This window comes from Cervus elaphus, chromosome 8 (genome assembly GCF_910594005.1).
Source record: "Cervus elaphus chromosome 8, mCerEla1.1, whole genome shotgun sequence".
Taxonomy (NCBI): Eukaryota; Metazoa; Chordata; class Mammalia; order Artiodactyla; family Cervidae; genus Cervus; species Cervus elaphus.
The window spans coordinates 21,973,476-22,474,409 of NC_057822.1; the positions used below are offsets into that span (position 1 = coordinate 21,973,476).

A 500,934-nucleotide genomic window follows, 5' to 3' on the forward strand; every position below is an offset into this window, starting at 1 on the left:
AAGGAGGGGACAAAGCTCTCTCCTTATAAACCCCTCATTGTACCAGAGCAGAACATCTTTAAAAGAAGAATCCAAGCAAAGGTCCCCTTATATCTCCTTGATAATAATTGGATCATACATCTCCAACAATCCCAATAACCCATAAAGTATGATGAGAATACTCCAGTTATTTTAGGCCAATCATGACTCATCTCTTCTGCCTGTAAACATATGTCCATAAATACTAGTACAAAATCGAAGCTTTAGCATCAAAGAAGGGTGGAGTTTGCTAAACAGCTTTCAATGTGGGCAGTGAAGTGTGTCTCCTACAGTAGAAAGCAAGTTTTCAAATATTTTGTTTTTCTCTTTCTGTTTAGTCATTCAGTCATGTCCAACTCTTTACAACCCCATGAACTGCACCCACCAGGCTCCTCTGTGCATGAGATTTCCCAGACAAGAATACTGGAGTGGGTTGCCATTTCCTTCTCCAAAATATTTCATAGATGCCCCAGACATAAAACTGCAATCAAGTATGCAGAAAAAAAAGCAGAATAACTTCAGTTGGAAAGAGTGTGGGCAGAGATTTTCCACACACTTCTTTCCCCTTAGTCACTCCAAAGATACCTCTGCCCAACTCTTAAGCACAGCTTGAAGAACACTGTCCTAGGAATTGAATGACTTCATAGAGAATTAAATGGAAACTACACCATAACTAAATGGGACTCATCCCCAAAATACAAAGGTGGTTAACTCAGTAAATTGGTGGTGGTGGTGGTGGTTTAGTTACTAAGTCGTGTCCGACTCTTGCGACCCCATAGACTGCAGCCCACCAGGCTCCTCTGTCCATGGGATTCTCCAGGCAAGAACACTGGAGTAGATTGCCATCTCCTTCTCCAAGGGATCTTCCTGACCTAGGAATTGAACCTGGGTCTCCTGCATTGCAGGCAGATTCTTTACCAACTGAGCTATGAGGGAAGCTTAGTATAAATAATAAAAAGATAAAACAAATTCCTTAGTAGCATTTCTTAGTAGGTTATAAAGAGCTGGATTCATCTTTGAGATGGTCTTTATCTCTTTCCATAAGGCATAACTTGTTTTATTGTTTTTGCTTTATTATGCTTCTCAGATTTCCCCTTTTTCACAAATTGAAGATATGCGCCAACCCTTTGTGGAGCAAGTCTGTCAAAGTCATTTGCTCACTTTGTGTCTCTGTGTTACATTTTGGCAAGTTTCACAATATCCCAACTTTTTCATTATTATTATATTTATTATGATCTGTGATCAGTGATCTTTGATGTTACTCTTATGACTTGAGGAAGGCTCAGATGATGTTTAGCATTTTTAGCAATAAAACATTTTTTTAACAAATATAAAAAGTAAGTTTGTTCATATACTAGCAACATATAGTTGCTAGTATTTTAACTAAAAATATATTTTTTAGTTTGCTTATATAATGAAGTTTTTTATCCATGAATGTAAAATTTTCATTTTCATTCTGGTCAACACTTTTTTTTTAACATATGTAATCAGTTTCAGAGATCTGGTCCTTAGCATGATTTTTACGATACAGAGAAACCCAACGCCCTACTCATAGTCCCTGTAATTCAGAAGCCTCCCCTCCCTTCCTCCCTTCCTTTCTTCCTTTTATTTCTCTCTCTCCTCTCTCCTTTCTAATGAAGTATTTTTTAATTTAAGTATTTACATTGTTTTTTCAACATAATGCTACTGCACATTCATGTGACTTGCTTTATTGCGATATTCAGACCACTTTATTGCAGTGGTCTGGAACCAAACCTGCAATATCTCCAAGATATGACTGTATTTTCTACAAAACAAGTGGGAAAAAAAGTAGTTTCAGACTTCGTTGTCAAAAGAATATAAGCATTACTGTTTAATTCAAGAATAAGAGAAGAATATTTGTCTGGAAGACTGGTCTGTGCAATTAAAAACCAGTATGAGTCTAGACATATTTGGAGGGGGGGCAAATTTTATTATCTGGAGGTGACATCACAGGCTAGAATATTCAGATTCACACTCTAAGAACAAATTTGACCTTAATCATGAATAACTCAGTATGGATGGTTCCTCTTCCTAATTCTTTGAGCTCTTCTCTTTTTATTACCTTGTTAGACATGCATAGACAAGCAGTTTTTTAAAAATTACAAACTAATTAAATGAGTGGGTATTTTCACAGTAAGACCTACTCAATCAGCTGTGACAACAATGACTTGCAGATGAGCATTGACATTTGAGTCGATATTATTTTGGAGATTCTTTCTACTGTCAGGACAGTGACTTGAGTGTTAGCAAAAATGATGGAGGGAGATAATGAATCAAGTATCAGTCTTATATGTGGGGTTTTCATCATTTTTCCCAGAAGTATACTCTAAGACAAAGATTCAAGTGTATATAGTTAATTTTGCAGTTCTAGGGCACACAAGTGAGTTTGGGGAAGTCAAACAAAGAAAGGCAGGCAGTCAGGAATGGGCTATTACTAAGCCACAATGTACAAGAGCTTCTCTCCTGGTGGCTAAGACAGTAGAGAATCTGCCTGCATTGCAGGAGACCCCAGTTTGACTCCTTGGTTGGGAAGATCCCCTGGAGAAGGGAATGGCTACCCACTCTGGTATTCTTGCCAGAGAATTCTATGGACAGAGGAGCCTGGTAGGCTACACTCCATGGGGTCACAAAGAGTCAGACATGACTGATGTAACTTAGCATGCATGGACACATCCAATAGGCCACCAGAGCTTACAGGGAAATCTGAGGAAACAGATGTTTCAGAATTACTCTGCTGGAGTAGCCAGAGGTGTCGAGTTTTTATACATCATTTCCTGGAAGTCATTGGTTGAGAACTGATGGGTGGGGAATAAGAGTGGGTGGTATTAATGCCCCCGAATTTCCAACTATTCCAAGTGTGGGCTAGTAGCCTTCTATGGTTTGGGGGAAAGCCCTCACACTTAGAGAAGCAGATTTTAGCTACTGGGATTTGGTTCAAGGATGCTGAAATGCTGTGAGATCTGAGTCAATGGGGATCTGAGTTAAAGATCTGAGTCACTTTGTCCAATAGATTGGACAAATTCAAGGGCTACTCCTTTGCAGGACCACTGGTTTATTATGCTAAGATAGGAAGGACGTGGTGGATGATCCGCAACATGACAAGGAAATCTGATCAAGGGACAGTCATGTGGGGCTAAACACACATGACCCATCTCCCAGGAAACTCGTAGAAATCCTAATGGCATTCCTTGCGAGGAGGAATAGGATTTATAGAGGTCATGTGCAGCCCCCTAGTACCATGATCTGAATATACCAGAAATATGACCTTATTTATAGCCATGGAAGAAGGATACCTAGAAATATGATTTACATAATAACAAGATGGCTTGGAGTTATAATCTTCAGAATCTGTAAACTGTGGAGAGAAAGGAATGAAGAAGCTAGATACGAACATCTGTAAAAGCTACAACAACATTAGATTTATTGGCTAACCGAAAATCAAACTATATGACAGTGGCCCTAGGATTTACTTGGCTTTTCAGCAAATATTAAATTTGGCTTACCTAATGGGCATGACATAAAATTAAATTAAGTCATTAAATTTAACAATTTCAATTGACATTCTGTTAGGTTCACCCATGTGAAAAGAGGTTGTTTTGAGGAATATAAGAATGGTATTTTATGACTTTTTCAAATGAGGCAATAAAGCCCATGGGTTTAACCACATCTGACACATAAACCACTCATAGGCAGGAAAAATAAAAACAAAGGTTCTTCACTTGGATGAAAAGAAAAAGGCTTCTTAATCACAGAACAATCCAATTTAAATGGAAAAATAAATTTAAAAAGAAAACAGAACAGAATTTTCTAGCAATATCTTCAACATAACCTTGAAACACTGCCTCCTGTTATTCTTTTTTCCTTTCCTCTGCTTCAATAGATCAGCTGACAGCTAAAATTGGCCTATAAACCCCCCCTGGTTTGACTCCTCTCTGACCCAGTTCAGGCTCCCGAGAGGGGGATGGACAGAAGCAAAGCCAGCCCTCGGCATTTGTTTACATCTTTGTGTCTCAGCACAAATGATGAGAGCACTAGAAAGAGTCCGGGGAATAATGTTTCTTTGTTTTGATGTAGCTTGCACACCTGCGGGGTCAGTGCAGGCATTGTTTTGTGGTTTTCTCATATGCCAGACCAGATGAGAAAGCAATTCTTGTTATTGCTTTGTGATTCAATCTACCAAGCTATTCTTATTCTCACAAAATGTGGGTAGAAATGAGTATGCAACTAAGTGCATACTTCAGAACTCTAGGCAGTTATCAATTTTTTTTTCTCTTTTACATTTTCTAGCAGATGTTGATTAGGAAAATTCTGGACTGAAATGTTAATCCAGTTGCTATGAGATCCTATCAGTAAGTGCTGGTTTCACCATTATGCTCTGAAAAATTGCTTCTCTGAAAAAATTCTTCAGAGAATTTTAATGTATTTTCCACGATTCTACAGGATGGTTTTTTCCCTAACTTCTCTCTTTGTGGTTGACCAAATAGAAGATTTTTTAGGCTGTAACAAATCGATCTGGAGAAATGCTATTAAAACATTAATTGAAAAAAATTTTTAATGTATTCATTTAATGACGCATTGCATATTTTGGACAGTTCACTGGTATATATAAGTACAAAATTTACTACCCCAAATTATTGCAATTTATATTGCAGCTCACTGGACATAAACCAATTATAGTTAACATGCTGAAGGCATTCGTGGTAAACAAGGGGCCAGCATTATGTATTTCTGTAAATGATGACCTAGAGTTGCTCGAGGCCATTGTGATTGTAACCTAGAGTGGAATGTAGGAAATACACAAGCAGAACGCTCCCAGTCTTATCAGCAGTCGAAAATTGAATTTGGCCTACCTACTAGACTTGACAGTGGATAAGGAATCCTCCTGCAATGCAGGAGACCCCAGAGACTGAGTCATTCCCTGGGTCAGAAAGATTCCCTGGAGAAGGAAAAGGCAACCCACTCCAGTATTCTTGCCTGGGAAATCTCATGGACAGAGGAGCCTGGAGGGCTACAGTCCATGGGGTCAAAAAGAGTCCGACATGATTGATGCAACTGAGCCCAAGTGCAAACACACACCAGACTTGAGATACAGTCTTACCCACTCCTAAATTCTGAACATTTCCACTGTGGGTTCAATCTCCCTGCTGTAAATTGCTTGTCTCTTGGGGGCCACTGAGAATTAACAGTTGTCACATTTTGGGGCAGTTTGGGAAAAACACCAGGAATAACAGTCTCCCATAATCTAGCGCCGACTGCTAACATTCATCCTAAGCATTTCTCAAACAATGAAACATCTGTTCCACTTGTACCACTGTTGGTAATCTCGGGCCTCAGGGATTTCTGGATCTCACAGATGTGACAGAAATCAGATATCAACAGCTTTAGAAATCAAAATGTTCCTTTATATGGGTACAATTTCCTATTGCGTATATCTGTACTTTGTACAGACTTTTTAAAAGAGAAGTAGCAACTATTTGAAAGCAATTTTTTTATTTTGTTAAGGATAGTTAATACCTATGACGCTCTGCTTTGTTGGGAATTACTCAGTCTTTAAGCATTTAAGAACAAATCTGGGCTCCTGTAGTGACTCGCCAGTAAAAAAATCCACCTGCAGTGTGGAAGACTTGGGTTCAATCCCTGGGTTGGGAAGATCCCCTGGAGAAAGAAATGGCAACCTACTCCAGTATTCTTCCCTGGAAGATTCCATGGACAAAGGAGCCTGTCAGTCTACAGTCCATGGGGTCACAAAGAGTCACACACAACTTAGCAACTAAACAAGAACAATAAGGACAAATCCATGAAATGCAGTTTAGAATAGCAGGAGGTTTGGAATCAGCCAGAACAAAGTTTAAATCTAGGCTCTCCCATTTGAGTTTTCTACCCTTAGACAAGATATTTAAATTTACCTTTCGGTTTTTTTAATCTATTTTTAACACTTAATAGGTCTAGGCTTGTTGCGCTTGTGCTCACTCGATTATGTTCGACTCTTTGTGACCCTGTGAACTATGTTCTGCCAAGCTCCTCTGTCCGTGGGATTTCCCAGGCAAGAATACTGGAGTGGGTTGCCATTTCCTTCTCCAGGGGATCTTCCCGACCCAGGGATCGAACCCAAGTCTTCTGCATTGGAAGGTGGATTCTTTAACACTGAGCCATCATGGAAGCCCATACTAGATCTAAGAGAATGTTTAAATAACACATGAAAGCATGTAGTGTGCTGAAAGCATAAAGTCCACACAGCGTAAACAGTGATGCGAATCGAAATGGGGAATGTGCCTACCGACAGCTACCATTTCTGCCTTTGGAGGAGAGGATGGCCACAGGGCAGGTGTCCCAGCTAGGAAAGGCAGGACCTGCGGCATCATCCACACTGCAGAATGAGAAGAGAGGGAGGTAAGCTGCTCTGCAGAATTGAGCCTAGAAAGAAAGGGGGAAGGGTGTCCTTTTTGAGCTTGAGATGTTAATTTCATATCAAAATGATTTGGGGGTAAAGCTGGAGAGGAGTCAGTGGATGCCGAAGGTGGGGAACCAACAAGATAAAAAAAAAAAAAAGAGGGTCTCTGGATGAATAAAGGTCACAGAACCAGCAATAGGCTATGACCTAACAGGTGGAGCAACTGAGATTAATGATCTTCCTATGCCGAAGTTCAGCTTCTAGACTCTAGAAATGATGATGTCTGATACCCAGTTTCAATGGTTGTTGCCCTGTGTAATGGTATGCTCTACCTCTTACCATCCTCTGGTATTCAGTAAAGTCTTATCAACCACTAACTTCATGTTGGTCTTTCAGGTAGCTTTCAGGATTAAAGAGAGGAGGTTATGATGATGTTGGAACAGGGAGAGGGGTCAGGAGAAAACTGGATCACGAGGAAAATTCAGCCTTGAGCTGGCCAGCTGCTGCCAAGGAACCCAAGAGCAGCTAGGACCAAAAGCTCAGCATGACAGGCCACAAACACGATATAAAAGCAACCTCTGAAAATTTATCAACAATAGTGACAAGGATACTGAATTTCTTACAGTTTCATCAGGGTGAGACTCATCATGTTGTAAACTGAAAAAATAAATAAATAAATAAACCCTAATTTCAGGAGAACTTGAGGACCTTTCTGTTACATAAAGTTTCAGTAAATTAAAAAAAAAAACAGCTTAAGTAAGAAATCTTTTTCAAAATCTGCAATCAAGTTGATTTAATAGGCCTCATTTGGTGTTATTCAATGCTTTTGAAGGGTCAGTAATCCACCTACAAGGCAATTACATCAAAAGAGAGAGAAGAATGAAAATAAATGATACTGAGCCCTTTCTCTGTGCCAGTCACCTCCGGTTATCTCTTTTTGCTCTTAAATCATTCCTACCAAGGGAATCTTATTTCTGTTTTAGAAATGAGACCACTGATGCTGTGAGAGGCTAAACAACATGCCTTGGTGAGTCATTAGTGATGGCAGAGCGGGGATGGAAGTTGAGGCCCTTTGACCTTCACCTCCCTGTGTATTTCAGGTCTCCCCAGTGAACAAGCAGCATCCCACGTCCGGAAAGCAAGGCTGGTGTCTCATCATCACGAGGGCACACAGATTCTTTTAATCTATTCTAATTGCTCCCAGAGATGACTGAGTCTAACTTCATTCTCTACTAATACACAGCTATATGAAACATATGATAATACATTTTCCAGTTTAAAAGCAGTGCTTCATCATCACCAAATGCATTAGAAAACATTTATTAACATCTGAATTGCACATAATAATGATACTATTCATAGAATACTTACGAAATGCCAGACACGGTATTCAGCGCTTCACATTGATTATATCCTCTGAAGCTTACAAAACCCATAAGGTTGATATTACTCATTTCCCTGTTTTATGTTTGAAGACATTGAGACTCAGAGGGGTTAAGCAATTTGCTGAGGGTCACGCAGCTAATAAGAGTCACAATTAAAGTCTGAGTGCAGAGCTCACACTTTTAACCAACATGCTAGAAATCCTCATATAAAACTTTACCAGGTATTGGGCACAAAGTCTAAACTCACTGGTTCTCCTGTGGAGCAAAACTGACACAAAATACAGGGAAAATGTTACTTTTATAGATATTCACAAAAATGGACTAGAAGAAAGGGAGAGAATATGAAGGGCCTGTGTTATTACTGGGTTCTCCCCGCTCTCCTCCATGCCCCTAGCTCCTCAGTCACCCTGTTTCTGCAGATGAAAGCAAGGGAGGTTGGAGATTAAACAACTTGCCCAAGATCATCGACTCAAAGCCAAGTCTCTTGACCTGCAGGTCAAAGGAACTTTCACAATATACCTCAAGCCCTGATAGAAGTTAGACTATATCCCAGCAAAAATCCAAACAGTGGATTATGTTTTCAGAACTGTCTTTTGAAGATAACTTTGTTTTAGAAAACTCTCCAGCAATCTTCTCTTTATTTAGAAAGGTATGTCAATGAAATCGTTGATTGATGACGGTTGTATTTTCGTGCTTACTTTAATATGACAACAATTTTAATTCCAGGTCTTGACATGCTCAGGAAGAATAGAATGGCTCTTTTTTTTTTCCTCCAGCAGAGGTGTGATTTTATGATTCCAAACTCTATTATCAACTCAATCCAGGTTGTAAATGGTAGTATTGTGTCAAGAAAGAGGAAATTTCCTACAGGGTTTCATATTTTCCCCTATAAGTTTGGGTTAGAAATTTTCTTCCCATGATATTGAACAAGTTGGCACTGAATATCTGCTGCACCTTCAAAACTTGAGTCCTGAGGCATCTTTGGTCTTTGGGTCCAGATTCTGACTGACTTCATTACGGATTCATCAGGGAGTTGTTTTTCAAGTTGGTCCCATTTACAGAGCTTTTGTACCTGAAATATACCTTCATCAGTAGAATGACTATGGATCTTGATGATAATTTCTGGATATGATGATAACTAGCCTTCCAAACTTAACAACCCTCCAGTTATATTTCTTTACATCTCCTGCATTTCCTAGCATGTTACAATAAAATCCTCACAATAGATTGGAACAGGATGAGAGAAAAGGTAGACCAATACTCTGTTATAGAAGTATAGTAGAGACTACTAATTACTCCTTAAAACTCATTCCTTCATTCGTAGTAATAACATTTAGGGTCACACTTGGCTGCCAACTTACAGACAACATTTCTCAACTACCTAAAGCTAGATGTGGTTAGATGATTAAGTTAAAGCCAATGGGATTGAATGTGGATGATGTTTGCAATTTGTGGATCTTCAAATTAAAACACAAACCATTTGCCTTGGAGTTCCTCTCTTTCTCTATTGTTCTGTAAAATAGACCCAAGTGTGATCCAGCCCTCACTATGTAGGTGAAAAGAATGCCTTAGGAGATAGCAAAGCACCAAGTTGAAAGAAACTGTTCATATAAGTAGTGCACGCTAAGTCACTTCAGTTGTGTTTGACTCTTTGAGACCCTATGGACTATAGCCCACCAGGCTCCTCTGTCCATGGGATTCTCCAGGCAGGAATACTGGAGTGGGCAATTATTCTCCAGGCAAGAATACATGCCCTCCTCCAAGGGATCTTCCTGATTCCTCAGAGATTGAACTCACATCTCTTGTCTCCTGCATTGACAAGCAGGTTCTTTACCACTAACGCCACCTTGGAAGACCTCGTGTAAAGCAGAGACACCTCCTAATGTGAACTACTCACTTCAAAACCCTTAAATGAAGAAGAGATACTTACTCGGTGTTTGAGGTCCATTGTTATGTAAACTTAGATTTTACCTTCACTCTAGGACTGCACCTAAATAAAGGGTTAACTCCTGAATTCCTATACCCGATGATGCATGAGCATGATTCACTGTTTTTATTAATATTAGTAAAAAAGTAATTATAATCATTTTACGTAAAGTTTTATTTTCTTTGGCATTGTTAAATAAATACCTTCTCTACCAAATGTGAGGAATTAAAATGCTAGCCAAATGACCTATTCAAAGTTATACTGTCATAAATTTATTTTTTTTCAAACTACGCTAGCACTTGCTTTTATGGCCAACTGATTTCTTTACTCCACCTTATTAATAGTATAACAGAGAATTTTTAAAGAAGAAAACATAGCACACAATAAATTAACCCAATATTTCATATTGAAGTCAAATCATTATTATGACCGAAAGATGTTAATGGAGATAACCTGTGATATTACTCCTATTAATGTTTGTCTTTAAAAGATAAATAACAGATCTCATTAAAGTAAAATCATTTGAAAATCAACAGATTGAATCATGTGAAGATCTGAAAACTATATAATAAATACAACTACTGGGAAACTGGAGCAGGACAAAGAAATTGGTGCAATATCTACAGTGCTGGTTTTATTAATGGCAAAAGTTACTACTTTTCTACCTATTAGCCTCAGGTATTACTTTTATAATTTTATACATTTAAAGAAATCAGATGCTGTTATAAAAGTAAGTCTAAACCATCCCAATATTGACATCATTCAAGGGTAAACACATGTCCAAGAAATAATTCTAAACTTTGTGTGGAAGCTCAGAAGAAAACAATCTTGGGAAAGAAGACCAGAGTAAGAAGAACCACATTGCATGATTTCAAACTATACTATGCAGCTACAATAATCAAATAAAGATTTCCACAAGATCAGACACATAGATCAATGAAACAGAATAGAGTCTAGAAATCAATCCACGTATATGGTCAATTAATCTATGGCAAAGGCGGCAAGAATATAAAATGGAGAAAAGACAGACTCTTCAATAAATGGTGTTGGAAAAACTGGACAGCTACATACAAAGAAATCAAATTGGGCTACTTTCTTACATCACATACAAAAATAAATTCAAAATGAGTTGAAGACTTAAATGTAGGACCTGAAACCACTAAACTTGTGGAAGAAACATAGCAGTGCTCTCTGACGTTGGCCATAGAAATATTTTTTCAGATATGTCTCCTTGGACAAAGGGAAAAAAATCAAAAGTAAACAAATGGAATGACATCAAACTAAAAAGCTTTTACATAGTGAAGGAAACTATCAACAAAATGAAAAGATCACACACAGAATGGGAGAAGATACTTGTAAATGATATATCTGATAAAAGACTAATATCCAAAATATACAAAGAACTCATGCAACTCAATTTTTTAAACAAAAACTGATTAACAATGAGTAAAGTACCTGAATAGATATTTCTCAAAGAAAGATGTACAGATGTTCAATAGACACATGAAAAGATGCTCATCACCACTAACCATCAGGGCAATTCAAACTAAATTCAATAAAATAGGTAAAATAGTAGAACTAACCTCTTAGAGATTATGTTAGAGAGAGAATTCAGTGTATTTCATAGAGTTTAAGAGAATGTTTATCCTCTGTAATTTTTCAATGAATAGTCCTCATTTTACTATCACTCACCATGTTTATGCATACCCTGTTCCTCATGTACATTTTGTCACCAAAACTTATAAAGAAAACAAGAAAATACATCCTCCCTCCCCACCTTCAGAAAACACTTACCTCACAATGAAAGCTTAATGAATAGACATAATAATTTGAACATCTAGTTATCTGTAGTCTTTGAAAAACAAGTAAAGCTGCATTCATGAAACGCTCCAGCTCTCTGAGAAACAGGGATAGTTTGAGAAAATAAGGTAACACATGCAGCTTTGCATATCTTTCATTCTCTCTCCACTGCTCAGGAGCTTATGAATCAAAGAGCAAAAGCTAGGAGAAGAAGACGATGATGTAGAAGAAGAAGGAGAAGAAAAGTTTTCTAGACTAAACAGACAGCTGCAGCCATTCCCTAGGGCTGTGCTATGCTTTTGCACAAATTGAAGGGCTCCACTGGGGTCCATCACACTGCAGTCCAAGTGAGCGGGATGCAGCAAGTGTTCTGCGGAGCTGCGCACTCCAGGGTTCCATTATTCCCTGGAGTGGGGCCAAATAGTGGCCTGGGCTGACCTTTGACCCCTTAGGAATTGTTGTTAGTTACAGGGCATTTTCCTTACTCCGTCTCAGTCCTCCTTGACTCTTCCCATATTTTCTCTAAGTCCAGTATTAGAAATATCGAAGGACAGCTGGGCAGGAAGCAGAGGAAAAATAGGTGTCACTCCGCACTCTAGAGGTGGTCACTTTGGGAGGAGAAATGCTCAGAAGAGGCTGGGGGTCGGGCTGGCATGCAACACTTGGCATGTTCCAGAGTGTGCTGTTCCACACCTGCCAAGAGTTCCAAAGGGCCACACTGTGGATGCTCAGGACAGAAGTAAATGCCATTCTGGTTCCTTTTAGAAGCAAAGGTAAGTGCACCAGCCTGCCCCCATCCCTGCTATAAATTAAAAGTAGGTAAATACACACTAACAACAGACAGAGAGTCAATCTACTTCATCTTTTTACTCATATGCTCAGTCGGGACAGATTATGCCTCTTAAAAGACGAATAAGAAGGAGAGAAGTGGGTAGGGGTCAGGAAAATGGAGATCTACGAAGAGTGAAGTAACATGGCACTGAAGGATCCAGAAGAAGGTGGCTTCCTCCATAAAATACAATAAGAAAATAGCAAGGTAGCATGGCAGGGAAGATGGATGAGATAAAAAAGGATTTCAGGAACACTAAAGACACAATATAGGAATGATAAATTAAGCTGAAGCAGAATGGATGCTGTTTTAAATTAAATAAATATAGTGGAGAACAAACATGAGGCATTCTCCCAGAATAAAAATGACAAGGACCAGGGGAAGACAATGGTCTGAAAATAAGAGAAGAGAAAAATCTAGAAAAGGACTGAGAAGCAATCCAAAACAATAGGCAGTAAGTAAAAATAAAATACTGAAGTGGTTTGCCATTCCCTTCTCCAGTTTTTCCTTTCCCAAATAGGAAAAGGAGTACTTCAAGGCTGTATATTGTCACCCTTCTTATTTAACTTACATGCAGAGTACATCATGAGAAACGCTGGGCTGGAGGAAGCACAAGCTGGAATCAAGATTGCCGGGAGAAATATCAATAACCTTAGATATGCAGATGACATGACTCTTATGGCAGAAAGTGAAGAAGAACTAAAAAGCCCCTTGATGAAAGTGAAAGAGAAGAGTGAAAATGTTGGCTTAAAGCTCAACATTCAGAAAACTAAGATCATGGCATCTGGTCCCAACACTTCATGGGAAATAGATGGGGAAACAGTGGAAACAGTGTCAGACTATTTTTTTGGGCTCCAAAATCACTGCAGATGATGATTGCAGCCATGAAATTAAAAGATGCTTACTCCTTGGAAGGAAAGTTATGACCAACCTAGATAGCATATTAAAAAACAGATATTACTTTGCCAACAAAGGTCTGTCTAGTCAAGGCTATGGTTTTCCCAGTGGTCATGTATGGATGTGAGAGTTGGACTGTGAAGAAAGCTGAGCGCTGAAGAATTGATGCTTTTGAACTGTGGTGTTGGAGAAGACTCTTGAGAGTCCCTTGGACTGCAAGGAGATCCAACCAGTCCATCCTGAAGGAGATCAGTCCTGGGTGTTTATTGGAAGGACTGATGCTGAAGCTGAAACTCCAATACTTTGGCCACCTCATGCGAAGAGTTGACTCATTGGAAAAGACCCTGATGCTGGCAGGGATTGGGAGCAGGAGAAGAAGGGGACGACAGAGGATGAAATGGCTGGATGGCATCTCCAACTCGATGGACATGGGTTTGAGTAAACTCCGGGAGTTGGTGATGGACAGGGAGGCCTGGCATGCTGCGATTCATGAGGTCACAAAGAGTCGGACATGACTGAGTGAGTGAACTGAACTGAAAAATAAAATAGAAGAAAAGATAAAATATGTGAACACATAGAAAGTGATCTCTGTACTCCAGGCAAAATTTATGGAAAAAAAGAAAAAGAATATAAAGAGGAGATAAATGTTTAATCATTTACATTCTAAGAGTATTTCTGAACTACTGGCCTTTCATTTAAGGATGGAATTTTTCATTTGAGCAAAAACACCACCACTACCACCACCACTTCCTTCAGAAAGAATAACAGTAATAACAATAAGTAAACCTTATTCACAGCCAGAAGACAGGAAAGGGACACTGGCTTAGGCCAGCGGTTCTCGAAATTTTCATTTCAAGATCCCTTACACTCTTAAAAATTATTGAGAAGCCTACGGAGCTTTTGTTCTGTGGACTTAACCTATCAATATCTACTATGCCAGAAGTAAATGTGAGAAATTTCAGGATATGTATTCATTCATTCACTTTAAAATAAGCCCACCACATATAGTCTATGGGGAGAAAAAGTCCAAAACCAAAAAAAATTTAATGAGAAATGTGGCATCATGTTACATTTTTACAAATCTCTCTGTGTCTGACTTAACAGAAAACAGCTGGATTCTCTTTATCTGTGTCTATGTTTAAGTTATTGCCATATTACTTGTCATATTAACCTCTGGAAAACTCCATGTACACTCTGAAAGAATTAGAGTAAAAAGGGCAAATAAAAATCTCATATTGTTATGAAAATAGTTTTGGATAAATGAATCCTCTGAAAGGGTCTCAGGGACCCCTCAAGTTCTCACACTTTGAGGACCACCACCTTAGGCTAGAGGATATTTATTAAATAAATAACAAAACTATGGAGGGAAAGTGAGCCCAGGGTTGCTTATTTTCCTGGCTCATTGACATAGTCAAGAACTCAGGTTCTTTCCATCTTGACCTCTGTGCCATTCCACTGTGTGCCTCTCCTTATCTGTCTTCCTTGTCCCCCTAAAGCTGCCAGAGTTCCAAGCATTAACCCTCAAGACCAGAAACAAAAGAAAAGTTCTATTTTATGAACACATTTCACAGTGAAGAAATAATTTTAAGATGCCTAAAGCAGACTTCCTTTATGCTTATAGACCAAAAATGAATAATGCATCATTTTTTGATCGATTAGTTGGATGAAATCACCACAGTTGAGCTTTGTACACACACACACACACACACACACACACACACACACACATACATACACACACAGACATACATACATATTTTGAGATATACATATTCCCTTTGAATTTACAATTTTATTTCTAGGTATTTATCCTAACGCAATCATCAAATATGTGAAAAGAAGAATGCACGTTGATGTTTCACATGACACTTCAATATTAGTGTATAACTTTTAAACTCAGTGATCCAATCATAAAAAATCAGTTGAAGAAGTAAATTTTTTGTGCTTCCATCAGTGAAATGCTCCCAAATCACTGGAAAAAACAATGAAGAATTACACTTATTAGCATGGAAGTCTGAGCACAGCATATTGTTAAATAAAAAATAAAATTTACAAAATACTGAACATGGTTTGAGCCCACTTTTATAAAATATGTTCACCAGTGTGTGTAGAAATACATCATAAAGACTATATATAAAAACAGTAATAGTAGTCAATCAATCTGGTCATAACGAAGATCATTGGTTTCTCATACTTTCTGAATTATCTGATTTAATGATGAATAATATTTTTATGAATATGAATATTTTTATAATAATTTAGCAGAGCTATATTCACTTTAAAAAGTGAAGTAATGCAGAAATATTTCTAGTTCACTAACACCATGTAAATAAATTTCATCTAAAGAAAGAGCTATTATCCCTAACTCCCCTTCCTTCTCAACATAGGAAAAATGTTACAGTTTTTTAAAAATTATTGTGCTCATGTTTTTAACTGATTTAATGTGACCAATTTATATCCTGTGTGATTTTATAGCAATAGCAACGTGAATCGTAATCATCAATCACATTTGAAAATAATGTGTCTCTAACTCTCATTTCCTTAACTCATAATTAGGGTTAATCTTAGGCTGTAAAAAACAAAACAATGCCTTCAATCTCTCTATAATTGGTTTGAAAGAACAGGAATCACACCTTTACTTGAGGTCAGGATGTGTTTGTAGAATTATGACCTCAATATCAAATATAATCCACTCACTGGATTTAAGCACCTGCAACACTTCATTCAAGAAATGCTTCTTTAATTTACCTGCTTAGCAGTCAAAATAATTTCTAACTTCAATTCACTATTGATTTTTTTTCAAGTCCAGTACTCTCTACCTCTGCCTAGCATTATTCACTCATTCAGTCCCTGAAATTACTAACAACCTAACATGTTCTGGGTACAATAATGGGCCCCAAGGGTACAAAAGTAAATGAGAAAAGTCCTGCTCAGACAGATGTGAGAGATGGGGCTGGCGAAGTGGTGCTTTTATCGTTGCTGTTTTGCTTTTTTTTTTTTTTAATCTGAAATGAGAAGGAAGCAATGGTGCAAATATGAGTCAGTTTGTGGAGAGAAAGGCTGAGGTTAAAGAGAATATAAGCCTGAAAAGTATCTATCTGCTCTGTAAACTGGGAAGAGGTATCCTTGGCTAAGACTCAGTAAAGATGTGCCTGTCCACTTGAGTAGAAAGTTGAGACCATGGGGTTTTCTCCTGGGATAAAGAAAAGGATGTGAACCAGAAACAAGAAAATAGGTAAGTGAACTTGAATTCTCCATAACTGTCAGGGGGCGTGGGAGGGGCTTTCTTTGCGGCTCAGCTGGTAAAGAATCCCCCTGCAATGCGGGAGACCTGGATTCAATGCCTAGGTTGGGAAGATCCCCTGGAGAAGGGAAAGACTACCCACTCCAGCATTCTGGCCTGGAGAAGTCCATAGACTTTATGGTCCATGGGGTCGCAAAGCATCGGACACGACTGAGCAACTTTCACTTCACTTCACTCAGAACAACTGTGGGGATAGTGTGATTATGACAGAGCAAGAAGCATGAGGAGATTCCTTTGTCCGTGTGATTTTCCAGGCAAGAATACTGGAGTGGGTTGCCATTTCCTTCTCCAGGGGATCTTCCTGACCCAGGGATTGAACCCGCATCTCCTGAGTCTCCTGTATTGCAGGTGGATTCTGTACTGCTGAGCCATCAGCGAAGCTTCTTTTGTATAAAGTAATGGTTGCCCATAACGGAATTAGAGAAATTTGTTTCTCGTAGAGAAAGACTAAGGAACTTTTCTATGGTAAAAGAGAGAACAGCCCACATTGTATAACAGGGGTTCACCAACAAGTAAATACTTAATAAGTATTTCCTGAATGGAAGGAAAGAAAGAAAAAAGGCAGAATGGATAAATGTACATGCATGGCTGAGTTGCTTTGCTGTACTCTGAAATTATCACAGCATTGTTAATCAGCCATACTCCAATATAAAATGAAAAGTTAAAAAAAAAGAATAAAAGGAGGGAGGGAAGGGGAAAGAAGAAGGGAGGGAGGATTTTTATGCATAGAGGTAATGTGCTGTTTACCAACAGCCCTGTACTAAGCCACTCTGCTAAGATTTAAGTCTTTTTCCTATACATCAAGAAGGAAAGGGATGTGCATTTTAATAGGGATTTGGGGAAGCCCTTGAGATTCATACTCCCTATTAAATAAAAATAGAAAGGAAAATAAAAAGGAAAAGAACAGACAAGGAAGCACGGAGTTTTCAGGGAGCTGCAGTGTCGCTTCGGAGAGCTCAGTACAAATAACAACAGTCATTACTGTGTCATTGTAAAACTTTCTATCTCTTTTCTTCTTGTCCTGAGGTCTTTATAAATGCATTAATAATTTATGCTAGCATTTAAAAGGAAAGTTTAATTTAAGAACAAACTACGACTAGGTGATGTATCATTAATTAGAAAGTGGTGATTAAATTAAAATAAGCAGTGAAAACAGTAGAAAAAAACACCTGTGACATTAATCATAAAACAGGATGATATTTTGCCAAGAAAATACATTTTATCTTAATGTACTTTGGTAATTATGAGTAAGGATTAAAAATAGCACTATACTTCTATAGAAAAAAGCTGGATGTTAATATTAAAGCTTTAGAAAGTCATTAAAAATGAGGCGTTTGTATCAAAATGTAAAATTTTAGTGTTCTAAAGCAGTTGCTTGCCTGAATGCAACAATTTATAAAATGGAAATGGAGATAGTTTTATTTTGATGCTGCATTTTTAAGGGTCCTGTATTTGCTACCATTTATCCTTAAGGAAACCTGAACTTCATTCATCCCAGTGAATAAATGGCAGATGAACAGGCTAAAGTAAAATGTTTACACATCAACAGGGAATAAACCATTTGTAATAAAGTAAGAAATCATAACCTTTGGCCAAGAGAGGAAAGGTGATGAATTGAAGAAAGATCCATTCATTTACAAAGTAGCTGATTATGTTAGTAAAGTGAGTCTTCAGTAAGTACAACCTTAAAAAATTCTGTTCTAATTTTGCTATTTGCTAGATATTCCATATAAAAATGAGCCCATGCCACCTCAAACTAGGGTGACCAAACATTTTCCAGAGACTGAGTAGGGCCTTATGATGCCGGACTTTTATTTTTAAAATCAAGACAATCTTGGGCAAAACAGAACCCATTGGTCACCCTACTAGAGATTGGCCAAAATGTGTAATAAAAATACCAGAGAATTTCTTTCTCAAAATCCGCTTCTTTCCTCAATTCATTAATGAATGATAGCAAGCAGAGTGCTTTGACATAATAATGAACAATAAATTTGTAATCTGCACTTTCATTCATAATGTCACCATGAGCATCAACTTCTAATATAGAAACAGTCTTTCAAATTGAAGATGAAATGGAAGTTTTATTATTGATGGTAAATATATTATGATAAAAAGCTTAAAAATAAGACAAATTTAAAAGAAAGCGATTTTAAATTCTATTTTTTTTTTTGGAAATACACACGAACTTCTATTAACTGTGATTTAGATGATTAGAATATTTCAGTTAGAATGATTAAATAGGTCCATTAACAGATTTTTAAATAATATTTTAAAGTTAATGTGTCTTTAAAACCTGTTTCTCCCAGCAGATAGTCACTAATTGGAAGAAGTCGGTAGACATGCTCATTTGTCAAAGTCAGTGTTTAAAAAAAAAATTAATAAATATTAATCTGAATCTACTTTGTCTGTGATCATTTTTAGATCAATTACTTTAAAAATTTAGTTATTCACAGATTTTAGACTCACAGTGGTCTAACCTTTAAAGACTCACAGATCTTGATCCATGTCTGCAATAACAACATCTTTCTTTTACTTGAAATTTTCAAATATTATTTAAAAATTAATTCGGTGACAAAGCCACAGATAGTTCAAGAAAATCTGTCTGGCAACACTAGAGTGAAAATCCATTATGATAGCTTGCAAGAAGCCAACAATATGTAAAATTCAGACAATAAACAACTTAGTAAGTTGGAAAGAACCCAAGACTGACAGAAAATCTGAGTCCTAGTCCTGACTCTGATATAAATTAACTGTGTCCTTTTAGGAAAAGCTCTTGGCCCCTCTTGGCTGCATTTTATTTCTATATAGTAATGAAGTAAACTATAGGATATTTAAGTAAATTAATATATTCACTATTTTTCAAATGTATTTTATAACACCCATAAATTTTAAGAAAAGCCATGTACAATATTGTTTTAAAGAAAGGGATGACTTTGCAATGTATACAAATATCCATAATTTTTCAATCTATTTATTTTTCTAATTTTAATTATGTAGATGGATTACTAGAAGGATTATTACTGAATGCTGACTATACCTATTTCTGAGTAATGGATATTTTTATTTATTTCCCTCATTTTTAGTTTTTATATTCTTTTTTCTATTGCTGTAAGTTTCTGTATCTATTTGAATGTTTTACACTGACCATGTGTTGTTTTTTCCCCACTAAAGTAACAAAATTCCTTCTTATTTAAAAAAATAAGTTCACCAGCTATTAAAAATACTATTTAAAAAACTATTCTGATAAAAACAAACCTTCAAAGATTTTAAAATCCAAATAACTACAAGTCTTATAATCAAAAAGAGAAGCTTATTGCTTCTTCTCCTTATTAGTGCCGCCTCTCAATAGCTCATGAAGATCTCCTCCTTACTTCCCAGAGGCAAACACTTCCAAGTCTTTTAAAACTTGTTGAGTTTTTACCCCCCTTTCTAGATTGAACTGGGTCTCCGGCATTGCAGGGAGATGCTTTATCGTCTGAGCCAATGGGGAAGTTCTGTGTGTATGTCAATCCCAATTTTCCAATTTATCCCTCCCCAAGTTTATCCCCTGGTGATCATGAGTTTGCTTCCTACATTCATGATTCTACTTCTGCTTTGTAAATAAATTCATTTGTGCCCTTTTTGTAGATTCCACATATAAGTAATATCTTATGATATTTCAAACTACCGCACAATTGCACTTATCTCACACGCTACTAAAGTAATGCTCAAAATTCTCCAAGCCAGGCTTCAGCAATACATGAACTGAGAACTTCCAGATGTTCAAGCTGGGTTTAGAAAAGGCAAAGGAACTAGAGAGCAAATAGCCAACATCCAAAAGATCATCAAAAAAGCAAGAGAGTTCCAGAAAAAACATCTATTTCTGCTTTATTGACTATGCCAAAGCCTTTGACTGTGTGGGTCACAATAAATTGTGGAAAATTCTGAAAGAGATGGGAATACCAGACCACCAGACCTGCCTCTTGAGAAACCTGTATGCAGGTCAGGAAGCAACAGTTAGAACTGGACATGGAACAACAGACTGGTTCCAAATAGGAAAAGGAGTACGTCAAGGCTGTATATTGTCACCCTGCTTATTTAACTTAAATGCAGAGTACCTCATGAGAAATGCTGGGCTGGAAGAAGCACAAGCTGGAATCAAGATTGCCAGGAGAAATATCAATAACCTCAGATATGCAGATGACACCACCCTTATGGCAGAAAGTGAAAAATTAAAGAGCCTCTTGATGAAAGTGAAAGAGGAGAGTGAAAAAGTTGGCTTAAAGCTCAACATTCAGAAAACTAAGATCATGGCATCTGGTCCCATCACTTCATGGCAAATAGTTGGGGAAACAGTGGCTGACTTAATTTTTTTGAGCTCCAAAATCACTGCAGATGATGATTGCAGCTATGAAATTAAAAGATGCTTACTCCTTGGGAGGAAAGTTATGACCAACCTAGACAGCATATTAAAAAGCAGAGACATTACTTTGCCAACAAAAGTCCATCTGTTCAAGGCTATGGTTTTTCCAGTGGTCATGTATGGATGTGAGAGTTGGACTATGAAGAAAGCTGCACACTGAAAAATTGATGCTTTTGAACTGTGGTGTTGGAGAAGACTCTTGAGAGTCCCTTGGACTGCAAGGAGATCCAACCAGTCCATCCTAAAGGACATCAGCCCTGGGTGTTCATTAGAAGGACTGATGCTGAAGCTGAAACTTTGGCCACCTGATGCGAAGAGCTGACTCATTGGAAAAGACTCTGATGCTGGGAAAGATTTACGGCAGGAGGAGAAGGGGACGACAAAGGATAAGATGGTTGGGTGGCATCACTGACACAATGGACATGAGTTTGGGTGGACTCTGGGGAATTGGTGATGGACAGGGAGGTCTGGTGTGTTGCAGCCCATAGGGTCACAAAGAGTCAGACACGACTGAGCAACTGAACTGAACTGAACTGACTGATGATATCTGTCTTTCTGTGTCTGACTTACTTCACTTGGTATGACAGTCTTTAGGTCCATCCGTGTTGCTGCAAATGGCGTTATTTTGTTCTTTTCATGATTGAGTAATATTCCATTCTATTGTGTATATGTACTACACTGTCAATGGGAATGTAATTGGTATATCCACTGTGAAGAATAGTACTGAGGCTCCTTGAAAAACTAAAAACAGAACTACCATATGACCCAACAAATTCACTCTTTGGTATTTATCTGACAGAAAATGAAAATACTAATTAAAAAAGACACCTGTGACCCAGTGTTCATAGAAATAATTATCTACAAAAAAAAAAGAAATCATTATCTACAATTGTCAAGATATGGAAACAACCTAATAGTCTATCAATAGATGAATGGATAAAGAAGTTGTTTTATATACATATATACATATTATCTAGGCTTCCCTGGTGTCTCAGATGGTAAAAATCTGCCTGTAATGCAGGAGACCCAGGTTCTATGCTGGGTCAGGAAGATCCTTTGGAGAAGGAATGTCTACCCAATCCAGTATATATATATATATAAAATACAATATAATATAATATATATTATGCAATATAATAGATATACACAATGGAATACTACTCATCTGTTAAAAAAAAATGAAACTTGCACCAACATTGTTGAACCTGGAGGCATTATGTTAAATCAGAGAGAGAATGACAAATACAGGATGTTATCACTATAATAATCCAATGAACATAACGAAAAATATACAGATTTGGACAGATATGGAGGACAAACTAGTGGTTACCAGTGGGGAGTGGCAGTGATCAATAGAAAGGAAGTTCCCACCTCATGAAGCTTATAATGAAGTGAATTATCCAAAGACATACAGCAAATAATTATACCAATACAAACCATAACCACCCATCCCAACTATCCAGATCAGAGCTTCTTCCACTGTATGATGCTGGTCTTTTTCTCAGTGTGAGAGTGATGGTCATGATCACAGTATTTAAGTAGGAAACCCTCCTTCCTTCCAAATGTCCCTCCCACTCCCCACAGTGTCTCTTGAGTATCACAGCCCCCTAGTTATATCATCTGTACAGCCCATATTTATATGAATATGTGCTTATATAAATAATTGTGTATTTATTTAATACCATCTCCTCCAAAAATACAAACTCCGACAGAAATGTATCTTGCTTCTTTCACTGTCATACATGTAGCTTCCAATGCAGTGTTTCGTGCAAGGTCAATACTCAAAAATAGCAGTTGTCTAACTGAATGGCTATAAGCAAATCTCTTTCTAAACACTATTACTATTGTTTTTTGCAGATTATATATATATACATGGAGTGGGTGTGCATGCTTAATTATAAGCATGTGCCTGATTAATATATATAGCGCACATGCGTGCTTGCCAAGTCATTTCAGTCATGCCTGACTCTGCAATCCTATGGACTGTGGCCCGCCATGCTCCTTGGTCCTTGGGGTTTTCCAGGCAAGAATACTAGAATGGGTTACCGTGCCCTCCTCCAGGGGATCTTCCCAACTCTGGGATCAAACTCTTAACGTCTCTTATGTCTCTTACATTGGCAGCAGGTTCTCTACCACTAGCACCACCTGGGAAGCCCACATAGTGCATATTAGCTACATCTAAAATGATTAAACAGCATTTTCTTGTTAATACAATAATGGAGAATCAAAACTCTCCAGGAGCTATGTGGCATATTTTCTGCCCAATGACTAATACTATTTATAAACCAAATACAGAAAAGTTTGAAGATTATAATAAAAAGTGAAGCAACAAAGATCCCAAATAATATGGATTCAAATCCTGGCTGTGGTACTGGCTGTGTGATTATAGAATATGACCTATTTAACCTCACTGAGGGCAGTTCCATCTACAATGACACTAGAAACATCCTTAACTTCAAACCAGAATGTAAACTCAGTAGAGGAAAAACTAGGATGTAGTGTTAGGAACAACCCTTGAATGGAAATTACCATAAATTGGCTCATTTAGCAACCATGCCAACCACTTTGTCATAGGCTAACACAGAGGACAGAAAGAAAAGTACTCGGCCCCTCACCTCTCAGAATAAATATAAAATAATAAAAGGAGACAGTATCAATTGACAAGAGTCTTCAGTAAAGTTCAGAAGTATGAAAGTACATTGAAGTGGTTGCCTTAGAGTGTGTGGCTGCTCTGTGGACAAGGACACGCTGAAGAAGAGAGAAGAAGGTGAAAATGAGCCTAAATACCTAGCTGGCTACTCACTGAAGTTTGCCTGTGACCAGTTTAGCCTAGGGTACCATCCCACACGCAGAAAACCACAGTAGGCCCCAGGATAAAGCCCTCAACTTAACACCAAGCTCCTCTCCTGCCCACACAGAGCAAATTATGGTTGTCAAGCAGCCCCACGAATATTTACAGAGTTTGAAATCAGCCTACAGAACACAACTCTAGGTCTACTAAAGCAAGGTGGCCCAGACTGCTTACTTAAACACTCGACCAGGCCGTCCTTCTTCAATCAGTTCAGTTCAGTTCAGTCGCTCAGTCGTGTCCGACTCTTTGTGACCCCATGAATCGCAGCACGCCAGGCCTCCCTGTCCATCACCAACTCCCAGAGTTTACTCAAACTCATGTCTGTCTAGTCGGTGATGCCATCCAACCATCTCATCCTTTGTTGTCCCCTTCTCCTCCTGCCCCCAATCCCTCCCAGCATCAGGGTCTTTTCCAATGAGTCAACTCTTCGCATGAGGTGGCCAAAGGATTGGAGTTTCAGCTTCAGCATCAGTCCTTCCAATGAACACCCAGGACTGATCTCCTTTAAGATGGACTGGTTGGATCTCCTTGCAGTCCAAGGGACTCTCAAGAGTCTTCTCCTACACCACAGTTCAAAAGCATCAATTCTTCGGTGCTCAGCTTTCTTCACAGTCCAGCTCTCACATCCATACATGACCACTGGAAAAACCATAGCCTTGACCAGACGGACCTTTGTTGGCAAAGTAATATGTCTGCTTTTTAATATGCTATCTAGGTTGGCCATAACTTTCCTTCCAAGGAGTAAGCGTCTTTTAATTTCATGGCTGCAATCATCATCTGCAGTGATTTTGGAGCCCAAAAAATAAAGTCTGACACTGCGTCCACTGTTTCCCCACCTATTTCCCATGAAGTGATGGGACCAGATGCCATGATCTTAGTTTTCTGAATGTTGAGCTTTAAGCCAACTTTTTCACTCTCCTCTTTCACTTTCATCGAGAGGCTTTTCATTTCCTCTTCACTTTCTGCCATAAGAGTGGTGTCATCTGCATATCTGAGGTTATTGATATTTCTCCCGGCAATCTTGATTCCAGCTTGTGCTTCCTCCAGCCCAGCGTTTCTCATGATGTACTCTGCATGTAAGTTAAATTAGCAGGGTAACAATATACAGCCTTGATGTACTCCTTTTCCTTTTTGGAACCAGTCTGTTGTTCCATGTCCAGTTCTAACTGTTGCTTCTTGACCTACATGTAGGTTTCTCAAGAGGCAGGTCAGGTGGTTTGGTATTCCCATCTCTTTCAGAATTTTCCAGTTTATTGTGACCCACACAGTCAAAGGCTTTGGCATAGTCAATAAAGCAGAAATAGATGTTTTTCTGGAACTCTCTTGCTTTTTTGATGATCCAGCAGATGTTGGCAGTTTGATTTCTGGTTCCTCTGTCTTTTCTAAAACCAGCTTGAACATCTGGAAGTTCACGGTTCATGTATTGCTGAAGCCTGGCTTGGAGAATTTTGAGCATTACTTTACCAGTGTGTGAGATGAGTGCAATTGTGCGGTAGTTTGAGCATTCTTTGGGATTGGAATGAAAACGGACCTTTTCCAGTCCTGTGGCCACTGCTGAGTTTTCCAAATTTGCTGGAATATTGAGTGCAGCACTTTCACAGCATCATCTTTCAGGATTTGAAATAGCTCAACTGGAATTCCATCACCTCTACTAGCTTTGTTCGTAGTGATGCTTTCTAAGGCCCATCTGACTTCACATTCCAGGATGTCTGGCTCTAGGTGAGTGATCACACCATCGTGATTATCTGGGTCATGAAGATCTTTTTTGTACAGTCCTTCTATATATTCTTGCCACCTCTTCTTAATATCTTCTGCTTCTGTTAGGTCCATACCATTTCTGTCCTTTATCAAACCCATCTTTGCATGAAATGTTCCCTTGGTATCTCTAATTTTCTTGAAGAGATCTCTAGTCTTTGCCATTCCATTGTTTTCCTCTATTTCTTTGCAGTGATCGCTGAGGAAGGCTTTCTTATCTCTCCTTGCTATTCTTTGGAACTCTGCATTCAAATGGGAATATCTTTCCTTTTCTCCTTTGCTTTTCACTTCTCTTTTTCTCACAGCTATTTGTAAGGCCTCCTCAGACAGCCATTTTGCCTTTTTGCATTTGTTTTCCATGGGGATGGTCTTGATCCCTGTCTCCTGTACAATGTCATGAACCTCCGTCCATAGTTCATCAGGCACTCTGTCTGTCAGATCTAGTCCCTTAAATCTATTTCTCACTTCCACTGTATAGTCATAAGGGATTTTCTTCAATACAGGACAAATAATGATCAAGGATAAGCATATGAAGAAAACTAGAAACATGAACGCAAAAGCCCAAGATAAATAAATCTCCGAGCTGAGAGAAATAAATGAATTAAGGAATAAAATAAATTACTTAGAAAATTATAAAAGCAAACTCTAGCTATTGAAATGTGAAACTAAACACATGTACATACATATTTTACCATATTTAATTTAAATATTTGATACACTTCAATATATTTAATAGTAAATATATAAATAGTTTAAGCACTCGACTCTGTAGCCAGATTACCTGGGTTTTGAATTTTAGCTCCATTACTTACCAGATATATTTAAAACCATACAGTGATTTAAAATCCTAATCTCATACAAGTTCCTTAGCGAGTTCCTTCATGCAGCACTATGCAATCATCCTTTATGCAGTCCATCTATGCAGAGCCATCTTAAGCTCTACATGAGTCTGGCCTATTATTGTAATATTTATGGCATTTTTCAGGAAAGAAACCAAATGGCAAAGGACACGGCGGGAGGGGGTGGAATGAGAGAAACAGGCAAACAATATAAAGGATTGTAACTGAAAGGTCCAGCCTTCAACTAGTAAGATGAGCCTGCTAGTTGTGAAATACTTTTGGTATGACCCCCTCTCCCAAGTATTATCAACTGAATTTAGGAGATAAAAGTGGAAGCAAAGTTGAAAGGAGGGTCAGGAGTGTTGATATGTTCAGCTTCTTTGATGAGGTGTCAAACATCAGTAGAGCAAGATAAGTAGATTAAATGTTTTATTTTAAAATTAACAGGTAACCAAGAGAAAGTCCACAAGTAACAGAATTATTAGAAATTAGTTTCTAAACTTCAGCACTCTCTGGAAAATGAGCATAATAATATTAACTCAGTGATTATTGCTATTTGGAAAAAAATTCAAGAAACATTGCTTAACATCTAGCCCAGTCTGTGGCACATTTCATTATTCAATAAATATTCAACAAATAAGGAGCTAAAAAAAATTCTACGTGAGATTACAAAAGTTAGTTGTTATCCTGAGTAAGGACCTGGAATTAATATAATCTCATAAAATTGTACAGCAATAAAAAAAAAAAAAATCCGAACCTATTTCTGCCCAGAGTTGTGAGAACAAATTGAAAACTAAAGTTTTCTTTGGAAGAGAAAAATGAGAAGAGGGGAAAGTAGAGTAATGAGTGATGGCCTCATCTTTCACTTGCAGGAGCTGAAAAACCAAGACGTTACAGTGTAATCATATTAGTGTGAAGTAGTGATACCTAGGCTCCCAAAAGAACTAAAATAGGAATGCTGAAAGGAGCTACATCTGGTTAAAGCGGTGAGGTGAGGCAAGGTGGGTACGAACCAGCTTTTTGTCATTAGCTCCTCTATATTCTTTGGCTCTTTTTCTTTGTGTCTATTATTTGATATCAAGTGTTATAAAAGAGAAATGGACTATTCACTGTAAACTTTTGAGGGCAGAATGTGGGTCTTGGTTGTTTTTTTTTTCCTGCAAAATTATTTTCTTTTTAATCTGAGAACATATCTTTAAATGGAGGTTTTCCAATTTCTCTTCCAATGTTATCATTAAAATAATGAGCAATTCTGTGAGTAAAGAATAAATCATTCAGGGGTTGAGACACTGGAATGAAACAATCAAATTACCAGGGGAAAAGTGAGGTTCTCATTTAGCTACCATATATGCAAAAATATCCGAACTTTAAAACCACATGAATAGTTTCAAATTAAGAATCGATTCTGCTGAATTAATTGCAAAGTATTGCTCTTGATCAGAGAAGTGATTCTGTGCTATTTTTATCTTGTTTTTCTTTTAAGTTTTTCATCCTCATCTTATTATAAATGGGCAAATTAATATTTGAGCAGATACAAATAAGAACATTCATAATCTGCAAAATAATATTTATCTCTAAAAGACACTTAGATGCCACTTCTACTTATCAGTCAATCTCCTAAAAACTCTAATCTCTCTACCCAGCCTTCATTTCTTTTCCAGATAACTGCCCCCGACCAACTTTATTGCCTTTTAATCCTCAAGGTTTCCAGTGAGCTATTCTTTGTTTGGTTGCTGGTATTCATGTATCTCTTAGCCACCATGAGACACAGTTGGCCATCCTCCACTTCTCCATCCTTCCCTTCTTATGGTATCCAACTTGATCCACGTTTTTGGGACAACACAACCCACAGGGCGCATCCACAGTGACTTATCCCTTTCCCCAACTTCCAGATCACTGCTGGATCACACCACAACCATTCCAGATCTTTCCAGACTTAAAGTTTCTCAAAGTAACAGATCAAATATACAACCTTGCTTCTTTCTCACATGGTGACCAGTACAATACTGGGTAGGTAATAGGTCCATAAGATAGCGAAAGTGAAAGTGATAGTCGCTCAGTCGTATCCTACTCTTTGTGACCCTATGAACTGTAGCCCACCAGGCTCCTCTGTACCTGGAGTTCTCAAGGCAAGAATACTGGAGTGCATTGCCATTCCCTTCTCCAGGGGAACTTCTTGGCTCTCCAGATTCCAAACATCTGTATTCTAGCTCAGTATCACAGTCCTGGTCAATCCATCAAGCAAATGCAATAGTCTCTATTTTTGTGTAATTGTTTTCTTCTCCTTCAATTTATTTTATTTAACTTTACTTGGTGTGACTTTTCTCAGTAACCTGAATATTTTCAGAAAATTGATACCTTCATGGGATGTATAATGCATACTAGCTTTCTTTTTCAAAGCATCATATAAAATAGCATGCAAATGCAAATCCAAAATACCAAATATAAATCATTTTATAGTATTCCAAACTTTTTAAAAGGTATAATATATATCCTCATCAGATTTTCAACAGTATCTGACTTGACTTGCTACAAAAAAAAAAAAAAAAAAAAAAAAACTTGTATCTAATAAGCTTATTTAAAATGAAATAGATTTTGGAAAACATTTTAGATGCTTTCCAAAATCATGAAAGAAGAAAAAATTTTCATGAAGATGAAAAATTTCAGAACAAATATCTAATTTGTATTTTTTTGGCAAAGTAAGTTTTGGCTTCTTCTTTTTTTTTTTTTAGCTTGGAAATAATATGATTTAATGATCATTTTAGAAAAAGTAGTCTTCTGATGTTAAAATATCTGCCCATGGATCTCTAACTAGTATATGGAGCAGTTTCAACCTGGAGTCTAAGCATGAAAAGATTTCATTTTGTTCCAATAACTGTTCTCTAATTGTACTGTATTCATCCTACCTTTTCCACTGTGTACTTGAATGACACTTTGGCAAGATTCAGTAATTTTCCACTCAATTTCACTCCTTTGAAAGGTCTTATTTTCATCAATAAATAGTCAAGACTCTAGCCACTTGTGAGTAGGACTGGTTGGGGAACTGCTTGGAGAAGGGGGCTGCAAGTCAGAGGAGGGGGCTGATTTCAAACCCCCTCTCACTCTGCCCTCTTCTAGGGTGAGCTGGTCCATTATGTTGGGATGAGGAGGAAAAGGAGGTGATGACAAGACCAGCCTCTCTCTCCTGGCTGAGCAGGGGTAGCTTCTCCTCAGTCAAGTGACCTCTATTCCATCAAGGTCCTTCATGTAGCTATTAAATAGTTCCCAAATGTTGCCACTCTTATGTGGATGGACCTCTTTAAGGGTCTCTACCCTAAAAGAGGCAGTTGATAGTCCTCTTTCATCAACACCTCAGTGCCTCTGGATGGTGGACTTTCCTTACCCAGGGAGTGATCTCTTGCACAAAGTACCTGAGAAAGGCTTTAGCTCAGTTGTCTGTGTGGTGTCCACTTGATTTGCTGTGAATTTATGTATTCCTGGCATGCCTCACCCAAGTTTCTACCTTGTAATCTTACTAGTTCTTCTCTGCTCTGAAAACAGAGAAAAATCAGGTCCCCTTGCTAAGCAACCAGAAACACTCCCTAGACTCAAGAAAAAGGAAGATTTTTAGTGCACTGTGAAGAAGAGAACAGATTATTGAACCTTATTTAATGTATGTTTTCAAAGTTTTACTTTAGCTACAGTATAGAGAAGAATTCATAGAAGGGGATAGACAAGAGGGCAAGTGAGAGCTGAGGTCCAGGCAGCTTGATCTCAAGAGATGAGGCTTTACAGAAAGAGTTCAAGGTACCAAGAAGTAGCCATCCTGGAGGAATATGATGAAAATAGTCATCTTCAGGGGATATGATGAGCAAATAATTAAGTGGGTAAGAGAATACAATCATTGTGATGAGCATCAAGCCTATGACAGAACAAGAAAGAACAGACTGAAAATTTGAACTAAGTCAGAGAGGTGAGTAATGTCAAGAACAGGACATTAAGGATTTCACCAGAAACAGAACTGAGTGATGCATCTGAGTTGGTGGAAAATCCAAAGTATGAGATCAACAGAAGGAATGCCTTTAGGAAATCAGAACCTGTCTGTAATATGAATGAATGCCATAATGCTGGGCAAGAAAGTCTACCTCGGATAGGAGTTTCTTACATGATTCTTTGGAGAAAGGAACCACAATTAAGGCAAGAAGCACAGAGTGACACCTTGCCACACCCAAGAGGTACTTCAAACATGTACCACATCATCAAAGTTTCCGGGGTCATTCACAGAAATATGGTGAAAATAAGACTCTGCTGAGGGTCCACTGTTGACACTCACAATAATACTTTTTGGATGCTTCAAACCATCAGTGCCTTGTAGGAAGGCAATTAGGAAGCTGAATTAAGGATTTCTCCTGAGGAGAACACAGATAATGAAGTTACGGTGAATATACACCAAAATCAATTAGTTCTCCAGCACTGTTGCACAGTTTGTAAATTCCACTGATGCAGTTTGAACCAGCAAAATGAAAAACACTATAAACTTATTTATGAACACTAAAACAAGTGAGTCGTAGGACAAACAAGCTATCTTAACATTAATGGCATGTCAAATAATAAATCTTTTATTTACATCCATGCTATCTTGTTGTGAGAAACAAACCACTAATAATCAGATCTCCAGTGCCCACTCCAAAGCTTCACAATGATCCCCTTGCCCCCAGTATAAGCCCATCACAAAACAGAAGTAGGAGTCTCTAAAATTGTATGAGTGATAATTGCTGCTTCACTGCCAAACTTAAGATATGCCTCCTGCTTTGATGGAACTACCTCCTCCAACTCTTAGTTTGCGAGGTTTGTGTGAGGCCTCAGTATGGGATGCAAGGGCAAAGCATGTGACCTTAGGTTAGAGCAGTCTGTATTTTTCTTCCCAGTGGTTGGCTCAGAGATGGGAACATAACCCAGGATACCCAGAGAAGGAGTGTACTTGGACTTCCATTGGAAACTATCCTGAAAGACTGTTCAGCTGGACTTCTAATTAAAGGAGTGAGGTTAAGAAGGCTGTAGTCTCCTTGTACCCCCAAGTTCAGAACCCTATTGCTGATGGAGCCAATTTGGAAAAGTAGAGTTGAGAAATGGAGAGAAACATGCTGAAGCCAAAAAGCATGCTCCTTGACTTTTCATTACATGAGATAATGCATTTTCCTTTTTGCTTGATTCAGTTTGGTTTGGTTTTTCTACCACTATATGAGAAAATACCTTGATTCAGTATTCAATCCCTGGTGGTTCAGATGGTAAAGAATCTGCTTGTAATTCGGGAGACCTGGGTTCGATCCCTGGGTCAAGAAGATGCCCTTGAGAAAGGAATAGAAACCCACTCCAGTATTCTTGCCTGAAGAATTCCATGGACAGAGGAGCCTGTTTCACTTTCACTTTTCAATACAATTGAAGACATCCCGCAGACATTACTCCCACTCATCACATTTCCATGGTATCTATTAGACGTTGACACAGTTCATGATCATGGGGTCTCACAGCACACTTGAGGAAAGGGTATTTGTAATATGTAATGAACAAGAAAACAAGCCAAGAGTGGTTAAATACCAGATGCAACATGTCAGCAGTGTGGTGAGCACCAAAGTTTCAAGAAGATACAAGATGGTGCATAGGATTCACCAAACCCTTCCACCATGAGAGTTGTTAAGGTTAGCAAACTTGACTATAACGTTTACAATCCGTGGGATTTTGAGTTTGTTCAATTTGGGGTATAAATAGATTAAGTAACTCCCTCACTGTACATACATAAACATCCAATAACATCACAAGTTATAATGTATATCTTCTCAACCCATCTAAAACTCTCAAAAATAACCTACAGCAAAAAGAGAACAAAAGAAAAGTAACATACAGTAAGGACTTGAGTTTCACTTCCTTAAATTCCACTGAAATTTTAGCAACCGCAGCTGGGAAAATGATTTCTTATAAGTTTTTGTTCTGAAATAATCACAGATTCAGAGGAAGTTGCAAAAGAAAAATGTACAGAGAGATCCCACATACTCCAGCCTCCCACAATGACAGTATCCTGCACAACAAGGGAACAATATCCAAACCAGGAAACTGACACCAGAATGATCTGCGGAGCTCATTCGGATTTCATCAGCATTGCATTAAGCACTCACTCGCATGTGCATTGCAGTGGGGGAAGGACATCCTATGCAATGTCATCACTGGTGAAGATACAAGAGCCATTCCCTCACCATGAGTATTCCTCCCACTGCTCCTCTCTAGCTACATCTGCTTCCATCTTCCATCTCTGGCAACGGCCAATCTGTGCTCAATCTCTACAATGTTGTCATCTCAAGAATTCCATACAAATAGGTAAAGAATCCATCTGCCAATGCAGGAGACACAGGTTTGATCCCTGATCTGGGAAGACCCCCATAGCTATTGAGCCTGTGCTCTAGAGCCCTGGAACTTCAACTACTGAGCCCACGCACCATAACTACTGAAGCCGGCATGCCCTAGAATCCATGCTCTGCAACAAGAGAAGCCACCACAATGAGAAGCCTGAGCACTGCAACTAGAGAGTAGCCCCTGCTTGCTGCAACTAATGAAAACCTGTGCAGCAGCGAAGATCCAGCACAACCAAAAATAAATAAATAAAAATTCTTCAAAAAAAGAATTACAAATGACATCAGGTAGCATGTAACTGTCTGTGACCAACTTTGTTCTTTCAGCATAACTCCCAAAGATCCACCCAAGATGCCATAGGCATCTTGACTTCAAACCCGTGTACTGAGCAGTATGCACAGTACGGATGCACCTAGTCAGTTCAGTCACACACCCATTAAAAGGACACTTGGGTTACTTTCAGTTTGAGTCCATTATGAACAAAACTGATATAAACTTCCATGCATATTTTATACATATTATTGTGAGAAGTCAACTCTTCATTTCTCTGAGATAAATGTCCAAAAAGTGCAAATAAAGAATGACTTTTTAAAAGACTGTCTTCAATCACCTTGCATCCGTCCAAAACTTCACTGTTTTGACATTATTGGACTTAAAGGGCAATACCATAGCTGGTCTCTTTAAGTTCTACCAGATACAACATCTAAAACTTGGCTGAGGTGAGCAGGGTAGCCTGATTTTCTGATTCTGTATTTAGTATGGGGAACATTTTCTGACTCTGCTGCATGGAAACAACAGCTGGAAGTGGAATGATCAGATCTCTTTGTTCCAGCCAGGCCCACTTCATTGGCTGGAAACAGCCACCAAACTGTGGCTCATGCCTCACAAGCTGGTAGTTTATAACTCTGCAGTAAAGTCGGGCTTCCCAGATGGTCAGTGGTAAAGAATCTGCCTACCAAGGCAGGAGACACGGATTCGGTCCCTGCATGGGGAAGACCCCCTGGAGGAGGAAATAGCAACCCACTCCAGTATTCTTGCCTGGGAAATCCCATGGACAGAGGAGCCTGGCAGGCTACAGTCCGTGGGGTCTCAAAGAGTCAGACATGACTCAGCAGGCACACAAGGTATTTTTGAGGTCTCTTATCGCTACCACCTTCTAATATTTGAATTCCCAACATGATATACAACAGGTACCTAGTAACCTCAGTTCCTTCTTTGTCTTCTGTTACATCTCCCCAAAATTCTATTTATGAGCAGAGGGGCAAGTCACTGAGATGTGATTCAGTTGTTGAGCCGGCAATGAATTTCCTTTCTACATTGGATTATCCCTGTTCACTGCTCCTCTGAGACACGAAACATTTCACTTGCATCCCAGGGGAAACACATTCAAAAGGCCAGAGGAGGAGGAAGAATGCATTTCTTCAAGTGCACAAGGTTTCCACTGACTTTATTAACAAAGCAAAGATTGTCTGTCTTACTCCTTGTTTTTTATGCTTGTGTCTGAACAAAGACACATACACAGCTGGGTTCTGGGTGTGGGCTGATGGAGTGAACCTTGCATATTCAGATACATCCACCCAGGTCCTGATCATACAATGTGCCAGACGGAAAGGAGAAAACACAGATGCAGTCATTTCCTCCACAAGCAATGACTGAGGGCTGAGATGCTCAGGCCCTGTGATAAACGTGGGTGATTCACAGTGGTGAGGAGAACAGATCGCCTGCCCTCCTGCGGATCAGGTAGAGGTCAGCTATCTGGGGACAGAGGTACAGAGCGCTGGGAGTGTAGAGAAGAGACGTGAACTTGAGTCGGTCAGTTGAAATCCTCCTGGAGGCAGTGAAAGGTAAGCTGGCCTCTGGGGGCTGAGTGGGAAATAGCCAGGTGAGGGGGATGGGAGATGGGAGGGCCGAAGGCACATTTTGCAGGGAGGGTGGAAAAGGCACAGAGTCTCACGGAAGTTTTTTCAGCAACTGTAAGTGGTCTAGGCGGGGCGGGAGAGGACTGAGATGTAGGTGGACAGGAAGCAGGAAGCAGAATGTGAACAGCCTGTGAGGTTGGTGAAAAGAAACTGCATCTATTATCTGAGCTCAACTCTTACCCAAGGAAGGGAATTTGTAGGGTTTTTGTTTTTTTTTAACCATTTCCTAAATATATCATTACTGGTAAAAGAAACACATTGACTGAAAAAATCCAACCAAGATAAAGCAGTGTTAGATTGTCCTTTTAGATTAAAAACCAAAGACTTAAAGGATGGGCAAAAAATCCACTGAATCAAATTCTTTTAAGCCAAAGTCTTCTACGTGGAACTCTACTAGTCCTGAACTCTGCTGCGCTCCACAGCCCCGTGTACACACCCAATCTCTGCCTCTACACCAACCCCACCCACCTCCACGGTACCAGGCCCTCCACTCCTCAGAATCAGTAGCTCCCTTCTATGCCTTCCCAAAACATTCTACACATTGTTATGAATTAATGTAAAATAATAATAACCAGAGTAATAACTATTATGATGATGCTAATAATCATTAATATTTTTAATGAACACTGATGATTATGATAATATAATAATTAAATATTTGATTAATAAATTAACATTAATTAACACATGTTAATTAACACATAATCAGAAAGTACTCTAATGATTTTATCTTGGTGTGTCTGCCTTCACTGGTAGGCTGAGCTCCTTAAAGAAAGATCACATATGTATCAGTTCTGGATGTTCATTCAATCATTCATTAATTTAATAAATACTTATTGAGAGCCTGCTATGAGCCCAGCATAGTCTCAATTCAGGAGACACATCAGTGACCATGTGGTCAACGTTTCTGGTCCTCTTGGAGTCAAATTATAAGAAGCACTTGGCCGGGAGTTGGAAGTCTCAGAAGGCATCTTGACTACAAGGAAGAGCATCAAGAAGGACTTCTAGTTGTCCACCCCTGCTGGCAGGGGCTTCTTGAGGAAAGTGTGGTTTACATATCGGTATTCTGTTCAGTCCAGATAAAGGCATTTTAAAAGCTGATGGGTTTTCCCACTGAAAACCTTCTCCTCCCCTTCTGCTTTTCCCTTGTGAGAAGTGAGACTCATGATCTCAAGGCACTATGGGCCACAGGAGGGTCTGGGGCCCACATGGGCCACTGGAGACAATACACCTATCTCTCCTGGGCTGTAAGCTGCCCCCTCAGCCAGGGAGCAATGAGCCTACATAGGTCTTGAAAACTACATGCCAAATTGATCAAAGTTCTTTGGATCAAAGTTCTTAGGAGCCCCTGGTGGCTCAGACGGTAAAGAGTCTGCCTGCAGTGTGGGAGACCCGGGTTTGATCTCTGTGTTGGGAAGATCCCCTGGAGAAGGAAATGGCTACCCACTCCAGTAACCTTGCCTGGAGAATCCCATGGACAGAGGAGCCTGGAAGGCTACAGTCCATGGGTTCGCAAAGAGTTGGACACAACTGAGCGACTTCACTTTCTTTGGATCCTATTGAGAAGTTATTTCACTAGCGAGAAGGTCTTCTCCCTGGGAGGCCTAGAACAAGTCGAGTTTCAGCGCCTGTGAATTCAGGGATTTGCCATTCTTTCCCAGTTCTGTGCATGGGCCAGTCCATGGCTCTGTTTACCCATGTGATAATCTGACTGTAAAGACCTCATTACCTCTCTCTGCCTATTCAGTCTTGTGAAGGAAGGGTCTACAGATTCATCTCATTAAGTCTATCTAACTTTCATAGTCTCCTGTTTGAGAGTTCAGGAGTCCATCCCTTCACTTTAGGCTCTTGATCCTTCTGCAGTTTCATCTGATCCCTCCCTGGAGCTCCATATTAGGAGGGGCAGTCTTTGCTTGTCCCTAAAGGAATGGATGACAGTTTCCCTTATCCCCCCATAACAAGAGATGCCACCCAGAAGATTTTTATTCCAAATAAATCTTCTCCAAGTTGAATTGCCTTCTGAAATCTCCAAACATGGAAACGGATACAAGCTGTTTTCTCTTCAAAACCCACCTCACCATATATACCCTAATATCATTCCCAAGTTGCCTTAACATTCGTAAACATGTTTAATGATAGCAACCACCTGCACCACTTTAAAACAGATTCCCATTCTCTTCGCCATTCAGAATATGGTTTACTAAGTTTGCATGAGACCAAAGAATCCACACTTCTTAACAGGACCCCAAGTCATTATTATCACCATGTGAGACTAAGAAACCCTGCCTTCAGCAGTCATATGCTGGGTATTGATTTAAAGTCCCTCATGAGGATGGAAATAGAGAATGATTATGTGGAGTGCATATGAGCTTAAAACATTTAAGAGTTCAGATATTGCTCCAAATTACTGATTTCATTTCTTTTGGATATATATCCAGACGTGGCACTGCTGGGTCTTATGTAGTTCTATTAGCAGTTTTTTGAGGAATTTCCATACTGTTATCTCTTATGAAATGAAGTGAAATTCACTCAGTCATGTCCAGCTCTTTGTGATCTCATAGTCTATACAGTCTATGGAATTCTCCAGGCCAGAATACTGGAGTGGGTAGTCTTTCCTTCTCCAGGGGATCTTCCCAACCCAGGGAATCAAACCCAGGTCTCACATTGCAGGCAGATTCTTTATCAGTTGAGCCACAAGGGAAGTCCAAGAATACTGGAGTGGGTAGCCTATCCATTCTCCAGCGGATCTTCCTGACCCAGGGATCAAACCAGGCTCTCCTGTGTCACAGGTGGATTCTTTACCGCCTGAGCCATGAGGGAAGCTTGTTTTCCCTTAGAGCTATACCAATGTATACTCTCACCAACAAGTGTACAAAGGTTCCTTTTTTCCACATCCTCACCAACCTTTAACCCTTGCTTTTTTTATGATAGCCATTCTTATAGGTGTGAGGTGTATCTCATTGTGATTTTGCTTTGCATTTCCCTGATGATTAGTGAGGTTGAGTATTTTTTTTCACATGTCTGTTGGCTGTTTGCATATCTTCTTTTAAGAAATGTCTATTCAGGTCTCCAGCACATTTTAAAATCAGATTATTTGTTTTCTTCCTATTCATTTGTTTGAGTTCCTTATGCATTTTGGATATTAACTCCTTATCAGATATTATGGTCTGCAAAGATTTTTCTGACTCCATCTCTTCACACTGCTGATTGTTTGCTTTACTGTCCAGAAGCTTTTTAGTTTGATGTAATCCCATTTGTCTACTAAAGGAAAATTTTATAAAAGATCTCCCAATTCTTAAATTTTTAAAATGTCAGTGTAGTAGAAAGTACATGGGATTCATATTTAGGAAAACCTTGATTCTAAGCTCTGGTTTCTTCCACTTACAGATTATATAACCTTGACCAAACACAAACTTCCACACGCATTTACTGAATAACATTCTTTGCCAAATGCTAGGCTCCAAGAGTTCATGGTCCAATAGGAGAGACAGAAAGTAAGCAACTACCACAGCGAAGTGTTATATTTGCCAGAATGAAGCTTTCAATGGGTTTAAGGTACTTACAAGGCAACTAATTCAGACTATGGAGCTCAAGGAAGTCTCCTGTGAAGAAGGGATGTCTCAACAGATTTACTGCAGCAGCCCCCAAACCTTATGGCACCAGGGGCAGATTTTGTGGGCTTCCCTGGTATCTCAGCTGATAAAGAACCCGCCTGCCAACACAGGAGATGCAAGAGACTCGGGTTCAATCCCTGGATCAGGGAGATCCCCTGGAGAAGGAAATGGCAATTTGCTCCAATAGTCTGGCTTGGAGAATCCCATGGACAGAAGAGTCTGGTGGGCTACAGTCCATGGGGTAGCAAAGAGTAGGACATGACTGAGTGTGCACTCACACACACACACACACACACACACACACACACACACACACACACACAGAGTTCACCCAGTAATGGAAGCAATGGGGAATGGCTGAAATACAGGTGAAATACATCAAATACTGGCCTGCCACTCACCTTCTGCTGGGTGGCCCGGTTCCTAACAGGCCACGGACCAGGAACAGTCCATGGACCAGGACTTGGGGACCCCCGATTTCATGGATCACCAGAGCCTCATTTTCCTCCTTCTGTAAAATGGGAATAAAAGCTTTACTGCACAGAGTGGTTGTACAGCTTAAATAAATTAATCTAGCACATTATTGGCACTGAACAAGTATTAAATAATCTCTCCCTGCCCTTTTAGGTTAAGGAATTCTAAAAGCCATCAATGAAAAGGAATACTGAGAACATATCAGAGAGAGAAGCTTCTCCAAGTATAATGAGGTATAAAGCAATAATAACAAATGGACCTAAGCCTCTCATTCTAAATATAAAGTGAAGTCTCCCCAGGTGCTGCCTTCTCTGCTTGGTCTTCATTTAATTGTACATTATTTCAGAGCAAGAATTGCTTCCTCTATACTCTGTGCCGGGCTGTGCCCCGCATCCAATATGCTGTTGGATGGGACTAAGTAAATTTTATTTAAATTAAACTGACATACACACTCATCGTCCATATTTTTCAAGTCATGTCTAATCATTAATCCAATCAAGAACCCTATAAGGAGGTTATAGTCTTTCCATTTAATTATTCCTGGTTTATAATCCACGGTTGAGGAAATCCGGTGACTGAAGCCCTCTTCTTGGCTTAATCAGTAGCTAATGAAGATTTAAATGAAGGCTTCCTGGTTTCTTTTCCTTTAACGGAGATGCCAGTCCATTTTTTCACTTGATGGCTAGTTTATTAAGAAAAGTCATTAAAAGGAATTAACAATTCTATTCTCCTCTGATAGACCCACATTTTCATTTCAGAAGTCGACCTCAGCTTGCTTCATGTAATAACAATAGATCATCTTTAAAATTTGCATACTGAAAAACAAGAATAGATTTTAAAGCTGCAAAAAATTCCTTTAGTAAAATAAATAAAAGTCAGTTTCTATGTAATACTAAGTGGTTGGTTTTGTTATTTTAAGGCTTTTGAAGTAGCTGAAGATTTTAGATAGTTGGAGATTTTTGGTTTTGTCTGGTTTATCATTTGTTGATTTTAGCTTTTATGCTGTGACCATATTTATAAGACATTGTTGGGGACAAAAGAAGCATGTTTCAGAATTTTTCAATCAAAACTTTGCTGAATTCATTATAAAACAAATATACCTAGAATAAGCTGGTGCACAAGCTTAAATTTTGGAGATTCCACCTAAAACAGTCTAAATTTCTAGCTTCTCTTGAAAAATAGTATATGTAGCAACACAGGGTTCACATTCCTGCATGAATACTTTTTGCTGGAGCTGAGTGGCAGCTACCTCTGTAGACGGGGTAAGTAATGTGGCATCAAACAACTTCCTTCTTCCCTCATCTACTGGTCCTTCCTGCCTGAAGGTAGTCTGAGTTTGGATCACCAGCCCTATCCTGACACCCTCATGTTGCCAAGAAGGAAATCTATCCAGAGGAAATAGAATAAATGACTTCTAGGGCTTGGATACTATTACATAATAAAGAACCTCCAAAGCTGAGCAACAAAAAAACAATAAGCATTTGTTTTGCTCATGTGTCTCAGGGTCAGCCAGGCTGAACTAATCTAGACTGGGTTGGTCTGGGGTGGTTTGGCTTTTCTCCACTTGTCACTCATTCTCCTCCTGGCAACAGCACACCAGTGAGGCAACTTCTACTCAAGACAATGACAGAAATGGAAAAGGTCAAGGGAAACACAGGCTTCTCAGTTGGCTAAGTGGTAAAGAATCTGCCTGCCAATGCAGGAGACATGGGTTCGATCCCTGGGTGGGGAAGATCCCCTGGAAAAGGAAATAGCAACCCACTCCAGTATTCTTGTCTGGGAAATCCCATGGACAGAGGAGCCTACAGCCCATGAGGTCGCAAAAAGCTGGACATGACTGAGTGACCGAGCACACACAAAGCGGAACACATGAGCTCTCATACCATCTAGGTTCATAACTAGTAGCCTTTGACATCTGTCTCTTTCAAGTGAGTGAAGCAAGTCAGGTGGCTGATCGCATGTCAAAGGAATTGGGAAATGTGCACTGCCCCTTTAACAGTGGAATTTCCAAAGCACATCATGGATGGAGCAAGGGTAAGGTTAAATAAATAGAGCCAGTAACCCATCTACCACTGAAGGGGTACTCAATCATCCCTTGCACAGTCTCCGTCAAGCCTACCTTCACTCATTCATCTTTCATTTCCTCCCCGAGCCATCTGATTTGGAGACAGCTGGTCCTATCTCATGATATAGACAAGGAAAAGAGACAAACAGAATCAGAGCCCTGAGAAGAACCTACCTCTTAACCTAGTGTTCACTTCTCAATTTGATGACAGAGCACTATTATTTAACCTGTGTAAAGTAAAACAATCGCTTATAGATTTTGCCAATAGAATTTCATATCTGGAAAGAACTACATTAAAGCTTGAAAGGCATTATAAAGCTGGGCTACAAATCACTCATTAGAATGAGTTCTAAGTACTCAAAGCAATCTTTTCTTTAATAATTCTCAGAGTCTGATTGCCCCTTATATGGAAATGTGGCACTAGAGACCTCCATTTGGGGAAAAAGAAACTCCTACAAATTGCACGGCATCATTTACTTTACGCTGAAAAATCTCAGCAGGCTTCCCTTTACTTTCAAAATTGTAGTTTTTCTTGTTCTCTGCTTCTAACACTTGATACTTTTTAAAAAGCACTGTACTTAAAAAGCCAATAAAGCATTGAATCAGTAATGAATGAAGAAAGGAGAAACAAAGCTTAGTAAATGAATTTTAACATGCCAGTCTACTTCTGGTTCAGTTGCTCAGTCGTGTCTGACTCTTTGTAGCCCCATGGACTGCAGCACGCCAGGCCTCCCTGTCTATCACCAACTCCTGGAGTTTACCCAAACTCATGTCCATTGAGTCAGTGATGCCATCCAACCATCTCAACCTCTGTCCTCCCCTTCTCCTCCCGCCTTTGATCTTTCCCAGCATCAGGGTCTTTTCCAGTGAATCAGTTCTTCACGTCAGGTGGCCAAAGTATTGGAATTTCAGCTTCAGCATCAGACCTTTCAATGAATATTCAGGACTGATTTCCTTGCAGTCCAAGGGACTCTCAAGAGTCTTCTCCAACACCACAGTTCAAAATCATCAGTTGTACAGAACTTTTGCTATCTTTATAGTTCAACTCTCATATCCATACATGACTACTGGAAAAACCATAGCTTTGACTAGACAAATCTTTGTCGGCAAAGTAATGTCTCTGCTTTTTAATATGCTGACTAGGTTGGTCATAGCTTTTCTTCCAAGGAGTAAGCGTCTTTTAATTTCATGATTGCAGTCACCATCTGCAGTGATTTTGCAGCCCAAAAAAATAGTCACTGTTTCCACTGTTTCCCCATCTATTTGCCATGAAGTGATGGGGCCAGATGCCATGATCTTAGTTTTCTGAATGTTGAGTTTTAAGCCAGCTTTTTCACTCTCCTCTTTCATTTTCATCAAGAGGCTCTTTAGTTCCTCATCACTTTCTGCCATAAGGATGGTGTCATCTGCATATCTGAGGTTATTGATTTTTCTCCCAGAAATCTTGATTTCAGCCTGTGCTTCATCCAGCCTGGCATTTCACATGATGTACTCTGCATATAAGTTAAATTTAAATAAGCAGGGTGACAATATACAGCCTTGACACACTCCTTCCCCAATTTGGAACCAGTCTGTTGTTCTCTGTCCAGTTCTAACTGTTGCTTCTTGACCTGCATACAGATTTCTCAGAAGGCAGGCAAGGCGGTCTGGTATTCCCATCTCTTGAAGAATTTTCCACAGTTTAACATGCTAATTTGGACAATAACCCATAAATGGCCATAGGGATCCCTTAATTCCTTACAAGAGAAGTTCCATTCAAACAAACAGAAGCTCCTTTTCTCTGGAGTCTGAGTGTCCACACAGCCCCGCCTCCTCTCTTAGCATAGGGATGAGCAGTCCAGGAAAGGTCCCTGAGTTCTGTATGCTGACCTTAGGTGCTGGGTACTTTAGTCTCTAAGTCATGTCCGACTCTTTGGGACCCCATGGATTGTAACTCGCCAGGCTCCTCTGTCCGTAGGGTTTCCCAGGCGAGAATACTGGAGTGGGTTGCCATTTCCTTCTCCAGGGGATCTTCCCGACCCAGGGATTGAAGCTCGGTCTCTTGCATTGGCAGCTGGGTTCTTTACCACCAAGTCACCTGGGAAGCCCATTAGAAGCAACCCCCAAATACCCAGCTTCCACTGTTCTTCTAGGACCCAACCATTGTAGCTTTAGCTTTCTAGAGGCACCCTTGTCATGCAGGCAAAATTGACCTCCCACCCCACAAAACGAAGAGGCACAAATATAGTAAATGAGAAACCTGGAAGGTGCCAGCAGTTCACAAGCTCTCAAGCTTCCAAAAACATCCCCAGTCCAAAAGTTCATATGCGGACCACCCTCACCACCTTCACACACCTCACAGGGATCAAATCCTTTCAACGCCAAGACCTATGATCCCCCTCCAGACTTATTTTGTTTTGTTGGCGGGAGGTAGACTGCTGAGGAAGCAGAAAAGACAAATGGCAGTTTCTGTATCTCTCCTCCCTGCTTCCAAGTCTAGAGTAAACTATTTTTCTTTCCCTAAAACCTTTCCTACCTGTGATATAAATATTGGGTTGACAGCTTTGCTGGTTTGAGGCTTTACACATTAGCCAACCAGCTGGGTCAGGCCATGGTGCCTCCTCGTGGGCTTGGCTCACACCTCCGTCTCCTGTGAGTACATCACGATAACACCACCCTCCCCCAGGCATCGTGAAGTGCACGGAGGTATGAAGCTCACCTAACACCTGCACACTGAAGAATTCCCCAAGGAGTGTGTCCCCCCATGAATTTCAATATATCCAGCAGGAATGAGAAAGAGAATTTAGAGATACAGCACTTTATTATCTGCTTTCAAGGATTTGAAATCACTTAAACTACACAACCAGGGACCTTCCTGGTGGCTCAGATGGTAAAGAATCTGCCTGCAATGCAGGAGACCCTGGTTCAATCCCTGGGTCAGGCAGATCCCCTGGAGAAGGGAATGACAACCCACTCCAGTATTCTTGCCTGGAGACTTCCAAGGACAGAGGAGCTTGGTGGGCCCCAGGCCATGGCATCACAAAGAGTCAGACACAGCTGAGCAGCTAACACTTGCAAACCACACAACCAGGGAGAAAATTAGCATTTTCCTTTTGCAAACCAGGTGGGGAGGGGGCTTGAAGTTGTGAGACATGAAGACACTTTTTCAAAGTCACAAACATAGTTGGGAGCAGAGCTTTCACCACAGGGTGGAGATGGGTAGGTGGAGGAAAATCCTGGACCCTGCCAGTCCCCTTTGTCCTTGATTAAATTCTACAATCATAACTTCTGTTAAACTCGCCTTTCAGTGTCTGTAAATATAAGTAAAGAGCAAAATCAAAGCTCTCTTTCTTACAAAACATTTGATTTTGCCATTATAAGCTTGTACTTTTGCTGGTTTGTTTCTCTGAGATGGCTTCTGTACATATTTTAAAGATATTTGGAAAAGCATTACTGCTGCTTGACTATATTTTTCTACAAGAATTCTTTAGGGCAAATTGGTTGGTGCCAAGAAGTCTAGAATCTAGGAGCAGAGTTTTCCCGTGTCTTGGTTTTGGATGATTTCAGAAATTGTGTCAATGGGTATAAAACCTGCCTTCCTCATCTAACAGTGAGAGAGACAGACAGAGGAAGAGACTGAGGGTGTGAGTGTGTGATGAGCAAGGTTGAGAAAGGCTTGTCATACAGCTCACAGTCCTGTGGTTTAGATTTCCTTCTGTTCTTCAGCAGCCAGGGTGACGCAGGAAACCAATGACCAAGCTGTCCTGGGCATGGTTGCAATAAGACCTTCACCACTTGACCACTGCCTTTTCCTACTTTTTCCTACCATTAAAGATATACTTTTGTAAGAAAGGAGTAATAACATAAAATTTTGTGACTATGAGAGTCTTAGTCCTAGTTTTGGCGCTAATGGGAAACCTCCTCTAAAATCTAACCACAGTCTCTAGATCCCTTTTAGCTATTTGGCCTGCTTTGTAAACTTCTTTGTACTATGTGAAAGCAATAAACATGCTGATTAATAAGACTTAATAAGAAAGAGGCAATCATAGCAATGCCTTTGTGGGCTGAGTGTGGGTTGGTCTGCTGACTTGGTCTAACCCAAAAGAATATGGCAAAGAAGATGGCCTGTCTCTTCCATGATTATACAACATAACATAGTGACTTCCATCTTGCTTGCTGACTCTCTCGCTTTGGGGCTTTGATGAAGCAAGTTGAATTACTGGGAAGGTCCATGTAGCATGAAACTGATAACAATCAAGGAACACTGTCCAATATCCTGAAAGATATGGAATTCCACCAATAACCATGTGAGTCTGGAAGTAAATCCTTTCCACCATAACAGTGAGACTCCAGTCACTATATTTTGATAGTAGCAGCATAGGAGATTCTGACTCTGAGACACCCAGAGTTAAGTCTAGATCCTCGACTCATAGAAATAGTGAGATAATAAATGTGTGCTTTTTTAATCCAGTAAATTTGGGGAAAATTTTTACACAGCAATAAATAATGAACACACTTAGCCTTAAGCACAAAACATATATCAACTACCTCTTGAACGACAAGTACTTTATCTTTTTCTCATACTCTCGAAAGGACAAACAAAATTACTGGAATTGAGTAATGGATAGGAAAGTGGCGATACCCAGAGAAGGCAGGAATGTTTTAAAAGGCCTAAAATGTATACAGATAGCAACAATGAATTGCTGCAAAAGTTTGATGTAAACTCACTAATTGAACATCAAGATGAATCTGGGCAATGCAATGCGAATTTTAGGCCCAACTACCTAGTCGCTGAAAGTGATATCAGTGGCTCTCTTTCTATCAATATTGTAGCTAAAAAAAATTAACCTAATCCTGAAACGCCTTGAGAAAAAAAAATTTCCCTTAATTACATTCTTATCAGAGCCCAGAATTGCTATTGCTTCTTAAAGTAAAAATAAAGGCATACATCAAAACCACTTAAGGTTAATGACCTACATACATCAGGATGAAGAACCCTGAAGATGCTTGAATTCTTGCCTATGGATTCAGCAGATGGTATACCAGATCTGGCTTTGTACCAGCTCATAAGCAACAACTGTATATACATACACTATGTTGTGTTTTGTATCGTCTTGGTAGCTTGAATTTGGTTATAAGAGGAAAATAATATATGGCAGGCAAAGCAGAGAAGCAGACAGAAACTGGATCCCAGAAATAATTCTGAGCCAGTAAGTTAATCAGGCCTGGAAAGCTGCTCTACATCTGGACATTCATCTAGTTACTAAAACAAACAAAATATCCTCTTCATTATTTTTGCATATTTGAATTGCATTTTCTGTATCTTAGTATCTTAAACTGAATACACCTCAACAGACATACATGGAGGAGAGGATAAAAATTAAACATGTACTCTTTTTCTTTTTTTTTTAAGTTCCAAACCACTGTCTGCTCTGTGCAACTTGCCTTGTTAATTGCCTGTTGCAAGGTGAAAATTTGATTCTAGGTCACAGTTTTAATGGGAAACACCAAGGATAATTCTAAGATGAGAGAATCAAAGTTGCTTCTAAAATGATAGTCATAATGTTTCAGTATTGGAAAGTAAGTATAACATTAGTTTGGTGTGGATATTTTAACAATTTTTTTTTATTCTTGATATGGCTTTTCCAATACCCTCAAGCAAGCGTGTAAGCAAGATTCACTAATTGACAAAAGAATCAAATATTCCCCAGTGAGAAGAGAAAATATAGAACTTGGTCTTGACATAGCTCTATGGTAGGAGCTTATGAAAACCACAGCTATCAATTCCATTTTATAAATGACAACATGATTCTTGACTATCACTGTTTTTCAACTGGAAAAAGATTAAACATACATGTTAATCCTCCTCCAAGTGGAGATAAGAGGAAACTTATTAGTGAGGTCAATAAAACAAAAGGCTATTTTGAAAAAATAATTTAAAATATATTATCAAATGAAAAAGTAAAACCTAAGCATTTAGGTTGCTCACAAAGTTATAAACATAATATATGGGAGTAAAGAGATACATTGCAGGAGGCTGAAAAATGCCCCACCCCTCTCCTTCCCCCTCTCCCATAGATATCCACATTCTAAACCCTGGGACCTGTGGATGTTACCTTATGTGGCTAAAAAACAAAAATGTCTTTACAGATGTGATTAAGAATCTCCAAGATGAAGACCTTAGGTTGTCTGGACGGGACCCAAATGCCATCACAGGTATTCTTTTGAGAGGCAGAAGGAGCTCTCAGACAGGGAAGAGGAGAAAGTGGTGTGAATGGAGAAGAGAGAGTCTTAATGATGCTGTTGCTGGCCTTGAAGATGGAAGACGAGGACGTGAACAAAGGAAAGCAAGAAATGCAGCCCTAGAAATGGACAAGGCAAGTGAAACTAACTCTGGACGTCTGACCTTCAAAACTGAAAGAAGATAGAAGATGCCTTTAGCTAGAACTAGAAACTACATCAAGTCTGTGGTACAACAGCAACAGGAAGCTAATAGACATTTTTTTTAAGTTTACAAATAAGTTTTTCTGCAGGCATACTTTTACTACACCCAGAGACTTACAGCATGTGACTCTTTAGGATCCCATCAACTTATGGGGTATCCTAGCAAGTTCAGTTCAGTTCAGTTCAGTCACTCAGTTGTGTTCAACTCTTTGTGACCTCATGGAGTGCAGCACGCCAGGCCTCCCTGCCATCACCAACTCCCGGAGTTTACTCAAACAAAATAATTTCTCCCAAACCATCTTTGCATATATTCATCCTCGAATTTTGGTACTTAAAGAGATACTGTCTATACTGATGAACTATCAAGTTTAGACTGTTGTTAATTTTTACTTCTAAAGTCTAAATATCTAAATCACGCCATAAACTGTTCATTTCATTTTCAAAGATTCTGATAGAGCTATCATTCTTAAATGACAGAATTGTGAAAGTTAAGAATATGTTCTTCCATATCTCTATTTTTGTGGCTGAATGGCAGCTTTATTTATTTATTCCAAAGGTGATACCAAACTCTGACTTCTGACTCTCAAGGAAAAGAATATAGGATGCAGGCTGCTTCGAACTCCACAGGAGGCCAATGCAGTTCCCACCATGACACAGTCTCCTAACAATAATTCTTGACAACACCTGCCACAGTTATTACTAATAATCAACTGTGCAGTTACTTATATGTTTTTCTTTATCAGCATGGTGCCCAGGAGAGGAGGATGCATTCATATCTCATTTACTTTTTATCTTCAACGCCTAACATTGCTGACCCAGGGATCGAACCTGGGTTCTCCTGCACTGTAGGCAGATTTTTTACCATCTGAGCCACCAGGGAAGCTTCTAACATTGCCTGGCACCTAATATATATCTGTTGAATGAATGGATACAATAAATATATGATATTGTTGTTGCTTATTGAGTTCCCTAAGTTATACATTATTTCTGATATTAATAATTGAATCAATGGGTGAGAAAGTTGTGTCATATGGCATTTCCCCCACTTGAGAATATATCAATTTTAATGATACATTTAAAAAAAACTTTATATTATTTGGATATTACAAGGAGGATAAAGTCAGGAACATTGGGAACAGGTATTAAACACATCATGAACAAAACATAACATGACATAGAGAATACAGTATCAGTGTCTAGCACTGTGAATTTTAAATTAACAATGTAAATGCAAGATAGGGATTTTAATCTCAAATAATTTACAACCTCATAATAAATGAGCATTACATGGCTTTTTATTCACATATATAGTAAGAAAATGTTATTTTATCTGCTTTTAAGATAGTTAAAGTAAGCTCCCAAAGTAAAATATTTATAAATCACTGTAGTCAAATTTTGATCATGACAATATATATTAATAACTACTCAATAAATTTACATTGGATGAAAATGATACATAAAGATTCTGTAGAAGATACCAAGAAAGATGACATCATTTTTGCCACAAAGAGATGAAAATTACTCACTAGTCTATGCCATTCCCCCTTTCCTTCAAGCAAATGTTCATCTATTCAAACTCCTACTCAGACTTCAAGATGTGCCTTAAGAGGGACCTTTCCAAACTGGTTTCCTGACTGCCTAGCAGGACTACTGACTTCCTCCATGTCATCGTTCTCTTGTTCAGTTCAGTTCAGTTCAGCCGCTCAGTCGTGTCTGACTCTTTGTGACCCCGTGAACTGCAGCACACCAGGCCTCCCTGTCCATCACCAACTCCCAGAGTTTACCCAAACTCATGTCCATCGAGTGATACCATCTAACCATCTCATCCTCTGTCATTATTTCCTCAAAGGCAGAACTTTTCTATACCAACACCTAAAATGGTTACTTCAAATACTGTCTACTAAATAAATGAATGTTTGCAGCATCAATGGATGATAAAATTCATTTAGCAGAATTATAATGGGGAAAGTGAGAGATTTGGTCAAATTCCCTCCAGCCTCAATCTTTTCTCCTATTCATGCTGGCTTATAGTTTTCTGTGGTTTCTGACACTGTGTTTCTCCTGCTCAGATTCAGAAATTATATTATTATATATTAAGTTATATTATGTTATTTCTAACTTGGCTTAGCGTTCCCTGTTCCTTCTTCCTGCTCAGATTAGTGACAAAAGGCCACATGGAAAGAGGAGCCGTAAGGAATAGTCCGAAGGCAGCTCAGCAGCAGACATGTGAGTCTGTCTCAGACGTTCCAGCCTCAACAAGGCTGCTGGCTGAATGCAGCCACAAGTGATCCCAGTCAACCAGATGAGGCAGAAGAACTGATTCCAACCAACCCCAGAATCATAAATAATAAATCACTGCTGTTTCAGTCCACAGGGTTTTGGAGTAGTTTGTTATATAATAATAGATATGGGAAATACCACTTTATCACTCTGGGTGTTTCAGGGGAAAAAAAGAAATGTAATAGGGAACCTAGTTTTACACAATCATTGGAAGGGCAAAATGAGCCCCTCCTGGACTACGGAGTCTGAGGTTATAGAAAGCTCCTAACTGTCCAGATATCAGGACGATTCCATCACTGCTACTGCAGTTGTGGACACAACTGCCTCTCAAACCTCAAAGCTGGTGACTGAAAACTGGGCTCTTGAGTTGCCTCTACATACTCACGTCCCCCCAGCTTTCAGCTCAGCCACCACAGTGGCTGGAAGATGGCTCACGTCATTGCTGCCTTCGGGATCTCTCACAATGGCATCTAACCAGCACACCTCCCATCAGACTCAGAATGCTAGATTCAAGAGATTTGGAAAAATGTGGATTTCAGCTTTCCAACCTCAGAGGCTGGAAGGAGCATGGAATGATGAGAGAAGTCTAGTATCCGTGACCACAGCCCTCTGATTCTGAATTTAGTCAGAATGACACACAGAAATGACGTAGGAAGGGGACTGTGACACATCTGATTTCCCATCCTGGTTCTGATGCTAATTAACTGTTTAAACTTTGGTTGGTCAGGGAACCCTCATATCTGACTTGAAGGGTTTTTCAAGAACTCAACACAGTTTTCATAAAGTTCCTGGCACATAGTAGGTACTCAGTGATTGATAATGGTTATTTTTAAAAGAGGAGAGGACAAGTAAACAAAAAACTACAATTTACAGAAAGTATTGTTTGATAGTATAAAAAAAGATATCTAACAGATTGGGAGAAAGGAGAGAAGACGTCTTAAAGAAGGTGATGTTGAAATTTGAGATCAGTCAGTTCAGTCGCTCAGTCATGTCCGACTCTTTGCGACCCCATGGACTGCAGCACACCAGGCCTCCCTGTCCATCACCAACTCCCGGAGTTTGCCCAAACTCACGTCCGTTGAGTCGGTGATGCCATCCAATCATCTCATCCTCTGTTGTCCTCTTCTCCTCCTGTCCTCAATCTTTCCCAGCATCAGGGTCTTTTCCAATGAGTCAGCTCTTCACATCAGGTGGCCAAAGTATTGGAGTTTCAGCTTTAACATCAATCCTTCAGTGAACACCCAGGACTAATCTCCTTTAGAATGGACTGGTTGGATCTCCCTGCAGTCCAAGGGACTCTCAAGAGTCTTCTCCAACACCACAGTTCAAAAGCATCAATTCTTCAGCACTCAGCTTTCTTTATGGTCCAACTCTTACATCCATACATGACTACTGGAAAAACCATAGCCTTGACTAGATGGACCTTTGCTGACAAAGTAATGTCTCTGCTTTTTAATATGCTATCTAGGTTGGTCATAACTTTCTTTCCAAGGAGTAAGCGTCTTTTAATTTCATGGCTGCAATCACCATCTGCAGTGATTTTGGAGCCCAGAAAAATAAAGTCAGCCACTATTTCCACTGTTTCCCCATGTATTTGCCATGAAGTAACAGGAACTGATGCCATGATCTCAGTTTTCTGAATGTTGAGCTTTAGGCCAACTTTTTCACTCTCCTCTTTCACTTTCATTAAGAGGCTCTTTAGTTCATTTTCTGCCATAAGGGTGGTGTCATCTGCATATCTGAGGTTATTGACATTTCTCCCGGCAATCTTGATCCAAGCTTGTGCTTCTTTCAGACCAGGGTTTCTCATGATGTACTCTGCATATAAGTTAAATAAGCAGGGTGACAATATACAGCCCAGTATATTGTTGTTCCATGTTCCATGTCCAGTTCTAACTGTTGCTTCCTGATTTGCCAAGAAAAAATGGCAGAAAAGAGAGTTCTGTATGCTGAGGTCTCTCTCTGGCCCCATCCATAATTCTATAGGTAGGGCCATGACTCCAGTGGTTCTATGCTTATTTCTATAACACTTCATAAGAATGACAATTAATTTAATGTCAATAACCTCTGATTTTCTCCCTTTCATGTTTCCAGCTACATGGTCTAGCATTGGAACAAACATTGGACTAAAAACATATCTGGGTATCAATCCTACCTTTGCCACCAAGTAATTCTGTCAGCAGCTTATTGGAGATACAGCACTTAGCTTCTGAGTTTTCACTTCCCCTTCTGTAAACAAAATCAACAGTTAAAAAAGCAAAAACAAACAAATAAGCATGACTTAGATAATTTCTGTGACCACTTCCAACTTTGATAGCCTCAGAAATACCTTGATCCATTTATCCCCAAGCACAGTGTGGTAGTTTTTATCAGCTGACTCACCATCCATCCATCAGGCACTCTGCCCCCACTGAAAACAGGACTCCAATGAGAGAACATGTATCCAGCAATGAGATGAAAGCCTATTTAGTGGATTTCCATATTAACGACTAGATTTGGCCTTCACAGGTATACTTCATCAAACTGATCAATGTTGGTTGGATAAATGCTGGAGCCAATGAAAGAGAAAAAAAAGGTAGTAAAAATCTTCATGACATGCGTTATTGATCCTCAAGAATCATACTTAGATGCTTTCAAGTAGATTCCATCCAAGCATCTTTTTAACAGAAAATAGGGTATTTGGCAGGTGTTAGGAAGCCTCCTGTTAATGTGAGCTCGGAGCTTTGTACCCATGGTGATGCTAATAGTACCCTTTTAAAATATACAAAAAGTACTTTGACTTTATTAGGGTTTTTTAGACTAGTTGCATAATAATTCTCCTATTGCTTTGAAAACATCTATAAAAATAGCTATTTTCTTCTTTTTTGCCCCTCTAGCAAAGAAACAAGCAAGCAGAAAGGGGAGAAGACTCAGGATTAGCTCAGAACAGAAATATGTTTTCAAGTCTACACATGAGAAAATGCTAGAAGGTAAAGCTAGAAAAATCTTAATCTAGTCATATTAATAAATTCAAATGATCATGTGGGGAAGAAAAGAAGCCCACTGGCTTCCGTTTGAATAGATGTCCTCAAGACTAGCCAATCTACCATTTTTGTTTCAGTGTTTGGAATTGTAGGCACAGCGTGCATTGTTTTTCTCCCTCCGCTTTCTCCCTTTTCAAGAACTGAGCTCTAGGCAATGCTGTTATGTTTCTATCTCACTTCTTTTTAATGCATGGAGGGCAGAGGCAAAACAGAGCATGTGCACAGGAAATGGGTTAGTGTGAATGCAAGTACACACCAAAACCACATGCCTGAGAAAAGACAGTGACAATGTCAGATACATTTAAAAAAAGGAAAAGAAAATTTTCCTGAACATAAAATAGCTTCTTTACATCAACTACATCCACCAAAAACATTTTTCTCCAACTATCTTCCACCCACCTAATCGTGGTACGGAAGTAATGCTTTGAAAAACTTAAATGAGCATAGACTAAATATCAGTACGTTTCCTTTTGGGGCTACCTCTTAGGGAAAAAAACCCCACATCCTTTATCTCCTTTAAATAGTTACTTCGTATTTGTTAAGTATATATTTGGTGTAACATTCTTCTAACTCAAGGAAAAAAAATAGCAAATGGTGCCATGATTTCTGATTAGTGTTATCAACTGCTGCTGCTGCTGCTAAGTCGCTTCAGTCGTGTCCGATTCTGTGCGACCCCATAGACGGCAGCCCACCAGGCTCCTCTGTCCCTGGGATTCTCCAGGCAAGAATCCTGGAGTGGGTTGCCATTTCCTTCTCCAAGTGTTATCAACATGCAATAATAAAAACAACAAATCATATATACATACATATTTGACTCATATCCAGAATATATACATTAAACTTTAAAATAAATAAGAGAGATGGACAACCAAATTTAAAATGAGCAAAAACTGAAACAGATTTTCTTTTCTAATTCAGAATTTTTCTCTTAAGAATTTGACTATTTGAGATATTTTCCTTGTCAATTGAGATATTTACATATCAGAGATATTCACTTTTCTTATTTTTTATTATATTTACCCAATTCTATTATTTGCCCATTGGCTTTTATTATTTCTTCTGCCAAAGTAAAAATTTAAGTTTTTATGTATTTAAATACTACATTTTCTTCCTTCTATAATATCTGGGATTCCTGTCTTCATTCAGAGAATATCTTAATTAAACTATCTAATAATGAAACAAATAAACAGTAAAATACAGTTCAACTAATAAAATCCAAAACCAGTTCTTTGAAGAGACAAATATAATAGATAATCCCCCTGAAGAATTCAATTAAAGAAAAAAAAGAAAGTTAGAAATTCAAGATTCAGAATGGGAAAAGCCTTTGGAGATAAAGAAACAAATTAAATGTCAATGAAAAGAAACAAGGGGCTTCCTTCCTTCCTTCCCACCAGGAAGCCATGACCTTCCTGGTAGCTCAGTGGTAAAGAATCTGCTTGCAATACAGGAGACACAGGAGACGTGGGTTTGATCCCTGGGTCAGGAAGATCCCCTGGAAGAGGGCATAGCAACCCACTCCAGTATTCTTGCCCGGGGAAATTCCACGGACAGAGGAGCATGAGAGCTATGGTCCATGGGGTCACCAAGAGTCGGACACAGCACAGCACAAAACGAAATAAAACACGCAGGACAATGAAGTTAATCTCTTCAATAAGTTCATTCATGTTATTAATATTATCAAAAAGGAGGCAGAGAATGGCTTTAAATGAAAGACTGGAGACATGACAACCAAATCAATGTATCTTCTATGATTAAATTCTGGGTTGAACAAAGTAGCTATAAAGAAGCAGCGTTTGGGGAACAATTGGAGAAATTTGAATATGAACTGGGTGGCAAAAGTTATTAAGAGACGGATTTCAGTGTGTTAAATGATATTGCAGTTATGTGGAAGAACATTTTTACTCTCCGGAGATAAATGCTGAATTATTTAGAAATGTAAGATCATGATTTCTCTAATTGAAAATGGCTAACTAGAGCTGGGAGTTATATGGATGTTCATTGGACTCTTGAAATTTTTTTGTGCTGTGCTTACTCACTTCAGTCATGTCCAACTCTTTGTGACCCCATGGACTGTAACCCACCAGGCTCCTCTGTCCATGGGGATTCTCCAGGCAAGAATACCAGAGTGGGTTGCCAGGCCCTCCTCCAGTGAGATTTTTTAGGTTTGTTTAAAATCTTCATAATAAAATTTTTTTTAAAAGTCAGTAAGGAGAAATAAATATATGTTAATGCTATAAAGGTCCGTATAGTCAAGGCTATGGTTTTTCCAGTGCTCATGTATGGATGTGAGAGTTGGACTGTGAAGAAAGCTGAGCGCCAAAGAATTGATGCTTTTGAACTGTGGTGTTGGAGAAGACTCTTGAGAGTCCCTTGGACTGCAAGGAGATCCAACCAGTCCATCCTGAAGGAGATCAGTCCTGGGTGTTTATTGGAAGGACTGATGCTGAAGCTGAAACTCCAGTACTCTGGCCACCTCATGCAAAGAGTTGACTCATTGGAAAAGACCCTGATGCTGGGAGGGATTGGGGACAGGAGGAGAAGGGGATGACAGAGGATGAGATGGTTGGATGGCATCACCGACTCGATGGACATGAGTTTGGGTAAACTCCAGGAGTTGGTGATGGACAGGGAGGCGTGGCGTGCTGCGATTCATGGGGTCGCAAAGAGTCGGACATGACTGAGCGACTGAACTGAACTAATGCTATGTGCAATTCTAAAGCAAATGTTTTTAAAACCTGGAAAAATGGATGATAGTCTTAGAAAAGTACAAATTCTTAATAATTAAAAGAAGATGTATAAATCTTGCCTAAACACATTGCTACAGAAAAGATTTGAAAGTGATTATAGATCGCCTACTTAAAAAAATGTACCAGGACCAGATGGCTCCACAGCTGGATTCTATTCAATCTTTGGAGACCAAATGATCCCAGTGTTTTTTAAATTATCATCAGCCATGGAAAGGGACAGAAGTTGCTCCAATCCACTCTAGGAAGCTAAAGTCTTCCTGGCAAAATGTAATGAAGTCACTTCCAGAAAGGAAAAGGTGACCCATCTCAATCATGCAGATAGCTGCATAATTCTCAAAGACATAATAGAAAACAGACTCATTTTTCTGTTGCTCTCTTAAAAAAAAGAAGTATTTACGTTATAATTTGGTAAGTGTGCATGCTCAATCTCTTCAGTCGTGACTGACTCTTTGTGACCCCATGGACTGTAGCCCCCCAGGCTCCTCTGTCCTTGGGATTCTCCAGGTGTTTGCCTTACCCTCCTCCAGGGGATCTTCCGGAACCAGGGATCAAACTCAAGTCTCCTGCACTGCAGGCAGATTCTTTATCCACTGAGACACCTAAGAAGCCCATAATTTGTTATATAAGGTGTATTTCTGTGAGAATAGTGAGTAACCAACATATTGGAGAAGTGAAGGAGGACCCTGAAATGCCTAGAAGAATAAAACAATACAAGGGTTTAATTATGCATGGAAGCAATTGAAAAGTTCCCATTCTATATTTACTAACCATTTCCTTCTTCCTCATATCAAGGCAAAATCTGCCTCTGAGTAATTTTTACAGATGGAGAAATAAAGGTCCTGGGACATTAATTCCCTAAGGCCAGACTACAAATTAAATCCAAAGCAGGATAGAAAACCCAGTGACTGGTTTCTGTCCAAACTGTTCTTTTCTTTCAAGCATGTGCCTCTCTTTGAGATATGCCCCCAAGGATTCTGGTGGACTTATCATGCTCTGCATGTGGCATGTGGGCAGAATATACAGCCTGGCAGAGAGTTTCACATTCAAATCATATTAGGGTAAGTGCGATTTTCTTCCAAGGAGTGATCTGTCTTCTAAACACCATAACAAATCCATATCAAATTTAATTCCTTTGCCCATAAACAACACAGAGGCACTCTGCTTTGTCAAATGGCTCTGGCAAGGACTAATAGATGCCCATAAATATCACACCTCTCAAACCATATTTTCCCTGTTGCTTTTTAATACTCCCTTGGCAAAGTGAAGAAAAATGTACCTTATGAAATAGGATTCAGCCAAAAAGCCACTGGATAGAAATCCAACTGTTTACTTTTTCTCTTTATATTAGAGAACAAAGAAATGTTTATGGCAAAGTCTTTTTCTTATATTCTTGTTTGCAATTCTGATATACCCACTCCAGGATTCTTGCCTGGAGAACTCCATGGACAGGGAAGGCTGGCAGGCTACAGTCCATGGGGTTGCAAAGAGTCGGACACAACTGAGTGACTAATACACACACACACACACACACACACATATACACACCCCAATTATAGTCACTACAGTGTCAGGGTAAGTCACCTACTTCTGTGAAACTCTTTTCCTATGATTAAAAATAGGATAAATGTACTTTTCCCTTAATAGGGAAACAGGAAGGAAGACTTGATAATATCCCAGAATCATTTTAACTTAGATATTTGTATATGCCTTCTCTATTAATTAACAAAATGTTCCTCTTTCTAATTTCAATGTTATTAAATTATCTCTCAATTTTATCTTATGGATGATGGGGACAATAATGTACGCTTCATCTGACTTTTAGAATGAATGACTTTTAGCATGGCTAAACTTCACCTAGTTTAGGATAAATCATTTTAAAAACAAACAAAATAGTGATTATATTTTGTAAATTGTGTAATACTAGGCAAACAAATAGTTAAGCCTTGAGACAGGCTGATGGTCAGGATGACACCTAGGATGCAATGGGCTTGGTATCACTTAGGAAAGGTGCCTTAACCTCATAGAAATTAGTACAAGGGGTATTCATCCTAGCTTCTACAGTCTCTTAGTATCAAAACCTGGACTCACACCCAGGTCTTCAGACACCTGGACCAAGACTGATGAAATTTTCACACTATTATATCTCTAGATATAGTAAAGATGGTACCATTTTCTCATTTATATTTATTACTGATAAAGTGTCTAAAAGCTTTCCTTACTCATAAGACTAGTGTAATCAGCCCTGGACAAAGTCAAGGAGAAGGATGGTAGGAGGGGACTACTGACAATTTCATTTTCCTAGTTGTAAAGAGCTTCAAAGTGTATGAGGTCAGGTAATCAGTGCTTTTGTGTGTGTGTGTGTGTGTGTGTGTGTGTGTGTGTGTGTGTGTGTGTGTGTGTGTGTGTGTGTGTGTGTGTGTGTGTGTGTGTGTGTGTGTGTGTGTGTGTGTGCGCGCGCGCGCTCAGTCGTGTCTGCCTCTTTGCAACCCCATGGACTGTAGCCTGCCAGGCTCCTCTGTCCATGGAATTCTCCAGGCAAGAATACCAGAACGGGTTTCCATTTTCCAATCCAGCAGATGTTCCTGACCCAGAGATTGAACCCACATCTTTGTCTCCTGCATTCGTGGGTGGATTCATTTACCACTGTGCCACCTAGGAAGCCAATCAGTGGTTACTGCACCTGAAAAAAAACCATTGATGCTTTTGAATAAGAAGGGAGAGTATCTGAGCTTTAAAGAAGGAAAGCAGGGAGGGAGGGAGAGGAGGAAGGAAGGAAAAAGCACCAGAAACTCCCATGAGACATTTTTTTTTTCAATCTTAGAGCCATAAGAAAATAAAAGATGTTAATATGGGTCCTATTGGATAGACACCATTTCCAGAATATTACCATGCACACGCCTAACTAGTGTTTTATAAATCAGTTTCTCTATTTGAAATTAAGTTGTTTGAATGTAAAGACCATTTACTTTGCTCTCTGCCCCATGGCTTAGATTGAGATCCTGTCCAGAGTGGATAATTCATAAATGGCTATCAAAATCTTTCTGATTAAATGGCTTGGTCCAAGCCAACTCAAATAAAAAAGGAGAGTTAGAACTTGATAAAATTTGATTGCAGACTATGTGTTCTACATACTAGAAAATACAGAACAGTAAAAGCTTGAATTTAAGGTAATTGAACAAAATTGCCACTTCATGACATTTTTTAACTTTTAAAAATTTTATTGAATCTGTAGTTAATACCCTTTTGTCATTTCAATATTATTTTGTAAAATATTATTTTATTTACTTGTTTGTGAATAGCTTATTATATATGTGATACAAAATCCAACAAACACATAGAGCGTATGGTAATACATATCAATGTGTATATTAATAATATATATCGGCACGCCTGTCCTCCAGCTGTCAAGTTCCCCTTCCCAGAAACAATAACTGTAATCTGTTTCTTGTGCAACCACCAACACGATGAATTTTAGAACATTTTCATCATCCCCCAAAGAAACTGTGTACCCATTAGCTGTCACTCCCCATTTTCTCCCAACTCCTCCAGTCCTAGGCAGCCACTAATCTACTTTCTGTATCTAGATTTGCTAATCCTGGGCATTTCGTTTAAAAAAGGTATCATAATTGTGTGATCTTTAGTGACTACCTTATTTCATTTAGCATAGTGTTTTCAAGGTTCATCCACGTTGTAGCATATACTAACATTTCATTTTTTTATTGCCAAGGAATATTCCATTGTATGAATATACCACATTTTATCCATTCAGTTGGAGGATATTTACATTTTTTTCACTTCTTAGCTATTATGAATAAGACTGCTGTGAACATTCTTGTAAAACTTTTTATCTAAATGTACGTCTTCATCTCTCTAGGAGCAGAATTGCTGGGTCCTGTGATAACTCTATGTATACCATTTTGGTGAACTGTCAAATTGTTCCAAAGCAGCTGTGCCATTTTATATCTCAACCACCAAAGCACAAGTGTTCCAATTTCCCCACATCTCCCCAACACTTACTATTTTCCATTTTTTCATTATGGTCCTCCTAGAGGGGGTGGCATCTCATTAGGTATCTCGTTGTAACTTTGATTTGCATTTCTCTGATGACTAATGACATTGAGCACTGGCTATTTACATATCCTCATTGGAGAAATGTATGATCAAATCCTTTGTGGATTCTTCCACTAGGCTATTTTTATTTGCACATGTAAAACCTCCTCCATTATCAACATCCCCTACCAAGGGAGTACATTTGTTACAATTGATGAACCTACATCAACACAGCATAATCATCCCAAGCCCACATTTACATATATTAGGATCTTCATGGCACCTTCATAGATTTGCCTTTACGAAGCATCTTAGCCATGTCTCTCCAGGGAGTTGGGAGATGAGTGACAAGCAGAGTGTCAGAGAATCCCAAAGTAGCAAATCTGAAATTATGGTTCTGCAGCAAAGAATGTCTGTGTCTATGCAGACACTCAGCTCTCTGTCCTTGACATCCAGAAGACGGTCTCGCTAAAACGTACATGACTGTCAAGGACCAAGGAGAGTCCCAATATGTATCATTACTGAAACGCCCTGATGATAAAAGTCACTTACATTTACCCTCCTTTTTGGTGTGACCCATGGAATAAACATCATACAGGGTATGGGTAGGACAAATTGGCATTTGTTCATCAAATCCTCTCACACCAGTGCTCTGGGTAACTATTACTATTCGTAGTAATCAGAGAAGGGTGAGTGACTTTCTGTTACTTGATACAGTTGAAGAATGCATTGTATGGGTTATTCAGGGTTTTAGAGAAGGTCAGTACCTCACCTGCCATACTGAGGACACATCGTGAGGAATTCTCATTTACATCAGCCTTCCCTTCCCATACACCTTTCTGTCTGTCTCTGCTTTAGGCAGGCTGAGCTCTCTGAGAGTGCCAGCCCGTCTAAGCCCCTGGGAAAGTCATCCACAAACCAATATTAGTATGCAACTCCGGTGTGCCATGCAGTGTTCTGAAACCAGGGACAAAGACGAGATGCTTTCTCTTGGGAAACTCAAGTTCATTCCAAAGTGCTCAATGAATTATCTCTCTGAAGAAAATATGCATTTGAAAGTATCATCACAGGGCACACCTGTTAGTGGAGGGTGTGGTTGGAGGGAGTTATTTCCACAGAGATCTTCATATGTCACCACAAGGCAACCACCTACTTTGCTTACACTTAGAGGTAACATATTGGTCCCATATTGGCTACCCATGTGAAAGCATATAACGCCAGACACAGTAGTTTATTACACAGGGTATCGGAGAGTCAACTGATGCTTCATATGGCACTTCTCAAGTCTTCCAGAGTCTCTGCCTATCATGATTTCTAGAATGTACCAAAACAATGCCCCATCAGTATCTCTGGCTAATCGAATCCCAGATTTCAGAGAGCTCACCCACCTCCATTTATCAGCCACTTAAGAATTCTTTACACCCAAATGCAACCTTGTGTTAAACCATGTATTGGCGTGGGGAAAACCTCAGGGTCACAGATTTATAAAAAACTGTTGAGGAAACCTAGAATATTTGGAGTGTCGGTACTTCAGCAGTTGTCCGATTCTTTTGCAACCCCAAGGACGGTAGCCTGCCATGTTCCTCTGTCCATGGGATTTTTCAGGCAAGAATACTGGAGTGAGCTGTCATGCCCTTCTCCAGGGTAGGGCACTGCAGGCATATTTTTAACCGCTGAGCCACCGGGGAAGCCCAGAATACTTGGAGCGGCTGTCCCCAATCTCTTCAGACTGGTATCCTAGGGGCTGCGGGGCTCGTCTCCATCCCAGCCCCACATATAGTTGGAGAACCACTCAGGATAAGAATTCTTGGAAGACTTTAATCAGATAGCTGGGAACAACGTGCAGGCCAGATGAATGTGGGGCAAGAGTGGGAGCAGAGAAACAACACAGATAAGTTCCACCCCATACCTGACCCACACTACCTGGTAAAACCACAGTCCGTTCTAGACAACTCACCCCATGTGATTCCAACCCCCTTCCCAGCCTCTTACATCACATTACTCCGACTTACTGGTTTCTAGCTTGTATCATCCGAAACTCCCTTGTTCACAGATTCGTATTCTTTATTGATTTGGTTATTTGCTGCCTCCCACCCCCAACTCAAAAGCCTTATCACCCCCACCGCCTTAAGATGGGGCTTGTAAGCTCCTCTCTTGGTCCCGTTTCCAGAACAAGGTGAACCGGCACATAGTAGGTGGTTCCTGAATATTGGCTGAGGCATGAATGAACTGGGGCGCTTATTCCAGGGTCCTGAGTGAGGCGTTTTAGGCAAAGGAGACTTGGAAAGCCTGACGGGGGAGATGCTGCGGAAATCCCAGCCATCAGACCCTTTTTAAGCCTCTGACCTGTCTCCACGGCTGGAAGGGCGAACGGGCTTGGCCCGCGCCCCCTCGCTAGCCCGGGGAAAGTCGGCCAAACCGGCGAACGCGGCCAGAGCGCCAGCCCTGCCAGGAGCCTCCACATGGGGACGAGGGCGGCGGGCAGGCCCCGCCCGGAGCCCCGGGGCGGCGGGCACAGCCCCGGGTGGCCAGCCGAGCCCTGGGGCGGCGCGGGCAGGAGCCGCCCCACGCGCGTCCCGCGGCCCCCGCTCCAGAGGCGCCGCCGCCGGGCCGGGGCCGCTCGCCGAGTTGGCCGCGCGCGCCCGGAGGAGCGCAGAGTTTGGAAAGTCGTCGCGAAGCATCGGCGGAGAGCAGGGGGTGGGGGAGTGGGGGTGCTAGAGAGAAAAACCCGCCTCTTGCGAGTAGAGCGAGGAAGAGGGGGGGAAAGGCGCCGAGTTCCGCTTCCTGAACGGCGGTGGGTAGAGGAGGTCGGCGCGGGCCAGGCCGGCGGGACGCACACTCCGGGCCCGCGACGGGCGATGGCCGGCGAGCGGACCCGCAGGTTCACCCGGAGCCTTCTGCGACCCGGGCAGGCGGCCGAGCTCCGGCACAGCGCCGCGTCCGCCGCCGCCGTGGCCGTCAGCAGCCGGCAGCAGCAGCGGGTGAGTGCCGCGCGCCCCCCGCGCCTCCCCCGCGCGCCCCGGGCGGCCGGGGACCTCGCTCCGGCAGCCGGGTCTCCGCGAGCCCCTGGGCGCCCCAGCCCCGGCCGCCCCCCGCTTCCCCTCCCCCGCAAGCCCTCCCCCAGCCTCCTCGCCCTGCGCCCCGCCGCACCACCTCCGCTAGGCAGCGATGCCGACGCCTGGGGATCGAGGGGGCGCGTTTGGGGACCGGGGACATTCCCAGGAGAGACCGCGCGGACCGCAGAAGCGCAGCGTGGGAGAGGATGTGCCTGGGTTGGAGGCGTGGGGGCGGTGAGAAGGTGACGGGAACGCATCGCGAGTCACACCGGTGCTAGGTTGTGGGGTCCCAGAAGCTCGAGCGGTGGGCGAGTCTACGGAGTGGAACCCCTCGGTCCACAGGTCTGCGCGCCCCCTTCACCCCTGGCGACTGGTGCGTCGGAGGGGAGGAGGCGTTCCGAGGTCCTCGCCCGGGCTAAAACCTGGGAGTCTCACCTGAACGCTATCGCAGAAACAAATGCACTTCTCACCCACCTCCCTCCACGGGGCAAAACCCCACAAACCGCTTGATGGGACTTCAGAAAGGGCTGAGGGAACCAGACTGGAGGAGACGTGGGTCATTAAGTATCCAGTGGTTTCTGGTATTTTTCTAAGATGTTCGTGGGGTTCTCCCGCCAAGATCGCTTTACTGGTTACTTCCTTATTGAAACGCCTTCTAAGAGAGCGGGGTGATTGCCGCGGGAAATCCCTGGGGCAGCCTCCAGCCGTGCTCATCTGATTCCCAAATCACATCCATAGCTTCCCAGAGGCTCAGAAGTTCCAGTAGGTGACACCCTCCAGGGTGGAAGTCTCAGGAGGAGAAAAAAAAAAAAAATCTACTCTGGTGGGAAAGGGAGACGAGTGGCAACAGCCTTAAAGCAAGACTTGGGTTCAGCAGCCACACTCTTGGCCTCCCTCTCTGGACCGGAATCCCACTTTGTGGCTTCCATTTTCCTTTTTGCCAGGAAATATCATTAGGAATTAAACGGCTTCTTTTAAGACTGTCAAAGAAAGTGTTACTCTTGCCAGTCACCCATGAGGAGGGAGCCAAGGGCTACCCAGAGCCAGTTCCCACAGCCAGGACTTTTCTTTAGAGCCATAGGTCTGGAAGTTAAACAGAACGGAAGCTAATTGCCTGGCAGAGGACTAGGCATCGGATGCCCAAGAGGGTGGCGGTGATTGGAGTGTGAAATGAGTAGGTGGCCATACCTTCTCTCTCTCTCTCCCTTACCACTCACTGGCTGCAGTCTGCAGTTACCCAGAGGGAATTCAAGGCTTAGCAGAAAAAGCGGCTGCCCTGATTTTGATATCAACATGGACATTTTCAAGGCAGGAAGGATAAACCATCAAAAAGAACATTTTTTTTTCCTGAAAAGAAGTTTCAATTGGAGTAAAAATAGAGATAGTAATATCTTCCAGCATGCCTAGAGAATAATTTTTACTTTGAAATGGTTATTCAGAGTGGTGGCTTTGTCATTCTCTGCCATGTGCCTTAAGATAACTTTATTTTGCTATTAATTCATTTTTACCAAATCTCAGTAGTGATCTGGTAGAGAAATGCAGCAAACTAAGTAGCATTCAATTGGAATAAACAGCCTAAATGCCGTTTTTGATTTGGATTTTGTTTTCAACTGGGTTCTCCTGGAGTTTTTGTAGCACTTGACTTTCTCTAAAGAATATGTATCCTAGATACTTTTGTATGCAGACGCACACATTATTTTCTCCAAATTTATGTCAGATTTGAAATCCTAGGGAGTCTTGTCAAAATGAATAAGCTCAATGTCTTAAAAAGAGTTGGGGCAAGGGGTGATTCGCTGGCAGAGGCCTCCCTGCCTCCCTCAGCTCACTTCAGCACCGTGGCCAACACTCCTGAACAAGCTTTTGCCAAGACATTTCAAGGGATCTTACGCATCTAGTCAGGCAGCTTGGGCAGCGATTTTGGCAGCAGGAAGCCATGTGCTTGGCATCCATCCTATCAGTTCACTCTTTTTTTTTCTTTTTTCAAGTGTCACGTTAATTTTTTCATCACTATACTTTAAATCTCCATTGTACAAAGTGACCAGGAAGTGTGCCCCCGTAATCGACCCACCTCTGAGGCTGTACCTTTCATACCAGTGTCTTCTTGGGCTCTTTTGATACTAAACACGTTTCTCATTCCAGTGAATTGAGATGGGTTGGTTTTCAGGAACTTCGTAAAAATAAAACAAGGATATTGTACCATCTTTATTTAGTAATTTAATATTTGTTTCTTTCCCAGCAAATAACTACCTCAATGAAGTTAAAAGTTCCAAACATAACTTATTAATAGTCTTCAAATTTGGCTCAGATTGCCCAAGATGAAAATACTCTGCTAAATATAGATACCTTACAACAGCTTTAACAGTTAATTGTCTATAACACACACCAAGGTTTTTCCTAGACTAATTTTAAGGTGATCCATTAGTATTCCTTATACAGGTGAAAAAATGATCTTCAGTTTTCTTGTTTTTTTATTTTTAATATTAATGTTGGAAGGGACATTCAATTTGCAAGTCACCACCATCAACTTAAAAAAAAATATAGTCTAGTCATCATCAGCAGGTGGAGGTAAACAAGCTGAATTGCGTAACTCCAGGAGGTAGGGTCTTCAGTTTATATTCATATATATATATGCATGGGACTTCCCTCGTGGCTTCCACAGTAAAGAAACCTCCTGCAATGCGGGAGACCTAGGTTCAATCCCTGGGTTGGGAAGATCCCCTGGAGGAGGGTTTGGCAACTCACTCCAGTATTCTTGCCTGGAGAATCCCCATGGACAGAAGAGTGTGGCAGGCTCCAGTCCATGGGGTTGCAGAGTCGGACACAAGTAAACTGAGCACACATACGTATGCATAGAAGAGTTCAGTGTTCCAACAGAAAAAAGAATTTGTCAAAAATAATTAACTCTTAAAAGGAGACAGGAAGATGATGCATTCTCTGAGTTGGCACCCAAACTCGATGGGATTCTGTGAGGCAGAACATCCCTTTTGAACCTAAGACCTTGTAACTGGACAATCCAGTGAAGATGAAGGCTAGCTTACATTGATCCACTTCCTTAAGACTCTTTGTGTTCCTTCAAGTCCTCAAATCCTAGTTGTCAGGGGAGAAAATGAATAGACTCGGGGAGGAAGATTACGGGCAGCCCACTCCAATACCACAAGTAGAATTGTGTGTATTGGAGCAAGCTGTCATCTATTGAAAAAATATTTGAGAGACACTAGAAGGTCTTGCTGAAAAAAACCTGTCTCACTGCTAGATTCATAGAGTACCCTTTATGAAATCACTCTTTTGGGGGCCAGAATCATCCAGAGTGTTATGGAGAGATTGCTGTAGACTTTGATAAGGATAATAAGAGGTTATTATAAGAAGAGATGAGGTTGTCGGACAAGGTTTTGGACTCTGTGTCCTATAAGCATAATAGAACAGGAAATCTTCAAACTGTGTTTGAATTATGGAAGGATGCTGAATGAGGGCACTTACTAAGGGGCCTGCTTTTAGGCCAGTTGCTGAGGGAAATAGAGGTGGGTTCCAAGGCAAGCTTGATTTCAGTTTTAACCCAAGACACTGCAGAAGCTCATGTGCAAGCGGACTCCTGGTGAGGACCCACCTTATTCTTCGTTCCTCTTCAAACAATAATGCAATTATCTGCACTCTCAAGTTCATTGCAGCATTTTTCACAACAGCCAGGATATTCCATTGCAATGGATTTGTAATATTCCATTGTGTATGTGGATACCCACAAACACACACACATTATTTAACCTTGTAAAAGAGAGAAATAGGAGGAAGTCCTGCCATTCGTGTGATTATATTAAGTGGAATAAGTCAGACACAGACAAATACTGTATGAACTCATTTCTGTGTGGAATCTAAAATGGTAAAACTCACAGATGCAGAGAGAGTAGAATGGTGATTGCTGGAGTGGGGAGAGGAGTGGATGAAGAAATGAGAAGCTGGTCATCCAAGGGTACGGACTGGTCAGTTCTGCATGATAAATGAGTTCTGGAGCTCCAGTGTACAACATGGTGATAGTAGTTGAAAATACTGTTTTGTACACTTGTCATGTACTCAGAGAGATCTTACCTCTTCCCAGCGCACACACACGTACAAGATGGTGACTGTGTAGAGGTGATGGATAAGTCATTTCATTTCATTGTGGTGATCATTTCACAATCTGTACATACATCACACTGTCAAATTGTGCTCCTTAAGTATATACAGTTTTTATTTGTCAAAGACATCTCAGTGACGTTGTCTGAAAGAAAAAAGGAGTAAGAACAATGAAGAACAGTTAGGAACGAAATATACATTTTGAAAAAGTATATATTTCCTCCTTAGTTATCCTGAGATTATTTTTCATAGAAAACAAGTGAATCACAACTCATGCAGAAGCCAGTCTCAGGATCAAGTGAAGCTGAAGTATTTTCCTGAACCCCCCATTTATGGTAGTCCAACAAAGCAAGCTTCTCTAGTGCGGAATCTCAGTTCAAAAATGATTAGGAATATTTCTCCCACGTCAGGACTAGAATCTCTTATTGTTTTGGTTGAATATACCTACTATGTTGGCCTCAAAGTTGTAATGCCATTAATTAGAGATTCTTTTTTGATAAGAAGTTCTTCCTTTAAAATGTATAAGGGGATTTGTACTTTCACATGAATTAGTTCATTTAGATAGCTTTCTACTGTTCATTAAGGGCTTCCCTGGTAGCTCAGATGGTAAAGAATCAGTCTGCAATGCAGGAGACCAAGGTTCGATCCCTGGGTCGGGAAGATCCGCTGGAGAAGGTAATGGCAACCCACTCTAGTATTCTTGTCTGGAGAATTCCACAGACAGAAGAGCCTGGCTGGCTACAGTGCAAACTGTCGGACACAACTGAGTGACTAACACACACTATTCATTAATTATAAATAAGATTGGTGCTCTTTTATCCATATATGTTCTATTTGATAGCAATTCAAAAGAAAAAAATTAATTTCTGTTAACATCGCATCAAATCTGTCACTTTGAGAGATAGGTACTCTAATGTGTGGAACGTGATTGGTCAGAGTAATGGAAGGTTGAGTAACAGAGAGGGTAAGGACTGGCTAGGTAAGAGCCTGGCTAGGGTCAGATGGTGGGAAGGAAGTACAGAGGCTGGTGGAGGTTTCTGCGTGACTGCGTGTTAAGTCACTTGAATCATGTCCAACTCTTTGTGACCCATGGACTGTAGCCCGCCAGGCTCCTCTGTCTATGGGATTCTCCAGGCAAGAATACTGGAGTGGGTTGCCGTGCCCTCCTCCAGGGATCTTCCCGACCAAGGGATCGAACTCAAGTCTCTTATGTCTCCTGCTTTGACAGGCGGGTTCTTTACCACTAGCGGCACCCGGGAAGTCCTGGTGGAGGTTTATCGAAACCAAATAATCATTTGGTCAGTTCTTGCTTAAAGCCTTTTATGTGGTTCCTCGATGGGAACATATCAGTTTGTTTACATGTATTCTTTAGGACCTTTATTCTGTCATTACATAGAAATTTCTTTGCACCTCATGCTTGAACTGTATCCAAATTTATTAACTTCTTTTTTTTAAAGAGGAAACATCCTGCCAGAAGAGATTGTACTTAATCAGTATGTTTTGTCCCTCCCCATCCAGCCAGAAAGGCCAAGTGGTAAAGAATGGACAACATTAATTCAGTAATCTCCCAGATTCCATATCCAAACTTTGGTTTTGATGCTTCCTAACTTCCTCTGTTCCCCAGTGATACTCCTTTTGATATTTTAGAGAGCTTTGAATAAGAAGCAGAACCTTTGACCTACTGAAGATCTCTGATTGAGAAGCAGTGAATATGTAACTGTGTTTACAGGGGCAGGAGGAATTCTTAGAAGGAAGAAACTCCCCTCTAAACTTGGTGATATTTAGGTAGTTGAGAGTAGGAAGGGTTTTAAGAAACTGAGTGGGAGATACTAGAGTTTCTGAAAAATCCCATGCTGGGAGTGAGAGTCAGTGAAAAGATGCAGGAAATGATAGTGAAGGAAAATGAAGCATTTGTTTTACTGTCAGTGTCTAGAATGAAAGCAATATGCAAAGCACAAGCCTGTTTGTTTGGCATTCCCTGCATCCTTGCTTTGTTTTCGTTTTTCTCCACGGGATTCTTCACAACAAGGGTGTTTACATTTTAGCAGAAATCACAGGCTTTAGCAGAAATTCCAGTCCCACGTTTATAGTCTCAAATGAGGAAAGTCCCTTGCCTGGTGAAGACGTCAACCCGAACTTAGCTGACAAGATCAAGGTTGAATGTTTTTGACTTCTCAAGGGCATTGCACAAGGAGCAACAGTGGGATCTAGCAAACTTCTACATGGGTCAAAAACTGAAAGAATGAATAAACATGCTCACCTGTCTTTTTCTTTACAACCTTCTTCTCTAAGACCTAACATAAAAAAAGAGCAGTCATAAACGTTACATAATAAACCATTTGTTGAGAACCTCCAAAATGCCTGACACAGCATTACGTGTTTTATTTAATTCTCAGAGCAATCCTATGAGGAAGTCATTATAGTTACAGATTACACAGGAGGCCATTGAGACACTTAGGGTTAATAGATTGCTCTGAGTTAAGTAAGTGACATGGAGCCTCTTTTGCATCCTGGATAACAACCAGTTTTGTAGCTGCTTCCAGTAGCATCTCTAAGTTGGAAGACACAGGACGCTGACTTCGCCTTCTGATGGGCAGCGCAACCTAAAGAAGAACTCTGTCCTTCCCTCTGGCACTGCGGAGCACCCACGAGTGTTCCCTTGCGTTTTCCTCTGAGGTTAAAAGCCACAGCAAAGGCTGTTCCAGTTACCTGTATTAATAATAGACCCTCCCAAGGCAACCAGAGCTCAGTTATTAAATCCTTAAAATATGAACTCAGTCATCTCCATGCCATCTATCTGGCAAAGCCATAAACAAATTGTGAAAGAGGGTGGGGTTACTTGTTCTCACGTCCTCTTCTCTCCCAGGACGGGCTGCTTCTCCATTTTCGGTCATTTCACACACTCCTGCAAGTGCCTGAAATTTTCCAGTGTATCGTGTGTCCTTGATGATGCATATTTCCATTTGACTAGGTTGGGCTGAGAGTCTTTTTTCACATGCTGTCTTGTTTGAAGGAGTGATTCTAAGTGTCTTACAAAGATTGATGTAAGACCGCAACAACCCAAACTATAGTAAAGGGGAAAAAAATCAATATTAGCAACAACAACAAAAAGCCAGGTTAGGAAAGGTGCGTGTAGTCAGGAGTAGGTTAGTGAAGTAGGATCAGTATATGAAACGTATAACCATAGTCTTGCTAAAGGCGCATCCTGGCGACCAAGTCAAAGAGGAAAACATGATGATTCGACATGAGATTAAGAGAGCGTTGAGATAAAAGAAAATAATTCTCTCTAGACATGGTCAAGTTTTTTTTCTTTTAGTCTTCAAATAAGCACTTTATTATCAAATAGTTCAACATCAGAACAATATTTCTAATTCCAAAAGAAGTTTCTTCACGTAGTATCATATTGTGAAATACTTTAGGGGTCTGACACTAAAGCCTACATCCCGTTCCAGTTTCTCATATGTAGTTGGGTAACTTGATCTATAAAGTATAAATTCATCTCATTCTTAGTAGCACTTAGACATGGTCAGCTTTAACTGGACTGAGATTCTGAAAATTTCTGTAATTGTTCACAAAGGACATCATGATGCTGTGATGGATCGTCATTCCTTAGAATGTGGTCCAGGGCCAACAGCATTGGCATTGCCTGGATGTTAGAAATGCAGAATCCCTAGCCCCATACTTGACCTATTGGATCAGAATATGAATTTTAACAAGATCCTCTGGTGATTTGTAAGTACAATGAAGTTTGAGAAATGCACACACACACAGCTACATGTTTAGACTATTTTTGCAGTGTATTATCAGGTAAAGGCAATTGTCTGAGGGTCTAGTATAGTGCAGACCTATTATAACTCTTTGAAAGAGTCTCTCGAGGCAAAGGTAAAGATCAGACCACCTAGGGATGAAAATGAGATTGATTCATTGCTAAGTGACTCTAGAGAAGTCCCTTGCTCATTTGCATTCTGTTTGCTTCTCTAGCTAACAGTGTAATTGTAGAGTGAGATTGAGGAAAACTCTCTACAACATACATGTCAGAGTTGTGATTGGAGTCTATGAAAGTTCTCACCTTGATTAGAACACCAAAGATGGGTCCCAGGGTGAGGCCAGGGTCACCCCACTCACCAGAGAATTTGAAAGCAAAATCACTCCAACTCAGGGAGGACATGCAATGGTGATTCCTTATTGGTTTTTTTTGTTTGTTTGTTTTGTTTTTTATGGTGCCATCATACTGAAACTTTTAGTTATTTGAAAATAAATGGTTATATCAGAAAATCTGACTGCTGGAATCAGAAAAGGATGAACCTTTTCTTCTTTCAGTCATTGATTCTCACAAAAAAAAGACTTTTCTTGTTCACAGTTGAATGTCCTAAGGATGGGATTCCATGGAGTTAAAGCCCTTGATATCTCCACAGGTTGCAACAAATGTGCTCCAGGAGCCCTGTGATTGCTGTCCTTCACCACCGTCTTGAGAGACCCTTTCCTCCTCACGACTGTCCAAGTTGAATTTCCTTCATGCACTTTGAACAACTTGGCCAATTTGGGATTTGGTATAGGAAATATCAGATCCTATTGAGACTGGAGACCAGAATTCCAGCCCTGTCTCTGGGACTCTTTGCAGAGTCACTTCCATTTTTGGAGTCTCAGTTTCCCCATCTGTGAAATTAGGGGACTAGAGAGAGTCCTTACATTTGCCGTGTCTCTGCCCTGGAGTTCTCACGGCTTCTTTTCATCTCTTGAGTTCTTGGCTGTCACCCACTCAGGAAATTCATCCTGAATTCCCAAATGCAAGCATCTTCTCCAGCCTCCTTCTACTGGAGACGTCTCTGACCCATTGCTGTGCTTCACTTTCCTCATTCTTGTTTCTCTTCTCCAACCTTTCTGCCTTCATATAAGCGCCATTGAGAGACACTTGTCTGTTTCACTACTTTTAGACTATATTTATTATATGAAAATGGCTTCCCTGGTGGCTCAGTTGGTAAAGAGTCTGTCTGCAATGCGGTAGACCCTGGTTTGATCCCTGAGTGGGGAAGATCCCCTGGAGAAGGAAATGGCAACCCCTCCACTATTCTTGCCTGGAGAATTCCAGAGAGAGAGGAGCCTGGTGGACCACAGTTCATAGGGTCACAAAGAGTCAGACACGACTGAGTGACTAACACTTTCACTTTATTATATGAAAATAAGGAGGGGGAAGTCTCCCTTCCCACTGCAAATGAGCATTTAAGGAAAGTCAGGAGAGTGGGCTGGGTATATACCAGTGAGGGATCACAGTGGAATTATGACTTCAAAACCAGGTTGTCAGTATCTGCTAAGGATGTTCCTTGAGTCATCTTCTTCACAGTCTACTTGGCAAGTGATGAAAATGCAATTATATAGAAATATAGTGACCACATCGTAAATGGTAGGTACTTGACTTGTATAGTCTCTTTCAATCCTCATGACAACCGTGTGGGGAAGAATTGGTGTTCTTATTGTATAGATGAGGAAAGAGATGCCTGGAGATCAGAAACTTGCCCCAGATCTGGTAAATGACTGGTAAGTGATGAATCCAGGAGTCACATGCAGGCAGCCTGACTCTGGGTCTGCATTCACCACGATAACTCCGTTCTGCAGATCGGCAGGCAGGCAAGCAGATCTCATTAAACATGCCGTTAGCATCCATGCGAGAGAGGAAAGAGAGAAAGGAAGCCTCAGAGTACCAGCCATAGGAAGAGGTTTTGAAAAAGAGTTTCTGAACGAGAGAAGGGCTGAGGTTACTTTTGCTCTGATGAACAATTTTTCATTTATGACCTCTCAGCAGAGTCGGATACTAAGAATGACACCACCTCTGACATTGTCAGTGCCGTCCTTTCCCAAGAACAGGACTGGCACGGAGTATGTTAAACTTTGCAAACAGTGGTCCCTTCATCTCTTCAAAGGGGCATCATTTGATTCTTCCTCCTCTGTGGAAATACATTTCTGGCAAGATAAGCATAGAGTAGTTGGATTGCAGCATGACATCTGTTACTTTGTCTTTTGTGGTCTTGATTTTAATGTTCATGTTTACAAAGGAGAGGGTTTTTTTTTTTTTTTCTCCCCACTGAAATGAGATTTGTTCGCCTCTTGTCATTCGCAGCAGCGTCAGTGGGCTGGAAAGAAAAGAAATGCTTGTGTTTGCTGGACTCGACATGCTGACCTACATTAAATGATGTAGAAATAATAAAATTTAATGAATGTGACCAAGTTAGTGGCAATAGAGCAAAACACTTGTCTTTGAAAACATTAATATTTTGCAATTGGATTTTGGTGGGAATGTCTGCCTCTGAGAATAGCAGAATTAATGGACCCAGATCATCAAAGGTTCCTTTAATTGTGCTGCTAAGTGTGAGAATAGTCACTTTTCCTAATTCAATTTCAGCATAACTCCCTCTCCTGACATATAAAAGTGGGGAAGCGAGTCAGTTCTTTATGTTAAACACCCAAATGGCAGAGTTTAATAACAGGAGATGGAGGAGAGTCTATTGAAAAAGGTGAAACCATTTATGATGACCACAGTGAGCTTTTCTTCATGTAATTATTTGAGTAGTCACCAATCTAAATGACTCATGAAGGCTGTCAAAATGACCAGTGCTGTTTGGGCTTTCAGATCACACATTCTGTAAACAGAACACAGGCCTGAACATCTGACTTGGCAAACAAGCAGACAAAAAACTTGACAAAATGTACTATTCAATGAAATATGATAATTAAGTTATTTTTGAACACTCGTTGTTTATTTGATTAGCTCTTAAAAGTCCCTTTGTCGTACTCTTCAGAAGGAGAAAATGGGAATTAACTATAGCTGAGTAAGCTTCACAAAAATGAAAGTGCTGTCCAAGCTCAGTAGCTTTTTTGAAGAAGAAAATTCAAATCTGGAGAACTAATATTTAAAATCATTTACGTTCATGTTTTTTACCTTATTTTAAAATCAGACATTTATTCAAAAGAGGATTTTATTTTCCAATGTAAAGTGTTCCATTTTGATTTAAAGTATGTCTACCTACATAGCTATAAAACTTCCCTGTGAAACTGCCAGTAATAAAATTTATTGGCATACCCGTATGCACAGATAAGACTCTTCTAGGACCTTTCTGAGTGCTAACAGGGAAGGTTCATTTATTAACTTCCATTTTTTGAAGTCAAAAGCCATTATGTGGTTACTAGTCAATCAATTTGAAAAATGTATCTTTTTATCATTAGGAAGCAGCGGTTTCCAGGCTGTGTAACCTTGGCTGTGTCTTTAAGCTTCTTTGGGTTTCAGTTTCCTTGTCTTTAAAATTAGAATGTTGGACAGTAGGAGCTTTAAAGATGCCTTAGTTCTACAGATATAGGGGATTATTCTTCTTCTTAAGATGATGAATAGAGGATTCATTGTTTTCATTTTAACAACAGTATTATTGATTAAAATAGCTGATTTTAGCAACTGAAGAAATGACTCCAAATGACCTACAACCAAAGTTGTATTTCAGAGATGAAAATGGTAACATAAAGTGGTTATTTGAGGATGTGATGAAGGGAAGAGCTGTTTATACACAGAGGACGGGGCTAGTAGCATCTGAATTGGCAGACGGACAGGCAGCAGTGACTGAGGCAGGCAAGACACACTCCTCTGACCCGGTAAAGGCTCAGAAGCTAGCCTGTCAACTCATTTTCCGTTTTCTGTTCCTGCAGAGAACAAAGATAGGCTCCATCTGCTTTAGGATCATTTCTCTGATTCCCATGTCCAGTCTTGGTAGCAGCTTTCTGGCTTCATGTCTATCCCAGGCTCCTTTTAGCACCCACGTGACTACCATATAGACCAGGGTGGGGGGAGTTTGAGCCATCCCTCCACACTCCACGCCTTCTCCTTGCCATCAAAAAGCAGCCAGAACCTCTCTTTTTCCAGTTTCATCCCTATCACCTCTTTCTCCCACCTAAGAAAGGTAATATGGGCTGTCCCTGTCCTGGTGTGATTGCCGAAGTATTGAAAAGACAGCAAAGTTTGTCCTTCCCAGATCACTCTCTTAACAACCTAAACCCTAACGAGGTCCAGCCTATTTCACTCAGCAGTTAGAAGTCAACCTTAAAGACACAAGATGGTCATTGACTTAAATTCATGCCAAAGTGTAAATCCATTTCCCAGCAGGTATAGCTCAGACAGTAAAGAATCTGCCTGCAATGCGGTAAACCTGGGTTCAATCCCTGAGTCAGGAAGATCCCCTAGAGAAGGGAATGGCTACCCACTCCAGTATTCTTGCCTGGAGAATTTCATGGACAGAGGAGCCTGGCCGTCTAGAGTCCATGGGGTCGCTAAGAGTTAGACACGACTAAGCGACTAACATTTCACTTTTTTTTTTCATACCTTGGAAAGAGGCTTTAGGGGAAAAGGGCATAAGAATGTGAGGCTTGTACCAGAAATAATGGCCCTTCCTTTATTGGTAACTGGTAGTCTAATCTCTGGCATGTAAGTACATGACAAATGTCCAGTTGCCTTCCCTGAACCAGGAGGATGAGTTTCCAAAGCCCTGAGATACTTTCCAGGATAAGCTCCGTGGTTATTGTTTCTATATTCCCCGGATAGCGAGATGTCTGGCATACATACAGTAGGTGTTTACTAAATGTTTGTTAAATGTAAGAGAGAATGTCCCCCTTGGAGATGGCAGAAGTACAGGTTAGGTTTGTGAAAGGGAACCTAAGTGCCTGGTTTGCAGAGAAGAAATTCTCAGGTGTGTTTAAGAAGAAATACTTTGGCAATAAAATACGGGCATGTGCTATCTGCTGATAGTCACAAATTGAATTGACGTAAGCTGAACAGATTTGAGGGGCTTCCCAGGGGATCTAGTGGTAAAGAGCCTGCCTGCCAATGCTGGAGAGATAAGAGACAGGGTTTGATCCCTGGGTTCGATCCCTGGGTCAGGGAGATCCCCTGGAGGAGGACATGGCAACCCACTCCAGTATTCTTGCCTGGAGAATCCCATGAACAGAGGAGCCTGGTGAGCTACAGTCCATAGGGTCGCAAAGAGTGGGTCAAAACTGAAGTGATTTAGCATGCACGGACTAATGGAATTGAATTCAAGATTCTCACCAAAGGCTATTTGAAGATTTTTTTAAAAAATTAGAATGTCAGTTGGTGTGAGTAGATGCTCTTGGATAGGAAAGGCTCAGCCCAGCAGTTGTGCAGGCTCTTTCGATACCAGCTCCTCCCCCGAGGGCACCCTGGTGACACAAACAGAGCTCACTCTTTGGCCAGGGGTGGTGTTGTCATTCCTTCAGATGCTGTTAGCTGTCACGAGACTGGGACAGAATAAAACTCTGGGCGGGTTGCAGAAAATGATTGATTAAAATGCAGGAAGTGTGGGCGATGAGTTTTGACAGCAGTCCGATCCCAGTCCCGTGATGGAGTGTGGTTTGTTTTCAAGAAAACTCATCGTAAATCAGCAGAGCTATATGATTTTATCAGCGAATGTGAGTGCTATTTTAGTTCTTTAGAGCTCCGCTTCTTCTCTTTAGGTCAAGGAACATTCCTGACGCTGTTTCTGAGGGTTGTAATAACTGTGCTCTGTATTTTCTTTTTAATTCCAATTTACATTGAGTAGTATCTTTTTACAGCTCTGCTTTGAAAACTTTTATTAAGTTAATAACTCAAAATATAAAAAATAATGGGGGAAAAAAACAATTTCTTTTTTTTGTTTTGCGCCACCCACTGGTAATGGGTTTCAGTGTGTTTATTTGAAACATTTGTCTCCTCACAAAAATATTCTTTGACACACATTTAAGTTGGTGTTGACTATTTAAATGTTTAATGTGTGATTCAAGCTAAATTTTGTCCTGAGAATCCTTTCTTCTGGGTGTGTATGTATAGCAACTCCACATGAAATGTATGTTGGGAATAAAAAAAGAGAAATTGTGCTACATTTCTTGGTGTCCTACCATCACAGTTAGACCTAGAGGAACACTTAGTCTAAAATAGATCAGGAAGTTGAGTCACAGAAAGGTTTAAGTGGACATGGTCAGGGTGACAGAGCATGGTTGATGGTCTCAAACCCACTGCTTTTTCTCCCTCAGCCCAAGGCACCATCAGCAGGCAGAAGTATAATTTAATGTCATAAAATGAAAGTCTAGAATTTTACTCATATTTTCGTGGGACTTTCCTGTAAAAGTGAAAAAGCCTTAAACCCAACAGAACACTGCTTTCAAAGGAGTTTAAACAGTGAACATGCACTTAACCTGAGTGTGCACACGTGGCTTACTTCCTGACCATGTGACATGGGTGTTCCCTGTTGCTGCTGAGACTCTGTGACCTGTGTTTGGCAGCAGGTTGAAGTTGTGTGCCTCTGATTTGTGAGTGCAGGGAAGGGTGTGGTTGTGTCTTTGGGCTTGTGTCACTCCTGGAAGCTGACATGATGCGTTTTGTCACCACGTGGAGTGATCTGAATGGTGACTTGTGACAGTCCGGGCATCTGTGGCTTTATGGAGACACCAACCCTATCGCTAGATTTCTAAAGCTGCCATGACAAAATTGTTACAGACTTGTGCTTAAAGAACACAGATGTATTATCTCCCTGCAGTGTGGGTAGGAGGACTTCCCTGGTGGCTCAGATGATTCAGAAACTGCCTGTCATGCAGGAGACGCAGGTTCAATCCCTAGTTTGGGAAGATCTCCTGGAGAAGGGCATGGCAACCCACTCCAGTATTCTTGCCTAGAGAATCCCATGAACAGAAGAGCCTGAAGGCTACAGTGCATGGGGTTGCAAAGAGTCGGACACGAGTGAGCAACTAACACACACACACAGACATACACACAACAGCGTGGGTAGGATGACCACAGAGGTCTCGCCAGGCTAAAAGCAAGGTGTCCAAAGGGCCGCATCTTTTTCCACAGACTGGAGGGCAAAAGTGTTTCCTGCTCATTCAGGAGGTTGGCAGCATTTCTTGTGACTGTAGGGTCAAGGTGCCTGTTTTCTTGCTGGCTGTAAACCGAGGGCCATTTCCAGCTCCTAGAGGCCAACACATTCCTTGACCATGGCCCCTTCTTCCAGCTTCAAGTCCAGCAATGGTGGATTAAGTCCCGCACATACCACATCTCTCTGACTCATTCTTCTGTTTTCTCTCTTGCTGTGAAGGACTCATGCGATTACTTTGAGCCCCCTGGATAATGTAGGATCACCTTGATCACATTTGCAAAGTCCCCTTTTCTAGGAAAATTGGCATATTCCTGGGTTCTGGGGTTGTTGTTCAGTAGCTCAGTTTTGTCCAAGCCTTTGCGACTGCATGAATTGCAGCACGCCAGGCTTCCCTGTCCTTCACCATCTCTGGGAGCTTGCTCAGACTCATATCCTGTGAGGAAGTGATGCCATCCAACCATCTCATCTTCTGTTGTCCCCTTCTCCTCCTGCCTTCAATCTTTCCCAGCATCAAGGTCTTAGGAGGTAGACATCTTTGGGAAGCCTATCACAAATGCGTTTAGAAGAATCATTAAAAGGACACATTTCTCCCCAAGTACTGTTTTCTGATCCTAACACAAAGAGGATGAAACAGTGTTTTGTAAAAGACTTCACTTCCAGACGTGGACCTGTTCTATTTGAATGGTATTGGTTAGATAATACACCATAGCTTTTCTCCTTGTAAAATAAGGAGATGCAGAATTCTCACGAGGGTCAAATGATACCATGCCTTAAAAGGTTTTAAAGCTACCTTCATGTGCATCGCCGTAATCGTCATCCATCTAAGGAAACATTGCTCATTTGTCTTTGTGCTCATCTGCATAGGAACAGGCATCTTGGAATGAGGATCTCTGTGACTCAGTCGATGACAGACAATCCCCAAATGTGTCTGTAGGGGGCCTCCTCTGGGCATTCAAAGGACTCTGAACCCTGTTGGAGTTCAATTTAGGACCTAGTCTCTGACCAGGCCTCATGATTTTATGTGAAAGTCACTTTGATCCATGATAGATCTCACACCTACCAGACCTTGAACTTCCTTCTCCATGTTTTTTTTAGTATCATGTATTGAGGAGCTTGGTGGACAGGAGCAGACACTGTGCATCAGTTCCTAGCAAGCTGTCTATAGTTTTGTGTATAGGACTCAATAACCATCAGTCAGAAAGACAGGCTGAAACTACCTTTTAACATTTTACCAAATGGCTAAAAACCATTTAACACAGGCAGTTTTATTCAAAATGATACCTTTGATTCATTAATAAGCAGAGCCTCAGTATGGTTTTGGTCATGGAAGAGTGGATCAGGAATTCCTCAGTATGTGTTCAGTCCACAGACTACCTCGAGGGGAAATGGACCACTTCATGTTGAGGTTCACCAGGGGTCTAGCCTTACTCCTTCTTCTCTCGGCCTCTCCCCCAAAACCTCCATCTGTGGTTCATCTTGCCCCACAGATTCAACAGCTCACCCAGGCACTGATGTTTCCATCTCTGCCTCCACTTCATACTCTGTATCTGATCCGTACCCATTGATGCTTCTATTCTGGGGTCCCCCGAGTTACTTCAAACTGGACAGGATCCATATCTAATTCATTTATCCTCGGCTCATAAATCTGTTCTTTTTTCCCCGAGTTTCACATCCCAGTTGATCCTTTAATCTCAAACTGAAACCATGCTGAATTCTTTCCATTCTCTGCCACGCCGTGGGGAATTATGGTCCATTGCGGACAGCTCTGCCTCCTAAATATTTCAAGCTTCTCCCTGACCTTACTAATCCAGGTAAGTCACTCATGATTTCTTGCCCAGATTGTCTTTTTCAGTGTTCTTGAAGGGTTTTTTTTTCCCCCAACATTCTCACTACTTCCCTTCTCTGGTCTCCCCACCCAGTCAGCCACCTTCCACACTTTGTCTCCCTTATCTGTTGAGCACCGAATTCTGATCATGATGCATTTCTTCCTGAGTGTCCTCATGCTCTTGATGACTGCCTCAAGGGATTAAATCCCACTTGGTTCCAATCTGTCTTTCCAGCCTCATTTTCTAGAAGGTTCTTTCTTCTTTGCACACTACAGGCACTTAAGGTTCTGGGCATTTCCCATAGATGCCATGCATTTTTATGCCACCAGCTGCTCTTCTTTCTCTTCTTGTTCAGCCTCCACTTGCCTTTCATGACTCAATTCATGCTTTTCTTCACCTGTTACCCTCCCCTGAGTCCATAGACAGTCAGTCCCTTCCTCTTCTCTGTTTCCATAGCACTTCTTGAATATGTGACTTCGTTTTCATTGTAATGGTTTAATTATTGTCTCATCAGTTATAATTTTATTATAATGTAATAAATGATTCTTTGTTAGATGGATAAAGAGATGTCTGTGCATATTGACAGCTCTTTTAAATGTTCTAACCAGTCCATGTCCTTTAAAAGGAAAATGCACTGCAAATATTGTCTTGCAAGAGAAGCAGTAAGGCATTATCTTCCTCTTCCTTACTTAGATGCTTAAATATTACCTAGCTTTGGAAATAATAGCCCAGCATTCAGTCCAGTACTTCTGAAAAAATGAAACAGGTTCAGAGATCTTTTTTTAAAGGACTCATTTTAATTATTGCCTTTCAGTGAATGGCTGTGACTGTGAGGAAAAACTGCATTTTATGTCTGCTATTTCTTTATTTTTCAAAGTGCACACCCTATCATTTCTCATTGGAATTTTTAGCTCCTCGCACATTTCTAACATTCTAAATATTTTTTCTCATTGCAATGAGTTAAAATAAATTGTACATTAAATTTTTTTTATGAATTATCCAGTTTCCTGCAGGAAATAATGGAGACTTTAAATTGCTCCAGTGCTAACATTGAAAATCTTCAGTGTGACAGTTCCTGACTCCAGCCTAAACTTGCCGCCTGGGTCAAAGGTCCAGGGTGCCTGGTGTGCAAAACATATCTGGCCAAGCATGACCTTTCATTGGTCATTCCCAGCCCAGAATGCTCTTTTCTCCTCATCCGTCATTTCCTCCAGCAATCCTTCCCTTATCTCTAGCCAAACCCTCGTAAGCTTGAATTGTACTGGGTACCCACCTCCTGTGGCACATACTGGTTTCCTGGTTATAAACTGTGAAATGCTTCATACATAAAAAGAATATCTACAACATACATTTACTCCTGGAAGACTACAATTAAAGTATTGATTGTGAAATGCTACAAGCAGCACCTTCGAAGGCCTCTACCTGCCTCTGCTCACCCTAAGCTCCTCCTCCCTGAGAAGCAGTCACTAAACAAAAAGTGCTCGTTATTCATTCTCCTGCTTCATTTTTTTTTTTTACTTTTTTAAAATTTTGAACAGTGCTTAGATTTATTAAAAAGTGTATAAAAATAGTGGAAAGAATCTCATATACACTTCTCACCTAGATTCCCCAAATGTTTACATCTTCCACACTTAAAACTATTGTTTCTCTCTACCCCCCCAAACTCTTTTTGTCTCTCTCTGTCTCTTTAACACATACACACATAAATACACAATGTTTTTGTCTTTCTCTGTCCCTTTAACACAATGTTGTTTGAGAATAAACTGCATACATAATGCCCTTTTATCTCAAAATACTACTTCAGGTGTATTTCTTAAGGCAGTTCTCTTTGGTACCTAGACTATAATGATAAAAATCGAGAAATTAACAGTGGTATAAATATAGTATCTAATTCCATCCCTGGATCTTTCTACTCCCTGGAGTAGGAAATGGCATCCCACTCCAGTATTCTTGCCTAGAGAATTCCGTGAACAGAGGAGCCTGGAGGCCTACAGTCCATGGGGTTGCAAAGAGTTGGACATGACTGGGTGACATACACACATAGACTTTATTAGGATTTTGCCAATTGACTCACCATTTCTTTTTCTGGCCCAGGATCCAAGGATGGCATTACATTCTGTCACGTCTCTTTAGTCTTCTTCCATCTGGAACACTTTCAGTTTCTCAGTCTTTCTGTCTTTCTTGACCTTGACGCTTTGAAAAGCACAGTTCCATTGCTCTGTAGAATGGCTGTCAGTCTGGTTTTAGACAGATGCATTCTCGTGATTAGAGTCAAGCTCTGTCGGGCAGCTATGTAGCAGAAACCATGGGGCATCTTCAGTGCAAGCCTGGGTGGGTGGCAAGGGGTAGGGGGTGGACAGGGTGTCAGTTATCCCATTGCTGGTCAGTTAGCTATGATGGTATCTGCCAGGTTTGTCCTCTAAAGTTACTAGGTCCCTGCCTTATTCAGCTTGGACTGCTATAACAAAATACCATAGAGCAGGGGACTTAAGCAACAAATGTTTATTTCTTACAGTTCTGGAGGTTGGGAAGCCAAAGATCAAGGCACAGGCAGATCTAGTATCTTATGAAGCTTCTCTTTCCCCTCTAGGACCTAAATTTCTCCCAGAGGCCCCATCTACAAATACTAGCATGTTGGAAGGCTAGGGTTTCAACATAAAGGATTGGAGGCAGGGGACACAAGCATTCAGCCCGTAGCAGTTGCCTCTGTAATTAACCAGTCACTTATGGGGAGACCTCTGAGACTCCCCTGATTCTCCTTATACATTAACCATTGTCATAGCATTTGCAGTTGATATTTTCCTAAAGCAGTTACTGCTGTGAATGGACATTTCTAATTTTCCTTCTGTTGTTTGCTATTTTAAGTCTCCTGATGCACAAATGCGGGAACTTCTCCAGGGCACATCTTCTTCAACTTTAGCAATGCTGCCGCATTGTCTCCAAAAAGACCCTATCACTTTCTACTCTCACGCATACTTCCTAAACTTACTGTCAAAACTTTCTGATTTTTGTTGGTTTTCTGCGTGTCGTATGACATCTGACCTTGCTAATTTCATTTGCATTTCTCTGTTCGCAAAGTAGAACATCTTTTTATCTATTTACTGACTATACTTGTTTCCTTTACGTGCTGACAATTTAGCATGTATTTGTAAGACTTGCATTTAATATCAGCGAGTGTTCCAGACATTAATGATTGGATGATTATTTGAAATTATTTTGTAGAGGGAATTTTTTGAATTTAAGTTGCATTTTGAAGTTTTCAAAGCTGTTCTCAAAACTATGCTGGTAATTAGGATCAGTCCCCTTCCATCATCAAGTTCATGGACTTCATTATTCGGCACATAAGTGTCCTGTATACAATTCTCATAATGAAATTCACAACAGTAAATGCAAGCAGGTGTCTCCATTTAAGAAAATTCCATGTATTTGCACTTTTGCCCAAATCTAGGGATAGAAAGGCTTTTTGGGCCACAGAGTTTCCTGGCCTCAAGCATCTCTTGTGCAAATGTTTTGTTTTAATCAAACAGAATTCCTCAGTATAAAAATGTCTTACTCATTCCCTTTGACTTGTATTCAGTCATAGTAAATGCCCAGCCTGAAGTCTCAAATTTTTCCAGGCACAAATTCTAATAGTAATATATAGTTTCTATGTTAGAATGTTCCTTTTGACTCTCAGTTTAGGTTAAATTCTACACTTGTATGACAGTGTGTGTAGGAATGACAGAGGATGAGATGGTTGGATGGCATCACAGACTCAGTGGACATGAGTTTGAGTAAACTCACGAGTTGGTGAAGGACAGGGAGGTCTGGCATGCTGCAGTCCATGGGTCGCAAAGAGTCGGACACGACTGAGTGACTGAACTGACTGATGACAATGTGTGGTTGTGCAAGTGAGTTTGATATAAAAGAAGAGTTCTTTTTACTGCCACAAGGCTGCTATCAATCAGGACTATGATGTGGAACTGGGTGAGGGAACCCAATGGTATAGCTTCTTGCTGGCAAAATTAAACCTTTGAGAATAAGCGAAGGGAGGGCAGAAGTGGAGCTGGCAGTTCACTCTGACCAGCCAGAGAAATGGGCTGAATGGTTAAGTAACTTACTAAAGATTACACAATTTTAAATGGTAAAAGAGAGTTCATAATCTTAGCCACTGTGTTGTAAATACTATTCGTGTAGGTATGGATATTACAACATTATACATTTTAGAGCATAATGGTAAAAGTGTAAAATCAGGAAAATACCATTTTGAATGTTATTTGAGTAGAGACTCCAACCTGATTTTTGTCCTTTTGTCACTTACTAAATGGAAAAGCAATTTCTGCAAAAGTTCCTTAAAATAACTTATTGAAATTAAAATATGTATAACTTTGTAGAGCATCCTAAATTATTTCATGTCTGGGTCCCATCTTCATGTTATGCAGTGAAATTCCAGCTGACTTGAGTTTCCAAAGTGAACCCTCCCAGTGTTGTTCTGCTGACATGACAGTTTATATCTAGGAGTGGCCTTGAGATTCCTGAAGACACTCAAATTCATATGTCTTGGGGAAGAGCTGGGAGAGAAATAAAACAAGCAAACAAAACTAACAAGAAACCCTTCTGACTGTTTCTTCTACCATCTATCCCAACTGAATTAGGAAATCAAACTTCAAATTCAGAAAAGCTGCAATCTGCCAATATATATCATCATGTATAGGAAGTAGCAACCTGCTACAAATATTTGATGTGCAAACCTCACCATAGAATAGAATGAAGCTCCACCCTGTGGGGTGCAAAAGCTTCAGGGATAAATCCTTGCCTGAATTTCTTTTTCCTATGTTTCTCCCAGCTCCATAACATGTTTTAAACAAGTACACTTCATGTAAATAAATAGAGTAGTTTGGAATGAGGAAATAGTCATAAACGGGCGTCCTGAGTGAATAGGTCAGGCTATAGATTGAGATGAGGAGGCATTTGTATTTGCATAGCTTTAGCAGAAATGAAAGATTGATGGACTGATGATTTATCCACTGTTTAACCAACTGCCTAATACTCTTGTCAAGTTCTCTGATGGACCTGGCATATACTGCTGAATACAACATTTAGGATCCCTGCCATTTATGGTTCTTGTCACTTCAGTTGTTCAGCACAAGACAAAGTTCTTCAACTCCCCTCATATATAGCAAACTTCCTTGATTTTCGCTCAGCTCTCCCCTAGAGTGCAGTTCCTGAAACAAATTGCTGATTGTTTCATCTTTGTGAGATGTGTTTAAAGCCAGTGGGTATAAACAATATATATCTGTGTCACATATGCATTCCATCACATTTATGGAGTCGTCTTCATACAATTGCATGAAGGGTGTGTATGTGTCTGAAACACAAGATCCTTGGGAATGTAAACGAATTTAATGTTCTTTAATAGGAGGAAATGCTCTAATGTGTCTTAGAAATTAGATTGCTGAAGATGGAGATTGTCCTAAGTGATAGCAAATGTTTCATTCATCTCATGTTGAAGTGCTTGCAAGACGTTTTTAGAAAATGACATCATTTTATGATTGCCATCAGCTTAATTGTCCTTTGGAATCTTAAGATAGCTACCTCTACTCAGAGGAGAGAAAACCTGCAAAACCCATCGTAGACATCAATGTCACTTCTGTTCATCCAAATAATGTAATAAAATAAGATTTTTGGAGAACAGTTATAATAAAGCAAAGTATAGGGGAAAGTTGCTTCTAAAATATTATGCTGCTGAGTTAAGTTGTTTGGCAGGGAAAAAATCCTTTGTGATTAGCTCATGATTTCTCCACTGCTTTGCCAATATGTTCACCATCTTGCTGCAACTCATCTGTGCTGCTCTATAGAATACATTGACCACAGAGGAACATAAATGTATGTCCTATTCTCAATAAAATGTTAAGGATGTATAGTTAGAATTGTATGGCTCCCCTTTTAAAAATTTGGCATACTTTAATATTGATATCAAGACTATCCATTTATGAATCCTTACCAACAGGAGGGTGGTAAAACAGGGGAGCAAAATAGTGTTGGATTATTGACAGTCTGAAATTATGAAAAGACATAGAGGTAAGTGGTCTGCCTACATAGACAAATAGTTATGTTTATGTTGAGTCCTTATCTCTGACTGAGCTAGATTCACAAGGAATTAGGCACTAGTACAACATATGGATGGCAGATACGCTTGTAATTGACACCTGTGTCTTCTTCAGGGCTTCAGCTTGTTGGTTTAAATTTGTCAATTGGTCACATCGCTTGACTGAAAGCATGGGCACTTACCTAAATTATACTCATATTTTGGCTGCCGATCCTCATCGTAATGATCGTGAAATCAGTAGACCATGCTTTGCAGAATGAGAGCTGAACATTAAACACTTTCAATCTTTTTTCCACTCTCACATTCCACCCTGATACCCAAGCCAGAGCTCATGGTTATGTTCGCTGAGGCACTCCCAGAGATGAGAGGATGAAACCGTCCACTTCAGAATGGAAGATCTGGCAGCAGAAAAATGTGGATCAAGCCTCTATGTTTGACAGAAAATAGTAGGCATTGAACAGCTGGGGCCAAATGGAAGCCAGGAGGGAGTAGACGCCAGGAGTAGCAAAAAATGGGTTTAAAGAAGAAAACCAGGCAGGAGCATGGGGCACTGAATTGGGGTTGGCTTGAGGATTTGTATCTCAGCCAGAAAAAAAAAAATTAAACCACACTCTCTTGAGCTTTGAAGTTGCCAACCCCCAAATTCACAGTTGTCTTCTTTTTTGTTAACCATGAGACTCTGCTTCAGATCTTGGAAACCCAGAACGTGTATTAGTTGGGGAGTGTGGTATTTCTCCACATCCATTCAGGAAGCTATCACATCGTGTGGTCACAGTGACAGCCTTTGCTCATTCAAAATCCCACACACCATAAGAGGGGTCCTGAGGATGTGGAGGGCTGCACAGGCAGAAAACCTGATCAGCAACATGTCAGATGATTGGTCTCCACTGTGGCCCAACCCGTAGGGCTGTTTCCTGTCTTAGATTACTACCTAAATGCTCTTAACAGTTCAAAAGGGAAGGTTTAGAAAATGGCAGCCACTCAAAATTAGATTGTTGCTAATGGGTAACAGAGCTTTACATACATTTACATGAGAGCTTGGAAAGACCTAGAATTCCCCCAATTTTGGCTGCAACTCGGTGCTCTCCCATGAAACCAGCTGAATGCCCTGACCTAGGGAGAGAATGATGGTTAAGATGAAACATGCATTGCTCACTGCACAGGCCCCTGATTCAGTCCTGCAAGGAACAGCAGCTTACTCCACAGCAGTCTCCGGCTCTGTGCTTCTCCCCTCCAGCTGCTCAGACCCAGAGATAAACAATTTAGTCCCCGTGATTGCTATGACACAGAGAAGAGAATAGAGGAGAATGAGTATTCTGTTAAAAATCATGGTTATCAAAAAGTCTTCCTCATGCACTGTGTTTTTCTTGGAAAATGTCTGAATTCAGCACTTGGAAAGCAAGTTGTCACCTCGGTAAAATATTCCTCAAAACTTATGTTCTATAGAAAATTCAGTCAAACATGAGATGTGGCATCGCTCTAACCTAGAGGCCACCCCACCATGACCGTGAGTGCATTATTCCAACAGAGTAGCTAAGGAGGAGGGGCCGGCCGTGGGGCCTGGCGACCAGACAGTGGCCTCTGTTCTCTGCTGGCAGGGGTAAGGAAGAACAGATGCAATTATAAATAGAATTAGAGCCCAAACCAGGATTCCTTGGAAAACTCAGTCAACACAAGGTTTCGTTTGATTCAATTTTCTAGATGATTTCATCAATGATTAGCCTAACTTTGTTAGTGGACATCTAACAGGAGAGCCAGCTTAAACATATTCAGCAAGGCCAGCATTTCCTTTCTGCTTTTCTTTGAGTGGGAAGTGTATCTCCAGTTTGGCTTCTTTGGCTAGGCAGTGCTATCCACATCTTTTTTTTTTTTTTTTTTGACAAAAAATGTCACTTAGAAACTCTGGAAATCTGAAAGAAAATGGACAAGCTGGAGAAGTATGCTGAATAATTACTTTAGATGTTTTACCCAAATGGTATACCAGGCCAGACTGCTGAATCAACCTGTCTCTGTTGCCGTTTCTCTCACTACATGCCAAGTCACTTCAGTTGTGTCCGACTCAGTACGATCCCATGATTGTAGCCCACCAGGCTCCTCTGTGGGATTCTTCAGGCAAGAATACTGAAGTGGGTTTCCATGCCTTCCTCCAGGGGATCTTCCCCACCCAGAAATTGAACCTATGTCTCTTAGGTCTTCTGCATTGGCAGGCAGGTTCTTTAACACTTGCATCACCATTTTATTTCTACTTCTTTCCATGTAACTTATAGCTCTTTGCATGAACAGTGAGACTTGTTTCTGTGGCCAGACTGTCTTCAAGCATAAAAGTTGGGTGGTTAATTCCATCCTACACTGATCTTTTTGACTGACTCATAATGAACAACCTTTGCAGATACATTTCATAACCAAAAGTTGGACTGAATCATTCAGCCACTCTTCCCATTTCCTAAAAGTGAAATTATTGGATAACAGTTTCGGTTAAGAAATCCTTTCAAAAATTTTTCTGGGTTTAATTTTAGTCTTCTTTGGACTGTAACTTAGAAAGTTAAAAATATAAGTAAGAGGATTTGCTATCTGGGGAAAGAATGTACATTTAAATAATAGCGTCACTTAGTTTTTAATAATGTATTTACCTTCTTGTTCATATCAATCAACATTAAACTGTCTCTTTTAGTCAAAAGTTTCTATACAAATACAAATTATGATATGTTATTTAAAATGACCCGTGATTTGAGTATTAAATCTGAGAAGCTGTCAATGTAGTGTGTCGTTATTGTTCAGTTGATAAGTTGTGTCGACTCTGCAACCCCATGGGCTGAAGTAGACCGGGCTTCCCTGTCCTTCACTATCTCCCGGGGTTTGCTCAAACTCATGTCCATTGAATTGGTGATGCCATCCAACCATCTCATCCTCTGTCATCACCTTCTCCTCCTGCCCTCAATCTTTCCCAGCATCAGTATCTTTTCCAATGAGTTATCTCTTCACATCAGATGGCCAAAATATTGGAGCTTCAGCATCAGTCCTGCCAATGAATATTCAGAGTTGATTTCCTTTAGGATCAACTGGCTTGATCTTGCTGTGGACTCTCAAGAGTCTTCCCCAGCACCATAGTTTAAAAGCATCAATTCTTCAGCTCTCAGCCTTCTTTATGGTCCAACTCTCACATCCAGACATGACTACTGGAAAAACCATAACTTTGACTATATAGACTTTTGTTGGCCAAGTGATGTCTCTGCTTTTTAATATGCTGTCTAGGTTTGTCATAGCTTTTCTTCCAAGAAGCAAGTGTCTTTTAATTTCATGGCTGCAGTCACCATCCACAGTGATTTTGGAGGCCAAGAAAATAAAATCTGTTACTGTTTCCACTTTTTCTGCATTTATTTGCTATGAAGTGATGGGACCAGAAGCCATGATCTTAGTTTTTTTGAATGTTGAGTTTTAAGCCAGCTTTTTCACTCTCCTCTTTGACCCTCATCAAGAGACTCTTTAGTTCCTCTTCACTTTCTGCTATTAGAGTGGTATCATCTGCATGTTTGAGGTTGTTGATATATCTATCTAAGTTGTCTATATATTATAAGTGCAAACAAAAACAGAAAATTTTTTAACATGTAAACCAACTATTTTATTTTTTCTTGTGTATTTTATATAATAAAGGCCATAAGAAGACATTTAAAAAGAAAATTATATGCTAGTGCCAAACCTGCTAACTAGACCTATTAAAGCTACCTGACTCTAATGAAGCAGCCATGATAGACTCGATTACAAACAGAAATAACGCATAATGTTTTGTGGGTTTTTGTTTGTTTGTTTTATTCTGGCTGTGTTGGGTCCTCATTGCGGCACACGGGTTGTCTCTAGTTATGGTACTCAGGCTGTAGTGGTCCAGTGGCATGTGGGATCTTAGTGCCTGACCGGGGATGGAGACCACATCCCATGCATTGGAAAGTGGGTTCTTAACCACTCAGCCCCCAAGGAAATCCTGTTTTATGGCTTTATAGTTTGCAAATAATTTTGACGCCATTATCTTAAAATATTCCCATCTCATTTAAGCCTCAGCAAATACTCTGTGATGGGGAAACTGAAGCCTAAGGAGTCCAAGTGAAACTTCTTGCCCAAATATTCTTATTTTAGCTCATCAGTTTTCTTTTTCATCAATGACATTTTATTTTAGTTGACATTTCAAGGTCCCTCCTCCACCTTTTCAACTGCTATCAATGTAAAGATTTTTAAAAGTCTTTCAAATAAAAATAGAAAAGAAACACAAAACAGTAAGGGGGGCTGAAAACAAGGGATGAACTGAGGGAGTAGCGTTGAAACATACACATTCCCATATGTAAAATTAGATAGTCAGTGAAATTTACTGTGTCACACAGGGAGCTCAAATTCAGCGCTCTGTGATAACCTAGAGGGGTGGGATGGGGTGGGAGGTGGGAGGCAGGTTCAAGAGGGAGATGATATATGTATGCTCATGACTGATTCATGTTGATATATGGCGGAAGCTAACACAATATTGTGGGCTTCCCTGGTGCCTCTAGTGCTATAGAACCCACCTGCCAATGCAGAAAACATGAGATGTGGGTTTGATCCATGAGTCAGGAAGATCCCCTGGAGGAGGGCATGGCAACCCGCTCCAGTATTCTTGCCAGAAGAATCCCTATGGACAGAGGAGCCTGGTGGGTTACAGTCCATAAGGTTGCAAAGAGTCAGACATGACTGAAACAACTTAGCATGCACACAGTATTATAAATCAGTCATCCTCCAATTAAAAAAAAATACAAGAAACAGTTAAGTGACAGAACTGGAAATAGAACAGAGATATTGGCTCTGAATAATGGATGCTCATGCAAGGTGGACATCTGGAACCAGGCTCAAAACTGGGAACCAGGAATTGAAATGGAACTCCACTGCCCTGAAAAAGCCTGGAAAAAACTGCCACCCCTGTCCCAGTCCTAAGAGTCTAAAACACAGCTTCTCAGCCTTGGCCAGTCTACCAGCTGGCCTCGATCTTGGGTCTTTCCAGTAACTGTGTGATGGAGCCACCTAGCCCCAGGTGGAAGGTGAGATGGCCTCCTACTCTGACTTAAGTCTGCAGACTGAACTTGCAGAATGTATGAGGACAATGAAAGCTAACAAAATCAACAATCAAAAGTTGAATTTGGTCCTGATTATATGGAAATAATGCTGTAATCTGGAAAATACTTCCTTAAAGTTATAGTGAAACTCTGCCTAAGGGTGATCTAATAATGGTTCAGTCACATGAAGTGCAAAGTTGCATTACTGTAAAAATAATGAAATATATTTTGGCTGTCTTTGGGCTTTTGTAGGAAAAGTAAAAGGAAACTATTTTATATTTATAATATTTAGTTATTGAGTATATTAGTAAGTTTTAAAAAATGGTTCACTATTACAGATTTTGTATCACACACTAAATTAAGAAAATCCTGAATAATCATTAAGTGGTCACTTCCAAACTACACCCTCCTCCCAACTCAGATTCTCTTTCCAAGAGTTAATAAGAATTTTCTTCACCCTTCAGATGAGAACAAGCAGATGATAGAAATCAGTCACCAATTACATTCAGTTCAGTTCAGTCATTCAGTCGTGTCTGACTCTTTGTGACCCCATGGACTGCAGCATTCCAGGCTTCCCTGTTCATCACCAACTCCTGGAGTTTGCTCAAACTCATGTCCATTGAGTCGGTGATGCCATCCAACCATCTCATCCTCCGTCGCCCCCTTCTCCTCCTGCCCTCAGTCTTTCCCAGCATCAGGGTCTTTTCCAATGAGTCAGTTCTTTGCATCAGGTGGCCAAAATATTGGAGCTTCAGCTTCAGCATCAGTCCTTCCAATGAATATTCAGGACTGATTTCCTTTAGGATTGACTGGTTTGATCTTGTTGCAGTCCAAGAGACTCTTCAAGAGTCTTTTCCAACACCACAGTTCAAAAGCGTCAATTCTTCGGCACCAATTACATTATAATCATATTAAAATATTTTGTGTCCCCTTTCAATGGAGTTTACTTTAGAATATTCAGGGGGTAAATATAGTGGCTATATGAAGAATAATAAAACAAGTACATACAGATTTTTTAAATCATGGCGATGAAAGCCCCTGAAATAAAGGAATAAACTTCAGATTAGACCCAGTTCAAGAGACAACTCATGTATTCAAAGATAGTATTGAATTCATACAAAAGAAAACTCAAAGAAATTAAGGATATGAAAGAGAGAATTGATAAATTCAGTGATATTAAAATTCAGAAGAGAAATAAAATGTTGAGCTTCTCAACCAGCAGAGGAAAAAAAGAATTCAAAGCATATCATTCCTACCTAATACCAGAACTCCGCTAGGGGATCAGATGGTAAATAATCTGCTTGCAATACAGGAGACCAGATTTTGATCTCTGAGTCATGAAGATCCCTTGGAGAAGGGAATGGTAACCTACTCCAGTGTTCTTACCTGGAGAATTCCATGGACAGAGGAGCCTGGTGGGCTACAGTCCATGGGGCCACAAAGAGTCAGACACAACTGAGTGACTAACACACACACATACACACCAGCCTAACACATAATAAGAAGAAAAATATACAAACAAAGGTCATGATTAGTAGACATCTCATAATAAAATTTTAGACATTAATATAAATATATCAGTAACCAATCACAATAAATATAAGCTGCATTCATTACAAAACAGAATACACTCAGTATTTGTACTAAAACTATGATATACTATAATATTCTACAGTAATAGCATAGCATCTTTTGTGTTTTAAAATCTTTTCTATTTTTTGTAAGTAAATTACCTCACTCTTAATTGGAATTTTTCAATAACTGAGCTTTTTATCAACACAAAAGTGCCCAAAATATCATTTTAAAATTATTCATTGTCTCCACAAGATATATGAGAAAATTATTTTGGCCACCATTTTATTAGTTACCCTAGGAAGTAGGTGATATGATTTTAAAATTACCAGAGGCAAAATGTGGACATAATATCCATATTTTGATTTCAGAGGGGTTTTTTTTTAATGTTTTAAGTGTCTGTTTCCAATGAATTTTCAAGTTATATTTCTTTTTTTAAAATAACCTTTATATTCTTACTTCTGGGAATTTTTTTTAATGATATCACCTACTTCTTACAGTTATATCACCATAGTATTTTATGTGATCATAATAGGAGCCAAAATATCATCATAGTAGCCAAAAACGCTTTTCTCATGTATCTTTTGGAGACATTGAGAAATTTCTGAAATGACATTTTGGATGTTCCTGTGTTGAGATGAGCTTAGTGGCTAAAAAATTCTAATTGAGTGAAAAAAAATTTTGTATTTTATCTAAAAATGCTCTAATATTAATATGTTAAGATGAGGAGCTAATGCTAATAAATAGTTTTATTCTACAATTTGATACAACATAAATTATATTGAAGGAGAAAGGAATTCTAAGTATTATACATCTAAAATTCTGAAACGATTTCTTGGTGGCAGATGTCTTTAATATTTCATCATTATTACAACCAAATATCGTCACTAAAAGAACTTCTTATCCTGGGAACTGTGAAGCCCTAGAAGAAAAAGAGGACATTCATTTCCATGGAGAAATCAAGCTATTGTTTAATTTCTGGGCACTGTGATGAAACTCTGTCAGGGTGCCCTGTCATGCCTAGGGGCTCCCTTCCCTGGCTAAGCTCAGTGAAACTCTCCTGAAGGGGTCAATATGGTTCTCTTATGGGGCGTCCGCCCATCCAAAGCACAGTGTCTTCATAAGAGGAACTAAACAGGGATATTTCCTAAAGATTTTTTAAATCATGGCTGTTGTGTAAAGGGCAGTTTGCTAATATACACAGAAAGGGGAAGGAAGAAAAATATGTAAGGTTCTTAAATGCTTGGAAAGCTCAGTATTTCTGGAGCTACTGAACTACTTTTCCTCTGCTATCCCTGCCACCTCCTCCCTCTCTCCCTCTCTCTGTCTCTCTCACACACTCTCTCTCTCTCTTTCTCTCTCTCTCTCTCTCTCTCTCTCTCACACACACACACACACACACACAGCCCTACAGCCTGTGCTAAATTTTCCATCTCAATTTTATGATGTCCGTGTTTCTGGAGATTCAGTGTCTGAAGTGAAGAGAACCAGAGGAAACTGTAGATGATTCCTGTTTCAAAAATTGGCATTAAACACATCCAGGATGCCATCACGGATGCCTGTGATAAAGTAATATCGGGGCAGATAGATTAGGTTGCCCCAAACCAAGCAGAGTGAAGCATTGACGTACTTATTTTCTAGATCAGGGATCCCCAACCCTCAGACCATGGACCAGTACCAGTCTGTGACCTGTTCGGAACAGCAGGAGGTTAGCAGCAGACAAGCAAGCAAAGCGTTATCTGTATTTACAGCTGCTCCCCATCACTTGCATTTCCTCCTAAACTCTGCCTCCTCTCAGATCAGTGGCGGCATAATAAATGTAATGCACTTGAATCATCCTGAAGCCATCCCCTCCCTTCCACCTGTGGAAAAATTGTCTTCCATGAGACTGATCTGTGGTGCCTAAAAGGTTGGGGACCACTGATCTAGATGATTTGAGAATCTAGCTTGATTGACACACACATTCTAACTCTCCACTTCACTTTGGCCACAGCAATCTGACCTGTATTATTTCATTCATATCAGAATCATGATTTTACCAGTCAAGGGAAACACAGATTAATGAATGAGATTTATTATATTTCTCTTGGAACCCTTTCTGAGAGATATTACTTTAAAATACTCTAAGCCTCACCATACATTTTATAGAAGCACTTTTAAATCTTCAAGCACAATCTGTGTGCTTTTGAGGGATCAAGGAACTTTGTATTTGGGAGGTTTTGATGATGCTTGTTATCTAATATGTAAATGATTGTTTCCTTGTTTTCCTTTAGGGGTACTAAAAACTCTGTATATTTGCATTTAAAGGTAATATCATTTGATTTTAACAAGCAAATTATCTATGTACTTTCCTTGATATTAATTAACTTGAAGAGTATTAATTGAGACTGAATTATTATTTAACTCTGTTGTAGCTAGTCAGAAAAATAAATTTCTAAATGTTTTTATTTGCAAAGAAGGCTTATGAATATTAGAGTCTATGTGACTTGAGGCAACTAACAGAACCTTTATGAACTTCAGTTTTCTTTTCTGTGAAAATGGGGTGGTAATTACACCTACCATAGAGAGTTTTTGTGAAGACTGAATTTTTAGAAAAGCAAATAATTTTTTTAAATTTTCTAACTTTTTAGATTGAAGTATAGTTAATTGCAGCATCACATTTGTTTCAGGTGAATAACAGAGAAACTTAGCATTTTTATAGATTATATATCATTCAAAATCATCACAAAATAAGGGCTGTATTTTTCTGTGTCATACAATATGCTCCTGTAGCCTATCCATTTTATATGTAGTGGTTTGTACCTCTCAGCCCCCTTCTGTCCTGTTTCCTCCTCATCCCCACTGTTAACCACTAGTCTGTTCTTTATATCTGTAAGTTCCTTTCTGTTTCATTATTCGTTCATTTTTTAAATTTTTTAGTTTCTACATACAAGTGATAACCTAGAGTTTTTCTTTCACTAAGCATAAAACCCTCTAGGTCCATCCCTGTTATTGCAAATGGCAGAATCCCATTCTTTTCATGGCTGAGTAATATTCCATTGTGATACCTATACCACTTCTTCTTAAGCTAGCCTTCTGTTGATGGGCACCTGGGTTGCATTTATATCTTGACTGTTGTAAATAGTCCTGTTCTGGACATTAGGGTATGCATATATTTTCAAATGAGTGTTTTTGGTGTTTGTCAACTATATACCCAGGAATGGAATTGCTGGGTCATATGGTAGTTCTATTTTTCGTGTTTTGAGAAACCCTCCATGCTGTTTTCCACAATGACTGGCTGCACTCATGTACATTCCCACCAACATTGTACTGGGGTCCTTATCTCCACATCCTTGCCAGCATCTATTATTTGTTGGTTTTTGTGGTGGCCATTCTGACAGGTGTGAGGTGATAACTCATTGTGGTTTTGATTTGCATTTCTCTGATGATTAATGATGCCTGACATCTTTCATGTGCCTGTTAGCCATCTGTGTGTCTTCTTTGGAAACATGTCTATTCAGGTCTCCTGCCACTTTTTAAATAGGGTTGTTTGGGGGTTTTAAATATTAAGTTGTAAGAACCATTTATATATTGTAATTATTAACCCCTTATCAATCATATCATTTGCAAGTGTTTTTCCCACTAAGTAGATTGTCTTTTCATTTTGTCAGTGATTTCCTTCGCTGTGCAAAAGTTTTAAAGTTTGATTATTTCCCATTTGCTTGTTTTTTATTTTGTTTCTTTTGATTTAGGACCAGGTCCAAAAAATATTGCTATGATTTATGTCAAGGAGTGTTATACCTATGTTTTCTTCTAGGAGTTTTGGTTTCCAGTCTTACACTAAGTCTTTAATCCATGTTGAGTTTGTGTCTGAATACGGGGTGAAAAAAATGTTTAATTTCATTATTTTGCACATAGCTCTACAGTTTTCTCATCCCCATTTGTCTTTTCTCCATTGTATGTTCTTGCTTATGTTATGGGTTAATTGATTATAAGTGCATGAGCTCATTTCTGGGCTCTCTATTCTGTTCCATTGATTTATGTGTCATTTTTGTGCCAGGACCATGGTGTTTTGTTTACAAAGCAGTATTATATTGCTTTGTAGTAAGTCTGAAGTCAAGAGTGTGAAACCTTCAGCTTTGTTCTTTTTTTTCAAGATTGCTTTGGCTATTCAGAGTTTTTGTGTTTCAGTATAAATTCTAGGATTATTTGTTCTAGGTCTGTGAAAAAAAATGTCATGGGTTTTGATAGAGATCGCATTTATTCTGTAGATTGCTTTGGGTAGTATGGACATTTTAACAGTATTAATTCTTCCAATCCATAAGCATGAGATATCTTTCTATTTACTCGTATCTTTAATTACCTTCATCAGTATCTCAAAATTTTCTGGAGGATTGTCACCTCCTTGGTTAAATTTATTCCTAAGTATTTTATTCTTTTGACTTCAATTATAAGTTATAAATGGGTTGTTTTCTTTAATTCTCTTTCTGACAGTTCATTATCAGTGTATGGCAAGGCAACAGATTTCTGTATATCAGTCTTGTATCCTGCAAATTTACTGAACTTGTTTATTAGTTCTAATAGTTTTTTTGTTGGAGACTTTAGGATTTTCTTTGTACAGTATAATGTCATCTGCAAATAGTGACAGTTTTACTTTTTTCCCTTCCAGTTTGGATGCCTTTTATTTCTTTTTCTTGTCTGATTACTGTGGCTAAGACTTTTAATACTGTGTTAAATGGAAGTGGCAAGAATGGGCACTTTTGTCTTATTCCTGATTGTAGAGGAAAAGAAAAAGCAAATTGTTTTTAACATTGTATATTTTAAACAAAGTTCATAATTATTTACCATTATTATTGTTGTTGTTATTTATGAGCATCAAATGAGAAATGTGGTTTGTAAGTTGTAAGTGCCTTATCAATTGTCAATATCTCTTTTTGATTATATGATGGAAAAGCTAGTTTCTATGGGCACTGTAATTTTTTGAAAGCTGACTATAAAGCTTAGAAAACAGATGTTGCTACACAAGTAGATTAAAGGATTTGGGAAATGTCTTCCTCTTTCTTACTTTGAAAATAAAGTGAAAGCAGATGGAATTGAGTATAAACTTATTACTGCAATAAAATGAACTTAGAAGTATATTTTGGATGATTTATATAGTTTCCCTAATTGTCATGCAAGCCTCCAAATACTTTCCAAAGTTCTTTATTTAACAGAGAAGTGATTCGGGATACTTCCAGCCTTTGTGTGAAAGGATCCTTTGACCATCATGGTCTAGTCCAGAGCAGAGTCAAGTAACCTGGACAGAGAGCATTCAGCCCTAAGTGTAACCTATGGCCAGTCAAGTCAGTGTCTGGATCTCAAGCTCCCCTTCAGGTAGTCAGATGGGAACTTTTTTTTCCCCTCTGACTGTTGTGGATTTCAAATTCTGAATGAATGGGACCTCATTTTGAGAAATCTGGAGACATGGCAATATTTATAATTTATAATATTGAATTGTTACTGATAGTAATAACACCATGTAAAGCCATTTTCAAGTTCTGTCTCTTTAATGAATTTGGGTGGCAGTTTTTTGTTTTTTTTTTCCCTCTCAGGGAGTACTTATGAGCTAGTTTCCATTCACATCATACCTGCATCAAGCTTGCTCCTCCACTGGGCTATTCTCAGTGGGGCTCATCTCAAAGAGCAGCTCAGGGCCCATTGATTCTGCGTAGCTCTGCTCACGCTGTAGCTGAGAGCAGTTAGACCGTTCTTTCAGAGCCTAACACTTTGGGTGCCTGTTTAAAATACCAGTGACATTTGCATACTGATGTGGCCTCCCTGCCGGAAGCCAGATGTCCCTCTAAGGTTCAGAGTCTTCGTTTCACTCAACTCCACCCAGATCTGGACTTGACTAGATTTCTTTCCTAAAACACAGAGACTCTTCTGTTTTGTTTACTCTTTAAAGATCAGGGTTGAATAAATGTGTTTCATTTTTTAAATATATCATAAAAATTTCATTAGGAAAGCCATCGATATACCAAAATCATAACTGCAGACCTCTGTTTGCCTTCCCATTGGTTGGTGACACTGATACCAATATTTCTATAAGAGCTGATTGTTTTTCACTTGTTTTTTTAAGCTAACTTGATTATCCAACCTCTTTCCTCTCTGATTAATGAAAGGGAATCCCTTTATGAATCTAGAACTTCTGGTGTGAATACCTCTAGCAGGTTTGTTTGTGTGGCAGATAGAATGCTTTTGTTTAACTTTCTTCCCAGAAGCAAAGAAACAAAATGTTTCCTGTAACTTCTCCACTTTCTTTATGAAGCCATAAGTTCTTTCTGGCAGCTACTGTGACATTGCTTTTACTGGTTTTGTCATAATCTTCATTGGCATGAAATCTTTGAACCTGATCATTCGGCAAGACTTGCTTACTGTGAAAAGAACCTGGGCTATCCACATATGCTATTATAGATATCATATCAATATTTTCCATCACTATTTAACATTATCGGAAAAGACATGCCCTGCTGTCAGGCAGAGTGTCACAGGCAGGCTCACTTCTGAGACTTAAAACATTTCCCTGTATTTTCCTTCAAAATATCTGACTTGTCAGCTGAGTGGATACCAGGGGTTTATTCACAACGGGTTTAATTTAGACCAGTGTGGATGATGGTGGATGATGGCCCATATGCTCTGGCTGTGCTGTGTCACTTAGCTGATCTGCTTCATAAAGCTAAACACTTCTTCAGAAAAAAATTTTTTCACGGTTTAGTTCTGTTTCTAATCCTGGATTAGTTGATGTCTCTCCTATAGAACAACTTCTATTTTCTTTGCTATATTCTTTTTTCAAGGTTGAATCAAAGTTCTCTTTATTGACACCATTTTATATTTCATCCTTAAACCATGTTGACCCCCAAATTGTATGAACTGTCTGGCTTGAACCAAGGAGTGCCTGATGTGCCTGAACTGATCTTGGAACGAATAAGAATCTAAAGCTCCTTCCTCATCCCACCTACGCTTCCTACAATGGTAGTTCTCAATGTGTTCCCTTCATCCCTTTTTTCCCAGTAACATCAGTATCACTTGGGAACTTGCTGGAAATGCAGGTTAGCCGTCCCAATCCGTCACCTCCTAATTCAGAAAGTCTGCGGTAAGGTCCGGCTGTGTGTTTTGCAGCTTGTGAGCAATACAGTTGAAAGTAGTAAAGTTGGTTATCCCCTTCCTTCCTTCTCTGGTTCTTTCTTTTGCTTTTCTGGTCCTTCCTCCATTTCTCAAATTCTACCCTTCAAAGGAAGCTGCTATCAAATGTGTACCAACCAGTGACTGGGATGTTTGTTTGCCCTGTGTGCCTTCTTTCTTATTGGACCCTGGAAGACTGTCCTCTTTCCTGGGAAATGGGGTGCATTAAGCTCCACAGTTCTTCACACATTCTGTATGCAGGTCCTTGGGGGTACATTTGCCCATTGACTCTGGGCTTGGAATCATGATTCACTTTGGCCAGTGAGACAGTAACTAACAATACACATATGGAAGCCTAACAAGCTCCTGAATGCCTCTGCTTCCTCTTTTATTCCTTTGCCTTCATGATGAGAAAATGCCTGGGCTGGCTTCTGGAGGGTGATGCCTAATGGGGAACAGCGGAATCTGCCAAGACCCTAGAGATTTGGAGAGCTACCTGGCTGACCTGTGGCTGACAGTAGGTCAGTAGGTGCCTCCTCAGTCAATACCAAAAAGAGTCCAATACCAAAAGAAGCCCAGCCAACCCATTGGCTCCTTAGCAATAAATAATGGTTGCTTTTTTTCCTAAGCCACTGAGTTTAGGGGTAGTTTGTTACTCAGCAATAGCTAACTACTACACTGTTAAAGAAATTTAATGCCTCATCTAAGGGGAAGAAGGCAACACAAAGACCCTTCTCTGTCTCTCAGAAGTAATGTGCATAGCAGCTTGCGAGAATCAACCACATCATTAAGTATGGGCAAAACCCTAGCAAACTCTTGAGTCAAAATGAAAATTCATAGCAGGTCTTTTTTAAGTCACTAGTTTGAATCTGTTGTTGTTGAAGAGGTTTCCTTCTTAAGCAAATTCTGAATATAGTTTTTCAGCCTTTTTTTAAACCTTAGGACCTGCTTTTGTCCTTTTCCCCTTTACATCCTTCCATCTATATATCTTCCTTGCAGACATTCTGCTAACCTTGCCAAAGGCCACCCAGGTGAAATGAGATTTACAGAGATACATCTTTCACAGGAAGAATGATTGCAAAAGTCATCTTTCTTTTGGTTGAAGCAAATACTTGCATTCTGTGGATATTTTACACTCTTGTTTTTGAAATCTCAACGAGGGAAATCCCGTAAGCATTTTGACTAACTCAGAAATCCAGCTGAGAGAGTTTTATTGTTCCGACAGCCTCCCTGCCTGGGTTCACGCCTATAGAACTTAATATCATCTGTTTTCAATATTTTGAGTCAATTATTGGTGTTTTATTTTGGTAGCTAGAATATTACATATTAGCTAAAAATCTAATACTTAGTTTATGGAGACTTCTTATGGGGACATGAAATTTTAACTAGACTCTATTTAAAGTCAGTCACCCATGACCCCTTACTTAGGAGTCAGCCTGGTTTTTCAAGTAGTTCTCCCTAGAGGGCGCCATTTGCTCACTTCACAACTTGGTCTGGAAAGGTTGGCTGCTGGCCATGTCATGTGAAGTTGAAGACGTTTAGGTTCAAACACTGGAATCTTTTAATAAATCTATCAGAAGTGGAGCCTTGATGTTAGCATAATGAATGCATAATTTACTGATGCATTTGGTTTGAGTGTTATAGCAAATGAGACACAGCTATGGAAGGAGGCAACAGTGTTTACTTGGCATGGTTGTTGTCGGTCAATTCTAGTTCATGTCTGTGTTGGTACACAGGGGCCTGTGGAATATTATGGATGGCTGGATAGAATACTAAGAATTCATTCAGTGGACCTGAGCTCTTATTCTCTGTGTCGCTTGTAGAAGGTACTTACCATATTTGTACTTCAGATTCTGTGGAAAGCTGATCTTGTTTTTCTTCACAATCCCACCAGCTTTATGATATGATCTTTGGTCCATAACAATAGTTCTGTACAGTTTGGTAGAGGAAGTGATACGATAACTGCTAATTCTAAGGAAATTTAGGTAGTTACCCAATGAGTTACCCACTGAAATTTTGGTTAGCCTGCAGGAAATATCTAAAATTTTGGGGGAAAAAAATACAGCTTAATTATTAAAAGCCGTAAATGCCAATGAATATGTTTTTATTTCTCTTCTTAAAACATGAATCGTTTCATAAAATCAACATAAGTTATTGGTATAATAGCTAGTTCAGAAGAACAAGTGTCAACTAGCCAAAACCTATCACTAGGCATAAGAACCAATCGGGTCTTCGCTCCAGAAATAGTTGTTGAATGAATGGCAAAGTGGCTAATTTCATTCTTGGTACAGCTTTTATTTTCTAGAATATTCTTTATTATCTTGAGCCAGAATTAATCTCTGTGAATTTCCAGCTGTGGCTTTAAATTTACTCCTTTGGATTGTACTGTATTTGCTATACCTAGAAAGTTACTTTTATTTTTTCCCACCCCACTACTAAAATAGTTGGATGGTAATAATCTCTGAAAGCATGTCCCTGGCCATACCTATAATTAGGCATAATTCTTTTTTATGACTATTTTTAAGTTTTATTAATAGATAGCAATCCTCTTATCTGATAGAGTTATTGAGTTGGCCACAAAGTTTATTCAGATATTTCCATAAGAATGAACAAACAAACTTTGTATACATCTTTTCAAAGCTAACCATCATTCTTCAGAGCTTCGCTACCCATGTTTTTTTTCATTGTCCTCATTACTGTCTTCTAATGAGCCCTGGTTTGTCTATATCCTTCCTACACTGTCACTAAGAACTGAAGAGTTGTCAGTGTTTCATAAATGCCAAGAAAACCAGGATTACCTTCGTCTGTGCTCTAAATACTATTTTTTTTGCTGATACAACTTTATGTTACATTCTTCACCAAAGGTTAGTTTATACTAATACCCAAGTCTTTTTCATGAATGCATTGTTAAATCATGTTTCTATATTATTGTGATTTTTAAAAAAATTATATTAGGATCTTTTCATCTTCTTTGAAGTTTATCTTCTTCAAATTTGTCTGCATGTGGGGACATTTTGGATTCTGGTTATATCCATCTGCTAATTACGTCTTTTGACTTCATGTCATCTGTAGCAGAACTGCTCCTGTGACCTCATCCCATGTTCCATATGTGTATGTGTGTAATTTAACAGAGCTAAGAGAGCAGTGAGATTAATGCTGGAAACCATGCTCCAGGTTGTCAATAGAAACACTTTGAAGGTCTTTTCAGATAGCTTTATAAAATTCATCCCATCATTCTATCTCAGGCCTGGGTGGTAAAAGGAAACAAAATTATTGTGACCTGATTTGATATAAGTGGTCTATCTATATTGACTCTTCATGACCACCTTTTCCTTTCCTAAGAGCTGATAAACCATTGTGTTAATAGCCACTCTAGAAATTTGCTGGAAATAAACATAAAACAAGATGCTGGAAAGCAGAATGTACCTCATATTCCTTTTATGAATTTTACGATGCATTTGTGCATCTCAAATCTTCTGGCCTGTCCATACATCTGCAGAGCCCCTAATGGCAGCTGAGTGAGTTCTCTCAATACAATACAAAGTAGTTTCATGGGCTTAAAGTTCAAGTCCTCAAAGCTATTGTTGAGGGCTTCATTTTCTCCTTTTCGAGGGTCATTTACCTTTTTTAGGCAAAGATCACTGATGCTGAGAAGACAGGGGCAGTATGAAAGATGAATTTTGATATCCATCCATACTTCTCTTCAGTTTTAAGCAGCAGGCCTATCCCTTCCTTGTTGCTTTTCTTTCCAAATGTAAATTAAAACTATCAATAGTTTGGAAATATACTCAAATCACTTATGTTGGATGGTGTGTGCTGGGCATAAGAGGAGAATAGAGGGGCATTCAGGAGAGAGAAATACCTTTGGTCATAGGACCTCAGCAAATCTACTTTTTGGTTTAATTGTAGGATAATTACTTTACAATATTGTGTTGGCCTCTGCCATACATCAACATGAGTCAGCCATAGGTATACATGGAAAAATATGTGAGATTTTGACTGGAAGCATTCAGATGAACTCTAAGTGGGGAAGGTGGTGGGAGCAAAATCATAAACAGGAAAGTGCTTACATATTTAGGAAACAGCTAGGACACAATTAATTTACCTAGTAGGTAAGATAATAAGGGCCTTGCAGACTGCTTCTCATTTGAATAACTTGATGGACTTTGATTTTAAAGGTTTTCAACTAGAGCTATGATGTAAGTGACTTCATAAACTTAACCTGAAAGATAGAAAGATAGCAGTTAGAATTCAATAGTAGCACATGCCACTTCAGCTAAGAATGCAACAAATGGAAAGGAGAGAAACAGTCCATAATGTAGAGGCAGGTAGAAATGTGGACGTGAATTTCCTAAGTGGTAAAGAATCCACCTGTCAGTGCCAGAGATGAAAGAGACACAGGTTCGATCCCTGGGTCAGGAAGATCCCCTAGGGCAGGAAATGGTAACCCACTCCAGTATTCTTGCCTGGGAAATTCCATAGACAGAGGAGCCTGGTGGGCTACAGTCCATGGGGTCGAAAAGAATCAGACATGACTGAGTGACTCAGCATACATACTTGAACAGGTATTTACTGTATATACATACATGTTATATTTGTTCTGGAAAACTATTATTTGTTTTGGGAAATTTCTTTACCTGTCCCCACTTAGTGCTCTTTCCAAGGTGTGAAAAGCAGACCAATGATCATTCTCAAGATTATTTTTGGTCGTTTCCCACACAGCTTTAAATAACATTGAATCACACTATGGAAAGTTATTTTCTTTTTAGTTCTTTTTCAATACTTCTGGTTACATTGAGGATAAACATCTCAGTTTAGTGTTGGTTTCCTTACCACCTGCCTAACATTTGCTACTCTGTCACTTTTTACAGAGAGAGAGTGGGTTTGGACTTAAACTTTGGGAGGCAGTGGTATTGAACTAGAACTGAACGGTAACATTTCTTTAATTTTGCCCTCGTAGTTTAAAATTACCTTATTCTGTTTCTGGCAGCTGATACTATTCTGTTGATGGTCAATTTAAAGTAAATTTATGAAAAGAAATTAAATCATTGATTCAAATGATTGTGTTGGGTATATAGCAGGTAATTCAATGATTTGGTAAAAATAAAAATGACAGTACATGTGTGACTAATAGTCAATCAGCCATGCTCTAGTATAGTACAGATGTGAGAGTTGGACCGTAAAGAAGACTGAGTGCTAAAGAATTGATGCTTTCGAACTGTGGTGCTGGAGAAGACTCTTGAGAGTCCCTTGGACTGCAAGGAGATCAAACCAGTCAATTCTGAAGGAAATAAAACCTGACTATTTATTGGAAGGACTGATGCTGGAGCTGAAGCTTCAGTATTTTGCCCACCAGAGGAGAAGAGCTGACTCATGGGAAAAAACCTTGATGCTGGGAAAGATTGAGGGTAAGAGGAGAAGGGGGCGACAGAGGATGAGATGGTTGGATGGCATCACCGACTCAATGGACATGGGCTTGAGCAAACTCAGGGAGATAATGAAGGACAGGGACGCCTGGCGTGCTGCAGTCCATGAGGTGGCAAAGAGTTGGACATGACTTAGCGACTAAACAGCAGCAATGCTCTAGTAAATGTCCAGTTGGAATTGCCAGAACTTTACATTTTTTAAAGATTTTTTTCTCTCTACTGAATTCACCAATTATTGAAATCATGTTCTTGTGTCCCTGTCAGCTGGCCTTGTGGCCTTTGGAGAATGGATTGGAGTTAGATGTCCTCCTTGTGGGGGGACAGCAGTGGCATCCTGTTCTCCTTGAATCATAAAATCACTGTTTTGATTCCCAGAGATGCATCATAATTTTGTGGTGCTGGACTCCTTGCAGTTCATTTCAGTTACTCAGTCATGTCCAACTCTTTGCAACTCCATGGACTGCAGGATGCCAGGATTCCCTGCCCATCACCAGGGAAAGGACTCCTTTGGTGTAAGGTAATAAAAACGCTATCTCATGGCAAAAAGGTTTTATCCTAAAGAGAACATGAAATCCCTGTTTCTCAATTCACTTCCAAATTGATTCTAATATGTCTAATGACCTCTTTTCCAAAATTAGTTTCATGAAGGGCTTGATTGATTTCAGGCTCTTTATAGATTTAATTTAATGTTCATCCTCCATTGTATTATGGCCCAGCATGAGTAAAGATGGTGCATATGGTTAGAGAAACAAAGCAAGGCCAAGACTGCTCCTTTGGGGGTCAAGTGTAGAACAGCTTTTATCCCTGACTCTGAAGCAGGGCCACACGTGGACTGAATGGCTGATAGACAGACCCTAATGGCTCTTTTAATGCAAACAATTGATTCTGGAGGCAGGAAGCTTCTGGAAGGGCTACTCTGAAACTCTGCATCAGCACACTCTTGGCATTCTTGGTTTTTTCTTGGGAAAATAAATGCTCTCTAGACTGTTAAACCAGGCCTGTGGCTTTATGCTTAAAGCCTAGATTTTTGAGTTGGAAAGATGAGTTCAAATATGGCTTTGATTTTTGTGAGTTTGCAAGTGCTCAGTCGTGTCCAACTCTTTGCAACCCCATGGACGGTAGCCCACTAGGCTCCTCTGTCCATAGAATTTTCTAGGCAAGAATACTGGAGTGGATTGCCATATCCTACTCCGGGGGATATTCCCAACCCAGGAATCGAACCTGAGTCTCTTGTGTCTCTTGCATTAGCAGGTGGATTGTTTACTACTGCACCAAGCCTGCTGTAACCAATAACCACAGATGGGCAACTTTACATTTACAACAGGAATTTTTTACAGACCAGAAGTGGTCAGCGAATCTACTAGTCAGCAACTCTGCACTCTTCCTGAGGTTCCCGGGGCAAATTGTTCTTGTGTCTTCCAGTTTTTGGTGACTCCAGGCATTCCTTGGCTTGTGACTGCAAACTCCAATTCCTGATCCTTCTTCACATTGCTGTCTCTTCTTTTCTGTGTCTTCCCCTCTTCTGTCTTTTATAAGGACACTTCTCAGTGGGTTTTTAATGTGCTGTGTAGGTTTATCATAACTTTCCTTCCAAGGGGCAAGCATCTTTTAATTTCATGGCTGCAGTAATTTTGGAGTCCAAGAACATAAAACCTGCTCCTTGCTTCTTGAAAGGAAAGCTATGATAAACCTAGACAGCATATTAAAAACCAAATATATCACTTTGCCAATAAAGGTCTGTATAGTCAAAGCTTTGGTTTTTCCAGTAGTCATGTATGAATGTGAGAGTTGGATCATAAAGAAGGCTCAGCACTGAAGAATGGATGTTTTTTAATTGTGGTGCTAGAAAAGACTCTTGAGAGTCTCTTGGACTGCAAGGAGATCAAACCAGTGAATCCTAAAGGAAACCAACCCTGAATATTCATTGGAAGGACTGATGCTAAAGATGAAGCTCTGATACTTTGGCCACCTGATGAGAAGAGCTAACTCACTGGAAGACCCTGATGTTGGGAAAGATTGAAGGCAAAAGGAGAAGGAGATGGCAGAGGATGAGATTGTTAGATAGCATCACTGACTCAGTGGAGATGAACTTGAGCAAACTCCAGGAGCTAGTGAAAGACAGGGAAGCCTGGCGTGCTGCAGTGCAGGGGATTGCAAAGAGTTGGACACGACTCAGCAACTGAACAACAACAGTCAGTGGGTTTAGGGCCCATTCAGATAATCCAAGCTTATCTCATCTTAAACCTTAATTTAATTACATCTGCAAAGAACCTTTTCCCAGAAGAAGGTTGTATCTGACAGTTTCAGGGATTAGGATGTAGACATATCTTTTTGAGAGCCACATTCAACCCACTATAAGAGATAATCATATGTGTACATCACAGATTAAATAAGAAAATGCTGAGCAAATAGGACATGTTCAAGAAATGTTAGTCATCATCAGTTTTAGGATTATCAAATAGCTTCTTGGATTTGTCATTATAATATTTACTTTTGGTAAGCTAGCTGAACTCAGGGGCTTACCTGGTAGCTTAGATGGTAATGAATTTGCCTGCAATGCAGAAGATCTGTGTTTGATCCCTGGGTAGGGAAGATCCCCTGGAGAAGGGAATGGCAACCCACTCCAGTATTCTTGCCTGGAGAATTCTATAAACAGAGGAGCCTGGCAAGCTACAGTCCATGGGATTGCAAAGTCAGTCGAGAACAAAGACTAACACACACACAAGTAACTGAACTTAATGATGGGCTTGGTAATGATTAAACCTGAGGGACAGGTATAAGAGTCTAGTTGTCTTTGAACATTTCATGGGAGAAAACATGGCTTCTGTCCCCAAACTGGTTTGGAAGTCATTAACCTTATATTATCAGGTTAAATACACATCATGGAACTTTAAAGAGACACTATTTCTTATAGTTTTAGCAGACAAGGAAGCTCATTAGGGATTAGGGATACAAATGAAATACCAACTCCATAAAATCTGGAACAAGAGCTGCTTTTAGATAAAGCCTTTTATTTGAAACTAAAATAAGTAGAGAGTATCTCTGTGCTTTGAATATATACTTTTTTGAACTAAAGTTTCATTTGATTAAATGTGAAGTCAATGAAATCAATAAAGCATGACTTCAGGATTGTGTGTCTTTACTCTGATTCTGATTGAGAGCGTTGTACTGCTAGAGATAATTCTGCTGCTAAGATCCATCTTCTGGTGGGATGGTGGAACAAAGATCCACCTTGCACCCTCAGGGAGCTCAAAACCTCCTTGAGGGTATAACCCCAAACTCCAACTCTAAACTATAATTGTAACCTCCTGAAATTCTTTTCCATTATTAATTAGAAATGGCATTTGTCATGTTACAAATTTTTTCCCTGGTCATTCATCGGTTCTTACCTGTCCATCCCACCCCAGCGGCATTGATAATGGTTTATACTGATTCTTCAGTGTGTTCTGGGCATCTCACAACACTCTAGACCCCTCCTGGGAGCTGTGAGTAATGAGATGCTCTCCACTGGTTCCTTTCCTTTACCCCAGATTCCTGGGGTATCTGTCTGTCCGCCTGAGTCCACGACCAGCTCCTTGAGGCATGGTCCAGCTGTTGTCACACTGTGATAAGTAGTCACAAAAACACTTTCTGTATTTTAGTCGACTCGCCAGTTAAAAGAGAGCTGAAGAGTTGACCAAAAGTCAGCCACTAAAACCAAAGAAATAAATGGAAGTAGTTCTTTTTCACGCCTGTCAATAAAGGGCCCTAAGCAGAAGCAGATTTATTTCTGAGTAAAGTCATTGAGAAAGCTTTGTGTGTGGTTCTTGTCCCTGTTGTTATTGCATTTCCTGGCTGATGCTTGCTTTTATTCATCATGCCACTTAGGGATGAGACCTGAGAGATGATACGATGATGAAATGATACTGAGGATGACAGTAGGTTACAGACCAGTAACAGCAGAGGATGTTTGCACTTGAAGCCTCTTCTCATGATGGACACCAGGGGGCAGTGCTCGTATTAAGAGATTTCTGCCTCAGGCAGGAAGTGAATCCATCTGCGTAAGTGCCATGACTCCAGGAGAGGTAGAGCCCTTCTTGTTTGAAACCCTTTTCCTCACTTTACTTTCCAAACATCATTTATTCATTCACCCTTAATGAGGCTCAAATCTCTTAGTCTCTAAGAAACCACATCTAAACTCTCCTGGCCCAATTAACTGCCCCCTCTCATCTTCCAGGCTTCTCTGGTGGTTCAGTTGGTAAAGAATCTGCCTGCAATGCGGGAGACCTGGGTTTGATTCCTGGGTTGGGAAGATCCTCTGGAGAAAGGAATGGCTACCCACTCTAGGATTCTGGCCTGGAGAATTCCATGGACAGAGGAGCCTGGCAGGCTACAGTCCATGAGGTCACCAAGGGTTGGACACGACTGAGCGATTTTCGCTTCACTTCACTTCACTCTCATCTTTCATAGTACTTTGAATGAAACTTGACTTTAGGCTCTCTATTGTATACAGTTGTGTACCTCTGGTAAGCCCCACCCCCGGATACCAACATCCCCAGCACCTGCTTTTGCCTCCTGTATACCTGTTGCCAAATGCACATACCTTGAAAGATTGGCAAAACTACTATTACTTGTACTGTTATCAGCTAACTTGCAACTTTAAAGCTAGTCATTTAAAAATGCTGATAAGACACCATTGCCCATAATAATCTTTGGCTTCCCACTGTTAATAGAAAGCAACACTAAACCAGGTCAGCAGGTTAATTCCTTTAGTGCCAAATTAACTCCCCACTTTCGAGTAATTGCTTTTCTTTTGAGGAATAGCTAGAACACTGTTCTGAAGCCCCTCTCCCCAAAGAGAAGACAGAGAGGCGGTGATGGGTACATGGACTCACCATTCCAGTCCCTACATCCTGCCCCACTCTTGGCAAAAAATACCCTCCAGATGTTGTAAATATGTTGAAATTCTGTTGGCCTCCTAGCCGGATTGGTGTTATTACTCTCTGTGAGCTGTGGACAGGAAGTGCTCAAAACAAAACTGTTTAAATGTGGAATAGGCTGCTCCAAGATATGCTTATTTCTTTTTTAAGTGGAGAAGGGGAAAGAAGGATTGCTAGGCAATGGGGATGAAGTTCAGTTCTATCAGATTTGCTGTACTGCATTGTGTCCATAAGTGACAATCCTATACTACTGTACACTTAAGTGTCCATTAGAAGGGTAGATCTCATGTTGGATGTTCTTATCAGAAAAAGGAAAGAGAAAAGAGAAGAGTAATTAAGTGGGTTGTTTCTTTCCCTGTTAAAGCATTTACCTTTTGGTCTTCCATACATGGAAAGCACAATTCCATTAATGACTGTAATAAACAGAATGTATGTTTTCAAACTGAGTTAGAAAAGCTAAGAGTTGCCCAGAGATCATGATTCTTTCCTTGTGTTTTTAGAAACCAGATACACAAACCATTAGGAACTGCAGCAATGAGACTGAAGCATGGCCTGTAAAGCTAGTTACTGTGTGTGAGTGTGTGTGTGTGTATCTGTGTAACAGTTTCTTGGGGCCAGCTGTATTTTTGCATAGAAGGTGTGTGATGTGAAAAGCCATATGCACTTACCCTTTGATAGTCTGTAGTTTTCAAATTTAAGATCACTTGTCAGTTTAACAATGATTGGATCAGTGCCTTGTAACACCAGGCAGGATGTGTTCTGAAGAACCATCAGAGGGAACCTGTTACATCACACATAATAAAGCTTTCAGTCTACTGCTGAGCTTTCCCAAGCACTTGGCATTAAATAGAATAAGTTCTAATATTTACTGCTATGTATTGTCAGGTTGTAATTATCAGGTTGGAGACCTAGGAGAAGTTGCTTCTTTGGACTTAATTTTTCTCCTCTGAAATTTTGGACAGTGCACCAGATGGCGCTCATTTTAGGATAAAGAACCCATCCATTCTCTACATCTGCATCTCCTTTCTTACCCTGCAAATAGGTTCATCAATATCATTTTACTAGATTCCATATATATGCATTAATCTCTTTGTGACTTCCTTCGCTATGTATAACAGGCTCTTGATTCATCCTCCTCACTAGAACTGACTTGAATTCATCCTTTTTATGGCTGAGTAATATTCCATCGTATATATGTACCACATCTTCTTTATCCATTTATCAGTTGATGAGAGAGTGGGATGAATGGAGGAAGTAGCATCAACATACATACCCAGTCACCTGTAAGATGGATAGCTGGTGAGAAGTTTCTGTGTAACATAGGGAGCCCAGTCTGGTGCTCTATGATGACCTGGAGGGATAAGATGGGGGAGGGGAGGGAGGCCAGCGAGAGAAGGGAAGTATGTATAATTATGGCTTATTTGCATTGTTGTATGGCAGAAACCAACACAGCAGTGTAAAAATATGTGTTAAATTAAAAAATTACAAATGATCCATTCAAAAACACCATTGTGGTATTTATGGGTAAACTTTTACTAATAGGATATTGTATTTCATTTGAGATTGACACCAGAATGTAATCCCCGAGGGGCAAGAGCTCTCATCTCCATCTTCACTGCCCTAGCCTGAGACAGTGCCTGGCATAGACTGACCTTCAGTAAATATTCATTAAACGGAGAAGATTTCTTCTTTTCCGTTCCTCCCCTCTCCCTTCCTTCCTTTCCTCTTTCCATGATTATTAAGAAGGAAAGGACGGAAGGAAGGTTGACAGATTAACACCTCATTAAACTGAACCTGCTCGCTGGGGTAACATGCAGAAGCAGCCTTGAAAGTTTGCACATGAAATTTCATGCTATGGGTGATATTTCAAGAGCAACACTTTTGTAAGAGAAAAAAGTACATTGCAGGATGTCAACCATCTTTTTTACATCTAGAAATCACTGGCAGAGGTTATTGATGACCCTTTGGTGAAGAGAAAGAAGTCAGTGAAGTGAGTGTCAGAGTGTTAAGAGTGGATGGGAGAAGAGGAAGGACAAAAATAGGGCCTTTAGATGATGCTTTCCAGTTGTTTGCCTGGAAGGGAAGGTGAAAGAGTTCAGGAGCCATAGAAATTTCAGGGTTGAAGAGATGTTATTTTTGTTTGTATGATGTGTGGAAGAAGCTTTTATGCGGCTGAAGGGAAGGAGCCGGTGGAAGGGAGAGGAGTGATGGATGGAGCAAGATGCTGGAATTGGTGAGTGCACAGAGATGGGTCATTGCTTCTGACACTGAGGACGATGTAAGGAGGATGTGAGTAAATATTTACAAAGAACAACAATAATACAAAAAAAAAAAAAAAACCACCAAGGTGCTGAGCCAAGTAAAACCAGATGCTTCCAAGTGATTTTAGTAAGTTCATTTGCCACTTATTCATTCATATTCATTCATCTGCTCGTGGTGACTCACAGACAAGCAGCAAGAGAAGCAATATTTTAAGAAAATAGATGGAAAACGTATAACTCATGTAACACTTACTGGGAATTGGAAATAGATTGCCGGGTTTTGTTTGTTTGTTTGTTTGTTTGTTTTAGATGGCCATTTTTAAACCACCTATGTCTGACTCTGAGCTTCCCTGGTGGTTCAGTGGTAAAACTCTGCCTGCAATGCAGGAGATGTGGGTTCATTCCCTGGGTCGGGAAGATCCATGGAGAAGGGAATGGCAACCCACTCTAGTATTCTTGCCTGGGAAATCCCATGGACAGAGGAGTCTGGCGGGCTACAGTACACAGGGTCCACAGAGTCAGACCTGATTGAGTGACTAAACAGGCCCACACAATGACTGGCTCTTGGAATACCACGAGACAGCAAGTGATAAGAATTAGACCTGGGGGGTGGCACAAGGTATTGAAACAAGGAATCTCACAAGTCTGTGGGAGATCTAAGGGCATACACCTTCACAGATTTTGGAACCTACACTGGAGAAAACACAGACAGGAGATAGCCAGAAAGACATGTATTCGATCCATGGAATGCTGTCTGTATCCCCAGCCCCACACACCCCCATCGCCCTCCTCTTCTGGAGCCCCCTGGGTTCTCCACTCTCATTCTGGACACCAGTCTCCCTCTGGGAATCTGTCTGCAGATCTAAAATCCTCTCCGTTGCTTTGGACTGCATTGCATGTCTGGTAATGACTCTCTTTCCAGACTCTACTCTGGTCCTCCTTGGCTTGCTGGGAGCTCTGGACTTCCGTTCTTGTGCTTTACCATTCCTGAGATGAGCCCCCTGTGTCATCAAGCCTGGGTTTCACATATATTCCCCGCATGAGCTGTTCTCTGACCCTTGTCCTCCATCAGCCGTGCTTACGAGCTGGGCTTATTGCCTATTGCACGTGCATGGCCATGAAGAAGGAGGCAGCAAAGATTACCCTAAAGTCTGAGGAACAGTGGCGCACATATTAAAACCAACAGGCAACTACTGTATATAAAAGAGATAATCAACAAGGACCTACTGTATAGCACAGGGAACTCTACTCAACAGTCTGTAATAACCTGTATGAAAAAGAATGGATCCATGTATATGCATCACTGAATCACCTTACTATACACCTGAAACCAACACAACTTTGTAAATCACTTATACCCCAATATAAAATAAAAATAAAAACACGCAGAACAGGACAGTGGCAAGGCAGAGGCTGACTCAGAAACAAGGCACAAAGGCAATATTGAACTTGGCAGGGAGCAGAATATCTAAGTGGAAATGTGGAAATAGACCTTCACGGGGGTGGAGGTCTGATTTCTGCTGAAATCAGAAGTGAGGATTTAGGGATCCCAGGTTAGAGGAATCCAAGCTCTCAGAGGCCACATGGACACTGAGCTGGGACACTTTCCTTTCCTTCCTCTGCCCCAACCTCAGTCACCATGATTAGTGAAGCTTCAGATCTTGCTTTTATCCTTCCTCCATCTAATGTCCGGGGCTCCCATCCCCTCCCAGCCTGGAATTTAACCTCCTTCCTAGCCAACCACCTCCATGAAGAACCAAGTTCCAAAGCTGCTCAGCACTTCTTATCATCATGTTCAAATTAGATCCCTTGACCCTTAAGTCCTGCTCATGTTGGTAACATTTATTGACACCGTTATACCAAATACCTACCTAAATGATTTCACGTGGATTACCTATTTTGATTTTTTTAACCTTCTTTGATTTTCATAGCAACCATGTGCTGTGCTATGCTGTGCTGTGCATAGTCGCTCAGTCATGTCCAATTCTTTGTGACCCGCATGAACTATAGCCCGCCAGGCTCCTCTGTCCATGGGGATTCTCCAGGCAAGAATACTGGAGTGGGTTGCCATGCCCTCCTCCAAGGGAAACTGCCCAACCCAGGAATCGAACCAGGGTCTCCTGCATTGCAGGCAGATTGTTTACCAGCTGAACTACCAGAGAAGCCCCTAGCAACCATACATGGTAGAAATTATGACTAAGGTGACCAAGCATCCAGTTTTGTCTCTGCATAGTCCATATTTATGCCTAATATTCTGGTGTCATTATTAATAGCACCCTCTACAAGGGTCCTGGTTTGGACCAGCAATTATATGGTCATTGTAACTGTTACCGTGCTTCCTTTCCTCAGTTTACAGATGACACCTAGAGACGTGAAGTCTCTTATCCATCATCATATCTCATCGCATCGCTGATCCATGGCTGAGCCGGGACTTGGACTCTGGCATCAGACCCCACAGAGACAGCCTGGAAACCACTGTGTTCTTATCCATGTTTGTGTGTGCATGTGCGCTAAGTAGCTTCAGTCATATCCAGCTCTTTGCATCCTCATAGACTGTAGCCCCTCCCAGGCAAGAATACTGTAATGGGTTGCCATACCCTCTCCTCCAGGGGATCCTCCCAAATCAGAGATCGAACCCTCGCCTCCTGCGGCTCCTGCTCTGCAAGTGAAATTTTTCCTACTGAGCCACCAGCAAAGCCCCTGATTCATTTTTACTGGTCCCTTAAGTTTTGATGGATGACTGGACTTTAGGATTTATTTTGCTGCTGATTAATTCTGATATTCTATGTCATACCAAGCAGCTTAGCCTTTCACCCCCTCTCCCCACGACTGGTGACCACCACGTCCCACTGCATCTCAGATATAGGGTGAGCTTTTCCCACTTGGGGCTCGAACGGAGAGGAGCAAGATGGGGTGCTTACTGGAAGCTGTAGGAGACTTAAGAGAAATTTATTTTTAGGGATGTAAGATGTGAGCAATTTGGCTCAAAAGACCTGAGCAAGAATTTTATTGAAAGAGAAACGGTTAAGCCAAGTAATGTCCCAGGTTTTTATTTTGGACAGCTTGCCCATTGACTCAAATTATCCCACAATCAATGCCAATGAAGCAAATAGTATCAGTTACAATACTGTCTAAAAGGCCTGAGAACAGCTATGCTGCATACAAGTGCACATCATCTAAACAGACTTGGGTTTTGTCAAAATTGAATTTTGAAAGTCAACAGTGGTCTTTTCATGCAAAAGCAAGTTGATGGCCATGGGTGTGAACAATGCATACTTAAAATCCTTCCATTGCATACACCTTTTTCTTCCAAAAAAAATCCCAAAAAGTAAAAAATGCAACCATGGTCACTTTCCACATCCTGGAAACAGTGGACTTACTAAGATTCACACAGTTAACCAGGTTTTCATCACCAGTGTGCCAACATCCACTTCCTGTCATAACTGAAAGTAGCTTGCCAAGGGCCCTTTTGATCACACACCATCTCATCCAGACTTTGTCACAGGTGTGTGGCTCTGCCTTTTTGTGGAAATAGGTAGAAATCTGAAACCATAGCTTAATATCAATAGCAGGTGGTGTGATCTTGTGGCACTGTTCAGAACACTTGTTGACATTTCACATATGTGCTTTTACACAGAGTAGCTCACTTAATTTCACAACAGTCCTCTGAGGTGAGTCTGAAAGCAAAGAAGAGTTATGTGACTTGCTGAAGAGGACCAAGCTAGTAAGACCCAGACCTGACTTCCCAAACCATTGCCAAAGGTTGGCAGAGTCCTCCGTGTGTGTGTGTGCATGTGCTCAGTCCTGACTCTTTGTGACCCTAGGGACTGTAGCCTGCCAGGCTCCTCTGTCCATGGAGTTCTCCAGGCAAGAATACTGGAGTGGTTTGCCATTTCCTCCTCCAGGGGATCTTCCCAGTCCCATCCCAGACAGGGATTGAATCCATGTCTCTTGCATCTCCTGCATTGGCAGAAGAATTCTTTACCTCTGCATTACCTGGGAAGCCCAAGTCCTCCTCACCCAGTGCATACTCTACACAGTGCAGCCTCTGATGACAATAAGGTTAAACTTGTTTCTCAAGCTTATATCCCCTTAGCTCCTTCAGAGGTGGTCATAATATAAATCTATAGGCTATTCCTTTCCAAATGAATTTGATATATTAAGTGAATTACAAAGTGATCTGAAATGCTGTGTCCTTGTTCATAGATGTGTAATGATTGTTTTTGTTTTTCAGTTGCTTAAGTCATGTCCAACTCTTTGCAACCCCATGGACTACAGCATGCCAGGCTTTCCTGTCCTTCCCTATCTCCCAAGGTTTGCTCAAGTTCATGTCCATTGAATCAGTGATGCCATCCAACCATCTCATCCTATGTCTTCCCCTTCTCCTCTTGTCCTCAATCTTTCCCAGCATCAGGGTCTTTTCCAGTGAGTCAGCTCTTCATATCAGGTGACCAAAGTATTGGAGCTTCAGCTTCAGCATCAGTCCTTCCAATGAATATTCAGGGTTGATTTCTTTTAGGATTGACTGGCTTGCTCTCCTTGCAGTAGAGGGGACCCTCAAGAGTCTTCTCCAACATCACAGTTGGAAAGCATCAATTCTTTGGTGCTCTGCCTTCTTTGTGGTCCAGCTCTCACATCTGTACATGACTACTGGAAAAACCATAATTTTGACTAAAGGGACCTTTGTTGACAAAGTGATGTCTTTGCTTTTTAATAATATTCTGTCTAGGTTTGTCATAGCTTTTCTTTCAAGGAGCAAGCATCCTTTAATTTCATGGCATGCAGCCATGACTGCCTGGCTACAGTCACTATCTGCAGTGATCTTGAAGTAAAATCTGTCACTGCCTCTACCTCCTCCCCATCTATATGCCATGAAGTGATGGGATCAGATGCCATGATCTTACTTTTTTGAATGTTGAGTTTTAAGCCAGCCTTTTCACTCTCCTCTTTGTGTAGTGATAGACTGCTTTAAAAGGCAAAATATGTTCATAGGAAATTCCTTCTATTATCCCCCCACGTTGGGTGCAGATTAGATCTTTATTAAGATTTGTGCTGAAATATTTGGCATTGCTTTTGAGGAATGGATAGCATCATATCCTGATCACACTTAGATTTCTAAAGACCTAGGGGCACTTGCAGTTGAAGTTTGGGAAATTTCATCCTGTGCGGCCAGACTTACAGATTTTCAGAAGTAGAAGCTCATCAGTGTGGAGGTTGGGATCTCAGCCCCAAGTTATCCAGCCACCCTGAGAAAAATCATTGGCAGTGCAGCTTCGTCCTCTGGCAGCCGGACCACGTGCTGGCCTGCTTCCAGGTCCAAGAAGGCAGGTATAGTCTAGGCTGATGGGAAACGTGCCACAAGTTGGTCGGGGCTTCTGTAGCCCCTCCCTCAGTGCAGAGCAGGGCTCCTGTGTCCTCCTTGGCTAGGGGTCAGAGTAGGCGAAGAGAAGAGAATTCAGTTCCCTGAAATTTGAGTCTTCCTTCTGTTCCTTTCTGCTAAATAGAAAACAGGATGACAATACTTTGCCTAAAGGGTAAACATGAACATCCTGTGTCCTGCCTTGCAGTCTTCTCTTCTAAAATACTGAGAGCCCAGAGATTTCTTCTACTAGAGAAGGTTTTCTGCTTCTCCATGACTGCTACCATCACCCAGCGGGGAGAGGCACGACTGCCTCACTGGGTGTGTAGCTGTCAACTCTGAGAGTCCCTGGACAGAGCTTCTCTATTTATTGGGTCCTTACTCCGTCCTGGGGCTTCCCTGATGGCTCAGAGGGTAAAGTGTCTGCCTGCAATGCAGGAAACTCAGGTTCAGTTCCTGGGTTGGGAAGATCCCCTGAAGAAGGAAATAGCAACCCACTCCAGTACCCTTGCTGGGAAAATCCCATAGACGAAGAAGCCTGGTAGGCTACAGTCCATGGGGTCACAAAGAGTCGGACACGACTGAGCGACTTCACCTTCACTTTACTCCGTCCCAGGAACAGTGTTAAGTGTGTTAAGTGCTTCATTTGGATTATCTCATTTACTCCTTCTCATCCTTTCAGGTGGGTTTCCCAGATGGCACTAGTGGTAAAGAACCTGCCTTGCCAAGGTAGGAGACATAACAAACACAGGTTCAATCCCTGGGTCCAGCTGATTCCCTGGAGGAGGGCGTGGCAATCGACTCCAGTGTTCCTGCTTGGAGAATTCCATGGACAGAGGAGCCTCTTGGTGGTCTACAGTCCTTAGGGTCGCAAAAAGTCAGACTAAAGTGACTTTGCATGCACACACACATCTTATGGGGTAGGGATAAAAAACTATCATCAGTCCCATTTCGCTGAAATGGAAGCGAAGTTCAAAAGGTTGTTTGCTTGGGGTCAGTAATCCAGGTAGTGACAAACTCAGGTGTATGGTGCACCAAAATGATCATATCATACCTCTGAAGAAAAACCAGCCAAGTCTTATTGTTACCATCCCATCAATCTGCTCCTGTTCCATAAGACATTGCTGTGTACACATTAGACCACATTGGAGTGATTATTCTGGCTACTGGGCTGGATCAGGATGGGGAGCAAGGAGATCCTACTGGCTTCTGACTTGAGAAATGACTTGATCACCAAGAAAAAGGAAATGGGTTCAGTTGAACCTCCATCTGCTCCCTCAATCCCAATATTTTTCTCTTCATGCTCACTAGTTAGAGTGCTTCTACCTGTTTTTCCACATTGCTTGTGATTCACTGTCGCCTTTTTAAAAATATTGGTGGGGGAATGAGAGAGATACCAACAACATCTCTTTCTATCTCTTCTCCACTCCAAAGCCCGGACATCCCTTATTGAACTTTGTGAATCTATAGATAAAGCTTTTAGATTCTAGACCTAGAAGGAACCTGAGGCCATCTCTTCTTACTCTCTAACTTTGTTGTTACTGTTGTTCAGTTGTTAACTTGTGTCCAACTCTTCCGAGACCCCATGGACTGCAGCACACCAGGCTTCCCTGTCCCTCACCATCCCCCAGTGAGTTTGCCCAAGTTTATGTCTATTGAATCGGTGATACCTTCCAACCATCTCATCCTCTATTGCCCCCTTCTCCTTCTACCTTCAATCTTTCCCGGCATCAGGGTCTTTTCCAATGAGTCAGGTGGCTAAAGTTTTGGAGTTTCAACTTCAGCATCAGTCCTTCCAAAGAGTATTCAGGGTTGATTTCCTTTAAGATTGACTGATTTGATCTCCTTGCTTTCCAAGGGACTCTCAAGAGTCTTCTCCAGCACTGCAGTTCGAAAGCATCAATTCTTAAGCGTTCTGCCTTCTTAATTGTCCAGCTCTCACATCCATACTCGTGACTACTGGAAAGACCTCTAACTTTATGGGCAAGCAAAGTTAGATCCAGAGAGACAGAAGTAACAAGACCTGTCTGAAGTCTTTTTTTTTTTTTTTGTTAATCATATCTGCAGTCAGTTGACTTTATTTTTTTTTTTTTAAATTTTTTATTAGTTGGAGGCTAATTCCTTCACAACATTTCAGTGGGTGTCTGAAGTCTTAATTAGCGTCAGAGCCCAAGCTCCATTCACTGCTGTTCCCGTCACATCCCCCTGGGATGCGGGGTACCCAAGTCCTCCTGCAGAACTGCAGTAGCTTCATTTGTCTGTAGCAGAAACTGAAGATAATAGGAACACAAACTTGAGAATCCACAGCCTGCAGTTTAGGGTTTAAAGAGAAGCTGAACATTATCTTATCAAGTTAATCTTTTGAATATAGCCCTGCCCCTCCTACTCCTGCTGGGTTTAAACCTTGCTTTGTCCTCATTTCCTTTCAACAGCCGGAGCTGGGAGCTTTGCACCAACCCTAAAATGATAATGTTGGGCTGCTCCCCTAAGTCCTGGCAAAGAATATGGAGTTGAGATTAGCTCAGGTTGACACCATCCTTTTCAGCTCTCAAATTGGTTTGGAAAGCACATTTGAAAATTACTTAAAAGACTGCCGTTTTCATGTTTGGAAAGCAGTTCATGATTATTGTAAACGAGATTTAACTTGGAATGTTTAGGATGTGGGTGGCTAATTCCTGCCACAATTCAAAGGGGAAAGAAATGAACACAGAAAATAAAATAGAACAAGTACTGAAGGTACAGTTAATAGCTCATTGATCCAGCCACAGCTGAGAACATTTTTCTCATAGCTAACTTTTGAAGATCACATAATTGACCCCATTTAGTTATAAACTTTTAAGAATTAAAAGCAATCGCTGCTAGAAGTTGATCTCGAATGTTTCACAGGTTTCTCTTCCTTCTGGAGCTGTCACCGATGGACATAATTTGACTTTTCTTGTTGTAGAGCATGGGCCCTAGGCACATGGACTTTAATAGTTACAACACTCAGGCACAATAGTTGTGGCTCGCAGACCCTAGATCACACAGGCTTCAGTAGTTGTGGCGCATGGGCTAAGTTGCCCCATGGTATATGGAATCCTCCCAGACTGTGAATGTCTTCTGCATTGGTAGGCAGATTCTTATCCACTGTACCACCAGGGAAGCCCTAGCTCTTTCTTTTGTCAGGGCTTGTACTTTTAAGTTAGTCAGACTCAAGCATATACCCTGGGCTCAATGACTGGTGAAGAGGAGCCAAGGACACTTCCTACTGCATCTCACTCTTGACCTTGACAGTTCACTCTAGTGCCAAGGCTCTCTTGCTGGTGTATTTATATGTGACTGTATTAGCATTGAACCTTGACTTACAGGTCTGTTACCTACCTTTTTTGGCTCTTTCTTGGAATAATGATAATAAATGTAATAGTTTTATTCAAAATACAGCTAAAAGAGTGATAAAATCTACCATTTATGCCAGTGTTTTATTCATAGCATGTCTTTTGTTATAATAACTCTGCAAAAGAGGGCATCTTGGTTCTGTTGTACCAGTTAAATAAATAAGGTTCAGAGGATTCGAACTCAGAATCACTTCCCAGGTACCAAGCTAGAATCATGCACCCTCATCCTTGCCCCAGGAACACAGTCCGCAGTCCCATTTGATGGTGTGGGTCTTAGTTGGCTAGTTTAATTGCTGGGACCCTTGAAATCCTTTGAAGAAGTTAGAAGCTGTCCGCACCCCATCAGTTGCTTGAATCATGCACCCTCATCCTTGCCCCAGGAACACAGTCCACATCCCATTTGGTGGTGTGGGTCTTGGTTGGCTGGATTAATTGCTGGGACCCTTGAAACCCTTTGAAGAAGTTAGAAGCTGTCAGCAATCCATCCATCACAAGGGACATCCTTCCAGTTCTAAGTGGCTGTGCCCTATTCCCACTAGCCCAGGGCAAGTCACAGTTACATTGTGTCTGGTCAGAGGCTTTTGCCAGCTTCACTCAGCAAGGTCTTTGGAATCCTGTGTATGGCGGCTGTAAGTGGTACAGGTATGAAAACCCCTTCTCTAACCCACTCCTATAAACGTCCCAGATTAATGAATTGGGTACTGTCTCTTTCTGGCCCTGCAGAAGTTGTTTCTGTTGCTTCCCAGGACTTGGCTGTGATCAGAATAGTTGAGGTTGCAAAATAAGTGCCCTCTGGGTAAGTGAGGTATTATTATATTATTTTAAATGTGTTTACTCATGGAAAAGGACTGGGAAGGGGTTATGGAACTTGTCTCATGTTACCATGGGACCCAACTTCAAAGCTCAGAGGAGGCATGCCCATTCCTCCATCACCCAGGGAATCGTGTGTCCCTCAGCAAGGAAGAGTCAGAGATTTTTTTTTTTTTAACCACTAGTAAAGGGGACAGGGAAAAAGTAAACAATGTCTGAAATCCTTAGATCTTTTTTCTCTTCCAGTAATAACTAACCCATGTGTATTGAATCCTTACTTACCATATGTCTGGCACTGTGCCAAGGACTGACAGAACAGTTGGATCCTCATGAGTATCCATTCATTTAACAGAGGAGGAAACTGAGGCTTAAAACTTTTGCTTTATGCCACAAAGGTAGCAAGTATCTCAACTGGGGATTTAAATTCCCTGTCCACTTCCCAGGCTTTTGCCTAGCTGCTACACTGTACTGCCTTCTACCAAGAATAAGAAAGATTGACTCTGACCAGAGAAGAATGCAGTCAAATGCAGAAGCCTAAGAAATGTAAGGTGTGATATTGATGAAACATTGACATTATCCACGTACTCTGCAAGAAGCTGCTGAGGAAGCCACTTGAGAGAGCAATGAAGGAAAATTTTCTGAAGCACTTAAACATACCAAAGAGAAATCTTTTAGCTGCACTGGTGCCCAAAGGGAGGGAAATGAAGAAAAGACGCGCTTGGCAACAGCACCTGGATTTTTTAAATGAAAGAACAGTGTGCCTGTTTCCAAAGTGATTAATTGTACAACTCAATAAATGTCAGCAAGTGGAAAAGATGCCTGTAAAGGAGAGGCACTATAATTAAGTGCAAATGAAGAGATAGGAGCTGAAAGAAGAGAACTCTACAAGTCACAAATGGGGGAAAAGGGGTCATGGTTGTTATCAAAATTTACCTAAGTCCCAAGCTCTTGAGTTGAAGTAGCACCAAGAGAGGCAACGATGCAAGTTGATAAGGAATAACTGGGCCTCAGGGAGAATCACTTTGCTGGGTTGTGTTTTCCACCTTTTTTTTAGCTAAGAAAGCACTGATCGACTCCCTCCTATCCGTTTAATTGAATTTATATACCTGAGGGGACTTACCCATCTGGAAATAGACAAGTTAAAAGATTCTTGCTAATCCCTGCCCTGGAAAATGGCCAAGTCCTTGAACTGGTTTTACTCAGCTTGGGGTTAAATCCTCAGTTGCCTTTAGTCTATGAGAGTTTTCCTCCTTTAGGGTCACTTTCACTTGGTCACAATTGCTGAGCCAGAGAAGGCCAACAAGATTCAGACCTTGATGATGATAATAATGAGGAAGAGGAGTTTATTTTTACTCCACATGGATTGACTGATTCACTCCACAAAGCACCGAATTCCCGTGGAAAGGCTGTGCTCCAACTTAAAGAAGTGACTGCAAGTTTCAACCCGTGCCCTTCGTCTCCAGTTTTCTGACCTCGTACAACTCTGTGTGGAATAGCGCTGGTGGTGAAGGAGAGGCAGCAAAGCCTGGAAGACAGTTCCACTCCACCAGCTCCAGAGTCCTCACCAAATTCTCACGCTGGCCCAGAAAAGCGAATGGCTCGTTCCCTGTGAACAGCGGTGTGTTCAGACTGACAACTTCGCATGGATTCGAGGGCAAGTGGTAGCAGGTTTTCTCCTGGAGCCAAACAGTGTCCTAGGGTGATGGCTTCATTCCTGTTGGACAAAAGCAGCCTCTTTCCTGGGGATATTTCAGTGTCAGCCAGCATCTTACATACATCTTTGTATGTAAGGACAGATTACTGCATCAAGGAGTAACAAAGGAGTCGATCACGATTTCATATTCCCACTATATGCTTTCAGAGCCAGCTTGAATAGGTGAGTGGTTTCTGCCAACGAATGCTTCACACAGTAAATACATCTTTTTAAGAATTCTCTTATCAAATTCATTACATTTTTAAATGTTGTAAGTTCCCATCAAAATGTAACTTAAATGGTCACCCAAAACATTCTGCTAACACTACTAGCTGCCTTCTGAAACTGTGATCCAAGGAAACATTACAGACTTTCCTATGAAGGACAAACCAGCTCTCAAAGGGGGTGTTCCAAGGTTGCCTCCATATACCTTGCCATGTGCCAAATAATATTTTTCTGGTATAAATCCACCTTTGGAAGATACAAGGTTTACTTGGCACATATTTGGCTTTCAGAACTGGGTTTAAAAAGCTCATACCCTGTAACCAGATCTAGCTTTCCCAGTTACTCGGTATGATTCTAGCAACAAGTCACTTAACCTCTCTGTGCCTCGGTTTCCTCAGCTGTAAAATGGGGATAATCAGATCATGACCTCATAATAGAGCTGTAAATGGATCGATATGTGTAAATATTAAATAGAACTGTGCTTGGCACGTTGTAAGTGCTATGGGATGGCTTACTTTATTGTAAATATTACTGTTATTATTATTGTTCACTGAGCATCTACTTCATGGTTACATGACCAGCTCTTACAGAAAGGGGATGACAGCGCTTAGAAATGAAATCCATCAGAACGTATTTTCAGCTTGTTTGTGAGGAAGGAAACCCACAGGGTGCAGTAATAAGGACTGAGGTTCTGAACTGTGAGGTGTGGTCTGTCGGAGATGCTTCTCTGGGAGAGGAGACCTATCTTCCACTCTCCCCATCAGCAGAGGTAGCCTCACATTTGTTCAGTGATTGATGAGGTAGCTTCATGGTAAAAAACCCTCCTGACAACACAGAAGAGGCAGGAGACGGGTTCAGTCCCTGGGTCAGGAAGATCCCCTGGAATAGGAGATAGCAACCCACTCCAGTATTCTTGCCTGGAAAATCCCTTGGACGGAGGAGCCTGGTCCATGCGGTCCGTACTGTCCATGCGATCGCAAAGAGTAGGAGACAATGCCACACACATATACATATTGATTTTTTCAGGTACTTCCTCCCACCAACATCCTAATAGATGTTAAAGAGTTATTTCCGTGTTACAGTGGATATTCTCAAGGCTCAGAGAGGTCAAGCAACTTGCTTGAGACGACACAGTGTATGGTTGGCAGAGCCTCGACTGAGCAGGAATCTGTCTGACTCTGCAGCTCATGGGAGCCTCTCTGCTGCCTTCTGCTGCTGTCTCTCCCACCAGGCTGCTGCCTGGACTAGACTTGAACGGTGTTGCCCAGTCCGTACATTGCCAGTCCCTCTATGAATGAAAAGAAAAGTGAAAGTGAAGTCTCTCTGTCGTGTCCAGCTCTTTGCGACCCCATGGACTGTAGCCTTCCAGGCTTCTCCATCCATGGGATTTTCCAGGCAAGAGTCCTGGAGTGGGTTGCCATTGCCTTCTCTGGGGGATCTTCCCAATCCAGGGATCGAACCCAGGTCTCCCGCATTGCAGGCAGATGCGTTACCCTCTGAGACATCAGGGAAGGCTTTCCCTCTGTGAATAAGTCCACATATAAGGAGGGACCCGCTTAGTTTGGGTACCTGAGTACTCTGCCCTCTGGGTCCAGGAACAGGAAGCAGAGCCCTGGAGGCCCACCTCTTCATGTGGTCAGCCCCATTCCTGCTCACAGGTTGACATGTGTGCCAGTTGCCACCTTTCTTCGTTGTGAGTGTGAGCCAGGTGGGCCGGCGGCAGACACGCCTGCCTCCACTGGCCAAGGGGTGCTGACCCCTGTGCTACTTGTTCTGGAAGCGTCTGCCGTTCTGCTGTTGTCACATGCTCTGAAGTTCTGTCTCCTGGGTTTGGTGGCAGGGTGGGTGTCAGTTAGCTACTTTCTCACACCGAGCACCTACCTCCCTGGAACTCCGACCCCCTCCAGGGCTCTATTGAGCCCTGTAGCTCTTTCCACCACGTCCTCCTGCCCCCGAAGTTCTTGCTCATCCTTCATTTTTAGTTATCGCTCAGTGTGATCAGGTTCACTTTTCAACTTTCAGAGAAACTTTCTGAAAACTCTCATCTGTTCAAAGATCCATCCCTCCAACCCTACTTTCTCACTGTAATGAATATATTCCCCTTTTACACTGCTTTGTTGAATTTTCACTTGGACTTTGGGAAGGAGGAAAGGAAACACATCTATTCATTTCTTAATTACAATATTTGCATCTGAGCTCATGTTGGTTTTCTAAGATAACCTCTTGTTATCAGCAACAGCATTCCATGCACATTTAATGTTTGAAGGCCAAATTAGTGATTCATTTTATTAATACTTCAAAGAAACTAGCAGATCCCTTCAGGGAATTGATTCTTCCTTTTAAAATATTTCCTGTGTATCAACATCTATGCCAAACATGAGGGGAAAAAGGGACCTTATCTCTGTGGGTTGATCTATCTCCTCCCCCACTTTGCCACATCCCTAGCTTAATTTCCTCTTTCAAACATCTCAGAACCCAATCCTTTTCCTGCACTTTTGAATTTGCGTGTTTGAAATGTTTCATAAGAAAACATTGGGCCATGTGTCCAGCTGTCATTCTCTGGTTTTCATCCTTCCAGCCTCTTTTCCATTGGATAACTGTGGTTGTGTATTGAATTCCCAAGAAACTAATTCTTGGAGGTTCCCTTTCCTTGGTGATGGAAATTAGAAGACAGAGAGAGAATTTTGAGACTCCCATCAGTAATAGCAGTCCATCAATAATAGGGCTGAATTCCTCAGAGGCAGTTCAGGGATCGATGAACACAGGACTCTAATAGCCAGAAAGCACATGATTTATCTCCCCAAAGACTTTGGCATCTGCCAGATCGTCTGACTCCAGAAGCCACCCCAGAGGTTAGCCAGCCTTAGGGAGAGAATGGCTAGAAAGGACTTTGGGATGCAAACTGCCTCTTCCCTGCCAAGCCTGTGGTGTGCAACTTAGGGATCCACCTTCCCTTATTAGCAGCCCACAGGAGCTGCCGGAATGTTTAAGCGCCTCCGGTCAGTGCCTTGCTGTATTCAAGCTCTCCGGCCCCGAGCAGATGACCAGAACCCGAGGGAATGACTGGAGGGTGATAGGTCATGGGGTATGGGAGTGGGTGGGCGAGGGTGGGCACTGACATCCAGGGAGCGCCGAGGAGCAATCAGATCTGAAAAGGCACATTCATAATCATGGAAGCCTATTCCATATTTTGTCTTTGGTGGGACACCATTTATATATATATATTCAATATGCAAGCCAGGCGGGCTAAATTGTAGCCTTTCTTCAGTAAATGCCCTAGTTGTTTAGAGTTTAAAAAAAAAAATGGTTTAGATTAGCACCCGGGCACTCTGACAAAGGTCCAGAGGGACTCAAGGGACTTGCCAGCATCATTAGCATTTTTTTCTTCTTTTTCCAGCCGCGCTAAAATATGTTTGCTCAAAACAGAGAGAGATGAAAAACTACTTGCAGCCAGTACCTCTTAAAAGAAAAAAAATATTTTACTCCTCTGGCAAACATACCAATTATAACGAAGCTGTGTTGTGACAGATTACTGAGCAATTAATGCCTAATTGAGCCTTCTGCTAGATGCTTCTGTGAAAGCCACTTTACTGAGGCCCGAAGTGGCCACACCTTAGAGGAAAAGAAACCTCCAAACTTCCTGTAACACCCTCTGTGCTGAGGGGCCCAGAAACCAAAGAAAACATTTTTACTCTGAATCTCCGAAGAGTTACACTGACAGGATTAACTTGACAGAAAGATCTCGACATTGTAAATCCTGCTGGGGATTTCATAGTTTCCTCATTTGTAAGCAAGATCTATTTTCCATGAGATATTTTTAGTGCAAGCATCCCTGTTGTCTTATTTTCTTGCAGTATACCATTAGATCTTGAGGCCAGTCCAAGCCAGTCACGTGACTCCTAAGCATCTCGCGGTTCCCCTTAAGTGACTAGTCTCTCAGGAGTCAGGGAATACTAGACTCTTAACTGCCAGAGACCTTAAAGTCCTTCCTGAAGCCTTGAATTCTTATTGATAGGATGTGCAAATTCTTTACAGCTGCTCTTTTTTTTTTTTTTTTTTCTGAGAGGTCAGCTCAGCAAAGCTTGCTGCCTGACCTCAGTAAACAGAGATATTTTCAGCCATGCGAGCCGCCTATGTAAATATAAAAATGTATCAAGCTGCAGAACTGCATGTGTGGGAACAGAACAACCGAGCTATTGAAAGAAAATCACAGGGGGAACACTAGTGTCACTCACATGGCTTTGGTTAACGCGTGCATACTTCGGATAAATCATTTTGATTCAGCGGACTCCCCATTTTAGATGAGTCCATTTCATTTCTGGAACTTACGAGCTACGATAAGTAGAACCCCAATCACTTAGTGAGGTGTCTAGTAAAATTTCCTTCTGGAAGTTTTTATATTAAAAAGACAACAATCACTTTCACTCTTTATATGACACTCCTCTGCCTTGGAAAAAACATGTGAGTGTGAAGTCAGTTTTTCAGTTGTTTAATGTGAAAAAGAGTGATTTGTTTGAGTGTCTGAGAGGGAAAGATATCTTTATTCAGACCTCCAAAACGGGAATTGGAGAGAATCACTGTAATGAACAGGAAACATGCTCTTGAGATGAATTGAGAAATGCTCTCTGGGCAAAATGCTCTAATATTCTTGAGTGTGTTCAGTTTCAGTGGATCAAATCTTTCCCATCTCTGCATCCAAGCTATTTGGCGGTGATCAGATGATCAGAGCTCAAGGAAGTGATTGGAGAGTGAGCTGGCTGCAGCTGCGATGTAGGCTGTTTTCAGGGACAAGGAGCCACTGTTTTTCAAACATAGCATCCACATAGAAGTTATTTTCTGGGCTCCAGGATGCAGCGATGGGCTGCACTGCCAGCATTGTTCTGCTTCAGGCTTTTCGTTCTGTGGTCCAGAGGAGCTGTCCACACATTTGTAGACGACGCCAAGAGGAACCGTCCCACGAAATTTTGCCTCTGGAAATTGACGATGAAATGAGTAGACCCAGAACCCTCATCATAATGGTATGGTATCTGTGGCAAAACAGCCTCAGTTGATGAAGCTGTGATTATAGAAATGAGGCTGTCATTTGGGATTTGGGTTTTCAGCTTTAGATAAAGAAATGTGTGACCAAGAGTTTACTACTGTGCTGTACTGTTGGGGGAAAATCTTTTCAGAATGATTTCATATATTATTCACAAAACTGATTTTCTTTCTCTTATATCTGTCTTGAAAATGTGCAGTTTGGAGGTCTGTTAGAAACTCTCTTCTGCCTAATGTTTTGTGTTGTTGTTATTAACTTTTGTGCAGAAATTTTTGAAGCCTGGTTCAATTAAGTGGATTTTATGTTGTGACTCTAATTTGAAAGTAGAGCCCCAAATAGGTATTTTTATATCACATGTGACTCATCCAGTTGTGTTGGCAGTTAGATCTCTAACTTCAAAGCGTTTGAGGCTTTCATTTCTGGCGCTGCAAGGGAAATGCCTTTCCAAAATGCTTAACTTAGGCATAAAATCAGAATGAAGTTTTTGAGAATTTTGTGGAATGCATGGCGTTTTCATTAGAAAGCTGTTTCTTGCCACTTGACAAATGACATTTTTGTCTGTGCTTTAATGATTATAGTGTTAACTCCTTCACGTGTATCTGGTTGATCAGCTAGAAAAAAGTGGAGGGTAGACTCTTTCCTTACCTTCGGTTCAGGGAGAGATCTGCTTAGTCACTGAAATCCTGTCTTAGGATGGAAGTGGTGTGCTTAAGTTTCCAAAATTGAGGAGGCATTGAAGTCTGCGTGGTTTCAGCACAATCGACTTTTTTCTCTTAGATTTCAATGTTCGGATATCAAGGATGCAGTAAATAATGAATGATAAATACCTGTTACACCAAAAGTTTTTAAAGGAAAGTCATTTGGCTTGAGCTGTGCGTCACTTGAGTGACAGAATACTAAGCTGTAACATTCTAGGCCAATCTCTCCAACAAATCAATATTTGATTTTCAAAAGGCAATACTGTCCTTCAGCTATGGGGCTATGATTATCTCTTGGAGGGAATACTTAGTGGGAATATTTTCATTTTCTCATTATTCCCATGCTGTGTTGTGCTAAGTTGTTTCAGTTGTGTCCGACCCCATAGGCTGTAGCCGCCAGGCTCCTCTGTCCATGGGATTCTCCAGGCAAGAATACTGGAGTGTGTTGCCATTACCTTCTCCAGGGATCTTCTCAACCCAGGGATCAAATCCGTGTCTCTTACGCTTCTGCATTGGCAGGCGGGTTCTTTACCAACCACTCTTGCCACCACACATTCTATAGCTGTGTATTACTCAAGCCATCTAAGTCTTGAAAACATTTTTTCCTAATTTTACTAAATTTTTACAACTAGAAATTTGCCCCCAAAATCATATTTCAAAGTAATTGAGAAATAAAAAGTAATAATTCACCTAATAACAGTGCCCTGTTTTTTCAAAGATCCATTTATTCATATGATACTTTTATGGACATTAAATGAGGTGATGATGATGTACTGATGAGGAAAACAAAGTTTAGAAAGATGGAATACCTTGGTTATATCACACGGCTGCCAAATGCCAGAGCCTCAAGTCACACTTAGATCAATAATTCCAAAAGCCAATATATTTTTTCACTCTGTTCATATTTTCTAAGGAAATAATGATAAAGCTGATAGAAGTGAATTTTTATGAGAAGTCTGATGGAAATGTTGGACCACTCAGAGTAAAATATGCTCATACAAAGTTATTTTGCATCTTGAATGTTTCCAAGGGGCCACTTAAAAGTTCACACACTATCCAATTGAGCCAACCACTGTTCTCGGTACTTGGAATCCATCAATGAACAAACCCATCAGAGATCCCTGCCCTAAGTTGCAGTGTTTTACAGTGATAGCATATTTTGCAGATCTCTTTATGGAATTACTATATTAGGGTTGTGATGCTTAGTGTTCTAATTTAAGTCAATGAAACTATTCCCTATCTTCCAAGATGGTGGTTTGAAAACTTTAATGCATTTCACAATCACCTAGGAGTTCTTGTATATACAAATCCTTGTGTTCCTGGTCCCAGTGACTCTACATAAGAAGATCTAGAGTGGAATCAAGGATTCTTTGCTGTTAGCGAACTTCCCCAACCCAACTCCGGTTATTCTCAGGTTCTGATGGAGGAACAGGGTGGCTGACACACGGAGACACATCACTCTGGAAACTGATCCTCTAAACCCTCCACCTGGCGCCCCCTTTAACCTGATATGCTAATTGTCTTCTAACTCGCTACAACCTTCTGAAAGTGGTGAAGTGTTAGTCACTCAGTCGTGTCTGACTCTTTGCGATCCCATGGACTATAGACCTCCAGGCTCCTCTCTTCATGAAATTCTCCACGCAAGAATACTGGAGTGGGTTGCCATTACCTTCTCCAGGGATCTTCTCAACCCAGGGACTGAGCCCAAGTCTCCTGCGTTGCAGGCAGATTCTCTGCCATCTGAGTCACCAAGGAAGCTCCACAAACTGAGTTTTTAAATTCTCTTACTTTCCCATCAACCATTAGTCACCAAATTTTGTATATTAATTTTGTGTGTATCTGTGTGTGTGTAAGATCACAGACGCTAGAGCCAGAGATTCTCGGTTGGAATCCTAACTTCATCCCTTTTTGACTGTGTGACCTTCTGCACACTTTTTAGCAACACTGGGTCTCTTTTCCTCATCTGTAAGTCGGAGGTAATAGTTCCCTCAACCCAGAGCTGTTGTGAGGGTTTAATGAAGTAAAGGGTGTGTTAAGTGCTTAGAATTATATCTAGATATGTTAGTAAGATTATTAATAAGTAGGATCTAGGACTCCCTAACTGAAAAAGTGACATTTGCAGAAAAGACCTGAAGGAGGTGACAAGTGAGTCAGGCCACCCTCAGGGGAAATGGCTCAGGCGGAAGGACCAGCCAGGGTGAAAGTCCCTGATATGGGAAGAAGCTTGGGGTGTTTGAGGACCAGTGAGGAAGTCACTGTGACTGAGTAAGCCAAGGAGAAGGTAGTAGAAGAATGTTGTGGAGGTAATGGGGGACAGATCACGTGACGCTTAGCAGGCCAGGATGAAGACTTGGGCATTTTCCAAAAGTGAGAAGGGAAACCCCTGGAGGGAGCAGGCACAGAAGTTAAGAGCATGCACTGGGCAGCCAGAATGTCAGGGTTGGAGTCCTGTCTCTGCTGTTCATTGGCTGTGTGATCTTAACTTGTCCTTCTAGTGCCTCATTGCCTCACTGATGAAACTCAGAGAGTCACGGTACCTACCCTGTAAGGTTATTGTGAGAATTCAGTTCCATACTTACAAAGAGCTTGTGCGTGGTGGGTAGTAAGTGCTATATTAACTATAAGCTTGTTAATTTGGATGGCCTTGGGCAGGGCAGTGATAGGAACTGTGGTTGCCAAGGGTCCAGGGTAGAAGCAGAAAAAGAAAAAGTCACTCAGTCATGTCCAACTCTTTGCAACCCAATGGACTGTACAGTCCATGGAATTCTCTAGGCCAGAATATTGAAGTGGGCAGCCTGTTCCTTCTCCAGTGGATCTTCCTGACCCAGGAATCAAACCGGGGTCTCCTGCATTGCAGGTAGATTCTTTACCAGCTGAGCCACAAGGGAAGCCCAAGAGTATGGGAGTGGGTAGCCTATCCCTTCTCCAGTGGATCTTCCCGACCCAGGAATCAAACCAGGGTCTCCTGCATTGCAGGCAGATTCTGTACCAACTGAGCTATCGGGGTAGAAGCAGGGAGACCATTAATCAAGAAGCTATTGTAATGATCCCCACAACAGACCTGAATAGTACTTGTTGAGATTGTGACAAGTGGCTGGATTTGGATATATTTTGATAATAGGACCAGTAGGATTTGCTTACAAATCGAACACAAGTGAGGGAAAGAGAGGAATGAGGGATGAACATATGGTATTTTAGGGTTCTTTGTTGTTGTTTTGTTTTTTGGCCTGAATAGCCAGAAGACTGAGTTGCCATTCAAAAGGGGAAGCCTGCAGGAGAAGATTTGGCAAGTGAATCTAAGTTCACTGTAAGACATGTCAGGTTTGAAATACCTGTGAGGTCTATGCATGGAGATTTCAAATAGAAGATTGGATATATAAGTCAGAGTCCCAAGGAAGAGTCTACAAAGAAGATATAATGCCTGGCACAGTGTAAATAGCAACTAATGATTGATGAATGAATAAAGGATCTCTCTACTAATTTTCTATACTTATAGTGTGTCAATCCATTTGTAGCTAATTGTATCTTTACCTACCTTCATTGAACTTTTAATTGCTTACTTACTTTTCTATTCATATTTTTATCTCACTGGTAGATGGAAAACCCCATGTAGGCAGGAAATAAGTTGACTTTATGCGCTAGTGGTACCCAGTACAATTGTTTTTATAAACTAAAACTTGGTATCATTGATGACTTGAAATTTATAAACAATTGACCCCCATATGAAAAGCTCAGTTGATAAAAGCTGCCTTCTTAACTCTTCATGTAGTGTCCAGGAATAAGTTAAGAATGAAGACAGCTACTACAATAAATGCAAGGGTCTGAATGTTCTTCAAAACACAAGTCATCTGGCACACAAGTCATCATTATATCGAAGAATCTCATTGCTGAGTCCAAGTCCTGAGTCTTCATGGAGAGATCAGCTTTGGGCTGGCACTGATTATGGTTTGGCTGCAGAGTCCAAAATGAGAAGCCTGGTAGACATCAAAATAAATCATTGTAGGCCCTCGGCCTTTGCAAGGGACACATGAGTCCGAACAGCTGAGACTATTCCAATGGCCTGTTAAAATGCATTCAAGTTTAACTGGGTAAAAATGAGGAAATTCCTTCAAAACTCTACCTCTTCAAAAATTTTTGCTCTGATGGGAGAATGAACAGCAACCCTTTCATGAATTATTTTTTCTTACATCCTTTATAGCATATTTTGTTGAAGGCCGCAGACAGTAATTTAATTTATGGAGATCTGCTATTTTCTGGGGAATGTCTATAATTTCTGATGTAATTCACTAATCACCAGCCCTGGAAGTTAACTTCCCTTTTAAGACCTATTTCCTCTCCTTCCCAACCCCCAAAGAATATTTATCTCTTTATATGGTGCAGGATAGGGATAAAATAGAAAGAGAGCAAGAAGCAAGTACTAGCCAGGCTCCTGGTCTCTCACTATATGACCAGCTCCTGTGCACAATTCTAGGGTCTAAACTCGAAAGTGAAACATTTTTTAAAATCCATGAACATTTTGGGGTGTCTCTGACATAGTAGAAACCATAAAATTTAAATTTGTGAATGCCAAGGATCTAGTGTATGTAACATGTCAAACATGGCTTTGACTTTAATTTTGATTGAAGACAGGAAAATATAGTCTAAGGTGGCGAGTTGGGAAGGTGAACCCTCTTCTGTGAGTCACGGACCAGCACTTACAGGATTTGCATTTCAGGCCTGGGAATTCCAGGTGCTATCCAGACCTGCATTACAAGTCACCCTTTTGTGGCTACCAGGTCCAGGGCTCTGATGAACTATAGGTTATAGGTCAAATCCTGTCCACAGTCTTTTTTTGTATATCCTGTTAACTAAGAGTGGTTTCCACAACTCAAATTTTATGAAACAAAAAAGGAAGAAAAAGAAGAAGACTATGTAACAGAGACCATATATGGCCCACAAAGCTTTAAGTATTTACAGTTTGGCCTTTTATAGGAAAAGTTTGCTGACCTTACTCTGGTGAATGATGTGGGCTCAACCAAAATGGCAACTTCTTCTTTTTTTCTTTTTTTTCTAAACCTATTTGATTTCTACAATGTACTTTCTCTCTGCTTGTGTGTGTGTATGTTAGTCGCTCAGTCATGTCCAACTCTTTGTGATCCCATGGACTTGTAGCCCACCAGGCTCCTCTGTCCATGGAATTCTCCAGGCAAGAATGCTGGAGTGAGTATCCCTCCTCTGGGGGATCTTCCCAACCCAGGGATTAAACCCACATCTCCCACATTGGCAGGTGTATTCTTTCCCCTCTAAGCCACTAGGGAAGCCCTGGTCTTGGCCTACCTTGATGCAAAGGAACTTAGGTTTTTCCTGGGCACCTTTTGTTCACCCAAGGGTCTGAGAACTGTTTTAATTCAATGATGAAGCTTTAGATTTGGAGTCAGAAGCCCTGTGTCTGAGTCTCAAGCCTGTCACTTAAAAGCCCATGTGATCCAGACATAATGATTTATTTGTCTGGGTTTCTGAAATGGTGACTACTATCTATTCTGTCCATTGGAAGCACCGGAGTGTTTATTTTTATGGATTCACTTTGTAAATTAGTGGGCATTATACTAGAACAACGGAGAAGGTAATGGCACCCCACTCCAGTACTCTTGCCTGGAAAATCCCATGGACAGAAGAGCCTGGTAGGCTGCAGTCCATGGGGTCGCGAAGAGTCAGACATGACTGAGCGACTTCACTTTCACTTTACACTTTTATGCATTGGAGAAAGAAATGGCAACCCACTCCAGTGTTCTTGCCTGGAGAATCCCAGGGATGGGGTCGCACAGAGTCAGACATGACTGAAGTGACTTAGCAGTAGCATACTAGAACAAAGTCTTGCAGGTAGGGGGCTAACTTAACAGTATCAGAGATCCATTGTAGGTCACTCTCTCAGTGAGAGTTCATTATCCACTGAGTGACTCATCTGTGATACAAGGACACAGCTTACATTAGGGTTTTACTGTATTTGCTCCATCTCTACCCCAAAAGGCTGGAACAGTGAGTGTGGCCAAAAGAGAGGGAATTGTCAAGCTTCTACTTGATTAGCTTTGATTAGCTTGATCTTCAACAAATCTCCACATTTGTGTCCCCTCATGTAGAACAGGAGTAATAGTCCTTCCTTCCTGCTCAAGTTCTTTGAGAACCTGGGATAAGGAAGGATGTTAAATGAAGGAAATGAATTATTTGTGAAACTAATGATGCCTTATCTTTGGAACTCACATTTGTTTACATTTATGTCATGAATAAAATCAGGACCAGAGAGAAATATACACTGGGAGCTACTTCAAAGAAAATAAAATAATTCCTATTCTTATTCTTATTCTACAATAAATATTCTAATTTAATAAAACTTGTAACCAAAGGGATTTTGCCCAGTTTCAGCTTTATGCATTCAGAGGAAATGACTTCCAAACATTCTCAATCCTGAGTAAATGTTCTTATTTCATTTTAGAGAGGTTGAATTTTGAATATACTAATATAAGATTCCCCTGGGAAAGGAAGTTTGTGTAATGGAGTGTGAATTGAAATGGTTTGCCATAGATAGATGGGTGTAATGTGGAGCTTAAAAGCACAGGGAATCTTTGGCAGCTATTTTTCCTTGTGAACTGAATTTGAGCTGAATCTCAAAGCCACAGAAAATGGACAAATGAATTGAATGGCTTCTCTATGGATATAAGAATTAATTGAATATAATTGAGGCTTAGTAATTAGCAACACAAATCTTTGAAGCCAAGGCTTACTAGACTCAAATTATATCTGGTCTCATCTTGTCCAAATAATCTTACATCTGTCTAGTTCTCCAAATAAGATATATTTAGAAATGATAAGAAACAAAGACAAAATATTCCAAATCTAAAATGTAAAATTTAAAACCACCACACTGGTAAAGAAAATCAGAAAATCAGGTATATGGGGCAATGCAGAGACTTTCACCAAAAACAATTATCAAACTCAACTATATGGAGATATAGATATATATTTATATTATAAAAAATATATATTAAAACATATAGAAAATTATGCCCTTAGTAGGTATAACTGAGGACAGACTGTATGAAGAGTCAAACAATTTTGTTGCAAGTAGAAATATGTAGTTATATGGCTAGAAAAAGTAAAGACTCAAGAAATAGTGGTAGCGAAAAGTTCTTTAACTTTTTAAGATACTCAAATATTAAGAAAGTCTGATTATGTTTCTTTTTGTTTTTATTTCTTTCTTTGCTTTCTAGAAGAGTAGATTTAAGGCTTATCTCCAAGTCCCAGGTTTCAATACAATGAAATCTTGTGCCAACTGAGTAATATACTTGAGGATAAAAATGCATATTTTGGCAAGCCAAATGCAAATAGAGTATTTTTGTCATGCTTCAGCAAATTTCTTCTAGATAGTTGTTTTATTCTCTCATATTTTCTTTTCATTGAGCTGATTTACTTAAGGACTAAAGTCTAGGGGTTTTGAAATTCACTTCCCATAATCTATTCTGGAATGCATTTTATTCTCTTAAGACCTTGTCCAACAAATTCAACATGTTGCCAAACGAATTTGGATTGTTAATTATCTAAATATCAGAATTAAATAGACAGCAGAGAAACAACTGCACCTTGCCTTTGACAAGCACAGATAGCAAGGGCTAACTACTGCTCTTTTCTCATGGAGCTTAGAGTTTGGCGGCAGAGGCAGAGAAGACACCAACAAATGTAAAATTGTAATCATGCTAAATGCTTCAAATGAAAGTTACATTCTACCTTAAGATTGTCTCCTTTGAGAATCCATCCTCAACCAGGCCACCAAGGAAGGCTTCCTCTAAGGAAGTAATAATGATGGAGCAGAGATCTGGAGAGTAGTAGAAGAACCCTTGGTTCATTGCCCCTATTCCACCTTCAAATTCAGCAGCACTATCGTCAAACAACTCTGACTCTGACCCCTGACTCTCCTACCTCCCTCTTTCACTTACAAAGGAGCCTTGCGGATTACATTGGCCCCACTGACAATCCAGGACCATGTCAAGGTCAGCTGATTAGCAACTTTAATTCCATCTGCAGTCTTACTTTCCCCCTTGCCATATAAATAACATATTCACAAATTCTGGAGCTTAGGATATGGACATCTCTGGGGGACTGTTATCTGTCTACTAAAATATTTCATGGAGTTACTTTCAGAGTTCAATGAGTGAATACAAGTAAAGAATCTATAATGTACCCAGAACTTAGAAAGACCTAAGTTTTAGCTATTATGATTGCTTCCATTGTCTGGTTGATACTAAGAGAGGCTCACAAATTTAATATACTTTAAAGAGTTATTTTAGGAAAAAGAATTGAACTGCTAAAAGGAAACTTAATTTGTGCTTCATAGAATGTGGAGAAATGGAAATTCAAAGTTAGCTTATTTACAGGAGCACTGTAATACTTACTGAATAGATTATTCAAAGAACACCTACGCTTATTAGAGATTCTCTTCTGTGTTATCCATCAGTTGCCACTTTTCTGAAATTTAACTTTTAATTTCTTTTTGTTTTCACTTTATTATTTATGAAGGAATACTGCATGTTTCGAGTTCTCCAAATTATACCAAAGTTAGAAATGATAAGGAACAAAGAAAAAACATACAAAAATTTTTTTAAAAAGACTACAATTTAAAACCACCACAATAATAATTTTTAAAAAAGTAGAAAATCATGTGAGAAAGAGAAAAAGATAATACTTTTAGGTTCAATAATGACAATTGAAGTTATTAGCTTACAGATAAAGAATAGATTGTATCTTGTCATTTTAAACCTATTTCAGTGTTTTTTGATGTGAGCAGATTTTATAATTATTGAAGATCTATAACATTAAGAAACTTAAGGGTCCTGGCAGTCCAGTGGTTAGGACTCTGTGCTTTTACTGCCCACTGCCAAGAACTCGGGTTCAGTCCCCGGTAGAGGAGCTAAGATCCTGCAATCCACAAGGCCAAAAAGAAGAAAAGAAATTTAAGAATTTGAAACTATAGAATCTAGATTCTTCTACAAATTGATACTCAGTTAAAGGTTTGATGAGTGAATGTACGCTATCTCTGACAGGTCAGAAAATTCATAAAAGGAATCTGTGAGGGGGAAAAGAAGATATGAGTTCATTTGGTAAATTACCAGCATCCTTGCCGTTTATTGGTCCTATATGTTATCAAAGGTCTTCTTGGCTTTCCTGCACTTTAGGAGAACAGACTGAATGAATATCCCACAAAATAACTTCAGATTGTGTTTTATGAGTCAGAGAAAGTGAAGATGGAAATTGTGCCCACAAAATAATAGCTCTCTAGTGAGTTCTTCCAGCGATTTGTCAAGCACTTTGCTAACAACTTTGCAGTTATCGTTTCTTGTTGCCACAACAACCCACTGGAGGATATTATTTTTATTCCCATATCATTGAGGAAAAAACTGAAGCATACAGAGTAGCTCTGCCCAATTGAAATACAATGTGAACCACATAATTTTAAGTTTTCTAGGAGCCATATCTTAAAAAGAAAAATAGATGAAATTAATAATACATTTTATTGAACCCAGTATGTCCAAACTCTGGTTATTCTGGCATATAATCAGTATTCAACTATTAATGAGATATTTTACATTCTTGTTTTTTCTTAAGTTTTCAAAATCTGGCATGTATTTATACACATCACACATTTCAATTGGGATGCTAAATATTTATCACAAGTACTTGCACAATATTCTGATTACATAAAATTTACAGTTGAAAGAGTAAATGCACATAGCTAAGTTGTTTCAAAATCAAAGTTTTCCAGTAACTGGATAGAGTACAGTTTGTAAAGTGAAGCCAAAATTAATGAAGATGAAGTAAAACCAAAAATTCAGTCACACTAACCACATCTCAATACCCACATATAACTAGAGGCTGCTGCAGTGAACTCTGCAAGTATAGTGGTTACTGAACTCACCCTCGATCACCCTCTGGTAGGAACTGAACTGAGATTTGAACCTGGGGCTATTGCTTGTAGCGATACTGCCACATTGCCTCTGCCTTGAAAGGCCAGGGAGTGGTGAGCAGCACCAGCTTCTGCCCACCTTTACCAGCGCATTCTCTATTGCCTTGCCATGGACCTTTGTTTCTCTGATTTAAATAAAACTAAACAACAAAAAATAATTCATTTACTTTCTTTAAAGCATGTAGGGAGTGGGCAGGGGAGGTGTATCTATTAATATGAAGATTTGGGGTGAATTAAAAATTTGTCTTTTCTCACTTGTCCCTAGTAAATTTTTCTAAGGTATGTAAATATCCTTATCAAGTTGGGAAATGAGTCAAATATATATTTTTAAATTGATTAATTAGTTAATTAATTAAAAATGGACAAGCTACCCAGGCTAGAGATGGAGTCAGGGACAACCCCAGTGTGGCTCTTATTGAACATGCAGACTACCACTTTCCCTGCAACCTAGAGCCACCACCTCCCCACCCCCCCAACCCCCCAACCCCACTTTCCATATCACCAACCTTCCTACCATCTCTGGCTCTCAAGCAGCCACGCCCACCCCACCAACTCCACCCACTTTTTCTTCACTCCTGCAGCCTGGTCACGCTCACTTTCCCCACCGCACCCTCCTGCCTTCTGTATCTATTGATTCAGGTATCTGCCATGGCATTCCTTTGCTGTGTCCAGTGTGGCAAGCTGCTTGGCAATTTTCTTAAAAATTCAGAGTTTTCCAGGTAGATTATACAGAATAATAACATGGTATGTTTGGGGGATGATAGAATCCAGTTGCCTCATTTGTAGGGTAAAAACCAAAGCCAAAAAGGTAAATGCATGTATCTGTGACTTTCATAAGGGTTGGTGACAGAACAAGGACCTTTGCCCGGATCTCAAAATGATGAACCTTCACTCTTTTAAATTCCACACTCTTCCTTTCTTAATCCAAAGATAATGGGCCAGAGCATGGGCACAGTTTTAGGTAAAACCACATAATTCCTAACTGCAGAATAGTTATGACATCAGTAGCCTAGCAAATTGTATCCAGTCTCTGATTATTTTAGAAGAATAAATTTATATGGATTTGAAAATTAATTTTGTCATTTAGTAAATAAGGACTCTCACTCCAGACTATTCTCTTGAATTTCAGTTCAGTTCAGTCGCTCAGTCCTGTCCAACCCTTTGCAACTCCATGGACTGCAACACTCCAGGCATTCCTGTCCATCACCAGATCCTGGAGCTTGCTCAAACTCATGTCCATTGAGTCAGTGATGCCATCCAACCAATCTCATCCTCTGTTGTCCCCTGCTTTTCTTGCCTTCAATCTTTCCCAACATCAGGGTCTTTTCCAGTGAGTCAGTTCTTCACATCAGGTGGCCAAAGTATTGGAGTTTCAGCTTCAACATCAGTCCTTCCAATGAATATTCAGGGTTGATTTCCTTTAGGTTTGACTGGTTTGATTTCCTTGTAGCCCAAGAGACTCTGAAGAGTCTTCTCCAACACAACAGTCAAAAGCATAAATTCTTTGGTGCTCAGCTTTCTTTATAGTCCAACCCTCACATCCATACATGACTACTGGAAAAACCATAGCTTTGACTAGATGGACCTTTGTCCGCAAAGTAATGTCTCTGCTTTTTAATATGCTGTCTAGGTTGCTCATAGATTTCTTCCAAGGAGCAAGTGTCTTTTAATTTCATGGCTGCAGTCACCGTCAACAGTGATTTTGGAGCCCAAAAATAAAGTCTCTCACTGTTTCCATTGTTATCCCATCTATTTGCCATGAGGTGATGAGATTGGATGTCATGATCTTAATTTTTTGAATGTTGAGTTTTAAGCCAACTTTTTCACTCTTCTCTTTCTCTTTTCATCATGGGGCTCTTTAGTTCTTTGCTTTCTGCCATAAGGGTGGTGTCATCAGCATATCTAAGGTTATTGATATTTCTCCTGGCAATCTTGATTTCAGCTTGTGCTTCATCCAGCCTAGCATTTCACATGATGTACTCTGCATATAAGTTAAATAAGCAGGGTGACAGTACACAGCCTTGATGTACTCCTTTCCCAATTTGAACCAGTTCGTTGTCTCATGTCCAGTAATAACTGTTGCTTCTTGACCTGCATACCGATTTCTCAGGAGGCAGGTAAGATGGTCTGGTATTCCCATCTCTTGAAGAATTTTGCACAGTTTGTTGTGATCCACACAGTCAAAGGCTTTGGTGTCGTCAGTAAAGCAGAAGTACATGTTTTTCTGGAACTCTCTTGCTTTTTCTGTGATCCAACAGATCTTGGCAATTTGGCCTCTTGAATTTCCCTGAAGGACTAAATACTCAGAAAATGAGTTCTGGTTAATCTGCATAATAAACCTATATCCTGGGTGTCTTGGTAGTCCCAGAGCAAGAAGAGCAAAGGAAAAAAAGAAAAGATAAATCACTTTCTCGTAGTCTCTTCAGATTGAAGAGTTTACGGAGTTGTACTTTGAGAACAAAGTGTATCTGTTACCTTCCAGATCTCTGAACCACAAAATACTGTGCTGTGCCAAAAAGACAAGTATGTAATGACAAAACACGGGATTTGATGTCATACCTGTGCCATTCAAAAAATGCGGGACTCTGGGAGAATTCCTGGCATTCTTTGAATCTCAGTGTCCCAGTTTGCAGCATGGCAGTGAGTCTTCACGATGCTGCTGACCATCTAAATGGAAATTGAGGAAAATCACTTAGCACGGTGCTTCCATTCCCAAGGGGAACGTACCTCTTTTTCATCAGTGAAGTGAGGAAAATATCCAGTGTGCACCTGCATCATAATCAAAGTAATAACTTCTGTAAGGGAAGTGTAATAACTTCTGTAAGTGAAAATTAACACTATTTGGTGTTAATTCCAAAGGAGACATTTGGGTATGTTTGGCTGCTCCTCACTTTTCCAGATAAGGAAACTGAAACGCTAGAAGAGACAGCGAGTAAGCAGGGGGACTCAGTGAAAAAGCCAGTGAACCAAATGACATGCCCCCAGCAAAAGCCTTTGGGAGAAATAAGTGGACCAAAATCTAGAGATCAAGATTAAGGGCAAAGAGATGTAGGCAGGGAAGAGGCTCACTGAACAGGGAGAGAAATGAAGTGTAAAATGCCTTTTCCTCTCTCAAATCCAAGTTGCATGAGGTTGTTAAAGGGTTCTTTTGTAAGGCTTGCTTAAAACCAGTCTGCTTTTGTACCACTGTCAAACTATGGAACATTTCAATCGGTGTCATTCTTCTACTCTGTTTTTTTTGTTTTTTTTTTTTTTCTTTTTTTCCCTTGAAGATATTTGTTCTTTCATAATGGCTACCATACTTTGTCCCATTTTTACCCATGCTGTTGAAAAAGCATGCTGGTGGGTTTTCGGTTAAAGATTGTATTAGTATATCCCTCTTATTTCTTTAGTTATGAAAGTTGAGTAGAGCATGGCAGATCTGTAACTGATGAAATTGGGGTGGAATCACATCTTCAGGGTTTGATTAGAGGATTTTGTTTTGATTGACAGTCAAGTGAACCAATGACCACTTTTAGAAATGTCATCTTAATGAATATCCCTGTCATGCAAGGGAGGGTGCTAAGTCACTTCAGTCCTGTCTGACTCTTTGCAGCCCTATGGACTATAGCCTGCCCGCCCCCTCTGTCTGTGGGATTCTTCAGGCAAGAATATTGGAGTGGGTTGCCATGCCCTCGTCCAAGGGATCTTCCCAATCCAGGGATCGAACCAGTGTCTCTTACGTCTCCTGCATTGGCAAGTGGCTTCTTTATCACTAGTGCCACCTGGAAAGCCCAGCCCTGTAGTAGTCATTTGCAAAAATGTGAGGAATAAAGAGACAATAAAGAGACGCTCTTCTTTAAATACATCCTTTTTTTGTCACAGCTAAAATGAAATTATGAACTGTAGCTAAGTTCATCACAAAGCAGTAAGCACCATTGGAATCACTTAAGTTCTCCTTCAGATTCTTTTTAGATCTGCCATAGAGACAGTGTATTTCACTACAGATGTGTTAAGGTCGTTGAGGATCATCAATACTGTAGATTACTTCTTTAAAGATCGAGATTGAAAAGAGAAACAGGATTGTGAAGTTATAGTGTTCCTAAGTAGGGCTTCTGTGGTGGCTCAGCGGTAAAGAATTCATTTGCCAGCGCAGGAGATGTGGATTTGATCCCTGGGTCAAGAAGATTCCCTGGAGAAATGGCAGCCCACTCCAATATTCTTTCCTGAGAAATCCCATGGACAGAGGAGCCTGGCCGGGCTACAGTCCATGGAGTTGCAAAGAGTCGAACTCGACTTAGTTACTAAACAACAACAACAATACTACTAAGTCAATTCTAGAGCATTATAGAAGCCTCAGTTAGGGAGGACAGCTACTTCTTCAAACAGCTGCACATTGTTAAAACTCCCTTGGCAAAAGCAGAGAGCCCAGGCTCAAGCTGAGACCACAGAGAAGTAAACGGATTGTGGCCGAACAGCTTCGCCCTGGTGTTCTGCAGAAGCCACTGTGCTTCTCTGAAGCTTTGCTGCCTGGACTTGGCAAACCCTGCTTTCATTTTACCGCTGCAACTTTCTGCCTCTTTTTAATTGTAGTTTGTACCAGTAGATCTGTGTGCTTGTGTGTGTCTATGGCTCTGTTTTGCAGTCAAAGAAACTTCCCAACACTGTGTTGTCTTTAAACATTCAGCGTCATTATACCGATATACACACAGTTAATTTACATGTCTGAATCCATGGAGCTGTATAAGCCAGATATGGATAGTATGTCAGTTAGCTAGTAGCCAGAGTTTTAAATGGAGCCTGGTGTGTCTGGAAAATGAAATCTACTTCCTTATTTAGCCATTTAAGACTGGATCTGTTATTTTAGAACCTTGTGATGATAAAGTCAATGTCAATAAAATTTTTGAGATAGAAATCTTAGCCGATATTCTCATCACCGACTCAATGGACATGAGTGTGAGCAAACTCCAGGGGATGGTGAAGGACAGGGAAGCCTGGTAAGCTACAGTCCATGGGGTCACAAAAAATTGGACATGACTGAGCGACTGAACAACAACAAAATTCTCATTTCGTCTCTTACATTATAGCAATAAATGTCACTTTATCACTATCTTACGAAGACCAAAAATGCAATAGCAAATGGATGTGTCAGTCCCAAACAGATTAAAAGAAGTAACGTGCTGAAGACCTCATAAGGAAGTGGAAAATGGAGACTAGGGGCTGATCAGCTGTAGGAGAATATAGTGTAGACCCGGACCTCATACCTTCCGAAGCACAGCCGTTTCTGGCAGAGAGGGGCTTACTGAGCCCCAGTACTTGCCCTGACTTGGATTATTTTGTGCTTAGACTTTGTGCTTATGCTTTGTGGTTTAACGAATCCAGAGTTTAAACTATTCTTAGTTCCTGGAGGTTATTTTCTGATGCTCTTCTTTAAATACCACATGGGAATTATTTTAGTCAGTGAAACTAGACACACTATTTTCTGTTAGCTTTGTCCTTGCCATTTTTGTTTCTCATGTGCTCGATTTCCCAGCCAATGCTCCCTTTTATGTGCCTGATCATGGCCGTAATTTAACATTGTTTTACTTTCCTGGTGGTTATCTGTCTCCACATTGAAAGGTGCAGACTTACATGAACCCACTGAAATTCAGTTAGTGATTTCTATGTAGGTGTTTCCTCAAAATAATGACTAGAAAGCTCCAGTCGCAGAAGGGCAAAAGTCAAGGCAGAATAAAGTCTTATCAGTTTTTTCTCTTTTATATTTTTTTATTTCCTATAAATAAATATATACCATGTGAGCAAGGTAAATCATGTATATCTGTATAAAATGAAACAGTGAAAATACTTGAGGTATCTTACTCAAACCTCTTGCTCACATTTCTGCATTTCTCTCATGCCCCTACAGATAATCATCATTGTTAATAACATCTACATATGTGTAGTTTTCCTTGTTTTGCAAAATTAATAAGACTTTTAGTATGCGGTTCACCAAGAGATCTTTTCAGTCACAAAGGTAAGCATGATTATGACCCAGAACACGAGGGCACAGAGTCAGTTTTTGGTCTAATTTCTCATTGCAGTTTGGCCAGGGGGCCTGTGATAGTCACTGATGTAACTTACTTTCTGTCATTTACCAGCAGTAAGTATGCGTATGTGCTCAGACGTGTCCAACTTGTTGTGACCCCATGGACTAGCCTGCCAACTTCCTCAGTCCATGGGATTTTTTTCAGGCAAGAATACTGGAATGGGTTGCCATGTCCTGCTCCAGGGGATCTTCCCGACCCAGGGCTCAAGCCCATGTCTGCTGCATCTCCTGCATTGGCAGGTGGACTCGTTACCATTGAGCCACCCCGGAAGCCTCACTTTCATAGTCACCTAATTAAATGGCAATTTTGGATACTTGATTATAAAATAACACTTCAGATATATCTACCCATTGCCAAACCACTGGGAAAACCCTGAAATTTTCACTTATTATGTAGTTCTTCATATTAGATAAAGACTAACAGATAAATGGAACTTTATCTGTTTATCCTGTCATATGCTGTGCCCAATGAGTGGGGTCATTTCATGAGCTTTTACTATTTTTACCATCTACAGTATTTTGGACCTAAGTGATTTGTGTATAATTCCTGTGTCTTTCATTTTAAATGTGGTTAAATGTGAGCCTCTATGTTTTTACCTGAGTATCTGCTTAGGGTAAAATATTTAACTAGTTGGCATTGACGAGTTCAATCTATGTTGTTCATAGCCTCAATACAATATAGTTGGCCATAAACCTGACAAAATAGTAAGGTCCATTTCCAAAGAAACTTGCTACATAGGCCATTATAATCTTTGTGACACTTAGCATTTTTCTGCAACTTTAGAATGAAAGTCATTCTGCTTTGTCTCAGGAGCGCTGTGTGATACCTACATATGATCAGTTTCACAATTCACCTATAAGAGGCAGTAGTCTTATTGACTTCCAAAAGGAGGAAAAAAACACTTAAGACTTTTAGAAATTAGATGCACACATTTCCTTTTTGTTGCCCTGGGAATTACCTTCAGGAACTTACAGGTGCAGAAAAGTAGAAGCTCAGAAAGTCAGTCTTATGTAAATCTTAATAGAATTTGTGATAATTTTATTATTCAAAATAGCCCCTGGATGGACCTAGAGGTTATCATACTGAGTGAAGTCAGACAGAGAAAGACAAATATCATGTGGTATTTCTTATATGTTGAATCAGGCTTCCCTGGTGGCTCAGATGGTAAACATGTGTAACATCATTTTACTGCAAGGAGGCCATGATTTTTAGAGTGGTTTATGTTATATCCTAAAGGAGATCAGTCCTGGGTGTTCATTGGAAGGACTGATGTTGAAGCTGAAACTCCAATACTTTGGCCACCTGATTCGAAGAGCTGACTCATTGGAAAAGATCCTGATGCTGGGAAAGATTGAGGGCAGGAGGAGAAGGGGACGACAAAGGATGAGATGGTTGGATGGCATCACCGACTCAATGGACATGGGTTTGGGTGGACTCCGGGAGTTGGTGATGGACAGGGAGGCCTAGCGTGCTGCGGTTCATGGGGTCACAAAGAGTTGGACACGACTGAGCGACTGAACTGAACTGAACTGAACTGATGTTATATCCTAATGCAAAGAAGCCTTGCTTCTTATCAAACAGAGTTCTCTCTCTTTCTCTCTCTCTCTTTATTTTATTTTTTTTTGCCACAGAGTTTGTCGGGTTTAGTTTCCCAACCAGAGATTGAACCTGGACCCTTGATAGTGAAAGCAGAGAGTTCTAACCACTGGACCACCAAGGATGTCCCCAGGGTTCTCTTTCTAAAATTAGCATGAGGTACAGAGATAGGGCCATGACTGGGGCAACATCTGTATATATTCTCCTAACAGCCCACCTAATTTTTTGGTATTAAGAATAGGCAGCCCCTTCAGAAATGTCTTTTGAAAGAATTTGGAGGGAAAGAGAGGGCTGTGAGTGGATGGTTTATAAGCTGAGCACTTTGTTTGCCAAATATCTGAAGGCGTCAGTGAGTCTGTTGTGCCCACTTGCATTTTTTCAGGATAATGTTAATCAATTAGCTCAATTCTGCTATAGATAGTAAGTAATTACATTCCCTGGAAACCACAGTGGCATGATTAATAATACATTCTAATTTCCAAAAGTAGCATTTCACTCAGCATTTAAATGTGGCTCTTTGAAAAGTAAGCTTTTTTGTATATAAGAAATATGGGTAGAGTGAAATTTACTTTTTTGAAAATATTATAAAGTTTTCCATGAGGACTTCAGGCCCCTCCTGTGTAAATGAGTACAATTTAAGATGCTTCTTTAAACATTTTCAAATAAATTCTTAAGAAATAATGCTGTAGGCTTCAGAGTTAAGTATACTACATGGGAGTTTTAGGGAAGCCATGTAAATTCTTAAGAATTATGGAGCACCTGCTAACTTACAGTTCTGAGACTAAGATCTCTCAAGGGTAAAAAGGTAATTAAGCCACTGGCTCTGTATCTGAGAAGATACCACAGCAAGAGGGCATTTGCCCTGTGCTAAATGAGTGAATACAATCTAAAGAGAAATAAGATAATTACTACGAGAGAAACACAAAGAAACTGCCATAAGGTTTCAACAGAGGGATAAAGAAGGCAGGAATCCATCCTAGAAGAGCTAGATTGTGAACTATGTAAACCAGAGGTCCCCAACCTTTTTGGCACCAGAGACCAGTTCCGTAGAAGACAGTTGTTCCACCGACTAGGGAGATACAAACGATAGGGTGCGGCTGTAAATACAGATGAAGCTTTGCTCACTCACCCACTGTTCACCTCCTGCTGTGCAGCCTGGTTCCTAACAGGCCCTGGACTGGTACTGGTCCATGACCTGGGGAGTGAGAACCCCTGGTATATGGCATCGTATTGGTATTGGGAGATGAGGACAGATAAGCAAACTGCTGACCAGTCGTGTCCGAACATTGACCTTGCCATCGAAGGTGCTTAACAGTGGCTGTTGTGGGACATGCAACCAGTAAACATTTACTTAATATTTTCTACATGCCAAGCTCTGCCCCTGCCCCTACACAACATGAAATTTGGTCACTTTGGGCATTCTGACCAGATCTCCTTAAACTTCACGCACACTGTGAAGTTAAAACCCTTGGCATTGAATAGGTCTGTTCTTCTATGCACGTAAAAGGTTGAATGATTATGTTTTGGGGAAAATGTACATTACCAGATCCTCAATATAATTGTGTCTTAAAGTCAACCTAATAATTATTAATATTTTTCAAGCAATTAAAAAGCTAATTAATAAGAGTTGTCTTCTACAAAATGAGTATCTCTTATCTGACATAGTGATGTTGACATAACCCACCAAAGAGAAGCATTTTTGCTGTGGTCATCTACAGTAAAAGTAACTTGGCAGTATAAGTGGGCAGGACAGTCCCATCTCTGCCTATAACCATTCTACATTCTTCCTTCTTCTCATCTTGTGTTCATGAAATGTGAGTTCTTCAAACATTGCTCATCCCTTCTAAGGGAGAAGAAAAGAAGAAAAATTAATGAAGAGAAGAGAGTTCTGCTTTTTTGGAGTGCATGTTGCTGAAAGGAAAATGTAAAGTTGAATTTGTTGATGATATTCAAGACCAGTAGTCATATTTTCCTAGAAATATTTGAAGGCTGAAATTTAAACCTATGAAATAATAAAACCAGGTTTTATTCCCAGTCCCTTGTTTCCTATGCTTCTTTAAGTCCTGAAGAAGGAATGAGTGGTGAATTGGGTGGTGTCTATTTCAAAGAGTTTTGTTGAAAAATTAAGCTATGTTGAAGAATCATTTGTATTTAGAAAATTAAATGTTGACTGCTTATCAAACTTTTTGTTTTATAGCAATTTATCATTTAGAGTTTTTCTAATTCACCTTAAATTCTATGGCATATTTTTTTATTTCATCCGTCTAAACACAGAGAGTCTTCTAAATTTCACCAAGGAAAATTCCCACAAGAGGCTTATTAACATGCTCTAGCCCACTGCATCCTGCATTGTCATCCTCCTCCCAAATATAACATTTTAAATAGGTATTTTGAAAATATAAGATGTAGAAAATGGCTCTTTCACTTTTAGATCAAATGGTAAAAGCATGATGATTTCAGACCAAATCATCTTTATGTCTCTGAGTTCATACAGTTGTATCTCCCACTAACCACACACACATCCCAAGTGCCTCCTTGCCTCCTTGAACTTTTCTGTTCTACTTTGCTCTGTTCTGCAATGGATGTGAATATTATATTATCCCTCTGCAGTTATATGCATATGAAACCTTGCTTCCCAGGCATTAAGAAACAAACAGGTTTTATAATAACGAGCTCCAGATATCTTTAGAGTGAAATAGTCCTTCCCTGAATCAACCCACATAGGAGTAACTGTACTCCTTACACGAAGGCCAACCTTATTAAATTTTATAGTAGGCAGATTAAATTCAAGCTGAGAAGTTGCTAATTGTCCATTGTTGATAATATATCAAAATGGTTTGGGGAAAATGGGCTTGAACCTGTACTGGAGAAATTCATTATAACTTTGGTTTTCTCCCTTTTCAGTCTTTCATACCATCATTGCTGTTGTTATTAAAATAAAAATTTCCCATTCTATATTATACTAACTCCAAATTTTCAATTACTTGTCATTCATGGTTTAAGAAAAGCTGGGAGCAATGCCAGAATCCTATTAACATTCTTCCTCTTTATCATGGTTCTCTACATTTTTCTTTTTCTTGAAGAGGGCAGAATTTGATTGACAGTCCAACTAACTACTGAAACAGTGAGGCTAAGCTAGAAGCATTTGTCATTTAATACAAAAGATGTCAGCAAAAAAAACTTTCCGCATCATATTGGATTAGACCCCTAGGACATTTTAAAGTTGTATTGTTTAGTATTGAGAACAGAGAGGCCAGAAAGGTACTCCACTGGGAGACTGGATAGGGCAGTGAGGGGTGATTCATTGTCTGATCTAAGCCATCGCAGTAGGGAAGCCATGACCCTGGAAATGGTGGAATGCATGAGAAAATGGCATTGGTGCTTTGGAGGGAGGATTTCTGGGATAAATCCATTACTAAATAATCTCAGGCAGGAGCAATAGCAGTACAACTGTCTGAGTGAGCGAGTGCCTAGTCACTCAGTCGTGTCTGACTCTGTGACCCCATGGACTGTAGCTCTCCAGGCTCCTCTGTCCATGGAATTTCCCCGGCAAGAATACTGGAGTGGGTAGCCCTTCCCTTCTCCAAGGGATCTTCCTGACCCAGGGGTCAAACCTGGGTCTCCTGCATTGCAGGGGAATTCTTTACAGTCTGAGCCATCAGGGAAGTCAATACAACTGCATGCTGCTGCTGCTAAGTCACTTCAGTCGTGTCCAACTCTGTGCGACGCCATAGACAGCAGCCCACCAGGCTCCCCTGTCCCTGGGATTCTCCAGGCAAGAACAGTGCAGTGGGTTGCCATTTCCTTCTCCAATGCATGAAAGAGAAAAGTGAAAGTGAAGTCACTCAGTCGTGTCAGACTCTTAGCGACCCCATAGACTGCAGCCCACCAGGCTCCTCCGTCCATGGGATTTTACAGGCAAGAGTACTGGAGTGGGTCACCATTGCCTTCTCTGATACAACTGCATAGTTGCTAGGAAATGTGAGGTATGGCAGAATCAGCTCTTGGCCATCTTTCAAGGTGCAGGAAAAATACAACCATAACCTATCTGTAAAGAGTACCATGAAACCATCAAATTATTCAAGACTCTTATGGTCTTTCATCATGACTTACATGATTATCCACATGAGGACCCTATATAAAGAAGGGAGAATTCTCTTATTTTTCCAAGGATAAATGTAGAGAATAAATAAAAATATTTGTTAAGCTTCCGTAGCTATGCTCTCATAATAAGGTTTTGAAGCTATCAAGTGTTTTCAAGATTATTTACAACGTCTTGTCTTTATTTCATTGAATGAGGAAAATGATCAACTCACTTGCTGAGTTCCTTATCCAGATATATGATATATTCCTTAAAATGTAGGGTGGAAATAATTTTAAGTTGATAAGTAAATAACTTAGTATCATGATAACCATTAAGTCTTTGATCGCTCCCTCATTATTAATATTGCAGAAGAAATTGGCTACCCACTCCAGTATTCTTGCCTGGAGAATTCATGGACAGAAGAACCTGGTGGACTATACACCCCATGAGGCCTCAAAGAGCTGGACACAGCTGAGCAGACACACACACACACACACGCATTGTTAATATAAAATTACTGCTTGAAAAATGTTTGCTTCTTCTCTAAAACAAATATTTCATCACTTCTTAGCATTAGGTTCACATCATTTACATGAAGAGGTGATGAACCTTGCCACACCAATTTCTCCCATGAGCTGATTCGGCCACAAAATGGCTTTTATCTGGAAAAATTACAAAAGACATTAGTGCACTATAATGCTTTCTATGGCTTAATCAGTGTCAGAAATATTCTCTTGTCCCATACACTCAAGGAGGGGGTATTCTGACAGAAATTTTAGAACCAAAACATTAATCTCATTAATTCATTCAAGATATTTGGAATTCTCAGGAGTAAATTAGGGATCTGAGATAGACCTGGGTTAACTACAAATCCACTGGCAGTAGAAATCTTGACGTTTGTCGTTTAACATGCAGGGGTCAAGTAAGGCTCCAGAGATTATAGTTACATTAGTCTCACAAAAGTCATGATCTTTTTTCTAAATTTATTTTTTATTAAATTATAGTTGAATTACAATGTTGTGCTATTTACTGCTGTCCAGAAAAGCTACTCAGTTATTTATATATATATATATATATATATATATATATATATGTATGTGTGTGTGTGTGTATTCTTTTTCATATTCATTTCCATTATGGTTTATCACAGGATATTGAATATAGTTCCCCATGCTATACAGTCAAACCTTGTAGTTTACCCATTCTGTATATAATAGCTTGCATCTGCTAATCCCAAACTCCCAATCCAACCCCCTCCTACCTTCCTCCCCCTTTTCTCTATTTCTCTATTTCTCTATTCTCAACCATCTGTTTCTCTATGCCCCTGATTCTATTTCTGTTTCATGGATAGGTTCACTGGTGCCATGTTTTAGATTCCACAGGTAAGTGATATCATATAGTATTTTTCTTCCTCTTTCTGACGTCTTTCACTTAGTATGACCATCTGTAGTTACATCCGTGTTGCTGCAAATGGCATTGTTTCATTTTAAACAGTATGACCTTAGATGTGACTTTAAGTCAAATGTTCCAAACTCAGATGCCTACAGGCCTTGCAGAGAAAGTGAATCAGGTTAGACAAGGAGACAAACAAGAGTGGTGGGGAGCAGAGCGAACTGAAGAAACCATGGCTCATCTCCAGACTATGGCCATTGCTTCACTCGGGCAATTTTTTTCAGTGTCCAAAAGGAGGATTAGTTACAGCACTGGGAAATCTACTCAGTATTCTGTGATAGAAAAGAATCTGTAAAAGAATGAATATTATGTCTATGTATAACTGAATCAATTTGCTGTACCCCTGAAACTAACACTAGCTTCCCTGATAGGTCAGTTGGTAAAGAATCCCCCTGCAATGCAGGAGACCCCAGTTTGATTCCTGGGCCGGGACGATTTGCTGGAGAAGGGATAGGCTACCCATGCCAGCATTCTTGGGCTTCCCTTGTTGCTCAGCTGATAAAGAATCCGTCTGCAATGCGGGAGTCCTGAGTTTGATCCCTGGGTTGGGAAGATCCCCTGGAGAAGGGAAAGGCTACCCACTCCAATATTCTGGCCTGGAGAATTCTATGGACTGTATAGTCCATGGGGTCACAAAAAGTCGGACACGACTGAGCCACTTGCACTTTCCCTTTCACTTTGAAACTAATGCAACATTCAGTTCAGTTCAGTCACTCAGTTGTGTCCGACTCTTTGCAACCCCATGGACTGCAGCATGCCAGGCCTCCCTGTCCATCACCAATACAACATTATAAATCAACTATACTCCAATAAATTGTTTTTTAAAAAGCACACACGTACACACACAAAAGAAGGGAGGATTAGCATGACTAGATTTTAATTTTCCAAGAGAAGCAAATAACCAAAGCTTTTTATATACAATCTTCCCATTTTTAAATGCTGGCAACTAACTAAAATATTTTAAAACACTATTGGCAGGAAAACACAATGGTGGGATGGAGTTGAATCATAGGCTGCCTGATTGTCATTCTGTTACACATTTTTATTAGTTTCCCTTCAATTCAAGGTTCCAGCTTCAAGGAGCCAGTGAGAACGACACTGCCTGTAATATGTTGCAGTATATTTGACTCATAGGAATGGAAAATGATTTTGATGTTAATGTCTATATAGGGCTAGAGATTATATTCTGACTTCAAGAAATTGTGCAGTCCAACTCCTAATTCAGAAGGATTTCCACAGATATAATTGAATAATAACAGGTCATACTATCCTTTCTTGACTGTAAAACAGTGAGAGGGGAATGTGGTAATAAATATCAGACACTTAATGTAATTTTCAGCAACATAATGCAAGTAGAAGATGTGGCGACTAGTGCCACATCAAATGCAACAAATCCTTTAAAAACCTGTTTACAAGCCAGACTAGAGATGTCACCCTTTACAGAAGGGAAGGGAGGAGGGCAGGATGGAGAGAGGATTCAGATGCCCCATATTTTCACCTTAACTGGGTCATGAATTACTTTCCATGCTGACTACCGGGCTTATTCAGTGCTTACTACACAACCATGAAAATCTGTGCTTGCCTTATCCTGTTAGGCTGAGATTTCACAGAGGCCCAATAAACTCAAAGCCACATACCTAAATAGATGTTACTTTTGGTCCAGTTTGCGGGGGTGGGGCTTCCCTAGCGGCCCAGATGGTAAAGAATCTGCCTGCAATGCATGAAACCCAGGTTTGATTCCTGGATCCAGAAGATCCCCTGGAGAAGGGAATAGCAGCCCACTCCAGTATTCTTGCCTGGAGAGTTCCATGGACAGAGGAGCCTGACGGGTTATAGTCCAGAGGGTCACAAAGAGTCGGATACAACTGAGCAACTAAACAACAATAACCCAGCATCTCCCCTCGTTCAGACTTTCCTCCTTCCTCACGTAAACCCCTGCAATTCCCCTCCACTCTGGAAAAGAAGCTGCTGTCACCTTTCTTTCTCAAATATATTAAATTATTTCTTACCAGATGGCTTACTACAAATGCTGGTTGCAGAGACCATTCCCTGGGCTATGTGACACAGAATAATAAGCGTAATAAGTGCACTGTAAGAAAATGCTTCTGTGCAAAAATCAGTGTGGGAAATATTGTTGAGTACCCACTCCTTGAGAGACTCACCTTGCACTTTGGAAATGTAAAGCTCTGAGACTTTTTCAGTGAGTAGTCTAGTTTAGCTTTGTTCCACCCATTGTTTCTCAAGTTTATTTGACATTGAATATCTTTTACTTGGAACGCTGGCCCACACATCTTGAATTTCTAGAGTGCACTTTGGGAAACAGGAATTTGGACAAGGGGGATGCCATCTAAGCCTTCTGAGCTGGGGAATAACATGGTCAAACTTGGCTTTAGACAGGAAAATGGCAGCAATGACAGAGATGATTAAGGGAACACATATAATCATTAGATTTAGTGATAGGCTGGCTATGCAGAAATCAATGGGAAAAGAATCTGAAAAATAATGGATACATGTATTGATATTAATATATGTGTAATGGTAATTGCAGCCATGAAATTAAAAGATGCTTATTCCTTGGAAGGAAAATTATGACCAACCTAGACAGCATGTTAAAAAGCAGAGACATCACTTTGTCAACAAAGGTCCGTCTAGTCAAGGCTATGGTTTTTCCAGTAGTCATGTATGGATGTGAGAGTTGGACTATAAAGAAAGCTGAGTGACAAAGAATTGATGCTTTTGAACTGTAGTGTTGGAGAAGACTCTTGAGAGTCCCTTGGACTGCAAGGAGATCTAACCAGTCCATCCTAAAGGAAATCAGTCCTGGGTGTTCATTAAAAGGACTGATGTTGAAGCTGAAACGCCAATATTTTGGCCACCTGATGCAAAGAGCTGACTCATTTGAAAAGACCATGATGTTGGGAAAGATTGAGGGCAGGAGGAGAAGGGGACGACAGAGGATGAGATGGTTAGATGGCATCACCGACTCAATGGACATGGGTTTGGGTAAACTCCCGGAGTTGGTGATGGACAGGGAGGCCTGGTGTGCTGCGGTTGATGGGGTGGCAAAGACTCAGACACGACTGAGCGACTGAACTGAACTGAATCAGTTAGCAGCACACCTGAAACTAACACAACATTGTAAATCCGCTACATTCCAATAGAAAATAATTCAATTAAAAGAGGAGAATCAGATACTCAACCTTATCACCTACATGGATGATGATGTTACTAGCGTGATGACAGTCACGTGAAAGTCAGCCCTGAATATTCATTGGAAGGAGTGATGCTGAAGCTGAAGCTCCAATACTTTGGCCACCTGATTGAAGAGCCGAGTCATTGAAAAAGACTCTGATGCTGGGAAAGATTGAGGGCAAGAGGAGAAGGGGGTGACAGAGAATGAGATGGTCAGATGGCATCACTGACTCAATGGACATGGGTTTGAGCAAAGTCAGGGAGATAGTGAAGGACAGGGAAGCCTGGCTTGCTGTAGTTCGTGAAGTCACATAGAGTCGGACACAACTGAGTGACTGAGCAACAACAAAGTCACATGAAATAGTATTTGGACGGAAAGGTAATAAGCTTTCGGTCGGCTTTAGCATTTAAAAGAATACTTAGGGTAAAAAGATTTTTCTTTGTTTGATTTTTAGTGTTTCTAATACAAATCTCCTTTTATAGCACATGCCAGATCATCTCCTCTAAGCTCTATGAAGGCAAAAAAGTTATTTTATTTTTCTGATTTCCCTAAATACTGAGCACAATATTGGTACCTATTTACAAAGAAAGTTAACAAATGGTGGCAAAAATTACACAATCACAAACAGAAAACAGCTTTAGCTGAATCAAAGGAGTAAAGAGTGAAGGTAGGATGAGCCCTGACCCATCAGACTGAGGCAGAACTCACTGAAGGCCTTGTAAATGCAGGAAGGAGGAGGGCCCACCCCATCAGAGCTGGAACGTGCAGGATTCAGGGAGCCTTTGGTATAAGTCACAGCTTGGTGTCATTCTTCTCAAGGCTCAGGTTTAGAGAGAAGAATTTTCCTTTAATCCAGGTGTGGTCGGTCACTTGTTGGACATCTCTGGCAGATGAGGGGGGAGAGGAGATGCCCCCACAAGAAAATGAAAAAGTATCAATAAAATGAGTAGGTGCAAAACCAGCACCAACATTGTTTTCGATGCTCTGTTTACGAACTGTGTCAAGGACAAGGTCACCCAGTACGAAGGCACAGCTATTGACTTTTGAAGTGAAATCTAGCTGGAACCAGAGAGTGAGGCCCAGGCAGCATTTGGGGGTCACCATCTGGACTCGGCATGCAGAAAGAGGCGCTCTGACTGCACATTGCTTTCTTTTCCAGTTGGTCATTGAGGTTAAAATAAAACAGACATAAAGCTGACTTTCTCAGCCTGGTCATCAGACTATCTGAAAAGGGATAATATGAATTTTATTTTAGAACATAAAGATTTCAGAGATGAAAAGGGCTGTAGGTCAAAGAGGCCCAGAGAGGTTACTGCTTTGTCCTAGGTTGCTTAGACCAACTGTGAATGGTCTGGTTCTTCTTTTTTTTCCATTCTATTTTTTTAAATTGGAGGATAATTGCTTTATGATGTTGTGTTAGTTTTTCTGCTGTACAGAAGTGCAAATCAGTTATGAGTGTATATATCCCCTCTTGAGTCTCCTTCCTACTCCCACCCCCATGCCACCCCTCTAGGTCATCACAGAGCCCTGAGCTCACTGATTTCTTGAATACAAGCCTCCCGACTGCCATAGGATACTCTTCTCAGCATGAACACAGATGCATTCTGCCTAGAAGAACAAAAGAAATGGCTTCTCGGTGGCACTCACTCAGTAGTTATGGGCACAGAGAGATAAGACATGAACACAAATTCAAAACTATTTTCTGAACCAAAACCCTGAATGCCAACCAAAGCAAGAGGGAGGCCAGTTTTAAATGCTGCCAAAGAGCTTTTGATAGTCTTGGTAACAGATCTTCCCCATCTGTGACATCCTTGCAAACAGGAGCAAAGTCGGAATAAATGTGTCCATGTCAGTGTACTTTGATACCTTGCTGTGGCCTTGGAAAGTTGTGGAAAAGAAGAGAGAGGAAAGGAAAGCGTGATGCCATTTTCTCGGTTCACAACGTCAAATGGGTAATTACACTGTTGGTATTTGCCGCATGTCTGCAAGAGACTCAGCACAGTTCAGACATAAAGACGACACTGTTCATTGCTCTGGGAACTTACCGTCTTGCTTAGGCAGAAAAGCAACCATGAAAAGATGAGAAAAGCATATGATACTGGTTAAATCTTGGCTTTCTTTAACTTCCTTGGCATTTGGGTCTTTTGTGCAGGATGGAGGGAGATGACAGAAATAGGATTATTGGAAGCTTTTGTAGTTGTGCACAGTGGGGATTTAAAAATGAAATCACCAGTACTGCAAGACACAGCACAAAGAGGTCAGTTGTGGAAGGATGGTGTGCGCATGGAGTGAGGGGATGTTTAGCCTACTTATATATATCTGAGCCGAGGGGGGTCTCCTAGCCACTCCCTCCATTTCTGGAAGATCCTTTCCCTTTCACTGCCATGTTCAAAGCATCTAGTGCCTTCTGGTGCCCCCACCCCACCTCTCCAAGCTCAGTGCATGAACAACTGGGACAGCTGTGCCCCCTCAATACACACAGCCCAGCTTATGACCACTCCTCAACACAACCAAACTTAGAGCTAACATCTATTGAGCATTTTCTTGTATTCCAAACATTGAGCTAAACACTCTGCAAATATTCTCTTTTTAGGCCTTCCAGGTGGCACTAGTGGTAAAGAATCTGTCTGCCAATGCAGGATCCATAAGAGACGTGAGTTCCATCCCTGGGTCGGGAAGATTCCCTGGAGCAGGGCATGGCAGTCCGCTCCAGGATTCTTGCCTGGAGTATCCCATGAACAGAGGAGCCTGGTGGGCTACAGTCCATGTGGTCATAAAGAGTCAAACACGACTGAAATGACTTAGCCCACACTCATGCAGTCAATGAGGCAGATACTATAATTATTGCCACTTTACAGATGAACAATTCATGTTCAGAGAGGTTGAGTAACTTGCCTGGAGACCTCCAGCAACTAAGTGGGGAAGGCAGGAATCAAACACATGCTCACTGACTCCAGCACAGTGGCCTTACACACAGTGGCAAACACCACACTCCCAGCTTTATCCTTCACACTCTTAAAATGTGTAGCTTCATCTCCAGTTGCTTGGGGCTTGGCCTAGGTGACCAGCTTGCCACTTTTGATGTGTCATGATAAATTACTGAAGATTATAATGGCTTCAGATCTTTTCCATAAAAGTGATAGCTGCACTTTATTAGGGACACCTCAGAACAGAAACAGAAACCAGATTCAGAGACTAATTCTGATAGTGGGGTTTTGAAGCATGTAGAGAATAAGAGAGGGGATTGACTTGAAGGTCAGCAGGCCCAAGGTTCTTCCAAGCAAGTGATTCTCAACTTGACTTTCAATTGGAGCTCTCCATGATCTAAAGAGAAACCTACATCATCTGTCAGGAGGTCTCTGGACCTGAAGTTAGTCGCTCATTTGTGTCTGACTCTTTGCGACTCCGTGGACTGTAGCCTGCCAGGCTCCTCTGTCCATGGAATTCTCCAGGCAGGAATACTGGGGTGGGTTGCCATCTCCTTCTCCAGGGGATCTTCCCAACCCAGGGATCGAACCTGGGTCTTCTGCATTGCAGGTGGTTTCTTTACTGTCTGAGCCACCAGGTTCTTCTGAAAGCCATCATCAAAGCAATACTGAGGCAGAATAATGTGCATGAGAATTTGAACGAGAGCATTTCAACCAGGAGTTATTTTCCCCTCCTCCCCCACTCTGAAGAGGACACATGAGGATGTCTGTAGACATTGTTGGCTGACACAGCAGGGGAATGGGGGAGTTCCTGGCATCTAGTAGGTGGAGGCCAGCCAGGGATGTTATGAAACAAACTGCAATGCACAGGACAACTCCCTACAGAAAGGATGGTCTGGCCCAGATCGTCACTAATGCCAAGTTGAAGAAAACTTGTTTAGACATAACAGAGAGGCCAGTATGAGCTGGGTTGCAAAAGTCCAAGCAGAGAAATGGCTGATCTAGTAAAATTGAAGGATGAATGGGGCATGTCTAAGGCCCAGTTTTTGACAACTGGTTACACTCCAGTGTTCTCTCCTCAGCCCCACAAATGTTTACAGTGACAGAGCTGGTTAGTTGTGCCTCCTTGAATACACCTAAGAGAAAGGGAAGATTTGATCTTATAAGTAAGACCTCAGTCCAGTGAAAAAACAATTGGCACTGGGAGTGATGTCCCTTCGGATACTAGTATATGATTTTTCTGGCTAAGAAAACAATTAGGTGAACCAGCTTCTGAGTCTTCATTTCTCCAAGTGTGGTCTGTGTAGCATCTTCAAATGAATCATGTGGTGTTTGTTAACAAAGTCAGACTCCTGAACCTCCTATCAGACCTACTGAGATCCTGGGTAAGTCTAGGAATCCACAATTTTAACAACCTTCATTGGTAATTCTTGGGCTTCCCTGGTGGCTCAGCTAGTAAAGAATCTGCCTGCCATGAAGGAGACCCCAGTTCAATTCCTGGGTTTGGAAGATCCCCTGGAGAAGGGATAGGCTGCCCACTCCAGTATTCTTGGGCTTCCCTGGTGGCTCAGATGGTAAAGAATCCACCTGCAATGTGGGGGACCTGGGTTTGACCCCTGGGTTGGGAAGATCCCCTGGAGGAAGGCATGGCAACCCACTCCAGCATTCTTGCCTGGAGAATCTCCATGGTCAAAGGAGCCTGATAGGCTACAATCCATGGAGTCGCAAAGAGTCCGACATGACTAAACAACTAAGCACATCACAGCATAGGTGATTCTTGTAGACACTGGAAAACACGTGCTCTGGCGGTTCTTATAAAGGTGGCTTTCAAAGGCCTACCATTTTTCAGGCCTGGACTCAGGTCTCTGTGCCTGTATAAAGTCCCCTCATGTGCTTTACTCATAGTCTTCCCTTGACTGCCTTTTTATATTTCTGTAGTTGTTTTGTGTGTACCTCGGTTCTCCAACCTGGACTATAGGTGGGTGCTCTGACTTAATCCCTTCTATCACAGATACCCGGCACAAAACCAGGGGCAAATGATTGGCATATGATCAGAGCCTCTCCAGATTTGTACCTTTTCTCATCAACCGGATTCAACACACACGAGTGCCCTGTTCAAGCCATACAATCTTCATTTTCCTGTTCTCCTCTTTTGTCCACCTAGAGAGGTACAGAACAGAGAGTGAAGAGTCAATTTGTCCTCTAGTTGATGAGCGATTGTATGTCCAAAGGTCAACAATTCAGTCTAGTGTGCACAGCTAAATAAAATCCAACAGTTAATTCTCTGCAAAACACAAAGACGCTGGCTTAGTGGTAGAGTCGCCCTGCCAGGACAGGAGACATAGGTTCAATCCCGGACCTGGGAAGATCCCACGTGCCCTGGAGCAACCAATCCCTTACACCCCAACTACTGAGCCTGTGCTTTAGAGCCCCGGAACTGCAACCCCTGAGCTCATGTGCCACAACTACTGAAGCCCGTGTGCCCAAGAGCCTGTGCTCCCCAACAGGAGACCACCATGAGAAGCGCCCACACTGCAACTAGAGAAAAGCCCGAGCAGCAACAAAGACCCACTACAGCCAAAAATAAATCATAAAAAATAAAATTAAATTTAAAACACTTTAAAAAAAAACCACAAAAAACACAAAGAAACTCTTGATTGGAAAGCCAAGAACCTTCCATTAGTCTCCAATGTCTACAATACAAGGCATTAAATGAGGGCTTCCCAGGTGGCCCAGTGGTCAAGAATCCTCCTGCCAATGCAGGAGATTCGGGGTTTGATCCCCGAGTCGGGCAGATCCCCAGGAGGGGGAAATGGCAACCCACTCCAGTATTCTTGCCTGGAGAATTCCATGGACCAGAGGATCCTGACGGGCTACATACAGTTCATGGGGTCACAAAGAGTCAGACACGACTGAGTGACTGAGTACACACACAAGGCATTAAACACTTGAAGTATCACATTGGCTTCATCTCTCCTCCCGATAGAGGCCTTAAAAAGACACGAAAGCTTTACGACACCATTAAAGAAATAGTTTGTGGGGCAGGGAGATTGCAGAAATTGCAGCCCGACTGTCAACTCCACTAGCACGCACTCCTTGGTCTGAATGTTTGGCCACTTGGATGCTCAGGGTGTGGCATGTACATGGCAATTAGTTTCTTTTTCAGAATTGCTTAGGTGAGAGTACTTCATTGCTCTCCCTTTGTAAATACACATCCATTTGCAGTTTTAAAAAAAAGAGACTATCACAACACTGAAACATTTGTAAAACGGATGCTGTGTGGGCTTCCCTGGTAGCTCAGACAGTAAAGAATCTGCCTGCAACTCCGGAGACCTGAGTTCAGTCTCTGGGTCAGGAGGATCCCCTGGAGTAGAAAAATTAACCAGCTTTTGCATGGGAGCTTTGAAGAGTTGAAAGACCTAGGCTCTTTCATAAAACACATGATTTCTGAGGTAATTATTAAACATTGAGTGACATTCTTATTGAAAGCAAGGTAATTAGCAATTGGAAAGACCGCAGGAGGGCAATTTGGGTGCTTGTTTTATTTTAAAAGAAACAACTCAGGTCTCTAGTTGACTTTGCCAGCAGTGGGAGGCTGGGGTGGGATCCAGCCAGCCAGCAGAGAGATGCATGTGTCTTCAGGGGAAAATTACTGTCAGGCAGTAGTCCCTAGCAGATCAATGATAATGGCATTGATTCGGACCCTAGACTCCATTTGTGTGCCTTCATCTGATCACTTATGAGAGAAATTGTCTGCCTGGACCCAGAATGCCTTTCAGTCTCCTTTAAAAGACAGAGGAAGAAGAGTCCAGGGAAACTAAGCTGCTTGGGAACTGATGATGTTTTTAATGGGAAAAAAATGCTATATTCTAGGTGAAGAATCAGCTGCATGACTTTTAAAATAACTTACTAGAGAGCGTTAACAAACCAGGTTGGTTTATTCACAGGAAATATAAGCTTAGAAAATCATATAGCAGCTTTGGTGTGTTTGTTGTTGTTACTGTCATGTTGTTGGGCTCTGGCTCTGAGTTTGGTGGTGTGGGGGTGTGAGTTCAAATGTAGTCTCTATAGGTAATCTCCCTGATGGATCAGCTGGTAAAGAATCCACCTGCAATGCTGGAGACACAGGTTCGATCCCTGGGTTGGGAAGGAGGAATAAGTTTCCTCCCTGTAGGAGGAAATGGCAGCCCACTCCAATATTTTTACCTGGAGAGTCCCATGGACAGAGGAGCCTGGCAGATTACAGTCCATGGGGTCGCAGAGTCACGCAAAGAGACACGACTGAAGTGACTTGCAGCAGCAGCTAGCTTACACATTGCACTCCATAAGCGGGCATTCTTGCTTCTTAGGGATTTCCCATTCTGCCTCAGACCAAACTAAAACTGACTTCTGAAGAGTGGCTGGATGCCTTTAGCAGAAGCAGAAAAAACATCAACATGGGTGATGAGTATCTATATGTGCTTGCATACTAAGTCACTTCAGTTGTATCAGACTTTTTGTGACCCCATGGACTGTAGCTCTCCAGGCTCCTCTGTCTGTGGGATTCTCCAGGCAAGAATACTGGAGTGGGTTGCCATGTCCTCCTCCAGGGGATCTTCCTGACCCAGGGACAGAGCCCATGTCTCATGACTCCTGCACTGGGACGTGGGGTTTTTTTTACCACTAGTACAACCTGGGAAGCCCCAAGTACCTATATACCCATCAGGAAATTGAGAAAGAGGGTAAAATTAAAATCAATGTTCCTCATTTCCTAAGCATGTCATTAAGATGCTTACTGGCAAGATATGTGAATATCTACAGGCCATAATATTTTTCCTGGTGGAAGGCTGTGAACAATGATAAAGTCCACAATGGAAAAGAAAAAACTAAAACCCCTTCTCTAGTTGCTATTAGATTCTAAGAAATGGGCTCACCAAACTGTATGAAATGAGTTTCTTACCTACCTTGTCACCATCAAATCCTAATTAAGTGAAAATTCTTAACTCCTGAGGCCTACTTAAGTTCAGTAATATAAACAAATATTATTACAACTTAATAAGTGTTAGAAGGGCCGTGAATAACTTATTTTAATACAACAAAGAACATTTATGCTTTGCACACAGACACACAATAAACACACACACACGTCACATACTCAGCTTACACCACCATACACACCCACACACAAAACTGCAATCTGTTTTTGCATTCTCCCTTGGTGCAGTTCATCTTGCAAGGGCTCTATTTTCTGTGAAGCTTCTAAATATTTCATGTTATTAATAAAACTAATGCCATTTGGATTAGAGGGTATTATTGTTGTTTAGTTTCTCAGTCGTGTCCAACTGTTTGCCACCCCATGGACTGCAGCATACCAGGCTTCCCTGTCCTTCACCATCTCCCAGAGTTTGCTCACACTCATGTCCATGGAGTCAGTGATGCCATCTAACCATCTCATCCTCTGTCATCCCCTTCTCCTCCTGCCTTCTGTCTTTCCCAGCATCAGGGTCTTTTCCAATGAGTTGGCTCTTACTCTGCAGACATTGCCTACTGAAAGCTCTACAGTTAGAAATAAGAGGTTTTACTGCGTCCATGGAAACTCCTTCAAGATATCTAAGCCTCTCTCATCGCTAACTCTGAGCCATTCAGTCTTGACTTTTATAGTGGGAAGTAGTGAGCCTCAGTGCTAAAAGCTTAAAAAGCACTTCTGCCTGGGGCCAGGCTCTGGAGAGACCATAGAGAGGGAGGAAGTAGCTACTTGTGCTTTATTTCCTTTAAATAAAGTAGACAGTAGTGAGCAGAACCTAGAGAGGCACTGTGGACCAGCCTTGTTGTGTCTTATGAGAGAAAGGCTGAAAAGCACCCAAACTCTCAGGCAAAGGGAAAGTCTATTGGAAATGGAAGAGGAAAATGAAATAAAATGAGTCATCTAAACATTCTCTAACAAGGAAGTAGTAATGACAGTAAATGCTGAAAAGCTCTACAGGTAAAATAAATTGGAATAAACCTAAAGATGCTTGCTAGTAAAGAAAGCAAGTGGGAATGAACAGGAAGTACTTTACCAGCTGCTCAAATTAAGCTCTGTGGATTCAAGTATGATGTAGTGTGTGGTTGTCTAAGTCTTAACCACCAAGGTTTCAGTTACTCTGCGTGCCTAACGGAACTTTCTGAGTAATTTTTATTGAGTAGATTCAGATGCGTTGTCAAAGAAACAGAAATCTCTTGTCTTCTGATTTCTTCGATTCGGTGAACATGTCATTTGCTATTTGTACAGCCTGTTCAAATGTACTAAAAACATAAGCATTTTAGAGGTGACCTCAGAGCTTGTTGCTTTAGTTTATTGCCTTTGTTTTCTGTGTTTATCACTTTGATTACTCTCCACCAATGTTCATTTTCCAAATTTGTCTCTTTGGTTCTGCCCTCCCTCCCCACAGCCACCATTCTCTCTCTCACCTTTATTTCATTGCCAACTTTTCCAGAATGTGACCTATAAGTCAAAAATGTCTATTTCCTCTCATTCATTTCTTGGCTCCACTGCAACCTGCATCCCACCTCACTGTTCAGCAGAAACGGAACTCAAAGGTCGAGTATTGTCCTCACCTACAACTTCTTCTCAGTGCATTCTTGATGTTAACCTTGTCTTCAAAAGATAGGTGCAAAATCAAATTGTGATCCAGAATAAGACCTTGTAAGAGACAGTTTCCTAAAGATACCTCTCCCCACTCCCTACAAGACTCTCTGGTGGTTCAGTGAAACACTCATCTTAGTACTGGTGTGAAGGAACTTTGTGTCACTTATCAGCTGACCTTGAAAGAGAGAAATTATTCTGAGTTGTCTGAGTCCAACTGCTTTAATCATATGGGGCCTTAAAGAGCTAAGGCCAACTAGAGTAGAAAGATGCCGAGGAGAGATATTTAGGAGAGAAAAGAAAACGTCAGATTGAGAGTATGAGAAGGATTCAACTCATTATTGCTGGCTTAGCAAGGGATAGTGAGCCAGAACTGTGGAAGTGAGCAGTGAGCCAGCTGCTGGAAGCTGTTAATTACTCCTGGCTGACAGACAGCAGGAAACTAAGACCTCAGTCCTATACCTGCAAGGAATTGAATTCTGCCAACAAACTGAATGAGCCTAGAACCAGGTTTTCCTCTGGAGCCTCCAGAAAGCGACATCACCCTGCTGACACTTGGATTTCAGCCTTGTGGGGCTCTATGTGGAGAATCAGCTGAGCTGTATTATACCCAGATATCTGTCATACCCACAAAAACTATGAGGTCGTAAGTGAGTGTTGACTTAAGTCAATAAATGTGTGGTGATCTGTTACAGCAGCAATGGAAAACTAATATAGACTACTAGAACTTTTTCTCAAATTTTTGATATCTTAGTATTCAAATTTCCATTTCTTCCAAAACGTGGTTTATATTTACCATCTTAATTATATTCCAAATATATTATCTATTGAAATTGCAAACTTGGTTTCTCTATCTGGACACCATGGGGCCAGACTTTGAATACACATATAAGAATTTATGCATCTGTGTATTTTGTTCTATGCATGCATGTGCATATATAGGGGTATCTATACATAAATACATACCTAGGTTGTTGTTCAGTCACTAAGTCATGTCTGACTCTGTGACCCCATGGACTGCAGCACGCCAGGCTTCCCCGTCTTTCACCATCTCCCTGAGTTTGCTCCAACTCATGTCCATTGAGTCGGTGATGCCATCCAACCACCTCATCCTCCTTCTCCTGCCTTCAGTCTTTCCTAGCATCAGGGTCTTTTCCAAAACCTAGGTAGACCTGGTAAATATCAATCACAGTCAATAAATAATAGTTTACATATACACATATATAGGGATCTTAGCAATTATATATACACATATGTGTATTTTTCCACGATGTTAAGTAAATAATATTAATTTGTGACAATCTTGTAAGCTGTATATTAATTGCTTCGTTATATATGTTAGAAATAGGAAGACAGAGGTCATGTAGCTAGATAGAGTTCATCTAGTAAGTGGCGGAAGAGAATTCAAATATAGATCAGTCTGGATCTAAGACTGCAAGGTCCTTAGCTTCCATCTTGCTTATCTCTCATGCTGGATCAGGTCCTACACCCATCTCTGCCCAGATGCCTTGTGTCAACCTCTTTCAGCTTCCTCCTACAGGACGTCTGGATGCCACACGACACTGCTAGTTTTCCCTCTGTAGCTCTATGCCTTCTCAGTTTCCTAAGTTGCCTTCTATTTATCATATATAAAAGAATCTCGATTGTGTTCTCAATTTTATGCTACTCTCTTCTCCAAAAATTCAGTTTACTTTTAAACTCTCAATTGTAAGTCTTTCAGTGACTTTCAGCTTAATATCTCCAGTCCTGACTCTTCCCTGAGTTCCAGGCATGTGTATTAATATAACCATGGTGCTGAAAATGCCTGTTTTTCGAGCTTCTTGACATTTCTAAATCAGTATTTGTAGGAAAAGAAGTCTTCTCTTCTTGCCAGCCTTCGTCCCTCAGTCATATTATCCATCATTTTGGTGGCCAAGCTCAGAAGCCCATTAGCCCCTTTGGACCTCTCTTCTGGCTAAGAGCATGAGTTCTGGACTGGACTAACTAGGTTTAAATCTCATCTGTGTTACTTGCTTGGAACCTTGGACCAATTGCTAAACTTCTCAGGACCCAAGTATCTTCCTCTGTAAAACCGGGTGGTGATAAAAGTCATAGTAATATCTCACAAGGTTGTTGCATGGTTTAAATAAGACACTATATTTAGACCAGCACCCAGCACCCAGTCCTTGCTTGATAAATTTCAGCTCTCATTCATTTTCCATTTAACTGAGTCGGACACAACTGAGTGACTTTCACTTTCACTTTTTCGTCTGTGAAGTCTACGGTTAAGTTTCTAATGCCAACTTTTCTGCCCACCAGCACTCCATGTTAATATCTGAATCAATGCAGACTACCTCTGAATCATATTCCCCAAAATCTAGCCTACGTGTAATTATAAAATGAATCTTCCAAAGGCACTATTTTAATTATCATTCAAAAATCTTTCAGTGGTTTTCTGTAACTTTCATGATACAATGGAAACTTTCATTATCTTGGCTTTCAAAGCCTTCCCTGAATTGGCCCGACTTCTTTTTTTTCTCTTTTTCCGACTTCTGTTTTAAATTGTTTCTACGTTTCCTCTCCCACTCAACCTTTGACTGTAGACAGGCTGGACCTCCTCTTTATTCTTAAATATTAGTTATTGTCCTGCCTTTTAGCTTTTGTTTTTTTTTTGTTTTTTTTTTTAGCGTTTGTGATAACTAATAATTATGGTAAATATGTGCCAGGTAATGTGTTGAAACTTTCAAGGGTGTCATCTCATTTGTCCTCACAAAAACACTATGGGTTATCTACTGTACTATTCCTATTTTACAGATGAGAAGACTGAGGCCCAGAGAGGATGATATCGGCTGAAGGATATACAGTTAGGAGGTGGTGGTGGACTCAGGATTTGAATCTAAGCTGATTCCAGATTCCTGGTTTTAACCACTGTATCTTATGACTTCTCTATGCTTCATTCCCCTTTCCTAGAGTGTTCTTTACTCTTTCCCTATCTATTTGACTCCCACATATTCAAAGTCTCCCTTATGTTCTGTCCTTACTATAAAACTTTCCCAGTCTCCTTTAAAAACTCTAGTGAACTCCTCTATCTACAAGCTTCTTGAGGCTAAGAAGGATGTTACATATTTCTCATGAAGCCCAGCAATACCTTGAGCATAGTAATTAATTAATTCTGATCATTAATTGGTACCAAATTTCTTTCCTAGTGAAACTTGACAGTGATTCCTTGTGGTGGAGCCAGCTGATTGATTTCTCTTTATTACCCATTTTTTCCCAGTGACCGAGTTAGGTTCTTTGATTGCCAACACATGTCTGAACTTAAGCAGAATAGGAAATTTTTTGAATGGTATCATGGAATGCTGAAACAGCAGACTTGGTCTGAAATCAAGGATAGCGCAGCCCAGCAGAGGTCCCCGACAGGGCCAGCGCGTGGAACACTGAACTCCATGCTGTTGGATTTCCCCTCCTTCGCAGTCACCGCAGGTTGTGTCTGTCTGGCCTCCCCGCCATGATGCCCAGCTATGCCTTTTTTTTTCTGCCTGTGTTCAAGGGAGCTGCAATCAACAGCTTAGCAAGGAGAGAAATGAGTCATTCTCATATTGCAGAAGTTGGGGAGTGGGAGGGACTCCAGGATAAAGAACTGTGGCGCCTAAAGAGGAATAGAGGAGAGACGAGATGCAACTACTAGAAAGAGAGGAAGTCACTTATGAGTTGCTCAAGATTACCAAATGCTTTGTTATAAGACAATATTCCCATCTTCTAAAATTATAAGTTGGGGATTTAGGGTAACATGAAGAAATAAGAGGGTCCCCCAGATGGGCTTCAGAGATTTGTGACCCCTGGCCACGCACACACAGTTCCTGAGTCCTTACATTTCCTCAGTGAGTGAGTCCAGTTCCTATTAGATTCTCAAATAGGTTCATGATCCAAAAGGGTTGTGAAATACTACTTGCAGCTATTGAAATAGAAACATAATCTTACCTCAGGACATCAGGTGACTCAAAGGCAGAGTCTCATAATATCATGTAAGGAAAAAGTTAAATTTGAAAATTCTGAATATGCTATAATGTACCTGCTCATCTAACAGATGCCAGAGTTACTCAGAAGGTCAACTCTCTTTAGAATGAAAGACCTACAGTGGAATTTCTACCTATCCCATGAACATGCATCAAAAGGGCTTCTGCTCTGTAGAATCCTTGGATGCCTTCTTAACCAATTGCAGAATAACTATACAGCTTACCTCCTCAGTTGTTATTTTTATAGCATCTTGCCATTTTTCTCAGAGTTTTTGAAAGATCCTTCCCCAGTCTCCATACTTTGGCAGGGAATGAGCAGTATCTCTTTATACCTATCTCTCCAAATCTCTGCATGACAGGGTAGATAAGGGTAATGAGTAGCTAGAGTCTGTAAGAAGAAGAAGGCTCCTTGCAGATTAAATAATAATTAATAATGAAAGTGTTAGTTGCTCAGTTGTATCCAACTCTTTGCAACCCCATGGCCTATAGCCCACCCAGATCCTCTGTCCATGGAATTCTGCAGGCAAGAACACTGGAGTGGGTTGCCATTCCATTCTCCAGGGGATCTTCCCAACCCAGGGACTGAACCTGGGTCTCCTGCATTGCAGGCAGATTGTTTACCATCTGAGCCACCAGGGAAGTCCTATGAGGTTTATCAAACAAGCAAGTGGCATCTATTTAGTGCCGTGTCTTTTTGTTGTTTGTTTGTCTGCTTGTTTTTAGGTTTTTTTTCTTTCCCAATTGTATATGTATTTTAAAATATTTGTTTATTTTTGGCTGTGTCCGGTGTTAGTTGCAGCATGCTGGCTCAGTAGTTGTGGTGTGCGGACTTAGTTGTGCCAAGGCATGTGGGATCTTAGTTCCCCGACCAGGGATGGAACCCATGCCTCTTGCATTGGAAGGAGGATTCTTAACCCCTGGAGCACCAGGAATGTCTTGTCTTTGGAACGAGCTGGTTAAGTGGGAGCTACCTTGAGGGTCACCACCTTCATTACAGAATCAGAACTGTGTTTGCAGAAGTGGCTTCTCAGGGCGAGATGAGTGTCTTATCCATCATCTTAATGACCTGACTTTCCCCACCACCACCACCCCCACCACCAAAATATGGCAAGGGAGGAGCATCCAGTGTTTAGAGGGGAAAGCCGTGGTTTTAGAAGAATGGCAGAGAAGGCTTTCTGAGGAAGCGACATTTGAGTAAAGACCTGAAGGAAGTTGAGGAAAAGCCACATGGATACGTGGGACCACTGACTTCTGGGTGGCAAGTTGGTGTCACCATGGCAGCCAGCCTGGGCCTGCGCCATTAAGTGTGTCGAGCTCTAGAAAGAGAAGAGAAGGCTCTGGAGCAAAAGCTCCCACAAAACCCACAACTCATTGTGCTAACTCATTGGTCCTCTCCTCTTGTCATTGTCCCATTTCCACCTGTATCCTCGGTTCTGCTCCAGCTAAGACGTGAGCACCAATAGCAGCCTTGTTATTTTTCTTCCCTACAGTTCAAAACTCACAGAACATTGAGAGCATTTTGCACAGAAATTGCCCTTCTGGTTGGACTTCTTATGTGTGTCTGCAGTGCTCACCACACTGCTTTCTGTGCAAAGATGCCCCCAACAAGTGTCTGTGAAACTGACTCCCTCACCTAAGAGTGGGCAGTTACTCCATAATGCCGCCTGCTCAGAATTTGTCTCCTGGGAGAGTTGGTTCAAACTTGTGTCTCAGTGGTCATGAAGATCAGTCCTCAATGGAAATATTCCTTCAACCATCTTTTAAACCCCAGATTGCTTCCTAGACAAGCAATGGTTCCTTTAGCACCTACCAAACTGATGAACACCCCCATTAAGGAGGTCTGTCCTGTAGATGAAGAAACAAACTATTTAAGAATTTGAATGACTGTCTCACACAACATTTATTTTTTGAACTCACCTTTCTAATGTTTAATCTAATCAATTATTCACTAGTCCCATGGCCTCCAACTACTTATCTCACACACTTCATCACAAGTTCTCTCACTCTCAATAAAGTTACCTTTTTAAAAAAAAAAAAAAAGTTGAATGCATTCCCATATTCTATGTTTATTTATAAACTATACAGTCCTTGCCAATAGCTAACATTTCAAAACACAGTATACATAGGGGACAAGTTCATTGTTAAGCATAAGGTATGCAAGTCCCTCAGTTCTTTTATTAAACAGTTATATACCGAGGATCTTCTGGAAGCAGACACAGTTCTGATCACTACACAGTGAACAAAGCAAACAAAATTCCCACACTCCTGTGGCACAGAATCTAGTGGAGGATGAAAGGTCATAAGTAAAATAAATAAGTAAACTGTACAGCAGTGTCACATGACAGTAAATGCCATGGAGAAAAATAAAATAGGAAGGAGCACTAGAGTGGGTTTTAGGGGGGAAGTGCAATTTTAAATTGCGTCAGAGAAAGGGAGTAAAGATCTAAAGATTAGGGAATTAACTGGTTGACTGTTTGTAACCATATGACATAGAGAATGAAGGTGTCCATGTCAATGCATTATATAAATATTAGTAAAGCATAGTTCCTTTTTTTTTTCATTTATTTTTATTAGTTGGAGGCTAATTACTTTACAATATTGTAGTGGTTTTTGTCATACATTGACATGAATCAGCCATGGATTTACATGTATTCCCCATCCCGATCCCCCTTCCCACCTCCCTCTCCACCCGATCCCTCTGGGTCTTCCCAGCGCACCAGGCCCGAGCACTTGTCTCATGCATCCAGCCTGGGCTGGTGACCTGTTTCACCCTAGATAATATACATGTTTCGATGCTGTTCTCTTGAAACATCCCACCATCGCCTTCTCCCACAGAGTCCAAAATTCTGTTCTGTACATCTGTGTCTCTTTTTCTGTTTTGCATATAGGGTTATCATTACCATCTTTCTAAATTCCATATATATTCTTTATTTAGATGACCAATATAAATGGAATTCTAATATTTTCCCTTGTGGAAAGACCACTGATGTAATGAGCAACTGACTTAAACAGGTATATTATTGCAGTTCACTTTTGAGATCTAGCAGGTTGCTGTTTCCTTCTCCAAGGGATCTTCCCCACCCAGGGATTAAACCTGGGTCTCTTGCATTGCAGGCAGATTCTTCACCATCTGAGCCACCAGAGAAACCCCAAAAAAGATTATTGCAGTTCACCTTTGGAATCTAGCCACAATGATGAAGTTTGGATGGCTGTAGCACTAACAGATGTAGCAGTGTAGAGTAAACTAGCTCTTTGATTCAGGCTCAACTTGGTTCCGAGGGCGAGTTTAAGATCCTATGGTTTATTTATCTGTGAGCAATTCTCTTAAACATCGAGAGTCATTTTGTGCTTTTTTGTCTTGCTTTAAAGCAGGTGATTAGGGAGAACACATGCACAAAAGTGCATCTGAACAGCTGGTGGTTACTCACTCACAGGAAGCGGTAACTTGGTTTTCTTTTCCTTTCTGTTGAGTTATGTTAACGTAGAATGAGCATTTCCCTTTTTACCAGAGAAGAAAAATTTGTTCGGCCTAGTGAAGCTTCAGGAGGGAGAGACTTAAGGGAACTGATATTTTTAAATATCTTGCTACTCAAATAACAGCAATACAATGAGCTTCCGAGGAAAGGTTTTTAAACGGGATCCCAGTGAATTTTGGAAGAAGAGACGAACAATGAGGAGAAAAAATCAAGAAGAAATCCACAGATTTACCTCTGTAGGTATCTGAATGTTGATGTTTGCTTTTCATCTTCTCTTCAATACTTTAAAAAGAAAAAAAATAGTTCTGGCATACTAATCTAACCTAGGGTGATGGGCAAAGTCTTAGATGGAACAGAATATTCAGCCCAGCTCATAAATATCCTTTTTTACTTACATCATTATTTTTTAATTGCTTCCATCATTATTTTAAAACATAATGGAAGAGGTTTGAAGTACTTAAAATACTACTAACTTATTTAGAATATTGGAACTGCTACCATCATTATTTTAAAACATGTTGATAGAGGATTTAGAGAGTTAATATTGCTAGAATATTCTCCTTTTTTAAAGAAACGTCTATAATTGCCTCAATTTAGAACCCAATTGATGGTGTGCTACAGTGGTGTTTTTAAAAAAGTATTACTGCTCTATTTTTATCGTATACCACTCATGATTTGTTTTAAAGTTCTTAGAAAGAGCAACCCAAAATAGGAAAGGAAATGTAAATAACTATTTAATTAAGTGAGCTGAGGGAGAGAGTAAAAATCGGTAAGTTCTAAAGGTTAAAAAGATTTGGTTTTGTCTACTGTTAAAAATGTTTCTGCCCTAGGGTTGGTAAACAAAATGAGAGCTCTGAAAATGTGTCCTTATTACAGAATTCTAGATTTCTATCTGTCAGTATCAGGGCAGATGGTTAGAGCTTCAGTGATTCATATGTAATGTGGAAGACCCACTTTATATGATGAATGATTGGCTACTCTTTTTATAGGAATGTTTATTTTACCAGGTAGTTTTTTTTTTTTTTGCTTGTTTTTCTTCAAGGCAAGGGTTCTTGAGCTCAGCACTACTATCATTTTGGGTTGGAGATTTCTTAGTTGTTTGGAGCTGTCCTATGCGTTGTGACCACGTCTAGTGACAGCCTGGGCCTTTACCCAGTAGATGCTGGTGGCAAACTCTCCCCTGTTATGACAAGCAAAAATGTCTCCTTACGTTGCCAAATGTCCTCTCGAGCAGGGAGAGTGATGTCCAGGTTGAGAACCACTGCTCTAGAGATAAATAATGTTTTTGTTCATATAAACATTTTTTATCTAGAAACAGAGCAACTTAAAAAACTGTATATATTTGATCATATAATGGTTGTTTATGAATAGCCATTGAAAGAATATGAAAAATCAAATTAATGAATAGTCACTCAGGCTTTGATAGACCAAAATCAAGTACGGAATACTCCATCTCACGTAGCAGTGGTTCTCTTTATACTTACAATCTGTCTGGTGATAATTTAATGGGAGTAGAGTTTACTTGGAGGTTTGGCTCAGAGCGTTGATGCCTTGCTGATTCTATCTCAGGATCTTAGTAGTACAGGTCTCCCATTGGCAAACGTGGGCAAATGACCCCTTTGACCTGTTCCCATGGGATGTGCCCAGGTCTTTCCACTCAGTGTTTCCTAAGGAGACTATGCTGAGTTCAGACTCTAACCTCTTGGTCCCCACTGACCCCAAAGGATGCTCAGTTGTGACGTCTCCACTGGCCCCATGAAAGCCTCATCGGTTGTTTACCATTAGCCTGTTAAAGAGGATAAGTGTTTGGAAACTTGTTTGCCTTGAGATTATGTTAACCTTCAGACCAATCCAAAAAATGTGGTTTCCTAGCTGCCTATCTCTCAGTGAAATTTAAAAGTCCTAAGGTTATGTCACCACAAGACTTACTTCTTCTTGTGTCCACTGGAAGAGATAACACACAGGAGAAGAATGTGTCTATCTTACAGAGACCACAAGAGAACAGGATTTGACATTAGGACAGTCCCAGATGTCTCCCATATAATGAAACTAATCACTCCATGAGTTATCTTAATTGAATTGGAAGGTATTGCTACTGAAAAGTATGGGGAAAGCAGCCAGTAAGGATGGTGTGTTTTCCCACAGCATTCAGTAGCTGTGCATTCACATTTAATTAAGATCATTCATATAGTGATTAGCTTTCTTCTGTGGAAGGCGCTGGGGACTCCCTCATGCTGTTGCCTGCTTTTGGTCCTCCTAAGATAGGCATATCTTCTTTCACAGCTTGTCTCTTCTATTGAGTAGGGGATTGTAGTATTATCCTGGGACTTGGCTTTCATTTTGGAAAAAAAAAAGAGAGAGAGACTCCAAGAAAGTGAAGCATGTAATTAGAGGGCTAGGGGGTCATTCTGACTGTCACCCACCATTCAGGTGACCCTGGGCAGTTTACTTAAATCATTCTGAGCCCTAGTCGCCCCTTTCATAAAATGTTCCTAATGATACCTGCCCTGTCTTAAGATTTTTTATTGGAATTCATTTGGATCTTATGTATTCTGAACATGGTTTGAACACTGTGAAAAATTATGAGCTGCAAGTGTTGTGGGTTACTAATAAAACCAAGTAAAATATCAAGGGCTAGGGAATGGGGGGATATAATTGCAGAGTGAGACTGTTTTTTTCAGAAATTGAAACATTGAAGCCACTGGGCTGTTGGTGACTCCTTCCTTCCAGGACCCTTTTTCAGTGACAGAGTCACTCAGTAGACAAAATTCTGAATTGCTGGTGTTGAGGGGGGCTCTGACATCATTCTATGTGTCAATGGGGGTTTCCTTTGAAATACCATTTCCCACCCCACCCTCACCATAGCCCAGCTTAGCTGAAACCCACCCAAAACCAGATTGGACTTTCCACAGCACACTCATCTGAGCTTTTTAAAAGTTAAACCAACATTTCTAGACCAGCTTCTGAGATGACTTGATAGGTGGTAAGGAAGAAGCAATTCAAACGTCAGAGTGCCCAACAAATGAACATAAGGCTTACAGTTAGGTCAGAGAATAAAATGATTTCTTTTGAATTTTTAGATATACTCATATATTGTTATGAAAGGAGAAATAATGATCACTGGAAATAATTATCATAGATTGCAGTTTTATAATGATCATTTGTATTTTGAATTCCACAAATCCTTTGGTTTCTTTTTTTGAAAGTCGCTCAGTTGTGTCCTACTCTTTGTGATCCCATGGACTAAGTCCATGGAATTCTCTAGGCCAGAATATCTCCAGCGGATCTGTCCAGGCCAGAAATCACAGTAGTCTAGAATACTTAACTGGAAGTCTATGACTTCCTCAATGGTATACAACTCAAACTTTATATTCTCATGATCTAGGCTAACAGTTTTGTTTGTTTCTTTTTCCTCAAATGCTGTTTAAAGCTGTTTATTTAACTCTGTTGAAATTTTTAATTGTTTTGGAAGCTTCCCTTATCAATCCAGTTTTCAAGTATCTTGTCTAAGAAATCGCTTTCCATGTTTAAACCACTTATCACAGACAATATACAATATGAGACAGTGCAATAGCATTATAAGAGAAGTTTGAGGACAATGAAACTTACTTGTTAGATCATCAAGTAGAACTACTTCCCTTAATTTTTGAAGTCTGTTTGGTGTTCTGTAGTTGAAGTTTTTCTCCTTAACTGCCTTTCTATTTTTATTTTTCTTTTTTTATCCAATCACTCAGTATGATCTCTGGTGCATAGAATGAAAGTTAATAAAAAGGTAACTTCCTAAGTTTCATGTCCTAATTTGGATTAAGTGTACTATTAAGTTGAGTTATGATATCAGTCATCTGTACTACCAGAAAAACGTGAAATTCATTTAAGTAAATGTGAGTTATTATTTTTACTTTGTTACTGGCTTGTGGTTAATTAATCTGCAGGATTTCCAAGTGTTTGGAAAATTTGGGCTACAAATGACAATTTCTCCTCCTCTTTAGTCACTTAGCAGTCATGTAGCCTGTTAGCACTTTAATAGAAAATTGAAAATTGTAGAAAGCTACAAAGGATGTAATCTGAATGACTTTAATGTATCTCCCACATATGTCATGTTACTGCATTTTGTCCTATTGTCTTTCAAGTCTGCTTTTTATCTTTACTCTTCCACGTTAATGTGGACAGCTTCTCCCTGATCATCTGTGTTGCCTTATTTACTGATACTTTTTTATACAAACATTCACTGTTACCTCTTGGGCCTATTTTATAATGAACCAGTTAGCTGAAAGGAAGCATGGGATGGAGACCCAGAAACCAAGAGGATGGTTCCAGGAAATGATGAAATGAGACTGAATCAGGGTTGAAATACAGCATAAAGCAGGGATGAATGCTGTAAATGGACAAGGCAGAAGGTAGCCATGAAACAGGACTAAACGGGGAATCTGAATTCAACCCAGACCATGGAAATGGAGAAGTGTAAGTTGAAACTGGATCTGAGGACTCTGCCTGTGGCGGCAGCGATGGGGAACAGCTAGCTCAGGTGCCGCAGAGATGCAGAGAGGATGCTTTTAAGATGGACTTAGGATTAGTACCTGCAACTGAACCAAAAATGCCCTTACTTTCCTCAAGGCTGAGTGCCGGGAGAGGGAGATGAGTGAAATCCAGAGAGAGACCAAGTAGAGAACTGCCAAACAGGGCAAAGCTTGACTTCATAACGATGCTCTTTACAACTAGCTGATCAGGAAGTGGACCGTTTGTTGGGGCGGGGGGCAGGAGGGGAGGGTACAGTGGACAGGAAGTAATACCATGATCCCCCAAAACTCTTTAATTTCCCTAATGACAGCAGTACAAAACTTTCTTAAAACAGAGGTTCCCTCAGTTGGTGGCAGTTTCTGCTGTGATTTCTGACACAAATGTTACCTAGCATTCTCAGTGGAAAAAACTCAGTTTACCGCCTTTCTTTCTCTTCTGTGTCTCTTTTACTGATCACACAGAACACTGCATTTCTGATGCTTCTAGTCACCGAATGTGTTGCGGTTTTCCCCCACACCAAGAAATTTTCTGCAACACTGATCTCGAGTGGCCTTGACCTTCTGTGGCTTGAAGCAGGATTTCAGTTCCCAACCAGAGACTGAAGTCAGCCTGAGGCAGTGTGAGCTCGCAATCCTAGCCACTAAACTGCGAGGACAGACAGACAATGGCTAGGCCCTGGCCCTGGATTTCCACATAGAGACAGAAAGTAGTGAAATAAGTAAAGTGTTTATTAAGAGAAGAAAAGAGTACATTACTTGTGGAGACCATACAAGTAGGGTCAGAGGGAGAATCATGCCCTCATGGTAGTTTAGTCACTTCTATGGGGCATTTCTTCCTGGTTTTCTCTGGCCATCATCTCGCTTTGCTTGGTCCTGAGTCTGTGTTTGATGTATCTCTGGGTTCTCCGAGATTTGCACGCATATCTCTTAGCCAAGATAAATTCCAGCAAAGAGGCCTATGGGAAGGTTGACATCACCTACTATGGGGTGACAGCCCCTCCTTTTGATGTCCGAGGAGACTTTCTGTGCGTGTGTGGTTGGGAAGATCTCCTTGACTTCAAGAATGAGGAATGTGTGGTCTTTGATCTCTTATCTGGGAGGACTCAGCTTCTCTTCCCTCCTATTTTGGAGTCTGTGTCCACAGGGGAGGAACTCCAGCTGCTCAGCCTGGGACTCATCTATCTCCTTGCCTCATCACCAGCTGGGTGTCCTAAATTTAACCCAGCTCTAACACTATCTACCTAGAGATTGCATCAGATCTCACATGTTAAGAGCTCAGACCTCCAAGGCAGCCCCCACATCCCACATCAGATGCCAGCCGTAAGTCTAGATTAATTGCCTGTGCTTCTGACCAACCCACTTTACTTTGGAGGTTCCAACCACCCACTCCTTGAACTTCAGACACCAGTTGTGAATCCAGGTTGTTACCTGTCCTTGTGATCCACTGGCTGTAAATCACAGGTTCCCATGATCCCTTCTTGGAATTGACTAATTTGCTAACGCAGGTCACAGAACTCAGAGAATCTGAGTTCTCTAGATTCTGGGTTTAGTATAAAAGGATATAACTCAGGAACAGCCAGATGGAAGAGATACTTAGAGCAGAGTATAGGAAAAGAGGACCAATCTCCCCCAGATCTCCATGTGCTCACCAACCCAGAAGTTCTCCAAACCCCGTCCTTTGGGGTTTTCATAAAAGCTTCATGACATAGACATGATTGATTAAGTCATTGACTATTAGATATTGATTCAACCTCAAATCCTTCTTGATCTCCCAGTGGTCAAGGAAGTGAAACTGAAAGGTCCAGCTCTCTTATCAGCTGGTTAGTTTTCCTGAAAATCACCCCCTCCCCACCATCTCTTCTAGGCTTGATAGGAATATTGAATGAGAGAAAGTGTTAAATACTTATGATAGGCCTTTCGTCTTGATCATGACAATAATAGTAGGAAAAATAAAAGCCATCATGAGCATGTGTGCTGTGCTTCATCACGTCCAACTCTGTGACCACATGGACTGTAGCCAGCCAGGCTCCTCTGTCCATGGGGATTCTCTAGGCAAAAATACTGGAGTGGGTTGCCATGCCCTCCTCCAGGGGATCTTCCCAACCCAGGGATCGAACCCAGGTCTCTTGCATTCTAGGAAGATTCTTCTGAGCCACCAGGGAAGCCCAAGAATAGGAGTGGGAAGCCTATTCCTTCTCCAGGGGAACTCCCAACCCAGAAATCGAACCAGTGTTTCCTGCATTCCAGGCAGATTCTTTACCAGCTGAGCTACCCATTAGCGTACATGGGGTAAATGATTTTTAAATGGTAGTGTTTAAAGTTACTACTAGTATTAAATTGTTCAGTGTGCAGATGTTATTTCTACAAGTAAAAATATATGAATTGGTTTTAATACAGCAAATGTTTTAAGATGAAAATGGCAGAAAGAAGGAAGGTGATACGAGGCCAGCAATAGCTCAAAGGCACCTAGTCGGTTATCTGTAACACAACTTCCAGTGCAATCTGGCACCTCCTATAGAGAAAAAATTATAGTTTGTGACAGTGTCAGCACTGAAAGAAAATGTGAATATAAACATTTTTTGGTCCCGGTTGCTCTGGTGATTAGGAGAGGGATGATTAAAATGGATTATGCTTAGTAGAAAATTAGAGATGAAAATTTTACTGAATTTATCACCTTGGAAAGCCAAGAAGGTATTTGTCGCTCATTCTCAGCATGTGTGATGTCTGATGTATTTTTTATAGAGTAAGATGACATGAGACTTCTTTAATAATACATGAGTTTATTAAACCTACATTCTGTACTTCAAGAAGTCATTGACTATAGGAGAGGTCCTCCTTTAAGATGATTCAATTCCAAACAAAGGTAAGTTGAGGAAATAGTAGTCCCCTACTGTAGGTGCTACTTCTTTTTAGGTTTCTTTAATTGCAAGTAGGAGAAATCTTCCCTGGTAAACAAATATATCCAGAGAAGGGAACAGAAGGAAGAATGAAGGGACAGGCTGGCCAAGAACAGGAATGGACTTAGCAGCTCAGGGCAGTGGGAAACAGGAACGGTCTTGGTGTTTGGGACTAATGGACTGCCATGTGAGATTTTGGCATCTCTCCTTCACAATTCAGAGTTCTGGAGGGAAGATTTTAATGGGCTGGGGTCACATGTCCTTGACCACAGAAAAGCAGGACCCTTTTAATTATCACACCCACCAATGCTGCTCTTTACACAGAAGGAGAAAGAAGTAAGTCCTCGGAAGGAAATTTACATGCTGATACTAAAAGAAAGCAGGATGGATATGTGTGTGTGTGTTAGTCGTTTAGTCCTGTCTGACTCTTTCCTCCCGTATGAACTATAGCCCACCAGGCTCCTCTGTCCTTGGAATTCTCCAGGCAAGAATATTGGAGTGGGTTGCCATTTCCTTCTCCAGGGGATCTTCTCAACCCAGGGTTTCCCGTCTGGCAGGCAGATTGTTTACCTTCTGACTTAGGTCAAAAAAACAGCAAATGTTCTCTCTGCATGTTCAGTTTCAAGTAGCCAAAGGTTAAGAAAGGAAATAAAAGAATGAGCTGACTATCATTATGGGGAAAATGTATTAAAAGTATATAATTCGTGTTATAAGTATTTGCATTCATGTATATGTGTTTATGTACACACACACATACCCACATACCTCTCACAGTTGATCTGTTAGTTTATTTGTGTGACTGTTACAGTACTAAAATAGTGTCAGAGTTTCAGCTGATGGCAGCTTTCATCACTGACTTCATGTAAATTAATCTAAAAATCCGGGCAGTTAGCTCAAAGACATTAATTTCCCTGGTGTCAGGAATACTTGTAATTGGGCTATGATGTATTTTTAATGATATTTATTATCTTTCAAGTGTTTCTAGAAAACTAAGTGAGACGTGTAATTTAATTTGATTTAGATCTTCTTGAATATTTTCTACTTCTTTGCAAGTACCAGTGTTAGGTGAAGATGCAGCCACTTTTCTTTTTTTCATTTGCTAAACAAAAATGAATGAATTTTGACATGCTAAGAGGTATATGTGGTCAAATTACCTTAAAAAAATAAGACTGAGAAGATTTAAATTCAATTTGAAAGTATACCTTCCATCATAGATCCTATAAATCTCTTCAGTTCCTTGATTTTCCTAATGAATTTATGAGTTAATAAAATAGAACATGCTGATTTTCTAACTGTAGGGCTTCCTGGTGGCTCAGACAATAAAGAATCCACCTGAAATGCAGGAGACCTGGATTCAGCCCCTCGGTTAGGAAAATCCCCTGGAGGAGGGCATGGCAACCCACTCCAGTATTCTTGCCTGGAGAATCCCCATGGGCAGAGGAGCCTGGCAGGCTGCAGTCCACGGGGTCACAAAGAGTCAGACATAACTGAGCGACTAAGCACGGAATAGAATATCCTGATTTTTCTAACTATAAAAAACTGACAGGAAAAATTTTTCTAACACAGAAAATTGTGTTGAATAATACGATTATAATCATCCTATTTGCCAACAACAAGTTTAACCTGATTTATTTCACTGAAGTGGACCAGGACATTTAAAGAGTTGCTACTGGCTGATTTCTTCCGAGGTCTCTGTCCATTTTTGTTACCAAGGGAACCGTTTCCAAATTCAGCTTAATCTGAGTTTGCCCAGCTGTACAGTTCTTAACTTTGAGTTAGCGGGTGTTTTTCCATTCTCACGAAACTGTGTGCTTGAAGACAGAGAAAAGGTTAAAGGGTCAGCATAAGATGGCTTATTCCTTACTTAATCATTTCCTGTTCCATAAGAAGAGCTAGTCTTGCTTTCTGAAACTCAGACATTTGAGAGGTTGTCTGGTGGAACTCCCTTTGATGAAAGGCTGAATTAAATCTGTCACACGACCACAGGCTGACAGATGTGGCCATGGATCCAGCTGTACACGCTCTCTGCAATTTTCTTGTTTGTTTTAAACACAAATAGTGTGGAAGTTGGTTCCATTCCAGTTACACAAAGGCCAAAGGGTCCTGATGAACTTAAGATCTAACGAATCCATGTGTCATTTATATCTTTTATTTCCTTTAAGAAATGTAATCCGAAAAAAAAAAAAAAAAGAAATGTAATCCGTTATCTTGATAACACTGAAATTAATTAACAGCTGTGTTGTTTCTAGTTTGTTTTGGCGACATGGAGATTGGTTAGTTTTTTTTGTTTTTTTATTTTTTCGAGGTCTGTCTATAAAGACCCTGTGGATCCTCACCCTTAGCTATTTGTCTATGTGTCAGAATGTGAAGACAATGTTCATTTGCATCTCATGCCCTATAATAGGCTTCTGTATTGGTCCTGAAGTAAATCCTGTTTTTATTTGTTTTTCTGGGTCACTAGCCAGGATGAATAGTTTTGTCAGCTGACGAAGACATTCAGATATAGAATTAATTCTGTTATAAATACTCAAATTAGAATAAAGATCCGGATATCTGAAAGTAACAGGGGTGATCAAGGAAAATAGAGGAAGTCTAGACTAACATCACAAGAGGTACTGCATGTCACAGAAAATATATGAAGTATCTCAAAGGTAGGGGGAAAATCTCTTTGCATAATAATGTTTCTTGAAAAGATAAGATTTTTTTGAAAAGCAAAACCAAGCAACTAGTTTAGATCAACAAACTAGAGTAACCCTAATGGTGAGTAACCAAGGTTTGGCTCCCTAATTACACTAAACAGCACAAATATGTGGCCCCAAACTCAAGGTATTTGCTATGGAGACTGTTCTCCATTTCTCATCCCATCAGACCCATTTCAAACCCTTAGCCATCCTGTTAATTCTCTGTTGCTAGCAAACTTGACTTGCATGTATGTAGGTTAGAACTCCAGAAAGAAATTCTAACTTTGATTGTTGTCTAGATATTTATCTTGGCAAAGCTAATGAGTTTAATGCTAAACTAATCTTAAATTTAATCTTTTCCTTTTGATCTGAAAATATAAATACAAGAAAATTTTTTCTAGGCTGATTTCTCAAGGAAAATAAAAGGCAGAATTTCAAAGTCACTTTCATTTGCTGATATACATAATTAGGTAGATTGCCTTTCTTCTTACTGAGCATAGGGCAGCCTGACTTGATTCAGAAGATACTATACACAGAGGAGACACAGCCCTATTTTTAATTTCAATGCTTTCCCTTATGTTATTACTTCTTTTACTTCCAATAGAGTCACTAAATATCAAGGATTGTTTGTTTCTAAAGGAAATTTAGATAATAAACATTAAAAGCATGTAGGACAGTTTCTAGCACATGAAAAATTTAGTATCGTTGGTTTGGTTGGTTTGACTTGATGTTAGGATATATTTTGGGGTAAACGTGTGTGGTTATTTTCAATCGTTTTTTAGTAAAGAGAAATCTGTATTTGCCTGGCATTGGTGGTTCCCTTAACACCCTCACATATTTCGTCTCTTTGATCTTTTTAACAACACTGCCAAAAGCAGGAAGTTGCTCTTTGATTTGAGTCAGTCTCACTAAGTCTCAATTTAAATGACTGTCCAAGTTACTTAGCTGGGAGGTAAAAGACCCTGGGCTTCCAACTAGAGATTCTGACTTCTGATCCTTTACAAGGGGGTCCAATGCACAGAACTGTTTAAGAAACTTACCAGGTGTTTACGGTTCCCTACAGAGCTCAAAATACTTTCAATAATAAATTGCTAATTGTTTTTCCCTTTCTTGCTGACATTAGCTTCTAGAAGCACATACATAATCTGTAATTATTTTCCCTGGTCTCCTATCAGCAGTGTTTTATTTCTCTTTTTTTAATTACTTGAAGTTGTTAGTGGTTCAACTTCATCCACTTTTCTAGTTTCCCTCTTTGGTGGATTTTCAAAGGATAAACACTTTTAAAACCAAGCAACTCCCCAGTGTTTTCACAGAAGCATGAGAGTGTTGAAAGACCAAGTTCATTTTCACCACGATGAAACAAATGGTCATTAAAGAAAATTTGGAAAATGCAAAAACTCAAAATAGCAAAATCCTAAATCCCATCTAAATAGAATTGATAACATATGGAGATATATTTCTAGTTTTTTTTCCTCTAAGTTTTTAAAATCTTGTGCAGTTATTCAGTGTGCAGTATTTAATCCCACTTTTACTTAGAAACAATGCATGAGAAATTTTGCTTGTTTTAACGAGCATACATATTTTTTCTTAGAATGGATGTGCTGTAATTTTCTAGTCATTCCTTACCTTTAATAATTTATTGTTTCACATTTTTAGCTGTCCTTGTCCTTCAGATTTTATCACCTGTCAAAGATCTAGGTGTTCTGAACCCAAATTCTAATGTCACGGTATGTGAGAATCTAGAACCATTGTCAGGATAAATGTGACCTCTTTTCACTGCCTCTCCTTTTGCAGCAATGCCATATTGAATGTGGACTCCAGCCTCCTCACATTCTCCCACGAAAGCCAATCACGTGCAAAATGTTGTGACTTAACTACCTTTACTGAATATTTGAAAAGTTACAAGGGGGAATCATGGCTCATGGCATGTACCACACAGTTACTCATTGATTTTTTTTTTCCAACTCCTATCCTATTTTCAATGTCTTTTTAGATACAGCCTCCACCAGCCTGCCTGCCTTTCTTAGCCCTCTTTGATTAAGGCAAATGTATTTTCTCTGTCTTGTTACAAAGGGGATATTGCAAAGATAGTCTTGTTTCATCTTAGATTATATGTGTGACTATTTCTTTAAAATTAATGTCCTAGGTGAAATCATAAAAACTTATTTATTCAACATATATTTATTGAATACCTACTATTTGCTCTCTGTATCCATTAAATTTACAAAAGTGCTTTAAATCTATGACTAGTGAAAATTTAAAACTCATGGCCTTTATCTACTCAACACTTATGTAATAAGTACTATGGGTATAGTGTTATTCTAAGAGCATAGCAAATATTACCTCATTTAATCTTACGATGCAGCTCCTACTAAAATGTCCGTTTTACAGGTTGGGAAACTAGAGGTACAGTCTGATGATGTTGTTCAATCACTCAGTCGTGTCTAACTCTTTGGGACCCCACGGACTGCACACCAGTCTTCTCTGTCCTTCACTGTCTCCCAGAGTTTGCTCAAACTTATGTCCATTGAGTCAGTGATGCCATCCAACCATCTCATCCTTTGCCACCCCCTTTTTCTCCTGCCTTCCATCTTTCCAGCATCAGGGTCTTTTCTAATGAGTTGGCTCTTCACATCAGGTGGCCAAAGTATTGGAGCTTCAGCTTCAGCATCAGTCCTTCTGATGAGTATTCAGGGTTGACTTCCTTCAGGACTGACAGTTAATCTAACTAAAAAAACGTGTCCCAAATTCCATAGCCAGTAAGTTTCAATGCCAGGACTAGGAGCACTGGAATTCTGGTTCTGGAATGCATGTTACACTCTCTGTTGCATCTCAGCATGGAAAACATATATTCATATCTCCCTAAAACAAAGCTGGGTGGCCTAGGTTCTTTCTTAGATTCTGGAGAAAGGTCTAGGTCGAACATTAAGTTACTGGATTTTTTATGCATTACATACTTCAAATGCTTAGATCCTCAGTGTCTAAGTACTTCTATACTCATTTGATTTTGAATTATAATTATGAAAATAATTCAGATCTTTGTGATGGAACACTGTGTTCCTGAAATTAGAATTTTTAGCTAAAGCATGGACAGTGCTTACTTGGACCAGTAAACAGCTCCTGGCAGCCTTGGTTGTTACCAAGATGGCAGGTTTACCAACTGCAAGGCTTTAACTTGGGCTGTTGTTCCATGAGAAGTTGTGGAATAAGGAGCAGGGAAGAAAGCATTTGTTTTCATGACAGGAGCCCATTCTTCTGCTGTGAAGGCGAATTGGAAGAGAGCTGTGGGTTTGGGGGGGGGGGGGGTAGATCAAACAAATGTCTTCATACCATATCAGGAGAATAGCCCTATTCCCACGGCGGTACAGCACCAGCTCTGCCACATAATAATGGGCACTGGTGGGTGCCTTTTCCCATGCCTCGAGTGATTTTTAGAACAGCTAATGAAATTCATTACTCATCTGAGAGGAAAAGAGTAAGAGTAAAAAGTGCTATAAAAATCCAATCCAATTCAGAGTAATCTTGGCACATACCTTCTCCCAGTTGGTGCATTTCCAAAAGCAAGAAGCACATTAAATTCAGGAGGGACAACCCAACCGTTGTAAAGCTGTAAATCTATGCTGCTCAGTTCCCAGTTTCACTCAACATCTCTGTAAGGAGCAGTAGTGAGAAATTAACTGATCCCACCATCCTTGTATACATCTGTCTCTTTGACCAAAACACAGAACCAACAGCTCTCTTGCTCCAGAGAGAACTACTGGTTGCGTAACCTGGATTCTCACCATCACAGATGCAGAAAGCATCCTTGGCAAACATCACCAAATCCCAGGCTCTAGGTACAATGGAAGGTATCAGGGTTATTTTTATGTGTAAACCTCATATATTCCAAATAATGGAACATTGAACATCTTGAATATTACACACCATTTAACACATTCACTGGAAAGATAGGATTTTACTTATCCCGCAGAGTCCAAAACTTGATAAATTATATGAAGCCGAGCTGCTAGGCTTTGCAGCCCCAAGTCAGGACAACCTCAGTGCAGTGTTTTAAACAGGAAAGGTTTAATAATGTCATTCATTAATTGTCTGGCATGTCAGAGCCTGAAATGAATAAGTAAAAATATATCTTCCAACAGATGCTTACAGGCAATTCCATTTATTGTGTATATTAAGAAGAGTTTAGGATTTAGTTTTCCTATGGTCTTATTAATAACCCATGATTTTGAATTTTGGTTTTCCTATAGTACTAATTTAGGTGGGATTAATTTTGAATAGAGTTTGGACCCTAGTATAATAGATAAAAAGATCATCTTCTTTGAAAGGTATCTTTAACATGGGGTTGTTTATTAATGCTCGAGTTTTTGACTAATGGGAGATAAAATTAAAAGGAATGAGAACAAGACTGTAGAAGACCTTCTAGAACATCCTTATGTCATTTGCCTTAACCAATAAATTGCCATGTGCACCAAACCATACTTGCACACCCCTATTCATGCTGGTGTGAAAAAGGGAGAGAAAAGAGAAAGTGTTAGTAGTCACATCTTGAGCTGTTGGTAGAAGGACATGAGACACTTGATCTGAAGAAAGTGAGGAAACAGGGTGTAACCGACCGAGTTGATGGCAGAGATAAAACACACTAACTCTTCTATAATGCATTTTGTTTTACTTGCTACATTTCCTACACATTATTGGGGGAAAGGAGAAGAAGTTCCAGAATAAGCCAGGTGTTTCAAACTTGAAGGCTTATTGGGGCAGCTGACAATATAAATGTGACATTATGATACAAATGAACTTATTTACAAAACAGATATAGACTGAAAGTCTTAGAGTACTTATGATTACTAGGGGGAAGGGGCAGGGGAGTAAGGATAGTTAGGGAGTTTGCGATTGACATATACACATTGCTATGTTTAAAACAGATAACCATTGAGGTTATAATTTATAGCACAGGGCGCTCTGCTCAATGTTATGTAACAACCTAACTGAATCACTTTGCTGAACACCTGAAACCAACATGACATTGTTAATCAAATATACTCCAATATAAAATAAAAAGTTTAAAAAAAATAAAGTTAAATTAAAAGTTAGAAAAAGATAAATGTGATATTGTAGGGTAAGAGGCAATAGGCTATTGAGGACTACTCAATACCACTACTCAGACACTCAAAGTGAACTAAAAATATAATAAGTGAGCCAAAAGCCACATCTGGAGCCTACATTTGCCTCTTGAGCTATCAATCTCTGCTCCTTGGAATTAATTTTTGCCTGGGAAAATAAGCAATTGTAACTTAAAATAAGTCTATAATAGAATACTCATATCAAAAGGCAGGGAAAAGATACTAGAAGGACTTTAAAAAAAAAAAAATTACCCCTCATGCCATAGTGTCTCTGTGTCTTCTACTTGAAAATATCTTTCACTAAATAGATTATGTTGGGCAAGTAAATTTCTTTTCTCCCAACTCCACATGGAGTTCTGTATTTTCATTTGCTAAATCAGCAATCTTAATTGAAGGGCCCTTCCAGAGAGAGTATTCACTTTTCATAGTCCTCAGTTTACTTAAGCGTTTGTAGAATGGGTTTGGTTTGATTTTAATGCAGAAAGCACATAGAAATTCTTGTTGTTGGTCCACTGTGTTACATTTTGTTTTGTTTGTATTTGGAGAAAACATTGACCGCTACTTTGAGGAGCTCATTAGCAGTTATTAAAATATCGGTAACAGTTTCTGGAGCTTTACCAGCACAGATCTTCCAAAGAAGGCTTTAGAAATTGAAGCTAAATCTGCAGCTTTGCAGAGTGGGGAGGCATGGGGTGATGGGAAATGGTCTGTTGATGTCACTGACATGGCCAGTGAAACAAATTTTTTTTTCTCATTTATGAGGAAAAGGGGGCAACAGAGGATGAGATGCTTGGATGGCATCACCAACTCGATGGACCTGAGTTTGAGTAGGCCCCAGGAGTTGGTGATGGACAAGGAGGCCTTGCATGCTGTAGTCCATGGGGTCACAAAGAGTCAGACATGACTGAGTGACTTAACTGAACTGATGAGATCACTTTAGCATGGGTATTTCATGGCAACCACTCTAGCTTCCAGGAGCCCCCAAATAATCCAATCATCTCTTTTTATTTAGTTTGCATGAATGCTTCATCCAAGGGCTAAGGAAACTCAGACTGTGTCCTTGGTCTTCTGTAATATTTTATTCTTTATTTTGGACTCCAAGTTTCTCACTTTGTGAGTTCTGTTTGGGATAAACACATCAACCGCAGAATGAAACAACCACCTTCCTCCCACTGGCATTTATCTCTTGGGTAGCTTCTCTGAGGGAAGTGCTTTCCCCTTGGCTTCGGGACTATAATGTGATGAGATTATCTGGCTATTTTTTCAGACTCTTCTCCATTTTCACCACATTGCATCCATAATAATTGTGTTGTTCTATTTTACTAGAGAATTACCCAACTTCTGTCTATATCAGCAAAGAGGCTTAGAGCCAAGCAATTAATCCTGACATAGGATCCATGTTTCAGTGACAACTAAGATAGTCTGTAATACTTTGATTGCTAGCAAGGAGACAGTGTTTTGAAATAGACCCAAGTAGACCTCTCAAGGAAGTAACTAATTCACCAAAAATGATGATGATTATCGTAATACTAGAGCAAGTAAGCAGAAGGCCTTTCTTCATATTGACAAAGATCAAGTTTGCACAACTGTCTACTCCAGGGATGTGACAGGGCTGAAAACCATGTGCATGAGGGGCTTGGTGCCAACAGCTTAAGTTACTGAGTGAGATGTCAGGTATGTCAAGATCTCATATTATTTCAGATCTGGAAATAATACTTTAATGGCTTCGCTCCAGATGTCTGGAGTCTGCATGACTCCCCTGGAAGGACTGCACTGTGTCAAAGCTTTGGTGGTTCTAAGAAATGACCTCCAACCAGATGTTGAGAAGAAGCAAGATTTTACCTGTCACTGGTTAATGTGATGTTTTCCTTGTCTACAGCAAGAAAAGCCTCGGCTTCTCGAGCCTTTGGATTATGAAACTGTCATTGAAGAACTTGAAAAGACCTATCAGAATGATCCCCTTCGAGATCTCCTGTTCTTCCCCAGTGACGACTTTTCAGTAAGTGTTATCTTTTCAAGCCGTCCGAGTACAGAAGGGCCCCACAGGGTGATGTAAGATCCTCCCATATTGGGTCACTGTCTTTCCTTATAGACTTGGGGAGCTCAGCCTTCTTCCTGTGGTCATCCTGTATCACCATCATCACAGAGGGAACTATCGCTATCATCATAGTGATGTCACTATCATCATATCTGATGATAGAAAGTGCCCAAGGGCCTTCTAATGTTGGCAGATTGGAGGCTCAGTGATACAGTGGCCACTTGGGATGGGAGGGGCATGGGGTGCTGCCTGGCTCCAGGGGTACTTGTGTCCTTGTCAATGTCTGGGTTTCTCACCACTTACCTGGCCTCACAGAGCACTCTGTCCCTTAAGCCATTTGTAACTGAAAGCTTCTAAGCAACTGAAACCAGCCAATAGAAGAGGTGGGAATCTCCTGGCCATAAAGATATAATTCTTTAAAAAATTCACCCTTAATCTTGGTTGTCCTTTGTTGAGCGTTGTGGACAAGGAAAGGTGAGCAAAGTGTATCTTCATGGAAAGGTTTGTGATCTGAGACATGTCTCCTTTAGGACAATGCTCACAGGCACACAGAGGGTAGTGGAGTGAATGAGTAAAAAGGAAATTCATTTTGGAGACACGCACAGTAAAATTATGGATGATGAGCACCCAGGTGTCCCAAACATTCCATCTCTGGTCATCTAAAACGTGTTTAAATTCTTAGTGAATATCTGTATAACAGAGATCTCAATGGGCAGATAGCAAGGTTTCCTTTTTTTTTTTTTCCTAAGAGAAAAGTAGTCTTAAGCATTACAAACCTGATCATCTTAAAGTAGATGAAAAGGCAACTTCAAGGTAACCTTGAGAAACAGCCATTGTCCCTGGAAGCCTCTGACAAGTTGCTGGGGCCCCAGGTCTGACACTTCCTCATGCAACCTCAAACCCCCATTCTTTCTCGTGTCTTTGGGACAGGCCTGGCTTCTGGCTTCTAAAGGTTTGTTTTTTTTTTCACATTTATCCATGGATTAAGTAGAAGTCAACAATTTTCTGTTCCAAGTACCAAGAGTAATGGGAGAAAGGAGACAGATTTGTAGGCAATAAAAAAAACTCTTCCAATCTGTTTTTTGGACTTTTAAATGTTTCTCACTTGAGCATTTGACACATTTAAGAGAGACTTATCTTGGGCAGAAATCTCATTTCCGTGGTCAGATCAGGCCACAGGGCCTGCTAGCACAAAGTTGAACCAAGTTTCATTTTTTAATTCCACATCCTCCTTTTCTTTCAAACCAAGGGTAAACTTTGATGAACAGTCTCTTTTTGTCAAGCAGCATACACAAAAAAATGACACAAAAAAGGGAGCCCCTTTTCTCCTAGCTTTGTTATTGAGAAATATGTCAAAAGCTACTCCAAGTTCCCCCAACTCAAGAAGAGAGTTGAGGGACTTCCATCGCGGTCCTGTGGTTAAAACTTTTTGTGCTTTCACTGAAGGTGGCGTGGGTTTAATCCCTAGTCTGGGAACTAAGATCCCACATGCCATACTGCAAGGCCAAAATAAATTATATAAAATATATATTTTAAAAAAGAGAGTAGAGGCATGTGGGTTTCCCTGGTAATTCAGCTGGAAAAGAATCTGCCTGCAATGCAAGAGACCCCAGTTCGATTCCTGGGTCGGGAAGATCCCCTGGCGAAGGGATAGACCACACACTCCAGTATTCTTGGAATTCCCTGGTGGTTAAGATGGTAAAGAATCTGCCTGCAATGCGGGAGACCTGGATTTGATCCCTGAGTTGGGAAGATCTCCTGGAGGACATGGCAACCTACTCCAGTATCTTGCCTGGAGAATCCCCATGGACAGAGGTGCCTGGCAGGTTACAGTCCATGGAGTCACAAAGAGTTAAACACAACAAAATGAATAAGCACAGAGGCATATAGATGCAATGTAACATTTCATTAATTTGAATCCATTTTTTTGGCATCTTTCCACATTCATTTAAATAAAGGCTGGTCTGATTACATCATTCCTTATCCTTAATGCTATAAACAAAAGATATCATAACATACTTTATTTTCCTGAGATAAACATTTCAATAAATACACTGAGTTCTTCCATCTTGTACGTGCTAAAGACCCTTCTATGACCACCCCCTTTGCCTTCCAAATGAAGTGCTTTGCAAGGGATTTTCCAAAATCTGGTACTCACCCATTTCTCAAAGCCATGGTCTTCCTCCCCCACCGAACCCCCCCCTACCCTGTCATACACAGTCTTACTCAGTCCCAACTGGGGTAAAATACTAGCACAGTTCTGAATGGAACACTCTATCACTCTCACAAAATGTCCTTCCTTTATTCATTCAACAAATTAGAAACTGTAATACCGAATGCTAGATATTAATCTCAGAATGGGAAAATAGCAGTGATTAGGCAGAAATTACCTTGTTTTAATGAAGCTTGCCTTCTGGTAGAAGGAATCAGGCAAAAAAAAAAAAAAGGACAGTAAATAAATTAATTAGCAAGATAATTTGGGTAAAGACCAGAGTTCTGTGAAGAATGAACAGGGCCAAGTAATAGAAATAATGAGGGGAAGAGCTAAGCTGGACTGGATGCTCAAGGGCACCTCTGACAAGCTGACATTTGAGCTGAGGTCTGAATTCCCAAGGAGGACCAGCCCTGCTAAAAGCGGAGAAAGGAAGGAGGGTTTCAGGCTGCAGGAAGTTGCTGCAAAGGCCCTGGAGAGATCTGAGATTGAAGAGCGGTATGGGTGGACCAAGAGAGTGACCAGAGTTGAGGTCAGGCAAGGACAAGGTAAGACATTTGCATTTTATCTGAAAGGCAAGTGGCAGGTCACTGGAGTGTTTCAAGAACAGCAACACATGACCTGGTGTATGTCACTAAAAGCTCATCTGGTCTGTGTAGGGAACACACATAGAAGGGTGCCGATGAAGCTGGGAGTGCAAACGGGAGCATAGCTTGCAACTAGCAGGTGCTCAAAAGACTGGACGCCACGCTCTTATCAGAAAATATCATATTAGACAAACAGCTGAATTTTCATTTGCATGAAGCAGTGTTTTGACAAACAAAAGGATAGCGTTGAATATTATTACATCAAGTTGCCGGCTTTTGAACAATATTCAGATGAATTGTTTTCCCGCTTTCCTACTCTACAAAGTAAAGGTTGACAAACTATGGTTTATGGGTGACCTATCACTGAAATTGGCATGTCTCATAACTAAAAATGGTTTTTATGTTTTTTGAAAACAGCACCCTATTTTATTTTCTTCAAAGAATTTTGTTAAATAGTTGAAGGGGAGAAAAAGAATATTTTATCATCCATGAAAATTATATGAAATTTGTATTTGGGTATCCATAAAGTTTTATTTGCACCCAGCAACCCCCCTTTCATTCAGCTGTTGTCAGTGGCTGCTTTCATGAAACTGCTGCAGAGTTACCACAGAGGTGCAGCCCAGGGGGGCTCAGTGGTAAAGAATCCACCTGCCAATGCAGGAGACGCAGATTTGATCCCTGGGTCTGGGGGATTCCCCAGAGGAGGAACTGGCAACCCACTCCTGTATTCTTGCCTGTAAAATCCCATGGACAGAGGAACCTGGTGGGCTACAGTCCATGGGGTTGCAAGAGTCGGACAGGACTTGACCACAAGTACGAGCAGTAATTGCAACAGAAAGAGAGGGCCCTAAGGGGTTTACTATCGGACCCTTTACAGAAGAAGTTTGGGAATCCCCACTATACATCACCACCTCATTTGTTTTGGGGGTTTTCTCCTCTCCTTCTGTGTAAAGTGAAAAGTGAAAGTCACTTAGTCGTGTCCGACTCTTTGAGACTCCATGGACTGTCCATGGAATTCCCCAGGCCAGAATACTGGAGTGGGTAGCCTTTCCCTTCTCCAGGGGATCTTCCCAACCCAGGGATCGGACCCAGGTGTCCCGCATTGCAGGCGGATTTTTTTACCAGCTGAGCCACAGGGGAAGCTCAAGAACACTGAAGTGGGTAGCCTATCCCTTCTCCAAGGGATCTTGCTGACCCAGGAATTGAACCAGGGTCTCCCGCATCGCAAAGTGTAAAACCCTTCCTTAAATGCCCTCTGCCACTGTGTGCTCCATCCACAGCCTGCATCACATTCAGAGGTGTAGCTCAGCAACAGCAAGGCTTCCGTTTACCTGGTTAGGGTATCATTTCCCAGGCCCATTCTTGAGTAATGGGTAAGGAATCTCTGGGCTTCCCAGGTGGCAGCTCAGAATGAAAGGAAGGGAAGCCTTGCTGACCCAGGAATTGAACCAGGGTCTCCCGCATCGCAAAGTGTAAAACCCTTCCTTAAATGCCCTCTGCCACTGTGTGCTCCATCCACAGCCTGCATCACATTCAGAGGTGTAGCTCAGCAACAGCAAGGCTTCCATTTACCTGGTTAGGGTATCATTTCCCAGGCCCATTCTTGAGTAATGGGTAAGGAATCTCTGGGCTTCCCAGGTGGCAGCTCAGAATGAAAGGAAGGGAAGCAGTCCCAAGCTCCCCACTCTCCTTCCAAATGTCCTTTCCGGTTGTGCCTTATGGCTGGAAGAATCCAGCTCACTTCTGTGTTTCCACGTTACCAAGCACCCACACTGCAGCAGACATGATTCATCACTTGGTTTGTTTAATCAATATTTATTCAGCACCCACGAGGCGCTGAATATAGAATAGCACTTCCTAGGCAAGAGAGACTGACAAGAAAAGCCGAAGCCCTGTGTTTAAGGAGTGCGTGCCCTAATATGGATGAAAACTAAAGTCGATTAAGAAGGCTCGTGGTGAAGAAATAGCAAGAGACAAGGGCTTGATCTCGTCCTCGACACCCCTTAAAGCAGATAATTTTTTACCAAGGCACTAGTTCATGTACACTGCTGGCCCAAGCCATTATCATCCTTTTTCACCTGTATCCCCAGAAATAGCCTTAGACTGGTCTTCCTGTGTCCTTCTTTGCCTTGCTTTGATATATTCAAAGGAAGCTTTTGGAAATACAATCAGATAATGCCATGGACCTGGAACAACAGACTGGTTCAAAATTGAAAAAGGAGGACATCAAGGCTGTATATTGTCACCTTGTTTATTTAACTTATATGCAGAGAACATCATGTGAAATGCTGGGCTGAATGACTGACAAGCTGGAATCAATATTGCCGGTGAATGACCAACAACCTTAAATATACAAATGATGTCACTCTAATGGCAGAAAGTGAAGAGGAGCTAAAAAGCCTCTTGATGAAGGAGGAAAGCAAAAAAGTTGGCTTAAAACTCAACTTTCAGAAAACGAAGATCATGGCATCGTTGCCATCACTTAATGGCAAATAGGTGGGGAAAAAGTGGAAACAGTGACAGTGACAGATTTTATTTTCTTGGGCATCAGAATCGCTGTGGATGGTGACTGCAGCCTTGAAATTAAAAGACACTTCCTCTTCCCTAGTGGCTCAGGTGGTAAAGAATCTACGCAATGCAGAAGACCCAGGTTCGATCCCTGGATCGGGAAGATCCCCTGGAGAAGGAAATGACAACCCACTCCAATATTCTTGCCTGGATAATTACATGAACAGAGAAGCCTGGAGGGCTATAGTCCATGGGATCACAAAGAGTCAGACACAACTGAGTGACAAATACTTTCACTTTCCTCTTTGGAAAAAAAGCTATGACAAACCAGGACAGGATATTAAAAAGCAAAGACATCACTTTGCTGACAAAAGTCTGTAGTCAAAACTATGGTTTTTCCAGTAGTCATGTATGCATCTGAGAATTAGACCATGAAGAACACTGAGTGCTGAAGAATTGATGCTTTGGAATTGTGCTGCTGGGGACGACTCATGAAAGTCCCTTGAACAGCAAGAAGATCAAACCAGTCAGCCCTAAAGGAAATCAACCCTGAATATTCATTGGAAGGATTGGTGCTGAAGCTGAAGTTCCAATACTTTGGCCACCTGATGTGAAGACCTGAGTCATTGGAAAAGACCCTGATGCTGGGAAAGAATAAAAGCAAAAGGAGAAGGTGGGGACAGAGGGTGAAATGATTAGATGGCACCACCAACTCAATGGACATGAGTTGAGCAAAGTCTGGGAGATAAGGAAGGACAGGGAAACCTGGTGTGTTGCAGTCCACGGGGTCACAAAGAGTCAGACACAACTTAGTCACTGAATAGCAACAACAGCTATGCTACACTTCTATTTAAAACTTTCCAGTGGTTTCCCATTGCCTTTAGAGTCAAATCCAACTTCTCATCTGACTCCTGATGATCACTGAGCACTTATCTTCCAGTCCTGTCTCCCTCGGTCACTAGCTAGTCACCTAGCATTCTTTGCGCTCACTGAACTTACCAAGCCCACCTGCTCTGTGGGGCTTTTATGCACTCTGCACAGAGTTCCTATCTTTCATTCCTGATTCAGTTCAAATGCTACCTCTTCAAAGAACCATCCTTGACTTCCAACCCACCTTACCCCAGCCCCACCCTGGGTCACTCACATCCCCCATTTGCTTCTCTTTATAACACTTACCAGTGCCTAGAAATATCTCAATTTGCTTTTTCACTCCTGTCACGTGTTTCTCACCATCAAAGAGTAGCCTCAAGCAGGAATGTCCCTGTCTTGAACATGGCAAGGCCCCCCGCAACTGGAATGGCACTTGGCACCAAGCAAGTTGAAAACGAATATTTATTTTATGAATTATCTTTCAGACACATGTAGATTTTTTATTTTTTATTTATTTATTTCTGGCTGTACTGTGTGGCGTATGGGAGCTTAATTCCCTGACCAGGAAGTGAACTCGTGTCCCCTGCATTGGAAGCAAAGAGTTAACCACCAGATTGCCAGGGAAATCCCTTAGGTTTTTGTTTTAGAATATAATTTTGAGTACTTTTAGGAACCAAAAAGGCCAGTCTGAAATGAAATTTGAGAATAAAGAGAATGAAGTCATTGACTTTGTTGAGATCACGGATATGCTACTTTTGGCTTTGACACATCTTAACGTATCACCTTAAAAAAACAGCACTAAAATCATAATCCTCTTCCCCAGAGGCTCATTCCGTGCAGTACACTGACTGGCACTTAGCCGCCATCAACAAAGGCTGATTTCCTCTCTGTAACAGCATGTACTTATTCACTTGCTTTCTGTTTGTTACTAGGCAAGGGAGAAATCAATTCATATCTGTATTTTAAGTACCCAACACAACACCTGGCTCATGGGCCTTCAATAAAGATTGTTGGACTTTGAATTAGTGTCGTCTTCTTCTAGGTTAAGGAACCGAAGTAGAAGTATTTTCCTCTTTTTGGCCCACGAGGTAGAAACGCTTCCTCTGGTGTGTGGGTTCTGGAAGCAGGCAGTGTGATCTTCTGTAGTGCTCGCATCATAATGGTTTCTTAGAATAAGCAGTCTAGATGTGTTTCTTAACTCATTCATTTCAAAAACATGTATTGCTTCAATAAATGTGTTTGCTACTCTGTTTTTCTCATCTTTCTTTTTGAAACTAGTAGTAATAGAAACTGAAGACCAAAAAATAAAGAACTTAGTCACCAAATTGTGGCTTCACAAATAGGCAAGGAGAGTAGGGAAAAAAAACAGTTTCAAGGATACACTGAATCATATCGTAGAGTGATTCAGTTGAAGGAGAGGCTGATACAAAACAGCAGAACAAAAAAGTGAGAAAGCCAGAAATGAGTTTCTTTCTGAGCGAAAGATACAAAAAGCCTGAAGTGGCATCATTTCTGGGAGATGTAAAAACCTTATAGAAGAAAGTGCAGGGGTTCGAAAGCAATACTGATGCTGTGGAAAGGCCACCCTATCACCTGTATTTCCATCCTGCCCACCCCAGCCACACTGCTGGTTCCACTCAGTTTCCTGGCCCACCTTCTGTGAGCTATGTTGTAGACAGCAAGGATACCGGCATGACCAAGAAGCCGGTTTGAAAGGTTAGACTTTCAGCACTGGTCAGTGGCATTGTCAAAGTCATAGGTTTACATTACACTTCCAAAATAGCCTGTCAAGAAAGCTGACATGATCTTCTCAAATCCTTTCTTCATATCAATAGTTCAGAATTAGAGTCTCAGGGCTGACAAATACATCCGGCATTTTTCATGACTTATTAGCAGAACTTAGTGAGTTGTGATTTAACATTTGTTCTTTCATAGAATGTTTTTAGCTATAAAAAGCAACCTGGTATGTGGGGACTTCCATGCTCAACCACATGGGTCATTTTGTCAGAGGAAGCAGAAATACAGACCTTAATATGTCTTAAATGGAAAAGCAGAAAAGCCGTGAGTGTTTATTTTCTTCTTCTTTCGTCTCTTACTGAGACACAGCCTAACATTTTATAGGAATGTCAACCTCTTTTTAATCCTTGGCTTCTTAGCCTGAAATCAGACTTTAAATGCCTCTTGGTGTTCATGCAAGAACACTGATTGAAATTTAAAAGCTAAGTAAGATTCTTTGTCAAACTAGATTATTCTAAGTTAGAATATTCCTCTCATTTACAAGCTAATGAAGCTGAGATTTGGAAAGGCTCTTGTTCAAGGATATAGCGTAACTATGACGACAGAAATCAAGCATAAGCACCTTGATTTTTGCTGCTAGAGTTTCTGTCTAAACAGCATGCTCTGAGCCAACTGCTTCTTATAAAAATAAGGTGCATGACTTGGGAGAAATATTAACCCCCTGAATCCCACAGTGAGTGATACCATTGTAGTATTTCAGAGAAGGGGTTCTAGAGGGCTTATTTCAATTCAGTAAGGATTTGTGAAGATGAGACTGCTCTGGACTTGATTGTGCTAGGAATATATGTCCATATAAAGACTTTTGTAGGAATATTCATAGCAGTATTATTCATAATCCAAAGTGGAAACAACCCAAATGTTCATCAACTGAAGAGTGGATAAACAAAGTGTAGTATGTGTATACAATAGAATGTCATTCAGCCATAAGAAGGAATAGAGTACTGATACATGTTATAACATGAGTGAACCTTGAAAACAACCCAAACGTCCATCAAATGAAGTGGATAAACAAAGCGTGGTATATCCATACAATGGACTATTATTCAGCCATAAAAAGAAATGAAGTACTGATACATGTTACAACATGGGTGAACCTTGAAAATATGCTAAGCAAAAGAGACCAGTCTCAAAAGAGTACCCGTGATATGATTTCATTCACATGAAATGTCCACAGTAGGAAAATCCTTAGAGACAGAAAGCTGGTTACAGTTGCCTAGAGCTGGGGAGAAGGGAGAAGGGGAGTGACTTCTAGTAGATATGGAGTTTCTTTTGGGGGTGATGAAAATGTTCTAAAATTAAATAGTGATGATGATTGCATAATCCAGGCATAGACTTAAAACCACTGAGTTCATTTTGAAAGGGTGAATTTTATGGCAAATCAGTTATATTTCAATAACACTGCTATTTTAAAGATAAGGATGTTTTGAGGTGTTAAGATAGGTGTGATGTGTAGGTGGTCAGAGACAGGATACCAAAAAATCATAAAACCACATGTCTGCATTCAGGTACATCATTCTTTAAAAAGAATAAAAAAATATACCAGAGCCACAATGAAGAGCATGGCAGTACATTTCATTTGTAGTAACATTTTATTGCCAAAGGGGATTTAATATGGCTTGCTTACAAACAAACAAAACCACACATGTGAAATGACTGGCTGAGTTAATCACTAGCAAAGCTTGAGTCTAAAATATTCTTTAGTTTAGCTGCAGACTTCATGGGTGATACAGACAGTAAATGATATAGTTCAAAGAAGAGAAGATGCATGATGGATGAATTAGAATTTTCAAAAGAATTGATATCTATATTAAGCCTGAGATTAGAAAAGAACAAGGTAAAAGGAAGATTTACGAGAGGAGAAGGAAAATGGGCAAGTCATGTGTAGACATGAGCCCAGCCTGAAGAAGTGTGAGCAGCCTTCAGAAACAGTGCCATGGCAAATTGGCTGCGGTGGATTGGCTTGTGTCTTGCATCTGTTTGCTCCCCCACGAAGCCTTGTCTACAGGCCTCATAGGGATCAGGCTGTTCCCCTATGCTTCCTGGAGAGTGAGCTCAGACCACAACCTCTGAGTCTTTGCCAAGCGCAGACCCCGATGCAATATTATCTTTCTATTGTTGGAACACTGTGATCTATTAATACTGGGAGTTTTCCATACATAAAATGTTTTGTCCTTACTTCCTTGGAGGAGGTGAGACACATTTTGGAGCCTAGAAAATGAAGCACAGAAAAAGGAAGTGACTTGCTCAGTGGTTTGCTTGTCCAAGAGTAAAACGGTTTTGAAACAGATTTCCAAAGTTCCCTAATTATATACTTAAATACTATGGTGGATGAGTCATCAGGCTTGACTTGCCTGGATGATGACGAGGGTCCAGTTATGGGCAACTGCTCACCATTCATGCATTTCCCATACAATTTAACTTTAGCAAAGCAAGAAGGACCTTTCCCTGAAAGCACATTGAAAGTATTAATGGGAAATGCTCACCTATTAAAAAAAAGTTAAAATCACAATACTCTTCTGAATGGGGTAAAAATATATTTCAAGCAACAGATGTCATATAAGTGTCTGCTCTCTTAGGATAAAAAGCAGTATCAGTGTTTTAATCTGAGACACTTATGTGAAGACTACTTTAAAGCACATGCTTAGGTTGGAACTGACGTGAAGTGTTAGTTAAGAGTCCTTATTGAGGGGATTGTTGACTTCTCAAGCTCCACTGATGGGTTACTCTAAACACCATCATTTTTGTCCACTGTTTTGAGCAGCTGGGATCAACGATGCTGTCAGAGGGATCTTTGCTCAACTCCAAGATAGGAAAAGCAACTTCTCTTTTAGACTCTTGACAGTGGCCTTTGGCTGATGAAGAAATGGCCACTATGTGCTTGGAATGAAGTCTTCTGCAGTCCCCAGCAGAATAGTGGCTGTGACAAAGCCACAAAGACGACCCACTACAGAGTAGAAGGAAGCGGAGAGGGTCAGGGCCGCAGTGGAGGACGTCTGAATGTCACGGACCTGAAACTACACACACAGGCCTGCATGCCTTGTTTCATAAATAAAAGGACAGTTTTTATTTCCAAATGCCTAATCTCTGGACAATAGGCTCCTTATAAGATTCTACCACCAGAAGAGGAGCTTGGCTGAGCGCCAGTGGAGTCTCAGCTCCGTCTCATGCTGTTGAGCTCTGCTAATTGTCGACCAGAGGGTTTATAAAAGAGAACAGGAAGTCTGTTGTGGCCAAGGCAATTTGTAGTGGTCTGAAAGCATCTAATTCTCAGAAAAGAAATTCTTTGTAGCCATGTTAATACCCTTAACAAATATGACTCTGTATACTTTTCTTATTTGACCAATTTATTTTTGCTTCAACAGAGAGACATGAAAGAAATTAAAAATGAGCAAGTTGGGGATAAGGGGTGAAGAGGTACAGACTGTTATGTATAAAATAAGCTACAAGGATATATAATACAATACAGGGAATAGAGCCAGTATTGTGTAGTAACTATTAATGGAATATAACCTTTAAAAATTGTGAATCACTATGTCATCCACCTGTAATTTATATAATATTGTACATCAACTGCACTTCAACTAAAAGTGAAAAAAGGAATAAAAAATGAGTAGAAACTCTCCAATTCTTTTTTTTTTTAATTTTACTTTACAGCATTGTATTTGTTTTGCCATACATTGACTTGAATCCGCCATGGTTTAGTTCTTTTTTGTTTGTTTGTTTGTTTTTGTTTTTTGTTTTTTGTGTGTTTTTTTGTTTTGTTTTGTTTTTTCATTTATTTTTATTAGTCAGAGGCTAATTACTTTCCAATATTGTAGTGGTTTTTGCCATACATTGACATGAATCAGCCATGGATTTACCCCCTCCAATTCTTAAAGTTGAAATTTCATGGGGGCCTTCTGCTTTTTCAAGTAAAGTCTTCAATATTATGACAAACTATAACTGAGGTCAATAGTGTCTTATTATACATTCCTTTTCTTGTATCTGTGTACTCTGTGCAAGGTATTAGATTTGCATGTTGTAAAACATTGTTTTATATTTATCATGTGGTTACATGAGAGTGGCTCAGCCCTAGCTGCCTTAGTTAGTAAAGAACTAGCATCATCTCATATCTAGAGGTCATCAGGAATCACACGTAACCATTATACATATGATTAATTTTTATTACCCCAAATTCAATGAACTTCCAATCTCATACATCAAGTATGAGCATTAGCCTATATATTTGGGGCCCTAATCTTTACTCTGGTGACATCACAAATCAAATAATCGTGTGATTATCATTACCGGAAACCCAAGCCCACCTTCCAGAAACCTGCCATTAAGGAAAAAAAAACTTCTTAAACCAGCTCACTATTCACTCTATTGAACTATACCACAGACTACTGATCTTAGTGGGACAACAGGCTTATGGTATAACTAAACAGGAAACTAAACTGCGGGCCTCTTCACTGTCCATCAGATTTAGAGTATTTTAGAGCAGCTATTATTTTTTTAAAGGCAAGAAATCAATAAGAAACTGTTGTGGATAATGAAAAAGAGGAGTCTTGCTTTAATATAAAAGTTTTATTATAAAATAATGATTGAAATATAGAAAAATTTTTGAATTAGAGAAAAATATCCTTAATCTTGCCAGTAGACCACAGTATGTAATGTTCCCTGGAAACCAATCAAGTTACATTGTGTATCTACAAATTATCTGTCCAAACAGGAAATAAGTTATCCCCAGATAATTGAAATCCAGCAATAATCCCCAAAGCTCACTTTAGGCACGGATTCTGATCTTCTACTCTAGCCTTTCAATATAGTTTGTTTACTGTTTATATTCTACCAGAGTAAATAACATAAAAGAAACAATTTGAAAGAAGCAATTCAAAAGGAATAAAAATGTAAAATCTAAATAATGGTAAGTCCTACATTGACTCCCGAAATGTAGGACTTACTATGAAAACGCAAATTTGTGAAGTGCTCCATACTCTGGGGGCTTCCCAGGTGCCTCTGTGTGTCTATGTTAGTTGGTCAGTCGTGTCCAACTCTTTGTGACCCCATGGATTGTAGCCCACCAAGCCCCTCTGTCCGTGGATTTCTCAGGCAAGAATACTGGAGTGGGTTGCCATTCCTTCTCCAGAGGATCTTCCTGACCCAGAGATCAAACCCACATCTCCTGCATTGCAAGCAGATTCTTTACTGTCTGAGCCAGATGGCGCTAGTGCTAAAGAACCCTCCTGCCAATATAGAAGATACAAGAGACCTGGGTTCAGTCCCTGGGTTGGGAAGATACCCTGGTGTAGGAAATGGCAGCCCACTCCAGTATTCTTACCTGGAGGATCCCCTGGACAGAGGAGCCTGGTGGACCACACTCCATGGGGTCACAAAGAGCTGGGCACGACTGAATCAACTTGGCACACACGCATTGGCCCCAGCGTGCTTCACGTGGGAAGTAATTGTTCCCTGTATGTGTATCTACACTCGGCTTGAATCAATAGCCGTGGCCTCTGAGCACTTCCAAACTTCCTTCACACACTGCAGTCAAATCCTGGGGCAAACACCCTGACAGAGAGGCTCTTTATCTGTTTCAAGATGAGCTTTTATCTTTGCCATATGATGTATCTTGAATATAATCTTCTCATTATTTTGTGTCCCCTGATCATGTTATATTCACATGACATTCTTCTCAGGGTCCAAACCGCATCTTCCCAATACGCACATATGTGCATGCACACCCACACACTCACTCACTCATAGATACACTCACACACCACACTCACTCACATGTGACACACACTCACCATGCACATACACACACACCATCAAATACAGCCTACTTCCATGCATAGTCACACAGACACTACACACACATACACACACATCAGGCACACATCACACACACATGCATTCACACAGACATACACAACTGGCAACCACAGACACATACCACATACACTCAACAAGTAAGTATCTGAGCACCCAGCCAGGCACTGAGGTTATAACAGTGAACAAAAGACCAGATTTCTTTCCCACCAAGAGCTTATATCAAGAGTAAAGAAAACATTGAAGAAAATATGAGCCCAGAATTAGAAGATAAGGAATGATTCTGCCCCTGGGGGCAGAGCTGCAGTTGCCATTGTGAACTCAAAAGACTAAATTCCCTGGACCCCTCTCCTTCCCATCTTCTGTGAAAGTAAGGACAGATTTTGAGACTCTCATCTACTTAAATAATATAGTCTAGAAAAAATGCCCTTCATCTGTTGTTGTTGTTGTTGTTTAGTTGCTAAGTCATGTCTGACTCTTTTGCAATCCCATTGACTGTGTAGCCTGTCAGGCTCCTCTGTCCATGGAATTCTCCAGGCAAGAATACTGGAGTGGGTTGCCATTTCCTTCTCCAGGAGATCTTCCCAACCCAGAGACTGAACCCTTGTCTCCTGCATCGGCAGGCAGATTATTTACTGCTGAGCCACCAGGGAAGTCTGCACTTCATCTAGAACGGCTCAAATGAATCCTGAAAGTGAAAATGTCAGTGGCTCAGTCGTGTTTTACTCTTTGCAACCCCATGGACTGTAGCTGGCCAGACTCCTCTGTCTATGAGATTCGCCAGGCAAGAATACTGGAATGGGTTGTCAGTCCCTTCTACAGGGGATCTTCCTGACCCAGGGCTTGAACCTTATATTTTAAATCATATATGATTTGTAGATTTGACAGTGTACAAAATGAAAGATCCCAAATGTTGGTACCATGTATGCTAACAGACTCATCATCCCAGCGTCCCTGTAATCACCAATGAGAAAAGACTAAAGGGAGCTGGTGGGTGGGGTTGCTAGGTTACATGGCATCCCATAAGATAAATACAGAAGAAACAATCTCTGCATTACATTTTAAATGTTTTAAGAGATACTTTACCCTTTTAGTTAATGTATATTCATTTAATAAAAATTGGTTTGTTTAGCTTAAAGTTGAAGATGTTTTATTTCTATGAAAATAAAGACACCAAAAACATGACTTATTTTCTTCAAGGTCTAGATTTACTGAATACCCTTTCTTCTCTCCCACCCTATCTGTGGCTATACACACATGGCTTCTCAAAGGGGCCAGATTTACCTTGTGGATATTCAGGAGATTATTCACAGTAGGACTGACATTATGCTAATTTTGTAGGTTTTCTTATTCATTTCAAATGTATTTTATCATTAACAGCAGCAAAAGTACCAGTATAAATAGTCAAAATATACAGATGCCCAAATTTTGTTTTCTCCAGGGAAGGAAACAGCTTAAAATTGTGAGCTCCACAGAGAAAACAGTAATCTGTAATATCATAATCTTCCATTGTACATTGAGAATACATCCCAAGATGCCTAATGGATGACTGAAACTGTAGATAGTACTCTATACATACTATTTTTTCCTATACATGCATACCTATGATGATGTTTAACTTATAAATTAGGCACAGTAGAAGATTAACAACAGTAATAGTAAAATAGAAAAATTATACTATAATAAAAATATGTGAATGTGGTCTCTCTCTCACAATATCTTCTTATACTGTACTCACCCTTCTTCCAGTGATGATATGAGATGATAAAATGCCTAGGTGATGAGATGAAGTGAGGTGAATGATGTAGTGACATAGCATTAGGCTACTATTTATTGACCTTCTGACAATAAATCAGAAGGAGGGTCATCTGCTTTAGGTGATCCTGGATCATGGAACCCTGAGGAGGTCAATGAGATAAGATAGTGGGGGCAAGCGGAGTGGAGTGGCTTGAGATACCATCATACATCTCAGAACAGAACACTAGAAGTTTCCATTTAATGTTTTTGGACCCTGGTTACCCACAGGTAACTGAAACCACAAATAAGGAGAGACTAACTATAATGCTTCCTGGTGGCTCAGACAGTAAGGAATCCACCTGCAGTGCAGGAGACCCAGGTTCTATTCCTGGGTCGGGAAGATACCCTGGAGAAGGGCATGGCAACGCACTCCAGCGTTCTTGCCTGGAGAATTCCATGGACAGAAGAGACTGGTGGGCTCCAGTCTATGGGGTCACAGAGTCTGACACAACTGAGTGACTAATGCTTTCATACGTGAAACTGTAATTCGAGTAGTGGTGATCAAAAGAGGTATGAATCTTCCCTCATAGAGAGTAAATTGCTAAGAACTATGGACGTCTCTGTCTTCTCATATCCTCAAATACTGAGATCTAATACACTTTCTTATTGTGTCTTGGGTATAGTGGCTGCACAATGCTTTCAAGTTGGAAGATTTAATTCCCTTTCCTTGTTCTTCTCAGACCACCACAGTATCTTGGGACATCCGAACCTTGTATTCAACAGTACCTGAAGATGCAGAGCACAAAGCAGAAAATTTACTGGTGAAAGAGGTAAATGCAATGCTTCCAATCCATTATTTTAAAAAGTTTTGTTTTCCCCGACGTAGTTCTTAATGCAACTTACTATTTTTGCTGTCCCCCTCGCTTTTTCAATAGAGAATTCCAAATGCAGTTGTTAGTTAATAATGTCTTTCAGCCTTTATTACTTATTTCCTGTGATTCATTTTTCATTGTCTGGTGACCATTTGAGTTCTGGAATTTTAAAATTTTGTTTTTACTTAATTTAAAATCCCCACATTGAAAAATAATTGAGTATTCCTAACAAAAAGATTTAATTTTATTTTACTTATTTGGATTGACTTGTAGGAAATGCCATATTACGTGAGAATTTTGGATGGCAAAGTTTTTAAGAGAGATACTTCTTTCAAGTATTAACTATGGAAATAGTTAATGACTTCACTGGTAGCTTAGTGGTAAAGAATCCGCCTGCCAATGTAAGAGACGGAAGAGACACAGTTTCTATCCCTGGGCTGGGGAATCCTCTGGAGAAGGAAATGGCAGACCACTCCAGTATTCTTGCCTGAAGAATTCCATGGACAGAGGAGCCTGGTGGCCTCTAGTCCACAGGGTTGCAAAGAGGCTGACATGACTGAGCACGCACACACACACACAGAACTGTTTGGACAGCTTAAAAGGACTGATAAATTCTGTTGGTGTAGCATCTATTTGCATTTAGTTGGTATATGTGTTAATCACTCAGTTGTGTTCAACTCTGCAACCCCATAGGCTGTAGCCAGTCTCCTCTGTCCATAGATCTCCAGGCAAGAATAGTGGAGTGGGTTGCCATTTCCTTCTCCAAGTTGGTATAAAACTGCTTCTTCTAGCCAGACTACAGACAGCTTTGGGGCAGGGATTGAACCCACACTTAACAGCTATTTCTCATTTGTTTGAAAGTGAAAATGAAAGTGTTAGTAGCTCAGTTCAGTTCCATCCGTGAGTCATATCTGACTTTTTGCAACCCCTTGGACTGCAGCATGCCAGGCTTCCCTGTCTATCACCAACCCCCAGAGCTTACATAAATTCATGTCCATCAAGTCAGTGATGCCATTCAAAAATCTCATCCTGTGTCATCCTCTTTTCCTCTGGCCTTCAGTCTTTCCCAGAATCAGAGTCGTTTCAAATGAGCCAGTTCTTCACATCAGGTGGCCAAAGTATTGGAGTTTCAGCTTCAGCATCAGTCCTTCCAGTGAATTTCAGAACTGATTTCCTTTAGGATGGACTGGTTGGATCTCCTTGCAGTCCAAGGGACTCTCAAGAGTCGTCTCCAGCATCACAGTTCAAAACCATCTATTCTTCGGCACTCAGCTTTCTTTATAGTCCAACTCTCACATCCATACATGACTACTGGAAAAACCATAGCTTTGACAAGATGGACCTTTGTTGGCAACGTAATGTCTCTGCTTTTTAATATGCTGTCTAGGTTGGTCATAGATTTCTTCCAAGGAGCAAGTGTCTTTTAATTTCATGGCTGCAGTCACCATCTGCAATGATTTTGGAGCCCAAAAAAATAGTCTGTCACTGTTTTCCATTGTTTCTCCATCTATTTGCCATGAAGTGATGGGACCGGATGCCATGATCTTAGTTTTTTGAATGTTGAGTTTTAAACCAACTTTTTCACTCTCCTCTTTCACTTTCATCAAGAGGCTCTTTAGTTCTTCTTCACTTTCTGCCATAAGGGTGGTGTCATCTGCTTATCTGAGGTTATTGATATTTCTCCTGGAAATCTTGATTCCAGCTTGTGCTTCTTCCAGCCCAGCATTTCTCATGATGTGCTCTGCATAGAAGTTAAATAAGCAGGGTGATAATATGCAGTCTTGACATACTCCTTTCCCCATTTGGAACCAGTCTGTTGTTCCATGTCCAGTTCTAACTGTTGCTTCTTGACCTGCATACAGATTTCTCAGGAGACAGGTCACGTAGTCTGGTATTTCCATCTCTTTAAGAAGTTTCCATAGTTTTTTGTGATCCACACAGTCAAAGGCTTTGGCATAGTCAATAAAGCAGAAATAGATGTTTTTCTGGAACTGTCTTGCTTTTTTGATGATCCAACTGATGTTGGCAATTTGATCTTTGATTCCTCTGCCTTTTCTAAATCCAGCTTGAACATCTGGAAGCAGCTTGAACAGCTTGAACACCTGTACCTCACGGTTCAGGTACTGTTGAAGCCTGGTTTGGAGAATTTGGGGCATTACTTTACTAGCGTGTAAGATGAGTGCAATTGTGTGGTAGTTCGAACATTCTTTGACATTGCCTTTCTTTGGGATTGGAATGAAAACTGACCTTTTCCAGTCCTGTGGCCACTGCTGAGTTTTCCAAATTGTCTGGCATATTGAGTGCAGCACTTTCACAGCATCATCTTTCAGGATTTGAAATAGCTCAACTGGAATTCCATCACCTCCACTAGCTTTGTTCATAGAGATGCGTCCTAAGGCCCACTTGACTTCACGTTCCAGGATGTCTGGCTCTGGGTGAGTGATCACATCATTGTGGCTATCTGGGTCATGAAGATCTTTTTTTGTATAGTTCTTCTGTGTATTCTTGCCACCTCTTCTTAATATTTTCTGCTTCTGTTAGGTCCGTGCCATTTCTGTCCTTTATTGTGCCCATCTTTGCAAGAAATGTTCCCTTGGTATCTCTTATTTTCCTGAAAAAAAATCTCTAATCTTTCCCATTCTATTGTTTTCCTCTATTTCTTTGCATTGATCACTGAGGAAGGCTTTCTTATCTCTCCTTGCTATTCTTTGGAACTCTGCATTCAAATGGGAATATCTTTCCTTTTCTCCATTGCCTTTCAGTCCTATCTGACTCTTTGCAACCTCATGGACTGTAGCCTACGAGGCTCCTCTTTCATGGGATTCTCCAGGCAAGAATACTGGAGTGGACTGCCATTCCCTTCTCCAGGGGATCTTCCCAACCCAGGGATCAAACCCAGGTCTCCAGCACTGTAGCCAGATTCTTTACTATATGCGCCACCAGGGATTGAATGAATAAATGTAGCCAGTCCTTCCTTTACAGAAAATGCAATGATAACGTTTAGCCCAGCACAGATCACACTGAAAGTAGTGGAATCTAAATGCAATCTTTAATCCTAAGCAAATAGTATATCCCAGTTAGGATTTAATTAAAGGCACATAAAGTAGCAAAACCCTTTCTCAACTTTTAAACATATTTGTATGAGTAGAAGCTTATTAATCAGATTATTCCTAATCTGATTAATCATACATATTTTATGTTGGACCATTCAGTCTGCACCATCTTTGCCATAGAGTTGTCTTTTTCTCCCCAATTCTGTCATTTCCTTCGTATCTTCTCAAAGTTCACATTAAATTACAACATCTTCTAAGAAGGTGATGAGAAAAAATGAGTAAAATGTCATTCAGAAAACATCAGGATATCTGATTATACTCTTCTCACATTTACTGATAAAAGTATGACATCAGTTCCATGGTATTTTGTTTACAGTTACCTTAGAGGAAGTTTCTGTATCTCTTAGCCTGTCATTGTTTTTTTTCTTTTTTTTTTTTTTTTTAAACTGGTAAATCACTTTCTGCACAAGCAAATCAGAATCATTGAGACCAGGTCTACAAAAGTCCTACAAGTAAACCTGTGTTAACTTAGGTAGGACTTGAAATATTTATGATGTTGAAATTCCTAACAGGGAATATTTAACTAGGTCTTTTTATGTTTTCTTTACCAAACTATCATACTTTTTGTTGTTGTTGTGACTCAGTAGCTCAGTCGTGTCTGACTCTTTGTGACCTCATGGACTGCAACATGCCAGGCTTCCCTGTCCTTCACTATCTCCTGGAGTTTGTTCAAACTCATATTCATTGAGTCAGTGATACCATCCAACTATCTTATCCTCTGTCACCCCCCTTTTCCTCTTGCTCTCAATATTTCCCAGAATCAGGGTCTTTTCCAGCGAGTTGACTCTTCACATCAGTTGGCCAATGTATTGGAACTTCAACTGCAGCACCAGTCCTTCCAATGAATATTCAGGGTTGATTTCCTTCGGGATTGACTGGTTTGATCTCCTTGCTGTCCAAGGGGCTCTCAAAAGTCTTCTCCAACACCACGGTTAGAAAGTATCAGTTCTTTGGCACTCAGCCTTCTTTATAGTCCAACTCTCACATCTGTACATGACTACTGGAAAAAGCATAGCTTTGACTATATGGACCTTTGTCAGCAAAGTGATGTCTCTGCCTTTTAATACCCTATCTAGTGTATTAAATACACTTTCTTCTTAAAAATCTTTAACTTTGTTGTTCAGTTTATTTCCACATATTTTATAGTATTATTGCAAGATTTTGAGTAGGCTTCTTTTCTTACTATTTATTGCTGATATTTTTTCAAAAGCTACTAATTTTCAAATTTAAAATTTCTTTTTTCTAATAAGTATATTTCCTTAATTTTTGCCTTATTATCTAATATCTCTAAAACAATATTGAATAATAATTCTAATCAGGCATCCTGTCTTATTCATGATTTGGTGTTTTATGATAGTTTCAGAGACAAAAGAAATGTCTAAAGAAGGTCTTTCTGGTCTTTATCATGTTTAAGAAGGACCTTTTTTGGGCTCCACATTGTTTATCAAGACTGGCTACCCTGTGTTATGAAATTCATATCCAGCCTATTGATATAATAGCTTTTTTGCTTGAATTTAGTGCTGTAATAAAATTAATAGGTTACTGTCCTATGAATACATACTTGTGTTTCTGGCTTAAACTTTCTTGTTCAAGTTGTATTTCTACATTAATTCTTTGCTACATTAGAATTGCTAGTTTTTTTTAATTTTTGCATTTATATTCATGAGTGAAATCTGGCTCTAGTTTTCTTTTACTTCTTTGGTATTAGAGAAATGTTAACTCTTAAAAATAGACATTATCTTTCTCTGCCTTCTGAAATTTAAAAAAATAATAATAATAAGCCAGTGAAAGAAACCAGGTATTTGAAACAGACCCAAGTGCATATGGTTTCTTGATAAATGGTAAATGTGGCACTTCAAATTTCTGGTGAAGGGTGGACTGTTCTACAAATACCACTTGGCTATCCATTTTGGACAAAAGTAGTTAGAGCTGTATCTCACAGTACATGTAGAAATTAATTCCAGATGAATTTTTAATATCTTAATTTCAAAAACAGAAGCTATAAAAACATAGGAAGACATTTTAAAATGAAAAGTTATGAAAAATGCATGCATTTAACAAAGTCTTGAATTTTATGATGAGTGGTGCCATCAGTAAAGCCAAAAAAAATGGTTAGTGAATTTATTCACAACTCATGATATCTTTTGCCACACTCCCCCACACACATTCCTAATACACAAAATTCTATCAATTAATAAGAAAAAGGTAAATAACCCAAGAAAATAGGAGCACAAAGAAAGGAGCAGGAAGTTCAAAAAGTGCAGGAGTTTTAAGTTGGCCCAGAGGAACATAAAATTGCCAAGCTACACTTGTAGTCATAGAAATAAAAATTAAAACAAAAATGATATATAATATCTGAATGAAGAAATGAGAGTGGGCATATAAGGAGACAAACACTATCACATAGTGCTTCTAATTCTCACATGTCTGTGGCATTTAGAGATACTCAAATGCATATATATATACAATATACATATTAGAAAAACAAACACTAGAACATAAAAGTATAACTATAAGCTTGAGTACAGTGTGCATGCATGCATGCTCAGTTGCTAAGTCATGTCCGACTCTTTGCAACCCCATGGACTGTAACCGAAAGGTTCCTCTGTCCATTGGATTTCCCAGGCAAGAATACTGGAGTGGATTGCCATTTCCTTCTCCAGAGGATCTTAACCCAGGGACTGAGCCTGAGTCTCCTACACTGGCAGGAGGGTTCTTTACCAATGAGCCACTGGGGAAGCCCATGAGTACCAGACCAGTTTGTGATATCAGCCGATATAAGTGGGGTTGAATATGTTTTGGCACATCTACATTTTATAATAATAAGTAGCCAATAAAAATTATATACATTTAAGTGCATTAACTGGAATGCCCAATGTATATATTGTGTATTGTTGTGGTTACAAACAAATTTTGGTAATAAAAAATATTTTGAAAAAGTTAGAGTATATCTAAAAATACTGCCAAAATTGGAAACAACTTGAGTCTATTTCCTAAAATTGACTCCAAAAGTTAAAATCCAAGTATGCTTCCAGTCATTATTAGGTAGTCACTTGAGAGACTTCATCACCCTCAACTTCTCTATTGTGAATCTCAGGACAGAGCATCTGTCTTGATAGTGTGAATGAATCTTCTTACCATGTTTTTCCCACTCTTGTGGATCTAAGGTAGAAGAAAGTGGATGAAGCCTGGGAAGAAACTCTTTTATTCCCTGCTAATTTTTCCGGATCACTAACAGTGAAAACCCTGTGAAGATCCCCAGAGTTGTACTTGTTTTTAAGGATGTAGATAAAGAGAAAACTTATGCCTTGGGATAGAAGACAAACATCACATGATGATAAAGGAATATGAATAGTCGAGTCTGGAGACAGTAGATAAAAAGAAAGGGGTCCCCAGAGAGCTGGGTTAAGACTGAGAAATAACCCCAGAGAAATAGGCTGCCAAGAAGTCTTGACCTCAGTAGCTAATAGCTGCTGATGGTTATTGACTAGTTACTTTGGGCCAGATACGCTTCTCAGGCCTTTCCTTGCAATAATTACAAACATACGTTTCATCATCATCATCACCTTCTAATGATGAGGAAACTTTCATAGAAAAACTAAGGAACGTGTCCAGAATTATACAGCTGGGAACAGACGGGTCCAGCATCGCAACCCATGCTGTCCGGCCCCTGGCCTCTTAACCACGATGCCGACTGCCACATGTGCTTTGCTATAGCTGCCCTCTGGAAAGAACGCTTGCCTCAGTCTTCGCCCTGACAACCCCCTGTAGCTTTGTTACCCTGATACCTGTAGTTATTGGACCATACTTTGCAAAACATTGACTGAATTTTTCCAACCAGAGTAAGCCAGCCCTGAAGTGAATTCACATTGCCGTTTTTGTAGGATTTTGTAGAAACACGTGTCCCCTTACAGTGGATGCTGTATTTTACTAAGCAACCTTTGGGATCCACCCTGTGCTCAGCTGCCCTGCTGCTCCCCACTAGGTGGCAACAATAAGTGCCCTGATTGCTAAGCAACAAACTGGCATGAATCTCATTTAAACACCCCAAGTTCAACACTCATGTTGCCTTCTGCCTCTCTACACTCTACTTTGACAACTCTGAGCCTCTTAGGAAAGGCAGTGGACCTTCTTTCCTTTCTCAAATCTTGAATGACTTTGTGCTTTTAATGGGAGTTTAAATACAATGGACGATCTCTTCCTTTACTGTTTTATCTGTTATTAATTCTCTTTTGTGTCCATGAAATGTAAGGTTAAGTATTCCCCCAGACAAGAGTATAGGTGTACTTCACATCCACTAAAACACTTCACAGTTACGTGAAACTAACACAAGTCAGAGTTCAGCAACATTCTATATATAGGTTAGATATGTAGGTATATATATGTATATATACATATATATATATGTAGAGAGAGAGCATTTTATGTTACAGAACTGCTACCTCATTTTAAAGCATACAAAGCAGGTTCTGAATGATCAATAACTTGCCCACATTCACACAGAGTGGGAATTAACACCATGCTCTTACCCACTTTTACCTCTCACCCTTTGAAAAATACCTTTAATTCATGCTCTTAATATCCTGATTTAATGGGACTATTTTCACTGTGCACAAGGGAATATATCCTTCATTTAGACAAAGATTTCATCTTTCTGCCTCAGTTTCTCCATCTTTAAATGAGGATATTAATAATCCCAATGCCATGTTTCTAGAAATAAATATAGCAATAGTATGAAAACACTTGGAAAATAACTGGGAAGCAATGTCTTTATCTGATCCTCATAAATAGCCTAAAATCAACATCTATAACCATAAAAATTATAAAAGACTTCCATGATAAAACAAGCACCATTTCCTTCCACTGGAAGGTCAGGGGAGCAATTAAAGGGATCTATAAATAGGAGGCAGACTTCTCAAGCAAAACATTTACAGCAAAGTTTTCATTTTAATGTACACAAAACATTAGTTAACGCTAAACTCTTGGTTTGGTCTCTCTTAACAAAGAAGATGAACAAGTAGAGAATTGAGAATAATATAGTGACTCAACAGGAAGCAAGGGTCCAGGGACCACTTCATCTGAATAGCTAGGAAATATAGTAATTACTAAGGTAGCAAGTTACTCTGCCAGCAAAGCCTTCTGTGATTTCTAGAAACCAACCTGCATCAGGAGTAGACTAACAATGAAGTGAGGCATAAGTCATGAATTCAAGAATCCAAGTCTCACTTTGGTCAAGACATAAAACACTCATAGATTCAGGAGTCGTGGAAGCATTAAAAGAATAGAAGCAAAATATCTATATCTACATCTGTATCTGAATATGTATACACACACATACACAATAATTATGTACTGTCCTCATCCAGAAAGTACTAAGTTACTGAGGCAAGGAAAAGTTCAGATTTTTAAACAGAGTTTCTAGACCAGAAATAATTGAATTTTCCAGGGGAAAAAAAAATGATAAAAGAACCCAAGATTGAATAGGGAAAACAAACTAGATTCAGAGAAGACAGAATAAATGTCATTGAAATTGCTAAGCTTCCATAGAAAATGCACAATAAAAACCAGGAAAAAGTTGATTAAGATCAGAGCAGACACTAATTTCACATAAGCATGGAGTGTTCTGCAGAAAGCTGGAACTGCAAGATGTTCATGGTCACAAACACCCACAAAGTTCTTTAACTAGCTAACATCCACAGAGTCTGCCTTCGAAGAGAATAATGGCATGAAATAATCCCCAAGATTTTTTTGACCATGGAGAAATTCTGCTTCCCCCCTGGGTATCTTGAGAAATGTCTCTCAGAAATGCCGATGTAAATCTGATGGAAGAAAATCAACAGGAATTGGGGGCATGGTACAGCTTGCGCCAGAGAGACTATTTTAATAGCCTAGCTGGGTTAAAGATCTGTACTAACATGTGGCAGATAATGGTGGTAACAGTAAAGACCTGTTAAGGAGATAGAATTCACAGGAGTTGGTGATGGAAAAGAGAGACTTGTGTTGGCGATGACGCCCACATTTCTGGCTTGGGCTATTAGCTTGATAGTTGTGTCAGTCATTTAAATAAGGTACCCAGAAGAAAGTACAGATTGCTCAAGCAGAGATGGATGAAGAAAATAAGATGACATCTCTGGGTGATGTGCAGTGCAAGAGATTCAACAAGATACATGCATAGGTCTCAATATAGTAGGAAGGGTTGGGCTCTGGCTCTGGCTATAACAATGGAAACTTTGAATCTGGAAGACCTTGCCCAGGAATGCCATGAAGCAGGTCCCTGAGTGACATTCCCACGTAAGAGGCTGGGAAAGAGAGCCCAGCACAAGAAGTGGACCAGTGGACCAGGAAGTAGGAAGAAAACGAGGAGAAATGATTTCTCAGAATCAAAGAACTGTCAGGAGCGAGAGTGAGGCAATGATATAAAACACCAATGACGTGTCAAGATTGGGTAATTCACTGGATTTGGTAATTGAGAGTCACCAGTTGTTCTTTAACAGAGCAGTTTCATAAACTTTGATCACAACCTCATTGCCGCTGGGTACACTCTGAAGAGAAGCAAAGTGTGTTATCTTATCAAAGAAGGTACATATTTGTCCCTTTACCTAGGAGGTGCCTTGAGACTAAACCCAGTAAAAGTACTGGAACTCTTCAGGTACAACACTGAATTCTGAAGTTAAAAATAGCTCAGTAGACTGTTAAATTATGTACCAAAATATTGAAAATGAAATTTCTTTCTCTTCTTCTTCCTCTTCCACCATCTGGACTCAGATAAGTGGTGTTCAATTAATTCACAAGAAAATTACAAATAGTCAGGATAAAAGCTGCATCATGTTGAGAGAAGATTTTAAGCAACATGGGTCCTAGCATTTCAAGAAAATTATGGGGAGAGGGAGATTAGCCTTGATTTTAAATGTATTTCATGCAGTGTCATTTTGTTAACTGAAAGAAATATATCTAAACAAAATGAAATGCATCTTGTCAGGCAATTTCATTTCTTTTATGGTTAAAATAATTTTATATATTTTATCTTTAATTTTGAACTGCATATTGTGTACTTTTGATAAAGAAACCATTCTTTTGACCAAAATGCCTTTGTATTTTATACAAATAGTTTGAATCTCATATGTAGAATAATGTGCAATTAAACTTACCCAGAAATAAGAATAAGTCTTTCAATAAATAATTCCAGGGTTTCTTTGCATGTATAAATAAATTAAGTAAAAATATGAAAGCTGTTTTCTGAATCTGAAACATTGGGCAGGAAATGAGTGGTTCTAATGCATTCATTAACCTTGGACCAGAGCATAGAAGCATGGTTTTCTTCAGTCTAGAACCAGCTCCTCTGCTGTGACATCAGGGGTATATGCACAGTTTGTACCAAGGGGCTCGCAGGAGTCCATTGGACAGCAAGATCAAACCAGTCAGCCCCTTTGCAGTCAGATGCTTTAACCTCTGAGCCACCAGGGAAGCCCCAATCCTAAAGAAAATCGACCCTGAATATTCACTAGAAGGACTGATGCTGAAGCTGAAGCTCCAGTACTTTGGCCACCTGATGCCGAGAGCCGACTCATTGGAAAAGACCCTGATGCTGGGAAAGATTGAGAACAGGAGGAGAACGGGGTGACAGAAGAGACGATTCAATAGTATCCCCTCCTCAATGGACATGAATTTGAGCAAACTCTGGGACAGGAAAGCTTAGCATGCTGCAATTCATGGAGTCGCAAAGAGTAAGACACGGCTTAGCAACTGAACACATTGGGGGAAACACAACTACAAAAATAACCTCTCCAAATTGCAAATAATTCACAATATTTTCTTAATAAAAGTAGTGCAAATAAAAAGATTTTTGTTTCTGTTTTGAAGAGGCTCTTAATTCATTAGTGAAGGTCTTGCTGGAGGTTAAGGGAATTTTATATTGTATGTACTTTTATAAGTATTTTTATAAGTACAGCCATATTTATTTTGCAACTTTAAGAATTTAATGGAAAATGATATCAAAATTTGTTAACCTGTATATAGACCTAGTTTATATAATGATTTTTTTCTGTCATGGTCAGGATTAAATGGATCATCCAATTTTTTCTTTTTTATTTTACACTAAATGCATGATAGTAAAGCTCAGTGATAAAGAATCTGCCTGCCAATGAAGGAGATGAGGGTTCAATCCCTGGGTCAGGAAGATCCCCTGGAGAAGGAAATGGCAACCCTCTCCAGTATTCTTGCCTGGAAAATCCCATGGACAGAGGAGCCTGGCAGGCTATAATCCATGGTGTTGCAAAGAGTCAGACTGAATGTACACACATACACACACACACAGAGATAAACATACAAATGTTGATTAGGGTAAATTCAAATTAATCTACTCTTTAGTGGCATTAGTATAGAATGTATATGGAAAATGCTATTTGAAAACAATGACATCAAAACTTTTTGTGTTTTACATTTACCACCCTGAAGAAACGTTATTTCCTATTTGTTCAATTCCCTAAAATAGTAGTCTTTTTTCCAAATATGCAAGTGTTAGTCATTAGTCATGTCCGACTCTTTGTGACCCCATGGACTGTAGCCCACCAGGCTCTTCCATGGAATTCTCCAGGCAAGAAAACTGGAGTGGGTTGCCATTTTCTTCTCCACCAAGTATGCAAAATGGTTCCAATTCTAAATTGACTTCCTCTTCTTCACAGTAAGAGTCATCCTATGTTTGGTGGTAAGTGAATAAAGACAGAAATATAAGTCAGAGACCCTGGAATATAAAAAAAAAAAAAAAGATTGCTCATAAGTTTGAACCTAAAATTTCAATTGCATTGAATTACAATATAAGTTTTGAATTACATGAAAAGGATGATTAAATCATAATTTTATCAAAGGTTTCTCTTGTTTGTTTGTTGTTGTTGTTGTTTTTAGTACCATCCATTTGTTATGTCCTGACAAAATACTTGGGATCGCTAGTTAGAAAATTAAAGTGTATTCCCCCAGATTAGGCACAAGTATGACTTATGAAAGTCTAATTTTAAAGTATGTTCAGTTGCCTTAATGTAGCACATTTTGAAAAGACAAGCCAGTACCTTGATTCACTTTCAGTTTAGAATCAACCAAGATAGCAATTTAGGCTACTCTATAATTCAAACAAAACAGTTCAAAAATTATTTTCACTTATGGTTGGCCTTTGCTATGACATTCTGTTTCACACTCTATAGGCATATTTATATACATAGCAACATTATCTAATATCAAATAATATTTTTAAAAAACCAGACTCAAAAACCTGTTAAATAAGATTCCATCATGACTTCTGAAACTGAGTCAGAGCTATAGTCACATTTATTTTCTCCATACTCATTTCCATTTCTCTCTCTAGAGTGTAGTATAAGTTTTAAAAGATCATTAGCAGTTCACCTTATTTTTATAGTGCAGAAATTAATGATTTAATTTTAAAGGAATATGTAATGTGATTCAGTTAAATTTTAAAAGAATGCCTTTTCCTTTTTTCTAAAATACTGATGTATTTATTGGGTGACCAATATCCTGATTTGCAAGAAGTTTCATGTTCTATCTGTTGGCCTGGCCAATAGCATTTCTTTTCATTTTGAAGTGCCTCAATGTGGACAATAAATTATCCAGCCACTCTTTCAATATAAAATTCACCTGAATTCACTTAACTTCATGATGCTGCATTTTTTAACATTTACAAAATCATCATAATTATGATCAACATAATTCTAAATGTTGTAAAGAATGGCATTAATATGAAAATTACCACCATCATTTTACACATACAGATTCATCCCAGTGATAAGTAAGGGCCAAAGAGAACACCTTTTGTGGTCTCATAAACCATCCTGGCAAGGCAGTAGTCATGTAATTAAGTAAGCCTCTCTAGCCAGGAAGAAAAATAATTTTGAATCTAAAAAGCCATCTATTGCCTGCTTATTACTCTGTAGTCAGAATCTAATAATCAGCCTTTTTAAGAGCTGGACAGATTACATTGCCAAACTCAAATTGCTGTTTGAGGTAGGTAACATGATTTGAATTGATTCTGATGATTTTCTAAGTTCAGTTCAGTTCAGTCGCTCAGTCATGTCTGACTCTTTGCGACCCCATGGACTGCAGCATGGCAGGCTTCCCTGTCCATCACCAATTCCCAGAGCTTACTCAAACTCATGTCCACTGAATCGGTGATGCCATCCAGCCATCTCATCCTCTGTCATCCCCTTCTCCTCCAGCCTTCAATCATTCCCAGCATAAGGGTCTTTTCCAATGAGTCAGTTCATTGCATCAGGTGGCAAAGTATCAGAGTTTCAGCTTCAGCATCAGTCCTTCCAATGAATATTCAGGACTGATTTCCTTTAGGATTGACTGTTTGGATCTCCTTGCAGTCCAAGGGACTCTCAAGAGTGTTCTCCAACACCACAGTTCTTTGGCAATCAGCTTTCTTTATAGTCCAACTCTCACATCCATACGTGACTACTGGAAAAACCATAGCTTTGACTAGACAGACCTTTGTTGGCAAAGTAATGTCTCTGCTTTTTAATATGCTGTCTAGGTTGGTCATACATTTTCTTCCAAGGAGTAAGCATCTTTTAATTTCATAGCCACGAAGTGATGGGACTGAATGCCATGGTCTTAGTCTTCTGAATGTTGAGTTTTAAGCCAACTTTTTCACTCTCCTCTTTCACTTTCATCAAGAGGCTCTTTAGTTCTTCATTTTCTGCCATAAGGGTGGTATCATCTGCATATCTGAGGTTATTGAAATTTCTCCCAGCAATCTTGTTTCCAGCTTGTGCTTCATCTAACCTGGCATTTAGCATGATGAACTCTGCATATAAGTTAAATAGGCAGGGTGACAATATTCAGCCTTGACGTACTCCTTTCCCGATTTGGAACCAGTCTGTTGTTCCATGTCCAGTTCTAACTGTTGCTTCTTGACCTGCATACAGTTTTCTCAGGAGGCTGGTCAGTTAGTCTGATATTCCCATCTCTTTAAGAAGTTTCCATAGTTTGTTGTGATCCACACAGTCAAAGGTTTTGGCGTAGTCAATAAAGCAGAAGTAGATGTTTTTCTGGAACTCCCATGCTTTTGAACTGTGGTGTTGGAGAAGACTCTTGAGAGTCCCTTGGACTGCAAGGAGATCCAACCAGTCCATCCTGAAGGAGATAAGTCCTGGGTGTTCATTGGAAGGACTGATGCTGAAGCTGAAAATCCAATACTTTGGCCACCTCATGTGAAGAGTTGACTCGTTGGAAAAGACCTTGATGCTGGGAATGATTGAAGGCTGGAGGAGAAGGGGATGACAGAGGATGAGATGGCTGGATGGCATCACCGACTCATTGGACATGAGTTTGAGTAGACTCCGGGAGTTGGTGATGGACAGGGAGGCCTGGCGTGCTGCGATTCATGGGGTCGCAAAGAGTCAGACACGACTGAGCAACTGAACTGAACTGAACTGATGCTTTTTCAATGATCCAACAGATGATGGCAACGGATAATTTTCTAAAAAGGGAAAGAAAAGGGAGAAAAATGAAATGTTTTGTTTATAGTGCTTTAGGATACCCTTTATAGTTGTCCAATCTTTTCTAAAGTATTTAGATAGTCAGAACTTTTAAGGTGTCCTATTTAGTTGTTTCTAAAGGAAAAAAGAACATGGAAGATTCATTCATTAAAAATATGTATTGAATGTCTCCTATCAGTAAAGGCACCATGCTGGAGCTGGTATGCTCCCTGCTCTTATAAAAGGCCATGCCTACTTGAATAACCCTGGAGCATCATCTCAGTTACTAGAATTCCCTGCATGAAGCTGTGACCCTAATGCTTTCAGTTCCTAGGCAGACAACATGTTAAGGACATAGTCATATTGTCACTCCAGTGGACTGATGGATTTCAAGGCCCCCTCTAGGGGGGCCCTATAGGGCCCAGGAACCTGCATTTTAATTAGTAACCCCCCCATGGACACAACACAGTTTAGGAAATACTATCCTAATGGTTTAAGAGCCTTTGACCAAGTTGACCCTACTCAAATTTTTGTGTGTCTAAAAAAATAATAGGCAGAGATGGCAAGATAAAGGCTAAACAAGCAAATGTAATAAATGAATAAAATGTGAACCAGGGCATTGGTCTTTGGAACAATTAACCAGCTCAACAAACTTTTGTTGGACATCCAGCCTTCATCTTTGAAGCTGACTGTGGCAGCCCCCTCATTTTCAAGGGGAAAAGAAGTGGGTATTTTGAAACCAGTATTGTGGGCTAGGTGTTAATAATTTTTAAGGAGAAAATAGGACCATTGCCTCATTGTAACAAGCAGAGATATAGTCTGTGGCTTTGAATTTCAACAGGTCATTTCAGTTTCATTTTTGGACAAAGAGGAGTTGTTGTCATAATTATAATAGTTCTTAATGATCTTCTTAGAGTGAGTATGTGGGCTGGAACAAAGAATAGAGAATAATTTTCTATGTGTAACATTTCTAAAATGCCTAACTATGTAGGAGAAACATTTATATGTTTGTAAAATCCACTGGCTTCCTCAGACTCAGAGAAATCACTGATTTTGAAAGATTCCTGAGGGTCATCTAATTGAACCTAATTCAACCTAAATCTTTATCTACCCACTACCGGATATAAGAAACCTAACAAATAAATTCAGGAGTTTGATAAAAACGGAACACTGTGATTATCAGAGCTTAGATAGCTCTCTAAAACTATACTTGAATAAATCAAGAAAAACAAGTCATTATTCTCCACTACTGTGAAAGTGATTTATAGATTGAGTCAAACTCGCTGACAAAACTGATTTTTTAATCAAGTATTTATTGATTATTTACCCTCAGTTGGGTATTTTAAAGTAACTGAACCTAAAGAAGGTGGTATTATTTAGACAGATTAAAAAATTAGAGAAACTAAATCACTTAATTGAGTGGGAGGGGGGATCGGGATGGGGAATACATGTAAATCCATGGCTGATTCATGTCAATGTATGACAAAAACCACTACAATATTGTAAAGTAATTAGCCTCCAACTAATACAAATGAAAAAAAAAGATAATTCACCATCTTGGATTAAAAATTTCAAAAAAAAAAAAAGAGAGAGAGATCTCCCAATTAATACCAAAATTCAAAACCAGGTCTGTCTGACTTCAAGACAGAGACAGAAACACCATAGGAAACATTTGGCTTGATCTCCCAGATGTGATTTAAAAATAAAAAAAATGCAGTTATCAAACAATTCATAAATGACTTAAATAGACTTCTTAAGTCAGACAAATCCACTTTGAAATCCTATTTCTGTCATGTGTGGAATCTTGGGCAGAAGCCTGAGCCTCTCCTTGCCTCTGTGGTCTGTAAGATGGGACTGACAAAATCTCATGTAGTGCTTCTTAAGATTGTATGTAAAGCACTTAGTGGTACAGTATCTGACACGCTTTCCACTGTAAAACAAAAGAAGAGGTTTTTACCAGGCTATGCCTATGTAAGAAAGTCAATCAGCTAGTCAGTTCAGTCGCTCAGTCGTGTCCGACTTTGCAACTCCATGGACTTGCAGCACGCCAGCCCTCCCTGTCCATCACCACCTCCCGGAGTTGACCTCCCGGTATCACCACCTCCCAGACATGAGCTGAAACTCATGTCCGTTGAGTTGGTGATGCCATCCAACCATCTCATCCTCTGTCATCCCGTTCTCCCGCCTTCAACCTTTCCCAGCATCAGGGTCTTTCTTAATGAATCGACTCTTCATATCAGATGGTCAAAGTATTGGAGCTGCAGCTTCAGCATCAGTCCTTCCAATGAATATTCAGGACTGATTTCCTTTAGGATGAACTGGTTTGATTTCCTTGAAGTCCAAGGGACTCTCAAGAGTCTTCTCCAACACCATGGTTCAAAAGCATCAATTCTTCAGTGCTCAGCCTTCTTTATGGTCCAACTGTCACATCCATACATGACTACTGGAAAAACCATAGCTTTTTAGTCAGAACTTGTCAGCAAAGTAATTAATGTCTCTGCTTTTTAACATACTGTCTAGGTTAGTCATAGCTTTTCTTCCAAGGATCAAGCATCTTTTAATTTAATGACTGCAGTCACCATCTGCAGTGATTTTGGAGCCCAAAAAAAATCATCTGTCACTGTTTCCATTGTTTCCCATCAATTTGCCATGAAGTGACGGGACTGTATGCCATGATCTTAGTTTTTTGAATGTTGAGTTTGAAGCCAGCTTTTTCACTCTCCTCTTTCACTTTCATCAAGAGGCTCTTTAGTTCTTTGCTTTCTGCCATAAGGGTGGTGTCATCTGCATATCTGAGGCTATCGATATTTCTCCTGGCAGTCTTAATTCCAGCTTGTGCTTCATCCAGCCAGGCATTTCACATGATGTATTCTGCATATAAGTTAAATAATCATTGTGACAATATACAGCCTTGACATCCTCCTTTCCCAGTTTGGAACCAGTCTGTTATTCCATGACTGGTTCTGTTACTTCTTGACCTGCGTACAGATTTCTCAGGAGGCAGGTAAAGTGGTCTGGTATTCCCATCTCTTGAAGAATTTTCCAGTTTGTTGTGATCCACACAGTCAAAGGCTGTACTGTAGTCAATGAAGCAGAAGATACATATTATGAGACAGAAATTTCTAATCCAGTCTAATGTCCTGAATGTTCAGTTGCTAGGTCAGAGATCATAATAAATAAAATGAGTTACGAAAATCTTGTTGGAAGTCAATACTAGTTCCAACACAAGAATGAAGCCCTGTAGTTCTTGGTTCAGTTCTATATCCTCTTTTATATTCTTATAAAGAGTATATATTAGTTTGGCAGGTTTTTTAATCAAGGATCTAACACTCTATCTTAAGAAAATAATCCAAAATGGATCAGACTTGGGGAAAATGAGAGGAATAAATGTGTGAAGAAATACTCTGAAACATTTTTTTCTGCAATGGCACAAAATTTGAAATAGACTTAAGAATGACTCACTCATTCCCATTTATAGTGTTTGAGTTAGTTGCTTAGTCCTGTCTGACTCTTTGTGACCCCATGAACTATAACCCGCCAGCCTCCTCTATCCATGGAATTCTCCAAGCAAGAATACTGGAGTGAGTAGCCATTCCTTTTTCCAGGGGATCTTCCTGACCCAGGGATCAAATCCAGGTCTCCTACATTGCAGCTGATTCTTTATCATCTGAGCCACCAGGGAAGCCCTTCTATAAGCCTTGCTCAAATGTCACCTTCTTTGTAAGACTCACCCTAGTGATTCTATTTAAATTGTCCTCCTTCTCCCAGCTCTACCATCCTCCTTCATCTGCTTTCTTTTTCACACTACACTTACCATTCCTGGTGTGTTAATACAATTTACTTATTTTTGTGTCTATTGACCAGCTTTTCACAAGGGCTTATGTTTTAAGAGATCATGAATTTTTGTCCTTTTCACTGATATATTTGCATTACCAAAGAAAATTCCTAGGTACAGAGTATTGTTTCAAAAACATTTATTAACCATATTAATGAACTAAGAGACCAGGTTGATAAATTAGGGTATGAGACTTTATTCTACTTATTTAAAGTGTCATAAAATTTGAAAAGCAAAAGTAGAAAATCTTTAGAATATACCATTAAGGGAAGGATTGAAGGCAGGAGGAGAAGGAGATGACAGAGGATGAGATGGTTGGATGTCATCAGGGACTCAATGGACATGAGTTTGAGCAAGCTCTGGGAGTTGGTGATGGACAGGGAAGCCTGTCACGCTGCAGTCCATGGGATCACAGAGTCGGACACGACTGAGTGACTGAACTGAACTGATACCATTCAGTACCATACCATACTATTCAAATAAAAATAGTATTTCAATTCAAATATTCAAGGACAATTAGGTAAAACTATGCACCAGGAAAAAAAAAAAAAAAAAAACACCATTGAAAGGAACTGCCAAAAAGGGATGAGTTTTACCTTTTTGTTTTCCATTTTGTACCATTTGAGAACCACAGCAAAGTGTTGAGAAAGGGAAGAAAGAAAATGAGAGAGGATGGGAAAGAATGATGAATTGGGATGCTGTGGGTCTTTTGCTCCTTGCCTGAATTCCTGGCATTTTTATCCAGAATGAAGATGGAACTTTCTAGCCAAAGAACATATCAGGGCTCAGATTTCCTCTTATTTCCAGAAACATGTGGTTTGCACAATTGGCTCGGAAATTAGCAAGTTAAAAAAATTGCATATTAGCTACATATTCAGTTTTATTCACATTCCTCTTCTCCATCCAGAGTCAGCACACATCCGCTGGATTCCCTGTGGCTGTTATCCACGTCCATCTGTCTCATGGCGCTTGTGTTTTTATCTCTTCTTTTCTCCTGTCCTGCTGCCGCCACTCTCCGCCTCCTATCTTTGTCCTAGCCTCATGCATTGTTTGCCCTCAGCCCCCATTTGTGTGTGGCATTTCCTTGAACAAATAAAGCTATGGTATGAGAAAGTTCGGGGCCAGAGAAATCCAGAGCAGCTGAGGACTCCTAGCCCTTCTGCCTGCCTTCCCTGTTCATCTTGAACCAGGTGCCCACAGCCGGAGCTCTGCACCTACCCTTCTGTACCCATCTCTGGGCCATTCCCTCCCACCGTCTGTTCCTGCTGAGACAGGGCCAGTGCTCTCTTTGCTGTATGATTCTCACAAGAGATCTCCTTGCCTGTCCCTTCTCGGTTACAAAGACAATCAGAGGTCTTATCTCTCATATTGCAATAAGTTTATGACTCCTCATAGTTTCCCACTAATGCTAGAGGACAGGTGTCCTTATGAGTGTGCTGTTGCTGTTTAATTCCCAGATTCATGTAATTTTAGAATCGAAAGGAATCTTAAAAACCAGCTAGTGGAATCCCCATTACCAGTCCACGGTCAGTACTGTGCCAAGTGCATAGATGGTGTTTGGGGAATATTTGCCATCAGTGAAAACCATAAATTCAGCCATTATGAACCACTGTAAGATGCTTCTTTTTGCACTATTAACTCGGTGTTTTAAAAGGTTTTTGGTCATCTTTTATTCACATATATTTATTTAAAAGTCAATGAATGATCAGGGAGAAGGCTGGGCTCAGAAGACAATGAGGTAAAACTGAAAAACTAAAATTGGCAACAGGGTTGTTATAAAGAGGAAAAGGATAGGTTTGCTGATGTAAGAACAAGAGGAAATTGGCTAAAATTATGATGAAAGGATGACATATAGCTAATAACATCTTTCACTACGAAGAACTGTTAAATAAAGAAAGGATTGCCAAGAAAAACTGAAAAAAATGACAGTACTTGAGGTTAGTGACATATCCGGTTATGATTCAGCAAATGATTAAATTAGGCTTTCCTTGATGGAGAAAAATAGAGTAAATATGTTAACTGGTTCCTCCTGTAAGAGTCTGGGAAGGGTTAGATTTCCCTTCCACTGAAAAATGAAATGATCCTAATGAGCATGTTCTTACCTACCTTAAAATCACTCACATAGCTACCTTAACATTAACCCGGAGATTATGAACACTGAATTCACCTTGCTTCTTGACAGGACTGCTGATATTTGAATGATAAATTTTAACTGTCATTTTTTTCCTTTCAGGCTTGTAAATTTTATAGTTCCCAGTGGTATGTGGTAAACTACAAATATGAACAGTATTCTGGAGACATTCGACAGTTACCTCGGTAAGAACCTTTTATGAGTAATCCTTGGATTTTTCCATATATAAACTATGTTCTCTAAGTTCTGTCACTGTTTATGAATATGTGTACATTCGTCTAATACCAAGGTATATTTAAAAAATTTAAAAATAAGAGTCACAAGAGAACATTTTGTTGAACAAAGTATTATTTATATCTTCACAGAATTGGGTGACAGATAAATATACTCATTTAGGTATAGCCTAGGGCTTCCCAAGTGGCTCAGTGGTAAAGAATCCGCCTGCCAAGCAGGAGATCCAGGTTCAATCCCTAGGTTGTGAAGATCCCCTAGAGAAGGAAATGGCAACCCACTCCAATATTCTTGCCTGGGAAATACCATGGACAGAGGAACCTAGCAGGCTATAGTTGTGTTCGATTCTTGTAACCCCACAGACTATAGTCCATGGAATTCTCCAGGCTAGAGTACTGGGGTGGGTAGCTATTCCCTTCTGCAGGGGAATTTCCTGACCCAGGAATCAAACTAGGGTCTCCTGCATTGCAGATGCATTCTTTACCAGCTGAGCTGCCAGGGAAGCCCTGGCAAGTAGTAAGTATGCAATAATTATTTATTGGATAAGTAAACTGAGTGGATCAAAAGTTTTTAAATCTAATAATCCTGGATGGGCTTGAAGTTGCTTAAATTCAAAGAACTGTGATGAACTGGAATCTCCCAACACACTGGTTAATCAAACTAAAATGATGCATATTATCCAGAAAATAAAACTTTAGGCAGAAATAAGTTAATTTTTTACTAACCCTTTCCTCAAGTGAGACTTTGAGGTCATACACATTGCACATAACTTTTTAATGGGCGCATGGTTTAGATTTGGGCACCACTTTCTAAGATCTCCCGTGCACGCAGAAACATCTTTTCCAGCCTGGAATACTTGGAAGTACTGCATTCAACTCCAAATGCAAAATTTGAAGAAGGTGGAGTTATGGAGTAGCACTGGGAAAGTGACATTTAAGCTCAGATCTGAAGGAACAGTAGCTACCAGCACTGTGATCTCCAGAAAAGGGTCCCCAGAGGAAATAACAGGGACAAAAGCTGTGAGCTGGGAATCAGAGTGACAATCAGAGAATCTGGACCTAAGGGTTGATTAAAACCCTGGAACCAGGCAAGGGACCTTGTGGGCCCTGGAAATGAGCTTGGGTTTTATTCTCCTGTCAACAGAATTCTATAGAAATTGTAACCTAGAGTGTGACATAATCTAGTTTACCTCTTTAAGAGATTACCTGCTCTACTGTATGGAAAATGGGATTGTAGCAGTAAGAATTTAAAAAAAAAAAAAAGAGGGAAGGAGACCATTTCTTTGGAGTTGAGTTCCTGGGAAGAGCAAAGCAATGTTCCTCTAAAACGGCAAGTCTTTATTCAAAACAGTGAATGTTTGGTTTTTACCAAATCTCTGAACATTCCTTTAGATTCAGATCACTCCTAATAGATAACCTCCTGTAATTTCATGTTGAGATGGTCTTATCACACCCTAAACTTTCATGAGTAATTATTACATTCAGAATGTCTGGACATTAGTCACGCACGTAGCTGCCATTGAGAAGCAAAGCATTTTTTTTACCATCAAGTCTTCCTCTTTCTGAAAATAGCTCTGAGAAGTGGTTGCAACTTGGAAGCCATGTCCAAGCACTTAGAAGACAGTTTATAAAGGGAGAGAGTGTAGACAGAGGTGTTTAGCTTTCATTTGGCATAAATGCCTTCCTACTGTCCTTAGGTCTACTGAACACTTTAGTGTCTTTATCTCCAAACACTTCATCTTTTCTTATATCCCTGATGCCATAAAAATATATGTTAATTTAAAAATTCACATGTACTATATTCTTCCTCCATTAAAAAATAGAGAAAGCACCTCCAGTCAGAACAGGGTCCAGATGTCATTGCTGACTTGGAATTCTTGTAGAGCACAAGAAGAAATCCCATGAGAAGAAATGCAAAAGTCACTTAAATATTGCTGAGAATTTCTCTCACTTTAACGAAAGGATGTGAAAGTTGATACCAAGAAGGGAAAGAAGATTGCCACTAAGTAAGAAACTGTAATGAACTATGTATGTATATTCAAAATGAAAATCAGAAGTTCTAGAATAATCCTCACATATCCCTTAAACAAATGAAGATTGCAATATTGAATAGCAAAAGTATTTTTTTAATGATTTTTACAAGGCTAGGCACTCCCCACTAGACTACAGATATTTAGGTCAGTAGTGGAAACATAATTTACTTGGGCCCTCTGAGGCTATTAGAAGTAAATCAGTTTCATACCTCCTGGATTAGAATTCTCCTATGTCTGCTACCAATTTAAACTGATCATTTCTTTTTATGGATTGCTGAGGCCATAAAATAAAAACTTACAATTATGGAGAAGTGAAAAAAGATGTCAGATTATCTCCCTTTTAGTCCTTGAATTTAAAATTGTGTTATTATTAACTCTTAAGAACCTCACTTTATTTGGTGTCTGTTCATAGGAAGATATTGGAGACAGACTCTATTTAAGGATAGAATACAAAAAGTAAAGCCTTCACAAATTAGAAATAAAAATCAGTACCGAAATTGGTGTTCCTGAGGAGACAAGAATGTCATTAACAAATACATATGATGTCAAAGGAGCCAAGAATATAAATGGGGGAAGGATATAAACATTGGGAACAGTGACAGCCACAAGTGAAAGAATGAAAAGAGGCTACTATCTTATACCATAGGTGAAATTAACTCAAAATGGATTTACTACTTGAGTATAAGACCAGAGACCATAAAACTCCTGGGGTGGCGGGGGGGTGGGGTGGGGGGTAAAAAGAAAAGACATAGGTGATAAACTGCTTGACCTTGGTTTTGGCTTTTTTTTTTTATATATGACTGGAAAAGCAAAGGCAACAAAAGGACAAATAAACAAGTGAGATTCCATCAAACTGAAAGCTTTTGCACAGCAAAGGAAATCATCAAAATAATGAGAAAGCAACCTACTGAATGGGAGAAAATATTTGCAAATCATATATCTGATAAGAGGTTAATGTCCAAAATGTACAAATAATTCATACAACTCAATGGCAAAAAAAAGAAAGAAACACAATAATCTGATTTTTAAAATGAGCAGAGGATCTGACTAGACATTTTCCCAAAGAAGACACACAAATGGCCCACCAGTATATGACAAGATGGTCGGTATCACTAATCAGCAGGGAAATGCAAATCAAACCACAATGAATTGTCACCTCACGCTTGAGAGAATGGCTATAGTCAAACCACCCAGAGATAGCAAGTGCTGCTAAGGATGTGGAGAAAAGGGAACCGTTGTGCACTCTTGGTGGGTACGTAAACTGGTACAGCCACCATGAAAACTCGTATGGCGAGTCCTCAAAAAATTAAAATTAAAACTACCATATGATTCAGCAGTTCCACTTCTGGGTATTTATTGGAAAAAAACAAAAACACAAATTCAAAAAGAAGCATGCACCGCCCCCCACCTCAAGGTCATTACAGCATTGTTTACACTAGCCAAGACACAGAAACAGCTTAAGTGTCCACTGATGGATGATTGGAGAAAGAAAATGTGTCATATACACATAATGGAATACTATTAAGCCATAAAAAGAATGCAATTTATCAGTTTTGACAACATGTGTAGACCTTAAGGGCGCTATGCTGAGTGAAATAAGTCAGAGAAAGACAATGCCACTGGATCTCACTTATGTGGAATTTTAAAACAAAATAAAAAGAAGACAAGCTCACAGATACAAAGAACAGATTGATAGTTGCCAGAGGTGGGGTGAAGAAAATCAGTTGGTGCAAACTTCCAGTTATAAAATAAATGAGTCCTGGAAATGGAATGTACAGTTTGGTGTCTAGAGTTAACTATACCATATGAAATATTCTAAAGTCACCAAGAGAGTAGATCTTAAAAGTTCTCATCACAAGAAAAAAAAATTTTTAATAGCTAAGTATGATGAAACTCCAACACTTTGGCCACCTCATGCGAAGAGTTGACTCATTGGGAAAGACCCTGATGCTGGGAGGGATTGGGGGCAGGAGGAGAAGGGGACGACAGAGGATGAGATGGCTGGATGGCATCACCAACTCGATGGGCATGAGTTTCAGTAAACTCCGGGAGTTGGTGATGGACAGGGAGGCCTGGCGTGCTGTGATTCATGGGGTCGCAGAGTCGGACACGACTGAGCAACTGAACTGAACTGATGATGACGATGTTAACTAGACTTACTGTGGTCATCATTTCACAATATATACAAATATAGAATCATTTCTTTGTACACCCAAAACTAGTATAACATCATCTATCAATTATATCTCAATTTAAAAACTATGAAACACACAAAAAATATGATGCCACAGATTTTGTTAATCCATGGGGTAAAATACAGGGATAACACCACATATTTAGAAGTTTTACCACAGATGGGTAGATATAAGGAAGAAAAATTCGTAAAGTATATTTCTTGACAGAAGAGCAAATAAGAGCCGGTTTAACTGGACTGATTTGGAACAAAAAAAAATTTTTTTAATAAAAGAATACTTCTTGTCGTACATTGACAAAACCCACTGCAATGTTGTGAAGTAATTAGCCTCCAACTAATAAAAATAAATGAAAAAAATAAAAAATGAAAAAAATTTTAAAAATAAATAAAAGAATACTTCTTGAGTGTCAACTGTGAGCTGGAATGTTCTGGGTGCCGTTTTTACGTTATCTCATTTAATTTGCATGATCCCACGGAGTAGGAACTGTCTTCCTTGTTGTATAAAGGAAACCAGAACACTAAGAGAGTTAGTAACTTGCCCCCAACCTCACTCCACTCAAGTATCCCCACACTCCTTGTTTGGGGCATAGGACATAATTTGGGTGTAAAAATGAGAGAGAAGACTGACCAAAATGGCAGCTACTGTGGGTCCAGACACCAGAGGGTCTGCTGAGCTCTCTAAACCTGGAGCCCAAAGGCCCACAGTGCCATTGGGAGAAGAATTCTACTTTCAGCCAGCAGAGGGGCTTATCTTTGAATGATCTCCAGAAGAGAGACCAATCATTGGTTAATGGCCCTGCAGATGTGAGACTGAGCAGCGATAATGGTTGCTTAAAAACAGGCATGCTGTGCCCTGTGGGTCAGTGGGAAGGGGAATGGGAAAGAAGAGTTCTCAGTAGCCCACGTGCCTCAGCAATGGTCTAAAGGCTCTGCCAGCGCACTCCAGGGCATTTTCTTACAAGGCTGACCTCACCTCCTCTCTCCCTCCCTCCAACCCCACCAGCAGGGCACTCCTGGATGCTGCAAGCCTAACCTTCCTCAAGATCTTTGCTCACCATTCACTGTGCCAGAATGATCTTCCCCCAGATCATCCCAGGCACGGCTTCTTCTCCTTCTCAACAGAAACGGCCATCTGTGACCACCCTTTCTAAACCTGGCTTCTACCACCTCTACCTTGATCATCCTTTTCTCTTTGTTGATGTTCTTTAGTTGCTAAGTGGTGTCTGACTCTTGAGACCCCATAGACTGTAGCCCCCCAGGCTCCTCTGTCCATGGGGATTCTCCAGGAAAGAGTACTGGAGTCGGTTGCCATTTCCTCCTCCAGGGAGTCTTCCCAGCCCAGGGATCAAACCCACATCTCTTGCATCTCCTGGTTTACAAGCAGATTCTTTACAGCTGAGCCACCTGGGAAAGCCCTTCTTCTCTTTAATTTTCTTCAAAACCATTTCCATCCAGGGAAATTATCATGTTAATTTGTGCTTTATTATCTACTCTCTCCTTCCTTAGAGGGAGAGCCTTCTCAATTGGGGATTTAATTTCTAATACCTGGTTGGCATTATCGCAGGTCTTCTATGTGACAAGTGCTGTCTGGTAACTGGATCATTTAGTGACAAGGAAGAACGCCTCCAAAAATTAAGACCACTCTCAACTCATAGTGAATTTGATCAAGCAAACTTAGATTTAAGAAAAGCTGACAGTGAAAGAGCATGCCCATTGACCTATCCCCCACCCGGGATATGACCTAAATTCACATTCACTGATCTGCACGTATTTTTTAATGAACAATACGGTCTGCATGCATATCACTAAGGATTAGTGCAGTGGCTGAGTTTTGCTAGAGACCTCGTTTGTCTCTAGCAAAGAGACTTCATCTTATCTGTCTATCATATAATTTTTTGTATCATAATACTTAAGTGAACTAAAAAGGAAAGCTAAAAGAAAATTTGGTTTTTATGAAAGTTTTGAGACTTCACACGTTGTAGTATTGTAACATTACAACTTGTGAAACTTTACAAATTTAAAACATACCTGTTTTCAATGTTTGTAGGAAGCCCCTTTCTCTCTTTTCAAAATCATCTGTCCTTGAAATACCAGGGGAAAATACTTGAGAAATTCATCCTCAGCATTTCTTTGAGAATAGTTGCATGTATTTTTGTATAATTTTTAATTAGTTATTATTGGAGTATATTTGCTTTACAGTGTTGTATTAGTGTCTACTCTATAGCAAAGTGAATGACTCATACATATGCGTAGGTTCCCTTCCCTTCTTGGGCTTCCTTCCCATTCAGATGACCACAGTGGATTAAGTAGAATTTCCTGTACTGTATGATATGTCCTCATGAGTTATCTGTTTCACACAGAGTATCAATAGTGTACAATTTTTTAAAATTTTCCTTGGTATTAAAAAAATTCAAGAAAAAAAAATTTAAGAGATGTCATGTCCATCACTCTTGAGATAATTTCTTCAACAGTTTTTAAAAAAATCCCCCCTATATTTTATTATGCAAATTTTCAAACATACAAAAAGTGTTGGAAAACTTATACAATGAACACCCATATTCCCACCATCTGGAATGTATCTTTTACATTTTGCTATCTCTGCTATATATGTATTTTATGACATTATCTGTTCATCCCCATCCATCTGGCCATCTATCAGTCCATCTTATATTTTGACCATTTCAAAGTGAGTTTAAAATATCAACATAGTGTATGTTGCCTTTCTAAACACTTTAGAATGCATACCATTAGCTAGAGATATGTATGTTTATAGTTTACTTTTTTTTCTTTTGAGGGAAGCTTTAGGAGAAAAGACACGAGTTGTAAGTGAACCATTGGATGGCTTTGATTCTGTACATACCTGTGCATCTGAAAACACTACTAAGATAAGGGATATAATCATCACATGCAAAGAGCTCATTGCTACCGCTTCCTGATCAGTCCTCACCCCTACTTTCCTCTCTCCCCAGAGACAACCATTGTTCTAATTTTCTTCACTACAGATTAGTATTACTAGTTCTAAAATTTCATCACATTGGAAGCATGCTGTATGTATTTCTGTGTTTCCAACTTCTTTGACTCAGCATGATGTTTTTAAGTGTTACCCACATTGTTACATGTATTGGTAACTCCTTTCTCCTGAGCAACATTCCTTTGTGTGGATCTACTACAGTTTATTTTTGGGCTTCCCAGGTAGCACAGTGGTAAGGAACCTGCCTACTATTGCAAGAGATGCAAGAAACTCCAGTTCAATCCCTGTGGAACTGTGGATACAGCATTTTGAGCTAAACTGTGCATAAGTCACTTTAAGGTCATGCGCTTTTGTGAAACTTTGTCTGTCCTTTTAAGGCTATCTCAATTACCAGTTCTCTGCTGAGAGATTTGTGGGAAAACCCTCACAAGCATTTAGCCTTATACATTTGAGATTCATGAAAGCTCGACTTTGTTTCCTTAATTCTTTGTTATTTCATTACTAATTTGAAAGGTTGTTCCTTCTCTCCTTTCTTTACACTTTTATAAGTATCTTTGCAGAAATGATAGTTGGACTGTAGAACATGGCCACTGTTGCAAGCCACAATTATCAATATCTATAAAATTATTCTTTTATGAGAAAGAGAAGAAAGGCAAAGTCACATGACAAAAGAGGACAGAATAAAGAATTCAGAAATGACTACTGTCCAGGTCAAAGGGAGACTGACAGAGAAGGACTAGCATATAGTTTAGGGCTGCCGTGGAGCCAAATATTGACCTTTCGCGTTCAAAATTGTCTTTGTTGCCATATCCTCAGTTTTCCCTACTCAACCCTTTATCTTTCATTTGGGATTTTTCCTTAATAGTGCCTTTACTGCCCTGCCATCATTTTAAGAATCCTGGAACACTCATGTCTCCTCCTCTACAGACAAAATACTTCAAGTAATTGCTCTGAAATCAGCCCTTTGAAAACTTGCCTTTGAATCTCAGGCAACCTGTCACCTGTCATGGGAGCAGAATTTGAGGAAAGGGTCATGTTTCACGGTTTTCTTTCGCCAATCAAATGAAAAGGCGAAAGGGACTGATTCTGGTTCAAGGAGTGTCAGGATGTTGTTAAGGAGAGGAGGAGAATTTTGGGTGTGATAGAAAGAACTCAGGAGTCCCAAAGTAACAGTGTGGTCTGCTACATCAGTGTTCTTTCTGCCTTCTGACTTGCATGCATGCATGCTAAGTCACTTCAGTCGTGTTCAACTCTTTGCAACCCTATGGACCTTAGCCCGCCAGGGTCCTTTGTCCATGGGATTGACTAGGCAAGAAAACTGGAATGGGTTGCCCTGCCCTCCTCCAGGGAGTCTTCCCAGTCCGAGGATAGAGCCTGTGTCTCTTACATCTCCTGCATTGGTAGGTGGGTTCTTTACCACCAGCATCACCTGACCCTAACAAAAGAGGCAGAACAAGTTAACATCAGTGGCAGCTGGGCACAGAGAGACTTGAGTATCTCTAAGGTTTTGCAAGAAGCAGAAAAGAACTAGATACATCAGAAATCCTTTGGAAGAGAAAAATGGCTGCCATCATACTTAACATGCTTATTAAAGATGATTTGGACTAACCTATCCTTAATTAAGAAGTAACATTTCAGAGATAAGGTGTCTGACCTCATCTCTTTCACTAAGTGTTTCTGTGAGTAACTGTTATGAACCTCATCTTCTTCGCAGCAAAATAGCAAGATTAGATGAGACATGGATTCCCAGTATTTGTTTACAAAAGTCTGATTATATATGTATACAATTTAATAAAAAGCAATGTGCTACTTCGGCTTCTCATGTGGCTCAATGGTAAAGAATCCGACTGCCAATGCAGGAAACGTGGGTTCGATACCTGGTTGGGAAGATCCCCTAGAGCAGGAAATGGCAACTCACTCCATTATTCTTGCCTGGGAAATCCTATGGACAGAGAAGCCTGGCGGGCTACAGTCCATCGGGTTGCAAAATAGTCAGACATGACTTAGCAACCAAACAATAACAAATGTGCTACTTAGTACATATTAAGACTTTAGTACAAAATTTCTGCACTCTTGGTGTATATTTTTGAGCTTTCTAATAAATCATGGATGAAGAAGGTTGTATTATGTATTAATATGTTTTTGAAATTTGAACTAACACATACCCAAGCAAGTAAATTCATACACATTAATTAACAAATATTTATTGATCACTTACCATGTGTCAGAACCTGTGGGGATAATAATTTTGAAATACACATTTCCTACTACTCTTCTTTTAAACCTCCGGCTTTTAAATTAGACTGTTACTATTTACAGCTATTTATCTATGGGTGCTGGGATGTCCTAACAGGACTGTGCAACCAAAACAAAGTAGAGAAATAAATTGGGATTAGGGCTGAACTGAGACTCCAGATGTCATTTATAATAATCAAGAACTGTGTGCACCAGGACAGCTTTATATTTATTAGTTATGAATTTTGGTAGCAAGCAACTTTCATTAATTTGAATTTATAAAATAAATTAATTTGAATTTATAAAATAAATTCAGTATTTATTTCTAAAATAAATAATAAGATACTTTTAAAAAACCTATTGACAGCCATAGAGAACAAAGATATGGACACCAAGTGGGAAAAGTTGAGGTGGGATGAATTGGGAGATTAGGATTGATTTATATATATATATACACATTATTGATACTGTGTATAAAATAGATGACTAATGAATACCTACTGTATAGCACAAGGAACTCTGCTCAGTGCTCTGTGGTGACCTAAATGGGAAGGAAATCCCAAAAAGAGGGTATAGATGTACACAGAGAGCTGATCCACTTCACCGTACAGTAGACACTAACGCCACATTGTAAAGCAACTATACTCCAATAAAAATTAATTAAAAATAAATAAACAAAAGCCTATTTAACATGTTGTCTCAGGATTTTGATCACTCAGAATGTGTCCACTGCTAAAAAAGAATATCACCACGATCCCTTACAAAAACAAAGTTTTAAAGTATGCCTTTTCATACTATCCCTATTCACCTTGCTTATCAATAATTAAATCAGCAATGAATCTTGAGCACGTCTACAACAGGAAAGAAAAAAACTGAGATGTTGATGGGACTTCATTAGAGTCTCTGGCTTTAAGAAATGTCTAATCAGATGGAGGGCTAAGACAAGTGTCCAGATAGCAGAACCAGGCAAACATTGTAAGAGACGTATACTCAGAATCTACAGGGAGAGGGTTCTAATTCTGTAGATCCAGGATACCTTCATGGAAACTACTTTGGGGGCACAAACTCTTATCAGGTTACGATGGAATATTACTCAGCCTTAAAAAGGAGTGAACTCTTGATACACTACAGTATGAAGGAAGCTTGAAGACATTATTCTAATAAAGTAAGCCAGACACAAAAAGATAAATGTTGCATTATTCCACTCATAAGATGTACTTAGAATAGTCAAAAACCTAGAGACAGCAAGTAGAACAATGATAACCCAGGGCTGAGGAAAGGGGAAAATGGAAAGTTACTGTCTAATGGATACAGAGTCAGTTTGAGAATTAAAATGGTCTGGAGATGGTCAGTGACGATGGGCGTCTGGTATGAATCTACTTAATGCTACTGAACCGTGCACGTGAAAATAGTTAAAATAGAAATTCTTCTGTTACGTATATTTTACCACAATAGGGAAGAAACAAAACAAAATGTTTATCAGGTGTGGAGACCATGGTTCTGATTTCAGGCTTTTCACAATTTAATAGTGAGGTCAGTGTTCTTTTTGTGCTCTGACTTCCTCTACTGTGAACTGGGAGTGGGCATTTCTAGGTCTTTCAGAAGAAGGGTAAAGGATATTTTGAATTCATTTGAATCCACTGAATTTCTGTGTGAATGAACAGTTTGGTGATTTTATGAATACCTGTGTAATTGTGCTTCCCTGATAGCTCAGTTAGTAAAGAATCCACCTGCAATGCAGGAGACCCAGTTCAATTCCTGGGTCAGGAAGATCTGCTGGAGAAGGAATAGGTTACCCACTCCAGTATTCTTGGGCTTCCCTTGAGGCTCAGCTGGTAAAGAATCTGCCTGCAGTGTGGGAGACCTGGGTTTGATCCCTGGGTCAGGAAGATCCCTTGGAGAAGGAAGTGGCTACCCACTCCAGTATTCTGGCCTGGAGAATTCCATGGACAGAGGCCACAGTCCATGGGGTCGCAAAGAGTCAGACACAACTGAGCAGCTAATACTTTAACTTTCATGTATGTATATACATATAAAGAGTCCTTGATTATTCACCTTACTGTGTGAAATACCATCAAGATAGGAAACCATTTGCAATGGAATTACTGAATGTGCTCGTGACCTTTTTTCTCAGTAGTCAGATTCTGAGGTTGCTTCTACATAATATAAATCATTTCAAAGAAAAAAACTCTACCTTGCAAATCCTCCATGTAGGATTTTCTGGCTTGGTATAAAGGAATGCCTAAAGTTTGAATGATTCTATCTGGTTTCCATTCAACCATATGTTATGAGATGAATTAAGTCAAGGAAGGTTTATTTCTGTCTTATTTTACCATTTATAGAGCCAAGTGAACACTCTTGCTCCTTTGGACTGGTTAGCAATGCTCTGACTGAGAGGTGTTTCTGTGCTACCGTGGAAATGCCTAAAGTGAGCATAAATGCCACTAAGTCACGTTGATGCAGACTTTTGGGAGACGCCAGGGCTGGGGAGCAGCACAGCCTAGTGGCCAGAGTAGTGGTTGGTTTTCAAATGACCATCCTATAGCCTTGGGCCTGTCACATAAAAGCAAAGGGGGAAAAAAATGAAAATATTGCTATGTTATATTCCACTTCTAAATGTGGAAGAAGAAAAATATAAATCACCAAGCCCTTAAAAACTGTCCCATTTGCCTTCATCTAATTAAAAAAGACATGTGTAAATCTGTGCAAATAGTAACTCTATGGTTTAAAATGGAGATTTATTTACTGGAGATAAGATATAATGGTGTAGGGGGCGAGTTAGTACTTCCAAAGAAAATGGCCCCACATGAAATTACATTATTTTATAAAAGTCTATAAGAAAGCCACCACAGTAGCTGTTACTCAGCTGAAAGCAATGTCTCAAATGACAAATCAGAATCTTTTTTCTTCTTTTTTTTAATATCAGAGCAGAATACAAACCAGAGAAACTTCCTTCACATTCCTTTGAGGTTGACCATGAAGATGCTGATAAGGATGAAGTAAGTAAATGGTTGAAAGTGAAATGTTTAAAACATGAGGATAATTAGTTCCCATCTAACATGTTTGAAATTCAGACTAGTTTCTCCTAAAGCTGCAGTAACCGTTGGTGTGAGGGTTTTTAGACAAAACGAATCACGTTTGTTTTGAAATTGAACATGATTATTTAAGATGAGTCAGAGAAAAAGGGAGTCTCATTTTTAAGTGCAGTGTCTAAGATCTGGGATTCACAAAAGATTGCTGTGATGCTAATGATGCCTTTTACAGGATACCACTTCCCACTCATCTTCCAAGGGCGGAGGGGGAACGGGAGGGACCGGAGTTTTCAAGTCTGGTTGGCTCTACAAGGGGAATTTTAACAGCACCGTGAATAACACCGTTACTGTTCGGGTAAGGAGACATAGAGACTCATTTTTGTTTCTGCCACCTTTCTTGACACCCACCCCCTCTTTAGTCACAAAACTGAGGTGAGCTATTTGCATTGAGTTTGTGTTTCATGTCATATTTTATTTATGAGAAAGGAAGATGCTCTTCTCAGAACAGTGCTCCAGAAATGTAGCACTCTTGAAGGGGTTAGAAAATTCTAATTTCCATGAATTTGAATTACCTCCTCATATTTTTTTCCTTTATTTAGTCATTCAAAAAGCGCTTCTTCCAGCTGACTCAGTTGCCAGATAATTCCTACATCATGAACTTCTATAAAGATGAAAAAATATCCAAAGAACCCAAAGGCTGTATCTTTTTGGATTCCTGTACAGGTGTAGTACAGGTGAGTAGAAATCTCTTTTTCCCTGAGGGTTTTTTTAATTGAAAAATGCATTCATCCAATCATCATTCATTCATTCTAAAAATATTTATGGAGTACCTGATATGAGCCAAAAACTATTTCAGACTCTTAAGGAAGTTCAGTAGAGAGGGAACGCATCCTAGAGGCTTGCTTTCACAAAACTTACTTCAATAAAGTAAGGAAAACAGAAAATAGGCAGGAAAAAAAAAAAAGAAATGAACAGAATGGAATAGTTGGTAAAATCTGGAATAAAGAAAATAAACAAGGCTACAGAAAGGGGAGAGACAGATGGTGAGGTTGGAAAGGAATCTTTATGCTGCAGAAGTGATAGAAACATTTATGAAGAGAAAATATTTGATCTAGAGCTTAAAGCATGAGCAGGGGCAGCAAGTACAAAGGTCCTGAGGCCACAGAGCAAGTCTGACATATGCAAGGACAAGAGGGAAATGACCACCTGTGTAGCTACAGTGTAGAGATCCACTGAGCTAAAGAATGCAGTATGGTTATATGTAAATCGCATAGTTCAAAGAAAGCGCTTCATGAATGCTACCTTTATTATTAGGTAATATTGCAATTGTAAATTTACAGCGTATATACACTTCATCCTCCTTCTAAGAGCAGGTTTCTTCAAGGACAAGGATTGATTGCATTGATTCTCAAGAGTTGAATCACAGAAACTGAATCTCAGGCATGGCACTTTTAACCAACAATGCTCTTCTGCAGTAATTTGTCCTCAAATTATTGTCCTTAGTATTAAATTCGACATGGACCATTTTGGCAAGAAGAAGCAGAAAAATTCCATATGCCTCATTTGGACATCTTATTCTTTCTACTCTGATCATCGAACATTTTTATTCTTTCTCACTTAAAAATTGAAGCAATCAAGTGTTTTAGTAGTCTTCCCTCCAATTTAACATTAAATGCTGGCTCATTGAGATTGAGGACTCTGTTTGTGATCACAAGCCACTAGGAACAATTCTTTGTGTTTCCACCAAACCATGGGCATTCATATAGCTTGCTACATGGTTTAGATTACCTCTTGGATTCATACCAAGGGCACTCAGACATAGGGATGCAAAATAGAATTCTCTTCAGCCACTTAAGCCTCATCTATTTCTGGATGGTTTAGCTGTTAAAATCTGGAATTTCTCCAGAAAGTAATAATACTGAACTTTAAAGGGAAAGAATTAATTAACTGTTGCTGAGCTCTCCACTAGAACTGAAAGATAATTGCTTTTTAACACAATTGCCAACTTTCCATATGGAAAGGGCAGTAAGGATCTTAATGGAAGATGGAGATAGTTTTCTATTGTTGGTCACAAAGGAGACTGTTTGGCTTTAGAAATATGAAGTAGGACTTTAACAATAGGGTTAAAGATCAATAGCTACATTTTATAGACATTGAGCTGAAAAACTGAATAGTTTCTTTTCCCTTTGTACCTCCAAACTTGCTGTAACCAATGAGTCATCATCTTTTAAGAAGTATCATTGTATCCCTTGCTAGGTGTTAAGTTTGCAGAGACATAAATTCGTGTGTGATTTTTTCTTCCAAGAGTGGTATAACTCTGTTGAACACAGAGTCAGTTAGTGCTCTAGTCGGACCTTTCACCTCTTCTCCATCACCTTTTAGACCATGTTTCAGTCTCTGATTAAGCAGTGCCTTGGAAAGAGAATGTCTCCCAAGGAAAAACATAAGAGCGGGGTGTATACAAGTCAATGTTTGAATTCTAATTTCACCCTTTACTATCTAAGAGCCTTGAATAAGTTACTCAAGCTGTTTGATTTCCAGTGTTTCATCTGTAAAACTAAAGTAAAAAGGGATCTGGGAGACAGTGTGTCTTCAGCCATCCTTTCCCAGTCTTTCCATTAATTACAAAAGTCACAACTTTATGAGAGATAAATGTCCCATCTTGGGAAAGCCCTTCTAGAAAATACTGATTGACCTGGTAAAGAATCTGCTTGCAATGCAGGAGACCCGGGTTTGATCCCTGGGTTGGGAAGATCCCCTGGAGAAGGGAATGGCAACCCACTCCAGTATTCTTGCCTGGAGAATTCCATGGACAGAGGAGCCTGGCAGGCTTCAGTCCGTGGTATTGCAAAGAGTTGGACACAACTGATTGACTAACACTTAAAGCTGGCTAATTTATCCACTTCTTTCTTCATTCATTTATTCACTCATCCAACAAGCTTACTTAGTACTTATGACATGCTAGAAATGTGTTTAAGCATTAGGAATTCCTTGCCAAAATCATAACCAGAGGAGGACATAGGCTCATAACTATTACACAATTTCTCAAGAGCTATAATGGTGGTATAAATGTACTTTCTATGGAATGTTCTAGGAGCACAGAACAGTGATAAACTCTTCTGGGTTGGCTAGAAGAATGCCTGGGGGGGGGGGGGGGGGGGGAGAAACAGGCACATAGGTAGGAATTCCCAAGGTAGATTCTGCACGTTAAAGCAGAGTTGAATAATCCTACTTTATTTTCCAATAAATAGTCATTCACATATCTGGGATCATGCACTCTATCTTTTAAAGAGTTCAGCCCTATATCCCTGTCTTTATATTCTTCTTTATCATAAGCTTGTTATCCTTTATAGAAGGAGGGACCTTTAGTTTCTTGAGATCCCTTTGGGAAGATAGACATCTAGGTCCTTGTCACCTTGTACCTGGATCCCAGTTCTTACATATTTGCTTACAGCTCTTTCTGACAGATTCTGAATGATACAGTGCACTTTTAGTCATTGTTCTAGCAAGCTTTCAGGTACAAAATGTGCCTGAAGATGAAACATGTACACACAGAAGCACAAAGCAAATGAATAATAGGATGAGTCAGACCTATTTTGTTAAGAATCACTGTCAGTTTCACTTGAATAAAACAGAGAAGAAAAACAAAGAGTTTGCCTCAGAAAGTGCTACCTACCACCCAGCATTCTCAGTGTGTTCCAGCTCATAACACTCTTTTGTGAATAAGCCGTTATAGTTGCTTCATTCAAACCCATCCTATAGCACCATGCTTTCTTAGGAGTATACCTTGGAATTCTCAGAAATATTTTCAAGGGTTACTTCAAGTAGAAAGAGACTCCTACCCAAAATTCTCAGAGACTGCGAGCATTAGTCACTCAGTCCTGTCTGACTCTTTGCTGTCTCACAGACTGTAGCCCACCAGGCTCCTCAGTCCATGGCATTTTTCAAGCAAGAATACTAGAGTGGGTTGCCGTTTTCCCCCTCCAGGGGATCTTCCCAATCCAGGGATTGAAACCGAGTCTCTTTTGTCACCTGCATTTTAGACAGATTGTTTACCTGTTGAGCCATCAGGGAAGCCCCTCAGAGACTTTAGGTGATGTTTATGGTTAGGAATTTCCTGATCTTGGTAAAATAGAGACCTAATAGTAGTTTTCCACTTTTTTGTAATGTCATGAAACGGTACTAGATCTGTTTTATACCCCTCATTTCCAGTCTGAAGCAGAACTTCCAACTTTTGCTATTTCAGTTTTGATCTGAGACTAAGGGCTATTTAAACCTAATGTATCCTGTCTTGTTCCTTCAGAGTCTTCTCATTTATTCATTCATTCATTTATCCATCCATCCATCCCAGATCCTGCCACTGTGAATAGAGTAAATAGCCCAGGAATCCCATGTACCTAGTGCCCCAATATTAACAGTGACAATGACTGATGTCACTTTATACATAAAGGCTTAAAGCTGAACGGGCTTCCCAGGTGATGCAGTGGTAAAGACTCTGCCTGCCAATACAGGAGACCCAGGTTTGATCCTGGGTTGGAAAGATCCCTTGGAGAAGGGCATGGCAACCTGCTTCAGTATTCTTGCCTGGAAAATCCCATGGACAGAGGAGCCTGGTAGGCCGCAGTCCATGGGGTAGCAAAGAGCCGGACACGACTGAGCACGCACGCACGCATGTGGAACTGAACACTGTTAATTTCCTCCTAGGTGCTGGATCTGCCACCTTGTGGATATAGGTCCCAAAATAATGGCCTTTGAGGCTTAACCAAAGTCTAAAAATTCAGATGGTTTCTGCAGCACAGGCCACTATAGGAAGGAAGCAGAGTCACTTCCTTCTCCTGTTTGAGATAACACAGAACATCTTAGACTGTGTGTGCCCACATAGAGACAGTCATACTGGGAAGGGAAAAAAAAATGTGTACCTGAAAACAAATTTAGAAGTCACCTATAACCTATAAACCCCCCAGCAAACCTTGGTGGTTAAGAATCTCACTTCCCGTGATAAAAATAAAAACCAGAATGACACTTGTAATCTTCTTCATCTAATATATTATTTGACAACAGTTCGTGGAAAATGCATTATTATTGTCTCAATTTATTAAAATAAAGCTCAGAGAGATAAAGTGACTTGCCCAAGCAACAGAGCTAATAAGTGGAAAAATTAGATTTGAGGCTGAGGAAACTCCAGATTTACAGAAAGATGCCCAGGGAAATACTTTGGTGATCATATATCTAGTGGGTATGCTTGCATAGATACATATTAATACATTTATCCTACATAAGCCAACAGGCAGAAGAAACACTCTGAAGATAGATGTGTGTCATTTTAAGCCATGAAATTTAAATGTAGGATTTATTTCAGCAAATATTTATGGAAAATTTTGCTACATGCGAAGCTTTGTGAAAAAGCAAAACATAAATTAGATGTGGTTCCTGTCTTCAAAGAGCTTCTCGCCTCTGGGAAGATGCACCAAAAAAACACAGAATAAATATAACATGTGCATGAGTAATTAAACATGTGACACATCTCAAAAATTAGGTTCTGATATCATATGCAAGAATTATATTACCGCATGATACCACACTATATTATACAAATGTGTGTATGTGTACTCAGCCATGTCCAACTCTTTGCAACCCCATGGACTGTAACCTGCCAGGCACCTCTGTCCACAGGATTTTCCAGGCAAGAATACTAGATTGCCATTTCCTACTCCAATGTAATACATATATTACATATATGTATTTCACATTATATTGCTTGTTTCCTGACATTACATTGCACTAGGATGTAAGTTCCATGGGGACAAGCACATCACTAGAACATTTTTTAATGCTCTCTACCTAGCACATAGAAGATAGCCAATACATTTTTGTATGTATTGAACGAGTATGTATTTGAATGAAAGAACATACAGAAAATGGAAAGGATTGCATGGGTGGTAGCCAGCAATACCAGTAACCTGAATTTGATATTGTGTGGCTCTTCTCCTATTTCTGCAAAATTCTATAAAAGATGCTAGCGACAGGTACAATGGCATATTTTGCTTGGATAACTCCCTTCAATATTCCATCCTCCATTGGCTTTAGTGGTTTCATTGGAGTATCTATTTCAAAGCTTTTCTAGGTGAGCAGTGTGAAAAGCAATCCATTTGCCACAACTCATTAAGCACATCGTATGGCATTAGGACATATTTCCAGTTTGCTTTTATTTATGAAGTCATGTAGATAGACTGTGGTGAGCTTGAATGAACAAAGATGTTGCATCAGTCACCAGGGATACTGATTTCAGGAAAATAAAGGAAAATTTGAGGAGTGAGAAGAAGAATATGATTACTTCTTGATTATCATTTTAATGACTTAACATTGCATTTCACGGTTATTAAAGTGTCCCATTGGTTTTCTACTTCTGGCCCTTTCTTTTTTGCTGTTTTATATGCCATTATCTTGAAGATTACAGAGGATGAGATAGAAAACCACTTAAGGCATCTTAATCTTCCCCAGCATAAGCTTCTCTGCACTGAAAGTAGTTCTCTTTCACTCGAAGGAGAAAAAGATAATTTGGCTTTTGAAAGAAGTTGTGAATAGAATGTTTATTTCATTTATAAATACCTCTTTTTGAGAAACAAGGGCTTGTTATATTTTGCTCAAATTTTAAAAAGTTTTTAATATTGTTGAAGTTGTCAGCCATATTTAATTCACTTAAAGTACAGAAGGCAATTTAGAAAATCAATTTTTGTAATTTTTTATTAGCTCCTTGACATCTCCATTTGAAAGTATGTTGCAGCTCAATCCACTTTTAATTTGGACCTAATACAAGCATTTTATACAGCTTTGCATCTACCGTTCCCCATTATTTACAGCATCAGATTAGTCAAGCAGATTCTTTCATTTGTTTGTTTTCAAGAAAACACTGAGATTTGTTTGCATTCTGCTGCACTCAGCTACTTTAGATCTGCTCTGAGCACTTCTATTTCTTTCCTGAGTGTCTATTCTGTTCCCGTGGTGTTTTGAAGGTATAATACTGTCGTGGGAAGCATGTCTGTCTTTTATTCCTGCTCTCAGCCATCTCTCTTTGCCCTTAGACCCTCTCTGTCAGTTCAGGTCAGAGGCAGGTTTATGGACCTCCTTCTTCAGCACCCAGGGAAGTATGTGGGAGGGTGTGTGAAGGAGTCTGGCCCTCCCTCATGAGGAGAGCATAGCTTCTAAGAATTTGCATTCTTAAAGAAACTACCCAGATGTTTGCTTTGCATAAGAAATGTTGGGGTCACTGCCTTTCCAGCCACCGCCCCCCCACCCCCGTTCTGTTAACACTGAAGCCAAGATGATCTCAAAAAGCTGGGTGTGGATTACATAAGTTTATGCATTTGTCAAAAGCTTGATTTGTGTATTTCACTCTATATAAATTTAACTTTAGTAAGGGAATTTATACAAATATATGTATATATATAAAACTGTGGCATTTTACTAGTCAAAGGTATCCTTTCTGTATTCTCACAGAACACAGAGGGTTCTGTAAGAATAGTAGTATTTTCATGTTGCAATTCTGATGCTGCAGTAAACAATCCTGTTCTCAAAAAAGAATGTTTATACCTTGATTTTTATTCCTCTACTTCAGTACATTCATACAGAAGTTAAGCACATTTCTCTTCCAATTTCACATTTGGGTGATGAATTGGTTAACACCTGTCTCCTTTGTCTGGGCAGAGACCTTGTCTGTTTTCGCCCAGCACAAAATACAAACCCAACAGAACCTCTTTAAGAATGAACACTATCACTGCACTGAGGATAACTAGTCACCTTCTGCCCTGTTCTCATGGGCTATTGAAAATGCCAGTCTGCAAGGGAATCCTTACAGGGCAAAGAAATAATAATAATTAACAATAATGGGAAAGTATGAATATGAGCAAAGCACTTGTCCTTGGCAGAGTCTAGAAAGTGCCACTTGAGCTGTGAAACCCCACAGTGAGGATCACAGTTAGTTTTTTAGCTAATTCTTTTTCCTCCTTCAACCCCCAAATTTTTCTTTTTCCTGAGGCTTGTATGTTGCCCCAATGTCTACTTTCAGAAACCAGCACCCCCAGGCATGGCTGCCCCTTTAGAGTGTGATAATGCCCAGCAGGTGGCAAAGAAGAACGGCAGCCAATGAACATCTTCCTTGTGCTGGGTTGTCTCAGTTCAGTTCAGTTCAGTCACTCAGTCGTGTCCGACTCTCTGCGACCCCATGAATCGCAGCACGCCAGGCCTCCCTGTCCATCACCAACTCCCAGAGTCTACTCAAACTCATGCCCATCGAGTCGGTGATGCCATCCAGCCATCTCATCCTCTGTCATCCCCTTCTCCTCCTGCCCCCAATCCCTCCCAGCATCAGGGTCTTTTCCAATAAGTCAACTCTTCGCATGAGATGGCCAAAGTACTGGAGTTTCAGCTTCAGCATCAGTCCTTCCAGTAGGGCTGATCTCCTTTAGGATGGACTGGTTGGATCTCCTTGCAGTCCAAGGGACTCTCAAGAGTCTTCTCCAATACCACAGTTCAAAAGCATCAATTTTTCGGCGCTCAGCTTTCTTTATAGTCCAACCCTCACATCCATACATGACCACTGGAAAAACCATAGCCTTGACCAGACGGACCTTTGTTGGCAAAGTAATGTCTCTGCTTTTTAATATGCTGTCTAGGTTGGTCATAACTTTCCTTCCAAGGAGGAAGCACCTTTTAATTTCATGGGTTGTCTCAGGGGGTGTTAAAATATAAAGGGATTACTTCCTGTCTCCACCACTTGCTGTCCATGTATTCCAAGCAGGTTTTCATTTGTCTCCTCAAGCCTCAGTGTTTTCATATGCTAAATGGAATGATAACAGTGTCTCTCATAGAGTTGTTATGAGATTTAAATAAAAATGATGACTGTAAAATCCTCAGCACAGTGCCAGATATATAACTGGCAAATGTTTAGTGTCATGTTTGTAGTAGTAATCGTGCTATCGTGGAAGTTGAAAGGAGAAAGCTATTTTGGGAAGTGTCTCAGAGCATCCCAAAGGAAGAGAAGATTACCTGAAGTATATTAAAGATTATTCTCTTTTGCCTCCAAGAAACAGCAATCTTGTTCTCAGAAAGAGTTTATATCTTGACATTTAAGTTGTACCCCCACACTATAGTGACACTGTCATCTTAGACTTCTACTCTTATTTGCATTTTACTTACTTTAATTGTATAGAGTCTTGCTTTACTACAGCTGTGAGTGCTCTTAGGCTTTAGAACAGTGTAGGTGAGAATTGAATACTTGTATCAGAGTTACCTGGGAGTGATTTGAAGATGGAATATCTTCAGGAATTCTTTCAACCACCCCAGGTTGCATAACTCTAGTTATCATTGGGGGAAGTTTCTACTTTGCCTTTATATTTCTAATCTCATGGCAGAAATGTATATAAACTGCTATAATAGTCTGCTTTTATATTACCACTACTTTAATTGTGCTTCTTTGATCTTTAAACAGCTCACTTCTTTTTATAGATTTCACCTTCTGTAAAAGTCTAACCTAAGGTAGTTACTCATCGAATCAGACCACTTCAATTCTCTGCACAACAGAGAATCTCTGTTTTCATTTGTTAGTTTATTTCTTCAGTTGTTCATTCATTCCCAAGGATTGGAACCTCTTCTGTCGCATTCATAAGAAATAATTGTTTTGAATGCACTGTTGTTGAATCCTTCTGTGTGATGTCGCTGTGATAGCATGTAGTGATGCTCCAGCTCTCATGAAGGCAGTTATAAGGGAGGAATATGCTGTGCAAACAAACAAATGAAAGTGAATAAGCATGTAATCCCAAATTTTTGTGAGTACCCTGGAGGACAAGAATCCTGTCCCCAGCTAGGGGAATTGGGAAAGTTTCATTGAGCAAGGACAACTTTAGTTCAGATCTGAAGAGTGAATACAAGTCACCTAAGTACATGAAGGGCAAACATGGTGTTATGTGTATAAATACGTACCTGGTGACTGGGATGGAACGGTTGTTTCAGGCCTTTGTGGCAGCAACAAAGTCTATGATGGGAGCACATCCAACAAACTAGAACAAAACCTCATGGGTTGGTCACAAAATGCAAGTAGAGATATCAAGTAGGACGAAAGTCTGGAGGTTGATGAAGAAGCCAGAGGCAGAGAAAGGAATTGTGAGCCCCTGGCATGCGGGGCTCATTTAAAGTCATTGCACCTGATAAGGAAGAAAAGAGTCTAAGGCGGAGCTAAGGTTAGCATGACAAGTCACAAGGTAAGCAAGAGCCAGTAGAGGTGACTGAAAAGTGGTGGCCATTCAGGAGGAAAGAACACTGGAATAGAGTGTAGTCATGGAAACCAGAGAGAGATGGGTTTCATGAAGGAGGAAGTAGCCACTGTGTCAATTCTGCTGAAAGGTCAGCAAAGATTGTATAGCTCCTCGGGTAGTACAGCAATGTAGAGTTTGTTGGTGACCTTGGCAAGTGCAGCCTCTGGGATATGATGGGGTCAAAAGCGCAACTGGAGTGAGCTGTGGACAGAACACACGGTGAGAAAGTGAAGGTAGCAACTCAAAGCAAGTGTTTAAAGAAGCTTAGAATATACTTCCCCCATGCCTGAAGATGAAATGTTTGAGCCCACATGCTCACCCAGTCAACAAAAACCTTCAAATATCTCTTTGTACAAAAATCCTTGAAAGAAACCAAATAAAATAATTCTTGTAGATGTAGATGTGGTGTACTCAGTCATGTCCGACTCTTTGTGATCCTGTGGATTATAGCCCTCCAGGCCTGTCCCCACCCAGGGAGCGAATCTATTCTCTTATGTCTACTTCATTGGCAGGCAGATTCTTTACCACTAGCACCACCTGGGAAGCCCCAAATAATTCTTACCCATCTAAACTTTTGTCTGTTTTGGAAAATCTAACTTGATGTCACCTCTTTGTGTGGAAAACCCCATAAAAAAGTATCTCTCACTCTCTAAGACTTAGTTGGTGTTTTTTTTCTTTTTATGCTGCAGAATAACAGACTAAGAAAATATGCCTTTGAATTGAAAATGAATGACCTGACCTATTTCGTGTTGGCGGCTGAAACGGAGTCAGATATGGATGAATGGATCCACACCCTCAACCGAATCCTGCAGATCAGTCCTGAGGGGCCCCCTCAGGGCAGAAGGAGCGCAGAGCTCACGGATCTGGGGCTGGGTGAGCACACCACCCCCCTCCCTTGCCAACTGTGACCTGTGCATTTGGTTCATTTTAGCTGCTAGTAACCCTGGGAGCTGTCAGGTCTAGCTCGTCCAACCCTGAGCTATCTGCTCCAGGAAATCACCACCAAACCTTTACTTTTACTGAATAGTGAAGGTCACCTCACAGAGGTATGATTTTTTAGTTGACCGGCAATGATTTGAGGCCGACATCCAGCAAATGATATTGGGAATCATTGATCAGCAATACTAAAAAAAATGACCATGTCTAATGGGATGTTAGAGGGGAGATTCTGTGCTTTATAGATCCCATTAAATTTAATTAATGAACATTACTGTGTAATGACAAATATGCATCCTTTCCTTATAGTTGAAAAGCATCTTTCATGTGTGCTTTTGACCCCATGGAGATAAGGCAAGTTGTGAAAGTTCCATAAATTTTGCATGAGATCAGAGATTTTTATAAGATAAAAAATTTTTCTTCTGCCCATCCCAGTTCTTTCATCAGACTCTAATCCATTCTAGGCAAAGGGAAGAGAGCAAGAGAAAGGGGAAAAAATGGTGAAAAGAAGAGGAGGAAAACAGGTTTATATTAATAGTCATGTGGAAGACAAGTTTATTCTCAGACTCAGTCACTCCTCCCAAAGGAAAACTTCTAAGACATTTTGCACAATACCATGGTACATTAAAACCAGAGAGTCTTTATTTTTTTAGTTAACTTATTTATTTGACTGCACTGGGTATTAGTTATGACACTCAGACTTAGTTGCCCCAGGGCATGTGGGATCTTAGTTCCCCTACAAGGTATTGAACCCACATCCTCTGCATTGGAAGGAAGATTTTTAACCCCTGAACCACCAGGGAGGTCCCCCAAAGAGTCTTTAAGTTCTGGTAGCCTATCATGTAAGAGAGTCATGGATAATGAAGAAGAGAATTAGTGTTGATTTTAACACCTGCTATATACCGTAGTAGGTGTTTTACACTCATGATTTACTTAATAATCATCAACTATAATATTAATGTTTACAGAGTCCTAGAGAGTTTAACTAACTGAAGCTAGAATGTAGGTTTTATGTTGATGGCCTGAGAGTCAGAATTATCAAAAATATTTTCATATTTAAGAAAGCTTTAGTATACATTGATGAAGTGAGACAAGACAACCCCAAGTATAAATGTAGTATTGTAAGGGTCCAGAGTTCTTATGGGCACAGAATGGTGTCATGAAGAGTGTCCCCAAATGATCACCAGGACATCCGCTTTCCAGGCCCAGTTTTTCCAACTATATGGAGGACTAGAGCCAGGGCACAGTGAAGACATCTGCTCACCAGTGTCCCTCCCTCATTGCTCTCGAGTCTAACCCAGGTTCGACATGTCACAGGCTTGAAAAATGAGTGATTCATGAGGCTTATTTAATGACCTGGTCTTGATGTATCTTTTCAAGATTCCTTGGATAATGCTATAACTTGTGAAAGCACACCGGAGGAAGCTGATTCTTCAGACAACAGCCTGCACCCAGACTTCACGAAAGTAATAAAGCTGACATTTTTCTGTGCAAATAAACTCGAATTACTTATTATTTATCGCTTTCATGGAAAAGATGTAAATGCTTTCTTTAAGATTTAGACTAAGAAACACAACAGTCAGAAAACAAAAAGCATGTTTCTGTAAGATTGCAGAGTGTTGATGGATGATATTAAAATAGTGTTAATACTAAGGGACTGTTTCTTAGCCATGTGTATGGGGCTGGGCTGCAGGTTTCTGGCCAAGTAGAAACTAAGAACTAACACTGTTTTCTCTGTAGTACCTCACAGAAACTGAAGAGACTGTCAAAGCAACTCGAAACATGGAGAGGCTAAATCTGTTCTCGCTGGATCCAGATATAGATGTAAGTCGGAATTCTCTTTAAGCAGATGTGAACTTGACTTGTACAGTTGCAGTTTATGATTTAGAAGCTCTTTTCTTATGATGGGTATCTGTTGAGTAAAACTTTTCAAACTTTTTTAGAGCTTGAAACTTCAGAAAAAGGACCTTTTAGAACCTGAGTTTGTGATCAAACCATTTGAAGAGAAAGCCGCCAAGAGAATCATGATCATTTGTAAAGCTCTCAACTTAAATCTTCAGGGATGTGTGACAGAGAATGAAAATGATCCGATAACGAATGTAAGTTTCTCTTCTGATACATCCTGTACCCATCAGCCAACATCACACCACCCTCGTTAAAATCTTTTCTATTCCTGATGATTCCAGGCACTGAGTTCACACCTTCTATTGTACCAAGGAATATGATTGACAGCATTTTTCCACTTGACTAAAGTGCACAAGTTCTGAAGTGGAATTGTCAATTACACTGCCACAAAATTTCCCTTTTAACATAGAGAAGAAGTAAGAAAGGGACTCTGCTTTATGGTTCTTTCCTTTAAATCAGCCCAATAGTTCAGAGTTTCCAGATACACTGTATCTTCCTGGTGGAACTTGAGATGGCTTTTAAATCCACATTTTTATTTTAATGTTCATATGTTAATTTTAATGTATATTAGAGAATATTTATAATCAACAAATTAACCCTGTGATTTCACAGCTACTATTGCTTACAACAAGGCTAAATAGTGAGTCAAGTAGAATAATATATAAATATTAAATAAATAATACATATAAATGGTAGGGGGAAAAGGTGCTTCACTGATACTTGGGAAACATCACTGTACTCATTAAATCAATACAAGATTCCTCTTCTTACTAAATGGGCTCTCTTGAGAGTTCATTTTTAGTATTCTAGTATTCATTTTAGTATTCTAGTATTCATTTTAGTATTCATTTAGTATTCACAATTCTATACTAATTGTGAATGTGTGGGTGGGACGGGCACATTTTGTTAGCATAAATATTATCAAAGGTTTAACTATAAAGAAAGAAATAAAAAGTACTCAATCTTAACATCAAAAATCATTGTTACTATATTGGTGTGTTCCTTTTCATTCTTTTTTAATGCATTCTGTTCTTATTTCTAATAAATCATCCCTCAATTGTCATCTTTCACCTTAAAGAACTTATTTCCAAATCCATGATACAAGCCACATCTGCTTTTAGAAGGTAGAAACAGTATGACATTTTTCTGCAAATTGTACACACAATCCGTACACCTCTCTATTTATGATATCGGAAAATGAGCCTTGTTAGTTTGACGGTGAGTAGTGGGCAAATGGATGAACCCTTTCAGAAAGACTGTAATCTGCTTCCCTTGGGTCTTCAGGTACCTTAATGCTTCTCTGAGCCTCATTCTTCCTATTCTAGTAGCAGGGTAATGGTGTGTGCTGTGGACCTCAGGTTTAATGAGGAGAATTTGTAAATATGATGCATGCAAAATATTGATGTTTTCACTGTTACCTATGAGATTCTTGTTGACAAATGAGCTAAAACAGAAATGTATTTCTGGTAAGAATCTTCTCCCCAAATGAAGCTTCTTCATATTTTATAACCTGTAACTTGCCCTAGGTATGTGACAGAGTGAAAGTAGTTAAAGTTGAATTTATTCATTCTCCAGCAAATACTTTATTCAGTGCACCTAATGGAGCCAGACTTGTTCTGGTTCATTTCAGTTCAGTCGCTCAGTCATGTCCAACTCTCTGTGACCCCAAGGACTGCTGCACGCCAGGCCTCCCTGCCATCACCAACTCCCGGAGTTTACTCAAACTCATGTCCATTGAGTTGGTGATGCCATCCAACCATCTCATCCTCTGTCAGCCCCTTCTCCTCCCACCTTCAGTCATTTCAAGCATCAGGGTCTTTTGCATTGAGTCAGTTCTTCACATCAGATAACCTAAGTATTGGAGTTTCAGCTTCAGCATCAGTCCTTCCAATGAACACTCAGGGCTGATCTCCTTTAGGATGGACTGGTTGGATCTCCTTGCAGTCCAAGGGACTCTCAAGAGTCTTCTCCAACACCACAGTTCAAAAGCATGAATTCTTCAGTGCTCAGCTTTCTTTATAGTCCAACTCTAACATCCATACATGACTACTGGAAAAACCATAGCTTTGACTAGACAGACCTTTGTCAGCAAAGTAATGTCTCTGCTTTTCAATATGCTGTCTAGGTTGGCCATAGCTTTTCTTCCAAGGACTCTTTGTGACCCCATAGACTATACAGTCCATGGAGTTCTCCAGGCCAGAATACTGGAGTGGGTCACTTTTTTCCCTCTCCCGCAGATCTTCCAAACCCTGGAATCGAACCGGGGTCTCCTGCATTGCAGGCAGATTCTTTACCATTTGAGCTATCAGGGAAGCCCCAGACTTGTTCTAAGTACTGGAGAAACAGCAGGGAATGAGATGAACAAGATCCCTGGCCTCTTGGAGATTAGAATCTTTGGAAAAGACCGAAGTAAATAAGGAAATAAATGAATTAACAAGAAACTTGCAGACTGTGCAGAGTTCTTTAAAGTAAATCAATATAGAGAGATATGATACAGAGGAACTGAGAGGAGGGCTACTGAGGATAAGATGACCACAGGAGACCTCTCTGAGAGGGTGACATTTGAACAGAGACCAAGGTTGAGAAAGGGAAAACATCAGGTCAGGGCAAAAGGTTCCAGGCAGAAGAAAGAACAAGTGTGAAGTTCCCTGAGACCGGTAAACATTAGCAGATTCTAGAAACTGAAAGGAGATAGTGAAGGGAAGGGCAGACCAAGAGGGGATGGGAGAAACAGCACAGAGTAAGAGTAGAGAGCATCTTCTACACTGTAGTGAAGTTTGGATTTATCCTTAGTGTAATTGGAGGCTATCCTAGGGTTTGAAGCACTTTAAAATGGTTTGATCTAATTCTAATTCTTAATTCTAATTTAAGAATTTGTGTTCTTAAAATATCCCATCAGAGGAATGGACTGAAAGAAACAGGTGATGAAGGAAAACAGAAGTTTATTTCTGTTCACTGTGAACTGTTCAGTTCACAGTGTGGCTTGCTCTAGGACTGGCAAAGAGGAAGGAAAGGAATGGATGGATTTGACTGATGTTTTGTAAATTGAATTGACAGATTTTTTGGATATATGGGATATACAGGATAAGGAGAAGAGAAATCTCAAGGATGAGTCTCTAGTTTTTGCTTTAGACGCTTATAGGCATAAGGGTGCCATTACTAGGAGGACAAGACTAGAGGAAGAGCAGATTTGGGGGATACAGGCCAAAAAGTACATTATGGACATGTGAAGCTTAATTGGCCTATTCAATATCCAAATCGAGATGTCCATTAGGCAGATTCAAATACATGTTTGGAACTCAAGGGAATGGCATGAACAGAGATATAAATCTGAAAGGCTAGTCCAGGCGGTAACACACAGGGAATCATGTAGAAATTTATATGTATGTAGGAAATATTAAATGGATGAATACTGAAGTGACCAAAGAAAACTCAGAAGGAATGGTCGTTGATGTAGGGATAAACCAGGAAAGACTGACTCATGATGCCAAGAAAGAGTCAGCTGTGTGGAATGGTGCTAAGAAGCTGAGTAACATGAAGCGAGAGAAGAGCATGGTAGATGTGGCCACATGGAGGATGATTATAGCAGGAAAAATGTTCCTTTATGTGAAAGTGTTAGGAGGAGTATTCAGAACATATTTTCACTTGGGATTTAAAAAAAAAAAAAACCTAGAAACTTAGTCTTGAAACTATTTAGAAATATCAGAAAAATTTAACCTAAATCATAGTATCACTTAGTCAGTTTATTAAATAAAAATGAATTCTCTTTTGACCAAATACATCCTTGTGGTTGTTGTTTAGTTGCTAAGTCATGTCTGACTCTTCTGCAATCCCATGGACTGTAGCCCACCGGGCTCCTCTGTCCGTGGGATTTCCCAAACAATAATGCTGGAGGGGGATGCCATTTCCTTCTCCACGAGATCTTCCCAACTCAGGGATCAAACCCAGGTCTCTTGCATTGGCAGGCAGGTTCTTTACTGCCAAGCCACCAGGGGAGCCAAAGTACATCCTTAAGTGTGATTCAAAACTCAAATTTAGAAACAAACATCAAAGAGAATGGGCTTTCTTTCCAGTGCCAGGGGCATGTGACTCCCTCCACGTGGATTCCTGTGTGTGCGTGTGAAGTCATATCGGTCGTGTCCGATTCTTTGTGACCCTATGGACTGTAGCTCTCAAAGTTCCTCTGTCCATGGAATTCTCCAGGCAAGAATACTGGAGTGGGTTGCCATTTCCTTCTCCAGGGGATCTTCCCAACCCAAGGATCGAACCCGCATCTCTTAAGTCTTGTGCATTAGAGGGCAGGTTCTTTACCACTAGCACCACCTGGGGAGCCCGTTGGAGTCCTATCTTTATATTAAAGCCCATATTCAGAAGCTAAATGTTTGTATCTGGCGCAGTCTCGGGCAAGAGAATATGTCCAATTCAAAGAGCAGCTTTTGGGAGTGCTTTCATATCTCTCAGACCAAAGGGATAAGTTGTTTTCAAGTGCTCTGTATGTCTGTATTATTTTTAATTAATTTTGTAATTGATACAAATGCTAAAACAAAAACTAAGACAATATCTTTAAGAATAATTTCATAGTGCTTATAAAAAATGTAAAAAACTGGTAAAACAGCCTCATCTGGACTCAACTTCAATTTTATATGTAATGACATTGTTTTAAAAAATCTTTTTGTGATTATTCAGTGACACTCATTTATTCATGTCGCTATTTTTAAACTCATTGTTTTTAACTCAGCGAACATGCTTTTAAACTAATTGAAATGTTTCTCCAAGTTGCTGAAGAGCCAACAACAATGCAGTTGCATTTAATGAATGAGCTTTTAAAAAGACTCCCCAAAAGAACTTTTTCATGATGAGGAAACAATACTTGACAGCATATAATTTTTCAGTCAGTCAATTGAAAACCAACTTCAAGTTGATGGCTTTAGAGTATAAAATATTTCTTTGAAAATAGAAATTGATCCAAAAATCTGAACTAATGAAGCTGCTTTACAGCAGAAGTACATTTAGAATTTCATGTTCTTAAATTTTTTAAAGAGTACAGAGTTTAAAGAGTACAGAATTTTAAGCAAGAAACCTCTGATGATTCCTTGGGCTTTGTAGGTGCTTTGCTAAACAAATATTTATTGAAAAACCAGTGATTCAAAATGTAAGATGTGACATTTAAGTTGAAAAGGTGGATTGGAAGAAATAAGTGAATCACCATATGAGCTTTATTTTTGATTGATTATCAAAGCAGGTAATTTATTTGAATTAACAAAGCAGAAGTGAAAATCAAAAGGCAGCAATCTGCGAAATAATAATAATAAGGATTTTTTCCTTTGACCTTCAATGTGTTTTGGGTTCCTACCTGAATTATTTCATTTAATTTTGTATTTTTCAACTCTTGGCAGACTACCAGTACCACAATCCAAGAGTTTTTCTAAATTAAATTGGTAAAATATGAAACTTTTACATTTTGTCTTATTTTTTTTTGATTTGTTGAATTTTATTTTATATGTATAATTCTAACAGTAAGGGATCTGCCAAATATTGCTAATATTAAGGAATTAAACTAATACCCTTATTATAAGCTAGCATATTCTTGAATTTCAAAGAACACAAGATACTTATTAAACATTCAGCAAAATCTATGGCATGAGTGAGTCTGTACAGTGATAAACTTGCTCACAATGTATTTTTTGTATCTAACCTACCTATCCACAGAATAGGTGGATGAGAGACATCAGTTCAAGATTAAGTAGCATAAAAAAAAACTTTAAAAACTTTTTATAAGTATATATATTTTAGAAGTCTATAATTAATCACATATGTATGTATTTACATATGTATATATATAATTAGTCACGTGTATATATGTACATATATCTGTGAATATAATTACATATCTATATTTCTGTCCTATTTAAATTCTGTTGCATTTGACATTTTTCTAGTTGAAAATTATTTCTTTATTAAATCTTTCTTCTTCAGTGTCTGCGATACTCTGGCAGCATTAAACTTGTCAACTTTATCAACTTGTTTTAAAAAATCCCTCTCCACTCCCCAGTCTTCTTTGTAAACTGGTTTTCCTACTCCCATCTTTATCCCATGCATGTTCATATTTCCTAGGATGCCATTCTGCCATTTCCTAGGATTTTCTCTTTTTTTCTTTTCATGCTTGAACAGGAACCCACATACCCAAATCTTTCGTTTTCAGCTCTCCAGCCCAATTTCCTTGACTGAGCTCAACACCCATATACCCCACTGCTCCTGGAATGTCCTACAAATGACTTTCTGTACTGAAGAATTCATCTTTGTATCTTCATCCTATACATTAGTGAATGGCATTGTCATTCACTTGATCTCTATAGTCCCAAACCTGAGAATTTTCTTTAATTCATGCCCCTGTGAACCGTCTCTCCAACCAACCAACACACACACATGCAGTGAGTTTCCAAGGCTTCTAGTACCTAATGTACTTCCCTAGTGTTTCTCAAGTGTATTTTCTACAAACACATCCTCATGTTGTGTTTCCACTCTGATCTCACTCTAAACCTGTGTTTGTTCATGTCTTTGTGACTTTGCCTATGTCACTCCACCTACTAGAAGCCCTTATAAACTCCTCTTTACCAAACTTCTACTTTTTCACTCAAACAAGAAACTCTTCCTTCCATCTTCCTTTACGTTCTCATTTTCCCTTTATTCACATCTTCCTCTTCCTTCCTAGCATGGTAGCAAGAGGTCGAGGGGGCAGTCACACTGAGGCTTGGAGCTGAGTGAGCCCAAGAACCCCAGATGTTTCGGGGGAGAAAGCCACATGGAGACTCAGAGGTGCCTTGCCCTTGGACTTGTCAGGAAGTGGGGCACTGTACAAGGCAGTACAGAGGAGGCAGCTAGAGAAGATGCTGCTATGATTGGGAGATTGGTTACTTTGAAACCAAAGGTAAACTGATTGAAGAAATAAGTAATTAATGATGAGTCAGGTTTTTCACAACCGGAAGAAATATTTACAAATATGAAAAAGGGAAAACTTAAAAAAAAAAAAAAGAAAGAAAAAGGGAAAACTTAGCAAGAACCTTTGAGGATCTCGATTGGAAATGGAGCTACAGCATGAACCCATGAGTTTTTCGCAAATATTCACATACAGATAGTGATAAAGAAATCATTGTTAACACAAGTTCATGTGCCTGAAGTACAATGAGGTTGAACAAACTGAAACAGGAGTTTGGAGCAGAGAAAGGTTATTTCAAGGCCATGCAAGGAGACTGGTTGGCTCATGCCCTAAAAAACCTCTAGCTCTCCAAAAGGTTTCAGCAAAACGTTTTTAAAGGGAAGATGACAGGGGCATCTCAGGGTATGTGATCAGCTTGTGAACAGTTCTCTGATTGGCTGATTGTGAGGTAGCAGGGTCCTGTCACAGGGGTTAACATTATTCATCCTTAGGCTCCAGGAGGCCTGGGGTTATGTGCTCAGGGTCATGAAGTAGTTCTTCCTTTTTTTGGTGGTCACGGGGGGGTTCACATCTGCAGAACAACTCAGGAAATCTGCATGAAATACTATTACCTAGGGCTTCCCAGGTGGCTCAGTGATAAAAGAATCTGCCTGTCATTGCAGGAGATATGGGTTTGATTTCTGGGTCAGGAAGATCCCTGGAGAAAGAAAGAAAGTGAAGTCGCTCAGTCGTGTCTGATTCTTTGCGACCCCATGGACTGTGGCCTACCAGGCTCCTCTATCCATGGGATTTTCCAGGCAAGAGTACTGGAGTGGGTTGCCATTTCCTTCTCCAGGGGAATCTTCCCGACCTAGGGATCGAACCCGGGTCTCCTGCATTGTAGGCACAGGCTTTGCCATCTGAGCCACCAGAGAAGGCTGTGGAGAAGGAAATGGCAACTTACTCCAGTGTTCCTCCTAGGAAATCCCATGGACAGAGAAACCTGGCGGGCTACAGCCCACGGGGTCACAAAGAGTTGGACACGACTGAGTGACTAAACAAGTATTAATATTATCTAGGTACTTCAGAGAGGGGCTAAAGCCAAGGATACGGGGGAAGGCCTTTCCTGGGAAGGCCCCATGGGGTCCTGCTCAGTCACATTTGTAAATGTGAATATTGTGTGTATGTGTGTGTTTGTGTGTGTGTATGTGTGTGTATGTGTGTGTGTATGTGTGGGTGTGTGTGGGTGTGTGTCCCAGAAACAATGAGCCTAACAAGCACCCAGATCTTGATTTCAAAGTGTCACCCTCACTCACAGGAACCAGGGGTCTTTGAAGGAATGTCTGGGGCATGAAGAGTAAAGATGAATCTGAAAAACCTTCTTGGGTACAGAAAGAGGTACTCCAGAAACGATGAAGACCTGCCATAGAGACACAGGCGCTACACTGAAGGGTGTACCTCTAGCCAAATCTAGGACAACTTGAGTATCACTCTAAATAATGATAGTAAGAGATGGAAATTTATTGAATAAAATCCGTGAGTCTATATACATATCTAAATATATATGTGTGTTATATTATTTTATACAAATATTATATTTTGCATATTATATATAAAATATGTAATAAAATGCCAGTGCAGAGGGTGCAAGTTTGATCCCTGGTCAGGAAACTAACATCCCATATGATGCATGGCTCAACCAAAATAAAGAAAGAAGGAAGGGAAAATATATTTAATGACTATATAACATATGTAATATATAGTATTATAATATGTATTGCATATAACATAAAAGGAAATATTTTATTATATAAATAGTAATGATAGCTTACAGTGAATAGTGTCAAATTTGTGATCTCCAAAGATTTAATTTCAGGAACAGGGACCAGGCTTGATCACTCAAGAGCTTCTGTGTTTTTAAAGTATGGAAAAGGGACAGAGAAAGCTCCTGACACAGACATCAGAAGGTGGACAGAGAGTGTCCCCCTCGCTAGTCTAAGCGAGGGAATTATAACTTTTTAACTTAGTTACTACAATAAATCAAAAGAATATCTCAAGGTTGTAAAGATCTTACTCGACCCACTTCCATAATTTACATTTTAAGATTACAGGATTAGAGCTAGCAATAGAAAGATTTTACCAGACCCACTCCCATAATGTATACATTCTAAGATATCAGGAGTAGTCAGAAGGTTTTCAGAAAGAATGCTCAAACTACCACACAGTTGCACTCATCTCACATGCTAGTAAAGTAATGCTCAAAATTCTCCAAGCCAGGCTTCAACAGTACGTGAATCGTGAACTTCCAGATGTTCGAGCTGGATTTAGAAAAGGCAGAGGAACCAGAAATCAAATTGCCTACATCCGTTGGATCATCAAAAAGGCAAGAGAGTTCCAGAAAAACATCTGCTTTATTGACTGTGCCAAAGCCTTTGACTGTGTGGATCACAATAAACTGTGGAAAATTCTTCAAGAGAGGGGAATACCAGACCACTTTACCTGCCTCTTGAAAAAATCTGTATGCAGGTCAGGAAGCAACAGTTAGAACTGGACATGGAACAGACTGGTTCCAAATAGGAAAAGGAGTACGTCAAGGCTGTATATTGTCACCCTGCTTATTTAACTTATATGCAGAGTACATCATGAGAAATACTGAGCTGGATGAAGCACAAGATAGAATCAAGATTGCCGGGAGAAATATCAATAACCTCAGATATGCAGATGACACCACCCTTATGCAGAAAGTGAAGAAGAACCTCTTGATGAAAAGTGAAAGAGGAGAGTGAAAAAGTTGGCTTAAAGCTCAGCATTCAGAAAACTAAGATCATGGCATCTAGTCCCATCACTTCATGGCAAATAGATGGGGAAACAGTGACAAACTGTATTTTCTTGGGCTCCAAAATCACTGCTGATGGTGACTGCAGTCATGAAATTAAAAGACACTTATTCCTTGGAAGAGAAGCTATGACCAACCTAGACAGCATATTAAAAAGCAGAGACATTACTTTGCCAACAAAGGTCCATCTGGTCAAAGCTATTGTTTTTCCAGTAGTCATGTATGAATGTGAGAGTTGGACTATAAAGAAAGCTGAGTGCCAAAGAATTGATGCTTTTGAACTGCGGTGTTGGAGAAGACTCTTGAGAGTCCCTTGGACTGCGAGGAGATCCAACCAGTCCATCCTAAAGGAAATCAGTCCTGAATATTCATTGGAAGGACTGATGCTGAAGCACTTTGGCCACCTGATGGCAAGAACTGATTTATTTGTAAAGACCCTGATGCTGGGAAAGGTTGAAGGCAGGAGGAGAAGGGGGGACAGAGGATGAGATGGTTGGATGGCATCACCGACTCCATGGACTTGAGTTTGAGTAAACTCTGGGAGTTGGTGATGGACAGAGAAGCCTGGCATGCTATACTCCATGGGGTCACAAAGAGTTGTACACTGCTGAGTGACTGAACTAAACTGAACTTTCAGAAGGAGAAACTGTTCTCAAGCAGAATACACTGTTGTTATATAATCCTTAGCACAGAGTTTAAACTGAGCTGTTGGTTGTGTAATTATCAGTTCTTGGTTTAAAGGAAAAAAAAAACATTTTACGTGACTAAGACTAAGGAATGTAGAGGGGAAAAAAAAGACATTTGTCCTTTCCTTCTCCTTGAGAATTTCCAGACCCCTATCTCCTCCTTGAGAGCCCCAGGCCCCTCTCTCCTCCTCGGGGACCCCAGACTTCTTATCAACCTGCCTAGGAATTGACTCTCTCAGTAGTATTTTATCTATAGTGTTATTAAATACTGTACTAAGGAGGCTATTGTCTGTGTAATGGTTTTATGTCAAAACCACCAATTCTTTCTTCTTCCCGCAGATTGAGCCTTTTTTTGTGAGTGTGGCACTTTATGACCTCAGAGACAGCAGAAAGATTTCTGCTGATTTCCACGTGGATCTGAACCACACTGCTGTCAGGCAGATGCTCTTAGGGGCGTCCGTGGCTGTGGAAAATGGAAACATAGACACTGTCACTCCCAGACAATCAGGAGAACCTCACATCAAGGGATTTCCAGAAGAATGGCTAAAATTTCCAAAGCAGGTTGCACTTCTGTTTATCTCTCATAGGAGGGAAGATGTTTGTTCCATTGTTCTTACCAATAGATTACATACGATGAGCAGTTTTCTAAATAAAAATTCCCCTTAAAGTTGTACTGTAAAAAGTAGAATTTTGTCTATGTCTTCATTGTGGTTTCCTAGATGCTTATTATTTGTTTTCTTTGTATACAGGCTATATTTTCTGTAAGCAATCCACACTCTGAAATTGTTTTAGTGGCCAAAATTGAAAAAGTACTGATGGGAAACATTGCAAGTGGTGCTGAACCTTATATTAAAAATCCAGACTCCAACAAGGTAATGCATGATCTTTTTATAAATGATTTCAGTTACTTTCCAGAAATAAAAATCATACTGCTGATAGGTTATGGTGAACAATGTCAGATTCCTGATCTCCAAAGAAGACTTAGCTTTGGGATCAGTGACCAGGCTTGATCACTCAAGAGCTTTTGTGTAGCAGAGTTTTATTAAAGTATTAAAAGAGACAGAGAAAGCCTTTGACATAGGCATCAGAAGGGGGACAGAGAGTGCCCCCCTCGCTAGTCTTAGCAAAGGAATTATATACGTTTTCAATTGGTTATTACAATAAATCAAAAGAATGTCTCAAGGTTGTAAAAATTTACCAGACCCACTCCCACAATTTACATTTTAAGATGACAGGATTAGAATTTAACAATAGAAAGATCTTACCAGACCCACTCCCATAATATCCATTATATATCCATATAATCCATACCAGGATTAGTCAGAAGGTTTACAGGAAGGAAAAACTGTCCTCAAGCAGGATACATTGTTGTTATATAATCCTTAGTACAGAGTTTACACTGAATTGTTTGTTGTGTAATCATCTTAAAGAAAAAAAAAAAGTTTTCTGTGACTAAGACTAAGGAATGTAGAGGGAAAAAAGACATCTGTCCTTTTCTCCTCTTGAGGATTCCAGACCCCTGTCTCTTCCTCGAGAGCCTCAGACCCCTTTCTCCTCCTCGGGGACACCGGACTTATCACCCTGCCTAGGAATTGACTCTCTCATTGCCTTGATGAATTACCAAGTTTGATAAATATGAGTCTTGAAATAGTCCCTTGTTAGTGAAACAAGTATCCAGTTGGAAATTTTTAAAGTGTATAGTCTCAGCTTATGCTTTTTGATACAGTAATTGCAACTGAGAATCTATTGGTGAAAATAAATTTATGAGGATAAAATTTTAACCCCCAAGGACTGAAGTGTTAACAATAATGAAAAGTTAGGATTAATCTGACTGGAAACAAGGAAATACAGTTTACTAAGACATCAGCAATGCTTATGCAGAACTAAGTGAAAAAGTAAAATAGTTGTTTACCAAGTTATAATAATACCTAAATGAAGAAAGAAAGAGGAAAGAAAATGCCATAAGTTCCTTAAATGGTGGGACTGCAGGACATTGTTTCTGCTTTCTTTTTTCAATTACTGCATTTTTAAAATAATTGAATATTATTATTTTAATAGAAAATAAATACAAAAAGTTTTTATTATCCACTTAAAGATGTATATTGGAAAATAATGTGTAATAATTGAATTTGAGGTTGTGTGACAGTTTAGGACCGTGTCTAACATATTTATGAGAGAGTGCTTTAAAACCCATCCTGCCACCTATTTTTGTAAATAAAGTTTTATTGAAACACAGCTATACTGATTCATTTAAGATTATCTATGGCTGCTTTCCTGCTGTGGTGTCAGAGCTAAGAAGCTGAGACAGAGAGTACATGGCCCGCAGATCCCTACAGAACAAATTTGCTGACTGCTGTCATAACAAATAAAAATAAATATAGGACAAACTATGAATGTAAATTTGATAACTCTTTCCATTCAATATTTTAAGGTCTCTTAAGTCAGGAAAAAACAGGAAGGGTGAAGTTGGTATTCCAAGATAAGAGTGTTTTCTGTGTTTAAAATTTCTAAACTAAGAAGAAAGAGAGACTTCCCTGTTGATCCACTGGTTAATACTCTACGCTTCCAAAGCAGGGGGCACTAGTTTGATCCCTGATCAGGGAACTAAGATCCCACATGCCACGTGGGATGGCCGAGAAGTAAAAAAGGAAAAAAGAAAAAAGAGAGGATGTTTAAAAAATAATTAAAGAAAGAAAAACCTTATGCAATAATTTGAACACAGAAAACATCATTTCGCTCTTTATAGGATAGAATCTCTGGGCCAATAAAGCAGGATGTCACTGATTTTCAATATGAGATAACACAGAAAAGTATTTATTCACATTTTACATGGACTATTTCTATAGTGATGTTCTAAACAATGTCTCTATTTATTTTTTTTCATTAGTATGCACAAAAGATACTAAAATCCAACAGGCAGTTCTGCAGCAAGTTGGGGAAATACCGCATGCCGTTCGCTTGGGCAGTGAGGTAGGTTGACAATTGCAACCAACAGAAAGAAATGCATTTATAATCTACATTGAAAGCTTCCGTTTTGAACATGTCTGTGTTACCTGTTATTTTTAACATGCCAACACCTAGAAGAATGCCAATATGTTCATCTTCATAAATAAATATCTGGAGTTCCCTAGAAACATGTGTTTTACAATTTAGCAAGTCAGCTCATAATAGACTGGGCCCATGACACGGGTGCATGGTATGCATGACCAGGTATCCAATGGTCATAACTTCCATATTATATAATATTCAGATGGAAGCACCACAATTTCTTATGCAGCTACGTGTTTTCATCTGTGCAGAAAACACAGGTCTATATATGGATGGTCAAATGAAACCATCAGATTGATCCCTGAAACTCTCTGATTTTGGTACTTATTAGTGTAGCCACGTTTATCAGTACCAGTTGACTCTCTGAGCGAAATGCCGAGCTATGTGGACACTAATTGTGGAGTCACCCACCTGGATATATAACCTCTGCATAAAGAACAAAAATTGCCTTTCAGATCTATTTAAACATCAATTACTCTTGTCTCTCTCGGTCTTCTTGTGTCTTTATCAGTACTTAATTTCTTAAAGGAAGAAGAGCCTGGCATAGACATGGCAAAAGGTCAACTGTACAAACTGAATGAACTAATAAGGATTAATTAGTGCTACCAAAAAAGAGCACCTATTAGGTATCCATTTGAATATTGATTACACCCTAATGCAAAGAACTTTAAAATACAGGAGGAAGGGGGAACTGGTTAGTTATGCCATTTCAGGTCTTACCATATCCAGTGAGGTGAAGAACCAGGGTACACTCACCAATATTTTTCATAACTTTGATACTGGTATTGAAAGTTGGAGATAGTCCTTAGGTGCAGGGAGGAGAAGTGTGGAAATCTGGGGCAGCAGTAATCAAGGTAAACTCATGTAGTCTGTAGGAATCAGTTTGCCCTAAGGCAACCCTCTAAGGAGACAGAGACAAATGTGGTCCAGATTAGGAGCCATTTATAGACTGTAACTTTGAGTAAGTTTCCTTTCTGAGTCTCAGAGTCTCCATCTACAGAATGAAGCTGACAACACCTGCCTTGCGAACGGTAATGCAATCATAAGCACAAAGGCATCTGTCATAAAGTGCATCATAAATATCATTTTATCTCCTTTAATATCTCACCCCATTCTGTATGAAAACAGATGCTGTTTAGGAACTATGAACCCTTTATAATGAACTTAATTCTTTTTATTCCTCATAAGCTTCAAGATAAAGGATAACTAAGATGCAGAGAACAAAAGTATAGACACCAAGAGGGGAAAGGGAGGTCGGGATGAATTGGGAGATTGGGATTGACATATATACATTATTGATACTATGTATAAAGTAGATAACTAATGCGAACCTACTGTATAGTACAGGAAACTGTACTCAGTGCTCTGAGGTGAACTAAATGGGCAGGAAATCCAAAAAAAGGGGATATATGTGTACATATAGCTGATTCACTTTGCTATACAGTAGAAACTAACATAAGATTGTAAAACAACTATAATCCAATAAAAGTTAATTTTAAAAACAGGAAAAAAAAAAGAAAAAGGATGACTAGTTATAATTTGGAAGCCAAACTTTTTCATGTTAATAAGTATCGTCATTTCCCACAGGAAACTCAGTTTGGGCAAGTGGAAGGAAGGGCAAAGGCAGGATGTCCTTTTGCAAGGTGAAATATTCCAATGTAGCAAAATTATAATAGTGAACACATGTTCTTTTTAAGTATTGAGAATTATCCTGAGCATTGTTATAAATAGATACTTTAGAGCTAGAGCTGGATTCTAAGTCTCAACTCTATTTACCGGTCAAGTGAATTTAGACAAGAACTTATAGTCTCTGTTTACCTAGGTTTTTTTGAATATACAAAAGAGATGTGTCAATACCTAATTTACTATTTCAGGGATCAGCAAGTACAACTATGTAACCAATAAAAGATAGCCATTATTAGAAGTCATTAATCTGATTATTGAAGTCCTCAGACTTCCCTGGCAGTAGACTTAGGACTCTGCATTTCCACTGCAGGGGGCCCAGGTTCAATTCCTGGTTAGGGAGCTAAAACCCCACATGCTGCTCGGCATGGCCAAAAAGAAGTAAAACAAAACAGGCAAAATCCACAAACAGATAGTTCCAGAAAAAGAGCTGCAAAAGGACCCTGAACATGTGAGATGTCCATTCGTAATTATAGTAAGAGACAAGAAAATTCTAAAAATAAAAAATTTTAAAAATAAAAGTCTCTATAAAGATCATATCCACCCCCCAGCTAGTCTTTTCAGGTCAATTTGGGACAATGAATAATAATGTGGGAGAAAGAAGTGAAAGAATTGCCCATTATTGAAAGAAACTGAGCAGTTAGGAAAAGCAGCAAGATTTCTACTTTGAAGTTGTCTGGTCAGATGTGCTGGAGGAAAGATAGATGAAATTTCTAGGGAGGTTGGTGATATTACCAACTACTGAAGTACTTTTATCTAGGACAGGAAAGCCAACAGAACCACAAGTTCATGCCACATGAGTGCCTGATCAGTGGTTTGGTCGTAGGTTAGGAAATACCACCAAGTACACCAGCAATGTGTGTATATAAATATAGATTTACATTTACAGAAATCTCTCTAGCAACTGAAAAAAATGGTTAGCAGGGTAGTTCTCAAGATTTCCTGTTAGACCACTTGGGAAAGTGTTATTTAGGGGCTTCCCTGGTGGCTCAGATGGTAAAGAATCTGCCTGCCAATGCAGGAGACCCAGGTTCAATCCCTGGGTTAGGAAGATCCCCTGGAGAAGGAAATGGCAACCCACCCCACTATTCTTGCCTGGAGAATTCCATAGACAGAGGAACCTGGCAGGCTACAGAACAGTTGAGAAAATCTAACCACAATAACAAGTACAACATACAAACAAAGAAGATTTTAACTTTCCCTTCACAGTGTAGAAACTGCTTCAAATAAATTGTTGATCAAGTCAGGGGAGGGCTCCTTGCTACTCATGTCATTTTGACATGAGCCGGCCTGCTGTCTTATTTGAATACCCTATTGATACTGCTGGTTCTCTGACTCCTTTTTCTTTCCATTAGATTTTCTTGATTGCAGCTCTGAGTGTACTCTAAAATCCTTTGGCCCTTAAAATCAACTGCCACTAAAAAGCCTAAAGTTGACAATAAGCTTACAAAGTCATAATATTTCTGCCCCGATGCAATCATCCCACCAGCTGCAAGGCACACATATTCATCACTGTGAACATTTTATCTAGGGCTAATTTGGTGCATGATCTTATTTTCGGCACCAGCTGCAGTGTCATTTTATAGTAAAAAAGATTATATTGAGAGTAGGTAAAGAGAACACATTCAGATGGCTACATATGGTGTTGTACACTCATTGATTCAGGAGAAAGTCGACCTTTACAAATGTACCATGCTGTTAAATAAAGCTCTCTCCACCAATGTAAGGCTCAGAATTATGTGGGCCTAAATCCAGGACAAGAATCTTTTTTTTCTTCCCAAACTTTAAATTTTCGATTTTGTATTGGGCTATAGCTGATTGACAATATTATCTTAGTCTCAGGTGAATGGTGAAGGGCCTCAACCATATATATACATGTATCCATTCTCCCTCAAACCCCCTTCCTATCCAGGCTGGCACATAACATTGAGCAGAGTTCCCTGTGCTATACAATAGATCCTTGTTGGTTATTCATGTTAAATACAGCAGTGTATACATGACCTTCCCAAAGTCCCTAACTTGCCCTTACCTCCAGCAACGGTAAGTTTGTTTTCTAAATCTGTGAGTCTTCCTGTTTTGTAAGTTCATTTGTATCATTTCTCCTTAGATTCCACATGTAAGGGATGTCATACCATATTTCTCTTCCTCTGCAGGACAGGACCGTTTTTTATTTCTTTTCTCTGTCCTATGCAACATTCCAGATGGACCAGAGTAAAATGCTGGATTTTCTTTAGAATTAAACAAGACTAAAACAAAAATTTCATTATCTACACATTTATAAAAGACAGTGAAACAACACCCCCAACAAGTGGTTGTCCAACCTCTGTTCAGATCCTTCCAGTGTCAAAAACTCAAGTATGTCCCAGAGTGGTTCTGTCTTTTTATAGCTCTAATGATTAGACAGTTCTTCAGAGATATATATGTATATATACATATGTATACACAGGGCTTCCCAGGTGGCACTAGTGGTAAAGAACCTGCCTGCCAATGCAGGAGACATAAGAGACTCGGGTTTGATTCCTAAATTTGAAAGATACCCTGGAGAAGGGAATGGCAACCCACTCCAGTATTCTTGCCTGGAAAACTCCATGGACAAGGGAGCCTGGCAAGCTGTAGTCCATATGGTCACAAAGAGTTGGATACAGCTGAAGCTACTTAGCATGCATGCATGCACATATGTATACATACACATTTTTAAACTGCTTGATAGTCACTTGTATGTTTTGTCTTCCAAAGCCACAAAAATGTGCTTCAGTTCTTTCTGTGTTGTTCAGTCGCTAATCCCATGAACTGCAGCATGCCAGGCTTCCCTGTCCTTCACTCCCTGCTGGAGTTTGCTCAAACCCATGTCCATTGAGTCAGTATGCCATCCAACCATCTCATCTTCGGTCGCCCCCTTCTCCTCCTGCCCTCAACCTTTCCCAGCATCAGGGTTTTTTCCAGTGAATCAACTTTTCGCATCAGGGCCAAAGTATTGAAGCTTCAGCTTCAGCATCAGTCCTTCCAATGAATATTCAGGATTGATTTCCTTCAGGATTGACTGGTTTGATCTCCCTGCTATACAAGAAACTCTCAAGAGTCTTCTCCAGCACCACTGTTCAAAAACATCAGTTCTTCATTCTTTCTATATATCACAGCTATTCATGCTTATGAATGAAGCTCTCATATACCTAAGCTTCTTTTCCTTTAGGCTAAACACAGCATTTTTTTTTTTTTCAATCACACCCAACACGTCAAGGCTTTGAGATCATTGCACACCAATCTTTGCTCCACTCTGGCAGTTGGAACGGGACATGTCTCAGCAACCCTGAAACCATCTGTGTAAATGAATGAGTTCTCCGCTCTCCTGCCAGTTAGCGTATTTATCAAGCAGGGACAGAGTGTGTGGTGCTGTGATCAGTGCTCCTCTGTGCTCTTCACAATGTTTCCAATGTAACTGAGCTAGTTCCACAACAGAGCTATAGATAAGAGCAAAAGTCAGTGATACAGCTCAAGTCTACCAATAGATTTCAGGTGACTGGTTAACCCTTAAAAAAAATACTCAATTTAACTTCCTCCTATGTTGGAAAAAATGACACATATTCAGACAAAAGTCCTGGATAATATATAAACGAAAATAATCTTTGAGTTAAATATTTTCATTTTGTCTCCCACAGTGTTATTTAAGAGAGGACCTTTTTTTTCTCTCAGTTACTACTTCACAAAAAAACAACAGGAGAAACGTTGAAGGATCCTAAAAATATCATTCTGAGAAATCCCTGGCCCAGCCCTTGTAGTGAAGAATCCACCTGCTATTGTAGAAGATGCAAGAGACAAGGGTTCAGTCCATGGGCCAGGAAGATCCTCTGGAGAAGGAAATAGCAACCCACTCCAGTATTCTTGCCTGGAGAATTCCATGGGCAGAGGAGCCTGGTGGGCTACAGTCCATGGGGCCGCAAAGAGTCAGACACGGCTAAACACGGCACATAGCTGATTCATATTCATAGCTCCTGCAGTGTTATTTCACAGAGGACTTTTCTTTTTTTCTCTCTCAGTTGCTACTTCACACACACACAATAGAAAAACTAAGGAGAAAGGCTGAAGTATTGTAAAAATATCATTCTGATCCTTTCTTTGCCCATTTTCTAAATTACCTGACACTGAACTCAATCTCTATGATCAGATAGCCATTTAAATGACCTTCTCAGCCTATGTTTTGAAATCTTTAGCTCATTTAAAGAGTAGTAATAGTCTTGTTAAGGTTCTTAAGTTAGAAGAAATAAAAATTCAGCATTTCTCTAACTCTAAAGAAAAATCAATTCCACATAGGTTTAATTTTCTTCAATGGGCACAGAGTATGATAAATTATAGGAAAGAAAAATGGCACTAAACATGCTATGTAAATTTGCTTTTCAAGAAATGTTGCCTCGCATTACTATATTATTTGGATGAAAAAATTTTAGGCATTTTAACTAAATCTATATAATCCCATTGAAATAGATCAAGGAAGGAAATAAATTGTCCAGGTTCATGATATTCTCTTTGTTTAATACAAAATGCGGGATCGGGATGGGGAATACATGTAACTCCATGGCTGATTCATGTCGATGTATGACAAAACCCACTACAATATTGTAAAGTAATTAGCCTCCAACTAATAAAAATAAATGAAAAAAAAAATACAAAATGCTTACTCAGGTGTTTTCGATTTTATCTTTGCTTCTGTCCTAAACTTTAGGACATGGGCACCTTTATCTCCATGAAAGTGTTAAAGAGTCCACCTCTCTACACCACCTTATCCCATTTCCTTTAGTCGTAAATTCTAATGGCACCACCCAACCCAACATGACCCTATCTTGACCAGGAAATAATGAAAAAGCAATAACCTGTGTCCCTATTCCTCTCCACACTCCTAATACTCTATGGCTTTGATACATTACTAAATCATAAATAAATGTAATTAATATGGGCTGCTGTCACTTTAGATACTAGGTTGAAAATAAGAAATTAAAGATAACAAATACAGTATATAAATGAAATTTTTGTCAAAGAAGTTTTCTTGTCTCTTTACTAGATAAGTTCCCTGGAGTTTCTTCCATTTTAAGTGGGAAGTTGAATCACTTTAGTCAACTTAAAAATACAGCTTGGTAAATGATACCCTGTAAATACCAAGAGGGGAGCATTGTGGTTCAGTAGTAGAATTCTTACCTCCCTCCCACGCCAAATATCAAACTGAATAAATATTGTTTTCTTTCAGATCAGTATTTAAGGACAACCAAGGGAATGTGGACAGAGACTCAAGATTTTCACCACTGTATAGACAAGAAAGTAACAAGATTTCAACTGAGGACCTCCTGAAACTAGTATCAGATTATAGAAGGTAGGACTTGGGGGATACTCTTGAAATCAACATGAATCAGTTACATTGCTACTGTTGATTTATTATTTCTGAAAAAACAACAATTAATTACCAGATTCTTCAAATACCAAGCTCCTTCAGAAAACAGATGCTTTGCAGATGACTTCACTTATGCCCAACTGACACCCTAAGAGTAAATTTGCCAGAATAATATAGAAGGAGAGTGAAACATTAAATTGTATCAGTTATTGATAGCTATGTAACAAATAACCCCCAAATTTAGTGACTTAAAATAACATCACTTTTATTCTTGAGTCCATAGTTTGAGCATGGCTAGGTGAGACTTTGTCTCTTCTATTTATGGCATCAACTGGAAGAGGGAAAATGAGCTAAAGGACCCATTGTTCAGATATTGCATTTGATGACTGGCAAGTTGGTGCTGGCTGTTGGCTGGGAGCTTGGCTGGAACTGTGGGGTGGAGAGCTTGGTTCTTTAACACGGGAGCCTCTCCATCAGATGCTGTGGCTTCCTTGTGGCACGGTGGCTGGGTTCTAAGAGGAAGCATACCAAGAGACAGACAGAAATGTGATGATGTGATGATGTTAAGCTCTTTCATGATACATAACTTATCTAAAACTATTAGTACTCTGACACACTCAGGATGCTTGTACCCTCTGCCTCTTAACCAAATATTAGCTGTCTGCCTCTCCCATCTCAGAATCAACAATTTCTTATCAATTAATTTGTCTATCCAGAACTAAAATAATATACTACTATGAAACATGATTAATATTTTCTGTATCTTCAATAAATTATGTATTTCTGTTTAACTAGAATAGAAGTTTGCCCAATGTCCTTTTTTGTTCTGGAAAAAATATAAACCTTTGAAAGCAAAATAAAAGTAGAACTGAGCCAATATTACTTTTTTGTGATTCTACAGGACCACTCTTTACATGGGGAGACCCTCCCCTTTTCAAACTTCTTGATCAAAACTCCTATAGTCACTAAGTAGAAAATAAGTATACGTTTCCTCTTTACTTTTTTCCAAATGTATTAAAACATGAAAAGTTGTAACACAGCCAAAAGGAATGGGCAAAACGGAAGACCATATTGTCATGAAACCCATGTTATTGGTGTTTAGCAAAGAAAGTAATCATTATGACATTTAGAGGGCATCTAGAATACCCAGTGCCATACTGTGAGATTAAATTATTTCATAGATACCTCACACCTTACGACATGTATTCTTAGTAGTGTGCTGGTAAATGTCTACCCCTGACCCTCTGGCAGGGAAAAGCTGATTTGTACTGATAGCAAAATTCTATGGTGTAAATTCTTCTACCATTGCTGATTTCAAGCTACCAGTGGGGCTTCAGCAAACATGGAGTTGGGAAGAAATGTGCACACCATTATATGACATTTCCACCACACAGTTAGATGTAAATAACCTCAAGATCATGGATCATCTCACCATGTAGTAAAACAGTTACTAAGTGATTAAAGTTTACTTATTACCTTGGTGTTTAATGTAATGTGTTTAATGGTAAGTTTATATAATTTTATTTTTAATAATGGCTGTGTTCTATAGTTAGCAGGCAAAATAACTGAAAATTTAACCATCAACTCTCACAAGCTGGAAAGAGCTGACTTGACCCACCGCTATAATTATTCTGCCTCTCAAAGTAGATTTCCTGAGAGCGGTAACATTTGAAACTGTGATCAACAACTTCTACCTTACTATAAAGGAAAATAGGGGAGAAGGTTTTAGGAAAGAGGAAGGGAAAGAAATTCAAGGACTCATAAATTAGAATGAGTGTGGGAACAGGGTTAGGTGATGAAGAAGAGTCTACATACACTTTCAAGGGTGAAAGAAGAAGAACCAGGGTCAAGGAAAGGTCCCTTTTCCTCCTGGATTGTTGGTGAAGAGGGAAAAAGCAGTTGTAGCAAAAACCAGCCTTGCTCTAAAAAATTCTCAAAAAATTCCCCATGAAAGTGAATCATTTAAACCAATTCAAATACTAGTACCTTTTGTTAACAAAAGCTATCTACCATTTACCAAAACTAAGAATTTATATTATACTTATTTGGCTATATAAGTGGTTATCTGAAGTGGTGCAAACCAGTTTAAAATATCCTTCAGAATATCTATAACTTGACCCCTCCCTGATTTTTAATTTTTATTTGCAAAATCACATACATTTTAGTTTTCAACTAGCTAAATGAAATTATTCACAGGTTATTTAGGGTTCCACTGTTTATTCTTATCAAAGCGCAGAATTACAGTTGACTGGTTTTTGTTTTCCTTGGCAACTAGAATTAACTTATTGTGTGTTTGTATGTACGTGTGTGTGTGTCTATGCTGGCATACTTTCACAGAGCTGACAGAATAAGCAAAACACAGACCATTCCTGGAAGCCTGGATATTGCTGTCGACAACATTCCTTTGGAGCATCCAAGTATGATGATGATGTCATGGTTTCTTTGTACAGTTTGAGTATTCAGTGACTTTTTGACTGGTTGATTGGTTGGTTGGTTGGTTGGTTGGTTGGTTGGATAGATGGTTTGTTACAAAGATTTGTTTGGGATTTTCTTTCTTAAGGTTTGGAATAACTAATTCATTATCGTGTAAAAATTTGGGATTTCTTTCTCCATTAGGACAGTCTTATAAGTATTATAAGATAGGAACTATATTCAGGGTAACCTAGTATTCATCTGGTATACACCATACACCTAGCAGGATATTACACTATATCACTTAATACTCAAACACTGAAGGGTTGCAAAGGAAAAAAATCAGTTTCAGATGTATTGATAAACCTAATCCACATTGGGCAATGCCACATTTTGCTGCCAAAGGGCTACTTCAAACGCCGTGTGTAGCCGCCCAGGTGGCCATGCCGTAGTTATAGCTGGAATGTTTCTAGACTCTCATTACACAGAGATCACGTATCTTTCTCAGAATATGATCCATTTATGTTAGTGAAAATTTAAATTTCAGAAGCAATTTCATTAATTTATCAGTAAGATCTTCAGAATTTATTTATAAGTGGTGAGATTTTTTTTTTCCTTCTTATTACGCTTTTTAGTGACTTTCTCGGTGGTGCAGATAATGAGTAAAGGCATTCTAAAAAGAGCTACAAACAGGGAAAGGATCATTATCACAGGATATTTGAATTACCATGAGCACTATTAAGTTTTTCATTCTTATGATTTTTCCACAAGTCACTGTAATATGAAGAGGAAAAAAAAAAAGCATTCTCACTTAACCCATGGCTCCAAATCACTTTTATATTGATTGGGGTGAAAAACCAGAAGATAAATTAAGCCATTTCCTCTACCTGATGTGTGGGACGTAGATGTTATTACCTAGGGAAAAGAAAAATAGCGAAAGAAAGCTAAAATATTCTCTCTGAACGAGCCAGAGAACATCAGAGAAATCTAAACATACAATAAAAAAATTACAAATGATTTTTTTGGGGAAAAAAAAAATCTTGTAATCTGATTCCCAAGCATATTTAGCTAACCATTTTGCTTGTTTGGACACAGAAAGATTCCAGATGGAGTAGAGGAAGGTATAAGGCCTTGCTCTCTTTCAGTACTGCAGGCTGAAGCCTCCAAACTACATAGTGACCAGTTTTGATTTATATATTCCTCATGGTCTTTTCCCCCTTTTAGGCTGTTTTTACAAGGTTAGAGTTTAAAAGATGGTAAAAACTGAAGAAAAAATTGTAACTAATAATGCAGGGGGTGATTACAACCAATGTTGCCAAGTCATTCCATAGGGAAAATTACTATTAAGCCCATTGGTACTATCAATAATAAATCCATTGGACAGAGTTCTGTTCCATCACAGATCAATTTTTGTAGTGTTATGGTAAAGGTCAGTGGACTACTCTTTATCTTATATATGTTATTCACTGAGTCATGTCTGACTCTTTGTGACCCCATGGACTGTAGCCCACCAGGCTCCTCTGTCTATGGGATTTTCCAGGCAAAAATACTGGAGTGGGTTGCCATTCCCTTCTCCAGGGGATCTTCCCAACCCAGGGGTCGAACCCAGCCTGGTTAGTATGCTCAGAGGATCTCTAGCTAAAATTTACTTTTTATATGAAACTTACTACAAAAAGAAAATAGTTATAAATCCGAAAGATTTGCCAGTTTTTTGAGACATTAGTTTTGACGTTAAATATATCACTAATTATCTGTCATGCTTGCCTCCTACAAATTTTTCATGCCAACATAACTTAACGTAAATTGGTATACAAGTATGGAATTTCTGTTTTGAATAGATTCACTTTTAAATAGATTAAGTCTTGTTCACTTATGATCATATTCAATGACAAACTTTTATTTCTGATTTTTAAAGACTGTGTAACATCGTCCTTTATTCCTGTCAAGCCTTTCAATGTGACGGCAAAACCAGAACCCACAGTGGAAGTGGAAGAATTTATTTATGACTCAACAAAGTGTTGCCGTCCTTATAGAGTATACAAAAATCAGATTTACATTTACCCCAAGCACCTCAAGTATGATAGCCAGAAATGTTTCAACAAGGTATGATATGTTTCTGAAATATCATCCTCTCTCACTACCCTATTTAGACCATATTAAGATGGCTTCTTGAAAGTCCAAATACAAATTACTATGGGCCAACACTATGGGATAGAAAACCATTTGAAGAAAATGTTTAATGAGAGGCAGAGATGAGTTTTGCCTTAAAAGTGTTTAAGGATGCACATTTTGTAGTATATGAATAATCCTTTCTGAAATCAGCCCTAAATAATTTTGTTCTAGACTCTATTTTTAGTTTATTAAGAAAGACTCTGAAAATAGCATACCTGCACTTTCAATTATGAGTCTTTTATTCCCTTTTAAATAATTTCTCCAAATCCTTCTGCTATTTCTAAGCACAATGAATAATATCACAAGAAAATGTTGGCTAGTCTACATTTTTCAGATTTAATTAGAAGCTACTTATTTTAGGCACTTGGATTGTTTTGTGATGTTATCTAACAGGAAATTACGATGTCCATTTCCTCCGCTGTAATTTCAGGCACGAAATATAACCGTGTGCGTTGAATTCAAAAATTCTGATGAGGAAGATGCCAGGCCCTTAAAGGTGAGCCAAGCCCCTGAGGGAGCACAGTATAAAGAGGGAGGCAGGTGCCCCGGTTCTCTCCACCACCGAGAGCCTTTTATTTTAGTGTGCTTGAAAGAGGAGCACTTGGTACATTTAAGTTTCCTAACATGTGCCTGATTGAATAGCCACCATTAACTAGATCTATTAGAAATGCCAGTCTCATGGCTCCGCTTAGCTTTTCATGATTTGGAAAAAAGGAAGGCATTCTAGTGTGAAATCAATGCAAAGATTCCCCGCTGGAAGTCTTTGCCCTTTTCAGAGATTAGCCTGCGTCTCATGAATTCTCCGTACTTGATTTCAAATGCCACATCCCAGCTGGCCTTCCTGTGGCCTGTGCAGAAGGGCTGCTCCTACTGGCCTGATGGCTAATGCAGGTGCCCCGTGGGATGCTCACTTTTATGGAAGGTGCATGTGGCCATCTGCCTGAGGACTTGGGAAATGGCCCTGGGAAGCTGTTCTCTGCTGTTGATCACATGATTTAATAAGATCAATAAAACTATGAGGTTTGTATGAACTGGGCTGTTTGAACCTATAAAACTGCAACTAGATGGCTTTTTTCAGAGTTCATATTTGATGTGTGCTGTTTTTATTTTAGGCACTTCAAACAACATAAAGTAACCTATAAAAATAGAGTGAAAAATTCTTTTTAGTGGGCCTGCAGCCAGATCTTCCCAGTTTCAATGAGTCAGAGGAAAGAGATAGTAGAGGACAAAACTAATTTCTAGCTAACCTCCACAATTATCTGAGATCATCTCTTAAAGGACTCTGTCAGGGACCAGATGTATTCTCCAAACTAAAAAGGGTGGTAGCATTTTTCAGAAGAACAGTAATCAATTTGAGTGATTGAATGAAGCATGCAGAGTAGAGAGAAAGAGTTCTTTTAAATTGTCCTAAGGTACTCTCAGCCTCCTCAGGTTCCAAGTTCCACAATAGCATTAGCAGCAGGAGATAAAAACTAAAATGAAATGAAATTGTCAGGCGAACAATGGCAGTGAGCAGATGGCAAACACACCAGGCCTGTTAGAGCGTTGCTTATGGGGAAAATTCTTAAAAATGAAAAGTACTTGCAGGTATGTGTGACCTGTTTCACTGCATTCTAGAGCATTACTCAGAGATACAGCTAACTTCAGTAGAGGGACTCTGAACCTTGGGCTTAAAGGGACTTTTATAACAAGGAAGTACCATATCCCCATCCACTGGCCTGATTAGGACCTGGGATAGAAGAAAAATACAATATGGTAGAGCCTGGAACCAGCCCTAGGATTCCGGCATTCTTGGTTGGGGGCTGGCATGTCAAGTACTGGGGTCAAACCAAGCCTTGTGGTCACCCAGGACAGATGACCTTAAACTCTAGATCAGAGTTGGATACCACGGGCTGCAGGAATCAGAAGTGAACAGTCTCTTATCTCCAGTAATCAAAAGTTAGGTAGTGAACTGACATAGGTATTCAGTTTTGATGTATTATCTACAGAGTGAATTAAAGCCTTCATATTTTCTTCAACAGTGCCTCATTGTAGAATAAATACAGGACAGCAGATCAAAGAAGTTCAAGGTTAATTAGATGTCAGCTAAGCCTGGAAAGTTATCACAAAATTTATCTTTGTTCCAGAATGGGGAACTGAAAAAAGTTGTGGCCTTTCTGTGCTCAGGGTTAATTTCAGACCCTCATAATTATTCAACTCATGATTTTTTTAAACAGTGTATTTATGGAAAACCCGGAGGGCCCCTCTTCACCTCGGCTGCCTACACTGCAGTTCTGCACCATTCCCAGAATCCAGATTTCTCGGATGAGGTAAGGGTCAAGACTTCCCTGCCCTCAGCAGCTCCTTAAAAGATGTGTGAGTGGGTGAGATAATACATGATGATAAACGCTCTCTCTTGACTACACCTCCGACTCAGGACATTCCTTAGCAGATGTTTACATAACCAAGCTTCCAAAGCTACATTCATTGACAGTTGCCCCAGGACTATGTTGAAAATTCATTTATTTCAGCATATGATTGTCTTTTTAAAATGTGGAATTTTTATTATATCATTCCTTTCAAATTAGATGAATTTTTTTCTTTTAGTTCATTGTCTACTGTAACAAAGATCATGTTAGATAGTTCTTACCAATCAGTAGCAGCATTTCATGTATTAAGGAACAAAACAAAAAAGGCTAGAATATGAGCCAGCATTGTTGCTTATAATCTTTATAGTAATCGAAGGAGCTTGGACCCCCACCACTCAGGACCTGCTCTGCCGCTTCTTAAGACTCTTTTATTATGTGCCAGACACCATACTGTCCTCCAAGTACGCACCATCTCCTTTCACCCACTCAGCTTTCTCCAGAGAACCAGAGCCAATAGGAAGATAGATAGATAGATATAATTTAGTACAAGGAGGCTTAAAAGTCCCACAATCTATCAGCTCCAGCTGGAAACCCAAGAAAGCCATTGGTGTAGTTCAAAAGCCTGAGAACTAGAGTGCATATTGTGGATTTCAGGCCAGGTTTGAAGGCCTGAGAACCAGCAGCACCAAGGGCAGGAGAAGATCAGTGTTCCAGGTCAAGCAGTCAGGCAGGGAGGGAATTCCACCTTCCCCAGCCTTCTTGTTCTATTCTGTACCTCAATAGGATGATGGTCACCCATGTAGGGAGGGCCATCTACTTGGCTCAATTCAAATTCAAATGCTGGTCTCTTCCAGAAACAGCCTTACAGACACGCCCAGAAATCATATTTAACTGGCTATCTGGGCATCCCATGGACCAGTCAAGTTGACACATAAAATGAACCTTCACGCCTTCCTACTTTACAGATAAGGAAACTGGGGGTCAGGGAAGCAACTCTGCCAAGGGCGTGTAACTATGAAGTGACAGTCAAAATATAGGCCAGGCCATGTGACTGCAGAGCCTGAAGCTTCGCCACTCTGCTATAACACATGCAGAAAACTCACTGGGAGACTTCCCTGGTGGTCCAGTGGTTAGGACTCTGCGCTTCCACTGCCAGGAACCTGGGTTCAATCCTTCATTGGGGAACTAAGATCCCATAAGCAGTGCAGCGTGGCAAAAAGCAACAACAATAACAACAACAACAAAAAAACTTCATTGGGTTAATGGTAAATTACTAAACATATGTCAGCTGGTAGTATAAATAGCTTCAGAAAAACAAGTTCCAATAATTAAATAATTTCTAACCATTAAACTAAGGTCTGAACTCATGAAACCTGTCAGTATGATGTCTGGGATTAAAAATATCACATCTTTTGTATTAATTTCCTGTTGCTGCTCTAAGAAATTATCTCAGTTTAGTGACTTAAATAACACACATTGATGATCTTGTAGTTCGTTGTGCAGGTCAGAACTCTGAAATGGGTCCCCAGGGCTGAAATCAGGTGTCAGCAGGGCTCCGTTTCTCCTGGAGGCTCTGGAGAGAATCCTTACCTTGGCTTTCCAGTTTCTGGAAATGCCCACATTCCTTGACATTTGACCCTTTCCAGCAGTGTCATCACTCTGACCTCTGTTTCTCTCCTCACATTTCTTATGACCCTGACTCTTCTGCCTTCTGTGATAAGGACTTTTGTGATTACATTGGCTCTCCTGGGCTAATCTGGTTTAATCTCCCCATCTCAAGCCCCTTAACTTGGTTGTACCTGCAAAGTCCCTTTTACCATGTAAGGAAACATATTCATATCTTCCGGGGATTAGGATATGGGGGACATCTTTCCATGCTAAGTTGCTCAGTGGTGCCCAACTCTTTGCAACCCTATGGGCCATAGCCCACCAGGCTTCTCTGTCCTTAGGATTCTCCAAACAAGAATACTGGAGTGAGTGGGTTGCTATGACCTCCTCCAAGGGATCTTCCCGACCCAGGGATTGAACCTGCATCTCTTATGTCTCGTGCATTGGCAGACAAGTTCTTTACCACTAGCACCACCTGGGAAGCCCCGGGGGACATTGTGGTGGTGAGAGGGTGGATTATTATTCTGCCTATCACTCTTGGTTACACTCAGACCATTTTTAAACTTATTGAAAGAACACTGATGAAACCACAGACCTAAGGAACCTTTTCTCCTTCCTCCACATCCGTTTAATACTCTTAATTTTTTCCCTATAAATTTAGGACAGAGGTGAAAAAAAAATTAAGAGAAAAGTCTATTAGCATATTACTGAATATTTACTACAGTATTGACCCCTTGACAAAGCCCATCTGAAAGGTGCATTCTGTGTCGACGTATAAGATTAAAAGGAAAAAAATAATGTTCTTAGAGTTAAGTATGGCTTTTAATCTCTCTCCCTCTCATGTACTTCCTGGGATCCTTGTAAAAGCCGTGAGCTTCTCCACAGGAGAATGTATATCTAATGAAGAGCCTAGTGAACTATGCCATGCAGATTCAAAACCATTTTCTTCTTTGTATTGCAAAAAAAAAAAAAAAAAGATTGCATTAATTATAAGCATGGCTATCAATTCTTCTAAGACACTGTTAAAAATATAATGTGAATATTTGCAGTACTTACTTCTGAGGAGTATTTGCCTTAATATCTAGTTTAAATGGAATTCTTAAGCACCTGTTTCATTCCTATGTGCTCTGGCTAAAAAAAGAAAATTTCATTCAACTGCATTGTTAGTTATTGCATGCTTTGAACTATATATTGGCTTTTGTTACCAGGTTAGCATGCTGGCATGTAACAAATATATGTAAGCTGCAAACCATTCTAATTCAGAAGTTCTCAAACTTTACCAGGTGTAGAATCACCCAAAAGGCTCGTTAAAACACAGATTACTGAAACCTCAACCCCCCGCCCCCCCAATATTTGGATCCTGTATATGTCTGGGATGGGGCCTGAGAATTTACATTTTTAGACAAGTTTCTAAGTGATGCTGATACTACTGCCCCAGGGATGACACTGAAAATTTATTAATAAATTCTCTCCTGAACAGTGTAAAAATAAATTAACTAGCTCTATAGATGCACAGAGTCTAATAAATAAATTGGTAGATAATTTGCTTGGGTCTCTGGGCTTCCCTGGCGGCTTAGCTGGTAAAGAATTCGTTTGCAATGCAGGAGACCTGGGTTCAATCCCTGGGTTGGGAATATCCCCTGGAGAAGGGAAAGGCTACCCACTCCAGTATTCTGGCCTAGAGAATTCCATGGACTGTACAGTCCATGGGGTCACAAAGAGTTGGACACAACTGAGCAGCTTTCACTTCACTTTCACTATCACCTTATTGCTTGATTTTATGTTCTAGAAACTACCTAGTTGCTAATATTGAGCTGAATGTAGGTTACCTGCCTGGGATCCTGGGATTCCAGTGTGACAGATGTTCTTGTCCTGGAAGGTCCTAGTAATTACTGACGAGTCTGTCCTCCTAAATGACTCAAAGCCCCCTAACGTCTCTTGCCTTGGTTGCTTCCTCTGTACCATCCTACTTCACAAGACTGTTGAGGGAATTAAATGACAGAGGCTTAAAACCTGACAAGTATGACATGTAGAGGATTTCAAAAGCTTTCTTTCCAGGGACAAGGAGGATGCTCCTCATTACGTATTATGTTGTATGTATATTGTTTAGTCACTCAGTCATGTCCAACTCTTCTGTGACCCCAGTGCCAGGCTCCTCTGTCCATGGGATTTCCCAGGCAAGAAAGCTGGAGTGGGTGGCCGTTTCCTTCTCGAGGGGGTCTTCCCGACCCAGGGATCAAACCTGCATCTCCTACATTGGCAGGTGGAGTCTTTACCACTGAGTCACCTGGGAAGCCCTTATTATATATATTCTTCACCTATATCAATTTTATGCTTGTTTATTTAGAAGCACCACCTATAGAACTGGAGCATGACCTCTGCACAAAATGACTCACTACTTAGTTACCACAGTGTATTTTTTATGCAGTATACACCACATGTATTTTTGTGTTATTTTAAAAAAGGGGTACAGTCCATCATGTCCAACTACCATGTTTCTCAACAAGAGGCCTATGAGTCGCCTGGGGATCTTGTTAAAATGAAGATTCAGATTCCGTGTGTCTGGAGTAGTGTCTGAGTTTCTGCATATCTAACCAGCTCCCGAGTGATGCTTGTGCAACTGGTCCATGCACACCCTTTGGGAGGCAAGGACAACTTAATTCATGTCCTTGATGATAAGTCCTTAATCTGTGCCTTATTTACATTGTGCAGTTATGTCTCCTTGTGTGTTTTTCATACGTGTGTGTCTGTGTCTGTGTGTGTGTGTGTTTAATTCACAGCGGAATCTGTTGTTCAGTCACTCAGTCGTGTCCGACTCTTTGCGACCCATGGACTGCAGCATGCCAGGCCTCCCTGTCCTTCAATATGTCCTGGAGTTTGCTCAAAACTATGTCCCAGAGCTTGCCCATGATGACATAAATTACCTAAGGAGAAAAACTGGGTAGTCTAAATTACCATCATCCACCACAATAAAGAAGTAAAAATATAATCTTGATGCATTAGTGGTAGCAGGATGGATAGTACTAAGAATTAAATCAGTACTTCTAGTGCTGACTATTAAACGTGGACCTAGATTTCGGTTAAAGACTTTTTAAAAGGTTAAAGTGCCTATGCTTTGTCTTGCCCTGACCCGAGGAAAATGATTTGAGTCTCAGCCCAGTTACGGTCTCTTTCATTGCAGGTGAAAATTGAGCTCCCGACACAACTTCATGAGAAACACCATATTCTGTTCTCTTTTTATCATGTCACTTGTGACATCAATGCAAAAGCTAACGCCAAAAAGAAGGAGGCACTGGAAACACCAGGTACTGACCAGAAGCAATCCGACATAGCCATACATGTCATCTCTGGGACTTGAATTGGAAAGTACTTGAAAAGCTCTGATTTATTTAGCATTTTTTAACTAAGTTTTGTATTCATAAATGGTAAATCGCTTTGTTTTTACTCCTCACCATGAAGGTTTGTACTGAAAAGTTTTCTCTCTGTTTTTCTTTTGTACAGTTGGATATGCTTGGCTTCCTTTGATGAAAGATGATCAGATAGCTTCTCAAGAGTATAATATCCCAGTAGCAACAAGCCTGCCTCCAAATTATTTAAGCTTTCAAGATTCTGCAAATGGGAAGGTACTGGGTAGCATTTAACTTAAGAGAAAAGATACATGGGCAAAATGGCATGAGGTTATCTTCCTTTGGCTATTTAAATTAACCCCACCTTTATGTATTCATCCATTGTAATTAGGAATCAACTGTACCTGTAATATTTCAATACCTTGTTTCATTTGTGGCCAGTAGAAATGATCTATTCAAAATGATCCCCTGATATCATATTGGTATCATTTACTAATACTGCCAAATGTATTTGCATCTCTCATTTTCCATCTCTATAGTAATGTGAACCTAATGGATCAAGGTGGCAAATTAACATAAACTAAATAACCTGTTTATTGATATTTCCTTTCTCTCCAATTGCCGCAATGACAGTAACAAACTCTTTTTTGCAGCACGCTGGGAGTGATGTTAAATGGGTCGATGGTGGTAAACCACTTTTCAAACTATCGACATTTGTTGTATCAACAGTGAACACTCAGGTGAGCATGTTGTCCTGATACTATCCAACTGCAGACCAAAATTCCAGAAGTGTATTTATCAAGATGACATTTCCCTTGGAAGATGGTTTGCTTCCCATGACAACACCCAAGTGTTAAAAATGTGAAACATTTAAAATAAAAATTGTGGACCTTTCCCTTAAAACTCAGTCTAATTTCCAATGCCTACCCAAGCCTCCTCTCATGGAGCAAAGGCCATGAAGTGGGCAAAACTGTATCTGAGAGTCACTTTGGTCAACTGCTGACCCAGTGACTTTGGACAAGTCACTTCACCCCTGCAATCCCATGTCCTCATCAGGAAAATGATAACAATAAAGGAAAATCTCCACCTAAGATTGTAGTGAGGTTCAAAATGAGAAAGTACATGTGAAAATGTCTCATGAACTACAAAATGCTATACACAGGGAACGAGTACCACTGTCATATTGCCATAAAATTCACCCCTTCCCTTGCAAGGCAGCTTATTTTAGCACAGTGGGAGAACTTTTATGATACTGATTATACACTACAAAGCAAACTGTTACCTGTACATAGAATATATATTACTCCTCTTTTAAATTCAATGTACATTTGGTTGTTGTAGTTGTGTATGTATGTTTTGTTTTGTTTTTTGTTGTTGTTGTTTTTTATTTTGTTTTTTGGTGTGTTTTTTGGGTTTTGTTTTTTTTTTTTTTTTTTTTTTTTTGGTTCAAGGGGCTTTAGCACATACTTGGTTGCTAAGAAAAGTGAAATAATCCAGGTACCACCATATATTGGATCAAAATGTCTTTCCATAACCACTGGTGCCTCAAGCCAAATTGAGTCCTCTTTCCCAGTCCTCTGTCCATAACTCCTTAAATCCTTCTTTTCTCTGATGCCGTCAGCCCCAGTCAAGTCCCACAAGATGATCGTTCTCCACCAAATCCTGCGTTTATGTATCTCAGAATCCCGAGTTTCTCTTTGTCTTGCTTCCAGCTACTTTCCTCCAAACAGCTCAGGTCTCTCTGTGACTCACCGTTACTTACCTTTCTCTACATCAGCTTCCACTGCCCACACACTCATCACCCTGGGAGACACCGTCTTCCTTCCTCCATAGCGGTAGTTACATCAGTTTTCGAAGACCAAAGGCCCTCTCATGCACTCTGCCCTCTGTCTGCTTCATTCCTCCAGGACACAGGGATTTTGTGACTCTCTGCCTTTCCTCAGCCAGGAAAGCTATCTCTCTCTCTGCCTCCCGTCCCCTCATCAGTCTTTCAGCTCCTGTCCATCCTTCAAGTCTTGGTTCAAATATCATCTCCTCAAAGAAGTCTTCTCTGTCTGCTGACCCCTTAGATATGCTGTATCATCTTATCACACACCCTCTGACACCCTGTTTTCCTTTGAAGCACTTGTCTAATTGTGAGAAAATAGGTATGTGTGGAAACTATGGTGCAGTATCCATCTCAGGGGCATTATGGAAGGACCAGAGGAAGGGTGTGGGTTTTCCTTGCCCAGAGCTCTGTCCTCCGTGCCTGCTGAGGATCTGACAAATAACGTGAAACTGAAAATATTACTTACACACAAACCACAGATGCCCCTCTAGAGCTGACAAATGCCAGAGAAACACCCAGAAGAGTGTGAAAAGTCAAAGAGCTAGTTGCTCAGTCATGTCTGACTCTCTGCGACCCCACAGACTGTAGCCCGCCAGGCTCCTCCATCCATGGGATTCTCCAGGCAAGAATACTGGAGTGGGTTGCCATTCCCTTCTCCAGGGGATCTTCCTGAGCCAGGAATTGAACCTGGGTCTCCGGCATTGCAGGCAGATTCTTTACCACCTGAGCCACCACGGAGTCTGTATCCCGCTTCCTGAATATGTAACTTTGACCCCCAGCATTTCCAATGTGACATTTGCTTCAGGAAACAACATTAAAGGACAGATTGGTTTGCTCCAGCTGCCATTAGAAAATACCACAGACCGGGTTGCTTAAGCAACTGAAGTATATTTTCTCACAATTGTAGAGGCTGGTCGTCTGAGATCAAGGTGTCAGCAGTGTTGTCTTCTTCCAAAGCCTCCCTCCTTGGCTTTCTTCTGTGTGTGAATATCCAAGTTTGCTCTTCTGTAAAGACATCAGTCATATTCGGGATTAGGACCACACTAACTACCATAGTCCCGTGGACGGAGGAGTGTGGTGGGCTACAGTCCATGGGGTCGCAAAGAGTCGGACACGACTGAGCGACTTCACTTTCACTTTTCACTTAACTACCATAATTACCTCTTTAGAGGCCTTATTTTCAAATTTGGTTACAATCTGAGGTGCTGGGAGTTGGAACTTCAACACATGGATTTTGGAGGAGACACAATTCTGCCCATAACAAAAGACAGGAGTCAACTTTTATTTCACGATGGCAGGTGGACTTCCTAATTTTTTTTATTAAAGCTGACATTTTAAATCTGAAAATATCCCTGTGCATATTAAACTATACCCATTCTCATGTGTATTAAAGAATACGTAAGAATAAATGATAGAAGTCTGTGGAAGAAGCAGGAACAGGAAGATGATAGAAGGCAATTTAAGAAAGAAAGAAAAAAGGGAGGAAAGGAGGAGGAACAGAGCCAAGAGAAGGAGTTCTCTAGCCATTGTCACGTGGGCCCAGAAGGAAACAAATCTCTGAGAATGAAATAGAAAGGAGAGCAGACTTTGTGGTTCAGGTCAAGCCCTCAGTGTGCCAGAACATCCATGAAAATGAGAGGTCTGTCTCTCTGCCTTCTTGGTAAAGCACCTCACATCAAGTCATCTGTCCTGCAGAAGGACTGACCTCCCATCACCATGATTATTACACAGCTTATGTGTAAAAAAAAATCAATACTTTTTTTGCTGTTTCAGGATCCACATGTGAACGCATTTTTCCAACAGTGCCAAAAAAGAGAGAAAGATATGTCTCAGTCACCTACCTCGAATTTCGTCCGCTCTTGTAAGGTAACATGACGTGCAAATAGTTGCAGTGGTCTCCAGGATGGAAATGGGCAAAACAGACCTTTACATTTTGCATTGAGTAGCAAGCTTCAGGGTAATCATTCTTGAAGATTTTTAAACACCTTATCAATTCCAAGAAGAAATTATTTTATTTCACAGTTCCTAAAAGGTGTCTGTCTGTATAATGGAACAATAAGCAAAGATCAGTTTCTCCAAAATAAAAATGATTGAAAATCAGAGTCAATTGACTCTAAATTAGTTAATTAGAAGTAGAGTCTTTGCAACATTTACCCTCATGCCTGTATGTCATGAGAAATGCCATGAAAAATAAAGCCAAACAAAGGTGAACTACTGTATTCATATTCAAATCCAGATGAACATCAGTCGAATGTGCTTTAAATTTAATCAATGACTTTTTTTTTGTCCTGCCAATTTAACAGAACTTACTGAATGTGGAAAAGATTCATGCAATCATGAGTTTTCTGCCTATAATCTTGAATCAGCTCTTCAAGGTTCTGGTACAGAATGAAGAAGATGAAATAAGCACCACTGTGACCAGGTATTCATAGCAAAGCCTTGGGAGAAGAGATTTTATAAGCTGTGATGACAGGCAACTTTAATTATAACTGAGTATAATTACATATAACTGTGTAACCCCCCAGGCTTACATTTTGTGTATGCTTACATTTTGTTTGAACACATATGTCAAAGTTAAGTATGTCTCACTCTTGAGTTCTTACCTTCTAATCATCTATTATTATCATCCAAGTGGAGTTTTAGACCTCTTTTTTTAACTTTTCCTTTGTGCTTTTTTTAATTATACTTTTTATTTTGAGATAGTTATAGAGGCACATGCAGTTGTAAGAAATAATACAGAAGAGAGCCCATGTTCTCTTTAGATGTTCCCAGTGGTGACATCTAGCAAAACTATAGGACAGCATCAATCCCAGAATACTGACATTGAAAGAGTCAGGAGACAGAACATCCCCCTTCCCAGAAGGATCCCTCATGTTGCCCTTTTATTGACACACCTACTTCTTTCTCATCTCAGTCCCCGCCCCTTATTCCTGGCAACTGCTAATCTGTTCTCCATCTCTAAAATTTCATTACTTTAAGAATTTTATATATACTATATTGAAATTTTATATGTAATATGAGTACATATATTTTTATATATAACGTTATGTATTACATGTATTTATATAAGTTGATAAATTTATTATATATGCTATTTTAAATTTATATGCATTATATATTTTATATATATGAATATGGATTTATGAGGGCTTCCCAGGTGGCGCAGTGGTAAAGAATCCCCCTGCCAGTGCAGGAGACACAAGAGACACAGGTTCAATCCCTGGATAGGGAAGATCCCCTGGAGGAGGAAATGGCAACCCACTCCAGTATTCTTGCCTGGAGAATCCCATGGGCAGAGGAGCCTGGGGGGTTACAGCCCTTGGGGTTGCAAAGAGTTGGACATGACTGAGCATGCACACACATACAGATACGGAATTATATGGCAGTGTGTAACCTTTGGGAATTGGCTTTTTTCACTCAGCATAACTCTCTGGAGATTCATCCAGATTGTTACATCAATCAATAGTTCTTTCCTTTTTTTGTGAGTAGTATTCCATATCATAATATGTTTAAAACTCACCTGTTGAAGGATAGCTGGATTGTTTCCAGTTTTTGGTAGATTTGGGGTGAACATAAGTTTCCATTTCTCTGAAATGAACAGTTGCTAGGTCACATGGTAGTTATATGCATTGGGGTTTTTTTTTTCATATTTATTTATTTATTGAGTCTTAGCTGTGACACACAGGATCTTTAGTCTTTGTTGCAGCATGCAGGATGTTTAGTTGTGGCATGCATACTCTTAGTTGCAGCATGTAGGGTCTAGTTCCCTGCCCAGGGATTGAACTCAGGCCGTCTGCATTTGGAGCTCAGAGCCCTAGCCACTGAGCCACCGGGGAAGTCCCAGATGTGCTGGTTTTAAGAACATACCGAATTATTTTCCAGAGTAGCTGTACCATTTTTTTCCCACTAGATCTTCTTTTTCTTTTTATGTTCAATTTTTCTTTCACTGTTCTCACTTTAAATTGCCTTCACTATGTTCTTTCAACATTACTAATCTGTCTGGTGACTTTAGCAAATTACAATCTTCTCTTTCTAGAGATAGGGTTTTCAATTAATTATTGAATCATATATTCCTAAAGTTCATTTTTTTAAAAAATATTAGTCACAGCATTCTGGAAAAAAATTACTCTTGACATTGAAATGTCTCTAGTACCTTCATAACTCCCATGCATATTATTAGCCTCTTTCAGAAAGACAGTCATAGCTCAGCTGGTTGAGAATCCACCTGCAATGCAGGAGACCCTGGTTCAATTCCTGGGTTGGGAAGATACCCTGGAGAAGGGATAGGCTACCCACTCCAGTATTCTTGGGCTTCCCTGATGGCTCAGATGGTAAAGAATCAGCCTGCAATGTGGGAGACCCGGATTTGATCACTGGATTGGGAAGATCTCCTGGAGAAGGAAATGGCAACCCACTCCAGTATTCTTGCCTGGAGAATCCCCAATGGACAGAGGAGCCTGGCGGGCTAGTGTCAATGGGGTCGCAAAGAGGAGGACGCTACTGAGTGACTAAGCATAGCATCATTTTTAAAGTAAAGCTCTGAAGCTAGAAAAGTAAAACATCTCTAACATTTCTACAACCAGCCAGTTCTGGAGCCAGATTAGAAGTCCCCAACTGTGCCTTCAGGTTGTGCTCTTTTCAGCATGAGTATATGCATCTGTTGGCAAAACTCCTAAATATTGCAGCAGATAGACCTGTTAAAATTCTGAGATATTCCTAAGCACTACAGCCATGGAGTAACTTCAAGTATTAATGTGAAGAAATCAACCTGTGCCACCATTGCTACTGGACTCTAACCCAGCTAAGGAGTAAAAGCCAAAAACTTACATCTTAAACTAAATACTTTTTCCAAAAGCACGTATATAACACCTCTAAGTTGGAAGACAAGCTCTTTAAAAACAGAATGTGATATTTAGGGGTTAAAGATCTTAGTTTTAATAAGGTACCGAAAACAATTCCTTTTCCAAAAAGACAGGGTCAGCAGACACAAACTGTAATAGCATACACAACTTGGGCAAAAATGTCTCCACTGTAATATTTCAGCCATAAGACATTACTTTTATCTTAGTGTTTAGAGATTTCAAGGTTGGAAATGGCTAATAGAGGTTATAGATACTGAACACCCAGTACTGAGTTTGAAGTTGGTTCATTCATTCATTCAGTAATGACTAAGTGCCTAGCTTACCAAGCACTTCAGTGACAAACCAAGTGGTATTTTGCTGCCTTCTCCAGAAAGACCACTCAACAGCTTTGCTTTTCCAGGGTTCTGACTGACATCGTGGCCAAGTGCCATGAGGAGCAACTAGACCATTCTGTCCACTCCTACATTAAGGTACGAAATTGCCACTTGGGCATTGATCGTATCCCCTTGTGCTGTGTGGCTTGTCTCATTTCCTGTCTGCAATAAGTGGAAAGTTCCCCTCTTTAGCCGAATGGTGCCCACCCCAGTCATATTTAACTTTCCCTTTAGTGACTTAGAACTCCTTCTTTTTGCCTTGATGGGCTTACTGTATTGTTTCAATGTATAAATAATGCATACATGTGCAAATGAATATTTATATGGGGAGAAGAAGCAAAGAAAGAGGAGGAGGAGAAAACGAACGTACGGTCTTTTGAAATCAGCGTTAGAAATAAATGAAATTCCTCTGTAAGTTTAAGGAAGACGTCTCCTGTTGGTTTGTTGAATGCGCTGTGTTTCTTCTGTAATGTTTTCTTAGCTCTTTTTATTGTCTTCTCAGGCATTATTTCATTTTCCCAGTTACTGTCTATTTGTACCTGCTTCTGGTATGTTAAGTCCTTTTTCCTCCGGCATGAACCACCAGCCCATCCCATCAGTGTTCACTGCTTCCTCCAGTGGCCCTCGTCAGATGTTCACTTGGACGTGTTTATATTCCATTTTCAGTTGGCCTGTGAATTTATGCCAGTGAACTTGTGATGATGTTTGCACATTATAGTTCCAGCCTAAAGGTCATCTTCTTGAAGGAAAAGAAAAAACCCATCCAGAGATAAATAAAAGTATCTTATATTCCTTTATATATAAAGGACCTAAATTTCAACTTTTATGCATAGATTATCTCTTTTAGAGACATAGAACTTTTTAATTAAAAGAACCTATTCCATGAATATATATAGGTAGACATACACCCATGTAGTTTAGATATCTGAAAAGGCAACCAGAGAAGAATTTGGGGTCTTTTCTGCTAAAATTTTGTGACAGCAAGAAATAACAAGAAATTTTATTCTGGAGTGAACCCCTCTGGGATATTACCAGTGAGGAATTACTCCCATTATAGTTTTATATTAACATGTTTTCTATCTGTCAGAAAAATTAAATGTCTTCCCAAATATCTAAGTATGAGTGTGTGCCCTTAAAATAGCCCATATACAAAAAATAGTAATTTCACAATAATTTCCCTGTGGTATGATTTTACCCAATAAGATCTACAACTCAATTGCCAAAGGCCAGTTCCACCTACAAATGCCTTTTTAGTTGGCTCTCTAAGAGGCATAGCTTCTTTTTATAGGGTATTGATGAATTTACTATTCAACAGAATCATCTATAGAATTTTCATTCTCTCAACCCTTATCCCAATTTTCCATTTCAAGCTCCAGAGGGCATGAAAGGAAAAGAATACCCCAATCTCTATCATACAAAGTCATCTCCTTTTCAACACACGTATTATTTACCTTGTTCCAGTAGAATTACCAAAAATTGTGTTTAGAACCCACTGATGTGACTATTTTCGTGACAGCCAAGGTTAGTTCCTGATGAGAGCCTTATATCAGCTCGTAGAAGCGATCTGTAATGCTCTTGGAGCAGTGTCCTGGCAGTGCTTCCTGGAGCAGTCTTTATTTTTAACCAGGATATTTAAAAAATCCTGACGAGACCATTTGATTTTGTGATGTAGGAAGATACTTATTGAGTTTGCTTTGTTTTCTCCAGTGGACCACGTTTTGTCAGTGTTTTAAATCTAGAAATACACCTACCTGGATTTTCAAGCGGATGACAATTCCTAAAGATGTTTCGTAACATAATTTCATATGTCTAAAACAGAGACAGACAAATACATATAACCAACTAAAATTTATTCTGGAAAAAGCACTAAAGTAGAAAATGGAAAACTAGATTCTAGTTAGGGTTAGATAGTTAACTCGGAGTGATCAGCCTGTCTGAACCTCACATTTCCTCTCTGTGAAGTGAGATGGGTGGACGAGATAAACATCCTACTATCTGACTCTGTGATTTGACTCCTGCTATAGTACATGGCTGACAGTCTGACCGTGACCAAGGAGTCTGATTTTTTTTTCACCCTTAGTGGAAAAAAATTATTTTCTAACATATACAATAACATTAAGCTCCACACCTAAGAGTTTAATGAAAACTGAGGTCAATACCTGCTTTGATGTCCTTGCAAGTGTGATAGTTGATTTGGTTCATACTTATTCAGAAATATACTAAACACCATTTCAAGTTCAGTGGTGCTAAATGCTGCTAACTCACTCCATCTACGATATCCAAAATGCACACATACACCCACCATGTCTTTTTCAAAGATGTATGTCTAAAGTCGATCTAATTAGATACCATCGTTTATAGCTATTCATGGGATTGACATGGTTTAGCCAAAATTTTAAAAAATTTCAGAGCTAGTCAAAATGCCCTTGGAGCTAAGTTACTGTGCATGGGATTAGATAGTTGATTACATTACCCTCGTAGGAGTCATAATCCATGAGGGGGAAAATTGTACTACTCTTGATTTTAGTTAGTTTCATGCGTCTCTTAGCCTTATTTTTCTCCTTTGGGATGAGCTTGGAGAAGTCAGACGCCTCAGGAGATTTAGGCATCAATGTGCTATGAAGTCAAAGACATAACTATAGACCCAAATGCAAAGTGCCTCTCCTTTGCTTCTTGTCTGTCTTCACCCTTGACTATAGTGAAGTCCAAACTGTGAATATTATAAAGAAATGATCTTCCTTGAGGCAAACCCAACCCATAAGTAAAACATTATAAGCATTTTGTATTTTAAATACATGTGCATGAATTGATACTTAAAATATATGAAGAAATATGAAAAACTAAACTATGACATGCACTCACTGTGCCAACAACCAGTCTTTTAAGGAAAAAGCCAGCAGCATTTGTTATCTTACTGACGGCCAATGTTTATGAACCTCTTGGTTGCTGTGTCTCAGCACGAGATGGTAGTGGATCCTGGGCTTGTGGGCAATTCTCCTACTGGCCTCTGGAAGGCACCAGTTTCCCCACTTGGCTATTTGAGTGGGTGCTCTACCCTTTCAGGATGAAGAAATGCTACCATGCCACCCACCTGTTGCCAGTGGAAGGAAGGAGAAGGGGAAATGTGCCCTAAGTAGGTGGGTCAAAGCCCTCCGTGTTTCCTCGAACCCGCTAAATTGCTCTCTGATCTTCTTTTTGATTTCTACTAAGAGTGTTTCAAGGAGAGCTTAGGTGAGCAAGGCTCTACCTGTACAAAGCCCTCAGTAGGAGCAGGTGTGTATTACACGTACCATTGGGCCTTCATTTATTTCATGAAAAAATCTGGCATGAGCAGATAATTTTGAGACATGAGTTATTCATGGAACATAATTTTTGACCCTTTGTGTTTAAGTATTTAACTTTTTTTCGCTGTTTGGATTTTCTTCAGTTTGTGTTCAAGACTACAGCATACAAGGAGAGAACTATACATGAAGAACTGGTTAAAAATATGACTGGTCTTTTGCAATCAAATGACTCCACAACAGTCAAGCATGTCCTGAAGGTAAAGAATTTAAAGATGGGCTTTCATTGGGATTGCTTACACTCAACTCTGAAGATGATAGGATTCATTGATTTTTATAGACCATTTCTCTTATGGTTCCTAGTATAAGCTTCGTGTTGGAACAGTAGCATGTGACCCCATGGACTGTAGCCCACCAGGCTCCTTTGTCTATGGGATTCCCCCGGCAAGAATACTGGAGTGGGTTGCCATGCTCCTCCAATGTTAAGAGAATAGATCATCTTTAAAAGTAGAATGAACTCAGGTCCTTTGGCCTAAAGGCAAAACGAATGACTCTTAAGAATGATCTAAAACATTCAAAAGTACTAAGTGTACCTAAAATTAAGTTTATGTGGTTTTTAGGCACAGTAAGAGGAAAAATACCAACAAAAGGGTTAATGGTGTATTAATGAATAGACTGACAGCAGAGAGGAGGCAGAGAAACAGCTACTCTTTGACCCCCAAAAGTTGCAACACATGCATTTGTAGTAACATAAAAGATGGTGAGAAGCTTATAAAGATATAACTCTCAGTTATTATAGACTTGTGAATGTAATCCCCTGCTAAATTAATTATCTATCATGACTTGACAGATAGATGATTGATGAGTAAGTAGCTAGGGAGGGCTGAGGCTGGATCAATAAGCATCAGCATTTCACTAAAATCAAATTTGTCTAGGTCAAGTGGTTTGTTTAAGTTTAAATTAGCTGCATGAGTATATTCATTCAATTTATCCAGCAAATATGTTCCAAGTGCCTTCCATTGCAACAAACACCATCCTCACCATCCTTGGCACTTGGTATACATTTAGAGAATAGAATAAAGATCTCTGCCTTTGGGAAGCTTACACAGTACTGCAAGATGAAAAACAATAAACGACCCACATAATAGCAAAGTTAATTAAATTGCATGTTCAGGGGCTTCCCTGGCTGTCCAGTGGTTAAGACTCCACGTTGCCAATGCAGGGGGCTCAGGTTCAATCCCTGATCGGGAAATTAAGATCCCACGTGTGGGAAGGAGAGGTTGAGATGAACTGCAGGAGTCACGTTGATATATATACACTACCGTGTGTGAAACAGGTAGCTAGTGGGAAGCTGCTCTGTGACACAGGAAGCTCAGCCTGATGCTCTGTGATGACCTAGAGAGGAGGGGTGGGGTGGGGGGGTTGGGGAGAAAGGGAGGCTCAAGAGGGAGGCAGTGTATGTATACAAACAGCTGATTCATGTTGTACAGCAGAAATTAACACAACATTGTAAAGCGATTCTAATTTTTTTGTTTTAAAATAAAAAATAAATTTAAGAGTTAAAATTTTAAAATCAATTAAAAAAAAATCCCACATGCCAGGCAGTGTGGCCTAAAGATAAAAATAAAAAATAAAAATAAAGTCTTGTGAGGTTTTTAAAAATGTTGGGAAAAAATTGCATGTTCAGCAGTGAGAAGTAGCATGGGAAAAGAAAATATCAGGCAGGTAAGGGGATGGGGAGCCCTGAAGGCAGAGTGAGGTTTACAGTTTTAAATAGAATGGTCAGGATAGAGCTTGTGGAGAAGGAAAAACCTCAGCAAAACATGTGAAGGAGGTGAGGGAGCTGGAGATGTTTAGGGTAGAACATTAAAGGGAGAGGGGAACACATATAGTACTTGTCATTCTTTGACTTATTTCACTAAGCATGTAATGCCCTCCAGGTCCGTCCATGATGTCACAAATAGCAAAATTTATTTCACTTATTTTTGGAATCTAAAATATAAAGCAAACAAGTGAGTACAACAAAACAGAAACAGACTTGGTGATACAGAGAACGAACTAGTGGTTATCTGAGGGGAGAGGTGTGAGGGGAGGGGCAAAATAAGTGAAGGGGATTAAGAGGTACAAACTGCTAGGTATAAAATAAACTACAGCAATGTAATGAACAGCACAGAGTATTGCCAGTGTTTTATAATAACCTTATGAGGAGTGCAATCCATAAAAATATTGAATCATTATTTTGTACACCTGAAGCTTACATAATATTGTTAAGTCAACTGTATTTCAATTAAAGAAAATAAAGATTGAGGGGAAGAGCTGTGTAATGTCGTAAGGCAGCAGCACCCCTGGTGGACATGGCTAAAGGATGGCAGGAAGGCCAGTGTGGCTAGAGCCACGTAAGCAAAGAGAGGAGGCAAGATGAAGTCAGAGAGGCACCAGGAAATTAGGCGGGTAGCGTAAGGCCTGTGGGCCATTGCAAGGGCTTTGGCTTCTGCTGGGAGAGAAACTGGGAGCCATGAGAGACCTTTGAAGGGAGAAGTGACTTGAGCTGACCTTGGTTCAAAAGGATCTCTCTGATGACTGCATAGAGAATAGACTGTAGCGGGGTGAGGGTGGAGACAGGGTCACTGGAGAAGGCTGCCTACCTAGCATCCTTGGGTATTCTTTGCTGCTGTTTGTGCTCAATTCTGTCTGACCCTCTGTGACCCCATGGACTGTAGCCCACCAGGGTCATCTGCCCATGGAGTTTTCTGGGCAAGAATACTGGAGTGGGGTACCATTTCCTACTGCAGAGGATCTTCCCAACCCAGGGATCAAACCCACATCTCTTGTGTCTCCTGAATTGGCGGGCAAGTTCTTTACCACTAGCACCACCTGGGAAGCCCTGGGTATTCTTTGGCCTTCTCCAAGTGCACCCCTTCTCATGAGACAAAGTGTGAGGGTAGTCAAAAGGAATGCCGCCTGGAGCTATAAGGATTCCTAAGAGCCCCCACCTTTAGAGCTTGTAGGTTTATTCCTGGGCTTGTAGGTTTATTCCTGGGCCAGCTTACACCTCTTTGTAAGTCTGTACTAAAGAGGAAAACTCTTGTTGCCTGAGGGTGGCCCCAGAACCAAGGCAGGAGCAGCGTTTGATGGGAGAGAGGGACTGGTTTGTGGGCCGCACTTGAGCTTGCAGGCTGGACAATCACACCAGGTCCCTCAGGGCAGGACAGAGCCGCAGATGAGAGGAAGGGGTGGGCCAGGGTCGTGCTCTTCCTGTGCTCCCACATTCAGGTACAGTATTCCAAACTGTCTTGAAGTTGTATTTGTCAAGGTAGGAAGATCCAACATACTTTATTTAACACTCTGTTAGCTTTTAAATACTTACACACATACAAATGCAGCTTCCATTTTTACTCTTGCCTCTACCCATGGTAATGTTAAGGGTGGGCCTGCTACAACATTTAGTTTTGTTTAAGGAAAACACGTAGAACACCCCATGAATAAGTATTTCCTAAGATGACTGTCTAACCAGCCATGTCAAGTAAGCCAGTGTCTTGTTTTATACAGTCTTTGAGATGACTGGAAACAGAAATATCTGGCATTTACATTTTCCTTTAGAACTATGTTAAGGATGATCCTAACATAATGGAGACTGTATTATTGCTCTGATGCATTTAATTGCAAAGAATACATTCTAAGATAAAGATTTTGTAATACCACATGTTGTAAAGAACAGAATTGTCATTACTTTGCCATAAGATAATAAATTTCTGGTTGTCTTTTCTTTTCCTAACAGCATTCCTGGTTCTTCTTTGCAATTATTCTAAAATCCATGGCACAGCACTTGATTGACACAAATAAAATTCAGGTAAGATCACATGTAATGAAATAGCATCCAACAATTATGCTCATGAATATTCTCTTAATAATGAATATTCTCTTATTAGTTCCATTTTTATTTGTTTTATAAACCTTACTGATGTATGCTCACTGCTTTAAGAATTTTTTTATCTGGACCACTTTTAAAGTCTTTATGGAATTTGTTACAGTATTACTTCCGTTTTATGTTTTGGTTTTTTGATCGCAAGGCATGTGGAATGTTAGCCTCCCCCAGAGAGAGAGAGTGTTAGTCACTCAGTCATGTCCAACTCTTTGTGACCCCATGGAGTGTAGCCTGCCAGACTCCTGTGTCCATGGAATTCTCCAGGCAAGAACACTGGAGTGGGTAGCCATTCCCTTCTCCAGGGGATCTTCTCAACCCAGGGATTAAGCCTGGATCTCCTGCATTGCAGGCAGACTCTTTTTTTTTTTTTTTTTCCAATTATTTTTATCAGGTGGAGGCTACTTACTTTACAATATTGTAGTGGTTTTTGCCATACATTGACATGAATCAGCCATGGAGTTACATGTGTTCCCCATCCTGAACCCACCTCCCACTTCCCTCCCCATCCCATCCCTCTGGGTCATCCCAGTGCACCAGCCCCGAGCACTTGTCTCATGCATCTAATCTGGACTGGCAATCTGTTTCACACTTGATGATATACGTATTTCAATGCTGTTCTCTCAGATCATCCCACCCTCACCTTCTCTCATAGACCCCAAAAGTCTGTTCTATACATCTGTGTCTCTTTTTCTGTCTTGCATATAGGGTTATCATTACCATCTTTCTAAATTCCATATATATGCATTAGTATACTGTATTGGTGTTTATCTTTCTGGCTTACTTCACTCTGTATAATGGGCTCCAGTTTTATCCATCTCATTAGAACTGATTCAGATGTATTCTTTTTAATGGCTGAGTAATATTCCATTGTGTATATGTACCACAGCTTCCTTATCCATTTGTCTGCTGATGGGCATCTAAGTTGCTTCCATGTCCTGACTATTATAAACAGTGCTGCGATGAACACTGGGGTACACATTTCTCTTTCAGATTTGGTTTCTTTGGTGTGTATGCCCAGGAGTGGGATTGCTGGGTCATATGGCCCAGCAATGTCCAGTTCTATGTCCAGTTTTTTAAGGAATCTCCACACTGTTCTCCATAGCGGCTGTTAGTACATGTTAGTGCATTCCCACCAACAGTGTAAGAGGGTTCCCTTTTCTCCACACCCTCTCCAGCATTTATTGCTTGTAGACTTTTGGATAGCAGCCATTCTGACTGGCGTGTAATGGTACCTCATTGAGGTTTTGATTTACATTTCTCTGATAATGAGTGATGTTGAGCATCTTTTCATGTGTATGTTAGCATCTGTATGTCTTCTTTGGAGAAATGTCTGTTTAGATCTTTGCCCCATTTTTTGATTGGGTCATTTATTTTTCTGGAATTGAGCTTCAGGAGTTGCTTATATATTTTTGAGATTAACCCTTTGTCTGTTGCTTCATTTGCTATTATTTTCTCCCAATCTGAGGGCTGTCTTTTCACCTTGCTTATAGTTTCCTTTGTTGTGCAAAAGCTTTTAAGTTTCATTAGGTCCCATTTGTTTATTTTTGCTTTTATTTCCAGTATTCTGGGAGGTGGGTCATAGAGGATCTTGCTGTGATTTATGTCGGAGAGTGTTTTGCCTATGTTCTCTTCTAGGAGTTTTATAGTTTCTGGTCTTACGTTTAGATCTTTAATCCATTTTGAGTTTATTTTTGTGTATGGTGTTAGAAAGTGTTCTGGTTTCATTCTTTTACAAGTGGTTGACCAGTTTTCCCAGCACCACTTGTTAAAGAGGTTGTCTTTTTTCCATTGTATATCCTTGCCTCCTTTGTCAAAGATAAGGTGTCCATAGGTACGTGGATTTATCTCTGGGCTTTCTATTCTGTTCCATTGATCTATATTTCTGTCTTTGTGCCAGTACCATACTGTCTTGATGACTGTGGCTTTGTAGTAGAGCCTGAAGTCAGGCAGGTTGATTCTTCCAGTTCCATTCTTCTTTCTCAAGATTGCTTTGGCTTTTTGAGGTTTTTTGCATTTCCATACAACTTGTGAAATTATTTGTTCTAGTTCTGTGAAGAATACCGTTGGTAGCTTGATAGGGATTGCATTGAATCTATAGATTGCTTTGGGTAGTATACTCATTTTCACAATATTGATTCTTCCAATCCATGAACACGGTATATTTCTTCATCTGTTTGTGTCCTCTTTGATTTCTTTCATCAGTGTTTTATAGTTTTCTATATATAGGTCTTTTGTTTCTTTAGGTGGATATACTCTTAAGTATTTTATTCTTTTTGTTGCAATGGTGAATGGTATTGTTTCCTTAATTTCTCTTTCTGTTTTCTCATTGTTAGTGTATAGGAATGCAAGGGATTTCTGTTTGTTAATTTTATATCTGCAGGCAGATTCTTTACTGTTTGAGCCATCAGGGAAACCCCTTAGTCCCCCAGTCAGGGATTGAACCCACACACCTTGCCTTAGAAGGCAAAGTCTTAGCCACTGGACCACCAGGAAAGTCCCTGCTCATTGCTTTCTATGTGGGAGACATGATTGTTGTGTCAGTACATGTCCTTCAGAGGCAGATGGCAGGACAAAGTTAGAAAAGCAAAATGACTGTAAAGGATAAGAGGACAGGCCAAAGGACTAGAGAAGTCTGATGCCTGTGAAAGAAGATGGCAAAGGAAGGAGAATTGGCTGGAAACAGCCTCACAGTGAGAAAGTTTTAGCTGGACCAATGGGCTGTCTGAGAGCAAAGAATGTTCATGAGAAAAGTCCTGCATTGGGCAGATGATCTGACTCTGGTACCTTTGCAAACTTGGAGCAGCCAGGGAGAATGTGACCTTGGTGACCTGGGCATGGCCTCTTGAGTACATCCCCAAAACTCCGAAGCTGTTTCATTCATCACAGCAGATTTTGTATCAAAGGAATATCTGAGCTGTGCATATCCTTGGCTGCTGCCTGTGGTCCATGGTCCACAGATTACACTATATTTTGCAAATGTCTCTGATTCTGCCCCTCCATAGCTTCCCTGGGCCTCTCTTCCCAAAAAATGAAGGCTAGTGGGATTTGATTAACTGTAACCTGTTACTATGGAGAAGGAAATGGCAACCCACTCCAGTACTCTTGCCTGGAAAATCCCATGGACAGAGGGGCCTGGTGGGCTACAGTCCATGGGGTCGCGAAGAGTCTGACATGACTGAGCGACTTCACTTTCACTTTTCACTTTCATGCATTGGAGAAGGAAATGGCAACCCACTCCAGTATTCTTGCCTGGAGAATCCCAGGGATGGAGGGGCCTGGTGGGCTGCTGTCTATGGGGTCGCACAGAGTCGGACATGATTGAAGCAACTTAGCAGCAGCAGCAGCAGCAGCCTGTTACTATGGCTGGCCTCAGGACCATATGTGGTTCTCATCACCCCCCTCCTCTGCCATTCATTCTAAAGTCCCCTCACCCTCAGCCAGCAGCTCTGAAGGTCTCTGTCACTTACCTGTGTTGTGGCCCAAACACTCATTCCAAAGAGGTCCAGAGTGGTCTCAGCCTTTAGAAAACAAACTCTACTCTACTCAGACCATTTGTAGTTACAATTGGGTAAGGAGGATCAAGAAGCTCCCAAGTGGATTCCCTGAGTTCCACACGTATTTCTCTCTGTTCTCTTTGTGGGTAAGACCAAGCAGAAACTGCAGACACTATACCTCCTTCACTGGGAGACTAAATCAGAACAGTATTGCATGGGGTGGGGATGGTAGTGAATAGCGATATTTATCCTCATTTATATGAGTATATTTATACTTCATTTATACTCTTGGTGGGGGAGGGGCAGTGTCCGAGGCCAAAACCTATAGAGCCCTTTGGAGAAGGACTTTAGAATCATTACATTATACAGTTACTCAAGCTGCAGGACACTTTCTTTAGGGACCCTGTCTCCTCTTCAGTCAGTGTGTACCAGATTTGAGAACTGACTCAGGTCCGCGAAGACAGAGGCCAAGTTATCCTTGGCCTCTCCACCACGATAGCCCCACAGGTCAAGCATCTAGTGTGTGTTTACTCCAAATGCCAATTGTGTCAATACAAATTATACTTTTAGACCAGGTAAATGGCTGGTGGTCGGATCTTTGAACCCAGTGGACCTGCTGCTAATAAAACTTAGGACTACTTTATTAATCCTGTGAGTTTCTACTCTAAGTGGGTAGACATGATGGTATTTTGGTCTCCAGATATCAACATCAATTCAGATCCTGTGTCCACTAGAGCTTCAAATGTTTGAGTATTCCCCCTAGTGTAATCACCTAAGAAAAGCCCACAGAGTCCTTTGGAGAAGGACTTTAGAATCATTACATTCGACACTTACTCAAGCTGCAGGACATTTTCTTTAGGGACCCTGCCTCCTCTTCAGCCAGCGTGTACCATATTTAAGAACTGACTCAGGTTCAGGAAGATGGAAGAGTCACGGTTATTTGTTGGAACAGAGATCCTTGTCTTCTGATGGTCCATTCTTGTCTTATTGGTGGATATGAAGCAATGCCATTGTTGCCTGCTGCCTGTCTTGTCCCTAGGGATTCCATACATCATTAACCAGCCCTAAAGCTTCCTGAGAGTCAAGCCCCCTTGGCTGCGCTCCAGACTTGCCATTTGTCTTGATCATCACAGCCCTGGAGATTAGGTGCAATCACGTGACCTCTGTATATAGGTGACCATCATCCTCATGGCTGTTAGTGAGCCAACACTGTATTTGTCTCTCCCACCTGCAGAGGGGAGATCCCACTGAATGTCTTAGGGATGTCAGTCCCCAATACCTTCTGGATGGCTTTGGTGCATAGTGGGTCTTCTGGGCTCATATTTCCATTCCTATATGTCCACCTCCCTCTGCCTTTTTATTCCTTCCTCTATCATCTGCCAGAGCAACCCAGGTATTTTTCATCCTGCTTAAAATGAGCCATCTCCAGGACTCTTAAGAGCCACCTAACAGTGAGTGCTCCATCCCCTGAATTCTTGTTTAAGCCCATGTCCTGACAAAGTGCCCTTAAGTCTATGAATTTGAACTTGTCCACTCTTTCATTTTGGCCATATTGATCAAACACCCTCAACATTGTCTCAGTGGTACTCCCACATGACCCTTGCTAGTACATGCTGTGCTGTTTTGAGTTGCTCAGTTGTGTCCAACTCTTTGCGGCCCCATGAACTGTAGCCCACGAGTCTCCTCTGCCCGTGGAAGAACCCTCTGAGAGGCAGACAGCACATCCCTGGTGCCTCTGCTTTCTTATCCTCATCGATTCCTATTCACTAGGAAGTGCCAAATGCCTTCTCAACACTGAGCTCTAGAAGCGAAAGGTTCCTTGTATTGGCTGCATGTTTTGTTTTCCATCAGCCCCTTCTTCCTAATGCAACTCCCAAATGCCTAAAACTCAGCCCCTGCATTCTGCACCGGGTCCTTGGGACCTCTGCCCTATCATCGCCCAGGTTTTCCAGCAGGTTCCAGCTTGCAGCTGGGGATCCGACCTTCCGGTCACCTCACTGCCTTCCTCGCCTTCCTGAGACAGAAAGCCCACCATCCCCAGCTCAATAGCTCTCCCCTCTCAAGCCCTAGGGATAGACTTCTGGAGAAGAATTTAAAATATTACTCATTGGGAATTCCCTGGTGGTCTAGTGGTTAAGACTCGGCACTTTTCACTGCTGGGGACAGGGTTCTGTCCCTAGTCAGGGAACTAAGATCCTACAAGCCGTGTGGCACAACCAAAAAAAATTAAATTGAAAAATAAAAATGTTACCTGTGTATACTAATCAGCCTGTCTTGGGGTTAAGAGTGGGAGTAGGCTTCAAGGGGAATTTGAAAGGAAGGCAAAAGAAGGTGGGGGGTAGGAACAGAGGAATTATCAAGGTCCAAGATGTTAATTCATGTCCCTGTGAAGAAAATGTTGGCACTGATGTGTTTAATGTCTCTTAGAGGACTAACACAGTGAAAAGAGGATAAAGACAATTGTGCTTTGATTATCTAAAACCTGATTGTTGCTTTCACAGGTGAATCATTTACCCTTATTTCTCAAGGTATATGGAGCAGAATGAAAAATGATATATGCAGTTAAATCCATTAGGTTTATTTGTTGTCAATTTAATTTTATTTCAGTAGTAAACTTTGAATATATACAGAGAGTAACCATGAGATTCTCAAAGTGACAGTCATTTCCTGGTAAAAATGGCTTAAAAAAGCCAGCCGAAGTCAACTGCAACATTCTGTAGTTAATCAGTGTTTGTGCTATGCAGTTTCTGTAATTTTAGCCTCCATGGTTTTTATTCTTGCATCATGGAAGGTTGAATGCTTAGAACTGAAGAAAATAAAGGTTAATCAGACTCTCAATTGTCTGTTTCTGTCTATAGTGAAATTACAAGTCTAATTTTAAAGCCATCTTGTAATGGTGAATGAATCTTACCTATCTTGTGCAAAGAAATTCTATAAATTCATGAAGCAGTGACAGAAATGGGAAAACTCAGCTGCCTGAAATTTTCTGAGTTAAAATAGGAGGGGTGGGTTTCTGGACCTGAGGGCACTCTTTAGGGGCCTATGGAGTTTTTCTCTGTATGTTGTATAATCTCACAGCCAAACCATTTTTTATCTTATGGCAAAAGCGTTTTGACAGTGAAGTCTCGCTGACACATGCTATGGGCATTTGCTAAGACCATTGAGTTAAGACCAGCCGGTATAGACTTCCATCTATAAGATGAATAGCGTTTGAGCATCTAATGGAAAACATGGTGACTATAGTTGATAGCACTGTATTGTATACGTGAAATTTGCTAGGAGAGTAGAACTTAAATGTTCTCTTGCCAAAAATATGTATGTGAGCTGATGAATGGCTTAATTAACTAGACGAGGGGTGGGGATTCTTTCACAAATTATTATGTGCATGAAAACACCAGAGTGTATGGTTTAAATATGTTATAATTTTGTATGTCAGTTATGTCTCTTATAAAACTGAAATAACTTTTTTTTCCCCTTTATTTATTTATTTATTTTTTCAGTGGGTTTTGTCATACATTGATATGAATCAGCCATAGAGTTACACGTATTCCCCATCCCGATCCCCCCTCCCACCTCCCTCTCCACCCGATTCCTCTGGGTCTTCCCAGTGCACCAGACCCGAGCACTTGTCTCATGCATCCCACCTGGGCTGGTGATCTGTTTCACCATAGATAATATACATGCTGTTCTTTTGAAACATCCCACCCTCACCTTCTCCCACAGAGTTCAAAAGTCTGTTCTGTACTTCTGTGTCTCTTTTTCTGTTTTGCATATGGGGTTGTCGTTACCATCTTTCTAAATTCCATATATATGTGTTAGTATGCTGTAATGTTCTTTATCTTTCTGGAAATAACTTTTATAAAAAAGCTAGCTAGTACTCACAACTTAGAAAACATTTCAAACTAATATCTGTACTCATTCAGTTATTTATTCATTGATTTCTTATAGTTGTTTATTGGAGGACCCTTATTAATGGTTTTAAAAATCAAAATAATTGATTTTTAAATTAGAAAACTGTGAATCAAAGAAAATCTAGAATAATAGTCATTGAACCATTCATAGTAGTTATTTCCTGAGAAGGCAAGAAGGGGTATTAAGAGGTTATAAAAAATGTTACATTTCTATGTTGTCTGAATAGTTTGAAATTCACATATAATTTATAATGAAAAAGTGAAAGTTTTATTGGCCAAAATAGAAGAAAAATTCACTGACAAGTGGAAATGGTGACCTTGAAATTGAAATGGCTTCTAATTTCACTATTGCTTTCAAGTTTCCAAAAAGACTTTTTGTTTGATAATAAATAGAATGAAGTCTTACAGGTTATGCTTTCCAGGCTTAGTATTTCACAGATCTCATTGTAAAGAAATGATCCATTCTTTCCTTAGCTTTCTCGGCCTCAAAGATTTCCCGAATCTTTTCAAAATGAATTGGACAATCTTGTCATGAGCCTTGCTGACCACATGATTTGGAAAAACAAAGACGCACTTGAAGAAACAAGAAGGGCAAACCACAGCGTTGCCAGATTTCTTAAGGTACCTTATACAAAGTCATGATTCTCTTCAAGCCTGTGTGGTAGTGGCTATGAGATACTCTACGTGTTAATTAAGTTACTGGTTCATTTATGATGAAAAGTCAAAAGACTACCATGATTAGATGAATGCTTTCATCTATATGTCTTTCTTGCTTGGAATACTTTCTGATTTTTTTTTTCCAATTTGGAGTCCTATGGAACAAAAATCAAGGTTAGAGAAAAATATTTGCTTGAATATTGCCAAATGTAGGACTTCTAAATATTTTTAAAGAGACAAATGAGATTTTTAAAGGAGAACTTGTCCTGAGGCAATATTTTTGTCTCAGACTTTTCTATCCTTGATGTGATATTTTGGCATGGCTACAGCTCCCACAATGATGCCAAATAGCCACTTTGGAAAAACTTGGGGGAATTGAGCATTTTTGTTGTTTTACTTCCAGGCTCTTTTTTACATGATGAAAATATTATAAATTAGCTACATAAGAGGAAAATGATCAGTTAAAGTATTGAGCAACATAAAGTGAAATATATATATATGTATACATATATATATTTAGCAATATTTCTTTATATTAAATTAGGAAGAAAAATGAGCTTAGTCCAAAAATAGCTAATGTAGAATGACGGTGTATCACTCAGCAGATAATACATCCAATCAGAAAGATAATGTTTTTCTTCTGTTCCTTCTTTTGCCCAACTATTGACTATTGGTGACCTTGATGAAGGCACTTTTCTTGATTTTTTGTAGTAGACACCAAGACATACTGGATAATGGTGGGAACTTATCAATAAATACTAGTAACAAAGAGACTATGGAGATAGATGGAAAATTAGCTGAAGTTGTCATTAGTGAATTTTAATTCAGTCTAATTTCTTTTTTGATGTATTAAATGCTATTTCAAATTATGTACTATGCATGTTTACCTCTTGAATTTTCTTTAGTGTTTTACATCTTATTGTTGCTTATTTCTTGCTTCAAGAAAGAGAAAGAGGTGGTCAGGATTAAGGAAGAAGAGAATAAAATAGAAAAAAAATTTACTCTAATTTTCTACCACATTTTAAGACCTATGAGAATAAAGTTTGTTACTATGCTAGTAGTTTATTTGAAATGCTTGATGAAAAAGAAAATTTGGAGAAATGACATGTCCAATTTGTAAGCACACTGCATTTAAGAAACATCTGCAGATCATTCTTCCCTAAATTGCAAAAAAAAAAAAAAATGTTGCATAAGCAAGTCTCTTAAAAAGAGAAAAGACCCCTTATCTACCCTCTTTGGCTTAAATGTTGTGTACTTATTAGAAAAAAATATGCTTTCCTTGGACCTCATTTATGCAAAAGTATCTTCTGGTGGTACATAAAGTAATGTCTAACCTGAATGTCCAAGGTGAAAAGAGACACAAAGTATACAGCTAATGGTGAAACCAGTGGTTTGTGAAAGCTGTGGGTAAAAAGCGTGGATTGACAATAGATGAACAAATATAGTCTGTAAGATATATGGATCCATGAACTGCAAACTGAAAGCAGTACTTTTGTGAAGTTCATAAATGGAAACACTAACTTCGTATATTGTACATTATGAAAATCCATTGTACAAGCATTGTTTTCAGATTATTGTTTTGATGGAATTTGACACAGAAAGCTTTTTTAAAAATGTTTGTGAAGTTTATTATATGAATCATTTGAATGTGGACAGGAAAAGAGAAAAGAAGATGACATAATTTTTTGATGTAAAATTGAATGTAGTCATTTGGCATAATGCACGTGAATTGATGAACTTTGAGTGTTCAGCTGCTCAACACTGCCCCACTGTTGGCGTTATAAAACTTTTGTATTCCCAGAAAATAGTTATTCACTTAACTTAGGTTTCAAATGGCTTTTATCTCTTTTGGTTGTTGAATTCTACATTAGTAATACTGGAAATTAGTTGTCATCAGAATTTAACAATTGAAGTATCATAACACCTTGGTTGTACCAAGATTGTTTTCCAAAAATGGAGAATGTGGTACCTCCAGGGTGACCACATGAAAGTGTCCTAGGTGAGAAAGTGTCCTACTTTATCTTACATCATGGGAAAATAATGTTTTTGTAGCACTTAGGCCAGAAACCTTGTCCATTTCTCTGACTCTTCTCTCCTAGAGATAAATAGGATGCAAATGCATCCATGGCTACATATGTAGCTTCTGTAATTTTTCTTTGCACTGACAATCTGGGTCACAACTCTAATTTATCTTAGAGTACCTGTCTAGATACTCATCTCTTGCAAATATAATACCAAGGAGGTAGCAAAGGAAAGTTCATTCTGATTTTAATTGTCCTTCTTAGACAGCCGTGTCTTTTTACCCACTCTTCTGACTATTCTCTACTTTATTTCAGTTTGCTTTTGGAAACCATTTGGCAATCATCTAATACAAAAGACAGATTTTGGTAGCAAAATATTTTAAAGAAACATCTGTGATATTTCTCTCTAAATATCAAAAAAAAAAAAAAGATGGATAAGCAAGTCTATGAAAGGGAAAGTCTTCATATTTACTCTGTTTCACTTAAATGTTCTGTGTTTGTGAAATAAATAAATGTTTTCTATAAACTCCATCTATGCAAAAGTTGCTGTAGCGGTACATAAGTTAATACCTAGTTAATGCAAAGTTAATACCTAGTAAAGTGCTGCATAAATTAATCCAGACGAAAAAGAAAAAGATGGACCAAGTGGTTTTTAAAATAAAAAAGGAAAAGGGTATCAGATTGCATGTTTTGTAATTTGAGTTCATAACTGATCGCTAAACAAACTATAGAATAAAATTCTCATTGGTTCTCACAGTTTGTGAAACAAAAGAAATAATTTTTTATTACAATATATCTTTGCATGTTTAATTTAGAATATTTTCCTTTATTAAGCCAAACTGAGAAAAAGTCTGATAGGATATGTTATTCTTTATATCAACAGTCTGCAAATTTTTTTCTGTAAAGGGTCAAATGTTAAATATTTTTAGTTTTGCAGACCATACAGTCTCTGTGACAAGTACCCAACTCAGCTAGAAACAATCATAGACCATTCTCTGTTAGTCACTCAGTCGTGTCCAACTCTTTGCAACTCCATGGAGTGTAGCCTGCCAGGCTCCTCCATCTTTTGGGATTTTCCAGGCAAGAATACTGCAGTGGGTTGCCATTTCCTTCTCCAGGATATCTTCCTGACCCAGGGATTGAACCCCGGTCTTCTGCATTGCTGGCAGACTCTTTACCATCTGAGCCACCAGGGAAACCCATAGAATGTTCACCATGACAATATATAAACAAATGGGTGCAGCTGTGTCCCAATAAAACATTATTTACAAAAACAAACAGTGGGCCAGTATTGGCTCATGGAACATAGTTTGCCAAAGCCTGCTATAACTCATTTTCTGCTAATATGGAAGGTTAATATAAATTATTTTAAAACAAAAGCAGAGAAGCCCCTCCATGCCTTAACAATGAGTGAAAAATCCTCTGCTTTTGGGGTTAAGAAGATGCTGAAATGGGCCAGAAACAGGGTTCTGATGACAGGAGAGACACATTTGATGAAGCTTGACCTGCAGGAGGGCTCTCTATAGGAAAAAGGCTGATTGTACTGACTTTGTATCTTAGGAACAACCTGCCCTCTTATCACTCACTGTCCCTTGAAAAGAGGGTGACAAATTCACCACATAGAAGGTCATATCTCAAGAAACTCTGAGTTTTCCTACACCCCAGGGTAGGCACCCTCCTCCTCATTTTCCCCATTCATGGGTGGTGGAGTTTGGTCTCCTTTGAAAGCCACCAGATTAGCTACAGTAGCCTCTGGAAGGTGGCAACTGCAACCTTTCAATGACAGGACTCACAGATTCCTCCTCCGTCTAATCAAGGTGCCCTGTGACTTGACCAAAGTGCTTCTGCTCTTGCACTCTTTCTTGAGAAGGTTCTAGAACCCACAGTTATACTAGATGGTCTTCCTCTCTGCAAAGTGAGACCCAAGCTGCTTCCCAGCAGGAAGGAGACAGCAATAGCAGAGGTCTCCAGGGAGAGAGCTCCACATTGGGAATATTCCAAGGGTCACCAGTTGGGACTTCATTCTACAGATGGAGAACCTTAGAGAACGTGACCCACTTGCTGAAAGCCTGCATAGTGCAGAGGACGTCAAAGCCCTCTCCCTCCCCTCCTCCCAAGATAAGTTCTCTACATCTTCTGCACCTGTGATTATGCTCTGGTGTTACCTTTCCTCACTGTTCTATTGGGAGATAGGAGGATCAGGGAGCCATTGACTTTTTTTACTAAAGGGAGATGATTGAAAGAACTTAAATTCATACTGAAAATGAGAATATAAATGAAGTAGTATGTAATGAATAGGTACATGAAAAAAAACTCAGAATAAAACATAGAAAAATGGAAAGGGAAACAAAACATATGATTGACCAATCAACTGGAAACATGTTATTAGAGAAAATAACTCATGTTTATACATGGGCATATTTCAGTGGGAAACCTTCCACTTGGTATACTACCTATAGGGCTTTCCAGGTGGCACTAGTGGCAAAGAATTCGCCTGCCAATTCAGGAGACATAAGAGACACGGGTTCCATCCCTGGGTCAGGAAGATCCCCTGGAGGAGGTGGAGGAGGGCATGGGAACCCACTCTGGTCCTGGCAGGCTACAGTCCATAGAGTTGCAAAGAGTTGGACATGACTGAAATAACTGGGCATGCACACACGCATACTCCCTATAACAAGATTTTATGTCCAGTCCTTTCTGAGAAAAGAGATTTGTTTGTAAAACTGAGGAGAAACTAAGAAATACAAAACCATTACGATGGACCCTACTGGACTCTGGATGAGAAAGAAGCCTTCTATACTGAGTGATACAGCAGCTGAGAAATTTTCCCACATGGTACACATGCTTGCACACTTGTGGATGGGTAGAATGAAACACACATGCAGTGATGACCTCCATAAGCTAATCTACTATAGTGCCCAAGATGCTGCATAGGAAACATGGTCCATGCCCACTTCACACTTTTCCAGTGCAGGAACTGGCCCCTGTAGCTTGGTTACTGGTTACATGACCATTAGTCTTTGGGATAGAGAGCAGATGCTGAGCTGATTTGCAATGCTTGCCTGACTCCTCTAAACCTACCTACTGCTTGAGACTCTCCTTATTATAGTTACGAGAGTGTGAAGACAGAGTAAGACAGACAGTGAACAGCTCACTGAGAAATCTCAGGCTCTCTTACCTTCACTCTTCAAATTCAAGCTGCCTTGGCTGAAAAGAAAAGCTATTGAAAGAGGCCAGTGAGACTGCAAAAGGTTTCCCTGACGTGTCTCTGCTGCCCCTGTTCCTATCTGATGTTGTACAGTTAATGATCTTCACCTAAGGAACTGTGGAAAAAAAAATATTAAAAAACAATAATAAAATGTAGCAAAGTGGTTAAAAAATAGACAAGTAAAAGCTAAAAATTTCACAAAAAAAAAGAAAGCTAAAAATTTCTATATTAAATGGAAAGGGCTTTGCAATATCTCATTGCAAAGCTCCAAGAGATGTTTTATGAAAAATGATAAATATGGGTTTGTCACTTTCTGGTGTGTGTCCTATATCTGGTATTTTAATTAGCTGCCATATGTGGATGAATGCTTAAGCGTATTGTAGATATTGTTCAAACATTTATTGTATAACACATTTAGTGAAATGTTATTTTGCTTCAATATTTCTAATCATCTTTTCTAACATCTTTAATGATCCTTAAAAACATCTGAATTTAGAATTTTATTTTTTTTTTAGCGCTGCTTTACATTTATGGACCGGGGTTTTGTGTTTAAGATGGTTAACAATTACATCAGCATGTTCTCCTCTGGCGATCCCAAGGTAAGAACCACGTTCAGGGGTGATGGCTTTCTAAACTGTTGCATTACAAATAAATACACTGGTCTCTGTGTATAATCTGTCTAAAATAATAACCTATCCATTATTTGTATCAAAAAATAATTTCTATACAATGAAAGGCAGGCTTTTAAAATGGCTCATCAGCTCAGCAAGTCTTCCAAGTCCTCCCTTCATGGGGGACAAATGGGCATGGAGTTGAAAGTGTTTACATCTCATTTCTGTTTCTTGTGGGCTGTGAGAGGAGTGATTCTGGTTGCAATTCTTCTTCTTCAGGTTTTCCCAGGACTGTCTTGGTTTTAGCAAGTTCCACTTCTCTGGAAATTTTCAGTCTTGGGAAAAATGGAACAGTTGATCACCTTACATAAATATTGATTCTGTGCCGGGAGACAGGAGACAGTACTAATATCTAGGGAGCAGTGGTTCCCAAAGTGTGGTTCCTAGACCAGTGATCTCAGAGCTGAGCTACTGCAGGTGGGGCCCAGAAATCTGGAATGCAGCAAGGTTCCTATCACCTTCAGGTGATTTCTGTGTTCTTTCAAGTTTGAGAACCACTGAGCTGTATAATATGGCATATGCCAGAGGGACATAAGACTGGAAATGGGCCAGACTCTGAAACTTGTATCATTAAGCATTTAGGCTCTTTGTGTTGCAACCGACAGAAACTTACTCCAATTTGAGCAAAAGGGACTTTATTGGAAGGATATTGGGAGAACTAGGCTTAGAAAAAAACAGAGACCAAGGCACTTCCAGGGCAAAAGAGTAATCACAAAGGATGAACCTGGGGCCAAGGTCTGCTGCTCCTTAAATAATGAAATGGGACCATTTTCTCCCTCTTAACACTCTGCTTACATGTATATAGTGGAATATTACTTGGCTGTAAAAAATGAAATAAGGACATTTGCAGCAATGTGGATGGACTTCGAGATTATCTAAGTGAAGTAACTCAGAGAAAGACAAATACCATATGATACAACTTATATGTGGAATCCAATTTTTTTAAGATACAAATAAATTTATTTACAAAACAGAAATGGACTCACTCAAATTTATGGTTGCCAAAGAGGAAGCATGGGGGGATGTGGTAAATAGGAGATTGGGATAAACATATACAGATGGTAATATATAAAATAAATATCTAATAAGGACCTACTGTATAGTGCAGGGAACTCTAGTTAATATTCTATAATAACCTACTTGGGAAAAGAATCTAAAAAAGAATGGATATATATATATTATAACTGATCCACTTTGCTGTACATCTGAAACTAACACAACATTATAAATCAACTGTACTACAATAAAAAATTTTTTTAAAAGATTTACACTCCAGAGAGGAAGCACGTAACCGGTCTGCTTTGGGTCATGTGGAAGAGAGGGCACCTGAATTAATAACTCCCCATTAACCTTTCCCCATCGGGAGGAAAATAAGTCCCCAAGAGAAGTCATCTACATTTTGGGAAAGAATATAGAAATACATTTACAAATATATAAATAGAATGTATTTACACTTATAGAAATAAACAAATGTAGAAATTCCAAAAGTAAATAATGATCTTCTTGGAGCATTTCATGTTAGGCTTAGGAGCCTGAAGGTTAATTTTTAGCTGTGGAGATTTAGCAAGGAGAACTGCATGATTATATGTCATTCAGTTTTGAAAATCCAGTTCTTTCTGTAAATATTTTTTGAAAAAATGTCCTTCATTAGTGCTCCAATTATGCATGAAATTTGCAGAATATCCTTTTAGGTATGATTCCAGTGACCCTAAATTATATATCTTATCAAAGACCAAATGGAACATACACAATGAAGAGTGATTACCATGTAATTTAATTATGTTCCTTTTCACTTTGATGTACAAAGGATTAAGTCAAATACTACCCTTGTTTGAGATGTCAGTATTCTAAATTACTGACTAAAGTTGTCACAAATTATGATTCTAAAATATCTGAGCAAATGAAATATATTTTATTTTGTTAGATGTTTTTAGGGAATAAAATGAACACAAGCTAACTGAGTCTTAAAAATTGATTACTTAGTTTGCATGACAATGAAAATAGAATGGTTATGGACTTGCTAATTGTTCCTATTTATGCAGTTGTATTAAGCTGTTTTGGATCATGTTTGCACTTCATTTATCACTGTCCTACTCAAAACATTGAGATGACAGACCTGTTTGCCAGAGCAAGAAAGGGGTGGAATGAGATAATGTACTCTCAGAATAAATGGAAGATGGAGAGAGATTTACTCTTAAGTTTAGATTATCTGCACCATTGTCTTCCTCAGCGCTGGATCTTAGAAGTTGATTGGAGTGATCTGTTCTTCAAGCTGAATGTAGTTGTACACCTTAGTACATGTGATGAGGCACTGTTTTTCTCAGAATAAATATATTTTGCTATATGCTAAAAGAAGTGAAAAAATAGAACTCAGTAAGATTGTATCACATAGAAGCTCAAGGTAGGTTGCAAATGAAATCACTTCCTGAACAGGCCTTGACCAATCTCCAAAAATAGGGAGCCTGACTACATTTACCACTTTAGAGGGGACAAAATCCTTTAAACTTAACAATGATCCAGTGGTCACACAAAAGTAACTCCACTTCCTTTTTAGAGATAAGATTCAAGTGCAGATTTTCTATTGACTTTCTTAGTGTGTGAATAATAGTCATTCTTTTGCCTCTTTTTCAGACCTTATGCCAGTATAAATTTGATTTTCTCCAAGAAGTATGTCAGCATGAACACTTTATTCCATTGTGTCTCCCCATAAGATCAGCAAACATTCCAGGTAATAAGTCCCAGATTTTTATCAGTTCCTACAAAGGGAACACATCTATTTGTTTGTCTTACCTTTTCTGTTTGTATTCCTGTTTCCTCAGTTTTGGTTTTGTCTGAAATTGTCACAGGGGCATTAGACCCAGGTAATCAGGTTTAAATGTAGAAAATGATAGCATGTGGTAAACAGTACAACACTGTATTTCTCAATTTTTGTTTATGTTTTCTTTTTCATCAAAGAGAAGCCCAACACAGCCATACAATTGGTGCTTGTAAATCAAAGAATATTAACTTCGTAACTAGTGCCAAATTATCACTGCATTAGGCAGGCTGGTTAAGACAGTCAAGGGGATCAAAGTCTGTTTCAGTCATTTGGATTCTGTTTACTATTTACTTCCCAGTAACTCAGCTAGTAAAGAATCCACCTGCAATGCAGGAGACCCCGGTTCAATTCCTGAGTCGGGAATTTACCTTGGAGAAGGGATAATTTACTATTTATCAATAAGTAAAAGGGATTGTTTACTATTTATCAGTAGCTCAGAGACCTGGTAGTCTCTTTGTAGATCTGATATTTCAATAGTAAACATAAAAACATGTTTCATAGCAAGCAGATTTCTGATAGAAGGAAAAAACAGTGCCCAAGAAGAAGGCTAAGAATTAAAATAATTCTCTTCATGACAGTCTTTCTTAAGAAAAGAAGTAAACAACCAAAGGTACTTGTCTTGAAAAGCAAAGCTTTATTGAAGGGATTCACTTGTATTTTAGGACAACATATTTTAATTTTTCAGTATAAATTACACATAGTTAATGAATATGGTGTTTATCTGAATATGTATGTATCTGAACTTTTTATTTATTTATATTAAATTCAGATCCTTTGACACCTTCAGAATCAATACAAGAATTACATGCATCAGGTAAATGATTTTTATTTTCTATTACACTATCTCAGCATCAATAACCACTTTGTATTTCAATAATATTGATGAGTATAAACACTTCATATTTCCAGTTTCTAGATGTTAATAGTCATATCATCTAATCAAATATATAATCAAATATATAAAAATATCAAATATCATCTAATCAAAATAGTCAAAATTTGAGTGAGCTTTTCTTTTATCACAAATAATTAAATGCTTCCTTAGTTTGAATTCTTTCATACTTTATTCTCCAGAGTTTGAACGTTTTTTAATTTCCCAAAGCATCAGGAATTTCCTTAGTGTAACCATACATGAAATTCCCAGTCATATGTAATAACATGCTTATTCAATGAAACTATCTTTATATAATATTTCTATCAATAAGTCACAGCCTGGTTCTAACTCTTCTCTCAAAATTGAGATCATTAGAATCATATCAGTTTATTTTTAGCCCAGCCAAGTTCATAACTTGAAATAGTCTGGGCAAATTTTTTTCTAGGTATAAATGGGCAATTTGCAAGTTTTGTTTTATTTCTGGCTCCTCACTGTTACTCAGTATTTCATGGAAAAATGTATTTAACCTAAGCCCTTTGATGTTAGTTTCCTGAACTTCCACATTCCCTGAACTTCTGCCTTCAACACTATTTTCACAGACTGAAAAAAATAGATGTGTTTACTTTACTTCTGGTCAGATATGTTGTGGAGTGTTCTAATAGTTCCTTATTCCTAACACGTAGTCCTGAGTCAGAAAGATCCCCAGAGCAGGAAACAGCAACCTACTCCAGTATTCTTGCTGGGAAAGTCCCATAGACAGAGGAGCCTGGCAGACTTTGGTCCATGGGATTACAAAAGATTTGGACATGACTGAAATGACTCAGCATGCACACATGCACTATTTTGCATAAGAATACACAGTATTTACTGAATACCCCTCTTCACATTTTTCATACAAGACTGTATTGCTGAATCCCTGCTAATAGCGAAAGGGGTTTATAGTTGCTTGTTCCACCTCTCTTGATTGTAAAGTGATCATTTAACTTTCAGTAACATGATCTTTTTACCTTCCTCACAAAGATATGCCTGAATATTCAGTCACGAATGAATTTTGCCGCAAACACTTCTTAATCGGAATTCTGCTCCGAGAAGTTGGCTTTGCTCTGCAAGAAGATCAAGATATCAGGCACTTGGCTTTAGCTGTCCTAAAAAATCTAATGGCTAAGCATTCATTTGATGATCGATACAGAGAACCAGTAAGTGATCTTTCTTTCTCCCTTCTCTAAACACCATTTAATGGTTCACTGCATTAAGTGCCTATCAGACCTACAAGTCTATTGATTTTTTTTTTTTTCTTCGAGTCTATTGATTTTTATATGAATCATTTCTTTTGACTCCTTTTCTACCTAGGAAAAGCAGGCCCAGATAGCCAGTTTATACATGCCCCTCTATGGCATGCTTCTGGACAATATGCCAAGGATTTACCTGAAGGACCTGTATCCTTTTACCGTCAATACATCGAATCAGGTAAGTTTGCGTACTATTCCAAGTGTCTGTTTTAATAAAGAGCTTGCCTTTTTTTTATATGTATATTTTTGGCCTGGATAACCATTTTCCCCTAAATGTGAGCAAACTAAGGATTAAACAGAACAGTGCTTCTTGCTCGGTGGTTTTTTTTGGGGGGGAGGGGGGCGGTGTTTGCTTTTGGTTTTTTATTTATCTGTTTTTTTATTGCAGTATAACTGCTTTACACTGTTGTGTTCCTTTCTGCTGTACAATGAAGTATGTCAGCCATATGCATACATATATTCCCTCCCTGTTAGACCTCCCTCCCACCCAAGCCCTTCATTTCGCCCGCCCCGGGTCGTCACAGAGCACCAAGCTCCGCTGCCTGTGTGACGCATGCAGCAGCTGTCTAGCTGTCTGTGTTGCACGTGGGAGTGGACATATGGGGCTTCCCTGCTTGCTTGGATGGCCCTTTCTCAATTCTTTCCACCCTCTCCATCCCCATCCCTCCTGTGTCCACACATCCATTCTCTACATCTGCACCTCTGTTCCTACCCTGCAAATAGGTTCATCTGTACCATTTTTCTAGATTCCATATATAAGCATTGATATAGGTGTTTTGAGGTGTTGATACAGTGTCTAGAAGTTAGGAACTATGTCTGAAATTTTTTTTGACCTTGGACCAGTATCAGTTACTATCTATGTAACCTTCAATAAGCTATTCAGCTTTTTGCTCATTTATAAAATGGAATAGAATACCTCTATCACAGGATTCTTAGGAGGATTAAATGTGTAATGGAAAACATGCATCATAGAGACTGGTACATTATGAGTACCTAACATCTAGTTTTTAATAATAATAATATACATTTAAAAATCCATGATAATAATGATAATCTAAATGTAATCAATGAATTTATGATACCACTCATAGGTGGAATCCAAAACATATAACCAATAGTGAATATGACAGAAAAAATAAGCAGACTCACAGATATAGACAACAAGCTAGTGATGACCAGTAGGGAAAGGGAGGAGCCATAGAAACAGGGGTTAAGAGGTACAAAGTGTTATATATAAAATTATTATAATTTTATAAGCTATAAGGATATATTGTACAACATGGGGAATGTAGCCAGTATTTTATAATAACTGTAAATGGAGTGTAACCTTTAAAACTGTGAATCCCTATGTTCTATACTTATATAATATTGTGCATCAATTATAGTTCAATTAAAATTTTTTTAAATCAGTAAATTTATCAATAACCATTGTAGTCATTTAGTCCAGGAGTCCCCAACTTCTGGGATCTAATGCCTGATGATCTGAAGTGGAGCTGATGTCATAATAATAGAAATAAAATGCACAATAAATGTAACATGTTTGAATCATCCCCAAACCATCCTTCTGCCTAGGGTCTGTGGAAAACCTTTCTTCCACAAAACCAAAAGGTGCCAAAAAGGTTGGGGACCACTGATTTAATCTATATCTGAAAGACTTTCCACTACATTGTTTAAAAATTTAAAAATCACATAAGAAATCAAATTGTGACTAAGATTATGGTTTGACAGTATTCACTTTCTTTGCCTACTTTGGCAGAAGATTTTGCAAAAATATAAAAAATCACATCTCATATCATCTAATTGAAAATGTAATGTAGAAAACATTTGTAGGTTTATGATGTTGAAATATGTTAATTCCCACTCATCTCTTCTGTGCTTTGAATACAGGGGTCTAGAGATGACCTCAGTACCAACGGAGGATTCCACACCCAGTCAGCTATGAAACATGCCAACTCTGCAGACACATCATTTTCTAAAGATGTTTTAAATTCTATAGCAGGTACTTCAGACCTTCCAGATGATCGTGTTTAACACTCATCTGTGTTTACATTGTATATCACTGTGCTTTTTACCCACTCATTCAATGTACATAATGTATGAGGCAAAGTATTCTGCATTTATATAGCTAAAGAGTCTTGTTACATGTTTCTCTGAATGTCATCCAACAACTTCCTCTTCTACTTAGTGTTCATTTCTACTTGGATTAAGAAGCAGTCTTCTCCGATGTCATCAAATTGTTTCATTCTGGAAACAATCATGATGTTTTCATTGCATACAGCCTTTTAAAATATAATAGCCCTTCCACTTCAAAGATTATTTTTAAGAACTATTTTGGAAATGTCATCTTAATTTCTTACAAACTGTCAAAAATTGAAAGCTGCTTCCTCTAAAGCATCCTTAAGAACTTTTATTAAGCATTTCAAAACAGAAACGTTCTTTAAAAAGCTTTGTAAGAGATCAAAGGAGCATACTTTATTTCCAGTTATAATGGTCTAAATGTTCTTAAATCCTTCATACTGGCATGGCTGTTAAAATAATATTTTAAAAGTTGCATATCTTTCATGCCAATCCCAGACTCTATTGTGTCAGCCTTTCACAATACCTGAATGATCAGCATCTTTTTGGTTCATTTTAGCTTTGTGTGTGTGTGTGTGTGTGCCCATGCATCTCATTACCGTCTGTGTGCTGTGGCTTGTGTTTACAGCATTTTCATCAATAGCTATTTCTACAGTAACCCATGCTGATTCCAGAGCTTCATTAGCAAGTCTTGACTCCAATCCAAGTACCACTGAGAAGAGCAGTGAGAAGACCGACAACTGTGAAAAGGTATGACTTCCCTCCCGAACTTGCCAAGCGCGTTTCAAGTCAGCTGCCTCCTCCTCCTCAATCCTTGTTGTTTCTTTCACCCCTAGATCCCAAGACCCTTGTCTTTGATAGGCTCAACTCTCCGATTTGACAAGTTAGATCAAGCAGAAACCAGGAGTCTTCTCATGTGCTTTCTACACATTATGAAAACAATTTCGGAGGGTAACGAGAGCTCTTTAAAATTAAATTTTAAGAAAAAAGGAAAAAACTTTGAACTTCCAAGAGTCTCATGCTACTTGGTGTTTCCTTTCAGAGACTCTGATTGCCTACTGGCAAAGAGCCCCCAGTCCAGAGGTGTCTGACTTCTTCAGCATCTTGGAGTAAGTTTTAGAGTTGATTACTTAAGACTTTTTTTCTAGAACCTTCAAATGATTTTAGTATACCATTTTTCATTCTAGTATCATATGGTGAATAATCTATCAATAATAATGTATAAAGTATCTAAAGAAAACTGTATTTTTCTTTTAATGTACTTGGATGAACACTTTGTATAGATAAAAAGGTATGAATAATTAGAATGTGACTTCTTTTTTTCCTTTCTAGTGTCTGTCTTCAAAATTTCAGATATTTAGGGAAACGGAACATAATAAGGTAATCATTTTAAACTCCAAAAGATTAGTCTGATCTTTTGAAAAGAATCATAGTCCGATCTTTTGAAAAGAATCAGTCTGATCTTTTGAAAGAAATCATATATATATATATGTTAGAAATCTTAAAATGCAAATAGGATTTTAAGGTTGACCTCACATTAAGCAAAGCATGTTTGATGATTACACTATACCCATAGTAGATCCAAGAATAGTTAACATTGTCCGAAGGAAAAGCACAAAACACACATTTCTGAAAAGAAACCACATTTCATGTAGCTTTTCAACCAATTTGTCTCCATATGAATGTAACTTAGAAGATGCATATTTAAGAAAATACTTCCAATATACTTAAAAAAACAGCTAATCCGGAATAACTGTGTGCTCATCCTTTCCCATAAGAGACAGCAGTGCCCCACCACCCCAGCACATTCCCTAAAGCCTCAATTTCCCATTCCCAGAAAAAAATGTAGTTTTTTCATAACATATGAAAGATTTCATTGTCCAGTAATCTCCTTGTCAGTTGCCATTTTTTGTTTATATATCAGTTGCAAACACTGAGCTAAGATTAAAACTTCAGTTTTCCTTGCAGAAAAATTGCTGCTGCATTTAAATTCGTGCAGTCCACCCAGAACAATGGAACTCTCAAAGGATCGAATCCATCCTGCCAGACTTCTGGCCTTTTGTCACAATGGTACTGTCACATTTGCTTGATATTTAAAATTATATTGTGAGTGTACGTGGATGTGGATGTGTATGTGTGTGTATATGTATTGGGTTCTCCCGTGGCTCAGTGGTAAAGAATCCGCCTGCAATGCAGGAGCCAAAGGAGACGCGGGTTCAAACCCTGAGAAGATTGCCTGGAGGAGGACGTGGCCTTCCACTCCAGTATATTCCTGCCTGGAGAATCCGTGGACAGGGGAGCCTGGTGGGCCACAGTCCATAGGGTCACAGAGTGGGGCATGACTGGAGCAATTTAGCACACACACACATATATATATAGGGTGTGGATACCCACACTGTGTACACACACATGCATATGCATGTATATGTATATGTATATTTCATACATATGAAATATCCCTTCGTGGCTAAGACGGGGAAGTGTCTGCCTGCAATGCCAGAGACCTGAGTTTGATCCCTGGGTCAGGAAGATCCCCTGGAGAAGGAAATGGCAACCCACTCCAGTACTCTTGCCTGGAAAATTCCATAGACAGAGGAGCCTGGTAGGCTACTGTCCACGGGGTCGCAAAGAGTCGGACACGACTGAGCGACTTTACTTACTTACTTATATGTATATTTCAAACCAGACACAGATTTCAAATAACTCTGTACGTTTCTAAGAAGAAACTTTGCAAGTATTTCCCCATCTGCCCCACTAACTTGTAAAGACCTAAGAAGCAAGAATTACGCCTTATTTCTGTGACCTTGTACAATGCCTTGTGTGGTTGTTGTGTGTACTGTCATGTCCGACTCTGTGACCCCGTGGACTGTAGCCTGCCAGGCTCCTCTGTCCATGGGATTTCCCAGGCAAGAATACTGGAATAGGTTGCCATTTCCTTTTCCAGGGGATCTTCCCACTCCACAGATTGAACGTGGTCTCTGGTGTCTCCTGCATTGGCCGGTGGATTCTTGCATAGGGTCAAAGAGTATCTTAATTTTATTAAGCCTGGAAAGATATAATTCCAATCAATGACTATCTTCATGTTTGCTAATCTCTTGGTGACAAAGTAAACTATGAGGTCGTATCTGCCCTTTCCTTTCAGTAACAGTAATAATTTAACCATATTCTTAGAGTTTAATGTAATTTTTTTAAGGGTCAAAGGCAATAAGGAAGCATATCTGGCCCTATAAGCTCATGTTAGTTTTTTTAGTCATCAGACTGATTTGACTAGCATAAAAAACCTAGGATCACCCCTCATAAACTACCCTACAGAAAACATTAGGCTGAAATGCTGCCTTAAATCTCCTCTGGGTCTAGTCAATCCAAATCTTTGCTAAAGTTTTCTCCAGCTTGATTTATTCTTCCCAGGGGTATCATAATAATATACAATACGAAAATGGCTGTATTTTAGAAAGAACTTTAGAAAGTAATATGGAAGTAGTAAATGGCTAATAAATCATAGAATAAATTTTGCCTCTTTATCCACGGGGACCACTTGAGTGGCCCCCTTATGAGAAAGCAAATAAAAAATGTAATGGGCATGTTTTGACAATTGGTAGTAGGAGAGAGGACCATAAACAATGATTTTAATGACGATCGTAACCCAGCTGATGTCACTGCTGTTTAGAGGATGTCTGGTAAGTTAGATTTCAGGGTCCCCCCTGAACACCTGATTTTTTTCCCCAAATCCCTTCCCCAAAACCATGGCTTTTCCTCCAGGAGTTACAGACAGAAGGACACTGGAAGTAATTCAGTCCCAAAGTTTAAGCCATACAGCCCCAAACCCATTATTCCCTGTAGCTGCAGAAATGATCCAGACTCTCTTGGCTATTGAAAACCAAAGTCAGATTTCTTGGGCCCCAATCCACTCAGAGCACTTGATTTAGCCAGAACCAAATAAACCTTGAGAAGTAAGACAAAGAGAAAACCATTGCTTCTTTTTGAGGCTTGACTCTTCAGTATCTCTTCCTCTAAATACTAAGAAGAGACAAAGAGTTGTTTCAGACCAGATTTTGCTTTTTCATATTTTACCCCCTAAAAATAACTGATACCAGTTGAGTTATGTAGTATTGTACTTATAAATGTTTATCAATATGCCTTTCTGAGCATCCAATAGCCAACATAATATCTATGGAATCCCATGACTTCATTAAATAATAATGAATATGACTGTGCAGAATTTAATTCTGTATCTATTATTTTGGCAAATGAATTCTTTACCACTAACGCCACCTGGGAAACCCATTATCCTTTAGTATCTATTATCATTCTGAACACTGTTTTGGCTTAAATAAAATTTCTCCAAAAGTACTTTTAAAGTTTCTGTCATCGTGTCACCCCATAATTAATGGTTTTTCGTAAAAAGTCTCTATTCAAAATGTTAATATGACACAATCAAGAGAATTTGAACAAACATTTGGCTTTCATATCCCTACGACTTTAACCATTTTTCTCATTTCATTTCCAGGATGCACACCACTTCCAGTCATGAAGGACAGAAGCAGCACAGGTCACAAACTTTACCAATAATTCGAGGCAAAAATGCACTTTCTAACCCCAAACTCCTCCAGATGTTAGACAATACCATGACCAGTAAGTAAACCGGAAACAATACCAGCAAGATGGTTATCATTTTTCTCTAGACATGTGCAGGAAATAAATTCACTGTGTTTCAGAATGTAGGGAGTGTTGCTGTGCTCCTCAGACCACTGGTTTTCAGGCTTGCCGTAGCCCTGGGAATGTTCCTGAGAGGAGAGAATCAGCAGGGAGTAGCTTAAAAACATAGTGTCCTGGGACTCCCTATTGGTCCAGTGGTAAAGACTCTGTGCTCCCACTGCACGGGGCATGGGTTTGATCCCTCACTTGGGAACCAAGTGACTCTGGGTCAACCTGATTATTATCCACTCTTTGGGAAGAGGAAAAAGTTGCCTGTGTCCCAGAAGCAGCAGGCGCACCATCTTGAATCCAGTGTTGCACACATTCTAGGTGTGAATGAGGTAAAAAATGAGATCCAATGTTTTCATATCATGTAAGTGTTCTTGATTATGGACACATGACCAAAGTTAGCTATTTGACAGTATTTGCCTTAACCTATAAATACATTTAGTACCTCTCTGAAGAGGTCATTTGTGCAGATCATCCACTCAGACTCTACATTTGATCTATTAACCTGGAGCATAAAACTTGACCCAGACTGATTATGGAGGAAATATGACTATACTGACAGCTGAACCAATGGAAAAGAAGTGGGAAATAAAGAACAGACTACTCTGATTCTTTAGAAACTCCATACCTGACCAATGAAAAGGGCACACACACTGTCTTCATTGGTTCAAGCTACTAAAACAAGATTCATCAGACTGTGTAGCTTAAACAAAAAATATTTACTTCTCCTAGTTCTAGAGAGAGGGTAGGAGATCCAAGGTCAATGTGCCAGCAGGTTTGATGTCTGGTAGAAACCTGCTTTGCAAATGGCTACCTTATAGCTGTGTCCTCACATGGTGGAGATAGAGATGATCCCTCTGGTGTCTCTTTTTAAAAGGGCACTAATCCCAATCATGAGGGCTCCATCCTTATAACCTAATTACTTCTCAAAGACCCCCCCCCCTCCAAATACCATCATATTGTGGACTAGGGCTTTGACCTATGAATTTGCTTTTTCATCCTGTGCTGACTCAAGGGACATGAGTTTGAGCACACTCCGGGAGATAGTGAAGGGTAGGGAAGCCTGGTATGCCATAGTCCATGGGGTTGCCAAGAGTCAGACATGACTTAGTGGCTGAACAGGAACAACAATGTGAATTTTGGGGGGAACACACATATTCAGTCTACAGCATCCACTGAAAACTCTGTCTAGTATTTTTGCTTTAGCCGATAAAGAAATTGTATAAATGAAAGCATTTTGATTTACTAAATTACTCATCAAAACACCAGTAAAGATTGTATGTCTATACATAGGATGTATATTGTATCTACATTGTACATATTGTATATATGTTGTATATGACTATGTTGTAATTGAAGAAAGTTTTTAATAGGGTACAAAGACTTGTCTCAGACCTTTATGCATTTTCTACTTTGGACTTTGTAGGCAACTCTAATGAAATAGACATTGTGCACCACGTGGACACAGAGGCCAACATCGCGACAGAGGTTTGCCTGACTATTCTAGACCTGCTGGCCCTCTTCACTCAGGTCCACCAGGTGAGTGTGACCACAGCATCTTCTGCAACACGATAAAACTAAAGATGGAAAAGTCATGTGAAGTCAAGAACATGTTTTTAAGACATTTAATGAAACCCATTAACCTTCCATAAATCAACCTGTGAGTGGAAAGCATGTTAAAGATGAGATTCAGAATTCATCAGAAGTTGGCAAATGCACAGCTGATATACACACAGACATTTCATTATTTTCCAATAATAGACACTCTTTCGTCCTTGTTTCTCCTGTTTTATGTCAGGCAAGCTGGGCTGAGTGAGAATGTGATCCTACTTTTTCAGTATCAGAGGGAGAGACAAATGATTCAACTAGATACAACAGATAAACAGACTCAACCGCTAGAGAAAACCGAGTGATAATGTTGAGCATCTCTTTGAATGCTTACTTACCATCTATAGATCTTTGGTGAAATGATACCACTACCAGCTCTTAGAATGGCTACAGTTAAAAAGTTTTGGCAAGGATATGGAGAAACTGAAAGTCTCATTCATTGGTGGAGGAAATGCAAAATGGTACAAACACCTTGAAAAATAATATGCTGAAATAAAAAATTAAACAGAATCTATCATGTGACCAGCCATTTCAATACTAAGGATTTACCCAGGAAAAATAAGTGTTTCCTCACACAAAGCTTTATACATGAATATTCATAGAAGCTTTGTTTTTAATAAAACTGAAAACAACCCAAATGCACATCAGCAGGTGAATGGATTTTCTAAAACAGTGATATAGCCACACAGGAGGATACTGCTCGGTAATGCTCGGTAAAAGAAGCCAAACAGAGCATATTCTATATGATTTCTTTTAAATAAAATTTTATAAAATATAAACTATTGAATTAGTATGTCAGTTACACCTCAATGAAATTACTTAAAACTTTAGCTCAACCTAATGAGCTTTTGAATGTTAAGGGTTTAATTAGGAAAAGTAGAATTGGTAGAATAAAGACTACACCAAACAGAATGATTGTACCAAGAAAGTCCTGCTTTCAAGTAAAAAGTCAGCATGATGGTAGAAAAATCAAAATCCATGTTTTAATTCTTTATTGCTTAATGGAAATATCAGTCAAATCCCATACATCTTATAGACTCTTTTATCAGTGCCTTCGAGGACCTGCCTGTCTATGACCTCTTCGTCTTCTACCTCTCTCCTGACTCCACTCCCACCCACCATGCTTAGGCTACACAACAATTTTTTTCTCCACCTTGAACTCACAAACTCCTTTTCAACTCAAGTCCCTGGTACCAACTCTTCTTTTTTAACTCTGACAGTCCTCCCAGATCTGGCCAGGGCTGACTTTTTCAGCTCGCATGTCAATTCATCCATTAGAGGAGTCTTAACCATTCTACATAAAGTAATCCTACCCACCCAAAAGCATTTACTTTCCTTCATATTATCCTTCTACTCTATTTTTTTATTTGGTAACTTTTCAGTCACTACTGTATATACGTTTCATTGGGAACAAGAATAAGACCTTATTTTGCAGTTCATTTCCAGCCTCCAAAATTGTGCCTATCACATAGCAGATTGTTGTTGTTGAGTTGCTAAGTTAGGTCCAACTCTTTGCGACCCCATGGACTACAGCACACCAAGCCTCCCTGTACCTCACTATCTCCTGAAGTTTGCCCAAGTTCATGTCCACTGAGTTGGTGATTCTATCTAACCATCTCATAGTCCAGAGAAAATATTTTTTGAAAGAACACAGGTGTCCTTTCACTCATCCTAAATAAGTGCTGTGTTGAATTTCCAGAGACAACTCCAACAATCTGAATGTCAGAATTCAATGATGAAAAGGGTCTTTGACACCTACATGCTCTTTTTCCAAGTCAACCAATCAGCCACCGCACTGAAGCACGTGTTTGCCTCCTTGAGGCTGTTTGTTTGCAAGGTAAGAATCCAGGTTCCATGGAGAGCTCAGTGACGTGTTTATTACTGATACTGACAGTGGAAGTATTAGTCACTGGGTGTGTCCGACTCTTTGTGACTCCATGGACTATAGCTGGCCAGGCTCCTCTGTCCATGAAATTCTTCAGGCAAGAATACGGTAGTGGGTTGCCTTGCCCTTCTCTGAGGGGTTCTCCCGACCCAGGGATTGAACCCAGGTCTTCTGCATTGCATGCAGATTCTTTCCCGTCTGAGCCACCAGGAGGCCCATTACTGACAATAAACAAGCATTAATCCTTACGTCTCTCAGTAGGGTGGGAAGAAGGTTTGTTTGGTTCTATGTTGATTTATTTGGTTTTATTAGACTGTTTGATTCATGGTCTCAGAATAAGTTCACAGCCTTGATGGCCTATCTGCTGGATATCAAAAGGGGATAAAATTGGCATTTGGCTACCAATTCTTTGGGTTCTCAGTGTTTGTGGCAGAGAGTTGAGTAAAATGTACACCATCAACTGTGATGTTAAATTGTTCCACTTCAGAAGAGTGCCCTTTGAGGACTTGTGATTTTACAATGTTGAATGAATAGAAACTATCTCAAAGCTCTCATTCTGTTGCTTTGAGTAATCATCCATTATTGATGCAAAGGATACTTACAACATGTTATTTAGTCAGTCATGTCTGATTCTTTTGTGACCCCATGGACTGTACCCTGCCAGGCTCCTTGGCCATGGAATTTCCCAGGCAAGAATTCCCAGGAAGTGGGTTGCCATTTACTCCTCCAGGGGATCTTCCTGACCCAGAGATAGAACCTGCATCTTCTGCGTTGGCAGGTGGATTCTTTACCACTGAGCTACCATGAAAGCCCCAATACTAGCATAGACTTGGTAAATAAAATTATATCCTCTTCCACCTACAAATGATAGAAAAAGTCTAGGTTTAAAAAAAAAGGATTTTGTTCTAAGAAATTATCAAATATGAGAATGAACAGAGCGAAATGAAGGAATTTGCTCATTTCACCAGCACTTCTGTCTCCATAGTTTCCTTCAGCGTTTTTCCAAGGGCCTGCTGACCTGTGCGGATCATTCTGCTATGAAGTCCTAAAATGCTGTAACCACAGGTCACGGTCAACTCAGATGGAAGCATCAGCACTTCTATACTTCTTTATGAGGAAGAATTTTGAATTTAACAAACAGAAGTCAATTGTACGGTCGCACTTACAAGTAAGTGCTGCCAGTTTTCATTAATGTTGTTGTTACAACCACTCATCTGTTTCAGCATTGATACAAGCTTCCTGTTTCCAGGGCAACCAGATCCCCATTCCTTCATCAGATTCCTCTTTAAGGATGCTCATCACACTCAGTTCTGATTCACAGAAAGAGGGCAGCTGGACAGAAATTAGCAAAGTCCATAATTCCACTTATACTTTTCCTTTTTTCTGCCAGGGAATAAATAGAATCATGTGGAACAGAGGTCCCCAACCCCAGTTTGGTCGATGGCCTGTTAGGAACTGGGCCACAAAACAGGAATTGAGGGGAAAGCAAGCAAGTAAAGCTACATCTGTATTTACAGTCACTCCCCATCGCTCCCCTTACTACCTGAGCTCAGGAAAACAAGTTCAGGGCTCTCACTGATTGTTCACTATGGTGAGCTATATAGTTACTTCATTATGTATCACAATGTAATAATAATAGAAATAAAGTGCACAGTAGATGTAGTGTGCTTGAATCATCCCAAAACCGTCCCCCCTGCCCTTGTCTTCCACAAAACTGGTCCATGAGGCCGAAAAGGTTATGGACCACTAATAATAGAATACACAACTTGAGAAACCATGACTATTTCTAGGATGCCAAATTCCACCAGATCCTGAGCACATTCGTTGGGCCTACAGGGATAAATTCATGATATATCCACCCAACTCAGTGGTTTTATTTACACCTACTATTTTAGAGTTACATACTCTTGAGGTTCCAATTTTCTTTTCTCTTTCAGCTCATCAAGGCCGTAAGCCAGTTAATAGCTGATGCTGGGATTGGAGGCTCTCGTTTTCAGCATTCCCTTGCTATTACCAATAATTTTGCTAATGGAGACAAGCAAATGAAAGTAAGAAATGCATTGTGGACTTTTTTTTAAGGAATTGGGAGTAAACTAAGCTGTTGGATTCTTTTTATGAGATGTCAAAATCACAAAAAAACACAAATTCTGCATTTTGTTTATTGACACTTTGAGTCCTGACATTGAGTTTGCTTCCACTTTGAGCATGTAATCTGTTAAGTGATATTACCAAGGTATGGGGCTGAATGCTATAGAACAATAAAACTAACCACATATATCAAATATATATATATATATATGCATATATATTTGTGTATATATATATATATATATATATATATATAAAGCACAGTGATTCTCTCATAATCCTGTTCTTGATCAAATTCATTTTACCTTTCTTTTAGAATTTTGTGGGGACATCTCCTTCAATCATTATCCTGAAAAGTTCTGGGGTAGAGCCTGGTGACAGGCTTGAGTGAACCCAGGGATTAATATAATGTTTTCAGATCTCTTTCCCCTACCGCCTCTATTTTTTTGCCTCTCTGTCTCTCAGTTCAATTTTCTTCTTCGTTTACTTCATTTACAGGTAGGCTGTCCCCATGAGCTTACTCTCTCAGAAATTCTGAGGACACTGGTAGTAATCTGTGAGTGGCAAATTAAAGTCCCTAGACCGAGTCTCTTTGATCCAACCTTGTATCATATGCCCAATCCCTAAACCAATCACTGTGACCTGGGGTATCAAAGATATGATTGATTGGCCAGGCCAGTATCATGTCCAGCCCTGGTGCCTGGGAAGGAAGTGGTATTATTGTTCAGTCACTAAATTGTGTCTGACCCTTTGCAACCCCGTGGACTGCAGCACACCTCTGTCCTTCACTATCTCCCAGAGTTTGCTCAAATTCATGTCCATTGAGTCAGTGATGCTATCTAATCATCTTATCCTCTGCTATCCTCTTCTGCTTTAGCCTTCAATCTTTCCCAGCATCAGGGTCTTTTCCAGTGAGTCAGCACTTCTCATCAGGTGGCCAAAGTATTGGAGCTTTAGCTTCAGCATCAGTCCTTCCAATGAATATTCAGGGTTGATTTCCTTTAGGATTGATTGGTTTGATCTCCTTACAGTCCAAGGGAAGGAAGCAGACACATGCAAATCACCTGAACCAGAGCCAGAGAGGATGCTAGCCGATGTCAAAGGACAGCTAGGATGCTATCACTAGAAGATAGGCTAGAAGACAAAGTGGACTCTACTATGACTCATCTTCAAATGTGCACCACCACAATCACAATATATGGAATGTATCCACAGAGAATGTACATATTTGTGAACAGTATATAGAATGCACCAGACCATAATGCCAGGCTATAGCTAAAAGCATAACTTGAAGTGAGTTAACTTATAAAATCTAAACAGATAATGACCCAGGCTCTTTGTTTTCCAAAGAACAGCAATTTCCCAGCAGAGGTGAAAGACCTGACTAAACGAATAAGGACTGTTTTGATGGCCACAGCTCAGATGAAGGAGCATGAGAAGGATCCAGAGATGCTGGTGGATCTCCAGTACAGCCTGGCGAACTCCTATGCCAGCACCCCTGAGCTGCGGAGGACCTGGCTAGAAAGCATGGCCAAAATTCATGCAAGAAACGGAGATTTATCTGAGGTGATCAGCGAAGACTCAGTCCTTCTTTGTCAGCATAGTCCTCTTAATCAGGACCATTGGATTGTCATTTACATCAGGAATATAAAAAGTTACCATATTCCCCCACTAATGTCAATATTATCTGATTTTATTGGGTCGACCAAAATATTCATTCGGGTTTCTCTCTAAGAGTAGATGGAAGACCCCAAATGAACTTTTTGGCCAACCCAATATGTTCTGTGCAATACATTTACATGTAAGATTCAAGGATACCTGACTCCACGCAAATGATATCAAATAAAAGCCAGAGTCCAGGGGGACCAGCTGCAGTTGTAGGATGTGCAGTGGAGACCAATGCTAAAGCCTGAGGCTAGGGAGGATGATTGTAAGGGTATCTGGAAATTAAAAGTTATATAAGTTACTGTTGTGTGTGTTAAAACTTCTTCCCTGGAATTAGAGTGAAATGGGGAAACTTACCATCATGGTGAGTAAAGGCAGTTTCGAGTAATCTGTCCTCATGTGCATCTCATCGAACTAGCCATGGAAAGGTTCACAGTTCTAAGGGCCACGCTGATGAGAGCCCAGTGTGTGACAGTTATAAATCAATAGCTAGCTTTTCTATGTCTGTTTAAACCCTGGTGGATTTATGGGCAACAACTCATAGCACCCACGTGGGGCAGTTCCAGACACTCAGTGGGGAAATTCGACTTTGTTCCCAGAATTTCCCTGCTTTGAGAAGAGATGAGTTTGTCCAGGAAACCTGTAATTCTTCTAAATGCAGGTGAAGGGCTCTGGGATGGATGTAGATCTGAGCAGAAGCCTCACTGGATAGCAGTTTGGTGAGCACAAAAATGAGTGACTCCAATTCCCTTGGACCATGTGGAGAAGTTCTCCACAAAACTTCAAAAGGAAATGCTGAAGTCATTTGGGTTCTTCAGCCGGTCAGCATCTAGTGTGTGTTCAGCAATGTTCTAGGGCTTTGCAAGAGATTTTTAAAGAGCAATAAAATGTCACTCAAATAATCTGTTTGAAGAAAACATACACAATACATTAGGTCACACTATTTTATCAATTGCCTCCTCTTGAGGCTACCATTTTAAAGATGACAGAAATTCTAAGCGGGGCCATGGCTGGAGGTTAAAAAAAAAAGTTAGAAGACAGCTTATTTTCACTTCCAATTTATATCCAGATGCTATTTAGAGAAAGAGGAGAAGCATAGATATTAATGCAGGAAGATAATTCTGTAGAAAAATTCTTCAAGTCAGCTCATCCACCCACCTGGAAACTAAATCAAGAAAAGCAAACCAAAAAAAAAAAAAATTCCCAAATATGCTTTTTATTCTTGAGGGTGTACTTTTTGGAAATCTAATTGATTCTTATTTTCGGTTCTACCATGAAAAGGATTTCTCTGCATATTCTGATTTGGAATACTGACCCACCTTGGAGGATTGATCTGAATTAGACTGATGGTAAAATCTTTAGTATGAGATAGATGGTAAAATCTTCCTCTCACACTATTTGCTTTTCTCTTACAGGCGGCCATGTGTTACATCCATATAGCTGCCCTCATCGCAGAATACCTGAAAAGAAGGGGTAAGACGACCATGTGTGGGGAGAAATCAACATGTCAAAACCTGATAAATAAGCTAATAAATACTTTGTATTTATTAGTTTTAAATTTGATTAATCTCAGTGTTTTAGCAGTGTTTATTTTCACAGATATTTCTAATGACGCTGTACTTTTAAGTTTTACCTTTCTCTTCATGCCATCATCATGTTAATTTTACGCACAACCAGGCTAACTGGTCCACTTCTTAGTTTCAAATGAGAAGGCTTCACTGGTTAACGATTCATAGTTTCATAAGCTTAATTAACATAAACTTGTAACAATGTCCTAACTTCGTCTTGCACTGCCATAGGTTACTGGAAAATGGAAAAGATTTGCGTACCATCCCTGCTCCCGGAGGATGTCCACCCCTGTGATAGCAACCCATTACTAACAACTCCCAGTGGAGGAAGTGAGTGACTTAACTGGGCTCCTTTACCCCCAGGGCACGGTGTGGAGGAAACCAAGTCCTGATTCAGTTTCACTCCAATGGAACTTTTAAATGTATTCCCAAAAGCAAAAACTGTCTCGGACCTACATAACTTACTCTGTCAAAACCCAAAGTTCTTACCACTCAGAAATTCCATCATCAAACTTTATGAAGTTTAGAGACCTCAAGAGTTCTCAGCAAACAGGAGTGCATCTTATATAATATGATGACCATGTTTTGTTACCAGTCTGCATGCTAGACTATCTTTGGGATTTTATTCTGAAATGGATGAATTGTTTAAAGTTGCAAGAGAAATCCATTTTACTGTTGAAATGTCATATAACTGTTTATTCAAAATAAGGAGTGCAGAAAAGTGACAAATAAATATAGTATATATACAGGACCATGGGCTTCCCGGGTGACTCTGTGGTAAAGAATCCACCTGCCAATGCAGGAGACGCAGGTTTGAATCTTGAGTTGGAAAGATCCCCTGAAGTAGGAAGTGGCAACCCGCTCCAGTATTCTTGCCTGGCAAATTCAATGGACAGAGGAACCTAGCAGGCTACAGTCGCATGGGGCCACAAAGAGTCGGATGAGCAAATGAGCGTGTCCACACACATATCAGGACTATATCTATAATCTACATGTTTCAGTTTCTTTAAGTATACATTGATTCTGACAATTTATAACATATAGTAATTTACAGTATAATCTTCCTTTAATTAAAAATATTTCCATCTTTAACAGCTGATAAACATTTTGTAATAGTAACCAAAGACTTATTCTTTGTAAAAAAAAAAAGTATCCTTGTAAAATTTTGTTCAAACTCAGTTTATGTACTTCAATCTATTTCATAATACTATCAACTTTCAAAATGAAATGGAAAACTCAGTGTATGAACAAGAGAAACAAATATTTAAATGTTTAGATTAAAATATCTAAACAAAAGAGAAATGGACTTTGGTTATAATATTTTGGAAACATAATTGGTCCCTTATTCTTTTAAATATGTATATATCTCCCAAAGAGTTTCAGTGGATTTTGCAAATAAGATATTTGAAACAAATGACCAAAGTGAATTCTGAGACAGTAAGCTCATTTGTTTGAGGGCCTTGAAGAAGACACCAGACTTGGCCTCATGACTCATGTCCACGATAAAATTCAAGGGTCTCCTTGCTCAGTTTCGTGCTTCCTATTTATACAGACAAGTCATCAAAACCATCCTCGTTTTATTTAACATGCCCTTCCTCCTCATCTGTTTTTTTCATAATCAGATACCATACAGTTCCATAAAAACTATTTTGAGAAACCTGATAAAACTAAGTGTCAGTTTGAGAAGTTGTGGGAACTTGTAGCCCAAAATGTCGTCTAAATCTTGAATATTCAAAAAAATATCTAAATACGTTTAGACCAATGGTGATATTGGAATAATATACCCATTGAGAAAAATATACACATACTGACATTTGGACAATGAGAAGGCTGGGACACCCAACCCCCGGGGATAACTTTACAGTTGGCTCTGCATATCCACATCCTTTGATTTGACCAACCACAAGCAGTGCAGCGCTACAGTATGTACTTACTGAAAGGCATCTGCACTTAAGTGGACCCATATAGTTCAAATCTGTGTTGTTTAAGGGTCAACTGTATGTGTTTTATAAACTTTAAATATTGAAGGTGATTATTTGTGATGCATTAGCATATATTTGTATTCACTGCCATATATCTCAGCTGATTGGCGTATATTTGAAGTCCTCAATGTGTTTCTATGTTGTGATGTTCTAAGTCAGAGAAGTAAACTGTCCCTTCACTACAGTGCATACATGATAAGAAGACAGTTGGCCCTCTGTACGCAAGAATTCCAGGTCTGCAGATTGAACCAACCACTCCATCAGTGAGAATCCACAGATACAGAGGGCTCATCATACTATGTCCTTTAAAATAAAGGTCTTGAGCATTTGTGAAAAGGAAGTGTTAGTCCCTCAGTCGTGTCCCAATCTTTACTAGGCTCCTCTGTCCATGGAATTCACCAGGCAAGAATACTGGAGTGGGTAAGCCATTCCCTTCTCCAGGGGATCTTCCCGACCTAGGGATCAAACCCAGGTCTCCTACATTGCAGGCAGATTCTTTACCATTTGAGCCATCTGGGAAGCCCAACATTTATTTGGTGGTATTGGGTCTTAGTTGTGATATGTGCGATCTTTAGTTGCGGCATGCAAACTTTTAGTTGTGGCATGTGGGATCTAGTTCCCTGACCAAGGATCAAACCAGGGCCCCTTGCATTGGGAGTGCAGAGTCTTAACCACTGGACCACCAGCATTTGTAGAGTTTAATATCTGCTGGGGGTCCTGGAATTGATTCTCTGTGGATACTGAGGAACAACTGTAGAGGTGAATTTAGGTGACTCCAGAAAATACAGCTTCTTCAGTTGTACTAACAACCATCATCATCCAGGAAGTAGTATGTCATGACTTTTCCTGCTCTATTCAATCCTCATATATTTTAATACATTTAATTACCAAAGAAAAATGCTAATAAAAAATTAGAAAGTAGAATTTTTAATACAAAGATTCAATTGCAATAATTATTATCATTTCTAGCATGTTTTGGGGTGATAATTTAGTCACATAGCCAATGATCTGATTATTAAAAATGGAAATATCCACAAAAGTATTAATTATAATTTAAAATGCACTTGCTCCAAGGTAGGCAACTGCACTAAGTTCTGTGCTGTGGCAGTATGTCAATTAGTTGCTAACAAGGAGTCTATGAGTTAGATGCTATTATCCCCACCTGTTTACAGGTGATAGGACCTAAAGAAATTAGGCAATCTGCCCCAGATCCCCCTGGTTAGCTTGTGATGGGGCCACGTTCAAGGGCTGGTCTGTCACTCCAGACTGTGCTCTTAGCCTCTCATATTCCTTTAATGTTCTAATCTGACCCCTGTCTGGGCACATTACTCATTATCAACTATTTTCATATGCATCTGCAAAGTTCCATCTTTCTTAGTCTTGGTACCCATGAAGCTAAGAAATCTTGAAAAGTTTTCTAAATAATGCAAAAGAATGAAAGTTAGTGAGTACTGTGTATTGTCTTTAGAAGGCAGTGATGATAACCTGGTGTTTTCTCAAATACTAATGCTTTGAATCCTTTCAGCATCCTTGAGATTAGATATTAATGTCTCTGATTTAACAAACAAGGGATACAGACTCCAAAAAATTAATTAAACCAGAACATTGAAGTACATCAATCCACAAGCCTGTGTTCTGTCCATAATCCCATAATAGCTCCTTAGAGAAAGCAGGTCAGCTGAGAACAATACAAAAATTATAAAAAAGGGAAAACTGGTTGCCTGGCAGAGTATTTATCAACAGTCATAATCTAACCATCTCATTGATTATGTGAGTGTTATAACCAACACATGTAACATCATGAACAAAGTCACTATCTAATCCAAGCAGGATTTGGCTCAAATAATAATGTTGCATTTTCCTTTGTCCTCTTAAGGCATGTTCTCTATGGGCTGGCCAGCTTTTCTGAGCATTACACCAAATATTAAAGAAGAAGGGGCAATGAAAGAAGATTCCGGCATGCAAGACACACCATACAATGAGGTTAGATGAAAATTATCGAATATATTGTAATTGAGTAAGAAGATACATTGAATTGTAACATTAAACTTAAGTATGGAGGAGAAGATTTCATTCTGAAATCAAAGTTACCTTATAAAATGACTTAGGCAAAATAAAATGCAGGCTAAAATTAAGCTAGATTAATAGATGTCAGATTCCACTGATAAAGTACAATGGTCAATGAAAATTTAAAGTAACTTTTAATTCTCTAAGATGGACCCAAATATATACAATCAGCTATTCTACAAAATATAAAAGCTCTGGTCTTTTGGTAAATATGGTAAGGGATGCTGAAAATTTTTTGAGCTGGTCACATTTTTTAGTGCATTGGAAAATTTATTAACAAATAGACTTGAACAGAAAGTCTCACTAGTTTCTGCAGAAAACCTCCTGGTATGCAGACTACAGTTATTTTTCAAAAGAAGCTTTCCACCAGGAGTTACTTAGCAACAATTCAAGTGAAGAAAATAGACCTCCCCTCCTCAAGTAAATAAAATATTTCAAAAGCTAATTTTTATTCATAATATTACATAGGTTTAAAAAAGGATTCAGAAAACAAATCTTGAGGGAGATATTAAAGAAATCTTACATAAGGCTGTACAATAATTTAATGTATGTTGCAAATAGTAAATGTAACTACACATTTACATTAACTATTTCAAACCATTTAAAATCTTTTCTGAAAAGACACTGAAAACATTCCAACAGTATTATCCACTTGCTTTAGAAAGTATATAATTTGGTTCAGTTGAACATTTATTAAGCTCTCAGTATATGTGAGACATTGAGACAAAGATAAGTAAGGCAAATTTATTTGGGGAGACAAAGATAATAAGGCATAATCCCAGTTCTCAAAGAGTTTAGAATCTTGTGAAAGATAAACATCCTTCAGGGTTGGGGTAACCAGTCTAAGACCCAGTAACTAAATCTAGGCATCATCTACAGCTGCAGTTAAAAAGGGAGTAATTTTTTGCATGACAATAATTAGAATACAGATGATGGAACATAAATAAAAGCTCTGCAGACTTTTGCACTGGGTCTTGACATTTGCTAGGACTTAAAAAGTGTCAAATGAGAAACTAAGGTTCTCAAAGGAGCAGCAGCAACATCACAGGCAAAAGTGTGGAAATTACAAAGCATCCTAAGAATGGTGTGGTACCATCTGGTACAGCCAAAGTGCCAAGTCCATGCCAAGGTGCTGAAGGAGAGGGCCACTGAAAGGGAGGTTGGTACCTGATTCTGGACCTCCTTCAATGTCATGCTAGAGAGTTTAGGCAGCAGTTTGTAGGCACTGGAAAGGTTTGGGACAGTGGCAAGCTCATGATCAGGTTGATGTCTTTGGAAGAAAGATTACTAGAGAGCTACACACAGGACCAGTAGGACCAAACTGGAGAGGGGAAACAGGTTAGCTGCAAACTATTCCATAGTGTCTGGGAGTGAAGAAACAGGAGTTTGATCTAAGCCTGCGACTGTGGGAATGGAAAAAAAAAAAAAAACACTGACAGATCTGAATACTTTTCATAGATTTAAATTAGCAAGTTTGAGAGACTAATAAGGTTATGGAAAGAGGAGAATCCTAGAAGACACCACTGTACCTCCTGGGATGGATGTAACTGCCAGTTGCAAAGATGAGGAATGCAGAAATCCCACTATGAAAAAGATTGACAGTGCAATAGTTTTGAAAGCAAGTTTCAGGGGTGAGACACAGTCTTCATCGTGTAAAATCTCATTTTCATTTGGGGAATTGCAGAATATCCTGGTGGAGCAGCTGTATATGTGTGTGGAGTTTCTTTGGAAGTCTGAGAGATATGAGCTCATCGCTGATGTCAACAAACCCATCATTGCAGTCTTTGAGAAGCAGAGAGACTTCAAAGTAGGTGTTCTAAACCCAGGAGTTAGTTCAGATATCCTTCATTACACTGGAGAATTACTTAGGATTTTCTATTTTTTATGTTGGCATCATCTTCATGAAACTCTTTGTTTCTGTGTTCAGAAATTATCCGATCTTTACTACGATATTCATCGGTCATATCTGAAAGTTGCAGAGGTGGTGAATTCAGAGAAGCGACTCTTCGGTCGCTACTATCGTGTGGCATTTTATGGGCAGGTAAGTTTGCTACTAGTATGAGCTTTAATGTTGAGTAGTTGATTGCTGTCTTTCATTCTTAACAAGACATCTAACTATATGTGCCAAAGGACTCAGGGGGTGGGGTGAGGGTAGGAATATGTTTGGGTATATTTGAGTGCTTCTGTAGGTGTGAGGGTCTATATGTTTGGCCAGAGAAATGTACTAAATTGAAAAATAAATGAGCAGAGCCCTGCTTGTGTCCTAATACAGATCGTTAAAACAGTAGTTTTGAACTTCTTGGAGAAAGAGATCACTTCTTCTTCAGCACCCTCCTCCAGTTCTCCCCAAAACATCTAAATATAGGTTTGCATCATATTTGAAAGTGAAATTTAATTGATAAGCAATGCAACCCATAGCATTCCAGTAAATAAAAAGTTCCTAGGGGCTCTACCATATTAAAGCCATGAACCTTTGACTTATTTTCTTTTCTCCTACTTTCAAACCATCACTGCTTCTCAGCAGAAAGTGATCTGCTTGTTTTGTTTCTTATACTGCAGGTCAGTATCATTTCAAAGTGATTTTTCTCAGCTTACTGCATAAATAATGAACAAGATAGAAAATATTAGCTAGCCATAGCATTGGCCTAAAAGTAAAATGAACTTATGTTATATATTAATTATGAATGTCTCTGAGCAGTGCTTTAAGTGGGCGCCATCCTGTTTCTTTCCTGGAGGGCTTATAACCCCAAAGTATTTCAGCAGCCATATTTCAGACTATTACTTTCATGGAGAATCATTCCATCCCTTTGTTTTCAGTTGGAATGACTCCCAGCCCTCTGCCTTCCATTTTTTCCTCCCCTCATGTAAGGCACAGTTTCACATGGCTTCTTGTCCTCCTCAGTATCTTTTAAGGCTGCAGACAAAGGCATCAAATTCAGCATGGTCATTCTAGATCATTTACCACTGAAGTCTTTTGGAAGATATACATTATCCTGTAGTCACCAAAGGCAGCTTAAAAACTAAAATTTGAATTAATCAAGATAGCTGCTCTCTCCCTGGAAAGAAAAGTGTAGCCACTTACCATGAACAAATTAATCCAACATAGATTTCCCCCACTGCACAGGAGCATCATGACTGTGGATACAGTCTACAGAAAGAAGCTAAGTTTGCACATTTCGGAATTCCCTGGAAAAGAATCTGGACTATCTGAAGTGAGAGTGTGTATTGGGAGAGAAAAAGGTGGGAATCTGCAGGAGAGGAAGAGAGAGAAAAGGACATGATCTTTCAAATCAGCAGTAAACAAAGAACAAATAACTCTTGACTTTAGTGAAACCTTCGCAAGAAAAATGGCAGAAAACCCCATTAGGAAGGGAATGTGGGAGCTAAGAGATTGTAGGAGACAGACAAGGGTTTTCCAGGAATGGCCACAAACTAACTAAGCAGTACAGAAGTGACAAACAAGATGTGAGTTCTCAAATCTAGCAAACCTAGATTTGAGTCAACAACTGTTCAGGCGATCTTTCCAGTGAAAAAGTAATGAACTGCCATTAGTATTCTCTGGTCACAGAGACCAGAATGCCTACCTGATGATTTCTCCAACTGGCGTCTAAGATGCTGGTTACTAGACAGGTGGAAACGAAACAATTATGCTCCTTTCCAATGAGATTTTAATGCAGATGTTTACTTCTTTCTTCCTTTGGTCTTGAATGTTCCAGGCTGTGGTAAGTTCTCTCTTCTCTCCATTTGCATGCCCTAATAAGCCTCACACTTCCCTCCGTATGGTTTTACTGAACCTTAACTTTTTTGTGCCAAATGAACGTTCAGTACCAAGGTAAGATAATCCCACTTCCATTCATTTTGGAGTCATCCTGCATTTCTGGAACTAAATTGTGTTTATTCCAGTTATCTGAATTACAAAAATGTATACTTTGCTTTTCATATCTAATATCTTTCAGCACAGAGGTCAGTGTAGTGAAAAGCTATATACACACACATACGCACACAGCGAAACATGGGCACCACATGCTTGAAATATATGGATAGCAGACCTAACTGTTGGAACTTGCCTGCTCAGTTCAGGCCACCAGAGTTGCAGCTGGTTAAGAAGAGGGCAGTGGGCAGAATTTCAAAAGCTGTAGTGATGGCCATTGGTGGGTATCTTCTGGGGTCCTGAAAGGACTATGCCTTTTCCAAATAAAATGAGTATTGTGGAGAAATAGGACTCTCTTTAGTAGTGAGCTCTGAGCATTCTTAAAAGTGGTGGTATTAATTCCCAGTACAAATAATAAACAGTAAACTCAGTAAATCAGGTTAAGTCTCCTGAGATGCGAAAAAAATCTATGTAAAAAAATTGGAGGACAAGCCAAAGGCAGTAACATGACAATACCTAGAGATTTGTGACACAGGATTTTCCCTGTTGTTTTGAACTGTATGAACTTTCCCATATTCAACCATTTTTTACTTACAAAGATGGCAATTTCATGTGGCTCAAATAATTATTTTTGAAAAGAACTGGAAGTGAAAGTGTTCATAGCTCAGTTGTGTCTGACTCTTGGTGACCCCATGGACTGTAGCCCACCAGGCTCCACTGTCCATGAAATTCTCCAGCCTAGAATACTAGAGTGGGTAGCCACTCCCTTTTCCAGGGGATCTTCCCCACCCAGGGATCGAACCCAAGTCTCTTGCATTGCAGACAGATTCTTTACTGTCTGAGCCACCAGCGAAACCCAGCTGGCAAGGCAAATTCTTTCAATATTCACACATTGTCCACAGCTCTGCTTCTCTGACTAGTACATACTTTTTTGTAATTCTTTAAATCCCTTTGCCCATCCATACCATATCAGTATTTTCTACCTTCATTTGTAAATTTGGGGTCATGGGTCCTTAACTCACCTACTAAAAGAATACTTGAAAACCCCTCTAACTAAATAGACTGGGGGGGGGGGGGAAGGATGGGAGAGAGCTACTTTCAAATGTCCTAACCTTGTTCTTTTTGCAGATTTCTCAGTAAAGTGTGCTGACCGTCTACCTGACTATTTTGTGCGCTGCTAGTATTCTCAGTTGTCTTTGATTTGAAAGTCAAAGTGAGCTTAAAAAGCAAAGTGTCGTGTTAAATCTGCAGACCCAAGTACATGCCTGAACATGGTACTCTGTAAACTCACAGCCCAGCTGCCTTTGAACAAAGGAGAACTAATGGAGGTCATTGTGATAAACAGCCATTCTGATGACTCCTCAGTCACCGTTGTTCAAATGATACTCAGACACCCATCCCCAGACACCAAACGGAGAACATGGACTAGTGTGTTCAATGGCAGCAGACAGCGCACGTCACTTCATATTTGATGATAAAGAAATAACCGAATAGATTGGCACATACCTCGAACGTGTGCAGAATGAAAGGGCCAAAGATCTGAGAGAAAATCTTGACTATTTCACTAGCATAATCCCCATGGTCAGGCATAATTTCCTTTTCATGATAGTACCTTATATCCTTGTAAAATTCACTTTTTAATATTCAAACTGATGTCTCAAAATCATGCTGCAAGGATTATGGGAATACAATATGCGATCAGCTCGTTGCCTCCACAAAGGCCTTTGTGTAAATATTTTAGTGTCCCCTGTAGATGAGTGCTGTCTCTTTACAGGGTTGACTAGAGTAATGTTATGTCTGCAATGAGCCAGACCCTGGAAAAGAATTTGGAAACTGTTCTTTTGTGGCAAGAACTTTAAAAACGCAAGCCTTGCATAGCATGACTTTTGTAATCCAACACCTGGCATCATTGACTATGGAAATTTTACACAGAGCTGACTACATGAAACATCCCCCCAAGTGTCCCTGAAGTATTCATTTTCAGAGTAATGAATTGCCAGTAGTGATCAAACAAGCACTGTAATCAATGAAATCCTTAGGCTCTGGTATTTAGCATGAAAACAAGTACGTGAATGCTCATTGCATAACTTAAAACATCAGATGGCCCTGGGATGAAATGAGTGAAAGGCCTGGGGGAATTCGATTCTATTCATCAAAGGATTGATTCTGTCATTCCATGATTCTCAATCATGCCTACATGGGTATAGATACATTTTAAAATCTTGATAGAAAAGGGGATTGGGGGTCGAAGGGAAGAGCATTTGTATTGTGTACAACCATCACCTTCATGTCAGTGTATGATATACCCTTCTGGCTCCCCTATTATATGAAAGTCACTGAGAAATATGTATACTAATAATTGTGTTCATATTTCAGTTCATATTTCTGTGAAACCATTTCTCTGCATCTGTGAAGTTTTTCTTTTCTTAGTATTCAGCCTATTATGATTTTCTGACCCATCTTTTATACACTAGATTCCTCTTTGGATGCATTCCTCTGTGAACGTTGAATCAGTGGAATATAATAGCAGGGGCACTTATATGTGATGTCCCAATAATGATCTAGAGCTATTGCAGGATTCTGAAATACCTACCAAAACATCTAAGAAGAAGCCGGTGATTTTTGTTGTCAATTTGTTGAAGTATATTTTTATCATAACCTTGTTGCCTTGAAGTTTCATAATCTGTACATGTTAACTCTACTGATTCAAACTTCGAGTTTAACTAGGACACGTGCTGATTCTTAACCGCGGCAGATCAGGGGGTTGTTGCTGTGTAAAGTTGACACTTTAAAAAGTCAGACTAGCTAAGGAAATGCAGAGGTCACATTTCCTGATGCTTTGAAATGCACTTTTCTCATCACTTCGGAGCAAAAGCAAAAGAGAAACTGCCCCAAGGTTTTCTTCACCTTGTGTCCCTATCTATAAGTCAATTATTTCATGGACAGAGCATTAAACTTCCTTAAGATAGTGCCCTGTTCCTCACTGGGCTTTGCTTTGATGGTTTCCTTGGGTAAAAGGCAAGCTCACATCCTAGCCATTTTCAGAGCCGCCATTTCTCTGGCTCCAAAAGCTCTTACAAACCCTGGCAGACAGCAGATTAACATTCACTCTACCACACCAGCTCCTTTCTATTCATTTTATAAAATAGTCTCAATAGGTTTGTAACTCCATGTTCTATAAACACATTGATTAATTCTAATCAAAATTCTTTCTGATCAGTCACTTACCAAAATATCAAAATAAGCATCAATAGTCCATTTACAATAAGGAAAAGTGTAATTCCCAAGCAAGAGAACTTGAGTATATATTTTTAAGCACTCAAAACTCAGTTAAACTATTTACCTCATATTGTGTGTATATGTGTGTGCTCGGTATTGTGTGACTCTGCGACCCTATGGACTGTAACCCACCAGGCTCCTCTGTCCATGAGATTTTCCCAGCAAGAATGCTGGACTGGGTTGCCATTTTCTCTTCCAGGGATCTTCCCGACCCAGGGATCAAACCTGTATCTCCTGCATCTCTTGCATTGCAGGCGGATTCTTTGCCGCTGAACCACCAGGGAAGCCTTGCCTTATATTAGCCAGAACTCAAATTGCTTTGACAGTGTTTTCCTTTATTACTGTTCTCACTGTTATTCTCCTCTTCATATTCTCCTCTTCAATCACCGGTAGCCTATTGTGTCCTGGGCACCGTCCTTAGGGTCTCCTAAGTCTAAGTCTGTACTGTTTCCCATCCTCCAGACCAAGGAGTAAGAATGAAAGAAAGTCACAGGTCATGACCAAGGCCACAAAGGTCGTAGTGATGACAATAAAATACTGTTCTTACCACTCCTTTTCTGCTAACTCTGGACTCAGAAATTTGTTAGGGGAAAAATTCACAGTGAAAATGTTTCTTTGTGCTAGTTTTCACACCTTGATGAGAAAATCTTTTCCTGGAATTTGGAAACATTTTTCTCATTGAAATGGAAGTGGTAAATGTTGCTTGAGTTATTGCCCTGTGGGGATTCTGGTTGATGGCCTCCGAAGTCAGTTCTCTTTCATGTCAGTCTGTCAATTTTAGCCACTTACTTCTGACCTTGAATCAGACAAAACTCCATAAAGCATCAACAGAAAAAAATCTAGCAGGCTGGAAGTCATGTGGGATAGGGTCAGACCTCACTACCCCTGCAGAGTCCAGAAGAATGCTAAGGAGAGGCTTTTCATGCTTTTAACATCACACATCACAGTTTTAGCAGTCTGGAGTCAAGGTACTCACAGTCAGCTGTATTGGTCTTGAACATTTCTCAGAGAAACTGTTCAATAAAAACACCTGTACCAAAAGCAATGGAATCTTTTCCAACTATACTTGGAGCAAATACAAGTGCAAATACCTGCTTTTAAAATGTATGCTCTCTAAGAACTGCCTCATCCATCTGTTTATTCATGCAACTAACGTGCAGGGATGTCTCTCTTAAGACCAGGCACTGTGCTAAACATTGGACATGCCGCGTGGAACAAGACACATTCCTGCCTTTAAAAAAAGCCCAGAGTCGATTAGGGAAACAGCAAGGAAACAGGCGATTACCTGCTTAACAAGAACCGTGCTGGCGAATGTGCCTTGTTCCTTGTCGTCAGTCACAGCCCATTTATGATAGCAAGTACACTCTTCGTGATGGTCAAACACCAATGAAAGCACTCTGCAAGTATAAAACACCATACCGATGTTAAGTCGTAATCAGTATTCTTCGATCGCCTCACATTAGCTGTGAAAAAACAAAAACAGCATTGGAATATTTTCCCCAATTTTTTTATATAATGAGTATGTTTTTAATGGTCAAAAATGTAAAACAAGCCAAAAAAAAAAAAGTATAGCTGAGATATTTTATGACCTCTAGTATCTTCACTCAGCCCTTAAAATTTATTTCCTGGGCTTCCCTAGTGGTTCAGGGGTGAAGAATCCACCTGCCAATGCAGGAGACTCCATTCAATCCCTGATCTGGGAAGATCCCACCAGCCACAGGGCAACTAAACCCATGTGCCACAATTACTGAGCCCCCCTGCCCAACTACGGAAGCCCGCGTGCCCTAGAGCCCGTGCTTCGCAGATAGAGAAGTCACCACAGTGAGAAGCCCGTGATCACAGCTAAAGAGTAGCCCCAGCTCTGCTCAACTAGAGAAAAGCCCGTGCAGCCACAAAGACCCAACACTACCAATAAATTTTTTTTAAGTTACTTCCTTAGGGTAAACTCTGCAGTCAGAAGATTCCAGATGCATTCGGGTTCTTAACTGTAGACTTTCTCCAGTAGTCTGAGGCCACATGTATTCCACAGAAAAAAATGCCTCTGTGTCTCTTCAGTGAGAAAGAATTCTAAAGATTGCCTCCGTTATCCTCAAAGGACGCTTCCCTTCCCCAAACCAGATAAATAAATTAACAGAGCTTAAAACCTACTTGCTCCTATGACATAAAAATGATGACATGGTTAATCTACTACTTTCAGTCTTATGTGGTCTAGCTTTGCATGAATGTAAGCAGTCTATCAGTAAAGTGAGTTGAATGACGAAATTGCATACAGCCGAGTTGCATGGGGCCCCTCATGACATATTAATGTAAAATAATTTTTAAAGTAACAAAAAAAAAAAACAAATAAATAAATAAAGTAACAGTACTTGGGAGCATCACACAAGTAATTGCTGTTATGGCTTTTCATCTCAGAGGATGTGGGATGCACATCAACCCATTTAGATCCCTTCATGTGCCCCCATAGTGTTTCCTATGCTAGTTTCCAATACTTTCAGAAGAGTTGATTAAAAATGATACCGCTCTTTGAAAAAAAAAATACCAGAGTACTCCAGACTTTGTGTCCTACACCAAACTACCACAGGAGGGCATTCTTGCCCTAAAATATATGCAAGCAGGGATTACCAGTGATTTCTACTAATAGAGAAAAATATATGGAAGATACCTCTGGAGGTTCTTTGGTCTGACTGGGGAATATTTGCATTAATGACTGATTCTAACATGATATTTTGCTTTCTTCACTTGATTTTTCTCTGATTGTGAATTTTATAGGGAGCTAACCTGTGGCCTGGATGACAACCGAAAGACTGGCTGTATTATCTAAGTAAATGGTTTTTGTTTAGCTCATGACTTGCAGTTGGAGTTCTCTAGTAAAATTGGTGGTTCACTATATGTCTTCTGTAGGGATTTTTTGAAGAAGAAGAAGGCAAAGAGTATATTTATAAAGAGCCTAAGCTGACAGGTCTCTCTGAGATTTCTCAAAGACTGCTCAAGCTCTATGCAGATAAATTCGGAGCAGACAATGTGAAGATAATCCAGGACTCCAATAAGGTAGGAGACTATTTGTGCAGGTGCAAAGAACTGATTTCCTTTTCTCTTCACTACATTTATTAAAGTTTTAAATTTTTGCCTGACTATGCAAAGTAAACCACCTAAGCTATTTTGGTTGTTTGTTTATTGGTTGACTGATTGGTGATGGGAGGGAGAAAGTCCAAAACTTTGTACGTGTTTACTTGAGTAACTTTTAGGTAATCTTTAAAACAACTTACCAGCTCCTCCATCCCTCCCATGGTTTGTTTGCATTTGAATAGCAACCAAGGGGTTAAAGTGATTGGGCCCCATGATGGACTGGGAGAAAATAGCAAAAAATTATTTATTCAGTCATAGAGGTCTTCCTGGGTCATAAGAATTTTGAAATCTACCCTCTTGTGACAGTACCAGACTTGCCAATCCCATTGTACTAAGCTACAAATATCCAGCTAACTTCTTCCTGGCTCCAGAAAGCAAACACTTACATCCTCTAATGAGATTACTCAGAATCTTTCTAATACACTTTTATTCATTTAGCCAACCTTAATCGAATACCTACTGCATTCCAGGCCCAGAACTAGGAACTGGGGCAAACAGTCTCTTCCTTCCAGAGCCCACAGTTCACACGGGGCTAGGAAGGGGAGGATGTGTGCAAAGAGCTAGTAAATAGAGTGCAGTGAAGTACCATAGGAGGCAGCATCTACACCTCCAAGTCATACGGGGAACGCTCAGGGCTGGTGGCTCCCTGATCAGCTCATTCTCAGTTAGGATGCTTCACAGAGGGCGTGATGTTTGAGCTGCGGATTGTCAGGTGAGAGGTGAGAAGATATTTGCTGAAAGCAAAGGGTATCTGAGAAGCCAGCACATGCAATGATGGCGGGAATTTAGGGGAAGGTGTGTTTGAGGAATGGGAAGTCTTTGAAGCACAGATTGGATAGAAAAGTGTGACAGAAGATAGAGCTAGAGAAGATGGTTTGCACTCTATTGTATTGGCCTCTGTTGGGCTACAAAAAAGGTCCTTTATCCTTTTCCTCTTTTACAAAGCTGGTATTTAGAAGGGTCTGGATATAAAATTAGATTGCTGGATCTGAGCGGAAGTTGTTAAAAACGTGTTCATCATTCTTAACTTGAAAGGTGCAGGCTCCTTCCCCATAGAGAGGGACAGAACTCGAACCACTGTCATGGTGGCCCTCCTACATGGAAAGTAGAGGCAGCTCCTAGTGGTGAGAGAAATGCCAAATTTGGTGTCAGAACAGCTGGAGTCTTCATTCCGCCGTGCTGCCCCTTAGCAGCTGGTGATCCATCCTGGAGAGGTTGGATGGTCACTCTGAGTCTCCATCTTTTAATCTGTAAAAATGGTTACAATTATATCCATCCTACAGTAGCATTGCAAGTTAATTCACAAGCCTCCTCAAATCTCTTCAATTAGATAAGCAGTGGATGGGTGAACGGATGGAGAAAGTTGGAAGAAGTTTAAAAACTCTTCAAGAAATCATTAGAAAAGAGGCAGGGAGCAGGGAGGACCTTTCGCCTGCTTTCCATGCTATTTGTCAAGCCTATTCACCAAGGCAGAGTTAATTCAAAAAGTTATATAGAATAACTTGTTGCAGATTAGAGAAGACAAGAAATTGAAAAGAAAAAGGTTTGCAATCCCGTGACAAGTTATCAGTTAATCTTCTAAACCAATGAGGAACCTCCTAACACATTACAAGCCTGTAGCTCATGACTCCAGTCTAGGTACATGGCTAATTGTAGAGGAAAAAAAGAGATATATTTCCACTCTTAACACTCTTGATTCAAGCCAAAGATGAAGATGTTGAATACAGAAAAGAAAGAAAATAAAAGATTAAATAATATGGCATAGCCAAGTGCTTTTATTTCAGAGCCCCAGGGACTTAGCACACTGGCTCCGATTTGCTCTCTGTCACCATCTGGCTGCTTGACCACAGTCCAGCCAGTTACTCTTTCTGCAGTTTCCATTCACCCAGCCCTCAGATGATGTCATTGGCCATTTTCATCCAAGGGAAAAGGGACGGCTCAGGACGCCAAGCCGCAGGGGTTCTGGGCTCCCCACCTTTCTTCCAGGAGTACCCCAGGCCCACCACTCTTTCTCTGCCCACAATGTGTTAAAACAGGTGAACCCCAAGGATTTGGACCCCAAATACGCCTACATCCAGGTGACTTATGTCACGCCATTCTTTGAGGAAAAAGAAATAGAAGACCGGAAGACGGACTTCGAGATGCACCACAATATCAACCGCTTCGTCTTTGAGACGCCCTTCACGTTGTCGGGCAAGAAGCATGGTGGCGTGGAGGAGCAGTGCAAGCGGAGGACCGTCCTGACAAGTAGGTGCCGGTCCCCAAGTGCGTGTCCCCCTGCAGGGTCCTGGGTTAGGCTGGACTCGGAAATCAAGACAATTCAACCTTGGAGCGTGCCTTCATTCATGCTAAGTCGCTTCAGTCGAGTCCAACTCTGTGCAACCCTATGGACTGTAGCCCGCCAGGCTCCTTTGTCCCTGGGATTCTCCAGGCAAGAATACTGGAGTGGGTTGCCATGCCCTCGTCCAGGGGATCTTCCCAACCCAGGGATCGAACCCAGATCTCTTACCTCTCCTGCACTGGCAGGCAGATTCTTTACTGCTAGTGCCGCCTGGGAAGCCCCTCAATCTTGCAGACAAGGACCCAACCTGTGCTAACTTGGAAATGTTTGCCAGGAAGCCCAGAGTTCCTCGTATCCCTTCTCTTTGGAAACAAGAGACCCTTGACAAGTCAGCCAAAACAGAAACTGTCATAGAGTTAAAGTCACTTTATCCACCACTTCCGTTTAGATCTTCCAGTGGTGATGGTCATGGTGTCTTGGGGAAGGCACTCTGAGCATTCCTCTCCTCTCTCCCTGAATCTGCCCTCAGTTATTGCAGAGTCAACTGCTCTCAGAATTGTGTGCTTTAGGGCAAGATTCTAAACCACTCTGGAATTCAGGTTTCTCATCTGTGAAACGGATGCAGAGGGTTTTCCTCCACCATCCCTTCCATACTATCTAGATCTATTCTGTGAGCTGGTCATCCTTTCCACAGACATTCAATAAATGCTTATGGGTGTCGGACAGTGTTCTGAGAATTCAAATAGATAAAACACAATTCTTGCCTTCAAGGCACTCACTGTCTGATAGGAAAAAGAGCCAAGTAAAGCAAGAATTTTAGGTGAACCCAGCATGAGAAATGAAGTGGGAACACCCCAGAGGGGAACTTAAGGCAGACTCGGGTCGTGGGAAATGAACACAGGCATCTGAATGAATGGGACCCAAGGCATCTTCAGAGGTGAGCAGTCCTGGGTTTTGCAGTAGGTACGTGGCTAGCAGCCACTTCCAAACTATGAGAAAACACTCACCTTCAGTAAACTTTACCAGAACTTTTGTAATAAAAAAAGAAACTAGAACAAAGTTATTATAGTATATGCTTGTTGTTGTTTAGTCGCTAAGTCATGTCCAACTCTTTTGTGACTCCACAAGGCTCCTCTGTCCATGGGATTTCCCAGGCAAGAATACTGGAGTGGGTTGCCATTTCCTTCTCCAGGGGATCTTCCCAACCCAGGGGCTCAACCTGCATCTCCCGCATTGCAGGCAGATTCTTTACCTGAGCCACTGGGGAAGCCCCATAGTACGTGCTGTCCAGTATCTATTTAAGCATTCTTTATTGTGGTTCAATGTAGTTTTTATTTGAACTACAAGTTGTGGTGGAAACTATCATCTTTTCTGTGTTTAGAGACTCTGAAGGTCTAGTCAAGCCTTGGCAATGAGGAGATGTTGCTAGTGAAGTGGGGAAGAACTTTTGCCAGGCAAAAGTAGCTGGGAGAAAAGTAAGAGGTGTGTGAGAGCTTGGCACATGGGAGAAAAATAGCTCACATACACGGAAAACGTGCAGGATAGAACGCTCTGAGTGCAAAGACTCAGGGTCATCCTGACCTTCAGGGGAACCCGTGACTTTTCACTAGCCCTTGACCTTGAAATGCTCTCGTATTGCTTTTGTGCAGCGAGTCACTTGTTCCCCTACGTGAAGAAGAGGATACAGGTCGTTAGCCAGTCGAGCACAGAACTGAATCCCATTGAAGTGGCGATTGACGAGATGTCCAAGAAAGTTTCCGAGCTGAATCAGCTTTGCACAATGGAAGAGGTGGACATGATCAGACTGCAGCTCAAACTCCAAGGCAGTGTCAGTGTCAAGGTGAGCGTCACCCGGAGCTGAGATGCACATGGTCAGTGGAACCTGGTACCAAAGTGATGCCCCTTGGAATTCTTTGACAAAGAGTATAAGAGACATTTTTCTGTTTTTTATACCACCCAACACCTTTATCTGAATCTTTAAAATGTTGTTTCCTTGTGGAGGTTCATTAGTGGTGTCAAACACCTAGAGATAAAATCTTTCTTATTTTTAGCTAAAATAAAACTTCTTTTTTTTCAACTCTCCTTTCCCATCTTCTCTAGATAAACTGTGTTCTGTATTCGAAATTCTAACAAATGAATTAATGAATGAATTAGCATGGCTTTGTTAAATCTGTCATGAACAGACTTATAAAATTGTCCAAAAACAAAAATGTTTAAATGTTTATTCATTCATAAATGTGCATCAGTATTTATCTGTCAAGGTCCTGAGAGGAAGCAGATGGCTTGTTCACAGTGAGGAATTGAAGAAAATATAATTAAATAGACTCTTTGAGAATGTATAAGCAGTATTTAGGGAAACCAAAGAGGGTAGGCACTGGGGCATAAGACTGAGGGACTATCACCCTCCCCAAACCTGAAGACTTTGGGGAGAGAAGAGTTAGTGGAAGAAGAGAGAGAGCCGAGAGCCAACTCATGATAGACAGACACAGTTTCTGCTAGGGAATTGCAAGGAGGAAGCCATGGGCCTAAATACTCTGACAGGGCTGAGACTAGGGTGCAGTGAGCGCGGCATTTCCCTTGGGCACAAAATTAAGGGAGCATCAGAAAATTCAGTAATCAAGATAAAATAATACTTTAATGCTCCATTTCTAAAAATCAAAAGTAACTTCACAAAACCATATTGAACGAAGTATTAAAATTTTCAATAAAGGCAGGCCAGTGCCACGCTGGAGGCTGAGGCAAAAGGAAAACTCAGTACCGTTGATCTTGATGCTGACCTGGCTCTCCTCTTCCCTGCCCACCTCTTGTCTGTAAGCCCATGGCTGACTCAATGATAATAATTTCTTTAAAGCCAGAAGGCAGAAGAGCCATTGTTACACTCCAGATGGGACAGCTTCCCTCAGCACATGGCTGAGCAGAGGAAGGTTGAGAGGGATCCAAAGAAACTAAGGAAAGTCCTCTGTGCCGTTTGCCCTCTCTACCACACTGGCAGTAGCTGGTGAGCAAAGCCATCTGAAGATGCCTCAAATACAGCCTTGGCTTCCTTCTCCTTTCACCTCATTCCTTCCCAGCCCCACCATCATAGGCAAAGATCATAAGCTCTAAAGAACGCAAACCCCTTCACTAACGAGAGCCTATGCATGCTTGTGAGCATGATCAGGGCCTGGCATTGTGCCTTCATTCAGCAAATCTAGAAAGTCCCTTCCTGGACCAGAATCTGCCAGACTGTCCAGCGAGACACGATAAAACAGTGGTTCCCAGCGCGATGCCGAGATCACGACCACTGTGGAATGTCTCTTATTAGTAGCTGTGTGTTTGCTTGAATGTTTATAGGGGGAAAAACAAACATTTGACTTCACAGGTGTTAAATTTATATAAGTAGATAAAGATAAGTCTAGTTTTCAGAGTTATTAAGAAAATAACAGTGCTTGCAGAATTTGCAGATACAGCAAAAATGTGACATGATGGCCACATGACTGAAGTTTAGGAAGGATGGTAATGAAGTGTGGAGTTCAGATGCGTCCTTTAGTAGCTCACTGACTGGTCTAGAGACAGCAGATAAGACAGATACAAGGGGATGTGAGAGAATTAGGGGGGCCACACGATGGAGGCTCCTCTTTCTAGCCATGGAGAGGACTCCATGGAGGAGGTATTACCATTCTTAGCCAATTCTCTTCTCCCCAATAGGTTAATGCCGGACCAATGGCCTATGCACGGGCTTTTCTTGAAGAAACCAATGCAAAGAAATACCCTGACAACCAAGTAAAGCTTTTGAAGGAAATCTTCAGGTGAGACTTTCTCTGTTGAGTGGTTCTTCCTTGAATTCCTTCAGACAGGGCATTATGAATGAATGCCCCCAGGGAGCCACCTGACCGTTCCTCTTCAACCTTCATCTCCATAGCCTAGTTTATCAGCAGCCTGACTTCAAGTTGCCACTTTCTTATTTTGTTTTCTTTTAATATTTATGTATTTGGCCACATCAGGTTTTAGTTGAGGATCCTCGCATATGCAGGATCTTTCCTTGGGATGCACAAGCTCTCTAGTTGTGGCATGTGGGCTTCCTTGCCCCACGTATATGTGGAATCTTAGTTTGCCTGACCAAGGATCAAACCCACCTCCTCTGCATTGCAAGACAAATTCTTAACCCTTGGATCACCAGGGAAGTCTCTAAACTGCCACTTTCTGAAAATGAAAGAAAGTGAAAGTCACTCAGTGGTATCGAACTCTTTGCGACTTCACGGACTATACACTCCATGGAACTCTCCAGGCCAGAGTACTGGAGTGGGTAGTCTTTCCCTTCTCCAGGGGATCTTCCCAAGCCAGGGATCAAACCCAGGTTTCCCACATTGCAGGCAGATTCTTTACCAGTTGATCCACCAGGGAAGCCACTTTCTAGGGTTGCTTGTTAATTTGCTTATTGCCGTCACTAAAGGCAATTTGCAGATGCGTGTGGCCAGGCCCTGGATGTGAATGAGCGCCTCATCAAGGAGGACCAGCTGGAGTACCAGGAGGAACTGAGGTCCCATTACAAGGACATGCTCAGCGAGCTCTCGGCAATCATGAATGAGCAGGTGAGGCTTTCCCCATCCGTGCATAGGAAGTGCCCATTTTGTCCCCCATGCCACAAAGACTGGAAAGAGTCTCTTTCTTTTCCTGCTACTGAAATCCCTGCACTTTCACAGACACCTTGTTGCTGAGCCGTTCTCTCCCCTGCATGCATCACCTCTTGACTCAAAGGAGAGAGATCAGGTTGGAGAAAAATCTGTAGAAAAAGATGAGAACCCAGATGCTTTCCAGTTTTCAGAGACATTTATCCAAACCAGATGTGTGTTGGTTTTCTAGCACAGATGACGCCTAATTAGACACCAAGAGCGCTCGGTGACGTTCCTGCTCGAGTTTATTACCACGCCCCTTGCCCCTGATTCAAGACCTCAGAAGCCCCAGGCTGGGATGTGCAGTTCCACAGTGCTGCCACTAGGGGTCTCTGCACCATTCTCAGGAAGAAGGCGGGAACTTTCTTGGTCAAGGTTGCCTCTACAGGGGCTGAGCCTCTGGAAGATATGCAGATTGGGATAAACGTAACCCTCCATCCCACAAGCAAGTCACTCATGAGTTCAGTATGTTCCGTAAGACTGCACAAAATGTGGGCTTTCAATAATCACTGCTTTTGGGGGTATTGAGAATCAAGTGATCAAAACCAAGTTCAGTTTGTTTGGGCCTACTTGCAGCATCCATCAGCCCTCACACTCCACCTGAACGTCTCTTCACCCATGGTCCCTTCAAGGAGTTAGTTGTGTTCTCTACAGAATAACTGAGGGGGAGAACTTGAGCTAACCTCCCAATAGTGCCTCATGCATGGTAGCCATTCATTAAGTATTAATTCCTTCTCCTTTCCTGAAATGGAAAATAGTGTTTAGTGTTATTAATAAGTAACACTGTCACAAAACATGAAATGTGTTATACCCTTCTTTTATTCTAATTAAATTTCCCATTTTTTTTTCTCTTTTCCATCTCCTTCTACCCACATTTTAAGTTCTCTATAGCAGCTAGAGAAAGAAATGGTTATTTGACTTATGTTGCAAAGGAAAAAATCTCCCTGGATAGGATTTCTAGTGGAGAAAGTGTTGGTTTGGAATTGTTAAGGGGTGATGGGAATTAAATACTCAGGAGTGATGCCTTAACAGATGGGGAAATCATAAATCTGAGAGTGAAATAAAAAGAACAAGGAATGGATCTGTACATTGGAAAAGATGACAAAGAAATGCTTGTTTCCAACTGTAAATTGCATCTGACCTTGAAACTTTGGGCAAAAATGCTTTTCTCTTTTTTTCCTGGCAGCTCTGTCGCGGTCCATGTTTATACAGCTTCTGTTCCTCTGTGTCTAGTATTTCCCTCAGTACTGTAAGCAAAAGTGGTATGTTTTTCTTTCCTTATGTCTACTCTGTCCTTTGTGGCCTTCTGGTCTACCTGTTCATTTTCCCCAGACACCTCCATAGTCACAAGTGTTCTCTAAATGCTTATTTAATTAAATCAACTTTACTTCCATTTCAAGGTAGGTCAATATTAAAATAAAAAGCCTATTAAAATCAAAAAGCTAATTAACAACTTAGCATTTAAAAGAAAAATATATATCCTATCAACTTCTAAAATATATTTGAGCTCATTTGTATCCAAAATGAAGATTCATTATATCTCAAAAAAAAAAAAAAACCAGTACAGAGACAGCAACCAGGTGATTTAGAGGAAGGAAAATAAGTTTTTTTCTAGAAACCTTTTGCTAAGAGAAGCAGAATTTGACTCTGGGCTTCCTAGAAACTGACGTAAAGAAACTAATGGATTACACAGGTCTTGTTATTTAGCAAAAGAAATAGATCTGTTGGCAGGAAAGATAAACTTTCTCCTGTTCCTGAGCCTCTATAGCGATTTGTCACATAGGTTTTATATATGGACAATGACTACAGTGTTCGTGATATCCTCAAAAAAAAAAAAAAAGACAGTTGTCCTTAAAAATGTCTTGCTCTATTATATGGCCATTCCACATTTCCATCTTAGATTAAAATGAGGAAAAAATACTCACTTCTAACTCTGAAGAGGAGATTCTAGAAGAGGCACTATTTAATAGATAATTATCAACCATAAGTTTAAGTTAACCATAGCAAAACTATGTCTTCTGAAGCAAAATAAGCTGTCTTTATGACAAATATTGATAAGTGTCTGAGTTGGTTGTAATGTCAGAAATAGCAAAAGATAGGGTCCTTAAAGTCCAAAGTAGTTTTAAAAAGTGGGTGTAAATCTCAATCCAGATTTATAACAAAAAATGTTTGCTCCTTTCCTCAATATTTTTACTAAAAAGGCATTTGACCCTAATGTTTGGGTTGGCACTCTAGTAGAGTGAAGGGTAGTCAGATTTTAGCATAATCCTATAATGCATGAATACCTTTACATACCTCGATACTCATCCATGTATTTTGGAAACAAATACAGGTATAATTACAGTGAAGAGAGGAATTCTGCCATTAAACTTGTTAACAATAGAAGCAGAGTTAGGATGAATAGACAAGACATAGAAAGACAGAAATCAAATTGTTGCAGTTTATTCCAAGAGTGTCCAGAAAAGTCTAAGGTAAAAGGCAAATACTAAAGCCACTGCTTAATGAAATAACCTTCAATATAAGGAGTGGGATGGAGCGGGATGAAATAGACACTCATGTGTAAAAATGGAGATGTGGACATGGAGCTGCTAAAGTGACAAGCAGGCGGTAATTACCTTTTCAGACAGCCAGGATGCCAAGCTATTTTATAAATGGCCAAAAACCATAAAAGCCTCCTTTGATGGAGGCCAAAGTAATACATATAACTATTGGATGAAACATAAGATGCTGATTTGCTGTCTGTTTCAACGTTTAAAAGGATGACAGCATAGTGAAGTCAACGCTGGTAATGGATAGCAAATATAAAAAAAAAAAACAGGTGAGGGAACGCATCTATTCTGTTAAGGAGCCAAGCAGGCGAGATCCAAAGGCATGTTGCTTTTTGAGTTTCAGATACATTGCTTGCCAATGTATTTAAACAGAACTTGTGATTCTGATCATAAGGAGAACTTGTTGGTAGTATAAGGGACATGGATGCTATGGGGACAGAGAAGCCATTCTCTCCTGGAAAAGCAGTACAGCCAAAGCCTGGTAATGTGTAAAGTTACTGAGAAAACCAGGAATTTTAAATATTCATTAAGCCTCTTCTGCACCAAGGTTTTAGAGGTGCCTGGGGTATCTGGTATTGTTATTGTGTTCGCATATCATTAGTTGAACAGATCTGACAGGGAAGGGCATATTAACATTATTTTCAAAAGTAAAATCAGGTCAAGCTATATATTTTTTTCCCTCCTATTTCTATTAATTCAAACATTTAAATGAGGCTTCAGATGTTTTCTTGAGGGGCAGATTTTGACAATACTTATTATGACCTTTGCAAATAAAATAAATTTCCAGAATTACTCAAACACATCCGTAAGATTCATTCACATTTAAAAACATATCTGATAGTTGAAGAGAATTAGGAAACTACTTTAAAGCCGGTCAGCATGGCTGAGATGTAGGCTGGGGGAAAAAAGCTCTTCAGATTATACAGAGTGAAGTAAGTGAGAAAGAAAAACGCCAATACAGTATATTAGCGCATGTAAATGGAATTTAGAAAGATGGTATCGATGACCCTATATGCAAGACAGCAGAAGAGACCCAAATATAAAGAACAGACTTTTGGACTCTGGGAAAAGGCGAGGGTGGGATGATTTGAGAGAATAGCATTGAAACATGTATATTACCATGTGTGAAATAGATGACCAGTCCAAGTTCGATGCATGTAACAGGGCACTCAACGCCGGTGCTCTGGGACAACCTGAGGGATGGGACCGGGAGGGAGGCGGGAGGGGGGTTCAGGATGGGGGACACATGTACACCCATGGCTGATTCATGTCAGTGTATGGCAAAAACCACTACAATATTATAAAGTAATTAGCCTCCAATTAAAATAAATTAATTTTTTAAAAATCTCAAAGAAGTTTGATAAGGGCATTTTCAAAATTTGCTGGTTCCTTGTGGGGGAATTTTTTTTAAAAAATCAGTGTTCTGGGCTTTGCTTTTGTATTTGAAGTTATTAACACAGACCTCTCTATTATTGTTTTGTTTTGTCGCGTTGTGTTTTGTCCTGTCTCAAGATTACCTACCGGGACGACCCATCAAAGCGAGGAGTGGAGCGAACTTGCACTCGAGTAATTAACAAGGCGGCTCCCTCTCTGCCCGCGGTCTCTGTCTCACCCAGTGGAGAAGTTTGAGAAGTCCACAGCATCGGACACTCCTCCTTCAAGGGAACTGTCTGAATTTGCAGCTAATCTCGGGGAAGAGAAAGATAACATTTAATTTATTTGAAGTTTTTATGGTGGTGTTCATATTGTTTTTTACCTCGCTAGCTTGAGAATTTTGCCAGCCTCCAGATTTGCACATTTCTTACAATTTTTTTTTCCTTTGAGTGACATCGATCAAGCCAAGCTGAATATTTGCTATGAAATTCCAATGAATGTGTAATTCAAAAGCTGACTGTAAGTCTGCTGTCGGTCACATTATGTTCAATAGCCAGTCCTCGCACACATATTTTAAAGGTCAAAGTGAATGTTTTTGTAACATTTAAGCATATTTCAGATGTAAATAGAAGATTGTAAAATATATGGTTTTTACCAAATTTAAAAGAGCCTTTTTAGGTATTACTTATGACAGTGCTAAAATTATATGAGTAACATTTCAGATACTGTTGTATTAAAATATTTGTGTATGTGTACAAAAGTGTTGATAAATACTAATCTTTAAAGTTTGTGGAGTTTCTTTCTTTGTAATATATGTGCTCTTAAAAGCAATGAGATGTGAAATTATGGAAGCCTTTTGTTGTTCATAGAAATAAAAAAATACAATTACTTTGCATTTGGTTCCCTCTTGAAGAGTGGGAGAGTTGCCACTAAAAGTGGTTCATGGGACTGGGCAGCTGCTGAATGCAATCCTACTTATGATTTATGATGCCTTAGCAAGAAGTCAGGACAAGGACTTGAACCTCAGCTGGACAAAGATTCAAAGATCAACTAGACAGACCAGGGTTTTCCAATCCCAAGAGATAACTAGACTGATTTGAAGAAGATATGTTGAGTCAGAATCTTAAGGGTTACAGTAATTTTTAGGACTCTGCACAAATATTCCATTCTATAAATCTGTGGTGGGATTGCACTTCCGTAACTTTTTTTTTTTTTTGGTGGCACTGGGTCTTTGTTGCTTTGCACTGGCTTTCTCTAGTTGCAGGAAGAAGCAGGGTCTACTCTGATACAGTCCACAGGCTTCTCATTGCACTGGCTTCTCTTGTTGTGGAGCATAGGCTCTAGGCAAGCAGGCTTCAGTAGTTGCAGCACATGGGCTCAGTAGCTCACCAGCTTACTTACTCCACAGCATATGGAATCTTCCCAGTCCAGGGATTGAACCTGTGTCCCTTGCATTGGCAGGCAGATTCTAATCCACTGTGCCACCAGGGAAGTCCTTGTGCCTTTTCTGAAGCTAGACTTGACCACTCTTTAGCCATTGAAATGTCAACCAGTCCAAGTCCTGCTTGCTTGACTACACATACACCCTGCACTAGACCCACAATGTTCTACTCACTTAAAACCAAAGCAAGGGCTTTGCTGATGGTCCAGTCGTTAAGAATCTGCCTGCCAATGCAGAGGATCTTCATGACCCAGGGATTGAACCCGGGCCTCCCACATTGCAGGCAGATTCTTTATAGTCTCAGCCCCCAGGGAAGCCCCCACCACATAAACCCAGCCCGTATGCATCAGGACTCAGCTGAATTCACACCTGTGGTGGCCACTGTGTTAGGACCCCCAGAGCCACCTTTCAGGGCTGAGACTTCTGTTCCCCCAGCAGCCGGCTCTCTAGGAAACTCACGCTCAACAACTGGTTGATGGCAGGAAGGGCAAAGGCCTGGCCTCATTGTCCCAATTCAAGATGACTCTAAATGGCCATCCAGGCTCCCCAGCTCTGACCTGAGAGCAACCTGAGACTACATCACAGTTCATCTCCTCCTCTCCACAAATCCTTTGAAAAGGATTCTGAGGAGACATGGACTCCCAGCACATTTCCTGCATATAACTCTCCACATCAGAGTCTGTTTCTTGGGGGAACAGATCAAGTCAAGAGTTTTTCCAGACGCTTTGCTCACGTGGATTTCTAATTCCCTGTCCTGTCTTAACACATACACCCATGTCATCCATTTTTCTCCCCTTGATTATGTTGTCAGTTATCATTTCACATGTCTGTGTGTTTTTTCCAACCATGTCAGGGCCGGCTTGAAGGAAGATTATGTCTCGATCTTCTCTGCAGTCTTGGCAAATCAATTTATTGCCCTGAACTTCAGAGTTTTGGAGTCATTTCTCAAAGTTGTGTTGGAATGGAGCTGTTCCAGAGAAAATCCTAGGGCAGGGACAGGGGAGCCAAAGGGGGACAAGTAGACTGTGGGAGGGTGGATTTGGAGCTAGAAGTCACTGTCGGAACAAGTGTCCGTGAATCTCTTCTATAAGGAGGTGTACATTTTTTTTAAGTAATCAGCATTGACTGGTTTTGGTTTCTTTTCAGTTCTCAGCCTTAGCAGGGTTTTGCCACTGAAGTATTTGGCACTGGATACGTACATCTGTGGAGCAAACTCAGGCAGCATTGTTAACAAGATGATCTTCTCATTTGGAAGCTACCCAGCTCCTCTCTGCTCCCAGCTCCTCTGTATCTTCGTGCCTCCCCACCACCCAGTGACCTAATGTCGCCTCTCCCCAGCCCCTGCTCCAGCCCTCCACCCAGTCTTGTCTTCCTCAAGCAGAATCCCCACCCCTTCTCCATCTGTGTTTGTGTTGCTTCCAAATGGATTCCAGTTCAAATACCAACTTCAGTCAAAACGAAGCTGTTGGGAATTCTCTGGTGGTGCAGTGGTTAGAACTCAGAGTTTTCACTGCCAAGGGATTGGGTTCCATCCGTGGTCAGAAGACTAAGATCCCACAAGGCACTGGATTGAGGATTATGTGAGACCACCTCTAGTCCCAGAAGCTATGGGCAATTGGCCAGGTGCTGGTCAGGTGAGTTAGCAGTGCTGTGCTGTGATTTTCCCATTCCCATGTGAAACCTGCTGGAACACTAACACCAAGTTGCCTCAAACTGTTGATCCAACGACTGATCGAAGGAAAAAGTGGTATGGTTTCCTGGGGAAATTGGTATCCTCAGAGGACAATCTTTCACTCAAAAGAATTAATTTTGAATTGATGAAATTTTAGGTCTTTGGATAATCTTCCAGTAAAGTTCTTCCTCAACCCCCATCCCTCTCCACCATCTCACTAAACTAGCCATCATCTCTATCTAGGATATTCAGTTAAATTGCATCTAAGTGAAGAAATAAATGTGTTACAAAGAGCCACACCTGGTTAACATCTGAAGTCTCAGATATGTTCTTGGGCCAATCACTTTAACTGTCTGAGAGAGGGCCATGATTGCTACTGAACAAGTGGTTCTGAAAATTAATGCAAAAAACAGCCATTTTTTGGTACTTTGTAGAGTGGTGTACATAGACAGCATATGTTCATTGAAATTTTTCAGTTAGCAATCCTACCAGGTCACCCTATTTTCCCACATCATTCCAAAACAATCAGCATCTGATTCTTCTGATTCTCAAACAACAATCAAGGTCTGATGGCTGCTAAGAGAGCCACATGTGTATAATGTGAAGAGGAGAATTCTGATAATGTGAGAAAGTTTGTCTGGGATCTTGAATTTTCTAAGGGTAAGAAGAAGTTTAAGAAGAGCTAAGAGTTGGCATCTGAGAACTCTCTAGGAGTGTCCTTTGCAGCTCTGCCCTGGTTATGTGCTGAGATTTAACAAGAAAATGCACGGTCTACTTTAGACAAAGAGTCCCATCCCAACCAGAAGTACCTTTGCCTGTGATGGAACAGGATAAGTGTCAAATTACTTAAAAGTACATGAGAGGAAGTGCTATGAAGAGAGAACAGATAGGCAGATATATATATATATATGTGTTTGGGTTCAGAACACGGATGAGTAAAGTGTTCCAGGTGAATAATGGAGATGGGGAGACACTAGTAAGATAAAGAAATCCCCATGAAAGCTCTAAACGCCTTTGCCTTCCCCTTGCCCCATGACATTCCTGTAGGGAATGCATGTGGTCGGGGAGGGGAGGAAAGAGAAGAGTAATTTGATGGAGAGATCATAAATCACAAATCTCAAGAGAGATGCTACAGTGAGCACATAAAGTTGATCTGAGAGGGATAAGGAGGGAGAGATAAATCAAAACATGCCCAAATGGGGTTCACGAAGGTCATTTGGAGAAGGTAATGGTGACTGAGCCTGAGTAATTGAGCAAAGGTTTACAAAGAATAGCTTTAAATAATACTAATGTCAAGGATTCTCCAGAGGAATCTGCTTGCAATTTTCTTACATCATTAATATTAATACCCAACTATAAAGCCATTGTTTCTTGGATTTATTCCTAATGTATAAAGAATATTTGTATTTAAAAGCTCATGACTTTCTTTGTATTTCATCAAAAGCCACACAACTGTAACTACTAAATCCAGGGTAGGTGGACGTTTCTAAAGTTATAAATAAGACAGTGTGCTATTTGCAGGATATTTTATTGAACAGAATGGCCCGAGAATAAGGAAGTCTGTTTCATAATACTTGCATGAAATTTAGAGGATTCCTTTAGATTTCTATGAGACTTCCCTTATGCCATATTATTTTTCCCTTTGGATTAGCAATTATTTTAAGAAATAAAGAATAAAAGCAAAGTTCTAGAAATCAAGTCAAATCAATTTATGACAACAACAAAAAGGAATTTTTGCTTTTTAACAAAAGTCAAGTAAAATGGAAATCTAGCTTGAAGACTCTGGAGTGTTCTACAAAAATATTTCCAGTTAGTGTCCCAGGCCAAGGCAGAGGCCTTTCACCACCTCAGCTCAAAAACACCCCTTTGGATTCCGAAAGTCAAATTGACCCATCACATTCTATCTAGTGGTTTCCAAGTTTCAGCCTCTCCCTCTAAACAGCTGAGCGAAAGACATTGCTGCTGGAGGTTTATTAAATGGCCGTGTGTGTGTGTGTGTATGTGTGTTTTCAGTCATGTCTGACTCTTTGCAACCCCAAGGACTATAGCCCAACAAGGCTCTTCTGTCCATGGAATTTTCCAGACGAGAATACTGGAGTGGGTTGCCATTTCCTTCTCCAGGGATTCTTCCTGACCCAGGGATGAAACCCACATCTCTTGAATCCCCTGCATTGGCAGGTGGATTCTTTACCCCTGAACCACCAGGGAAACCCATTAATTTGGATATTTCTAAGCCAAAGGATTTGGGACGTGTATGTGGCCACTTATTTTGCCTTCAACATTTAGAAGGGCTGAAAATAAGAGTCCTTTTCAGAAAGAAACTGTTTCCATTAGGATTCTAAGCCCAAGAATTGCAGATGATGATTGAAAACAATCTATACCCTTTTTTTTTCTGAGGGATCTTGATTCTTATACTATGGATTTTTATTGTTACTACTGGGAGAAATTGAGAATGGACAGTATAGTAAGTCCCTTACGTACAAACCTACGAGTTTCAAACTTTCAAACATGTGAGCGTGCATTCCCGTGCCCAGTCACGTTAAGTTAGTTCACGTGTCTGGTGTACATTGTCCCATGCGTGCATCCCCCACAAACGGCTGTGCTTTTGTGTACTATGCTGTACAATGCTATATTAAGAACAGTAGCACAGTACGTCATATGTTTATTTCAAGCCCAGAACCTACACCATCAACAAGTGTGAGTGAAATCGCAGCTTGCCCTCCATCTCCTATTGCTGAAGACCTTTCAGCTCTACCATTTCCCACCTCCAATCCTTCCCCAAGTCAGTGACTCTTCCTGCCGGTTCACTCAATGCCAGCCCTTTTAAACCACCTGTTGTACTACACTACTGTGATTTTCAAGGTATTACAACGTTAAAAGCATTTTCTTTATTTTTTGTGTTTGTTTTTTATGTATTATTTGTATGAAAAGTGTTATATACCTATTACAGTACAGTAGTTTAGAGTTGATTGAATTAGTTGGGTACCTAGGCTAACTTTGTTGGATTTACTAACAAATTGGACTTACAAACATGGCCTGAGAACAGAACTTGTTGGCATGTAGGGGACTTACTGTAACAGTCTTTTATAAACTTACTTCCTTCTACAGTGTAACTTGAGTGTGTAACTGTGCTAACAGAGATTCTCTTCAAAGAAGCAAAGTGTCTTTCTCCATCTTCCTTTCCCATCTTACTTCTGGTCCTGCTCAGAGTGAGTCAGAGCCCCAAGAGGGAATGGGTAGGTGCCACATCCTAGAAATGGGGATTTCCTAACATCACACATTTGGTGAGTATGAAATGAGATGTTTTAAAAATGCATGCAACAGAAATGAATCTAACCCAGAAGAGTAAGCCAAAACTTCCCTGACTCCCAGGCAGATCACCAGCCCTGGGGAGTCTGAGGTTTCCCATTTTCTCCCATACGATGAGGCATCTGTTTGTTTCTGGAGCATATCATGGCAACATTGTTTTACACCTCTCAAAATAGCTTCCATTTGGCTGTAGTCATATGTGCATCATTAAAAGTGGGATTTTCATATCAAGTTGTTGATAAGATAACAGGATGTCTTAAATTTGAACACTAGGTTTTAATATTCTGGTTACTGTTGATTTTTTCCACTCTCATCAAATATGCAGTTTTTGTACTGCTTTCAACAGAATCTGAGAAAGAGTGTTTTTGGCTAAAATGCAGGACCCTTGGAGGGCGGTGTGGCTGTGATTCAGTTCCTTCTTCTGGAGGAAGAAACAGCTCATGGCTGGAATTACAGACAATTGCCTCATTATTTCACCTCAGAAATGGCCTTGAGTGCAGTGTTCATCTTAGGTGAGGTCTATGCTTTATCTTCTAATCGGTTTCATCTCTTTATTGGGATTAGCAACTTCTTGGTTTGTCTATGTAACATATCAGATGATAGGCCCTTTGAAGTATAAATATTAGCCCCACAGTCTCTTTTCAAGAATTAGGAAATGTTTTCCTTGTTAGAATTTCCCACTTATATTTTCTGTACTCTGATATCTTAACATCTGAGTATCAATTAAAATTGGATCTGAATGACTTCCTATAGCAGTCCATTGCCAAGGATCAGCAGCAAACAACCTCCTCCTGGACTCATAGAGCTAAGATGTTGCATGATTCTAGAGTAATCAAAAAACAAATAGCTGAGTCCAAGCATGTAGCTCCTTGAAAGCCAGGTTTACATCTTGTGTACCTTTGCTTTCCAGAGACCCAGCAAAGCACCTGGCAGAGAGAAGGGTCTCAGTCAACACCAGCTGAATACAGCGGTGAATGGACAAGCAAATGAATCAAGAAAACTCGCAAGGTTAACTTCCTCGAGAAATGTCACACTGACTATGTGCTAAGTCCCCTCGGTCGTGTCTGACTCTTTGCAACCCCATGAACTGTAGCCCGCCAGGCTCCTCTATCCATGGAATTTTCCAGGCAAGAATACTGGAGTGGGTTACCATGGCCTTCTCCAGGGGATCTTCCTGACCCAGGGATCGAACCCAGATCTCTTATGTCTCCTGGGTTGCAGCTGGGTTCTTTACCACTTGTGCCACCTGGGAAGCTCTAAAGACTCTTCAGTTTCCCTACTCATATCATATTAAATCAGAAGGCACAGTGGTCTTTAGCATCGGCTCCGGAGCAAGTATAGAACCTCAGCTCCACTACTAATTGCCTGTGTTAAGCATCCTCAGTTTATTATCTGTGTCTCAGTTTTATCATCTGTAAAATGGCAATAATAAATATGCCAATTTCGCAGGGTTATTAAGAGGATTAAAAGAAAGAACAGAAAAAAAAACTTAGCACACAGCCTGGCAACAATAAACACTCAATCTCTGTGAACTATAATTGCTAATATCCTACCAAACAAACTGCCCTGTGGAAAGTGACTTTAAATTATTTAAAAATAATATTTATCAAAGGGATGATTGAATTAAATGAATAATTAATGAATGCATAAATTTGAAAATGAGTAATTCACATTGCCTCCATACACAGTCACTAATGAACACAGTACCAGTTGGAAGCCCCGGGTGGTTTCCCTTTCTGTGAGATGGCTGAGCACAGAAATGCCTCTTCTCTTTTCAGAGACTGCTGGCATAGTGCATGCCATATTGTAGGCACCCAGCAAATGTTGTTCAAAGTGCACAAATACTACTAATTATTTGTCTGTGTCTCTATGGAAAGATGCTACCTATTGGCTTGACTTTGGATAAACTCTCTGAAATTGCCCATAAAAGACAAAAGTGAAATTAGCATAATTACTGACAAGGGAAATAAATACAAAAGAGGCATGCTTTCTAAAATCCAGCTGGATGAAACAGTTATATGCTCAAAAATTTTTTTCTTTTTTTTTTAATTAGCAATGTCAAAAATAATTTAGCATAGATTTGCTTTCTGTGTTAAGAGAATCAAGCTGATCAGCCTTAGTGACAGAAAAACATTAGGAGGACGTGAGGTTTGAGAGTATTTTTTAAATGCCTAGAATCTATGTAAAAGTTAAAAAGACTGATTTATAACCCTGACTTGCTGTGTGTTTCAGGAGCTGAGATTGGAGACCCGTTCAACTGATTAATATTCACAGGAATAATTCGCAGGAATAATAATTAACATCAAAAGATGGGCTCTAACTATGGCAATACATGGAACTGACAGCTTTTCATAACAATACTATGAAATAATTAAGTAGATATAAGTATACAGATATTATTGTGAAAAAGGTAAAACAAAGTTCAAATGGAGATCATGAAGACATGGGGAAGTGAGAATAGGGAAACTCTAAGTAAGCTATTCATTTTCTGGTTTATTCTGAAAGCTAATGTCTGCATACAGACACACAGGGAAAAGTTAGTCTGATAATTTCCAGTATAGAGCAAGAACTTACGCAAATCACGATAAGTGGAAAATGGAAGAAATGAATAGAGAAATAGAACTGCTCAGAGCAGTTATATTCTACAAATTGGAATAAATAGATTGATGATCTGTAGTTCTGCAAACACACAGTCTACTCAGAAAATCGGCAGAACTTTCAGCTGGTAGGCTTTCTACTCTACCCCGGCGTAACTCAGCAAGCTACGTGGGATCTACTGTTACACAAGGCTGATGTTCAAACTGTGCCTCCTTGTGGTACTTTAGAATATTTTGAAATCTATAAGGAAAGAAGACTAGAGAGAGAAAGAAAAAGAAGAAAGGGAGAAGGGTAGGACCAAGGATAGAAGTGGAGTTTGAATTCATTCAATGTTCACCACCAGCACCAGCTTAAGCAACTTCACCTGCATTGTTTCGTTCATCCTCTCAGCGCCACTGTAAGGCGTCCTTATCGTCATTTTATGGATGAAGAAATGCCAGTTCAAGGAAATGAAGAAATTGGTTCAACATCACGACATAATATTATGAGAAGCAGAACTTTATTGTGAACAGATCTGTCTGTTTGTCCGCCTTTCTTCCATTTACCACTGGTTTGAGTTTGGTTGAATAAAAACCGAAATCCTGCCCAATGGCCATACCAAGCCATAGCCCCCCATGACATCAGATGTCCTTTCTGAGGAATTTCCCAATCTCCTAGAAGACAACAGTCTGATATTATGTGAGGTTAGAGATAAGCTACTGCCTACTCTCTCTCTCACCCTAGGCAAATTCACATAACTATGTTTTTCAACCTAAATGCCATGGGTTTTTACAATAAGAAAGAGTATCTAAGTAAACTCAAATGTTAGCATTGCGTTTATTATATCTTTGCTAGGTGAGGAAGTTTACTCAGAAGGGCAGATTTATCACCAGAAGGCTGCATAGAGAATGTGGAGTCGAGTATCCAGAGATGGATATTTTTAAAGATATTTTATTCAAGCTGAGTCTGATAAAACCTGCTGAAAAACACTCTGACTTGGTTTATTTGAAAAGTTCTTTTCCTTCTCAATGGTGCACATTTCTATAAACTGAACTATTCACATTTGCTTCTCTTTCAAAATCTGTGTCAATTAAACCCTAAGAAAATGTATTTTTCACCACCTGCCTTTTGCCTGTAGTTCTAGTGACCATTCTGATTTTCGTTCCTAACCCATTTCTATTTGACTTTCATTTTCCAATTCTCTTTTGAGATATATTCAGTTTCTATAGTCATTTCGGTTTGTCACCCATTGGTCTTTGATTTCATGCTTATTTCCATCAGCGATGCTTAATCATTTATGCACTTGCAGCAGAGACAACCAGCTGTCTTCCAGGTTCCAGCCATCTTTCTCTGTAATACAACCATAATTTTATGCAGGAGACAAAAGTACTGAGTCAAAAAGACTACTTCTCAGCCAAACTTGTGTCTACGTGATTAAGGTCTAGCTAATGAAATGCAGGAAGAAATTGTTGAATGACACATCAAGAAAAGCTCCTTAAAACGGTAAAAGTTAGCTGAGATGGACCCTTTTTGCTTATCCTCACTACCTTCCTTCTGCCTGGAACGTGAGGCTGAGTTCTGGCAGCAATCTTAGCCCCTGGGGAAAAATTGATGGTCACACATTGAGAATGGCAAAGAAGAAAAATAGGGTACTGGGTTCAAGATGATGGTGGAGAGCCGTGCCGGTCTCAGAATGCCTATTTCTGGAGAAAACAACTGAAAAATTCATCTCATTAGCCCAGCATTGTTGTTACCTGCATCATAATGTAATTTCTAACAAATGTACTCCCTAGAAAATATCAAGTCCTCTTTGGGTCACCTATGACACTCAACTACTTAACTTTTATCTAATCCTTTGAGGTAGGGCCAAATGAAATATTAAAAGGTATTGAAAGTATTTGGTTAAAGACAAATTCTACTGCAGTAAATTTAACTTTGAGTCGAGCTTCAAGAATACCGCAGTGCTAAAAACATTTGCCAAATAAACATTTCGATACACAACTTAAATATCACATTTACTGAAATGCCCATTATCTCAAGGATTGATGTAGATTTATAAAGTGAAAGGTAATCATTAAATATTTCATTCATGGTTATGTACTTAAGGGTGTTGGTTTGCAAGAAACAACTTAAGCAAAAACAAAAGTATTAGTTTAGCTAAGATAAAAGTTCAATGGTAGAAGTGGTTTCTAACACAGCTGAATCTTCAGGATACTATGTTTCTCCAGCTTTCTGCTTTTATTGACTTTATTCTGAGGCAACCTTCTCCTGGATGACTGCAAATTCAGCCACTAATAGATACAAGACTCTAGTTTATCAGCTTAAAAAAAAAAATGGAAAGAAGTCACTAGTTCCAAAAATATGACAAATTAAATTATCCTTCAGTAAACATTAATTATCTCCCTTTCAACTTTCATGTGAGTTTTTTATTGTGATAGCGGCCATGTGATTTGCTTTGTGTGTGCTTTGTAATTCAGTCATGTGCAATTCTTTGATGAACTGTAGCCCACCAGGCTCCTTTGTCCATGGGGTTCTCCAGGCAAGAATACTGGAGTGGGTGGCCATTCCCTTCTCCAGGGGATCTTCTCAGCCCCGGGACTGAACCCAGGTCTCCTGCACTGCAGGTTGATTCTTTACCATTTGAGCCACCAGGGAATCCCCTGTGGCCAATGGAATATTAGTAGATGTAATTGACCTGAATTAGAGCTACAATAAGCTTGCAGAGTGGGACCTAGTCACTTGCACTTTGACTTTTATTCTTAGAAAACCATGCTTTGAGATGAGTAGCCATTTAACCAAGGAAGATGAAGCAGAGCTTGGCTGAACCTACCGCTTGGAGCCAAGTTCAATCAAAGCCAGATTCAAATAGTCAAATACCACCCAGTGATCACACATGTAAAAGAGAAATATGTACTTACCGTTGTATGCAACTAAGATGGGGGGTAATTGTCACACAGCATTTATGGTGCATCAGCTAACTGAAGCATGTTTTTCAACAAAATTCTCAGAGCTTAATCTCATGAACTCAGAGCAGTAGTGCCATTATCACAGAAAACAGTATAAAGATTCCTCAAAAAATTAAATGAAAGATGACCAACTTCCACTCACATTATCTCTTTAGCAGAAGACCAGCAATGGATCTCAAAGTGTGATCATCAGCATGCCCTAGGAGCAGCCCCAGCATTACCTGGGAACTTGTTAAAAACGCCTGGGTCCCAAATCAGATCTACAGAATCATACGCTCTGAGGGAGACAACCAGCTTTTTTTTTGCTTTAACATGCCCTCCAAGTTATCCAAATTCAACATCAAGTTTGAAACCCATTGACCTGGCTTGTACATCTACCCCTTAAACCATCAGAGTGCATAAATCATCAGGCCTGGAGTTGTGGGATGTGTCTGCAGTACCAGAATTACTTCAACCAGTGGGACAAGACCTGGGAATATGCATTTCTAACAAGTTTTCTGATGCTGATGTTACTGGTCTGAGGAACACACTTTAAGAAACACAAGACTGGTTCAATAAGAGTGGCTAGTGGGGAAATCAACATTCCGTTAACAAAAGAAGAAACATAAGCAGGCTCGTGGATGGAGAGCACATGTCAATCACAGCTGCACTCTTATTAAAAGGAAAAAGTTCTGACAGAAGACATCAGACAACCACCAACATTCTCCAACAATTCTGCAGGGACAGGCAAAGCTGGAGCCAAAGAGAAGTCTCATCTGTCTTTTTAGTTCATGAAATTGATTGAGACATGAACTGATTTTTTTGTCTCTTCAATTTTGCTGAAATTCAATACAGATTTGAGGAATCAAATAAAAGACAGCAGTTTTTGCTGCAGAGAGTCATGTATCACCTCAAATGTGATGTGAGTTGTCACACAAATCTTTCTTAGTACAATTCACTGAAGATAAATATAGTGCTTAAGGAGGCAATGTCTATATATCAAACAATTGAGTCATTTTGATCCATTCTCAGGAAACCAAGACAACAGCCTATAGTTTTGAGCAATCCAAGATACAAAATAGGATCACAGACCCTGGTTATGGTCACTATTTTTAATCTGTTCCTAAAAATTATAGAATTTTAGAATTCAAAGAACCTTAGAGATTATCTAGCCCACATACTACAAACCCCCAGGCTATTGGACACATTCCACTCAGAAATGTGTTTCTTTGTCCTGCACAAAAACATTTTTCTTTTCATTAAAATTATCACCATGTTTAAAATTCTTCATCTTTTCTGGACAATTCTGAAGATTCAGCCACACACCACATGGACATAAAGTCTATGTTTCTTCACCTTGCAGTACATCAGAGCTGAGGGCTGGCTTCATGCTTTTGAAGGAGCATTTCCCCTACTCCCCAGTCTGACAAAGACATTCCACTCTGTTGTTTTACAGCCAGGCTGCTCCACTCATTTACAGGGCCTGCCTGTGTCCCACAGGCATGTAATTTTCTCATCTCCCATCTAGACAAACTCCTTTGTTTTAGCAACAAGAACACCGAAGTTCATGATGATGACCAACTTTTATTCACATTATCTCTTTAGCAGATCAGATTTGCACCGTCAATTTTTCACAGTATCAGAAAACAGTGTCTCCTACAGTCATTTATTCACCATGGAAAACAGGATTGCAAAAGTTCACCATTTAAATTCTGCCCAGTTAACACTGAGGTAGCTGGTTCATTTCAGTATATGGCTAATTTCAAAAGCCTAAAGAATTAAAAAAAAAAAAAAATACCATGAGCAACACAAGAAATCAGCCACAATACATTTAATGTGAAATGAATCTTATTCAGATTTTGTAGACTTTGTGCCTTCAATAGTTTCAACTCCTTTGGTGAGAAAGTGGGCCTTTTTTTTTTTTTAATTAAAGGGCAAGTTTTAAACACACTGATTAGGATCACTACTATTTTAAAAAACAAGAAGGTAACAAGTGTTAGCAAAGATGTGGAAAAAAGAATCCCCATATGCTGCTGGTAGAAATGTAAAATGGTGCTGTTATCACAGAAAACAGTAAAAAGATTCCTCAAAAAATTGAAAGTGAGATTACCATATGATCCAGACATAACACTTCTGGGTACAAATCCGTAAGAACTGAAAACAGGACTGCAGAGAGATATTTGCACATCCGTGTTCATAGCAACACTATTCAAAATACCCAAGAGGTGGAAAAAACCCAAGTATTCGCTGATGGATGAAAAAATTTTTTAATGTGGTCTATACATACAATGCATACATATAATCTATAGGGTTTCCCTGGTGGCTCAACGGTAAAGACCCTGCCTGCAATGCAGGAGAACTGGGTTTGATCCCTAGGTCAGGAAGATCCCCTGGAGAAGAGGGGCACGGCAACCCACTTCAGTAGTCTTGCCTGGAGAATCCCATGGACAGAGGAACCTGGCGGGCTGCAGTCCATAGGGTCACACAGAGTTGGACACGACTGAAGTGACTAAGCAGCAAAAGCGTACATAAAATACATAAAATAAAGTATGACTTAGCCTTAAAAAAGGAAAGAAATTCTGACATGTGCTACATCATGGATGAAGAGTGAGGCTACTCAGCTAAGTAAAACAAGCCAGTCACAAAAAAAGACAATTACAAACTTCCCAGGTAGCGCCAGTGGTAATGTACCCACCTGCCAAAGCAAAAGACGCAGGAGACGTGGATTTGATCCCTGGGTTGGAAAGATCCCTAGAGGAGGAAATAGTAACCCACTCCAGTATTCTTGCCTGGAAAATCCCATGGACAGAGGAGCCTGGAGGGCTACAGCCTACGGGGTCTCAAAGAGTGGGACACTGAGCAGGCACACTCAAAGGAGAAAGACAAATATCGTGTAATTCCGTTCTGTGAGTTATCTAGAGTAGTCAAAATCACAAGAACAGGAAGGAGAGTGATGGCTGCCAGGGACTGGGGGAGGGAAAGTGGGGAGTGGTTGCTTAAGGCGTCTAGAATTTCAGTTTCACAAGATGAAAACGTTCTGGAACTTGGCTGCACAACAATGTGAAAATACTCAACACAGCCGAAGTGAGCAGGTAAAAAAATGTCTAAGATGGTAAATGTCATGTCGTGGACTTTTAGCCACAATAAAAAAAATTTTTTTTAAGAAATGTCATAGTGAAGTTTGCTAGGTTCGGGGGGATCTGGTGTAATTATTTCAAAGGCCAGAGTGATGAGATACGAAGATGAAATAGAAAGACTATGTGTGTCCTATTCTGCAGAGGCTCTCAGGGAGGAGAACTTCCATTCACACCAGCGTGGCTAAGCGAATTCAAAGTCATGCTCTCGAACAATCCTCTCCAACAATTAGATGACAATTTTATCTCATCCTGAAAACTACAACAAACTTTTTTGCTACTTAGTGGGTCTTGGGTTTACTCCAAAATGTGTTACAAAGTAAGAAATTCAATTGTTATATCTGATAAAAGTCAAGCAAAATATTAAATCTATTTTTGACATTTGACTAGTCTTTATCTTGGGAATTAAAAATCTACTTTTGGTTTTTAGCACTGACATATATACACTGCCATGCATGAAGTAGATAACTGGTGGGAAGCTGCTGTTTAACACAAGGAACCACGTCTGGCGCTCTGTGATGACGTAGAGAGGTGGAATTGGAGGAGTGGGGTAGAGGGTTGGGAGAGAGGCTTAAGAGGGAGGGGATATAAGTATAATTATGACTGATTCGAGTTGATGTATGGCAGAGATCACCAAAACAAGGTAAAAGCAATTATCTTCCAATAAAAACAATTTTTTTAATCTGCTTTGGGGTTTTAATACTCTTCTTGATTATTTACTCCTATTCACTAATCCTAGGGAGCATTATTCCTGGAATTAACAGCAATTAACTAGCTGTTCATGCTGTAGTAGTTCTGCCTCCACAGGGCCATCCATCACTGAGGAAAGGCAAGACCAGTGTCAGTGTCCCAAAAGGCAGTCCTAATGCAAACCACCCTCTGATAATGCTGTCATTGTTGGTCTATTTTTTGTCTATTGAATCTGAGTATCTGTACTCTGCTGGTGTGTACATCATTCTGTTTCACCAGCTTTCCACACTGTCTCGGTGTCTCTAAGGACAGCCAAGAAAAGAACTGCCCTGTCAAATGCTCCAACCACAGCTCAATAGCCGAGTTTGGTTCACTGGAGACATCTGAAATGGAAACTGGAATCTACCCAGGAAACAGATTAGTCAAATGCTCTAGGGCTAGGCCATCTTGAAAAGACAAACTACAGATTTGTCTGAAAATTATGGAGTCACAGTTATTCTATGTGTCTTGAAGCTTAGCCACTCCAATAAATATTTATCATGATATGCATAGATTGTCATGGTGGTGGTATTAGTTGCTAAGTCGTCTCCAACTCCATCAACCCCATGGACTGCAGCATTCTTGTCAATTCTATGGGTGTTCGAGAAAAGACACTGGGGAGAGAGGGAAAAAAAAATTGGGACTAGTTTTTGCTCTCAGGAAGTTTGTATCTTACCCAAAGAGATACATGCTATGTATCCATGTGTCCATGTTTCCAGAAAAATGCATGACAGAATATCAAGTATCAAGATTTGCCATATCTGCTACATTTATTAAAAGAATCCAGAAAAGGCAAAGACCAAAGAGATATGGAATTTTTAGAAGGATTTCATGAACTCAATAGGGTTCCAAGCAGACCTTGAAAGAAAGATGGCATGCAAAATAGACAGCAGACTACTTGTGCTTCCTCAGTTCAATTCTACAATGAACATTTACTGCACTTGTTTTATCACACGTCTATCCATCTGTTCATTCCTATGACCATCCATCTTTCCATCTCATTTTAAAAATATATTTTAGAGTACATTACTCACATCAGTATATCTCACCCCTAAAAACCTTAGCATGAATAACACTGGAATTTAATATTTGTTCATCATTTGAGAGAGGTAAATTTTACATTAAAGTGAAATGCACACATCTTACTCTTTGATGTGTTTGAATAAATGTTTGCTCCTGAGTAATATAGCCCCCCTTTCAAGATAACAGAACATTACCATCACTCCAGAAGGTTTCCTTGCACTCTAACTGCCTTGAGGCAATCACTGTTCCAATTTTTATGGACAAATTAGTTTTGCTTATTTTAGAACATTAGATAAGTGGAATTATATGCTATCTTTGCTTCCCAGGTGGTGCTAGTGATAAAGAACCCGCCTGCCAACGCAGGAGATGTAAGAGATACGGGTTCAATCCCTGGGTCAGGAAGATCCCCTGGAGAAGGAAATGGCAACCCACTCCAGTATTCTTGCCTGGAGACTCCATGGACAGAGGAGCCCAGTGGGCTGCAGTCCAGGGGTCACAAAGAGCCAGACACAGCTGAAGTGACTTAGCACATGCTATCTTTTGGATAAGATTTATTTAGAGCACATTGGTTTTGAGAATCATTAAAGTTTTTACATGTATTTCATTCTTTTTTAGGTGCTGGGTGGTATTCCACTCTGTAAATGGACTATAATTGGTTTATCCATTCTTTTGTTGGTAATCACTTCAGCTCTTTACATTTTGGGGCTATTATGAATAAAACTGCTTTAAACCTTTTCTGTACAGATCTTTTCATTTCCCTTATGTAAGCACCTAGGAGTAGAACTGCTGGGCCAAATATAAGAAGGTAGAAATGATTTTACAGCTTATACCAGGACCTCATTTACAATAGAGGAGAGACTAAGAATAAAACTGGATGATGGGTTTTTAAATTAAATTTAGTCTATAAAACTCTACGCTGTGCTGTGCTCTGCTTGGTCGCTCAGTCATGTCTGATTCTTTGTTATACCATGGGCTGTAGCCCTCCAGGCTTCTCTGTCCATGGGATTTCCCACGAAAGAATACAGGAATGGGTTGCTATTTCCTTCTCCAGGGGATCTTTCCAACCCAGGGATCCAATCCGAGTCTCCTGCTTGGCAGGCAGATTCTTTACCACGGAGCCATCATGGAAGTCCACTTTCTATACTAGCCTGTATTTTAAGCAATCATTCTAAAAGTTAACCCACCTGCAATGCAGGAGACCTGGGTTTGATCCCTGGGCCGGGAAGATCCCCTGAAGAAGGAAACAGCAACCCACTCCAGTATTCTTCCTGGAGAATCCCATTGACAGAGGAGACTAACAGGCTATAGTCCATGGGGTTGCAAAAAGTTGGACACAACTGAACGACTAACACTTTTTTTAATGCAATCATTCTCAAAGCTTTAAAATTCAGCAACATGAAGAAGCGTGCAACTTGAGTAATTTCTTATTCTTTCTATTAAAGAGACAACAGTGAGAACATGCAGTGATCGTTATTATGTTCTGTGTAAATTCTTTCATGCTAGTAAAGGTAAGTAACAATTTCCCTAATAAAAAGAATCCACCTGCAATGCAGGAGACAGGAGACATGGGTTCAATCTCTGGGTTGGGAAGATCCTTTGGAGTAGGAAATGGCAACCCACTCCAATATCCTTACCTGGGAAATCCCATGGACAGAGGAGTCTGATGGGCTACAGTCCATTGGGTCGCAAAGAGTCAAACAAAACTGAGTGACTGAGGACACACATGACATACACTGGTGACTTTTCTAAGAAAACTTTTTTTAACCTTAGGTTTCTTTTTCAAATTAAAGTATAATGTATCTAATTTTATAGTGACTTGGATTCTAGGAAGAGTTAGATATCCCATTCTAGTATTAACACTTTTGGGCTTCTCTGCTTTCTGATGAGAAAAGACTGATGCAGTTACTAAAAATACTGATTTCCAGGTGTTTCCCCTGGAGATTCTGATTTAGTAAGGAGGAGTTGAGGCCCAGATATGCAGATGACACCACCCTCACGGCAGAAAGTGAAGAAGAACTAAAGAGCCTCCTGATGAAAGTGAAAGAGGAGAGTGAAAAAGTTGGCTTAAAGCTCAACATCCAGAAAACTAAGATCATGGCATCCGGTCCCATCACTTCTTGGCAAATAGATGGGGAAACAGTGGAAACAGTGGCTGACTTTATTTTTCTGGGCTCCAAAATCACTGCAGATGGTGATTGCAGCCATGAAATTTAAAGACGCTTACTCCTTGGAAGGAAAGTTATGACCAACCTAGATAACATATTAAAAAGCAAAGACATTACTTTGCCAACAAAGTTCTGTCTAGTCAAGGCTATGGTTTTTCCAGTAGTCATGTATGGATGTGAAAGTTGGACTATAAAGAAAGCTGAGCACCAAAGAATTGATGCTTTTGAACTGTGGTGTTGGAGAAGACTCTTGAGAGTCCCTTGGACTGCAAGGAGATCCAACCAGTCCATCCTAAAGGAGATCAGTCCTTCATTGGAGGGACTGATGTTGAAGCTGAAACTCCAATACTTTGACCACCTGATGTGAAGAGCTGACTCATTTGAAAAGACCCTGATGCTGGGAAAGATTGAGGGCAGGAGGAGAAAGGGATGACAGAGGATGAGATGGTTGGATGGCATCACCAACTCGATGGACATGAGTTTGGGTGTGCTCCGGGAGTAGGTGATGGACAGGGAGGCCTGGCATTCTGCAGATCATGGGGTCGCAAAGAGTCAGACACGACTGAGTGACTGAACTGAACTGAACTGTGTTCAGAGCATAGTAGCCAGAAATGATCATCTCTTTTGTTTAAACTTCTTTGAGAATCTCAAGTAATATTTGGCTTACAGTAGGCCCTAAACTATATACTGTAAACTAATATCAGCACTTATGATCTTGATGGAGAAGGCAATGGCACCCACTCCAGCACTCTTGCCTGGAAAACCCCATTGATGGGGGAGCCTGGTGGGCTGCAGTCCATGGGGTCGCTAAGAGTCAGACATGGCTGAGCGACTTCACTTTCACTTTTCACTTTCATGCCATCTATGGGGTCGCACAAAGTTGGACACAACCGAAGCAACTTAGCAGCAGCAGCAGCATGATCTTGATTACTCAATGTATGTGCTTATAAAGTGTTGATCACTCAGTCATGTCCAACTCTTTGCTACCCCAAGGACTGTAGCCCACCAGGCTCCTCTGTCCATGGGATTCTCCAGACAAGAATACTGTAATGGGTTGCCATTTTCTTCTCCAGCTTAAAAAATCAATTTGTAAATAAAAAACACCATTTTCAAGTGTTTTTTTTTTTTAACCATTATACTATTATTGAAAATATATAGCTTCATCTACAGATATAAAGCTATTTTTTCACAGAGAATGTATTTGATGTCAATAGTAGTATTAATTTATCCTTCAACACTCAGTGCATTTATTAAATAAATGAAGTACTGTGCAACTACTGCATGCAATAAACTCCTTTAAAAAATCAGTAGTTTAGGTTATCCATTAATAAATGCTGGAAAACCTACAAATAATTAAAACTTTATTGCAATTGTTTTAATAATTTCAGTATTATATAAAAGCATCTTCCAATAGGAATAAGAATTTGGCATTTTATGCTTCTATATTTAGGATTCTATTTAGTTGCTGTTGCTTTTATGCATTTTCATAATTGCACTTATTAATGACATTAATCTGAATGTCAAATTCTTCCCAATTTCTTTACTGACACTTTAACACAAATAATACCTAGTAGGAAAGTAGAGATATGTTGAATTCCATTTATTTTCATTCAAAAGCTTCAGTCTTGGGAATTCCCTGAGGGGCAGTAGTTAGGATTCAGAACTTTTACGGCCAGGGCACAGATTCTATCCCTGGTTGGGAACTAATATCCCACAAGCCATGCCACATGGCCTAATAAAAAAAATAAATAAATAAAAAACATTTCAGCCTATTCAGTGTCCATATTTCTATTCCTCTCTTTATGGGTCATATGGACACATTGCTCATTGGGAATAAACAGCCCAAACCAACCTCATTAGTCACAATATGCAGAATTCTAACATATAAGGGCAAGAATTAACAGAGACCTTTCCCTTTTCGTTGAATATTTACACTCATTGTGTGTGTACCTCCTATGTCACTTCAGTCTTGTTAGACTCTTAGTGACCCCATGGAGCCTTCCAGTCTTCTCTGTCCATGGGATTCTCCAGGCAAGAATACCAGAGGCTGCCATTTCCTTCTCCAGGGGAGCTTCCCAACCCAGGGATTGAACCCCCGTCTCCTGTGACTCCTGCATTGCAGGTGGATTCTTTACCACTGAGCCATCGAGGAAGCCCATTTACACTCAGTACTACAGGGCTTATTGCTCTATAAGCAAATACAACTGGACACTTTCATGGTATTAATGTCAGGACCAAGAAGAGTAATAATCACTTCCCTCATTTGAAAATTCACCATGTGCCCTGAACTCTTCTGAGCACTCGGTTATACCTCACAGCCACCCTCTGGTCTGAGTAATTCTTGTGCTCATTTTATGGAAAAAGAAACTTAACCAGGAAAGTAAACATCACACACTTTGTATTAAAGATGGAAACTCCAGCACTCAAACTCTGAATAGACATGTCTGTCCACACTTATTCTGCCTCAGGATGGTTTTCATGACCTGGTTTTCCACTGGAGTAAAACAAACAGCCTGCAATTTTAAAAGATACCACATGGTTGATATGGTAGAAAAAGAGTTACTTCAAATCCAGTTTTAATATTTAGGGAAACAGCAAATTATGTAATTAGAGGGAAGTTCAGTTCAGTTCGGTCACTCAGTTGTGTCCAGTTCTTTGCAATCCCATGGACTACAGCACACCAGGCTTCCCTGTCCATCACCAACTCCTGGAGCTTGCTCAAATTCATGTTCATCAAGTCGGTGATGCCATACAACCATCTCTTCCTCTGTCGTCCCCTTCTCCTCCTGCCTTCAATCTTTCCCAGCATCGGGGTTTTTTTCAATGAATCAGTTCTTCACATCAGGTGGCCAGTTTTGGAGTTTCAACTTCGGCATCAGTCCTTTCAATGAATATTCAGGACTGATTTCCTTTAGGATGGACTGGTTGGATCTCCTTGCAGTCCAAAGGACTCTAGAAACTAAAAACTTTAAGCTTATAAGTTAACTTTAAGTAAATTTATTCCTGCAGTTGGTGTTCTCCTGTCTGAATGGTAAGATTTTTTTAATTTTAGTTAAAATTTAACTGTCTATTGGCTTTTGTGTGCATTTTTTGAGACAGAATTCTTTATTGAGACAGAATAAAATTTACCATACATGCTACAGAATGAATGAATCTTGAAAACACTCTGATAAGTAACACGAAAGGCCACAGGTTCTATGAGTCCATTTATCAGAGATGTCGAGAATATGAAAAAAACAGAAACAAAGAGTAGATTAATGATTGCCAAGGGCAGGGAAGGAGGTGGGCTTGAGGAGTGGGCAAAGAGTTTTTTTTTAGTGATGAAAATGTTTTAAAATTAGATGCCAAGGATATTTGCACAAGCTTTTGAAAGACAAGGTTTAGAATATATCTGAGATAGGACCAAAGGGTCATTGATCATTCTTTGTTGAGGGGGAGCACTACGCTTAATTTCTTCATCTTTTTATGGAAAACCTATAACCATACCATGGCCACATAAACCTAAGAACAGGTAAGAAAGGGAGTGACAGAAAAAAGCATAAAAGGCACAAGAACTCAACTCAACGCACTGTGGCGCCCTGAATAGGAAGGAAGTTTGAAAGGGAGGTAATATATGATATTACCCGATTATTATATGATTATGGCTGATTGATTTTGCTGTGCCGGAGAAACTAACACAACATTGTAGAGCAACTATACATCAATAAAATTAATTCATAACAAAATCAAACAAAACAACATCCTTTAAATATGTTTACTACTCACCAGATGGTAAAGTCACCCATATTTAAATTAAACTCTTATGCAATGTTTCTTAAACTAAGACTGTTGCTTTTCATAATTTTAATAAAAATGCATAAGATTGTTCTAAAGAGAAAAAACAAAAAAGAAAACCATGAAAGTGGCTTTCCAATAACAAATAATAGCAGAACTATCCTTAGTGGTTAGAAAATAACACACCAAAAGAAACCTTTATATCCACAAACTATTTGCATTTACAATTACAGCCAAATGTGTCTCAGTGCTTAATTACTTTCTGCATGTATTTTTTTTAAACACTGAAGAAGAAATAAATAATAACCCAGCAAGATTCCTATTTCTATATCATTTCATCATGAGCCAGTATCTCCAAACCATTGCCTTTTAATCATTTACCTGAGTTGCATAAAAAAAAGCAAGACTAAAAACCCAGACTTACTTTTCTGACAAGAAAACTAAAAAAAGGAAAAATAGAGGATCCAAAAGGTCAACTACAAAACAAAAATAATTTGATTGACTATTCGGCTTAAAATAAATAGGAAAAAATGATCATGGTAACATAAACACAGAGACTTGGATGAAAAAAATTTTTTTTCATTGGTATCTTTTAATCCTGCTGATACTTTTGAAAGCCTAGCTTCCAATACATTGCTATTCTACAAATAGCAACATACATAAAAAGCGCAGATGAGGGACATGTCTCTGAACAAAAGTAACATGTTTTCCTGTTTCAATCACAAAAGCCTAGTACTGAAGACAACCTCAAAACTGCTTCAGCAGGTGAATGGCTATCTAGAAAAGCAGATGGCCATTTACTTAATTTATAAGCATCTCCAGAGACCAAGAATTTGCATTGAACAGAACAAGAGTAAAACTGTTAAATATCTGATGGAAAATAATCTTTACCAAAATCATACATCCAATCAAAGACTGCATATTTTGATTGCTTATTGACTTCCACCTGCAGGTTTCTACATTCATTGAACCAAGTCTAACATGAATCTCATATAAGAAGTAGACCAGAAGTGAATGAAAATCCAACCATAGTTTCACTGAGTTGCTCTGACAAACCTAGACAGCATGTTAAAAAGCAGAGACATCACTTTGCCTGCAAAGGTCCATATAGTCAAAGCTATGATTTTTTCCAGTAGTCATGTACAGTTGTGAGACTTGAACCTCTCACTTGTCTGGGTTTTAAAGAAAGCTGAACACTGAAGAAATGAGGCTTTTGAAGTGTGGTGCTGGAGAAGACTCTTTAGAGTCCCTGAAACAGCAAGGAGATCAAACCAACCAATCCTAAAGGAAATAAACTCTGAATATTCATTGGAAGAACTGAGGCTAAAGCTGAAGTTTCAATACTTTGACCACCTGATGCGAAGAGCCGCCTTATTGGTAAAGACCCTGATGCTGGGAAAGACTGAAGGCAGAAGGAGAAGGGGACGACAGAGGATGAGATAGTTGGATGGCATCACCAACTCAGTGGACATGAGTTTGAGCAAGCTCCAGGAGTTTGCTCAGGGGAACAGGGAAGCCTGGTATGCTATAGTCCATAGGGTTACAAAGATCGAACAAGACTTAGTGACTAAACAACAGCAAATCCTGGGAAACTCAGACACAGCGCTTAGCCCCTTTACAACCTTGTAGGTAGCAGCCGCATAGTCAAATGACTCCTCTGGCCTGTGAACCTATTTCCTTTGGCTGGCATGTGAACTGTGTCTGTGAATGGGAATTGTGCAACAGTCTACTATAATGGCCGTGGAGTTGGGGAAAGTAAAAGTTCATGAAAACCCTATTTCAAGACCTCCAACCCAGCCAAACAGCACAAAACCACATGCGGTGACTTCACACAGATTTTATCCAGAGTCAAATAGTGCCAACATTTGCATTATTCATATCTATAGAAGAACTAGCCAAAGGGCCCATGTTTTAGGACACTAGCCAAGTTTTGAAGAACTAAATGAGCAGGCATTCATAGTTCTACTCCTATTGGCAGACTGTCTTCTATTTATTTTTAAAATGTACTCAGAGGAAATTGCTATTCATTCCTTCTTTTTTACCAAACACACCCTAATAATATAAGGAACAAAGAATGCTCTTTGTTCAGCTACAGTGGCGCTAGTCAAAATAGCACAGTTTATTTTGAACAGTCTCTAGGATAAACTAAAAAGAGAACAAAAAGTAATAGTCCGTTTACTCTTGTCTTTAGAGTAAGACTTTCCCATCACCACACAAATCACAAATTTCCATGAGACATTTCATCCTCAGGTAAATCTAAAGATGTCCTTCCATTTAAAATAATCAGTCACAGTAAATAATATTTCTTGAAAAGAAAAGTTGTTTTAATGTCATGAGCCATGCAGTTTCCCAGAAGGGAAGACCCTTCCAGGCAGGTCACAGGAAGACCACCATTGTCACGCTTGGGACTGAAAACTCTTTACGTGCCTTTGGTAGGAGAAATTCCTTTTTTGACATTATATATTAATGGATTACAAAAATTTTTTTCGTAAATCATCCTGTCTCTTCACATGTAATACCACTTACTAAATATTAGCTCTAATCATTCTTCACTCAAAGCCCAAAAGATCTTTTTAAAATTTAAAATAAAAGCCAGAATATAAGGATTGTAGGGGTGGGGGGGGAGGCTTACTATGAAATTATATGAAATCATGTGTACGAAACTTTTGAAATTTGTTAAGCACTATACAACTTAAAGAATCTCATTCAATTTTAAGAATTAAAAGCAATAAAATCACATTCTTCTGGTGGAGAAAGTAAAAAAGAAAGAAAACTAAATTCCTCCATGTGGTATGCAAAGCCTTTCAATATTTGGCTGAATTTTTTGCAGGGCTCCAGTGTTCCCACTCTTTATGGCCTAAGAGGCCTCCCCTGACCACCGGAAGAGAGTCTCTTAAATTCTAGCCAAGATATAATTATGTTTTATACTTAAAAAAGGTTAATCATTGTAATGTAAAAATAGCTTTTAAAAATGGAAGCAAAATGAATAGTCCCAAATTAGAGATTAAAGCATCATTAAAAATGTTTTTAAAGCAAAAAAGAAGAATCCCCTAGGTGCCTTCTTCCTAAGACTACGCATAACCCAAGTTACAATTTATGTTTTATTTAATGTATTTATTTGGTTGTCTCCCTTTTAAGGTATAAAGCCTGTCAGTCTCCTGTGTCCAGTATAGTACATTGCTGTGCTATGCTCAGTCGTGTCCAACTCTGCGACCCCATAGACTGTAGCCCGCCAGTCTCCTCTGTCCACGGGATTTTCCAGGCAACAATACTGGAGTAGGTTGCCATTTCCTTCTCCAGGGTATCTTCCCAACCCAGGGGTCGAACCCGTGTAGCTTTATGTTTCCTGCATTGGCAGGCAGATTCTTTACCACCGAGCCACCTGGGAAGCCCTAGTACATTAGATAGATGCTTAATAAGAACCTGATGAATATTTAAAAGAAAGAAAAATAGGTACATAAATGAATTGCTTCAGTCTCTCAAAAAGAATCTCACACACACACACATACAGAATTTTAGCTTCTAGAAAAGAAAACTTTCCAGGCTATTGCACTACGAAGTTAAGAACTTGATATAAGTTGTTCATTCACTCCTTGCTAAACTACTTGGTATCCTATCAGCCTGGATTTAAAAGCACTGAACGACAAGGTATAAATGATGTCCCCCTGTTGGCAGGAGCAGAAGTACAGTTTAGTACTTATTTAGTGGCACCGTGATATGTCCTGACTGAATCCCTCCACGGGCCAGACACTGAAAAAGAAGAGAGGGATTGAGAGAATGAGAGCGGAGGTTTTGGAGAACAGACTGTTTCAGAGACTCAGCTTGGAAGAGGCAAATCTACTTCCCATGTTCCACTGGCTAACAGTCCTATCACTAGGAAGTGGTAGAGACTCAATTGCAACCCAGGGCCATTCAGCTGTAAAGCTCACTCGCTGTCCATCATGGTACAAATAGCACCTACGCAACAAGCTTGCTCTCAGCATAAAACAGGGCAATGAATGGGGAAACGCTTTATAACTATTAATGCACTCCACAGTGTAAAACAATATTATTATTATTATCTCCAGGAATGTTGTCATTTCTTACAACAAAAACATCTTTCAAAGCACTGAAGTCTTATTTCACTGTGACATATTGGTGTGGTGAATAAGTGTCAAAAAGTAAGAGCTAAATAGTCAATCCAAAAATAAATGGATGGAGAACATGGAAGATCAAGTGTCCAAACACAGCAACTCTGATATGATTAGATCTTGAAAATTTCAGAATGTTGACTGACTACCAAGAGTCTTTATAGTGTTTTGTGCTCAGCCATGTCCTACTCTTCGCGACTCCATGGACTATACCCTACTAGGCTTCTCTGTCCATGGGATTTTTACAGGCAAGAATACTGGACACAGGTTCAATCCCTGGGTCGACTCCCCCCTCCCAGGAATTGAATCTGTGTGTCTTGCATCTCTTGCATTGGCAAATAGATTCTTTACCACCAGGGCCACCTGGAAAGCCCTCATCATAGTGTTGGCTTCTTGTTTTTCTATTTACTTTTTTCTCCTCCATCTCAAACATAACTCTCTGTATTCCTTCCTATCCAAGATGCTGGCCAATGAGAAGCATAATATTAGTACTCACAGGATACAGATCAGCAGAACCGCCTCCATCCTTCGTTAAAGAAAGTGCTAATAAGCAAAGGGTTAGCATCACAAAGGCTAAGGAAGTAATTACTTCCAGGGACTGGTAGCAGATGTATACTGTCCAGGGGACACTACCCTCCAAGGCTTCTAAAGGCAGAAGCTGATCCTAAAGAAAAACTTTATAATATTGTGCAACACGAGTCAATGGAATGGGATCCTCTTGGGGAAAGAAGAAGCATCTTTTCCAAAGTCAGAGGCCCTGATGCAGACTTTGGAGTCTGTTGAATGTTATTTAAATAAATGAGGCCAAAGCAGAGACATCAAGCTATGCAAGACTTCAGGTGAAACTGGGCGTTTTTCAAGTCCCATTTCATTAATAATTAAGGGCAACCAAAGTTCAACAAAGCCACAGATTTCTCTTCATCTATAAAATAAGAGAGACAGTGGAAGACCAGACTTATTTCTGGCAAATTGGCTTCATAAAGGAGAAGAGTGGCTAAATAGGTCACTTTTTTTCTTTTTCTTTTTTTGCTATTTCTAGAACAGTTTTCCTCTAAAGAGTAGAATTTATACATGTATCACGTTTTACAGCAGAAACCAATGAAACATTGTAAAGCAATTATCCTCCAATAAAAATAAGTTTGACCCTAAGATGATAATTGTTGATGCAAGATGATGGCAACATAAAGGATTCGTTACACTGTTTAAAAAACAAAACAGAATAAAACTTATGAGTAATGGCCTCCTGGAAAGACATAGCATTCCTCTGACTCTGTAGTCTTCACAGAGCTGAACAGGATGGTGAATGACCCTGAACTCATCTCCACATGATCAAAAGGAAGATTATCAATGCTCACAGACTGTTTTGGTGGGCTTTCTAGCCCAACCCATCTGGGAGATCAAACGGTATGGTCTCTATCAGTCACAGCGGCTTCTTGTGACAATAACTTTTAGAGAAGAAAGAGATTTTAAAACCACAATAGGCAAACAGAGACAGCCTAAATTAAGAATCCCTGTTTAGACAAATAAAATTTTCTTTGGAAAAAAATTCAAAATATGAAATTGATATGAAAATTCAAGAGACCACGAGAAATACTTGTTTGATCTTCTTTGATAAATTGTTTGAGCTTCTTCCTGTAGGACTTTGAGGGAGCAAGGGGTAGGGGCTGGGGGAGAGGCAAGGAAGAAGACTGTATAGGTCAGGAAAAAAGAACCACCTGCTCTAGGGCTCAGCCTGCCCAGTACTGAGTGGTGCCGCTAAATGCTATCATTTTGCATTTTTCAAGTACTTTTCCATATGGTTGTATTGATTTGCCTGTGAGTATGTACACACACAACCACATATTGCCTAATATACGTAACCTACTCTAGAATAGCGTTGTTCAAAGGACATTCGCAGTCCATCCAAATCAGGTGGTGCTCTCACACATAAGGAGAATACAGCTCCATCAGTGCCTTTGTTCTTTCCATTCACGTGCCTGGAACTGTTTCCCATCATTTTTCTCCCTTTTTTTCCCTGGACCACCTTTACAAAGACTTCTTTCCTACCTGCTCTGTTTTAAAATAAATTTAAATTGAATTCTCACTGCCCTTGCCTGACATTCTGTGCTCCTTTATTTTTCTCTATAGACTTTATCTCTTCTTACACGCTTTACATTTTGCTTATTTATTGTGTTTATTTGCTGCTTTCCTGACTAGAATATATATTCCCTAAAGATAGGCATTTCTGTCTCTTTTGTTCACTAACTATGGTCCAAGGCTTTGCATGGGGCATGGCACATGGTAAGAAGTAAATAAATATTCATCAAATGAATGAATGAGGTAATAATGATAGATATTACAAAATATTTAGAGCTAAAAGATGATGAAAGTATTCTGTAATAAGTGGAAGACATATGGTATAACCACAAAACATTCTTGAAGTACTTAAGAGGGAGATCTGAATAAATGTCATAATAAAGATTCAATACAGGGCTTCCTTTATTGGTTCAGTGGTAAAGAATCCGCCTGCTAATGCAGGAGACATAGATTTGATCCCTGGTCCAGAAAGATCCCACACGCCATGGAGCAACTAAGCCCCTGGCCACAACTATTCAACATGTGCTCTGGAGCCCAGGAAGTGCAACAGCTGAGCCCATACACCCCAGAGTCTATGCACTAACATAATAACAGAAGCCTCTATAATGAGAAACCTGAGCAGTGCAACTAAAGAGTAGCCCCCACTCGCCACAACTAGAGAAAAGCCCCTGCAGTGATGATGACCCAGCACAGCCAAAAATAAATAAGCAAATAAATAAAAATTATAAAAATAAGAAGATTCAATACAGCCAAGATAGATGTCAATTCTTCCCAATTGATCCATAAATTCCAAAAGAGATTTTCATGAAACTAAAAATCAGGGCTACGCAGAGAGAACTCGTTTGCAGTTACACAGGTATTCAGTGCAAAGCTAGAATCAGACCACACAGATAGATTTCATTCCCTACAATTCCAATCGTCTCCATCCTCCTCCTCTGCTCATCTACGAAGCCCTCCTGCGACTTGTCTAATACTAGAGAGCAGATAGACTATTCAACCAAAAATGCTTTCATTTTAAAACCTGATGTTACTCAACAAACATGTATAGAAAACTTACTAACTTCAAAGCACTTCAGAGCATTTATCACTATAAATTCATTTAATCTGAAGATAGCTATCCTTATGTCTCCTTTACAGATAAAGATACAGGCTTAGAAAAGAGGAATAACTTGGTCTTGCCACTGACAGTTCATAGAGACAGATCCATCCAGGATATCTTGTGGGAGGATTAAACTTGAGTGTGAAGTGAAAGTTGCTCAGTCGTGTCCAACTCTTTGTGGCTCCATGGACTGTAGCCCACCAGGCTCCTCTATCCATGGAATTCTCCAAGCAAGAATATGGGAGTGAGTAGCCATTCCTTCTCCAACGGATCCTCCCAGGGATCGAACCCATGCTTTTTACGTCTCCTGTGTTAGCAGGTGGATTCTTTCCAATCTGTGCCACCATGGAAGCCTCGGCCCTCAGTAAATGTTCATGACAACAAGTTGATCTTAGAAAGCTGTATTACTTTTTTGGTCCTTAATTTCTCATGGAAAGAAGGACTCTGTCTCCTGGAAGCCATGCTCCTTGGAAACCAAGAGATTGTATCCATTCCCTCAAACTTGTTTTGCTGGCTCCATGCAGTATATTTAAAAGGTTGAATTAGTTGCCCATTAAAAAAGTGCAATGATCTCTCATAATATCTGGATTCCAACTTCTTTTGAAAATTCTAAATAACTGGAAACACTAGAACTAGAAAAACACATGCATTTCTTCATAGCAACTGATGGTTGGAGCTCAGCAGTTGTTGAAGTCACCATATCATTCAATTATTTTACCTGCCTTTATTTTATGAGTTATTATTAAATAATTAAATTTAAAAATATTAAATAATTAAATTTAAATGATTAAATATTATTTAAATTATTAAATAATAATTATTATTAAATAATAATAACTCATAATAAATTTATTATTGTGATATAATAACGAGATAGTGACAGAATGGCAGTTAGTAACTTACCCAGACCTCCATCCTGTGCATTATATCAGTCAAATTTTTTGCACCTGTGCCAATTGCAAGGACGTCTTGAAATTCTTATTTTCATTGGAAACTTACACAGGCCCATGATCATCTATCAGATGGCAAATGCCCCTTCCCATATCTGGCTCCATGTAAGTTTCTTCATGCACAACAGTCAAGATTATCTCACATCTGGCTGAGCAGGGAAGCAGCTCATCCCTTCTATGTGAGTTGACCCAGAGCATTCTTAAACATCCCTTTCACAGGCTTATCAGTATTTCATGGAAGCTGTGCCCGTCACAAACTTTTCATCTCCTCTTTCCTTTCCACATGACTGCTCCACCATTGTGTGACACTCAAATGTCAAAAAGATGGCGGGATGGCAGCCTGTCAAATCCACTCCTGAGTCGGGGCTCATGGCAACAGCAGATGCTTCCGGTCACCTGGGAAATCACTGTGACTATAGCTACATATCAAGTTCAAGGTCAAAGTGAACTCTTGGCAAATGCTGCAAAAGTCGAATTTCTGAGCAGCTGTTTAAATAATTTATAACAGCAGAGTGTACGCCTGCTTGAAAAGTGAGACATAAGACTTCATGTAAGTGACACTTTTCTTTTATGTCTTAGAGGGCAAGGCCATTGGGTATCTCCACACGGAAGGACACACGGTTGGATGGTGATAATGCAGTCAAAATCCCCGACTACTAATCTGACCTTGCCTATCCTCTGTCACTGACTAAAACCAAAGGTTCTGACAGATAAAGAAGTCACATGTCAACCCTACACACCATATTCCAGCAAGGCATGATTTTATGTCCAGATGAAAGACACACTCTGACATCATCTATTTGAAGAAGATGGAAAGCAGACACTTGCTGCCAACTCTCCATTCTCTGGAAAGCAGACGTGCTAACACAGTTCATCTCCTTCTTAAAACCTTGCCCACAAATGTGGGAAAAGTTAAAGACTGACTCCATTCCCACAGGGCTAACTCATGCTAGAGGCTGGCGGCATGATGTTTACTAGCTGATGTAGAAGATGAGGGAATTAGCTATGTGGATACCTGGGGGAAGCCCTTTCAATCAGAGGGGGACAGCTGGGACCAGTGTTACAAGGCAGCAGTGTGCCTGGAATTTTTATGGAACTAATGCTTAGGCCAGTGTGATTGGGGCAGAGCAGAGGGATAGAGCAAGGGAGTCATAGCAGACGAAATCAGAGAGGAGGCATTTCAATAACCTCTAGCATGCTGGGCACATAAATGTTTACTGAAATTCATTTAAATACAAATAGAAGTAGTAGATCAAAACAACTGACTAGTAAACATGTCATAAAATTTAAATACATATAATAATTCTGTATGAATGAAAAAGAAATAATACTTTACCCAGTAACTCCCACATACAGCCTTGGATCAATCAACCTGACCATCCTATTTACTAAGATAAGCAAAAAAATCAATATATGTAGAAAACATAAGTAAACAAATGTGCAAGGAAAAGTACCACCATGAAAAATTACCTAATCATTTTGAACCCATTGCAGAAGAGCATTTATGCTTAAGCATGAATTGAATTTCCAAATGGATACAGAGCGCATACCTTTCATTCCCAGTGAAAAAAAGCTCTTCAGGAAATAGGTCATGAAAGCCATTAACTATTGCATGTTCTTCTCATTCAAGATTAATGTTGACCTGTATCTTCTTACATTCCCAAAATAGCCCTCAGCAGTATTTGCCCAAGCAAACACTCTGAAACTAAATAACAGCAAAAATGATCATAAGAAATCTACCAAGAAGTAATTATATCATCCTTGACATTATCTTAAGGGATTAAGGTATAATTATTGACATCTCATTTACATAATCTCACTGCAATTCATATGACTTCCTATGTTAGTTAAGTTTTGACACCTAATCAGGAGGTGTCAAAATTAATAATTTATCCCAAAAGTACAAAACTATGGTATATTCTACAGAAAAGACAAGGAATAATTCTTTTGTGCCCACTTTGATGTGCTCATGACAGTTGGCAATTCTATGAAACATCTGATACCAGAAATAGCAACAGAGAAAAAACTTGAGTGGCTGCTCGGATGATGAGTTCATGACAGAAACAAGAAATTCTGTTCCTTGCTGGAAATTTTCAGAGTGTCTTCTGTAGACCCAAAGCAATATTCCAGAACTGTGGATTGATATGAAATGAAAGATACAAAGAAAAGCTCTGTTCTGAAAAACAAAACCCAGGATGAATAAGTCATGGAGATCCTTTACCTCCCTTGATAGCCTAACTCCCCAGGTGCTGAAAGATGGCATACAGAAGAGTGATATCTATTGTTCAGGAAAGTTTAGGGGCGGGGTCAACCTGTTCCACTGGGCAGATAGTGCATTTGGTTCATAAGCAAATGTTGACCTCTCTCCCCAAAGGAGCAACCAGAGAACCTGAAAAGAGGCAATGGCCGCGAATATCCATCTCATGAAAGTTATCCAGGAAATGCGGGCAGAGATCCACAAGCTGGAGAAAGAGAATCAAGCCCTCCGGATGAAGCTGACATTGAGTAGTCAGAGAACCCCAGGCTCAGGAGGAGAATCAGGAGAGGAAAAGGAAGACACAGACCTCGGGAACCTTGAAGAAGTGCCCAGACGATCTCCAGCAGCCCTTCATGGTGTTGTTGCCACTGATTCAGCCCCAGGTGTGAGAGAACACGAAGGTACTGACTGCCTATAGTTATTTGGGGCTCTGCCCACCTTTGCCATTATCTGTTAAACAGTTGGCTTAGTGTGCCTCTCACATAAGTGCATAGTTTGGTATTAACAGTGGTGTGGTTTTTTTCCTGGTATTGGGTTGGCCAAAAGGTTCTCGTTACAGAAAGATGCTATGGAAAAATCCAAATGATCTATTTGGCCAAGATAGAGAAGTTTTGAATCCCTAGGCAAAAATTTCTTTAACATCTTCAATTCTCATATTTTAACAACATTAAAACTATCTCCAGTTATTCCTGAGAAGTTCAAGATGACGGATATGTGGAAATCAGTCATATGAAAAAGAATGCTTTTTCCCCTTTCTTCACTTCAAGCATTTAAATGCTAGGTAATAGAACACCAAATGGGTATGTGTCAAATGGAGTGCTCGTTTATTAATCCAGAACAGTAGTGCACAACAATTAAGTGTACGGATATCAGAGTCAGACAAATACGGTTGCCAATGATTTGACACTCATTAGCCACCGCTTGATTTAGAGCTAGTTATAAGGAATCTTTAAGCCTCATTTTGTTCATTCAGAAGTGCTACAGCACCTGTCTCAGGTGGTGATGGCTGGTTGTAATAATAAACTAAGTGCTTAGTACAGCATCTAACAAACATATAACCAAGGCAGATACTGTTTCTTATCCATGTTTTAGAAGATCTTTACTGTCCTTTATGAATGTATGTTGCACATAATTCAACTTACTATATGCAGGTTGGAGACTTCAAGACTAAAAGTCAATGTCTGATACATTCTTTAAAAAATCTAATCTCTCACCTTTTACGGGAAAGAATTTTGACTGTGAAGACTATACATGAAATTAGAAATCAGGAGAGTGAAAAATATTGAGTTGGCCAAAAAAGTTCATTTTGATTTTTCCTTGATTAGAGAAATAGCCAAATGAGATTTTGGGCAACTCAATAAGTTCTACATTCAAGTTTTCGAACTTGCCTACATATAACATTTTCAAATAAAATTGATACATACTTGAATACTCAAAGTGCTTAATATCCTCTGTCAAAGGCTTCAGGCAAGGCTATTTAGAGTTACTGAGCAGCTTAGCAATGGAACATGTCCTATCTCCAGCTGGTTTTTTTTGTTTGTTTTTTTCTGTTAAAGCAGTCTCTCTCTAGTGTGGGGCCCTATACTTCAAAGCTGGAGATAGATTCCAATCGGGGTCTTTTTCCTTGTTGTCAAGTACAGCTATGGATCTGAGTTATTCTGTCTGTTGGTTATTTAATAAAACTTAGAAGTTAGACCTTCTCTTAGTGGGGAAAAAAAAGATACAGACGTGTAATATATCCTTCCTCCAGGTTTCCTCCACCTCTGAATTCCTGACATTTGGAATGAATAACTCTGTGTTATAGGAGTCTGTCTTGTCCATTGTAAGATGTTTAGTAAAGTATCTGCTTCTTCCCCTTTGGTCATGATCATCAAAAATGTCTTCAGACATTCCAAATATCACCTGGAGGATATTTCCCCTAGTTGAAAACCACTGCCTTACTCCAGACATAAAAAACTCCTTCAAAACTATTTTCCATGATGTTTCAGTTCAGTTCAGTTCAGTCACTCAGTCATGTCCAACTCTTTGTGACCCCATGGACTGCAGCATGCCAGGCTTCCCTGTCCACCACCAACTCCCAGAGCTTTCTCAAACTCATTTCCATTAAGTCGGTGATGCCATCCAACCATCTCATCCTCTGTCATCCTCTTCTCCTGCCTTCAACCTTTCCCAGTAGTAGTCTTGATAACATTTGATAGGTCAGGAAAATATTATTTAACTTCAGTACAAAGTTTTTATTAGCAGTTTTAGTAAGATATTGCCAATAGGCAAATTCATACTTGCAACTTATTCATAAGAATGTGATGCTAGTGAAGAACTTGAGCGATCATCCCCTTATTTTACCATTTAGGATATAAGACCCAAAGAGATTAAGCAACTTGTCTTATCCTCTTTTGAAAACAAAATAATATAAACCTATACTCTGAGAAGGGACAATGTGAAATTAGAGGTGTGTCTCACTTTAAGAAAGGGAACCATCAAGCTGGGTCTGGGAGCAAATCACTTGGGACTAAATCCTCCTGGACATATCGGTGATAGTGTGCAAGCATTTGGCAGGTATGAAACCCAATCCATCTCATGGAGATGTTGCTCTCACCCCTCCTGCCCTTGGAATTCTCACCTTGGGTCTATTAGGAAAGAGATTGTTGCTCAGTCGCTCAGTCATGTCCGACTCTTTGCAACCCAGAGGACTGCAGCACACCAGGCTTCCCTGTCCTTCACTGTCTCCCAGAGTTTGTTCAAACTCATGTCCATTGAGTCGATGATGCCATCCAACCATCTCATCCTCTGTTGCCCCTTCTCCTCTTGCCCTGAATCTTTCCCAGCATCAAGGTCTTTTCCAACAGGTCGGCTCTTCACATCAGGTGGCATAACTATTGGAGCTTCAGCTTCAAAATCAGCCCTTCCAATGAATATTCAGGGTTGCCTTCCTTTAGGATTGATTAGTTTGATCTTCTGCTATACAAGGGACTCTCAAGAGTCTTCTCCAATCTCACAGTTTGAAGGGAAGAGATAATTTACTACAAAGAAGATGCAAGAAACAACTCTTTACCCAGAAATTCCAGCATTGCTGCTGCTGCTGCTGCTACTAAGTCACTTCAGTTGTGTCCAACTCTGTGTGACCCCATAGATGGCAGCCCACCAGGCTTCCTCGTCCCTGGGATTCCCCAGGCAAGAATAGTGGAGTGGGTTCCCATTTCCTTCTCCAATGCATGGAAGTAAAAAGTGAAAGTGAAGTCATTCAGTTGTGTCTGACTGTTAGCAACCCCATGGACTACAGCCTACCAGGCACCTCCGTCCATGGGATTTTCCAGGCAAGAGTCCTGGAGTGGGGTGCCATTGCCTTCTCTGCCAGCATTGCTAGACCTCTGATTCTCTTCAATCTGCTCCTACCCTTATCTGACAAATAAACTTCATTTGACAGTAATCTTTGAAATGGCGCTGATGATCCCATGATGTCATGTGGAACATTCTTTCCCTTCTATTGATAAGACACTAAAGAATACAGATTATTTGTGACCCAGGGACATAAACAAAGAACTTAGTTTCTGGTCAGTCATGTTGGAGTATAGGTCTCATATAAGAGCAAACTTAACTTTGCAATTGTTGGTATAATTTCCTCTGTTGTATTTTCCTATCATTTGGTATAAACAGATTATTTTATAATCCTCTTAAATAGAAACTTTTATGTTTGTCAATAGTCGTAAATCTTTCTTAGATCATTATAAAAGTTATGTATCATGGCCAAAGGAAATGTTCAAAGATAATTTATGAATAGTATTTGCAGTTAACTACTTCAGTTGGATTTGAACTTAAACTCCCCCACAGACTCTTGCCTAAAATCTGATCTTCTGCTCTTCCATATTATAAAAAGCAAGGGCAGCCTCTACTTCCTGTAATAGCTATATAATTTGCTGTTTGTGTTCTACAGACATGGGTCACAAAATTTAAAAAAGAGAAAATTGTGCTTCTAGGACTCTGAAAACCTAAACATGATGCTGGACTTTCTTACACTTTCCTGCTAGTTAATGGCAAAGCTGTGATGAGAAGAATAGAGTCAACAAACATTCATTAAGTACACCAGAAAATGAATCCAGTCCATGAGGTCAGTGTCATTAGCCCCAGTGGTAATAACTAGATGTCTAAGTAAAGGCTGAATGATGGGCCCCAGGTCAGTTAGCAGAGTGTTAGATGTGAGATGCAGACAAACCAAGATGCCCTAAAATAAAGCTCTTTTACTCAAGATGCTTTCATTCTAAGGACTGGAGATATGATTTGCCTCAAGGAAATAGTTTATTAGGAGGCCTTTATGGATAGAAATTGAGTTGGAAACCCTCGGAAACTAAAGACATAAAGCTCTTGAGAGAAGGAGAAAAAACTCCTGTTTCCCACACAGGCGTTACTTCTTTTTTTCTTTTTTGCTGCAACTCAAGGCATGTGGGATCTTAGTTCCCTGATCAGGGATCAAACTCACACCTCCTGCAGTGAAAGTGTGGTATCTTAGCCACTGGATCACCTGGGAAGTCCCAAGACATTTTTACTTCTTTCCACTTGTTTGCCTTGCTTTCATCTCTCATTCAACAGAGAGAGATGACTGCCCAACTAAAGCAAACACACACATTTCAGGCCAGTTGGCAGCAACCAGTTCAATTATTTGTGGTCATTCAGGTGATGAGGGGCTGTGGATGGGCACGTTCTTCTAGAATGAGGCTCAAGAAGCCATCCGGAACCGCGTCTCTACAAGCTCATGTTCTTCCCATTCTAAAGTAGTATTCTATTATTTCATTGTGTGCAGGTTTCTGTTCATAGTCTGTATTCTCAGGAAGGTCTTCCCTTACTACACTATTTAAATAGCCTCCAGACCTTGCCCTCATCTATCTCTAGCACCTTGCTCTCATCAGTCTTATTCATCCTCCTAAAATCTATTGCTAGCTGAATTTTATCATATATCTGTCTATCATCTGTCAGCCACACAAGAAGGTAAGCTCTATGCAAGCAAGAATTTTGTGTTTTCACTTGCACACATCCATCTGTTTAAAAAGTGCTTGGCTCAGGGTTGGAACTCAATTATTTGCAAAATAAATCAATGAATGAATATCTTTTATGCAAAAAATTCATCTAAAAACAACAGTTTTGTTTAGTTAGTTTCAATAAAGTACTAGTAATACAGTCTTCCATTTGGGGATGTTATTAAAAAATAGAATTTTTAAACTTGAATTTTGTGTCTCCCTTACAGGCAATGTCATGATTGTTAGACGCTATTCCATTTCCTCACCAATTCTTTCATTAGCTGCAAGTGACCCTTGGAAGTCTAGGAGAAAACATCCAAACTGTGGACTTCTAGAAGTTCAAGGGAGAGTCAAATCACTGGTTTCTTCAATTAAGAAGCAAGACAATGAAGAAAAGATGTTTACCTCGGATTCTTTTACTACCAGTGGTTGCAGCAAAGGAGTCTTTCCTGAGCATGGTTTTGGTTGCAGGTAATGTACAATTAATTCCCCTGGAGGAGGGCATGATAACCCACTCCGGCATTCTTGCCTAGAGAATCCCCATGGACAGAGGAGCCTGGCGGGCTCCAGTCCCTGGGGAGTCGGACATGACTGACTTACTAAGCACAGGGCAGCCCAAGGTACAATCCGCCTCGAGACAGTTTATAGCTGCATAGTGTGATGGCTACTGAGACATTCCCCTGGATAAGCAAGGTCTTACACAGTGGAGGAACTATAAACAAGGAGGCTATTTAGCCATAATAATTTCTATCACATTTATGAGTTTTGAGAACCAAAAGAAACAAATTTATCTGAGATCAAATGGTACTCTCTAATAGATGCCTGTAAGAAGTGGAAAGTGATCAGTCTTCACTTACTCATCAAGCATGAATGATGGTACTCTGGGCTGGGTGCTGACGATCCAAGATTCAGCAAAAGCAAAACGTTATGTTCAAAACTTTCTTTTAGGGACAAAGACACACAAGCAAACTGATCACTACAATAAAGTGTGTCTCAGGAAGAAGACACATTTACACTGGGAGCCAAATGCAAAATTTCTCTCTGAGGGAGAACTGTGCTTGTAGAGGAAGGCGCCTTCATGGGCTTTTGTGGGTACAAGAAAGGACCCTTTAGGCATTAGCCAAACAGGCTAAGAGACAAAGACAAAACTGGCCTGTTCTGCAAAATACATGAGTTGGTATTTAAGGAGTTAGAAGCAGCCTACAAATGGGAGGGAGGGAGAAAACATTTGAGAAGTAGGCTGGGAATCTTTTAGAGGAGAGTTGGCCAGTGGCCCCTGGTGTGGGTAAAGCCAAGAGCTCTTTTGGAACAAGACTGTCACCATCAAGCACTAGTGTGTCAGAGTATTACCTCCCCTCCTCCACCCTCTGTACTTCTACCTCCCAATTCCCAGTTAGGCTCTGACTCTTTATCAAGAGTCTATACACAGTATAGATAATCAACAAGGACCTACTGTTTAGCACAGGGAACTCTACTCAATATTCTGTAATAACCTAGATGGGAATAGACTCAGAAAAAGAAAAAAAAATGATACGGTTACTTAAAAAACAAAGAGTCTATACACATTTGTCTCTTTTGAGGAGAAGGAGAAAAATCAAGAAAAAGGGACCTGGTTTCATGATTAACTTATCATGAGGAAGAGAAAATGGAACAAATATGGTTGTTTAGAGAATCAGTGAGTCATCTAATTCAGCAGTGGCAGGAAATCAAATCAAAGTGGTAGTCATAATTAATAAGCCATCAGGAATTCTCATAAATATGGAAAAGAGCACTGGTCTTCCCACGGGATGTAGGATACAAAGGTTAAGCCAGTTTTATTTCAATTTTACGAAGCAGGATGAACATCATGTTTCACTTATAGAAAGTTCTATTATAGGAGGAGAGAGGAACCCGGTCAGGAAGGACAGGCAAAGACAAACGTACAGCATACCCCACTAGAGCAAAAAAGAGAAGAAGATAGAAGAAATCATGACTATGGAGAAAACTAGAAGCAGGGAAGTCAGTGAGGATGGAGAGGTTGGCAGTATCCATTGCAGAAGGCATTCCATGGAATGCTGGGAGTATGTGCTTTATCCAGTAATTATTGGAAAGCTGATAAAAAATGTCTTCATGAAAATTTTCAAAATACACAAATATTCAGAAACTAATATTACAAATACCAATGTATCCATCTGCAAGAGTTTTGTCATAGTTTATCAGATATTTTTATATATAAGAAAAAAAGTGTTACTAAGAAAGAAAAGGGACATCTCTTCCCCTGTCCTCCTAAGGGGCAAGCATTACCAGGAATTTTGTTTCTATCCTTTAGGTCTATTTTTTATGCTTTCATTACACACATTCATTCATTCGACAAATACATCTTAAATGTGTACTATGTGCTGGGCAGGATTCTAGGCACTGAGGATACAGCAGGAAACAAAATTGTCAGAAATCTCTGCCAATGTGGAGTTTTTCCTCTGTAACATGATGATCAATCAACATGAAAATACATGAAGCATATAGTTAGACAGGGAAACAAGTAACCCAATCAAAGGAAAAATGAAGGGCTTGAGAAGCAAGCATTGTTGAAATGTTAATTGAGATGAATTGTTGTAGCCAGAAAATATGACAGCATTTGAATAAAGACGGGAGAGAGAGTTCTGGGGATATGAGCAGGGGTTTGGAGTGGATGGGTGAGGGGACTTGCCAGACACTGAGAACAGTGACTGCCAGAGGGCTGGGTGGGCTCAGAAACGACCGGTGTTTAAGGAAGGGCAAGGAGGCTGGCTTTGAATGCAGTGGAGGGAGCAAGCAAGACAGAGAGCAATGAAAAAGAGAGCCAAGGATGGCCATTCACTCTTTTCAGTGTTCTAGACCTATTGCAAGTGAACTGGGATGTATAACATACTCTTTTCATTAGTAAATGTTTTAATATATAACATATATATGGAACTCTGTTTTGAAAGGACTATAGGAAAATAATACAGAAAACAAGAGGACCAGTTTAAAGCTAAAAAGTAATTTAGGCAAGAAATGATTATTTATTGGCCAACAGCAATAACTGAATGTGGTTTCCAATCTTGTTTTGAAGATGGAGCCAACAAGATTTGTTAACAGAGCAGATGTAGGATATGGAAACAATAAGTGTACACCCAACCATTGTGTTCCAATGGCCATGTGTTTTCAAAGAGGGAGGAGGGAAGAAAGGCAGAGACGTACCCTTTGTCTGAGTAAAATTGTGTGTATGTAATAGACAGTCATATGAAAGCACTAAATGTTCCTTGTTTTCAAAATTGCAAATTAAAAAATATAAATACAATATACAAAGTAAAAAGTATAAAAAGGAATATCTTCCATAATCCCACTACCTGAAAAACCACCATTGAGATTTTTATTTTTTTATTTATTTTATTTATTTATTTGGCTGTACCAGATCTTAGTTGTAGCATGCTGGATGTAGCTCCCCGACCAGGGATCAAACCCAGAACCCCTGCATTGAGGGCTCAGAGTCTTAGCCACTGGACCACCAGGGAAGTCCCCATCACTGAGATTTTAATGGCTATCTCTCCATGCTAGTATCTAGGTAGTTTGTAATTGTACACTGTCTGTGTTATAATGGTTTAGTTTTTGCACTTAAATCAGTACAGGTCCACAGACCTACAACACTACACTGAGAAATAAAGTAATATTAATTTTTCCATTTCAGTTTATATTACTTTCTATGATAGTTTGGGAACCTAGCCAATGTTTATAACGCATTACTTTTCTGAAGCAAACTGTTTTCCAACTTCCAAGCTGCCAGTGAATAAACTATTAGAACACAATCCATTTCTAATTTGGAACCTACTTTAATTTGAAAGATTGAGCCAATTGTAGAATTGTGTTAAAGCAAGAAAGTCAGTAACGGCTGAAAATCAACAGCTGGGTTGGCATAAAACCCAGTAGATACAGAGAATGGTTTCGTAGGAATTAAGCATTTTCTTTGGTAGTCTTTTTTTATTTTGTCTTTTACTTTCTCAGGGATTAACTAGTAAAGTAACAACTCATTACATTTTTCCTCTAATTTGGGGAGTAAATTCATTTCCTTTCTAATAGCTTTCAAACAATCTTACAAAGATTTATCAAGAACCAACCATATGTTTGAACTAGCTTTCAAATCAATGAGATATCATACCTAATTTGCTCATGAACTTTTCAACTGTTATACCAAGAAAGTATTTTATAGAAGAAAGCCAGTATCAATATTTCTAAGAACCCATGCTCTCCAGAAACTAGAGATTGTATTTTAATTTTTTCCCTCACTTTGACATAAAAATCCTATCTTTTCCTCCTGCGTTCAAGAAAAAAATAATAACCTTAAGCTGTTGGAAAGATTTGGGAAGAGGGTCCATATACACAACTGAACTTAGAAAGGCTATTTTACTAATAGGACAAAACAGACACATTAAAATAAATACATTGTCTTCTTTTTCTAAGCAAAGTCGTTAAGACAGCCTCTGGAATCAGATGACTAAAATTCCAACTCCATCATTTGCAAAGAGCATGGTCTTGGAAAAGTTATTAGTCTGTCCTGTGCCATAGTTTATTTTTTTGTAAAAAGAGAATCATAATAGCCATGACCTCATAGTTTTTGTGAAGAATAAATGGGAGAGTCTAGTGAATGCTTGCTAAGTGGCAGAGCAGTTATTATTTTATTGATCCCAACATATGGAACAATTGGCCTTCCTCCCAAGGGAGGGAGCAGATGTGTGTTCCCCACAATACAGCCGCTAAATGCCATTCTGTGGAATTATGGCCTTATCTAATTAAAGAGAGAGATATCAAAACTAGAGAAAAGACAATCATTCTAAACACTATTCTTTAGACTTATTCCTGGGAGCACTTTATCCTGGTTTATGTCAAAATTGTACATAACACTGTTCAAGGAGAAAGGAGCAGTGGGCACAATGAAAAGATTTAATCCCCCAGATAACACTAGGTCTTATGGTGTGATGGATAGTCATCAAAATCCAAAATGGTGCGTTGATCTGGATTTAGAAAATAATTGTCCCAAATTTCTGCTTCATTTCAACTGAAGAGCTTTGATATGCAGGACCCTTTGTTGAGAGAGCATATTAATCTTTAATTTTAAACATCAAGCTAAGAATCCTCAGATGTACAGTCCTCCCCTCAAAAGTTTTAAGTTTTAGTTTTACCAGCACTATCCACTGGTTTAATCAAAAGGCCAGTTACAACATATTTTCTTACATTCCAAATTGTTTTCTTGAACAACTAAACAAAAAAATAGTATGGTATGTGTAAGTTGAACGTTTAACTCTTTAGGCATTATTTGGTGCTTGGAAAAATAGTACATGTTTTGTAGAAATAGTAAATGTTTTGTGTAAAGCCTCACTAAATTTTTATTTCTCTCTCCTTTATTCTGCTTTCTTTAGGGACAAGACAAAGACAGTCGGTTTCCTGTTACCCATGAACATGTCTTCATATTCCAAGGATTCAAGTTCTTTGAAATACTCACCAAACCAGCTAAGTACTATTCTAGAGTAGGATACTCAAGGTGGTGAAATTTAAGACACAGTTGATTTCCAAAATGTGGGAACACTGAGGCGTGTTTGGGTCAGTGTCCCCCCCTGCAAAGAGCTCTGAGAATATGCTCACTAAGGGCTTTCAATAGCTGAGTCCAAGATCTCTCTTAGTAAATGTCTCACTGTACTTGAAAATATGTGGGTTATTGTCAAGTACCTTTTGATATTGATTTCTAATATAATTCCACAGTGATAAGAGAACAGACTCTGTATGATTTCAGTAGCTTTGGGCTGTGAAATTTTTGCACCCTGTTTTATGTCCTTGGATCTGTTCCAGGGTCTCCTAGTTTAAAGCCTATGGCAACTTGAATAGAAATAGTTTCCTACTGTTGTGTGAAAATTGTATAAATCTTAATTATGTTGAATTGGTTCACAATGCCTTTTGGGTCTACTATATCCTTCTACTTCTCTGCATGTTCATTCTATTGAGAGTTTGATATTGAAACTCCAATTTAAAAATCTTAATTTATCTACTTTAAAAAATAATTGTAATATATTGCGGAAATATATTGGAATATAGTGGAAATTAACTTGTTCTGTATTTTCCAAGTCTCCCGTAAATGTTTTATCATAGTTTCATAATTTAAAAAAAGAAAAACAAGAAGATGTTCACTAAGACACACAAAATACCCAGCGTTGGGTCAATGGAGTTGTCAAAGGACTTGAGCAAGAAATGGAAGTCATTATTTTATGTTGTCACTGAATATTAATGTTGATGTGTGCACAGTGGCTGTGGCAGTCTCTCTATGCAGCCTCTGAGCAATTAAATAAAATTAAATTAAATTGCTTGCTAAGGGTTCAGTATCTGTGTTATGCTATCATGAAATTCTTCTGTTCCCATTATGGGTCACTCTCCAGATGAAACTATAACACATCTAGGAAAAAAATTCTATATCTGACTAATAACATAGAAGTCATAGTGATTTATCCTTAGAGTTAATTGTGGGCTGATATTTCACTGATACAAGCTCATTTAATCTTTTAATATCCTGCGTCATTGGCACATGAACACAAACACAGCAAACTCCCACAGCGTTATGTTGTGGACTCAGAGTAACTGGGAGCTAATGGTAAAGACACTCATCTTGGTTGGAAGGAGAGAGAGAAATGTTAAAATCATCATTGCGTAGGGATTGGAAATCTGAAATCCCTCAGGTCCCAAACCTCTATTCAAGAGTCCCTTCCCCACTGCAGGTTTACAACAATCATGTTTTAATACCAATATGCCTTTTAAACAAATATGTTAAAATCTCCTATTTTCAAAGCAGAAATAGAGATGCAGACATAGAGAACAAACCTATGGACACCAAGGAGGGGACAGAGAGGGTGTGAAGAGAGATTGGGACTGACATATACACACTACTGATATTTTACGTAAAATAGGTAACTAATGAGAACCTATTATATAGCACAGGGAACTATACTCAATGCTCTGTGGTAACAAAGATAGGAGGGAAATCCGAAAGAGAGGAGATATATGTATACATAAAGCAGATTCACTCTGCTATCCAGTATAAACTAACACAACATTGTAAAGCAACTATACTCCAATAAATTTTTTTTTATCTCCAAAGTGTTAGAATGTAGATTTGGGGCTCCCAACAGGAACAAGACAAGAAATTCACATTTTAAACAAGCCTTCCCAGATGATTTCTTCTACAGCTATGATTTCGATCTGCTGTTGTAAACAGTAAGAATCACAGAATTCCCCAGATGAGACCCCAAGTTGAAAGGGAAGCACTGAAGCAAGGAACCGGTAGAAATGGTCCAATCTCTTTCCAATAGAGGATTTTAATAATCACAGAACAGACTCTTAGAAGGGAGATGGAGGAATCAATGACTACCCTGAAGTAAAAACAGCATAATGGGTCAAACCCGTCTTTTATTTATGATATTAATTTAAGATTAACGATATTCTCAACATTATAACAGATGAACAAGAGGGCAAGGTTAGGGAGAGATACAAATGAGATGTAAAAACATTCATCTGGGAATAAAAGCATGTGCCACAATTAAGCTATTAACCTATGTGATTATTGGAATTTTTAGTTCATGCACCATTCTATTTTCTGCATATTTACAAAATGGAGAATTTTGTGTTGACATCAAAGAAACATTTTCCAGTTTTTTTTTTTTTTAAAAAGCAATGACCGACAACCACCCAAGTTACAGTGTCATAACTGGCAAAGTTATAATGACAAATTACCCCAATGCCCAGCTCAATGACTAATTTGTGATTGGCATTACACACACAGTCCGTGACCCGAACTGAATGAACAGTTACATGAGACTATCCCTTCCCAGTGAGAAATACCGCACCATCAAATATTACACTTTGAAATTAAGTTACTTAATATTATGACAAAAGAAACAGAGTTCCAACTCTGTTCCCTGACTCTGTAGAATCTGATAGTAAAGCCTCTGAGCATATTTTTAAATACAATGAACTACAAAGAACACAAACGTATCTCAGTCGTGCTCTGATCTACCAATTAGATCTCTTCTTCTGTGATCCAAACTTCTGTAAGTCAGGAGCCCAAATATCCGGCAGGGACAGGCAAGTGACCGAAATGAGTGAGGGCTCTGGAGAACAAGTGTATGCACACCCCAGCCAAAGGGAGCTGCAACCATTCACCCTTGGGAGGCTGTGTGAGAAGTGGACACTGCATTGTCATGTGGTCTATTGTCCAAGGGGTGTTAAAATCTGAATTTTTATGCAAAAATCTCCTGATTCATAAATACTGGCATCATGTTTGATTTTTAAAACATTATAAAAATGAAACACATATCCAAAGACCTGATTTAAGATATCAGGTTTTAATCTCTGATTTAAGTGCAATTACTTTTTTTTTTAGGCTTTTCATTTATTTCCTTATTGGAGTGTAGTTGCCTTACAATGTTGTTAGTATCTGTACTAACAAAGTTACTCTCTTTCATAAATTGATATCTTGCAAATGTCCATCAACAAATAAACATATTGAAATGAAGGAAAATATAAACAATGTATTCAAAATCAAATGTAAGCCCAGATAACTATTCTAGGACCCCAATTCTCTCTGCTCCCATTTCCTTGAGCTATTTTTACTCCCTAAGCTGTGAATCCAGAACAAACTTAACTGGAAATATACCTGTGTACAGGCACAATATGACACATTATGGAGTTCATTTTATTACTTTTCAAATTCTAGCTTATCCTCTGGAAAACACATCTTAGGAACCTCGAAGAATCCTGGCAGACACAATCATTGAGCCTGATGTTTTTGCCTCCAAGATAAAAAGCAAAATACAGTAGTACCTGCTGATTATGAGAAGTACTACCCATAGAACTTAAAAGAAATGATAAAAACAGCCTGAAAGAGGACTATGTGGTTATTGTAATCAACAAAAATGTTTAGTGATAGTGTTTTTTTTTAAGAGACAGTTCTGCTGCCTGAAGTAGTACTTAATTTTTAAATACTGATGCAGAGAAATCTTCATTCATTCAAACTGTGTTTGAAAAAGCATATAGTTGGAGAATCCTCTTTCTTATATGGGAGTTAATAAAAGACCTGTTGTAGCTTTAATTTTTCTTTGATTCCTGCTTTTATATTAGCACCATAAGACAGTCAAAATATTTCATGACTACAATAACCTGCTCACAATTATTTTTTAAAAGCTGAGAAAAGAAAGACTGAATTAATCCAGTCTCATACATACATACTTAATACTTTGACATTATTAAAACTACTTCAAAAGTTGATCTTGAAACAATTCACCCTCAACTCAGAGAGAGATTACACTTGTTCCTGTCCAGTTTTGCTAAAAGATAATTCTACGTAGCCCTCAGGTTTGCATTCAGGAAATAGCTCCCCATTTTTCCTTTTCCCTAACTAGAATTTGTCCTTCTGCAATCACCTTAAAATTCCTACATTTGAGATGTCTGAATCTGAGGACCAATTGAAAGCCTATTCTTTCTAGATTCCATGTGTATGTGTTAATATACAATATTTGTTTTTCTCTCTCTGATTTCACTCTGTATAATGGGCTCTAGGTTCATCCACTTCATTAGAACTGAACCCATATGAAGGGAGCAATGGAGATGCAGACATAGAGAACAGACTTGTGGACTCAGTGGGGGAAGGGGAGGATGGCATGAATTGGAAGAGAAGCATTGAAACAATACATTATCATATGTAAAATAGATAGCCAGTGGGAATTGGCTGCATGACGCAGGGAGCTCAGATCCGGTGCTCTGTGACCACCTGGAGGGGTAAGATGGACTGGGAGGTGGGAGGGAGGGTCACGAGGGAGGAGACCTATGTATACCTATGGCTGATTCATGTGTGTGTATAGTAGAAGCCAATACAACATTGTAAAGCAATTAAAAATAAATAAATCCTCCAATTAAAAATAAATAAACTTTTTAAACTTTATTTTTAAGAACAATACATTCATTCTGCCTCTGCTCAATACCATTTTTGAAGACCATATGCATCTTTGTTAAGAGTGTTCCAAAAAATACAGTACCCCTCTCCTTTAGGGAACACAGTGATCAGTCTTAATTTTACTCATTCATGAAAATTGTCCCTAACTCCATCCATTAATTCCCAAATACATACCCTTTCTCTTTTCTATCCTTCTCAGCCTTGAGGATTTTTAATTCACACAGTTACTTCAGACCAGGAACTCACTTCTGATGGGACGATAAGGAGAGTAAGCAAGACTTTCTAAGTAGGAAAAATATTCACTTTCTGAAACACCCAGAAAGTTCTTGGTCTTTGAAATAACATTTGGACCAACAAACCCCATCATTTCATATAAGAAAAGCTTTCTGCATTGAAAAGCAAGTAAGTGAATAAACAGCTTAGAAGCAAATACTTCTTCGTCCCAGTTGCGACACCATTGAGTGCACTAGAAAAAGTAACTTGCCCATGGTCACATGGCAAATGGACATGGATGTCAAATGGACATCCAAGAAGTGCACCAGTTACTCCCTTCCTAACTATATTATCTCATCTATCATGTGGCTGGTTCTATATCGCCCATCAGAGATGTGGTCTTTTTCATCTCTGCCATTAGCTTTGATTCTGGTTCTTTCCAGATCGATCATGGAAACCTACCATCACATCATCACACACAGACACTTCCTCTCATCAAACCGAAACTCCCTCTGGCATCAAAACTGTCCCAAACCAACTCATTCAAGTGTTCCTCCCCAATTCAGTCTTTCTTTCCCCAATGCTTTACATTTCTAGAGCTGCACTGAGGCTCTGTCCCAGCCCCAGGAATCTAGCATTCGAAGGATTCCCTCAAGAGGCCATTCCAAGGAAAGTTAGCTCTCAGAAAACTGGAACTGAAACTAGAAATTGCCTTGGCCCTCCCAGTCTTCTCTCTCCCGTCCATAAAACTAACTGTGAAGCAGCAGTTCTCAATCCTGGCTGCAAAATCAAATAAACTGGAGAGAATTAAAAAATCCCATTTCCCAGTCTCCATCTAGACAAATTATGCCAGAATCCCTAGGGATGGGCTTTGCCATCAGTATTCCTTAGAGCTCCTCCCTTGGTTCCAATGTACAAGCAAGGCTGAGAAGCACTGTTGTAAGGTTGAGGGGCCTCAAAGACCACCCCTGCATGTCACAGATCCTGAAGGAAGACATGCACAGACCTTGAGATCAGACAGCCCTGGGCTCTCACTCCCACACACATTTCTTTATTTATGGTTGGGCTGGGTCTTCGTTGCTGCACAGGCATTTCTCTAGTTGCAGCGAGCAGGGGCTACACTCGAGTTGTAGGGCCAGGGCTTCACTGGGGCTGTTCTCTAGTTGGAATGCAAGCGCTTCTCATTGTGGTGGCTTCTCTTGTTGTGGAGCATGGGCTCCAGGGTGTGAGGGCGTCAGTAGTAGTGGCTCCCAGGCTCTAGAGCACAGGCTCAGTAGTTGTGGTACGCAGGCTTAGTTGCTCCACGGCATGTGGGATCTTCTGGGATGAGGGATTAAACTCATGTCTCCTGCATTGGCAGGCAGATTCTTTACCACTGGGTCACCAGGGAAGTCCCCATGGGATCCTAGGCAACATCCCTGGGTCTCTCAGTTTCCTTATCTACGCAATGGAGACATACTGACATTCTCTGGCACGTGGAGACTTAGTGAGCTAAGTCATTTAAAGCACCTACTCCAATACCTAGCCCCCAAGAAATAATTCATGCAAGAAATAAGCATTCAAGAAATAATAGAGATACAGACATAGAGAACAAGCATATAGATATCAAAGGGGGAAAAGGGAGATGGGATGAATTGGGAGAGTGGGATTGACATATATACTCTATTGATACTGTGTATAAGACAGATAATAATGAGAAATGACTGTGTGGCACAGGGAACGCTCCTCAGTGCTCTGTGGTGATCTAAATGGAAAAAGACGGGATATATGTAGGCATATAGCTGATCCTCTTTGCTGTACAGTAGAAATGAACTCAGCGTTATAAAACAACTCTACTCCAATAAAAAAATAAAAATAAATTTTCAAAAGAAATAACAGCAATCGTGGTAATACTAGCAACGGTATGTACAAGACATAGTCTTTGTCTTCAAGAAAAAGATAAGCAGAGGTATCCCCCCTCCCAGCCCTGGCCAGGGAATTAGTGGCAGGCCACGCCGAGATACCCCATCTCCTCGTTCATGCTCCAGTAGCCTTTCCATGGCTCCACAGTTGTGCCCTGATGAGCTCAGCCCTCCTGTCACTGAGTTTGGAGGCGGCAGAGGATTTATGCAGTAAATAGGACTGGACGTGGTGCAAGCATTCTTTCCTGTGAAAATGGTATGTTTTAAATCTGCTTTTTGTGGGCTTCTCTGGTGGCTCAGTGGTAAAGAATCTGCCTGTCAATTCAGGAGACACAGGAGAAGCAGGGGTTCTGTCCCCCAGGAAGGCCCCACATGGTCCTGCTCAGTTCCTATCTGTTTTATCAAAAATAACTCATCTGGCTGGCTGTGGTCTACAGCCATCCTCCAGGACCCACCAACTTTCTTTGGGGTCTGTACTCGTGGATTAAATGGAACCCTGCATCATTTATATTTTTAAGGATGCCCTTAATCTCTCCATGCCCCTTTGATGCAGTGTCATTTCTTGTCTGCTATTTTGTCCAGGGATTGAAAGAGAGGGTCAGAGTCTTCTCCTTGAATCTCCGGTCTCTTGGCAGATCTTATTCCCCAAGCCGAGGACTCAATGTGGCCCAGTTGAAAGGAAGAAAAGAGGAATATATGGATGACTCTAGCCTTCTCCCTGAAAAGAGGAAAACAAAATATAAAACCATTCACATAATACACAGAAATCTCTCAAGAGAAAAAAATCTTAATAAGGCTATATTTTTGTAATCCTAGGAGAGGCAGTTTATGTCTAAAATTTTAGAACATGAATAATTTTCAGAAGAAAAAAAGTTGAGAGAAGTTAATCATAACAAAGAAAACAATAGGTGTTTTGTTAAAAGTAAGTATGAGAAGAAAGAGGGAAATATACAAGTCAGGGGTTTAAGAAGATGAAAATCACATGACCTTTTTCTGTACTTTTATTTACTGTGCTTACTGTGTTCTCTGCTATTCTCCAGATTAAATAAAGGACTGGAGACTTTATTGTCTAAGGTGTGTCTTGAATCTCTCCTATTTATGAATGACCACACTTGCTATCTGTCTCCTATGTATACAAGGAAAGTTATCTTAGAAAGTAAATATAATGAGAAAAGAGGTTCACTGAACAATTTTCAACCATATCTGACCACAGAAACATGGGAAAAGCTTTTAGAAAATACATTCCTGGGAGGATGCTGAAAACACGAGATTACCTGGAGGTACCCAAGTGAAGACCTGAGTCCTCTCTGCCCCCACTTTATAGCGGCAGCCCTGTTCCCCTTGCAGATCAAGATCAATTACCCTTTCTTGGGTGAGGACTCTTCTCACCTGCTGATCCCTGGACACAAGGAGCTCCAAGAGCCAGGCAAGAGCAATGACTGGTAGCCCAGTGGAACCCTCACTAAGTCTCCTGGAAAGAGGTCACCCACTTTGGAAATCAGTTCCTCTAGCTCTACAGAGTCCAGAAGTGCCAGGATACAAAGCACCCAGCCGTGAATCTCCCAGGCTACATGGCAGCCGTGGTCCACCCCTCACGCCACAGGGATGCAGTTTTCCGGAGACCCATGTTCAGAGAGCAACTCCTCCATGTGAGCCTGTCTTCCTGGGAGAAGACAGAAGAGGGAGTCTAGTGGAGTGAACTGCACCCCCAGTCATCCTCTCCCGTCTGCACTCTTCATTCTAAACCCCTCGCTCTCAGACATCACCTCCGCTGGACTTGGTGGCTCAGCTGGTGGTATGAAGACCATCACCGCTCAGCCCTGATGCTCTGCGGTGCTGACAACTATACCTTACTCAGTGCAGGATGCCCCCTGCTCCTGGAAGCCGCCTCCGTCTCCTCCCATCTCCTTCGGGGCCCGCTGTCTGTTGCCACTGTGGGGCGCCTGTTTACTGCCTGGGGGCAGAAGTCATCCTTACATCATTATTAGCACCCTAAAGCTTCTAACCTCAACTAGCACAGTGCTCACACATATCCGATGTTCAGTAGAAGGTTTCTGATTGTCAAGTTCACAATATCTAATCTGGGGATATTTTACCATCAACGAGTCCTTCGAACAACTGACTGACTGACAATGTTTATAAGACAGCAGTGACAGCTTTGCTTCCAGCATAAACACACACCATTTGGCTATTTTTAAGTTGCACGTCACCTTTTTGAGAACACTGAAAGTGCAAGTGAAGTCGCTCAGTTGTGTCTGACTCAGCGACCACATGGACTATGGCCTACCAGGCTCCTCCATTCGTGGGACTTTCCAGGCAAAAGTACTAGAGTGGGTTGCCATTTCCTTCTCCAGGGGATCTTACCAACCCAGGGATCGAACCCAGGTCTCCCACATTGTAGGCAGACGCTCCAGTGAGCCACCATACTGAAACCTGAGTCAGTTGTACGAGGGCGTGTTAGAGGATACGCAAGAGTGTATACCGGTGTAAGAGTGAACTGGACTATAAGAGAACATTAGAGGAATGACAGAAAATCAACAGGACTAGGCTATTGTCCCCATGGTCAAGGTCAGATTCTCCCTAAAATTTCACAACCCTTTCTATAACCCATCCCAATGCGCTGTGATGCTCATTTCCCCTCAAAGATAAGGGCTTTCTTATCATTTTTCTATTCCTAGTATCTTACTCAGGGCATTTGCTCAGTATATACAAAATGAGTGAGGGAATGAATGATGGAAATAGTAGCAGGGATGCACAGAAATCACTTGATTAGGAACAAGAAACCATGTCAGAACCAGGAGAGGCAGCGAGCGATAGGAATATAGACCAGAACTGGGCAGATCTATGAATAGCTCTTCACGTAATCTCAGATTTAAAGAAAGTCCTTTCTCTAAGGCTCAATCTCCTTACCATCTGTCAAATAAATAGTGAGGGAAGAGGGGAGGCTAGTTCAAGGAATAAAATCAATATATAAAGAACCTAGAGGGAATTCCCTGGGGTTAATCTGAGTTTCCATTGCAGGAGGAACAGGTTCCATCCCTAGAGTTGGGGAACTAAGATCCTAAAGGCAGCCAGAAAAAAAACAAAACAAAACCTAGAGCACCATACAGATTAAAGCAAAATTTCCATAAATTTTAGTCACCGTTATTCTTTCGGCAATTTGTGTGTTTTTAAGCCCAAGACCATTGTCAGAAATGGATGATGCGGTCATTTGGAACACACACAAAAGAAAGGAAATCCAGATCTCTTCTACATAATATTTACATTCTGGGTTTAAGGTGGGAGGAGTTAGTGCTCCTGCAGGTCTTCTAAGGCGGGTGTGTTAGGTCTCCGGATAAAAAGCTGTTAAGACGATCCCGAAAGGAAACTATCAGCTCCTCTGTGGGCTTGGGTTTTCTGGCTTTGAGAAAAATGTCCAAAAGGGAACAACCTCAAAACGTGTGCTCTCCTTTCAAATATTCAAACAGCTTTTGTATACAATGCTATCATTTTTTTAAATCAACATATCACCTTTTTAGTCATAAAAACTCACAATTTGCAGATTTAATTCAAAAAGCTAGATTTTTAACCATAAGTACCCCGTTCCAGGAAAATGGTTAGAAGGAAAAGCTGTTCTATCAGAACAAGGTATTAGGCTCTACCCCAGGGGTAGATTGGGAACTTATGGGGGCTTCCCTGGTGGCTCAATACGGTGAAGCATCTGTCTGCAATGCTGGAGACCCGGGTTCAATCCCTGAGTCGGGAAGATCCCCTGGAGAAGGAAATGGCAACCCACTCCAAGACTCTTGCCTGGAAAATCCCATGGACAGAAGAGCCTGGTAGGCTACAGTCCGTGGGGTCTCAAAGAGTCAGACACGACTGAGCGACTTTATTTACTTACCACAGCAGGAAAGGCACTCCTTCCCCTCTAGTCGTCCTGCACTGAAAGCCCTACCTTGGTAATGGATCCAGAAAATTCCATGCCAATACTAGGAAACCACCACCACCCCCCTTCTCCTTAACCCACTAATTACAGATCTGGGAATCCATCCCAAGGAAACAATCAGAGCCTTACAAAAAAATATTCAGATACTCATCGTAATGTTATTTTACAAGAGCAAAAAAATAGCTTCTATTTCCAAAAGTTAGGTATTGCTTTAGTAAATTTGGGGACATGATGGATTTTAAAGTTTTAGGAGAATATTTTATGACGTGGAAATATGCCCATGACATACTAAACTTAAATGGTACAGAATAAAGCATATAATTCCATCTTGTTATAAAAAGCAGGACAAATGCCTGTGACAACATACACACAAAGGATAAAGCATGTCCAAACCCCAAAGAGTTCATCTCTGAGGCAAAGACTTATGAGTAAATTATTTTCTCCTTCACCCTTCTATTTTCCAATTTTTTTTATCATGAACTTTTATGATCAGGGGGAAAATGTAATTGATTACACAGAAAAATAACTCAGAGCTTATGTCATGCTGACGGAGTGGACTGGTAGCTTAACCTTCATGCATGAGTAACAGCAAAATTCAAACATTCCAGAAACTCACATTTCTAGCATGGCTGCTTCTCCCCAGACTGTGACATCATCCTTCTCTCAGAATGAAAAAAAAAAAAAGTATATAATTTTATCATATATATATGTATACAAGAAGAATTAAAATATTGGCTATTTGTAAACATCTGAATAATTGAGATATTGAACATTACTTCACAGTGTACAATACAAAATTTTGCTCAAATAAAATGTCCATCTTCTGAAGACCAGTAACAACTTCTTTTTAATTGAAGTATAGTCAATTTACAGTGCTGTGTTAGTTTCAGGTATAGAAATAACTTCTTCGATACTCGTACCAATCTGCTTCACTCTGAAGTGGTGAAAAAAAACTTCAGTTCCATGTTCATAAAATCAGTAAACTGGGTTTTCCCCAAATGTTACTTTAGTTAAGCTGTATCAAATAACACCTCAAAAATTCAGAGCATTCCTTCCCACTGAGACAAAATGATTTGGCAATCTTCTAGTCAAAAGATTTCTCTGCAGTGTGACGCTATCAATCATTTGGAGCCAGGACTTGCAAAGATAGAGTGCTAAATTATCTGAGAAACACTCATCACCCAAGTCTACATGATGTTGATAATAACAGAATTTATTCTTCCTATATTGATTTTTTAAACATGAACTTCATACATAGCTATTATGATCATCTCTCCTCAGCTTGACTCATATTTATTAAAGAAGGCAGCAAGTGAATGGAATTGCAGATCTTGGCAATCCCTTCACCTAACTGAGCCTCACATTTATCATCTGTAAAAGAGGGAGTTGGATTGATAGAGATGAAGTCTTGATTCCACTAACATTCTGTGACCTATGACCATTGCCACAAGCTGATTTTAGGTAGAAAAACAGATGTGAACAAATAAGAAGCCATATGCCCAGAACCTAAAGAGATCAGAATGAGCTTATATGAGATTTGGCTACAAACGTGAAGAAATCCCTCCAGCAGTTCAATGAGAACTCTAGGTTTCCTCTTGTTTCAAAGTTAGTTTGGTATGTTTCATCACTAGGAATTTCTAGGGCACATCCATGGAACTGAGGGTCTATGTGCTATACATAGTGGATCCTCATTATTCACTGCGAAGTCACCATGAACACTGAATTAAAAAAATACCAAACAATCGCCCCTAGAGGAAGTACAGGGTTAGCTTCCTGCAAGCCTCCCATCACAAAATTTTCATCAACCAAATCATATTTAAGCTTTTTTAATGTTTATTTCCGTTTAAGACACCTTGTTTAATGTATGTATGTGTGTGCTTAGCACTCGGTTGTGTCCAACTCTTTGCAACCCCATGAACTGTTTAATGTATATGGTGATTCAATAACAAATTCACAGCCAACAACACTATAACTCATGTCCAGAAGAAGCTTGTCAATCACTTGGGTTTTCTCCATGAGACACATCCATTGCAGTTTTCTTGCACTCGGAAACACTAGATAGCACTTCAGCACTACTTGCTTGGGGACCATTTTAAAATGTCAAAATCTCCAAGCACAAATGTGAAAACTGTGACACCAAGGGACCATGGAAAGGACATTTGCTTACAGCCCAAGAGCAGAAGGCAGGGCATCAGCTGGTGCAGTGTCAGCTGGTATCATGAGTCTCTAGGAACTCAAATGTTTCTGTCACTCTGCACATGTCCACAAACAGACACAAAAGCACAGGGACTACTGATCTGGGTGTCATAGATGTTAGCAAGAGATGAACTTACAAATACAGAGTCTTTGAATAATTGAGGGTCCGCTGTATTTGTCATCTTACCATCAATTGAAACAGAAGACGAGAAGGAGGATGGAAATCTGGAGGAAAGGACATTTGTGAACTTTAAGAGTTTTGAAAAAACATGATGCATAGTGATCATCAGATACATGTCTTTTTGGTGTCTTCAGAGGCTGGTGCTTATAATTTCCCTGATCGCTCAGGTTCCCCTCCCCTGCTTCATTTTCAAAGCCAGAAATGAGGGTGGGTGAGTCTTTCTTGCATCTCATCTCTCTGACCTCCTGTTCTGCCTCCCTCTCCTACTTTTAAGAACCCTTTTACTTTTACTATGCCCACACAGATAATCCAGAGTAATCTTTCCATCTCAAGAACCTGAATTTAAAGACTTCTCCAGGGCCTCTTTTGTCACGTACTGTAACACACTCAGTTTTCAGAGAATGTGGACATCCTTGGTAGCCCATTATTCTGTCTTACCACAGTGCTTAAAATGCATACATATAGTTATGTATTCCAATAATAAAAAAATATGTTGGACAGAAATCTTGATAAAAACCTGAGAATATCGCTGATCTTCAGAAGCCTTCACCAATATTTATAGCAGAAGCCAATGGAATCCAAACTACTGAAAGTTAATTCATAGCTCACTAGATGCTTTAGTCGCTAAGTCATATCTGACTCTTTGGCGACCCCATGGACTGTAACCCACCAGATTTCTCTGTCCGTGGGATTTCCTAGGCAAGAATACTGGAGCAAGTTGCCATTTCCTTCTCCAGGGAATCTTCCCGATCCAAGGATTGAACCCATATCTCCTGCATTAGCAGGAGGGCTCTGTACCACTCAGCCACCTGGGAAGCCCAGCTCACTAATTAGTCGAACATAAATAATCAGTCCAATTTAGGAAGAAATCAACTATCCAAGCTTATGTTCTGACTTAGCTGAAGGACATATGCAAAGTCTACATAAGATATAAAGTAGTATACAAAAATGCTAGGCAGCCTAAGAACCAATTCATCTGTGTTTACCTCATGCTCCTTATGCTTCCTTACCCAAGAGTCTGTTCACTGGTATTTGATGATATGGATCATTTAATTTGCAGTTAACTTTGACTTTGAACTGGATAAACAAGCCAAGAGGTAAATCACAATCTCAATCTTAAAGGCTTTCATTTTGAGCTTCCTCCTTAACTATGCAGTTGATTGAAAAGTTTGTGAAACTAAAATGTTTTTTAAAGGCACAGATATTAGGTGAAAGTAAAATAATGAAGGATGTAAGAGTGTTATCAGCCTTATTTTTAAAGGTGTTTTAGTTACTGCTTTGTTTGCACTCAAATATATTCACAACAGATACCTGCTACTTAGATTAAAAGTAGTTACCTAATAAGAAAGTAAATACTCCACCATATGGTCTCAGATATACTTGCACTATTCTGCCAACATGTTTTGTCATATTCGCTCGAGGAAAAAGAACTCAGTGGATTAAGCTAAGAAAATAACAAAAAGTGAAAAGCCATACCTTTGGCACTATGCCAGCTTAATCCTGCTTACCCAGGCACCTGCTGCCCTGCTAGAGATCTGGGTCATCTTGATTAAAGCACAGCCCCTAAGAGTGGATATTGCACCAAAGATCTTCCACTGGAAAAAATATTGCTTTGACACTGGTTATAAACAATACTGAGTCTGAATATTGGGTTTTCCAGGTAAGGAGACTATCCATGTGTACCATTTGCCACGTGTCTGAGCACAGGAAATCCTTTTGGTCTCAGAAGTTCAAGGAGAAAGGGACCTTTATGGACCTGAAATGTAGCCCTAAAAGTAAAAATTCAGGCACTGACATTGGTAGACAATCACTTAGATAGGACACGTCACTCTGTGAGTCACACTACTGCTAAGTGAGAGAGCAAGTGTGCACCCAGGCAGCCTGACTCTCATGGGATTAATTAGTATTTGTACCATTTGTTGCACAATCCTGTGGCTTCCCAAGCCTCAGGAAATCATGGTCACATGTACAGTCACGTTAAAAAAGTCTGTGTCCTCTCTCCATGCATTGAGCTGGGACAGGCGGAAAAAACACAGTGTTCGTGGGCTGGATGATATCCTGAAATGCCATGAGGGTCCAATCACAGACTGGCTCCAGCTCAAAGGGCCCCAAAGAGGTGCAAACATCCTAGGAAACTGTTTTCATCCCAGCAAGAATTTCCAGGCCACACTTAGGTAGTGTGATAGCTCCAGAAGCATCCCAGATTTTGTTTCAGGAAATAGAAACAAAATTCCACTAAAATAAACACACCCAATTCTCCATATGAGTCCACAAGGGATGTCAAGCATATTGGGAGAGCCAGCACTTCTTGGACTAGACAGACTTTAAGAAAAGTGGAATACTGGGACTTCCCTGGTGGCTAAGAATTCGCTTTCCAATGCAGGGCGTTCCATCCCTGGTCTGGGACTAAGATCCCACAGGCCGTGAAGTAACTAAGCCCAAGCACCACAGCTACTGAGCCCATGACTGCTGGAGCCCATGCACCACAACTAAAGGGAAGATCACCCCACAAATAAGACCTGGAGCAGCCAAAAATTAATTAATTAATTTAAATTACTTTTTTTAAAAAAAGAAAGATGGTATAAGATTCAAGGTGATGCATCTCCTCTAGCTTCTCTTGTTTTCCAAGCAGAGGGCTCACGGACAGAGTTAAAAGTCCCAAGAATACTCCGGCCTAAGATAAGGGAAAACTTGTGTGTGTGTGTGTGTGTGTGTGTGTGGGTGGGTGCACGCCGTGCGTGTGTGCACGCGCTTAGTTGCTCAGTTGTGTCTGACTCTCTGCCACCCCATGAACTGTGGCCCGCCAGGCTCCTCTGTCCATGGAATTTTCCAGGCAAGAATGCCAGACTGGCTATTCACTTCCTACTCCAGGGAATCTTACCAATCCAGGGATCGAACCTGGGTCTCCTGCATTGCAGGTGGGTTCTTTACCACTACATCACCAGAGAAGCCCCACGGGATAGCTTATATCTGCAGCAATTGCCTCTACCAGAGCCTGTCCTTCAGGGACATGTTATTACCACTCATCTCTTCCAGAAAGTTCATTCATTCATTCATTCAGGAAACCTTAATTGAGCACCAACTACAGATGAAGCTAAACAGTGAAAACTATGGTCATGTATGGATATGAGAGTTGGACCATAAAGAAGACTGAGCACAGAAGAATTGATGTTTTTGAGCTGTGGTGTTGGAGAAGACTCTTGAGAGTCCCTTGGACTGCAAGGAGATCCAACCAGTCAATCCTAAAGGAAATCAGTCCTGAATATTCATTGGAGGGACTGATGCTGAGACTGAAGTTCCAATACTTTGGCCACCTGATGCAAAGAGCTGACTCATTAGAAAAGACCCTGATGCTGGGAAAGATTGAAGGCCAGGGGAGAAGGGGATGACAGAGGACGAGATGGTTGGATGCAATCATCAAGTCAATGAACGTGAGTTTGAGCAAGCTCTGGGAGATGGTGAAGGACAGGGAAGCCTGGCTGCTGCGTCCATGGGGTCACAAGAGTTGGACACAACTGAGTGACTGAACAACAATGGGTGAAGCACTGCACCAGTGTGGGATCACTGCTGTGAACTAGACAGACCAACCAGCCCCTGATGGGTTGGAGCTTGTATTACAGTTGAAGTAGACAAAGAGATTTATCCACAAAGCAACCAATATAAATCAATAAATAGGAGAAATGGGTGGAGATCAAAAGGTTAAAGAAAAATTTCACTTTGCTTGAAATGAACACAACATTGTAAACCAAATATACTATAAATAATTTAATTTAAAATTTTTTAAATGAATTTTTAATCAACTAGTTAATGAATTACTCTAGGAATAAGTGTTGAGAAGAAAAGTCGTTTGAGTGCAAAAGAGAAATTAATTAAAGGATGAGATGAAGCCAGCTTTTTTTGAAGAAATAGAAGAAGAGTGCCCAGGGAGTGGGAAGAATAATTTATGCTCCTAGTGCAGTTTGTCATCCCACTCCCAAATTTACAGGAACCGTGTTCCACCACCAGTGCCCCCTTGGTCTTTCCTGAAAGGAGAATAAAGGGTTTGCAAAATGACCCTTGAATATGACCTTACCTCCCCTTTTCAAGACCTCAAACCGAAACCTTCATTTATACTCCTTGACCTCATGAGGAGGAAGTACAGTGTGAAGACCTGAACAGCCCCCAGAACCAGACTCTGGATGTGACTCAACCTTCCAGGACATGCCCTAGATAACTGTGCCTCCATCCACATCGCTAGTCTGGGCTTCTGTAAACTGCAAGCGTTGGATATAAAGTCCCTTTCATTGTTCATGCAACTTGTGATTACCTGACAATTGCAAGCTTGTATTACCCCTCAATCATTTGTACTGCATCACATAAACCATATTATAAGACATAATTTCTAATCCAGATTGTTGGCTTTTAAGAGCTCACCCTTGTGGTTTTTTTGAAATGGGTAAAATAGGAGACCACTTCAAATGGTCCCTCAACCCCCACATCCCAACTAAGCAAATGACTTTCCCATAAATGTCCTACCTTGCACTCGCCCATTTGATTTGTCCTTACCAGTGAGTTGACTTCTCATTTTCCCATATTATTAATTCATTTGTCATTCCCCCTGCCTCCCAAATTTTATTCATGCATGGATAAGATGTCTCCTTTGGAATTTCCTTCTTCCACCATTTTCCCTTCTCCCCAGGCAGACTGAACCACCTGTCAATATCAGACTCCAGGGAAGCTTCTTCCAAACTGACACTACAGTACACTGCACCAGCACTGTACTTTATCAGCAATTTCAACTAAGGAGTTCTAGTTCCCACTGGAGGCCCCCAAGTGTTCCAAACCGGGTCAGATCTTGTACTGAAAAAGGCAAATTTTATCATCCCATTTATAGTAAGTCAAAAATAAGCACAATTTAGCTATAGTGTTAGATCTCAAGAGAGCAATTATTAATGGAGAGAGAAAAGGGGTAGGTGATTGGGCCAGTATTGTTCTGGGGGCCAATATTGTTCCCTGCTCAACCAGAATGGTGTTCAAATGCTTGTCCACTTTGATAACTCACCCAACTACACACTTAGGATTTTTATACTTTCTTGTATGTATGTTAAAGTTCGTTAATACTAAAAGAAAAAAGAAAAAGCCAAAACCACTCACCATACTTCACATAGTATCAAAACCTACATTGATAATTTCTCCATTATAGAGAGCAAACTTGAAGCTAGACCCCCTATTTTAATGCTATTTTATTGCTGCGTTCTTTCCTTGTTTATAATATGATAATGACCATGGTACCTAGGCCTGTTCTGAGCATTGGATGGGTTACCATCTATAAAGCCCTTAAACAAATGAAAGAAAGTGAAAGTCACTCAGTCGTGTGTGACTCTTTGGGACCCCATGGACTGTAGCTTGCCAGGCTCCTCTGTCCATGGAATTCTCCAAAAAAGAAACTAGAGTGGGTTGCCATTCCCTTCTCTGGGGGGATCTTCCTGACCCAGGGATTGAACTTGTGTCTCCTGCATTGCAGGTAGGTTTTTAACCATCTGAGCCACCAGTGAAGCCCTCGTACCACCAAGGGCAGTATTTAAATACCACTTCTCATGTCTACAAAAGATGACCAGAGTCCTTACTAGACTTTAAAAGTGCAACCCTTAAGCATAGGGTCTAAGCCTGAGGTGTCCTGGAAGGTCCAGACCCAGCCTACCTGGTCCCATGAACCTCAAACTAAGTCAGTGTCACCCAATCAATGTCACCATAATTCACCCAGTTGTTAAAGCTGAAAACCTAAGGGTAATTTGGATCCTTGCTTTTCCACCCTTATCCATTCAGTCAAGTGTTGTCAATTGCAGGTCCAAGTCTGCCTTCTTCTCTTACCTGGACTCCTTCCCACCTCGTCTGCCTGCTCAACACTTGCTTCCTCCTACACCCTTGTATGCAGCCACCAAAAATAATCTTCTGAAATATAAAACAAATGATATTATTATCCTCCTCAAAACCCTTGAATGGCTTCCCATTACACTTTAGAGAAGGCAAGATTCTTTCAATCCTTTGCTATTGCCCACAATAACTTCTGCCTGGTTCTCACCCTCATGGAGTACCCTATTTTACAGATAAGGAAACCCAGGCACAAAAAGTTTTAGAAACTTACCACCTGGATTTCCCTGGTGGTCCAATGGTTACGACGCAGCATTCCCAATGCAGGAAGCCGGGATTCAATCCCTGGTCAGGGAACAAGATCCCACACACTGCAACCAAGACCCAGTACAGCCAAATAAATAAATAATTTTTTTTTTTAAAGAAGAACAAAGAAACGCACCACCAGGATTACAAAGCTAGTGAGTGATGGAGGCAGGATCTGAACTCTGATTGCAGAGCCATCACACTTGACCCCCATACTAACAGTCACAAGTTTTCTCCTGCCCCAAGGTCTGCACTCGAACACTGAGCACGCATACATAGTCTTCACTCAGGCTTTTCCCCTCTACTGAGAACTCCTCTTTTGGTATTGGATTTATTCTTACTCTTTAGATCCCAATTTAAGTGCCATTCTGTCAGAGGTTTGCCCTGACCATGCTATGCAAAGTAGGCACCTCCGATCATTAGCTTCAGCCTTTCCTATGTTTTGTTATTCAGTCGCTCCATCATGACCGACTCTTTGCGACCCCATGGACTGCAGCACGCCAGGCTTCCCTGTCCTTCACCATCTCCCAGAGCTTGCTCAGACTCACATCCATTGAGTCAGTGATGCCATCCAACCATCTCATCCTCTGTTGTCCCCTTCTCCTCCTGCCTTCAATCTTTCCCAGCATCAGGATCTTTTCTTATGAGTCAGCTCTTCACATCAGGTGTCCAAAGTACTGAAGCTTCAGCTTCAGCATCAGTCCTTCCAATGAATATTCAGGATTGATTTCCTTTGTATACTTTGCAACACTTATGTTAATGTCTAATTATTTGGTCCACTCACTTGTTTTCCTCTGCCTTTGTCCTTAGTATCCAAGCCCCTTGAGAACAGGCATTATGTCTACCTTATTCTCCGCTAGTTCTCTGGTTTCTGGGACAGAGTAGTGCTTGACAAACACTAGGTCGATGAAGGATATGTGATTTCCACACTAGAGGACAGTTATCACCTAACCAGATGGAGGATTATCCCAGCACTCAGCTCACTGTTTTTTGTTTTGTGTTTTTTTTTCCATTCTTTCAAGTATTAACAGGAGTTCTGTTATGTTGTGAGTTTTTTTCTTCTTTATTTTATATCAATTTTATCTTTTCAAACATGCATTCATTCAAAACACTCAACAAAACAATGTTCCACAGACTCATGAAACTTACATTCTAATGAAGATAGATAGGAGACGTCAGACAAAATAAAGGAGTAAAGCATAGAGTGTATTCAAAGGCGATAGCTTCTATGGATAAAAAAGAAAAAGCATGTGCTATGTCCTCTACATACTCCCACACTGGTGGCCCCGTGGATTTTTACCCACTGGTTTCCTTGTGCTTATGTAGTAAGTTCCCTTCCACAGTCCCCTCAAGCCTTAGTCATATGAATTGCATTGACCCATGCAAATTAGCAAGAATAATACAAGCAGAAGTTCAAAAAGTGCTTGCATCTTAGGTCTTGACTTTTTAGAATGCTTCTTCCATGGAAGCCAGCCACTACGTTGCAAAGAAGCTTGGACTAGACTATTGAATCAGAGACACCACAGAGACAGGCACCCTGGAGGAGAAGATGCCATCCTGGATGTTCAAGCCCTAGCCAACATCCCAGTGGAATTTAGTTGCAGTCGGACCACACAGGTGGACCAGAGTCCCAAACTCTGGTGCCAGAAATCCTACTGCCCAAGCAAACTAGCTAACCTCTCAGGGTTCCTGCTTTCTCGTCCACAAAAGCTGGCTTTTGAAAGAGGTGACCTCTAGCCTCTCTCTTAATTCCAACTTCCTAACATTGTAGATGTTTTAAATTTAAGTGAAACATACAGACTATATCAGTTTCATCATGGAAAAGCAGAGTCATGAGGTGAAATAACCTAACTTGCCTCCAATGAGCTACTGTGATATCTAAGGTATTTCTGTTTCTCTTTTCAAAGACAAGATGAGCTTTGGGGCGGGCCTCAATAAATAATATACATCCTTCTGCCGTGTTCTTTCTTCTTTTTTCTGCTTACTCATAATTTCCACAGAAATTTTAGTGCTGAAAAAGTAAACACAAGATCATTGCTCTAAGGCCTGGTGAGAGAGGAAAAACATGATTAGAAAAGTGAAAATTTTCACATTTAAAACAAATTTTTATAGGCAGGTTTGAAAAAAAAAATGCATAGAGGGAATTCCCTGGCAGTCCAGTGACTTAATAGACATGAATCTGAGCAAACTCTGGGAGATGAAGAATGACAGCGATGCCTGGTGAGAATCAGACATGACTCAGCAAATTAAACAACAACGACCAGCAACTCTGAGCTCTCATTGCTGAGGTCCTGGGTTGGATGCCTGGTCAGGGAACTAAAATTTCACAAGCTGCACAGCACTACCAAAAAAAAAAAAGAAAGAACGAAAGAAAAGAAAAATGTGTTGATGTCCACACTGAGTCAATGTTTCTCCCCTGGGCTGTATAGCACACATTTTCTGCATAGCATGAGTCTTCTTTACCATTTGGTCATCTGAAATGAAATCATTCAGGGGCCAAGGTATTTGAAAATCTTACTGCCAGTCTTTCCTGCATTAGCTTCCCGGAAGAGGGGTTGAAACTCACCAGCAACAGCAGAAAGTGATAAGGGAAAACTCAAGAGAACTGGAAGAGGAAAAAAAAATCCTTGTCCATAGAGAGAATAATCCACCATAAATTAAATCAACCAGAGCTATTGTAATTCTTGTCCAAATTCCTGTTGAAACTGAAATCCAAGGAGAACCTAACTGTAAGACATACAACGGCAGTGGGATTTGAGAAGTGTCTGTGGAATAAACCATTCCGGGAAGACTGGGGGGATGCCCCTGGGAAAATGGGTGGGAGATGAAGAGAAAAGCAGAGCTCTGTGAAAAGAGAAGACATGCCAGTTTCCCAAGGTATCTAACAGAGAAGGAAAAGAAAGTATTTTTGTCTGCCCTCGGATATGCTTGTGTAGAAAGGAGACTAGAGAGGTTATATAGGAGCAGCAAAGATTATCGCACTTGTTCTTAAGTCAGTCACCTGTTGCTGAGTAACAAACCATCCCCAAACTTTGTGGCTTAAGATAGTAATAGTGTATTATTTTTTACAGAGCATCTCATGGTATTTTCACTCTGAAGTTTCTTCTGATGTTTTGCCTCTTTCATGCTCTGCATGCAGCTGAAAGGCTGGTCCGCTTATTTAATAGAAAGTCCAAGATGACTCAGTCGAATGTCTGGCAGGTAGTGTGGCTGTCTGCTAGGGCATCTTACTTCTCCTCCCTGTGGTCCTTCATTCTTCAATAGGCTGGAACTGCTTCCTATCCGGGGGTCCCAGGGCTGTATTCTGAGAAAACAAGCAGGCAACTGCAGGGTCTCTTGAGCTTTAGCCCTCAGAATTCTCACAGTGTCACTTCTGCCACATTCTATTGGTCACAGCAAGTCCCAAAGCCACCCCAGGATGAAGGGGTATTTTCAAATGCCGCTCCACCTTTTGATAAGAGAACCTTCAAAATCTTGAGCAAGATTTTTCAATTCACCATGGAATCTACCATTTCAGCCCTCTGCATTGTCACAAGCAAAAATTATCTTAACACTCTGATGGACCGCTGAATGAGAGTTAACTCTGTGTTACTTGGTGGAATTCCCAATGATTCCAAGTTTGAGTATAGGCAGCCTGCAAATGGTTGGAGGATCAGTGGAAAATAATAAGCTCATGGTACATTAGGGGTTGAAATTTACAATGAACATCACAAGAACTTGCAATGATACCTGGAAAACCAAGTACACATCTTTGAAAATTACCTCATTTAAAATGGGAACTCTCATCACTTGATGAGCAAAAATTCTTTCAAGAATTTTCTGATAAAGTTAACTATTATCATTAATGCTTGTATAATTATCTCTTTTTAGATTATTGGCTGTGATGAATCTCTCTTATTTAATAAGTGAATTCTTCATTACTTAAAAGAAAAAAAAAAAACACAGACTTTGGATAATAATACCATGTTTATTTTGTGAATAGGCTTAAATCCCTCCCTTTAGAAAATGAATACAAACAGCTGCCTGCCGTGAAGTTCCTTTCAAAAGCATAATGCTACTCGGTTGGGCTTTGCCAGGATGTATTTGTTTTGCCCTCAAGCAATATAAGCTCTACATATATTCACAAAACTCAGTATACCCAGTTCTTTATAAGATGCCCTCTTGGAACAATCCAGTGTGATGCCTCTAATCCTAAATCAGAATAGACAATATATCTCTGGTTACCGATTTCTTAAATATACAGTTAAAAAAAAAAACCAGGGAAGTAGTAATAATTCTTAATGTGTTACTTGATGCAAACCTCTTGAACAACCAACTAGATTATTTTGTTAAATAAATCCAACCTTAAAGAACATGGAATTAGCCCTAAACATATGAAAAACATATGCCCCAATCAGTAATGCTGAAGAAGCTGAAGTTGAACGGTTCTATGAAGACCTACAAGATCTAGAACAAACACCAGAAAAAGATGTCCTTTTCATTATAAGGGAATGGAATGCAAAAGTAGGAAGTCAAGAAATACCTGGAGTAACAGGCCAATTTGGCCTTGGAGTACAGAGTGAAGCAAGGCAAAGCACTAATAGAGTTTTGCCAAGAGAACGCACTGGTCATAGCAAACACCCTCTTCCAACAACACAAGAGAAGACTCTACACATGGACTTCACCAGATGGTCAACACTGAAATCAGATTGATTATATTTTTTGCAGCCAAAGATGGAGCAGCTCTATACAGTCAGCAAACAAGACCAGGAGCTGACTGATGCTCAGATCATGAACTCCTTACTGCCAAATTTAGACTTAAATTGAAGAACATAGGGAAAACCATTCAGGTATGACATAAATCAAATCCCTTACGATTATACAGTGGAAATGAGAAATAGATTTAAGGGACTAGGTCTGATAGACAGAGTGCCTGAAGAACTATGGATGGAGGTTCATGACATTGTACAAGAAACAGTGATCAAGACCATCCCCAAGAAAAAGAAATACAAAAAGGCAAAATGGCTGTCTGAGGAGGCCTTACAAATAGCTTTGAAAAGAAGAGATGCAAAAGGCAAAGGAGAAAAGGAAAGATATACCCATTTGAATGCAGAGTTCCAAAGAATAGCAAGGAGAGATGAGAAAGCCTTCCTCAGAATCAACCTGCCTGACTTCAGGCTATACTAAACAGTAACAGTCATCAAGATAGTATGGTACTGGCACAAAGTCAGAAACATAGATCAATGAGACAAAATAGAAAGCCCAGAGATAATCCATGCACCTATGGACAACTTATCTTTGACAAAGGAGGCAAGAATATACAATGGAGAAAAGACAATCTCTTTAACAAGTGGTGCTGGGAAAACTGGTCAACCACTTGTAAAAGAATGAAACTAGAACACTTTCTAAAACCGTACACAAAATAAACTCAAAATGGATTAAAGATCTAAATGTAACACCAAAAACTATAAAACTCCTAGAGGAAAACATAGGCAAAACACTCTCTGATGTAAATCATAGCAGGATCCTCTAAGACCCACCTCCCAGAGTAATGGAAATAAAAGCAAAAATAAACAAATAGGACCTAATTAACTTAAAAGCTTTTGCACAGTGAAGGAAACTATAAGCAAGGTGAAAAGACAGCCTCCAGAATGGGAAAAAATAATAGCAAATGAAGCAACTGACAAAGAATTAATCTCAAAAATATACAAGCAACTCCTGCAGCTAAATTCCAGAAAAATAAATGACCCAATTAAAACATGGGCCAAAGAACTAAACAGACATTTCTCCAAAGAAGACATACAGATGGCTAACAAACACATGAAAAGATGCTCAACATCACTCATTATCAGAGAAATGCAAATCAAAATCACAATGAGGTACCATCTCATGCTGGTCAGAATGGCTGCTTTCAAGAAGTCTACAAACAATAAATGCTGGAGATGGTGTGGAGAAAAGGGAACCCTCTTACACTGTTGGTGGGAATGCAAACTAGTACAGCCGCTAGTTTGTAGCGAGTTTGTAGGGAGAACAGTGTGGAGATTCTTTAAAAAACTGGAAATAGAACTGCCATACGACCAAGTAATGCCACTGCTGGGCATATACACTGAGGAAACCAGAATTGAAAGAGACACGTGTACCCCAATGTTCATCACAACACTGTTTACAATAGCCAGGACATGGAAGCAACCTAGATGTCCATTGGCAGAAGAATGGATAAGAAAGCTATGGTACATATACACAATGGAATATTACTCAGCTATTTTAAAAAAAATACATTTGAATCAGTTCTAGTGAGGTGGATGAAACTGGAACCTATTATACAGAGCGAAGTAAGTCAGAAAGAAAAATACCAATGCAGTATATTAATGCATATATATGGAATTTAGAAAGATGGTAACAATGATCCTATATGCGAGACAGCAAATGAGACACAGATGTAAAGAAGACTTTTGGACTCTATGGGAGAAGGCGAGGGTGGGATCTGATAGAATATCATTGAAACATATATATTATCATATATGAAATAGATCACCAGTCCAGGTTCGATGCATGAGACAGGGTGCTCAGGGCTGGTGAACTGGGATGACCCTGAGGGATGGGATGGGGAGGGAGGTTCAGGATGGGGAAAACATGTACACCCATGGCTGATTCATGTGAATGTATGGCAAAAACCACAACAATATTATAAAGTAATTAGCCTCCAATTAAAAGAAAAAGAAAGCCTTCCTCAGTGATCAGTGCAAAGAAATAGAGGAAAACAATAGAATGGGAAAGACTAGCAATCTCTTCAAGAAAATCAGAGATACCAGGGGAACATTTCATACAGAGATGGGCACAATAAAGGACAGAAATAGTATGGACCTCACAGAAGCAGAAGACATTAAGAAGAGGTGGCGAGAATACACAGAAGAACTATACAAAAAAGATCTTCATGACCCAGATAATCACAATGGTGTGATCACTCACCTAGAGAAAGACATCCTGGAATGTGAAGTCAAGTGGGCCTTAGGAAGCATCACTACGAACAAAGCTAGTGGAAGTGATGGAATCCCAGTTGAGCTATTTCAAATCCTGAAAGATGATGCTGTGAAAGTGCTACATTCAATATGCCAGCAAATTTGGAAAACTCAGCAGTGGCCACAGGACTGGAAAAGGTCAGTTTTCATTCCAATCCCTAAGAAAGGCAATGCCAAAGAATGCTCAAACTACCGCACAATTGCATGCTTCTCACACATTAGTAAAGTAATGCTCAAAATTCTACAAGCCAGGCTTCAACAGTACGTGAACCATGAACTTCCAGATGTTCAAGATGGTTTTAGAAAAGGCAGAGGAACAAGAGATCAAATTGCCAATATCCACTGGATCATCAAAAAAGCAAGAGAGTTCCAGAAAAACATCTATTTCTGCTTTATTGATTATGCCAAAGCCTTCAACTGTGTGGATCACAATAAACTGTGGAAAATTCTGAAAGAGATGGGAATACCAGACCAGCTGACCTGCCTCTTGAGAAACCTGTATGCAGGTCAGGAAATAACAGTTAGAACTGGACACGGAACAACAGACTAGTTCCAAATAGGAAAAGGAGTGGGTCAAGGCTGCATATTGTCACCCTGCTTATTTAACTTATATGCAGAGTACATCATGAGAAAGGCTGGGCTGGAGGAAGCACAGCTGGAATCAAGATTGCCAGAGGAAATATCAATAACCTCAGATATGCAGATGACACTACCCATATGGCAGAAAATGAAGAGGAACTAAAAAGCCTGTTGATGAAAGTGAAAGAAGAGAGTGAAAAAGTTGGCTTAAAGCTTAACATTCAGAAAACTAGGATTATGGCATCTGGTCCCATCACCTCATGGGAAATAGATGGGGAGACAGTGGAAACAGTGTCGGACTTTATTTTGGGGGGCTCCAAAATCACTGCAGATGGTGACTGCAGCCATGAAATTAAAAGACGCTTACTCCTTGGAAGGAAAGTTATGACCAACCTAGGTAGCATATTAAAAAGCAGAGACATTATTTTGCCAACCAAGGTCCATTTAGTCAAGGCTATGGTTTTTCCAGTGGTCATGTATGGATGTGAGAGCTGGACTGTGAAGAAAGCTGAGCGCAGAAAAATTGATGCTTTTGAACTGTGGTGTTGGAGAAGACTCTTGAGGGTCCCTTGGACTGCAAGGAGATCCAACCAGTCCATCCTGAAGGAGATAAGTCCTGGGTGTTCATTGGAAGGACTGATGCTGAAGCTGAAACTCCAATACTTTGGCCACCTCATGCGAAGAGTTGACTCGTTGGAAAAGACCCTGATGCTGGGAGGGATTGGGGGCAGGAGGAGAAGGGGACGACAGAGGATGAGATGGCTGGATGGCATCACCGACTCGATGGGCATGAGTTTGAGTAAACTCCAGGAGTTTGTGATGGACAGGGAGGCCTGGTGTACTGCGATCCATGGGGTCGCAAAGAGTCAGACACAACTGAGCGACTGAACTGAACTGAATATGAAAAAAAGAGGACACTGAGAAAAATATCTCTAATTTAGTGCTTTTATTTAAGAGGGATCTTATTTTAAACTGTTGCTGTTTAGTTGCTAAGTCGTGTTGCAATCCCATGGACTGTAGACCACCAGGATCCTCTGTCTGTGGGATTTCCCAAGAATAATGGAGTGGGTTGCCATTTCCTTCTACAAGGGATCTTTCAACCCAGGGATTAAACTCAAGTCTCCTGCATCTCCTGCACTGCAGGCAGATTCTTTACAACTGGGCCATCAGGGAAGCTATTTTAAATTAGTACTTCTCAAAATTTTAATGTGCATAAGAATAACCCCGGAACCCTTTTAAAACACAAATTCCCAGGCAGCACCCTCAAGATTCTAATTCAGTAGGTCCCAGAGGAGCTTGAAAATTTGCATGTCTAACCATCTTTCCGTTGAAGCTGAAGCTTCTGGTCCAGGGACCGCAGCTTAAGTAAGACTGTCCTAATCTCCATCAGGTGTGAAGAGTCTGCAAAAGAGAATACACTTTTCATTTTTCACCTTTGTTCAAAAATGCTACACAAGCACCCTGCAATATATTCCTCCAATACAATAACCTGTGAACCCATTTTATTTGTTATTTTATTTATTATTATTTGTTATCTTTATTGCTAAAAGTAGATTCTATTGAGATGTGGATTGTGTTAATTTGGTTGTTGTTACTGTTACAAGTAAACCTTTCACACAGTTCCAGAAATGGCCTTTGGTGTTAAAAATCCAGATTACCTAAAGAATAGCAACAATGTGTCAGATTGCCAACATGGGAGACTGTTTAAAGGCCAGAAATTCCTTGCTCTCACACTTCGCATTCTTTGCACAGTGAGTGACTGCTGATTCTCCCGTTCAGATTTGAAATCTATTTTTCAACATCCTGTACTGGAACTGGCCATATGACTTGCTTTAACCAATAGAATCCACTAAAAGAGCCATTCCGTAAGTCCCAGCCCCTAAACCTCAAAAAAGCCTTGCAGTTTCTGCCTTTTTCTTTTTGCAAAATGTCTTGAAACTGCTCAATGAGGAAGCTAATCTAGCCAAGTGGAGGATGAGACACGGTAGAGGAGAACCGAGGCACCTCAGCCAACAGCTAGCACCTCCCGGGTGTGCAAAAGCAATCATCCTGGACTTTAAGGCCCATAGACCTGGAAGCTGAATGTTGTTGCATGAATGAGCTCAGGTCACATCAGTGGAGGATCTGCTCAGTCAACCCTCAGAAGCATGAGAAGTAACAAAATACTATTTTAAGTCACTAAGTTTTGGGGTGTTTTGTTAAGCTGTAAGTAACTGGCACAGCTATCCTGCATATTTCAGTGAATCTGGAGAAGGAAAGATCCTGAGAGTCTATAACTAGGAAAAGAATAATAGCATGAGAGCACCTCACAGCCAGCAGTGCCTGTAGAGAACAGGCAGAGTCCCGCAGATACAAGCAGACAGACTAGCGGTGACCAGCGGGGAGGGAGGAGGCGCATTCACGGATGACTCCTAAAAAAATCATCAATAATTTTTCTGTGTCTGAGGGAGTAAATAACAATAACATAGTCAAGAAAAAGACCCTCTGCTTCTCCACTTTTCACCTGAGGCTGAGAAGATATAAGCAAAGCTTGCTTAGACGCAGAGTACATGATCATGTGCGACTGAAAAAAAGCGTTTCCCAACACGCAGTTAGGCAGAACACTGGTTCTGGAAGAAAAGAAGCAGATCTTTCCAGAGTAGAACCCCAAAACTGAGCATTTACTTTTTCAAGGGAAATGGGTAGGATTTGCACTGAAGTAATACCTTCCTCCCTATCCCTCAATCAAATGACCTGAATAAAGACATCTTATAATATTACCTTGCCTTTCTAAAACCTTTTATAAATTTTTATCTTTCATTTCCAAGGGATTTTCTTTGACCCTGGTAAGTAAGATATCAAATACTGTATTTCCCTCACTTAAAAAAAAAAGAAGTTGACTCTTAAGTCCATATTAAAACTTGCCCAACATCTAATTGATAAAGTAATCAATATCCCTTGTACTTGAATCATCCCAAGTTCAATAGATCACAGTGAGGAGATTGAGGACCTCTGACTTCAGACAGAAAATGAGTAGCAAGGATGTCATTTAGAGTTCAGTTTCTTGCCCCATTTCCCCAGTGTATTTAGTGAGTCTGAGGTAAGACCCTGAATCTGCACTTTTTAAAAAAAATTTTAGTTGGAGGATAATTATTTTACAGGGTTTTGTTGATTTCTGCCACACATTAACATGAATCAACCCTGGGTATACATATGTCCCCTCCTTCTTGAACCTCCCTCCCACCTCCCACCCCATCCAGACACCCCTCTAGGTTGTCACAGAGCACTGGGTAAGCTCCCTGCGTCAGACAGCAAATTCTCACTGGCTATCTAGTTTACATATGGTAATATATATGTTCAATGCTACTCTCACAATTGATCCCACACTCTCCTTCCCCCGCTGTGTCCACAAGTCTGTTAACTATTTCTGTGTCTCTATTGCTGCTCTGCAAGTAGGTTCATCAGTACCATTTTTCTATATTCTATACATATGCATTAATATACAGTATTTGTCTTCCTAACTTCACTCTGCATTACAGGCTCTAGTTTCATCCATCTCAGTTCAGCTGACTCATATTCATTCTTTTTTATGACTAATATTTCATTGTATATATGTACCACCATTTTATTTACTGAATTTGCACTTTTAACAGGTATCCCAAGGGGGTTCTTATGCAAGTGGTTCTCTGGTCAGTCTTTGGAAAACACTGGAGGAGTCTGAAAAGACAGTGTTGGAGTGACCTGAATCCAGCCGCAGCCCTACCCATCACTGTTGTGTGACTTGGGGCAAGTTGATGTCTCTGATAACTTACCTCAGAATCTTCATCTATAAAGTGGGACCATAATAGTACTGTATTCATTTGATATAACTGCTATAACAGTGTACCACAAACTAGATGGCTTAGCAACAGAGATTTATTGTCTCACAATTTGAGGGTCAGCAAACCTGAAATCAACATGTTGGCAAGGTTGGTTCCTTCTGAGGGGTGTGAAGGAGAATCAGCTCCAGGCGCCTCTCCTACCTTCTTCTGGCTTGCTGGTAATCTTTGGCATTCTTTGGCTTATCCATCTCTGCCTTCATCTTCACCTGGTGATCTCCCTGTGTGCAATCTGTGTCCGTATTCCCCCTTTCATAAGAATATCAATCGTAATTGGATTAAGGGCCCACCCAAATCCAATGTGACTTCATATTAACTAACTAATCTGCCCTATTCCCAAATAAAGTCACATTCTGAGGTCCTGGGGGATTAGGACTCCAACGTATGAATTCTTGAGTGACACAGTTCAATCCAGAATGTTTCCACCTCTCCAAATTGCACTGAGATAAATGTACATAACATATTTAACACATAATGCTTGGAAAGAGGGCATCAGAGGATGAGATGGTTGGATGGCATCACTGACTCAGTGATATGAATTTGAGCAAACTCCAGGAGATGGTGAAGGACAGGGAAGCATGGCATGCTACAATCCATGGGGTCACAAAGAGTCAGACACAACTTAGTGACTGAACAACAACTAGCATTTATAAGCTTAAATAAATGATAGCCATTAACTAATAGTATATCATTGGGTATGATTGTTGTTCAGTTCCTTTCATGTCTGACTGTTTGTGACCCCATGGTTTGTAGCATGCCATGCTTCTCTGTCCTTCACCATCTCCCGGAGTTTGCTCAAATTCACACCCACTGAGTCAGTGATGCTATCTAACTATCTCATCCCCTGCCACCTTCTTCTCCTTTTGCCTTCAATCTTTCCCAACATCAGGGTCTTTTCCAATAAGTTGGCTCTTCGACATCAGGTGGCCAAAATACTGGAGCTTCACCATCAGTTCTTCCAATGAATATTCAGGGTTGATTTCCTTTAGGATTGACTGGTTTGATCTCCCTGTGATCCAAGGTACTCTGAAGAGTCTTCTCATTGTGTATATCATATGTATATTATATCTTGTGTATCCCCTTTCTATCTTTACTACAGATTGTGACATATAAATAGAATGTAAACAAGAATGCAAACATTGGTCCTTTCAAAATTCTCTTTAGATACTAGAAGAATAAATGATCTGGCATGTTTTCTATGTTTTAGAAAATACAAGAAAATAGACAATTATGCAAATCCTATGAATGCACTCAGGATCTGAAAGTTTCTGGGAAACAGGGCAACTGCCTTGGTGCATTCTTCTGCTTTAAAAAAAAAAAAAACACAAATAAAAAAAAAAAACACCTTTTTTTAAAATGCTGCTTTTAATTATACTACTTGGGCCCCAGGGTACTGAGTGTTTTCTAATCTTTTGCCTTTTGTATAAGGGTTTTCCAATCGTTTGGAGATTTTATTTTCTTAGTTATACCTTAGTTAATAGAATTGCTGAATCCCTTGGAAATTAAAGTAATCTAAAGGGTTTATTATTTAACTTGATAATTAAATTCCCCATGTTCTCTCCTAATGTGGTGCTTCATACAAAGACAAGACCCACCATTAAAAACGTAAGTAGACTTGGATAAGAACAATTCTCAGAGTAACAACATCTACTCTCATTATTTCCCAGCAATGTATCCACTTTGTAGATAATGTGCTGAAAACTTAAACTCCTATCAAAGAGCGCAAGTGAGAGCTAAGTTACTGGCTCTGCCATTTAACTCTTTAGTGACTTTTTGTGGAAGTTTGAGAGCTCTCAAAACATGTATTTCTTGGCTGGAATGGCAAGGACAGGTAACTATGTAATGCTCCCATGTTTCCATGAAGTTATAAAAATTCCCAGCTGGGGTCATCAGCATATGGTCAAAGTCTGACCTTTTGCAAGACTCAAGGAAATATTCACCAAACTTCTTCAGAAGTATATTGGAGGGCTTCCTTGGTGGCTCACTGGTGGCAAGCAAAGAATCACTCGCCAATGCAGGAGACACAGGCTCAGCCCCTGGTCTGGGAAGATCCCACATGCCGTGGAGCAACTAAGCCTGTGGGCCACAACTGCTGAGCCTGTGCCCTAGAGCCCGGGGGCCACAGCTACTGAGTCCATGCCCCTGGAGCCTGTGCCCCACAGTGAGAGAGGCCACCGCGATGAGAAGCCCGTACACCACAACGAGAGAGCAGCCTCCGCTCGCCGCAACTAGAGAAAAGCCCAAGTAGCAAGCAGTGAAGACTCGGCACAGCCAATAAAAAATAATGCTTTCTAAAAAAGAATGAAAATTGGGCATGATTTGCTCTTTATAATACCTCCCTACACAGTCCCTCAATCAAAGACCTGAGAATGATAATTTATGGTCTGCACCTTTGCAAAATCCTTTATAAATTTTAAAGTTCATTCAAGGGATTGAATTTGATCCTGTGAAAGGTAAGGCACACTTTATTGGACCTTCTTTAAAAAAAAAAAAAGAACTCTAAAGTCCATCATTCTTTTCAGTCTCATGGGAGACATCTATTTGTTTTAGCCAGGCCAACATCCAGCACCTACCTATAAGTAGGTTGCCAGTCTTCTTTCAGGGAACTATCTCTTTCCCACCTCCTTTGCCATATGATTGGATGGGCTGATCCCAACCCCCACCAACCAAACCTCTAGAAATGAGCATATGATTCATATTAACCAACTGGAGCATTCCATTTTCCAGGCCACAATTACTGACCCAGGAATGGACCAGTGACATTAGATGCTTCAAAGAGAACTGGCTACAGTCGCTTTATTAGAACCATTGGGAAAGATGGGTTGTTTTCCCAGAGGGTGCTAAATTGGTATGATGTCATCCTTGTCTCCATAAGGGAGAACATGCCCAAGAATGAAACTAAAACAAAGAAAATCAGGATTAGGAATTGAGATAGACCTTATTGGTGATGTTTAGACCTGGATTTCTCTGTGCCTGAAACACGACTGCTTGGCTTTTCAGATGCTTGAGCAGATTAGATATTGCCCCCTTGAAGCAATGTTTCTGTTATTTGATACTAAACTAGTTCAAGTGTCCACTTTATTGATAGCAATGAGATGTAACATTCCTGGTATTAATAAGGACAATCATGGATAGGAAGCAGACCCACTGAACTGTGATTTCCTTTTGAAATGATCTCCACGCTTGTGGTCACATGATGATTTAATAAAATGTTAGTGACTGTACAAATAAATATGCTCAAAGGAATCATGTGACCTTGTAAATCAATTCATTGCCTTCCCTTTGTTCCTCCAGTTCCTCCTCAGGTCTGGTTTTCAGAAGCTCACATTGAGATAAGTATTCATGGGCAAGGGACTGGTTTAGGCCGCGGGGAAACTGGTAACAGAAAGGAGAAAGCCAGACAGGCAAGAGGAAGGAGCCTGGCCAGGCGCAGTCTGGCAGAGTCCAGAGAGGGTGGTGCTGGCTTGGAGGGTGAGTCACAGCTCAGAGTGGTCCCCATTTGAGGCAAGGAGGTGGGGTTTTCCTACTCCTACACTTGTCATTTGCTGGCACAGTCCCCAAAGAGTACAAGTTTTATGCGCAACCAAAAGCATTCAATAGCCCAAGGGCAGACCTCTGAAAGGTTTCAGTGAACCTTTGGGACCTCAGTGAATGGTCCTCTCAAGAAACCATTGGGGGGAAAAAAAAAGAAACCATTGGGACAAAAGCACAGTGACAGAGGAGGAGATTCAAAGCTGGTTTAAAAAAAAAACAGACATGTCCGGGCAGATCCTCAGTATTACCTCACTTTCACCCCCCTTTTCCACTACCAGAGACTTCAGGCAATTTCTTAAAAAATTCATTCTTAAAGAAAAATTCATTCTTAAAAAAAAATGGAGAAAGACTATTACCCAGGCTGTCAGTCATTATTCTTAACTTTCTGCCATTAGTTTAACACCTAATCTTTATCAATACCAGGAAGACCATATTCCACACTACTGAAATTACAACTGTTGGTCAGACTTCAAACAGTAGTACTATTACAGCTCAAAGCCAGATTCTTCCATTCCTAACTCCTCTGGCTATTTAAGTCAAGAACTTTGAAGTTTGAAATCAGTTGCAGTTCCTTGGTTTCGATTCACAAATGCTCTGGGTGGCCTGAGAAGATTCGCATCTAATTTATGAACAAAGAATATGTTTTTGCTCCATCCTTCCTCAGTCTTCAATCCTTTTGTATATTTGAAAGAGCATATATTTTAGGTCTTAATACATTGTGTAGTCATGTTTCAACAAAATATGAGCATATTTTAAATCTGTAGTCCACGTCTGACAGCTGGTCAAAGGCAGAATACATAAAATACCGATGTATGTATATTTATACACACACATCCTCGTTTTCCAAGGACATCAGATAAATTATAAAGTTATATAATTGCCATGTTTTATGTATTTGTATCTATTGTCCATGATATCTATTTATCAGTATTTAAAATCATCCACATTCAATGAATTTTTGTCTACTGAATTATTTACCTTACTTTCTCCTTCCATCTCTCAAGGCATAAAATTTTAAGATTTGCTGTCTCCTTGACTGCCAGAAACTTTTCTAACACCTATATATATATGTAATTGCCAGAAACTTTTCTAACATCTATATATATATATATATATATGCCATCCACTGAAAGCCTAAGAAATTTTCTACATTTTTTTAAATATGTTAAGAACCTATGAATCATTTTACTACCAAGTTATAAAAGTCTGAAAATATGAGTGAGCTGATGAAAATCCCAAGGTTCCTTGGAGCATCTCTGATGACAGAAGTGACTGTTTCCCTCTCTTTTACCGAAGAACACATTCTTACTATTTAAGAGAAAGGTTTCAATCATTATACTCCACTGCAGAAAGAGCTAAATACAACTATGGGGTTGGGATAAGGTGAGAGAAAGAGAAATTCTTAGGTCTTCTTTTGAAAAGCATTTCTCTAGATAAGCCTTGCTTGAGTGAAAGAAGGCGAATAGACACTGTTGATCTCTGATTCCTAGAAGTAGAGAAAGGAAAGATAAATTGCAGGGGTAGGAAGTAGGTATCAAATCAGTCTCATTTTTCACTTATTATTCTTTTTCTGACTGGTTAAGCACTGGTCTTCACGAAAGTTCTGAGGGCCCTCATGATGCCAACTGGAATAAACTATATGAGAACAACTCATAATCAGTTGACCATCTGCTGTAAAACTTACAGAGGATTTTCAAGGGGATACTCTTCCAGATGAAAGAAAATCATGTTATTCCCCAAATACTAATGCCATTTTTCTCTTCCTTACTTTCTTCTTGTATTCGTGTGTGCTAAGTCACTTCAGTCGTGTCCAACTCTTTTTGACCCTATGGACCATAACCCACCAGGCTCCTCTGTCCATGGGATTCTCTAGGTAAGAACACTGGAGTGGGTTTTCATGCTCTCCTCCCAGGGGATCTTCCTGACCCGAGGAGCAAAGCTGTGTCTTTTACATCTCCTGCATTGGCGGGCAGGTTCTTTACCGTTAGCTCCACCCAGCCCTCCACCCAGCTCCAGCCCTTCCTCTTGTATGCATGTTCACAGTTCTTTAAGTCAGTATCATGGTATTATTACAAAACAAATTTGCTGTCACAACACTAGTTTCAGGTTAATCAGTGGGCATGCTCTCCTTTACTGAGACCCCCACCCCCCAAAAGAAGTTTTAATTAAAAAAAAAGTGTTGGTACTCTAGGAAACATTCATGCCTGCTCTCCTCACTTCCATGCAAAAGTCAGTTTCCCAGACCTCCTGATTCTTTTAATCCTCATTTAACTCCTTCTTAACTCCCTACCCCAGCCCCATGCCATGGAGCAAAAACCAACAGGCTCTTAAGCACTCAAGAGAAATTTTAGATGTTTTGATCACTTCTCTGGTTTTCCAAAAATAAAATATAATGTGTGCTTAGTCACTCAGTCATGTCCAGCTCTTTGCGACCCCATAGACTGCAACATGCCAGACTCCTCTGTCCATGGGGATTCTCCAGACAAGAATACTGGAGTGGGTTGCCATGTCCTCTTCCAGGGGATCTTCCCAAACCAGGGATGGAACCCAGGTCTCCCGCATTGTAGGCAGCTGTCTGAGCCGCCAGGGAAGCCCATACGTACTTATATAACCATATATACATATATCCCCTTGCTTGCTGGCCAGAGGCAAATGTCACTGGATTTACATATACTTTACTGGTGCAACCCAATGGTGACTGTTCTTGTTCAATTGCTAAGTCGTGTCTGACTCTTTGTGACCCCATGGACTATAGCGTGCTGGGTTTCTCTATCCTCCACTATCTCCTGGAGTTTGCTCAATTTATGTCCATTGAGTCAGTCATGCTATCTAACCAGCTTATCCTCTGCTGCCTTCTTCTTCTTTTGCCTTCAGTCTTTCCCAGCATCAGGGTCTTTTCCAACATGGTGACTAGCAGCTTGCAATTGCATGGTGAGATTTGGGAAGCTGTTCTGAGCATGGTGCTGAATTAATTAACCCATCATGGAGGGGTCAGCATTCATTCCTCAGATTATAGGGACACACGCTCCTCACATTCAAAACTCTTGGAACCATCCTCTGATTGTTCTTGGGAGCATCCTCTGAAACCACATCCACTAGAAAAAAATTGCCAGCCAAATGGGGACAGTATGAAAACCTCAAGAAAAAAAAACACATTTAATTGACTCCTGGGTTCAACACTGTAAGCAGGGAACTCAAGCTCTATCAGACTTCAGGGTCAAATCCTACTCTGCTCTATGAGATAAAAGAACTGTGACATAAAACTATCTGGATTGACATTTATGCTACTCTCCACTGTAACAGAGTACTACTTTAGTCATAAGAATGTACTTAATTGTTGTAACTGAGCTCAGAACCTTAAGGGTTCTGCCAAGGATAAAGCCTATACTGTAAAATAAAAGATATTTTTAAAGTTTGGGGGAATGCCCATTACGACCTCCCACATTTTTACCTTAACTTATTGTTTACTTGACCAGTGAATGTCACATTTGCTACCTAGATTAGTTGAGTTAGTCTTAGAGAAAAAATAATGTCCAGTATGTTACATGAAGGGTATTGCGTGCTTGTGTATGTGTGTGTGTGTGTATTTGATTCTTAGACTCAATTTAACACATGTCCTGGTCCTTTTCTAAGTGTGTATGTGTGTGTGTGTGTGTGTGTGTGGTTGCTCAGTTGTTTCTGACTCTTTGTGACCCCATTACCTATAGCCTGCCAGGCTTCTCTGTCCATGGGATTTCCCAGGCAAGAATACTGGAGTGGGTTGTCATTTCTTTCTCCGGGGTATCTTCCTGACCCAGGGATCGAACCTGGGTCTGCTGCATTCCAGGCAGATTCTTTACCATCTGAGCCACCAGGGAAGCCCCCTTTCCTAAGTACCAAACTCTAAATCTATAACTATTATCCTTTCTTTTACACCAAATCTAAAATTATTATCCTTTCTTTTCTAAAAGCAACCACATCAAAACTCAACACATCATAGTTTTTGTAATTTTAAGTGCTTAACAAATGCTGAGTGATTTCATCACCAAAAGATAATGTATACAATTTTAGATTAATAACCACTAACATTCCTTAAGATCAATAGAGACAATTGCAGGTTCTGTTTGATTAATACTTTCCTACTTTCCTTTATTCCCATGGCCTTATAAGGAATGTAATGAGGGAAAATATTTGTCAATATGCTATTTAAGTTGGAATAATATTTAGTTCCCAGCAACAATATGCAGGTCAGACCTTGATACCAAAGTACTTCTTTGTGCATCTTGGTGAATTTAAGTCAGTGATCCAATATTCCTGTGCTTAGCCAGAGAAGATTTTCTTTTCCTCCTGGTTATCTACCTTGTATCCTGAGTTTTAAGTGCTGTATCTTTTAAGTCAATTTCACATCCTGCCTTAAGGCTCTCAAACTTGTATTTCACTGATACTATAACTCTTGTTTACTGATTTTATGTCTGACTCTTAGAATTTATGGTCTTAAAAAAGCTGCCAGTTAAGAGCCAATCAACTTTCACCTCACTTTCAATGGAGAATCAAAAAACATTCCTAAATATAACACCTTAAAAGACAGGTGATTTTTTTTTCTTTATCTTGAATATAATTTTCTAAACATGGTGATGGAAAATTTCAGAGAACTGACACTGACTACAAAGCCCCATTATTTTTTATTACCTATTTATTAAGGGTTCATGTACATTAAAAGATTAGATGACTTCAATATTTGATTACCAGCATACTATTAGATGTAAATTATATTGTTCTGAAAATGACTCTCCAGTGCTAAAAAGTTATGAATATTGAAACAAATGCACTGAATCTTCAGTGGCCAAAGTAGACCAATACAAATATTTTCAGTGAGTGACATTTTCATAACAAAGTAAATTTTGATTTTAAAAAATTGCACTTAAATTGGGATGCCAGCTTTAACTCCGTTCAAACATTCATAAGTATGTTTTATTAATTACGTGTGTAATTATATTTTCCAAAGGATTTCTCCTACGCTCCATGTAGATACTCACCACCCACCGGGACTGCGCCTTTCTCACTCTTAAAAGTCTATGAAGTCTATCAACTGACTTCAGCACATTCATAACCAGACAACATAAGAACAGCACAAGTAAAATTTAGGGGACCTAGTATCTTAATACATTCTGTCCAGTCTTGACAAAATAACCAGTTGCAGCAGTGCTGGCAGCAAATAAACAGAAATGGGCCATCAGTTTCTGTCATGTCTTTTATTTACTGTTTTGAACTTTCTGCTTTTGAATGAGATTTGTCGTTAAAATCTGCTGCTTTATTTAATTAGGGTAATGGGGAAGCCTCAGAAGGGAGGAAAGCTGAATTACCCAATTATCTGAATTAAACTAATTAGCCCTACATGATAAAGGATCCCCACCGCCTCCCTCCCAACCCCCACCCCCAGCGAAATTTAAAGTCATCTCCCATCAAATTTGGACTTTCTTTCCATCCCCAGTCCTGGTGAATGGGAATCTCATCTGCAGAAATCTAGTCCATTTTTGCAGTTAGTCTCTCTCCATCTCCCCTAGAGGGCGATCCTTCCTAATTTTAAAAGGATTTGATTCCAATGAGAGAAAGCTGAGAGCTCACCAAACTGCAGAATTGGAAAGTAATCTCTTGCAAAGACTGTGATGGGAAAAAACTCACTGTGTTCACATCCCCTGTGACTCACCAACCAGCTGAGTCTCCGTTTTTCACATGATGCTTTCTTTTTTCATTCCCTCATCCATGAAATGTTGAACCACTTTAACTATCTTGATGTAAAGAAAGAAATTACATAATCCCCTAAAAATCCCTTTTAGCTATATAAATCCTACCATCTCCATTGTTTGGTTTTGTTTCTTAGCACTAAAATAGTAAAAAAAAAAAAAAAAAAAAAAAAAAAAACCTTTCTGTAGGTCAAAATATTGACACATTAGGTATCTTATCTCTTGTTTCCTCTTTCTGGGCTTTTTTTCTTTTGTATGGTACTGTTTTTAGAAGCAGAACCAAGTCATATAGTAAATGATAAAAGTAGCCTTAGATTGTGGATTCACACAATACATAATACCTGTCCTTTATAAAGTTTCCAAAAAGACAAACAATTATCCAAGGGTCATTTTATTTCTCAGTGGCAGAGCCAGAATTTCTTCTTAGTTTTAAAATGTTTATCTGACATTTGCTTGCTAATCCACCTTCATTCTGTAATTCCACCACTAGGCTCTCTGCAAAAACAAGAACTAAGATTTTTACTGAGCACTTTCTATGTGCCAAGCCCTGCATTAGGCACTTTATCTGAATTTTATCATGTAATCCTTAGAACAACCCAAAGATACGTTATCACCCCCTTTTACAAATGAGAAACACAAAGATCAGAGACAATAAGTAACTTGTCCAAATCTCTCGGTTAGTAGGTTTCACTACAATTCAAACCACTTCTGTCTACCCCAGGGTTTATTTTCTCATCTCCTACTGCCTTATCAACCTGGGAAGACTGTCTCTGAAGCTTTCCTTCAAGGACAGTAAAGAAAACTCAAAGAAATCTCAGGAAACATAAAGAATAAATTTCCTTAAGATTCCCCCCTGGAAAAACTGACTCATACTTAGTTTAAAAAAACTAATTTTTTAGCTTAGAAAAATTCTATTTCCTGATTTCATAAGATATAGGGTAGTGTTTATGTTTAATCTAGCCAGACAGACTGGATTGAAGTTTCAACTCTTCAATGAGCTGACTCATTTTTAACAAAGGCCCGTGTGTGTGTGCTAAGTCACTTTAGTTGTGTCCGACTCTTTGCGACCTTATGGGTCATAGCCCATCAGGCTTCTCTGCCCATGGGGATTCTCCAGGAAAGAATACTGGAGTGGGTTGCCATGCCCTCCTTCAGGGATCTTCCCATCCCAGGGATCTAACCCCCGTCTCTGAAATCTCTTTCATTGGCAAGCAGTTTCTTTACCACTAATGCCAGCTGAGAAGCCCAACAAAGGCCCAGGAAATGCCAATTCTTTTTGTTTTAGGTCAAAGAAGAGAAAGGTTTGATAATGGTAATTATGAGAGGGGCTCGCCAACCTGAAAAAAAATAAACAGAAGGATAGGTTCATCATTTAAGTTGAACAGATAAGATTTTTTTTTTTTTTAAATTTTTTTATTAGTTGGAGGCTAATTACTTCACAACATTTCAGTGGGTTTTGTCATACATTGATATGAATCAGCCATAGATTTACACTTATTCCCCATCCCGATCCCCACTCCCATCTCCCTCTCCACCCTATTCCTCTGGGTCTTCCCAGTGCACCAGGCCCGAGCACTTGTCTCATGCATCCCACCTGGGCTGGCGATCTGTTTCACCATAGATAGTATACATGCTGTTCTTTTGAAACATCCCACCCTCACCTTCTCCCACAGAGTTCAAAAGTCTGTTCTGTATTTCTGTGTCTCTTTTTCTGTTTTGCATATAGGGTTATCGTTACCATCTTTCTAAATTCCATATATATGTGTTAGTATGCTGTAATGTTCTTTATCTTTCTGGCTTACTTCACTCTGTATAAGGGGCTCCAGTTTCATCCATCTCATTAGGACTGGTTCAAATGAATTCTTTTTGACGGCTGAGTAAAATTCCATGGTGTATATGTACCACAGCTTCCTTATCCATTCATCTGCTGATGGGCATCTAGGTTGCTTCCATGTCCTGGCTATTATAAACAGTGCTGCGATGAACATTGGGGTGCACGTGTCTCTTTCAGATCTGGTTTCCTCAGTGTGTATGCCCAGAAGTGGGATTGCTGGGTCATATGGCAGTTCTATTTCCAGTTTTTTAAGGAATCTCCACACTGTTTTCCATAGTGGCTGTACTAGTTTGCATTCCCACCAACAGTGTAAGAGGGTTCCCTTTTCTCCACACCCTCTCCAGCATTTATTGCTTGTAGACTTTTGGATAGCAGCCATCCTGACTGGTGTGTAATGGTACCTCATTGTGGTTTTGATTTGCATTTCTCTAATAATGAGTGATGTTGAGCACCTTTTCATGTGTTTGTTAGCCATCTGTATGTCTTCTTTGGAGAAATGTCTGTTTAGTTCTCTGGCCCATTTTTTGATTGGGTCATTTATTTTTCTGGAATTGAGCTTCAGGAGTTGCTTGTATATTTTTGAGATTAATCCTTTGTCTGTTTCTTCATTTGCTATTATTTTCTCCCAATCTGAGGGCTGTCTTTTCACCTTACTTATAGTTTCTTTTGTAGTGCAAAAGCTTTTAAGTTTCATTAGATCCCATTTGTTTAGTTTTGCTTTTATTTCCAATATTCTGGGAGGTGGGTCATAGAGGATCTTGCTGTGATTTATGTCGGAGAGTGTTTTGCCTATGTTCTCCTCTAGGAGTTTTATAGTTTCTGGTCTTACATTTAGATCTTTAATCCATTTTGAGTTTATTTTTGTGTATGGTGTTAGTTTTTCACAGAACTAGACCAAAGAATTTCACAATTTGTATGGAAATACAAAAAACCTCGAATAGCCAAAGTAATCTTGAAAAAGAAGAATGGAACTGGAGGAATCAACCTGCCTGACTTCAGACTCTACTACAAAGCCACAGTCATCAAGACAGTGTGGTACTGGCACAAAGACAGAAATATAGACCAATGGAACAGAATAGAAAGCCCAGAGATAAATCCACGAACCTATGGACACCTTATCTTTGACAAAGGAGGCAAGGATATACAATGGAAAAAAGACAACCTCTTTAACAAGTGGTGCTGGGAAAACTGGTCAACCACTTGCAAAAGAATGAAACTAGAACACTTTCTAACACCATACACAAAAATAAACTCAAAATGGATTAAAGATCTAAATCTGAAATCAGGAACAAGACAAGGGTGCCCACTCTCACCACTACTGTTCAACATAGTGTTGGAAGTTTTGGCCACAGCATTCAGAGCAGAAAAAGAAGTAAAAGGAATCCAGATAGGAAAAGAAGAAGTAAAACTCTCACTGTTTGCAGATGACATGATCCTCTATATAGAAAACCCTAAAGACTCTACCAGAAAATTACTAGAACTAATCAATGAATATAGTAAAGTTGCAGGATATAAAATTAACACACAGAAATCCCTTGCATTCCTATATACTAACAATGAAAAAACAGAAAGAGAAATTAAGGAAACAATACCATTCACCATTGCAACAAAAAGAATAAAATACTTAGGATATATCTACCTAAAGAAACAAAAGACCTATACATAGAAAACTATAAAACACTGATGAAAGAAATCAAAGAGGACACAAACAGATGGAGAAACATACCGTGTTCATGGATTGGAAGAATCAATATTGTCAAAATGGCTATTCTACCCAAAGCAATCTATAGATTCAATGCAATCCCTATCAAGCTACCAACAGATAAGATTTTTAAAAGTCCCATGCAAACATGCCAATTTGGTTTTGGTTTCTGCTTGTTCAGTTCGGTGGTATGGCTTCCATGGGTGCATAAGGAGGTTTTTCTGGGCAAGGAAAAAAGTCCACCCAGTTTAACAGGTTATGTGCATATTTCACTCCAAATGCCAAACCCCACCCCTGCCCCTTTGAAACAAAACTGAAATGCCTTATTTCTTTAAGAATGCTTGAGATACCAATGGCGTCTGTGCAAATAAAAGGTAACAAATTGATTACACAAATCTCACTTCCTTTCCCTTAGATGTTTCACAAAATTCAGTATTTCATCTCAGTATTCTAACCCCGCCAGACACTTTATGTTGCCCTCTGTCCTCAACAACTCAATCTGATCTCCAGGGGTGACCCTGTCCTTTGGAAATAATGACCTGCATCTGCAATTCAGGGGTGCTTGCTAAGTCACCTCAGTCGTGTCTGACTCTGCGACCCCATGGACTATAGCCCACCAGGCTCCTCTGTCCATGGGATTTTCCAGGCAAGAATACTGGGGTGGGCTGCCATGCCCTTCTCAAGCGATCCTCCCAACCCAGGGATCAAACCCCTGTCTCCTGCATCTGCTGCATTGTAGGCCAATTCTTTACCTGCCAAGCCACCTGGGAAGCCCAGGTTGCTTTATATATAACTGGTTTAACTCAGTCCATGAGTCCATGAAGAAATCAATTTGCTATTGATCTACATCTACACATCTTTAACCCACTGCATGGCAGCCTTTAATTTATGCCCCTAATTTTATTTTTTTAAAGTTACCTATCACATTAATACTCACATGACTTTTTTTCACCTTATTGCAGGTGTCTCAGCCTTGTCACTATTGACATGTTGGATCCAGTAATTCTTTGTTGGGGGCCTGTCCTGGGCACTGCAGGGTGTTTTGAAGAATCCCTGGCCTCTGCCAACTAGATGTAGCAGCAAACCTCTCTCTCAGTTCTAATAGCCCAAAATGTCTCCAGATATTGCTAAATTACACCTGTTAAGAACCATTGATCAACTAGTATTATCCTATAACTTTAAAATAGCATTAGATTTTTGAGTTTCATTCTAAATATTAAGAGTAATTATTAAGGTGTTATTTTTACCTCAATTTTGAACTTTTCTCTGCCAGTGGATGCAGCATCCAAAACTGCATTCTCTCAGTATCCTAAACCCTTTAGTCGGCATTGTTGAGTTATGAAAACCATAACCAAATAGCTGCATGATGGTATGACAGGCCAGGTCATACTGGAAAGTGAAAGTAAACTCCAGCATGGTCCAGGCACCTGCTCTGTAGTTCAGTTTATTGTACTGGCTTATATGATCCGATCCTAGCAGTCCTCCTCTGTGTCTGTGTCTGTGTGTGTGTGTGTGTATACGTGTGTGACGTGTGCTCAGTCATGTCTGACTCTGCAACTCCATGGACTATAGCCTACCAGGCTCCTTTGTCCATGGAATTTTCTAGGCAGGAATACTGGAGTGGGTTGCCATTCTCTTCTCCAGGGGATCTTCCCAACCCAGGGAACGAACCCACGAATCCTGCAGGTGGATTCTTTACCATTGTGTCACCCAGGAAGCCCTCCCCTTGTATATGCTCCCCCCAAATGCCTGCATCAGGCAGGACCCACAGGAGCCTCAAGACAAAAGCAAGCAGTTGCCTAACTATAAATGATGCCATAGCTATGCACGTCAGGTACAACCCGGGCCCCAGGAACCGTGAATTGAACAATACTGCCTCTGTCACCTGACTGCCAAGGAAGTAAAAACAACCTGTATATTCAAAGCACAGACATCTGTGGCATTGGGGCCAGCCCTACATCAGGTTCTGAAGTATGCCCAGGTCACTCAGGTCACATGCTTCATCTTTCAGCACCCTCTGTCATCACAAGTCCAACCTGTCTCCTACCCCAGGGGAGCTTCTGGGGCAGCCCCCACCTGGGTTTCCGGTACTAAAACATCCTCTCATTTAAATGTACTTTCCTGGACCCCACTTGTAGCTGATCTCCCAAACTGACCTGTAATTACCAAGATCCAAAGTACTAAACTGAAGGCTCTGAGCCAGGTCCACCCCCATGGAACATGTATCTCTTTGGTCAGCAAGGTGTTCTGTTTTGCTTCTTTAGTTTAACTGCCAACATTTATAAACCCGGAAATTTTATCTCAAAATTCCAGACTTCCAGCTTCTCTTGAGAAACTTGCCTGTGACACCACTGGCATTGAAACAGCTGCAGCTGAGCCATACGACCTGTTTAGACAGGTCGGATCACGTGTTCCTGGTCCATTCCTGAGCCTGCTCCCCTCAATTCCTGGTGTTACCTGCCCTCACCCCCCAAAGGTGTCTGAGTATGTCATCTTCTCATTTCAATCCGAGATTCACATGCCGAATCTGTAATTATTTCTGGAAAACAGGATCAGCAAGACGAATGAAAGATGTACTGAAATTGAAAACAATAACTTTTGAATGCTATTCATGCACTTTTCCTAGACATCATTTTTTCCAAACAGACAGGTAATCATGCGCCTCTTACCAAGCACCATTTTTAGGTGCTGTAGGCAAATGCCAGTCACAGTTTGAAGCACTTTACAAGAGTTCATCTAAGTCTCACAGCAGCCATTTGAAGGAGGTACCATTATTGTCCTCTAAGGGACATAAGGAAACTGATTGGTTAAGAAATGTGTTCCAATGTCAGGATCTGTGTGGCAAAGAACTTGGGTGGTCCGACTCTAGACTCCAAGCTAAGTGTGCCTTGACTTTTAACTGCCTCTCAAATGGACAGTTCTCACAATAACTCAGAAGCAATGGGTATTACTATCCCACCTTTAAAGATAAGGGAATTGGCATTCAGAGAAATTGAGGAAAGTCTTCTAAAAATAGTGTCAAAGTGCTTCAGAGAAGAGACTACTCTCTCCACCAGTTTCCATGGTCAGCCTTAAGCAGTGGTGCTGGGCCTCCACTACCATGAACCACCCAGACTGCAGGCCTTTCCCCCCCGACCCCAGACCCTAGCCAAGGGAGTGAGTAGGGGTCTGCTCTGCTCTGCTCCAGTCCCCATGCCTAGTGCAGGATCAGCACAGGCACAGGAAAGTGTCAAAGCACTGGAAGCCAAGATATGCCAAGGGAGGAGGCCACACCCCCTCGAGGGTGGGACCCACCAGGGTCCACGCTAAGTCCGCTTAACTTGCCCTGCGGAGCGGTTCCTGTCCTATTGAGGTGAAGAGAAAGCTGCAGAAGTGGGATGGGAGAGTAGGGGTGGAAACTGGAACAGTTGGAGAAAAACTGAAACAAAAGTTACAGAGTTGGACAGAAAGAACAAAACTTAAAGGATTCAGGAAGTATTAACATCTCTTCTCCAGTTTGACCAAATCTTTATCCCCTTCTGGGTTCTCATTGAATATCACACATACTGACTTAAATGAGCTCCTCTTGCACAACATATGGAATTGTTTCCTTTCAAAACACACAGTGGAGCTGAGAAAAGAGTCGTAGATTTCCCAGCAGACAGGTACTCAGCCAAAGCCCTGGAGTCATTCTAGATCCCTCTGTTCCTTTCACTTCCCAAGGTCTATCCGAGTTGGTCCAAGCAGCTCTTTTCCAAAACTTATCCCAAATGCATCTTGTCTCTATCTCAATTGCTAAAACCCTTGGCCAAACCCCAATCACCTCTCACCCGGATTATTGTCTTCACCTCCTCACTCTTTTTCAAGGTTGCCTTGTCATTTTCACCCCTCCGATCCACCTTCCAAATAACAGAATAAATATCCCTACAAAACACAAATCAGATCACATCATTCCAATTAGCAAAACCCTCCATCCTAAAGTCAAATTTCTTGCCATCCTAGAAAACTCAGTCTCTCCATCTTCACCCTCTATGTTCTCTCATTTGCTCACCACTTGGAATTCTGATCGCCTTTGCTCCTCAGACATCAAATTCACTTTACTTGCATATACTCTGTCCCCAGTTCACTTTTCCTACATTTTCCCATTGCTATTGCCTCACTTCCTTCAACTTTCTTTTCTAATGTTATGCCCTTAGAGATTGCTTTCTTGACCATTTCTCTCTCTTTTAAAAATAGTTTTTGTTTATTTATTTGGCTGCGCTGAGTCTTGATTGCAGCATGCAAGATCTTTTAGTTGAGGCATTCAAACTCTTACTGGCTGTCTGTGGGATCTAGTTCCCCAACCAGGGATCGAATCCAGTCCCCTGCATTGGGCGTGCAGACCATCAGGGAAGTCCCCTTCACCACCATTTCTAAAATAGTCATCATTCATTGTCTAGTCACCAATCCCAGCTGTCTCCATTTCCTCAGGGTACTTTGCTTTCCTGCTATTGTTATTTTTTAGTACTTAGCCACATTCCAAAATTAACTAATGTAAGTATTTGCTTCCCTGTTTCTTTTCAGTCTCTCTTCACTAGAACATGATCTCTGAGTACAAAGACCTAGTCTGTCTTGTTTGGGGGTGTATCTTCCAAACAAAGAACCATGCCTCGCACACAGGAGTTGCTCTGTAAATATTTGTTTAATGAAAGAACAAAATTGCAAAATCACCGTATTTTTAGCTTCGAAGAAATAGAGTAAGAAGATAAAGAGGAAGAGGAAGAGGAACATAGTTGAGTTTTTCAAATGCCTACAAGAGGCCAAGCACAGTGCCTCAAATGTACTAAAGTCCCTAATAAATGGTCGCTGTGTTTGTTCATCCTGTACTGATCTACACACTCGATTGAACTTCATGCACTCATGGATTCTTTCATGGATTTAAGGTAGACATTAGTGTCCCCATTATACAGAAAAGGAAGCTGAGGCTGAGAGGTATTAAATAAATGGGCCAAAGAGCTGGATCACTTCATGGCAACAGGTGGGGAACAATGGAAACAGTGACATACTTTATTTTCTTGGGCTCCAAAATCACTGCAGATGGTGAGTGCAGCCATGAAATTAAAAGACACTTGCTCCTTGGAAGAAAAGCTACGACCAACCTAGACAGCATATTAAAAGGCAGAGACATTATTTACCAACAAAATCTGTACAGTCAAAGCTATGGTTTTTCCACTTGCCATGTATGGATGTAAGAGTCGGACTATAAAGAAAGCTGAGCACCAAAGAATTGATGCTTTTGAACTGTGGTGTTGCAGAAGACTCTTGAGAGTCCCTTGGAGTGCAAGGAGATCAAACCAATCACTCCTAAAAGAAATCAGTCCTGAATATTCATTGGAAGGACTGATGCTGGAGCTGAAGCTCCAATACTTTGGCCACCTGATGGCAAGAACTGACTCATTGGAAAAGACCCTGATGCTGGGAAAGATTGAAGGTGGGAGAAGAAGGGGACGACAGGATGAGATGGTTGGGTGGCATCACCGACTCGAGGGACTTGAGTTTGAGCAACTCCAGGTTTTGGTGATAGACAGGGAAGCCTGGCATGCTGCAGTCTCTGAGATCACAAAGAGCTGAGTGACTGAACTGAACTGAAAGAGCTGGGAGGTGACAGAACTGACCCTGATGCCAGAGATGGTTTCCCTCCCACCAAGCTATGATTCTGACCACTGTCTCTGAGGTTTACTGCCATAACCTTTCATCCTTACACTTTCTCCTGTAAAAACTGAGCTGAATTAAAAAGAAGGAAATAATGCCATTTGTAGGAACCTGGATGGACCTAGTGATTGTCCTACTGAGTGAAGCAAGTCAGACAGAGAAGGAGAAATATCATATGACATCCTCCCTTATACCCCTTATATGTAGAATCTAAGAAGAAATGATGGGAATGAACTTACTTACAAAACAGAGGACCCACAGACTTAGAGAATGAACTTATGGTTGCCTGTACACACTGCTATATTTAAAATGGATAACCAACACGGCCCTACTATAAAATACATGGAACTCTTCTCAGTTATCTGGCAGCCTAGATGGCAGGGGAGTTTAGAGGAGAATGGATGTATGTTTATGAATGACTCAGTCCCTTTGCTGCTCACCTGGAAACTATCACCAACATTTAACTCCCCCCAAAAAAGTTTAAAATAAATAAATAAAAATAAAACCAAGAAATGGGCTGAAAAGAACTTGCCTCCTAAACCCTAAATGTGGCCAAGGCAAGAAAATAAAACTCAAAAATTGTTTCAACCTCTTGGAAGTAGAACACCCTTTGATGGCTAAGCGCCCCTTGATTATCTGGCATGTCAGAACAAATTATGTCCATGTTGATAAAGTGAGGTCAACATTTGAACACCTGATGTGTCCATTCCTGCTCCTGTCCATTCTGCTTAGCCTCTGTATCTGTGGTCCCTAGTAAACCACACACTAGGATCATCATTTTTTCCATCGATTATGTCTTATCTTGCAAAGGGAACATAATGTGGTCAGACAGAATGATCACAGACACACTAGTAAATTGACTTTTCCCCTTTGAAGAACCCTTTCCAGTAATCAGTTTCCTAAGGATTTGATACTCAATTTTTTATTTTATAAAAATAGCATGCTGAGAATGAAAAACGGTATTTGTTGTTGTCGTTATTATTCAGTCACCAAGCTGTGTCCAGTTCTTCATGACCCCATGGACTTCAGCAAGCCAGGCTTCCCTGTACTTCACAATCTCCCAGAGTTTGCTCAAACTCACGTCCATTGAGTTGGTGATGCCATCCAACCATCTCATCCTCTGTCACCCCTTTCTCCTCTTGTCTTCAGTCTTTCCCAGCATCAAGGTCTTTTCCAATGAGTCTGCTCTTCGAATCAGGTGGCCAAAGTATTGGAGTTTCAGATTCAGCATCAGTCCTTCCAATGAATATTCAGGGTAGATTTCCTTTAGGATTGACTGTTTTGATCCTGCTGTTCAAAGGACTCTCATGGATCCGCTTCATGGATCACTGCCTTGTTGTGGCAAAGGGGCTTGCATAACTCAATGAAGCTACAAGCCATGCCATGCAGGGGCACCCAAGACAGATGGGTCATAGTGGAGAGTTCTGACAAAACGTGAGCCACTGGAGGAGGGAATGGCAAACCACTCCAGTATATTTGCTGTGAGAACCCCATGAACTGTATAAAAAAGAAAATGGTACAAGCATCCTGAAAAACAGTTACACAATTTCTTTTAAAAAACTAACTATATACTATGACTTAGCAATTGTATTTATCCCAGAGAAGTGAAAATATATGTGCACACAAACCACGACACAATTGTTCATAGCAAACTGTAATGGAAATAACCAGCAGACTGTGGTACCTTCATGCCAGGGAATTGTGCTTAGTAATACAAAGGAATGAACTAACTGCTCATACATACAACTTGAGTGAATCTCAGGGGTATTATGTTGAGCAGCAAAAAGCCAGCCTCTAAAGGTCACATACTATAGAATTCCACTTATGTAATCACCTCAAAATGACGCACTTACAGAAGTGGAAAACAGATTAGTGGTTGCAAAGGTATGGTCGTGGTGGGGGAGGGTCGGGTAGCAAGAGAAAACTCGCTGAGATGTTGGAATAGGTCCGTATCTGGGTGGTAGTGGTGGCTACACACATCTGCGCTGTGCTGTAGCTGCTAATTGCATTCGACTCTTTGCAACCCCATGGACTGTAGCCCAGGCTCCTCTGTTCATGGGGATTCTCCAGGTGAGAATACTAGAGTGGGCTGCCATGCCCTCTCCTCCAGATCTTCCCAAGCCAGGGATTGAACCCAGGTCTCCTTCGTTGCAGGTGGATTCTTTACTATCTGAGCCACCAGGGAAGCCCAAGAATACTGGAGTGGGTAGCCTATCCCTTCTCCAGGGGATCTTCCCAACCGAGAAATCAAACCAGGGTCTCTTGCACGGCAGGCAGATTCTCTACACAGGTCTTAGATTCACATAGAACTATGCGCACACGTGGTACCAGTGTCTGTCCTAGCGAGTGTTTCTCACTTGATGCCATAGTGCTTTGTACACATACAGAAAACACTTCTCTCTAAAATCAGACATTCTAATAGAAACAACAGAGATAAACTGCTTGTATAAATTGCAACATTTGATAAATGTTCTTGGGATAGTCCCAGGAAATGCTTTTGCATTCCAAGTCAATCCAAATCAGAGCACTATAATACATAGGTAGATATAAAGATAAACAAGTTTCACTGTTTGAAACCTCAAGAGAGTCCCTGGTGAAATCTGAAACTGGCCCCCAGAAAGGGAAATCGAGGAGAGAGAAGAAAAGGGTCAACTTCTCCAGGCTGGTAGGTGGCTTTGAAATAAGCAAGGGACTTACGTAAGAGGTTTGTCTTGGGTGACTGCTGTGAGTCGATCTTTTCACCCGCCCACCAGAATATTGAGTTTATGTAGAGACCTTACTACCTGGGTTCAGTCACATATTCAGAACAGATGGTCCCAATAGTATTCTCTCATGCTGATGACCTTGAAAATCCCCCCGCCCCCTGCTCTGGGAACAGTGGTCAAAGTGTACATTCCAATGACAGGGGAATGTACCAACCTGTGTACAAGCCTCTACTTGCCGGGGGTTCAGCCTGCAAGTCAAGCAGTGGTCACGTTCTCTCCATTTCTTCCAGCACCTTCAACTACTGGTTTCAGCAGTTCTAGAAGCGATGATTGAAAATACATTTGTTCTAGGTTGGTGTTTTCCTATGTGTTTTCCCTCCTTAAACGAAGTCAGCTCAGCCTCAATGTCTATTTCCTTCTGTGGTTTTGTCTGCCATGGCAAGAGCCCGGGCAGGTGATGTAAATATGTGAGTCAAATAGGACATAGTGTGACTTAGAGCGAACCAAAGAGCATGCCCCACCTCAAATCATTCAAATTCAAATATTATAAAAAGAGAGGAAAACCACACACATTGGGCCAGCTCCACAAACGTGCAACCTCTGAGCAGTTACCGCTCCCCTCGGTAAACAACTTGCAGGTGCATAGTCACTGAGGTGGGGCCAGGCTTGTTTGTTTTCTTTTGAATCAGGATGAGGAGGCAGCCATAAGGAGGAAGTGCTGAATTTTTTAGCCACGAAATAGTGAGGGTGCCTCCCAGAGCCACCCACCTGTGGAACTGTTTACTTCATAAAGAGGGTGGCAGGGAACATCAAGATACCACTGATGAAAGGACTCCGGCTAAAGCTCTAAAAACCAGCAGTCGTATACTGGGACACTGGAGTGCAAAAGGTTGCTACAAAGCATTGGTGAATATTCTGTTCCCTCCCACTCACAGTAATCCAAAACCAGTCATCTGTAACATTTATGTTGTTATGGATAAATGGTGAGAAAAGCAGAAGAAAACTTGCGTTGACAGTCCCTAAGATCTGTGGCCCGTTGCTTTCTGTCAAGTTGCTGCGGACCCCTATAATTTCAAATCCCAATAACCACAAAATCTGTGATTTTGTGATTTCACGTGCCCATCCCCCTGGTCTTCAAACAAAGTTATCCTAAATCTTTTAACGCAGGCTGGAAATCTGGAAGCTGCCATTGTGTGAAATTCAGAAGCTCATCTGATTCAGGATCCAAATGGTTCATGGAAGAAAAAAAATGTAGCACTGATGCCTGTTTACTGCTAAATGTTATTCAAATGCTTGACATCTGGTCTATTACAAAATCCTATGTAATTTGAGGTCCTGATTATGTGATTGTATCTTCCTCTGTTTCCTTTGGACCAGGATGCTTTTGTAAATGCCTCCCTTTTTAATTTCAGAAAAACCAGGGATTATTTGGACTTTTTTTTAAACTACAGGACAATTATAGATCAGATTTGCCACCTTTCTGGGTTCTCTTTTATCAGTTTATCTATTCATCAGTGTTTATTGAGCTGTTACTATGTAATAGCAACCATGATAGATGCCAGATATAAAACAATGAGTAAAAGATGGTACTTATCCTCAGCAAAATCCTGCAGAAAGAAATAGAGTAGGTGGACATTGCCAGTTGTCTATCTAGCAGACTTTCCCTTAGGCTTTCCAAACATAACTCTGACTGAAGGGTAAATTCATTTCTCTCATCAGTGATTAGGCAGGTGAAAATTCTCGCCAATGATTTATGAGAAGAGGTATGCTGGGGGGCCGCCACCATGGTCTTCAGAAGAAACTTCTGGAAGCTTCTGCCTTACTCTGATGTTACTGTTCACGGGTCATGTGTCTGGAACTGCTGCATCCAGTAAAGTATGAGAATGAGGGTGAAGCCGATCCATAGAGAGGTGCAGAGCTGAGACAGTCAGCAAAACAGAGCCAGTAGATAAAGACAATTAAAAATGTGTCCTATGTCTGGGCTTCCCCTTATGGGAACCAGTGAGTTTCTTTGTCACTGAAGCCAATATGAGTTGGGTTTCCTCATATCTGTAAAGAAAATAGTTTGTTACCCCTTTACCAAGATCCCTTCCCATGAGAAGATCCAAGTACACACCGTCTTTTTTTCAATAATGAGAGTGACATGTGATGTCATGAACTACTGTGGATGTACTTCTTCTAACTGGGCTTCTACTTCTCAGGAAAGATACTTGAGGTTACCAGGCACTTTCTCCTCTCTCTTTGCCCTTGTATTTACAATCTCCCTTCACTTATTCCCAGTTAATTTAACCTAAACTACAACATGAGAAACACAACAGGAAGGTTTCTTAAACTATGACTGTTTCTGTAGGTTTATTTTTGGTTATAAAAATTATTTTCAATGGATATATACTTACCATTAGAAAATTAGATATTTACAGTTAGAAAATTCACAATTAGTCAATTAAAAAGTGGAACTTGAACTCAAGTTTTCTGACTGCCAGCTTAGTGCCTTTAAAAATAATGTTCTTGTGAAAACCTTGACCCTCCTGAAGAACATGACTGACAAAGGGTCTTGTATGAGGAGTTACTCTGAGAAATGCCAGTGACACAGACTCTGTCACTCATTAACTTAGATTATCATTATTTTAGACTATAAAGAAACTATTATTTCAGTTTTAACACAATAATCACAAATAGTTTAAGGGCAACACCCACATGACTTCTCCCTGCCCCACATGGCTCAGTCCAGGGTAATAAGGTCTGAAGTATCCCAGGGCTTACTTTCTACAGAAACAGGAGTCAATAGAGGGCAGTAGCTTGGAGCAAATCCCATCATCCCTGGAGGCTCAGCATCAACAGGGGTCAAAGGGAAGCATCCTGCTCTGACTTCCTCACCTCCAACAGGGTCAGAAGGGAGCCCCAGATCATTCACTTTGCCCAGCCCCTAACATTCAAAGCCTAACCACCTCCACTTTGAATCCCCTAGGATGAATCCCATTATGCCCCATATATACATGTCAATCACCCTAAGGAGGCCCAGATTCTCAGGTCATCTGGAATCTTCCTCACTCTAACCCTCACAGAGCTCTGCACGGCCCCTGTTGAGTCCCAGCTTCTACTTTCCCAAACTCTTTCCCATACTGCCCTCGGCAAATCCCAGTCCATCCTTTATAACACCTATATCCACAAGCTGTCTCTGAATGGTCCCTCCTTTTTCTTACTCCAACTATAACCTGGCTCTTCCCTGAGGATGCTGTTTCCCCTGCAGCCCCTTGGCCAATGGACCTCTTTTCTCCCAAGGCCCTTGTATTACCTGGTTATGGAATAAGTATCTCAAAGCTAACATACACAAAACAGCTCCTGATCTTCCTCCAGAACTCCACTACAGACTTCCTTATTGGACTGACTGATGGCATCTCCACCTTCCAGTTGTTCTGGTCCAAAACCTTAGTGACATCCTTGATTCCCTGTTCTGTCACACTTCACATTCAATCTGTAGGGAGATTCATTGGCTCTCCTCTGAAAATAGTACATCCAGAACGCAAACTCTTCTCTCTATCCCTGGTGATCCACACCATCCTTTACCTAGATTACTAAGACAGCATCTTTCAAAGTGTCACTGCTTCCATCTGAGTCTACTCCACCTTGCTGGCGTCCATTCTCAAGGCAACAGCCATAGCAATCCCTTAAATATGTAAGTCAGAGGATGCCACCACCTCTGGGCAGGAAACCTAGCAAACGCACCCTGTTTAGAATGGAGTGTACAAACCAACGTCCTCGTGGTGGCCTACTAGGCCCCATAGGACCTCGTCCCTTGGCCCATCAGGTCTCTTCTGCTCTCCCAGAATTACTCTGTTCTACACATTCTTTGGGCTTCCCTGGTGGCTCAGATGGAAAAGAATCTGCCTGCAATGCAGGAGACCTGAGTTTGATCCCTGGGTCAGGAAGATCCCCTGGAGAAGGGAATGACAACCCACTCCAGTATTCTTGCCTGGAGAACTCCATGGACAAAGAAGCCTGGTGGGCTACAGTTCATGGGGTTGCAAAGAGTCATCATGACTGAGCAACTAACACACACCCACACCCACACACATTCTTCACTCTCCAATGCTCCCAGGAGGAACTGACAAGTACTGTCTCTCTTAGGACTTTGAACTGTTTCTTCTCCTTGAAACACTGTTTTTCCTGATATGCCCCAACACCATCCCAGCATTCCTGCTCCCCATACCCTGCTCTATGCTTTCTCCTAGCTCTCATCCCTTCTATTAACTAAATAATTTTCTTATGTATCACATTTCTGTACCCCCAATAACCTGAGAATATAATGGTGGGAGCTGGAATCTTTGCTTGTTTGGTTCACTGAGGTGTCCCAAGTGCCTACTTAGAGCGTAGGACTGGCTCCTGATCATCTGCCACAAACCTGCTTCACAATGAACACCTCTACCCCCATCTCAGTTAAGGCAACATCATCCTTGCAGTGGCCCAAGTCAAAAATATTGAGGGCATCCTTAAATCTTTTATCTATTAACACCCACATCTGATCAGACAGGAAGTCTTTTGTGCTCCACCTTTAATATAATTACTTGTTAATTTCATGTTGCAAGGACTGATTGATCCTTGTGCAACTGGTTAATATGTCCCAATAATAGAAAACCATGACGGAATCTCAATAGATTTGATCCTTTTACATATCTCACACACTGATACCTACCAAATACATACATAGGTATGGGTAGTCCTTCTAAACATCACTTTTGATTCTAATTTTGTCTGGCTTGACATCTACAAGGTATAGACTGCATTAACTCCCTAAGTGCAGGAAGCATGCGCAAGAGACTTTCTAAACCTTGTAGGTCCAATTTAGTCCTTCTAGCTATGAAAGCTCAGTAAGTATTAGTTGATGGTAAGACAAATGTAAGTTCACAATCTTCAAACCATGGAGTTCTCAAGATCCTATTTGAAAGTCGATCTAATCCAATGAATTTTTACTGCATGACTGTACTAGAAATTTTACTGGATGCTGGAAAGATCAAAACACATAGCTCTCAAGATGCACACTGTCTGATAAAGAACACAGTCACTTAAACAAATAATTTCAATACAATGTGATAAACAAAATATGAACATGGATACAAGGTGAGAGGAGTTAACCCCGAAAACCCAGGGAAAGGCAAGAGCATGTCAGAATTTATCAGGAATACAGTGTGGGGGAAAAAACATTCCAGGCATGGAAAAACTGAACAGAACTTTCTTGCTTGTTGTTAAGCTCTCTTCTTCATTATTAGGGATGCTGCTTTTGGGCGTGGGAGTGCAGATGGGGAAGGGGATTCAATTCACAGACCAGAACACACACACATTAGGTAGGAAGCTTGAATTAAACTGTTTTCAAAGTCCCCTGCAAAACTTTTATACATAATTACTCAAATGATCAAAAAAGTACTCTATTAATTTATTCAAGTTTTGACTCAATATTTTTGGCAAGGTTTGCATGAATAATACTATTTTATGTGGCTGAGGCCAGAACTGAAGTATTAATAGACTGTTTTAAGATTTAAATGTAGTCATAAACATGTCTCCAAGATAAGATGCATGATAATTAGGAGAAAAAAAAATAATCTGGGGCTGTTTCTTTCTGTGAACCATCAGAACCGCAAACAGCTACAATCTGTCTTTGCATTTTCCTTGAAAGTAAAATTGAGAAACAACAAAGAATAAAATTGCCAGTACCTATACCACAGTCTGAGAATAATTCTGTTTTAATTCCGTTTTGAGAAATTTTGACCACTTGCTATGGAAATATTTTCTTCTGGAATCTGTAAATTAAGCCATTGCTTTTCCAATAGTCATGGGTAAATACATTCACATCTTCACAAAACTAAAAATAAACAACAAATTTCATCTTTCTTTGAAAACAGCATGCTTCTTTTAACATTCCTTAAGTTATTCTTGGGCTTCCCAGGTGACACTAGTGTTAAAGAACCTGCCTGTCAATGCAGGAGACTTAAGAAATGCAGGTTCAATGCATTTGAGTGAGTCCTAACGAAGTAGATTAAACTAGAGCCTCTTATACAAAGTGAAGCAAGCCAGAAGAGAAAAACAACTATCATATACTAATGCATATATACGGAATCTAGAAAGATGGTACTGGTGAACCTATTTGCATAGCAGCAATGGAGACACAGACAATGAGAACAGACTCACGGACACGGTTGAGGGGGTGGGGAAAAGAAGGTGGGATGTATGGAGACAGTGATATGGAAACATATATTACCATATGTAAACAAACAGCCAGTGAGAATTTGCCGTATGACTCAGGGAACTCAAAGTGGGGCTCGGTAACAACCTAAAGAGGTGGGGCGGGGAGGGCGGTGGGAGAGATGTTCAAATGGGAGGGGCATGGGTAAACCTATGGCTGATTCATGTTGATGTTTGGTAGAAATCAACACAATACTGTAAAACAATTATCCTTCAATTAAAAATAAATAACTTAAAAAAAAAAAAAAAGAGAGATGTTGGTTTGATCCCTCAGTCAGGAAGATCCCCTGGAAGAGGAAATGGCAACCCACTCCAGTGCTCTTGCCTGGAGAATCCAATGGACATAGGAGCCTGCTGAGCTATAGTCCATGGCTCTGCAAAGAGTCAGACACAACTGAAATGATTTAGCAGCAGAAGCAGCAGCAATCTACTCTTAAAAATATAACTGGATTGTAATGCTGACATTAGCACATACTAGCCAGTTTTATCTGACAGCCTGTTTTCCTAACTGAAAAGGGGAAATAGCAAAACTTACCTCATCTCACATACTATTTGTGAGACCCAAATCAAAATCTGAAATTGTATTATAAACACTAAAACATCACAAATGAACAAAAACATATATGAATGGTCACAGGAGCATTATTTGTAATATCCAAAAAGCGGAAATAACTAAGTCAAATGGCCAACACTGATGAATGGATAAACAGAATGTAGCACAGCCACACCATGGAATATTATTCAGCTATAAATGGAATGAAGTACAGATCTTCCTTGACTTATAACAGAGTTACATACCAATAAAGCCATATCATAAAATATATTTAATAATACACCTAACCTACCAAAGATTATAGCTTAGCCTAGCCCACTTTAAACATGCTCAGAACACTTACATTAGCCTATAGCTGGGCAAAATCATTTAACACAAAGCCTATTTTATAAATGAAATGCTGAATATCTCATGTAATGTATTGAATACAATACTGAAAGTGAAAAACAGAATGGTTTTAAGTATATCAGCTGTTTATCCTCATGACTGCGTGGCTGACTGGAAGTTAAGTCATTGTCACAACTCAGCATGAGAGTGCATCATACCATGTATTACTAACCCAAGATCAAAATTCAAAATTTGAAATATGGTTTCTACTGAAAGTGTACTGCTTTTGCACTATCATAAAGTTGCAAAATCATCAGTGAAACCACCATAGGTCAGGGGTCACCTGTAACGATACATGTGTTAAAACTTGCATGAACCTTGGAAATATTATACTAGTGATAGTAGCCAGATACATTTACAAGATTTATATGACTCCATTTATATGACACTTCCAAAGTAGGCAAATCCATAAAAACAGAATGCAGATTAGCGGTCGCAGAGCTGAGGAGAAAGATGACTAGGGACTCACTTTGAATGGGGGTGGGGGAGGAAGGGAAAGAGAAAATGTTTTGACATTAGGTCATGGTGACGGCTGCCCAGCTCTATAAATACAGTAGAAACCACTGAACTGTACACTTCAAAAGGGTGAGTTTTTGGTACATGAATTATGTATCAATTTTAAAAATTATACAATACACATATATAAATATAAATATTTAATTATTACTTTCATCAATTAGGAGTCTGGTTCGATTAGAGTTCCCTTCTCTGAGAATATGCTATGGTTCCTTTTGTCCTCCCTCAAAATCTCACTCAACTTAGAGCTGTCTTCCCAGCTCTTGGACAGTAACAGAGAAAGTAATTGGTATTTCAAAGAAAGCGGGAGTTGGGAAAAAGGACTGGCGTTCACAAGCATGACCATATACAAGAAGGGCTTTCAGGGGCTAGATACAGTGTGATGCGACTTTTCACTCAAAGTTGCACTTAGTGCTTATTTTGAGCCAATAATTTCACCTGGGTAAAAACGTGTATATCTGTGTGTGTAAAGAAAAAATATGAGGATACAACACAATCTGATCAGGGCTATTCTCTTCCTGCCATTAAAGTTCACCAAGTTCTTACAATTTACCGTATTTTTGAAGAACTTTTTCTTAATTTCTAGAAATTTTGAATAACCAAATTTGAATATAATTTGATATTATATAATTACCCAAATGTGGCATAATATTTATTTTCTACCCATAAACTATTTAATTTGGTCATTTTTCTTATGAACAATTAGGGACTCTGTATCACACCCCCAAAAAATGTATTCAGTAAAATCACAGCATGAATTTCATACAGAATTAATTGTTGTTATATTAATCACTTTTTACCACCAAAAGGGCTAGCATGGAGCAATGAAAGCAAAAAGAATCTTTAAAAATAGCTTCTGTGAGAATATAAATAGTAAAAACAGGTTAAACAGTGACTTACATAAAATGCTCTCCTTTTCATTGTTTTTAGTACATGATCATGAAAAGAAGAGGAAGTGAAGCGCTGTAATAGCAGCTATCTCTGGGAAGGTGGATGGTGGGTGGTCTTAACCTTTTCCTACATATCTGACTGTAATAAAAGAGGATGTGGCCAAAATGGCGGAGTAGGAACTCTGAACTCACCTGCTCCCACGGACACACCAAAATTACAACTATTTACGGAGCACTTATCTTGGAGAATATCTTGGAGAATATTTGAGAATATCTTGGAGAAGGAAATGGCAACCCACTCCAGTACTCTTGCCTGGAAAATTCCATGGACGGAGGAGCCTGGGAGGCTGCAGTCCATGGGGTAGTAAAGAGTTGGACACGACTAAGCGACTTCACTTTTCACTTTCTTTATCTTTGAGAAAAACCTGAAGAGTAGTAGAAAAGAATTTTCACAACTAAAGACAGAAAGAAGGAATCACAACATGACAGGTAGGCGGGTCAGACATGATATAGTCAGGACCCACAGCCCTGGGCCAATGACTCACAAACAGGAGGGGATCACAGTCGTAGGAGTCCTCCCCCAAGAGCTAGGGGCCCAAGCCCCTCATCAGGCTCCCCAGCCTCAGGGATCTCTACTGGGAAGGTGAACCCCCAGAAGTCTGGCTTTGAAGACTGTCAGGGCTCGTGTTTGGGAGAGTTGGAGGGCTACAGGAGACAGCAACTTCACTCCTAAAGGGGCACACAAAACCTCACGTGCTCCGAGTCCAAGCAGAGACGGTAATCTGAAAAGAGCCTGAGCTAGAACAACCTGGAGAGCCTCCTGGAGAGACAGACGGCATCTGGGACTCCCCTGGAGACGGAGACCCTGGAGGCAGCCATCTTGGGCGCTTGTTCCAGTACAGCCACAGCAGTACCGGCAGACGCCATTTTGGAACACTCCCTGTAACCCATTAGCACTGGAGACCCAGCCCCAGCTTCTAGCTGGCTGGCATCAGCCTCCAGGTCCCCCGGCCACACAAGCGGACCCTCAGAGAACTGGCGCCACCCACCAGTGGATAAAAGAAGCTCAGCGTCCCCATGGCCTCACAGCCCATTGCTAAAGAAGCCCATCCACCTTGCAGCAGGCCCGTAGCCACCTCAAGAGACAGGACGTCACAGCCAACCAGGCCCAGGGTTCAACCCCACCTACTGATACGCCCACAGTAGTCAGCCCCTGCACAACAGAAGAGTGCATCCAGTCTTCACAAGGGGCACTCTAGAGCATATAGCTCCTGCGACCAGAAAGGAGTATGCTGCTGGGCTGGTACATAGGCTGACTCCTACATAGGGCCAATTCTCCAGGATAGGGAAATGCACCCAGATTACCTAACGCATAGATGTAAGTACAGACAACTGGGCAAAATGAGATGACAGAACATGTCCCTACTGAAGGAGCAAGACCAAATCTCAGGAAAAGAACTAAATGAAGAGGCCATAAGAAATCGATCCAATATGGGTTAAACTGGGAGGTTGGGATATATACACACTATTGTGTATAAAATGGGCTTCCCTACTGGTGTGATGGTAAAGCATCCACCTGCAATGCAAGAGGCTCGAGTTCGATCCCTCTGTGAGGAAGATCCCCTGAAGAAAGGAATGTCAATCCACTCCAGTATTCCTGGAAAATCCCATGGACAGAGGGGCCTAGTGGGCCACAGATCATGGGGTCCCAAAGGAATCCGACACAACTTAGCAACTAAACATCAATATATAAAAGAGAAAACTAGTAAGGACCTACTGTATAGCACAGGGAACTCAGTACTTTGCAGTGGTGTATATGAGAAAAGAACGGAGAAAAGAGTGGACATAAGGGTATGTAAACTGAATCACTTTGCTATACACTTGAAACTAACACAACATTGTAAATCAACTATGCTCCAATAAAAATTTTAAAAAGTAATAATTACCTGGCCATAAAAATTTATTCACTAGCATGATAAGAAATAAAATAACTTTTATTAAAAAAAAATTTACTCAATAAAGAATAGTATAGCAGGGCTGAAAGGGTTTAGATACACTTTCGATTTATTTTACTATTAATAGAAACATTACTGAGAAATCGACCTATTTTTCTTATTTTTTTCTTATTTGGTAATACATAATCTTGGGCTTCCCTCATAGGTCAGTTGGTAAAGAACTGGCCTGCAATGTAGGAGACCCCAGTTCAGTTCCTGGGTCAGGAAGATCCACTGGAGAAGGGATAGGCTACCCACTCCAGTATTCTTGGGCTTCCTTTGTGGCTCAGCTGGTAAAGAATCTGCCTGCAATTCAGGAGACCTGGGTTCGATCCCTGAGTTGGGAAGATTCCCTGGAGAAGGGAACGGCTACCCACTCTGGTATTCTTGCCTGGAATAGCCCATGGGGTTGCAAAGAGTCAGACACGACTGAGTGACTTTCACTTTACTTTACTTCATACGTATAAATTAAGCTGAATTTTGTCATATAAAATAGCAGCTAGTGTTTACTGTTTCCTTCCATCTGGTATATATAGATTTAGTATGAAGTGTGTATAAAGGTTTCCTAATAAGTAAACAGATTTGCTAAGCCATAGGAAGAGACTAATTTATAGCACATTTCCTTCCAGCCATGACATATAACTGCAACCACAGCCAACAATACATGCCGTGTTGCAGGTGAGTTGTAGATAAAAATGCCAGGCAAGCAGTCTTTGGGATACATGTGCCAGGACTGGGAATTGCTTTTTGTTCAATTCAATTGCAATTGACAAAGGAAGGTTCTTAATAAAATCTCAGAATTCTGAGACATTCCTGGTAATGGGTTAGAGAAACATAAGGATATTATCAAAAGGGGTTTTTCTTATCACTTATGAGGGAAGCCAAAGTGAAAATGTTAGTCCCTCTGTCGTGTCTGACTCTTCGTGACCCCCATGGACTGTGGCCCACCAGGCTCCCTTGTCCATGGGATTGTCCATACAAGAATACTGGACTGGGTTTCCATTCCCTTCTCCAGGGGATCTTCCCAAAACAGGGTTCAACCCTGGGTCTCCTGCATTGCAGGCAGATTCTCTGCTGTCTGAGCCATCAAGGAAGCTCCATACCTGGGAAACTGGAAATCTGAGGAGAGGGAGATTAAGACCTGAATTTTTGCTTTCAAAAAATTGGTAATAAAGTCTAATGGAAACATGTGGACAGTGAATACACATGCAAATAAGTGAACAGTGGAGATTTTAACATAGCAATACTTTCCTCTATACATAGATTTCTTTTTTTTTTTTTTTAGTTGGAGGCTAATTACTTCACAACATTTCAGTGGGTTTTGTCATACATTGATATGAATCAGCCATAGAGTTACACGCATTCCCCATCCCGATCCCCCCTCTCACCTCCCTCTTGACCCGATTCCTCTGGGTCTTCCCAGTACACCAGGCCCGAGCACTTGTCTCATGCATCCCACCTGGGCTGGTGATCTGTTTCACCCTAGATAATATACATGCTGTTCTTTCGAAACATCCCACCCTCACCTTCTCCCACAGAGTTCAAAAGTCTGTTCTGTACTTCTGTGTCTCTTTTTCTGTTTTGCATATTGGGTTATCGTTACCATATTTCTAAATTCCATATATATGTGTTAGTATGCTGTAATGTTCTTTATCTTTCTGGCTTACTTCACTCTGTATAATGGGCTCCAGTTTCATCCATCTCATTAGAACTGATTCAAATGAATTCTTTTTAACGGCTGAGTAATATTCCATGGTGTATATGTACCACAGCTTCCTTATCCATTCATCTGCTGATGGGCATCTAGGTTGCTTCCATGTCCTGGCTATTATAAACAGTGCTGCGATGAACATTGGGGTGCATGTGTCTCTTTCAGATCTGGTTTCCTCAGTGTGTATGCCCAGAAGTGGGATTGCTGGGTCATATGGCAGTTCTATTTCCAGTTTTTTAAGGAATCTCCACACTGTTCTCCATAGCGGCTGTACTAGTTTGCATTCCCACCAACACTGTAAGAGGGTTCCCTTTTCTCCACACCCTCTCCAGCATATATTGCTTGTAGACTTTTGGATAGCAGCCATCCTGACTGTCGTGTAATGGTACCTCATTGGGGTTTTGATTTGCATTTCTCTAATAATGAGTGATGTTGAGCATCTTTTCATGTGTTTGTTAGCCATCTGTATGTCTTCTATGGAGAAATGTCTGTTTAGTTCTTTGGCCCATTTTTTGATTGGGTCATTTATTTTTCTGGAATTGAGCTTCAGGAGTTGCTTGTATATTTTTGAGATTAATCCTTTGTCTGTTTCTTCATTTGCTATAATTTTCTCCCAATCTGAGGGCTGTCTTTTCACCTTACTTATAGTTTCCTTTGTTGTGCAAAAGCTTTTAAATTTCATTAGGTCCCATTTGTTTAGTTTTGCTTTTATTTCCAATATTCTGGGAGGTGGGTCATAGAGGATCTTGCTGTGATTTATGTCAGAGAGTGTTTTGCCTATGTTCTCCTCTAGGAGTTTTATAGTTTCTGGTCTTACATTTAGATCTTTAATCCATTTTGAGTTTATTTTTGTGTATGGTGTTAGAAAGTGTTCTAGTTTCATTCTTTTACAAGTGGTTGACCAGTTTTCCCAGCACCACTTGTTAAAGAGGTTGTCTTTTTTCCATTGAATATCCTTGCCTCCTTTGTCAAAGATAAGGTGTCTATAGGTTCGTGGATTTATCTCTGGGCTTTCTATTCTGTTCCATTGATCTATATTTCTGTCTTTGTGCCAGTACCATACTGTCTTGATGATTGTGGCTTTGTAGTAGAGTCTGAAGTCAGGTAGGTTGATTCCTCCCGTTCCATTCTTCTTTCTCAAGATTATTTTGGCTATTCGAGGTTTTTTGTATTTCCATACAAATTGTGAAATTATTTGGTCTAGTTCTGTGAAAAATACCGTTGGTAGCTTGATAGGGATTGCATTGAATCTATAGATTGCTTTGGGTAGAATAGCCATTTTGATAATATTGATTCTTCCAATCCATGAACACAGTATGTTTCTCCATCTGTTTGTGTCCTCTTTGATTTCTTTCATCAGTGGTTTATAGTTTTCTATGTATAGGTCTTTTGTTTCTTTAGGTAGATATACTCCTAATTATTTTATTCTTTTTGTTTCAATGGTGAATGGTATTGTTTCCTTAATTTCTCTTTCTGTTTTCTCATTGTTAGTATATAGGAATGCAAGGGATTTCTGTGTGTTAATTTTATATCCTGCAACTTTACTATATTCATTGATTAGCTCTAGTAATTTTCTGGAAGAGTCTTTAGGGTTTTCTATGTAGAGGATCATAGAACTCTGCAAACAGCGAGAGTTTCACTTCTTCTTTTCCTATCTGGATTCCTTTTACTTCTTTTTCTGCTCTGATTGCTGTGGCCAAAACTTCCAACACTATGTTGAATAGTAGTGGCGAGAGCGGGCACCCTTGTCTTGTTCCTGATTTCAGGGGAAATGCTTTCAATTTTTCACCATTGAGGGTGATGCTTGCTGTGGGTTTGTCATATATAGCTTTTATTATGTTGAGGTATGTTCCTTCTGTTCCTGCTTTCTGGAGAGTTTTAATCATAAATGAGTGTTGAATTTTGTCAAAGGCTTTCTCTGCATCTATTGAGATGATCATATGGTTTTTATCTTTCAGTTTGTTAATGTGGTGTATTACATTGATTGATTTGTGGATATTAAAGAATCCTTGCATTCCTGGGATAAAGCCCACTTGGTCATGGTGTATGATTTTTTTAATATGTTGTTGGATTCTGTTTGCTAGAAGTTTGTTAAGGATTTTTGCATCTATGTTCATCAGTGATATTGGCCTGTAGTTTTCTTTTTTTGTGGCATCTTTGTCTGGTTTTGGAATTAGGGTGATGGTGGCCTCATAGAATGAGTTTGGAAGTTTACCTTCTTCTGCAATTTTCTGGAAGAGTTTGAGTAAGATAGGTGTTAGCTCTTCTCTAAATTTTTGGTAGAATTCAGCTGTGAAGCCATCTGGTCCTGGGCTTTTGTTTGCTGGAAGATTTTTGATTACAGTTTCGATTTCCTTGCTTGTGATGGGTCTGTTAAGATCTTCTATTTCTTCCTGGTTCAGTTTTGGAAAGTTATACTTTTCTAAGAATTTGTCCATTTCATCCAAGTTGTCCATTTTATTGGCATAGAGCTGCTGGTAGTAGTCTCTTATGATCCTTTGTATTTCAGTGTTGTCTGTTGTGATCTCTGCATTTTCATTTCTAATTTCGTTAATTTGGTTCTTCTCTCTTTGTTTCTTAATGAGTCTTGCTAATGGTTTGTCAATTTTGTTTATTTTTTCAAAAAACCAGCTTTTAGCTTTGTTGATTTTTGCTATGGTCTCTTTAGTTTCTTTTGCATTTATTTCTGCCCTAATTTTTAAGATTTCTTTCCTTCTGCTAACCCTGGGGTTCTTCATTTCATCCTTCTCTAATTGCTTTAGGTGTAGAGTTAGGTTATTTATATTACTTTTTTCTTGTTTCTTGATGTAAGCCTGTAATGCTATGAACCTTCCCCTTAGCACTGCTTTTACAGTGTCCCATAGGTTTTGGGTTGTTGTGTTTTCATTTTCATTCATTTCTATGCATATTTTGATTTCTTTTTTGATTTCTTCTATGATTTGTTGGTTATTCAGAAGCGTGTTATTTAGCCTCCATATGTTTGAATTTTTAACAATTTTTTTCCTGTAATTGAGATCTAATCTTACTGCACTGTGGTCAGAAAAGATGACTGGAATGATTTCAATTTTTTTGAATTTTCCAAGACCAGATTTATGGCCCAGGATGTGATCTATTCTGGAGAAGGTTCTGTGTGCACTTGAGAAAAAGGTGAAGTTGATTGTTTTGGGGTGAAATGTCCTATAGATATCAATTAGGTCTAGCTGGTCCACTGTGTCATTTAAGATTTGTGTTTCCTTGTTAATTTTCTGTTTAGTTGATCTATCCATAGTTGTGAGTGGGGTATTAAAGTTTCCCACTATTATTGTGTTACTATTAATTTCCTCTTTCATACTCATTAGTGTTTGCCGCACATATTGCGGTGCTCCTATGTTGGGTGCATATATATTTATAATTGTTATATCTTCTTCTTGGATTGATCCTTTGATCATTATGTAGTATCCTTCTTGGTCTCTTTTCACATCCTTTATTTGAAAGTCTATTTTATCTGATATGAGTATTGCAACTCCTGCTTTCTTTTGGTCTCCGTTTGCGTGAAATATTTTTTTCCAGCCCTTCACTTTTAGTCTGTATGTGTCTCTTGTTTTGAGGTGGGTCTCTTGTAGACAGCATATATAGGGGTCTTGTTTTTTTATCCATTCAGCCAATCTTTGTCTTTTGTTTGGGGCATTCAACCCATTTACATTTAAGGTAATTATTGATAGGTGTGGTCCCGTTGCCATTTACTTTGTTGTTTTGGGTTCATGTTTATACAACCTTTCTGCATTTCCTGTCTAGAGAAGATCCTTTAGCATTTGTTGAAGAGCTGGTTTGGTGGTGCTGAATTCTCTCAGCTTTTGCTTGTCTGTAAAGCTTTTGAATTCTCCTTCATATCTGAATGAGATCCTTGCTGGGCACAGTAATCTAGGTTGTAGGTTATTCTCTTTCATTACTTTCAGTATGTCCTGCCATTCCCTTCTGGCCTGGAGGGTTTCTATTGATAGATCAGCTGTTATCTTTATGGGAATCCCTTTGTGTGTTATTTGTTGTTTCTCCCTTGCTGCTTTTAGTGTTTGATCTTTGTTAATTTGATTAATATGTGTCTTGGGGTGTTTTGCCTTGGGTTTATCCTGTTTGGGACTCTCTGGGTTTCTTGGACTTGGGTGGCTATTTCCTTCCCCATTTTAGGGAAGTTTTCAGCTATTATCTCCTCGAGTATTTTCTCATGGCCTTTCTTTTTGTCTTCTTCTTCTGGGACTCCTATGATTCGAATGTTGGGGCATTTCACATTGTCCCAGAGGTCCCTGAGGTTGTCCTCATTTCTTTTGATCTTTTTTTCTTTTTTCCTCTCTGCTTCATTTATTTCCACCATTTTATCTTCTACCTCACTTATCCTATCTTCTGCCTCCGTTATTCTACTCTTGGTTCCCTCCAGAGTGTTTTTGATCTCATTCATTGCATTATTCATTTTTAATTGACTCTTTTTTATTTCTTTTAGGTCTTTATTAAACATTTCTTGCATCTTTTCAATCTTTGTCTCCAGGCTATTTATCTGTAACTCCATTTTGTTTTCAAGATTTTGGATCATTTTTATTATCACTATTCTAAATTATTTTTTAGGTAGATTCCCTATCTCCTCCTCTTTTGTTTGACTTGGTGGGCATTTTTCATGTTCCTTTACCTGTTGGGTATTTCTTTGCCTTTTCATCTTGTTTAGATTGCTGTGTCTGGAATAGGGCTTCTCTTTTTTTTTTTTTGTAAGGTTATAGTGTATTGAAAATGAAAATTAAGCAGTAGTAGAGGAGTACTAGAAGACTTTAAAAGAAATAAGAGAAAAAGAAAAATAGAAAATAGAAGAGAAAAAGGAAAAAAAAGAAAGAAAAAAAAAGAAAAAAGAAAGAAAGAAAAAAAAATTTTGTTCCTAATTTAAAAAATCGTAAAAATCTATGAAAATGAAAGTTAAGGAGTAATTTGGTAGTAATAGGGAATTTTAAAGAAAAATAAAAGAGAAAAAAAAAAATTTTTTTTCTACTAAAAAAAAAAGTAAAAATATATCTAAGAATTTCTCTGGAGCTGTTGCGGTCAGTGTGGGTTCGGCTCAGGTTCAGATAGCTCCTCGTTCCAGCTTACACTTCTCGGTATCTACAGGCCCCTTCCGGTGTAGTCAGTGTTTTCTACAGGGATTTTAATCTGTTGCACCTGTCCCTTCTGAAGCGGTTCCCTTTGTTTATTTGGCTTCTGTTTGCCGGTCTCTTCAGAGCCCCATTTCCGCCCTGACACAGGCGGGCGGGGGTGGACTCTTATTCAGGTAGGTAGTTCCGTCGCTCTGCGGGGAGGGGCTGGCGCTGCTTTCTCCGTCTGCGCTGCTCAGGCTCCGGGCTGCTCTATATGGAGTGCACCCCACACTGCGCGCGGTTCCAGCCCTCGGGTGTTCCACAAAAGCGCAGAACAAAAACCTGCGCCTGCTCTTTGTGCCTTCCCCGTCAGAGCGGTCCAGGCAGCCAGGGGCTTGACTGGCGCACTCTCCCCGGGTGCGGCGCGCCCACTCCCTTCCGCGGTCCCAGTCTCAGTTTCCGCCGGCGCCAGTCGAATGCGTGCGCCTTCTGCCCTCCGCATCCCCAGCCCCAGTCCCCGCCCGCGCCGGTCGGGTGCCTGCGCCCTGTGTCTCGCCACGACCCTCCTGGCGGATGTCAACCATCCAGAATCTCAGGAGGTCTTTGATTAGAAAGTGGAGGCCTGTTTGCAGTGCAGCAGGGGATGCGGTCCTTGGGCCCGAGCCTGCCCCCTTCCCCTCCCCCCTGCCTCCTGCCTCCCGCGGGGCTGGGCTGGTCCTCAGCCTGCGAGCTCTTCTCTGGACTTTCTCGGTCCCTTTGTTCTGCGAACGGCCGGCAGTGTGTTCGGCCGGTTAATTTTCTCTCTCTCTTTTGCTGTCCCACAGTCTAAGTTGGCAACTCACAAAAGCTCCCTACGATTGTCCTCAGGGCACTCAGGCCGGACCCTACCCCAAGCAATGCAGCCCGCTCCTCTCCGTTCCGCCCCCACTTGCTGGTGGCGGATGCGGGTGTCTGGGGTACTTTTATGCTGGGAGTTGCTTTTAGGCTCCTAACTGTGGGTTTTATTTATTGTTTCCCTCCCAGTCAGGTTGCCCTCCGAGATTCAAACACTTCTCCCAGGCCCGCCAGTGCGAGGGTTTCCCGGTGTCTGGAAACGTCCTCTATTGAGACTCCCTTCCTGGGACGGATCTCCATCCTTAGCTCTTTTGTCTCACTTTTTATCCTTTATATTTTGTCCTACCTCCTTTCGAAGACAATGGGCTGCTTTCCTGTGCGCCTGATGACCTCAGCTAGCGATCAGAAGTTTTGTGAAGTTTGCTCTGCGTTCAGTTATTCTTTTGATGAATTTGTAGGAGAGAAAGTGGTCTCCCCGTCCTACTCCTCCGCCATCTTGGCTCCTCTCTCCTCTATACATAGATTTCTTTGACACTACATCTCTGTGTTGTTGCTTGGTCGCTAAGTAGCTCAAAGTATTGGAGCTTCAACTTCAGCATCAGTCCTTCCAATGAATGTTCAGGGTTGATTTTCTTTAGGATTGACTGGTTTGTTTGGTTCACTGAGTTGTCTCAAGTGCCTACTTAGAGTGTAGGACTGATTTGAACTTGCAGTTCAAATAAGAAATGTGCAGCTTGCAGGATTTGGTTATTTTAGAATCCTAGACTCCAAATCAGGGCAACACACCACCTTTTATCATCTTTCATAAATGTTTTGTTTTTGCTGGCTATTTATTTCATTGTGTTTATTATGGTTTCTGTAGATCTGAGACAACACTAACTGTATATGTCCCAGTAAAAGTGCATTATTATGTAACCCATGGGGTAGACTTTTTTCTTTGTCCAGAAGGCGTTCACTGTCTGCAGGATGATTCTTCGGGACCCCAGAAACCCCTGATGAGGTCTCTGTATGACCCAAGAGTAACGAGACAGAGGAAAGACAGCCCTTCTGCTCATGGACACTGTCCGAAGTGCCTTTGGCTGAAGCTACCTTGGTGCTGACTCATTGAAGAATTAAGGCAAAGCTTGCAAACAAAATAGAAAACACACAGAACCTTTTGGTACAGAGGGCAATTTTTTTTTTTCTGGAAAATTTGAGTCTAAAAGCCTTTAGGTGAGACACAAACTCACCACAACCCCCAGCTGTCTTACACTTGACTGCCTCTGACTTCTCCGATATCTCTGTGGCCGCTGAAGGCTCCTGGAGCAGGTCTCTCCCACCAGGTTGCTTATATTTATTCCAAAGCTGCATTGAATACAGAAAGTAGGGGTGGGGGTGGGGGGATCAAATATTGTAGCCCTTGTCAAGATGCCAGTTCTTTTATTTTTTAAATAAAAAATTATTTTATTTGTGAGGCTGCCAGGGCTAACAGGCAGCCTGGACCTAAGTTTCGGTTTCCCCTGAAATGGTAAGATTCCCCACCCTCATCGGGCCGCCTGGAGCCAGCCAATCAACGGGCGCCCAAAAGGGAACAAAGGGAACATGAGGGAAAGCGGAGAAGCCCGCGAATGCCTAAGTTTGAACAAAAGCCCGCGAAAGTTTGTACCAATAAAATTGCTTTGCAAACATGTAACCAATCCGCTTAAGCCAGCTACCAACTGCTTATGTTCACCCTGTAAATTTATGTAACAGCTGGGGCTCGGGGCTCTCTGACCCTGAACCACTGCGTTGGTTGCGGCAGGAGCCCTGGCTCGAGTCAATAATAAACTTCTCTTTTCTTGCGAGTTGCATTGTCTTGGAAGCCTTCTCTCTTCCCGCTCGGGGATTTGGACATCGGGCAAAACATTATTGAAGTTTAGTTGACTTACAATGTTGTGATAATTTCTGCTGTACAGTAAAGTGATTCAGTTATGCACATGTATATGTTATTTTTTCAATTTTTTAAATTGGAGAATAATTGCTTTTCAGTGCTGTGTTGTGCATGCTCAGTCACTCCAGTGATGTTCGACTCTTTGCAACCTCATGGCCCGTAGCCTGCCAGGCTCCTCTGTCCATGGAACGTTCCAGGCAAGAATATTGGAGTAGGTTGCCATGCCCTCCGCCAAAAGATCTTCCCGACCCAGGGATCGAACCCACAGTTCCTGCATCTCCTGCATCACAGGCAAGTTCTTTACTGCGAAACCACCAGGGAAGCCACAATGCTGTGTTAGTTTTTGCCATACAGCAAAATGAATCAGATATACATATACATATATCTATACAACTATACATACACAGTCCTGAAAGACAATGGTGTGAAAGTGCTGCACTCAATATGCCAGCAAATTTGGAAAACTCAGCAGTGGTCACAGGACTGGAAAAGGTTAGTTTTCATTCCAATCCCAAAGAAAAGTAATGAGAAAACATGCTCAAACTACTGCACAATTGCACTCATCTCACATGCTAGCAAAGTAATGCTCAAAATTCTCCAAGCCAGGCTTCAACAATACGTGAACCGTGAGCTTCCAGATGTTCAAGCTGGATTTAGAAAAGGCAGAGAAACCAGAGGCCAAATTGCCAACATCCGAAAAAGAAAGGAATTCCAGAAAAACATCTACTTCTGCTTCATTGACTATGTTAAATCTTTGACTGTGTGAATCACAACAATCTGGAAAATTCTTCAAGAGATGGGAATACCAGACCACTTTACCTACCTCCTGAGAAACCTGCATGCAGGTCAAGAAGCAACAGTTAGAACCGGACATGGAACAACAGACTGGTCCCAAATTGGGAAAGGAGTGGGTCAAGGCTGTGTATTGTCATCTCGCTTATTTAACTTATATGCAGAGTACATCATGAGAAATACCAGACTGGATGAAATACAAGATGGAATCAAGATTGCCATGAGAAATATCAATAACCTCAGATATGCAGATGACACCACCCTTATGGCAGAAAGCAAAGAGGAAATAAGGAGTCTCTTGATGAGGTGAAAGAGGAGAGTGAAAAAGCTGGCTTAAAATTCAGCATTCAGAAAACTAAAATCATAACATCTGGTCCTATTATTTCATGGCAAATAGATGGGGAAACAGCAGAAACAGTGAGAGACTTTATATTTTGAGGGGCTCCAAAAGCACTGCAGATGGTGACTGTAGCCATGAAATGAGAAGATGCTTACTCCTTGGAAGAAAAACTATGAAATACCTAGACATGAGTATTAAAAAACAGAGACATCATTTTGCTGACAGAGGTCAGCATAGTCAAATCTATGGTTTTTCCAGTAGTCATGTAAGGATATGAAAGTTGGACCATAAAAAAGTCTGAGCCCCAAAGAATTAATGCTTTTGAATTGTGGTGCTGGAGAATACTCTTGAAAGTCCCTTGGACTGCAAGGAGATCCAATCAGTCCATCCTAAAGGAAATCAACCCTGAGTATTCTCTGGAAGGACTTATGCTGAAGCTGAAACACCAGTACTTTGGCCACCTGATGCAAAGAGCTGACTCATTAGAAAAGACCCTGATGCTGGGGAAGATTGAAGGCAGAAGAAGAAGGCAACAGAGGATGAGATGGTTGGATGGCATCACTGATTTAATGGGAATGGGTTTGAGCAAGCTCCAGGAGATGGTGAAAGACAGGAAAGCCTGGCATGCTGCAGTCCATGGGGTCACAAAGAGTCAGACACGACTGAGCGACTGAACAACAATAACAACAGCATACATATATCCTCTCTCTTTTTTTTATTTCCTTCCCATTTAGGTCACCGTTGAGCATTGAGTAGCATTCCCTGTGCAATACAGAAAGTTCTCATTAGTTATCTATTTTATATATAGTACCAATAATGTATATATGTCAATCCCAACCTCCTAATTCATCCTACACCCCCTTCTCCGTTGGTATCCATGTTTGTTCTCTAAGTCTGTGTCTCTACTTCTACTTTGCAAATAAAATCACTATGCCATTTTTTTAGATTCCACAAATATGTGTTACTATTCCACATTTGTCTTTCTAACTTACTTGATTCGGTATGACAGGCTCTATCTAGGTCCATTCACATGCCTGCAAATTAGACGCTCTGTTTGTTTAAACCTCATTATGGCTAAGAGTTTATGTCTCACTTTCCTGGGTGAGGGGATAACCCCATGAGGAGACATCTGAAGCTTTCAGAGTGAGTTTCTTCCCAACCCCCACCTCTTTTGTTTCCCATCCTGGATCCTCCATTCAAACGTCTTCCCCTCTAATATTCCATCTCCTTCTTTTCAGGGTACTTCTTACCCCTCCCTGAAGAAATAACCAGGTAAATTCCGTGTGCTCAGGCACCAACTGTCAATGACAATAATGATGGTTAACAGGGATAGAGTTTATATTATATACAATATAATGCTAAGGGAATTGTTAACCATAGTTTACATATGAAGACGTTGAGGCTTCAGGCACGAATGAACTTCTCGGTGCCGCAGGCTATGGGATTCCAACCTAAACTGCCTGTCCTGGGCCCTCCATCACAATACCTCTTCTGCTTTCTCCCCCATCCATCCAACACTTTCTGCTTTAATGAAGAGAGAGCTGAGCTTTGACTCAGGCTATGAAAGTCTACCCCAGAGAAGGGAAGGCAGAAAACAGGAAAAGTGGGAGTCTTTCTTCAAACCCCGATCCCACACCTACCCACTCTTATACCTCCTCTGCTGAGAAGCAGAACCAAACACATTAACCAAGACAAAGACCCATTTCCTTCTGACACTTGGCCTGAGGGTCAAGAATAGAAACTCATATTCTCCCATTATTTATGCAAAGTAATATCCTAATCTTTTTAGATCTAGAACTCAATTGCTCTCATTTTTCTTCTCATCACACATCACAAAGAATCTTTGTGAACCAGATAGTGAATAATACAAGGAAAACAGCACCTTTCCTAAGACAGGAGGAGGGGGAAGGGAAGAAAGATGTAGGGAAGAGTTTCAGTGTTCCTTTGATAGTTTAATATACAATTAATTTAGATTAAATATTGATGTCTTTTTAATATGATGTGTAGAGTCTTTAAAACTTATACACAAAAGGGGAAAAAGACACCAAGAAAATGCAGCCTGATATTTGGTCCAAGGGATTCAGAAACACCTACAAATATCAATCTTGGCTCTGTCCCAGTGGATCCCAAGAGGCTGGCTTCTTTCAGGGAAGCTGGGCCGTGTAGGCCACATTGAGAGGCCTGCTAAGTTGACCCAAACCTCGTGTCACCTGGAAGTCCATCCACGTGATTGATGGTAATCACAGAGACTTTTTATAAAAGTTAAATAAATGGGGGTGGGGGAAAAAAAAAAAAGTTAAATAAATGAATAAGAAAATAAATAAAGGCATACATGCATTCATACATTCGTAATGTATTCAGGGTAGAAATCCATTCAAAGCTAATTGCTAAGCAAATTAACAGGCTAGCTGAATTGCCCAGAAATTGTTATTTTGTGTGGGTAGCATAAGACAGTGTGTTAAATATAACCTATCGTTGACCCTAGAGGAACTTGTATTTAAGAAGGGGAGGAAATTATGCCTCAGAGCATTCATTTTTTAAGCTCTTTACTATCTGTTTGGGTGAAAGACCATATAAAGGCCGGTAATCACTATTATTACTAATTATCTGTCACTAGAAATCTTTTTTAGTTTACCATTAGCATTAAATGTGAAGCAAGAAGCAGGCTTATTAAGTCCTAGAGGAGATTTTAATTCTCTATAGACACGCATAGTTTACAAAACACTTTGGATATTCTAATGTGGACTCTATGTCCACTTACTTAGGATCCAGTCCAGCTTCACTTTTGTGCATGGAACTGCCTGTTTGTTCCTCAGACCTGGTGTTGTGTAACCTGGGCTCAATTAGGTTCTGACCCAGTTAGGTTGTACCTGGTTATCCAGTTACCAGGGAGACTGATAACTGTCGGTTTGTGCTAGACGAGAATGCTCATGGTATGGATGTCAAAGACCTCAAAATTCAGAGATTCTAGGCCCTGAAAGAGAAAAGCTATGTATGCTTGTTGTTGTTGCTAATTGTTCAGTAGTGTTAGACTCTTCCTGACCCTATGGACCATAGCTTGCCAGGCTTCTCTGTCTATGGAATTCTCCAGGCAAAAACACTGGAGTGGGTTGCCATTCCCTTCTCCAGAGAATCTTCCTAACCCAGGGGTTGAGCCTGGGTCTCCTGCATTGGAAGCAGATTCTTTACTGTCTGAGTCAACAGGGAAGCCCTTATGTATGTTTACTAGACAGTGAATAAAACCCTCACTCACTTACTCTGCTTCATTCATACAAGTGCTTAACACACAGTGGAACCCAGGAAAGAAGCTTGAAAAATGTTAGTTGTTTGTAAATAGAATGACTTGTGGCTTATTGGCTTGGTATTTAATTAAGTTGTTTCCAGTTGATCTACTGACTTTATTTTTCAAGAGTTGAGATATCAAATAGTCTATCTTTCTCAAGAGCTTACTAAGCAGACTCAGATTCCAGTTGCCATATATCTAGATTGTCATTTCATGGTGTGATCTCCCTCTTGAAACACTGTAAACTAAATTAACCTGCTACTTGACTCTGGAGCCTAGGAATTACACAGCAACCAAAGAATATTTTGTAAAAAACATGGCAGCTTTCCTCCATGGTGTTGTTAGGTACTTAGAATAGGAAAGAGGAGTCTAAGATGGCAGTGGCTAAAAGACAGACAAAGAAAGGGGGAAAACCCACAGAAAGGGAACAGAGGAAAAATCTGTGGGCCAGAGTGAGAACCTCAGGTGAAATAAACACACCCGCTTCCTGACTAGCCCTAATACGCATAGGGCAGGCTCATGGAGGAGGAGATAAAACATAAACAGTGGGATCCAAGATGGGTTGTGGCCTCTTCTTGGGGGTCAGCCCACCCTCATGCCTCTAGGGTATACTATCCTTAATAAAACTCTGAGCTGTAACCAAGCTGTAATACTGGTCCGTCACTTCAAATTTTTGTTGCTGCGAGACAGAATGGAGCAAATTACATACTCTCCCAACAGAGTGTTCTCTGAAATTACAGAGACCCTGGAAAGTCTAAATGCCTCAGCTTACCTCTCAAAACCGTTAACAATCTGATACCATCCTGTATCTCCAACTTCTTTACCTAATTGTTCCCCGTATGAACTTGGGCTACAATAAATCCAGACTATATAATGATCTCTGAATCTCAGAGTTAATCTAGAAAATTTACTGGCTACAATCATTTTACTGACCCTTGTGCTGTACCTTTCTTCATGCTATTTCATCTTCCAAAAGTTAATTTCTTCCATATGCTACTCACATTTTAAAGTCGTCATAGATAGGTTTTCAGAAATGTGTCTTCCCAAACTCCCTTTCTTGCCACCTGCCACCTGCCACTATCCACCACCCACCATCCATCCACTCCATCCTACTAGGGCTGCAAAAGAAAGGGGTATAGGTGCCCGTGTTTTTACCATGTGTTTTCATTCCTACTCTCAGCTGAGTGAATCATGTTGAGTACATAGCTAATCAAACTGGACCAATCAGAATCTTCTCCTGGGAATCTAGAATTAACATAGAGTCAGTTCAACAGAGAAAGTTATGTAAAACTCATCTAGAGTCTCTTCTTGAATCAGTCCCTTATCAACCCAAAGTTGTGCACAAGACAAAGTTATGGAGGATCAGAAAGCAAAGAAAGTTGGTTGGCCAAACAGAAGAGGGCATGCTTAAGAAATTATGTGCAGAAGAAGAATTATACAGCCACCAAAAGAAAAAGCAACCTTGGCAGCTCCCCAGGTTACAGCGCCATTCCCAGCTGTATCTTATTTATGTGAGAGCTCCATTTCCTAAAAATAAACCTTCCTTTCAGTTGGAATTAATTTGAATGAGTTTCCATCCCTTACAACCACCGAGACTTGCCTTTTAAAAAATAGCTCTACTTAGGTCTGGTCCCCTTGTTGCTTTTCTTCTCAAACGGAGGTATGGGGGTGAGGTAGTGGTATGCTGACCAAATCTTGGCCAGGTAAGATAAGATAAGCGTGGCAATTTCTCTGGAGCATTTATTTTCCTCGCAGATTTTTTATGAAATGTTAATTAATGGAAAGATTATTATTACATTGTTGAATTTTAAAATTGCATTAAATTTATATAAAATCAACCAGCTTTAAAAAAAAATACCTCCACTTAGATGACAACTCTTCTATGGTTATTGTTCAGTCTCTACGTCATATCCAACTCTTTGCAACCACATGGACTGCAGCATGCCAGGTTTCTCTGTCCTTCACTGTCCCTCAAGGTTTGCCCAAACTCATGTCCACTGAGTCAGTGATGGTATCCAACCATCACTTCTGTCACCCTCTTCTCCTCCTGCCCTCTATCTTTCCCAGCATCAGAGTCTTTTCCAATGAGTTAGCTCTTTACTTCAGGTGGCCAAAGTATCGGAGCTTCAACTTTAGCTTCAGGATCTGTCCTTCCAGTGAAAATTCAGGATTGATTTAGGATTGACTGATTTGATCTCCTTGCTGTCCAGTGGACTCTCAAGAGTCTTCTCCAGCACCACAAATCAGTTCTTCAGCATTCAGCTCTCTTTATGGTAGCCTCTTCTATGGTACTTTGAATTGTCCTAACTGAAACAATTCTTGCCTTGCTATGCTACCTTGTCATGAGCTGCCTGATTTTCTATTCTTACCGTCTCCTAGTCTCTGCACATACATCCTTCTAAGCTTAACCCCAACTCTAAGCCCTGGATAGATCACGTATTATTATCTGGGGAAACCAGAGAAGGCCTAGTTCAATTGCCCAGTACTACTAGACTTCAGCTTGTTTCTGTCACCAAACTCCCATCTTTGTCCTTGGTTTGATAATTTGGTATATGACACCTTTCTAAATTGATCCTAACTGGTTGTCTTCTGAGAGTCCAGTTCTAAGGCAGAGGTTGTGCCAGACCTCTCTAACCTTAGTAACCTCTTGGTACTGGCAGTGGTGCTCAAGAAGTGACTTTGGCATATGGTATTATCTTTTATCACAATCTGATAGGGAGGCAGAGTGGCTTGTTTCTAGTGGGTAGAGTCCAGAGATGTTGATAAACATCCTACAATGCACAAGACTGTTGCCCACAACAAAGAATCATCCAGCCTAAAATGTGAATAATGTGAATGTTGAGAGTACTGGGTAAATGACCTTAAGCCAGTTATTTAACAACTGTATGCTTTAGAATTTCCCTCTATAAAAATACAGATCTATTTCTTGTAGGGTTATCACAGTACCTAACACAATGACTTTAGTACTTTGTCATGATTATGTCTGTATAATACGAAAAATCTTTTTAAATAATTATACCATTATCTAACTATTCCTTCCTTATTCCACCTATACTTTGGGTTTGGAAAAGTTTTTGGCAGTGATGAATTCGATGTTTACTCATCAGATCTCTTAAGATTCTGGTCTTTGATCACACTTGTCTTGAGTTTTTTAATAAGATTTCTTAATGAAACTTTTTATAGTGGTAAAATACAATAGCATAAAATTTAAATTTAATCATCTTTGTTGTTGTTCAGTCTCTCAATCATGTCTGACTCTTTGTGACTCCGTGGATTGCAGCATGCCAGGCTTCCCTGTCTGTCACTCTCTCCCAGAGTTTGCTCATACTCATGTCCATTGAGTCGGTGATGCCATCCAACCAACTTGTCCTCTATCGTCCCTTTTTCCTCCTGCCTTCAGTCTCCCCCAGCATCAGGGTCTTTTCTAATGAGTCAGCCATTTGCATCAGGTAGCCATCTTAACCATTTGAATCATCTTAACCAGTAAAGCAATCCAAAGAATGCTCAAACTACCGCACAATTGCACTCATCTCACATGGTAGTAAAGTAATGCTCAAAATTCTCCAAGCCAGGCTTCAGCGATACGTGAACCGTGAACTTCCAGATGTTCAAGCTGGTTTTAGAAAAGGCCGTCAAGGCTGTATATTGTCACCCTGCTTATTTAACTTCTATGCAGAGTACATCATGAGAAATGCTGGGCTGGAAGAAGCACAAGCTGGAATCAAGATTGAGGTTATTGCATATCAATAACCTCAGATATGCAGATGACACCACCCTTATGGCAGAAAGTGAAGAGGAACTAAAAAGCCTCTTGATGAAAAAGTGGAAGAGGAGAGTGAAAAAGTTGGCTTAAAGCTCAACATCCAGAAAACTAAGATCATGGTATTTGGCCCCATTACTTCATGGCAAATAGATAGGGAAACAGTGGAAACAGTGTCAGACTTTATTTTCTGGGGCTCCAAAATCACTGCAGATGATGATTGCAGCCATGAAATTAAAAGACGCTTACTCCTTGGAAGGAAAGTTATGACCAACCTAGATAGCATATTAAAAAGCAGAGACATTACTTTGCCAACAAAGGCCCATCTAGTCAAGACTACGGTTTTTCCAGTGGTCATGTATGGATGTGAGAGTTGGACTGTGAAGAAAGCTGAGCACCGAAAAATTGATGCTTTTGAACTGTGGTGTTGGAGAAGACTCTTGAGAGTCCCTTGGACTGCAAGGAGATCCAACCAGTCCATCCTAAAGGAGATCAGTCTTGGGTGTTCACTGGAAGGACTGATGCTGAAGCTGAAACTCCAATACTTTGGCCACCTCATGCGAAGAGTTGACTCATTGGAAAAGACCCTGATGCTGAGAGGGATTGGGGGCAGGAGGAGAAGGGGATGACAGAGGATGAGATGGCTGGATGGCATCACCGACTCGATGAACTTGAGTTTGAGTAAACTCCAGGAGTTGGTGATGGACAGAGAGGCCTGGTGTGCTGCGATTCATGGGGTCGCAAAGAGTCGGACATGACTGAGCGACTGAACTGAACTGAACTAAACTGAACCAGTTTTAAGTGTCCAGTTCTCTGCTATTAAGTAATTCGTATTGTTGTGCAACTATCACCATCATACCTGTCCAGAACTCTTCGTCTAGCAAAACCGAAACTCTGTACCCATTAAACAATAACTTCTCATTTCCTCCTCCCTCCTAGCCCTGGCAATCACCATTCTACTTTCTTTCTTTACATACTTGAAGACTCTAGGCACTTGTATAAGTGGAATAGTACACAGTATTTGTCTTTTGATGAATGAGTTATTGCACTTAGCATAATACTGTTAAGGTTCAGCCATCTTGTAGCCTGTGCTAGAATCACATTCCTTTTTAAGACTGAATAACATTTTATTTTATGTACACATTTTTTGCTTATACATTCATCTGTCAATAGACAGTTGGGTTGCTTCTATATTTTAGCTTGTTGTGAATAACACTGCTATGAATACAGTTATACAAATATCTCTTCAAGACCATTCTTTCAATTCTTTTGGGTACACACCCAGAAGTAGAATTGCTGGATCATTGGTAATTCTAATTTTAATCTTATAAAGTACTGACATTTTGTTTTCCGTAGTGGTGTACCATCTTATTAATACAGTCCCACCAACAATGCACAAGTGTTCCAATTTCTCTACACTCTCATCAACACTTGTTATTTTCCATCTTAATGTGTGTGAAGTGTGAAATTTTGATTTGCATTTGTGTAATGACTCGTTGGAAAAGACCCTGATGCTGAGGAAGATTGAAGGCAGGATGAGAAGGGGATGACAGAGGATGAGATGGTTGGATGGCATCATTGACTCAATAGACACGAGTATGAGTAAACTCTGGGAGATCGTATCAGACAAGGAAGCCTGGCATGCTGCAGTCCATGGGGTCGAAAAGAGTCAGATACAACTTAACAACTGAACAACAACTGTTAATGATGTTGGGCATCTTTTTGTGAGCTTGTTTGTTATTTGTATATCTTCCTGGGAAAAAGGTCTATTTAAGTCCGTTTGTCTACTTTTGAATTTTTGTTTGTTTTATCTTCTTGAGTATTAGGAATTCTCTACAAACTCTTTAATACTAATCCCTTATCATATATATATATATATAATTTGCACATAATTTCTCCCATTCTGTGGATTATCTTTTAGTCTGTTAATAGTGTCTTATGACACACAAAAATTTTCATTCTGATAAAGTTCAATTTGTCTGTTTTATCTTTTATTGTCTGTGACTTTACAGGCAATACTCAACAAATCATCCCCAAATCCAGTGTCATAAAGCTTTTTTTCACCTGTTTTTCTGAGCTTTGTGGTTTGTATCTTGGGACAAAATTTTGTAGCCTAAATATGTCCTGTGTAAAACATACATAGATGAATTACTCATCTGCAAAACCCAAAGGTAGGTAGCTACTGTGTCTGTACTTTTGCACATGTGTGTACCCAAGTACTTGTGCATGTATGTTAGGGTATCACTTGCTGAAAAAAATAGAAAAAGTGTTTAACACTAGGTACAGAAAAATATGGACATATTAGAGTGTGTAGGCTAATGGCTAAACAAACAAACCCCCAAATTTTCTAACTGTTCAAGCAAAAAAAGAAGTTTATTTCTTACTTGTGTAATATCCAAAGCAAAATTGTTTGATTGATGGCAGGCTTTCCTCAAAGTGATGATCCAAGGACCCACACTTCTTCCTTCTTGCGCCAGCTTACATAGGCTGCATGTTCATTTGCATCAAGCTTGGGAAAGGGGGCAGAGAGTGAAGAAACCACGTGTTTCACCTTAGTTTAGAAGTGACATACATAACTTCTATTCCCAAGTTTTTGGCAATATCTAGTCACTGGGCCCTTCCTAGATGCAAAGTAGCCAGGAACTGAGGTCCTTAAGAGCATAACTGTTGTCCAGTGATTGCTCTGTCTTTGGGATCCAATATGGTAGTCACAAGACACATGTGGGTATTGGACGCTGGGAATGTGGTTCATCCAAACTGAGATGTGCTATAAGCATAAGGTGCATACCAGGCTTTGATGACTTTAGCATGAATGAAAGGGTATAAATATCTCATTGATAACTTTTAGTGGTTACATGTTAAAATGGCAAGATTGTGAATTTGTGAATAACTGGGTTAAATAAACTGTTGTTAGAATTAATTTCACCTGTTTCTTTTTACTTTTTAACCAAGGCTACTAGAAAATTTTAAATTACATATGTGGCTTGTGTTCTATTGTGTCGGCCCAAAATTCATTTGGGTTTTTTCCCTGTAACACTTAAGACCCAACCGAACTTTTTGGCCATTCCAATATTTCTATTGGATAGTCCTGCAGTGGAAACCAGCCTTCTCTGTTACACAGATTATCTCACATGCTTGACATAGGGAGTGTATCTGAGCCATTCATAGAATCCAAAGAAGGGGACTTGGAAAGCTCTCTTGAATCAAGATGTGTGCTCTCTCTCTTTCTCTCTTTCTTTTTCTCTCTCTGGGAGCCACATGCTCACTGGTGTCTCTCTCAATACCTACTGACTTGACTCTTCTCTTTCTGTTTGTCTCTTTCATCCCTGTTGCAATCAGCCTGGGTCAGGAGGATGAGGTCAAATGGCTTGCTGCCCATTCACCAGAAGCAATGGAAACAGGTTCTCAGGAAAAGGGCATGAGTAGGTCAGGCAGACTGATTGACATGTTTGCTCAGCATGTAAATGTGTAGAGACTACACGGTCTTGGCAGCTGTCAACATTCCCCAATTTTTATATTTAAAAGACTATATTTACTCTGAGGCTTTTTGTAAGAACTCTGTGTTGAATAGATGATAAATTTAATCTGAGAGTATACTATTTAACTCAAGTCATCTCTAATGAGAACATGTAACTAATTTTTATTTCTGGGGTTTGTACCAGTGCCCAGAAATAGTCAACCTCATGGACAAAGCTTAAATTTTCAGTAGTGTACTTAGGGCTCAATATATATTCACAGAATGTCAATTTAGCCCATAGGACCAAGTTCATTAAACCATATGCTAAAATTATGTGAGAGTACAAAACTAATAAATGAGTGATATACCCTCAAATATAACTCACATCTAGAACTGGAACATTTAAATTGTAATGTCTTTCTCTGGAGTTTAATTAATGTCTCCAAGTAGCCTCTGTTAGAATATGTACATATGGACTAGAGAGATTACCAGATGTGTTTATATTCTCAGGAAGCATTTATATGCCAGACACTGTCCTAAATCTATGATCACCACTAACAATTTATCGAAATGGGTTTTTCAGATTATTCTCTTCTGTCTAGAAAAAAATGGGGCCCATAAGGAATGAAATTAACTTTTGTTAAAACAGGATTTGATTAGCCTCAAAATATATCAGACTTCCTAGATGGCTGAAGAGGCAAAGAATCTACTTGCCATGCAAGAGATGCAGAAGACGGATTCAATCCCTGGGTTGGGAAGATCCCCTGGAGAAGAAAATAGCAACCCACTCCAGTATTCTTGCCTGGAAAATCTCATGTATAGAAAAACCAGGCAGTCTATGGTCCGTAGGATCACAGTGAGTCAGACAAAGCTGAGCATACACACAAGCGCACATGTACAGGGGTCCCTGTAGAGACTGGACAGCCAGTACATGCACTAGGATCCTGGCCATCAGGGAGGGAAGAAAGGCAGGAGATGATGAAGAAAGAGGGGACGGAAGTGTCACCAAACAGACATTTTGCATTCTTTATTTTTCTGATGCAACTAGAGCTTTGACAGTGGTAGTCCTTTTGCAGGTGCAATTTCATAGCCTTGTTTTGAGGCTATGTCCTTCAAAGTAGGTAGGAGTCTCCTCAGTTTCTGAGGTTCTTTTGGACTTGTGTTAGTCAGTGGATGACTTCCCAGAAACGAGCTGACATTTCCTGTGGCATTTTAAGGATGGTGAGTGTGGCTGGCTGCAAGCTGAGCTGTTGAGGATACCTACTTCGCCTTTTTCTCTCCTACAGAGCTTACTCAGAGTCCAGTGGGCGTGTGGGTCTGCCAAGAGAGGCTTCTACTACACGGTGCATGGAGCTGGACCTTAAATCTCCCACTGACATAATGACCTGCCTCCCAAGAAGCCTAGCCTATTCCCAAGGGGGATCCTCTTACCCCTTCAGTAAGAGGAGTTGGGGTATAGTTGCCAGCTTGGAATCTAGACAAATTCCAACCAGGACATTTGCCAGAAAGTGGGAAGTAGCAATGCAAACAGCTCAGGTATCTTCCACTACTTGTGGATGGCTTTGAGGGCTACACATAAATCTTGATGGAATCACTGGCCTTATGATTTATGTAACAAATTTAGGTATGATTTATGTAACAATAGTAGTTCTTAGCTACAAGTTCCTGAAATCAAACACACATCTTACAAATATGCACAACATTTGACTACTAGACCTAGATTATTAGTTCTATGAAGGCAAGGACCACTTCTGTCTTTACTGTCTTGTTTTTCCTACTATCCTTAGAGCTAAACACTGAATGAATGAACAACAAATTTACTTATACTCTTGGTGATATGTTGTTTATATTGATCATTTTTGCTATAGTCTTTAGCTTTATAGTCTATAGCTTTAAGGAAGAATAAGATCTGTTCTACTTTATTCTGTGTCTAGGAGACAGATTTATCAGGGAACCACTTACTAAAAATTACTGCTAATAAACAATTGGATGGGAACAATTAGAGTTTTAGTTGTAGAGAGCAAATAATCCTTTGCTCTAAAGAATGGACTTCTTTTTCCACTTGCCATGTGAAAATAAGAAAATAATGGAGATCACAGAGAAATAATAAATAGTATTTGTCTCAACCTCTATCATGTGGGGGAAAAAAAGAAACACTTTCACATACTCTATTTCATTTTATACTTAGAAGAATCTTCTCAGAAATAGAGCTGAGACTGTCATCTGTTTTATTAATAAAAGAGTAATTTAAGATGCAGATAGTTGTGGTGTACGTCTCCAGTAAAACCAAGAGGGTTGGGGTAACTAATTGCAACATGTGGCTCATCTTAATTTTGAAATCTGGATACAGACTTCTGTGTTGAAACTCATAGGTTACAGACACAATTGCAGCCAAAATCATTATTTTATGTCTGACTCCTATGCATCCCTCAGATCTCAATTCAGATGTCTCTTCCTCAAGAAGTCCTCTCTCTGTTTCTCTATAGGCTATGTCTGGTCTCTCTAGAAATGCTCTCAAAGTACCTGGTAGCCTTTGTGAGTGTGTGCTAAGTTGCTTCAGTCATGTGCAATTTTTTGTGACACCACAGACTGTCCCCCACCAGGCTCCTCTGTCCATGGGATTCTCCAGGCAAGAATACTAGAGTGGGTTGCCCTCCTCCAGGGGATCTTCCCAACCTAGGGATCGAACCTGCATCTCCTGTGGCTGCTATATTGCAGGTGGATTCTTTATCCCTGAGCCACTGGGGAAGTCAGGTAGCTTCTGTACGTGGCACTTATCACACTTGTCTCTGACGGGCTTTTTTGGTAGCATTATTTGATTACTACTATTATTATTATTAATATTATTATTATTTGGTGGCATTATTTGATTACCAAGAAGCATGCTGTTTTACCTTGTTATTCTGGAGGTTAGCACACAGTAAGCTTTGGTAAGTGAACACCATAGCATTAATAAATAAATGAATAAGGACTTACAGTACAGGGAACTATACTCAATATTTAATGAAAACCTATAAGGGAAAAGAATCTGAAAAAAATATGTAGGTATGTGTATAACTGGCTCCCTGTGTAGTAGAGCTTAAACTAACACAACACTGTAAATCTACTACACTTCAATTAAAAAAAAAAGAAATAAAAGAATAAATAAATGTTGACTTTTTAAAATGGAGTTTAATGTCCAAGGAGGAATTCAAAGAAAAAGTAAGAATTAAAATCCATTTTCAGAGGATATGAATTGATATTTACATTTCAGAAGTCAGAATAATTTTAAAAATTAAAATAAATGCAGCAAAGAGATATTTCAAACAGTTATTACTAAATTAATAAAGATATATTATTTTTACAAGTATGTATATACACAGACTACTTAAAACATTTAAAATAATTTCTTAACATCCATAAATCTGTAATACAATTTGAACATATTTTTTAACTTGACTTATGTGCTTTCTTGATAAGAGCATCAGTTAAATCATTAATTTTATTTATTTTTTCTCCCTAATGATCTGTTTTTAAGATAAAACATTTGATTCATATTATCTATAGCAATATGTTTTATTAAAATGATGCTGAGAGAGGAAAAAATGGCTAGAAAATTCAAGAAATAAAAATAATGCTATAGTATATATGAATTACGTTTATAGGAAATCTTATTCTACCTCCTACTTAGAAAAATTTTATAGGCCAGTAAGACATCAAAAAAATTTTTTTAAGTTGACTAATGGAAGAAAAGAATGATACAGGTTTTTCTAACTTTTCTTGGTCTATAATAAAAATAAGTATCATTTAATAGAATTCAAATGTAAGACATTTAAATGTGGAAAAAAAGAAGTACCTAAAAATAAAACGTCTCATTAAAACTGTCAAAATCTTTCAGTCTAAACACTGGTAAGATATTTACAGAAAGATTACAATTTTCTTAACTTTTTAAAAATATCCACATATATACTGCATTAAGATAGCTTCAGATTTAGACATAGAAAATAATATCTAAATTAGCAACTGCAAAAGTGAAAAAGGAGTTTGGGCAAAATGCTTGAGACAATTTCCTTAATATAAAGACTTAACATAAAAACTTAAAAGTATAAATATAAAGACACATAAATACATATATAAAAGTGAGAATTATGTTAATAAGGGATTAAAGTCAAAGCGGAGCAAGGCAAGAGGACTGTCCGGGGACAATTAAAGGTAATGGAGATCAAGGATTTTATTAGGTTAGGAAATGGGCAAATCTGTAGACCTTTGAGGTCTGCCCTGATGGCTCAGCAGTAAAGAGTCCACCTGCAGTGTAGGAGATACAGGTTTGATCCCTGGGTCTGGAAGATCCCCCGGAGGAGGGCATGGCAACCCACTCCAGGATTCTTGCCTGGAGAATTCCAAGGACAGAGGAGCCTGGTGGGTTATAATGCATAGGATCTGTAGAGTTAGACATGACTGAAGTGACTGAGCATGCATGCATGCATGCGTAGACCTTTGAAGAGCTGGTTTCCATAAATATGCCTGTTCCTTGGTAAACTGTGATTTCCTTCTTCTGTATTTAGCATAACAGCAGAATTTTACCAAGAGGATTACTAAAATTCTTGAGTGTTTTCCTTTGGTGAATACCATAGTTACCATGATGCTGATTTGTAGGAGCCTGACATAAATGATACGTAATGCTAGAAAATTGAGTTTAAAATATACTTCTCTTTTATATTCTCATTCCCATAATAGAAGAAGAGAAAATTGAGTTTAAAACTGCTGTGTTACTGACACTTCAAATGAGGTTTAATTAGTTTCTCTGACAAAGCAGTAAATCTTTAAATTAAAGAGTTCAGGAATTCTTAGCCCCATAAAATTCTCTAAGGAAGTTTAAATGGGAATAATAACTTTTAAACACATCTTTCTTGGTACCTCCCATGAGACAGCCAATGTTAGCCCTTGACAAACCGCAAATATAAATACACCTTGAATCTGTTAAGAGTCCATCACAGGCAATTACTAAAATCAGACTTCTTGATGTTTGGGCATTAGAAGTCGACCTCCAGAATATCAGAGAATGATATGGAAATACTAATCAATCAATCAATATCATCTTCTTCTATAGCAATAGCCAACATTTTATTATGTGCTTAGGAAATGCTATGACCTACTTTAAGTGTTTTACATGGATTGAATCTGGAATCCTTCTCTCAACCCTAGATGGTTGGAGCTATTATTATTTCCATTTCATGGAGGAGGAAACTAGGGCTTAAACAGGTTGAGTGACCTCCTAGGAATATATTGATAGAGGATGTCTGTAGCAAAGGCTGTGGGTGTGCCAACTATAGTTCCTTGGCCTTATCAATGTAGTGCACACCCAGGCCATACTTCTAACTGCCAGGGCCTGCTGCAGGTCACTCTGTGTATATTTTTCTGCATGCAAGACAGGCCAGAAAAGCCTAGAATCTGCCCCAACCTCCTCCCAGGAGCCCTCAATCAGTGATGAATCGGATTTGGTATAAAATATCTCGGGTCCCTCACCCCTCAGGCACATGTTCTATATTGCCTACTAAGAGTTTCTGAGTGGAATTAAACTTTTGTTACCCATAGTCATAACTTATTTAAAAATCCATCATTTATTGGCAGTCTTCCTTCCCCTTTTTTTATCTCCTTAGTTGCTACCAGTGATTTCTGGGATTACCTCCCAAATAAACTGTTTTCTCTCATATCCTTATCTTAGAGTTTGTTTCTGGAGGAATTCAAACTAAAAAGAGCCCTAGACATGATTAGAACCCAGACAGTCTGGCCGCAGAGCCTAGTGTTTATCCCTACCACATGCTTCCTATTATCCCAAAAAGATGATAGATATTTTGTAAACCTGGTCTCAAGACATGAGAGGCAAAAGAGTTTTGTCTCTGTTATACATCCCAACTTCTTATCAAGAACTATGAAGGATCTGAGATTTTACTTTTCCTGCCAACAAAGAAATTAGCCTGCCATAGGCTAGCAGACTTTTGTCAAGACAACATGATGGTAATAGCTAACATGCATTTCCAGCAACCCAAGAGCTCTACACATGAACTTCACCATATGGTCAATGCTGAAATCATATTGATTATGTTCTTAGCAGCCAAAGATGGAAAAGCTCTAAAGTCAGCAAAAACAGACCTGGAGTTGACTGTGGCTCAGATCAGGAGCTCCTTATTGCAAAATTCAGGCTTAAATTAAGAAAGTAGGGAAAAATCACTAGGTCATTCGGGAATGACCTAAAACAAATCCCTTATGATTATACAGTGGAGGTGACGAATAAATTTAGGGATTAGATCTGGTAGACGGAGTGCCTGAAGAGCTATGGATTAAGATCAGTAACATTGTTCAGGAGGCAGTGACCAAAACGATCCCCAAGGAAAAGAAATGCAAGAAGGCAAAATGACTGTCTGAGAAGGCTTTAAAAATAACTGAGGAAAGAAGAGAAGTTAAAGGCAAGGGAGAAAGGGAAAGATATAACCAACTGAACGCAGAGTTCCAGAAAATAGCAAGGAGATATAAGAAGGCTTTCTTGAATGAACAATGCAAAGAAAGAGGGAAACAATAAATGGCCAGGATGGGCATGATAAAGGACTGAAACAGGAAGGACCTAAGAGAAGCAGAAGAGGTTAAGCAGATGTGGCAAGACTACACAGAAGAATGATACAAGAAAGGTCTTAATTACCTGAATAACATGATGGTATGGTCACTCACCTAGAGTGGAACATCCTGCATTGCAAAGTCAAGTGGGCCTTAGGCAACATTGTTATTAATAGGAACAAAACCAGTGGAGATGATGGAATTCCAGCTGAGCTATTTCAAATCCTAAAAGATGATATTGTTAAAGTGCTGCACTCAGTATGTCAGCAAATTTGGAAAACTCAGCAGTGGTCACAGGACTGGAAAAGATCAGTTTTCATTCCCATCTCAAAGAAGGGCAATGCCAAAGAATGTTCAAACTACCTTAGAGTTGCACTCATTTTACATGCTAGCAAGGTTATGCTTAAAATCCTTCAAGCTAGGCTTCAGCAGTACATGAACCCAGAGCTTCCAGATGTATAAGCTATGCTTCGAAGAGGCAGAGGAATTATAAATCAAATTGTCATCTTGTTGAATCATGGAGAAAGGAAGGGAATTCCAGGAAAATATATACTTCTGCTCCATTGACTATGCTAAAGCATTAGACTGTGTAGGTCACAACAAACTGCAAAATTCTTAGCGAGATGGAAGTACCAGACCACCTTACCTGTCCCCTGAGGAGATCGTATGTGAGTCAAGATGCAGCAGTTAGAACCAGACATGGAACAATGGACTGGTTCGAAACTGGGAAAGGAGTACATCAATGCTGTATAGTGTCACTCTGCTTATTTAATTTTTATGCAGAGTACATCATGCAAAATGTCAGGCTGTATGAATCCCAAGCTGGAATCAAGATTTCTGTGAGAAATATCAACAACCTAAGTAATGTAGATGATACCACTCTAATGGCAGAAAGTGAAGAGGAAACTCTTGATGAGGGTGAAAGAGGAGAGTGAAAAAGCTGGTTTGAAACTCAACCTTAAAAAACTAAGGTCATGGCATCTGGTCCCATCTGCTGCTGTTGCTAAGTCACTTCAGTCGTGTCTGACTCTTTTCAACCCTTTGGACTGTAGCCCGCCAGGTTCCTCAGTCCAGAGGATTCTCCAGGCACGAATACTGGAGTGGGTTGCCATGCCCTCCTCCATGGTAAATAGAAGGGGGGAAAGTGGAAGTAATGACAGATTTTATTTTCTTGGGCTCCAAAATCACTGAGGACAGTGACTACAGTAATGAAATTAAAAGATGCTTGCTCCTTGGAAGGAAAGCTATGGCAAACCTAGACAGTGTATTAAAAAGCAGAGGTATCACTTTGTTGACAAAGGGCCATATAGTTGAAGCTATGGTTTTCCAGTAGTCATGCACGGATGTGAGATTTGGACCAGAAAGAAGGCTGGTATGCTCAGTTGCTCAGTCGTGTTTGACTCTTTGTAACCCCATGAAATGTAGCCTACCAGGCTCCTCTGTCCATGGGATTTTCCAGACAAGAATACTGGAGTGGGTTGCCATTTTCTTCTCCAGGGAAATAGGCTGAGCGTGGAAGAACTGATGCCTTCATGTTGTGATGCTGGAGAAGACTCTTGAGAGTCCTTTGGACAGCAAGGATCAAGCCTGTCAATCCTAAAGGAAATCAACCCTGAATATTCATTGGAAGGACTGATGCTGAAGCTGAAGCTCCAACACTTTGGCCACCTGATGTGAAGAACTGACTCATTGGAAAGACCCTGATGCTGGGAAAGACTGAAGGCAAAAGGAGAAGGGGGCAGCAGAGGAAGAGGTGGTTAGATAACATCACTGACTCAATGGACATGGGTTTGAGCAATCTCCAGGAGACAGTGGAAAACAGAGGAATCTGGCATGCTACAGTCCATTGGGTTGCAAAGAGTCAGACATGAGTTAGTGACTGAACAACAAGACTTTCATGAAGACTGATAGAAGACGCAAAACTCCTGGGTCAGAGACAAGAACTCTGCTCTATTATACACAGCAATGATAGTAGCTAAAGAATCTACATTTGCTCCCCAAGGTCTGTTTCCCACAGGATGACACAAACAGGCCAGATGGATAACTACACATGCAGCTGATTGCGTTATGGGAGAAAGGACCCTGAGGTTAAAGAACCCAAACCTTTTATACAGGACATTAAACATGACTGTTCTTTGCTCCAGAGATAGTCACTACCTCTGTCTTTCAAGGCTGTTAACTATACCAAAATCTTTGAAAAGATAATCCATAATAGAGGAAATCAGCATCTCACTTGAAATGTGTGCAACTATGCAAGACACCCATAAAGAACTGTCTTCTTTATTCTGAAATCGCAAAAGTTTGCTCCTAGTTTCATCACACAATAGAAACATAATTATGCCTTACAGAAAATGGCAAAAACAAATGGCAACTTTTAAGAACTGTTCATTGTATGGTCTTAGTTTTTATGATTGTGTCGTTTTGTTTTCAAAGTATAAACGGGCTTCCCTGGCGGCTCAGATGGTAAAGAATCTGCCTGCAATGCAGACCTGGGTTCCTTCTCTGGGTCAGGGAAATCCTCTGGAGAAGGGCAAGGCAACCCATTCCAGGATTTTTGCCTGGAGAATCCCTTGGACAGAGGAGCCTGGGGGGCTACAGTCCATGGGATCGAAAAGAGTCGGACACGACTGAACGACTAACACGTTCACTTTTCAAAGTATAAACCCATTTTCTTTTGATGCTGGCAATTATCCTGTGAAGTAAGTTATTTTATGACTGATGGAAAGATGATTCAGAAGATAAAGAGCTTCATTTTACTCCTCTAGTGAGTGGTGGGCCCAGAGGTTAAACCCAGGATTTCTTATTCCCAAACTACCAAACATTTGACCAATAGCACTAGAGCAGATTCACATCTGCTGAGAACTTGAAACCTGAGAGCCTTAGTGGGTCTCTTCATTTCTTCAGTGCTGCCACACTCCCATGGCAGAATTTTGGGAGCTGAATTGAAGATATAAGCTGGAGGGAACACAAGTGGAGGAAAGGATGTGAATATGCCCTCTTTGTCTTTTGATGTTCAACTTCCCTTTTCTACATTCATTTTTTTTTTTCCTTTTGGTGGTTTTCACTGTATACATAAGTCATTGCTTTAAAAAAAAATCCCACAACGACATGGATTTGGAATTAAACTGTAAAAAAAAATCCATAATTATCAGAATTATAGCATTTTCACTCAAATGGATGGATGCAATACATATTTATTTTAGAATTTTGTGGGTTTCTCTCACTGGGGAAGTGTGCACAATTTCAGTGCATTCAAAACTTCAAGCAAATTTACATTTTTGGACATACTGTTCATAGCATCTTGGTGCTGCTGTTTATGACATATACAATACCTGAAAAAAGTATACAGATCAGATTCTGCTATATTGTATGATACTTGAAGTACATTGTAGAAATCTGTTACTTAAAGGAATCCTATAGTGAATCCATTTTGTGAAAAAAACAAAAACAAAAAAACTGTACCTTGAGAGATAGTATGACTTGTGGCAAAAGCCTTGATCAAAGAGTAGAAATTCTGGGATTCTAGTGCTACATCCCCTTTGTGTCATTTGTACCAAGGAGTGGGAAAATTTAATCTCTAAACGTCTCTAATTTAAATGTCCTTTTCCTGGGGACTTCCCTGGTTGTCCAGTGATTAAGATTTCACACTCCCAATGCAGGGGGCAAGGTTCAATCCCTGGTCAGGGGAATACATCTTGCTCATGGCAATGAAGATCCCACAAGCCACAACTAAGATCTGACACAGCCAAATAAAGTAACTTTAATAATAACAGATTTCCCTTTCCTGGAGTGCAATGACTTATGTGGTTTGCCTCTCAACTGTGCCTCTTACTGGATATACACTTTCCTGCAAGTCATGTAACCTTATTACATCTTTTCCTAACTTGTGGAATAAGGATAATAATATGTACTTCAAATAGTAATTGCGTTACATTAAATTAGATAATGGGCTTCCCCAGTGGCTCAGCAGTAAAGAATCCGCCTGCAATGCAGGAGATGGGTTCAGAATTCCCTGGGTCTGGAAGATGCACTGGAGAACGAAATGGCAACCCACTCCAGTATTCTTTTTTTTTTTTTCATTTTATTATTATTTTTTTCATTTTATTTTTTTCCATTTATTTTTATTAGTTGGAGGCTAATTACTTTACAATATTGTAGTGGTTTTTGCCATACACTGACATGAATCAGCCATGGATTTACATGTGTTTCCCCATCCCAATCCCCTCTCCCGCCTCCCTCCCCATCCCATCCCTCTGGGTCTTCCCAGTGAACCAGCCCTGAGCTCTTGTCTCATGCATCCAACCTGGACTGGTGATCTGTTTCACCCTTGATAGTATACTTATTTCAACACTATTCTCTCAGAACATCCCACCCTTGCCTTCTCCCACAGAGTCCAAAAGTCTGTTCTGTACATCTGTGACTCTTTTTCTGTTTTGCATATTGGGTTATCGTTACCATATTTTTAAATTCCATATATATGCGTTAGTACACTGTATTGGTCTTTATCTTTCTGGCTTACTTCACTCTGTATAATGGGCTCCAGTTTCATCCATCTCATTAGAACTGATTCAAATGAATTCTTTTTAATGGCTGAGTAATATTCCATGGTGTATATGTATCATAGCTTCCTTATCCATTTGTCTGCTGATGGGCATCTAGGTTGCTTCCATGTCCTGGCTATTATAAACAGTGCTGCGATGAACATTGGGGTGCATGTGTCTCTTTCAGATCTGGTTTCCTCGGTGTGTATGCCCAGGAGTGGGATTGCTGGGTCATATGGCAGTTCTATTTCCAGTTTTTTAAGAAATCTCCACACTGTTCTCCATAGCGGCTGTACTAGTTTGCATTCCCACCAACAGTGTAAGAGGGTTCCCTTTTCTCCACACCCTCTCCAGCATTTATTGCTTGTAGACTTTTGGATAGCAGCCATCCTGACTGGCGTGTAATGGTACCTCATTGTGGTTTTGATTTGCATTTCTCTGATAATGAGTGATGTTGAGCATCTTTTCATGTGTTTGTTAGCCATCTGTATGTCTTCTTTGGAGAAATGTCTGTTTAGCTCTTTGGCCCATTTTTCGATTGGGTCATTTATTTTTCTGGAATTTAGCTGCAGGAGCTACTTGTATATTTTTGAGATTAATCCTTTGTCTGTTGCTTTGTTTGCTATTATTTTCTCCCAATCTGAGGGCTGTCTTTTCACCTTGCTTATAGTTTCCTTTGTTGTGCAAAAACTTTTAAGTTTAATTAGGTCCCATTTGTGTATTTTTGCGTTTATTTCCAATATTCTGGGAGGTGGGCCATAGAGGATCCTGCTGTGATTTATGTCGGAGAGTGTTTTGCCTATGTTCTCCTCTAGGCCACTACAATATTCTTGCCTAGACATTTTCATGGACAGAGGAGCCTGGCGGGCTATAGTGCATGGGGTTGCAAAGAGTCAGACATGATTTAGCAACTAAACAACAACAAAATTAGATAATATTTAATAAGCAGTTTGTACATACTAAGCACTCAATAAACTTCAGTCAGTACCATTAATTCTACATTTTCATGTATCAAGTTCACTTACAGTGAGACTTCCTATAACACATGCGTTTTTTGGACTCTTCAATTAAATCTGACTATAAGCAATTTTTTTCAGTAGTTGTGTATGGATGTGTCAGCTGGACCATAAAGAAGGCTGAGCGTGGAAGAACTGAAAGTTTCGAACTGTGGTGCTGAAGAAGGCTTGAGAGTGCCTTGGACTGCAAGGGGCTCAAAGCAGTCAATCCTAAGGGAAATCAGTCCTGAATATTCATTGGATGGACTGATGCTGAAGCTCCGATACTTTGGCCACCTGACACAGAGAGCAGACTCATTGGAAAAGATCCTGATGCTGGGAAAGATTGAAGGAAAAAGGAGAAGGAGGTGGCAGAGGATGAGATGGTTAGATAGCATCACTGACTCAATGGACATGAATTTGAGCAAGCTCTGGAGATAGCAATAGACAAGGGAGATTGGTGTGCTGCAATCCATGGGGTTGCAGAGTCGGACACGACTTAGCAACTGAACAACAAAATAAGTTGTTTATTTTGTTAAATTTAATCCACACATTCATTCATATTTTTTCTAACGTTTTAGTGAAAAAATTTTAAATCTACCTAAGGTTGAAAGAAATATATCCGCGCATGGCCTGGATCATACAATTAACATTTCCCTGTGCTATGCTTAGTCGCTGAGTCACGTCCAACTCTTTGCAACCCCATGGACTGTAGCCCGTTAGGCTTCTCTGTCCATGGGGATTCTCTAGGCAAAAATACTGCAGTGGGTTGCCATGATTATCGAGGATATTTATACTATCACATATCTGTCCACTTACTCCTGTATCCATCCAGCAAGACTTCTTTTCTAATGCAGTTCATATTCTATGGAAAATATCAGTACACTTGTCTCCCAAAAAATATCAGCCTGCTTATTGTTAAATAGAATCCAGACTTTGTTTGGGAGTCTTTTTTTCCCACTTGGGGTAAAACTTTACATATAGGGAAACTATGCATTTATTCTTATATTCCAGGGTGATTTAAATATTTCAAATCAACTCTTTTGTGGTGATTTAAATACTCAAATTAAATCACCAATTATATTTGCTTTAATCTGTAATATAATGCATTGAAATGCCTTCAAAATCCTGATATCAAAGAACAAGCTTATGTGATAGGTCAGCTGAACCATATCAAGTTTCTCTTTGAGGATTGTTTGATTTGGGCATTTTCAGTTTGATCTTGTGTCATAAATCCAAATCCATTTGGTATATCCATTTGTAAGCTAAAATATAAAGAAGTTCCACCACAAGAAAAAAAATTGTAAATTTGTAATTACGTGTGTTAGCAGGTGTTAACTAGACTTAATGTGATGACCATTTCACAGTATATACATATACTGAATCATCATATTGGACACCAGAAAGAAATAGAATGTTACCATGTCAATTATATCTTGATTTTTTAAAGAAGAAAAGGAAATAAACCTATAAATGTGTAGTAAAACTTCAAAAAATAGAAAAGACAATGAATATTGCAAGTCAACAAAATTAGCATGATGACAAGGGCCATGTTCTGGTTCTCCAGCTTTTGCTTGATTCTATCATGTTGAAGCACTTAAACTCAATAGTTCCCACGTGTAACACTAAGGGGACAATGTGGTTAATGACTGATGAGATCCCCTACCAAAGGAAGGGTTTTGGCAATCTTAGTCTTTTTGGGTGTGCTCCAAGAAAAAAGATTTCAACAAAGTATCCCCTAAAGTGTGCCTGCTCTGCATATTTTATAATTCACACCTACTCCCTCTCATAATATATTTGATGTAGAAAGTAAACCCTGGACAGAAAACAAAAACAAAAACGTTCCAGTGCTGTTATTGGAAAAAAGCAACACATAGTCACAGCTGGGTCCATCTCATATATCTATCTATACATTCTGGTGAGCTAAAGAAATGAACTTCACTCCAAAATCTCTGTTGAAACTTTAGTTCCTTTCTCTAACATGGAAGAAGAACATACTCAGCAAAACTCAGTTTTTCCTAACTAACTTATGTCTTAAATGACATAGAGACAGTCTTTGTGAGTAAAGATCACAACAATCATATTACATTTTCAGGTCATCACTGAGAATGGCAACAAAATACAGTCACCTCTCAGTATTCAAAGGGGCGTAGGCTCCAGAACCCCCACAGATAACCAAATTCCATGGATGCTCAAGTCCCCTCTGTAAATTGGTGAAGTATTTGCATATAATCTGTGTATATCCTCCTGTGTACATCAAATCACCTCTAGATTACTTATGATACCTAATACAGTACAAAAATTATTGCAATGTGTGGCAAAGTTTTGCTTTTTGGAACTTGGTGGAATTTTTTTCCCCAAAATTATTTCATTCCTTTAATTGGCTGAATCCCTGGATGCAGAACCCTTGGATACAGGGTGTCAATTGTAGTTTGTTAGGGTCTTAGGCATGGACTCTCCATCATTCAGCATTCGGCAACATCCACTTAGGGCCCTTAAGTACAGATCACTCAGGAAGATACCAAAAAAAAAGTTTCCACTCTCCAAATTTTAGGGAGCTTCATCCTATTATCCTGTGTGGAATAGAGTAGTGAAATAGATGATTCAGCAGAAATATTAACTATGTGTGAAACATGCAGACTCTAGAAATGGATAAACCCGAAGTTAGAAAAAAGTGTTTGAATCCCTCTTTCATGATTTATTAATGCAGTGACCTTAGGCAGATAACCTCTCTCAGATATGACAAGTTACTTAATCTCTTTGAGATATGACTTTCTGATAGG

The 500,934-nt window shown here is 39.9% G+C and overlaps 2 protein-coding genes and 1 long non-coding RNA gene across 10 annotated transcripts; all 3 read left to right on the top strand.

Moving 5' to 3' along the window:
* The first annotated feature begins 62,160 nt into the window (after window positions 1–62,160).
* On the top strand, window positions 62,161–359,717 carry DOCK10 (dedicator of cytokinesis 10). Of its 8 annotated transcripts, none has more exons than XM_043909860.1 (57): window positions 62,161–62,379; window positions 189,438–189,557; window positions 205,859–205,948; window positions 226,658–226,740; window positions 239,145–239,217; window positions 239,483–239,605; window positions 239,850–239,984; window positions 250,250–250,433; window positions 251,877–251,962; window positions 252,237–252,320; window positions 252,440–252,595; window positions 263,179–263,400; window positions 263,589–263,711; window positions 265,727–265,809; window positions 272,807–272,929; window positions 275,285–275,364; window positions 277,275–277,462; window positions 277,962–278,027; window positions 279,748–279,840; window positions 284,669–284,792; window positions 284,989–285,110; window positions 285,488–285,574; window positions 288,436–288,528; window positions 288,966–289,084; window positions 291,925–291,994; window positions 295,326–295,439; window positions 298,958–299,029; window positions 306,984–307,130; window positions 312,911–312,994; window positions 315,698–315,794; window positions 316,654–316,698; window positions 317,779–317,954; window positions 318,109–318,225; window positions 319,935–320,046; window positions 320,752–320,873; window positions 320,960–321,074; window positions 321,166–321,232; window positions 321,456–321,503; window positions 322,092–322,193; window positions 324,631–324,755; window positions 326,254–326,366; window positions 328,135–328,272; window positions 329,306–329,488; window positions 330,258–330,368; window positions 331,759–331,974; window positions 333,489–333,546; window positions 333,873–333,971; window positions 337,500–337,606; window positions 339,375–339,497; window positions 339,618–339,731; window positions 347,742–347,888; window positions 350,003–350,213; window positions 351,897–352,087; window positions 353,935–354,035; window positions 354,680–354,818; window positions 356,086–356,161; window positions 358,961–359,717. In XM_043909860.1, the coding sequence occupies exons 1-57, from the start codon at window positions 62,257–62,259 to the stop codon at window positions 359,020–359,022; spliced, it is 6,582 nt and encodes a 2,193-aa protein (XP_043765795.1). In that variant the 5' UTR covers window positions 62,161–62,256; the 3' UTR covers window positions 359,023–359,717. The 8 variants fall into 8 exon arrangements, with proteins under 8 accessions (XP_043765795.1, XP_043765797.1, XP_043765794.1 ...); XM_043909859.1 differs by lacking the exon at window positions 62,161–62,379 and adding an exon at window positions 127,785–128,242 and having other exon boundaries at window positions 320,779–320,873; XM_043909857.1 differs by lacking the exon at window positions 62,161–62,379 and adding an exon at window positions 127,786–128,242.
* A 4,962-nt stretch (window positions 359,718–364,679) lies between these two features.
* Window positions 364,680–369,148, top strand: LOC122698917. The gene is made up of 3 exons (XR_006342453.1): window positions 364,680–364,797; window positions 365,044–365,219; window positions 367,477–369,148. It is a non-coding gene; the product is annotated as an uncharacterized LOC122698917 (long non-coding RNA).
* Window positions 369,149–392,248: 23,100 nt separating this feature from the next.
* LOC122698871 (putative coiled-coil domain-containing protein 195) lies at window positions 392,249–402,635 on the top strand. The gene is made up of 3 exons (XM_043910550.1): window positions 392,249–392,504; window positions 397,340–397,583; window positions 402,524–402,635. Exons 1-3 carry the CDS (start codon window positions 392,249–392,251, stop codon window positions 402,633–402,635), a joined length of 612 nt encoding a protein of 203 aa, XP_043766485.1.
* The last annotated feature ends 98,299 nt before the right edge of the window (window positions 402,636–500,934 follow it).

Excerpts from the sequence above, each read along its gene's own strand:
- DOCK10 (XM_043909857.1), top strand. The coding sequence starts at position 128,081 with ATGGGCTGCACTGCCAGCATTGTTCTGCTTCAGGCTTTTCGTTCTGTG. Across the intron at positions 239,218-239,482 it reads AAGATGCTGATAAGGATGAA|GATACCACTTCCCACTCATC; the intron begins GTAAGTAAATGG and ends TGCCTTTTACAG. Across the intron at positions 320,047-320,751 it reads TGTTTTAAATTCTATAGCAG|CATTTTCATCAATAGCTATT; the intron begins GTACTTCAGACC and ends TTGTGTTTACAG.
- LOC122698871 (XM_043910550.1), top strand. The coding sequence starts at position 392,249 with ATGGCCGCGAATATCCATCTCATGAAAGTTATCCAGGAAATGCGGGCA. Across the intron at positions 392,505-397,339 it reads AGGTGTGAGAGAACACGAAG|GCAATGTCATGATTGTTAGA; the intron begins GTACTGACTGCC and ends TCTCCCTTACAG. Across the intron at positions 397,584-402,523 it reads GAGCATGGTTTTGGTTGCAG|GGACAAGACAAAGACAGTCG; the intron begins GTAATGTACAAT and ends TGCTTTCTTTAG.